The sequence below is a fragment of the Phocoena phocoena genome, chromosome 4, assembly GCF_963924675.1.
Source record: "Phocoena phocoena chromosome 4, mPhoPho1.1, whole genome shotgun sequence".
Classification (NCBI taxonomy): domain Eukaryota; kingdom Metazoa; phylum Chordata; class Mammalia; order Artiodactyla; family Phocoenidae; genus Phocoena; species Phocoena phocoena.
This window is the reverse complement of record NC_089222.1, coordinates 73,095,710-73,621,383: the sequence shown is the minus strand read 5'-3', so window position 1 is coordinate 73,621,383 and position 525,674 is coordinate 73,095,710. Positions and strand designations below refer to the sequence as shown.

The following is a 525,674-nucleotide window of genomic DNA, read 5'->3' as shown; positions in this document are numbered from 1 at the left end:
AAATACAATCCTGCAGTTGCCAAAATCCTCTGATTAAATGTGTGAGCTGAGTAATGGGTATTGTTACCGGACAAGGTTCTTTTGCCCCATGCGTAGAAAGCCAAACGCTGAGATGCAGAGGTTTGCAGCAAAGAGAAGGTTAACGCTCAAGGCTAGCGCTAAGGGAGGAGGAGAACTAGTCTCAGATCTGTCTTCCCCAAGGCAAGGGGCTTCGGGTATTTTGGGGATGAAGAATAGAAGCAGGGCGGCCTGAGACGTGGGGAGCGTGGGGAAAGGTGATTGGAGAAAGGTGTGATAATTGTAGTTCTGCACAGGTGTAACTAAGCCACATGCATCTGCAGCTTGAAAGATGGAGGCTTTAGCACCACCTGCCTCTGCCGGTGGCGTTTTCGGCCCTCTGATGTCAAAAGGTCAGGAGCATGCCCAGAGCTTGAACTAGACACAGCCAACTGCAAATTCCTGGAAAACAACTCCATCAAACATCTTATTGTTTAGGCTTTGTGCTGCTTGGAGGCCTTGTGAGTCTTAAAATGACCTTGATTAGTGAAGGCAGGTGAAATGGATTGACTCATTACCCATGGTTTCAGTGTGAGCTCCCTGCTTCTCTGGCAAGGTGGATTTAGGATTCCTGGGGACTTGTAGGCCTATGGTAATAGTAGTTAGCACATATTGAGTACTTACTCTGTACTGGGCACTTGCTAACTGCACTCTGTGTGGGTTATCTCACTCCTTAAGACAACTTTCATATGAGGAAGTATAAGACTACTTAAGTTGCCCACGGCCTTACAGAGTGGAATGTGAATACAGGTGTTTGACTCCAGGGCCCATGTCCCTAATCACATTTACCCTGCAGCATTTACCCTGACCTTCAATGCCTCCCTTCCCTGCCACCAACCACTATCATCACTGGGTGTTAGGACAACTGCCTACCATGGAACAAGCTACCTGGATTCCTTGTCCCTATTTTAGAGGGGCTAGGATGCACTCTAAAGACTATGCTCCAGCTAACAAACCCACGATGAGGAAATCCGTTGTATGCATTGATTGTCTCTAATCAGGCTACACAGTTCATCATGCAATCTAGAAAGCTCGAAGCCCAAGAAGCTTTTAGGCTGGTGACCAGTCTGTACTCTGGCATTCTGATAGTCGCTGGATAGGGTGGAGAAGCAAAAGCAGCCTGTCCTCCACTTTCCTAATGGTCAAAGTTCTGATTTGACATTCCATCCTCCAGTCTTCCCATCAGAGGGGCTTCTATTTAATCCTCTCTGAGGCCAGTGTCCCACTCTCCTAATGACAGAGTTCTAATTTGGCATCCTACCCTCCTGTACTCCCTCTCCCAGACCAGAGGCAACTCACTGGACTCTCCTTTGACCTTGGCAGTGAGGAGCCAGAGGAGCTTGTTCAATCTACTGCCTTGTTTGCCTCATTGGTTTCAATCCCACTCCTTGGTCTCTGGACCTGAATATCAGAGGAGCAGAATGTTAGCAGTCCCCAGCCCAATCCCCTACCCTCCACATAAACAAGCACACTCACAGTCGGGTCTTTTTCTAGACTAGCAGAGACAAAGAGGAAGTGCAGGAAGCAATGAAGCTTCTAGACAAGCTGGCCATTTGGTAAGAAAGGAAGGAAAGCAAGAAATGAAGGCAGTTTATTTTTTTGCGGGAAGAAGTGTGAAGGAACTAAGTTCCCTCCGTTTTTGTAAAAGGAGCCTGAGAGCAGAGAGAGAGAACTGGGTCCTTTCTGCTCCAGCTAGAGGAGATTTGGATGCCTCCCCGCTTTGTTGGAGAAGTCTCCAGTGTTCATAGTCAGTGGCTTGTCATCCCACCAGGTACCCTGTTACTAAAGAAGCAGACCAAATTCTTCCCACCATCCCCAGTGACAACAATCTCCCAACATACCTTTCAGGCTAGTCTGAGCTTTGTCAGAAAGTGAAGCAGGGAAGTAACTCACTCCACTATCCTGCAGGACAATTCCAAATCACCCCTTGGTGCCACACAAATCTAGATACCAACACTTTACAGACAAATTTGTTGCAGGTCAGATCACTACAGTCTACACAGACTGCTACACCAACAGCTCCTCCAGGGAATTCTGAGGTTGTGAACCCAACTGGGGAAGGGAAGAGAAGTCCCGAGAAGCCCAGAGGAATTTGGGACCTTTGAATCTGGGGTGTCTCAAGGTGGTATTTGGTTTTATCTGTTGGGCAGAAAAGCCATCTTTGGCTGCAAAGTAAATAAGCAATGTCGCGTGCCAGAGATGATGCCAAGCAGTACAGGTAGGAAGACCAATCTGAAGTTCGTAACAAACCAACCAAAACAACAATGAACTGTCATGAACAGGTACTATAGAGTCTTAAAGAGGGAAATGTCCGGGAGTGTGCTACAGCCAGCTCAGGAGAGAGATCCTTGGCATCTCCTCCCAAGTTGAGTAACATCATTTTAGTAGTTTGAAATCAGCCACGGTAAGAGTATTTACACCACACAAGTCAGAAAACACTACAAATGGGGGCTAGTTTGCCCTTAGAGAACGGGTTGCTAAACATTTACTAGCATGGCACTGACTCTCCTCTCCCTTGGGGTTGGAGTCCTGAGCAAAGTGTGGCACTAGGACCCAGCAGCAGCCACAGAGCAGCTTGCCTGCGGTGGGTGGAGCTTTAAGATGACCCGAGGCTTTAGCCAGCAGAAGGCGGGACTAGAAAAGCGCTCGGGTTTGGTCGGTTGTACAGGTTTGGCCGCCTGCTCTGTGCTCCTCCAGCATACTGCTCTCAGTGGCCTGGGTGCTTCTTGTTCTCACGAGATGGCAGGGAGAACGAGGACAAGCTTAGTGCCACAGCCCCTCATATTCCCAGCGGACCGGGCGGGGGTGCCCTGTGTTGTGAGGAGCAACACGCCCCGGTCTGATGGCTTCCACCAGGGCGGCAGGTGTGGGTTTGGCCCGGGGTCTGCTCTCCATCCTGTGAAGGGGCTCCAGACAGAAGCTTTGAGCTTGGAGAGTGACCAGACCACATTTAAGGTTTTGTGCTCAAGTGCCACCAGGTACTGACTGAGCCTTCTATCTCCATTCCCACTGGGGCCAACTGAGAAGGGAGAACATCTGGGCTTGATCCCTCAAGGGTGAGATGCAGAAACGTTCCATCACCTCTCTCAGGCACAGGAGTAAGAGAGTGGGTGGGCAGAAAAGTTCCAGAACTACTTTTTTTGGTAATAACCAAGCACTGAGACGGTAGGTAGGCCCTGAAGTGCCATTAAATATGCCACACCCACTTCTATGCTTACAGAGCTTTGGGAGAGACATGCCTGTCTGGCCAGGGAACGTGCTGCAGACCCAGGAATGACACAGTGTTAGCTGGCAGACACCTCAGAGACCTTCTGATCCATTGTACAGACTGGAAAACTGAGGCTGGGTGAGGGGAAGGGGCTCTCTTAAGATTACATAGCCAGTGTGTAGCAGACCAGGGACGAGAACTAACTCCTCTGAATATGAGCTACCTGCTCGTTCTACATCACTACACTGCCTCCTTCCAGGTATCTAGGAAGCCAAAGGGTTGTCATGACAGCAAGAGGTAAGGCATCCTGGAAGGTTTGGGGGGAGTCATTCAGGAAAGTCATTAGGAGATTGTTGTCTCCTTTCACAGTCAGGTGCTATTTATATGTTTAAAACATCACAGTGGCTGGAAGGAATAGGGCAGGAACAGGCATTTTGCGTCATTGATTTCACCAGGTTCTTTGGGGACCTTGGCATCAGGACTGCAACTGGTCAGATCTTTGGTTTTTGAGGGAAGATGGGTGTCAGTTTACCCAGAAGGTGGAGCAGTCAAAGGCTGTGCACAGGAGAGGTGGGGATTCTGGAAGGGAAAGGGAAGGAAGAGAGTCAGGGCTCTGTCCCAGCCCAGCTCTCTACCTAGAAGGTGGAGCAGCACCTTCACCTATGGCTGAGTCTTGGGCAGGGTCTTTTCTGTCATATTGTCAGGCTTCTCCCCCAGCTCCAGGATGTGAAGGCTGAGATGGTACCTCCAAGCCCCGCTCAGCAGGGAGGACAGGGCCGGTGGGTCCTCCAGAGTCAAGTGGGGAAAGATGAGTGTCTCACTCTTGAGGGGGAAGCTGCACTTCTTCATGGCAGACCTGGTGGTGCCAGGGGTCACCACAAAAAGGCGGCAGAGCCACGGCCCACCAGCCACGTGGCAGGCTGGTCGTCTGGTGAGGTTGCTGAGGGCTTGGCACAGGAGCTGGTCCTCAGCCCCGCCCATGTCCACCACCTCCACGGGCGAGCCGAGGCCCGGGAGGTGCAGGAGGTGCCGGGGGGGCATGTAGGTGTGGGTGAAGAGGAGTGTGTAGTGGGTGGGTACACGCGGGGGCGCAGGAGCGCGAACCACCTGCTCCAGGTGCCCCAGGCCAGGCACTAGGCCCCCCTGGTGCAGGCAGCCGAAGAAGAGGGCACCCAGGGCATTGAAGAGGACCAGGGTGCCCTTGCAGGGTGCCAGTTGGGTCTGTAGACTACAAAGCAGGACGAGGGGGACCAGGAGGGGGATCAGGAACCGAGCCTCCTGGTGGCTAAAGGCAGACAGCAGGGCCAGGGGCATGAAGTAGAGGAGCAGGAGGTGAGACCTGGGGCTGGACTGCAGGCTCCGGGCAGCCAGTGCCCTTGGGAGGCCCATCTGTGTGAAGGCCTGGAGGCAGGCTCGCAGCTGTTGCCACGCGGCCTGCAGGGCGTGGGCATGCAGCACCCCAAAGAGCAGGAAGCCATTGACTGCCAGGTGAGTGAGCCGCATGTGTGTGCCATGCCTCGCCAGGTTTACGGGATCCAGGTTGTAGTACAAGAAGTTGGCAGGTGTAAGGACAAGGGTACTGGGTCTAGATGGACTGGAGAAATAGCAGCTGTCCACAGCCACAAACCCCACTGCTGTGAGGGTCGCCCCTGGGAGCAGCACCAGGGCTTCCTTGGTCAGCGACTTGAAGCTGGGGTTTGTGGCTCCATAAGTACCCCAGAGGAAGAGGGGGACCAGAGCAAAGGCCAGAAAGGTGGGCCGGTTGAAGAAGCCAGCAGCCATGACACCCCCAAGAAGCCAACTGTGCCACGACGGGCCTGGAGAAGGCTTCTTGGGAGTGCAGCTCCCAGCTACACGGGGTGATACCAGTACCAGCAGCCACGCAAAGAGCAGCCCCTCAATGGCATTGGAGAAGGTCCTTGTGTAGAAGACCAAGGTGACGTAGGAACCAGACAGCAGGACCAGGGCGTTCCAGCGCTCCGCCCCCCAGCGTGGGGCTAGGTGGTACACGGCCAAGTCCAGGGCAAAGGAGAGGGAAGCGAGGAGGAGACGGGGCCCGACCAGCAGCGCATAGCCGCTCACCGGGCCAGGCCACGGCCCCCACTCTTCCCAGAGCCTGAGCAGCCAGAAGGCGGAGCCAGAGGTCAGCAGTGGGAAGACCACTGTACGGCAGGGGCTGCTGGGGTGAAACTCCCAGGGCCGCGCGGCCTTTATGCCCAGGACGTCCTCTGCAGAGAGAGAAGGAGAGGTGAGCCAGGTCCCAGCGCAGAGGACATTACGGACAAAATCCTAGGATGGCCCCCAAGATTTTCCAGCCCCCTGGTGTACATGCCGGACATAATCCCTGGGACTGGGAAGATGACAGTTCACTCCTGTGATTAGGTTACGTCACAGGGGTCAGCTGACCCTAAGATACAGAGATCACCCAGATGTGTGTGACAAAAATCACATGAGCCCTATAAATCAGAGACTTTTCTCCAGCTGGTGGCAGAAGAGGACATCAGAGGTGAGAAGGATTTGCTGGTTTAAAGGTGGAAGGGGCAGTTGGCAAGGAATGTGGGTGGCCTCTGGGAGCTGAGAGCAGCCCTTGGCTTACAGCAAGCAAGGAAATGGGGCTTTAGTTCCATAGCCTCAATGAACTAAATTTGTTCAACAGCAAGAATCGTCTTGGAAGCAGATTTTCTCCCAGAGCTTCCAGACAAGAACTCAGCCCAGCCCATACTATGATACCCTGACCAGAGAGCCCAGGCTGGACTTCTTCTGATTTACAGAACTGTGAGCTGCTGGTTTTAAGCTGCTAGGTCTGTGATGGTTTGTTACACAGCCCACACCTGGGAAGTGAGGTAACAGTGTGTCCTGGACAGGATGTATGAGAAGGAGCAGGGGGAGGCCCCATTCCTCTCCTTGAGTTCTAAAGTCTCCAAAGTCAGAGTCAAAAACGCATCTCTGTGATTATGACTGTTACCCAGGACAGCCAGTGTGAGAATGGGGGAAGGGAATAAACAACTGTGGTTATGGTCAAAAGCGACTGGTTTTGTCTATGATTCTTAATGTTTAAAATTAAGAATATACTCATGTAATTAAAATTACTTGCTGCCTGGGGCTAGTCTGTGACTCTGTGCCCCACTGTCCCAGAGCTCTAAGGGGTGGGGGTGAGGAAAATAAACTCTTAATTTCTGCATCTTAGCTCCAAGCTCTACATCATCTCACATTTGATAACACTGCTGGTTGTCTAAGGCTCTTTGCTTCTCCTTATTCTTCTGGCCTTTTGGCAGTTTTTTCCTCTCTGTCAGAAGGTGAAAGGGAAACAGAAAACCTCGGATCAGATCAATCTGGCTGCTTTTTACTGGCTCAGGTTATAAAAAAACGGGGGGCAGGGGTTGTGGAAAAATAAACTGGACCTTTCAACTTTAAAAACAAATCCACCTGTTGAGCCCTGTGGCAGAGATAGCTGATATCTCCCCAATCAATATCCATTCCTTCCTTCATCCTTAGTCTCTTTAGCTGGGCATTTGGTCAGATATAAACAGTATATTTTTTAGCTTCCGTTTGCAGGTACATGTGGTCACATGATACATTCTGACCAATGGGATGGAATGGGCAAAAAGAATGTGACTTTCAAAATATGCCCTTAAAGAAAGTAGGCATGCCTATCTCTTCTCTGGTGGCGGGAAAGACTTGGTGTCAGACCTGATGCCTGGAGCACAAGCAGCCATCTTGAACCATGAGGAGGAAGCCTTGTGACCACAGCATCTGAAAGGCCTCAAGGTTTCCAGCAACCATCTTCATGATGTGTCCTATACCGCCTAGAATTTAAGTTCTAAAAAGTGAGCATTCTAGGTCTGGGTTCCCTCAGCCATCACATGAACCTACAGAAGAAAAGTTTCATGATTATTTTATGTCACAGCCCTGTGTAAGTTTCCCCAATCACTGGGGAAGCCCAACTCTAAAATCCTTCCACTGAGAAGCCCAAAATAGCTTTTGTTCTGAATGACCTGTACTGTCGTTATAAGCAGGAAGATGTCAAAGAGGCTGGCATTTCATCGGTATCATTTAGAAGGTCAATGTCACCACTCAGGAAGGAGATGCGAAGTCCCCACTCCCAAATTATTATGCCAAAGAGGCTTGTGGATTCACTGCTCACCTGCACAGACATTTTTCTCCCTCCGCACTAAACAGCCAATCAGCTCCTTGACCAGACTTTGCCGCAGCCTACTGTAACCACACATGGGGAGCTTTACCTGCCATGACCTCAGGAGACTGGAAGAACTCATCTGGGTGCACGTAGCCTGTCTGCGGAAGGAGACACCACACCAGGCGGAGCAGGCTGAGGCTGCCCCACAGCACCCTGGCTACCATCTTCATATCAAATTGCTGCCAGGACACAGGGCCAAGAGCCTAGGATGACTTCAGCTGCTACAGATGCTATTCTGGTTCCACAGACCTGCATCTGAGGAGCATAACATTTGTTAGTTATTATAAATTATATGTTCAATTGTCTGAACAAACTCAATATGGGTCTACACACAATAAAAATGTTAGTAATAATAGCTGCTATTTACTAACTACCTGCTAAATGCCAGGAACTTTACATCCATATCTCAATTAATCCTTTCCACAGTCTGGGGCAGTGGGTCGTATTATCTCCATTTTACAGATGGGGAAACTGAGGCCTCTGTTGAGTAACCTGGTTACTTGCTAACCATGTTTGCTAAGTGTCTATATATGGCATTTGCTAAATATTTTTCCTAATACGACATTTTGCTGAGTGTCTAAGTATGACATTTGCAAGTAGGATTAGGGTACCTTCCAAATCTGGGTCTCACAGCCCCATCCTATTCACCAGCTCCTATTCACAAGCAAGCATGGCAGCCTGGCTCTTACACTTCTGAAAACTTAGGAACCTCAATGGATTCCATCCATTTCTTTGCAAAAACGAACTATATTCGACCCCATGGTCTTCAGTCACTCCCTCCAACTTTCACACATCCTGCATCCTACCTTTTGGAAGGTGATGGAAACACTGCTGTGGTTTGAATGTTTGTGCCCACCCCCTCCCCAGATTTGTATGTTGAAATGCTAATTCTGAAATTCTAATGGTATCAGGAGGTGGGGCCTTTGGGAGCTGCTTAGGTCATGAGGGTGGGGCCCTCGTGAATGGGATTAGTGTTCTTATAAAAGAGACACCACCCGTTTATAAAAGAGCTCCCTCACCTCTTCCACCATGTGAGGACACAGCGAGAAGTTGCTGGCTATGAACCAGGAAGAAGGCCTTCATTATGCTGGCACCCTGATCTCAGACTTCCGGCCTCCAGAACTGTGAGAAATAAAGTTATGTTGTTTAAAAGCCACCCAGTCTGTGGTATCTTGTTAAAGCAGCCCAAACAGACTCCTCTTGGTGGAGGTTCTCACTCCCTCTCACTCCCTTGACTCAAAGATCAGTGGGAATCTGAGTCCACGGCATGATGGGCCTTTTTATCAACACCAGTAAATTATCACGGGTGCATAGAAAAACAAGTCTGACAACGTGTTTGTTACTCCTCCAGAAATACATATGGTTCCCTGACTTCCTGACTTTGATATTTTAAAGCTTGACCATAAACAGCTATTGTTCTCAGATATGACATCAAGTCATAACAGAGGAGACAAGACAAAGTGAAGCAATAGAACAGGAATCTGGCAGATGTTGACAAGGAGCTTCCTGATACTAAAACCTCACAGAGCTTAAAAGATAAGTTTTGCAGCCTCTGCTCACACTTTGCAACTGAATTGTGCAGACTATTTTTCCAGAGCCAGTGAATATCCTGACTTTTAGAGTTTTCAGATAGAAGATGAGGCCAAACTTAGCACTGGGAAGCAAAGGTTGAATCTGAATTTTTTTCATTAATAGCCAATTTGATACTGCAGGACAGGGCATGGGTGTGGGGTGGAGACAGGGGTAGGGGCAAAGCACGATACCCATCATACAGGACAAACTTGGTGGTCCTGTAGGCCTGGTTCAGATTCCAACTCTGCCATTAGTAGCTGTGTTACCTTGGACAAGCTGCCTATATCCCTAAACCTCAGATTCCTTATCAGGGAAGTCAGATAATAATATCAAGCTCACAGGGTTGAGGGAGATTTAAGAGCTGATGCGTGGAGGGCACTTAGTATACAGAGTTTGCAATGTATAAGTGACCAAAGCTAAAAGCTATTACTACTTCTAGTTGAGGCACAAATAATAATCCATGCTGCTCCAGACACCTAGGTGTTAGTTTGCAACCTTCTTGGGAGCTTCTGAAACTGGCCCCATAGGTGAAGGGCAGGGAGAGACTGAAGAAAGAGGCAAACCACTGCAAATTGGTAGGTGGCAGGTTTAAGAAGCAAGAGAACCTACTTACCAAGCTTGTCTTGGATGGCTGCAAGATGAACAGATCTCCACACCCGCCTGCCAGAATCTTGAAGTTTACAAAGAGGACTGAACTGGGCTCCATCACGTACAACGTCCAGATGGTCTCAGCACCACATGACTATCTCAAAGCTGCGTCCTTGGGCAGCTTCTAGCGTGAGGAAGACAAGCAGAGCACACATTCCAAGGATGGGGAGGTGGTGAGGGGCCTCCAGTTGCCGGGGTCCAGCTCGTGGGTCACATGCTCTCTATGACCTCCTCCAACACTAGGAGATCCTCAAAACCAGCACTTCTACTGACTACGATAATAACCAGGATTTGGTATAGTCCAATTGTCAAGATACATTTATGCATGTGTTTGAAGCTTTTCTCAAGTATAGAACTTTTTTTTCAAGTATGGAACTTTTACTACATGATTAGATTAAAACACCAAATCCATTACACTGATAGGGAACCCAGAAACCCAGCCTGCCCTGCCCTGGTGTGAGTAGGTACATAGCAAGCCTGGGTCCTGAGTCTGTACTATTTTCCTTCTGCAGCAACAGAGGAAATTCATCCTGTTTAGTGCCCACCATCTATTCCCCCTTTCCAGTTAACAGTAGTCAGAATTCCCACTCAGAACCGTACTCTTCACCCCCATCACCTATTTTCAGCTATGTGGCTTGGGATTTGATCCCATCCCCAACCCAGTTATAGACCCTGAATTGTTTAAGCCAAATAACATTTCCCATCCCACTGGCCACACTAATTGGTTCAGGGTTGGGCGCATGACACGCTGGTCTGATCAGAGGAACTAAGAAAAGTACCGATAAAGGTGCGTCTTGGCCCTTCTCCTCTGCCAGGCTTGGTGGGATGAGGCTGCAGGGGTGAGAGGGACATCACTCCTTTGCTGGTATTAGTAGTCTCTCCCACCTTTGTAAGTATTCCTCTGTGTTGTGGTGAAAAATGTGTCCTCTGCACCTTCCTGGGGCTGACGAGCAGGTCTTACAGAAGTAGTCCACTCTAACATTCCAATCTCATATTCCCTGACTTTGTCTGTATAAATTGGGAAAATCATGCAGTGTTTTTGGTGAATAGCACACCTCTTCCTGCTTTACACTTCACCTTTAGGGACATGCTGGGACTTGAGTCTAATTGTAGGTCTAGAAGCAAAGGGAGGGGTGGGAGTGGGTCCTGAGGAGAAACAGCACCGTCTTGCAAAGCAGCTGCTTTGGGGAGGCCATTACAATTTCCAGTGCAGGGTTAATCCCCTCAGATGCCAGCGGAAAGTCTGCTTCTACTGCTCGAAAAGTCTCACCAGAATTGAGGGACTCAACGTCCCCATCCCTCTCAGGGTCTTCCCACTTGTCCTCATTCCAACTTTCAGTATCCCATCTTTTCGCAATCAGTGCCCTCACTTTAACAGTAGATACCATTGAGACTGGGAATTCAATTTGCATTATAATTCAGCCACTCACAGAGTGAGATATGGGGTTTGTTTTTCAGCCAGCTTTTGGGTCATTTTATGAGGATCTTGAGCTGGGAATTTAAAGCCTTGAGCTTATCCTTCTCTTTTCCCAATTTGTCCGGCACAGTTAGGAACCACCAGCCAATCTCATTATACTATTTAGTTTGACTAAAATGTTCGAAGGTCACCCAGGAAATTTCCCTGGTAGTCCAGTGGTTAGGACTCAGCGCATTCACTGCTGAGGGCCTAGGTTCAATCCCTAGTTGGGGAACTAAGATCCCACAAATCTCGTGGCATTGCCAAAAAAAAAAAAAATTTCAAAGGTCATCCAAACCCTTGCCTGGAGTATCCAATGGCAATATTTTTCATATCTCTAATATCATCACTCCATGGACTACCAGTACCCTCTTTACCACTTGAAATAGAGTCATTTGTGCCTTTAAATCTAATCAGACTACAGAAACAGTTCCAGCAAGTCCAGGACCTATTCAGGAAACTTATCCTTAAGATTCTCTTCCTCTAGAACCACCTCCAGGACCAAAATCTGTCAGTCAGAGAAAGAGGATCAGTAGGAGGCCTATATTAAGAAGATTTATTGCAAGGAATTGGCTTATGCATTCGTGGGGCTGGCTAGGTAAGTCTGAAATCTGCAGGGTAGGCCACTGGGAAGGGCAGGCTGCAACTTTTGGGCAGGAGCTGAAGCTGCAGTCCACAGTGGGAGTTTCTTCTTATTCAGGAAAGCCTTGGCTCTGCTCTGAAGGCCTTTCAACTGGTTACAACAGGTCCATACAGATTATTATTAGAATAATCCCCCTTACCTAAAATCAAGTGATTATGGACTTTCATGCATCTATAAAATACCTTCACAGCAACACTTAGTGTTTGACTGAATAACTGGGAACTCTAGCCTACACAAACTGACACAAAAAACTGACCATCACACCCTAAATAATTCAGTGTTTGTAACTGTTTGAATTTTAGATCAATGGGATAATTCTTTATGTAACTCACTGATGATTTGCTTTTTTCCCCCGATGTTCTGATAATGGTATTCACCATATTGTTCTCTGTAGCTGCAGTTCCTTTCATTGCTGTACGGTATTCCCTTGGGTGAATATACTGAAGCTTATTTACTTACCCTTCTACTGTTGTTTATCAGCTAGGTTACCTCCAGGGGGTTACAAGATTTTTCTTTTTTATTCATAACAAAGAAAAATAAACTGCTATAAACATTTGTATTCAAGAGTTCTCTGAAGTACATACCTAGAAATGGAATTCCTGAGTCATAGGGTATGCATAGTTTTTTATTTTATTTTTTTAAAAATTTCTCAGTTTTAATTTCTAATATGGTAAATAGCTACAGCTCCCATAAACAAAAGCTCTTTGGGGTCCTCAATAAATTTTTAACGGGATCTTGATACTAAAATGTTTAATATAAGCTGGGTGAGGGAATAAATGCCCATTCAAAAAGAGAAAGTCAAATCCCATTATCAAGAGAATAAGAAGGATGTATTTAAAATTAAAATGAAGAAATCAATGTTGTAGTTAAAGGAAGAAAGAATTCAGAAATAAACAAAGATATTTTCAGTAAGATTAAGAAAAAAGGTGTTTTAGGCAAAAGATCCATATGGGTATGCACACTTTTAACTTCAGATAAGGCCAACTGTTTTCCAAAGGTTGCTACCAGCTAGCAGATAGTGTAGTGCCCCCGTTTCATATGCTCACTTATACTTGGTATTGTCTGACGTTTTGATTTTGTGAATCTCATAGGTATTAACATGCATTTCCTTGATTACTAATATGGTTAAACACCTTTCCTTTTTCTTTTTTGGCTGCGTCTCGAGGCATGCGGGATCTTAGTTCCCTGACCAGGGATCGAACCTGTGCCCCCTGCAGTGGAAGCACAGAGTCCCAACCACTGGACTGCCTGGGAATTCCCGAACACCTTTTCAAAAATTTGTGAAATGTTTCTTCTGTGGAATTCCTTTTGAACCACTGGCTGTCTATCTTTTTCTTACTCCGTATAGGAATTCTTTATATAGTCTTTATTGCATGACAAATATCCTTTTCTAGTTTGTGACTTGTATTCTTAACTCATTTCTATTCCTAATATTGGTTACTTGTACCTTCTTTTTGTTTCTTGATCATTGTCACCAGAATTTTGTCAATTTTATGAATATTTTTAAAAAATCAACTTCTGGCTTTGTTCATCTTCTTTTAAAAATTTTTTCTTATCTATAGTTTTTTTTCTTCCTTTTACTTTTTGGGGTGTTATTTTGATTGGACACTTAGCTCATTAATTCTGAGACTTTAACTTTTGAGCTTATTAATTTTTGAGCTTTTCTATGAGAAATATTTAAGGTTATATATTTCTCTAAATACTATATTAACTGCATCCCACAGGTTTTGTTATGTAATATTTTCATCAGCTCTTGTTTCTAAATATTTTCTAATTCCATTGTAATTTCTTCCTTGACTAATGCTTTATGGCTGAAGCAGTTGATATTTTGATTAAGAGTTTATTTTTTGGACTTCCCTGGTGGTGCAGTGGTTAAGAATCCACCGGCCAATGCAGGGGATATGGGTTCGATCCCTGGTCCAGGAAGATCCCACATGCCACGGAGCAACTAAGTCTGTGTTCCACAACTACTGAGCCCACGTGCTGCAACTACCAGAGCCCGTGCTCCGCAACAAGAGAAGCCATTGCAATGAGAAGCCCGTGCACTGCGATGAAGAGTAGCCCCGGCTCAACTAGAGAAAGCCTGCACACAGCAACGAAGACTCTACACAGCCATAAATTAAAAAAAAAAAAAAAAAAAATTAAAAAAAAGACTTTATTTTTTTAATAGCAGTTTTAGGTTCACTGCAAAATTGAGAAGAAGGTATAGAAGTTTCCCACATACACTCAACCCCTACACATGCATAGCCTCTCCCATTATCAATATCCCCTGCCAGAGTGGTACAGTTGTTACAACTGATGAACCTACATCTACACATCATTGTCACCCAAAGTCTACCGTTTCCATTACTGTTTACTCTTGGTGTTGTACATTCTACGGGTTTGGACAAATGTTTAATGACATGTATCCACCATTATAGTATTATACAGAGTATTTTCACTGCCCTAAAAAACTTCTGTGCTCTGCCTATTCACGCCCTGACCCCCAGCATTTAATTTTTAATGGTCCAGTTTTGCAGATATTCCACGGATGCTTGAAAATACCATATATTGGATAGTTATTGGATATAGAGTTCTATATATGCTCATCAGATCATGCTTGTTAATTGTGTTCCTCAAATCTTTTATGTCCTTTATGATTATCTACTGCTTATTCACAGAAAATCACAGAAATGTGTGTTGAAATAGCTCATGAGATAGTGGCCTTGACTAATTTTCCATGTAATTTTGTCATTTCAGCTCATTTTTGAAACTATATCATTTTTTAAAATTGTTATACCGTATTAGAAAATTGAATAGTTTATCATTATACAGTTATCTTTTTATCTCTAATAAGTTTTTTCCCTTAAAATATTTTGTCTCCTATAGGTATATGACCTTTCTTTTATTTAGTATTTACCTAGTACATCATTTTCCACCCTTTTACTTTCAAACTTTCTGTACACTTATACTTTCATGTCTCTTGTAAAGAACAAATAGCTGGATTTTGTTTACCCAGTCTGACAATGTTTGTCTTTAAAATGCAGCTTTATTTCAAAATATTTAAATTTAGTGCAATTATTGATATATTTATTTCTTCCATCTTATACTGTGTTTTCTTTTTTCATGCCTTTCTATCTTTCGTTTCTCTCTCCTTTCTTGCCTTCTTTTGGATTGGTTTTTATTTTCTTCATTCCTTTTTCTCTAACACTTTGGAAGTTATCCTCGATTTCTATTATGTTATAAAATGCAGTACATTATTTAATGTTTTAATATTTAATATAGTATGTGCTATGGTTTTACTATGATGATTCTGAGTGTGCATTTTTCTTTAATCATAGTTGGAATTTCTTTGGCTCCTTGACTCTGTGGATTAGGGTCCTTTGTCATCTATAGAAAGCAATCCTCCATTATATTTTCAAATATTGCCTCTTCCCTCATCTTTACTCTCTCTCTAGAATTATGACTGAATGTATGATACATCTTCTTGGTCTATCTTCCATGTCTTTTAAACTTCTTTTATATTTTCCATCTCTCTGCCTCTCCTCTGTTCTATCTTCCATGTCCCTAATCATCCTTTCAGCTGTACCTAATCAGCTGTTAAACTTATCTATTGAATTTTAAATTTCGATTTTTCATTTCTAGGAGTTGTTTGATTTTTTTCTACATCTGCTTCCTCTTTTGTCATATTTTCAAGGCTCTCTCTCTCTTTTTTTTTTTTTTGTGCAGTACATGGGCCTCTCACTGTTGTGGCCTCTCCCGTTGCGGAGCACAGGCTCCGGACGCACAGGCTCAGCGGCCATGGCTCACGGGCTCAGCCGCTCCGCGGCATGTGGGATCTTCCCGGACCGGGGCACGAACCCATGTCCCCTGCATCGGCAGGCGGACTCTCAACCACTGCGCCACCAGGGAAGCCCGAGGCTCTCTTTTATTTACTATATTATATTAAGGGTACTTATTTGATAGGCTAGATCTGATAATTCCAACATCTAAAGTTTTTCTGGGGTCCAAATTCTCAGGGAAACTGCCTTTCTTGGATTCTGATGCTAATGAATTGGGGTAGGGCAATCTCCCCTGAGAGTCTGTATCCATGAGCCTACCCTCATATAGGTTTTCAGCATGAATTCACATTAGGCACTACCTCCCCCAAAAGAAAAAAATCCCTGGAGCCAATAATGGGATTAAAAATGATCCCACACCTAACAATGCACATACAATTATATATATATATTAGGTTGGCACAAGAAATAGCCATGTTCTATACTACCCAAAGCAATCCACAGATTTAATGTGATCCCTATCAAAATACCCATGACATTTTTCACAGAACCAGAACAAATAATCCTAAAATTTATATGGAAGCACAAAAGACCCAGAATTGCCACAGCAATCCTGAGGAGAAAGAACAAAACTGGAGGCATAACCCTCCAAGACTTCAGAGAATACTACAAAGCTGCAATAGTGAACACAGCATGGTATCGGCACAAAAACAGACATATAGATCAATGGAACAGAATAGAGCCCAGAAGTAAACCCAACACCTGTGGTTAATTAACCATCAAAAAAGGAGGCAAGAATGTACAATGGAGAAAAGACAGTCTCTTCAGCAAGTGGTGCTGGGAAAGTTGGGACAGCCTCATGTAAGTCAATGAAGTTAGAACAAACCCTCACACCATACACAAAAATAAACTCAAACTGGCTTAAAGACTTGGGACTACCCTGGTGGTCCAGTGGTAAAGAATCCACCTTCCAGTGCAGGGGAGCTGGGGCTGTGGGGCTGCCTCCTTTGAGGCACACAGACAGCCAGAGGAGAGGGCTTACCCTAAGAACATCAGGTTCTGTTAGCAAGGAGGAGGTGAGACAGAGGATCAGCTGTGTAGCTGCGTCATGTGTGTGGCTGCCATGATGCCAGGCTCTGATTGATGGCTTTCCTCCTTCTTCCCTGACCATTTCTTCTTAGGCGCCTCTCCCTCTGTCCACTCCTGAAATGTCAGTGCTCCCTTCTCATCAACCACACTCTTTGGGTCATCTTATTTATTCTCATGGTTTCAATTTCCTTTTGACGACATCATAAATTGTTTCTTTTCTGAGCTTCAGATTTACTGATAATAATAATGAATAGAAACAATAATAGAATTGCCATTTTTAGATACCTATTGCATCCCAGGCACAGTACATTATCCCATTTTACTCTCATCGCAACCCTGTAATTCTATTCTTATCCCTATCTTATAGATGAAAGAATAGGTTTAGAGAGATCAAGTTTTTTGCTCAGGGTAACTGAATGAGTAGGCTAATGAACGTAGGAGTTGGACCCCGTCTGTTTGACTCCAGAACCCTGATCTACTTCCTGTTGGGCTTCTGCACCTCCAACACGGGGCAGCCGTAAAGAACGCATCATTTCCCCATGACCCAGCCCTACCCCCATGTTCCCTGCAGCAGTGAGGGAACTAGTTTATCCAGTTATTCAGTCCAGAGACCCAGGGGTCATCTGCCATCTTCATGCCTTTTTAAAAATTTTTTTAATTTATTTAATTAATTAATTTTGCCTTCATTGGGTCTTCGTTGCTGCATGCGGGCTTTCTCTAGTTGCAGCGAGCGGGGGCTACTCTTCATTGCGGTGTGCAGGCTTCTCATTACAGTGGCTTCTCTTGTTGCGGAGCACGGGCTCTAGGCGTGCGGGCTTCAGTAGTTGTGGTGCACAGGCTTAGTTGCTCCGCAGCATGTGGGATCTTCCCAGACCAGGGCTCCAACCCGTGTCCCCTGTGTTGGCAGGTGGATTCTTAACCACTGCGCCACCAGGGAAGCCCCATCTTCACACCTTTTATGTGACACTAACTTTGCTTCCTAATCATCCTTTGAGTCCAGCACTTGCTCCTCATCCTTCACTGTCACTACCTAAGTCCAGGTCCACTGTGACCGGGATACATGTTGCCTGAGATTCCTCAGCCATAGGGGTGGCTGTGCAGGGATTTTAGATGGCTGGAGCCCCTGGGTTGGTTGCTTCTAGCTGCAAGCAGCCCTCTCCTTTATTACCCCAGTGTGTCATACAAAAGGAATCATTTTCTGTGTGTGCATAATGAGAAAAACATCCAGAAGCAAGATCTAGAGCTCATGGCAGTCACCTCTCTGCTTTCCCTCCCCCCGACCTGCACCCACCCTCTTAACCGCAGCCAGAGAGAGAGTGCATTTCTTTCCTGTATAAAACCTCGGGGTGGGGGGTCAGCCCCTCACCACCCTCAGGACCAAGTCCACATTCCTGACTGTGACTTCCATGGCTCTCTCCAAGGCCCCCAGCATCCTCTCCAGCCTCCACTCTCACCCCTTTGTGTACAGAGCTTGGTGCTCCAGGAACATTACGTTTTCCTGTAGCCTCCTCCTCTATTCTTTGCTCACATTGCTTCCTTGGTGGGATATGATTATAATATGGAGGTTAAGACAAGCTTTGGCATCCAGTAGACCCGGTTTCAAATCCTTGCTCTGTCATGGTGAAAGAGCACTTAATCTCTCGACTCCAATGTATAATTTATCTGTAAAATGAGTATAACCTACCTCAGGGCTGTTGTGAAGATGGATTAAACAAACTGCCTGGACCCCCAAGAAGCTCTCCCTGACCCCATTTTGCCAGCACCCTGTGCCAGGCCTTGCACTAGGCTGTGCACTGACCACGGGTACCGTCTGATTGCTTCTCTGTACTGTCTGAGGACCCCCAGTTCTGGGAGCCATTCGTATCCATCTCAGCGCTTTGAGCCCACCTGCATGGGACCACAGTGGGGCTAGGGTCAAGGATAGAGTCGGGGATCCCTGGAGGAGGTGGCAACGTAGCGGGGCATTGAGCTTAACAAGTGTGGGAGCTCTTCAGAAGAAGACCCCCGCTGCTCAACCAGCGTCTGGCTCCCCAGGCTGAGGCCACGCTGGAGGAGTGGTCCCGCTGGGTGTTCTAGGGGGGTGGAGCCAACAGCATGGGGCATGGCAACTACTCACCTAAACCCAATCAGTATGCAAGCCTGCTCATTTATGCCTATAAGCTCACTGAGATGCCCAGCGGGGATCCAAATCCTGCAAATCCCACATCCTCCGGTGTCTGCAAGGACGAGGGAACGAGAGGCTTTGGCATAAAGGGATAGCGCCCAGGGCTGTGGAGATTCGACTGTGGAGCAGGGGAGGGGTTGACGATAACCACAGACAGGGGCATCCAGCGCGCGCGCATATGCGGGGGATGTCAGAGCTCAGGCAGCAGGGAGAGACCATCTCAGTGGCAGGGGTAGAGAGAAGCAGAAACCACTACGCCGGGCGCGGGTTGGGGTGGGTGGGAAGGAAGGTGGGGAAGAGATCACTGTCAGTGGAGCGAGAGGACAGGAAGGTTGGGCAGAGACACTTGTCTTTCTCACTGAGTCAGAGGGCCAGGGCTGGCTCTTGGTGCCCACATTTCTCTGCCGCCCACTGTGTGCGTAGCATCGTGTCCTGGAGACACAACTGTGAATGAGCATGGTCCAAGGGACGTCTTTACCTTCAAACTTAAACTTCTTCCTGACAAAACTGCAGGGTCGTTGCTTTATGGGAAAGGGTGGCGGGCCCAAGGTTCAGTCCCTTTTCTGGATCCAGTCAGTATTTGGAGCAGGTTTTAAAGACTGCATGGGAGGAGTGCTGGAGAAGGGGGCCCCTGCGCAGCAGCCAAAGGCGTCTTCTCTGGCTCAAAACGCGCCAGGACCATGTCCCTCAAGGGCAAAGTCTTGTTCCAAACTCCGGGGTCCATCCCAGGGGCAGAGAGTGAGAGTGGCTTCCCTGAGTCCATTTTCCTGTTTGGTGTTGCATTTCATCCTCACCTCGACCCAGAGCGCTGCAGTAAACCCTGCAGGGCGCCCCATCGTGGAAGCATTGCAATGTGTGTCCCTGGTGCCTCCCTCTCTGGCTGCCCAAACGGACCCATGTTTATCCTTTGATTAACAGAGAATGCAACACACGGCATTAAACATACATAAGGGAGAGTGGAAGAGAGTAAGGTATCTCCATTAACTAGCATACATCATTTAACCATCTGTGACCTCGAGGTTCCCACCTGGAAAATGGGAACTCGGCTCTGTAGCAGGGAGTTTCCAGGTGTTAATGATTTCGACAGTGGTTCCCAGTTTCCCGAGGTGAAGGCGTCGGGGGAGAAGGTACGGTGGGGGGTGTCCTCCTTAAGGAAAAGTGTCCTTGTCATAACGTGCATCCCACGCAAAGGCTGGGACAGCCACCAACCAGAGCGCCACAGGGTCGCCTGGAGCGGCCTTGGTGACAGGGCTCTGGCTCTTGTCTGTGCCCCCATGTGACTCCTGGTCAGGGAGGCCATCCCCTCACCTTTCGAGAAGACAGGCCTGGCCCGAAGGGCACCCCATGAGACCGGAAGTGGCGATTCTTCTCCGGTACATGCGGACCTGTGCTCACAGGTTTCGGGCTCAGCACTTTGCAGCGTCTTTTGGCTTCATCTTCACAGGGACCCTGGGAGGTAGCATTATAGTCCCATTTTATAGACGGGGAAAGTGAGGCTCAGTAAAGTTACGGAACCACCCAACAACACGGTAGTAGGAGAGGATTCAAGTCTAGGTCTCTGTCTGGGTCCAAAGCTAGCGCTCGAAAGTGGAGGATACCCACAGCCTCCCTTCCCCTTCCCAAGAAAACTGCGAGCTTCCTGTCTCCCCTAGATTGGGGCCGGTCAGTGCTTAGAGCCGGCGGATCCCGGTTTGAGGAAAGTTGCCCCCGAAATGTGGAGGCCAAAGGTCCCTTGCTTGCCTCCTGAGTCTAGCTTCTGCTGGTCTCTGGGCAGCTAGCAAAGGTAAGAATGGAAACAATCGCCTTCCTCCCGGACCTTCCCTCCTTCCCCCTTGACCCCCATCAACTCTTCCCGAGCTGCTTGGGCGACTCACCGAGCGCTGCTCCGAGCTGCACCTGACCCGCTGGCGGCTTCCGGCCCCGCTAGAGCGCGCACAGGGGCTGGGTCCGGAGCCGCCCGACCAAAGGGCTGGAGCCGGGTGGCGTGTCCTCAGCGCGGCCGCCTCTGTCCGGTCCAGGGAATTAGGCAAGCCACGCAGTGCACCAGGCGGGGCGGGGGTGTGGAGGAGAGGGCTGGAGACCAGCGCACCGGCGGGCGGGGCCGCCCAAGGCGTCCCTCGCGGTTCCAGCGAGGTGGGGGGGGGGGGGGGGGACGATGGAGGGTCCCCGGTGGCCCTTGGGCCGTGGCACGCCGGGCAGCGGCTGGTCTCTCCCCTCCCCCCCTTCCAGCCCTTTCCCCTAGCAGCCCCCTCCTTGGCGAGCCACGCCTGGTGAGCCGCCTTTTTAGCACGCGGGGCAATTAAGCAGAACATTTCTAGGCCATACTTCTTTGTCATTCAAAAGGAAAATTTCTGAGTTCTCTGTGGGTGGGGCTTGCTCCGGATAAGATGACCTGCTCTGTTGGTGGAGCAGGTCAGGGAGGACAGGCTCTGCGGGCCTGGTTTGGGAAGCCGCGCCGAAGACACAGGGTCGGTTTCACCCGGACGCAGCTCCTTCTCTGCAGCCGCCGCCGCCGCCGCCGCCGCCGCAGCGCACTGCACCCTGGAAAGAGTGCAGCGGCGGGCGCCGCTTCCCCCCTCTGCATTCCACAAGTGGGGGACAGGTCACTAGCCCAGGGTTGCCCGATAGCCGGGACCGGAGGAGGTCACTGTGTGCCCGGGAGCCCAGGCTCCCTTCCCCGACGCGAGGCCCGCCGAGCCCGCCGCTCCTGGTCCCTCCGTGGGGTGACCGACCCCCCCACTCGCGGGCTCCATGACGGAGCTCGGTGCGCCACTGGGGGGCTCGTAGCCTCCCGGGTCTCTCTGGGGTCCCTCTGGCTCCCCGGGGCTGTGGACGGATTGTGGTGGCCGGCGACTACTGCCCCCTAGCGCGGGAGTGTTTCACTAAGCCTGCCGGGGGAGGCTGACTTGGCCTAGAGGAGAGACTCCTGCCCTCTGTGCCCAAAAGTTTTTTGGAAGGTCTTAAGCAGAGTCCCTTCACCTGTATTCCCTTTCATGCTGCACAGCAGCCCTCACATTAAAAAACAACAAAACAGCCCCTACCTACTTTACTATTATGTACATACAGTAAATACCAGATGTTTGAAGTACTGAATACAGTATAGACAAGGGCTCATTTCCCCCACTCTGGCCCAGCTGGAAGGTGCTGTCTGCCCCTCCCTTGGGTCCCCTGCCCCCTGGGGATCTTCATCTCTCTACTTGCCAGGGCAGGGCTTTGTCACCCTTCATTTTCCTTGGGTCTAATTGAAGTCTTTCCTGCTTGAGCCTACGTTTTTAATCAAAGTAATACATGGGCACAGCTAAAAGAGTTCAGACGGATATACAAAGCTTACATGAGAAGCAGCAGCCTGGTATGAGAGCCCTTACTAAGCCTGAAGGTGTAACCACGTAACCCCGAGGCCTTCTCTTCTCTGGTCAGGGTCCCCTTCTTCCAGTCCTCCAGTCCCCCCTGCTCTTCCTTTGTCCCCCCTCCTCGTTCATCTTCCTCCTCCTTGTCAACATCTGAAATCAGGACTAGACTCTAGGAAACTGAAAGACAGCTGCAGAGCCTGTGCTGGAACTGTCTTCAGTTCCTCCTCTCTCTGCCCTGGACCCACATGGAGCGGGACAAAATTCTCAGATGGTGCAGGCTCCAGAGCAGCTGAGGTCCTGGCTCAGGTCATCCTGTGGTTTTTCTAGCTCACAAGTCGTAGGTCAGTTGTAGCAACACTGTTTCCCGTCTCATCCGGGGTCTAGAAGGAGCTGGGATGGGGAGTCAGCACCTGGGTAATGACCTGGATCTGCCACCAACTAGACAGATGTGTGACCTTGGGCAGGCTGATTCCTTTGTCTGTGCTCCAGCTTCTCCATCTGTAAAATGACACTGTCGTCTCTAGAAAACCGCAAAGCTCTTGGAGGTAAGTCACTTGAAATAGTCCTGGCCCTCTCTGGCCAGGATGGCTCTGACCAGTATCCCATGGCTTGGCCATTGTGATGCCCTCCCAATTCGCTGTGCCCAACCAGCTCAGGAGCCTTGGTGGTGGTGGGCATCCTGCCCGCTTTACCATTTCCTCAGCCTGCCTAACAAAGCAGCTTCTTCTCTTGGCCCCTAGGCAAAGGATGGGAGGAAGCAGCCATGGCATCATGGGAGGGAGTATTTGGCCATTTGATTTGAAAGACACTTTTTCCCCAAAGGAAGATTTGAATTAAAACACTTAATCCAAGTTACACAAATCCTGATTAATTTTTGGACAGAATTTTCCAGAGTGAACTTCACTAAGCTGACAATTACTTCATCAATTTTTTTTTTTAGTGGTGATTTTTCTTTCTTTCTTTTAAATTAATTTTATTGATTTATTTATTATTTTTGGCTGCATTGGGTCTTCGTTGCTGTGCGCAGGCTTTCTCTAGTTGCGGTGAGTGGGGGCTACTCATCGTTGCGTGCACGGGCTTCTCACTGGGGTAGCTTCCCTTGTTGTGGAGCACAGGCTCTAGGTGCGTGGGCTTCAGTAGTTGTGGCATGCAGGCTCAGTAGTTGTGGCTCGCGGGCTTAGTAGTTGTGGCTCGCGGGTTCTAGAGCGCAGGCTCAGTAGTTGTGGCTTACGGGCTTAGTTGCTCCGTGGCATGTGGGATCTTCCCAGAGCAGGGCTCGAACCCATGTCCCCTGCATTGGCAGGTGGATTCTTAACCACTGCGCCACCAGGGAAGTCCCAAATTTTAAAAAAATATACAGTTTTTAAAATTTTAATAAACTTTTTAATATCATTTTTGAACTATTGATTTAATGGCCTACCTTAATGGTTCTACTAACATCTTCTGCTCCTGTATGACACGAAGTGCTCAGACATCAGGTGTGTGCACCGGGATCAGCTTGGCCTGGGACCTCTGCGAGTTTCAATTTCCAGTGTGGAAGCCTCATCTTCTCCCTAAAACGGGAAGGGAAACCACAGAATGTGAAGAGTGTGACCTAGGTCTGCCTCCCTCAGCTGTGTGATCCTGCATTACTTGCTTAAATCCCTTGAGCCTCCTTTTTCTCACCTATAAAACGGGGATAGTAATATCTACTGCCTACCTCAGAAGAGCTGTTTGTAGTATATAAAAATAAGTAATTATTACCCTAAACCACAATAGCATTAAATAATCACTTGTGTAAAGCTCTAACCCCCAGCACGTAGTGGGAACTCCCACCTGTTATTTCAGATAAAACAGAAATGTTATTCTGTTATCATCACCATCATGATTAATGAAACAAGCACCATTTGCTTGCTCTGACCACTGGGTGGCACCACAGATTTGGTTCTGTGACTATTTTGGTCTCAAAGGCAGCATTTGTGTTTGAACAATGTAACAGAGCTGTTTTTTGAAGGTCAAAACTAGCTGACTGTTGACAGTTTCATATGGTTCTGCCTAAGTTTTGTGGTGCTGCCTGACTTGGGCTGTTTCCTTTTGGCTCTGTCTCAGCAAAGCAGGAACTCACCAGTTGAAGCCTTTAAGGAAGCCTGGGCTGTATCTATGACGTGGACGGCCTAGGCTGCTTGACTTGCCGCCAGCAACTCAGGGACAAGGGCCCATCCAAGCTGGGAAGAGAGAGCTAGAAGGACAGCATCAGAGTTAAGGACAGGGCCAGAAACACAGAGAAGCAGTAGGCTGGTGATCACAGGGATTTGCTCTGTAGAAGTGAAGGTCTCCCATTTTCCATGAGTTCAAATTTCCTTGCTGAGCCCAGAAAGCCATTTCCCAAGAAACTCAAAGGACATACCATGCCCAGATGATGCTGACCTTTGTTCCTTGCTTCCTGTTCCCTCACTCCCTCATGAGGAGTGCTGGCCTTGGGCCCCCAGCATAGTGAAAGAAGTTGAGAAACAGATCTCAAATCATTAACAGAATTGACTGGTGACCCTAAGAGGTGGGAGTGACTCACCTGAAGGCTAGATGGGGCTCTGGGCCTCATAGCTCCCTGGGCCCAGGGAGGGTCCTCAGGCAAAGAGCCCCCCTTGTCTGACCTAAAGCTAAGCAAAGCTTCATATTTGTATTGGCGGGGAGGGTTTTCCTTTGGGCCATTTTCTGTGCCTCTGCAGCCATAGGGAATGGGTTTTTCATATATAAATCAACTTGGATCTCTTAAAGGAACAGGAGCACTTGATGAGTAGCTTCTTTGTATTTTGCACATTTGATTTTTTTTTTCAGAGACAAGGGTTCAAATAAGAAAGTTTCTTTGTGTGAAGAATTCAAGTAATTAAAAAAATAGCTATCTTCCAGAAATATGAGAATCATTTAATATTAGGAAATCCATCAATATAATTTACCACATTAATAGATCAAAGGAGAATCATATGATTACCTCTATAAAGGCGGAACAATTCAACAACTGAATCTTGGTAAACACTCTTAATAAAATAGGAGTAGGTGTATACTTCCTTAACATGATAAAATATATTTATCTCAATATTAAAGGCAGCATTGTGCTTAGTAGAGAGAAGCTCTCCCAACTCAAAGTCAGGAACAAGAGAGATTTGTCCACTTTTACAGCTGTCATTTTACAGCTACATCCATTGTTCTGTATGTAGTAGCCCATGTGATTTGACAAGAGTAGAACATAGAAGTATAGAACTCAGAAAGGAAGAGGAAAAATTACTATTTCCAGATAGCATAATTTTATACCTGGAAAACCCAAAGGATTTGACTCAAAATGTATTAAACACCAAATGCTGGTGAGGATGTGGCACAACAGGAACTCTCATTCGTTGCTCATGGGAATGCAAAAGGGTACAGCTACTCTGGAAGACAGTTTGGTGGTTCCTTACAAAACTAAACATATTATTATCATGCAATCCAGCATTGTGCTCCTTGGTATTTACATAAATGAGTTGAAAACCTATGTCCACGTGAAAAACTGCACACACGTTTATAGCAGCTTGATTCGTGATTGCCAAAACTCTGTAGCAACCAAGATGTCCTTCAGTAGGTGGATGGATAAATAAACTGTGGTAGAGGCAGGCAACGGAATATTATTCAGTGCTAAAAAGAAGTGAGCCATCAAACCATGAAAAGACATGGAGGAAGCTTAAGTGCAAATTGCTAAGTGAAAGAAGCCAATCTAAACAGGCTACATACTGTAGCCAACTGTATACTGATCTCAACTGTATAATATTCTGGAAAAGGCAAAACTATAGAAGTAGTATAAACATCAGTGGTTACCAGAGGTTCACGACAGGGGAAGAATGAATAGATGGAGTACAGAATTTTTAGGCCAGAGCAACTATTCTGTATGATACTATAATGATAGATACATGTCATTATGCACTTGTTAAAACCCAAAAAATGTGCAACACAGAGAGTGAACTCTAATGTAAACTATGGATTTTGGTTGGTAATATGTCAATGTTGGTTCATCATTTGTAATAAATGTACCACTCTGATGTAGGATATTGATGGTGAGGGAGCTTGTGTATGTGGCAGGGGAAGGGCAGGGGCAGGGGGTATACGGGGACTCCTTATATTTTCCATTCAATTTTGCTGTGAACCTAAAACTCTTTTTTTTTAAAAAAAACTTATTAAAAAGAAAATATTACAAATAGCAAAATAATGCAGTAGGACGTCTGGTTTAAAATTAATATTCAGAAACTATAGATTTCACATTTACAAACAACAGCTAGTTAGAAAAACTAATGGAAGAAAATAATCTATTTAAGAATCTGTAATAAAAAAAACTCCCTAAAAACAAAAGTCCAGGACCAGATGGCTTCACAGGCGAATTCTACCAAACATAAAAAGAAGAACTTAAACTGATCCTTCTCAAACTCTTCCAAAAGATTGAAGAGGAGGGAACACTCCCAAAGACATTCTATGAAGCCACCATCACCCTGATACCAAAACCAGACAAAGACACGGCAAAAAAGAAAATTACAAGTCACTATCTTTGATGAATATAAATGCAAAAATTCTCAACAAAACATTAGCAAACCATAAACCAACATTTAAAAAGATCATACACCACAACCAAGTTGGATCCAGCCCAGGGTTGCAAGGATGGTTCAACATACGCAAATCAATCAATGTGATACACCACATCAACAAAAGACAAGGCAAAAATCAAATGATCATCTCAATAGATGTAGAAAAAGCATCTGATAAAATTCAACATCCATTTATGATAAAAACTATTACCAAAGTGGGCATAGAAGAACCATATCTCAACATAATAAAAGCTATCTATGACAAACCCACAGCCAATATAATGCTCAATGGTGAAAAGTTGAAAGCCTTCCTACTAAAATCTGGAACAAGACAAGGATGACCATTCTCACCACTTCTATTCAACATAGTATTGGAAGTCCTAGCCACAGCAATTAGACATAAAAAAGAGATAAAATGTATCCATATTGGAAGGGAAGAGTTAAAATTGTCATTATATGCAGATGACATGATACTATATATAGAAAACCGTAAACACTCCACACAAAAACTACTAGAACTGATAAATTCAGCAAAGTAGCAGGATACAAGATTAACATACAGAAGTTGGTTGCATTTCTTTACACTAACAATGAAATATCAGAAAAGAACTGAAAACAAACAATCCCTTTTAAAATTGCAGCAAACAAATAAAATACTTAGGAATAACTCTCACCAAGGACGAGAAGACTTATATACTGAGAACTATAAAACATTAATAAAGGAAAGTGAAGGTGATTCAAAGAAATAGAAAGATAACCCATGCTCTTGGATTGGAGGAATCAATATTGTCAAAATGGCCATACTACACAAAGCAACCTACAGATCTAATGTGATCCCTATCAGATAACTCATGGCATTTTTCATAGAACTAAAACAAATACTCCTAAAATTTATATGGAACCAAAAAAGACCCAGAATTGCCAAACCAATCCTAAGAAAAAAGAACAAAGCAGGAGGCATAACCCTCCCAGACTTCAGACAATACTACAAACCTACAGTAATCAAAACAGCATGGTATTGGCACAAAACCAGAAATATGGATCAATGGAACAGGATACAGAGCCCAGAAACAAACCCACACACCTATGAATAATTACTCTTCAACAAAGGAGACAAGAACATACACTGGGGAAAAGACAGTCTCTTCAGTGAGCGGTGTTGGCAAAGTTGGACAGCCACATGTAAATCAATGAAGTTAGAACACCAGACACAAAAATAAACTCAAAATGGCTTAAAGACTTAAATATAAGACCTGACACCATAAAACTCCTAGAAGGGAATATAGGCGAAACATTCTCTGCATAAATCACACCAATGTTTTCTTAGGTCAGTCTCCCAAGGCAATAGAAATAAAACAAAGATAAAAAAATGGGACCTAATCAAATCTACAAGCTTCTGTACAGCAAAGGAAACCATAAACAAAATGAAAAGACAACCTATGGACTGGGAGAAAATATTTGCAAATGATGTGACTGACAAGGGCTTAATTTCCAAAATATACAAACAGCTCATACAACTCAACAACAGCAACAAAAAAACTCAGTCGAAAAATGGGCAGAAGACCTAAATAGACATTTCTCCAAAGAAGACATACGGATGGCCAACAGGTACGTGAAAAGATGTTCAACATTGCTAATTATTAGGGAAATGCGAATCAAAACTACAATGAGGTACCATCTCACACCGGTCAGAATGGCCATCATTAAAAGGTCTACAAATAATAAATGCTGGAGAGGTTGTGGAGAAAAGGGAACCCTCCTACACTGTTGGTGGGAATGTAAATTGATACAGCCACTATGGAGAACAGTAAGGAGGTTCCTCAAAAAACTAAAAATAGAGTTGCCATATGATCAAGCAATCCCACTCCTGGAAAAATATTTGAACAACTCTATAATTTGAAAAGACATATGCACCCCTGTGTTCACAGCAGCACTATTCACAATAGCCAGGACATGGAGGCAACCTGAATGTCCATCGACAGAAGAATGGATAAAGAAGATGTGGTACATATATACAATGGAATAATACTCAGCCATAAAAAGAATGAAGTAATGCCATTTGCAGCAACATGGATGAACCTAGAAATTATACTAAGTGAAGTAAGTCAGAAAGAGAAAAACAAATACAATGTGCTATTACTTACATGTGGAATCTAAAACATGACACAAATGAACATATCTAGACTTACAGACATAAAGAAGAGACTTGTGGGGCTTCCTCGTGGCACAGTGGTTAAGAATCTGCCTGCCAGTGCAGGGGACATGGGTTCGATCCCTGGTCCGGGAAGATCCCACATGCCACAGAGCAACTAAGCCCATGCACCACAGCTACTGAGCCTGTGCTCTAGAGCCCGTGAGCCACAACTACTAAAGCCTGCACACCTAGAACCCATGCTCTGCAACGAGAAGCCACTGCAATGAGAGGCCTGCACACCGCAACGAAGAGTAGCCCCGCTTGCTGCAATTAGAGAAAGCCTGTGTGCAGCAACGAAGACCCAGTGCAGCCAAAAATAAATAAAATGAATACATTTAAAAAAAAAAAAAGAGAGAGACTTGTGGTTGCCAAGGGTGAGGGGCTGCGGGGGGAATGGACTGGGAGTTTGGGGTTAGCAAATGCAAACTATTGTATATAGAATGGATAAACAGCAAGGTCCTACTGTATAGCACAGGGAACTATATTCAATATCCTGTGATAAACCATAATAGATAAGAATATAAAAAAGAATATATATATGTGTGTGTATGTATGTATAACTGAATCACTTTGCTGTACAGCAGAAATGAACACATTGTAAATCAACTATACTTCAATAAAAAAATTTAATAAAAGAAAATCTATTTACAATTATAAAACAACACAAAATGAAAATAAAAAAATTAGGAATAAACTTAATGAGATTTATGGAATATATTCATTAATAAAACTTTAAAATTCTACTAAGGGATACTAAAAATATTTGAACAAACAGAAAAAAATTCCACATTTTTAGAAAGTCCATTACTCTAGGTTGTATAAATTTAACAAGAGTCCAATAAAAATACCAACAGGTTAAATATTATAAATCAATGTTACCTCAATTAAAAAAAATACCAGCAGCATATATTTTTTTAATGAAACAAGTAGGAATATCCAGGACAAATGAGAGGGAACCAGACTTATCAGCAATTAAAATGTCTTATCTTATCATGCGTATTATAATTAAACTAGTGTAGTACAGGCACAGGGCGAGACAGATCAATGGAACAGAATAGAAAGTACAGGAAAAGATTGAAATACAAGGGAATTTAGGATATGATAAAGTCACAATTCCAAATCAGCAGAGGAAAACTATTCAATATAAAACTGCTAGGCAAACAGGGTAGTCATCTGAAAAAAAAATAAGTGTTTTATCAATACCATATACTTCACAGCAAGATAATTCTGAGACGGACCAAATATGTAAACATTAAAAAACTGAAACCACAAAATGAAGAAGCAATGGAAGAGTTAAAAAATAATTTTGCAGATGAGAAAGCACTTCGAAGTATGGCACAATACCCAGGAGACTTAAAAGAAAAGGAGAGGGCTCCCTTGGTGGTACAGTGGATAAGAATCTGCCTGCCAATGCAGGGGACACGGGTTTGAGCCCTGGTCCGGGAAGATCCCACATGCTGCGGAGCAACTAAGTCCGTGTGCCACAACTACTGAGATCACGTGCCAAACTACTGAAGCCCACACGCCTAGAGCCCGTGCTTCGCAACAAGAGAGGCCACCGCAATGAGAAGCCTGTGCACCGCGATGAACTGTAGCCCCCGCTCGCCCCAACTAGAGAAAGCCTGCACACAGTGACGAAGACCCAATGCAGCCAAAAAAACCCCCCAAAAAACAGTAATTCTTTTTAAAAAAAAGAGAAAATGGTACTACATAAATTAAACAAATTCTCTGTGGCAAAAGACACTATAATCACAGGCAAAGGCAAAAAATTAGGAAAGAATAACTATAACATGTCAACAGATTCATGGTAAAAGAAATGTAAATTAAAACTCACTGAGATAACATTTTTACCTATTTGTTTAGTAAAAATCATAAAGTCTGGTAATAGGTTATCAGAGAGTTGGAGAAATGTGTATTTTCTTATGTTGCTGGTGGCTATGTAAACTGGCATAACCTCTGAGGTTGATAAAATCTATAAAAATTACCATTATTATTTTTAAAGACAATGGTTGTTTGGTTTATATAATGTTATTTCCATTTACTTACTCAGCACACCCTCTTTCATCTTAAATCTTAGACTGCTCTTGTGAAGTCATTTTTTCCTCTATAGTGCAGGTTTCTTGATGGTAAACTCTCAATTTTTATCACCCTCAATCTTGGAAGATAGTTTTATGGGTTCATGACTCTAGGTTGATAGTTATTTTCTATCAACATTTGCAAGATTATATTCACTATCTTCTGACTTCTGTGTTGCTGCCGAGGAGTCCACTGTCTTTCTAATTGTGGATTCTTCGTGGGCCACCTCTCCTTTCTCTCTGGCTGTCTTTAAGATCTTACCTTTGTCTTTTGTGTCTTCAGTTTTACTGAGCTGTGTCTAGGTACGGATTTATTTTTATTTATCCTGCTATGTATGCATTTTTGTTCCTAAACCTCTAATATCATGTTTTTCACTAGTTCTAAAAATTTCACAGCCATTATCCCTTTAAATATTTTCTTTCCTTCATTCTCTCTATTCTCCATTTTTTGAGGATCTGATTATATACATTTGCTTATAATAGAGCTTTTTAGTCTAACCTTCCTATCTCTTAATTAGTGCTTCCTTTATGTTTTCTCTCTACTTATCTCTCAGTGTTGCACCTTTGGAGTTTATTAACTCCCACTTCTCTTTATCTGTGCCTAACTGATATTTTAAGAATTATACTTTTCATTTCAAAAAATATTAATCTGTCTGTTCATTCCTGGTATTCTCTTGTTGCTTTATTATTTCTCATCTCTGTGATTGCTTTATTATTTCTTTAAGCTTTTCATATATAGCTGTAGTTTTTAAACTTCTATTTAAGAATAATTTTAGATTGCAGAAGAATTGTAAAGACAGTTCATGTAGCATGGCTTCCCTTCATGTTAACATTTTATATAACCATGGCATATCACCAAAACTAAGAAATTAACATCCCACTAATGCCTTTTCTGTTCCAGGATCCCATTAGGATACTGTGATGCACTTCTGTCATCATTACTCCCTAGATAAGGGATAAGCTACAATTGTAGCTAGATAAGCTACAATTGTATCTGTCTTTCCTTGTTTTTCATGACCTTAACTTTTGAAGAATGCTGGTAATTTCATAGAATATCTCTCAGTTTGGGTTTGTCTGATATTGTCTCATGATTAGTCTGGGGTTATGGATCTTGGGGGGAGAATCCCAGAGAGATGAAGTGCTCTCCTCATCAAATCATACAGGATTGATAACAACGTGATTTATTACTGGTAACATTAGTCCTGTTCATGTGGTCAAGGTGGTGTCTGTCAGACTTCTCCACTGTAAAGTTACTATTTTTCCCTTTCCAGATTCTATTCATGAGAAGCCTGTCACTAAGTCCAGCCCATCTCAAGGGGAGAGGAGTTAAACTCCTTTTCCCTGAGGGAAGAGTATCAAAGAAAACTGTTAAAACTAGTGTAGCAATTAACAATATTTTGGAGGAAACACTTTGAGTCTATGCAAATATCCTGCTTCCTCTGAGGGTTTTGCTCCCTGATTTTTGCATTTACTTGCGGGTCTTACCTGCAGGAATCACTGTGCAGTATTCTAATGTTGATTTTCTATTTCACTCATTCCTTCTCCATTTATCATTTGAAATTCTTCTGTAAGGGAGATTTGTCCCTCTCCTCCAATTTATTTATTCGATCATTCACAGGTGTGTATTTTACATGGTTATTTAAAAAAAACTTTCAAACCAGAAGAAAACTGGACTATTTAATTGAAGGCAGGAAAGTAAAAAGCAACAATAAGATGTATAGTAAATAGAATATATAAAATAAGGTAGAAATAAGTCCTAATAGTATTAATAATAATTATAAATAAAGTGTCACTAATTATAATTATATAAAGGCTGTATATATCTAGACAGAAGCTCTTAGTGTTGATACCTTGACTGTAAGGAATACACTTAAAACAAAATGATAGAGAAAGATTGAAAAGAAACAGAGAAAAAGGTGTATCAGGTGAATATGAACCAAAGAACGCCAGAGGAGCAACATTAATAACTAACAAAATATAATTCAAGACTAAAAAGCATCATATTGTCAAAGAATGATATAACATATGGTAAAGTGGCCACAAACATGTGCATCAAACAATAGTCTTAAAATATATAAAGCAGCCACTGACGGAACTGCAGGAGAAAACAGCTCACCAATTGTGGTTGAAGATTTTAATGAAGACATTTCCTCAGGAAGAGATAGTTTAGGGAAAAAACAAAAACAAAAAAAAAACAAAAAAAGGAAAGATACAGATGATTTGTTTGACTCAGTTAAAAATCTTAAGAGTGAAGGTGTATCAGGAGATGGCGGCACCTGGTTGACCGTCTCCCAAAGGTGACAGCCAGGATGAAATCCTCTGTGAATTAGAAATACATCATGGGATCTGGACTGGTTTGTAAAACATCGCATTAAGTGAAAGATAAAGTGAGAAGGAGAATGAGATTTATTAGCACAGGACAACGTATATTAGTTCAAGACACATACCCATGAAAACACACATGCTTTACACAAATGCAAGGAAGCACATCAAACACAGTAGAATGGATGCCCCTGGCAGCGTCAAGGAGGAATGGGGGCAAGAACTGGGCCCAGGGATAAAGGGGGATAATAAATAAATAAAACAGGAGATGGGCCTTGTGGGTTGGTAATAATGATAAACTCTGAACTGAGGCAGATGATAAACTCACCACCTTCTGGATACAAACCTGATTGTAATCTTTCCTATCAGCAGAAAGGTCTCAGCATGTGCTAAGTGACCCTAGTGGTCATGGGGCCTGTGGATAGCAAATTCTCCCCAGAAAATCTCAAGTGACTGGGAGCCCAAAGGCAGCTTTGGAGGTGGGCACTGCCCATTCCCAGCACCAGGCACTGGGTCAGCTGCCCTCCCAGCCCAGGTAAAACCCCCTCAAAACTGGCATCTCTTGGGGGAGGCATGCATTCTGAGCTGAGCCATCCAGAAACTGGCTCCAGCTCAACTCAAGCTTCTGGATTTCTCAAGGTCTGAACTCCTGAGAGCAAAGTCCTCCAGGCCAGGTTTCAAGCTGGCCGAGACTTCTCTTCATGGCTCCCTCACCTCCTGTTCCCACAGGAATGTCTGGGTGGCAGCAGATCTAGCCCCAGGATGGGCTGCAAGAAATCTCAGAGAGAAATGGTCCCAATAACAACCTTCAGAGCATTAAGAATAGGAGTTTTAAAAAAATCTTACGTTGTCTAAGGACTTGAATAGACATTTCTCCAAAGAAGATATACTAATGGCCAATAAGCACAGAAAAGATGCTCGACATCACTAATCATTAGGGAAATGCAAACCAAAACCACAATGGGAAACCTCTGCACACCCAGTTAGGATGGATAGTACAAAAAAGAAAAATAAAATAACAAGTGCTGAAGAGGTATGGAGAAATTGGAACCTTTGTTCATTGTTGGTGGGAATGTAAAATGGTGCAGCCTCTGTGGAAAACAGCATGGCAGTTCCTTAAAAAACTAAAGACCAAGTTACCATATGATCTAGCAATTCCATTTCTGGGTATATACACAAAACAATCGAAAGCAGGAACTCGAAAAGTTACTTGTACACTCATGTACATAGCGGCATTAAAAAGGGGGAAGCAACGGTGTCCATCGACAGATGAATATATAAACAAAATGTGATAGAGACATACAATGGAATATTATTTAGCCTTAAGAAGGAATGAAATTCTGACACACATGACATGGATGAACCCTGAAGATATCATGCTATGGGAAATATGAAATAAGCCAGGCACAAAAGGATAAATGATTCCTCTTGTATGAGGTCCCTAGAGTAGTCAAATTCATAGGGACAGAAAGTAGGATGGCTGTTGCCAGGGGCTGGGGAGGAATGGGAGGTTAGCGTTTAATGTATACAGAGTTTTAGCTGGGGAAGAGGAAAACGTTCTGGAGATGCATGGTGGTGATGGTTACAGAGCAGTGTACATGTACTTATTGCCACAGAACTGTACACTTAAAAATTATTAAGGGGCTTCCCTGGTGGCGTAGTGGTTGAGAGTCCGCCTGCCGATGCAGGGGGCATGGGTTTGTGCCCGGGTCCGGGAAGATCGCACATGCCGTGGAGCGGCTGGGCCCGTGAGCCATGGCCGCTGAGCCTGCACGTCTGGAGCCTGTGCTCCGCAACGGGAGAGGCCACAACAGTGAGAGCCCTGCGTACCGCAAAAAAAAAAAAAAAAAAAAAAAAAAAAAAAAAAAATATATATATATATATATATATAAATATAAATGCTAAGTTTTTATGTCACGTATATTTTACCACAATAAAAAAAATATAAAGCTGCCTAAGACGAGATTCTGCAAAGCAGATGCATTTCTATTAAAGCAACCTCCACCTCACCACTTGTAGGTCTCAGAGGAAACCTAAGGTTGGGAGAGGAAGGAGGCCTGACTTTTAAAAAGTTCTTTAGCCTCTGATGGAAATGGAAATGGGAAGAAGAGTAAGGGCTTTAAAAGCTTGGAGTCCTAAGACACCTCTGGGGGAGGGCATTTCCTGTCATCCTCTCTTGAGCAGGAGCCAGCAACCCTGTCCTTTTGCAGGAGGAAAGGTCTAGAAATGGGTGTACATGCTTACGCGTGTGTACACACATCCATCATGTACATGTGGGTACATGCACATACACTGACGCAGGCTGGCGTCTCTTACTGAAAGAAATAAGTTAATCAAACCACCCTCGAGCTTAGTAGCTGGGGCAGGTGGCCCTTGTCAGCCTGCATGTCCCTCCCCGCTAGTCATACCCATTCTTTGCTGTAGGTCTCTGGTCCAGGAGGGCTGATGGCACAGACCTGCAGGCAGAAACTGCTCTCAGCTCTTGGCAGCCCCTCAAAAGGAGGGACTTTATGCCCTGACGCTCAGCTGAGCAGCCAACGGCTAACAAACTTTGATGCAAAATTCTGTCCTTTCAGAGATAAGCTCAGTCCCCAGCCCCTCTCTAACCTGGGCGGGGCCTGCACTTCTGTTATCAGTGAGGAGCCCACACTCCCACAAACGCTTACCCAGGCTTCCTGGCTTGGGTCAGGGGCACCCCTGACCAGGGCCCTGAGATGATCCGGTGGATCTGAGCACAGGAGATAAGGGCAATTGCACCTGGACTTTGGCTGGGGTGTCCTGGAGGCTGCAGGCAGGCAGTCCTGCCCTCGCTGTGGCAGGTGTGCCGACGCCGACTTGCCACCACTGTGCTCTGCTGGCTGTGCCTGGGTTCAAATCCCAGGAAGTCCAGTGATTCTCATAGCCTCACTTGCCTGTCCTGTAGAATGGCAGTGGCAGGAGGCAGAGATGAGGTAACGATGAACGTTGGTAATTGATGGTACAAAATGCAACATCCTTGGAAAATGCCACACTGCCCATTTGCTTCCTTTCCAGCCCACGATGGGTGAAGCCAGTTTTGATACCCTAGGGCAGCTGGAGCTGAGAGAGAAAAAAGAAAGTGGAGGAGAGAAAGGAAGGAGGGTGGGGGAACTGGGGCTGGGACATGAGCACACTCCAGAGTAACTGGCGCTGGGAGAGCCAGCTGCTTCTCTCTCCCAGATGTGTCAAAGCTGTGGAGAGAACTCTGAGCCAGGCTCTGTCTATCTGCAGGTCAAACCTGTCTGAACCTGCTCCTTTGCCTCTTTGCTGAGGGAAGGTAAGTGGAGGGTCAGAGCACATCTTGGGGCTGGGGGATCCCACCCAGACATCATTCATCTTGATAGCTCAGCATTGGTAAGGGTAGGACAGAGACACTGAGGCATTCTCTGCCCGACCCTGACCAACAGAATATGAGCAAACTGTCATGGGTTGAACGGTGTCCTCCCAAATTCCCATGTTGAAGTCCTAACCCCCAGTACCTCAGAATGTGACCTTATTTGAACATAGGGTTGCTGTAGATGGAATTAGTTAAGATGAGGTCATTAAGATGGGCCTGAATCCATTATGACTGATATCCTTATGAAAAGGGGAGATTTGGATATAGAGACACAGGCACACAGGGAGAATGGCATGTGAAGATACAGGCAGAGATTGGGGTGATCTACAAGCCAAGGAACCAACCTACTGACATCTTGATCTTGGACTTCTAGCCTCCAAAACTGAGACAATACATTTCTGTTGTTTAAGCCACCCAGCAAACTATATACACATCCTGGGAAAGGGGTCAGCCTCAGGACCAGGAAGAGACACTGGCCAGCCCTGATGTAAACAGTAACCCTTTCTTTAGCAGCTCCATAGTCCGGGAGTTGCCGGGGAGGACGAGGCCGCTCAGCACTCTGGGAACTCCCACTGGAGCAGTCCACTTCCAGAATGCGAAACTACCATCTTCTCTCTCTCTCCCATTCTTTCTTTCTCTCTCCCATTCTCTCTCTTCCTTCCTTTCTTTCTCTCTCTCTCCCTTTCTTTCTCCCTTTCTCTCTCTCTCTCCCTTTCTTTCCTTCCCCTCTTCCTTCTTTCCTTCCTTCCTCTTCCTTTCTTTCTTTCCTTCCCTCTTTCTCTCTCTTTCTCTCTTCCTTTTTCTGTCTCTCTTTCTCTCTCTCCCTTTCTCTTCCTTCCTCCCTCCTTTCTTTCTCTCTTTCTTTCTTTCCTCCCTTCCTTCCTTCCTTTCCTTCCTTCCTTCTTTCCTTTAATCTCTCTCTCTCTCTCTCTTTCAGCAAACACCTTATTAGGTCCTAGCTATGTTCCATATGGAGCTTGGCCCTGGGAATGCAGTGGACAGAGGGCGGGCTCAGTCTCTGCCCTTGATGAACTGGGGCGGGGGGAGGAGGACCTTTCCCAAACACAAATTTTTAATTGAGGAGGGGAGAGAAGAGCCTGGGGAGAGCATGGCAAGAGGACCTCTGGTCTGTTCCTCCCTGTCAGCCTTCCCTGTATAGCTGCCAGGCTTCGGGGCACACGGATCTGGGTTCCCAGGAGAGCCTGTCATGGGTAGAGAGGGCTCCACCCCACCCCCAAGGAGGAAACACACTATTTCCAAGGAATGTGGGGTTGCTGGCTGTCAAAGATCAACTTCTATTGGGGCTGATGATGCTGCAGAACACAACTAGCACTCGTGGTTTGCAACGTGGTTTGTATTATAATTGTTTCTCGCCAGCAGCCCTCTCAAAGGGACCTCTGGAGCAAGGCAAGGATGATAATGGGGATGACCCCCATTTACAGCTCTGTAAATTGAGCTTCCTGGAGTCCGAGGACCAGGGCTCTGCAGCAATTGTGGGGCCAAACCTTGCGTCACCTGGTTGGCACCGGTACCAGCGGCCCTGAGCAGACTTGAGCTGTGAGCAGGAGGGAGGTGTGGACTCCTCCGGCCAGACTTAGAGCAGGGAGCCTGCAGGTCAGCACAGACCCTGGGTGGGCTCAGCCTCCTCAGCCAGCTGTCAGTCTGCAGACCAGTGGGCAACTCACAGAGGTCAAGTTCACCATGCTCTCCTCTTACTCCAAAAAACATTCAAAAAATGCACGTAATCCACAAGCTACTGAACAAGGGTCCAATTTGTCAGTAAAGTATGGCCTTATTATGGCTCTGGGCTCAAATCCTAGCTAATAATTGAGTGACCTTGGGGAAGTTACTTATTATCACGAAGCCTCAGGCTCTTCAACTGTAAAATGTGGCTGTAATACTATATACCTGCTTTTGAGGGTTGCTTTGAGAGGTAAGTCATATAATTTACAGACAGTGTCTGGTACAATGCCAAGCACACCGTTTAAGAATTAGACATTCATGTGAGTATTGAGATTAAGATGTGGGCTTTGCGTGCTCTTGGGTTGGAAGAATTAATATTGTAAAAATGGCCATACTACCCAAAGCAATCTACAGATTTAATGTGATCCCTATCAAATTACACATGACAATTTTCACAGAACTAGAACAAATAATCCTAAAATTTATAAGGAATCATAAAAGACCCAGAACTGCCAAAGCAACCCTGAGGAAAAAGAACAAAGCGGGAGGCACAACCCTCCCAGACTTCAGATTATACTAAAAAGCTACACTAATCAAAACAGCTTGGTACTGGCACAAAAGCAGACATATGGATCAATGGAACACACTAGAGAGCCCAGAAATAAACCCACACACCTATGGATAATTACTCTTCAACAAAGGAGGCAAGAATATATACAATGGGGAAAAGACAGTCTCTTCAGCAAGTAGTGTTGGGAAAGTTGGACAGCCACATGTAAATCAGTGAAGTTAGAACACACCCTCATGTCAGACACAAAAATAAGCTCAAAATGGTTTAAAGACTTAAATATAAGACACGACACCATAAAACTTTTAGAAGAGAACATAGGCAAAACATTCTCTGACATAAGTCATACCAATGTTTTCTTAGGTCAGTCTTCCAAGGCAATAGAAATAAAAGCAAAAATAAACAAATGGGACCTAATCAAACTTATAAGCTTCTGTACAGCAAAGGAAACAATAAACTAAATGAAAAGAGAACCTATGGACTGGGAGAAAATATTTGCAAATGATGCAGCCAACAAGGGATTAATCTCCAAAATATACAAACAGCTCATACAACTCAGCAAGAAAAAAATAAACAACCCAATAGAAAAATGGGCAGACATTTCTCCAAAGACGACATACAGATGGTCAATAGGCACATGAAAAGATGCTCATAATCACTGATTATCAGAGAAATGCAAATCAAGACTACAGTGTGGTACCACCTCACACCAATCAGAATGGCCATCATTAAAAAGTCTACAAACAATAAATGCTGGAGAGAATGTAGAGAAAAGGGAACACTCCTACACTGTTGGTGGGAATGTAAATTGGTGCAGCCATTATGGAGAACAGTATGGAGGATATTTAAAAAACTAAAAGTAGAGTTTCCATATGATCCAGCAATCCTACTCCTGGGCATATACCCAGACAAAACTATAATTTGAAAAGATACATGCACCCCTATGTTCATAGCAGCACTGTTCACAATAGCCAAGACATGGAAACAACCTAAATATCCACCAACAGATGAATGGATAAAGAAGATGTGGTACATATATACAATGGAATATTACTCAGCCATCAAAAAGACTGAAATAATGCCATTTGCAGCAACATGGTTGGACCTAGAGATTATCATACTAAGTGAAGTCAGAAAGAGAAAGACAAATACCATATGCTATCACTTATATGTGGAATCTAAAATACAACACAAATCAGCATATCTACAAAACAGAAACAGACTCACAGACATAGAGAACAGACTTGTGGTTGCCAAGGGGGAGAGGAGGATTGGGAGCTTCGGATTAGCAGATACAAACTAGTATGTATAGGATGGATAAACAACAAGATCCTACTGTATAGCACAGGGAACTATATCCAATATCCTGTGATAAACCATAATGGAAAAGAATATGAATATATATATATATTTAAAAAACTGAGTCACTTTGCTGTACAGCAGAAGTTAATGTAACATTGTAAATCAACTACACTTCAATAAAATTAAAAAAAAAAAAGATGTGGCTTTCGCCATCTGGATTTGAATTCAACTGCATCATTTACTGGCTGTGTGATCTCAGGCAAGTTTCTTCCCACCCCCCCGCTGTAATGGAGGCTGTAGTCTGCTGCCCAGAGCCCCTTCAGGACTGAGGCTCTCATTCCCCTGCTGCTGGGTTTCCCTCTGGGACTTGCCCTCAGCTGAAGAGAGCCACTCTGCTTAAGGTCATGTGCACCCTCCCCCTCAAACCTGCATCGCTGGAGGGTTGAGTTAGGAGTATGAAGGCCAGACCCTCCTGCTGTAAGGCAGGATAACCTGAAGGACATCAGAGCTCCTTGTAGGATCAACCAGGTTCTGCCTTACTACAGCATTGCATTTCAACTCCTCTCTGCCCATTCCATGAATCCTTACTCCCTCGTAGGAATTGTTCCTGAATGCTCTCCTCAGTAAACCTGCACACATCTGTCTCAGAGCACATTTTCTGGGGAACCAACCTACGACAGTGAATAGTGGTGCCAGGAGCGCTGCTAGGAATAGACATCAAAATGGGATTTTGTTGCCGGATCACCTATGGTCCACTGGCCAATGAGGACCTCCGGAACATAGTTGTGGCGCGATTGTTAAAGCTTTCCCAGGTGGTGAACTGGGTTGGGGTACTGATGGAAGGGAATGCACGGGTGTGTGCTGGTCACTGTGCATTGTGTTCTGTTACCCCAGACCTGGGGACTAGACTCTTTGAGTTTCAACCTGGAGCTATGTTCCCATCAGTAGAAAGTCCTGCCCTTGTTTTCCTGAAAGATGAGGGCTTGGGTCGCACTGATTGGACAAGCTGATTTACTGAGGGCCCTTCCAGCTCTAGCATCCTCCACAAGCCGTGAACTAGTAAAGGAAGAGGGTGGGGGGTTGGGGGCTGGGATGAGAGTGCCCTGGAGCCAAGAGTGTGAATGAGTGAGGGGGTGGAGGGGCCTAGAGGCGATTTTCTGTCCCCACCCTGCCTGAAGCAGCCTATCTGATCCTGGGCTCAGGCCCCCAGACCTCCCTAAGGCTGGTGGGTTCTAATTCTGAGGCACTTGTAGCTGACCCCACTGAGCTTGGATTTTTGTCTGCTTCCCTCAGGATGATCTGGCAGGATGGTGTGGGCTCAAGATCACACAGTTGCAGAAGCGGGAGAGGTCAGACTTGCAGGCATGGGTGTCCGGTCCATGAGGCCTTGAGTTTGAGCTCCTGGACTGGCCTGGGCAGGCAGGACCTCACTCCATCCCCTCCAGAAGACCACATGGGCACTTGACCCACTCTTATCACCTCCCACCAGCCCATGAGGCAGACACTCAGGGAAGAAATGGAGGCTCTGAAGGGTTCACTGGCTTCTTGAAGGTCCCACAGCTCGTGGTAGAGCCACATCCACATCTAGCATGGAGTAGCTCCAAGCCTGGCCCTCCAGCAGCTCTGCTCCTCGTTGGGGCCGACTCAGAAGTGCTTGGCAAGAGATGAGAGGACGTGAGACATCAGGACTGTGATTGGGACAGCTGAAGGTTTTATTTTTTGTTTGCTTGTTTATTTATTCATTCCCAAGTGAAAATGATTAGTTATTTAGAATGCTTTAAAATTCAAAATCTAGAATTTAAAGAACAAAGTAAAAATTGCCCTTAAATTCCACCAACTGGAGATACTTACTGTTAACAGTTTGGTGAACAGATTTCCAGACAGCTCCGTGTGTGTGTGTGCGTGTGTGTGTGTGATACTTTATGATAATGGGATCATATACGGTTTCATAACCGACTCTTTTTACTCAACAATATGTCATGGAAATCTTTCCACACGGGTAAATATAGCTCTGTCCTTCATTTGTTGGCTGTAGACCATCCATTGTATTCCACTGCAAGTGAAAATATGCATCATTTCATTTATCCAACTTAAAATGCTGTGCATTTAGGTAGCTTCCAGGATTTTGCTGTCACAGACTCTTGGGTGAATGTTATCACACCTCTACCTTGGCCATTTGTCCACCTGCTGTGTTCAGGCACATTCTGACCTTAGAGAAAAATTCCCACAGCAACGGCGGTTACTCGGCTGCCTCATTCCAGTCACAGATTCTTGTTTTCCAGGGGCTCCTCCCTGAGGGGAGAGTGGCCTCCATTCCAGGTGCTCTCCCAGCAGCTCAGCAGAGGCACACTTGGGAATATAGCTTTTTCCTTGGGCGGCTGTGAGTGAAGGGCAGGGATGAGCCCTTGCCCCCGACCTGTGAAATTTCCAAGTCCAAATCCAAAGACACAACCAGTCCACATGAATCAGTCCTGTTGAGTTTGCTGGGGCTTGAGGGTGGCCTGCAACTCAGCAAGGTGCTTGGCTTTGCCCTCTAAGAGGCCAATGGGCCAGGTGGGACCTAAAGAAACTTGGGCCAAAGGCTGCCAGTGGGCCAAGATGGGAGCCTGGGCTTGGTGACCCACTGATTCATTTATCGATCTGTGCTTTTATCCAGCAAGGCAGGTTTGTGGTAGGGCTGGTTATGCAGAACTGAGGAAAGGAAGGCTCACAGTTGGTAGGGGAGAGCCCACAGACAGGTAGGGTGACTGACAGTCCTCATGCATTTGAGGGGAGAAAGGTGGGGGATTGGAGGGTTTTGGGGGTAGTCACTTCATTACCAGACTGTAGGCTATACCTCAGCCAGGAAAGGCCTATTTTAAAAAGAAACAAAGTGAGAGTAACTTTGATCATTATGATTTCACTCCCCCAACACTCACACATCCTTTTTGCCCAGGGGGTGAACCTCTTTTACCATTTTCAAAGGCAAGGTTTCCTCTGCAGCCCTGCAGTGTGTCCCAAAGTCACAGGTTGGTTTACTGGGGTACAATGATTCCATCAAGGGCTAGGCCTGGGGTCTGGAGGGGGCCTTCTAAAGGGGGTGAGAAGGGAGTGGGGGAGAGGACAGGAGAGTCCCAGAGTCTTGGCATTGGGATCCTATTTACAAGGCCCTCAGGTTGTTGCCATGGTGGTGAGCATACATGAGCTGACTCCCATAAGCCTGATCATGAACTTGGCTGTCATGGTTGTCAGTTAGTGCCTCCACCCAGGAGACGGCCTTTAAAAGTGCTTTTGGGAAAAATCCTACAACCAAGAATACTCTACCCAGCAAGGCTCTTGTTCAGATTCAATGGAGAAATCAGAAGCTTTACAGGCAAGCAAAAGCTAAGAGAATTCAGCACCACTAAACCAGCTTTACAACAAATGGTAAAGGAATTTCCCTAGATGGGAAAGCCCACAACTAGGAACAAGAAAATTACAAATGGGAAAGCTCACTGGCAAAGGCAAAATACAGGAAAGATAGGAAATCATCCACAGAAAATTATGACATCAAAACCAGCAATTGTGAGGAGAGTACAAATGCAGGATATTGGAAATGCATTTGAAATTAAGAGACCAGCAACTTAAAACAACCTTGTACATATATAGACTGCTATATCAAAACCTCATGGTAACCGCAAACCAAAAATCTACAATACACAGACAAAAGAGAAAAAGTAATCCAAACACAACACCAAAGACAGTCATCAAATTGGGACTTCCCTGGTGGTCCAGTGGCTAAGACTCCATGCTCCTAATGCAGGGGGGCCAGGTTTGATCCCTGATCAGGGAACTAGATCCCACATGCCTCAACTAAGAGTTTGCATGCCGCAACTAAAAGATCCCAAGTGGGGCAACTAAAGATCCTGTATGCCACAACGAAGATCCCGTGTGCTGCAACAAAGACTCGACGTGGCCAAATAAGTAAATAAATATTAAAAAAATGTTTAAAACGAAAGGATAATCATCAAATCACAAGAGAAGAGACCAAAAGAAGAAAGGAAGAAAAAAGACCTACAAAAACAAATACAAGACAATTAACAAAATGGCAATAAGAACATACATACGTATAATTACCTTAAATGTAAATGAATTAAATGCTCTAATATATACTAATAATTATCTTAAATGTAAATGAATTAAATGCTCTAACTGAAAGACATAGACTGGCTAAATGGATACAAAAACAAGACCCATAGATATGCTGACACACTTAAGATCTAGGGACACATACAGACTGAAAGTGAGGGGGCAGAAAAAGTTATTCCATGCAAATGGAAATCAAAAGAAAGCTGGAGTAGCAATACTCATATCAGACAAAATAGACTTTAAAATAAAGACTGTTACAAGAGACAAAGAAGGACATTACCTAACGATCAAGGGATTAATCCAAGAAGAAGATATAACAATTGTAAATATATATGCACCCAACATAGGAGCACCTCAGTATATAAGGCGAATAAGACTAACAGTCATAAAAGGAGAAATCGACAGTAACACAATAATACTGGGGGACTTTAACACCCCACTTACTTCAATGGACAGATTATCCAGACAGAAAATCAATAAGGAAATACAGGACTTAAATGACATCTTAGACATGATGGACTTAATTGATATTTATAGAACATTCCATCCAAAAGCAGCATAATACACATTCTTCTCAAGTGCACAAGGAACATTCTCCAGGATAGATCACATGCTGGGCCACAAAGCAAGCCTCAGTAAATTTAAGAAAACTGAAATCATATCAAGCATCTTCTCCTACCACTAACGTTATGAGATTAGAAATTAACTACAAGAAAACAACTGTCAAAAACACAAACACGTGGAGGCTAAACAACATGTTACTGGGACTTCCCTGGTGGTTCAGTGGTTAAGACTCCATACTTCCACTGCAGGGTGTACAGGTTCAATCCCTGGTTGGGGAATTAAGATCCCGCATGCCACGCACTGTGGCCAAAACAAAACAAAACTACCAATATGTTATTAAACAATCAATGGATCACTGAAGAAATCAAACAGGAAATAAAGAATACCTAGAGACAAATGAAAACAAAAACATGACCATCCAAAATCTATGGGATGTTGCAAAAGCAATTCTAAGAGGGAAGTCCACAGCAATACAATCTAACCTCAGGAAACAAGAAAAATCTCCAACAACTTAACCTTACACCTAAAGCAACTAGACAAAGAAGAACAAAGCCCAAATTTAGTAGAAGGAAAGAAATCATAAAGATCAGAGCAGAAATAAATGAAATAGAGATGAAGAAAACAATAGAAAAGATCAATAAAACTAAAATCTGGTTCTTTGAGAAGATAAACAAAATTGATAAACCTTTAGCCAGACTCATCAAGAAAAGGGAGAGGGCTCAAATCAATGAAATTAGAAATAAAAAGGAGAAGTCACAACACCACAGAAATATAAAGGATCATAAATGACTACTACAAGCAGCTATAAGCCAATAAAATGGACAACCTAGAAGAAAGGGACAAATTCTCAGAAAGGTACAATTTTCCAAGACTGAAACAGGAAGAAATAGAAAATATAAACAGACCAATCACAAGTACTGAAATTGAAACTGTGATTTAAAAACTTCCAACAAACAAAAGTCCAGGACCAGATGGCTTCACAGGTGAATTCTGTCAAACCTTAAGAGAAGAGCTAACACCCATCCTTCTCAAACTCTTCCAAAAACTGCAGAGGAAGGAACATCCCAAACTCATTGTATGAGGGCACCATCACCCTGATACCAAAACCAGACAAAGATACCACAAAAAAGAAAATTACAGGACAATATCACTGATAAACATAGACGCAAAAATCCTCAACAAAATACTAGCAAACCAAATCCAACAGCACATTAAAAGGATCATACACCATGATCAAGTGGGATTTATCCCAGGGATGCAAGGATTTTTCAATAACTGCAAATCAATCAGTGTGATACACATTAACAATTTGAAGAATATTAACAAACTGAAGAATAAAAAGAATAAAAAAATAAGAAAGAATAAAAGAAAGAATAAATAATAAAGAAAGAAAAAAAGAATAAATAAAAACCATATGATCATCTCAATAGATGCAGAAAAAGCTTTTGACAAAATTCAACACCAATTTATGATAAAAACTCCCCAGAAAGTAGGCCTAGGGGAACCTACCTCCACATAATAAAGGCCATATATGACAAACCCACAACTAACATCAAACTCAACAGTGAAAAGTTGAAACCATTTCCTCTAAGAGCAGGAACAAGACAAGGCTGTCTACTCTTGCCACTTTTTTTTTTTTTTTTTTTTGCGGTATGCGGGCCTCTCACTGTTGTGGCCTCTCCCGTTGTGGAGCACAGGCTCCAGACGTGCAGGCTCAGCGGCCATGGCTCACGGGCCCAGCTGCTCCGTGGCATGTGGGATCTTCCCGGACACGGGGCATGAACCCATGTCCCCTGCATCGGCAGGCAGACTCTCAACCACTGTGCCACCAGGGAAGCCCACTCTTGCCACTTTTATTCAACATAGTCTTGGAAGTCCTAGCTATGGCAATCAGAGAAGAAAAAGAAATAAAAGGAATCCAAATTGGAAAAGAAGAAGTAAAACGGTCACTCTTTGCAGATGACATGACACTATACATAGAAAATCCTAACGATGCTGCCAGAAAACTACTAGAGCTCATCAATGAATTCAGTAAAGTTGCAGGATACAAAATTAATACACAGAAATATGTTGCATTTCTATACACTAACAACAAAAGATCAGAAAGAGAAATTAAGGAAATAATCCCATTGCATCAAAAAGAATAAAACACCTAGGAATAAACCTACCTAAGGAGGCAAAAGACTTGTACTCTGCAAACTATAAAATGCTGATGAAAGAAACTGAAGATGACAGAAACAGATGGAAGATATACCATGTTCTTGGATTGGAAGAATCAATATTGTCAAAATGACTTGGACTAATGACCAAGGCAACCTACAGATTCAATGCAATCCCTATTAAATTACCAGTGGCAATTTCCACAGAACAAGAACAAAAAATGTTTAAATTTATATGGAAACACAAAAGACCATGAATAGTCTAAGTCATTATGAGAAAGAAAAATGGAGGTTGAGGAATCAGGCTCCCCAACTTCAAACTATACTACAAGGTACAGCAATCAAAAACAGTATGGTACTGGCACAAAAACAGAAATATAGATCAATAGAACAGGATAGAAAGTCCAGAAATAAACCCACACACCTGTGGTCAATTAATTTACGACAAAGGAGGCAAGAATATACAGTGGAGGAAAGACAGTCTCTTCAATAAGTGATGCTGGGAAAACTGAATAGCTACATGTAAAAGAATGAAACTAGAACATTCTCTAACACCATACACAAAAATAAACTCAAAATGGATTAAAGACCTAAATGTAAGACCGGATATGCTAAAACTCTTAGAGAAAAACACAGGCAGAACACTCTCTGACATAAATTGCAGCAATATCTTTTTGGAGCCACCTCCTAAAGTAACGAAAATAAAAACAAAAATAAACAAATGGTACCTAATTAAACTTAAAAGCTTTTGCACACCAAAGGAAACCATAAACAAAATTAAGACTACTCACAGCATGGGAGAAAATATTTGCAAATGATGCAACCAACAAGGGATTAATTTCCAAAAAAAAATACAAACAGTTCATGTAGCTCAATAGCAAAAAAAAAAAAAAAAAAAGAAGCACATGAAAAGATGCTCAACATAGCTAATTATTAGAGAATTGCAAATCAAAACTACAATGAGGTATCACACTGGTCAGATGGCCATCATTAAAAAGTCTACAAACAATAAATATTGGAGGGACTTCCATAGTGGCACAGTGGTTAAGACTCTGTGCTCCCAATGCAAGGGGTCTGGGTTCAATCCCTGGTCAGGGAACTAAATCCCACATGCATGCTGCAACTCAGAGTTCACATGCTTCAACGAAGATCCTGCAATCGGCAACGGAGGTCCCACATGCCGCAACCAAGACCGGGCACAGCCAAATAAATAAATTAATTAAAAAAACCAAAAACCAATAAATGCTGGAGAGGATGTGGAGAAAAGGGAATACTCCTATGCTGTGGTGGGAATGTAAATTGGTGCAGCTATTATTGAGAACGGTATAGGGGTTCCTTAAAAATCTAAAAATAGAACTACCATATGATCCAGCAATCCTACTACTGGGCATATATCTGGAGAAAACCATAATTTGAAAAGATACATGCACCCCAGTGTTCTTTGCAGCACTATTTACAGTAGCCAAGACATGGAAGCAACCTAAATGTCCATTGACAGATGAATGGATAAAGAAGATCTGGTGCATATATACAATGGAATTTTACTCAGCCATAGAAAAGAATGAAATAATGCCATTTGCAGCAACATGGATGGACCTAGAGATTATCATACTAAGTGAAGTAAGTCAAAGACAAACATCATATGATATTACTTATATGTGGAATCTAAAAAAATAATACATGTGAACTTATTTACAAAACAGAATCAGACTCAGACTTCAAAAACAAACTTATGGTTAAGAAGGGGAAACGTGGAGGGAGGGATAAATCAGGAGTTTGGGGTTAGACATACACATGACTATATATAAAATAATCAACAAGGACCTACTGTACAGCACAGGGAACACTACTCAGTAGTCTGTAATAACCTATGTGGGAAAAGCATCTGAAAGAGTGGACATATGTATATGCATATCTGAATCACTTTGCTGTACACCTAAAACTACCACCACATTGTAAATCAACTATAATAAAAATTAAATTAAAATTTTAAAAAAGTGCTTCTGATGTATTCTTGCTCTTGCTGAGACAGTAGGGCCCCACCCTCGCGTACTCAGGGAGCTCTCAGAATCGGCCGGTGCTGCTAGGAATCCATTTCAGGACAGGGCCATGGCTGAGCCAGGGTGGAAGATGACACAGCTCCTAGCAGCCTCTATCTGATTTCCTCCTTCCTTCCCCGATCTTAGGGCTTGGACTTCTAGGGAGATGGCTCTGCCCCCCTAGAACTGGGGCTCTAACATATGACGCAGGCCTAAGCCAATACATACATCACAGAGGACAACTCGTGACCTGGCTGACACCAATCAGAAGTGTCTCAGGCTTCTCTCCTGCCTTGGCACCAGGCTCTGTCCTTCCCAGGAGCAGCTAGAGCTCCAGCTGGCCATCCACCTGACTACACGGACTGTGGGGCAGGGCACAGGTCTGCACAGCTACCCCGGGGCTCGATTCAGGGACAAATGTGAACTACTCTGGGGACTCAGAGACTTACGACAACGGACACCTCTAATTCTGTACTTCAGCTGAGCACTGATGAGGAACAATCCTCACTGTGTCACCTATTCATAAGGTCACCTCCTGCCTGATCACTGAAATCCCCCCTTAAGCCCAGTCCTGGAACTCTCAGGTGGGACCAGCTCTGGTTCTTGATTTTGAGCCACGAAAGGGCACAGAGATACCCTGGAGACCAATTCATCCCTACAGATGAAGAAACAGGGGCCCAGAGAGGGGCCATGACTTTCCCCGAGACACACAGCCTTTTACAAAGCCAGGACAGGTCCCCAAAACCCATCTCATGCCCTTCCCACTGTTAGTGCTGTATCCCTTACCCATACATTCAGCTGAAACAACGGATTGGAAAATCAAATTAGAACAGTCCTGGCCTGGGTGCTGTTCCTCGCTCGACCCCAGCGTTTCCCTCTTTTTGCTTTGCTCTGCTCTGCTTGCCGTGTCCTCTTCCGAGTGCCTGTTGCCTCGCACAGCAAGACAGCTGCTCCATTTTCCAGCTCTCATGTCTGCTTTCTGGGTATGAGAAGAGAGAGTGCGCAGGGGCGCAGGGCTACGCTAGCCCAGGTGGTTCCTGTTAAACGCCTTCCTGAAATCCATACCCTGTAACTTCCACTTATCTCAGCAGCCAGGACTGGTTGCCCGGCCATCCAGAGTGAATATTTTTAGCTGAGCACGTTGCCATCTGAAGCAAATTGAGGTGTGCTAGGAAGGAAGAAGGGGAAGGGGATATTGGATGCCACAGGCTGAGTCCGCCGGGAATCTGCCCGGATGGGGATTTTGGCTAAGAATGCCCTGCCCAGCATGTCGCCAGGCCCTTCTCTTCATCCCCCAATGTCCCAAAGGCTGGCCACAGTAGAGAATATAACGTGGAGCTGGAGGTTTCTGGGGATGTCAGAAGCTAGGAAGGTGGAAGGGGGTTACTCTGACTACACGTCCTTCTCATGCTAGTCTTCGAGGGCTTTCCCCTTCCTGAAAACGGCACTCAGAAATGCGCGGTGGGGAGCACGGGGGCATAGGACCAGGGGAGCCGAGAGCCACGTGCTGGGCAGGAAACTGAAGTCAGGACGCTGCTCCCACCCTCCCTTGCCGGGACCCCTGGGCTCCCTGCTTCGGCATCATCCCGCACCTTCCACCCCTCCCCCATGGAGGGCACGGAGCGTGGTCACAGGCCCAGCCCTCCTTCCAGGCTGGGCCCAGCTCCAAAAGGGCCTCCTAACCACTTGCCCTTCCCACCGGGCCTCCCGCCCCGCCGGGGTAGCACCTGTCACCCTCTCGGGATGTGTGTGCTCACCTTCTTTAACAGTGAGACGGCCTGACGAGCAGCATCAGAAACGCAAATTCTTGGGCTCCACCGCGGCCCCGTGGAATCAGACTCTGGGGGTGGAGCCAGCACTCTGCTTTTACAAGCCCTCCAGGTGGTTCTGATGCACGGTCCAGTTTGAGAATCACTAACATGTAATTACTTGCAGGCTGTGAAACAGCTTCTGGGCTGTTAGTGCCGACCCAAAGGCAGCTGGGAAAGGCAAAAATAAATAGAGCTCACCTGGCCCCTCTGCACCTCAGCACCCACCAAGGCAAGAATCCTGGGAAGACTGAGATTTTTGAGTCTAAGAATAATTGTTAGAGCTAGGAACTACAGAGGCACCATCCAAATCTCCATTTTATAGACTTGGGAACTGAGATTGGGACGGGAGAAAGCATTTGTCTGAGGTGAACACCAAAAGTGGAACTAGAATTCAAATTTCTTGAATCCTACGTTGTTTTCCCCAAATTGAAATATCTTTTGAAAAACTGTAACACGTATACCTATTGTGTGAATCTTTTACAGGTACGTGGTCCTAAGGAATCCATCCTCAATGCAAACCTGTAAAGAAAAACCTGGGGAGGAGTCTGAAGGTGGGGTGATGCCTCATCCTCAATGTGCTGTGGAGCCAGGAGTCCCTGCCCCTCTTGTTGGGGGTCACGCACCTTCTCACTGTCCCTTCTTCCAAATACTAGCCCAGTGGCCTCACCAAATGAGCCCAAGGGCAGGGCCAGGAGGCTTTAACCGAACGTGTGTCTTCCAGAGCCCTGACAAGAGGGTTGTCAGAGCTGGACAGCTGTGCACACAGCAGGCTGGCACAACGCTACCATCTGCGGGGCCCATGACAAGGGTACCAGTGGAGGCCCATCTACCACGTGGCTACAAATTTAAAACTTACAGATCAAGCTAACAAACTTAAATGTGTCCCGTCCTCCTACTTTGACAAATAAACCTTTATATAGACTCAGTCGAATGGAATATAAGGTTCAGAGGGAACAGGCTCCATCCCATAGCTCTTCTTACCCAGGCTCCATCCTGTACAAGAGGACACTGTGGCCTGTTCATCAAGCTCCAGCTACACCTCCCTGCAAAGGGCTACATTTTGACCACCCTTTGGAGGCAGGATCTGGAGAAGAGGCCTGTCCAGACCCTGGAAGCTGGCTCAGGACTGCTTGGGATAAGAATTCCAGGAGCATGGCTAAAAGATGAGGTCTGGGTTTTGGGTGAACACCTCCCATTTCCCCATGACTCCAGCTGTGGGGGAGGGATGTGGTCAGAGGAGGGCTCCAGGAGAGACCTCTGAGGGCTCGCCTCTCAAAATGTGGTCCCTGAACTGGCAGCATGGGCACCACCTGGGCGCTGGTTAGAGCTGCAGCCTCGCTCCAGACCTGCTGAATCAGAATTGGCATTCTAACAAGATCCCCAGGGCATTCATGTGCACAGTGAGGTTTGAAAAGCACCGTTCTAAACCACAAAACCCAGGCCCAGGGTCCCTCCTGTCCAGGTCTACGGGTACTAACAGTGGGTATTAATAAACACTTGCTCAGCGAATGCCAAACGTCCCCTAAAGCAGCTGGGGTGACTGGCTGCTGGCTCAGTGCTTTAATCTCCTCTTTCTCTAGGGCCTCAGGGGCCAAGTTTCAGCTCTAGGCCCTGCTGTCGGCCTGAGCTGATTGGTCCAGCAGGAGTCACCTGACCCACATTGGGTCCATTAGATGATCTGTCCCAGGAATCTGCAACTTGAGCCCCCAAATCAAGCTCCCAGAGCAGCAGCAATGGTAATAGCCGATGTCTTTCCTGCATCGGTGATGTGCCAATCACAGCACTGAGTGTTTTACATATCGTATAACTATCCCATCTTCACAACCACTTCACCAGGTAGGTGTTATTATTCTGCTGTTGTTTAGATGGGGAGCTGTGGCTCAGATGTTAAGTAACTCTCCCAAAGGTTTAAGGGGGCAGGGACAGCACCAGGAGAGCTGAGCGACTGGCCAAACCCAAGCCATGTGGTGCAAACGTCATCAACGTCATTCACATATTTTTTTTTAATGTGAATATGTTTTTAGTTTATTTAAATGGATTTATTTATTTTTGTATGTTAAGTATGATCTTATCTATAAAAAGAGTGTGTATACAAACATGTAAGTACAAATACGTAAAGTACTGGAAGGTTTTGGATCCAAGTGCCGGTTGCTGTTTCACGTGATTGGTGGAAATAGGGGCAGGACAGGAATAAAGACGCAGATGTAGAGAATGGACTTGAGGACACGGGGAGGGGGAAGGGGAAGCTGGGACGAAGTGAGAGAGTGGCATGGACATATATACACTCCCAAATGTAAAATAGCTAGTGGGAAGCAGCCGCATAGCACAGGGAGATCAGCTCGGTGCTTTGTGACCACCTAGAGGGGTGGGATAGGGAGGGTGGGAGGGAGGCTCAAGAGGGAGGGACATGAGGATATATATATATGCATATGCCTGATTCACTTTGTTATACAGCAGAAACTAACACACCACTGTAAAGCAATTACTCTCCAATAAAGATGTTAAAAACAAACTCGTCATCAACTTCTGCTGCCAGGGCCCGGCTTCCGGGCTCCACGGCGATCGGGCAAAGCAGGAGGCCCCGCTCTGTGAAGCGGCTGCAGGGAGGGAGGGAGGCCTTGGGGCAGAATGAAGGGCAGGAGCTGTGGGAGCCCAGAGAACCTCCACTCCCCAAGCGAGCACAGGGCACCGGCCAAGAGCAGCCCACTCACCACACTGCAGTACAGGCCAGAGAGCCCGCCGTGAGGACTGACCCCTCCTTTCCTCCAGTGAGCTAGCAGCCAGAGGAAAGGTGTGGGTGATTTATTTTGGAGACATAGGGCAGGGGCGGTGGAGAAGTCTGCATCCTGCTCTGTATGTGGTCCCCAGAGGAACGGACACCTAAGAGGCCGAGAGGGTGGAGGCAGCCGGGATGTGCTGGGACGACTAAGGCCAGAGAACCAGTCCGTACTGGAGAAGGGAGTTGGAGGCCTCCCTGGCTGGAGGCCCTGGCTGGTTCCTGACTCTGGCTCTGAGTGGAATCTGCCGTTCAGGGTGATGGGGGGATGGCCTGGGGCACGTAGGCCTCTGACCACCTAAGAGGAAAAAACTAATCGTGAGCAGCTGGTTTCTATCAGAATCCGAGTCTCCGCAGGTGCAGGGCTGTTTGGCTTTATTTAAAAAACAAACCAACAGCTTTCATTAGCATTAACCCAGCGGCGGCCCCCTGCTGTCACCTGAAAATCAGCCACCCACAGGTCACACCCTCGGCAGCCTCACAGTACAGGGTTACACCCTGGCACCACCCTGGCCCAGGGCGGCCACACAGAAATATACTTCTCACTGCACAGATCTCCCTTAAAAAAAAAAAAAAATCAAACAATCATCAGGTCAGAGAAGAATCACTTGCTCCTCCAGTGAAGAGGGTACACACTGGGTAGCCAAAGCCAGGTCCTCCTGGCTTCTCACAGTGGGGCGGGGGCCAGGACTCCTCAGGACCGTGTGACCACGGCCGGGACACTGCCGGCGGCCTCGCTCCCTGCTGAGGGCGGAAGGGATTCATCCCAGCGCCCACGGGTGGCGGCGAAGTGCTGGGAGCCCAACCTGTCATCAGCATCCCCAGAGCCCCCGCAGACTGAGATGCAAATAGCTCCAGGCCCACGCGGCTCCCCGTCTGCTGACGAGGGTGGCTCCCTCCTGTTTCTTCTCTTGCTTCTTACTTTTTTCAGGGAGCAGAGTTCAGAGTAAGAGCTGGCAGTTCTGGAAACTTTTCTTGCTCCTCAGACAACTGTGACGATCATGGAGACCCGCTCCAGACACTTTCCACTGACTCGAAGGGGATGGGAAGGAGGGACCCTTCCTTTGGAGTGAGTGGCCCTTGGGCCCAGTCAGTGCACGGCTGGACGAGGAGATCCTGGGCTCACAGCTGAGGAGCCGGAGCTCCTCTCAGCACCTCACCTGGCCTGTAGCTCCTCTGACAAAGAGAATGGCATCTTCCCCTTCCTGGCCCTTCAGAGGGCCTCCTGCTGCTCCAGGGCCTGGAGATTACTGGGCCACCCTAGAGGCTGAACCCTTCAGTCTGGAGGAAACTACCGCTGCTAGAGATACGGGAGTAGCTCCAGAGCAGTGGACATCACGCTGGGGTAGGAGGGGATAATCTGAGATGCCGCCTAAGGGGAGCAAACACAGGAGAGGGGATTCCTGCTGACTGGGCTTAGCCCCAGGACAGAGCCGGGTACAGCTGAGTCACCAAAGGACAGGGCACACAGAGCATGTCTGGTTCCGAGGCCTGCTGTCCTTACCACAGACAGGTATTTAGACCCCCAACCCTGCATCAAGCCCCCACCTAGTAAAAGTTCTGAGAAGCACTTCGTCCTAGGACGCCTTGAGGGTTTCACCCCTAGGGCCCAGCCCTGGCCTTCCTGCCCTCCCCAGCCCAGCACAGTCACGGGTCCGGTGGTCTGGGCCACGCCCCCGAGCCGCAGAAGACAAGGACAAAGGGCTGCCCGTGCCCAGCAGCTCCGACTCCTCGGGGGGTCTGGCTCCAGCCTCATCTGGTGATGCCTTGGTGAACAGACACAGCATCCTTGGGGGCGGGGTGGGGGGGAGGCTGGCATGGGGAGTCCAGAGGACAGACGGAGTGGGGGCTGACGGGAGGTGCTGGCTGTGGTGTCCCTTCTCCAGAGGGGGAGGTGGGAACTGTCAGGGAGGGGCCGGCAGGCCTGTCATCTCAGCAGGCCCCCTGGGCGGCTCAGCAGGGCAAGCTCCAGCAGAGAGGGCCGTGTGGGAAGCTCGGGTTCAGCCTGTTTCCCTGGCAACCGGTCTCTTCCAAAGCCAAGGCTGGCGAGGATCCGTGTGGTGGGAGCCTGCAGATCTGCAGGGCAGCGGCTGTACCAGCCTGTGGGTGGGACGTGACTGGGAGGTGGGCCAGCGCACCGCCTCAGGTAGCGGAGGGACAGGCGGCGCCGGGGAGGCAGCGGCTGGGTTCCAGCAGGAGGGGGAGACCTGCTCAGTCCAGCTGGGGGACTTTGCTGTAACGCCCTTCTTTATCCCGCTCTGGAGCGATCACAGAAGCTTCAGTGTTGGAATCGCAGCCCTGGGGAGCTCTGTGGTTTCTCACGCTTCCTCTCCCTGCACACGTTTCCCCCTGAGCTGTGTTAACTGGATTTACTGAGGAGAACAGCCTTACTTAGGGAGATTTCTGAATAGGCTTCCATTCCAAGGGAGGGCGAGGCTTGCCCAGAGCGGCTTCAGAGGCAGGGCTGGAGGAGGCTGGCCGTGAGGGCCGGCGGGAGCAGCAGCAGGAGTGGGGAGACCCTGGAGGCCACGAGCGCTGAGGGATTAAACACAGGCGGTTAAGGCCTCCGAGTGCCGAGAGCCCTGTTTGTGGCCCGCTGGCACTCATGTGCAGGACTAGATGCAGAATACTTTTCAGCACTAAACTCACCTCGGGCTCCCTCTGGCTACCCTATTACAATTTTTCTTTCCCCTGGTTTCTTTACATATTCATTTCTTTCACAATTATACTACATGTATATTTATGCAGTTGCCTGAATCCTCTCTGGGTGACTATTTTTAGCATTTATAATCATTATCCAGGTCTGTCTGGGTTCCACAGCCAGTGTTTCAGACCCTCCCAGGACACTTCACCTTGATCGTCTGCAAAGACCCAGAGGGCCCTTCAGTTCACTCAAGGTTTTGGGTGAAAGGCTTAGAAAGATGCCCGGGGAGTATGCCCACTCTTCCTCTGTGGGGCGTGAACCCGCCTGTCCCGCCCTACCTGTATCTGAGCACTGCTGAGACAGCATCCCTTCCAGAGCTGCCATGTAGTCGGGGCCTAGCCAGTCATGGTAAGTAGTTTTCTCTCCCACAGGTACTGCCCGGAGGGTGGCATCCTTGAAAAGCAGGTCTTGGCCATGATAGTTGGAGGAGTCGAACATTTTGAACCCATTCTTATTGTGGTCATCTCCAAACAGGTCCTGGAAGCACACAGCGGACCTGCTTTGCATCTGGGCTCACAAAGGGTCACCCGGGTATCACTTGCCACTAACCGCTTTATACACCAAGCAGCAAGAAAAGTCAGATGCCAAGACTCTGTTTTGAAATCATAAGCTTGCCAACTCATTGACCTCTGTTACCAAAGCAGATTTGGAGGAAGAGATGACCATAGCCACCACAGTAAGACAGCCATTCAGAAACATCACACCAAACCAGCTCTTGGATACAGAACTGAAGCCTGAGCCTTACAGGCAGAAGGACCCAGAAATGAGAGATGATGTAGTTGAGATTACCGAGGGGTTTGCTAAACCTGCTCCTCAACCTCTTCTACCAGGCTTCCTCACTCTATCTTATGGGTGTCCTTTTCCCCAAACCCAAATGATTTCATAAGAGAGCCTTTTGCTCTGTCACTAGCTCTAAGAAGGTACTAGGTGAGTTGAATATCCTTTACTAACCCACCCTCCTAGCACCCAAGAGATTCTTGCAGCAGCTGTTGTCTTCCCTTGCTGAGGGTCCTCGGGGTGAGGTGTGCTATGGCTCCCTCCCTGAGAGAGTCACTAAAGAGGCCAGAAGGGATGTGAGAAATTATGAATACATGCAGGACGTCAGGAGAACATGGACGAATGCTTATGTCAGCTTTTAAATACCAATCAAGGGGGAGAGAAAGAGTAAGGTGGTTATTGATCTTTCTGGGGGGACTCAAGGATCCTCGTGAGGATATGATGAAAGTTCCCGGCCTTCTCCCCAGAGAAGGGCACATCTACACAGGGCTCTTCCACATCACTTCAGAGGGTCTGGGGACCCGTGCGGAAGCCCAGGGACCCAGAGACAAGAACTGCTGGGACAGAGGGACTCTGTGGGGAAGATGAGAGCAAATATCATTTCAAAGGTTACGAACTGGCCTGGAGAGCCAGCGGGCTCTGCGAGTCTGTGGTGCTTATGGAGGAAGGGAAAGGAGGTCAGTTTCAGTCTATGTCAGGTCGGGGGTGAGTAGAGGGGGAGGTTGGGAACCAGGGGTGCTGCTGTCAGACAGCCTGGGTTCAAATTTTAGGTGTGTTTTAGGTATTTGTTTTTAGGCCAATAGGATTTGCTGATGCACTGGAAGTAGAGTGTGAGAGGAAGACAGGAGTCTGAGCTGACCCCTGAGGAAATGGAAAGGCTGAAACTGCTATTCACTGAAGTGGGGAAGATGGAGGGATAAAGGGGAGTCCAACTTTGATTTGTTCAGCTCAAGATGCCTGTTAGAAATTGAAATGTCAAGTGGGTAGTTGTTAAAGATGCAAGTTTGAGATTAAAGGGTGGGACTGAAGCAGGGCTGCGGATGTACACTTAGGAGTCATCAGTATACAGACTGTAGTTAACGACCTGTGGCTGGACGAGATCAATATGGGTGCAGGTGCCGACAGAGAAGAGGGCTTAGGATTGAACCCTGGGGCACTCCGGTGGTTACCAGCCAGGGAAATGAGGAAGAACCAGCAAAGGAGACGGGAAGGAGAGGCCAGAGGGGTAGGAGGAGAGCCAGGCAAGCGTGGGGCCCTGGGAACCAAGTGGGGGAACTGCGTCCAGGAAGGAGGTGAACTTCAGGAAGAGGGAGCTGCAGCCAATGCTGCTGAGAGGCCAGGGAGAGGTAGACTGAGAAACAGCCGCTCTATTCAGCAACATGGGTCACTGCGACCTTGACCAAGGCAGTTTCAGGGCCCTGGTGGGGCCTCTCCAGGGTAGTCTCCATCCTTAAGAGAGATCAGGAGAGGAGGAACTGATGACTCCAGAGTAGAGATGGCTCTTTGAAGGAGTTTTGCTGTAAAAGGGAGTGGGATTACGGCTACAAGGGGATGTGAGGCCAAAAGCGGGTTCATTTGTTTTTACGAGATGGTAGAAATAACAGCAGGTTTGTATGTTGGTGAAAGTGGTCCGGCGGAGAAGGGAAAATTAATGATGTAGGTGACAGAGGGCACGGTGGTTGGAGGGATGGCTTCGGCTAAGTGAAAATCACAGAATTCCCCTCAGGCTTCCTCAGTTTCTCCTGAAGTCTGCTCCAGGTAGACTGGGTGACCCAGGGGCTTGGCTCCCCTCTGTCACCCTCCTCCCAGTGAGGCAGCCCCTGCCCTGGCTCACCTGGGCCTTGTCCAGCAGTCCATACACAGTGAAGATGTTGGTGTCTGGCCGGACCATGACAGCATGGGACGGTATCTGTGCCAGGTTGCAGGCTGCGAACTGGGTCACCTCGGCCCGGGCGCCGTTGGGACACAGCAGCTCGTAGTCCTCCGACATGAGCTCAGCAGCCCAGGGCTCAGAACTGTGGCCTGAGGGGATGGAGCAGAGGCAGGGAGAGGAATAGAGAGGCTGCTCTCCTCAGGGATCCCCAAATCCTTGGCTGGGGAGGGGCGGTGATACCTGGCCAGCTCCCCAGCCCTCTCCATTCTTCAGTTGTTCTGCTCTATTACCAGGGTGAGAGAACCCAGCTGGGCTAATAAGGTTATTCATAGGGAATAGGAAGTATGCACTATGTAACTCTGCACTGTATGATCATACCCATTTTACAGGTGGAGAAACTGAGGCTCTTAATCACTCCCCGGCAAATAACTCCATCTGTGTGTTACAGGTCTCAGGGTGGGATGGGCTCCTCCCCTAAGAGCTGAAGTTCTCAAGCCAGAAGAGGTATAACATCAAGTATGGATCTGTAAGATGCAGTTTCAAAGGCCCCTCCTTTGCAAAGAATCTCATCAGGTAGGTCTACAATGGGTACCAGGAATCTGCATTTTAAACTAGCAACCCAGTAATTCTGATGCAGGTGGTTGGTCCGAAGGCTTCCTGACAAACACTACTCTTAGGAATCACATTATTTTTATGTCTTCCTGTATTTGCAGGAGGAACTCCAGGTGGGCTCACGAGCAGAGATAAAAGAATTTGAGTGGCCCTGGGAGGCGGTCGCCTCACTGCAGGTGAACCTTGCAAGGGCCCCGCCTCCTCCCCGGCCCTCAGCCCAGGACCACAGAGGGCACAGGCTGGGACCAGGCAGCGCTCACAGCTCCTGCAGGAGCACGCAGTTCCCTCCTTCTCGGGGATGATCCCCAGTGTTCTTGGTGGGAGGTTGGCAGGGGAGTGGGGGTATGGCAACAGGGCCTGAAACGCTTCCAGCTCTGTTGGGGCAACTGGTCTACAGTTTAGTGACTTTCATAGGCAGGGTGGGATCTGAGTTTTGAAATACTGTTTTTTCCCTGCGTGTCTTGCTTTCCCTTCGCCCGTGTCCTCCTCCCCTTCGGGCCTTCTGTCTTTCTGCCCTGAGTTCCTGGGAAGAGATGTGTTAGGACAGAGTGGAGAAGACTTAACCTCCAGTGTTTGGGGTTTCAAAGCCTGGGGTGTAGGCAGGGTATATAGAAAATGCAAACAATAAAGTGTTGAATGGAAACAGCTTTCAGTCTTCAAAATGGATAGATTCCCTGAGGAGGGAGAACAGGATGGGGCAGGGGAGTGATGCACGGTCAAGGGCCTGCACCCCGATAGGACCTCAGGTGGGGGCTTAGGGGTCCTGGAGGAGTTCCTGGGCTCTTCTTCCCAGGTGGAGCCCAGGAAGGTGACTCCAGAGAAAAAAACCACCTGTATGATGTGAATGGGGGGTGTGCCCTGCCTCACACGGCTTGGGGGCTGCAGAGGGATTTCCCTGCGTGTGGCATTGACCTGCTCAGGACCAAACACCAGATGCTGATGTGAACTGATAACCCTGGGGAGAGAGGCCCCTGCCACCTCTACCCACACACCTGGGTGCCACATAAACACCCCAGAAGGGGTTCTCTCCAAATTGATTGAGTTTCTACCATTTCAGTGGAATGGGGATTTAGCTTCCAGACAAATAAAGACTGTCACGTGATCTGTGCATTTGGATACGTGGTCTGAGGTCTGTTCTTACCACTCCTGGGATCCCCAAGGGGCAGAGCCTTCTAGACTCAGTCTTTCCTGGCTGCCACTTGGCCCACAGTCCCAGCACCATCTAGCGCCTGGATTCTGCTGGAGATGGGGAACAGCCCCGCCAGAATCTGGCCCTGCCATGTCCCAGCACCATCACATACCATTCGTGTTGTCGAAGACAGTCGTGTGCTTAACGAAGGCAACGTCCCCTGCATTCTCAACCAGGCATCTGCCATGCGAGAAGCCAAGACAGGTGTCGGCAGAAGGTCCCACCCCTGTGCCTGGCCCCAGGACCACCTCCCCACACCCCTCCCGGCCCGCCAGGTACCTGAAGGCGCCACTGTAGCCGTAGTACCTCTCCTGGCTGTTTCCCACACACTTGTTGTGGCCTTGCTCATCTCCCACGCAGAGTGCGCACAGCGAGGACGGGTAGTTCTTGGGGTTGTTCACGGGCACACAGCTGGCACTGAAGAACTCACTCACCGCTGGGGCAGAGGGGAAGGGCTGTGCTGAGGGGCCGGCAGCAGAAAGGGCGGCCAGTGGGGAGATGGGTGGGCTGCTCCCCGCACAGATCTGCCCACTGGCCCACCCTATGGCTCAAGGCCACCCGTCTGCTCCAGTGCCCACCCAGCTCAGAGTGGCGTGTCTCCTCCTGTGAGGATCACAGGGACGGGGGCATTGCCGACATCGTCTAGATACAGGAACCCCCAGTGACAACCCCTGGTAAGTGGCCGCCCAGCCTTCCCTTGAACTCCCTCAGGGACGGGGAACTCGCTACCTCATAAACTCTTCTGTTCCAGTCAGAGCAACCGCCCAGCTGTCTAGGAGTGGGAACAGCCAGTTCTAACACCTTACATGTGCTTGTGTGGGTGGTTAGAAAAAAAATGTGTTTTTTTCCCCCGAGGTGCCAGCCAGGACAGAGGTGTGTGCGCAGCCAGCTTCCTCCTGCCTTTCCCTCACCAGGAATGTGCATGATTTACCACCCAGGGAGGGCCCTGCGTATGGCATATGGTGGGTGCCTGGTGAACGTGTCTTCTTCAGCACTTATACAGATGGCTGGCCACTTTCCAACAAGGTCCCCCAGATGCCCAGGGGGACAGCCCATGACTGGACGGTGGTACAGCCAGGCCCAGGGCCAATGCACTCGCCCTGCTCCCCATGCCCATTGGAACTATTCCACTCTTGAGTGAGTAAGTGGGTAGGGGCACTGGCACCTTCAACAGAACCAGACACCACTGACTGTCTCAAGTGTAGCCAAGAATATTCCCCAACCTTCCCAAGAGCAAGGGGGCATGTCAAGGAGGAAGAGGACATCTCTCTGGGGCTGCCTTCTGTGGGGTCCTTCTGGGAGAGGACCCCAGCCCTCAGAGCTGGCCCTGACGCCAGCCAACCCCAGAGAAGAGCTTGCACACCTGTGTGCCTATAGAGGATGGTACCTGTGAGGATGTCGCAGTCCCTGGGCCGGATGAAGCCCTTCTGCACAAGGGCGCCCACGGGGATGTCCCAGCCTGCAGGGCTGCCGAAGCCTGGGTGGCAGGAGCGCTTGCCCCGCAGCTCGTCCAGGGTGAAGGCATAGGAGCTGTTCCGCTTCACCACGGCCACCACGAAGTACGAGTTGCTCCTGTCCTCCGCTGGGGGAGGGGACACCAGTGAGGCCCCTCACCTAATGCTTAGTGGCCTCAGCTGAGCAAGAGTCAGGGCTGGATCCTGACGGGGCGCTTCTTCCCTCAAACCCGTTCCCTCTTGCTGCTCCTGACCTCAGAGCAGTGGTCTTGGCCCCATACGCCTCTACCCGCTGGTATTAGGCCCTGGCTGCCTGGGCTCAGGAGTGCCCAGGCCAAGGGCCAGGTGGGTGTTCAGGGAGCACATCCAGCAGCGGGACCCCTGCGTGTCCCCTCAATGCTGAGAAGCAGCCTGTGGGGCTCCACTTTTCAGCATTCTGTGCACCCTCCAACAGTCCTCACCCAGAGGAATTTGTTTCTTTCCTTACACTCAGGTGGTATTTTCTCACCTCCTGGGAGAAAGGTGGGGGCATAGCTGAGGCTGCAGAAGCGCTTTCGCTAAGATGAGAGAGTTTTCATGTCCAAGTGGAGGACACCTGAGGTCACTAGACTTCAGCACAGAGCACCTGGGCCCTGTCCCAGGCCACTGAGAAGGTGTTCATGAGCCGACAGGAAGGAGGGTCCCAGGGCCACCTTCCGTGAGCCACGCCGTCTGGACGGAAGAGGCCAAGGAGGCTTTCTAGTTCAGGGCTTGGCAAATTACTCAGCCTGTTTTTGTATAGCCTGAGTTACAAGTTAAAATTTTTTTTATATTTTTAAAGGGTTGTTAAAAAGAAAAAAGAAGGAGAAGAGGAACAAGCAGCAGCAGACTGTGTGTGGCCTGCAGAGCCTGAAGTGTTTACTCTCTGACCCTTTACAGAAAGTTCTCCAAAGCCTGCCAGACTTCCAGTGCCCGGGGCCAGAGTGGCTTGCCTGTGATAGACAGCAGCTGGCCCGGGGAGAAAGGCTCTGATGAGTCGTTTTTATAAATATAAAAATATCAACCAGCTCCCAGCCGAGGCCAGGTGGCTGGCGCCGGCACTCACGGGCATAGTGCTCCCCAGCTGCTGGAACCAGGCCATATATCTTCCCTGCTGTGTAAATGTCCTGGCCCTTCAGGGTCACAGCGTCGATTTGCCCAGCCTGCAGGGGGACAGAAAGAGTGGCCAGGCTAGAGTGGGCCCCAGGACAGCTCTGGGTGTCGGGATCTGACAGAGGTGCCAAGGCTGGGTCTCTCGGGGACTTTGGCCTCAGGCTCTCTTCCCCTGGGAATCCCATCTTGCCCTATCTGCCCCTTCCTCTCCTTGTGAAGATGGGCAGGCAAGAGAGGTGCTTGGAGGACCAGAGGCCTGAAACAAACCACCACCAGCATTCCCAGTCATGGGTGTCTTTCAATCTTTCAGCAAGTGTTTTCTGAGGGTCTCCCATTGCCAGGCCCTGTTCTGAGCAGAACCTAGCACAATGGCTGCTCTCATGCTCAGTGCGGGTCTCCCCACGGCTTGCCAGCCTCAGACACCTGCAGTGCCGTACTGCACCCCCAGCACCTGGCCAAGGGCTGGCACACAGCACGAATACAATACATACATCTCAAATGTGTATGTGAATGGATGAATGAGCCAGGTCTGAAAAGACGGAGTCTCAGGGTCTGTGGGAGGAGGCTTCAGGGTTGAGGGATACAGCCCTGCCTCAGAAGCCAGCAGGAGGGGCCCAGGACCTTCCTCACTCGGAAACCTCTAGGGCCCTCCAGGTCATCTGCACCCCACCCCACCTGTCCATTCTGAAGTCTCCGGACAGGTGGCTCCTCAGACCCTGCCAAGAGGTTAACTGGTAATCAAGCCATACCCCAAGGGAAGAAGCTGGGGCCCGGGGACAGAGGGGGCACCTGTAGCCCGGGAAGGTGCCCGACGCTGTTCAGGGCTAGAGGCATGAGGTTATGACGATGGAATAACGGGCAGTGGCATTGACGTTTTGAGCCTGGAGGGTGCCTCTATGGGGAACCCCTTTTGCTCCCACCCAGACCTTCTCCACAGTGGTGTGGTGCCGGGGAGGAATCCAGACCTTAACCCACAGCCCAGGGGCTGGGCCAGCTGACCCTTCCTTGCCGGCATCACTGCAGTCAGGCAGGAAATGGGTGTTAGAGCTACACTGGACATCACCTCTGAGAACCTTAGAAGTTAGAACTGAGGATCTCTGAGCCTTTGGCTGGGGTTCTCAGGGACCCCCACCCAAATCTACTCCTCTCCCCACAGGCCCCTGTGCGGCCCCTTGGCCCTCTGTGAGCTCAGGTGGAGAGAAGGACTGTGCCTGGAGACAGCTGCATCTCCCTGCATCTCTCCCTGCTCTGGTGCCCCTGGAACAGCCGCTCCTCTACAGAACAGCCTGCCCGGGATTAGGAAAAGAGTCCCCACCGCTAAGTCCCCCTTCCTTGATTCCCGTTGGGCTCCCCTCCCTCGCCCGCATGAAGGCTTAGCACAGTGCGAGGTACATAGGAAGTGCGTGCTTATGAGACTGTTACTGTCACGATCCCGGGCTCCTGTCCTTCCTGCCCACTCGCCTCTTCTCAAGCCATGTGCTGCCTGGCTGGGGCAGGGTGGACGCACCTCTGAGGGGCTGTGACTTGGCCTGCACTCGGGGACCACCTTGAAAAGGGCTCCTCACCATCAGGCCCCACCTAGTAGCTCTTGAAAACAGGAGGAAGTGAGTCCAGGAACCCGGGGTGGAGGAGAGCCCTGTAGACTTCATCCCTGACTGCAGGGCCTTGGGTGCGTCTCCCACTCCTGGTCTCAGTCTCCAGTCAGAGAAGCGAAGCAGGACAGAGCTGAATGGGCTTTCAGAGACAGGCCTGTGCTTTTAACTACAGGCGGCAGGCATATTAACGAAGGCTTAGTCAATTTAATGGGGACTAGGATAGACTAGCCCAGAGACTATCAGTGCACATTGTATTTAGTAAAGGTAAGTACTGTTTGGCTTCATATCTCTCTATAGGGGATACATAGTTTTACATGTTTATATCTGAAAGAACAGTTTTTGTGTACTAGACTGTGATTGATGGAAAATGTATTTCTGGGTTGCAGTTTAATAAATGAAGAGCCAAGGCCACCCCGTATTGTGCACAGGGGGAAACTGAGACTCAGAAAGTGCAAGGGGCTTGCCCAAGGCCACAGGGTCGTGAGTGCCAAGCTGAGCCAGTCTCACGCCCCTTCTGCCCCTGCCCACTTGCTCACTGCGGGGGGAGCCCCCTCTGCCCCACCCCCAGGTGGGGTGGCTGTTTCCTGCGGCCCTTCTCTGTGGCGTTGTCACAGGAGACTTTCTTCTCCTCCCCAGGCTGCCCTGTGTCCTCCAGACCAGGTGGGACAGAGGGAGAGCCGGGAAGGACCGCCCATCCCACCCTCCCCGAGTGTTACAGCCCCCCCGGCAGCAGGGCTCGCCGAATCCCGGGGCTGAGGGAGCAAGACCCGTGGCCGGGCTCTCCCCACTCCCGGCGCCCACCCCCGCGGGGGGCTCTCCCGCGAAGGGGCGTTACCCGCGGGGGCGCGCTGGTGTCCGCCAGGGGGGCCGGCCCGCCCCTCCCACGGCGCGACCGCTCTCCACTGCCCACCCACCTGGCCCGCTCTGCCCCTCTCTACACGGCTCCCACCTGGATCCGTTCCATGCAGTGCTGGGAGGACTCGGCAGACACACACTGGATCTCCGGCTTGAGCCTCTGCCGGCTGAAGGCCACAGCCATGTCTCCACACTTCTGGATCTCGGGCGTGGACAGCACACACCAGCGCAGGTAGTGGGGCAGCCCTGTGTGAGTGTGGGCGTGTGGTCACGCTGGCCTGCCTCGGGGCTGGCCCCCAGCAGGAGGAGCCTGGAGTCAGACCCAAGGGAAATTCTGGCTCTTCCCCTGGTTAGCTACAAGGGGTAAGTTATTTCACCATCTAATCCTGTTTCCTTACCCAGAAAGGGGACCAGCGAACCTCTTTCAAGGGGCTGTGAGGATGCTTGAGGCAGATCATGGCTGTCGTGTATACAGCTCAGGCCTGGCATACCATCTCCCTGGCTGTAGGTGGTGGATACGCGGGGGCGGGGGATAGATGCAAAAGCCATTTGTAGACTACTTTAAGGGTCTAGGAGAGAGACAGTGCCAGAGCCAGGGCCGTGGCCACGTGGTGAGGGGGAGTGAGGCACAGTGGTGGGAGAATGACAGGACTTGACACATTCTGTATGGAGGGGCAAGGAGACCCTTTGGGTCTGGATCCCACCCCCTGGAGCAGGTGGGGTTTCCAGGGTACAGCAGGCCATGCGACTCCAGAGTCTTCTTCCCCTACCCCCAGAGGCAGGAAGGTGGAAGCCACAGGTTCCCATCGAGGCCAAGAGACACACACAACTTCTGGGGTGAGTGTCCTCCTTTGGCCACCTCTCCAGAAGGCCTGGCCACGCCTGCGGTCAGGCGAGGGCCGGCAGAAGAAGAGACAGCTGGACTTACGGTTGGGGTCACAGAGGAGACCCTTCATGGCATGTAGGTACTCGCGGCCCAGCCACGCCTCATAGGACTGCGTGGCGATGGGCACCAGCTCGGAGGTGGTGTCTTTGAACATCAGGTTCTTCTGGCCGTAGGCCTCAGAGCTGAACATCTGGAAGCTGCTGCCCTCATGGCTGAACAGGCGCTGTGTGTCAAGGGGTCGGGGTGTGCGCTGGTGAGCAGCTGCGGGGGCGAATCCTCTCCTCCCAGTTCAGCCACCACTTCCTTCTTCCTGGGCTCTCAGGCCAGGCGCCCACTCTGAGGACCAGGGGGGGCGCCACCTCCCTCCTTGCCCTGTGCTCCCCCGGTGCATTCTGCCTTCTCATACTCAGCCGGTTGAACACGTGGCGCGTGGCCCAGGTGTGCGATGATACTCAGCACAAGCAGTGGGGCTGAGCATCGGTGATATGGATGAACGAGACTAACTAAAGCTGGTGAGGCCCACGGGCGGAAGCTTGCTGCTCCTGTAAGCAGCGGTCTCAGCAAAACATTATTCACCACACTTAATTAATGGTATACTTTGACATTTATCGGTTTTGTCATTTTGTTTATTTGCTCATATGTTCTGATCTTGGTTTTAAGAGCCACAAATACCAGGAGCTTTCTCTGAGGGGTGCCTGATCCCCCTGGTCTCCCTACTCTGGCCAGCCCTCCTCGCTGCCAGCTGGCCCAGTTGGTCCCTTCTTCACTCTGAGTTGGCCTGAGGTTGAACGCCCCAGAGGTCTGGCTCCCCAGCTGGGGTCTGTCCCAGGGCAGGGCCTCGGGGTCCTGGCCCTCCGAGTCTGGCTGGCCCAGCCCCAGGATGGCTCTGAGCTCCAACCCCGGTGAGAGACGAGAAGGTCCAGCATCGCCCTAAGAAACTGTGTGGGGTGCCCTGAACTCACCTGGCCTTCGTTGAGCAGCCGGAAGATGAGACCCCCATCTGTGTCGGCCCGGACCACCACGGCATGCGCAGGCACCCGAGCCAGGTGGCATCGCCTCCATTCGGTGACATCAGCCCGGCTGCCATCCCGGCACAGCAGCTCGAAGTCCTGTGACAGCAGCGTCTGGCCCCAGGAGGGCAGAGTTTTCCCTGGGAAGATGGGAATTCTGTGGTGAGCCAACTCCTGTCCCGGGTGGGGCTTGGTGGGGACATCAGGGAGGACCCTTGAGAGGGAGCCTGGGGAGAGCTTAAGGGTTTCATGGCCACAGACCCACAGTGAAAAGAAACCCTTACGGGAGGTGAGAACCAGAACCACACCAAGAAGTGAGAACCCAGAACCACACCAGGAGGTGAGATCAGAACTCAGAATGAAGAGGAGCTTGGTGGCTGCACCACACAAAACCAGGTGTCTCTGTGGACTGTGTCTATTTACTTACATTTTTTATTTGTCACCAATTTCTAGTAATAAAATGGATTTGAGATCTCTGACAATAACACAATATATATAAACAGAACTGCTCATTAAAGGTAAAAAGAGTAAGAAAGTAAGAGAAGCTTAGGATGAGAGAGAGAAATGTGTCAGGAGTTCACCACTGCCGTCTGGCACTAAATTTAGCCCTGAGCAGAGGGCAGGGGATGGGGGTGGGGTGGGGCCTGGTGGAAACAAACCCCGACAGAATTCACCAGAACCGTGGCCCAGACAGAAGAGGGTAAATTCCCAAAGCTTCAGCCACAACTCCAGCTATTAATACTTTGGTATTTTTCCTCCATGTCCTTTTTTCTATTCTATTTTCTAACGATTTTAAATATGGTTAAGGACATACATGATAGGCAATTTTGCATCCGACTTATTTAAAAATATTTTTCCACATTACTGGAAGCTTTCCATAAAACTCATTTATAAGAGTGAATATCAACACCAAATAGGAATATTAAGAAGACGAATTTCAAGGATTGTAACTCATGCAATAAGACATACCACAGATGGCCCTACATAACAATATTTTAATGACTTTTAAATTTTAAAATGAGTAGGATAAACCTCTGCTAGAAAATAGGAGGGAAAAAGATAAATTTGTGGGGTCATGATCACTCTATTCACTATTTAAAAATAAACCAGAAAACCAAGAAAGTAATAGTTTGGAAAAGTCCATAAAGGTCATTTTTAATGACTGCATGGTAATTTATAGCACTCTCAACAATTACTCAGTGTCATTCTCTCCCCACTCCCCAACTTTCCTCTATTTATAAACTGCTGCAAAACCTTTGTAATAGAGCTCCAAGGGATCATTTGGCCTTCCCTCCAGACAAAGGCATCATTTAGGTATTTTGATCTGCCGCTCCTGTTTTTCTTCACTAGGGACAATTAAAACCATATTACTTCACTACTTTGAACATTTATGTCAATTCCAGTCTTTTCCTCTTACCAACTTTTTGCCTGAAGACAACTCTTTAGAAAATTACTTCCTTAGGTTTCCTTAGACTATCCTCAACATTTTAAAAGAGATGGGTTTAACCCAATACACCCCTAATTCTTTCTCCATCTTCCAAATTCTCGTTTGCTTGACTCATCATAGGATCGTCCTGCTCTGAAGACAATCCGGTCTCCTTTTTCAGATCAGTTTTTTCTCACATCTGGTTCATGTTGTTTGCCTTCATGAATGCCAGACTACATGATGGACCTTCTGATTTAAAAGGAAAGATTAACAAAAAGAAAAAAGAGATAATGATTCTTTAAAAAAGACAACGATCAGAGCTTCCCTGGTGGCGCAGTGGTTGAGAGTCCGCCTGCCGATGCAGGGGACGTGGGTTCGTGCGCCGGTCCGGGAAGATCCCACATGCTGCGGAGCGGCTGGGCCCGTGAGCCATGGCCGCTGGGCCTGCGCGTCCGGAGCCTGTGCTCCGCAACGGGAGAGGCCACAGCAGTGAGAGGCCCGCGTACCGCAAAAAGAAAAAAAGACAATGATCAGACATTATGGAACAGGCAAAACTGTAGAGACAAAAGTCTGACTGGTGGGCATCAGGGAGGAGGTTGGAAGGGATTGACAAGAAAGGGGTATGAAGGAACTTTTGGCGTGAAAGGTCTGCCACAGTCACTATCTTGATTGTGGTGGTGGTTGTACAACAGTATGTTTTTGGCAAAACTCATAGAACAGTACTTCAAAAAGGGTGCATTTTACTTATGTAAATTATACCTCAATTAAAAAAAAAAACTAGAAGATTCTTAGGCAAATCCAAATTAGGCTACATTCTATAAAATAACCGGCCTGACTCTTCAAAAATGTCAATGTCACTAAAAACAAAGATTGAGAAACTGTTCAAAGTTAAAGGAAACTAAAGCAACTTAAAAGCTAAATACCATGTGTGATCAAAGATCAGGCCCTGGCCTGAAAAAATTGCTACGAAGGACAGAAATGGGACAATTAGTGAATCTGGAACATGGACTGTAGCTTAAATATTGTGTCTATGTTACATTTGGTAACTGAATTTGGTAACTGCACTGTGGTGAGGTCCACATCACCTTGCTCTTAGGAGACATGTACTAAAGTATTAAAGGGTGTGATGTGGGCAAACATATTCTCAGGTGGTTCGGAAAGACACACACGTACAGAAAGGATGATCAGTTCCACGTGGCAAATGCTCAAAGCTGGAATCTGGATAAAGAATAAATACGGGTTCTTTGAATTATTCTTGCAACTTTTCTAAAGCTCAATTATTTCAAAATCTAAAAATTTTGAAATGACAATGGTATAATGGATCGACATCTAACACCAACCCATCTTTTAACAAGTCCTCGTCCAGGGATAAGGGATGGCTTCTTCAGGAAAAGGAACAAAGGCTGGAAGGGACAGTAGATGACAGCTAGTGCAGAGGTTTGCAAACTTTTTTTCTTCAAAAGCAGAATCTTCACACGGAAACGGAACCCAAGGCCAGAAACGTATCAGAGCGGGGCAGAGCAGCTCAGCCGGTTCCCTTGCCCGCAGAGCAGCTGAGCTCCATCGGTGAGCCCCACCTCTTTCTTTCTGTCAGGGAGGGTTATGGGCCCTGAGATCCGCGGCTGGGGGCAGCCTCTCCACTCACCGTCTGTGTTCTCCAGCACCGTGCTGTGCTTCACAAAGGCCACGTCCCCGGCCCCTTCTGCCAGGCACCTGCGCGGGTGGAACCAATGAGCTGCCATCCTCCACCTCGGGAGGCCTGGCCTGGGCGTGGGGTTGGGGTCATGGAGGGCATGGGTTTCACAGTCATGCTGTCCTGGGTTCCAGTTCCCCAGTTTGTTGGCTGTGTGGTTCTGGCAAGCTGTGGAGCCCTCCTAGCCTCTATCGCCTGTAAAGTGGGGATGAGAAAGTAGCTCCTGTGGGGAGAGACCCTTTATAACCCGTATAGATCCTGTACAGCTGAGCCTGGGGCCTGACAGGAGCAGGTGACCATAAGGCAGCTGCTTGGTCAGCAGCCTGAACACTCAGAATGTGTTGAAGATGACTCCCGAGGTCATACCAAAAACCCTGAGTGGAAGGGACAAGGATTTTGTGGATCCCCTATCTGTCACTGCCCAGTGACGGAGGCAGGTCAGGGCCTACTAGGCAAAGGGGCTGCCTGGGTCCCTACAGCCAGCCAACAAGCAGGGACTGGACTGGGGGGATGACACCAGGAGAGATGGGGTGGGTGAGAGTCTCTGGCTTGGAGGACCAAGAACTGTTTTTCTCTCTGTGCCCCAAACTGCATTTCCCTTATTACACCCTGGGGCAGCAGGCTCTCAGGTTCCAGGTGGAAACACTGTGGCCAGGGCCGTCAGAGGGACCTGGGAGACTCCCATGCCAGCCCCCATCGAGTGTTTCCTCCTTTGTGGACAGATGGAAGTGCACCACAAGCAGTTAGAGACTCTCTTGTCTCCATGGAGGGCTGCTCTAAAGTGCCAACCTGAACAGGGGCAGAGAGAGGCCAGCCCTGAGCATCAAGCCTTGGGGGTCCCCCCCCCATGCTCCCCCACTCCAGCATCCTCCCTCCAGGTCTCAGACACTAGAACGGGGACCTGGGAGCAGCCAAAGGCTGTTTGGGCCATTTTCTTCTCTCTGAGCCCTTACTTCTCTAAATATACCAAACATGTTGATTTTATGAGCAAATCCCGCCTGGCATATACCAGTTTGAGGTTTTTAAACTAACCAGGCACATGGACTATATAAAGGGTGCTTTGATGAGAGGCAGCTGACATCGCCACTCTCCCAGGGGCCCTCCCTGGGCCGAGGTGTTTTTCCCCTGCGCTTGTGGCCCCGTCCCAGCCCCTCTCACCGGAAGGCCCCGCTGTAGTCGTAGTATCTCTCCAGGGGGCTCTTGTCACACACCCCTTCCCCAGCGGTGTTGCCCCGGCAGAGTCGACAGAGGGACTCTGAGTAACTGGTCTCTCCTGCCCCGGGGACGCAGCTGCCCCCAAAGTAGTCGCTGACAGCTGTGGGAAAGAGACAGAAGGGGTCAGTCACACAGCATCAGACCCTGCCCCACCCTCCAGGGAGTGCTCAGGCCACTCGGGTTGGAGTCAGGAGGGCTGGGCTCCCCAACTCCCCAGGCTTCCGTCTGAGCAAAACCGCAGCGCTGGATCTGCTCAGTGGTTCCCAGACGGGGGCCACAAAAGTGTGGGTGTCGGAGAGTGACGGCTACTATTTAAAAATGGCTCAGGGGGGTCAAACGTTTACCCCCAGATGGCCACACAGGACAACTGTCAGCCAGTTAGTGTTCCCATTGAGGGTTCCATTTCAGAAGGAGTTATGTGTAGTCAGTGAAAGTAGGGAAATAAATGATTACTTAAAAGAGTATAATTAATTTTATAGACGACACTTCTCAAAACACGGGGAGGGGAGGGAAACAGCAGAGAAGGAGGCCTGGCTGGGGACAAATTCAGGATCTGCAGGATTCTGGGGCCCTTGCCAGCACCCAGGCCCCGAGTCCACCCTCCTGGCAAATATTTATCCTGTGCCCAAGGACCCCCTAGTGCCATGTAGGGTGAGCCAGTTGCATTGTGCTCGGCTAAACCAAGCTCTTCCAGGGCAGGTTCCTTTCTTGGTCTTTCTGCATCCTCGCAGGGGAGTGGACATTTAATAAATGTGCCAAATGACTGGTAAACCTCCCACAGCTGGGCGCCGTCTGAGAGGACATGGCTTCCAGGCCCTTGTGCACGGTGCTGTACGGGGGTAGAGCATCCACGTGTATGTGTGTGTGCAGGTGGGGGCAGCATGCGTGTGTGTAGTGTGTGGGTCTGTGCCTGCATGGATGGGTGTGCCCACGTACACGTGCACGTATGCACACGTGTATGTGCGTGTGTGGGTTTGTGCGTGTGTGTATGCATCACGTGTGTGTGCACCACAGTGACCGGGAGGGAGGGAAGCTGAGCTCATAATAACAGCAGGTCCCTGCAGTGAGCACAGCCCCTGTGCCGTGCATTCTGCAAAGATGTTGTGGAGATTACCCCAGTCCTCCCAACGCCACAGCAATGGAGTAAGTGTTAATTTCCCCATTTTACAGGTGAGGAAACTGAAGTTCAGTGTGTAGAGTAATCTTTCTGAGGGCAGGTCATGCTGAGCCAGGGTGTCAACTCACACGTACCCACAGCAAAGTCTGGGCTCTGAAAGACCAGGTGCTTGCCTATGTGCGGAGCAAACCAGGAAGCAGCACACTCAGGAACGAGGGGTTTGGGGACGCCTGAAACTCTCCTCAAGGGGTGGTGTGGTCCCAAGAGGGCAGTTTGAGAAGGTGGTCATGTGTCAGGGGCCACCTCAGACTGACACAGCTGGGTGGCCAGGGGGTGACCAGGAAAAGAGGCCCAAAGCATGGGCCTCTGTCCAGGTCACCAGAACCAGGGCTCTGGGCTCACAGCCAGGTCCCCTCAGCACCTCCTGCCCTCGCTCTACTTTCACGGGGCACGTGCTGTTTGCAGGACGGCCCTATTCTCACCACCTGCGAGTCAATGGTGGGTCTCTGATTAGCCACTGGTCAGCTTTGTGGGCGCAAGTCTGCAGCTTGCTTGGGTCCTGAAAAAATACGGCTTCTGACCCTGTAAAGCTAAGGACACATTTGTGGCCATGGCGACCATGTCTACACCAGGTGAGAGGTGCTCCTGGGCGATTTGCCGCCTCCCGTGGGGTGGGCCTGCAGGGCCTGTGCTTGGCTGTACCGGGGGCCCCGGGAGGAGTGAGCGAGCGTTGAGTGCCTGGAGGAGCCAGCCAGGCAGAAATCTAAGTGGGGGCAGCAGCAGGCCGGCCAGCGGACAGGAGGGAGTGATGCCGTTGACGAGGGGTCTGGGGAGGCCCAGGGGAGGCGGCTGTGCTGCCCCTTAAAGGAGGCGCAGTGAAGTTGAGCCTGGAGGGAGGCTGTCCCACGAGGGGAAATGCAGAGCCCCTGCGGGAGAAGCCACTGGCGGTCAAGCCCTCACCTTTGAGCACGTCGCAGCCCATCACCGAGAGGCGGCCACTCTCCACCAGGTAGCCCACGGGCACGTTCCAGCCCACCGTCCGGTTGATGCCCGTGTGGCAGGACGTCACGCCTTTCAGGGTGTTGATGGTCACGTGGGAGCCTCTCTTCACCACAGCCACGGCATAATAGGAGGTACCGACCTCTAGGAGGAGGGGAGAGGAGAGGAGTGAGGGTGGGAAAGAGGCTGGGACCCTGCCTGGGAAGGCTGTGGGAGAAGGGTGCGAGGGTGTGCACGGATGCATGTGTGCACGTGTGCACGTATGTGGATGTGCACGTGCATGCGTGCATGGCATTCCAGTACCAAGAGAGCAAGTGGGTGCAATCCACGTGTTGTATCACAAGACCCCGCCCCCTCCAGCCTCTGCGTTAGCTATTATCTTGAGATGTTAATTCATTCATTAATTTTCCCCTTGTCCTTCCCGAGCCAGCTGGCACTCATCTGGGTCTACGTTTGCACACATCAAGGGAGCTCTGTAGCCAGACCAAAAGCAGAAGTAGCCTGCAAGTCTTTCGTCTTCCAGAAGTCTAGCCCCTTAGGAGAACTTAGAGGATGTGAGGGGATGGTATCACATTATGGGAAGAAGAGTGGTTGGGAGCAGGGCAGGGACTTCCCTCAGATTAGAAAAAGTGATTTCTCAGCGCTGGGCCAGGGACGCAGGGGTAGAGATAGAGAGAGACAGACACACAGACACTCACACACACACAGAGAAGGAGAGAGACATGAACGATTTGGTCCCAAATGACTCAAGACCTGAATGGGGTGCATGTCGGTGGGCGAGGGTCTACAGCCTTGCAAAAGATTCCCCTGGGCCAGAGGTTGCCTGGAAGAGGCCATTCAGACAAGACAGGGATGACTCCTCTATGGGACTGATGACCAGAGGGCATCCATCACACACAGACATGTACACAACTGCCCGGGGGTGGTCCGATGCCCATGATCATAACGAAGCTGAGTTCTAGAAAACCAAGCCAGTGTTATTTCTTGCACCCCTAAGCCTGGCCCCTGTCAACCTAAGCAGCCTGTCTGGTCCCACCCTCTGACTCCCCACTCTCTTTCTAGTTTCTTGAACTCACCAAGCTCTTTTCTACTTGGGACACTTTTCAGAGTGCAACCTTTTTTTTTTTCTTTTTTTGCGGTACACGGGCCTCTCACTGTCATGGCCTCTCCCGTTGCGGAGCACAGGCTCCAGACACACAGACTCAGTGGCCATGGCTCACGGGCCCAGCCGCTCCGCGGCATGTGGGATCTTCCCTGACCGGGGCACGAACCCGTGTCCCCTGCATCGGCAGGCAGACTCTCAACCACTGCGCCACCAGGGAAGCCCCAGAGTGCAACTTTAATGTCACCTCTCCAGACAAGCCCTCCTCTCTGCTCTATTTTAGCCGGTCTTCCACGGCCCTTATCTTCTCCCTCATGGCCTTTCCTTCCTTCACAGCACCCAGCACATTTGTGACTGCAGTTTTTGGTGCTCATTTACTATGTGACTCTTGCTCTTGGAGGGCAGGAATTGGTTCTCTTGCTTACTGCTCTGTGCTCATGACTGGCATGTAGTAGCTGCTCAATGAATGTGCTGAATTAATTAAAAAGGAAGAGCTGTGTTTGGGGCCCACGAGGCAGGGCTGTTTCTGGTCATTGAGTGGAAAGCCTGGCTGGTTTGCAGGGTTGGACTGTGTCCTGTGTCATCTGACAGTCATCAGTTCAACAGGTGACCAAGCGAGGCCCTGTGCTGGGTACCAGGCACCAGGGGTATACAAGGATGAAGACCAGGCTTGCCTCAGGGGACTCGCTGTGGTGAGGACAAAAAAAACAGACAGAGGGGAAAGGACCTTGTGGAGTGAGTCAGTGCTCTGGAAAGCAGGAAAGAGAGGCCCTCTGCAGGGGTGGGAGGGCTCAGGGGAGCTCTTTGGAGGTGACAGCTGAGCTGGGCTGTGGCAGACGCTATGCACTGGACAGGTAGAGGCGAGGGGTGGGTCTCCAAAGGGCAGGCTGTGCCAGAGGCATGTCTGGTGTGAGTGCAGGGCTGGGGCAAAGAAATGCATATTTCTGAGCACACACCATGTGTCAGGTGCATACAGACTGGCTCATTTAATCCATGTGACAGAGCAGGGACCACTATCCTGGTTTTATGGTCAAGGAAGTGGAAGTTGTTCAAGGTCACACAAGATGACAGGAAGGGGCAGAACTGGGATTCCTTCTTGGTCTATGGGGCTCTGCAGCTCCTAGTCACCACTTCCTGTCTGGCCCCATCCCCACTCCACACTGCATCTGACAGAGGGTACTGGAGAGTGCGGGGAGCTGGGGATCACTGATGCCTCGTTCACCTGGCAATCATGCCCCGCACTACTCCAGGCATGGGGTAGCCCCTCAGTAAGAGCTTGTGGGTGACGGTTAGGGGGCTGCTGGGCTCCCCATGGGGAAGAACAAACTCAGGTCAACCCTTCGTGTCTCTGGCACCCCCGGCTCTGGGGACAGGACTACTGACCAGCTGGGGGCTGCAGGGTCGGGCCGGGCCCAGCAAGGACATACTGCTGAGTGAGCTCCTCTCTCCTTCCAGCCCCCTCCCACTTGGCCCTCTGACCTTGATCATACACCTCGCCCACCACGGGCTTCAGGCCGTGCTCCTTCCCCGCCTCGTAAATGGCTCCTCCATCCAGAGTGATGGCGTCAGCTTCCCCGGCCTGCTGGGAATAGGTGGGTCAGTGCAGCCTGGCCCCAGGGGCACTCAGCCAGGAGCTCAGGGACACCTGCTCAGGGCCCCTTGAAAAGCCCTGGAGGTCCACGTGGTCCTCATCATCTGGCCTGGGAGCACTGTCTCGACTCAGCCTCTCAGGCCCCTCCCTGCCAGGGCCTAGGTGTCTCCCCCGACCAGGACCAAGGGCTCACCTTGTTTTTATAATTATGTTATTTAAAAAATATTAATGCTATAGGACTACGCATAGTTAAAAATCAGATGGCACAAAATGAAAAGTAGTGAAAAGTGAGCCTCCCTCACTTTCTTGTTTCTCAACCCCCTGCCTCTGCTCCTCTCTAAGATGCAGATTGAATCCTACAAATATCCTCTTCAATTGTTTCCTTTTTGTTTTAAAACACAAACGGGGTCCACGGGTAAAATGATAACTTCAGCATAATTGGTTTCCACCCTCTCGGTGGAGCCTGGCCCAAGCCCTTGGCCACATGGATTGTGACCGGATTAGCTCTGGGGACGCACCAGGGGCTAAGCTGGAATGAAAACCCGGGTCCCCTTGTATTTGCCCCTGATGCTTCTCTCCACACCTTGTCCTGTACTGAAGTCCTGCCTCTTGAGTCCGTGCCAGTTGGCAGATCTCCTGCCCCTCAGAACAGCTCTCCCACCCACCATGCACCCACCCAGGACTGCTGGCCCTGTTCCTCCTGCCCCAGAAAACACACAAGCCCAGTTCTGGAAAACTCCAAGGAGGAGTGAGTAACTGCCATGGGCCATGGAGGGGTCTGCTGTCTGGGCTCCCCTGGGTGGGGCAGGTCATGTCCCCCATGTAGAGGGGCTCTGTGCAGGGAAACTCTGCCTCTCAGACACCTTTCCCCACCGGTGCCCTGAGCAGGGCCCTCCCTGGGCCTCCCAGCGCTTGGGCAGGAAACAAGCTGGCCCTTGTTGCGGGGGAAACTCAGGAGATCCTATCGACCGGGCCCTGGCGGTGGGGAGGACTCCGGAGCCTTTCCAGCTGAATGAGGCTATTGTGCGCTCCCTCCTGAGTCAGAGCCCTCTGTCTGTGCAGAGCGGAAGGGAGAGGACTCACTGTGATGAGCTGGAGGCAGTGGTCAGCCGAGGTGCCCTGGATGCACAGGAGGGAGGGCTGGATGCTGGCTTGCTGGAAGGCCTTGCTCATGTCACTGCACTTCTGCTGCTCCGGGTCTGAGATGGTGCACCATCGCACCTCCATCCCTCCGAGTGCTGGGGGGGGGGGGGGGGGGGTGCGGCAGGCAAGAACAGTGAGACCCGGCTCCTGCAGCCCCAGCCCTTGTGTCCCATCAGCACGTATAGCCAGTCCTGTGCATCAGCCCTGCCCTCTCACTGTGGGTTACTGGGGCACAAAGAGGGGGCCGGGCTCACTGGCAAAGCTGTGCATGGGCCATGCACTCCCTGCACTTGCCCAGCGCGGCTCAGAGCTGGGCCCTTTGCATAGGCCAGGGAGGGTTTCCCTAGGTAGCAGCTGGGCTTCCCCCGCCCGCCCCTCCCTGGCCTGGAGCACAGCCTGGTGGGTGGAAGGAGCACTGGCTGTTTCCTGCCCTCTTGGGTCTGTGTGTCTCCAGCAGGAGGGTGCTAGACTGGGTTTTCTCACTCACTGGTGTCCCTGGGCCCTCCTCATGAACTGGGACTTGAGACTGGGAAGTGGTTGTGGCTGCCCTTGAGGAGCCTTGCACCCTTTGGAGCATCTGTGATTATGCCCCCTGCAGACCTACCCTCTGTGGGCACAGTGCCAGGCCCCTGACAAGGGGAGGGTGAGGAGTCAGCAGGCTGGGTTCAAGTTTCTGCTCCTCCAGCTGGTGACTTCAGGTAACCTATTTGACCTCTCTGAGCCTGTTTTGTCATCTGGGAAAGCAGATGAGGAAACCACCTTCTGCGTTGTAAGTAAACCTCTGTAGAGCCAGGACACAAGGTCCTCAGTGGACTGCCTCTTAGGCCCCTCCTCCTGAGGATCTGGGGATCTGGGGATCTGGGGATCCTGGGGGCCCAGCAGACGTGGTGCCCAGCTCCCTGAGGTTGCTGCCTTTGCAGACCCGAGCTCCTCCACCACTCACCCTCCCAGCCAGCCCTGCCAGGGATGCCTGTGCTCCTGGGAAGCCTGAGGCTTTGGGTCCATTTCCACCCGCCAGGGACCCTCTCAAGGGAGCCTGTGCTTTCCATCCCCACCCCAAGTGTCAAGACTGCCGGTTCTTCCACAGCCTCCCCTTGGCCCCCTCCACCTCCCCTGGCTCCAGGTGGCCCCCTGGAATGTGGAGGTGCCCTCACCCTCTCCAGTGCTCCAAGGCTGCACCCTGGTAGGCCTAGCAACTGCCAGGCCCGGACCGGGGTGGCAGGTCCATTTTTTGTACTGGCGAGGTCAGAGCGCTGGCTTGAAGCCATCCTTTCAGCAGCCTCCTCCCGCGATCCCCGCGGGCCTCTCCCGGAGTTCCGGCCTCACGTCTCAGCGTCCGGGACCGTGACTGCCTTGGGAGCGGCCCGTGCTGACGCGAGGAGTCCCGGTCTGCGCCTCCCACCCCCCACCCATGCAGGGCGCCCTGGAGCCCTCTCCTGGCAGTATCTCTCTCCTCCTCCCCTCCGAATCTTCTCCCGCCTCCCTCCCCACGGGGCTCAGGAGAAGTAGAGACGTTCTGGCTCCCAAACCCTCCTTGGGCTTCCTCGCCCATCAAGAGCATTCACCCTCCGGACCTCCCCCCCACCCCGACACTCCAGGGCTCTCCCCTCCACGCCTCTGCCCGCGCCTCTCCTTCCTCCAAGAAGTCCTCCAGACATCCTGGTCTGCCCGGGTCAGTGCTCGTTCCCTCCCCCGTCCTTCTTCGCGCCTCGCGCCTTTCTAGCCTTCCGCCTTTCCTGGGAGACGAAGGTTCAGGACACTTTTTCCAGCCCGCGGGACCCTCCTGGGTGGGTGTATGTGTGTGTGTCTGGAGAACTCCAGGACCCCCGGCCCAGCTCCTACTCCCAGGGCCGGGCGGCGGGGTCTCACCAGTGCGCAGAGCCAGGATGAGCCACAGAGCCACGCTGGGGCCCCGCATGGCGCAGTCTAGAGCTAGCTGGGGCTGGGTTTGGCGCGGGTTTTGTCTAGGTGTGGGTCCAAGTGGGTCAACAGCAGCCAGAGCTTTCTTCCTCCGTCTTCCCTGGCACGGACCTTCAGCTCCTTAAGTGCGGCCGGGGTGTGCCTTGGCGGTGTCCACGCCCCTAACGTGCACCCGCCCACCCCCGACTGGACACACCTGGACGCTGACCGGACTGGCCTTACGCTTCTCTTTGGCGCCCCCTGCTGGAGTCTGTGCCGGTGCGGGGGCTGAGTCTAACCGCAGGCCTCTCTTGATCCCCATGCTCCTAGGCCTGGACACACACGCTCAGCTGTTTCTGAGAGTAAGGTATCTGCTGTCTGGGGCCTGATTCCCCCAGCTCACGGGTGTTCCAGGGCTCTCTCACCTCAACAATCTGCCCTGAATTCCAGAACATCCTCCCCTCCTCTTGTCCTAGAAAGATCCCAAATATCTGGTCCAACTGGAGAGGGAAAAGTTCAGATTTGGAAAGAAGAGGTCAGAATCTTAGGGCCTGAGCTGGAAGGAAGCTCGAAGGCAATCAAATTCATTCACCAGCATCTCTTCAAGCACAGATTGTACAAAGGATCTGGGGCTGCAGAGATGAACCCAGGTTGATGTGGTCCTGACTGGGGAGGAGCTGCTAGTGGGGGTATCTCACTGCCTCTCTTTGGGCTTAGAGACAGGAAGTGACTTGCCCTGGGTCACATATTTAGTCAGTGACAGTGCTGGAACTGGAACCCAGGTCTCCCGCAGAGCCTCGCTCATTCCATCATGCTTTGGAGGATGGGAAGAAGACCAAAGATGGACGAGGCTGGTGGTTCTCAAAGTGTGGTCCCCAAATCAGCAGCATCAGCATCATCTGGGAACTTGTTAGATGTGCAGATTCTGAGGCCACATGTGACCCACTGAATCAAAAACTTTAGGGGAAGACAATCAACAATCTATGTTTTTTTTTGTTTTTTTTTTTTTTTGCGATACACGGGCCTCTCACTGTTATGGCCTCTCCCGTTGCGGAGCACAGGCTCCGGACGCGCAGGCTCAGTGGCCATGGCTCACGGGCCCAGCCGCTCCGTGACATGTGGGATCTTCCCGCACCGGGGCACGAACCCGTGTCCCCTGCATCGGCAGGCCGACTCCCAACCACTGCGCCACCAGGGAAGCCCCAATCTATGTTTTTGATTCTGGTGCACAGCAGGGTTTAAGAAGCACTGTTTTTGTGGCCCAGAAGTGCAGTTCTGCATGTGTACTGGGGACGAGGGGACTGGACTGCAGAAACGGTTACTCAGTGATCCAGTTATGTCCTCATCTTTTGTCATCGCCACCACTCCCCCACCCCCATGAGGACCCAGGAATGAGCTCCTCCCTGTCTTGGGTAGAGGACATGTGTAAAAAGAACACTGAGTGAGAGAGAAGGGAACTTGGGTCTGGGATTGTCAGTCCTTGAGCCTGCTCTGCTCTCTGGGGAAGGGAGCCCTGGGTCCTCCGATTGGGCCATGAAACTGCTGCTTATCACACCCTGAGATGATCTGTGGACATTACATGGGCTGGACTTTAGGAGACCTGAGCTGTACTCTTGTTATTACTGACTCACTGTGTGACCTTGGGCAAGTTCGTTCTCCTCTCTGGGCTTGTTTCCCCTGTAAAAGGCAGGTCATGATGGCTCTGATGTGCCATTCTTCTTCCCCCAGTAGCTGTCTGCTCTGGAGAATCTGAGGGGGGCATGTTTGGTGGAAGCTGTTTTTTCATCCCCAGCTGGATCCATCCGAAGGAGGGGCACCTCTTTCTAATTTGCATGAATAGATAGTAGGTGGCCCTGGCAGAAGGGCTGTGGCTTGTCCTAAGGGGATGGAATAAATAGGTGTCCTTAGCAAGCCTCACCCCATGAGGATGAAGAGGCGCACTTTGTCACACTCAGGAACAACCAGAAGTTACTGGCAGGATTTGTGTTCATTAAGTCGTTCCTGTAGTAAAACTCCTGGTGACACCGATAAGGAGTCAAACAGCTACAAGCTAAGAGCTTGGGTGAGCTCTTTCACAATGGGTCCTTTCCCTATCTCTCAGGAGTCATTCCTCAACTGTGGCTCATCAGGGAACTAGCTGTTGCTGGGCTCCAGGGGCTTCTACATCAGGCCCATTTGCCTGGCCTTAGCATGGACATAGCTTTGTATTGATACCTGTGTGTAATGGGGAACTCTGCCTCAGCTGGAGCCTGGATCCTATTTCTGGGGTGCAGACATACCTGGGTGAATCAGAGGAGTGGGTGGGATGCAGTGAGAGTAGTTTAACCCAGGAATAGCCTTATAGAGGGCAGAAGCACTGAGGATAGTTTGGTCCCCATTCTGGACTCATACTGAGGTTAGAGGGAGAGTATAAAAAATATAAGAACTGGTTTCACTAACACTTCCGTAAGATGTTGGGGCCTAAGCAACAATGCTTTGGGACCTCCTGACCCTATTCCATAATACGAAATACAGAGAGCTCTTCTCTACCAAAGACACAGCTCTGGTTCTCCAAGGATTTGGGAGCTTGCTTGTCATGGAACTCAGGAACAGTAGCAGATGCTATTGGGTGGAACACACTAAAGATAGCCTCTGGGGACTCAGAAAGAAGAGGGGGCCTTTGACAGGGAGCAGAGAACCTGTATTGGCAGATATGGGGGCTAATGAGACAGCAAAATGCGAACAATTCTTTTACCCAGAATCTTAGGAAAATTCATATTTTTTCATTTCAACAAACCATAACTTGTATTTTTCTATTTCTATGGGTTTTCAGGCCTATGACTAAGAAAAAGTCCAGACAAATTTTATTCTGGGGGACACTTGGAAGGGCTGGTATGCACAGAGAAATCAGGAATGGTGAACATTTGCAGCAGTAAATGTGTTATAAAAGGATATTACTGATGTCACTCCCCAAGTATTTGCTGTTTAATACATCTGAATTTGTATATTGAGATCAATGGTAGGCATATTAAGCAAGTTTTGTGAATAAAAGCTTTTGCCTCTCTAAAAGTATTTTCCCTACGAAACGGGACTTAGGGGAAGCCCTGTGTATTTGGGCTACATGATATTCTATGTGTAAGCTTTTCAAAGGCAGATTCTCTGTACTCATCACAGGGCCTTGAACAGGGAGGATGATTTCTAAGTGTGAGCTATTAGGTTTGAGGACATTACTACTCATTGTTAAGGTGTCTCGTACTGCTGGAGGGGGATGCTGAGAAGAGCCACAGAATTTGGGGACTAGGTCCCCAGAAGCTTTGTCTGAGCTGTTTCAGTGGCATGGCAAGGGCTGAGCCTTGGACAGGAGGCTGAACTCCACAAGAGCCTGGGTGGTGTCTTGTCTGCCGTCATTCCCAATGTCTAGCATCATGTCTGGGATAAGTAGACACTCAATAAATATTATTTAAGTGAAAAGTGGACAGTGTGTCTCTTTCAAGATATTTGGCTAGGAAAGGAAGAGAAGAAAGGAAGAGGGGTTGTTTTCAGGAGATTTGGGGTCAAGGGAAAGTTTTTATAGTATAGGAGAAATTTGATCATATAGTCAGAGCACAAGTAGCCCATGGAGGAAGGAGAATAACAGTACAGGAAAAGAGGGTAACGGAAGAAGATATGAGGAATAAGACCAGGAGGACAAGCAGAGGGTGATCTTCAAAGGAAAAGAGAAAATGCTTCTTCCTCAGAGATGGGTAAAATGAAGGGTGGAAAAGGCTCCACCAGGTGTCAGACCTGCATTCAAGGGTAGGTCTCTCATCCTGGAGCTCAGTTTATTATTTTAATGATCAAACCACAGAAGTTTTTTTTCCCCCCTGAGAATTCTCCTTGCGGTCCAGACTTTAAAATTTAGAAGAAGATTAGAAGGCTCCAAGATTAACTCTGGAGATACAGATTTAAAGCCATTAAGAAATCTCCATCTATTAACTCAGATTAATATAAGATTTAATCTGAGTGGAAACCAGTATAAAGGGAGGCTAAAGAATAAAATCAAGAAGACTATATTTGGCTCTGTCAATAAGACTTTCAGAGAAATTATTCATACCCAGCTACTTCCGAGGAGGTTTCAGATGACTTATAATGAAAACATATGCACAAGAAAGATAAAATTTATACAAAAAATGTCACAAAGCATGTTCAGGGAGAGAGATTGTTATTCCAGGAACCAGAAAGGAAAGGACTATAATTAAACAAAAACTTTTAGCTAATTTAGAGATTTATAGTCAGACCTTTTTATCCATTCTCATCCCCTACTCCATGCCCCCAACTCTACCAATTTGCAAATGAAGTCATTGCCAACACTTATACAAGTCTGTTTTCAGCCCATTAAAAACCACAGCAGTGAAGATGACCATGCTGTACAGAGGCTGGCAGGCTCTGGACAAGTAGAGGAGCTGTGTGCCCTGATCACCTGCCCTGGGCACTTCACTGGGGCAGAGGAATACAAGGTGAAGGCCACCTAATCTGTAAAGGCAGCACAGAGAGTGCATGCTCAGTATTAAGTGGACACCCAATAAGTACTGCAGGAATTCAGGCATCAAGGGCTATAACTGGGAAGGCTTCTGTAGGAGGGATTTAGGGTGGGGACTTGGGTGGGGAGGACACAACAATCAGCACAGTAAGAATCTGCATGACCACCAGCCACAAGACAAGCACTGCAGGGGGCGTGTGAGGAAAGACGACTGGGGAGGTAGGTGATTTATTGACCACATATTATGTTCCAGGAACTATATATGCAGGTCAATTGATTCGTTTGGATTTAGTACCCATGAAGGTCATGCAGGAGAGGAGATGCGCAATGCAAGCTGCATCTTAGGAAAAGTCATCTGGTGGCTGACAGACTGGATTAGCCAGGAAGCAATTAGAGGTTGGGAGATGATTTAAGAGGCCACTGCAATAATTCAGGCCTGAGGGTGAGGGTGGGTTAAGGACCTGGATTATTACAGTGATGACGATGGAAATGACAGCAAGAAAAAATATGATGTTAAGGAAGAATCAATAGTATCTAGCGACTGGATATTTGAGGAAGAGAATGTCAGGCAGCACTGAAGTTAAAAACCTGGGTGATGGAAAGAATATTCTATTAAATACAACTATTATTAGCCACGGGGAGAAAAATAGTTAAAAGGTTAGTAAAGCTTTTTCCTAGTAAGGAAGTAGTGAGGAATGTCAGATAAACTAGATCTGAACCAAGTACTGAACTTTCAGAGAAAGAAATGGACCTATCATCAAGAGACATCCTTTCTAGTCTTAAATACCACTAGGGAAGTAGATATTTTTGTTCAAATGCCTCTCACAAGACTTAGAAAACCTTTCTGTAGAGATTTATAGTGTGGAACATATGGGACCTTTCTCTTGTTTTTAGCCCTCCCATCTGTGAGGTAAATGAACCTAATTTTATACATCCTAAAGAAAGATTACATCACTTGTTCTAATCTTTCCTTCCACCAGCAAATTCACTATATCTTGTTTCACATGCTAATTGCTTTGCACACTGACTTCTGTATAGTTTTAAAAAAAATCATTCTACTGTGGTTAAAAACTGTCCAAATGAAATTTGTCATTAACAGCTAAATAGCAGAAGTAGGGATGATTATATGCTCGAGTGCTTTATTCCTACTTTGGGTAAACACCAAGTAGTTCCTAAGGTTTAGTCTAGAACCAGTTTAAAGGCATGACCTAATTTTGTTTTGAAAACACACACATGAGAAATAAGTCATATTATGATAAGAATGGAAAAGACCAACAAGGCTGAGTGTGCCATCCGCATGTAAAAATGTTGAGGGTCAAACCAATCAATCGGGGCCCAGCTCTGGTTCAGATTCTTTGAGTACACTGCACTAGAATTACATTTCTGTTAATCACATATTAGTAATAATTAAGATGCAGAGAGAAACTCACAGCCAACATCATTCTCAATGGTGAAAAACTGAAAGCATTTCCTCTAAGATCAGGAACAAGACAAGGATGTCCACTCTCACCATTATTATTCAACATAGTTTTGGAAGTTTTAGCCATGGCAATCAGAGAAGGAAAAGAAATAAAAGGAATCCAAATTGGAAAAGAAATAGTAAAACGGTCACTGTTTGCGGATGACATGACACTATACATAGAGAATCCTAAAGATGCCACCAGAAAACTACTAGAGCTAATCAGTGAATTTGGTAAAGTAGCAGGATACAAAATTAATGCACAGAAATCTCTTGCATTCCTATACACTAACAACGAAAAATCAGAAAGGGAAATTGAGGAAACACTCTCATTTACCACTGCAACAGAAAGAATAAAATACCTAGGAATAAACCTACCTAAGAGGGCAAAAGACCCGTATGCAGAAAACTATAAGACACTGATGAAAGAAATCAAAGACAATACAAACAGATGGGGAGATATACCACGTTCTTGGATTGGAAGAATCAACATTGTGAAAATGACTATACTGCCCAAAGCAATCTACAAATTCAATGCAATCGCTATCAAATTACCAGTGGCATTTTTTCACAGAACCAGAACAAAAAATTTTACAATTTTGTATGGAAACACAAAAGACCCGGAACAGTGAAAGCAATCTTGAGAAAGAAAAATGGAGCTGGACGAATCAGGCTCCCTGACTCCAAACTATACTACAAATCTACAGTAATCAAGACAATGTGGTACTGGCACAAAAACAGGAACATAGGTCAATGCAACAGGATAGAAAGCCCAGAAATAAACCCACACACAAATGGTCACCTTATTTTTGACAAAGGAGGCAAGAATATACAATGGAGAAAAGACAGCCTCTTTCCCAGTGCTGGGAAAACTGGACAGCTACATGTAAAAGAATGAAATTAGAACACACCCTAACACCATACACAAAAATAAACTCAAAATGGATTAAAGACCTAAATCTAAGGTCAGACACTATCAAACTCTTAGAGGAAAATATAGGCAGAACACTCTATGACATAAATCACAGCAAGATCCTTTTTGACCCACCTCCTAGAGAAATGGAAATAAAAACAAAAATAAACAAATGGGACCTAATGAAACAAAAGCTTTTGCACAGCAAAGGAAACCATAAACAAGATGAAAAGACAACCCTCAGAATGGGAGAAAATATTTGCAAACAAAGCAACTGACAAAGGATTAATCTCCAAAATATACAAGCAGCTCATGCAGGTCAATATCGAAAAAACAAAGAACCCAATCCAAAAATGGGCAAAAGACCTAAACAGACAGTTCTCCAAAGTAGACATACAGATTGCCAATAAACACATGAAAAGACGCTCAACATCACTAATCATTAGAGAAATGCAAATCAAAACCACAATGAGGTATCACCTCACAGTGGTCAGAATGGCTATCAACAAAAAAACTAGAAACATAAATGCTGGAGAGGAAAAGGAACCCTCCTGCACTGTTGGTGGGAGTGTAAACTGATATAGCCACTATGGAGAACAGTATGGAGGGTCCTTAAAAAACTAAAAATAGAATCACCATATGACCCAGCAATCCCACTACTGGGCATATACCCTGAGAAAACCATAATTCAAAAAGAGACATATACCAGTGTTCATTGCAGCACTCTGTACAATAGCCAGGACATGGAAACAACCTAAATGTCCATAGACAGATGAATGGATAAAGATGTGGCACATATATACAATGGAATATTACTCAGCCATAAAAAGGAACGGAATTGAGTTATTTGTAATGAGGTGGTTGGACCTAGAGTCTGTCATACAGAGTGAAGTAAGTCAGACAGAGAAAAACAAATAGTGTATGCTAACACACATATATGGAATCTAAAAGAATGGTACTGATGAACCTAGTGGCAGGGCGGGAATAAAGACGCAGATGTAGAGAATGGACTTGAGGACACGGGGTGGGGGAGGGGAAGCTGGGAGGAAGTGAGAGAGTAGCATTGACATATATACACTACCAAATGTAAAATGGATGGCTAGTGGGAAGCTGCTTCGTAGCACATGGAGATCAGCTTCATGCTTTGTGACTACCTAGAGGGGTGGGATAGGGAGGGTGGGAAGGAGGCTCCAGAGGGAGGAGGTATGGGGATATATGTATACATATAGCTGATTCACTTTGTTGTACAGCAGAAACTAACACAACATTGTAAAGCAATTATACTCCAATAAAATTATTTAAAAAGAAAAGAGATGCAGAGAGGTTACCACCTAAAGAAAATTGGTATTTTATTTTATTTTATTTATTTGTTTTTTGCGGTACGCAGGCCTCTCACTGCTGTGGCGTCTTTCGTTGCGGAGCAACAGGCTCCGCACGCGCAGGCTCAGCGGCCATGGCTCACGGGCGCAGCCGCTCCGCGGCATGTGGGATCTTCCCGGACCGGGGCACGAACCCGTGTCCCCTGCATCGGCAGGCGGACTCTCAACCACTGCGCCACCAGGGAAGCCCGAAAATTGGTGGTTTAATAATTTAAAAAACTACAGTCCTTAGGGTGTTCAACAAACTAGATTTTCTTGAGATTAGGGCTGTCTCCACGGACTGTTTTCTGAATTGTAAGTCTATTAGACAATTTCATGTTTGACAGTTAGCTCTTTTCATTTGTTGCTCAGACTACCTTCTGCTCACTACCGTCCTAAACAAACTACATTTCCCTTAGGACACGGAGAATCTGGCACCAGTAGCTGGCACATCCAGCTGCTGAATCATCTGTTATTCCCGGGAATTTGAAATTCTACAAATCCTGAATCGCTTATTCTAGCAGTCTCCTACTTTAGGCACAAGTCTGTTCTGTAAACAGGCTCTCGGGATCTATTATTCTGCATTTAAAGTTTGTTTTAGGACGATAGGCTTCTGTGCAACTGCCAAAATGCATGGCTGCTCGCGGCAGACACAGGTGTGCGTGGGGAGGGCCTGCTGTGGCTGTCAGATTCAAGGCCCATTGCTGGCTTCGCTCCTTGCTCCTGCAGGCCTATGGTTGTAACGAAGTACAAAAGCAGAGTGGGAAAAACTGGAGACAATCCCAAAGTCCTTCAATCAGTGAATGGATAAATGAATTGCAGCACATTCACAAATGGACTACTACTCAGAAGGGAAAATTAACCAACTATTGCAGCAAAAGGGATGAATCTCGGATGCATTTTGCTTAAGGGAACGAAGTCACGCTCCAAATGCTACGTACGATACAATTCCATTTGTATGACATTCTGGGAAAGGCAAAACTTGTAGAGGCACTAAGGAAAGATCAGTGCTTGCCAGGAGCTGGGGTTTGGAGGGGGTATTGGCTACACAGAGGCAAGAATAAGAGAAATTTTGGGGATAATGGAACTCTTGTATTCTTGACTGTGGGGGTGGTTACAGAACTCCATGCATGTCTCAAAACCCATAGAATTGTACACCATTTTACTGTACATAACTAAGACGTATATACAGTAAGAAAATGAGGATAGTGGTTTCCCTTGCAGCAGGAAGTAGTGACTGGAAGTGAGCTGAGGGGTAGGGGTGCCTGCGGTGCTGGTCCCGTTCTGTTTTTTGAGCTTCACGCTGGTTATTACACACACAACACTGGTTTGTAAAAACTCACTGAGGTATATGTACACTTATAATAATGCATTTTATATATGTATGTTATACTTCAAGAAAAAGTAAACAAGAGAGAGGGTGAGAGAGAATTCCAGCCTTCACTGTCCTTCGGTCTCATCCCCCTAATTCTTCACATATCTGTTTACTACTACTATAGGTGACAGAAATGGCTAGAAAAATCCTAGTGTGAAACTCTCCCTGGTAAGGTTTCGTACCTGTTCCTAAATGTCTCAAACAATAATACCAGGTTACCTGACCACCAATTCTGTTCACAATGCTGTTTAGAGGACCAGGCTTTGTTTTGCCAGTTCTTAGGTAACCATATTTGGGGGTGGAATGGAGAAAGAGCTGGTAGTAGTAGGAAACGAATGAGAAACCAGTGAGTAAGTAGTGACTATTTTATTCTTAAATTGAAAGACAATGTATTTTATCTGGGCAATTTAAGTAATTTTTTCCAGACCTGTTTCTAGACTCTCAATAATTAATGTTCTGGAGAATCGCTAGGGACAGTAGGGTCTAACACTGTACAGAGATGTGAGAATGGCTTATGAAATCTTGATGTCTTCCAGTTCCATGTTTAAGGCTGAGTTACGGTAGGTCACAATCACAGCATCTTTGACAAAGAGTAGGAATCCTTAGAAGAAGAGATGAGTTAACAAGATTATAGAGACTGAAATGTAAATAATTTCTTAAAAGTCTGTCAAAATTTCTCTATAGGGATAAAGAATGGTGCACCATATTCTTCTTTCTCACTCTTCTGCAACCATAAACACACTCCAGAGCAAGAGGAAGAATAGATATTGAGAGTCAAGTATCAGATGCTGTGATTGGTGTTTTGTACACACTGTTCTATTTAATCCTTATTAATAGTCCTGCAAGATAGTCAATCAAATCTCATTTAAAATATGGCAAGGGACTTCCCTGGTGGTGCAGTGGTTAAAAATCCTCCTGCCAATGCAGGGGACACAGGTTCAAGCCCTGGTCCGGGAAGATCCCACATGCTGCGGAGCAACTAAGGCCGTGTGCCACAACTACTGAGCCTTCGCTCTAGAGCCCGCAAGCCACAACTTCTGAGCCTGCATGCCACAACTACTGAAGCCTGCGCACCACAACGAAGAGTAGCCCCCGCTTGCTGCAACTAGAGAAAGCCCACGCAGAGCAACGAAGACCCAATGCAGCCAAAAATAAATAAATAAATAATATAATAAAATACGGCAAAATGAAGTCTCAAGTTAATCTATACAAGGGGAGTTGGAACAATTCCAGGCTTCTGATTCCAAGGAAAAGGGAATTAACTTTTAGGGTGCCCCCTTTATTTGTAACCTTACTGATTCTCAAAATATCTCCGTTTTACAGAGAAACAGAAAAAGGGATGACATGACTTGTCCAACTAACGTTACATAACCAGTAAGTGGTAAAGCTGGCATTCAAATCAAGTCATTCCATATCCCACATTCTTCACATTATAGAACTCTGCTGCCAAAACCAATGAGAGCTATGTTGTGCAATTCTGGAGGGAGATCAATGGAATCTTCAACATCGGACTGAACCAGATAATCTAAATTTGGGTCAGAAAAGTGACATTTGTGTTTTTCCCTGATCTTTCAAATCCGACCACCTCAATAAAATCTCTTAATTTCACTAATATTTACTTTCTTTCAGTCAATAATTCACATCCCGAGGGACTGAAAAGCCCATTAAATTCAGCTCACAGCAAGGGAGGAAAAGTAACTGGAATGGTAGAAAAACTACTGTTCCAGGAGCCAGGAGTTAAAGGCTCTAATCCTGGCTCTGTTCCTGGTTGCAGTGCAACTTTGATTAGGACACAGGGATCTCTGGGCTTCTGTTTCACCACCTGTAAATTAAGAGTATTCAAGGCAGAATCTTAGAAGGTAGCTGTTTAGTACTTTAGAAAACAAATTTTCCTCATTAGTAAAGTCCCCAAATTGCCAAGTTTGGAGTTTAAATACTGTGTGGTGGTTCAGCAGGTATTTGCTGACCAGAGTGTATTCTGCTAGAATGAGCCCCCCTTCAAGCTCGCTCCTATCATTTTTTGAAGAGCCCTGAGCAGATATGGAATAGGAAAGCAACCAAAGACGTGTAGTCACATTTAAGAGGCATTTTTATTTTTGCCGAATTAAGGGTATTAAGAAGCATATTAAAAATATGGAATATTTCATAAAACATTCAAAATAGTATTATTCCCTGTGTATTAGAATAGTGGACTTTTCCCCCTAATGAATAGTGTTCCATTTTTGGTTCTAAAGAGTTTCTTGCCTTGTATGTCACTATGACAGGGCTGGGCTGACTTGTTTCCCAGAAACAGTCCTTCCAGCTGCGATGGGAATGACTTGTTCTGTGGGTCTGTCCTTACTTACTATGAGACTCTGGGTAAGAACCTTCATCTAAGTCTATTTTTTTTTTTTTTTCTAAGTCTATTTTTATCTGTAAAGGGGCAGTAACATAACATAATTTAAGTCATAGCGCCTTCCACAGTAGGGGCTGAAAAATGAGGCAGCATAATAGTATATTAGAAAGAACTTGGGACAGAGAAACTTCGATACCAATACCCAGCACTGTCATTTACTAGCTAAGTAATCTTGGCCAAGAGATTCTGCTTAAGCCTTATAGTGCGGCCAGTAATTCTTAACTTCTTTTGAAAAATTAAATGATACTAAAGTGTCTGTTGCATAGTAGTACTAAACAATTAGTACTTTTATTAATAATTCTATACAGTCTAGAAAGGTGCACAAAAGTATCTTCTTACAAAAAATCACTTAACAAGGACATTCAGAAAGCAATGTAATATACATTTTAACACATAAATGGTGTCATTTTTTAACCTCTTGATATTTTACAACATTCGACCAGTAAATACTTCAAAATGGTTTATGCTGGGGTCCTGCTATAAGGTGATTTCTGAGGCTCTTGAGATCATTTTACAATAGTTTTCTTCTAATCTATTTATGTTTGGAAACAACTTATTATATTAGCATGTAACAGCTGTGGTATATATTACAATGTGTTAACATATTCAATTCCAAAACCTACAGAAGAAATATGATTAGGTTGCCTAATGATTCTTGAATTCAGTTTACAAATCATGTGATGCCCCAAATTGTTCCAAGAAAATGCTAGCTTGTAAAATAATTTTTTCTTTCAGAATACAAGACACATTTAACATACAGATTTTACAATAAAGTTTATTAGCTGTTCTCCTCTTTCTCATAAATGGAATGGATAATGTTGATAATTCTTTACAAACCAGTACTCATTTGTTTAAGAAACTGTAATGAGGAGGTTGTCAAAAACACATATTTAATAAACTCCAAAAAAGCAATGGGAAGCCAAACAGTATTATTAATATAAAAGACCAGAGAAATTGATTTCTGAAATTGTTATCTACTTTTCACTAAAATTTCTTAATTGCTCACCATGAAGATCTGTGCAACTCTACTGCAGAGCAGCTACAAGAGATGAAAGGTGTACAGTCTGAGGGGAAAACACTCATACACATGAGGTTTTTGCCTGTTTGCCTGTTAATGAAAGGAGAACTGGAAAGAGGTGGAGACCAAATCCAAACCCAATGACAAGAACAATGGGAACAACACCCAACCCCCCCCGAAAAAAAAAAAAACCCACAAAAAACCAACCAGGAACCATTTGAAAACTTTTATAGAAAAGAGGAGAACATGCCCATGTTTTTATGTATAACCTAATTTCCCTAAGGGCTTCTTTCCACAACCACCATCCTCCTGTTTTCACTTCACACGATTAAGGAAGATAAAGTCCAATCAATTAATATTTAACTTAAAACCAAACCAAGAGAGTAGGTGGCAAAAGAAAAAAAATATATTTTAAATATACATATATATGTTTGTGTGTGTGCAACTATGTAAAGAAAATAATTCCCATAGTTACAGAGTTTAAAGAAAGTTATATATATATTTATATATATATATTTTATTATAACAAAATAGTCAGTTATTGTGGGTAAAATATTCATTAAAATCTGACCCCTAAGAATGCATTTAAAATTTTAGACTATGAATTGGACTCCTTTCCCACTGCCATAATGATTACATCATCACTGTAATGTCTGTTTTGTATTTATGTCTATGAAATTTTCTCAACCTTATGTGTAAAAGGTAAACTCCCCTAGCACCTAAACATGGCCTCAATTCAGAAAATGTGATGATCATTATGTATGAACTTTTGTAAGACACTATAAATAGTGTTGCACAAGTAGATTAAAAACATTTAGACATTGTTATTCCTAGCAAATCTACTGGGAGGAAAAAAAAAAACTTCAAACAATAAAAGACTTTAAGAAGATATGAATATCCCTTGTGAAATTATTAAAGTTAACTCAGATATTAATTTTGAAATTAAAAAACATATTTTCCTTATTTGTCTGTAATGAAATATTTGCTTTGATAACATAAGTCAATTGAGAAAAGGACTTGAGAGCTAATATGTTGGCCAAACCATGCTATTAAAGTTAAGCGTGCATTGTTGCTCAAAGTTTACTAAATCATTGATTAAAACCACTTTTCTTTCATTTATATTGAAATTTGGAAAGAATGTATATAAAGCTTCTCTGAAAATCTCTTCAAGTTACTTTCCCTTAAACATTAAGGAATATTACCACAATTTCCCCGTCTCCCCAAATCCTATTAATAGCTGGTCAGGCCATTCCATCTTCATTTGTGAAAAATGGCCACAAACCAATAGTGAGATAAAATAATACAGATGTTACAACTTGAAGGAGACACTAAGATGTCAAAAATAAGTGCAACTGCAGACCATGATGAGTGGGATATGATTCAACATGGAAGAAGTATTGAAGACAGACTCCAGAAGGAAAGGGCAAAGAAATGTCAGAGAAAATGAGACTATGGAAAAGAGAAACATCAGTCCTCATAACTTTTCTTTTGCTGGAACCCAGATGTAAGGACCAGACTGTTCTTCTATGATCTGCTTCACTTGGTTGTAAATGTCTTCCAGCGTATCTCCCTGTATAATAGCTGTAATGATAGAAACAAAATCAGAAACCTCCATTAAAATTGTCTATCTTCACCATTACAATTGTTGGTAAGACAGCAGAAGCTATATCTTAGAAATACTCATTCAGGAAGAGATACCATCTATGTATTGTTTGCTTAGAAAGGGCTCATTTCATGAATTTTCTTATTTTTAAAATAGAAAAAAATTTATTTTAAAAATTTATCAGAAAGCAAGATTTGGTGATTTTTTACTTTGTTTTGTGTATTTGGGAAATAGACACTGAAGTAATTAGAGGCAAAAGAGCATTTGTCTGCAACTTACTCTTAAATGTTTCAGCAAAATTATAAATGTGGTAAAATGTTAACATTTGTGGAATACAGGTATATGAGAATTGGTACTATTCTTGTGATTTTTCTGTAAGTCTGAAATTATTAAAAATCCTTAAAAAAAGACACACACACACACATGGGTTACAACACCATGACACTTAATGGTACTTAATATGAACAACAAATATAAGCTAATCATTATTTCAAACAAACAATAAACAACAACAAAAACCTATCCAAAGATACCTAAGGAATAATCTAAAGAATAAAATGAATTTGGGAATTGCTACCTATTCTTCTCTTTTTAAACAAATAACATCTTAAAATAGATCAAAGTTTATAAAGAATAAGAGAAAAGTCAGTTTCATTGAAGAAGTCAAGTCTGAATGTTTTCCTCTGTACACGCTATCCTCATCGACAACCTAAGAAACACTAAATTTCAAGATTCCTCATCACTGCAACCTAGATTAGATGAATTATTCTGGAACTTAGAGCACTTATTATTACTACTGGTAAATGTGGGCATAGTTCAAAATCCATTTCAATGGGTGAGTGCATATGGCTCCAAAGCAAAATTCTACCATAAAGGGCACTGCTACACATCATGCCAACCTGTGAAATGTTCAGTAAATTCTTGTTCCAGTTTCATGGCTCTCTCAAATGTCTTTCTGGCTTGTTCTTCCGTCAGACGCTTATTCATTTCCCTATACAAATACATTTAGAAATTAGTAATTACTACATTATAATACTTTTGAAAAAGGATGACAAAGGAGAGAAGACATATAAAATCATGAAAAGTTGAGCTCTGTTGAGAATCTTAACGTCATTAAAAACTACATCCAGTCACTGACTATGTAGCTTTTTACTTGGAATGACAGAAGGGTTTCAACACATTTTTGCATTAGTTCAAGACAGCCTAAAAAACTAAGCATTAATTTGACAGTTTTGACTTCGATGAAAATTTCATATTAAAATATGACTTACAGATCTACTTACCAATTTATAGATAGTAAAGGGGATACATGAACACATTAAATAATACCATGAGAAGGCAATCAGCAAAATATAGTCTGGGGAAAACTGCAGAATAAATGAGTTGGTTTCTTCAACAAATAAACAGAAAAAAGAGAAGATATGAAGGGAGAATCTGTAGATCAAAAGACTTAACAACCAACTGTCACAAACAGACCTTGTTTGGAACTTGATTCAAACAAATTGAAAACAATTAAAACTTATGAATCAAGAAAACATGAACTGATGATATCAAGGAATTACTGTTTTAGTGTGACATAGTGATTTTTTTTCTTCTTTATGCTTGTTCATATTGCTTGGACCTTCTACAATGTGTACGTATTTTTTTTATACAGCAGGTTCTTATTAGTTATCCATTTTATACATATCAATGTATATATGTTTTAGTGTGACATCACAGTGATGTTTTTTAATCAAGAATTTTATCTTTCAAATATATACAAAGATGTATGGATGAGATCATATAATGTCTGCGGTTTGTTTCAAAATAATCTGGAGTGGAGCGGTAAGGAGGTGGGGGGGATAGATGAAACGAGATTGGTCACAGTTGATAATTAATGTTACAGCTGGATGATGGATAAATGGAAGTTTGCTCCCAACTTAAGAGGGAAAGCTTTCAATGTTTCATCATCAAATATGATGTTTGCTTTGGTATTTTGTAGACGACCTTCATCAGATTAAGGAAATTCCCTTCTATTCATAGTTTACAAAATATTTTTGTCATGAATAGATGTTAATGTTATCAAATGCTTTTTCTGCATTTATTAAAATGATATTTTTTTTTTTTGCGGTACACGGGCCTCTCACTGTTGTGGACTCTCCCGTTGCAGAGCACAGGCTCCGGATGCGCAGGCTCAGCGGCCATGGCTCACGGGCCCAGCCGCTCCGCGGCACGTGGGATCCTCCCGGACCGGGGCACGAACCCGTGTACCCTGCATCGGCAGGCGGACTCCCAACCACTGCGCCACCAGGGAAGCCCTAAAATGATATTTTTTTATACTAAAAGCTGTTTTTTTTTTTTTGGCTGTGGCGTGTGGCTTGCGGAATCTTAGCTCCTCAACCAGGGACTGAACTTGGGCCATCACAGTGAAAGTCCCGAGTCCTAACCACTGGACTGCCAGGGAATTCCCCATAAAATCTGTTAATGCGGTACACTACACTGATTTTTAAAAAAATTGAAGTATAGTTGATTTACCATGTTGTTAGTTTCAGGTGTACAGCAAAATGTTTCTATTATATACGTATCTATTCTTTTCATATATATATATTCTTTTTCAGATTCTCTTCCATTATAAGTTATACAAGATACTGAATATAGTTCCCTGTGCTATATAGTAGGTCCTTGGTGTTTATCCATTTTATGTATAGTAGTGTATATCTGTTAATCCCAAACTCCTACTTCATCCCTCCCCGTCCCCTTTGGTAATCACGTTTGTTTTCTATGTCTGCGAGTCTTACACTACACTGATCTTTAAAAATTACTTTAAAAATTGTGGTAAAATATACACAGTATAAAAGTTACCATTTTAGCCATTTTAAAGTATACACTTCAGTGGCATTAGCACCTATGCAAGCATCACCACCATCCATCCCTATAATTCATTTCATCTGATAAAACCAAAACTCTATACCTATTAAAAATAACTGCACTCTTGCCTCCCCCTGGCCCCTGGCAACCATCATTCTTTCTGTCTCTATAATTCTGACTACTCTAGGTGCCTCATATAAGTGGAATCACACAGTATTTGTCTTTTTGTGACTGACTTACTTCACTTAGCATAATGTCTGCAAGGTTCATCCATGTTGTAACACATTGCAGAATTTCCTTCCTTTCTGTGCATATACTATATTTTGCTTAACCATTCATCTGTCGATGGACATTGAGTTTCTTCCATGTTTCAGCTATTGTGAATAATGATAACATGAACATGGGTGTACAAATATCTCTTTAAGACCTTGTTTTCAATACTTTTGGGTCCATACTCAGAGGTGGAATTGCAGGATCATATAGTAATTATGATTTTTAGTATTTTGAGGAAGTGCCATAACTATTTTCCACAGCAACTGTACCATTTTACATTCCCACCAACAGTACACAAGAATTCCAGTTTTTCCACATCCTTGGCAGCAATTATTTTCTGTTTTTTTGACAGTAGCCATCCTAATGGGTGAGAGGTGGTATGTCATTGTAGTTTTGATTTGCATTTCCCTAGTGATTAGTGATGATAGGTATCTATTCATGTGCTTATTGGCCATTTGTTTCTCTTCTTTGGAGAAATGTCTATTCAAGTCTTGTGTCCATTTTTGAATCAAGATTTTTGTTGTTGTTGAGTTTTAGTTTTCTATATATTCTGGATATTAATCTGTTATCAGACATATGACTTACAGATACTTTCTCCCATTCTGTGGGTTGCCTTTTTATTCTGTGGATAATGTCGTTTGATATAAAAAGTTTTAAAATATTCACAAAGTCTAACCTTCCTTTTTTTCTTTTGTTACCTGTGTCTTTGGTGCCATATCTAAGAAATCACTGCCAAATCCAGTGTTACGAAGCTTTTGTCCTATGTCTCCTTCTAAGAGTTTTATTGTCTTACATTTAGGTCCTTGATCCATTTTTAGTTGACTTTTGTATGTGGTGTTAGGTAAGGATCCAACTTCATTCTTCTGTATGTGGATATGCAGTTTTCCTAGCACCATTTGTTGAACAGACTGTCCTTTCCTCATTGAATGGTCTTGCATCCTTGTCAAAAATCAACTGACCATTTCTTCCCCCTGGTCTTTTATCTCTGTTGTTATGCCAGTACCACAGCATTTTGATTTCTGTAGTTTGCAATAAAATTTGAAATCAGGAAGTATGAGTCTTCCATTTTTTTTGTTCTTTTTAAAAGATTGTTTTCACTATTTGGGGGTTCCTTGAGATTCTATATGAATTTTAGTATGGATTTTTCTATTTTTGCAAAAATGTCATTGGGATTTTGATAGGCATTGCATTGAACGTGTAGGTCACTTTGGGTGGTACTGACATTTTAACAATATTAAGTGTTCCAATCCATGAACATGGAATGTGTTTCTACTTATTTATATCTTAATTTCTTTCAGCAATGTTCTATAGTTTTTTTTTTTTTTTTTGTGGTACGCGGGCCTCTGACTGTTGTGGCCTCTCCCGTTGCGGAGCATAGGCTCTGGACGCGCAGGCTCAGTGGCCATGGCTCACGGGCCCAGCTGCTCCGTGGCATGTGGGATACTCCCAGACCGGGGCACGAACCCGTGTCCCCTGCATCGGCAGGCGGACTCTCAACCACTGCGCCACCAGTGAAGCCCTATTCTACAGTTTTCATTGTACAAGTCTTTCACCTACTTGGTTAATTCCTAAGTATTTTATTCTTTTTGATGCTATTGTAAATAAAATTGTTTTTGTAACTTCCTTTTGAGACTGTTCATTGTTTATGTATGGAAATGTAACTGATTTTTGTATGTTGACTTTGCATACTTCTACTTTGCTGAATTTATTAGTTCTAATGGCTTTTGTGTGGAGCCTTTATGGTTTTCTACAGATGAGATCATATCATCTGCAAACAGAGATAATTTTGCTTCTTCCTTACCAATTTGGATGGCTTTTATTTTCTTGCTTAATTCCTCTGGATACAACTTCTAGTTCTACATTAAATAGAAGTGGTGAAAGCAGGCATCCTTGCCTTATTCCTGATCTTAGAAGAAAAGCCTTCAGTCTTTCACCATTGAGAATGATGTTTGCTGTCAGTTTTTCATAAATGGCTTTTATTATGTTGAGATAGTTTCCTTCTATTCTTATTTTGTTGAATGTTTTTATCATGAAAGGGTGCTGAATACTGTCAAATGCTTTTTCTACATCAGTTGATGATCATGTGATTTCCCCCTTCATTTTGTTGATGTGGTTTATTACAATGATCCATTTTCATATGTTGAAACATCCTTGCATTCCAGGAATAAATCCCACTTGCTCATGGTGTATAATCCTCTTAATATGTTGGTGAATTGTTTGCTAATATTTTGTTGAGGATTTTAACATCAATGTTAATAAGGGATATTGGTCTACAGTTTTCTTGTGTTTTTTTTTTTTTTTTTAAAGATGATGTTGGGGGTAGGAGTTTATTAATTAATTAATTTATTTTTGCCATGTTGGGTCTTTGTTTCTGTGCCAGGGCTTTCTCTAGTTGTGGCAAGCGGGGCCACTCTTCATCGCACTGCGTGGGCCTCTCACTATCGCGGCCTCTCTTGTTGCGGAGCACAGGCTCCAGACGTGCAGGCTCAGTAGTTGTGGCTCATGGGCCTAGTTGCTCCGTGGCATGTGGGATCCTCCCAGACCAGGGCTCAAACCCGTGTCCCCTGCATTAGCAGGCAGATCCTCAACCACTGCGCCACCAGGGAAGCCCTTCTTGTAGTTTCTTTGTATGGCTTTTGTATCAGGGTAATGCTGGTCACACAGAATGAGTTAGGAGGGATTGGCATTAGTTCTTCTTTTAAATGTTTGTTATAATTCACCAGGGAAGCCATCAGATCCAGAGCATTTCTTTGTTGGGAGTTTCTGATTACTGATTCAATTTTCTTAATATAGGGTGTAGAAGTTATATGTATACAAAACTTACTATAGTTACAGGTATATTCAGATTTTCTATTTCTTTGTGATTTCGTCTTGGTAAGGTTTTATGTTTCTAGCAATTTGTCCACCTAGGTTACCCATATTTTTGGTGCCCAATTGTTCATAATACTCTCAGAATCCTTTTTATTTCTGTATAATCAGTAGTAATGTCCCTACGTTCATCTCAGAGTTTAGTTTCAGTCTTATTTTGCCTTAGTCTGTCTGCCTAAAGGTTTGTCATTTTTCTTGATCTTTCTGAAGAATCAACTTTTGTGGCCTAACATATGGTCTACCCTGGCAAATGTCCCATGTGCACTTGAGAAGAACGTGTATTCTGTTATTACTGGCTAGAGTGTTCTGCATATGTCTGTTACGTCTATCTGGTTTATTGTGTTGTTTAAGCCCTCTCTTTCCTTATGTATCTTCTGTCTGGTTGTTCTACCCATTATTTTGAGTGGGTACTGAAGTCTCCAACTATTATTGTAGAGCTGTTTCTCCCTTCAACTGTGTCAGTTTTTCCTTCATATATTTTGATGATGTGTTATTAGGTACATAACTGTTTACGATTGTTATATCTTCTTGCCATATTGAAACTTTAATTAATATACAATGTCCTTCTTGTCATATATAACCTTTTTTGATTTAAAGTCTACTTTGTCTGATATTGGTATAGCTACTCCTGATCTCTTTTGGTTACTATTTGAATAGAATATCTCTTTTACTTTCTCAACTTGTTTGTGTCTTTGGATTGCATGTGTTTTTATCCAGTCTGCCCATCTTTGTCTTTTGATTGGAGAGTTTAGTCCACTTACATAAATTACTGGAAATAAGGACTTCCGTATGTGATAATTCACTTCTCTCTTGCTGCTTTCAAAATTCTGTCTCTGTCTCTTGATAGTTTGATTAAAACGTGTTTCAATGTGGGTCTCTTTGAGTTCATTTTATTTAAAGATTGTTGAGCTTTTTGGATGTTTATATTCATGTATCTCATCAAGTTTGGGAAGATTTCAGCCATTATTTTTTCAAATATTCTCTCTGCCTTTTCTCTCTTTCTTCTAATACTGGGACTCCCAGATGCATATGTTCTTCCGATTGATGGTATCCCACAGGTTCCTTAGGATCTGTTCACTTTTCTTCAGTCTTTTCTCTTTCTGTTCATAGCCTTGATAATTTCCATTCTTCAAGTTTGACGAATCTTTGTTCCTGCCTGCTCAAATCTGTGTTTGAATCCCTCTTTGAATGAAATTTTCATTCAAAAATTTGAATGAAATTTTTCATTTCAGTTTTTGTACTTTTCAGCTCCAGAATTTCCTTTTGGTTTCTTACCTCTTTATTGATGTTTCCATTTGGTTCACACATTGTTTCCTTGACTTTTTCCACATCTTCTTTGAGTTTGCTGAGAAACTTTAAGACAGCTGTCTTAAAGTCTTTGTCTAGTATATCTGCCATTAGGTCTTTTTCAGGGACAGTTTCTATTGATTTATTTTTTCCCTTTGAATAGGCCATACTTTCTTGTTTCTTTGTATGCCTTATAAATTTCTGTTGAATACTGGACATTGGAATCTTATAATGTGATAACGCTAGAGGTAAAATTCTCCTTCCTTTAGGGTTTTTTGTTTGTTTTAAATTGTTATAGGATGTCTCCATGCCAGGGATTAGCCTGAGGTATACACGTATGGTCTTCTCAGATATTTTCTGAGCCCGTACCTTTCCCTGGGCCTGTGTGTTGACTTTCTGAATACTCCTGTATATGTGAACGTCCTAGTCTGGCTCCCAAATGGGAAAAAGAAAACGTAAAAGAGGGGGAAAAAAGGCACCAGCCCATTAACTCTCTAGAAGTCACTTCAGCCTGAGAGGTGGGGCCCTGCAACAGTGGCAGTGGGGTTTGCAACAATGGCTTCCTGCTTCTGTGTCTGCACCTCCACAATTAGAAGCAGGAATCAGCTATCTGAGCACAGATTCCCCAGTGTTTGGAGGACAAGATCCTTATTCCCCACCTTGGCTCCACAAACTTTATGTAAGCTGCTCAAGGAATGAGTGCATGGCTACCTGCTAGGGGGCTGAAGGTGGGGAAATGGGTAGTTGCTACCATGGTAAGAGGTGAAATAAATCAAATTTGACAGTTCAAACCATCCCCTAGAAGCTGCAAGCCTTCAATGAATTCCTGAGTTCCAAAATACAGTTGACCCTTAAACAATGTCAGGGTTAGGGGTGCCAACCAACCCTCCATGCAGTTGAAAATCCATGTATAACTTAACAGTCGTCCCTCCATATGCTTGGTTCCTCTGTATCCATGGTTCCGCATCCACAATCAACTGCAGATTGAGTAGTACTGAAATATTTACTACTGAAAAAAATCCATGTTTAAATAGACCCATGCAGTTCAAACCTGCGATGTTCAAGGGTCAACATCAGACAGATTCTGCAAGTCCAACTGTTGTCTAGGTGGGGAGATAGATTCCTGGTGCTTCCTACTCCATCTTCTCTCTAGCTCTATCACTGATTAATCTTAAATGTTAACCTAGCCTTGCATTCCTTAAATAAACCCAACTTGGCTGTTGTATTTTATCTTATTAAAAAAATTGTTGGATTCAAATTGCTCATATTTGGTAAGGATTTCTGTATCTATATTCATGGTAAGACTGGTTTGTCACTTTCATTTCCTGTGAAATCTTTCACAGGTTTTGGTATTAAATTAACGCCCATAAAATTAGTTGAAGAATCTTTATAAGACTGGTAATACTTCTTAGCTTTTGATAGAATTCAGTAAGTCCTTTTGGCTCTTTTATTTGTGGGAAGGCTTTTCATAACAAAGTCAAGTTCTTTAGGAGTACAGGTCTAGATTTTCTATTTTTCCTTTTCTATTTCTTCAGATTTTTTTAAAGCATAACTTTCAAACATAGAAGAGAAATATCATAAATACATATCTTGATGAGTTTTCAGCAACTTACGCTTACCTGTATATCTGGTACCTAGACTGAGATAGAGAACATTACATCAGCACCTAAGAATCTGGGTGTCTTCACTCCAGTCACCAACCTACCCTCAAAGAGTAACCTCTATTTGATTTCTATAAGCAATGATTAAATTTGGGATCATGGAGTATATATACTTTTAGGTCTGAATTTTTTTTTACTCAAATTATGTTTGTGAGATTCTTCTATCTATACTTTTGTGTGTAGTTGGAGATTGCTCATTTTCATTACTGTAGAATATTTCATTTTGTGTGAATATGTCATATTTATGTAGGCTCTGATGGGTATTTGGATAGTTTCAAGTTCTTAGTTATTTAGTATAGTATTTCCAACTTATCTAGTACATTTCTTTGGTAAACATACGTAAAATTTCTGTTGAGTATATATCTAGGAATGAGACTTTTGGGTCCTAAGTTATGTGTATGTTCAGCTTCAGGAGATACTGTAAACAAGTTTACCAATGTGGATGTACCATTTGCACTCCTATCAGTGTTATGAGCTTCAGTTTTTCCACATCCTTGCCAACATTTGGTATTGTTTCATTTTAGCTATTTTAGTATAACATATGACCTTGTGGTTTTAACTTGCATTTCCATGATTAAGCATTATCTAAAATGTTTATTAACTATTTGGATCCTCTTGTGAAGTGTCTAAGTCCTTTGCTCATTTTTCTACTGGGTTGTCTGTGTTAACATTTTTAATGTCCACTGGATGTTTAGTGATATTCCCATTTTCATTCTTGATGTTATTTATGCCTTTAAAATTTTCTTTCCTTGATATTTCTTATTAAATTTTTTTCAAAGAAAACATTTTTGATTTGTTAATCCTCTCTACCATATGTTTGTTTTCTAGGCCACTACATCCTCCAAATTTATTTACTTGACAATTTTGTTACCATTGAGTTCAAAACATTTATTAACTTATGGAGTGACTTATTCTTTGATCCACAGAATTTCCAAATATTTGGGGATTTTCCAGTGATCTTTTAATTATTCATTTCTACTCTAATTTCATCATGCTCAGAGATATTTGTTTTTAATCATTTGAAATCTGTGGCTTAGCATATAATTAGTTTTGGTAATTATTTTAAGTGCACTTGAAATCAAGGTGTAACTTTTGCAGATGTTGAGTGCAGTGGTCTATGTATGTCAGTTAGGTAAAGTTTCTAAATTGTGTTGTTGTATATCCTTATTTATATTTTTATTTGTCTGTTTTCTTATTCTATTCCTCTGTGATTCTTTTGTTACGTTCGCCCACTATGACTGTGGAATTATTATTTTTCCTATACAGCTGTTAATTTGTGCTTTAGATATTTTGAGGCTGTGCTACTAAAAGTGCAAAACAAATGTATAAATATATCTTCGTAATGGAGTGAACCTTTAACTTCTATGAATGTTCCTCTTTATCTCTAGTAATACTTCTTACCTTAGAGTATACTTTGAAAGTAGTATAAACCAGCTGAATTTATTTAGTGTTTGTATGGTATATCCCTTTTTTCTATTCTCTTTTAGCCCTTCCATAGACTAATAATTAAGGTATGTCTTATAAAAGCAACATATAATTGATGGGTTTTATAGCACACTATCCCAAAATATGGTACCTTGGCTTGAAGGAATTTGAAAAATGACAGGTACAGGAAGGACTCTCTGACCTTCCCCTGAAGCAGGTCAATAAGATCCTCATGTGAGAGGTGACCTCCCTATACCTGAAGAAAAGGACTATCCTTATCTCTGATGATGGAGGGAAGCTGAGAAGAATTTGAATGAACAAGCCTTACTAAGTTTCCATTAGTTTACTACTTTTAAGTCATATTGTCTGGTCCTATCACATTTTCCCATCACTCTCCACTCATCTAACCTAGTATAAAAATGTTCAGGTTTAACTATTCCTTTGGGTTTTCATTTTCTTATGAAGGTCCTATGTCATGTAAAACTTAAATAAATTTGCATGCTTTTCTCTTGTTCATCTGTCTTTTGTTACAGAGGCCCAGCTGAGAACCTGGAGGAATAGAAGGTAAAGATTCTTTTCCTTTTCTACAAAAGCAACATATAGTTATTTCTCATTCCTCTATTCTGCCAAGTTTTGTATTTTAATTGGACCATTTAGTCTAGAATTTAATTAATGAAACATGTGGGTTAATTTATACTATCCTACTATCTGTATCCTTTTGCCCCACCTATACTATGTTTCTATTTGCTCATTCCTCTCTTCTTTTAATATTTATTTAAATTCTATTTTTTGTCCTCTATTAGGTAAATATTTATACATTATTTTATTCTCTTAATGGTTACCCAGAGCTGCACTGCCCAATTAAGTAGGTACTGGACACATGTGACTATTTAAACTTAAAAATTCTAACATATGTTACTTTATACTTTAGTATATTAACATTGACGATTATGATAGTTAATATCAAGAGTGCTTATTTAATCCTCACAACAACCCTCTGAGTGGATATACTATTATTACCTGCATTTTACAGATAAAGGAATTGAGATGCAAGAAGGGTAAGTAAATTACCCAATCTAATAAGTAACAGAGACTGGATTTGTACTTAGAGGCTGTGCCTTAGGCATTTACTTACATGATATTTTCCATGGATTTGGGTTTAATAAAAATGGAGATTGGGTAAAGTTGTGCAATCTGTAATCTCTTTATGGCATTTCCAGACACATCGAGGATACAGTGTTTGCCCTAAAACAGAGGGAATAGTGAAGAAAAACAAGTGAACCAAGTATTTTCAACTATATCAAAGGTACATTTCCTACAAGTACAAAATCTGAATTATGATGTTTGGATCCTGTTCACTTTAAGCAAACTTGTCATTTCTGTTACGAAGACAATGAATAATGACTATGGATAACTGGTTTTCCATTCTCAAATATTACATTTAAAAAGGAATGAAAATACAGTTCCCTTACCCCTAGCTTTCACAGATCAGTAATCTCTCAAAACGGCAACCAATATGGGGTTCCTATCTTTTACTTCGCTGAGAAAGGGCACTAAAAAATACCCTAAGCGACCATCTTACCACAACCATCATTTCATAAAAGAATATATGATCAGGGCTTCCCTGGTGGCGCAGTGGTTGAGAGTCCGCCTGCCAATGCAGGGGACAAGGGTTCATGCCCCGGTCCAGGAAGATCCCACATGCCGCGGAGTGGCTGGGCCTGTAAGCCATGGCCGCTGAGCCTGCGCGTCCGGAGCCTGTGCTCCGCAACGGGAGAGGCCACGACAGTGAGAGGCCCGTGTACCGCAAAAACACACACACACACAAAAAAACAAAAAAACAAATAAAAAAAGAATATATGATCAAACAAGAATGTAAAAGTGTAGGATAAAGGCGAATCTTTAAAACTGAATAAATTTAAATTTATAAAACCTCACTACCACTCTATTTTTCATCTTACTGGTGACCAGTAAAAACTTTATCACAAACTGAAGCATTTGGAAACCCCAATTCTGAATTTAAGACGCTTTCCTGACATGCTTAAATTCACTGCCAAAGGCCATTAAGATTTTTAGTAAAGATGAGCATTTCCATGTTAAATAGGGTAGTACTTCTAATTTATCAAACAGATTTTATTATAACATTTAAAGTCAGGTACTACCCCATAATGCGTCTTGTAATCTAAGGGCTTGAATCCACCCGAATGAATGATAATTTCAACTCAGTAGGACTATTTAAAATAAAAAAATTAATATTTTATGAATATTTCAAACATATAGAAGGTAAATAACATATATACCTGTACCCACCACCTCCTTTTATTAGATATTACTATTTTACCTCATTGCTTAATTTTAAAAAACTTTACATTGAAACATTAACATTCTATCTTGTTTGCTTTATTTTACCTCCCTGTATATATATGTACACAATAGTTTAACAGTAAATTGCAAACATAAACCTTCTTTACCCCTTATTTCCTAAACACAATGACATCTCTTAAATAACCACAGTATAATTTCAGTTGGTCATCTAGTATCCTTTACTGCAAAAGGAAAAAAAGTATTCTTGCTCTAGGGTTCAATCCAGGACCACACATTGCATTTAGTTGTATTGTCTCTTTAGCCTCTGTCAATCTGGCACAGTTCTTTAGTCTTTGTCTTTCATGATCTTGATATTTTTCAAGAGTACAGAACATTCTTTTTCATAGAATATGCCTCAACCTGGGTTTGCCTGAAGTTTCCCATCAGATGGCAGGATACACATTTTCGGTAGGAATACCACAGAAGTGATGTTGCATCCTTCTCAGTCCATCATATCAGGAAGCATAAGATGTCTACTAGTGATGTTAATTTTGATCACTTTTTAAAGGTTTTTGTCTGCCAGGTTTAGATTACTATTTTCCTTTTGTAGCTGATAAGTATTTGGGGCAAGGATATGTTGAAACTATGTAAATATCCTGTTTCTCATCAGGTATTGATTCACTCATTAATTTTAGCATACACTGATGATTCTTGCCTGAAACAATTATTATCATGGTGGTTGTCAAGAGAACTCTCCTAATTCCATCATTCCTTCTAACCTTATTAGCAGACATTCTAATAATGTAAGGTAAAGCTTTCCCTTCTATCTACTTATTTATTCATTCATATATTTATTTATACCATGTATTTATTTATACCATTATACCATTATGGACTCTTGGATTCTTGTTCTCTGTTATAATCAGTTATTATCATTTATTTTAATATTCCAATTATGCCAGACTTGGCCACTGTGGGGCCTTACAGGTTGGTTTCAGTGTCTTTTTGACATATTTGTATCATTCTTTAAGCACTTCCTTAGTTTTCTGACAGAGCAAAATGTTCTAGGCTCATCTTGTACTTTCCCAGTGGAATCAGCCATTATTCTAATGAGTTCTGGACCTTTTTAATGGAGGATAGTATTTAGAAGCCAAGATCTAGACACTAGATATTCTCATTGTTTATTGATGAGTCATCATTTTTAGGCCTCCTTTGTGGACAGAGCAAGAAAACATATATACACATTTATATTTCTATATCTGTATTAAGATGCATGGGTTTATATTCATATCTCTAATTCCAATCCAATTACCATAGAGCTTATTCTACCCTCTCCCCTTTCCATATTTCTAAAATCCCTTCTTTGACAGTGAGAAATCTAGCTCCCATCAATTGTCAATATATTAATTTATTTGCTCAACTCTAAAATATACCTTAAAGTAGTTTCAGACCTATTAACCCATACCACTCTAATTAGAGTTCAATATTTGTTCATAGGCTTTCTGTCTTTAGCCTGTCTTCAAGGATTATTGGGATTAAGACTTCTCCCCTCCCTTCCTCTCTTCAATGAAGTTATTTGAAAATTAATTTAAAAATAACTATTTGAAACAGACTAGGTTTAGTCTGCTCATATATCATTCTGCTTTCCCCTCATCTTCTCTTTTTGTTTTTTTAATATACAAAATGTTAACACAGTTCTAAAGTCAAAATTATACAAAAAGGTATACTTGGAGAAATGCTATACCTCCATCCCTTCTACCTCAATCCCAATCTCCCATCCTTTCCACTCCTCCCTCGTAGGTAACTGATCTCAGGTTTGATTTATCATTTTTATATCTTATTTTTGTGTGAATTGTGTATTTATATCTTTTGTCCATTTTCTAATAGATTCTGGTCTCTATTCGCTCAATTTTTAAGAGTTTTTAATATTCGGGAATATCAGCCCTTTTCTTGAAGATTTTTTGTCAGTTGTTTTTTGACATTGGTAATGGTGTTTTCTCTTAGTTTTAGGAAAAGTTTTTTGGTCAAGCAAAAGTCTTTTTGTTTTCATGTGTTCAGAAGTTATCAGTCTTTTACTGCATCTGAATTTTGATTCACGGTTAAAAAACCTTCCCTATGCCCAGGTTATATTTTCTTCTGTCAATTATATTAGAGCCAATTTTTGTGTATGGTGTGAAGTATGGTTCTTTTATTTATTTATTTGGTTGCACTGGGTCTTAGTTGCAGCACCTGGGCTCCTTAGTTGCGGCATGCAAACTCTTAGTTGCGGCATGCATGTGGGATCTAGTTCCCTGACCAGGGATTGAACCCAGACCCCCTGCATTGGGAGCATGGAGTCTTACCCACTGTGCCATCAGGGAAGTCCCCCAGAAGTATGGTTCTAATTTACCTTTTCTCCAGTTGTTCCAGCACTATTTACTTAAAAGCCCATTATTAAAAGCCCCAGTGATATGAGATTGCACCTTTGTCATATACTATATTTTCATATGAGTTTGGGTCTTCCTGGATTCTCTTTTCTATTCTACTCGTCTTTTTGTCCTATTCATGGGTCATTAACACACTGTTTTAATTAAGAAGTCTTAACAGTATTCTTTAATATCTGGTAGGGCTAGAATCTCTTGTAGCTTTTCTTTTTGTGTGGTCCTGGCTTCTCTTATGAACTTCAATTCAATTTGTCTAACCCCATAAAAAAGCTGGTAGTTATTTTTACCGGGATTGTGCTCATATATAAAATCAGCTTAGACAGAACTGGCAGCTTTACAATGTTGAATTGTCATAGCTAAGAACAAGGGATGTCTTTACATTTGATCAAGTCTAATATTCTGTCTTTCAGGAGTGTTTTACAGATTTCTTCATGTAAGTCTGCATATTTCTCATTAAGTCTACTAAGTATTTTACATGCTATTTCTTACATTATAAATGGGGTTTTCTCTATAATAATCTTCTGATTACTGTTCATGTAAAAGAAAGCTATTAATTTCTGCATATTAATTTTATATGCTACCTTACTCTAGCTTTTTATTTTGTCTTTGATTTTATAAGTCTTTAATTTTATAATAAATTTATATTTTACAAAATAAATTTTGTATGGTTTCTAGGTTACTATATTATCTGAAAACAGAGATAGTTTTATTTCTTTTCCAATTCTTATGCCTCTGATTGATATGTATTGTGTAATAGCATTGACTAGTACCTTGAGTAGTAGTAGAGATAACGGACATCCTTGCCTTGCTCCTATCATAATGGCACTGCCTCAATGTTTCTCCCATTAAGGATTTCGATCTGTCCCTCTCAATCTTTTTCTTTTTTCTCTTAAAAAAAATAACAACAATCTCTGTATTTCTGAGATTTCCCCCTCCCAGTAGAGGTACTGGATTTTACCAAATGCTTTTCAGGCATCTGTGAATATATGATTTTTCTCTTTAGATCTGTTAATGTGGTAGATTACATTAATGGATTTCCTAATATTGAGCTGACTTTAAATATCTTTAATCCCATTTGGTCATGGTATATTATTTTTGCAATATGGTACTGGATTCTGTTTATTAAAATATTTAACACTTTTGTATTAATATTTATCAGTGATACTGATCTATAATTTTCACTGTCTTCATCAGGTTTAGATATCAATATCAGACTTGCTTCATAAAAAGATGCTCTTGAACAGTACTTATGGAGCTTTAGGATGATCTAACTTTTCAAGATTTATTAGAATTCCCCCATGAAGTCATCTGGGCCTGATGCTTTTTGTGGCGTAGTTTCTTGATAACTTGCTCTATTTCTTCTAAAGATTTCTTCTTCTATAGAAATCCTTCCATCTCTAATAGGTCAATTTTGGTAAACTGTATTTTTCTAGGAAATTATCCATCTCAACCAAGTTTAAAATTTTATTTATATAAAGATATGCAATACAGTCTTTTATGATTTCATAATATTTCAATGGTTATGTCCCCTTGTCATTTCCTGTGTCTAGTGTGTGATTTTCCCCTTAAAAAAAAAATCAGGTTAGCTAGTAGTTTGTCTATTGTGTTATTTCTTTCTAGATCTTCTGCTTTTCTATTCTCCACCTTAATTTCTTACAAAAATCCATTTTATTAATTATTTTTATTATAAAGAATATGTATGCAAGTGACAAAAATCTTAAGTAGTTCAGAAAGCATATAATGTTAAAGATACAAGTTCTGTTTTCCCCCAAAGCACTAGGAGGAATGTCAGTTAAAAGAAAAAAAAGGCTTGGTTAAGGCATAACTGATATACAATAAACTGCAGATATTGAAAGTATACAATTTGGTAAGTTTTGACATGTGTATACACCTTGAAATCATCACCATAATCAAAATAATAAATATATCAGTCACTCCCCAGTTTCATGCCTCTTTGTAACCTCTCCTTCCTGTCCTTCTCCAAGCAACCACTAGTCTGCTTTTTGTTACTATAGATTTGTATGAAATTTCTAAAACTTTATATAAGTACAGTTATTCAGTATGTAGTTTACTGTCTGGCTCCTTTCACTTAGCATAACTACTTTGGGATTCATCCATGTTGTTGTGTAACATCAACAATTTATTACTTTTTATTGCTGAGTAGTAGTCCATTACATGAATATACCATACTTTGTTTATCCATTCACCAGATGAGGGACATCTGGGTTATTTCCAGTTTTTGCCCATTATAAATAAAGCTGTTACAAATATTCATGTTAAGTCTCTGCATGGACATATGATTTCTTTCCTCCTATCTCTGTCAAAACTTGGTAATGGTCAGTTTAAAAAAACTTAGCCATTCCAATGGGTATGTAGTGGCTCCTTATTAAGGTTTCAATCTGCATTTACCTAATGAATGACTGTGTTGAGTATCTTTTCACGTGTTTATTGGCCATTTTTATATCTTCCTTCGAGAAACGTCTTTTCAAATACTTTGTTCATTTAAAAATAGGGTTGTCTTTATTATTGTGAGGAAAGAGTTCTCTACATATTCTAGATACAAATCTTTTATGAAATATATGATGTGAAAATATTTTCTCCTAGTATATGGCTTGTCTTTTTATTCACCTAACAGTGCTTTTTTCTTTTTCCCCCAAGAGCAGAAGTTTTAATCTTGATGAAGTCCAATTTATCATTTTTTTTCTTTTATGGATCGTGCTTTTGGTATATTATCTTAGGAATCACTGCCAAACCCAAAGTCATGAAGATTTTTCCTATGTTTATAGTTCTAGGATTCAGATTTAGGATCTATTTTGAGTTAATTTCTGTGTATGGTATGAGGCGTGGCTAGTCAATTGTTCCATCACCATTTGTTGAAAGAATATCCCTTTCTCCACTGAATTGCCTTTGCACCTTTGACCACAGCTGTCCATATATATGTGGGTCCGTTTAAGGATTCTCTAGTATGTTACACTGATCTACCTTTTTTTTTTGCGGTACGTGGGCCTCTCACCGTTGTGGCCTCTCCCGCTGTGGAGCAGAGGCTCCGGACGCGCAGGCTCAGCAGCCATGGCTCATGAGCCCAGCCGCTCCGCGGCATGTGGGATCCTCCCAGACCAGGGCACGAACCCTGTGCACCGCAACGAAGTAGTAGTGTCCCCTGCATCGGCAGGCAGACTCAACCACTGTGCCACCAGGGAAGCCCTGATCTACCTATCTTCATGCCAATATCTTTATGCATACCATCTTGATTAACTGTATTTTTATAAATTTCAAAATGAAGTAGTGTGAGTCCTTCAGCTTCGTTCTTTTTCAAAGTTGTTTTGGCTATTTTAGATCTTTTGCATTTCCATATGAACTTTAGTAGTATTATCATGTCAATTTCTACAAAAAGAACTCCTGGGATTTTTGATTGGGGTTGTACTGAGCCTAAAGTGCAAGTGAACAAAACTGATATCTAAACAACACTGAGCCTTTCAATCCATGAGCATCGTGCATCTCTCCATTTATTTAGGTCTTTAATTCTCTCAGCAATGCTTTGTAGTTTTTAGTGTACTGACCTGCAAATATTTTTGGTCAGATTTATCTCTAAGTATTTAATATTTTTTTAATGCTACTACAAATAATGTTTTTTAAAATTTCGATTTGGTCTAGTATATAGAAATACAATTGATTTTTGTATATTGATCAACACTGTATCCTTTGATCTTGCTAAACTTATTTACTAGTTCTAGTAGCATTTTTTTTTCTTTTTGTAGATTCTATCAGATTTTTTACATAGACAATCATGTTGTCTGCAAATAAGGACAATTCTACTTCTTCCTTTCCAATCTGGATGACTTTGATTTCTCTCTCTTGTCTTACTGCACTGGCTAGGACCTCTAGTACAATGCTGAAAACAAGTGGTAAGAGTGGGTATCCTTGACATGTTTCTGATTTTAGGGGGAAAACACTGAGCTTCTTTTATCATTAAGTATGATGATAGGTGTAGGATTTTTAGAATATTATTTATCAGTTTGAGAAAGTTCTTTTCTATTCCCAGTTTGTGGAGAGTTTAATCAAGAATGGATGTTGGGGGACTTCTCTGGTGGTGCAGTGGTTAAGAATCTGCCTGCCAATGCAGGGGACACAGGTTTGATCCATGGTCCGGAAGATCCCATATGCTGTGAAGCAACTAAGCCTGTGCATCACAACTACTCAGCCTGTGCTCTAGAGCCCGTGAGCCACAACTACTGAAGCCCGTGTGCCACAACTACTGAAGCCTGCGTGCTCCAGGGCCCATGTGCTGCAACTACTGAGCCTGCGTGCTGAAACTACTGAAGCCTGCGCGCCTAGAGCCCGCTCTCCGCAACAAGAAAAGCCACCGCAGTGAGAAGCCTGTGCACCGCAACGAAGAGTAGCTCCCACTTGCCGCAATTAGAGAAAGCCCGCGCACAGCAACGAACACATAATGCGGCCAAAAAAAAAAAGGATGTTGGATTCTGTCAAAGCTTCTCCTAAACTATGGATATAATCATATGGTTTTCCTTTTTTAGTTTAATATGGTGAGGTAAACTGACTGCTTTCTCATGTTTAAATTTACCTGGAATTCACTGGATAAACCCTAACTTGGTAGTTATATTATCTCTTTTATATTGTTAGATCAAATTTGTAAAAATCTTGTTTAGAAATTCTGCATCTATGTTCACAGAAATTGGTCTGTAGTTTTTTTGGTAATGTGCAGTCAGGTTTTGAAATCTAGGTAATGCTGGACTCAGAATAAATTGGGAAGCACTCCCTCTTTTTAGATTTTATGGTAGAAAATGGGTATTATTTCTTCCTTAAGTGTTTGATAAAATTTATTAGTGAAGCCACCTGGGCCTGGAGTTTTCTTTGTGGAAAGGTTTTTAAATACAAATCAATTTCTTTAACAGATGTAGGGCTATTCAAATTATCTATTTCTTCTTGAGCTTAAGTAGTTTATTCCTTTCAAGGAATTTATCCTTTTCATCTAAATTGTTGAACTCAGTGGTATAAAGTTGTTACTAATTTCTGACTATTCTTTAAATATTTGTAGATTTTGTTATTTCTCTCATTCCTGATTTTGGTAATTTGTGTCTTCTCTCCTTTTTTCTGACCAGTCTGGTTAAAGGTTTATCAATAACTTTGATCTTCTCAAAGGACAAGTTTTGGTTTCATCGATTTTATCTACTGCTTTTGTTTTCTTATTAGTTTCCTCTCTGATCTTCATTTTCTTCCTTCTGCTTACCACATAATTTCTGCTTTTATTTATATCATGTTCTTCCTTTATCTTTTTCTAGTATTTTACACTAGGGATTTGGTTTATTTATTCTCATTCATAAAAAAAATTTATTTAATTTTATTTTTGGCTGCGTTGGGTCTTCGTTGTTGCATGCGGGCTTTCTCTAGTTGTGGTGAGTGGGGGCTACTCTTCGTTGCGGCACGCAGGCTTCTCATTGTGGTGGCTTCTCTTGTTGCAGAGCACGGGCTCTAGGCACGTGGGCTTCAGTGGTTGCAGTGCGCAGGCTCGGCAGTTGTGGTTCACGGGCTTAGTTGCTCTGCAGCATGTGGGATCTTCCCCAACCAGAGCTCAAACCTGTATCCTCTGCATTGGCAGGCAGATTCTTAACACTGTGCCACCAGGGAAATCCCTACTCGCATTCATTTTTCTTTGGAAAAGTTCTTAAGGCTATGAATTTTCCTTTGATCAGTGTTTTAAATGTATCCCATGGATTCTGGTATGTACTACTTTCATTTTTAAGAAATTCTGTAATTTCATTTTGTATTTTCTCCTTCACTTAAGAGTTAAGAGGTGGCTTTAAATTTTCTAACTGGGAGAGAGACTGGCCAAGATGGCAGAGTAGAAAGACCCTGAGCTCACCTCCTCTCATGAGCACACCAAAATCACAACTACCTGCAGAACGACCATGTATGAAAAAGATCAGAACTTACCAGAAAAGATCTACAACTAAACACATAGAGAAGGAATGACAACAAGACAGGTAGGAGGGGTGTACTTGTGATATAATCAAGTTGCATACCCCTGGATGGGTGACCCATTAACTGGAGAATAATTATATTACAGAGGTTCTTCCACAGGAATGAGAGTTCTGAGCCCCTGGGGACCCTGCACCAGGAAGACAAGTCTCCACAGCATTTGGTTCTGAAGGCCAGTGGAGATCAATTTTGTGAGTCCCAAAGGACTGGGGGAAATAGAGACTTCACTATTAAAGGGTGCACACAAAATCTCACATGCACTAGCACCCAGGGCAAAAGCAGTAATCTGATGGGAGCCTGGGCTGACCTACCTGCTGGTCTTGGAGAATCTCCTGGAGAGGTGGGGTGGCTGCCACTCACCCTGGGGACACAGACACTGGTGGCAGCCACACGTGGGAGTTTTCTACCACGTGGACACTGGTGTGGGTGGTCGTCATAGTGGGATCCTCCTTATGGCTCATTAGTGCCAAGAACTGGCCCCACCTAACAGCCTGTAGGTGCCAGTGCTGTGATGCCTCAGGCCAAACTAACTGGGTGGGAATACATCTCCACCTATCAGCAGACAGGTTGCCTAAAGACTTCCTGAACCCACAGTCACCTCTAGACATGCCCCTGCCCAAGAGAGGGCCATGACCCAGCTACATCTACCAGTGGACAGGCACCAGCTCTGCCTTCCAGGAAGCCTGAACTAGCCTCTAGACCAGCTTCACCCACCAGGGGGCAGACACCAGGTGCAAGAAAACCATAATCCTGCAGCCTGCGGACCCAGCCTGCCCACAGAAGGCCAACAGAAGCTTTGGGACTCCCCAGACACTGTGACCAACTGTATGAGGAACCGCTCTGCCACCAGTGATCTGACACCAGCTCTGGGATCCCATGGCCCTGCAGCCAGACTCCAGGACCTGGCTTTGCCTGCTAGTAGTCCGGCACTAACCCCAGGACCTGGCTTCACCCAACAGTGGGTGGACAACAACCCCCGAGTCTTTTGGGTCCTAACTCTGCCCATCAGTGAGCTCACATAAGCCCTGAGGCATCCTGGGGTTCTGCAGTCACCCACTGTGTGACCAGGCCACGCTAACCAACAGCCAGCAGTCAGCAGTACAAGGCAGGGCCTGGCAACTAACCGGGCTAGGGGCCAACCAAGCCTACCACACTGCCCACATAGTCAGCCTCTCACAACAGAATGACCCCCCTTCATAGGGGGATCATCTGAAGCATGTATCTTGGGTGACGAGATAGGAGTGTGCTGCTGGGACACATAGGGCATCTCTTACAGAAGGCCACTTGTCCAAGGCTGGGAAATGTAACCAACCTACCAGATACATAAAAATACAAATAGCAACTCAGATAAAATGAGGTGGCAGAGAAACATGTTCCAGACAAAGGAACAAGATAAAACCCCAGAAGAAGAACTAAGTGAAGTGGAGATAGGCAATCAACCCAAGAAAGAATTCAAGGTAATGATTGTAAAGATGATTACAGAACTTGGGAGAAGAATGGATGCACAGAGTGAGCAGGTAGAAGTGTTTTTTTTTTTTTTTTTGGGTGATTTGTGCAGCTTGTGGGATCTTAGTTCCCCAAGCAGAGACTGAACCTGTGCCCTCTGCAGTGGTGTGGAGTGCTAACTGCTGGACCATCTGGGAATTTCCAAATTAGAAGTTTTTAACAAAGAGAAAATATAAAGAACAACCAAACAGAGATGAAGAATACAATAACTAAAATGAAAAGTACACTAGAAGGAATCAATAGTAAACTAAGTGACACAGAAGAATGGATTAGTGAGCTGGAAGACAGAGTAGTGGAAATTATTGCCACTGAAAAGAAAAAAGAAAAAAAGAATGAAAACCAATGAGGACAGTTAAACAGACCTCTGGGACAACATCAAGCACATCAATATTTGCATTACATGGGTCCCCGAAGAAGAGAGAGAGAAAGGGGCTGAGAACATAAATGAAGACATAACAGCTGGAAACTTCCCTAACCTGGGAAAGGGAACAGTCACCCAAGTCCAGGTAGTGCAGAGTCCCAAACAGAATTAATCCAAAGAGGAACATATCAAGACACATTGTAATTAAAATGACAAAAAATAAAGATAAATAGAAAATGTTAAAAGCAGCAAGGGAAAAGCAACAAATAACATGCAAGGGAACACCCGTAAATTTTTGATTTTTCATCAGAAATTCTGCAGCCCAGAACGAAGTGGCATGATATATTTAAAGTGATGAAAGGGAAAAACCTACAACCAAGAATACTCTACCCAGTAAGGCTCTAATTTAGATTTGATTGAGATCAAAAGCTTTACAGACAAGCAAAAGCTAAGAGTTCAGCACCACCAAATCAGTTCTACAGCTAATGTTAAAGGAACTTCTCTAGGTGGAAAAGAAAAGGCCACAACAAGAAACAAGAACATTACAAAATGAAAATACTCAACGGTAAAGGCAAATATACAGTAAAGGCAGTAGGAAGGTTAAAAGAGAAAAGTAGTAAAATCATCTACATCCACAATAAGCAGTTAAGGATTATATAAAACAATCAGATAAACAGTAATCGTGAAGGGAAGAGAGTACAAATGCCGGGTCTTTAAAATGCATTTGAAATGAAGAGATAAGCAACTTAAAACAATCATGTATACATACAGACTGCTATATAAAAGCCTCATGGTAATCACAAACCAAAAATCTGTAATAGATATACACACAAAAAAGAAAAAAGAATCCAAACATAACACTAAAGGCAGTCATTAAATCACAAGAGAACAAAAGAAGGGAGAAAAAGACATGCAAAAACAACTGCAAAGCAATTAACAAAATGGCAGGAAGAACATACATACTGATAATTATCTTAAATGTAAATGGACTAAATGCTGGAATCAAGGATACAAAAATAAGACTGGTGTATATGCTGCTCACAAGAGACTCACTTCAGATCTAAAGACACACACAGACTGAAAGTGAGGGGATGGAAAAAGGTATTCCGTGCAAATGGAAATAAAAAAAAAGCCAGAGTAGCAATACTTATATCAGATAAAATAGACTTTAAAATAAAGACTGTGACAAGAGACAAAAAAGGACACTACATAATGATCAAGGGATAAATCCAAGAAGACGTAACAAATGTAAATATATATGCACCCAACATAGGAACACTTAAATATATAAGGCAAATTTTAAAAACATAAAAGGAGAAATTGACAGAACACAGTTGTAGTAGGGGAGTTTAACATCCCACTTACACCAATACGCAGATTGTCCAGATGGAAAATCAATAAGGAAATACTAGCCTTAAATGACACAACAGACCAGATGGACTTAATTGATAAAGAGCATTACATCTGAAAGCAGCAGAATACATATTCTTTTCAAGTGCACACGGAACATTCTCCAGGACAGATCACATGCTAGGCCACAAAACAAGCCTTGGTAAATTTATGAAAACTGAAATCATATTAAGCATCTTTTCTGACCACAATGCTGTGAGACTAGAAATCAACTACAGGAAAAAAAAACTGCAAAAAACACAAATATGTGAAGGCTAAATAATAAGCTACTAAACCACCAATGGATCACTGAAGCAATCAACAAGCAAATAAAAAATACCTAGAGACAAATGAAAACAAAAACATGATGATCTAATAACTGTGGAACACAGCAAAAAGCAGTTCTAAGAGGGAAGTTTATAGAGATACAAGCTTACCTCAGGAAAAAAGAAAAATCTCAAATAAACAAGCTAACCTTACATCTAAAAGAACTAGAGAAAGAAAAAACCCCTCCAAGTTAGTAGAAGGAAAGAAATCATAAAGATCAGAGCAGAAATAAATGAAATAGAGATGAAGAAAACAAGAGAAAAGATCAATGAAACTAAAAGCTGGTTCTTTGAAAAGATAAATAAAATTGATAAACCTATAGCCAGACTCATCAAAAAAAAAAGAGAGGGGGTCCAAATCAATAAAATCAGAAATGAAAAAGAAGTTACAACTGACACCACAGAAATACAAAGGATCATAAGAGACTACTAGAAACAACTATATGCCAATAAAATGGACAACCTAGAAGAAATAAACATTCTTAGAAAGGTACACTCTCCCAAGAGTGAAACAGCAAGAAATTGAAAATATGAGTAGACCCATTACCAGTAATGAAACTGTATCAGTAACTAAAAACCACCCAACAAACAAAAGCCCAGGACCACATGGTTTCACAGGTGAATTCTATCAAACATTTAGAGAAGAGTTAACACCTACCCTTCTCAAACTATTCCAAAAGACTGCAGAGGAAGGAATGCTTCTGAACTCATTCTATGAGGCTGGCATTACCCCGATACCAAAACCAGACAAAGATATCACAAGAAAAGAAAAAACTAGAGGTGAATTATCAATGATGAACATACATGCAAAAATCCTAAACAGAAATTTAGCAAACCATATCCAACAGTACATTAAAAGGATCATACACCACGATCAAGTGGGATTTATCCCAGATGCAAGGATTTTTCAGTATACACAAATCACTCAATATGATACACCACATTAACACAATGAAGAATAAAAACCATACTATCATCTCAATAGATGCAGAAACAGCTTTTGACAAAATTCAGCACCCATTATGATAAAGCTCTCCAGAAATTGGGCACAGAAGGAACATACCTCAAGATAATAAAGTCCATTTACAACAAACCCACAGCTAACATGATACTCAAAGGTGAAAAGCTGAAGCATTTCCTCTAAGGTCAGGAACAAGACAAGGATATCCACTCTTGCCACTTTTATTTAGTAGTAGAAGTCCTAGCTACAGCAACCAGACAAGAAAAAGAAATAAAATGAATCCAAATTGGAACTGAAGAAGTAAAACTGTCAGTGTCTGCAGATGACATGATACTGTATACACAGACTCCTAAACACATCACCAGAAAACTACTAGGGCTCATCAATAAATTTGGTATAAAGTTGCAGGATACAAAATTAACATACGGAAGTGTGTTGCATTTCTATACACTAACAACAAACTATCAGAAAGAGAAATTAATGAAACAATCCCATTTACCAGTGCATCAAAAAGAATAAAATATGTAGGAATAAACCTACCTGAGGAGGTAAAAGACCTGTACTCAGAAAACTATAAGACACTGATGAAAGAAATTGAAGATGACACAAATACATGGAAAGATATATCATGTTCTTGGATTGGAAGAATTCATATCGCTAAAATGAGCATACTATCCAAGGTAATCTACAGGTTCAATGCAATCCCTATCAAAATACCAATGGCATTTTTCACAGAACTAGAACAAATAAACTTAAAATTTTTATGGAAACACGAAAGACCCCAAATAGCCACAACAATCTTGAAAAAGAAGAATGTATGTGTAGGAATCATGCTCCCTGATTTCAGACTATACTACAAAGCTATAGTAATCAAAACAGTATGGTACTGGCACAAAAACTGACATCACTGGAACAGGATAGAAAGCCCAGAAATAAACCCATGCACTAATGGTCAATTAATCTATGACAAGGAGGCAAGAATAAACAATGGAGAAAAGACTTCACTCTTCAGTAAGTGCTGCTGGGAACACTGGACAGCTACATGTAAAACAATTAAATTAGAACATTCTCTAACACTATATACAAAAGTAAACTCAAAATGGATTAAAGACCCGAATGTAAGACCGGATAGTAAAAAACTCCTAGAGTAAAACATAGGCAGAACACTTTTTGAAATAAATCACGGCAATATTTTTTTGGCTCTGTCTCCTAACACAAATGAAATAAAAGCAAAAATAAACAAACAGGACCAATTAAACATAAAAGCTTTTGCACAGCAAAGGAAATCACTGACAAAATGAAAAGACAACCTACTGAATGAGAGCAGATATTTGCAAACAGTAGAACTGATAAGGGATTAATATACAACATATATACAGCTCATACAACTCAGCATCAAATAAACAAATAACCTGTTTAAAAAGTGGGCAGAATTGAATAGACATTTTTCCAAACAGGTGATGTAGATGGCCAGCAGGCACATGAAAAGGTGCTCAACATCATTAATCATCAGGGAAATGAAAATCAAACCACAGTGAGATACCACCTCACACCTGTCAGAATAGCTATCATCAAACAGAGCACAAATAACAAATGTTGGCAAGGATGTGGAGAAAAAGGAACCCTTGTACACTGCTGGTGGGAATGTATATTGGTGCAGTCACTGTGGAAAACAGTATGGCGGTTTCTTAAAAAACTAAAAATAGAACTACCATATGACCCAACAATTTCACTCCTGGGATATACCTGAAAAAACAAAAACACTAATTCAAAAAGATACACACACCCCAATGTTCACACCAGCATCATTTACAATTGCCAAGATATGGAAGCAACCTAAGTGTCCATCAACAGATGAATGGATAAAGAAGATGTGGTATATATACACAATGGAATACTACTCAGACATAAGAAGAATGAAATTTTGCCATATGCAGCAACATGGATGGATTTGGAGGGTATTATGCTAAGTGAAGTAAGTCAGACAGAGAAAGACAAATACTGTATGACATCACTTATATGTGGAATCTAAAAACACAACAAACTAATGAATATAAGAAAAAAGAAGCAGACTCACAAATACAGAGAACAAACTAGTGGTTACCAGTGGGGAGAGGAAAGGGGGAGTGGCAATATAGGGGTAGGGGACTTAGAGGTACAAACTATTATGTATAAAATAAGCTATAAGGATATTCTGTACAAAATGGGGAATATAGCCAACATTTTATAATAACTATAAATGGAGTACAACCTTTAAAAACTGTGAATCACTATATTGGACACCTCTAACATATATAATATTGTACATCAACTATACTTGAATATGAATAAATAATAAAAATTTTCCAGTTGGCCAGGCTTTCAGTTTTTGATTTTCTAATAATTTATAGCTTTACTGCATTGTGATCACAGTGTTATTTGTAATATTTCTACTTTGTGGGACCTCCTGATATTTTCTTCTCCACAAGGTTTGCAGAAGAAATAGTTTGCTATGATATGGTGTTACTTTTCTATTTATCAATAATCTGAAGTTTGGATATTATTTGGCAGGCTGAGGTGTGTTTTTTAAATTTTTAAAAAATTTAAAAGAAATACAATATTACAAGTAGAGCTAAAGCTACAGTTTCCTTCCTTTTCTCTCAAAGGAAAACCACTGAATAGCAGCTACATATACACCTGAAGTAGATGTGTATCATTCCCATGCATTTTTTTCCCCAGTAAATATTTTTTTTTAAATTGAGGTACAGTTGATGTACATACAATATTATATAAGTTTCTGGTATACAACATAGTGGTCACACTTTTTAAAGGTTATATTCTATTTATAATTATTCTCTGGGCTGTACTATATATTCTCATAGCTTATTTGATATCCATGCATGTTTTTATGTTTATGAAAACACAAAATATGTATTAATGAACTACCTTATGTTAATTAAAGTTTATATGAAGCGTCATCCTGTATATATCCTTTGCAACTTCATTCATTCACCATTATAATTTTGAGATTTATTAATGTGGATACACCTAATTAGTGGATATTTTAGTTTATTCACTCTAGCTTCTGTATCCTACTGCATGAATAAATAACAGTTAATTATCCATTCCCCTTTCCTGAGTCCAATTCTTCACTACTATAAAGTGCTACTATGCACATCATTATACATAATCCTTATGTGTGAATCTCTACTTAGATACCAAGAAATAGAATTTCTGAGTCACAGGTTATGTATATTTATTTGGTATTGCCAAATCGTTCTCAAATAAAGTGCTATTAATTTTACCCCCATTAACAATATCTAATAAGATTTTCTTTTTCCCAAATTCTTGCCATCACTGAACATGCCCATTTTTTCGATTTTTAAAACTAATCACAATTAACCAAACCTCTTATTAAAGAAAGGAGCACTTACAGATGGAAAACTGAGATGTTGAATTACTGCTTTATATTTTGTAGGTATTTCATGACTAAGTCTTAAACTACTATAGTTTTGAAAGTATAAAATAATTTGTTGATGTTTATTTTCTAGGCCCAAAGATTGATTTAAGTATAGCAGCACATCTGGAGTACACTGTTTTGGCTTTACCATAAAACTTCCTTAACCCAATGTCAATATATCATCAGACTGCTTTCAAAAAATCTGTTGCTGTTACAATGTTACTGAGTATTTTTCCACACTGTCTTTTATTAAACGACCATTCAGGAGAAATTTTTGCCTAGTCTCAGTACCAGGAGCCACTTACACTTATCTTGAACATCTGGTTCATTTTTATTGATGATCTTAGCTTCTTAATTATGCTACTTGTTGGAAAGCTAGGGCTAAACACAAGGTCTATCTCTAGCAAATGTACAGGACCCCAAAATAATAACCTCCCCTCCTGCAGAGATTCATGTTATCATTTCTATTCTTATTTTCTTTGTTGCTCTTCTTTTTTTTTTTTTTCAGTACACGGGCCTCTCACCGCCGCGGCCTCTCCCGTTGCGGAGCACAGGCTCCAGACGCGCAGGCTCAGCGGTCATGGCTCACGGGCCCAGCCGCTCCGCGGCATGTGGGATCCTCCCGGACCGGGGCACAAACCTGCGCCCCCTGCATCGGCAGGTGGACTCCCAACCACTGTGCTACCAGGGAAGCCCGTTGCTCTTCTTATTCTACTTTATCTTATATATATTTTTCTAAGTCACCTAAAAGTATATATTTAGTTGAATAAATTCATAACATTGCTTAGATTAATCAATGCTGCAACATGTATCTATATTTTTTAAAAAACATGAATTAAAAGTTTCTATCCATCATTCTTTCATACTGTCAAAGGCATATCTGAAAAAAAAAAAAGCATATCTGATTAGAAACTTTATTCTGGGATCACTCTGATGCTTACCTTTTCTGCTACTTCTCGCACAGACTGAACACTTGTTCCATACAGATGGTTGTTATACTGCCCAGCTTCAATGAATTTATGTTCCTGGATATCTTTTTCCATTTGCTCTCTTGAAGTCACAAAATGATAATCTCTTCCATCTACCTCATAATCTCGTTTTGGTCTAGTTGTATCTTTAATAGAAAAGAACTTGAGGAAGTGTTTAATATTAAAAGGCACAACAAAGCCATTTTCTACTTAAAGAATCGTTTTGTAAAGTTCACTACAACAGAGACTGATTTAAATTTGAAAAGTGACAATAATATGGAGGATGAATAACTGATAAAATAAGTATAAACCATTAAAAAATGGTACTGTTTACTTTGACCACACACAGTGACAAAATGTTAAGAACAATAATTAAGAATTTTTATGTGGGTTACTTACGAGGAACACATGATCCAAATTTGTCAGGAAATTCTGAGATCAAGTCATCATTTATCCTGTCTTTCATAGGTCCCAATATGATCACTGGTCGAGTATAATTAACTATAAAAATATACTGCATGTTAAAAGAAATAAACACTTAACAAACATCTGTGTATTCTACTTCACTAGATAACAAAAGTATCCTTAACTGTTATGAAGAATTTATTTTTTATTCTTTCTCCACCAATGATGCCTAACTTGATAGTTTACAAACCTTTATTAAAATCTTACACTTCAGTCAATCTCCTGTTGGAAGTCATACACTTAGATAATTCAACCAAGTTATATTCAGCATTTTAGCAGATAATGTTTCTATACATTGCTAATATCATCTCATTACAAATGAGAAAACACAGTACAGTGTTTTACTGATCCCTTTTCAAGTAGAAACTGTAGGGAAGCAGATCAAAGAAGGGCAAAAAAGAAACTGGGTATAATCATAGTAGTCATCGAGAAAGATGATCTAATATAAGTGTATACGCTGGACTGTAAGGGACCATGCTGGAAGCAGGGAGATTGGTAGTGAAAATGAGACTTAACATTGTGGTAGGCGGGATGAAAGGAGGTTATAAATAAGAAAGGTATGATAAGAATAAATAGGGCCTAGAAACTGACTAGACAAGGGAGATGAGGAATAGAAAGATCAAAGATGATTCCAAGATTTTGAACAAGGATAGTGATACTATTATGAACACTGGAAAGAAGTTGCTTAGGAAATAAAACACCAATATAAAATGATTAGATTTTAATAATCTATGGGCTAAACCATGTTTCATAAAATACATATAGTAAATTTATATATATATATATATATGTATAGTAACAAAAAAGGCTAAAATTCTAATGAAACTTTTTTTAAGGTATGAGATCTATTTTCCAAATTACGTTTTTCCATAAGATTGTAGAACATCAACAGGCTTCACAAACCTTCTTGTTGATTCACTGGCTCATAAGATAAGACATATTCTTCTTGACCACCTATTAGAAAGTTAAAATACAGATGAGAAAATCTATAAAGAAAGCGATACTAATTTAATTCTTTAATATAACATATAAATTACTAGAACTTTCCCAAGAAAAGTAGCAAAGATGTAAAAAAAAGGGTACTTTATAAATTAATTATGGCAAGATTTAGGAAAAAAAGTGATAAATTATCAAGTTTAGTATATGTAAAAACAAAATATAAATGTGCTAGTTAATAACTACCTTTCTGTTATTCCGGGTTTTACAGATTATCAATAGACCGAATTAAAATCTTCACTTGGGATGTCAAGTATAAGCTATTAATTTTTTATTTAGAATCTAAGAGCTATTAAACAGTTCTTTAAAAATTAATACTTTAATGAGCAGTTCTACATATATGCATATTAGGTAATTTTCTGTTATTAATATGCTGCTTTTTTTGGTCCTACCAGGTATAACATATAACATAGCACGAACATTTTTATAATTACAACTATTTTCTAACCAAAAGATTTTAATGCAAAGGTAAAACTAGTGTCACTATTTCATTGATGAAAAAAATTCATTATTATAATAATTGATTTATTCAATTTTCAAAAAATAACATTTTGAGTTAAAAAAAATTTTAGATAAAATTAAATCCTTCCCTTTCAACAAAATGAATCACATAGATAGTAAAGGAGAAAAAACATATTTTGCTTTGATCGTAAAAGCACTTCAGAAGTTAAATTCTCTAGGATTAAATTAAAAGATTAGAGCTTATGAATATCCTAAATAGAAAAGTCTACGAATTATATCTCGACTCAATGAAAATAACTAGAAGAGTTAAAAATTTCAGGAGTTCTTAGCACACACATACACACACACACACACGTGTAGAAAACAAACAAGGAAGAGCTGTTAAATTCAAGTGGTTCAATGAAATCAATATTGCAGAATGTATCTGAAGATTTTCTTCTTGATTATTATGATTCTATAACAATCTTTTCACTAAATTTGTCATTGGTTTATAGTACATGTATGCAGCTGTAAATCTTTTCAATTCATATACCGACATAAATATTCTTTCCAGGTTTAAAGTGTATTTTGTTGTTTTAAAATTTATAATACATAGAAAATATATATTTACAAGCTGCTTTTTTAAGTACTGTATGTAAAACATGTTATCAGAAACATGCAATTTGAATATTCCACACCTAATAATTCATGCAAATGGTGAGACAGACAGTATATACTTTCATTACCTCTTTTTAGTCTAGAAAGCTACTCAGCTACTCTCTGGTGAGTTCTGACTGTAAGTTAATAAAATGCTAAAATATGAGAAATCACATTCCCAAATCACATTCCCATTCCCATACCAAAAAAGAAAATCGTTAAATAACTATTATGCAGCAAAAATAACAACCAATCAAATGAAAGAGGGTTAAAAGTATATACTGTCAATATGAAAAATATTAGAGACTGATATTAACAGGATGGACCTTTTGAGCAGCCATACTCATCTGTAATCAAGATTACTTTCATATTAGACAGCAGTAAAAAAAAAAAAGTTAGAAAAGCAATTTTAATTTTTAAAGTGCTACAACTGATAATATTCATGTACTTTCCCCTCCTCCCATGCCCAAATATGTTAAAAAAGTTCACACGCTTATATAGGTCCCTTAATAATATAATACCAAGACAATACCATAAGAACCAAAAAAGAGATCAGTATTACTGTTTAAGCAACTGTTGAAAACTTTCCCTTCGCCATTTCTTATGTTCACCAAAAGCTGGCGATAAATAGTATCTTGACCCACACCAGTATTGGTGACACAGAATAAAAAAGGAAATAAAGCTAATTATAATTTAGCATTACTGAAAAATATTTTTATGATTAGTTAGAAACAGAATTACTAAATAAAATGGCAAAATACAAGTTTACTACTCATTTAACTAGGTATTTACTTCTTATAAAAGATACAAACACACATACACATACTGTGTACACGAATAGCACTTTTGTAAAATGAACTTTTGTATTTTATGAAAACCTTGGAAATTAACTTCTGTACATAGAGTGTGATTTTATTTATCAAGTAAAGAATTTTACTTGGCTCTACCTGACTTTAAAATATTAAGCACCTAACTTTTAGTTTTCAGAATACACCACTAAGGGAAAAAAACCCCAAAGGATATATTACTTGAGATAACAAAAGAACAAACAACTTAAAACACTTACGGTAACTACTTTCGCTATCACTGGCATTAGAAGTTACATGTTCTGAAATTGCAGGACAATGGAAAAAATAAAGAAAACACAGTGTCATGAGTTTAAAAAAAGCAAATCATCAAAATAAACACAAGGTGACTTAACAAAATGTCGAAATATAAACCACAGATACCCAAAGAGTTTTTAAAAACGTTTCTGATTTTCTTTGAAAAGTTTAATTATTTCAAATAAATGAATATGAATTAGCAAGGAAAAAAATCTGCAGTCAAGGAAAATGTCTCATTTTCTGTTCAACAGTTTATGAACAAAATCTTATTATGAATAGATTATAATAGAATATAACAAAGTGATCCTAAATCAGTCCAACTGTCATCATAAAAACCCCGAAGAGAAAATGTCATTGACACCATTTAATTTAGGTTATGATACAGTAATGACTAACAAAGGAAACAAGTTATATCTGAGCAAACAGATGCCCATTTCAATGAAGTGATATCTTAAAAAATAAATAATCTTGCTTTAGTCCAGCTTCTTTCTTGTTCCTGAAGAGAAATGAAAAGTCATGTCTGAGATCATACAGATAAAGCATTTTGGATATCACAGAGATTCAGATGCCTCAAAAAAAAGTCAAATGGAACGGAATTCTAGAAGGTGGGATTGTATTTTAAAGTAGACTAATATCTCTGAGAAACTCTGCTTTGATAAAACTGACAATGGCTACTTTGCAAAATAAAAAAGATAAAGTAAACACACTCATCTGCTGCCTGGCCCCTCCTTCAAAGTGACCCCCATTTCATAACTTGACTGTTCAGTAAACAACCAGCACTTTTCTCATGTAAATGTAATCTCTTGCACTCTCTCAATACGTGTCTCCTTTGAATTAAAGAAGGTAATTTTATCTATGAAAACTAAAAAACAAAATTTTCCATGGGAGAGAGGTAAAACTAAATTTCTTATGCCAGGCAAAGGAAAAAAAAAAATTAACGGATAAGGAAAAAGCTTGAGGATAGATATCTGCTGTACCGTATCACCCACAGTCTCCTAAAATCAAGTAGCACTACTGAAAAGTTTAGAGAATGGTAGACAGTTCTTGAAATGGTAGTACAGTTCTTGAAAAACTGTCATAGTGAAAAATAAGTCTGTTATTCTAACCTACAAAGACAAGATACAACTTTCTTAATCATTATTATGTATACAGGAGGAACATTAAAAATTACAAGACTGAATAATGTATGATAGCACATATAAAATGGTGGTTTTCTAAAGTTTATATTTAAAAATTTCTTCTCATGTTACCACACAGATGTCAAAACAATCATTTTAAATTGTGGTATAATATTCTATTGGACTGTTACATCATGATTTACCTTACTACTTATTTAGATATTTTAGTTTGCTTTAAATTATTTTCCACAAACATCAACAAATTATTAATGAACGTGTTCATTTACATGGCTTTCACCTTTTGTTCTATTTCCTTAAAATTCATTCCCAGAAGTAGGAATGCCACATAGAAAAAAAAAATTCTTAAATTTATACTAGGATTTGTATTACACTCTGCAATCTCTAATATACAAAAAAAAGAAATGTTAGTTATTGCACTCGAGTGAGTGGACGGGAAAGTGGGAGTATAGAAGAAACAAAATTAACCATGATTTGACAATTAGAGAAGTTGGATAAATGAATACTTGTGGGGTTTATTTTATTATTCCTCTACTATTGAATATGTCTGACATGTTATACATGTATAAAAAATTGAAGTTACTAAAATCTCTTTTCTGGGAATTTCCCCTACTCATCTTGAGTTCTCTAAGATTACCAAGAGCTACGAAGCAGTCAAATTCTTCAAGTTCTTTCAAGTATCCTTTAAGTAACTCCTCTACAATAAACTCTTGCTACTTAAAGTATTGTCCTTGGAATGGCATCATTATCATTGTTTGGGAGCTTGTTAGAAAGTTAAAATGCTTTTTTCCTGAAAACTAAAAATAATCTTTTTCAAGGCATGTCATCAAAGAAGATGTTCAAATATCCAACAAGTATAAAAAAGTGTTCAAGCTTATTATCGGGGAAACGCAAATTAAAACCACAACAGATATCTCTATCATCCACCAGAATGACCAAAATGAAAAAACAAAAACAAAACAGGTATGTCAAGCGAGGAGAAAGATATGTAGCAACTGGAACTCACATACTACTTGGGGGTGGGGGTGGGGTAAACTGGTATAACCACTTTGGAAAACTACTTGGCACTATCTACTAATACCTAACATATTATGTATCTGTGATCCAGCAATTCATTTCCTAGGTATTTTCCCAACATAAAAGGCATATATGCATACCAAAAGATATGTATAAAAATGTTCAAAGCAACACTATTCAAAAATAGCCCTAAATATATGTGTTTATTTACAAATCTGAGATATATGTACAGTTTCATAGTTTACTTTTTTCATTTATATTGTGAGCATTTTCCAGGCTATTATGTTTTAATATGATTTTCAATGGCTATAAAATATTATACTATATAGTAAGTCATACTTCATTAACCACTTCCCAACTGTAAGGCATTTTAGGATTATTTGAATTTTGGGGGTGCTCTACTTTCTAAATAATATTAAACAAAACATCCTGATGTATAAACCTTTGTTTCCACCTCTGATTACATCCTATGGATAAATTCCTTGAAAAAGAATTAGTAGATCAAAAGATATGCTTTTCCAAAAAGGCTGTACCAATTTACACTCCCAGTAGTAATACGTTAAAAGTAGTCATTCCAAAGAACCATCTCCATCACTGGATTCTCCTTTAAAAGCAAAGTCTGTTAAGGTGATGGGTAAAACATATCGTTTTGTTTATTGATTATTAGGGCTGTTAAACATTTCTTATATGCTTATTTCATTTGCTTATCTTTTGAGCATTCTTCTTATATCCTTTGTCCAGTTTTCTAATGGGGAGTGTTTGTTTCTTATTGGTCTGTTAGAAATTTATGTGCAAGAATATTATCCTTTTGACATAGATAGTATAATCAGATTCTTAAAATTTTAATTTTTGTTTATATGTTTGATGATCACAACCATTTCAATTCTCTCTGACCAAGTCTCACCTTTCTAGTCAAACATTTCTTCCTGAGACTATACCATGTGTTTTCTCTTTGCTCTCCCTAAATACGACATATCCTCAGTCTTAAACAATTTTTGGCATCTTAAGAGCTCTGTACCACTCTACTCAAGTAAGTCTTTAAAATAGAAAAAGAAGAGATGTAATAGGAAATCTATGTGCCTAACTGTAGAAGTTTCTGAGGTGTCTACAAAGTGGAAAGCTATAAAAATAAACTGCATACAAAAGACAGGTACAAACCTTGTCTGAAACTGTATAATTTCATTTCTGAGCACCTTATATAACTGCTCCTGAACTACACTTACTTTTAGTCTCTTTTAAAGGAATCTTACCCACTTTTTTCCTCTTGAATTTTTTCAAAATTGCCTTCTAAAAGCATAAAAGCTACACAGATTTCTGTTTCTAGCTTTTTACAAGTATGATAATTTAGTTGTATCCTCCCAGATTTCTACCATACTTTAATTAGTTCTGTTAGTCAAAATTAGTTTTGGAAAGGCAATTTCTATTATTGTTTCATCTACTGTCAACAGGATACATCAATAATTTATTTGATCCTCTTCTTTGTAGAATCATTGAATTCTTGTCTACGAAAAGTATTCTAGGGTACCACTTTTGTTTCCCTCTCTGCTCTTTAATTAAATACCCTACTTTTTCATAGCTTGTGTGAAATTACATGCAGGTATACATCTTTCTTGATATTCAGTGTTATTCCACATCTCTTCAACAGGTTTATCTGGAATAATTTGTCCTTCTGTTTTCAGTCCCTTCATGAGTCCTGTTCCAGCAAGGTTTAATGAATACCAATATGAGGTCACATTTATTTTCTTATATTAAGATCGCACAGGATTTTGCTTAGTTTTTTCCCTGTATCCTGAACTTTAGAATATAGATAACTGAGATCTTAAATAATGCCCTTAACCCACCCTTCTTCCCAGTACTTTCTACTGTATAATAACGAGCATCTTGTCAGCTGCTAGTAATGTTTTATGTGATAACCTCCATCATATCCAGTTTAGAATTTTACTGATATTTTTCTGTCTCTGTCAACCTTTTCTAAATAAAATCTTTTTGATCTGATCAAGTTACCACGTGAATAAATTCTTTCAGTTCTTGTGAGATGAAGCACAGAAACCTACCATTCAAGGGATCTTAAGTCACTGACCAGAAAATTAAATCAACGACATTGGTAATCAGTTATCATTTTTCATTTGTTTCTCTTCCCAAGTCTCAAACCTCAATTAAAATGAGAGATGAAAATACGATGTGGTCAAGGTGTAGTTATCTACTATAAAAATATCAACGTGGGAACCAAATTCTTCATTTAGTTCCTTTTTCCATGAGTTTTCCATAGCTCTCTGATGACTCAACAGGTAACAAAAATATGTGGGTTCATTTGATGATCCACACCACCTCATGATCATTCTCAAAATAAATTATATAGCATTAAGAATCTGTGGAAATATTTTCCAGTTTCTGAAGATTTCACTGATAATTTTTCCCAAAGGTAAGAGATTAAAAAAGGGTGCCACTAGTGATAGTAAATTTGTGGCTCTTGCCAGATCCTAAAATGGCAAATGCATAAATAATAAAGTGTGTGTAATAGAAATAATTACATATAAAGCATACTGCTTTCAATCTAATATAAACTTTTAATTGTTAAAGTTGAAATAAAAGTCAAGTACCTACAGTTAAGGTTAAAAGTCAAGTTAGCATTAATCAGGAAAAAAAATCTGTGAAATTTAATGTTTATTAAGGTAAACTTAGAAAGTTAAAAGATATTGGCTATATCCTTAATGATCAATGAATTATGAAGAAATAAGTTTTCAAGATGCTTAATAATGCAAACGGAAACTACTTAGAAAAAAACTTTAGCCTAAAAGATTACCTCTATGAGTCACCATCACCTAAAAGAACTTAGTAATATTTGGTAAAATTTCACATTTAATCAATCTGTAAACATTCACATTTAAAATTTTGTTTGCTAAAATGACTTCTTGTTTCATTCACTAATTCCAACATTTATTAAATGACTCCTACATTATCAGACTCTGTACCAAGCTTTATATGAAGATTAAGTACTAGCTAGAAAATTAAACAGGAACAACACACACAAAAGAACTCCCCCCAAACAGAGACAACACCTTGGTTAAAGAAAAAACAAAGGATAATATTTCTTATAATTCTTTTCATAACTTACAACTTCCTTAAAAAAAAATACAATTTACCTACTACATAGACTGCTACTTGAACTTGAGTTCTACAATTCTTCTTTAATATTTAAGACCTATTGTGTTTTATAGTTTCACATTATAGCAATGCTTTTCTAACACAGGCTCAAAGCAATTTTAACTTGTTTTAACAAAAAAAGGGGGGGGGACATAAAATTGTAAGGAAGATTATATTCTACCTTCTAATAATGAGGGCAGATAGCAGTATTTTAAAAAACATTAAAAGTCTTCCTTCATATTTAAAAAATTCCTAGAGAAAGTAATTGCCATAAAAATTACAAAAAGGAAAATATAATTATGAGCAGAGAAATTTTCAAATGACATGTGAAAAATGGAGAAAAATAAAAGGTGTGTATTACAGAAATAAAAATCCCAAGCATATTATTAACATGAAGAATCTAAAAGCAATCTAAATCATACACCTCCTCATGCCAGCAGGGCACTACCATGAATCTCAAAATGTATCTGAAAAAGGTAGGTCTGTAGATGGAGGTTAAAAAATAACTTGGGAGTATTTTAATCACTTACTCAGGCCTTTTGATCCCATGTCGTCAGGGATCTCCTGTAGAGAGTAGTTCCCAGAGAGCAAGCAATAAAAAGATAATCAAAGAAAATAGTTGTCAGTAATGCATAAAATTGGTGCTACAATAAGAGACAGTTCCAAGACCATTACAGGTGCACGTATCTTACAGAGCATTTTTGTATATTTCTGAAAGTTTAAAATAAGCTAGCAGCTAGATATAATCTAATAAAAGAATGGAAGTTTTCTATAAGAAGCTGATTAGGGTAGAGAAGCAAAATTTTTGACTATTTCTTGCTATTTTAAAAGTAAAATTCAGATTGTCTACATATAATGAAGAAATGGGATAAAACGGAATGATTTGAGATAATCCATTATCAAAGATTGGCAATGCTATACCTAGAAATCAATAAGTAGCTTCTCAGGTACCCAAGTTTGTCCTCTAAAATATTCTTCTGAGAGTGTAAGTGTTTCTTATAAGAACTTTTACATAAAAAAATTCTATTTTAAACATAGCTAAAAATACCATTTACTTTAAATTAAGAATTCATAAGGTGTTAGAAAAAGTTAAGACTGGTACGCAAATTAATTTATGCCTGTTAAATTGCCCCTAGTTAAGACAAGTAGTAACCTGTTGCAGCTCTTGAAACTGTCTCCATGGTAACAACCAACTGCAGGGCAGTAGGTCCCTCTACATTTATCTTCAGTTGACCACTGGATCCACATACTTACGGTCAGCATCACTTGTTTCCTGCTCACTCTGGTCCTTGTTCTTGTAGAAGGGGAATTTTCGGGAAAAGAGGTTCTTTTTACGCTTGTCATTGAATGACTGCTGAAGAAGAGAAGGAGGGGCAAAACAAAGGGATGTCTACTGTCTGTGTGTACAAAGGCCCAGCCTAGTAGCTCTGTGAAAGCTGACTCTTGTGACCACAGTGTGCAGTTTGTATATGAATTTTGCGTTAATCACATATACAGTGAATTTTTAATTTAGTATTAACTTCTCTAATTCTAACATTTTATAACTGAAAACAGAAAAATTTCAAGAGTGTAATTCAATGATACGTAAAAATAAGGAGGAAGTGCTATTTGATAAAAAAGGGAAGAGTAAATCAGATTAGCTACTACTATAGTCCAAATCAAGCTTGTATCTGTTCATACCCATCCATATTTTTCTAGATTTCTAAGTATTAGGTGCTCTACAGCAAAAGTTATTACTTTAGCTGTTCAAATATTTTAAATTTTCCTTTCCTTCATTTTCCTTTGGCTTTAGCACATTTTTTCCCTTTCTCTCTCTTTTTTTGTGGCTCCAACAAACTAACAAAAAGCCACTACTAAAAAAGAGAACCAAAACAACTGAGCAAGTTGCTAAATATTTAAAAACCATCTTTTTTTTTTTTAAAAGAAGAGAATTAGGGTAACTAAATGCTTATCAGAAAATGGGAAGAAAACTAAGACGTGTCCATCAAGCACAGAGTCCAGCAAAAGAATTATCAATGCTATCTAACCAAGGAAGAAGAGTCAACTCTCCTGGCCAATTTAAATGTCATCATAACTGATTTATTAGCCTTTAAGCTCTACCATATTATCTATTTTTAAAGTATATATAAATAAAATAGAACCAAATTCAATTCATTAGCACCATGTCCTGAATAGGGAATAAAATGTTTGGTGCGGGCTTCCCTGGTGGCGCAGTGGTTGAGAGTCCACCTGCTGATGCAGGGGACACGGGTTCGTGCCCAGATCCGGGAAGATCCCACATGCCGTGAAGCGGCTAGGCCTGTGAGCCATGGCTGCTGAGCCTGCGTGTCTGGAGCCTGTGCTCCGCAACGGGGAAGGCCACAACAGCGAGAGGCCCGCATACCGCAAAAAAAAAAAAAAAAAAAAAAGTTTGGTGCTCATAATGTCAAAGAGGCAATTAAAAATCTAGTAGTTTATACATAATTGCTATGACAGCTGATTTGACGTCCCTTGTTGCACAGATGTCTGAGACAAGTTTTTTCCCTTCCTGAATGTCCCATTTGTGCATTCACACTTTTAAAAGCAGGTAGCACACAGAAAGATGAGGCTAAAGAGGAGCAGCTTCTTCTGTAATTTGTCACAGGCACCCATGTCTTGAAGGAAATGGCCTTGCCTACCAGTGACAATAGGAATTATAATTTTTATCATTTTTTGAAGTGGGAACAATATAAAGGATAGAAATTCTGTTTTAATTTTTCTTGCGTTTATCCATGTCATAAGATGCTATCAATGTTGTGAAGTATATCAACACCAGGCAGTACTTTTTTCTGGCGTGCCGGTACTTTTAGTCATGTGATGCCAGGTGATTAAGGTGATGAAATGGATTAAAGTGACTTTTAGCTCAAATTCTATTACTTGAAAAGATTTATTTTGGTAAGAATCTTTACAAAAACTTTCATTTTTATCTTTTTCAGATCAATAATTCAAAATTAATAAGTTTATAGTCATTAGACAAGCAGACTGTCTTGATATCAATCTTAAAATCTGAAGGCTCAGATAACCCTAAGCAGAAGTTAAAAATTAAGTTGAGAAAAAAAATACTGTGGAGAAATCTAAGCTTATAATTGTTTTATAAACTGTCAAGTAGCATTACCTGAATAAAAGTCTTTGCTTGAATCCAAATTTTAGAAAAGAGAAAGAGAAGAAAAGTTTCAATAGAGAAAAATTTATGGTAATCTAATTTATGGAAGGACTAAGTCTTTTTGTTCATGACAATCACTGATTTTGAATTTAGTAATAATTTTTATGCTAACTGATAAAACTGATACATTTTTAATAAAAGGTTATTTACCTCTGCTACTGCATATATAGTGGTCAGAGTCAGTTTCACAGCAAACAACCAAAAGAAACATGAAGTTTAAAATGTTTTGATTTTTGATATCTTTTGCAGTTAGCCAAAATGAGATATCGTAAAGATATCATAATATAGGACAGAAAGAAATGCTTGTTAGTTAAGAAATGTATTAACTGTATTACATCTAACATCCTGCAGGTGAAGAATTTATTAAAAGTGAAAAATAGCACAAGCAAACAGGACAAAAATGTGTAGGGAAAACACAAAACTGAAGAAACATACTAACTCTAGTTTCTTTATATTTTCAATACAAAACAATCTGTTTAATTACTTATTGTTATTAATGCTATATTGCAAGAGAGTGTAATAAATATGAGGACTGATAAAATATTACAAATTCATGAAACATATCAAATATCTAATTTCCATATGTAGTATTTCAAAATAGCTAAATGAATGTTAAAAATGTTAATGAGAAACTGAAATGTTTTTAAGAAGTCTGTATTGGAAACAAAGTCCATAACCCACCATATAAGGAAAGGAAAAGAAGAGCTTAGAACGGGAAATGGTATTACAGAGAGAAATGCAGTTCTGTATCAATGGCAAGCGTATTTTTACCCCACTCAGTATCATGCATACTTTTGGTGCTGTGTTAGAACACAGTGACTGTGTATAAAGTTGGTTATAGTCAACAAACAAGACTAAGATTTAAAAATGTCGTTAATTCAGTTAACTTCTTACAGTTTGAAAGAAAAGTTACAACATGCAACCTCTTTTACAATACACTGACAGTGTATTTTACTAAAATACTTTAAAAGACATATATAAAACAAGCACAAAAACCATTGTATATATTTCAAATACTAAGCATTTACTTGGGATTTTTTCCTCCAAAGATTTTCTATTTTAAATATTGCTTCAGATTATACTATATAATTTTGTATTTTCTGAAAGGTACAAGTAAATTTTAAAAGAATTTATCATTTGTAAAATAACTGAATGCATTATATATAATTTCTCAGATTTAATTTCTTTGATCAAGGATCATATTCCTTTAACATTTTAAAGCTTTTAAGTCTGAGTGCTTAGTGATATCAGACATGTACAAAGAGTAGGGTTAATTTTTTTGCTGAGTTAACTTTCCATATTCATTTGAAATTTGATCAAAAGATGTTGCTTTAGATAAAAAATTTTTATCTATTTTTTAGATAAAAAATCCCCAAAACACAAAACATTGCTATAAATAGTATTTCAACACAACATGTGTTTCAGCATTTTCTTCAGGCCTATTGCTAGAATATTCCATTGCACTAATTACACACATACTATAGGGTGAAGCCTGTGATATCATCCATTGACATCCACTAGATTCAAGAAGGACAAAGTAAATGAAAACAAAAACACGTCTAAAATATATATAAAAGAATTTTGATATATTTCTTGCCCACCTACAAAGTCCTCCTCTTGACTGTCCCTTTATTCCCTTAAGATAAAAATTCATACTGATTTAAACATTTAAAAGATGGATTTTATTAATGAGTAATATTAGCAATAAACGGGGAAAAAATAAGAAAATTTCCATAAATTCACTTGCAAAAACCCATAAACTTACTTTATGAACTAATTAATAGTTTTGGGAAGGCCTATTTTCTCAGATGCATTATTTATTAGCTTCATGGCTAATACTGGTGACACAAGTTTATAGTTAATTGTTCATCTGAGTGAAGGCTGAAATCATTTCATTTATAAAAATAACGACCAAAAGTATGTTGTTAAGAATATATCAAACGACAGTTTTGATAATTTGGAAAAGTCTGTGAAATGGATGCTTTAATTTAATAAATTGTTTACTTTAGCATATCTACTATTGTAGGCCACCACAGCAAGAGCAGTTGATAGTTAATTCTTATGGCAAAATCCTTCTCATTTTAATCATGTGCCTCAAACAAGAATTATGAAAAGGCCTATTACCTTCAATTATTAATTTCTAGAAATAATAGATTTCACATACTCACCCCTTTATCTCCTCTTGCTTTAGAATTGAATTTCACTGTTTTTAATCTGGCTCGTTCTTTCTTCTCAACCCTGGCAAAGCACAGATTATTTTTTAATTATAATAAACGTATCTAAAGTTCTAACTAGGAATCATCAGAACTGAGACTTTAATATGGAGAATTTTTATATTCTAAAGCCTTCAGAAGTCATTTGAATCCCATAATTTATAAGAATTTCTGAGAAATGAAATACAGGGCTCATTTTATTATGAAACAAAACCACTTGTGAAATATCAAAATGCAGTACAAGTATGTGTACTTATATATGCACTCTATTCCATAATTACACTGAAATTATGAAGCATCACTTCTGAGTTTAGCAATTTTCCAGGTTTCCATTTGTTTTGTTGTTTAAATGTTATCTTAGCATGGAACATATATGCTAAAAACTCAGTGTTAGAGAGAAAGCAGATGGGGTAAAATATTAACTGATGAAAGTAGGTGAAGGATGATATGTGGGTGTTCTAAGTACTATTCTTGCATTTCTCTTATTTTTCTATAGCTCTGAAAATTTTGAAAATAAAAAGGAGGGAAATAAAAAAATTAAGCTTAATTCCAATGATATATTTGTGTAAATACATAAAGTAACCAATTATAGTGTACGAAATAGAGGGTTTTTTAAGAAAATATTTATTTGGCCGTGCTGGGTCTTAGTTGCGGCATGCGGGATCTTTGTTGCGGTATCTTTTAGTTGCAGCACGTGGGATCTTTAGTTGTGGCAAGCAGAATCTTTTAGTTGCGGAATGCAGAATCTTCAGTTGCAGCATGTGGGATCTTTAGTTGTAGCATGCAGGATCTTTAGTTGCAGCATGCAAACTCTTAGTTGAGGCATGTGGGATCTAGTTCCCTGACCAGGGATCGAACCCAGGCTCCCTATTTTGGGAGTGCGGAGTCTTAGCCACTGGACCACCAGGGAAGTCCCCAAAATAGAGTTTTAAAGTATCTTTGGGAGGATACAGAAGAACTGGTAACCTTAGTTATCCCTAAGAAGGTGAAATGGGTGCTTGGGGAACAGGGTTAAGAGACAGCCTGTATAGTTTTTAAATCTTTTGAATTTTAAACCTTGTTAAAGATGTTACCTTTGAAATAAGCAAGCAAACAAAACTACAACAAATGTACAATCGGCAATCGTGTAGATTGTTACAATATGAATCGTGCAAAATTTCATATAAATTAAGCTTTACAAATCCTTGATTTCAACATAGCAATTACATTAGTATATAGCAGAAAAATGTACCAAAACAGTCTATGAATAAATGCATATCTTCATTTTTTATTATCTAGCTATACAGTTTTACCATGGGTACAGAAGAACCCTAGCAGTCATGGATTTAAAACTTGCTTTTTCTATTCCAGAGCAATCCTGAGGGTCCATGATATGAATAATTAATTTATAATTCTGCCTAGGCACTTACTGAGGGCACTGAAAAACTAACATTTAGTGAGTAAACATTTACAACTCAAAATGGTTTTGTTTTCTAATCATTATCTTGCTCGCTAAATAGCTGAGTGACTTCAATTGTGTTTATTTGTCAACACTGTTCCCAAAAGAAAGCTAAGGATTGTAGGAACTACAATTCCTTGTGCTATTATTAGACATAAAGAGGTCTAAGAAAGATATCATTCTATTTAAGAAAATACAAGTTTAGAATACACTGAAGAATGAAATGGCATAATTAGTTGTGATTTCATACTGCATTTTATGGAAGGAAAATTATATTCTATAATATTAGTCATGAATTTGGGGATCTGTAGAGGTCTCAAGGTATATCTCATCTCTTTTATCACTTCTGGCTTCAAAATCCAACCTTACAGAATTTTTATACACAAAATGAAAAATATCTCTTTCTACCAAAGTCAGCTGTATTTCTCATTTGTTGCAAGCACATGTAAAACCTTTACAAGATATAAGACTCCAAGGGATAAAGACAATTTTTAGGAACTCTGACCTTGGTATTTAAGATGTGAGGTTTCTATTGACTCAACAAGGCACAGTGGAAGCATTTCTGGATTTAAAGTATACTACATTCTATTCCAGCAAAAAAGTTATGCAGCTGAGGGCTGCATTGCTAAAAGAGGAGTTGCCACCAAGTGTAAGATCCAGCCAAATAGTTGGATCTTGCTAAAAATATGGATCTAGCCAACAACAGTCATAAATTCCAAAACCACAATTACAAACCTTGGCAATATTTTAACATTTCTACTCTTCAATGTCCAAAAACAGGTGTACAAATATATATAAGGTAGAGAGGTTTATAAACAGGCATATGATTTGGCATAAGTATCGATTTTAGAGACTCTTAACAAAATAAGTCCAACTTATTAATATGAAAAGAACAAGTTTATTACGTCATAAGGTTGACTTGAAGTGAATTAACTGGCTATAATAAACATTAATGTTTCACTGACAATTTTTACTGGCTATCTTAAAACTTTTAAGTTTTAGGCAATGATTTGGATGAATCAGATCTCATAAATAAGCTCTTTTGAGGAAATTATGAACTGATGTTTTAATACCTTTCCCATAGAAGTAGACATTGAATAGCATTTCATTGACCTTAGAGGGGGTTCTAAGTTGGGATCACCCTTTTCAAAGACAATCTGCACTTAACCACTTTTGCCACTAGATGGTTAAGTATGTACCAGTGAGTAAATCACTACAATAAATAGTTAAAAGCAAAGAGGGAAGAGCAGTGAATGCATGGATACTTTTAAATTAAACAAGAAAACAAGAGATGTGAAACACATTCTTAGATATTTCTAAAAATTTTGCATTTACTTAAAATGCTTTCATTTTTTAAGTCTGGAGGAGGAGGCAATTCACACAATCAAAACTCCTGAAAATTTAGGTTTTAACACCATCTACATGGGAAAACTACAGAGGCTTTTAATTCTCTCTCCCTCCACTGGTATAGATATATGGCACAGTGACTTAAAATATACTCATTTTGTTTTTAGCAACTAGTAGGAGTTTTAGAGAAATTTCTATTTGGGGGCATCATATTCTCTTACTATGTCATTGGTTACAACATAAGGTGAATAAAATTAAATGGTTGTGAAACACAATATATAAAACTGAGCATAAAATCACCACTTCAGTAAAAGAAATTTAAAGAAACAGCAGTTATTTATGTTGTCCAATTTTCAAGTGGTAAAACTGTAACAGACTTATATTTACCTGCGTTTACTGGGAATCACCCCAACTTCATCACTTTCACCATCTGGTGTAACCTGCCTGGCCTGCCACCATTCGTCATCAGAAGCATTAATAACATGGAGGATATCTCCAAATTTGAAGTTCAATCCCTGACTAGGAAGGCCACTGTCTTTAGTCTTGTCATAATCAAAAAGGGCCCTAGATTAAGAAGAAAAAAGTCCATAATTATTTCTTATAATGATATTATGAATATTAAATAAACAGGATCCTAAAAATATATATATAATCTAGGTAGATAATTAAACAATGTACCATGGTAGGCAGAATAATGCCAAGCTCAATTTTGTGCTATATTATTGGGTTGACCAAAAAGTTTGCTTGGGCTTTTCCGTGAGATGTTACAGAAAAGCCCGAAAGAACTTTTCGGCCAATCCAATACAAGAAGACAACGAGACTAAAAAAGAAATAGCAAAATTAACTTGTTATGTTAATAGATAAAATACCTTATTTCTCTCAATACTGTATGAGAAATAAAAAAAATACTTTTAGTACAATCCAATGGCAACCTGTATTGAATTCTAAAATGAAGACAAATCTGGTCAGTTGTTCTAAATTAATAAAGTAAATATTAAAAGAGACTCTTCTCTTTGACTAGACACACTTGGGTAAACAAATTCCCTGACTGATCTGATTCATCATTTGTGGACTTTAATACTAGATCAACAGAGTGATTATTTTCCCAGTTAACTATTCCTTTCATTTGTTCATAAAACTATAATTAATGGGGTATTCAGAGTCAATAACAATGATGAAAACTAACTACAGATGACGATATGATGACTTTAACAGTTGCCAACCATTCTGGAAAAAATACTGTATTAATTTAATATAGTAATTGCAAAATGTTAGGAATATTTTAAAATTTGATAACAAGAAAATAGTGTCCTGATACTTAATTAGTGTACAATATTTAAACAAATTAAATTCTTTTCCTTTAACATCTTTATTGGAGTATAATTGCTTTAGAATGGTGACAAATTAAATTCTTATATTCAAAAAACCTCTAACAAGAGTACAGGAAGGATCCCAGGAATTACATTTATAATATAATTTATTCATTCTTTTGTTCTAATTTGGCAATGGGAAATTAGGATACAAATCATATTCCTTTTTATGCTACCCAACTCTTAAGACTATCTCTTGAAGTAAAACTGAAGAGGGGTGAAATTATTTGATGGCTAAATGAATGAACTAGTTAATGGTTTTCAAATGTGTTCTTTCAAGTCTTTTCAGTGGCTAACAGTGTGAAGGAAGTAGGTGAGAATCAAAAGTGGGAAGGTTTACTTAAACATATATTAAAACATATCCAATACATTGGATTTTATTTGAAGAAAGAATTCTACAACTGTAAGATAAAGATTATAAATGATATAAATGTGAAGTCATTACTTCAATAAATTCTGAATACTAACTAAGGAAACGTCTTTCTACTGGAAAAGTATAGTTAACTTCAAATAATACAAAGGTTTGATATAGTTAGTAATTTACTAAATATTTATTTAAAAAGGTAATTAAGTGGATATGACAAAGATTAAGATGACAAAGATGATGAAGATACAAATAAACAGAATATAAAATAGCAAATAAAGTACCTTAAGAGGTAGAACAAATGCCACAGGATATTCAGAAAAGGGAAAATACTACATCTCAACATTTTTATTATCATAAATTAATCTTTTGAATTACAAAATCAACACAACTATATTACCGATGAGCAACGAAGAAATCACTCACAATCTCTACTCCCTATGTTAGCATTTAAACTTTGTCTTTTAGTACTCGGATTAATAAAAAAAAGGAACTCATGGAATACTTACTTGAGCTATTAATCGTAAGAATATAATGAATACCTGTTAATCTACTCTCCAACCTAAGACTATACACAAAACTTTTATCAGTAATTTACATTCACCTATGTATTTTTCCCCTTGATCCTGTTTCCCTCAGATTAAGAGTTAAGCACTGTTAGAAGGTAACCACCATTCTGAATACAGTGTTTATTTCCTTGCTCCTTACCCTTTTTTGTTGGTTTGGTTTTATCACACACATATGGATGACTAAGTAATTATGTATGATTTTACCTATTTCAGAGCTTTATAAAAGAGGTATCATACTGTATGTAGTCTTTTGTAGCCTTAACTTTATTTTTACTTTTGAAATTAAAAATACATTTACTAAAAAGAACCATAAGACTTCTGGTTAACTATGGCAGATTGGCTACATGTATCTACAGGCATACTTCATTTTATTGTGCTTTACCTTATTGCACTTGCCAGATATTGTGTTTGTTTTTTTTTTACAAGTTGAAGGTTTTGTGGCAACCCTGTGTTGGGTTGGCATAACCCTGTGGTAATCCCAAGTCTATTGGTGTCATTTTTCCGACATTTGCTCTCTGCATGTCTCTATGTCACATTCTGGTAATTCTCCCAATATTTCAAACTTTTTCATTATTATTATATTTATTATGGTGATCTTTAATGTTACTATTGTAATCATTTTGGTGCATCACGAACCATGCTCTTATAAGATGGTAACTTAATTGATAAATGTGTGTGTTCTGACTGCTCTATCAACTGGCGCTTCCCCATCTCCCTCCCATCTCCTTGGGACTCCCTATTCCTTGAGACACAACAATATTGAAATTAGGCCAATTAATAGACCTACAATGGCCTCTAAATGTTCACATGAAAGGAAGAGTCACAGGTCTCTCACTTTAAATCAGGTAGAAATTGTTAAGCTTAGTGAGGAAGGCATGTTGAAAGCCAAGACAGGCCAAAAACTAGGCTTCTTGCCATCAAATGGTTAGCTAAGTAGAAAAAAAATGAAAGTGCTACTTGAGTAAACACAGGAGTAATAAAGTGAAACAGCCTTACTGCTGACACTAAGAAAGTTTTAGTGGTCTGGATAGAAGATCAAACCAGCCACAACATTCCTTTAAGCCAAAGTGTAATCCAGAGTAAGGCCCAAACTCTCTTCAATTCCATGAAGGCTGAGAGAGGTGAGGAAGCTGCAGAAAAGTTTGAAGCTAGCAGAGGTTGGTTCATAAGGTTTCAGGAAAGAAGCCATCTCTGTAACGTAGAAGTGCAAGGTAAAGCAGCAAGTGCTGATGTACAAGCTGCAACAAGTTATCCAGAAGATCTAAATAAGTAATGAAGGTGGTTACACTAAACAACAGATTTTTGATGTGGACAAAACAGCCTTATATTGGAAGGAGATGCCATCTAGAACTTTCATAGCTAGAGAGAAGTCAATGCCGGGCTTCCAAGCTTCAAAGGGCAGGCTGACTCTCTTGTTAAGGGCTAATGCAGCTGGTGAGTTTAAGTTAAGCCAATGCTCATTTACCATCCTGAAAATCCTATGGTTCTTAAGAATTATGCTAAATCTACTCTGCCTGTGCTATAGAAATGAAACAACAAAGCCTGGATGATAGCACATTTGTTTACAACATGGTTTACTGAATATTTTAAGCACACTGTTGACACCTACTGCTCAAAAAAATTTTTTTTTCTTTCAAAATATTACTGCTCATTGACAATGTACCTGGTCACCCCAGAGCTTTGATGGAAGTGTAAAATGAGATTAATGCTGTTTTCATGCCTGCTAAGACAACTTCCATTCTGTAGCCCATGGATCAAGGAGTAATTTTGACTTTCAAGACTTACTAGTTATGATAGTGATTCCTCTGATGGATCTGGACAAAGTAAACTGAAAACCTCCCATAAAGGATTCACCATTCTAGATGCCATTAAGAACATTGGTGATTCACGGAAGAGGTCAAAATATCAATATTAACAGGAGTTTGCAAGAAGTTGATTCCAATCCTCACTGATGACTTTGAGGGGTTTGAGACCTCAACGGAGGAAGTAACTACAGATGTGAACCCACTCTTGGTGAAGATGCTGTGAAGATTATTGAAATGACAACAAGGGATGGAAATATTACATCAACTTAGTTGATAAAGCAGCGGCAGGATTTGAGAGAGCTGAGTGCAATTTTGAAAGAAGTTGACTGTGGGTAAAATGCTGTCAAATAGCATTGCATGCTCCAGAGAAACTGTTCACGAACGGGAGAGTCAGTCAGTTTGCAAACTTCACTGGTGTCTTATTTTTAGGAAACTGCCACAGCCACCCCAACCTCCAGCAACACCACCTTGATCAGTGAGCAGTCATCAATATGGAGGCAGGACCATCCACCAGCAAAAAAAAACTATGACTTGTGTAAGGCTCATTGATGGTTAGCATTTTTAGCAATAAAATATTTTTAAATTGAGGTATGCATTGTTTTTAAAGACATAATTCTATTGCACATTTAACTGACTACAATATAGTGTAAACATAACTTTTATATACACTGGGAAACCAAAAAATTCGTGACTCGCTTTATTGTGATATTCACTGTATTGCAGTGGTCTGGAACTAAACCTGCAAAATCTCTGAGGTAATGCTTGTATTTCCTTTCCATCCTGAAACTCACTAAAATGACACCACCACCACCACCACCACCAAAAACAAACACAAAAGAGAGAGGACAACAAGGAGGAAAGAGAGTTTAACATGGTTTTGGATGATGGTAAATTTAGCAGAGTAGAGGAAGCTCTAAATAGGGTGCCTGAAGAGAAGGATACTGAAACAAGATTTACTCCACAAGACCCCAGAAATGCTCACAAATTAGAGGTGTACACTATCCAGGTAGGCAGAGATAAATTACTGCCATGAAAACAGAAGAACTGGTGGAACTTACTACAGAAATTAAATGTTACTCAAATGAAGAATATTTTATTATAAAAAGATACAGGTAAACAGAAGTGTTGGATGATATGACATATCAAGCTACACTAGTCACCCAGTAAAATATCAACTTAAAAAATTTTCTGGTTTGTATTTATTTTGTATTTCTTTATCATACTATTATTATTCAAGAGGTTATATAACTTTCATTAATAAAATTATAATAATACTCCAACTCCTGAAAGACACACTATCAAGAAATCAATCATAAAAAAACATTTCCTTGGTTTGCAATACACTTTTCTACAGTAAAACTAAGTCATGGTGAAAAACCTGAAAGAATCTGCATGCATGCATAAAGACTGCAATAATCAGAAATTTAAAAAATTTACCTGACATAGAGGGATCGCTTCTGGCTAGTTCGAAGAGAACCTGAACCTGAACTAATGCTACTATTCATCATCTGCTCCCGTAAGTCATGTATTTTGGCTTCAAAACGACTGTATTCTGATGGAAGAAAAAAGAGAAATAAATTCATATTTTATATTCTAAAGAAAAAGTTACTTGAAGATAAAGTATTAAATATGTAAGCTGTCTTATAATTGATTAAATGTGGTCAGAACCTTAAAAGAGTAATCTATACAAGATTTGGCCCAAGATGCAAATTTTAAAACTTAACAATCTCTAAGTGTACCAGGAATTAGAACTGGTTGAAAATAGTATTTTCAGTGTGCTATTTTAAAGTTCGTATCACATTTAATAAAGGACAATTTCCATGCATCAAATAGCAGTATCAATTTTACTGTCGAATTTAACTGTAAATTTTAAAAAGTAGGATTTATTCTAATTTTTATACTTAAAAAAAGCCTAAAATAATTTATACTAGATGCTTTGTTTACTGACTTTTTCTGTGAAGAAATCAGCTAATCCTATATTTTCAAATTATAGAACTTGTGCAGGGTCAATAATATGTAAAAAATATGCCTTAATAAGTTAATAAATGAAATTAAATTTACTTCAACTTATATAATTTATAAATTTTCAAAATGTTAAGATGCACAAAAGCAATCTGAAGGAATAACATTTTATTTAAGATACTTTTTATACAAAAACAAATATGATTTTGAAGACGGACTATTTTAAACTATATCATACATTAAAAGCTACCAAACCTATTAATAACAAAAAGTTTAAGCACTTTTTCAAAAATACTGCAATTACACGGTTATACACACATACCTTTTTCTCTACTTACAATAAACAACTAACAGACAAGTCAGATTCCATTAGTTTTTTTTATAAAACCAGTCTTATAGCAAGAGCAAGTAACTTGTCTGGAGCGTGTGTAGTTTTAAGGAGACAGAGTAAGAGTAAGCATGATTATTGCTGAGTTACTCTTCCTTTCACCACATCATCAAGCTTGTTTTCTGGATACCAAGATTAAGGAATTGAAGCAACAATTCATCAAAAAACTCAGAAATATTTAAATGCTCACAATAATATGTAATAAAATATTCTTTTATTGCCCTTTAAAAATATAATAGAAAATTTAAAGTATAAACATTAGTAGACTGATTAATAAAAATGAATCCCTGACAATTCAACAATTATCAACTCATGGCAAATCTTTAGTCTATGTAGACACAGCTAAGATACAGACAGATCGATGGATGAAGATAAAGATTAAAAATATGAAGTGAATCCTGAGTTTATACTGGTTCTTCTAATTAAAAATTAGGGCCATTAGGTTTTTACTTAATCTCTTCTTACTTTATATGCTTCCTTGTATATGAAGAATCCTGGTTCTCAAGACAATGCGGGTAACAGAATTAGAGGACCCATCACGACTTACTTGTTTTAACCCATATTATATTCCCAACAGTCTTAAAATAACACCAAAACTACAACCATGACATGATTACTAAAAACAGTTAATTACCTTTCCGAGTTCTTTTTATTTTTGGAGTATGGCTTATTAGGAATATACAGTTGAATACTGTTTTAAAGTCACTGGGAATAGTTCCTTCCTAGGTGTTAAGGCTGCCAGCTGGATATACATCCAGGTTCATTTGTTCATTTTAATTTTCAACTTCAATTTTTAGGGGTTGCTTTTGCATTTTTCATTGTCTTTATAGGTAGGTAAAACAGTTCCAAAGTCAAACCTATAAAACAAGGATATCAAACAAGAATATCCCTCTCTCCCTAACCTATTCTGTCCTGGTCATTATAAACATTTAAAGAAATGTTTATACTTCCACTTTTAATAATATAAGTAAACATATATGTAACATACAAATATGTTTATACTTATTCTATATTATTTTAATATATGTATATTTAAACTATACATATATTTTATAATTATATGTCTATGTACATACACATATATGTATTGTTCCTCCTTCTTTAATAAACAGTAACATACACATTTCTCCACATCGCTTAATTTTTAAAAAATTAATTAATTAATTTTTTTGGCTGTGTTGGGTCTTCGTTTCTGTGCGAGGGCTATCTCTAGTTGTGGCAAGCGGGGGCCACTCTTCATTGCGGTGCGCAGGCCTCTCACTACCGCGACCTCTCTTGTTGTGGAGCACAGGCTCCAGACGGGCCTAGCTGCTCCGCGGCATGTGGGATCCTCCCAGACCAGGGCTTGAACCCGTGTCCCCTGCATTAGCAGGCAGATTCTCAACCACTGCGCCACCAGGGAAGCCCTGCTTATTTTATTTAATAATAAATAGTCTTATTGCAGTAATAGTAAGAATGCTCCACAGCAGCATATACAGACGTCCCTCATTCTTTTTTAATAGCTATACGGTTCTTTTATTTCTAAACTCTAACACTTTGTTACAACAAGATACTATATAGGGTTAGAGTTTGCTTTACTAGCAAATCTGAAAATTGTTTTCTTGTAACAATTAAGCTGAATTAACTTTTGATATAATTGAAGTTGTGTGATCTCCAGTTCTATTCATTCTGTTTTATATTTTATGTTCATATGTTGAATATATATATATATACATGACTTTTATACACATAGCTTGTGGCAGATTATATATTCCAAAGATGCCTGGCATCCCACATGTTTTTGTACTATGTGACCTTGCCATTCCCTGAACAAGAGGTGGAGTCTAATCCCCTTCTTGAATTTGGGCTGGTCTTATGACTCAATTGTAAGCAAGTGAATGTGGTAGAAACGATCATATGTGACTTTCTAGGTTACAACAGAAGAGTCCATGGAACATTTGCCTGGTTCTTATGGGCTGCTTGATCTGGAGGAAGCCAGACACCATGTAAGAAGTCCAACTACTCTCAAAGCACCACTCTTCAGAGGTCATGTGATAGTTCTCTGAGCCCAAACTTCTAGCTGGTGCCAACAAAGTCCCAAGACAAGGGGAGTGAAGCCATTTTGGACCTTCCAAAGCAGCTCATCCATCAGCTGAATCCCATTAAGTGACCTCGGTCTATGCCACAAGAACCATACAAGCCAAAATTCTGGCGGAATTCCTAACATAGTGAATCCATAAAATGATTGTTGTTTTAATCCACTGAGCTTTAGGGGTGGTTATGAAGTAATAGCAACTGGAACACAGTTTCACTGTGCAGTCTATTTGTTCATCTATATATACACATATACACATACACACACACACAAGGACAAGCCTTCCTAAGTTTATTTATAAACATATATATATATATATATATATATATACACGCACATATGCACATGCACACTAGATTCCTAAACAAGGGATCATATTATATGAATATATAAAATATATATATAAAATTTATATTTTAATAAATGTTTATAAAACACTTATAAATATTTATATATACTTAATAAAATATATTTAAATAAAATTTAAATATTTATAAAAGTAAATATATAAATATAAAATTAGGAAGCTTTATTCTGTTGTTCTAATAACTCTTGGTTTGGTTTTTGGCCCCCTACTATGAGCAATCTCCCCAGATCTAATTTGAAATATTATCCTTTTATATTAATAACTTCAAAGCAATCAGAAAGTTTATTCTAATTTTTTTTATCCTGTTGCATTGGGTCTTTGTTGCTGCCTGCGGACTTTCTCTAGTTGCGGCGAGGGGGGGGCTACTCTTTGTTGCAGTGCGCGGGTTTCTCATTGCAGTGGCTTCTCTTGTTGCAGAGCATGGGCTCTAGGTGCACGGGCTTCAGTAGTTGCAGCACATGGGCTCAGCAGTTGCAGCATGCAGGCCCTAGAGCACACGGGCTCCAGCAGATGCGGAGCATGGGCTCAGTAGTTGTGGCCTGCAGGCTCTAGAGTGCAGGCTCAGTAGTTGTGGCACACGGGCTTAGTTGCTCTGTGGCATGTGGGATCCTCCCAGACCAGGGCTTGAACCCATGTCCCCTGCATTGGCAGCTGGATTCTTAACTACTGAACCACCAGGCAAGTCCTTCTATTTTCACATTATCTACAATTCTACCCCCATTTTCTGATAACTGCATTTTTTCCAAACTGTCATAGCATACAGTTTTTTCATATTATACATTCTTTTCCTTATAACTATTTTTTTTTTTTTTTCGGTACGCGGGCCTCTCACTGCTGTGGCCTCTCTCGTTGCGGAGCACAGGCTCCGGACTCACAGGCTCAGCGGCCATGGGTCACGGGCCCAGCCGCTCCGTGGCATGTGGGATCTTCCCGGACCGGGGCACGAACCCATGTCCCCTGCATCGGCAGGCGGACTCCCAACCACTGCGCCACCAGAGAAGCCCTCCTTATAACTATCTTAATTACTAACACCAGTCTTTATGTCAGCATCTCTTCCATTTTTGATGTCTGAAGTTTGTTCTTTCTCCTCAGGAAGGGTTTATGTGAACAATATCATCCTAATTCTCTGTTGATACATTTGATTGCAGTCTTTATATGTCAAGCCTGTTTGATTCACAGTTTCTTTCTTTGATTCTTAAATATGTTGACTCCATTGTCTCTTATAAATGATGGAGGATGAAGTTCTGATGACAACCTCATTTTCTTTTCTTTAAAAAACATTTTTTGGGGGCCTGGAATTTCACCAAATTTTTTCTCTTAATTCCAGTAATTTTATAAGAATGTTTCTCAGTGATGGTTATTACCTTAGGTACCTGGATTGTCCTTTCGATATGCAGCTTAAATTATTATTTTTAATTTCAGAAAAGTTTTCTTGTTTATATATTTTTATTATTTGTTTTGTTGTACTGTTTTGGTTTTTTCCTGAGACTGTTACATGCATGTTGAATATTCTCTGCCTACTTTCTACATCTGTCACTCTCAAACCCTTTCTTATTCTTTTTAAAAAATTAATATATTTTTAAAGATTGAAGCAATCACAAACTTTTTCCTGAACCATTTGAGAGTAACATGCTACTCTGATGTCACTCTTGAATTCTCAGTGTGTAATGCCTACAAATAAAGATACTTTCTTATACAATCACAAGACCATCAAAATCAAGAAAGCAATGTTAATACATTACTACATCTAATGCTCACATCCCACTGAAGTTTCCCCAATAATGTCCTTAATAGCAAAAGTATCCATTTTGAAATCATGAGTTATATCAGAGCATACAGGCATTAAAATTGTCATATTTTTAAAGTCTCTTCCAGTCAGAGCCGTTTCTCAGTCTCTCCTTGACTTTGTAATCTTGCTACCATTGAAAATTAGAGGACAATTATTTTGTAGAATGTCTCTTTAGATTTGTCTGATGTTCCCACATTTAGTCCTGCAACTTTGGCAGGAATGTCACAGAAGAGATGTATGTTCTTTTCAATGCACCCTACCAGGTGGTATACATTTCTGATTTGTCCCATTACTGATGCTATAAACTTTCAGCACTTGATGAAGGTTGTGCCTGCCAGGTTTCTCTACTGCAAAATTACTCTTTTTCCATTTGCAAATAGCAAGTTATTGAAACCATGTACACATCTCCATTCTCATCAAACTTTCAATTAATTCACTTATTTATATTAGTAAAGACCCATGATATCTTAGTTTATTCAGTGGATTACTATCAGGTATTATTATCATCTATCTGATGTTCAAATTGTTCCCAATTTGGCCAGTGGGAACCCTTTCAAATTGGATTATGTGCCCTTTGACATGCCTCCATCATTCCTTGAGCATTTCCTTGCTTTCTGGCCATTTATCCAAACAGCCTTGGTAATTTAGATGGGGAATAGTATTTAGAAGCTAAGATCTGAGGCTTAGGTGTGCTCATTGCTACTGGGGTGGCATTGAGCCCAGGCCTTCTCAGTGGATAGAGCCAGGGAATTCCATATATATATGTAAAATAGATACACATTTATAACTATATGTTTATATTATGTAAACTGAAAATATGTTCATAAAAATTTCTCCAATTCTAATCTAATAATATATGGTCTATATTTAGTTTTCTCCCTTTCAATATTTATAACTCTCTTCTCCAACACTGAAAATCACAGACAACATTACCCTTAAAATATATATTCCTTTGATCAATCTCTCTGTATGTAACTAGCCTTCTGCTTCTAGTACCATCTACTTTCCAGACTGGGCTCTGACCAGTCCCATGTGTAACCATCTCACTCTGCTCAGGCTCCAACTCCTCACACCAGGACAGCTGCTTGTGTGGAAGCCCTCATCATGGTTAAGTCCTAACGGTTTACCATAGATGTCCCCCACCTTCCCAGCCCTGCAATGCACATAATTACCTTGCTATGCTTCACCTAATGGCTTTAATACAAAGTTGATCAGGATGCGGAAGGGAAAGAACTCTTTATTTTTGATTTTTAAAAATTCCTCTTTTTTACCTACTTGCTTTAAATAACTATTGTGTGCTCCTTCTAGTTAAACTTAATTTTTAAAATAAAATTTTTATTTCTAATAATTTCCTGAGTTCTATTAACTCATTTATGTTGTTCTTCCATATATTCATTTTCCTTTAACTTGTTTTGCAATATTAGGTTATACTTTTCATTTGTTTTGTGGGCATGTCTTTCTGGCATACTTTCATTGTAGAGACATTATTCTGATTCTTATTTTCATTTTTCAAATAGGTTTCCATTGGATTCAATCTTGATCCTTTTCTGTTGTTCATTTTTATGAGAAATTAGTTTTCCTGAACTTTTTAAGGTAAGAGTATTGCATCAGGATGGCTTTTCTATCTCCACAGCTCTAAAACTCCTTTTTGCTGTTTCTGTCAAGTGTTCAAAGATATATCTCATATACTGTGAGATCTCCTGGGCTTTCTTTCCCCCCACTCATCTGGACCTTCTATATCCTTTGGCTCTATTATCCCTATCCTGCTCAATTTGGATTTTATTCCTAGTAATTGTTCCTTGGTGTGGGGCTTTGAACTAAAAGGGAGCTGTAGCTGGTTAATTGGGTCATGGGGCTCAGACTGCTCCAGCTTCTTCACACCTTACTGCAGATCCCTTGCACTCACATGTAAATTGTGCAAAAACCCTTATAGTTTCAGAGGCAGTTCTCAATAGATCCACCTCGTTTTTTAAATGAGTACAGATTGGCTTTTGGGCTTCTTCTACTGATTCTCTGGGTACAGATGCTGATATCATGGGGTCTTACAGCTGTTGACAGCTTGTTTATACCTGCTTTTATATTGAGGTTCACGGGGATACCTTTTCATCTGGTTTTGCTATCTTAATTTTTTTCTGGGGGTGGGGAGTGGGGAGTTCTGGGCAATTCAGTTTTTTTTTTTTTTTGCAATTCAGTTTTAAATTTAACTTATTTTTTTTTTAGATTTGAATTTTTATTTATTTTTAAAACACCTTTATTGGAGTATAATTGCTTTACAGTGGTGTGTTAGTTTCTGCTGTATAACAAACTGAATCAGCTATACATAGACATACGTCCCCATAACTCCTCCCTCTTGCGTCTCCCTCCCACCCTCCCTATCCCACCCATCTAGGTGGATACAAAGCACCAAGCTGATCTGCCCGTGCTATGCAGGCACTTCCCACTAGTGATCTATTTTACATTTGGTAGTGTATATATGTCCACACCACTCTTTCACTTCATCCCAGCTTACCCTTCCCTCTTCCCATGTCCTCAAATCCATTCTCTATGTCTGCGTCTTTATTCCTGTCCTGCCCCTAGGTTCTTTAGAACTTTTTTTTTTTTGATTCCATATATATGTGTTAGCATATGGCATTTTTCTCTTTCTGACCTACTTCACTCTGTATGACAGTCTCTAGGTCCATCCACCTCACTACAAATAATTCAATTTCGTTCCTTTTATGGCTGAGTAATATTCCATTGTATATATGTGCCACATCTTTTTTATCCATTCATCTGTCGATGGACACTAAGGTTGCTTCCATGTCCTGGCTATTGTAAATAGAGCTGCAACGAACATTGTGGTACATGACTCTTTTTGAATTATGGTTTTCTCAGGGTATATGCCCGGTAGTGGGATTGCTGGGTCATATGGTAGTTCTATTTTTAGATTTTAAGGAACCTGCATACTGTTCTCCATAGTGGCTGTATCAATTTACATTCCCACCAACAGTGCAAGAGGGTTCCATTTTCTCCACACCCTCTCCAGCATTTACTGTTTGTAGATTTTTGGATGATGGCCATTCTGACTGGTATGAGCTGATACCTCATTGTAGTTTTGATTTGTATTTCTCTAATGATTAGTGATGTTGAACGTCCTTTCATGTGTTTGTTGGCAATCTGTATGTCTTTTTTGGAGAAATGTTTGTTTAGGTATTCTGTCCATTTTTGGATTGAGTTGTTTGCTCTTCTGATATTGAGCTGCTTGTAAATTTTGGAGATTAATCCTCTGTCAGTTGCTTCATATGCAAATATTTTTTCCCATTCTGAGGGTTGTCTTTTCATCTCGTTTATGGTTTCCTTTGCTGTGCAAAAGCTTTTAAGTTTCATTAGGTTCCATTTATTTTTGCTTTTACTTCCATTTCTCTAGGAGGTGGGTCAAAAAGGATCTTGCTGTGATTTACATCATAGAGTGTTCTTCTGCCTATGTTTTCCTCTAAGAATTGTATAGTGTCTGGCTTTAGATTTAGGTCTTTAATCCATTTTGAGTTTATTTTTGTATATGGTGTTAGGGTGTGTTCTAATTTCATTCTTTTACATGTATCTGTCCAGTTTTTCCAGCACTGGGAAAGAGGCTGTCTTTTCTCTACTGTATATTTTTGCCTCCTATACCAAAGACAAGGTGACCATATATGTGTGGGTTTATCTCTGGGCTTTCTATCCTGCTCCATTGATCTATATTTCTGTTTTTGTGCCAGTACCATACTGTCTTGATTACTGTAGATTTTTAGTGTAGTCTGAAGTCAGGGAGCCTGATTCCTCCAACTCTGTTTTTCTTTCTCAAGATTGCTTTGGCTATTTGGGGTCTTTTGTGTTTCCATACAAATTGTGAAATTTTTTGTTCTAGTTCTGTGAAAAATGCCATTGGTAGTTTGATAGGGATTGCACTGAATCTGTAGATCATTTTGGGTAGTACAGCCATTTTCACAATGTTCATTCTTCCAATTCAAGAACATGGTATATCTCTCCATCTGTTTGTATCATCTTTAATTTCCTTCATCAGTGTCTTATAGTTTTCTGCATACAGGTCTTTTGTCTCCTTAGGTAGGTCTATTCCTAGGCATTTTATTCTTTTTGTTACAGTGGTAAATGGGAGTGTACCTTTAACTTCTCTTTCAGATTTTTCATTGTTAGTGTATAGGAATGCAAGAGATTTCTATGCATTAATTTTGTATCCTGCTACTTTACCAAATTCAATGATTAGCTCTAGTAGTTTTCTGGTGGTATCTTTAGGATTCTCTATGTATACTATCATGTCATCTGCATAGTGACAGTTTTACTTTTTCTTTTCCGATTTGGATTCCTTTTCTTTTTCTTCTGATTGCTGTGGCTAAAACTTCCAAAACTATGTTGAATAATAGTGGTGAAAGTGGGCAACCTTGTCTTGTTCCTGATCTTAGTGGAAATGCTTTCAGTTTTTCACCACTGAGAACAATGCTGGCTGTGGTTTTGTCATACATGGCCTTCATTATGTTGAGGTAAGTTCCTTCTATGCCTACTTTCTGGAGGGTTTTTATTATAAATGGGTGTTGAATATTGTTGAAAGCTTTTTCTGCATCTATTGACAGGATCATATGAGTTTTCTCCTTCAATTTGTTAATACGGTTTATCACATTGATTGATTTGCATATACTGAAGAATCCTTGCATTCCTGGGATAAACCCCACTTGATCATGGTGTATGATCCTTTTAATGTGCTGTTGGATTCTGCTTGCTAGTATTTTGTTGAGGATTTTTGCATCTGTGTTCATCAGTGATACTGGCCTGTAGTTTTCTTTCTTTGTGACATCTTTGTCTGGTTTTGGCATCAGGGTGATGGTGGCCTCGTAGAATGAGTTTGGGAGTGTTCCTCCCTCTGCCATATTTTGGAACAGTTTGAGAAGGATAGGTGTTAGCTCTTCTTTAAATGTTTGATAGAATTTGCCTGTGAAGCCATCTGGTCCTGGGCTTTTGTTTGTTGGAAGATTTGTAATCACAGTTTCAATTTCAGTGCTTGTGATTGGTCTGTTTATATTTTCTATTTCTTCCTCGTTCAGTCTTGGAAGGTTGTGCTTTTCTAAGAACTTGTCCATTTCTTCCAGGTTGGCCATTTTACTGGCATACAGTTGCTTGTAGTAATCTCTCATGATCCTTTGTATTTCTGCAGTGTCAGTAGTTACTTTTCCTTTTTCATTTCTAATTCTATTGATTTGAGTCTCCTCCCTTGTTTTCTTGATGAGTGTGGCTAATGGTTTATCAGTTTTGTTTATCTTCTCAAAGAACCAGCTTTTAGTTTTACTGATCTTTGCTATCGTTTCCTTCATTTCTTTTTCATTTATTTCTAATCTGATCTTTATTATTTCCTTCCTCCTGCTAACTTTGGGGTTATTTTGTTCTTCTTTCTCTAATTGCTTTAGGTGTAAGAGTAGGTTGTGTATTTGAGATGTTTTTTGTTTCTTGAGGTACGATTGTATTGCTATAAACTTCCCTCTTGGAAATGCTTTTGCTGCATCCAATAGGTTTTGGGTCGTCGTGTTTTCATTGTCATTTGTTTCTAGGTGTTTTTTTATTTCCTCTTTGATTTCTTCAGTGATCTCTTGCTTATTTAGTAGTGTATTGTTTAGCCTCCATATGTTTGTAATTTTTACAGATTTTTTCCTGTAATTGACATCTGGTCTCATAGTGTTGTGGTGGGAAAAGATACTTGATACGATTTCAATTTTCTTAAATTTACCAAGGCTTGATTTGTGACCCAAGATATTATCTATCCTGGAGAATGTTCCATGAGCACTTGAGAAGAAAGTGTAATCTGCTGTTTTTGGATGGAATGCCCTGTAAGTATCAATTAAGTCCATCTTGTTTAATGTATCATTTAAAGCCTCTGTTTCCTTATTTATTTTCATTTTGGATGATCTGTCCATTGGTGAAAGTGGGGTGTTAAAGTCCCCTACTATGATCATGTTACTGTCGATTTCCCCTTTTATGGGCGTTAGCATTTGCCTTACGTATTGAGGTGCTCCTATGCTGGGTGCATAAACATTTAGAATTGTCATATCTTTTTCTTGGATTGATCCCTTCATCATTATGTAGTGTCCTTCTTTGTCTCTTGTAATAGTCTTCATTTTAAAGTCTATTTTGCCTGATATGAGAATTGCTACTCCAGCTTTCTTTTGATTTCCGTTTGCATGGAATATCTTTTTCCATCCCCTCACTTTCAGTCTGAATGTGTCCCTAGGTCTGAAGTGGGTTTCTCGTAGACACCATATATAAGGGTCTTGTTTTTGTATCCATTCAGCCAGTCTATGTCTTTTGGTTGGAGCATTTAATCCATTTACGTTTAAGGTAGTTAGCAATATGTATGTTTTTAATTGCCATTTTCTTAATTGTTTTGGGTTTATTATTGTAGGTCTTTTCCTTCTCTTGTGTTTCCTGCCTAGAGAAGTTCCTTTAGCATTTGTTGTAAAGCTGGTTTGGTGGTGCTGAATTCTCTTAGCTTTTGCTTGTCTATAACGGTTTTAATTTCTCCATCAAATCTGAATGAGATCCTTGCTGGATACAGTAATCTTGGTTGTAGGTTTTTCCCTTTCATCACTTTAAATATGTCCTGCCACTCACTTCTGGCTTGAAGTTTCTGCTAAAAGATCAGCTATTAACCTTATGGGATTCCCTTGTATGTTATTTGTCACTTTTCCCTTGTTGCTTTTAATATTTTTTCGTTGTATTTAATTTTTGATAGTTTGATTAATATGTGTCTTGGATTTATCCTGTATGGGACTCTCTGCGCTTCCTGGCCTTGACTATTTCCTTTCCCATATTAGGGAAGTTTTCAACTATAATCTCTTCAAATATTTTCTCAGTCCCTTTCTCTTTCTCTTCTTTTTCTGGGACCCCTATAATTCGAATGTTGGTATGTTTAATGTTGTCCCAGAGGTTTCTGAGACTGTCCTCCATTCTTTTCATTCTTCTTTATTCTGCTCTGTGGTAGTTATTTCCACTATTTTATCTTCCAGGTCATCTATCCGTTCTTCTGCCTCTGTTATTCTGCTATTGATTCCTTCTGGAGAATTTTTAACTTCATTTACTGTGCTGTTCATCATTGTTTGTTTGCTCTTTAGTTCTTCTAGGTCCTTGTTAAATGTTTCTTGTATTTTCTCCATTCTATTTTCAAGATTTTGGATCATCTTTACTATCATTACTCTGAATTCTTTCTCAGGTAGACTGCCTATTTCCTCTTCATTTGTTTGGTCTGGTGGGTTTTTACCTTGCTCCTTCATCTGCTGTGTGCTTCTCTGTCTTCTCATTTTGCTTAACTTACTGTGTTTGGGGTCTCCTTTTCATAGGCTGCAGGTTTGTAGGTCCCGTTGTTTTTGGTGTCTGCCCCCAGTGGCTAAGGTTGGTTCAGTTGTGTAGGCCTTCTGGTGCAGGGGACTGGTGCCTGTCCTCTGGTGGATGAGGCTGGATCTTGTCTTTCTGGTGGGCAGGACCATGTCCGGTGGTGTGTTTTGGGGTGTCTGTGACCTTATTATGATTTTAGGCAGCCTCTCTGCTAATGGGTGGGGTTGTGTTCCTGTCTTGCTAGTTGTTTGGCATAGGTTGTCCTGCACTGTAGCTTGCTGGGTGTTGAATGGAGCTGGGTCTTGGCGTTGAGATGGAGATCTCTGGGAGAGCTTTCGCCATGTGATATTATGTGGAGCCGGGAGGTCTCTGGTCAGAGGCACAGGCCTGACACCCAGCCGGAGCACCAAGACCCTGTCAGCCACACGGCTGCTAGTGCTGGAGGGTCTCCTGCAGAGGCAGGGGTTGGCTGTGTTTCACCACGGGGACAAGAACACTGGCAGGAGTTCTGGGGAGTACTCCTTGGCAAGAGCCCTCCCAGAGTCCACCATTAGCCCTATCAAAGAGCCTGTCTAAGTTTATTTTTAATAATGACCATGTTGGGACTTCCCTGGTGGCGCAGTGGTTAACAATGCACCTGCCAATGCAGAGGACACAGGTTTGAGCCCTGGTCCAGGAAGATCCCACATGCCACGGAACAACTAAGCCAGTGCACCGCAACTACTGAACCTGTGCTCTAGAGCCCAAAAGCCACAACTACTGAGCCCGTGTGCCACAGCTACTGAAGCCCGCACCCTAGAGCCCATGCTCTGCAACAAGAAAAGCCAGGGCAGTGAGAAGCCCATGCACTGCAATAGTAGCCCCCACTTGCCACAACTAGAGGAAGCCTGTGCACAGCAACGAAGACCCAACACAGCCAAAAATAAATAAATAAATTTATATATAAAAAAATAATGACCATGTTTAACAGCTAGTTTGCAAAATTCCTGAAAGTTTAACTGACCCTTGTAAGACAGTACATCACTGCACTTATTCAAGTAACTTCTGTGATTCTTTAGTTCTCTGAGTTCCCAGTTTCCCTTCACTTTTTGTTTGATAATTCCTTACTGCCTTAGCAGCACTTTGATGCTTTTAATAAGATGTTCATTATATTTCACGTAGCATTATTAGTTGTTTTCAGCCATTTTGCCAACTGAATTAACCAAAGTCCTAGTGATTTAAAATATTCTACATTTTAGAAATTTAAAAGCTTTCTGTAAAAAGATCACATTATCTTATTTTATAGTGAGGCAAAAAATGTTCTTTCCTAAGAACTAAGTTACTACAAAGCACTTACAGTCTCAGTCAACATTTAAGATATTGGAGACCTAAACTCAATTCCTGATAATTTCTTAAATACGTGCCTTTCTTATTTTGTTCACTCTGTTCAGATTTTCATATTTACGGTCTTTACTTACTATTAATAATTCCTCATAACCATCTGTCCGTCTGTTCCAAAGATACTTCAATACTTTCCTCAAAGTTACTTTTCCTTTAAGCCTTCCATTTCATTCACCTAGCTAAGATTCCCATCTTTTCCTTTTGCTTCAATCAATTCATACTTTCAGCTCTAACAATTTCCACCTTACACCCATCCTGTGTACCCTTTCTTATATTTTATTTTGGAGGAAGTCTCATTTCTTTTTTCTGCTAAGTCATTTGCACCCCTCTTCTAGAAATTACACCACAACTCATTTCAGGAAAGCTACCATTGGAGAGAGCTAAAATGTTACCTAAGAGATAATCTCCACTAAGCATTTCAGAAATTCCTGAACCAAACTATATTTCCTGTCATGAAATATATTAGGGAGTCTCTGAACTACTGGCTGTAAGTTAAATAATATGTGTATGGTTATAAGAGGAGAGAAAATGTTTAATAGCAAACTTTCTGCATTTTATTCTGTTTTCAACTCCTCATCTTAGTTTGCACCTCCACACTTCAAGTGAAAAGATGGAGGAAAGCAGGGGGCAGAAGAGTGGGGAGAAATTTTACCTCCCCCAATTTCTTTGAAACTCGCAATCCCAACTATGAAGAATAAAACTCATTTATACTCTATAATGAAATATATTAATTAAATACACAGTTAACATCTGAGAGCAACAAGTATTACAGAATGGATATTATGACTGGTCTAGAAAAGAAAAATGGAAAGTTTCTGAGTAAGAAGTCAGGCTGGTTGTTTTAAGTAGTTAGGAAAGGGTAGAAAGGTATAGGAAGGAAAGTAAGATACTGAAAAAAATTAATTAGGAACCTGCTACAGAAAACCACTTTAAGAGATGTCATATGTTTGCAAAGAAATGCCACTAATCCAATACAACCTCTCCATTCAGTCTCCAGACTCTCTTTGGTTGTTACCAAAGGTAATTATGAAAATAAAATGAGAAGATGGGTTAAAACTCGATCTCTGCAACTCAGATTTAAATTAAACCTTTGAAACACAGAAAAGTGTCTCTGGCCAAACCTCTCAGCTTTTCTAGACTTCAGTCACTTTAAGATTAGGGACAGTAACACCAATCTCAAAGATTTTTTTTCTTCTTACAAAAACGAAATAAAAATACCTCATAAGTTTAAGACATGTCCAATGGGAAACAGAACATACATTTAATATAAGTTTAATTCTTTCCCTTTGCTCTTTTTCCTTTATAATATCAATATAATTAATATTTTCTGAACCAAAAAATAAGGTCTGGCAGTTGGTATAGTATACTTGAGGAACACTGAGATAAAACATTTTTGAGTTTAGGGTTTGTGAAGGGAGGTAGCTTTAATGTATAGTTGAGAGGTGTTCAAGGTGTGGGGACCACTTGGAACCCCAGAGTTGTCACAGAGATTATTTTACGCTGAAGACATCTGAGGTTCAACAAATGTAGAAAAAAGCCTTCTTAGAGCTTTTCTTATCTGACTAAAAGGAGCTACTTCTGGGAAATGAGGCTATTGTAAATCTCCTCTCTTGGGGAGCTTTATGGCCTTGAAGAAGATGGAAAGACCACTCATACTGTAGAGACAAACTATCACAAACTTTCTCCTAAAAATGTACTTTTCTTTCCTTAAGAAACCTATTTATTTTTCCCACAGAAGGCTTTTATCTCCACTTCCTTTTCCATACTATGTTAGGTAGATAAGCCTTTAACTTTAATCATTTAATGAGCCAACTCCTTCTTTTGTTGGCTCTGTGTATGCAGGCAAAATAAAATATTTTCTTCTGTTAATCTGTCTTCTGTCAGTTCAATTCATAGGGCCCAGCTACTGAAACTAAAAGGGAAGAGGAAAAGTTTTTTCTCCTCTACAAAGGGCTAGAATGAATCTTAATCACTTAACAGCTATGTAACTGGCAAGTTACTTAACCTTTTTGTGCCTTATTTTACTCAACTGTAATGTAAAATGATGGTAAAAGTGCCCACTTTATAGGGCTTTATGGGAATTAAAAGAGCTAATAAACATGGTTAGATGCCCGGCACACATTTTTTTCTATTATAGTCTATCACCCAGCCCACAGGAGAGTCTATAACTATAGACCAGGGACTATTTGTCCAAATTTTGTAACTTCTGGATATGGAGAAAAAACTAGAGTTATATTTTCAGTGCCCATGTTTGATTTCTGATTATAATTCCCCAGAATGCTTAGTAGTAAAGCTCTAAAAACAAACTGTTGCTTGTCTCTGGAGTTAGCAAAACTGGGGGAGCTAGGAGTTAAAGTCATTCTAAATGTATTGTGGAGATTATTTTTTCATACTTAGAGCCTATGTCATAAAAGTTCAAAGTATTCAGGCTGAAAAACTCATAACAGTATTTCATGGGAGACCAACAGGCAAGCTATAGATCCTAAAAGATAAAAACTTACTCTTACCAAAAAGTTTTCCTCTTCACTCTTAGTCTGTTTGTATGTATGTATATATGTCAGATTATCAATGAAGCCGAGAATCCCAATGGATTCGTCATTAATAAAGTGAAGATACTAACTGCAAGGAGATGACTGATTACCAGAGTATCAGGCCGACTCCTTTTGTACTTTGTAAAATAGCCCCCTCACTGAGAAAGAAAATCTGACTCTTATCTTCAATTTATATCCTTGGCCCTCACAGCAGCTACACACTGATGACACGGAATATGTTTTTTAGAAACAGTGCTGTACAACCAAAATACATTTGTTAAAACTACATAGTATTAAAACAGAACATAAAGCCATCAAGTCACTGCCTAATAAACAAACACTAGGTAAGTAGCAATACAGCAAGGAGGACAGGTAAGTTTTTAAAGTACCCAAAAGATGCTTTTAAATTTTAACTCTCTTATGTTTGGTCTTCTGTTATTCTTTATAGAATGTCATTTCTTCTCTCTGCCTATCTAAAGACTACCCATTTTTCAGGTTTCCAGTTAAGCCCCAATTGTACTCTATGGCATTTTTTCCTCATACCAGGCAATATGATTTACCTCCTTTTGAATTCCTAAGGCAGTGTTTGTTTTCTGTGCTCTATTGGTACTTACCTTGTGTTTATTAGGCAATGACACCATAGCTATGGTAAAAGAATATAGTATAAATCAATACTGCCAGACTAAACACTCATCAAAATATTCCCAGTGAAAAGTATCTAGATTTTGAAGGCAACAGACCTGGGACTGAAGCTTAGCTATTACTAGCTTTGTTATTTGACTCTATATCATCATCTGTATGTAGGGATATAGCTATGTGTTTCACAAGCCTCTAGAGCAAGGCTTAAATAAACAAAAAGCCAACAGGCACCTAAATAAACATACAATTATAAACTGTGTTGAGTTGTTTAAAGAAAAAAATGTCACAGTGCTATGACAAATGGAATTATGAGAAGGAGCCAATCATATAAAGAATAGGGGGAAAGAATATTCTAAGAACAAACAGAATGAACAGAGAATTAGGAAAATACTTGGTGTAATCAAGGGTCTGAAAGAAGAAGTCCTGTGTGGTTAGAGCTGAAGGAGCAAAGGAAGGAATAGAGGGCATGCAGTGAAGCCAAATGTACTGTGCTATGCTCAATCACACAGGGCCTTGCAGGCACTATTAAAGGCTTTGGATTTTATTCAGAGTATAATTGGAAGTGTTTTAAATAGAAAGTGATACAATCCAATCTTTGTATTTAAAAAGATCATTTTGGCTGATGAATGGATTGGAGAAAGTCAAGAAAGAAGTAAGAAGACTTGCTAGAGGCTATTAGAATAGGTAAGATATGATAGTGGGTTTGGTAAGGGTAGTGGCCGAGACATAGAGGTTGAGAAAAAGGGAGGGAAGTCAAGGATGACTCCTCGCCTTCTGGCTTAACCATCAATGGAAGTGCCATTTACTGAGGGAGTAAAAGAATTGTTTCAGTCATGCTCAGTTTTGAACATTAAAGAGATATACACCTGGGGAAATCAAACAGGACAAAAAGTCAGGTGTTGAGATGTTTGGAAAAAAAGATATATACACAAGACTAATTAATATAAGGGTCTAACCTTGAAACATAGAAGATGTCTGCTAAATAGCAGCTACTTGGATAATCAACATACAATGCAAATTCTCCTTGATACAAAAGTAGCTCCATCAAGATGAGAATAGTTTAAACTTTTGAACACAACTAAAGAAAAAGTATCAATCAGAAAGATTCATACAGAAAAAAAGTACAGAAATCACAAAAAAAGAGCAAAAGAAAAAAAATAGAGTACAAGCACAGAAAAAGATAATCTGAAAGAGATTCCTAGGTCCATGCAATAACTATCCTAGGAAAAGGGTAGCCCACCCTTGACAACCATCAGTGGCAAGTATACCTACTGCATACAGGGGTACATTAGGCTTAGTTAAGAGTCACTAAACATAAAAGTGGTTAAATTAACAATCCTTGTTCAGATCTATGCTCACCAAGCATTAGAGCAATTCTTCCTTTTATCAATCAATTTTTACCTCCTTATTAATAACTTAATATTTTTATTGGGTTCCAGAAGTTTTTTTTCTAATTTAACTATTTTATATTGGAATATAGACAATTAACAATGTTGTAATAGTTTCAGGTGCACAGCAAAGGGACTCAGACATACATATATATGTATCCATTCTCCCGCAAACTCCCCTCCCATCCAGGCTGCCACATAACATTGAGCAGAGTTCCCTGTGCTATACAGTAGGGTCCTTGTTGGTTGTCCATTTTAAATATAGCAGTGTGTACATGTTGATCCCAAACTCCCTAACTATCCCTTCCCCTACTTCTTTCCCCCAGGTAACCATAAGTTCATTCTCTAAGTCTGTGAAATCTGTTTCTGTTTTGTAAATAAGTTCATTTGTATAATTTCTTTCAGATTCCACATATAAGGGATATTATACGATATTTCTCTTTCTGACTTACTTCACTCAGTATGACAATCTCTAGGTCCATCCACGTTGCTCCAAATGGCATTATTTCTTTTTAATAACTGAGTAATATTCCATTGTATATATGTACCACATATATATGTACCACATATACATATGTATATGTACCACACCTTCTTTAGTCTCTGTTGATGGACATTTAGGTTGCTTCCATGTCTTAGCTACTGTAAACAGTGCTGCAGTGAACACTGGGGTGCATGTACCCTTTCGGACCATGTTTTTCTCTGGATATATGCCCAGGAGTGGGACTACAGGGTCATATGGTAGCTCTATTTTTACTTTTCTAAGGAACCTCTATATCGTTCTCCATATAGCTATACCAATTTACCTTCCCACCAACAGTGTAGGAGGGTTCCCAACTCTCCATACCCTCTCCAGCATTTACTGTTTGTGGATTTTTTGATGATAGCCATTTTGACTGCCATGAGGTGATATCTCATTGTAGTTTTGATTTGCATTTCCTCTAATAATTAGTGATGTTGAACATCTTTTCATGTGCTTCTTGGCCATTTGTATGTCTCTGGAGAAATGTCTATTTAGGTCTTCTGCCCATTTTTTTTATTGGGCTGTTTGTTTTGATGATATTAAGCCTCATGAGCTATTTGTAAATTTTGGAGACTAATCCCTTGTTGGTCACGTCATTTGCAAATATTTTCTCCAAATCTGTGGGTTGTCTTTCCATTTTGTTTATGGCTTCCTTAGCTGTGCAAAGAATTTTGAGTTTAATCAGGTCCCATTTGTTTATTTTTGTTTTTATTTCCATTATTCTGGGAGATGGCTCAAAAAAGATATTGCTGTGATTTATGTCAGAGCGTGTTCTGCCTATGATTTCCTCTGGAGTTTTATAGGGTCCAGTCTCACGTTTAGGTCTTTAATCCATTTTGAGCTTATTTTTGTGTATGGTGTTAAAGAATGACCTAATTTCATTTTTTTACACGTATCTGTTCAGTTTTCCCAGCACCATTTGTTGAAGAGACTGTCTTTCCACCATTGTGTAGTCTTGCCTCCTCTGTTGTAGGTTAATTAACCATAGATGCATGGGTTTATTTCTGGGCTTTCTATCCTATTCCACTGATCTATATTTCTATTTGTGTATCAGTAGCATACTGTTTTGATGACTGTATTTTTGTAGTATAGTCTGAAGTCAGGGAGTCTGATTCCTTCAGCTCCATTTTTCTTTCTCAAGATTGCTTTGGCTATTCAGGGTCTTTTGTGTCTCCATACAAATTTTAAGATGTTTTACTCTAGTTCTGTGAAAAATGCCATTGGTAATTTGATAGGGATTGTACTGAACATGTAGAATGCCTTGGGTAGTCATTTTGACAGTGTTGATTCTTCCAATTCATGCCATCTGAGTCTTCTTTTATTTCTTTCATCAGTGTCTTATAGTTTTCGGAGTACAGGTCTTTTGTCTCCTTAGGTAGGTTTATTCCTAGGTATTTTATTCTTTTTGACGTGATGGTAAATGGAATTGTTTCTTGAATTTCTTTTTCTGATCTTCCATTGTTAGTGTATAGAAATGCAACAGATTTCTGTATTAATTTTGTAACCTACAACTTCACCAAATTCATTGATGAGCTCTAGTAGTTTTCTGGTAGCATCTGTAGGATCTTCTACGTAAAGTATCATGTCATCTGCAAACAGTGACAGTTTTACTTCTTCTCCAATTTGGATTCTTTTTATTTCTTTTTCTTCTCTGATTGCCATAGCTAGGACTTCCAAGACTACATTGAATAAAAGTGGCAAGAGTGGACATCCTTGTCTTGTTCCTGATCTTAGAGGAAATGCTTTCAGCTTTTCACCATTGAGTATGATGTTAGCTGTAGGTTTGTTGTATATGGCTTTTATTATGTTGACATATGTTCACTCTATGCCCACTTTCTGGAGAGTTCTTTGTTTTTTTCTCATAAATGGGTGCTGAATTTTGTCAAAAGCTTTTTCTCCATCTATTGAGATGATCATATGGTTTTTATTCTTCAATTTGTTGATGTGGTATATCACAATGATTGATATGCGGATACTGAAAAATCCTTGCATCCCTGGGATAAATCCCACTTGATCATGGTGTATAATCCTTTTCATGTATTGTTGGATTCAGTTTGTTAATGTTTTGTTGAGGACTTCTGCATCTATGTTCATCAGCCTGTAATTTTCTTTTGTGGTATCTTTGTCTGGTTTTGGTATAAGGGTGATGGTGGCCTCATAGAATGAGTTTGGGAGTGTTCCTTCCTCTGCAATTTTGTGGAACAGTTTCAGAAGGATAGGTGTTAGCTTATCTAAGTGTTGATAGAATTTGCCTGTGAGGCCATCAGGTCCTGGACTTTTGTTTGTTGGGAGTTTTAAAATCACAGTTTCAATTTCAGTGCTTGTGATTGGTCTGTTCATATTTTCTGTTTCTTCCTGGTTCAGTCTTGGAAGACTGTACCTTTCTAGGAATTTGTCTATTTCTTCCAGGTTGTCCATTTATTGGCATATAGTTGCCTGCAGTAGTCTCTTATGATGCTTTGTATTCCTGTGGTGTCAGTTGTAACTTCTCCTTTTTCATTTATAATTTTATTGATTTGAGTCCTCTCCCTTTTTTTCTTGATGAGTCTGGCTAAAGATTTATCAATTTTGTTTATCTTTTCAAAGAACCAGCTTTTAGTTTCATTGATCATTGCTATTGTTTTGTCTCTATTTCATTTATTTCTGTTCTGATCTTTATGATTTCTTTCCTTCTACTAACTTTAGGTTTTGTTTGTTCTTCTTTCTCTAGTTCCTTCAGATGTAAGGTTAGGTTGTTTACTTGAGATTTTTCTTCTTTCCTGAGGTAAGATTGTATTGCTATAAACTTCCATCTTAGAACTGCTTTTGCTGCATCCCACAGGTTTTGTATCATTGTGCTTTCATTTTCATTTGTCTCTAGGTATTTATTTCTTTCTTGATTTCTTCAGCGATCCACTGGTGGTTTAGTAGCATATTGCTTAACCTCCACGTGTTTGTGTTTTTTATAGTTTTTTTTTGTAGTTTATTTCTAATCTCATAGCATTGTGATTGGAAAAGATGTCTGATAAGATTTCAATTTTCTTAAATTTACTGAGGCTCGCCTTGTGTCCTAGCATGTGGGCAATCCTGGAGAATGTTCTGTGTGCACTTAAGAGGAATGTGTATTCTGGTTCTTTCGTATGGAATGCTCTACAGATATCAATTAAGTCCATCTGGTCTCATGTGTCATTTAAGGCCTCTGTTTCCTTATTTATTTTCTGTCTGGATGACACGTCCACTGATGAAAGTGGGGTGTTAAAGTCCCCCACTATTATTGTGTTACTGTCAATTTTTCCCTTTATGGCTGTTAGTATTTGCCTTATATATTGAGGTGCTCCCATGTTGGGTGTATACATATTTACAATTGTTATATCTTCTTCTTGGATTGATGCCTTGATTGTTATGTAGTGTCCTTCTTTGTCTCTTAAAACAGTCTTTCAAGTCTATTATGTCTGACGTGAGTATTGCTACTCCAGCTTTCTTTTGATTTACAGTTGCATGGAGTACCTTCTTCCATCCCCTCACTTTCAGTCTGTATGTGTCCCTAGGTCTGAGGTGGGTCTCTCGTAGACTGTGTATATATGGGTCTTGTTTTTGTATCCACTCAGCCAGTCTATGTCTTTTGGTTGGCGCATTTAATACATTTACATTTAAGGTAATTATCGATATGTGTATTTCTGCCATTTTCTTAATTGTTTTGGGTTTGTTTTTGTAGGTCTTTTTTCTTCCCTTCCTCTTTTGTTTTCTTCTCTTGTGGTTTGGTGACCATCTTTAGTGCTGTGTTTGAGTTGCTTTTTCTTTTTTTGTGTGTGTATCTATTGTAGTTTTGGGGCTTGCTGTTCCCATGAGGTTTTGATATAACAGTCTATATGTACAAGGCTTTTTTTTTTTTTTAAAGTTGCTAGTCTCCTTCCTGCCTAGAGGAGTTCCTTTAGCATTTGTTGCAAAGTGGTCTGGTGGTGCTGAATTCTCTTAGCTTTGGCTTGTCTGTAAGGCTTTTGATTTCTCTGTCAAATATGAATGAGAACTGGGTACAGTATTCTTGGTTGTAGAGTATTCTTGGTTGTAGGTTGTAGGTTCTTCCCTTTCATCACTTTAAATATGTCATGCCACTCCCTTCTGGCTTTCGGAGTTTCTGCTGAGAAATCAGCTGATAACTTAATGGGAGTTCCCTTGTATGTTGTCATTTTTCCCCTACTGCTTTCAAATAATTTTTCTTTGTCTTTACTTTTTGTCAATTTGATTACTACATGTCTCGGTGTGTTTCTCCTTGGGTTTCTCCTGCCTAGGACTCTCTGTGCTTCCTAGACTTGGTTGACTGTTTCCTTTCCCATGTTAGGGAAGTTTTCAGCTATTATTTCTTCAAATATTTTCTCAGGCCCTTTCTCTGTCTTTTCTCTTTCTGGAACCCCTATAATGCGAATGTTGGTGTGTTCAATGTTGTCCTTAGGCTGTCTTTATTTCTTTTCATTCTTTTTTCCTTATTCTGTTCTGCAGCAGTGATTTCCACAATTCTGTCTTCCCAGTCACTTATCAGTTCTTCTGCCTCAGTTATTCTGCTATTGATTCCTTCTAGTGTATTTTTCATTTCAGTTATTGTATTGTTCATTTTTTTGTTTGTTCTTTAGTTCTTCTAGGTCTTTGTTAAACATTTCTTTCATCTTCTTAATCTTTGCCTCCATTCTGGATCATCTTCACTATCATTATTCTGAATTCTTTTTCTGGAAGGCTGCCTATCTCCACTTCATTTAGTTGTTTTTCTGGGATTTTATCTTGTTCCTTCACCTGCGACATAATCCTCTGCCTTTTCATTTTGTTTAACTTTCTAGGATTGTGGTTTTCATTCTGCAGGCTGCAGGATTATAGTTCTTCTTGCTTCTGCTGTCTGCCCTCTGGTGGATGAGGCTATCTAAGAGGCCTGTGCAAGCTTCCTGATGGGAGGGACTGGTGGTGGGTAGAAATGGGTCTTGCTCTGGTGGGCAAAGCCTTGCTCAGTAAAATTTTAATCCACTTGTCTGCTGACGGGTGGGACTGTATTCCCTCCCTGTTGGTTGTTTGGCCTGAGGCAACCCAGCACTGGAGCCTACAGGCTGTTTGGTGGGGCTAATGGTGGCCTGAGGGAGGGCTCACGTCAATGAGTACTTACCAGAACTACTGCTGCCAGTGCCCTTGTTCCCCTTGGTGAGCTACAGTCACCCCCTGCCCCTGCAGAAGACCCTCCAACACTAGCAGGTAGGTTTGGTTCAGTCTCCTATGGGGTCACTGCTCCTTTCCCTTGGGTCCTAGTGTGCACAAGACTTTGTGTGTGCTCCAAGAGTGGAGTCTCTGTTTTGCCCAGTCCCGTGGAAGTCCTGCACTCAAATCCTGCTGCCTGTCAAAGCCAGAATCCCTGGGGATTGCTAGTCCTGTTGCTGGACCCCCACGCTGGGATGCTGACGTGGGGCTCAGAACCTTCATTCCAGTGGGAGAACTTCTGTGGTTTAATTGTTCTCCAGTTTGTGGTTCGCCCACCTGGCAGGTATGAGATTTGATTTTATCATGATTGTGCTCCCCCTTCCCATCTCACTGAGGCTTCTCCTTTGTCTTTGGATGGGGGATATCTTTTTTGGTGGGTTCCAGTGTCTTCCTGTGAATGGTTGTTCAGCAGTTGTGATTTCAGTGCTCTTGTGAGAGGAGGTGAGCACACGTCCTTCTACTCCGCCATCCTGAACCAATACTCCAGAAGATTCTTTCTTGATAAAAATTAACTAGAATATGTCTGAATTTTGACCATTCTGAGTTAACTTTTTATCATGCTGTGTCTTTTCAATGTAAAGTTACTTCTTTTTAATCTAGTAAAGTTTTCCTGAATGAATTATAATTGCAAGCATTTATTCTTTTCTTTTAAAAAAATTTACTTTTTCCAGAAAGTCTAATTAAGTATATCCTGTGTGTGTGTGTATATATAAAAGTATATATATATATATAATTGCCTGTCTTTTCTAACCTTTAAAAATTCTCTTCGTTTCTATTTCATTTTGTTTACTTTTCCTATTGTATCCTTTATGTCTCCTATTGATTGTTCTGCAGTGTCTCTTTGACTTTGTGTTCCAATTTAAGAAATTGGTTTGCTTTCTTCTTTCCTGGGTTCTGCTAGCTCAAAATTAAACTCTGGTTGTTAAGCCATCTCTTCGACTACTTTGTGGTCTTCTTTCAAAGAAGTGAATGCATAAATTGTTTAAGAACATTAAAATCAAAGTTTCATCTGATACGTGCCAATTTTTTTTTTGTGTGTGTAAATGCATGTTTGTGACAACTTTTATCTCTTGCTAAGCTTTGCTATTTGTTTCCATGTCTCCTTATTAATATCTTTGTATGAATGCCAGGCTAATTCCTTTTAAATTGCTTATTACTGAATGAGTTGGCTGGACCAGAAAGTTTGGGGTGCAGGGTGGGGATGGAAGCACAGGTTATTTTTACAGCCTTTAAAACCAAAAGACTGCCTTGATAGCATCAGATAATCTGACAGACTGTTTTAACCAAATACTTCCTTTAAACAAAACCACATCAAGGATGGCTTCCGCTCTAGCTTGCTCACTCCAATTTTATGTGGCCTGCCATAAACAAGGGATAATGTTTTTATACTTCAAAAACAAGCCCCCCACCTTTAGGAAGTACAATTTTCTGTCATATTCTATGTTCTGCTACCACTGAGCATTCTCAACATTCCATGCTTTTACTCTTCCCTTCTTTACATGTAGCTTTTGCCAGATCTTAACCTGCTTAAGCAGCCTTTGCCTGTATTTTGTTGTCTAGGTATTATACCTGTCTTCTTAGTTTTGCTTAATGTGAAGTGAAGCTTTATGGGTAGAAATATGTGTTTATTTTCCTTGTTGCTTTTGTGTGTTTTCTGGGGAGGTCAAGGAGCAGATATTGACTTACCCTTAATCATACCTAAATAGTCTATATTTCTCATAAACATATAAATAAGAGGCTTTCTATAATAATAAGCAAGCACTGATTATAATTTGTTTCCGTATAATATGCCTATGGGGCAAGAATGTGTTGGCCAGAAGATAAAAGCATGTGTAGTCCCACTGGTAGTTTTGTTTCTCACAAAAATTAATGAATTAGCATTCTGACTTCATATATTAATCCCTATTTGCTTATTAATGTGATTTATTTGGAACTTACCCCTTACATAAATGAATTTATTCTTGTTCAGTTACTGAAACTAGAATGCTGAGGTTTATAAGAAATATTATGAAATAGCAAGCAATGCCCAACATACTATTTTGATCAGGTAAAACACATATTAGGTTTTGTTACAGAAATAAATTCCACTCCAAGAAAAGAATAATACATGTAACAGCTGCTAAATCATAGAATGATTCACCTGGCTCCTTTAGTCACATCATTCTTTCCTTCTTCACCTTGTTTGTGAACATTAACTAGTGTGTTATGTATTCTTTTGGGTGTTTAAGCTTTTTAAATTCCACTGAGGTTTTACTGAAGTGGTTATGTTGATGTAAACTAGAATCTTATGTATGTGTAATATGACCTCAAATTTTCCATTATCACCTTCTCCTAGTTGGAACTCGGTAAGGTCAAGTCCATGATACCTCACTATTTAGAAAAATATATCTCAAACTTACATTCTTTCTCTTTAAGTAACAATAAAGGCTATTAGAAACATATCTTAAACCCTGTTATTAATAAATATAACCTAATTCAAAGGTCAAAAAATACTGAAATAACCTAATTTTCTTTGGCAAAATTACTATCTTGCTTTTCAACCACTGAGTTAGTCAAAGGTATACTTAAAGGTATGTGTTTGGTGAGATGACACATTTAAAAAGATGAACTCCTGAAAATTAATCCAAATAATAAAGAAATATTCAAAGAGTTGGCAGATACAAGTTCCTACATTCTATTAAAAACTCTTTGATCTGGATAGTGAATTAAGTTCAAACTAAACAAATAACAGATTAATAAATCAGACAAAAATATAAAAAGAAAGTTAAGCTTGGGAAGTTAAACATTATTAAGAGGAAGACTTCAAAAACTGAAATAAAAAATAAATACAGACAACAAGAATTTATTACCTTCAGGTCGATATTGTGCAACAATTGTGACAGCTTGGCCAGCATTTTTTAAAGCAGCTGCTGCCTGCTCATGGCTGGCAGTTCTGAGGTCAACACTGTTTACCTGTAAATTAAACCACATATTAAATTCGAAAGAAAATCATCACACTGATTAGAAATCACAATAGCCTATTCTTTGAGCAGGCATAGATTAAAAAAAATTACTTGCAATTACTTTATCACTAAAATATTTTCTTGTTCTGATTTACTAAAAATATGTTATACAGTAGAACAAAAATATATTGTATAGTCAATCAAAACAATTTATTCACTTAAAATATTCATTTTTTCACTTTGTCAAGTGAACAAATCCAAAACATTTTCCCCTGAGTTTTCCAGAAGGTTGTCTATCAATCTCTTGAGAAATGTACCTTAATTTGACAACTTGAAAAATCAACAAGTGTCATCATTTTGTACATTTCATTTCACCAGTAACTCAGGCAATGAGAGGGAAATTCATTTTGTTTACAGCATCCTTTCAACTCCTGCCACATTTTCACTATTACTCATTTCAGTTTCAATGCTCTTCCTTCCTTTCCCAAACTAAAGCTTCCATTCTTTTGGAGTAACAGGAAAGCAATTACTTTAAGTATGAAAATAGCTCAGATTTCACGGACTGACATTTAAACACAGTAAATGTTATTAAATGAGCAAGAAGACTTTTTTTAAAAACAGGGACCTTCCTTGGGTAAAATAATTAATGAGGTGATCAATCCCACTCTAGAAGAATAGGCAACTTCATTCTTATTTCTGAAAGGCTGCCAGCACCTAGTACGCTGCAAGGTACACTATCTTTAGAGACTGAACCTTTTCCACTACAAGAAAAACTTAATAGAACATTAATGTGAGCATTAAACTTAAATGTAATTAACTTTAAATATTTAAGTTGGCTTTTTTCCCTAAGAACCATGAATGAATAAAATACAGCAATGGGGGCTTCCCTGGTAGCACAGTGGTTGAGAGTCCGCCTGCTGATGCAGGGGACACGGGTTTGTGCCCCGGTCCGGGAAGATCCCACATGCCATGGAGCGGCTGGGCCCGTGAGCCATGGCCCGCTGAGCCTGTGCTCCACAACGGGAGGGGCCACAGCAGTGAGAGGCCCGCATACCGCGCAAAAAAAAAAAAAAAAAAAAAAATACAGTAATGTTTGGGACCTTTACTGAATATTTTTGGAAAGAAGAACTGTCACACAATTTTAGTATGACAGCCTGCTTCATTGATGTCTAATCTAAGACCTGTTAAAAATTACATACCAATTTTGGAAAATTTGACTATAGCCCAGAAATTCCTGGGATCATAAAATTTACATAAAAGAACATTTTTAATGTTTAATGTAAAACATTTAAAGACCTGATGTTTTACATTATCTATAAAGGATATTACTGTGTAACTAAGTTAAAATGTACAGACACCTCTTGAATGAAAATCAAGATCCAAAAACCTTAATCTAAACAAGTGTAACATAATGTGGCTTTATTAGAGAATATCTCTAGCTTAATATCTTATTAGAGAATAACTGAACACAATGTATAAATAGTTCTATATTGAACATAAAGAAAATCCTCCTAATTTCTAGCAGAAAAAATTAGAGAATATAAAAGGTAGACAAACTTTCATAGATTATTTTAGAAAAGATCACAATTTTTAATGAATTATTCCTGAGCACTGGATCCCTTTGTTACAGAAAAGATCTGAAAACAACCTACATAGATTCAAAGGAGAATAATTTGTTAACAAGACTACAAATTAAATTGTTCCTAAATAATGCCAAACATTTTAATGGAATACATTATCAAGGATATTTTAGAAGAAATCCTGGTGCTGAGAAACATATCATGTAAACAGACTTAGGGTCACTTTTTTATGGAGATACAATTTATATAAAATCCAAACTTTTAAAGTGTACAATTTGTGTTTTTCAGTACATTCACAAGCATGTGCAACCATCACCATGCTTTAATTCCAAAACATTTTCATCAGCCCCCACCCCCAAAAAACCCACTACCCATTAACATTCATTCCTCCCTTCCCTCTCCCCTTAGACCCTGGCAACCACTATTCTACTTTCTAACTCTAAGGATTTGTCTGTTCTGTACATTTTATATAAAAGGAAGATTACAATATGTGGCCATTTGTGTTTGGCTTCTTCACTTAGCTTGTTTTCATGGTTCATCCTTGTTTTAGCCTGTTTTAGTACTTTGTTACTTATTATGGCTGAATCATATACCCCATTGTATGGATATTCCATATTTTGTTCATCCACTTTGTTAAATTTATTCTTTTTGATACTATAAATAAAATTATTTTCTTAATTTCACTTTCAGGTTGTTCAACTCTGGTATATTAGAAACACAACTGTTTCTTGTATAGTGATTCTCTGTCCTGCAAACTTGTTGAGCTTGGTTATTATCTCTAATAGTTTTTTTGCATTTCCTAAGATTTTCTATATATAAGATCATGGCATCTGCAAATAAGAGATAATTTTCCTTCTTCCTTTTTAATCTAGAAAGCTTTTATTTCTTTTTCTTGCCTAACTGCCCAATCTAGAAACTCCAGCACAATGTTGAATAAAAGTGGCATGAGTGGACACCTCTGTCTTGTTTCTGATCTCACAGGGAAAGCTTTCAGTGTTTCAGCATTTAGTGTGACATAAGTTATCAGTTTTTCATAGACATCTTTTATCAGGTTGAGGAAGTTCTCTACTATTCCTAATTTGTTTGGTGCTTTTAAGATGCAAGCTGTTGGTTTTTGACAGGAGCTTTTTCTGTTGAGATGGTCATGTGGCTTATATCCTTAACTCTATTAACATGGTGTTTTACTTTGGTTATCCCTGTGTTGAACCAACTATGCATTCCTTGGACAAATTCCACTTGGTTATGGGGTATAATCCTTTTTTAATGCTGGTGTACAATCCTTTTTCTATCTGCTGAATCCAGATGGCTATTTTGTTGAGGATTTTTACATATAAATTCATAAGGGATATTGTAGTTTTCTTTTCTTGTGATGTCTTTGTTTGGTTTGATGTAAGAATAATATTGGCCTTGTAGAATGAGTTGGGAAGTGTTCTTCACACCTATTCCCTTTTGGGGGAAGAGTTTGTGAATGGTGCTAATTCTTCTTTAAACGTTCTATAGATTGCACTAGTGAGGCCATCTGGTCCTGGGTTTTTTCCTTTGTGGGAAGTTTTGATTATCAATCTCCTTAATTGTTACAGGTCTACAGTTATAGTTTCCATTTCTTCTTGAGTCAGTTTCAAATGTTTATGTCTTTCTAGAAATTTATCAACAATTACACAATATGTATAACTATATATCACACATAATCTATATAACACATATATTATAAAATGTTCTTAGATTTTGAGAAATAATTTTTTTCCTAAAGTCTACTTTGTTTGATACTTGTATAGCCATTTTATGTGTTTCTTGGTTTCTGTTTGCATAGCATATCTTTTTCAACCTTTTACTTTCAACGAAGATTGAATCTAAAGTGTGTCTGTTGTAGAAAGTATATAATTTGATCTTTTTAAATCTACCCTGTCAATATCTGTCTTTTAGTTGGAGTATTTAACCCATTTACCTTCAATGTAATTTATCGAAAAAAAAGATTTATGCCATCCATTTTGCTATTTGTTTTCTTCACACCTTGTCTTTTTTGTTCCTCTATTCCTCCATTACTAACTTCTTTTGTAAAATAGGTATTTTCCACTGTACTATCTTAATACCCTTTAAAAAAATTATATATATTTTGAGTTATTTGCTTAGTGGTTTCTCTAGATCATAATTAACATTTTATAACCATTTACTCTGAATTAACACCAACTTAGTTTCAATAGCATATAAGAACTCTGCTCTTATAATTCTGTGCCCTCTATACCCCCTGTGATACTACTGTCATATAAACTACATCTTTATACAGTATGTGTGTGCCCATCAACACAGATTTAAAATTATTGCTTTATTTAGTTGTTTAAATTATAAAGGAGAAAAAAAAAGTTACAAACAAAAAATGCACTTATGCTGTTTTACATTTATCTATATAGTTACTTTTAACAGTGCTCTTTATTTCTTCATACGGATTTGTGCTACTCTCTAATGTCCTTTCTTTCTGGTCTGAGGGATTCTCTTTAGTACTCCTTGTAGGGCAGGTTTACTGTCTATAAGAGAAGTTAAGGAGATTAATAACTTCCTTAGCTTTTGTTTACCTGGGACTCAGATCTGTCCTTCATTTCTGAAGGATAGTTTGGGTATAGAAACCTTGGACAATGGCTTTTTTCTTTCAGAATTGCCTTCTGGCCTCCATGATTCTGACAAGAAATCAACTGTTAATCTTACTGAGGATTCCCTGTAATCAGTGATTTTTCTTTGCTTTCAGGATTCTCCCTTTGTCTTTTGATATTTGATTATGATTTATCTGTGGTGTGGATCACTTCAAGTTTATTCTACTTGTAGTTCACTGAGCTTCTCAGATGTGTACAACGTTTTTCATTAAATTTGGGAAGTTTTTTGCCATTATTTATTCAAATATTCTTTCTGCCTCTTTCTCTCTCTCTTGTCATTCTGACTTCATTATACATACATTGGTACACTTGACGGTATCCCCACAGGTATCTGAGCCTCTGACAATTTTTCTTAATTCTTTTTTCTTTCTGTTCTTCAGTCTGGGTAGTCTTAATGGACATATCTTCAAGTTGGCGGATTTTTTTCTTTTGCCAGGTCAAATCTGCTGTTGAACTTGTCTAGAGGATTTTTTTCCCCTTCATTTCAGTTATTGTACTCTTCAACACCAGAATTTGTTTCTTTCTTTTTCATAAAAGAAATCTCTTTATTGACATACTCTACTTGGTACGTTATTGTTCCTATACTTTCCTTACATTCTTTAGACATGGTTTCCTTTAGTTCTTAGAATATATTTAAAATATCTGATTTAAAATCTTTGTCTAGTAGTAGTGTTGGGCTTCCTTACAGTTTCTACTGATTGCTTTTCCCCCGGGTATATTTTCTTGTTTTGCTGCATGTCTCAATTTTTTGTTGAAAACCGGACATTTAAAATAATATAAAGTAGCAATTCTGGGTATAAGATCTGTCCTCCTACCCAGGGCTTGATATTACTGCTGTTTGTTATAGTAGTTGTTTGGTGACTTTTCTGAATTCTGTAAGGTTTGTATTCTTTGTTGTATGTGCCAGTGAAGTGTCTGCCTGATTAGCAGAGTGGTCAGTTAATGACTGGACAGAGACTTCATTAAATGTGCACATGTTGGGTAATGTCTTCAACAATCAGCTAGGCAACTGATGATTCTGCCTTAATCTTCACTTCCTTCTTGCACAGAGTCTCACGGTCAGCAAGAGGTGAGAGTTTAGGGCCTTTTCAGGTCTTTCCTGAGCAGGCACACAATCCAAGACCATGCATGTGTCCTCCTAGATTCCAAAGTATAAGAGCTTTTCAAAGGTCCTATGGAGAGTTCACTCCCTACCTTTTCCTTTTAAGTTTTTGATTAGTCTACTGTTTGCCCCAACTGTTACCAATGTCTCAGGCAGCCATAATATGCCTGTAATTGTTTTTGCAATTACCCCAAGGGAAAAGGCTTTTGCACTGGTGGAGCTTTGAATCAGGTCAAATACAGGGAACCTTTCAAAAAGGATGTTCCAAGAACCCACCAGACAGGTCAAATTATGACAGTTCTTTGGAAAAGAAGCTCTGAACATTCTACCACCATTTTGCTCTCTCTAGTGGCTGTTGGGCCACTGGTTCTCACTGAAAAGGTGGGCTATTTTTCAAGGCTAATGTGGTGATAGAGAGCCAGGGATGGGACTTAGGCAAATTAAAATTCTACAAAGCTCATTCTTACAGAGATTCAGCAATTTTTTTTTTTTTGAGTAAACACTTCCTGAATGGCTGTCAGTCTTTGGTTAATTTCCAGAGTTCTGAAAAAGTTTATTCTAAAAACAATTTTGGCCACTTTTCTCACTGTTTTTATGAAGGAGAGAATTTCTGTTGAACTCTCTTGGGTCATGTTCCATGTTTCTAAATTTTCAGGGAATATCAACTATATCCTGCCCTATGCTTGTCATCACTGGAAATAACAGTAATATTTCCATTTATACCATAGTGAAAAATGCACTGTCCAACATCTGTACAATAATAAATCTTAACTTAAAAAGCTTCTTTCTTCAACAAAATTAAATATATCAAAGGGAATATTTTATAAAAATTATTATTTCCCTGCCTTCCCAAATATTTATGCTTTTCTCAGTAATGTGGGTTATCATTAAGAACATCAATAACAGGGATGTCTTTAGAACAGTGGTTCACAAGGTTTGGTCCCAGGAGCAGCAACATCAGTATCTCACGGAAACTTGTAAGAAATATAAATTTTCAGATCCTATCCAAGTCATACTGAATCAGAAACTTTGGGGATGGAATCTAGGAATCTGTTTTTTAGTAACGCCTTGAGGTTATCCTGATACAAGCTGAAGACTGAAAATAGCTAAATTTTGTGTAAAGAGGTACTTAAATAAGTGTTTCTGGGTTTTATTTTAGTTTTGAATATCTTTTCTCATGTTTTTCTCTTGTTCCTAAGGTCTTTCCTATTGCTTCTCAGGTATTTCCCTAGAGCAGCTTAGTAACCATTAAAATATTTAAGATTATGGATGTATACTGACAAACAGAAGGCTGAATTTAACTTACAGTAACATTAGCGCAAGCAACTGGTTGGGAGGGTCTGGGTCTTTCAGTTTTAAAACTTAGCCTAAAGGGGTTTCCAGACATGGGGCTTTCAGTGCTAAAATTGGGAAAGTTCTGGGTGAACCACGTTGTGTTCATCAGAGTAACATATTCTAGCAGTGTGACAGTAACACACATAAAGAGGTCCCACATGGACAATTTAAAAAACATATATTTTTGTTTTGAGTTTTTCACACATACCTCTAAGCCAACTGAGAATTAATTTTGACACAAGGTGTGAAGTGAGGCTCTAAGCTAATTTTATTCCGCTAAGCAACTAGCTAATTTCTCCAACATTTATTTTTTAAAAATTCATTCCTTATCACTAATTTGCCCTTATACTGTAAATTATTTTTAAAACTTAAATTACAGTATAACTTACAAGCAATAAAATGTACAAATTTAAACAGTTCAGTTGGAAGGATTTTTGACAACTGTATATGCCCATGAAACTAAAACCCCAAACATACCTTTTCCATCAACCAACCCAGAAATCTCCATTATGCCTCTTTATAATAGGACAATTAGTGGCAACCACGTTCTGACTTATCGATACAAATTAGTGTTGCCTGCACATGATTATAATTAGAATCACACAGTATGTATTTTTGTGGTGTGTTCTGTTTTACTCAACATGATGTGTTTTAATGTCATCCATGCTGTTTGAGTTTTATTACGGATAGGCTATTATGAACATTCCTGTTATAGTGTAAACATAAGATTTCTTGGATAAAATCTGGGTGATAAGGTTAGGTGTATGTATAATTTCTTTAAAACTTCCCCAAAAGTTCTTGTAGTGGTTGTGTAGTTTTACATGCCCACCAGTAAAGAATAAGAGTTATAACTGTTCCACATCCTCTCTAATGTTTGTTGTCATCATTATTTTTTCTTTAGCCATTCAACTGGATAGGATATGGTATTTCACTACGGCTTTAAAAATGTTTTTAGGGGCTTCCCTAGTGGCGCAGTGGTTAAGAATCCGCCTGCCAATGCAGGGGACACGGGTTCAAGCCCTGGGCGGGGAAGATCCCACATGCCGCGGAGCAACTAGGCCCGTGAGCCACAACTACTGAGCTTGCGCGTCTGGAGCCTGTGCTCCGCAACAAGAGAGGCCGCAATAATGAGAGGCCCGCGCACCGCGATGAAGAGTGGCCCCCGCTCGCCGCAACTAGAGAAAGCCCTCGCACAGAAACAAAGACCCAGCACAGCCATAAATAAATAAATAAATAAATAAAAATAATCTATTAAAAAAAAAATGTTTTTACTTAGGCATAATTTACATTCAATAGAGTAATCGTTTTTAGTTTACAGGTAAGAGTGTTGACAACTGTGTATGTTGTATAGCCACCGCCACAATCAAGATGTAAAAAAGTGACATTGCTCCCACCAAAATTCCTCTAACCCTGTTTTGTTTATTCATTGTGTTTTTTGCATTGCCCTGATGCCTAACGTTAAGTAAATTTTCATGTGTTTATAAGCCACTGATACACCTTGTTTTGTGAAATATCTGTTTAAGTCTTTTGCTCATTTATTTATTAGTATTATTATTTTGGCTGCGTTGGGTTTTCATTGCTGCACGCAGGTTTTCTCTAGTTGCAGCGAGTAGGGGTTACTCTTTGTTGTGGTGCACGGTCTTCTTACTGCGATGGCTTCTCTGGTTGCAGAGCACAGGCTCCAGCTGCGTGGGCTTCAGCAGTTGCAGCATGTGGGCTCAGCAGTTGCGACACGCGGGCCCTAGAGGGTACGGGCTTCATAGTTGTGGTGTGTGGGCTCTAGGGCACGTGGGCTTCAGTAGTTGTGGCGCACAGGCTCAGTAGTCGTGGCTTGCAGGCTACACAGCACAGGATCAGTAGTTGTGGTGCGTGGGCTTAGTTGCTTTGCGGCGCGGCGTGTGGGATCTTCCCGGACCAGGGATTGAACCTGTGTCCCCTGCACTGGCAGGTGGATTCTTAACCACTGCGCCACAAGGGAATTCCCCTCATTTTTATAAATTTATTTGTTTATTTATGGCTGCATTGGGTCTTCATTGCTGCGCACAGGCTTTCTCTAGCTGCAGTGAGCAGGGGCTACTCTCTGTTGTGGTTCACAAGCTTCTCATTGTGGTGGCTTCTCTTGCTGTGGAGCATGGGCTCTTGGGTGCGGGCTTCAGTAGTTGTGGCACGCGGGCTCAGTAGTTGTGGCTTGTGGGCTCTAGAGCACAGGCTCAGTAGTTGTGGCACATGGGCTTAGTTGCTCCTCGGCACGTGGGATCTTCCCGGACCAGGGCTCGAACCCGTGTCCCCTGCATTGGCAGGCGGATTCTTAACCACTGCACCACCAGGGAAATCTCCCCTCATTTTTAAATTGAGTTACTCACCTTTCACTGCTGCTTTGTGGGAGATGTTTATATATTCTGGATATAAGTTTTTTGTGAGATACATGTACTGGGAATATTTTTTCCCATTGTATAGCTTGCCTATTTGGTTTCTTAATGGCACATTTTTTTATGGTTAGTGTTTAACATATCTTGTCCAAGAAACTGTCGTCTACCTCAGGGTTGCAAAGATATCCTTCTATGTTTTCTTCCAGGAGGATTATGGTTCTGGGCTTCACACTTAGATTTATAATCATCTAGAGTTAATTTTTATATCTGGAGTAAGACTGAGTTGAAATTTGTATTTTTCCATAAAGATATCCAGCTGTTTCAGCATCATTTATTAAAAAGACTTTCCTTTCACCACTGGACTGACTTGGTCCCTTGGTACCATTTAAGAAATCTTTGACTAATCCAAGTTCACTAAGATTTTCTTGTATGTTTTTTACTAGAAGTTTAGTTCTACAATCCATTTCAAGTTAATTTTTATAGATGATGAGTGGTAAGGCTAAAGCTATTTTCTTCTTTTCTCTACTTATTCTACCAGTTATAGAAGAGGGTGTTTAAATCCCCAACTCTGTAGATTTGTCCATTTCTCTCTTTAGTTCTGGGAATTTTTGTTTCATGTGCTTTGAAAGGATTACTAGGTACATGCACAATGAGGGCTGTTATGTCTTCTTGAAGAAATGATGCTTTCATTATTATAAAATCTCTCAGTAATAACACCATTTGCCTTGAAGTCTATTTTGTCTCATATGAATATAGTCACACCATCTTTCATATGTTGTTTATATAGCATAATTTCTTCTACTCTTTTACTTACAACATATGAATCTTTGTGAATTTCTGACAAAGGGTCTATATTTGGGTCTTGGTTTTTTTGAACCAAGCTGACAATTTCTGCATCTTAATTAAAGTGCTAACTATAATGTAGATATTAATATAGTTGCATTTTAACCTCACACCTTGGCACTGCTTTTTTCTACCTTGTCTTTTCTTCCTTTCCTACCTTTGTTTGGAGGAAGCATGTATTTTTTCATATTTCATTTTATTTCCTGTATTGACTTACATAAACTATACCCTTTTGGAGTATTTTTAGTGTTTCCTCTAGAGATTATAACATGCAAGTATAAATTATCACAGGCTACTTTCAATTAATTTTACACCACTTCTTAAACTGTATAAGAACCATCCTCCCCCTTTCTATTTGTGCTTTGGTGGCCTTATATCTTACTTCTACATATGCCATAGCTCACACAATACGATGCAGTTATTTTGTTTTAAAGAGCCAATCATCTTATAATGAAACGTAAAATTATTTTCTAAAAAATGTACCTTTTATACGTATCCAGGTATTTACCCCTTCTGTTATTCTTATTTCCTGTCTGCAGATTTAGGTTCCATCTGATATAATTTCTCTTTAACCAGAACAATTTCTTCTAGTATTTCTTGTAGGTCTGTCAAGAACAACTTCTCTAAGATATACTGTCTGTTTGAAAATGTCTTTCTTTCAACTTCATTTCTGATGACTAACTTCAGGAGATATAGGATTCTAGGTTGAAGGTTTTTTCTTTCACCACTTTAAAGATACTGTTCCATTCCTTTATGTCTTCTCGTATTTCCAGTGAGAATCCAGCTGTCATTTGTACTGTTCCTATATATGTAATGTGTTTCTATGTTTACTTTTAACATGTGCTCTTTAGCATAGCTTTCTAGCACTTTACAATGTATCTAGGTCTGGTTTCCTCTGCATGTATTCTGCCTTGGCTTTGCTGTGCTTCACAGATCTGTGGGTTGATATCTTTCATCAGTTTTTGAAAGTTCTTTGTCATTATGTCTTCAAAGATTCTGTCTCCTCTTTATTGTCTGACATCTCCTCTTTACTTCCATAGACCTTGGATGCTCTGGTCTACTTTTCTTCCCTGATTTTCCCTCCACCCCTCCTGATTTACGTTTCAGTTTGGAAATTTTCTTTGACCTATGTTCAAGTTCACTGATTCTTCCCTCTTCAGATTCCAGTGTGCTGTTATGCCTTTCAGACAAAATTTTCACTTGTGATAGTTAAAAAAAAATTTCTAGCAATTCCATGTGACTCATTTTTCATATGTTCTATATCTTTGCTGAAATTCTCCCATCTTATCATCCATATTGTCTACCTTTACTCCTATATCCTTTAGTACTTTTATCATCATTTTATCTTATTTTAAAATACCTGTTTGATAAATCTAACATCTGAGCTTTTTCTCAAGTTACTTATACTGACTGTTTTGTCTTGACAACCAGCTTTTCTTTCTTTTTTGCATGTTTTGTAATTTTTAATTATAAAGTAGACACTTTGGATAAAATAACAGTAGAGGTTGAAATAAAAAATAAATAATATTTAATTCCAGAATTGGGAATAACCCTTGTGCCAGGCCACTAGAGTGGGGCAGCTGTATCTATATGATCTATAGTTGAGCTGCTACTGGATTTTGTTGTAGCTTTAAGTTTAGTTTCAAATGTTTTGAGAGCAGAATTAAGACTTTTCTTTCTGAGGTGCTTAGGCTATGAGCACTGGTAAAATTCCCTTTACTGGTGTAAAGATCTCATCTCATTACACACACACACACACACACACACACACACACACACATACACCTTTATAACCCTGCTGCCAGCTTCTGAGGTTGCTGGTAAGTTTTCTTTGCTCTCTAGACCTGTCCCAGGCTTGCTATTTCTTGGAGGTATCTCTGTCCACACTGCCTCAGAGGGCTTTTTCTCAGCTTTCTTGCCCCACTCTCATCCCTGAGCAGCTCTAAGTATGGAGTTGCTGAGATTAGTTTTCACAGATCTTCTGCTCAAGGTCCCCTATTTACTGGCAGGTGCCTTGTATTTCGGGATGCTCTGTATGACTCAGTAATAACTTTTTCTTAATTCCCTGTTGTTTCACAACCTTTGGTTTACAAGCTCTGAGGTCTTAGTGAAAACTCATGGAAAAGAGTTGGCAGGTAGGTAAGGACTTGCTCTGCGCGTCCCAGAATTTTTTATCAGTTTCACCAGTCCACTGAGGCCATTACACGTTGGGGTAAAGTTTGGCTGGTTCCTCACTATCCCCGTCTAACCCTTCTCTTTCTCCCACCGGTCTTCCAAGGAGCAGCTGCCATGGGTGTCTTCTCTTCTATGTAGGGCTAGTTACTATCTGGAAGTTACTTTACTTAGGTCACCTTGAATCCTCAGTTCTCTGATGAGTTTAGTTTTTCTAAACTTATCCAGATGGTTTTGGTTGTTATGGTTAAGAGTGATGGTCTCTTAAGGCCCTCAACATTCTAACACTATAACTAAGGTGTATTTCTGCTTCACAAATCTGTTCCAATAATCACTATTTTGGGGTAATACTATGCTATTTTAGTTGCTGTAGCCTGAAGCATATGGGTACAATTTTCATTTACTTGCACTGCATATTAATAATTTCCTTTATTTTCTAAAATTGTAGTACTATAATCCTTAACAAAGTACCATAGCTTATTTGAAGACTCAAATTCCCAAGACTTTCATTCAAATATCAGTTAGTTATACCAATATCTCAGAACAGCTAAAACCAGAAAGAGCTCTACTTCTTTTGTAAATGATTAGCCACCTTCTTTCTGTCTTGGACTCAGTCTGTCTTAAATTATAAAGGATCCTCAAAAAGGTAGGCTGCAGGAATATGATGATATGTCTAAGTATGTGCAGGGAAGGATCAGGTGGCAAGAGGGACTGCAATCTGAAAACTGCAATAAAAGATCCAATTTTTGGAATGCTTTTCTTATCATGTTCCAGCCACATATATCTTCAGTTTGAAGAGTACTTTCTGATTTTCTTTACTTTATATTGAAAAAATGATTTAAAATAGTTATCAATACTGAATAGCATTGCTGACCCAGGATATAGGTTTTATCCCTATATCTCAGATCCCAAAATTTCAGAAAGCATTACTTAAATTTTTAATTAAAAACAAAACGACGTAGCATAATATAGTGGTTAAGGTAAATCCTGCCTATACCACTTATTAGGTTTTATTAGCTACTATGAGCAAATCACCCTTTAAACTTCAGTTTTCTCAATGGAAAAATGATGATAAGAATGATGCTCCCAAGTCTACCACAATCGACTTAAGATATTTTTCAAAGAATACCACTCCCCAATTCAGGCAGCACTGAATACCCACATGTGAAGTACATAAAGTACTACTGACATTAAGTTCACAATGAAAAATTTAGAACATAGGAAAACAATGTACTGTTAAGTCACCGTAAAGTAACATGTATTAGATGCCTACAAACTTCAGAAAACAGAACTATTATTTATAGAATACAAGCTAATCTCATTTTACTGTGCTTCACTTTATTGTACTTTGCATTTTTTACAAATTGAACGTTTGTGGCAACCCTGCTTTGAGCAAGTCTATTGGTGCCATGTTTCCAACAGCATTTGCTCACTTCGTGTCTCTGTCACATTTTAATAATTCTTGCAATATTTCAAACTCTCCACCAGCAAAAAGATTATGACTTTCTGTAGGCTCAGATGATGGTTAGCATTTTTTTTTTTTTTTTTTTTTTTTGCGGTACGCGGGCCTCTCACTGTTGTGGTCTCTCCCTTTGCGGAGCACAGGCTCCGGATGCACAGGCTCAGCGGCCATGGCCCACAGGCCCAGCCGCTCCGCGGCACGTGGGATCCTCCCGGACCGGGGCACGAACCCACGTCCCCTGCATCGGCAGGCGGACTCTCAACCACTGTGCCACCAGGGAAGCCCCGATGGTTAGCATTTTTTAGCAATAAAGTATTTTTTAAATTAAGGTATGGACATTGTTTTTTAAGATATAATGCTAATCTAATAAACTACAATATAGTATAATTATAAGTTTTACATGTCCTGGGAAACCAAAATATTTGTTTGACTTGCTTTATTGTAATATCTGCTTTTTGGTGGTGGTCTGGAACTGAACCTGCAATATCTTCAAGGTATGCCTGTATAGGATAAATAGGTTTAAAAGAAAGACCTAAAAGAACATAAGAAACTTTAATCAAGACTCCCGCAAAACCACCGAGGAAGATTTGAAAAGGAATTAGAAAGAACTTCTAGAAAGAAAATGGTACTTTGAAATGAAAAAGTTAGTTTTAGCCTAAAGAGCAGATTAGATACAGATGAAGAAAATTTATGAGCTAGAAAACAGATCTGACTGAAATTAAGTACAAGGAGATAAGAGTTGATAAATATGAAATTGGGATTAAAAGACATGGAGAACAGAATGGTAATGTCTTCTCATAGGAGTTCAAGAAGGACAGAATACACAAAATGTGGGAAAGGCAAAATTTAAAAAGATAATGGCTAAGATTCCAGAATTGATGAGACAGGACTCCTCTGATTCAGCAAGCATAATGAATTCCAGATAGAAGAAATAAAATGCTAGACACAGACACATTTGAGTAAAACTGCAGTGTACCAAAGACTAAGAGACTTAAAAGCAATCAGTAAAAAAAAAGAAATCACCTACAAACAACAAAGAGTGATCTTTTTTGTTAAACAACAACAAAAGAAGACAGATAGTATAAGACAGATAGTATAAGACAGACAGATAGTATATATGTTCATAGTATTGAGAGATAACACTTGTTAACATAGAGTTCTAGACTAAATTTATAAGTGAGGGCAAATTAAAAACAGTTCCAGGTAAATGCTAAGAGTAATTACTATCAAGAAATCACTGCTAAAAGAACAATCTAAGAGCTCCCACTAAGGTGCATTTGGATATTTGAGGGACATTTTTGCTTTATGAAATAACTAAGGAGTTCTATTAGCATGAGGATGGGAGCTAGAAAAGCTAAATTTTCTACAGTGATCAAGATAGTCCTATACTATGAATCCAGTCCCAATGCTATTAGTGACTTGCTGAGAAACACATAAGAAGTAAGATACAAGAAAGGATGATGAACAAAAAATTGTAGAACACTTGGATTAGCTGTTCAAAAACAAAAAGAAAAATGACTAAGTTTGAGGGATATAAAAATGAAACAGAAGTAAAATACTAGAAACAGCTCCATTATAATTAAGGTTTCCCCAAATCTGAGTCATTTGGGAGAACAGCTGAATTACTGATAAGGTTTTAGTCTAAAATTGTATGGGTAATAGCCACATAAGCACAGACACAAACTGAAAGTAAAAAATGGAGAAAAGATGAGGCAAATATCAAGCAAAAAAGTCAGCATAGCCACAGTAATATCAGGCATTATAGCTCCTAGGGTAAAAACCATTATTACAAGTAAAGAGGATCATTACCTAATGGTAAAAAATTTCAACTCACCAGGAAGGAATGCTGATTCTAAAATTAGATGCACATAGTAACATAGTTTCAAAGATATAAGGAAAATAATTGCTGCCAGGAAAAACTGTTAAACCCACCATTCAGATAAGCTTAAAAAGTCTCCTTTAATAACAGATAAGGTTGGGCTTCCCTGGTGGCGCAGTGGTTGAGAGTCCGCCTGCCGATGCAGGGGACACGGGTTCGTGCCCCGGTCCGGGAAGATCCCACATGCTGCGGAGCGGCTGGGCCCGTGAGCCATGGCTGCGGAGCCTGCGTGTCCGGAGCCTGTGCTCCGTGACAGGAGAGACCACAACAGTGAGAGGCCCGCGTACCGCAAAAAAAACAAAAAAAAACAAAAAAAAACAGATAAGGCGATAACAGATTGAAGTATAAAGAAGATATGAACTATGCAAGTAACAAGGATGAGTTAACAGACATACAGAAAACCTTGCAATCAACAAATAGAGAATACATACTTCCTTCAAGCACATTCATAAAGACTGATCTCTTATAAGCAGGTCAAATACCAAAAGAAAATCTATCATACAGAACATGTTCCCGGTCAACACTGTAATTCTACAATTAAGTTGTAAAATGTTAGAAGAAGATAGCCAAAATATCTCCCATAACTTTAGAATATAAAAAACAAAAGGTTTAATAATTAACAGATTATAGTTAAAATAATAAAAACATTATTTTGATTAACATATCCTACCGATATAATACGATCTCCTTTCCTGAGCTCTCCACTAAGATCAGCAGGTCCGCCAGCCAAAATAAAGGAAATAAATATTCCTTCTCCATCTTCACCTCCTACAATGTTGAAACCAAGGCCTGTTGAACCACGATGAAGAACAACTTTTCTAGGTTCCCTGAAAATTAAAAAAATATTGCATACCTTAAAACATATAGAGAACTTGACTTTCTATCAATGAGAATTCCCTACTGATAAATCATATTTCCATATTATAAAAAAAGTCAGATGAAATTTAAAGTTTTCTAAACTCTGGGGTAAAGAGATTCTTTCCAAGCCTAGAAATTAAAAGGAAAAAATCCTTATTTTATATAGAAGCTAAAAATCCTTGTTAACAAACATAAAACTAAAATAAAAAGGAGAAAATGTGGAAATTAAAAAATAATGATATAAAGAGCATACTCAAAAAATAATACTCATGAAAAGCTGATGTTGCACACACTTTACTGCCTAAGAAGCAGTCACTGTCTCTACTTCTTACATGTTGTAAAAGGCAGATATCCCTTTGTCTTAGAGAAGGTAGGAAGGCCCCCTTTCTACTCTCAAACGGATCAATCATGAATAACTTATGCCAGTCACTGCAATTTCACTCCCGTTTGCTAAGGTGAGGCTATGACCCTATTCTGGTCCCTAAGAAATAACAGGAAATTTTACTGTCACTTCCCAAAGAAAGACTCTAACAAGGACAAAGTATATTCTGTCCCCATACAAAGCGTATTTGTTCCCCTCTTTATTCCAAATCACTCCCACACAAAAGAATGAACTATAAAATCCTGTTCCTGATTTGGACATATCACAATCATGAAGATAATCAGCAGAATCCCAGAGATACCATGGACCTAGTTTTGCTACACAAATATTAGAAAAGCCCATCTCTAGACTTTCTATATAAAGTAATTAAATAGTTTTATTACTTAAGTCACATCCCTCCAATTCATCTACCTATCTCTGCTTTTCATCCATTCTAAGATGCATCTCTTTTGTTCCCTCCAACTCCCAATTTAAAATCTCTGAAATCAGAATACATCTTACCACTAATAACATTTCACATTTGCTGCCACTTATACATAATTGTGTGAAAACCATTTATATCTTCCAGTAAGACCATGAAAATTCCAAGAGCTGACTGTTTTAGATATGATGAATCACAGAATATCATTTGAGATTAGAATGTATCATATTTGGTAAATATTTTAAAAATTTAATCTGCTTTTTCTAAAACACTGCAGAAAGCTTTTGGTAACAAACGGTTTAACAGAAGTAAATATTTCTAAAAACTGTATTTTAGGGATCCTTCCATATAATGTGGAATTAATCTTCTTAAATATTTGTCTGCTCAAAACTTAAAGCTGTGTTTTCTAGTCATACATAGGTATTCATCATTCATCAGCTTTGTCAGTTCACTTACAGTATTAACAAAATTACACTGAGTATTTTCTTGTCAAAAATGGCAAAATTCAACAATATGTTGTTTAGGAAATATATACATAAACACCTGTATGAAAGAAAAAAGGGAATAGCAAATCCAAAATTCAGGAAAGGAGTTAACTTGGTAGGGCAATGTAGGAGAAGCAGGGTAGGATCAGGGGCACAAGACAGGTTTCACTATACTGGTCTTATTTCCTTGTTAGATTGTGGACTCATGGTTTAGGGTTCCTATAATACATTAAAACATATGTATGAATTATAATTTTGCATTAGCAAATAATAATGAAAAACTACCCTGCTGAAATCCAATAGTATTTCCAGAGGAAAATAAATTGATTTTTCAAATAACATAAGCACTTGAAGAGATGCTCAACATCATTAGGCACTAGGGAAATGCATCAACATCACAATGAAATACGTCTCACCTATAACAATGGCTATAAAACAAAACAAAAGAGAAAAAACAAATGTTGCTGAAGATGTGGAGAAACTGGAATCCTCATATATTGATGGTGGGAATGTAAAATGGGGTGGCTGCTACAGAAAACAGTTACGTGGTTCCTCATGAACCTAAACATAGTTACCATATGACCCAGTAATTCCACTTCTAGGTATGTATCTAAAGGAACTAAAAGCAGGTATGCAAGCAGATATGTGCATGCCAGTGTTTATCCCAGCATTATTCACAATACCCAAAAGGTGGAAACAACCCAAGTGTCCATCAACAGATGAATGGATAAACAAAATGTGGTACATACATATAATGAAATGTTATTCAGCCATAACCAGAAATGAAGTTCTGATACGTGCTACAACATGTATGAATCTTGAAAACATCGTTATGCTATGTGAAAGAAGCCAGATACAAAAGGTTAAGTATTATAAGATTCCACTACATGAACTATTTAGAATATGCAAATTCAGAGAGACAAAATGTAGATTAGAAGCTACCAGGAGCTGGGAGAACAGGGAAATGTGGAATTACTGCATAACCGTTATAGAGTTTGTCTGAGGTGATGAAAAGGGTTTGTTTCTTTTCTTTTGCTGCGCCATGCGGCATGTGGGATCTTAGTTCCCTGACCAGGGATCAAACCCATGCCCCCTGCATTGGAAGTGTGGAGTCTTTTTTTTTTTTTAAAAACATCTTTAATGGAGTATAACTGCTTTATAATGGTGTGTTAGTTTCTGCTTTATAACAAAGTGAATCAGATATACATATATTCCCATATCTCCTCCCTCCTGCGTCTCCCTCCCACCCTCCCAGGTGGTCACAAAGCACCGAGCTGATCTCCCTGTGCTATGCAGCTGGGAAGCGTGAAGTCTTAATCACTGGATCAGCAGAGAAGTCCTGAACAGGGTTTGGAAAAAGACAGTGGTGTTGGTCATAAACATCATAAATGCAATTAATGCCACTGAATCGCAATTTGAAAATGGTTACAATAGCAAATTTTATGTTATATATATTTTACCACAATTTTAAAAATTTATAATGTAATATACTAAAAATCACTGTGTTGTACATTTTAAATGGTAAACTGTATGGTTTGTAAATCATATCTCAATAAAGCTGTTAAAAAATGAACTTTAGAATTATTAACTGTTTGTATGTTGGGATTTCTTTTATTTTCTCTTTTTATTGGTAATGCGATATAATCTCTGAAAAGTTGTTTAGGGTTAAATTGTGGAGAACTTCTAATATGAAGTAAAGATATCTGTACTTCATTATCTGGGCAAAGGAGTATAATGATCAAAAGGGAGTGATAAAACACTCACCATTTAGGAAGACATATTCAATAATCAACTGCCTGATTTTTTACAGAAGAATACAGAAAACAGGTAGGCCTGTTGTGTAATACTACAGAGTCCAACAAATATTCCAGACAACAGATAAGTAGTGAAAAAAGATGGGGAACAGCAATCAAGATGCTAATATGACATATTTTTAATTTGAAAAATATGCTGATTAAAGACTAGATAAGCCGTTAACTATTTCCTCTTTACTTCTATAAATAAGCAGTATTAGAAAATAACAGCAACAATAAAACGACCATGATATGTCAGTATACTAGCATAGCCTAAAGATTAACAGCCTTGAGAATTCACACCACAAACATATAATCACAAACACTATTCTTTCCAGTAATTTTCATCCTAAAACAATTACTGAGCACCTATTAAATTAAGTTCTCAATATTGCTAACTCCTGAAGAAGAGGACAAAGACAAACACCCCTATCTGACATTTAAGAGATCACTGCTTAGAGTCAGGAGTCTAACAAATAAAGAATAATTATGATTATAAAGGTTCAAAAATAATAATGCTAACAGTAATACAATTAATAAAAACATAAAATGACATGAATTGTCATACATTTTAACATTAAATACTATAATATGAAGTACTACTACATAATTTACTTCTACAAAAGCTATAAAGCAAACTGTTCAAACATATTATCATATTACTATGTTGAATAATGTGAAAAAGATCTAAAATATTTTTTCACTTTTTTTCCCACTTAGATAAAAGAGTTTTTTGGGGAATAAAAAGACAGTTAGGGCTTCCCTGGTGGCACAGTGGTTGAGAGTCTGCCTGCCGGTGCAGGGGACACGGGTTCGTGCCCCAGTCCGGGAGGATCCCACATGTCACAGAGCGGCTGGGCCCGTGAGCCATGGCCGCTGAGCCTGTGCATCTGGAGCCTGTGCTCCACAATGGGATAGGCCACAACAGTGAGAGGCCCGAGTACCGCAAAAAAAAAAAAGACCGTTAATCTAAACTGTTAGTGAGTAATGTTAGTAATGTTAGATGGAAGTAAATTTTAGGTGTCAGAATAAGTAGCAACACTAAAAAAAAGCAGTGATTTATTTGTAATATATATATATATATTTTTTTGTGGTACGCGGGCCTCTCACTGTTGTGGCCTCTCCCGTTGCGGAGCACAGGCTCAGGACGCGCAGGCTCAGCAGCCATGGCTCACGGGCCCAGCTGCTCCGCGTCATGTGGGATCTTCCCAGACCAGGGCACGAACCCGTGTCCCCTGCATCAGCAGGCGGACTCTCAACCACTGCGCCACCAGGGAAGCCCTCTAATATATTTTTACACTTATGGCCCTTCAATGAACCCTCCAATAAAAAAAAATAAGGTTTAGGTTCATTACCTGCTAATAAAATTAGTCCTGAAAATTATGACTATCCTAGTTGGCTAATTATAACTCCATCTAATAGTTGGCTTTATGTAAGAAGGATGACTATTCAGCTCGTTACCTTGTAATTTCATCATCTCCAAGCACTGCTTTCGAAACAGGTGAATATCTGGCTGGTGATGCTGGTGTCTGGCCCAAGTAGGAAGATGTGCTAACATGGTTATCAACAGGCTGAGAAGAAGCTTCAAAATAAAGTAAGTAAAAAAACACTTGAAAAAGGAAACATACCATTTAGTACCACATTTGTGGATTATCAGTTTCAAAGTTAATTAATGTATAATTCACATTCGCTCATTTATATAATAGAATTTGGTAGAGAAAATTTATTTATTAGGTAAAAAAATTAGAGAAGCTCAAGTTTCCAGGTAAAAACTAGTTTAGAAATTCAGATCAGTAAAGCAAACTTATTCCATTTGGTTTCTCTGAGAAAACAGAACTAAAAAGGAGTTTAGTTTTACAGTAACTGGAGTTACAGTAACTGATCTGCACAATGAAATCCAGGAAAGATTAATCAAAAAACTGTCATAGGAAAGACTGAACCAAATCAGTCTTAAGTACAATAACCTTATTTTTCTAAGAAGTTATTTTGCAGACTAATGTTTTTAAAAAGTATATATGGCTGATCCCTGAACAACATGGGGGTTAGAAGCACCGACCCTCCAAAAAATTGAAAATGCACATATAACTTTATAGTTGGGCCTCCATATCCATGGTTCTGCATCCACAGATTCAGCTAACTGCAGATCCGTAGTACGTACTGAAAACATCCACGTATAAGTGGACCCACATAGTTCAAACCCATGTTGTTCAATGATCAACTGTATACTCAAAATCTGATTGTGAATAACGAAAACCAAAAGCTTTGCAAAAAGCTATGCCTGACAAAGTTTTAGAATAAATTGAGGGACTTCTGGTTTCCAGCTTGGCATATAAGAAGCTTTGAGTCATTACTCTGTCCTAACAACAACTAAAAAGGTGAACAAACTGAAAAATCAACAACCCTTTTTAGATGCTTAAGATAGAAGTCATAGGGCAAAACACTGTCCCCCAAATTAAGGACACTGAAAGGTGAATACAGAAAATCACAACTTACTAGAGCAGAAATCTCTGTGGTAACAAGTGCTGGGATAGAGTAACCTGAACTGTAATTAACAAATTGTTGGGGGCTCAGTGTGGACGACTTTGGGAGTCAAAAACTCCAGGGGGACCCCATCATCAGGGGCCCCACATTTTTGTGAGTTTTACCTCCTAGAACTCTACAGGTTCTCACAGTGAATACTGGAGAAAAATTCTGTCATGCTTCTGGCCGGAGGAGGGGAAAAGGAACCATTTTGAAATATATTACGAGCATTTTGTTCTTCTTAACAGTCTGTCCTCAGAAGAAACTATTTAACCAGAGCCTCACCTGCTGGGGTTTTGTCAGAGCCCAACAGAGCTGGGGGAAGGGAAATAACCAAATCTAGTCAATTCTAGCCATCCTGTCCTAAGGGAGCAGAAACGGGGAGAATACTGAGAAGCACTGTGAAGAGCACTGCAGAGGCACAAGGTCACTAAGGGACTGAGACTTAATCACAGGCCTATTCAACACTTTTCCACTCCAACACCTTATCACCATATTACTAAAGGCCTATTTACAGCAGTTCCTTTTATCCAGTACATCATGCCTGGCTATCAAGAAAAAATTACAAGACACACAAAAGGCAAAAACACAGTTTGAAGAGACAGAGCAAGCAAGCATAAGAGCCAGACTCATATATGTCAGTGATGTTGGAATTATCAGACCAGGAATTTGAAACAATAATGATTAATGTGCTAATGGCTCTAATGGATAAAGAACACGATGGGCAATACAAGTGGAGAGATGAAAACTCTAAGAAAGAAACAGAAAGAAATACTAGAGATCAAAAACTCTGTAACAGAAATGAAGAATGTCTTCGATGAGCTACTAGTAGTCTGGACATGGTTGAGGAAAGAATCTGAGCTTGAGGATCTCAATGGCAACCTCTAAAACTGAAAAGCAAAGAGAAAAAATGACTGGGGGTAAAAACCAGAACAGAATATCCAAGAACAGTGGTAGAACTACAAAAGGTGGAACATATATGTAATGGGAATACCAAAAGGAGAAAAAGGAGAGAAAGGAATAGAAGAAATCTTTGAAACAATAATGATGAGAATTTCCTCCAATTAATGTCAGACACCAAACCATAGATCTAGGAAGCTCAGAGAACACAGCAGGTTAAATGCAAAGAAAAGTTACACCTAGGCATATCCTTTTCAAACTACAGGATAAAAAAAAAGGGAAGAAAAGCCCTAAAAAAAGTCACGGGAAAAAACAGCACCTTACTGATAGAGGTGCAAGGTAAGAATTACATATGACTTCTCAGAAACCATTCAAGCAAGACAGTGGAGTGTTAAGAGAAAAAACCCACCTGTGAAATTATCCTTCAAAAGTGAAGAAGAAATAAAGACTTCCTTAAACAAACAAAAATTGAGGGAACATTTATTGCTAGTAGATCTGCCTTTTGAAATGTTAAAAGAAGTTCTTTAGAGAGAAGGGAAGTTAGTAGGTCAGAAACTCAGTTACACAGAAAGAAAGGAAAAGCACTGATGAAGGAATAAGCAAAAGTAAAATAAAACTCATTTTTCTTATTCCTGATTGATCTAACAAATAACACTTTGTTCAAAACAATAGCAATACTGTATTCGACTATGTCTGTATATATGTTTATGTATAAATGAAATGAATGTCAGCACTGATAACAAGGGATGGGAGGGAGGAATTAGGATTATTTTGTTATTATAAGGAACTCACACTACCGATAAAGCTGTAGTGTTACCTCAAAGTGGAATTAGATTACTATACATGTATATTGCAAACTCTAGGGCAACCACTAAAAAAAAGTAAAAGAATGTAACTAGTACACTAAGAAAGGAGAGAAAACAGAATCACGCAAGATGCTTAATTAAAGCCATAAAAGGCAGGAAAAAAATGGATGACAAATACAGGAGCAAAGAACAGGGTAACAAACAGAAAAGAGTAGCAAATATCATAGACATTAATCCAACTATATCAATAATCACTTAGAACATCAATGGCCTAAATGCACCAATTCCAAGACAGATACTGTCAGAGTGGGTCAAAAAACCAAGACCCAAGATATACTGTCTACAAGAAAGCCAATTTAAATATAAAGGCCTATATATTAAAAGTAAAAGGATGTAGAAAGATATACCATGCTAACACTAATCAAAAGAAAGCAGGAGTAGCTATATTAATTTCAGACAGAGAAGGCTTCAAAGTAAGGAAAATTATCTGGGTTAAAGAAAGGCATTTCTTAATGATAGAGTGGTCAATTCTCCAAGAAGACATGATAATCTTTAACACCTAACAACAAAGGGTCAAACTATGTGAGGCCAAAACAGATAGAACTGAAAAGAGAAATAGATTAATCCACACCTCTTTATCAGAAATGAACAAATATAGCAGGCAGAAAATCAGGAAGGACATAGCTGAACTCAGTAACATCACTAATCAACTGGATATGATGGACACCTATAGACTACTTCATCCAGCAACAGCAGAACACATATTTTTCTTAAGCTCCCACATAACGTTCACCAAGATAGATCATGTTCTGGGCTATGAGACATACCTTAACAAATTAAAAAAAAATAGAAATCATACAATGTCCGTTCTCAGATCACAGTAAAATTAAACTAGAAATCAATAAAAATATGATAGCTAAAAATCCCCCAATACATGGTGATTAAATAACACAAACACACTCTTAAATAACACTTGGGTCAAAGAAGAAATCTCCGGAGAAATTAAAAAAACGTTTTGAACTAAATGAAAATGAAAACACAACCTATCAAAATCTGTGGGATAGGGGCTTCCCTGGTGGCGCAGTGGTTGAGAGTCCACCTGCCGATGCAGGGGACACGGGTTTGTGCCCCGGTCCGGGAACATCTCACATGCCGTGGAGCGGCTGGGCCCATGAGCCATAGCTGCTGAGCCTGCATGTCCAGAGCCTGTGCTCCACAACGGGAGAGGCCACAACAGTGAGAGGCCCGCGTACTGCAAAAAAAAAAAAAAAAAAATCTGTGGGATACAGCAAAAGCAGTGCTTAGAGGGAAATTTATAGTGCTGAATGCATATATTAGAAAAAAAAGAAAGATCTAAAATGAATCATCTTAGCTTCCACCTGATAAAACTAGAAAAAGAAAAAAAAAAACTAGAAAAAGAGTAAATTAAATTCAAAGTAAGCAGAAGGAAAAAAAATAATAAAAAATTAGAGCAGAAATCAATGAAATTAAAAATAGGAAATCTGGGCTTCCCTAGTGGCGCAGTGGTTAAGAATCCATCTGCCAATGCAGGGGACATGGGTTTGAGCCCTGGACCAAGAAGATCCCACATGCCGTGGAGCAATGAAGCCCATGCACCACAACTACTGAGCCTGCGCTCTAGAGCCTGCGTGCCACAACTACTGAAGCCCACGTGCCTAGATCCTGAGCTCTGTGACAAGAGAAGCCACCTCAATGAGAAGCCCGCGCACTGCAATGAAGAGTAGCCCCTGCTCGCTCCAACTGGAGAAAGCCTGCGTGCAGCAAGGAAGACCCGACGCAGCCAAAAATAAATAAATTAAAAATAAATAAATAAAAACAGGAAATCAACAGATTAAAAAAATCAATAAAACCAAAAGTTGGTTCTTTGAAAAGATCAATAAAATCAATAAGCCTCCAGCCAGGCTAACTAAGAAAAAAAGAGAGAAGACAGAAATGAAAGAAGGCACATCACTACAGATTCCATGGAGATTAAAAGAATAGTAAGTGCTATGAAGAACTCTATGCCCACAGATTTGATAACCTAGATGAAATGGACCAATTCCTTTAAAGACACAATCTGCCAAAACTCACAGAAAAGAAACAGGCAATCTGAACAAGCCTATATCTATTAAAGAAACTGAATCAATAATGATAACCTTCAGTGGTGAGTTCTACCAAACTTTTAAGAAAGGAATTACACCAATTCTCTATAACCTCTTCCAGCAGACAGAAGCCAAGGGAATACTTCCTCATTCTATGGGGCCAGCATTATCCTAACAAAACCAGACAAAGAAATCATAAGAAAAAACCCTCTAGAACAACATCGCTCATGAACATAAATGGAAAAATCTTCAACAAGATGTTAGCAAATCAAATCCAACAATATATAAAAAGAATTATATACCACAAGCATCTGGGATTTATCCCAGGTATGCAAGGCTGGTTCAACATTCAAAAAACAATATGATCCATCACAACAACAGGCTAAAGAAAAGTCACATAATCATATCAAAAGATGAAGAAAAAGCATTTGATAAAATCCAAAATATCAATTTATACGAAAATCTCTCAGTTAACTAGGAATAGTGGGGAGTATTGTCAACCTGATCAAGAATACTCGGGCTTCCCTGGTGGCGCAGTGGTTGAGAGATGCAGGGGACACAGGTTCTTGCCCTGGTCAGGGAAGATCCCACACGCTGCGGAGCGCCTGGGCCCGTGAGCCATGACCGCTGAGCCTGCGCGTCCGGAGCCTGTGCTCCGCAATGGGAGAGGTCACAACAGTGAGAGGCCCACGTACCGCCAAAAAAAAAAAGAACACTCTACAAAAATCCTACAGCTAACATAATACTTAATGGTGAGGAGCTTGAAGCTTTACCACTAAAATTAGGAGCAAGTGAAGGATGTCTTAGTTAATGCATTAACATAGGAAAAGGAAACAAAAGATATGCAGATTGAGAAAGAAGCAATAAAACTGTCTTTGTAGATGTCATGATTGTCTATGTAGAAAATCTGAAAGAACTGACAAAAAAAACTCATGGAACTAGTAAGCAATTATAGCAAGGTTGAAATATATTATATATATTGTATATATGAACCTTTATACAAGGTTAATATATAAAGTTGACTGCTTTCCTGTATACCAGCAATGAACAAGTGAAATTTGAAATTAAAAACACACTACCATTTACATTAGCATCCCCTAAAATGATATACTTAGGTATAAATCTAATGATCTACGTGAGCAAAACTACAAAACTCTGATGAAAGATATCAAAGAAGAACTAAATAAATCGAGAGAGAGCCTATGTTCATGGATAGGAAGCCTCAATACTGTCAAGATGTTATTAGTTCTTCTCAACTTGATCTACAGATTCAATGCAACCCCAATCAAAATACCAGTAAGTTATTTTGTGGATATTGTCAAACTGATCGTAGAGTTTATATGGAGAGGCAAAACACCTAGAATAGACAACCCAATAATGAAACAGAAGAACAAAGTTGGAGGGCTGATACTACCTGAGTTCAAGACCTCCTAAAAAGCTACAGTAATCAAGACAGTGTGATATTGGCAAAAGAAAAGGAACATACTGGATCAATGGAATATAACAGAGAATCCAGAAATAGACTCATATATAGGCAACTGATCATTGATAAAGGAGAAAAGGCAAACACAATGGAGCAAAGGCAGTCTTTTCAACAGATGTTATTAGAACAACTGGACAACTACATGCAAAAAAAAAAAAAAAAAGAATCTAGATACAGACCATGTGAAAATTAACTCAAAATGGATCACAGACATAGTAAAACCCCAAACTATAAAAATCCTAGAAGATAACATAGGAGAACATCTTGATTATCTTGGGTTTGGCAATGGTTTTTTAGATACAACACCAAAGGCACGATCCATGAAAGAAAACTGACAAGGTAGACCTCACTAAAATTAAACATTTCTGCTCTGTGAAAGACACTGTCTAGTGAATGAAAAGACAAGCCACAGACTGGGAGAAAATATCTGCAAAAAATATATGTGATAATGAACTTTAGCCAAAACATGCAAAGAGCTCTCAAACTCAACAAGACAACAAACAATCCAATTTAAAAATGTGCCAAAGACTCTTAACAGACACCTCACCAAAAAAGATATACAGATGGCAAATAAGCATATGAACAGATACTCCTTATCATATGACATCAAGGAAATGCTTATTAAATCAATGTGATACTGCTGAATAACTATTAGAATAGCTAAAAACCACAGCACTGATAACACAAAATGCTTGTGAAGATGTGGAGTAACAGGAACTTTCATACGTTGCTGGTGGGAAAGCAAAATGGTACAGCCACTTTGGAAGACAATTTGGCTGTTTCTTATAAAACTAAACATATTCATACCATACGACCCAGCAATTGCACTCCTTGGTTATTTACCCAAAGGAGTTAAAAACTCATGCACATTACTACGTGAAAGAAGGTTTGTTTGTTTTTTTCAAACATCTAGGCCTTCTTTAATTCAAAAGTTTATGGAAAACTTTAGCCTGTGCTATATTTTAAAATATTTACTGAATTGTTATCTCAAATTTGACAAAATCAGCAGAGGGCTTAATTAATTACTTTAATTGTTTTTAAGGAGTTTGAGGCTTTTTGGTGTAATTTGGGAATTTCAATTGGACATATGTGATATATTCAATGCCATTTTGTGAGTTTCACGTAAATTGGAAATGTTAATCAAATTATCTAAAATGTATTTTATGAAAAGTAAAATATGACATATTTGTTTTTTGTTTTTAATTTTTATTGGAGTACAGTTGATTTACAATGTTGTGTTGTTTTAGGTGTAAAAAGTTAAGATTTTAAAAGGCTACATACTGTATGATTCCAACTACATGACAATCCGGAAAAGGCAAAACTATGGAGGCAGCAAAATGATCAGTGGATGCCAGAGGTTAGAGGGGAGGGAGGGATGAATAGGCAGTGCACAGGATTTTTAGGGCAATGAAGCTACTCTGTATGATACTGATAGTGGGTACATGTCATTATACATTTGTCCAAACCCACAGAACATACAACATCAAGAGTGAACCCTAATGTATACTATGGGCTTTGGGTAATGATATGGCAATGTAGGGTCATCAATTGTAACAAACGTACCACTCTGGTAGATGTTGGTAATAGGAGAGGCTATGCAGGTGAGACATTTCTGTACCATTGCTTAATATTTCTATGAACCTAAAATTGCTCTAAAATATAAAGCCTATTTAAAAAAAAAAGGACATGCCCTGACACCAGCTCAGAACGGCCAACCCAATTTATAATTATTCTTTTTAATGCACCGTAAAAGAATGGAAACCCGGTAAAAAACAGGAATTAAAAAATAAGCAAACATTGTTTATTGGTTCATTTCAATAATAAAAAACATCATTATAGGGCTTCCCTGGTGGCGCAGTGGTTGGGAGTCCGCCTGCCGATGCAGGGGACACGGGTTCGTGCCCCGGTGCGGAGCGGCTGCGCCCGTGAGCCATGGCTGCTGAGCCTGCGCGTCTGGAGCCTGTGCTCCACAACGGGAGAGGCCACAACAGTGAGAGGTTCGCGTAACGCAAAAAAAAAAACAAACAAAAAAACCAAAACATCATTATAGTTCATCGACTGTAATTCTAGTGAGAGCTAAGAACAGAAAATTATAAAGCTATTCCTGACCCAGGTAAGCAACACATTTCAGTTGTAACTTCCAAAAGCACAACACATCTGAATTATGTGCATTACTATCAGTAACACATAGAAACAATATTTAACTTTCTTGAGGTATTAACTATGATAAAGTTACTAGGCATTTCAAAATCTAGCTGTAATATTTATTATTTAACCATGAATCTCTTCTTTCACTACATTACCGAGTGCCTTCTATGCACAAAGCATTATAACACCCACTGGGAAAACAAAAGTGCAAGGATCATTACTTCAAATTACTACAGTGGCCAGATAGGTTACATATATGAGTGAAGTAACCTGAGTGAAAGACAGTAGGTAGTGACTGGAAGTACGGTGTACTGGAAACAATTATGTGCTATCAAAAGGACACAGCAAAAAAACAAACAAAAAAAAAAGGAGATAGCATCTATACATCTCTTTCTGTAATCATACAAAAAGGAAAAAGTCTATAATGTCTATTAATAGTATAGAGCTTAGAAGTCCAGAGCCATCTTTGATTTTATACATTTGCAGTCTCTGATAGCAATTTCTTCCCATCCAATTCATATATAAGATACTCTTCTGCATTTGAGCCAAAGGATTTTCTACCAATGGCTCTTCTGAAGTCCAAAGTCTTTCTTGGGTGATATGTAAGAATATCTGTGATTTTCAAGGGAACCGGCATGTTGCCCTAAAGCAACAGACATGCATGTGAACCATTATAATCACTGGCCATTTAAAGTCTAGAGTTTACTGATTTTTTACTCAAATTTCTTTGCTGCATTATCAAGTTTGGCTGAAACAAACAAACAAACAAAAAAACCCAACTGGGCAAGAAATTCAGTCAACTGCTCAAGCCAGAAAATGTACCTTTTCCCTACCATATCCAGACTGTGCCTTTATTCAATGGACCTTTTCTGAAGGAGTCATTCTCACATGTAAGGCATAGTATCTCATACGGCAGGAACTAAAAATTAATGCTCCTGTCAAAGAAATGACTGCCCAAAGAATGATTAGTTAAAACAGTGCTATTTCCTATACCCCAAATCCTAAGTGAAAAGATTCCTCAGAGAAGTACAAAACAAGGGAGGCTAAATTATTGTCCTTAGATATCAAGATTAATGACCCAAACCCTCCAAAGTTTAGGAAAGAAGCCAAGTGGAAGAGCTTAAAGTAAAAGCAGGAAGAGATCAGTGGCCAAATCAGAAGTTTAACAAGGCCTTCCACCTGAAGAAAATATAAAAGTGAAAAGATATATAAATGCAAAAGCATGAGAATTTTAATATCATCAAAGAAACTATGTTCTCTATCAGATCCGATGAACTTTTTTTTTTTTTTTTTTCAGTAACAAACCTCCTTCTATTCCTGGGTACCATATTTTGGCTATTATCCATATGTGGATTACAGCTATGAGTGTGACCCCATCTGAGATTTATGGTCATAACTTAAACTACAATTCTATGCTTTTCTCCAGGCATGTTCTGCTTTTTAGGGAGCAGGAATGGATGAAGACAGCAGGTTGAACCAGGGTTGGGATTCTGCCAGTGAAGATAGAGAGGGCAAGAAAGTAGAAGATATATGCAATGAAGTGAATATCACGACAAACCAAGGAGGCTAAGTTAAAAAAAAGTAGACAAGTAGAAACACAAGGGGACAACCAAGTAATGGTGTCAAATGATTGAAGGTCAAAATGAGAATGAATTGTTAGAACAGGAGTAAATAAACTGATGGATGTAGTCAGAGAATGGGATGATTTAAATCAAGATTTTGGAGGCGGTGAAGGTACTGACGATGATAAGACCTAAATTATTGTCTTGGAACCAAGTACCTGAGTTGGAGTGGAGGGCAGGAAAGCTAGAAAGAAAGAGATCAACAAAGAAGCCAGGTTGTTGAATGAATCAGTGTGCATTTTGCCTGGACATCACTAAGAATGACAATGTGAATGTGTATCAAAGGACAATGGACCTGACACTAAAATCTTTAGTGACTAAAGCCAGATTGATGAGGAGGAAACTACATGACTAACAACATAAGGGACAGGCAGGTAAGTTGAATAGTCTGATGGCAAGGGCTTCACAAGAGCTGACAGGTAAAAATCATTTATGTAAGAAGTTTTCAAATACAAATGCTTTTTAAAACACACATAATAAGTTACTTATGAATTGCGTCTATAGTATGAGCGTGGACTGTTAAGTGTACAACAAAATTCATAAGAAGAGAAACAGAACAGAAGTTGAACTAGCACGGTAAACTTCAACTTTTCCACAATATTCTATTAGTTCAATAACAGATGGATAAAAAGGGACGAAATATTCTACATATGCCTATAGGGAAAACAATCATTATTTACTACTCTTTAGGACTAGCTCTGCCATTTTTTAAATGTCATATTATTTTATATAAAAAGAGATAATTCAATAAAAAGTAACATTTTTTCCAGTTCAACATATTTTTAAGAAGCAGCCTGGCTATTTGTATATTTGGCTATAATCAGGATGCCAACTCTCAATCTGTGGAATAACTGGGACCTAGCTGTCTTGAACAGATAAAGCAGCATAATAAATAATATTTAAATTGGTGAATAAAAGAGCTCATCATTGAATTTGCATCTCCTAATAACAAATAAAATACTTTATACCTTATATAAAGCTTCTGTGAAAGACCAAATATATGGAAGAACTTTAAACAGGTAGTAAAGTTCTTTTCTGACACAATGATGTATAAGACATCATCTCTGTCCATTAAAAAGACTGAATACTATTAAGAGAATAATTCAGCTGTACTTAAGTAATTAATGAATCAAAGAGCAGATAATGAAGATGCATCACTAGAGGACAGTATATATACACTTTAAAATATAAGTTGTATTTAGCTTCTAATGATTAATGATCGTAGTGAACTTTTTGACATTTTAAAACTGGAAACATTGCCACTTACAAAATCACAAATATCTTTAAAATTCTACAATTTAAAAAAGGAAAACTTGGAAAAGCAGATTATAGAGTACATTTATGATCTTTATTACACATGGATGATTCTAGTATTGACTCAACATACCAAACAAATAAAACTTTCATTTTTCAAACAACATGAACACATTAAGAATATATTTAAATCTCATCTCAGCTTGTACATTAAAAAAGAAAATCAAATAGGAAACTTAAAATTATATAAGTACTTTCATTACAGTTCATTTCTAGGCAATACAATTGTACTGTGCACAGAGTTAGGTAATACACTAAGAGTTTGAAGTACAAAGATAATATCTGTGCTCACACAGTTGAGAGTATAGAAAAGTCCAAGTTTTACAAATATTTTAAGTTACTGTTTCTCAAAGTGCAGCCCATGAACCAGCAGCATCAGAAGCATCAGAACTGCCCTGCTTGTTAAAAGAATTGCTTGCTTGCTGAAGTATATTTCTGTGCTCCATCCAAAAATTATTAGAACAAAATAAGAAGCCACATTACTCGCAAATACCTTTGGTGACTGTTAGTTATATAAAAGTTTGAGAATCAATGCCTTAAATGTTAAAAGTAATTACTGCTATGAAATTACAGGTGAAAAGGTGAAAAAGCCATCTCCACTTATTATTATGAAGATTCTGACTTAAAATTGGTTTTTAAAATGATTAGGTTAAAATGATTTATAGTTCTTTTAAAAATGTTTGTATAATGTTTAAACTTTATATTGGGAATCTTCATTAAAATACATCACATCTAAGGAAACAAGATTTAAGCAAACAGACTTACAGTTGGTGATATCAGGTGGTGCATAGCCATCATTCATATACATACTTGTGGGTTTTGCCACTTTCAAAAAAACAAAATCAGATGTGTTCTTTAAGGCAGTTACTGCTTCTTCATGAGTAACTTCTTCTAAACACACGGTATTCACCTAAAAGAAAATCCCAAAAGTTTTACTTCTTCCTTCCCACTTGGAATGTCATTTTTTTCCCCCCTATTGCTCTGGGTATAATCTTCGGTACAATGTTGAATAGGAGTGGTAGTTTGTGTCTTTCTAGGACTTTACCCACTTCATCTAAGTTACCTAAATGCGTTGGTATAGAGTTATTCATAAATAAAAGTATTCCCTTATGTTCTCTCTTTCATTCCTACTTTTAGAAATTTGAGTCATATTTTTTTTCCTGGTCAGTCTAGCTAAAGGTTTGTCAATGTTTTTTTTTTTTTTGCTGTACACGGGCTTCTCACTGTTGTGGCCTCTCCCACTGCGGAGCACAGGCTCCGGACGCGCAGGATCAGTGGCCACGGCTCACGGGCCCAGCTGCTCCGCGGACCAGGGCACGAACCCGCGTCCCCTGCATCGGCAGGCGGACTCCCAACCACTGCACCACCAGGGAAGCCCAAGGTTTGTCAATTTTGTTGATCTTTTCTAAGATCCAAGTTTTGGTTTTGTTGATCTTCTCTACCAACATAGACAACATGGTTGTCCTATTTCCTATATTGTTAATTTCTGTTCTAATCCTTTCTCTTCTGCTAGCATTAGGTTTAGACTGCTCCTCTTTTTGGTAAACATTTTCTTTTAAAAAGAAATAAAACACTATAAATGTTTCTAGTGTTTTAAATTACAGTGCACTAAACAAATGTTCATTTTAGTATATTTTCCATTTCCCTAATACGTGACTTTATAATCGACTGCAGGAGACTTTTAAATGTTTTGACGAAAACTTCTAAAGGTCACAGAACAATCCTGACTTTCACCACTGATTACTAATAATGCTTCGCAGGATTTCAACTGCATGGTCATTTTTATGGTCCCACCCTACTGTGTACAGTGAGGACTTGCTGCATTTTGAAATACACAACTGTGGTATACTGTTCTTCTGATGGCCTGAAATGAGACATTAGTAACTGTGATGCAAAGAGAGGATTAATAAATGCCACACATTAGAGCTGTCTTCTTTGAAAAGTTAACTCTGGCATGTCCCTCTTGGAACCTGGCCACCACTTTGTGAGAAGCTCAAGTTAGCCATGTGGACAGCCCACTGGAGAACTGAATACCTGGCTAACAGCCCCAGTTGAGTTCCTAGATGACAGCCAAAACCAACCGGTCCACTATATGTGAGCCAACTTGGAGGTGGACCCCTGGCCCTAGTTGAGCCACCCCAGTAGACATTATATGGAATAAAGACAGGCTGCCCTGGCCAAACCTATCCAAATTGCAGAAGTGTAAGCAAATAAATAATTGTCATTTTAGCCACTAATTTTTGTTTTTTTCTTATGCAGCATTAGATAACTGATAAAAGAGCTGACAAGATTTGCTGAGGTGATTCAATGTGGAGTGGGAAAGAAAGAGAATGATCCTAAAGTTTTAGACTTGGGGAAATTAGAAGGATAAAGTTCCCGTTTAATGAGATGTGAAAATTATGCAAAGAGCAGAATTTTGGGGGGCAGGGTGGGGTGGGTTGCCGTGATTTGAAAGTTCATTTTTAGATACAGTTGTACTTCGGTATCTGTGGGGGAATGATTCTATAACCCCACTACCCCCATTACCCTCCTCGAGGATAAAAAAATTTGCAGATTCTCATGTTCCTTATGTAAAATGGCGTAGTATTTGCATATAAGCTATGCACACCCTCACCTTATACTTTAAACCATCTTTAGATCACTTATAATACCTAATATAATATAAATGCCATGTAAATTCAAGTTTTGCCGTTTGGGAACTTTCTGGAATTTTTTTCCACCAAATATTTTCGATCTTCAGTTGGTTGAATCCACAGATGTGGAACCCACGGATACAAAGAGCCAACTGTATATTATATTTGAGATGACTCTTGAGACATAGAGAAGGAGACTGAAGTTCAGAAAACAATACTTATTACTATCATGTACAACAAGACCCAGTAAGTTATTTGACCACCTATCAAAGAGAGAAGAGAATATGTTCAAGTATATGAGTCCTGGATCACTTCAATGTTTAGAAGTTAGGGAGAAGATGCACCGAAAAGGAGAATGAGAAGGAATGGCTGGTGAGCTAAGAGGAATAGCAAGATAGAGGGTGACTATCAGGCAAACTGGAAAGAGTGTTTTAAGAAGGAAGAAGGTATGTCAAATGCCTGATACATCAATTAAGGTGAGAATTAAGAATTGAATAATTTCAGTGGAATTATGGCAACAAAAGCCTCCCTAAACGGTAAATCAGCATGAATTTCTGGCTCCCTACCCCTAAAATTGATTTTGGAAGAAGGATAAAGAAGACACAGTATGTAAGAAATTAAAAATAAAAGTGAGAAACATAGTGGAGAACGAAGGTTGTTTGGAACTGGTGTGTGTTGGTGGGGGGGTGTATGCAATGATGAGGGAGTGTTGGTTGTAGCTTGAGGGAAAGAGTGGCAAGTCATAGCTGTGAGAGGATAAGTTAGAGAGAAGCAGTTGAAGGACAGTTCCTTCCTCCTCCCTATCATTAACTCAAAAATAATTAGTTGCTCTTCCTAGCATAACTATTAAAAAAGGGCAAATAAATAAATAGGAGATAGACCAAATCACCACTATACCAGACTTTGTTTGTATGCCTTTTCAGATTCACTTGAGCCTATGTGTCCACTAGGCTTTGGTTGCTTGGTTAGGGGAGAGTCCTAGCTACTGCTATTCTCATATTGTCCCCTACCATTATGAGCTCTTTCACTCAACCTTTTCTGGAGTAAAGGCTGGGCTTGGGTATGGCTGACGTGTTCCACATAGTGAGAGCTGTAACATATTAGAAGACCACATCTGACCTGTCTAGACCATGAGGCTCTAGCTCTTCTCACGACTTCTGGGTTCAGGGGAAGTGCTGTGCCAGAGTGTGGGAACTGGCTTTCTTAGCATTTGTCCAGGGGGGCTGGGTAACACAGTCGAGAAATCTAGGACAGTTAACCCCCGTGGGGTTACACTCTAACTAACAAGAGACAAGAGACTAAAAGGCGTCAGTAGATAAAATCCTTTCTTTTCCCTGGATGGCTGGATCTAAGGTTTAGCAGTTCCGCATTGCCTGCCTGGGAGACTGTCCTACATAACAAGCAATCAGCTACATTTTCTTATGATTTTATAGCCAGCTCAGAAACATAATACATTGTATTGGCTTTCCCTCATTCTCTGCCTCACTTTTCATTTTCACTCACTCTAGCTTCTCTGAAGTTATACCTCCCAATAATACCTTAGCAGAGTAGCTTTTCTTCAGGTTTTGTTTTTTGAGGGAACATGAACTAAGACAGTTATTGATGAAGATTGGATAAATAAATTGTGATACAGTCTACATTCCCAGAATAGAATATTATGAAGAGGGTAAATGAATAAATCTCAGCTCTAGGCAACAATATGGATAAGTCTCAGTAAAACAATATTGAGTGAGAAAAGTATTAAAAAAGACTATATACAGCACAATAGCCTTTAAAATTTTCAAAACACACACTACTAAACAAAACATTTAGGAATATGTATGTGATTAAGCAATCTTTAAAAAACAAAGGAATGAGGAACATAAGTTGTTGATATTCTAGTTCTTGGGTTGGGTAATGACTAGCAGTTTTTACTATACTATAAATAAAATAATTGATTAATTAATTAAAGTAAGAAAGGGGAAAAACAAGGTCACACATGAACAAAGGATGATGATGTTATGAACCTAAGGATTACAACTAAACAATTCTGTGCATCCAAGCCCCTAAACAGAATGAAAGAAAAAGAGAGGGGAGCTAGTAGAGGAAATGGTAGTGGCAAATAAAGAATCATTTTTCAGGTTTTGACTAAAGCAAGACTAGTATTCACTCATGGAAATATCATTTAAACATTTTTGGCACGTAGAAACTCAGTCTGTCAGAAAAAAAAAGACATCAAAGTGATTTTTAAAACAATGGATTTCTTATACTCACTGCTAAAAGTTTATCTCCAATCTGAAGTTTACCATCTTTATGTGCTGCACCTCCTTCAATTATTTTGGTTACATAGATGCTATTATCCCCAGGAATATGTTGATTTCCAACACCTCCTGCAATGCTGAACCCAAGACCTGTATGGAAAACACTAGTTTTAGAATTTCACCAATATATGTAAACTTAAGTCCAAATGACTGAAAACTAGGTGATAATTTCACCAAACTAATGTTTTTTAAAACAGAATATTATCTATTTACCTATTTTAAAAATCCTAAGTATTTTGTAATCAGGGGCAATTACAAATATAGGTGCTCCTATAGTTACAAATGAGAACCTTTTTACCCCCAGGTTACTTTAAAAAAAAAAAAAATTATTTATTTATTTAATTGGCTGTGCCAGGTCTTAGTTGTGGCACACAGGATCTTTGTTGTGCTGTGCGGGATCTTTTAGCTGCGGCATGCAGGCTCCTTTAGTTGTGGCATACGGGATCTAGTTCCCTGACCAGGGATCGAACCCGGCCCCCTGCATTGGGAGCGTGGAGTCTTTAGCCGCTGGACCACCAGGGAAACCCCACCCCCACCCCCACCCAGGTTACTTCTTAAAGTGTCTTTGTAAAATGCATTTGTTTATTAGTTCAAAGAGATGGTGTAAAATTGCTTCACTTTTGTTTCCATCATAATTGCACTTCTTACTAACACTCCCACAAGATTAAAACTGAGAAAAAAAAATTGGTGGTGGGCAGAACCAACAGCTTCAGAAATGCAGATGCTGCTTCTCTTTTCAATATTCTATGAATTAATTTTAAGTAAGGAGCTTCAATAATTCATAAATCCCATAGCTTTGACGCCAAACCTGTAGCTCTCTATGCATTTTTCCATGAAGCCACAAATTAGAATCAATATTTCCATTTATCCTCAATGCCATCCATGTTTTCAAAATTCAGATCACATCTTAACAGTCTTCACTGCAGATGTAACTACTGATGACATGTTCATAAATATTTTTTTCTCTTAGCCTGTGTATCTGCATTTTATGCACTTTGTAGATTAACGATTACAAGTTAATATCAACACTACACATGACTGCAAAATGTCTGCACAGTATGCTACTTAAGACAAAAATCAGTAGAAATAACACAGAAATTCTAAAAATTCACTAAGTTCTGTAGATTACCAGCATTGTTAATCTTAGAATGTATGTCATAAATAACTTCATAGTTACATTTCACTTAGAGATTTCTTAATAATTTGTCTTTGTTTGATTTATTTCATACCTTTAGGACCTTTAATGAGCTTTATTTCCATTATTTTTTCTGATACTGGTTTCCGTCTTTTTACGTACAAGCGTACAATAGATCCCGCTTCTTTCAATGCTTCAACTGCTTTGCTATGTGTCACATCACGAACGTCTACTTCATTTACTCGCAATATACAGTCATTGACCCTGAGGAAAAAAACATTAAAAATTAATATTAAAATTTTAATATCAATTTTTCTCTTTGCCAAGTTTCTTTTCTTGACAAGAGAATTATTTACTAGAATTATTTATAAGAAACTGCATGTTAAATTCCAATGTATCAAAAACTCATATAAATACAAACATTTCCCAAGGGCCAGCAAAGGAAACAGTGCAAATAATAGATTATACAAAAATATTAAATAATAATGACAGCTATAATTTTTTTTTTTTTTTGGCTGTGTCTGGGTCTTCATTGCTGCACGTGGGCTTTCTCTAGTTGCGGCGAATGGGGGCTACTCTTTGTTGCGGTGCATGGGCTGCTTATTGCGGTGGCGGTCTCTTGTTGGGGAGCACAGGTTCTAGGCACGCGGGCTTCAGCAGTTGCAGCACGTGGGCTCAGTAGTTGTGGAACACGGGCCTTAGAGGGCATAGGCTTTAGTAGTGGCCGTGCATGGGCTTAGCAGCTGTGGCTCGCGGGCTCTAGAGCACAGCCTCAGTAGTTGTGGCACATGGGCTTAGCTGCTCTGCAGCATGTGGGATCTTCCCAGACCAGGGAGCGAACCCGTGTCCCCTGCTTTGGCAGGCAGATTCCTAAACACTGTGCCACCAGGGAAGTCCCGACAGCTGTAATTTGTATGATTACGTATAGAAATTAAGATATTTTAGAAAAACAGCAAATATTTATTTAGCACTAACCACATGCTAGGAACTTCTTTTAGTGTTTTAACCCTTACAACAATCTGTAAGGTAGATACATATTTATATCCCCATTTTATAGACAGAAAAACTGAGGTACAAAGTTTAAATAACTTTCCCAAGGCCACCCTGACAATGACTAACAGAGCAGTGATTCAAACATAAAAAATCTGAGGCTCAGACTGAATAAGTAGCTTAAGGTCACAGCAGTAAAATTGAGATTAATTCATTGATTTACCAAAAAATAAACTAATCTCAGTTTCAACTGCACGGTATTCATGTAGAAAAAAAATAAGAAAACAAATTAAAAGATGGTCATCTCAAATTGGGCAGGGACGGGGAACAAAACAATTAAAACATTTAAAGTGATCATGATAAACTTCTATATCTAATTAACTTTTTTAGAGAAAAGAAATTCTATATCCAAAGACAGTGACACCTCAGAGTTAGTACTATAGGTATGTTCTCCCGTTAAACAAATGGAACATACTAATTTTCACACATGAAGCACAAATAAAAGGCCAATAACAGAATCAGGAAGTAAATATTTATATTTACATGAAAGTCAAATTATTGATTTCATATTTAATTTCATTAATATACCACTTATCATATCCAGTGAGAAGTTTAGAAACTGAAAAGCTGTATAAGGCATGAACAGCCTTAAAATAAGATACTGTTTTTAACAGACCATATATAATCCTTAGTCCTAAAACTTTAGAAAACCATCACCATGTATAAAAAGCAACAAATAAGGCAACAAGAAAAGTGCCACAATCTATGGTCTAAGGAAACAACAAAGTATGCTAAAGATATTTTCTGAAATGGAACATTACATTTAAACAAAAGACCAATATTACTTACATTTATTCAATTTAGAAAATAGATTAATTTATTTAAAGTTTGCATAATCTTTACTACTCTTTGTGGTCTGGGATACCAACTCAGATATATATGATTCCCTGTACCTTAAATAAGCGTATACACGTTTCCCACTCAGAAAATAACACATTTTGTGAATGTATTTGAACATACAATGGGAAATCTATGATTTCTATAATTTGCTCAGAAATATTTAAACAGTCAAATTTATTATTCAAAATGCTTAACTTCTAAGATAAAACTGAATTCCTAATTGAAAAGAGGGAAAATGCTTAAAGCACAATTATCTCATTCATTCATTTGACATCTGAGCATCTACCTTATGTTAGTTATTATGATAGTGTTCATTTGTATTTATTCATTGTACAGTTTGCCTCAAGAAAAAGATACAAAGAGGATTTGGTATCACAACATAAAGTGCAAAACATACCGCAATCTTCCATCTTGGGCAGCTGCTCCCCCTGCAATTATTTTGGTAATGAAAATACTTGAGTCATCTCCAATGTGTGGGTTGTCTGTACCTCCTGCAATGCTGAAACCAAGCCCTGAATTTCCCTGGGGATAGAGGGGAAAAAAATTGACACTGAATAATAATCTTTATTGACAGGTTCCCGTCATTATAAGACCTAGAAACTGTACTAACATAGGGAACACACACATAAAGGCATATGTATAGGAAATATGATGATTTTAAATTAAGAAATATAAGGAAAGCTCTTTTTTCTCTATGAATTCAGAGGTATTACTGCTGAATATGTGAGGCTGATGATGTACTGAGTACTTCTGGACTCTGGTCTACGATTCCTTCTTTAAAATTATGTGCAGTTTGTCCTTGGAGAGGTTTCACTATTAGGTCTCTTTCTTTTAGACTGCATCTTGCTCATGTTTGGCAAGGCAAATTGCTCCCAAGAGAAAAACAATGAAGTGATCCTTCTGCTGCTGTTATTTCCGAGTAGGTAATACCAATATATTATTTCATCCTAAATTTTTAAAAAAGGGGCACTGGGTGGTGCTTTTCTTCTGCTAACTTTGCCATCAGCTTATTTTAAAATGACCAAATTGTATGAACTAAGTAACACAGCCATCATCCTTGATGTGTTTAACCAAGACACCTGACCAGCAAAAGGCAGTTTTTAATACTGAAAGTCCAACTGGAGAACTTAACATTGGTGTACTTTCTTGACAGCAGTCAATTTTGCCAAAGTAGCATTACACTTCTTGCTTATTTTATTTACGTACTAGATTTTGGAATAATATTTTCTTTGAAGAAAGGGTTCTACTGCTACAAAAAGCAAAACTGATCTAAGCAAAGGTATTAAACGTTTATTTTTGCAAGAATGTTCTAACTTTGGTTTTCAGGCAGCTCAAATAAGTGGGTATATCTGGATCTATTACTAAACTGTTTGTATTAAATAGCTTAGAATTTCACTAGACTATGACATGTCCTAAAATTTTATTTTAATAAAAAAATTTTTTCAGTCTAAACTCTTCAAGAGTTACTAGAGTATCAATAATAGTATCAATAGGTTGTATGGGGCTACCAAGTTACTCAGGTATTCGAGTTCTCGTTTTTACTTGTTTTTTAAAAAATTGAGATATAATTACAAATAACTTTGTGTAAGTTTAAGGTATACAACATATTGATTTGATACATTTATATAGTACAATATGATTACCACCTTAGCTTTATTTAGCTAACACCTGTATGAGGTCACATAATTGCCATTTATTTTTTGTGGTGAGAACATTTAAGATCTAGTCTCTTAGCAATTCTGAAGATTATAATACAGTATTGTTGATTATATTCACCACCTGTGCATTAGATCTCTGGAACTTATTCATCTTCTAGTTGCAAGTTTTTATACTTTAACAACATCTCCCCAATTCCTGGTACATAAGCTCTTTAATCAATGAAAAATACAATGTACAGTTCTGACTAAATAGAGGAATTTAAAAGGTACTGGGAAAAAATGAAAAGATGAATAAGATAAAAAGTTAGGACTATATGTGAAGAAATCTCAATAAAGCTGGGAAAAAACCAACAAAATGCCACATTAAAATGTGTACAATACATTAATACTCTATTTACTTGTAAGACTCAGTCATCCATGCCACTTGAACAGGTGGGCCCAAATTCAGGTAAACAGGCAATAAAAATCTATTATCCCTCTGAAGTCTATTTTTATTCAGTTTATTCTGGCTTCAAACATAAACAAATCTAATTACCTAGGATTTTAAATATACAGACATTCAGTTACTTAGAAAATTCAGTTATGCAGAGCACTTCATTTCCCAAAAATGCTGGTCAGACAAGGTGGCTCTGCTAAAATACAGTATCAATTAAATGCAGATATTCTTAAGGGGAAAATACATCAAGAAAATTTACACATCTGAATTGTATCCTTAAATTATTTTCTGACTGGGGGAATGCATAAGAAGTTTTCAATAAGGTCTTTTCCATTAAATCTATGGTTTTTATCTTGCTGGGAAACAAAACTGATACAATGACCATATTACTAGGATATTAAATACTTATTTAAAATAAATATTTTACTATGTGAAAGATAAATAATAAAATTAAAAACTGAGAAAAATCTGAGAAACTGTCAGTCTAGAGGAGCACAAGGAGACATCATAACTAAATGTAATGTGGTATTCCAGATGCAATCCTGGAAGAGAAAAACATAAAAAGTAAGGAAATCCAAATAAAGTAGACTTTAGTTAATAATAATATATCACTATTGGTTCATTAGTTGAAAAAAATGTATTCTAGTAATGAAAAGATGTTAATAATAGGTGAAACTGAGTCCAGGGTAAATGGAAACTCTCTGTACTACTTTTCTGTAAATCTAAAACTATGTTAAATAAAAAGTTTATTTAAAAAATAAAGGTTATTAAAGAAAAGCAACATGTTCTGAAAATGCCACAGCTAATTTTATACGTGGACTCATTAAAGAAACTAATATTATATGGTTCTGAAGGGTGATCTTCCTTGGATCCTATATGAAAGAGCAGTATATTTAAAGAGTTATTTAAAGCAACAGGTTTATGCATAAAAACTTAAGATAATTAATAGTTTTTACCCTTTCAAGTGTGATTTCTTCATATTCATAATCTGCATCAGTGCCATTAACCTAATGGGGGAAAAAAAAGAAGTAACACAGAAATTTAGAGTGTGAAATTTAAAATAGCAAGACATAATTTTTGCATGATTTCTTAATAAAAACCTGTTAAATGTGATAATAATCAAATAATATAGCTTGATTTTAATAGTTTTAGGGAAGATTTTCAAGGAATGGAAGAATACAAATGTATTAATGAGTTGACACTCATGATATTGTGACTTTCACATACAGAAAGAGTACATTCAGCTTTTAATACTTACTGAACTCTTGACTCTCTTCTCTGCCTTGATCCACACATCTAATCAGCTGCCAATTCTTACTGACTTAAATATTTCATTTCTTCCTGAAAACCATCACCCCTTCATTTTCATTGCTATTACCTTGCTTCAAAAGCCTTTGTTAACTCATCTGGACTACTGCAAGTGTAATCTACCCAATCTCTTAGATTACTGTTCTCCATTGCTCAAATCATTCTAATGTGTTTTACATAGATGGATCTTTATGGAGCCCATGTATAACATACTTGCTCCAAAATTCTCAAAAACTCATCATTCAACTTCATTCTAACATGTTTCTCACCTCTTCATGAGCCTTATATACCATCACACTTGAATGACTTGCTCCTTCCTTTACGTATCCTGCAAGTTCCTCCCTCCACATCTGTTACTTTATTACTTCCTCTGTCAAATTTCAGTTAAATATTTCATGTCCAACTTTGATTCACTATTCACATTCTTGCTTACACCATACAGACCAAGCACTTTCTCTCATTCCTTCTAATTTATTCCATGTCTCCTCCTGGAAGAAGTAATTCCCATAGCAAACGCCACTGGTGAAGGCTGAATAGTGCTTGGAATCACATTAACTGGGATTCAAATCATTGCTTTAACATTTCTGGGCAAAATACCCAAACTAATAAGTCAAACAGGGATTGTGATAAACTTCATCTCTAGATGCATCCCATCCTTCCATCCCAAGTGCTCTTCTGCAATATGATTGAACCATCCTACCATCAAGAGATGTTATCTACTTCCCCTTCCCTCGGATCTAGGCAGGTTCTAGATGACCTCTGTTAAAAAGAATGTGGCACAAATGCTTTGTGGTTTTTGAATCTAGGTCATGTGATGCCTTGGAGTGTTTGCCTTTGTCTTAGAATGCACATTCTTAGGATCCAGAAGCTATAATGTGAGGAAGCTCAAAGATCCTATGAAGAGATTCAAATGAAGGAGCATCAAGACCCCGGGCCAAAAGCCCCAGCTGCACCTCTAACCGGCAACTAGCACTAACTGCCGGCCATGGTCAATGAGTCTATTTTGGATCTTCCAGTCTCTTCCAGTGCCCCAGCCAAGATCGTGTAAAACAGAACTATCCAGTTAACCCAGAAAATCATGAGAAGTAATGAATTATTTTTAAAGCCACGAAGTTTCAGGGTGGTTTGTTATACAGTAATAAAATAATGAAACAACAGAATAATGAAATCCATGTAAGGTAGTCTGTTTTCTTCACCATACTATAAGAAGCAACCCCTAATTCAGGTCCAAAGCAGGAGCTAGGGGTTTTTTTCCTGAGGATTTTTGAAACTCATCTCTACTACTTTTCTGGGCTCTTAATTCTTATGATTGTAATGGATACAAACCCAATTGCTACTTTGTTTCATCTTCTTTTTCAACTGAAGAGATTTTCTTGTTTTTGAAATTATGTTATACATATGTGTGTATACACACACATATACACATACATATATATACAAACATATATACATACACACAATATATCTGTGTATATATATATAAATCTATGATTTATATGCCTATAGAGTGCAGGAGGGTTATACATATGCATATCCTGCCAACTTGACTGGAAGTTCTTTTTTTTTTTTGCGGTACGTGGGCCTCTCACTGTTGTGGCCTCTCCCATTGCGGAGCACAGGCTCCGGACGCACAGGCCCAGTGGCCATGGCCCACGGGCCCAGCCGCTCCGCAGCATGTGGGATCCTCCTGGACCAGGGCACGAACCTGCGTCCCCTGCATCGGCAGGTGGACCCTCAACCACTGCACCACCAGGGAAGCCCTGGAAGTTCTTTTTTCTGAGTAAAAATAAAATCTGTATCTGCAGCTATACCACTCTTCTTATTCTAAAGGTTATTTGTATCATCTATATTTTTTCGTGCTCAGACTTGCTAAAAGTCTATCAGTCTTTATCAAAGAAGTACTTTTAACATCACTGATTTATTACATTCTATGCTATTACATTCTGCTTTTATTTTTTATCAATTCTTTACTCTTTCCTTAGGCCCTTTTTAAAGCTTCTTGAGTTGAATGCGTAATTCATTTGTGCTTATTACTTTTTCTATTTTTAGAAACACCCATTAAAGTTAATAAATTTTCTTTGGCATATGGCTTTTGCTAAATCCCCAAACTGCTACATTGGGCTCTATTTTTGTCCATTTGTTCATTTCTAAATAGCCTGAAATTTTATTCTGGAAAACATTTCCAGGTCAGTATACTTATACAGTCCTTTTGGTGTTAATATGTAATATAGTATAAATTTTTGTGTTGTGAGCTTATGGACTTCTGATTTAAGGTATTTGAGATTTTCACCATTAAGCCTTCTCAAAAGGTAGGTACTCCAAGCTCGACCCACCACCAGTCCCTCCCATCAGGAAACCTGCACAAGCCTCTCAGATAGCCTCATCCACCAGAGGACAGACAGCAGAAGCAAGAAGAACTAAGATCCTGCAGCCTGTGGAACAGAAATCATATTCACAGAAAGACAGACAACATGAAAAGGCAGAGGGCTATGTACCAGATGAAGGAACAAGACAAAACCCCAGAAAAACAACTAAATGAAGTAGAGATATGCAACCTTCCAGAAAAAGAATTCATAATAATGACAGTAAAGATGATCCAGGACCTCGGAAAAACAATGGAGGCAAAGATCGAGAAGATGCAAGAAATGTTTAACAAAGACCTAGAAGAATTAAAGAACAAACAGAGATGAACAATACAGTAACTGAAATGAAAACTACACAAGAAGGAATCAGTAGCAGAATAAGTGAGGCAGAAGAATGGATAAGTGAACTGGAAGACAGAATGGTGGAATTCACTGCTGCAGAACAAAGAAAAAAGGATAAAAAGAAATGAAGACAGCCTAAGAGACCTCTGGGACAACATTAAACACAACAACATTCGCATTATGGGGGTCCCAGAAGGAGAAGAGAGAGAGAAAGGAACCGAGAAAATATTTGAAGAGATTATAGTCGAAAACTTCCCTAACATGGGAAAGGAAATAGCCACCCAAGTCCAGGAAGTGCAGAGAATCCCATACAGGATAAACCCAAGGAGAAACACGCCGAGACACACAGTAATCAAACTGACAAAAATTAAAGACAAAGAAAAATTATTGAAAGCAGCAAGGGAAAAACAACAAATAACATACAAGGGAACTCCCATAAGGTTAACAGCTGATTTCTCAGCAGAAACTCTACAAGCCAGAAGCATGATATACTTAAAGTGATGAAAGGGAAGAACCTACAACCAAGATGACTCTACCCGGCAAGGATCTCATTCAGATTCAATGGAGAAATCAAAAGCTTAACACACAAGCAAAAGCTAAGAGAATTCATCACCACCAAACCAGCTCTACAACAAATGCTAAAGGAACTTCTCTAAGTGGGAAACACAAGAGAAGAAAAGGACCTACAAAAACAAATCCAAAACAATTAAGAAAATGGTCATAGGAACATGCATATTGATAATTACCTTAAACGTGAATGGATAAATTGCTCCAACCAAAAGACACAGGCTTGCTGAATGGATACAAAAACAAGACCCATATATATGCTGTGTACAAAAGACCCACTTCAGACCTAGGAACACATACAGACTGAAAGTGAGGGCATGGAAAAAGATATTCCATGCAAATGGAAATCAAAAGAAAGCTGGAGTAGCAATACTCAAATCAGATAAAATAGACTTTAAAATAAAGAGTGTTACAAGAGACAAGGAAGGACACTACATAATGATCAAGGGATCAATCCAAGAAGAAGATATAACAATTATAAATATATATGCACCCAACATAGGAGCACCTCAATACATAAGGCAACTGCTAACAGCTGTAAAAGAGGAAATCAACAGTAACACAATAATAGTGGGGGACTTTAACACCTCACTTACACCAATGGACAGATCATCCAAAATCAAAATAAATAAGGAAACAGAAGCTTTAAATGACACAATAAATCAGATAGATTTAATTGATATTTATAGGACACTGCACCCAAAAACAGCAGATTACACTTTCTTCTCAAGTGCGCACGGAACATTCTCCAGGATAGATCACCTCCGGGGTCACAAATCAAGCCTCGGTAAATTTAAGAAAATTGAAATCATATCAAGCATCTTTTATGATGACAACGCTATGAGATTAGAAATGAATTACAGGGGAAAAAATGTAAAAAAACAAAAACACACGGAGGCTAAAAACTACATTACTAAATAACCAAGAGATCACTGACGAAATCAAAGAGGAAATCAAAAAATACCTAGAGACAATGACAATGAAAACATGACGATCCAAAACCTATGGGATACAGCAAAAGCAGTTCTAAGAGGTAAGTTTATAGCTATACAAGCCTACCTCAAGGAACAAGAAAAATCTCAAATAAATAATCTAACCTTACAACTAAAGGAACTAGAGAAAGAAGAACAAACAAAACCCAAAGTTAGCAGAAGGAAAGAAATCATAAAGATCAGAGCAGAAGTAAATTAAATAGAAACAAAGAAGACAATAGCAAAGATCAATAAAACTAAAAGCTGGTTCTTTGAGAAGATAAACTAAATTGATAAACCATTAGCCAGACTCATCAAGAAAAAGAGGGAGAGGACTCATATCAATAAAATTAGAATTGAAAAAGGAGAAGTTACCACAGACACCACAGAAATACAAAGCATCCTAAGAGACTACTACAAGCAACTCTATGCCAACAAAATGGACAACCTGGAAGAAATGGACAAATTCTTAGAAAGGTATAACCTTCCAAGACTGAACCAGGAAGAAACAGAAAATATGAACAGACCAATCAAAAGTAATGAAATTGAAACTGTGATTAAAAATCTTCCAACAAACAAAAGTCCAGGACCAGATGGCTTCACAGGTGAATTCTATCAAACATTTAGAGAAGAGCTAACACCCATCCTTCTCAAACTCTTCCAAAAAACGGGAGGAAGGAACACTCCCAAACTCATTCTGTGAGGCCACCATCACCTTGATACCAAACCAGACAAAGCTACTACAAAAAAGGAAAATTACAGACCAATATCACTCATGAATATAGCTGCAAAAATCCTCAACAAAATACTAGCAAACAGAATCCAACGACACATTAATAGGATCATACATCATGATCAGGTGGGATTTATCCCAGGGATGCAAGGATTCTTCAGTATACATAAATCAATCGATCTGATACACCATATTAACAAATTGAAGAAGAAAAACCATATGATCATCTCAATAGATGCAGAGAAAGCTTTTGACAAAATTCAACACCCATTTATGATGAAAACTCTCCAGAAAGTGGGCATAGAGGGAACATACCTGAACATAATAAAGACCATGTATGACAAACCCACAGCAAACATCATCCTCAATGGTGAAAAACTGAAAGCATTTCCTCTAAGATCAGGAACAACACAAGGATGTCCACTCTCACCGCTATTATTCAACATAGTTTTGGAAGTCCTAGCCATGGCAATCAGAGAAGAAAAAGAAATAAAAGAAATACAAATTGGAAAAGAAGTAAAACTGCCACTGTTTGCAGATGACATGATACTATACATAGAGAATCCTAAAGATGCCACCAGAAAACTACTACAGCTCATCAATGACTTTGGTGAAGTTGCAGGATACAAAATTAATGCACAGAAATCTCTTGCATTCCTATACACTAATGATGAAATATCCAAAAGAGAAATTAAGGAAACACTCCCATTTACCACTGCAACAAAAAGAATAAAATACCTAGGAATAAACCTTCGTAGGGAGACAAAAGACCTGTATGCAGAAAACTATAAGACAGTGATGAAAGAAATTAAAGATGACACCAACAGATGGAGAGATATACCAGGTTCTTGGATTGGAAGAATCAATATTGTGAAAATGACTCTACTACCCAAAGCAATCTACAGATTCAATGCAATCCCTATCAAATTACCAATGGCATTTTTAATGGAACTAGAACAAAAAAATCTTAAAATTTGTATGGAGACACAAAAGACCCCGAATAGCCAAAGGAATCTTGAGGGAAAAAAACGTAGCTGCAGGAATCAGACTCCCTGACTTCAGACTATACTACAAAGCTACAGTAATCAAGACAATATGGTACTGGCACAAAAATAGAAACACAGATCAATGGAACATGATAGCAAGCCCAGAGGTAAACCCACGCACCTATGGTCAACTAATCTATGACAAAGGAGGCAAGGATATACAATGGAGAAAAGACAGTCTCTTCAATAAGTGGTGCTGGGAAAACTGGACAGCTACATGTAAAAGAATGAAATTAGAACACTCCCTAACACCATACACAAAAATAAACTCAAAATGGATAAGAGACCTAAAGATAAGACCAGACACTGTAAAAGTCTTAGAGGAAAACATAGGAAGAACACTCTCTGACATAAATCACAGCAAGAATTTTTTGATCCACCTCCTAGAGTAACAGAAATAAAAACAAAAATAAAGAAGTGGGACCTAATGAAACTTAAAAGTTTTGCACGGCAAAGGAAACCATAAACAAGATGAAAAGACAACCCTCAGAATGGGAAAAAATATTTGCAAATGAATCAATGGAGAAAGGATTAATCTCCAAAATATATAAACAGCTCATGCAGCTCGAAATTAAAAAACAAACAACCCAATCTAAAAATGGGCAGAAGACCTAAATAGACATTTCTCCAAAGAAGACATACAGATGGCCAAGAAGCACATGAAAAGCTGCTCAACATCACTAATTATTAGAGAAATGCTAATCAAAACTACAATGAGGTATCAGCTCACACCAGTTAGAGGGCTTCATTAGAAAATCTACAAGCAACAAATGCTGGAAAAGGTGTGGAGAAAAGGGAACCCTCTTGCACTGTTGGTGGGAATGTAAGCTGATACAGCCACTATGGAGAACAGTATGGAAGTTCCTTAAAAAACTAAAAATAGAATTATCATATGATCCAGCAATCCCACTACTGGGCATATACCCAGAGAAAACCACAATTTAAAAAGACACATGCAGCCCAATGTTCACTGCAGCACTCTTTACAACAGCCAGGTCATGGAAGCAACCTAAATGCCCATCAACAGACAAATGGATAAGGAGAATGTGGCACATATATACAATGGAATATTACTCAGCCATAAAAAGGAATGAAATTGGGTCATTTGTTGAGACGTGGATGGATCTAGAGACTGTCATATAGAGTGAAGTAAGTCAGAAAGAGAAAAACAAATATCGTATATTAACGCACATATGTGGAGCCTCGAAAAACGGTACAGATGAACCAGTTTTCAGGGCAGAAACTGAGACACAGATGTAGAGAACAAACGTGTGGACACCAATGGGGGAAAGCTGCGGGGGGGTGGGGGTGGTGTTGTGATGAATTAGGAGGTTGGAATTGACATGTATACACTGATGTGTATACAAACTGATGACTAATAAGAACCGCTGTATTAAAAAAGAAAAAAGAAAAGGTAGGTACTTAGTAAACATCCTTGACGCTTCACTTAATGCCAAGTCATGATGTATTGATATCTGGTGAGGATTCCCAGTAGCACAGAGTAATTTAACAAAGGTGAAAAGTAAGAAGGCCATATGAACCCCAGATGACTTTATTCCTATATGCTTAATAACCTGAACCTGTCTGATAATTTCATGTATAGAGACAATTCAATAACGTCATTAAACACGTTCAAACTGGGCTTCTAAATGCCAAGAATACATTATCAAAACCACAATTACTCTACAAGTATCACTTTATTAACAGTAAATGTACAAAAAAATAATGTTGGTGTAATATTTTCAAAAGCTATATAGTTTCCAGCAAAACGACAAAATGGTTGATTTGCTTAGTTTTCTTTTTATAATAGCTTTACAAAATGTGGCTTCCAACAGGAAAGAAATGCTTGGCTTATGGGTTTATCACTCTCAATTAACAGGATAATGTGAGAGGTAAGCTGTGTATAAAATGAGAGAAGAGAGGTCAATCTTTAGACAATGTAATATTTTACTGACAAAATATTTTTCCCCCTTAAAAATAGAAAAGAATAGATTTAGAATACTTCTTGAGAACTGTAATTTTAGTACTTCCCAGGTTTTGAATTTAGTCCTATTAACAAAATGGGATTGTGTATCGGGGTGGGGGGAAAGCTGGAGAAGAAACTAGAAGTGGATTGGAGCCTGATTGTGAAAGGTCTTGACTGCTTCCCTGATGAATGAGAATGAATGAGAATGATGCTCTTGAAAGTTTTGGAGCATCAAGTAGGTTTAATAGATTTTCCAGAAAAAGAATTGTGGCAGTATGTAACAGAAATGGAGAGAAATTGGAGAAAAGTAAATTGATAAAGAAGTTATGGCAATAATTTGGGTAAAAGGAAGAAATTCCAAAGACACTTAAGAACTGGTGGTAAATTTCTAAATATTAAAAAAAATCTTAATATTAATGGGGAAAAAGTCCCATAAAGTCATAACTAAGAACAGCTACTGTATAATAAACCTGACCAGGAAAAAAAATCAGATTATATAACATATAGCAAAGATGAGTTGTATTCCACTGATCTAATATAGTTTGGGACAAGAACTATGCTGCTTTAATTAGACAGTGCTTTGTTATCTGCAGGGAAATCCCCCCCAAATTACTTTTATTTAAAATTTTACTTGGTTATTTTGAGTTTTTAACTTTGCTACATCAACATTGTCCAAAAGAAGTTTCTGGGGCTTCCCTGGTGGCGCAGTGGTTGAGAGTCCGCCTGCTGATGCAGGGGACATGGGTTCATGCCCCGGTACGGGAAGATCCCACGTGCCGCGGAGTGGCTGGGCCCGTGAGCCATGGCCGCTGAGCCTGCGCGTCCGGAGCCTGTGCTCCGCAACGGGCGAAGCCACAGCGGTGAGAGGCCTGTGTACCGCAAAAAAAAAAAAAAAGGAGTTTCTGTGATGATGGAAGTGTAAAATAATCTGCCTTTTCCAATACAGGAGTTACTTACCCACACATGGTTACTGAGTGCCTGAAATGTGACTACTGAAACAGAGAAACTATATTTTAAATATTATTGAATTTTGATCAATATAAATTAAATACCAACACATGGCTAGTGGCTTACTATTATGGAAGATGCAGCTCTAGATGAATCATTAAGTCTAACTCCATCCCTCCAAAACACATGTACATATTCTCTTTTTTCTCTCCTCCTTTTAAGTATTAATATCAATTAATACTTAAAACTGAGTATAATATATCATACTTAATGGTAAAAGACTGAAAGCTTTCTCCCAAGGATCAGGAACAAAACAAGAATGTTTGCTCTGCAACTTCTATAAAACATTTTAAGGGAGGTTCTAGCCATGGCAATTAGGCAAGAAAAATAAATAAAAGGCATCTTCATTGGAAAGGAAGAAGTAAAACTATCTCTGTAGATGACATGATCTTATATAGAAAATCCAAAGGAATCTACATGAAAAAAACCATTAGAGTGAATAAATGAGTTCAGTAATATTGCAGGTAGAAGATCAATACCCCCAAATCCATTATATTCCCATGTTAGCAATGAAAAATCCATAAATGAAATTAAGAAAACAATTTCATTTATAATAGCATTAAAAGAATAAAAATACACAGGAATAAATTTAACAAAAGAAGTGTAAGACATGTATACTGCAAATTATAAAACATTGGTAACAAAATTAAAGATGTAAGTGAATGGAAAGACAGTCTGTGTTCATGGATTGAGAGACATAATGTTGGTAAAATGACAATAATCCCCACATACTTGTGTGCCAATGTTTACCACAGCATTATTCACAACAGGCAAAAGGTGGAAACAACCCAAGAGTCCATCAAGAGAAGGATGAATAAACAAAACATGGTGTGTGTGTATATATATATATATATAAAATGAAAAATAATTCAGCCATAAAATGGATTGACATTCTGACACATGCTACAACATAGATGAACCCTGAAAACATTATGCTAACTGAAAGCAGCCAGATACAAAAGGCCACATATTGTATGATTCTATTTATATGAACAGTCCAGAAAAGACAAAGCCATAGTGACAGAAAATAGATTAGTGGTTGCCAGGGGCTGAGGTAAGGGCAGAATGGGGAGTGACTGCTAACAGGTACAGGGTTTCCTTACAAGGTGATGAAAATGTTCTGGAATTTGAAAGTGGTGGTGACGGCACAACATTGTGAATAGACTAAAACCACTGAATCGTATACCTTAAAAAGGTAGATTATGTGTTACGTGTCTCAACGTAAAATTTTTTAAGGTGAAAAAGTTGAAAAAGGTGAGATATAACATAAATTCAAGTTGAAACAATGAGTTAATACATTTTAAACATTATGCTAACAAAAGATCAAAAAGTTTATTAACACACCATGCTAGTGACAGTATGGGGTAAAAACTAATAATTTTTGTTGAAGTATAAATGGATATAACTCTGTGAACTACAATTTGGCAATAATGATCAAATCTAAAAATTGACACACCCTTTGAGCAATCTATGTATCAATATATAAATATACTCTGATTATATAATTGCATATAAACACAAAAATATCTATACAAAAATTATCAGTGGGGCATTGATTTTTATATGGTAAGTTTGAAAACAACACATATATGCTTGTACATGCACAGAATGTTTACAGAAGGATATATATATATTATATATATATAAATTACTTAATTTTAGAAAGCATGGTGACAACAATCAGGAAAAAAGTGTTATAAAGCAATAGCTGCAAGTTTTCTTATTTTTATTCGTCAATACATAGCTGGTATTAAACGATCAGGACTTAACAAAGGAATAACAAATAAGTTTAAAAACCATTCTGGAATACATTTTAAATTTCAGGATTAAATTTAAAACCTGCAAAGAATAGTTATTAAACATTTTACACAGTGTTCTTCAAGTATGATGAAGTACCACACTCTGAAAAATCTTGCTTAAAGAACTGGAATTTATCTCATATCCTTATGTACAGAAAAGGTTTAATAAAGCAGGCCCAAGGGTGTTATCACTAGAAGGCTCTTAGCAGGCATTTGAGAAATTGATTTTGGGTGTGTTCCCACCATTCCCTAAATGAAAGGGTTGCTTACTGTGGCTAGACTTTGCAAAGACAATGCATTTTATGCTGAACACCTGTTTTCCTTCTGGGAGCTTGGAAATTTGGTATGCGCTGGACAAAGGGTGCCTATGTGATCATCACCAATAAATAACTTTGTGCTGTGTCCATAATGGGCTTCCCTGGGCAGAAATACTGCATACGTGTTGCTACATTTTCACTGCTAGGTGAAAAGAGTGCTCTGTGGACCCCTCTGGGGAGGAAGAAAGTAGAAGGAAATCTAAACATGGATTCTTCTAGGCATACAGCCTTATAATCTGACTGTAGATCCTGACTTATCACATAGCTGTAATAAATCTTAGCCGTAAGTACAACATGCTGAGTCTTGTGAATCCTAGCAAATTTCTCACTGTGGGTAGTGAATGGTTTTCAAGACTCCCAACATACCCTGCTTTAGCAGGAAAGGTATTTTTTGAATAATATGTCATACAAACTTAAAATTAATACAACTTTTACTCTAAGTTTGCTGCTTGTATGCTAATCCTGCTTTTAATTTGTTGACATTTCCCCTAAAATGCATGTGTATTTATTTTCTTTGTTGATATCATTTTCTCTGTTAGTTCTTACATATTAACCTTTCAGTTGAAAGGGTTTTAAAATAAAAATAATTAGTCACTGATTCTGTCCTTAAGCAAAACATAAGTCAACACAAAGAACAAGTGAGGGAGAAAGAAATGTGAAGAAAATATTGACAAAAGTACAAACAAAATTCTCCTTAAGTATTCTTTATCCATGTGAAAGGTGACATTGACTGAAAAGAGTATTTTTGGTTTGTATTAAGTATTATTATTTGAAGTTTTCAAAAATTCCCCCAAATCTGATATACCCATATAAATATAAACAGAAGATAAAGCCAAATATAATGTTTTAAAGTATAGACTGAAATCAACTATAGTTAAAAAATGAGAGAAAAAGATTTTTACAATCTATTAAATTATGCACCATTTGCTGTTTTTAAAATGTGCGAGCACAACTTCTACTTAAACATCTCTGAAGATATTTTAGTTGGGGTGAAAAATGTTAGATTCTGCTGTTCTGGCTATTTATCTTTAGGAGAAAGAAAGCTTTTTAACCAAAGAAGTTTATAGAGAAGCACTAATCAATTTAAAGTTATAAAGTTATAACTAATTATTTTAATATGTGAACACCTATAAACCTGGTCACTAAAAATCTAGTCACTCAATTAGACTTCAAAAATGACTCTTTGAATATATGGCATTGTGTAAATGACCACTGGTCAGATAGCGGAAGTTATTCATTTTAATTTAAAAATAAAATTTCTTATTTCAACATTTCTGCTTTGCAAGAGTATAGAAAAAGAACAACCAAAAAAGGATGGTACTGCTTCATTTACTTTAACAATTACAGCTTAGTAACAGAACACTGTAAGTACAATGTATTAGAGAAAATAATGCTGTGAGTTTTGTATCTATATCAAAATCTATAAAAGGGAAAACAGAATTATTTAAATATGGCAATGAATGGAACTTACATAAGTTGATGTTTCCAAGCTATCTGTGTTGACCAGTACTGGAGGAGGATTTGCCTTAGAGAAAGAATTGTAAATATATTAGGCTTAACAGGAAAACTGACACATTACATAATAATGTTCACAAATGTTAGAAGCATATAAAAGATTTGCTATTTCTTTAAGTATAATTTTATATGAACTTTTCATATGTTAAACTATGTATCCAGTTTCTAGCACCAATGGAAAGATTTAGGTATAGGCAGTTGTTATATTTGCTTTTGAGAAATAAGTTCTTATTTCTGCTAAAACAGACACAATTTTCTTAAGATTTGTAAAGAAGTTCACCAGCCTTCTCAAAAAATCCACAAATATTCTCTAGCGTAAAACAACTCTTCCCAAATTGGTTAGAAATCATTTGTTTTTCTAGTCTCAAGGATCCCATGAAGATTCCCATCATTTTATCACCTAGAAAAAAAATTCTGTCCCACACTGAACTGTGTTTAAATACTGGATTAAAATAAAAAGCCATACAAAGAAATCAATCGCAAACTTTTAGAATACTGGAAACGCACTCAACGTAAAAGCCCTCAATTGTTATCAACTGCAATTACTGCTTTCCATGTGTTATTCTAGACCACTCACAGAATAACTAGTGGTCAAAAAACCCACAAAAAAACAAAAACAAAAAAGCCAAGTAGAATAATAACATAGGTCTAATTAAGTTTGGAATGAAAAAAGCTTGGCTTTCTGCTTAAGTTGAGAAGTGTTTATTATGTAGGTGCAATAAAATTTAAAGAATAAAATGCAATTAGTACAAAATGAAAAACAGACCAGAATATACTAGAAAACTGATGTGATTCCTCTTAAAATTATCTTTCTTCTGCATATTTAAGAGTATAAAATTACCAAGTCAAATGACATCTTCAGAGAATCAAAAAGATGACTATCCTTTAAATAAATTTTAAGAGATGTGTTTAAATATTAACAGTTCTTCTACTCTAATTAAAGAATTACACAAAAAGGTTGTATGAAAGAAACATAATACACAAAATAACCGTTTTCTTCCAAGTGTATGGGCTTTTCTAAAAGGTGAATGAATATTCAGAGTTCAAATGTTTTACATTATTTTCAGCAAAGTACTAGATCTGGATGATCATACGATAAAATGCTTAAAGACAACACCACTGCATGCTTAAACAATTGTACAGTATGCGTCTCAGCTACATAAAGCAGCAAGTTAAAAATAAGTAGGGACAAGGATTTACTGTACAGCACAGGGAACTATATTCAATATCTTGTAATAACCTATAATGGAAAATAATCTGAAAAAATGTATATAACTGAATCACTTTGCTGTACACCTGAAACAATAAAAAGTACCCTGAAAAAAACAAACAAACAAAATGAGTAGGGAATACTTTATTAAATATAAACATGATACTAACTACTTTATGTGTAGTCCTACCTTTGACTATAATAGTCTGTTTTCGAATGATTCAGTGAAAAGCAAACCTAATAGGTAAAAATACTATTTGTGAGAATGATATTTAAGCAAAGCAAGTCAGTTAACAGACATTTGAGAATTTATGAACATTTGAAATTATTCATTTCCCAATGACTACTGAGACTTCTCAAATTGATATTTTAATTCATTAAAAAATTGATGGTACTTCACCTTTTTTTGCTGTTTAAAGTTATAAAAGAAGTTACATTCTTCAAAAATTATGGCAAGAAAACCATTTGGTTCTCTCTGCTCATTACCAAAAATATAGTTGAAAAAGTTGTTTATTACCAAAATCTAACTTATACAAAAATTATCACAACACTAGCTGTTCATGATCACCAACTCATCATCACTGTAGATAATTTATCTTTTGATTCTAGTCATATAAAAAGTCTAACTGATATTGAAATACATACAAACCAAACTATATAAAGGGTTAAATTTACTTCAAAATAAAATAATGACAATGAGAGATCAGGAGAAGGAGGGGCTATGGATCATATAAGAGTACACGAACTGAGGACTGTTGTAGTTGGGTGATGAGTATACATGGGAGTTCACTGTACTACTCCCTTTATGTCTGAGCATTTTTGAAGTTTTTCATAATATACAGCAAAACAATTATATTGAGTCAAGTACTCAGTTTGTAAGAGGTTAATAACTAATACAGTTGTGAAATATTATAGGTTAGAGTTGCTATTAAGATATTAGCATTCCCATCATAAAATTAATTTCAATTTTAAAGTTCAGTTCTGAATAAAGAATAATACAGACTAGTAAAAATAATTTGTAATTCTGACTTAATGAATATGATTAGATAATTAATATATGTATAATAAGTTTATTTGTAGATGTATCTTAGAATTAATATGAGTGAATGATCACACCTGAAGGGAAAGTGTGGGAATAAAGGACTTGAAACTGAACAAAAACTGGGAATGTTCACAATGAGGATTAAGCAAGAATTTCATTCAAAACTAATGTCAAGATAAGACAACCTAGCAATTTGAAAAAGACATACCACAAAATGTAGCCTAAAATAAGAGTCTACGTAAATGACGCTCAAGAGGCATGATTTGACGGCCTCAAGTTTTAGCCGCCTAAAATAATGATAAAAATATTTATGACTGTGTTAGCAGGTAAAGAATTAAAACATTACCTTAAAATTTACCCTTACTAACTTGAGATTTTCTAAATTCTTATATTACAGAATACAGAAATGGTATCTGACAAAGTAGTACTCCATTCCTCTCAAATCTGGAAGTGGTGGGAATGAGGTAGCACAATGGGCTTGGAGGGTATGATATACAACTCAGAAAGACATAATAACCTAGCTACAAAGCCAGAACAGGTACTTCTGAAGCAAGAGATAGAGAAAAATTTGGCCATGGAATTTGCTACTTTCAGATAGCTAAAGTAGAGAGCACTAAAATAAAAAACAGTAGCAAATCTGGATAGTTTAAGACCTCAGGATCTGTATCTAGGACAGGGGATAGCAGAATAGGTAACAGGGAATTATCAGCTTTGCTTAGGGAGGAAATCAAACAACAGCATAATCTATGTGAAAGTTATCGATTATTCAAATAATCTATGTGAAAGTTATTTCAAATGAAGAAAAAAAAACCCTTCCCTGCACCTCACCTTTAAGTGACACTTATCAAAAGATATGGTTCTAGATCTCTCTCTACCCTCACTCTACCATTCAATGACTTTGAATATACAGATAAATCACAAGTATTATTGAAACTTATTTTTTTACATCTGTAAAGAGATATATACCTTTACCCAAGAGGACTGTGTGAGGACCTAGTGAAGTAATATTAAAAAAAATGTGTTGTAAACCACAGAAACCTATTGCTAATCCATTATTATTTACTAGTAATATATACCATTGTGTATGTTTCAACTTAGACAATAATGAAGTCCTATAATTCACTTAGAAATGGGGGGTGATTAGTAAGGGGGCAGGGATATACCAGAAAGAGAAACTTAACAAACGCCTAAAGAATATGACCCATGAATTAATAACAAGACTTAAGAAACATAATTTTGCTCATCCAACTTTTACTATTTTATTTCATTAATAAAGGGCCTCATAGGGTCTACTGCTGTTAACACACTGCAGCATCCTTACACGATTTCAGAGCACAATATTAAATCTTAAAAATTTTGTGTTAAAATAATTCTAAGATCCAGTTATTTAAAAACAGGCCAAAATTACAAGTTTAGAAAATGCTTTTATGCTGTATACTATATTTCTCCTTCTTAGCATGTATCAAAGTTTCATTGTATTATTGGCTTAGTGTCTCTTTCTCCCCTACTAAATTATAAACAAATGTTTTTCAAACACAGAACTCCCAAACCCCAGAGAATACATCTTGGATTCTAATTTGAGACACACTGCATTAAAAGTTAAGTGCTGTCACTTCAGTGATCACTGTAAGTTAAAGTGATTGTAAAAACAAATAGGGTGAATTCTGGGAAGATGGCAACACAAGAAGTCCCACAATTTTGTCTCTCCACCTAGATAACAACTGCACTGGCAAAAACGCAACTGCCAGTGTGATGTAACTATTTTGGAATTCCAGTCTATTGAAGGCTTACAACTCCCAGGGGAAGTATTAGATGGCAAACTGTGGTTAATCCAGTAAATTTCAGTTCTTAGCACAGTAGCAGCTACCCAACTCCCACCCCTCTTAAGTGTTCCTAGAGCAGCTGGCACAAACCGGGGTGGAGTGGGGATGGGGGTGGGCAGCAGAAAACACCCTGTTCTCCAAATATAGGGAATCTGTGCTCTTACTGCTGCTTCTGATCATGACGGTGCAAAGAGGCAGTGGCCATTGTTGCTGAACCTCCTCCAATTGATATAAATCTCTCCCTCTCTGACTGAAGTGACTCCCAGGAGATTTAAAGGGCAAGTGTCTCCTCCCACAATTTCATTTTCCTCTTTTTCCCCTTTAGAAAAGGGGAAAAGCCAGACATTGAAGATTAGAATATTCAAAAGCAACCACATATATGAGGGAAACTAGAAAATCACTGCGTATGCCTGGGGAAGGTACAGGCATAGAAAAAATCTGCGAAGATCTTAAAGTTATACCATAGGCTGATTTTTAGCACAGAGATAGCCTACAGCAATCAAAAAAACAAAACACCCAGCAAACCCTAGGGAAGGGGAGAATCAGGTTTCCAGAGAAATCATAAGATTCAAACGTCCAATTTTCAACAACAAAAAAATCACAAGGCATGCAAAGAAACAGGAACATATGGTCCATTCAAAGGAGAGAGAGAGAAGAAAAAAGAAACTGTCTCTGAAAAAGAGCTGGCGGCATACCTATTAGACAAAGGATTTAAAAGAACCACCTTAAAGATATCCAAAGAACTAAAAGACAAGGTGGACAAAGTCAAGAAAATGATGTATGAACAAAGTGGAGATAAGAGATAGAAAACCTAAAGAGAAACCAAAAGGAAATTCTGAAGCTGAAAAGTACAATAACTGAAATGAAAAATTCACTAGAGCAGACTGGAACACGCAGAAGAATCAGAAAACTTGAAGATAGGACAACGTAAATTATTAAGTCTGAAAACAGAAAGACTGAAGAAAAGTGACCAGAGTCTAAGAGACTTGTGGGCCATCATTAAGTGGACCAACACACACATTGTGGGAGTCCAAGAAAAAGAAGAGAGAGATCAAGAGGCAGAGAAAATATCTGAAGAAATAATGGCTAAAATATTCCCAAATTTGATGAAAGACATGAATATAAACATCCAAGAAGCTCAACAAACTCAAGGTAGTAATCTTAACTCAAAGAGATTCACACTCAGACACATTATAATCAAACTCCTGAAAAGACAATGACAGGGAGAATTTTGAAAGCAGCATAAAAAAGTGACTCAATATACAAGGGATCCTCAATAATATTAATAGATTTTTCATCAGAATTCTGGAGGTCAGGAAGCAGTGGGTTGGTATATTCAAAGTGCTAACAGAAAAACACTGCCAACCAAGAACCTTGTATCTGGCAAAACTATCCTTCAAATATGAGGGAGAAATTAAGACATTCTCAGATAAACAAAAGCTGAAGGAGATCATTACCAATAGACTGGCCCTGAAAGAAATGCTAAAGGGAATCCTGCAGGTTGAAATGAAAGGACACAGGACAGCAACTTGAGGTGTTTGGAGAAATAAAGACCTTGGTAAGGATAAATACAAAAAAAAACTCTTATTATTTTAATAGCGGTTTGTAACATCACTTTTTGTTACCTACGTGATTTAAGAGACTAATATTTTTTAAATTATATTTAAAAAATTAGTCTAAAAGCTACTTATTAGTACAGAAGTGAAGTCAACATTAGTAAATAACTAAAATCAATTACTAGTCCAGAAGCTAGTATCATAGTAACTTTGCTTTGTAATTCCACATTTGTTTTCTACATAATTTAAAAGATGAATGCATTTAAAAATTGTTGTTTTTGTACAATGTATAACGTTGTAATTCTGTGATATCAACAACTGAAACAGGTGAGGATGGAACTGTTAAAAGGAGCAGCGTTTTTGTATATTATTGAAGTTAAGCTGGTTTAAATTCAAATTAGAGTGTTATAACTTTGGGATGTTAAATGTAATCCCCATGGTAACCACAAAGGAAATAGCTAAAGAATACACACAAAAGGAAATGGAAAAGGAATTTAAACATTTCACTACCAAAAAAATCAACCAAACAAAAAATAAGACACTAATGCAGGAAATAAGGTACAAAAAACCTATAATGAATACAGAAAACAAATAGCAAAATGACAGAAGTCTCTCCTTATCAGTAATTACTTTAAATGTAAATTGATTAAACTCTCCAATTAACAAAAAAAACCAAAAACAGCAGAATGGATAAAAACACATCACCCAACTCTATGTTGTCTACAAGAAACTCCATTGAGATCCAAAGACACAAACAGATTGATAGTGAAAAGGTGGAAAAAGATATTCCATGCAAATAGTAACCAAAAGATAGTAGGAGTGACTATACTAACATTAGACAAAATAGAATTTAAATTTTAAAAAGTTACAAGAGACAAAGGACATTATATATTAATAGAAGGTTCAAAACAGCAAGAAGATGTAACAATTACTAACATTTATGTACCTAATGACAGATCATCAGAATCTATGAAACAAAAAAATGACAGAATTAAAGAGAGTAGACAGTTCTACAATAATAGTTGGAGATTTCAATGCCCACTCAAAATTATGTGTAAAATAACCAGACAAAAGATAAGTATGGAAAAAGATGACTTAAACAACACAATAAAGCATCCTGACCTAACAGACATATTTAGAACATTCTGTCCAACAACAGGATACATTCTTCTCAAGTGCACTTGGGTCATTTTCCAGAATATACCATATATTAGGCCACAAATTAAGTCTCAGTAGATTTAGAAAGTCATCATACAAAGTATCTTTTATGGCCAAAATGGATGAAGATAGTAAGCAATAATAGAAGCAAACTAGAAGATCCACCAAGCTGTGGAAATTAAACAACATACTCTTAACCACTGAATCAAAGAAGTAGAAAAGGAAACTGGAAAACACTTAAAGAGATGAATGAAAATGCAAATACAACATACCAAAACACGTTTACCTTAAAAAACAAGAAAGACCTCAAGTCAACAAGCCGAACTTTACAAACCAAGGAACTAGAAAAAGAACAAACTAAACCCAAAGTTAGTACAAGGAAGGAAATAATAAAAATTAGAGCAGAGATAAGTAAAATAGAGAACAGAAAAATAATAGAGAAAGAAGACCAACAGTTGTTTTTTTGAAAAGATCAACAAACTGACAAACTTTTAGTTAGATGACTAAGGAAAAAAGAGAGAAGACTAAATTACTAAAATCAGAAATGAAAGTGGGAACATTATTACTAATTCTACAGAAATAAAAAGGACTATAAGAGTATTTTGAGCAAATGTAAGCCAACAAATTGGACAACCTACACAAAATGGACAAACTCCTACCAAGGCTGAATCATGAAGCGAAAATTTAAATAGACTTTATAATTAATAAGAAGATTGAATCAGTAATCAAAAATCTCCTGACAAATAAAAGCCCTTGAAATCTGATTGCTTTCCTGGTGAATTCTATCAAACATCTGAAGAACTAACATCAATTTTTCTCAAACTGTGCCCAAAAATTGAAGAGGAAGGTACATTCCCTAACTCATCCTATGAGCCAGCATTACCCTGATACTAAGGTCAAAGGCAAGGACACTATAAGAAAACTGCAGACAAATATCCCTTATGAATATTGATCCAAAATTCTCAACAAAAACTGAATTCAGCATCATATTAAGAAGATTATATATATACCATGACCAAGTGGGATTTATTCCTGGAATGCAAGGATGATTCAACATATGAAAACTGATCAATGTAATACACCACATCAACAGAATGAAGGAAAAAAACAACACGATCATCTCAATCAATGCAGGAAGTATCTGACAGTATTCAACATTCTTTCATGATAAAAACGTTTAACAAACTAAGAATATAAGGAAACCACCGCAGCATAATAAAGGTCGTATATGAAAAACCTACAGCAAACATCATACTTTCATGGTGAAAGACTGAAAGCTTTCCCTCTAAGATCAGGAACAAGTCAAACTGGCCCACTTTCACCACTTCTATCCAACACAGTATTAAAAATCAGTCAATTAGACAAATAAGAAAAATAAATGACATTCAAATGAGAAAGAAGGAAAATTATGTGTCTTCAGATAATATGATCATACATGTAGAAAACCCTAAAGAAACCACACAAAAACCTGTTCGAACTAATAAACTTAGCAAAGTAGCGGGATATGGTCTACACACAAAAATCAGTTGCATTCCTATACACAATCTGGAAAGAAAATTACAAAAACAATTCCATTTATAACAGCATCAAAAAGAATAAAATAATTTGGAATGAACTTAGCCAACGAGGTGAAAGATTTGTGCATTGAAAACTATAATGTTGCTGAAAGAAATTAAAGACAACAGAAATAAATGGAAACATATTCCCTGTTCATGACATCTTAATACTGTTAAGATGTCAATACTACCCAAAGCAATTTACAGATTTCATCCAATCCCAATCAAAATTCCAATGTTTTCTGCAGAAATAGAAAAATCCAACCTAAAATTCATATGGAATCTCAAGGGATCTGAATAGACAAAATAATTCTGAAAAGGACAAAGCTGGAGGACTCATACTTTCTCATTTCAAAACTTACTACAAAGCTACAGTACTCAAAAGTTTGGTACTGGCATAAAGACAGACATATACCGATGGAATTGAATAGACTGCAGAAATAAACCCTCACATATATAGTCAAATTGTTTTCATCAAGGGTGCTAAGACCATTCAATGGGAACAAGATAGTCTTTTTAACAAATGGTGCTGGGAAAACTGGATACCCAAATGCAAAAGACTGAATTTGGACCCTTACCTAACATCATATACAAAAATTAATTTAAAATGGACCCATGACCTAAATCAAAGACCTAAAAAACTATAAAACTATAAGAAGAAAACACAGGGTAAAAGCTTCAGGACACTGCATTTGGTAGTGATTCAATGGATATAACACCAAATGCACAGGCAACAGAAGAAAATGTAGACAATTTGGACTTTCTAAAAATTAAAAGTTCTGTGCATTAAATGACACCATCCACAAATTAAAAAGGAAATCCACAGAATGGGAGAAAATATTTGCAAATCATATATCTGATAAGGAACTAATATCCAGAATATATAAAGAACTCCTAAAACGCAATTAAGAAAACTGCAATGCAATTCAAAAACCTTATTGAAGTAAAGGACTTCAATAGACATTTCTCCATAGAAGATATGCAAATGGTCAATAAACACATGAAAAGATGTTCAACATCACTAATCATTTGGGAGCTGCAAATCAAAACTACAATGAGATACCACCTCATACCCATCAGGCTGGCTATCATGAAAAGAGAATATAAGGAGTGTTGGTGAGGATGTGGAGAAATTGGAACCATTGTGTTCCACTGGTGGGAATATACAATGATACAACACTGTGGAAAATAGTATGATGGTTCCCCTAAAAATTAAAAATTAAGTTACAAAGTGATCTAGTTATTCCACTTTCAGGTATACACTCAAAAGAATTGAAAGCAGGGTCTTGAAGAGAGGTGTCTGTACACCTATGTTCACAGCAGCATTATTCACAAGAGCTAAAATGTGGAAGCAACTCAAGTTGTTCATTGACAGATGAATGGATAAGCAAGGTCTCATATATACATAAAATGGGATATTATTTAGCTTTCAAAAGAAGGGAAATTCTGATGCTACATATGCAACACAGGTTAACCTTAAGGACATTATACTAAGTGAAATCAGCTAACCACAAAAAGACAAATACTGTTATGATTTCACTTCATGAGGTACTTGAGTCAAAACCACAGACACAGAAAGTAGAATGGTAGTTGCCAGGGCCTGGGGGGAGGGAGGAATGGGGAATTAAGTGTTTAATGGGTATAGTGTTTCAGTTTTACAAGATGAAACAAGTTCTGCAGATGGATGATGGTGATGTTTGCACAACAATATGAATGTACTTAATACCACTGAACTGTAAACTTAAAAAGTTAAGGTGGTAAATTTTACATTATGTGTATTTGATCACAATAAAAAAAATGGAAAACAAATATATGACCTCAATCTAATTATTAAAATGCATCAAACACGAATTGTGGGATATTCCACAAAACGACTAGACTGTTCCCTTGTAAAAGGTCACACACATGAAAGACAGATTGTGTAGCTACTTCAGATTAAAGGAGACTCATGAAAACTAACTGTGGTCTTGGATGGGCCAAAGTACCTTTTTGTTTTTCATATAAAAAACATTATTAGGGCAACTGGCAAAACAGAATTACAGTGGGTAGTATTATATTAATGTTAATTTTCTGGTTTAGCTCACTGCACTACGGTAATATTTTTGTTCTTTGGAAAAATATTTAGTATTGTAAAGTATTAATATTTAGCGGTAAGAGGGGCATGAATAAAACTTCCTTTTAACTGGTTTACAAAAAATAATATTATACTCAATTACAGAAGAACAGAAATGATAAAGCAGATGTGGCAGGTAAAAATATTAACAATTGGGAGATGTGAGTCAAAGTATATGGAATTTCTTTGCACAATTCTTGCAACTTTCTGTAAGTCTGAAATGATTTGAAAATAATATAAAAACAAACAAACCAACATAAAACCAACAAAAAACCCCAAAACACAAATAGAACAGTGGCACTGCAGTCAGATATTAGTGTGTGGCTTAAAAAGGCTCATCAAGGCAATCCAAGTATACTATTCTATTTAAGATTACTAGTAAAATGAAAATGTATCAAACCATGCTTTAGATTATACTAATGATCAAATCATTTAAGAGTCAACATTCAGATGTTCTGTGGAACCTGAATTACCCAGAAGCAACAGGATGTTCTATACTGGTTATACCTCTAACGTTAACTACTCTCATGTCATGTGGGAGTTATTTGTTAAGTTATGATTTGCATAAACAGAGAGTAGGCTCCTAGAGGACAAGAACAATGTTACATTCATCTTAGTATCTACATGATTGGAACAATAACAAATAATTGAACAAAAACCAATCCCTCCAAAGCACCTGTTTGCGTGTGAACAGAGACTTTCATACAAACACACAAAATTAGCTATAAAGCATTTTCAACAATACTTTAATTACACGATAGCTCCTCACAACTGGTAAGAAAGGAGGTCTAAAGAATCTGGTTTTAAAGCAGAGTATTTATTCTGGGTGTATATTTAATACGCCAGTATCATAGAGATTATATGATTTTATCTCCAGCAGGAAGAGCTAGCATCTATTATACATTATTCTATGTGGAGAAACTGAGGCTATGAGAAACTGAGTAATGTCCCCACCATCACACAACCAGGCAAGGGTGAGGCCAGGAAGTGGTAGGGTCAGGTGTCACCATAAAGTCCAGGTTCTCTCTGCAACTTCAAAAAGTCATTCAATGTATCCTTTTCTGTACCACTCTGAGTAATAAGCATGATAATTCCTACTGCAGAGGGTTTTCATAAAATTTAAATGACATGATCAATATAAAAGTACTGTGAAAGTTTAAAGTTCTACAAATAATCAAAGACATATTAAAAAAAATTATCATCTACCTAGCTATCTGTCCTCAAACTCATTTTGAAGTAGTCAGGGAGGCGTCAGCCACCCTTTTTAATAGATGATGGGAGTAGAAACTCAGAGAGGTTAAGTAACTTGTTTGAGTCACAAAGTAGGACTAGAATCTAAATCTTGTATCTTCTGTTTCTATTTCTATTACATCCTGATGCATCTAAAATATAAAGTAGATCTTTAGAAGAAAAATATCTATTTAAAATGTTAAAATCAGGTTATGTATTAGGTGTGGATTTCAAACTTCAATTGGGGACAAATATTTTAATCACTTTTATTAATTTTATAATGCACGTTATACTCAACTACTCAGGCACACACTTACTTATTCTGGAAAATGAGGCACACCCACAGCCTTCTCACATAAACAGCATCAATGGTTAAACTACTCTACTTTTGGACTTTTGTAAGTATATTTAAAACCTAAAATGAAGCTAGGTAGTATAAATAAGCCTCTTCTGTTCATTTGTTTTTTTAACTTGTTCCTTGGTTTACTGTCTCAAGGAAATATGAAACAACACTAATAACACAAATAGCCAAGATCATGTGCCAACTGCACACACACACTCTTATTCTTTCAATCACTGTAAAACATTTCAAGTAAGTACTATCATCTTCAGTGTTACAGATGAGTAAAGAGAAGATCAGTGTTAAGTAAACTGCTCAGTTACACAGCCAGTTAAGTGGTAGGACTGGAATTCTAAACCAGATCAATCTGACTCTAAGTCCTTTATTTATAACTACATGGCTATGCCATGTCTCAACAATTTCCAAGTGTAGTGTGATGCTAAGTTAGGGACACTGGAGTAAATAAGTCAAAGAACTCTGAACTGGAAGGACTGGTTCCCTATTGAATATAAGAACAGAAACTACTACAAAATTTCAAAGGATTCTAGAAAACTATTTTAACATCAAAAGACAAATTGAGGTGACAAAGAGTAAAATAAACTTTCAAATGTCCTACTTCAAAAAATATTGTACTACTAAATCCTAGTTACTTGGAAAGGTGTTACATTATTACAATAACGCTTTGGCTGCTTATGTAGAATTATATTTATAAATTCAATTTCTTCTCTGCAATACAGAGGAAATATCCATCTGGACTTATCCAATTCTTGGTAGTTTTACAATGATTTGACTTTTAATGATTTTCATAAAGGGTCAGAGATTATACAGAAGCAGTAACGTAATAACATGGACTGAAGTTTTAGTGTAATACCTATAATTTCCCCTAGAATCCTATTTTGTATAATGTTCTTACTGATTTTCATTTTTAGGAGAGGGGAAGGGCACTGAGATGTGAACAGTCACAGCTGATAACCCATTTTTTCCTACAATAGGACTTACTTTGACACTGTTTTCACAGCAAAAACACCATTTTTACTAGATTTTATGCTATAGATCAATAATAATAAAAATACCTAAAGATGCATTTATTTACACTTTAAATGAGGTTGAGATCTTTCACACCAAAGATCACTATTATTATACGTAATAATACTACCATTATTTTAACTTTGGATGACTCTGTTGGTTGGGTAGTTAATGTCTTAATAAACCATCCCTTGGAACTATTAAGTAAAGCTCTGAAAGCTAAAAACGTTCAGATTCTCTGACATTTGGCTATTGTTTCATTTTATTTTTTGACTGTTATACATTAACTTTTAAAAAAATGAACTTATGACTTTAGAATAGTTTTAGATTTACAGAAAAGTTACAAAGATACCACGAAGAGTTCCCCATATACTTTATATACATTAGCTATTGTTTTTAAATAATAAATGTGAAGTATGTTATCCTACCAAGTGACAGAAAGATGAGTATTTCCAAAGATAAATATATACTAGAAAACAAAATGCTATATATAAAATGACACATCCAGTACAAGATCAGGAGGACAATTATTTTTATTATCTTTAGAAAATAAACAAAATTTCCCAAAGCAAATAAATTAAAAAACTGTTTCGAACAGATTTACAAATATAAAAGGCATGATAACAAATCTAAGGCAGTTCAATATAATGAAATTTAGAATGTATCTTATTTCACAGATAACCTAATAAAATGGCAAATATTAACCCATTTTATATTAAATCCCAGATATTTAACTCCCTAAAAATACCGTTTGAAGCCCAACATGAATTACCAAATCTAACAAAGAAATAGATAAAATGATTTGAAAAGAACACAAATGAAACATTAAAAACAAACAAAATTTTTATAAAGAAAAAAGAAAACTAATAAAAACCTGTGGTATGGTGGGTAGGATGACAGTATTCTCAGCAGGGACTGGCAGGACAGGGATCACAGGGACAGTGGGAGAAGAGGGAGGTACAGCTTCTGTTGGCTAAAAATCATCAACGACAAAAAATCAGGAAAAATATCAAATAAAAAGGAAACATAATAGAAAGTTTTGTCATAAAGATAAATTATAGTTTTCAGAAATAACTGAAATAGGTAAAATAATATATTACTTCAACTTAAATGAAAAAACACTCAATTATACCACCAATAATAATTTTAATGACTGTAGTTAAAACGAGTGACTACTCTTTAGATGTTTAAATGAAAATAATAAAAGATAATGATTTAACAATACTCCTCCACTGGGAGGCAAGACACTCACTTTACAGACAGACTACAAAATATTTTTGTAGCATTCAGTATATATTTGACTACTTTCCTCCTTGCATTCAAAGAATCAAAAGTAATTTCATTAGCCCATGAGGTAGGCAATTGGGGCCTATAAATCCACAAACAAGATTCAAAGGACTTAAAAACTGAATTTATATCATTTTAAGGAATCTGTGCTGTTAACCTCTACTATCAAGAACTGTAATAACCTGTCTTAAACTTGCCTGTAAAGTCATTAAGTGGGAACTCTAGTGACATAATTTAAACTAAGAAGTTTTGATATTTATACTCAATCAGGCTTAATTACTATTTTAAAAAAAGGTGTAACTGGAACACAAAAAAGGTGTCTTGTAACAAGTCCCAATCTCTATAAACTGGATTAATTTATAAATATTTGCTATACCAATGACATATACTACATATATAAGAAAAACATTAAAATCAAATCTATAAGAAAACAATGTACATTAGAAGACACTTAAAACAGGAAGAACCAATTGCCAAACTTGAAACTATGCTTTTCCTCATTGATAAAGAAATACAAAATAAAATTATAATGTTGACCTTTTGTTGTCAATCAAATCAATCAAGATTTATCAAAAATGTATGGCATCTCTTCAATAATGGTGCTGGGACAACCAGATAGCAACATGCAAAAGAATAAAGTTAAACCACTACCTCACATCCTATATAAAAACTAACTGGAAATTAATCAATGACCTAAATATAAGCATTAAAACCATAAAACTTTTAGAAGAAAACATAGGGATAAATCTTCATGACCTTGGATTTGACAATGGATTCTTAAATATGATATCAAAAGCATAAGTAAAAAAAAAAAATCAACTAGACTTTATCAGAATTAAAACCTTTTGTGCACCAAATGGCATTATCAAGAAAGGGGAAAGATAACGCATGGAATGGGAGAAAATCTTGTAAATCATACACCTGATGATAGTTTAACATGAAGAATATATAAAGAACTCCTACAACTCACCACAGAAAGACAATTAAAAATTAGGCAAAGGACTTGAACAGACATTTCTCCAAAGAATATACACAAATGACCAATAAGCACATGAAAGTATACTCAGCATCATCATTCATTAGGGAAATGTAAATCAAAGTTACAACGATGCATCACTTCATACCTACTAGGATGCTGTAATAAAAAAGTGAAAACAAAAACAGAAAGTAACAAGTGTTGGCAAGGATGTGCAGAAACCTGAATCCTCAAAAACTGCTGGTGGGAATGCAAAATGGTGCAGTCACTGTGGAAAACAGTTTGGTTTGGCAGTTCTTCAAAAAACTAACCCTAGGATTACCATATGACCCAGCAATTCTACTCCTAGGTAAATACTCAAAAGAACTAAAAAGAGGGACTTGAATACTTTACCCCAGTGTTCAATGATGCATTATTCACAACAGCCAAAAGGTAAAAACAATCCAAGTGTCCATCAACAGATAAATAGCTACAAGATGTGGTATATTTATACAATGGATATTAATTCATGGATATGAATTCAATGGATATGATTTTATACAATGATTTATACAATGGATATTAATTCATGGATATGATTAATTCAATGGATATGAAATTCTGATACATGCTACACATGGATGAATCTTGAAAACATTATACTAAGTGAAATTAACCAGACACAAAAGGTCAATATTGTGTGATTCCACTTATATGAAATATTTAGAATAGGTAAATTCATAAAAATACACTAGAAGTTACCAGGAGCCAGGGAGAAAGGAGCATAAGGAGTTTACTGCTTAAGGGTTACAAAGTAAGTTTGAGATAATGAAAAGGTTTTGGAAATAGTAGATAGTGGTGATGGTTGGGCAACATTGGGAATGTAATTAATGCCACAGAATTGTGCAGTTAAAACTGGTTAAAATGGTGAATGTATTTTACCACCATTTAAAAAACTCAAAAAAATTTTAATGCATGGAAACAGGTCCTTTCACAGTGCTGCTGGATATATAACTTCATACAAACTTTACAAAAAGCAATCTAAGTAATTATCTGTAGCTTTAAAAATGTTCCAACTCTTTGACTTAGTAATTGTGGAAATCTATCCTAAGGGAATAATTCAAAAAGCAAATATCTTAACAGTCACTATATTCTTTGTTTTTTTCTTTCTTTTTTTTGCGGTATGTGGGCCTCTCACTGTTGTGGCCTCTCCCGTTGCGGAGCACAGGCTCCGGACGCGCAGGCTCAGTGGCCATGGCTCACAGGCCCAGCCGCTCTGCAGCATGTGGGATCCCCCCAGACCATGGCACGAACCTGTGCCCCCTGCATTGGCAGGTGGACTCTCAACCACTGCGCTACCAGGGAAGCCCCCTCACTATATTCTTTTGAGCATTGTTTATACTTGGGGAAATGTAGGATATCCTAAATATAAGGTGTTGGAAGGGCTGAGCAAATAATGATAATTTTATAAGATTAAACATTATGCATCGGTTAACAAGAATCTGTAAGAACAGCCTGTAAGTCATAAAGGATATTGCCTATGAAATGACATTAAGTAAAAAAGGGAAGATAAAGCTTTTATTTAAAAAATGGAAAGAAATGTTTGAAAAGTAAACCTCTGAGGGCAGAATTATGAATGGTTTTTCTCCCCTGCCTCTTTATTTCAAATTCTACTTTTCCAGTTGTCAACAATGAATACACAGTGATGCTATAATGCTGGGTGAGGGATAGAAGATCTATTCATATTAAGAGAAAAACAATTATTATGATCTTTTACCATCTCATTCTCTAGAAAATAAACTGAAAATGCGTTTCCCATTAATTGTTCTAAAAGATGTTAACAAATTTCAATGATTTTACAAGACTATTAGAATTGAAGAAGCTAGGGATCAAGTTTAACCCTTCATTTTACAACTGAGCTAGGCTCACAAAAGGTAACCTGTGAGGAATTAGGAAAAGATTTCCTAGACTATTGTTACCTGGATTTCTTATATCCTGTAGAAAGAGATTTTAAGCCATTAGATTTTGTTTCTTTTTTTCTTTCTTTTTAATGTTCCCAGTCTAAACCAGTTCCCTGTTTGGGATGATGGAAAAAATAATGGAGATGGACAACAGTGATGGCTGCACAACACTGTGAATGTATTTAATGACACTGAATTAATTGTACACTTAAGAAAGGTTAAAATGGTAAAATTTTATTATGTATATTTTACCACAATTTTTTAAAAAAAAGGACATTAGGAATAAAGCCTCTGTGGGTATTACTTGGGACTCCAGTCACCAATTATACATTGCTCCTACAGAAAAAAAAAAAATTCAAATTCCATAGTATGAGCTTAAAACAAATAATTTAAATGCTAACTAATTTTCAATGGAATACTTACAATTTTTTTAAAATGTTTGAAAAACGCAGAGATTCTAACTCCTAATTTATGACAAAGAGAAAAAGATAGTTTTAAAAGAATTTATGTTAAGTGAAATAATTCAGAGAAAGATAAATACCACATGATCTCACTACAAAACAAAACAAACAAAACAAAATGAAAAGAGACTCATAGATACAGAGAACAAATGTGTGGTTGCCAAAAGGGAAGGAAGCAGTGGGGGTAGAGCGGACGAAAGAGGTGAAGGGAATTAAGAGGTATAAACCTCTAGTTATATAAGTCACAGGGATGTAATATACAGCACAAGAAATAAGGTCAATAATATAATAACTTTGTATGGGGAGAGATGGTTAGTAGACTTACTGTGGTGATCATTTCACGATGTACATAAATATCAAATCATTTAGTACACCCAAAACTAACATAATACTGTACAACAACTATATTTCAATAATTTTAGAAAACTGCTGCTGAATCAACTGGATATACATATGGAAAATGAAATGAACCCTCTTTACTCCCTTACACCATACTTAAAATTAATTCCAGATGGCTTACTGACATAATTAAGAGATGTACAAAAATTAGGTTTCTAGAAGATAGTATTGATAGAATATCAGGATCTTGGTGTAGGCAAAGACTTCCTGAATAGGAAAGTACAGGTTGTTGAAGTCGAGCAGGGTGAGGAGAGCCTCTGCGCACAGGGAGTGGAAGGGTGGCAGCAGTCTGGAGCAGGGTGTTGCGGAGTCTGAGCAGGATGAGGAGGGTATCCCATGTGGGCAAGTAGTGGCAGCAGCCTGATGTGTTTTGCTGGATCCCAAATGTGATGGAGTATCTATGTGGCAGTAGTAGTAGTCTGGCAAGAAGTATAGGGACCCCAGTGGAACAAGGTGGGGATATCTCTTGGATCTTGAGCTGGGTGGGAAGGATGTCTACCTAGAGCATTGACAGTGACAGGAGATTGCTTACATACAGGGGATTTTTGATCCAAGGATAAAGGAAGCAAGGTTCCTCACGTCAGAGAGCGGAGTCACAAATATGGAAAGGGAGAAAATTAGCCTGAAATCTATGGTTTTAGACTAGATTTGGAGGCACCTGTATGACTGCATGGTTTTCAATATATATAAATACAGAAATAAATGCATGTGTTTATATGTACATATATACCCCAGCTCTGTCTACAGAGAAGACCTGGGAGCAGTAACACCTCAAGAGCATGAAAATACTTGGCATTCAGATCCTGGTTTATAAATACCCATTCTTTGATTAAAAAAAAAAACAACAACAAAAGAGGAATCTTTGGAGAAATGGCCGATTCCAGTGCTAGAGTCCAGCAAGTACAATATGAGCCTAGAATATTCTGCTGTTCCAGAAAATAAGGAGGTGCTCGAAGAATAACGAGGGCATGACAAAGGACACTGGCAGTCAGCTTGAAGGGCTCTTATCAGTCAGATTGGGAATAATTTGAGACTCAAATAACCATAATGATGGCATAAATCCCACTGAATTAAACAGGACTCCAAGAGTCTACACTGATATAATTACATAAAAATTAAATGAATAGAGAGAAGCGAGAGCATTTCCTTACAGCAGAATGCCAATTAAGAAATGTAGAAGGAATGATGGAGTTACAAAATCATCATTTGGCAACCACCATAGTAATAATTCATTCAAGAAACATCAACAAATGTTAAAACTTCCATTGTTACTGAATGAACCCTCCATTTCATTCTAGTGGAAGAAAGTTTGAATGTGAGACACACACACACATACACACACATATCACCCCTACAAAGATTTATTAATTACAGTGAAGAAATGTAGCAGACACTATCTTAAAGTTAACATCACTCACCAGGACAAATCAAAATCATATGCTACCTGATGGGATGTAATAAGAATACATCGCTTCTGTGACATTCTTATCAAAGATGCATAACTTGAACATTAAACATCAGACAAATCCAAATTGAGTGACAAACTACAAAATAACTGGCTGTAGTCATCCAAAGTATCAAAGACAAGAAAGTCTAAAGTTTATCATTTATTTATTTATTTATTTAAACAGCTTTGTTAAAGTATAACTGATATACAAAAACTGCACATATTTAATGTATACAGTTTGATGAGTTTGGACATATGCATACACCTGTGACACAATCACCACAGTCAAAGTAGGAGACGTATCTAACACCTATAAAAGTTTCTTTATGCCTCTTTAATAGGGTCAGCTATTAGCTAATTAATAATCCATTTTAACATAAAAATGACAAAGCTGTATGCTTATATCAAATTTCAAGGCCAAGCACAAAAACTTCTTCCATTAGGCAGTTGCTCTCCAAAACCCTTTATGATAAACTATAAATTCTTTAATATTACATTTAAACCTCACTGTAATACTGGCTCAGAGCCTATTCTAAATCTATTTCCTTTCGATACGATAATCTAGAGGATCTGAATACCATTTTTTAAAAATCCTAAAAAAATGTACACCATCCGAATCCACCCCACTCTCTACAGGGCACTGAGCAAGTACTTTGAAAAAGAACATATGCCCCTGCTTCTTCCTTAAGAAAGGCAAATACTGCTGAGAAAGTCTTCAAAACCAAATGGGTACCAACACACAGAATTTCCTAGCCACAGCCAATAAACAGTTCAGGTAACACAGAATTACAGAACAACAAGTCATTTAGTTCATATGAAACAAAAATACCATGCTAAACAAATAATATCTAATTCAATGAAGGCTGAGTGATGAGGAACAGCATAGATGTTAGATATGATAATACATATGAAGAGACAAGAGGCTATTTTCAGTGCAGGATTGAGAGCATGGTAAAATTCTGGGGAGTTGTATAACAAGATTCTAAATTGGAAAATGGCAAACTTAAGACTCTAAATAATGAGGCAGCAATATACAGTAACCATTATATGTGGGTTATTACAGAAAAGAAGGAATTCACCATAAGCATTTTAAACGTGAAAAATCTTACATACATATTTTATTAGACAATATGACTTTTATGCCATCATCCTTCTTCTGCTCCATTTGTATATATCACTCAATAAGATCAGCTCCAACGAGTTTTAGTTGTTTTTTTTTTTTTTAATCTTGACCATGTGACTAACAACGGTCTCAGTTGTTTCTATCCATAGCAACACCATGGAATCATTAGCCTCGGAGGCTGCCTTCAGAGACTTGTTTCCATGACAACAGAGGCTATAATATTAACACTGTCTCAAAGAACACTGCAGAAAATTGTAAATTCCAGGAAAGTAACTGGATTGTACATATTTTTAAAGTATTTTTTAATGCCAGTATCGAAATGACAGCTTTCTGAAAAATGTTTTAACTAATTTTTAGAGATTCTTGTTATTTATTCACAGCTTTACATTTTAAATTTCATTTAAGATCTTAAAATTATGAAAGCAGCTTTTAAAAAAATTTTGATACAAAGTGGTCTGAAACTTCATTAGGTATAGCCACATGCTTAATGTGTACTGCACATCTACATTTATGACTATGTACCTCCCTCTTTCACTTCCATTAATTCAACAATAAATGAAAAACAATATATAAATTGAGCGCCCTTACCTTTAATAAATCTCTATTTGCTTAAAATAGTTAAAGTGGTTTTTTTTGTATGTGCATATGACTCCTGACTGATACAGGAAGAGACAGAAGGAACAATCAGGATGCTGCTATAATAATCCAGCTGAGAGGTTATCAGTGGCTTTAACCAAATGATGGTGATGGTGAAAATGGACATGAGTAGTCAAAGATAGATTTTGAATGTAGAATTGGTATATCTAGCGACTGATGGGAAGTTGGGAGGAAGGACTATTAAGAATAACACCAACAATGTCCACTAAAAAGTATCTTTTACATCATAGTTAGACCCAACCACAATAGATTTACAAGGCTTTCTGAACATATTTTTAAACTCTTTCTCACTTATTTTCTTTTTAATTTTTGGCTGCACCCCATGGCATGTGGGACCTTAGTTTCCCGACCAGGGATCAACCCCGCACCCCCTACATTGGAAGGCGGAGCCTTAACCACTGGACCGCCGGAGAAGTCCCTCTCACTTATTTTCTTGCTTATTAAAATGGTCATCATAGCATAAGATCAAACTCTGAAGAAAGATAACTAATACCATACTACCAGGTAATTAATAATTGTTTACACCTTACATTAACATGTCACATGAATGGGGTAAACTGAGCTTAGAATACACACAAAGATTCATTAAGGTCAAAATAAATTTATACCACATTTATGGAAGATGAAATATATGAAATAGCAACTCTTTTGTTATCAATATCTTAGATAACAAGGAAAAAAATTACCCCTATGCCACTGTTGGTCAATAAGGATTTTATTTTGTTTTTGTATGGCACAGTTTAATATTCTTAATCCAAGTTCCTTTGCTTCAATATCTACTATGTGGTAATGAGACATGTTTCTCTGAATAAATGTCAAAGAAGCTATCTAAGAGGAAAAGAGAAACCAGGGGAAAAAACTTCAAGCCTTTTGTATGTTTATAGAAGGATAAAATACAGCACAGCAGATTTATCAAAACTGTTTGGGAATCACTGTACTTAACAGGGGTCCAGTATATTCAGAATAAAGGTGTTTTTCATTGCTTAGATCTGGTTCTTATTTGATTCAAATGCTCTTTTTGCCACAGTTACTCCAAATAAGTACCTTCAATATAAACTCCACGTTATTTGAACCAGCTGTATATGATACCTGTGTCATAAGTATCTCAGAAACAAATAGCAACAAAACCAGATACATTTTTAAACAAATACTAAGGGATTAAATATAAATTTTTGATTTTAAAATAACAAAGGGGGGTAGGGAAATAGACGTAGTGATTAACAATCCTAGTATAGAAGCATGGGTACAAATTTGTTAGTTCACACACACAGAACATCTAGTTTACGGATCTATTTCTGCTTGCAAGATTCATGATAGTTAAGGTATGTCATCCCTTCATTATAAAAAGATGGTGTTCTATCAGCATTCAGCTGATCACTTTGCATTGGTAGAAGGATGAGCCAACAATCACTAAAAATTTCAAGTAGACAGAGATCCAAAACTTGGATTCAAAGATGTGGTTACATAATTAACAAATAGGTATGAAACTACCAACTGCAATATGCTGCCTGCTCCCCACCCCCCAATTTTATCAGACTATGGCTACAGAAACATACGCAACCGTGGACTCCGTAATGACTAACCTAAAACGGGCCCTTAAATCTTCCTAGTAATCATATATTTACCCTAGTCTATTCATTCTTGTACAAGTCCCTAGTGATTCAGGCCACTGTTACCTTTCTGAAGTCGTCTTCTACTATTCTCCTCCCACTCAGCGTCTTGGCCATATAGACCTCTCTGTTCTCCAAACACTCTAAACATGCTCTGGCCTCAGAGTTTTTATTCACTCTTCCTCTGCATAGAATGCTCTTGCCCCAGATATCCATATGGCTCAACTCCATAACTTCTCTTATGCCATTGCTCAAATATCGCCCTCCAGCTGAAGACACTCTAATTCTACTAACCCCACCCCACCCCCACCACGCACGCACAAACATACACATTTCCTGTTGCCTTCTCTTTTTACCTTTCCTTCAGCATACTACGTATTTTAATTACATTTGCCATCTGTCTTCCCCCCTTTAATATAAGCTCTAGAAGAGTGTGGATTCTTGTTTTATTTACTCTTATATGCCCAGTGCCTAGAATAGTATCTAGCACACAGTAAGTATTTAATACATATTTGTTGGACGAATGAAACCATGTGATTGCCAAAAGAGATTGAGTTCATCAGCACTCTAAAGTGATAAAGTGACTCAGAATGGATTGTGTACATCCTCCCTCCCCATGCTATACACATAGCAGATATTGCTAAAAGATTCTGTGTGGTTGGGCAGTCACTACCAATCAGAAAGTGTTCAAGATGTTCTACCATTTGATAACCTTAGAAGTTTCAAAATACAAAAATGCCAAAAAATTGCCAGTTTCATGTTGTTCTCTATCTAGCAACAGCTAATTGCCTAATAATATCCCAAATGAAAATAAACATGTCTTGGTGAAGAACACTTGCCCCAAAGATTTTTACCTCTTTCCTTCTTAAGCTGTATTAGAAAGTAAATATCACTGACAGCTCATATTTAAAACCTGTGGTGCCCTTCCTCCAAACTTCTGGGTTCTACTAACCTTAACTTGGTCCCTAGGTCCCTCCTCAGAGGTTAGCTGCTTCTCTGTTTACCTTGGTGTTCCATGTTTCCTCTTCAGTTTCCTTTTTAACACTGACACGCCCCCCATATTACATTTTCCTTGTTAAAATAATTACTGTGGTTTCTCTTTTCCTGCCTGGACCCAGTCAAGGTTACCAATCCTCTTGTTAAAACATAATTCTTCATCATTCTGTAATGAGGTTGCTTCTCCGTATCTCCAGATTCCTCACTTAAAAGGCCAGAATATTCTGTGGGACCAATAATGATGGTGATCGTGAAAGTGGTGATAAAGATGATGATGATGATGATAGGTACTTTACTGATGTCAGATATTATAATAAGGGCTTCGCATGTTTGTCCCATTAATTTTCACTAGATCTTAATCCCTGTTTTCTGCAGGTGGGAGAAGGAGACTCAGAATTTAGGTTATTTGTCCAAGGTGCTACAGCTAATAAATACAATAGAAATTTAAACCCAGGCCATCATCCTCTAAAGACAGCATTCTCAACTACTATACAACACTGTCTCTTCAAAATAGTTCAAAAAAAGAAAAAAGTCTGATTAGGTCATGAAGAGAACAGAATATAACTTCGAGACATCTACATTAGTTTTTACTAACTATAGTTGGTTTAATTCTCTTGTAGTGCTTAACCTATGATAATAAAAACAAGCAACTCCTCCCCCAAAAAAGGGAATGAGAGAATTAAAAAAACAATAAACAGATATGAAAATTTCAAGTTTCATCTAGAGTTCTTTAAAATATTTTTACAAAAAAGGCCTATATAGTAAAGCTGTGTTCTTATAACTGAAAGAATTTAGGATCTATACTGTATGTAGCCTTTCAGTTTGGAAAAAATGATTAGAATGATACGATTTTTGCTCTATTTCCCCTCTCCAAAATCCTGCTACAGTATTTAGTATAGCTGAAACAATTAATTCCTAAGGTTGGTATTCATCTTTTTCTTTTTCTTAAAATTAATTAATTAATTAATTTCTGGCTGTATTGGGTCTTCATTGCTGCACACGGGCTTTCTCTGGTTGCGGCGAGTGGGAGCTACTCTTCATTGCAGTGCGTGGGCTTCTCATTTTAGTGGCTTCTCTTGTTGCGAAGCACGGGCTCTAGGCACATGGGCTTCAGTAGTGTGGCTCACGGGCTCTAGAGTGCAGGCTCAGTAGTTGTGGCACACGGGCTTAGTTGCTCTGCGGCATGTGGGATCTTCCCGGACCAGGGCTCGAACCCGTGTCCCCTGCACCGGCAGGCGGATTCTTAACCACTGCACCACCAGGGAAATCCCATTCTTTATCTTTCAAAATACTTACAAACTGATTATTTTTCAAATTTATAACGCTTTGATATATTAGATGGTTCTACCAAGATTAGTCAGAGTTAAATACAGAAAAATTACGCTGGGATATGTTTTGATTCAAATTGCAGATTATAATCTCCAGTTATTTTCCTCAGGACCAACAAAAATTCTGTAAGGCAATCAGCTGGTCCCATTTTGTCATAATAATAATTTCTTCACACTCCACAGCTGGCTGAGTCAATAGTCACAGTTCAGATTTCAAAAATACTGAAAATACTGTTCACAAACAGGACTAAATTGGGGTTTACTAATGGATAAAGAATGAATAGGCAGGGCTCCTGTTAAGAGGTGAGGGGGAAAACATCTTTTAAATAAATTTATCTAGGGGCAGAAGCTGTATTTAGGATTCTCCTAAAATTCCACTGCTTCCAGATGTGACACCAGTTGGTTTAAACTTGCACAAAATAGGTCCAGTCTTTGTTGATTGATTTGCATATGCTGTAAAATTGCCACATCAGTTAGTTTATTTAAAGTTTGTAAAATAAGGTGATAATTGTAGGCTAATGTTCTCCACATGGTCTGAACAACTATTTTTAGCTTTATCAAAATTCTAAATTTTGATATGAAAATGGAGGATTGAAAAAGTTATCTAAATAACAGTGCCAGTAAGTACAAAGAATAACGCAGTGAGAGCTCTTTAAAGAAAACGATACTAAGTCAAATTTTGACAATAAGAATTTAAGTTCTTCATATGTTAAGAAGATATATGCTTCAGTTTTTTCGGAGAGGGCTTTGAATTACTTTAGAAATATACATGATTTTATAAAATCCTGTAATGGAGACTTGCTAATTTTAAAGCCATAGTTCTATATAAAAATGGCTTGGGAAATTTACAGTGGCCAAACCATATTTAGAAGTTCCAAATTTCCCTGTAGCCATCATCAGATTAAATGAAAACAGACACATATATTAACATTTGTTTATTCATTCAACAAACAGTCAACACGTGCATTCACTATGCTAGGCTCTGGGAATATAAGAGAAGAAAACATACATCTGTACTACCAGCTCTTGTGAAGCTTATGGTTTAGCAGCTGATATTAAACAAATCATTACCCAACTGATTACTGAAATGCAGCTGTGATAAGAGGTATGGAGTACAATTCTCAGGAAAACAAACACTGCTTGAAATAAGCAAAGGGCAAAAATGTTGTGCAGGCTGAATATCCTATTCTGACCTCAAAGCATATGGGCCAGTCATCCTTCAACAATGTTAACACATTATTTTAAAAGTTAACTCTAAAACTATATATATATATATAAAATACATATATAATATACATACTAAAATACATAAATTGCAGCTTGTGAAATTTTTTACCTATTTGTCCTTGACAAAAGGACAATCTAACAATCATGACACTCTATAGAAACTACAAAGATGAATGCAACACACTTCCTAATTATAAAGAGCTTATATAACAAATTTCACTTACTTAGTTCTTCAAACTATAGCCAATCTAATCCACCTTAAGATACCAATGTTGCTCTTTTAACAGACTTTATTTTTTAGAGCAGAAAGTACAGAGTTCCCATATAACCTCTGCCCACACACATGCACTGCCTCCCACTATCAATACTCCCCACCTGAGCTGTACATTGTTCAGCTGATGAACCTACACTGACACACCATTATTATCCAAAGTTCATGGTTTACGCTAGGGTTCATTCTTGGTGTTGTACATTCTATGGGTTTGAACAAATTTATATATAATGTCATGTATCTACCATTATAGTACCCTACCTAATAGTTTCACTGGCCTAAAAATCCTCTGTGCTCTATCTATTCATCTCTCCCTCTTTCCTAACCCTTGGCAACCACTAATCTTTTTACTGTCTCCATAGTTTTGCCTTTTCCAGAATGTCATATAGTTGGAAGCATACAGTATGTAGCCTTTTCAGATTGGTGTCTTTCACTTAGAAATATGCATTTAAAGTTCCTCCACATCTTTCCATTTCTTTTTAATGATTAATAACATATCATTATCTGGCTGTACCACAGTTTATTTATCTATTTACCTACTGAAGGTCATCTTGGTTGCGTCCAAGTTTTGGCAATCATGAATAAAGCTGCTATAAACATCTGTGTGCAGGTTTTCATGTGGACATAAATGTTCAACTCATTTGGGTAAAAACTAAGGAATGCAACTGATGGATTGTATGGTCAATCTGTTTTTTTTTTTTAATTAATTAATTAATTATTTTTGGCCTGTGTTGGGTCTTTGTTTCTGTGCGAGGGCTTCCTCTAGTTGCAGCGAGCGGGGACCACTTTTCACCGCGGTGCGCCGGCCTTTTGCTGTCGCGGCCTCTCTTGTTGCAGAGCACAGGCTCCAGACGCGCAGGCTCAGTAGTTGTGGCTCATGGGCCCAAGTTGCTCCGTGGCATGTGGGATCTTCCCAGACCAGGGCTCGAACCCATATCCCCTGCATTGGCAAGCAGATGCTCAACCGTTGCGCCACCAGGGAAGCCCCAATCTGGTATTTTTTAAAAGCGAATATAACCATTGTAAACTTTTTGTTTAATTTTCATCTTTATGCTTTTCTAAAGTGTCCAACTATACAAATGACTGGGTCTCAAACACCATTTAAACATATTTTTGAGTAGATATTCTTTGGGTGAAAAGGGAAACAATTAATTTCCAAATCTGAGTAATGTTATTAATTTTACAAAATTACTGGCCTTTTGAGTAGGAAATTAAACTTTGCCAAGAGACAGCATCTCACAACCAATTATAACAGAATTTTTATCCTAACTTTGATTGCTTGGTTAATCAATACTCAAAGAGACTATTTCTACCCATTCTCCTGGAAACTATTCTACTATCAGACTTGGCATTTCCAAAGTCGTTTAAGAGGATTATCTACTTACTCTCTATATAGTCTAGTTTAATACAAAGGCATTATACTACTGAATATAAGCAATTTTATTCCTTAGAGATGAAGAAAAAAAATATATATATATATATTTGATCTATCACTTCAAAACACAACTATTATTAGGCATGAGGCCAAATGTTTGAAACATACATAGGTAAGAAAATTAGGCCAATCCGTGTTGGTCCAATGTGGAAATGTCTTGGTGTGAATATTTAGACCTGCTGCCTGGTAGGAACTGTCAGAAGATAAATGGTTATAGATGATGACACCACATGCCTCTGTTTGCCTGGGAAGTTCCCTCTTTCCATAAAAGTACTCCAAGTTTGGTCGATGAATTATATACTCATCCTAGTTATAAGGAAACCGAATGTTTTTTCTCCTCTTCTCTCCCTGTCTCACCTCCTCAAGGGTATTTCTTTCCATAAGGGTAAATAACAAGAGAATCATCAGCTAGAGGATCAGTATAACACTAAAGTGTGATATGTTTCACAGAAGGTCTAAGAGAGAATTCAGACAGATTAAAAATATATAATAATAAAGAATCAAGTAGTATTAAGTGCTATGAAGAAAAATATTTAAAAAGGTAAAAAGTCAGGGACATTTGGAGTGAAGAAGTGCCTGCTACCTTAGACAAGAATCGAGGAAGACCCTCTGAGAAGGTAACAGATGAGCAGAAATCTGAAGGAAGTGAGGAAATGAACTATGAGAATATCTGAGGAAAGAATGTTCCAGGCAGAGGAAACACCAAGATTAAGGTTCTGAGATGGCCACATGCTTGATATATTTGAGGAACAGGAACAAGGCCAATACAGCTGGAACAAAGTAATTGAGGGAGCAGTAGGAAATGGGATTAGAGATACTGCCAGGGGCTAGATAATAAAGGGCCTTTTGGACTATGGTAAAGAAGGATTTAGAATTTTATTATATATCGAATTGGAAGCCACGGGAGAGTAAAAACAAGGTACTGACAAGAATTGATATTCTGTAAGGATGACTGGGTGCTGGGTGAAGAACAGACTGGTGAGAGTAAAGGATGGAGCTAGGGAGACCAGACAGATATCTACTGCTATAGTTCGGCAACAAATTAATTTGAATTAGTAGTTGTAGAAGTGGTGAAAAGTGGTTAGATCATAATATATTCTAAACACAGAGCCCTCAGAATTTGCTATTAAGTTGCATGTGGAGCAAAGGGAAAAAGAACAGATTATTCCAAGGGTTTTCATATTCAACATCTCAGTGACTGGTACACTGAATGAAGATGGGGGAGAACAATAAAATTAGAAACTCTGTTTTTGACATGTTAACTTTCAGATACTTAATCCAAGTGGAGATACTGAGTAGGAAAGCCAGACACACAAGTCTAGTGTACGGGGAATAGCTCTGGACTGAAGATATGAGTACTGATGTATTTAAAGGCACCTGGATGAGATCATCTGAAATATGAGTATAAAAAGAGAGAAGTTCAAGGACTGATGCCCTGAGTTACTCTAACTATTAGTGGTAAGAAGAGGAGGAGGATACTGCAAAGGAAACTGAGGTAGGGAGAGAATCAGGAGAATGGTGTTCAAGAGTCAAAGGAGAATTTAAAGGAGAGAGCAGTTAGTTGTGTAAAAAGCTGTTGTGGGGTCGAGTAAAATAAAGACTGAGAACTGATCACTGGATCTGACAGTCTACTCCTAGAGGGTTTCTGGCTGGTTGTTTTAATGAAAGGTATTTTAGTGGGTATGTACGCTGATGGGAATAATCCAGTATGGAGGGAAAGACGGACAATGCAATGAAGAGAAGAGAGAATTTCACAAGTCCCTGAACAGTCAAAAATGAAGATCTAGTACGGAAGTGAAGGGTGAGATTTAAGAACACAAGTGGATCATTTATTTTAACAGGATGGAATACAGAATAAGACCATCAATTGAGAATGAGGGCCAGGAAACAGGTATTGGAAGTTTAATGGGCAGCTTTGGAGCTGACGTGGAGGAGGCAGAGTTGCAATTAACCAAGGTTAGATCTTACCAATGAAGTGAAAGAGGAGCAAGAGAGTTAAGATTATGAAAGGCAGTGTTTATAGTCATGGACCAAGGAATGTGAGCAAAGCAAGGAGGGAAGTGAGAGCATGAAAGAAATGATAGATAATAAAAAGTTGGGCTGGAAGTCTTTAAAGGGTAAAAAAAAAATTGTTGTAGGGGAGGTGAGCTGAAAAGTAAGGAAGTGCTAGTCAGTTTGAAATGCTTGCAGCTGAGATTTTGTAAGTGGTTCAGTCAATGGTAATGAGGTCTTGAATATAACCATTTCAGCAGGTCAGTCAAGTGAAAGAAAAAATAAAGACTCCTAGAGGCAAGGATATCAAAGAACTGAGAAGTCAAGATTTTGGAAGGATCATACCAGGATACTGAAAATCACTAAGAATGATTACATGAATAGTGGACAGAGAAAAGACAGTTCAAATCATCAATGAGTAGGAGTGATTGTGAAAGATGCAGATGACTAGACAAGGAGGGGAAGTAGAAAATACTGTCTGATGATATATACATTTTTAAAAGGGAGGAGGTACAATCATCCATAAATACCAATGATAAGCAAGGAAGACATCAACTCCACTTGTTGGTCCCAAGGTACATGGGACGTGACAGATAAAAATTCCACTTTTTGTGAGGGCTAAAGAAAAAAAAGTACTCTCGGGGGAACACCAGTTTTCTATGAGAGAAAAAAAGGTGAGATGAACCATCACAGAAGAGTTTGAGGAAAAAGAAAATTTTGCTGATCACGAACTGGGAGTTCCAAAGGGCAGAGTGAAAGAAATTGGGAGGTCACAGATAAATGGGAGTTTAAAACATATTGGAGATATACTAGAGTCAAACAGAGATAAGGAAATTAAGTGAAGGTGATCTGGAAGGCTTCAACTTTTTTTTTGCGGTACGCGGGCCTCTCACTGCTGTGGCCTCTCCTGTTGCGGAGCACAGGCTCCGGACGCGCAGGCTCAGCGGCCATGGCTCACGGGCCCAGCTGTTCCGCGGCATGTGGGATCTTCCCAGACTGGGGCACGAACCCGTGTCCCCTGCATCGGCAGGCGGACTCTCAACCACTGCGCCACCTGGGAAGCCCCAAGGCTTCAAATTTTTTTAGTGATTAAGATGTCCTGATGGTATGCTTGGTAAAAGGTGGATAATCAGTTAAATTTAGTTGTCTGCTTGTGACTGGTTTAGCATTTGCAGAAGGGAGTGTTGGGTGGGAAAGCAAGGTCAGGAAACTGGTGTCTCACCAAGAATTTGAAGTGCTCTTTGGGGTCCCTCCTTTATATCCTGCAACTGAAGGTGTTGAGATATGTCGTTCTTTAAAAACTGTACAGCCTGCACTCACAGGAACTTATTCAGTTAACACTATTTACTGAATGTCTGAATGAATTGCACCATCCTAGATACTGTAATTCCTAATTATCTAATTTGAATTTGTTGAAGACTATTAAAATTAAGCAATATAAAAATAACAACAATAATAATAGCTTCCAGGCACTGTTCTAAGTGTTACATGCATTTAATCATTTAATACAATTAACTCAATGAAGTTGATGCTATTATCTTCATTTGGGGACAATATAACCAATGCATAGCTCTAAAAATTAAATCCTTTCTACTCCAGAATGTACCTGTTTAGGACAAATCATATTCTTTTCATACAAATTAGCCTATTTATTTTTCTGGTATCTGAACAGTGGGGATCTATCTGAACAGCGTTTTCCTGTATTTTAATTTAGGACAGAGTTTCTTCCTCTAAAAAGCATATTATTCAACTCATGTGGCTAATATTCACTCTTGTTAAAATTTTATTGTTCTGCTTCAATTATAAGTCATTATGCCTGTTCCATTCACTCCTAGGAAGAGAATTTTGCTGTTTTCAGCTTAATTTGGCATGTCAATTATCTGGGGGAGGGTGGAAATTCTATTTGAATATTTATAATGACCCACAATAGGGATTTTGAAGTAATCCAAACTATGGGAACAATCGCCAAATATACATCCGAAGTGACCTACCACGTTACAGCTGTTCAAAGTTTATATGTGACTACTATTTTCGTTAATAAACACTGACATCACCAAGTAGATAAAAGCTTTTAGTTAGGAGATAATCAAGTAGCAAAGTCTAGAAGTATTGTGCTAGAGTTTTTTAAAGCCCTGTTGAATATAAAAATTGGTCTTGGATTTAACAGGGCTGCATCACTAAACAGGACAGGGCAGATTGGCATCAAAGGATCATAAATACAAGAACAGGAAGAAGGCTGAAGTGAGGAACTGAGGAGGGCTGGACAATGAATAGCCCACGTTTTCTATATTATAATGACTATTCAAAATTAAGAACATAAGTAGTATGAAGCTCAAAATAGAAAACCTTACACCAAAGTAAAATAATTCACAAGAAACTCATCTTAGTTTAACACTAAAAACAATAAAACCTCACATTGTAAACTTTTGGGATACAGCCAAATGACAAAAATTAGACATAGTCTTTAAGCTGTATGGTTATCATCATGGGTAAAGATTCAAAGGGGTGAGGAAATCAGGTACATGGGGGGTTTGTGCAGCTTGAAGAAAGTCTGAAGAATGGAGGGGAAGAAAAGGGGAGTGGAGGAAGAGATGGGCTACTGTGAAGAATCAAAGGCACATATGACAGCAATAGAGTGAATCCAATAAATATAGGTACCCAAGAGGTTTCAGGTTAGGTGCCATTATTTCGGAAGGCCATGAGCTAACAAGGTTTCAGGTGATTGAAATGGTAATTAATCAATCAATTCCATAAACATTTACTGAGCACCAACTACATGGCAAGTACCATCCTAGAAGCTGGGGTCCTGCAGAAATTTATAACCACTTGGCTTCCCTAACATTTAAAAATATTAATGACTTCCTACTAAGTTCCATACATTACAGTAGAATCTGACACAAAATCTTAGTTGTGAACACAAATATCTTAAACAGATGAGCAATTTAAGTGAATCTGTAAAGTACATTTTATTTTTTATTTATAGAGGCTATTTGGTGGGATATGAAATCAGAGTAATGACTTTCAAATTACTAAAACTGCATTTAATAACAACTCTCCAAACTGCTAAAAGTACCATGCATCATAGTTATAAGGAATTAGATTCAAAGTTAATCTTGCTATCCAATCTTAGAAAAGAATATTTCTGACAATAGTGAAACAGGAGACCTGGTAATCACTTTTGCTATTTATCATTGACAGAACAAAACACTATCATACATATATATTCATAGGTATATAGCATATGCTCAATAAACTAAAATTTCATTAATCTACTTTGTTTTTAACAATATAAAAATCCTCTTATGTTACAAAATAAAACTGCTAGCCATGAGTCAGTAAATGAAACAGAAAAATGTATCCTAGCATCAACTAAAATTTAAATACGCCTAACATTCTTTCTCAGTCCTATTATATTTTATCCTGTAAAATGAATTCCAGTGAGTTACAACAAAAGACTTGGATATATAAAATATCCAACTCATTAGTGAGAAAAATAACATAGAATGCAAAATGATGTTGGTTCTCCAGAGCTGGAGAAATATAAGCTAAAACTCTGACCTAAAGTCTACATTTATAGATATGAAATACAAAGATAATGAAAAAGACAAAATAAGTAACAGAAAGAGGGCTGAAAGAAAGAAAAATAGTAACTTTTCAGTATACACAAGTGATCTGAACCAAACGGGAGGAAGATAAAATTTTAAATGGCTTTGTAGGATCAATTGCAAATAGAGTTTTTATTAAAATTGTGGCTATTTTAGTGCAATACAATAGCAACTTTTCGGCCCAACTCCTAAGTAACTATAATGTAATTCCATGGTTTCAGTAGTTTTCTATGTAAACTATTTTGCTTGTCTTTCATTTGTATGCCTTTTACAAGATGAATTATATATCACTGGTTGTATGTGTGTATATACATATAGTGTGTATTTGAAGTTTTTAACAGATCTTTCTTATTGACAATGGAAAAATATCACTTAATACTAACAGAATGAATAACAATGCTAAGCTTTAGTCTCTGTGTCCCTTTTTGGTATATGTAATTGTAGTCAAAATCAAGTTAGTTAAATTCTTGGGGCAGTATTCAATCTAAGAGTTAAATCAATCGTTGCCTCTGAGTAAGTTTTGATTATAAGTAATCTCACTGCCTACATAAAAACTATTAATGACTCTCCCTAGCCCAGTAATTCCATTCCTCTCAAACATCTAAGAAAAAACAAGAATATTTTTACTTAAGAAATTTGACATTACTTAAAAATAAAAACTATTGAAAGAAAATTCTAGTAACCCGAAACAAGAAGAAGCTGTTGACAGTTACTTTATACTTACTGTGCTGCTTCTAATTACTAAAAAAAAAAAAAAAAGATGGTTTTAAAGGAATTTATTTTTAAAAGGCCCTAAGGTATGTGTATACATTTTAATTTAAATTTAAAGGACAAAAGCATTCTCACCTTGTTTTTTAAATTAGACTAATTCCTATGCTTTCATTTTTACTAAAGTTGAATATCTATTAAAAACATGTTTTAAAATAAAAATATTCCCCCAACTCTCCTTTAATACCAAATAATAGGTATTTCACTCAAATTATGATTAACTTTATATTTTCCTTATATTTTTAATACCCACTCCTCAAAAAGAAGTGGTTTTATGTGATTTTTTTTTTAATTTGAGGACTTTTAGTGTTTGCTCAGCTCTTTACACTGTCAATTGAATATTTGATAAAATATTCCTATAATCATGTAATTACACAAGTTTACTGCTTTCCAATTAACCCTAGATAATATATTTATAGAAATGGAAGGGGATTCATTAAATCCCTTGAATAAACCATAATGTAATAATTTTAAGATATTAGTATATACAATAGCCAACTGTATTCAGTTTAATCTATACTCAAAACACTAGAAAATAAAAATATTTCAAATTATCTTCTGTTTCTTTACTATAACAATCTCCTGAGGTTATCTAATGACATATAAAAGCTATACAAACAGGTATTTTCTTTGGTCAAACATCATACTTTATAGCGTTTAACACAATCTGAAAATAAGGAGACAAGCATTATTAATTTACATTTTAATTTATGTATGAATGGCTTTATATTTTTAGAGAAGTCATTCAACAGAATCTGAGACTGTTTTGTTTGGCATTACATAAGAGCAAAAGGGAAAATATTTTTGTTTCCCCTTTCACGCTAAAGACCTGCATAGATGGACTGAAAACATACATTTCTGCGTATCCAAGGTTTCAGGGCATAAGACTATGTTTTAATAATAAGAAATCTATACTAATACATTTTTGCAAAGCAACATGAACCGAAAATAATTTCAACAAGTGGTATGTTACCTGGGTGGAGCTGGTGGCTACCGAGATGCAGTCAATAAAGCTGTGTCTTCGAGTGAAAAATGCAACTATCTGCTGCCAGCGTGAAGGTTCTGGCTCAGCTTGCAGTTCATCTGATGAGCCCTTTTTCGCCCAGTGTTTCTGCTTTGGGCCTACTGAGCCATGGCTAGAGCTAGTATTGCCTCCTCGACTGGCGCGAGAGTACAGAAGTGTGTTGTTCCCGAAAATGTAATTCATCTCTGCAGCCCTGCAGGTGGTTGCCAAGCAGTCTTACTTCTCTACCAGCTGCTGAGTGGTGAATGATCGGTAAAAACTGCAGCTAGAATTACAGCAGCATCACTTGTAGATCAGGGAAAATAAAAACCTTGAGAAATGATGCTCATTTTCTCTGTAATTTCTTCCCATGAAAGAGCTTGTATCTTCCCTCTGTACCTGTTAGCTGTATGATGGCTGAGTTTATATTTCTAGACAAAAAAGACGACATAAGGTGGTTTTCTTTCTCATGATTATTTTTTCACCAGCGTCTGCAGGAAAAGCTGTTCTTTTGTTAGCTGATAACTAGACGGACTGAAATCCAGGAAGTGAGGTCGATTAGCAGGTAAAGAAGGATGTTATAAACACTGGACTACCAAGACCCTTTGGGGCTGCCTGATTTAATGCACTGGGTGGAGAAACCCTGGATTACCAAGTTTCAATCAGTCTGAAGTAAAATCCAATGGCATCTTCGCTGCTTAAATAAATTATAAATATGAACTGAATTTAAAAATACAAGAGGATTCGCTCTGCCAACAGTTCTGATTGTTTAAAACAATTTTACTAAAGAAATCTTTCTATTCACATATAAATTTCTACATCAGGAAGGCACTTACATTAAATAGCACTAAGGTTTTAAAAGGTACTATCTACATTAAACTCTGAGGATCTAATGACAGAGAAATCCATTTGGAATGTAACTTGATAATTTTATTTAACATATTGGTTTTAAATGCTTTGATTAACTGAGTCTGAAGACAGAAACAGAATAATTAGCTAAATAAGTATTTGGCTTCTGGGACTTTTGTGATAAAAAAGTGCTATTATCAGCACCATCTCTCTCATATGTTATAAACATTAAGATTACCAAGTTATGAATTTGTAAAAATGCAAAAGAATTAAACATAAATTTTTTGTTTTATAGCCAGTAAAACATATTTTATCCAACATGACATAAAATAATACTCTGGTTCAAAAAATAATACTGTTTGATTGCTAAATAGATACTTTCTAACATCTAATATCTAGGTCTGTGTTTCTCAACACAGTAGTCCACCTCAGAATCACCTCAGGTGCTGGTTAAAAAAAATACAGACTGATATCCCCTTCCCATTAGAATTTTTAGGGGTTAGGGAGATCTGGGAATTTTCATTTTTGAAAAGCCCCCCTAAGAGACTCTTAAGCACCCTCAAGTTTGAGAACCACAGATTCCTAAGTCTGTCCTCTTAATACTATGCTACATTAGTATATAAAACAACATATCACCATTAAAAACAATATATGAACAAAAATGCTACTTGGTAACTTACTAATAGTTGAGTAATTCAATTTTTAAGTTGATATTAAGTACATCATAATCCCCAACCTCAGCCATGAATGAGGACCAACAAAATCTTGCTTGCTTTTGCTTACCAGCACCAACTAAATGCAGTCTATTGGAAAGTAGCATTGGCAAACTACAACCTCTAGGACTACTGCAAATCCTGATTTGGCAAGAAAAGATGCGAACACTGTCTCTATGATTCTGTCTCTAAGATACAAACACATGCCCAAGAAGGCTTGAGAGTCATGTGGGACTTTTGGAAGTAAGATGTTTTGTGACAGGTTATAGCAAAGTTTGCTTCTTCCCAAGAACTGTACAGACAGTAGCTGGCAGCTTTATGGCCCTACACAGATTGATCTTATCTATTTGGGGGTAGGGGACTAGAGGAAAACACTAAGGGTAGACAGAGAACTAAGAATCCTCTCTAAAAGAAAAAAATAAAACCTCCTAAAAATAAATTTTACTATGGACCAGGTACTTAATAAAGAACTGATTAGTGTGGTTTATACAAATGCTCTAGTAATTGGTTTGGCCCCAAAATATGTGTCTTGATCTGTATATGATGGAAAGCCAGGGTGGGAGGGGGAACCTTAGAATTTATACAGATTCTGTTACTCTGGATTTGTAAGGATGAGGATATTTTAAAATTTTTGGCTGCACTGGGTCTTTGTTGCAGTGCGCAGGCTTCTCTCTAATTGCGGCATGCAGGCTCCAGTGCATGAGGGCTCCAGAGGGCGTGGGCTCAGTAGCTGTGGTGCACAGGCTTAGTCGCCCTGTGGCATGTGGGACCTTAGTTCCCCAATCAGGGATCAAACCCATGTCCCCTGCACTGGAAGGCAGATTCTTAACCACTGGACCACCAGGGAAGTCGTGGATAAGGATACTGAAAATGAATGTTGAATGCAAATATCCTACTCAAGTTGCAAACAGTACCAACACAGATGGAACAGTAAGGCATTCGTATACAATGATTTCTTATGCTAGAGAGCCAAAGAGCTTGGGAACAATCAAAAGTTGATGAACGCTCCATCCCATATATCCCGAGTACAGAGAAGAAATACTTCTCAATATATAAATTTCCTATTCACATCGACATCAAGAAAACAACTTTGAGTTTTGAGAAAGGCTTTTTTATGAAAATGTCCCATTACCTGAGCTACGGAAATCTAGGATCATCTCATCGATTGCGCAACAGTCAATACACACATACAAAACCATATATGTACCTAAATCACAATTGGTTTCATATGATTTGATTGGGAAGCAGAGGCAACCATCTCCTCACTGATCTCTGCTTTAGAATAACCATACCCATGTCACATAACGGAAATATAAGCTCTATTCCGTTAAACCAAAATTTAAATTCATTATAGAACCTGGAAAGTCTATTTAAAATAGTGAATTTTAAAAAATACTTCACAACGTTTAAATCATCAAAAAGAACACTATTAAGATTTTAATATGATATATAAAGAATGGACATTTTTTTTCTGCAGTCAAATACTCTACCACTGAGCAATACTCTGCACCTAACATTCTTTTTTCTGTACAGTTTTTCTTTTTCACAGAATGACAATAATATTATCTATAGCAGAACTCTAAACAGTAAGAGAAAGCATAAGTAAACTAAGTACACCCATTTAGTGATTACATACTTTAAATATGATTATGAAAAATTTATGACTGTTAGAAATGTTTATTTTATAACATTAAATGGAAGTAAAGACAGTTCAAAAATTTATATAGGATAGGCCCTCAATTATTTGTACCCTTTTCCAAACTTGCAAATAAACCCAGAAGTCTTCAGGTATAGTAACAAAGGCAATGATTAAGTAATTTTAGTGAAAATTTTTAAAAGGTTGAAGGATGAGAGGAAAAACAATATTGAAACTCTAAAATATTAGGAAAAAATTACTAAGTAACCACAAAGCCAATGTACTGTAAATGCAACAAGCATTTTCCTTACCTTTTTATCTTTATAATACGGCCTATTAAATTTCAAAACATGCAGCTGTACTAAGACAAGACTAAGAAGATTGATAACATAGATTTGTTATTTATCTAGAAAAAAGTGATCATATATATACAAATCGCTTCTGTATGAGCGCCATCTAGTGGTCAAATTGTATGCAAACTGTGTACTCAACTTAGTACTCCAGGGTCATCCAAAAAAGATAAAATTCAAAAGTATTTTAATATATTCCAGAGTTGTAAAAACAAAGTTGACTTCAACAAAGCATTCAGTATGCACTCAAAATAGGAAAGATTTTCTTCCTGTAGCATTTAGTTCAATAGGCATATGTTTGCTTATATCCATTCTTCTGCTACCTCCATTTCTCACAATATTTGAAAAACTACCAATTGCTGCTGGTGATTTCATTTGATAGTATTCTCAGTACTACTGGATGAAATGTGTCCAGGCTAGAAGATACACTTATTTATAATAATTATCTGTTCACATACCCTGTTCTGTCTTCAATTTCAAGCCCCTTGTAACTACATTTACTTTGCACATATTAAACATAATTTTCCGTCATTGAAGACAAAAGCAAAATATGAACTCTTTTATTCAATGACCATTGCAATATCCCACACTAAGCCATGTCACCCTTGTCATTTCATCTAGATTTAAATCTATTTTGAAAAACGCTGAGGTTTTGTTTGTTTACTTGTTCAATTTACTGTTCTGACCATTTTTCCTAATTCTTAGATCATTTTCAGTTTTAGGAATCTTGACACTGTTCTTATTAGTACCATACTACTATATTTAGAACTGTTTAAAATTGAAGCTTACTTTTAAAGATTTTCATATACCACAAGAATTTACCCACTGTGTCTGTCCTTTTCTTCCACATTACAGTTTTTCACCATTATATCACCAATTTCTTTCTTGAAACTGTCTAGCACTGGCAAGAAACTTTCCCTTTTAGAGTCTTAAATCATAATTACTTTTTTAAAAAACTATTTTTTTTGGCTGTGCCACGTGGCATACAGGATCTTAGATCCCTGACCAGGGATCAAACCCGTGCCCCCTGCAGTGGAAGCACGGAGTCTTAACCACTGGACGCCAGGGAAGTCCAAATCATAGTTACTTTTATGTTTTATGCTAAGGCCTGAATAAAGTAACTTTCAATCACTATCTTATTTCATTCATTACTTCAGTAATGAGAATCAGCACTAGCACTACAAGACCCTGACAGATTATTTCACAGCATGTTTCATGGTGGCAAACCCTTCATAAGCCCACTCATCAGCTCAGGATCAAGGTCCTTCACACCTTGTCCTCATTTCCTAACAACCATCCTAAACATCAACTACAATATAATGAACTTTTCTGCATTTTTACAGTCTCCTCAGACTATCACCCTCCTACTGTACTTATTTTCTCCAGTAACTGCCTTCTCCTCTGAATTAGCATATTGTATACATCCTTCAACACCTTGTCCAAATATCAACTTTGTTTTTTTACAATACTTCAAGAATTTAACTTCTCTTTATTTTTTCATGTTACATCATACCGTGTTTTAACTATCTCTCCATAAAAAATACCAGTCACTGAAGCCTAACAAACTTACTAACATAGATGTTTAATAAATGGTAAATGCATGTTATTTGATAAACAAAACTAATATTCTATTGATTTTTAAAGCAATCATCTATTAATCTTATTTTTCTATTAGCTTTTATAAGAACTGTGAAGAACAAAGCAGTGCCTAATTTACATTCTACTCAGCAAACTGCTACTATTCAAAGATAATTTTTCAAATTACAAAAATAATAATTCATATACTGAGTTCTATGTATAGTACAACAGTTACTTGCTTCATTCCAAACCACAATACTATAAAAGTGGAAAAGTTCCTTATATTAGCTTTTTTGTTTCTAAAAAAAGACTGCTAATCTTATTTATATTTTAAATAACATATATTCCATTGTTGAGCTTCCTAAAACATTTGCAGTTATTTGAAAAAATTTTAAAAACGTTAAAACTTGCCTTCTTATGTCAAAACAAAGTTATTTTTTAAAAATTTGGTTCTCTAACAGAAAGTTAAAGTAATCCTAACCATTTTGCTATTACACTACCCCAATCCTATGCTCACTCCTCAAATTTTAATCTATGCATGAGATAGGAGAAGCAGGAAGAAATACCCCAAATGGGGCAGCTTTAATAATGCTTAAATTACAATTGTATCAGAATATAGTTTGTCAAAAGTCCAGCCTATCAAGATTTCTGACCCAGTAATTTGACTTCTGGAAATCCATCCTAAGAAAACAACTAAACATACTTTTTATGCCCCAAGATGATTCACTGCAGCCTTCTTTACAAAACCTAGTAAAAATGGAAATAACAAATAGCGAAAACCAGAAGTGTTCAGCAAGTTAAGGTACCAATATACTGTGTAACGTTACGTATCAAATTTTTAAAAAATTTAACATGGGAAAATGTGTAAAACAAGTTTATAATAGGAAAAAACTCACATTTAAAAAAGTAAGATGTAAAGTATGATTTAAAAACAGATGAAGGAGTAAATAATTTCTTCTACTGGAAATGAAAATCCTAATCAGAGAGCCAGCAAGCCAAAGGGGGAATACGATGATGATACCCAACTGCTCCACCTATTTGCATCAGAAACTTATATTTATAACTGTTTCAGAGATTGATGCTGTTAATATCTAATAAAAGAAAACAAAATGAAAAGGAGCAAGAGAATGGCATGTAAGGATGGATAGATCCAGCTGCTTTTCACTGAGACCAGCTGAATTATTACCACAGTATACTAAGATGCTTTGAGGCTAGTACTTTCTTGATCTTAACCAAAATTTGTCAAAGATTTGCATACAAATACTCAAACTGCCACTGCACTAAGGCAATAGTATAACACCAGCAACTATAAGATGTATGTCAATTGCAGAAAAGATAAACTGTGAAAAAGATGTGTTTTATAACTGTTAGTATAAGGATATTTTAATCTCAATAACATACTCCTTTAAATAAGCCTCTGTCAAATTTGTCTTTAAAAAGCCCTCGGGGGGAAAAATGCTATGGGAGACATAATCCTTTAACATGTAATAATTAACTGTATGCAAAGGACAAGAGCATTTTTAAAGCAGATGCCGAAAGAATCAGGCAAAATTCACTTAATTCTCCTATGGTAAGAAAATCAAGGGAAAAAGAGTCAAATTAAGGAAGCAAGTGAGAATCTTCAAAAAGTAATAATGCTTTCTCACTCAATAACTAGAAACACTTAAGTCTCACTGCAGAGTGAGGATTAAATAAAGAGATGTCAGAAATTTACTTTAAAATACTTCAAGACAGACAGTAAAGAAATATGTGTATGGTGGTTCAATTAAGCTAGGTTCTAGTGCATTACTTCTCAACAGTGGCTATCCCCTAGAAACACCTGGAGAACCTGTAAAACTCTCCAAAGCCAGACTATACCCCAGACCAATTAAATCACAATCTCTGAGATGGCACTCAGATATAAATTTTAAAACCTTTTTAGGTGGTTCCGATATCCCACCACAACTGAGAACCATTACTATGGACAGTCAGTTGTCCTAATCAGGAATTAACATTCCTAGACTGGTCAGCTAACATTTAATTATAAAGTAAATGGCTGCTATAAGATTTTTGTTATGTTAATCTTTGATCAACACCAAAAGTTTGCCAATTATCGTAATGAATGAAGTGGGCTTTCATTGGTGAAATCCATTGTGTTTCAGTTATATGGATTGGCTAAATTAGACACAATCCACCCTTGCATAAGGGAAAGAAAGACTCTGAAGAGGCTTATACCCTTAGAGATGGCACCTTAAGGTTTAATACCTAAGATGTCTGGAAATTCTGGGTAACAAAATCTTGGTCTCTGGAATATTGTTTTATTTGCCTAGAGCGAGCATTTTATGCAACAAAAAAAAGTTGAGGCTTCATCACATTTAAAGAGGCTATATACAATATGTTATGTGGCTCACTGTCTGTTTAAATGTCTGCCTGTGTCAGAATCTGCATACACACAGAACTACCAAACAACCACCAAAAGACTGAGGAGTTGGGTGTGTGCAAATTGGCTTTGGATAATTTGTAACAATCATAAACATCAAAAATTCAAAATATCAGAAACAAAAGAATTATACATACCCGGGAAGGCTTTATTAATTCAGTCAAGAGAAAACAGGCATAGGCTGATAAGAACAGCATATAAAGCAGGAGGGAGTGCTTAGAATTCAAGTGTTCTAAGGTTCTTATGTTGTTCAAAATGAGGGTAAAAGATATATATTGAGTCTAAATTTTTGTAAGCGAAATATGTATATTAAAATTTCTAAAAAAAAAAAAATTTCTAGGATAACCATTAAAGGAAGAGAAACAGAATAGCTTCCAAGCTAAGAAGAATGAAAAATGAGAAGAGAAAATAAAATCTAAAAGAAGACATGTTGGAATAAATGTCTTGTATGTTTAAAATTAAGAAATATACTTTTAAATAACTCATGGGGCAAAGAAAAAAATAATAATGAAAGTAAAAGAAAAAGTTTGAATTATGATAAACATTTCATATTAAACCTGTGGGTTACAGCTAAAGTGTATTTAAAGGAAAATTTACAAATTCAAATACTGTTAGAAAAGGCTGATAATGCAGTTACGTAACCAACTTGAGAAACTAGAGGGAAAATCCCAAACAGAATAAACTCAAAGAAAGCAGAAGAAAATAAAATAATAATGATAAGAGCAGAAAGGGGAAAAGATAAAATGAAAACTGTCTCTGTCACTAATAGACAACTGATTTTTTTTCCCATGTGTATCTCTCATTTAGCGTCCCAAAGTAAGATCAGATTGCCTTGGCCAAACACAATCTTTGATTGATATGTAGGCTAGCCACACATTTACATATTGCATAAACGTGTATATATTCATGTTTATGTGTGTATGAGAGGGGATGGCGGTGACAGCACATGGGGGAGGAGCACAGGAGAGTTTTATTTTTAGACATTTTTTTTCTTATTTACTTAAGTATAGTTGATTTACAATGTTGTGTTAAATACTGCTGTACAGCAAAGTGATTCAGATATATACATATATATATATATATATATACATTTTTAATACTCTTTTCCATTATGGTTTACCATAGGATATATAGTTCTCTGTGCTATACAGTAGGACCTTGTTGTTTATCCATTCCATATATAAAAGTTTACATCTGCTAATCCCAAACTCCCATTCCATCCCTCTGCCAACCCCCTCGCCCTTGGTAACCACCAGTCTGTTCTCTATTAAAAGACATGGTTCTTTGAAATTGATCATCCTTTGGCAAGAAAGATCAAGAGGAAAAAAAGCACAAATAAACAATACTAGGAATGAAAAAGGGGCTACATCTAAATATGCTATAGACATAAAATAATAGGATGTTGAGAATATTTTGAAGTAAGTATGAAATGGGCAAATACCTAGAAAAACTATTAACTGAAATCTGACTGGTACTATATAATCCATTACAATTTTTAACCAGTAATATGAAATCATCCCTCAAAGAGAATTACAAAACCCACTTCAAGGTTTACAAGTAAGAAATGATCCTTATACACGACACATACAACTAACAAAGGATTAGTATCCGGAATATATAAAGAACTTGCACAAATCAGTAAAAAGAACAACCCATTACAAAAATGAAAAAAAATCTTGAGAGGGTATGTCACAGAATAGGAAACCTGAATGATCAATATTATCAAACAGTGAAATGCACATTAAAATCACAGTAAGATACTACTTCAAACCCAAAACAATGGCAAAAATAACAATACCAAATATTGATGAGAATATAGATCAATTAAAACTGTTACATATTGCTGCTGAAAATGTAAATTATAGAACCATTTGAAAATAATCTGGTGTTATCCACAAAGATGTGTATACATAACCTACGATTTTAACAGCATTTTTAATACTAGTAATAATCCAAAAATAACATCCATCAAAAGTAAGGTAAATTATAGTATATTCATAAAATAGAAAACTCTAGAGCAGTGAAGATAATGAATCTCAGGCATATAATGTTGACCAAAAACTGCAAGTTGAGAGTAGACACAGTATAATGCCAATTATATAAAAACCAAAACAGGCAAAAGAAACAATATACTGTTTAGAAATCTAAATATGTGAAACCAGGACTGTGGTTATTTCTGAGGGGAGAGACAAGGTGATGGGGTCAGGTAAAGTCACACACTGGACTTCAAAGATACTGTTAATGCTCTTTTTCTGTACTTATATATTTTTTTAAAGTTATTTTAATGTGCTTATATTTTGATGTAATATAAATATATATATTTATATATTTATTTATATTATATTTATATATATTATATATATTATATTTATATTTATTTTTTGATGTGTATATATTTGTATTTTGAAATATAATAGTTACTTCTTTCATGAGAACTTTTAGGCTTAAAGATCGTATCACTGAATAAAATTCATTTATAATATATATTTTTAAAAATATTTTTAGAATGCTAACGAATACTATGAAATTCCTTATAATTACAAAACCAGAAACATCAAGGGGGGAAAATCCTACGTGAAAAAATAGTTCTAAGCATGAGCTACATTAGTAACAAAAGTAATAAATAATTCATAGCAACAAAATAAAGTTACTATCTTACCTTTATTGGTGAAATATGAGAGTGAGAAACAAATCCATGGACATTTTCAATTTCTGACAGGTTCTTCTCTGAGACATGAACCAATTCCGGACCTATCACCTCATTAGTGATTTGTGGGGAAATGTGCTCTTGAGGAGGTGTATCTTCATCCTGATACCGGTATTTCTGTAACGTACAGCAAATTATTAAATATGAGGAAGCTCTGAAAAGCAACATGAGTTCAATCCAAATCATGATTTTCATAACTACCCAAATCATAATATTTAACTATGTGAAAAGTGTCTTTTACAGTTTAATACATAAAGTCTGAGAGCATTGGTTCTCCATTTTAAAGTCATGCCAATATTTTAATAAACTTATCTGATTATTAAAAATAAGTCAGACTCTGGAAAGATGGCAGAGTAGGAAACACCAGGAATCTGTTGCCCCACCTAAACAATAATTACAGAGGCATAATCTGTCTGATGTAATTTTGGAACTCTGGAGTCTGTTGAAGGCTTGCAACTTTAGGGGAAAACTTGGATGTAAACTGTGTTTAATTTGGATCAGTTTTACCACCTCTGCTCAGCATGGTACCGGAAGTCATAGCCAGAACAATTAGGCAAGAAGAAACAATAAAAGGTATCCACTTAGAAAGGAAGTAATATTATCTCTGTCTTATATCAATAAACACTCAGCAAAAAAACTGTTAGAATTACTGAATGTAGCAAAGCAGTATGATATACTGTTTTGTATCCTACAAAAGATGACACACAAAAATCAGTTGCATTTCTATACACAAACAGTTGCATTTTATACACAACCTGAAAATTACAAAAACAGTTCCATTTACAACAGCATCAAAAAAAATAAGGTGAAAGACTTGTGCAATGAAAACTACAAAGACTTGTGCAATAATTAAGGTGAAAGACTTGTGCAATGAAAAGACCTGCTGAAAAAAAAAGTTAAAGACAACAGAAATAAATGGAAACACATCCCATGTTCATAGGTTGAAGATTTAATATTGGTAAGATGTCAATACTACTTAAAGCAATTTACAGATTTAATCCGATTCCTATCAAAATCCCAATGACATTTTTTGCAAAATAGAAAAACCCATCCTAAAATTCATTTGGATCTCAAGGGATTCAAATAGTCAAAATCACCATGAAAAAAAAGAACAAAGCTGAAGGACTCACTCTTTCTCATTTCAAAACTTACTACAAAGCTACAGTAATCAAAACAGTTTGGTACTCGCATAAAGACAGACATATAGACCAATGGAATGAAAGAGAGAGTCCAGAAATAAACCCTCACGTACAAAAATTATTTTTCACAAGGGTGCCAAGACCATTCAATAGGGAAAAACAGCTTTTACAACAAATCGTGCTGCAAAAACTGGATATCCACACATAAAAGAATGAAGGTGGACCCTTACCTAATACCATATACGAAAATTAACTCAAGGTGGATCAAGGACTTAAATGTAAGACCTAAAACAATAAAACTCTTAAAGGAAAAGCTTTAAGACGTTGCATTTGGCTATGAGTTTTTGGATATGACACCAAAGGCAGAAGTAACAAAAGAAAGAACAGACAAATTTGACTTCATAAAAATTGAAAAGTTTTGTGCATCAAATGACTCTAATCACAGAGTAAAAAGGCAACCCACAGAATGGGAGAAAATATTTACAAATCACATATCTGATAAGGGATTAATACCCAGAATATACAGAAAATTCCTAAAATTCAACAAAAAACTAAACAACTCAATTCCAAAATGGGCAAAGAACTCCAAAGAATATATACAAATAGCCAGTAAGCACATGAAAAGATGCTCAACATCACTAATCATTACAGAAATGCAAATCAAAACTCGAGGTACCACCTCACAACCACTGGAATGGCTACTATTTTAAAAAGCCAAGGACCTACTGTATAACACAGAGAACTATATTCAATATCCTATGATAAACCATAATGGAAAAGAATATAAATAAAAAAGAATGTATACATATATATTTATAATTAAATTGCTTTGCTGTATAGCAGTAATTAACACAACACTGTAAATCAACTATACTTCAATAAAAAAATTATTAAAGAAAAGAAAGACTGGTTAAAAAAAAAAGCAGAAAACAAGTGTTGGTAAGGATGTAGAGAAATTGGAACACTTGTGCACTATTGGTGGGAATGTAAAATAGTCCAGCCATTGCAGAAAATGGTATGGTGGTTCCTCAAAAATTGAAAATACAATTACCATATGATTCAAGAATTCCACTTCTGGACATATACCCAAAAGAACTGAAAGCAGGGTCTTGAAGAAATATTTGTACACCAGTGTTCATAGTAGCATTATTCACAGTAGGTAAAACATGGGAGAAACCCAAGTATCTATCAATGGATAGATAGATAAGCAAAATGAGGTGTATATATATGTGTATACACACACACACACACACACACACACACACACACACAAAATGGAATATTATTCAGCCTTTAAGGAAGGAAATTCTGCTATATGTTACAACATGGATGAACCTTGCAGACAGTACGCTAACTGAAGTAAACCAGTCTCAAAAAGACAAATACTGTATGATTGAACTTACATGAGGTACTTAGAGTAGTCAAAATCATAAAGACAGAAAGTAGAATGGTGGCTATCATGGGCTGGTGGGAGGAGAGAATTGTGAGTTACTGTTCAATAGCACAGAATTTCAGTTTTACTACACTAAACGTTATGGGGACTGATGGTGGTAATGGCTGCTCAACAATGTGGATGCATTTAATACCACTGAACTGTAAACTCAAAAATGGTTAAGGTGGTAAATTTTATGTTATGTGTATTTTTACCACAATAAAAAAATAAATACAAATAAGACTTCAAAGCTAGGTGAAAAAGAAACCTGAATACTGATTTGTCCATTTTTTACCCAATGTTAGCTGAACACTGTGTCTCTAAAGATACAGCTGTTTAAGTGAAGTCAACATAAAAAGCCAAAGTTGTTCAGCTAATTAAGTCTGGTCTTCTTATTCAATTAACTTGTACCCAAAAAAAGTCAGCCTTTTCAAATTCTAATTGAAAATTAATTACTAGATAACAGTTATTTTTCTTTTACCTATAAAAGAATACTTGTTTCTTTCTCTCTCTCTTGCATGCTCACGCACGTAGAAAACCAAATCTACCTCACACCATACATAAAAGTAAAGGAAATCCTAATTATAGGAACTGGGAGAAAATAAAAGTGCATGCTTCTCAAATCAGGCTGGGAATGTGTATGCACATACACAAAAACAAAACAAACTTATATACTACACCCCCCCCCAAATTAAACACACATATAAAGAAAAGACACAAAAAAGGTACAATAGAAAACAAATGTTTCTAACAATAAACAGGATTATTAGCCACTATAAGCTGGCTCTTATAAATCATTGAAAAAAAGAGTCAGCAAAGATTAATAAAGGGATACTCACAAAAGGCATACAAATGGGTCAGTAAACTTATAGGAAAAACATGCTCAACTTTTTTAGTAAGTAAGAATTACAGTGCCAACATTCAGAGAAATGGGCATAAATCATCACATTCCTGGCAGAAGTCTTTTTCTGGTGGGCAGTCTGGTGAAATGTTTCAAAAGTCCTGAAAATGTTTCTATTCCTCCAGTAATTCCACCTCTAGGAATTAATCTTAGAAGATATAGCATTAGTGAGGAGCATAAATATTTGTTGTATATAGACAAACATGTACATTGTAAAATATATTTTTTAAAACTTAGCTATGAATTTGCTGAAAGTTATTACACAACTTCCAGCATCACTTTTTAAACAACATCCTTCTGTGAAATGGTACAATTACATGGAAAACAACAATCAGGCCCACATCAACATCAGTTAATTTAACATGATATAAGAAACCTGGTTTTACATGTAGACTTCAATTATTTTCAAAACCAATGAAAAGAATTCACTAACTTTATCCTGAGTAAGGCTGAAATTAACATAGACATACTTACAAAACTTAACAGGTTATATGCTCAATTGAGTGAAAGCAAAATTTAAGTATTCTTATACCTTAGCAGTAGATACACTATAAGGAAGGAAACTTGATACCATGTTTTCAAACTTTAAGGATACTCCACAACTTAGTATGTACTTTAAAGAGAGATACATGTGGAAGTATATTCCCTATAGTACAGTCTGGAATAAAGAAAAACTGGAAACAAGCTGCCTTTCAATAGATTTTTTTAAAAAATTATGGTACAGTCATCCTAGAAAATGTTATGTGGAAGTTAAATTGGGTAAAAAGCTACTTATTCTAACAGAAAAAGATGAAGACACAATTACTGAATGAGGAAAGCATGTTTCAAAGCTAACACACACAACTTGAACATTTTAAAACAAAGCAATAGTGTATTCATATATGTGTACGTATGTATTAACATTATATGCACATGCAATATGTGCATGTGAAGCATATCCATGAATGTCCATATGCAATTTGGGGGGGTATGAAAAGATTTAAAACAAGAAATGGTTCATTCTGAAAAGTAAAGAAAGAAATCACTAAAAATTTTATGTCTTTTATGTATCTTTAATGTATGTTGCCCCTTGATCCCTTTTTACTCCTTATAATTACTGAGAAACTCAAGGCATTTAACCTGTAGGGTCCCCAGTATAATCACTTCATATTCATGGGACCATTCAGTGTGCTCCCTTGGCTTCTGTACTTCCTGCAAATTGGCAGCTAAATGTAATAGCTTGATCAGTCTCATGTTCAATCCTTTGGCAAGACTATAGATGGTACTATGTTCTTCTATCAAGAAGCACATAATGTCTTGGTTATATCTTTTTGTGATGTTAGGAGCTCTTGATACTCAATGCCTGAATCAATTCATTCAATGATGGTTGCAAAGTGATGACAATCTAATTCTATTATTCCTTTTTATTATTAAAAGATGTATGTATAAAAAGAGTAAGTCTCTTCACTTACTATTTGGTTACCTATTGGTATGATTCACACATGAATAACATGTCATTTTATCTACTAGTTTTCAAGACAGATAAAAAACTGGTTCCCTATCATCCTCCTAAAGCAATTAGGAGGTTTTTATATATCAATCAATGCAATTCCGATCAAAATGCCATCTGGCTTTCTTCAGAAATTGACAAGCTGACCCTAATACTCATAAAGAGCTGGAAAGGACCCAGAAGAGTCGAAACAGTTTTGAAACAGAAGAAGAAAATGGAGGACTCACACTTCCCGATTTCAAAACTTCCTTCAAAGCTACATGAATCAAGATTGTCATACTGGCATAAGGATAGACAAAGAGCAGTATAATAATAGAATTAAGAGTCCAAAAATGTATCCCTAGATTATGGTCAACTGATTTTCAACATGAGTGCCAAGAGAACTTAGTGAGAAAAGAACATCTTTTCAACAAATGATGCTCAAACATCTGGATGCAAAGGAGTTAAATTAGACCTCTTTCTCAAAATGGATCAACACCTAAATATCAGAGCTAAAACTATAAACGCCTTAGAAGAAAACATAAGTGCAAATCTTTTGACCTTGTATTAGCCGATAAGTAACCAAAGTGGGGGGAAAAAAACAGATAAATCTGCCTTCATACAAATGAAAAAAATTTTGATCATCAAAGGACATTATCAAAAAGGCAAAAAGATAACCCACAAAATGGGAGAAAATATGTGCAAATTATATATTTGATAAGGTTATTCACAAACAGTACATAAGGTAAGTATCTGGTAAATACCCAGAATACATAAGAAAGTCTTTCAACTCAACAATAAAAAGACAACCCAATTTTAAAATGGGCAAAGGATTTACACAGACATTTCTCCAAAGACGATACACAATTGGCCAATAAGCACATGAAAAGATGTTCAACATCATTAGTCATTGCAAAAATGCAAATCAAAACCACAATGAGATATTACTTCACAGCTACCAGGATGGCTATAATCAAAAAGACGGGCAAAACATATGTTGGTAAGGATGTAAAGATATAGGAATCCTCAAACAGTGCTGGAAGGAATGTAAAATGGTACAGGCACCCTAGAAAGCAGTTTGGCAGTTCCTCAAAAGGTAAAAAGAGTTACCATATGACTGAGCAATTCCACTCCTAGGTATATATCCGACAGAACTGAAAACATGCATCCACACAAAAACCTGTACACCAATGTTCATAGCATCACACTTCATAACAGCCCCAAAGTGGAAACAATCCAAATGTATATCAATTTATGAATGAATAAACAAAATGTGGTATATTCATATACTGAAATATTATTCAAATATAAAAAAGGAATTAAGTATTTATACATCCTACAAGATGGAGCTTTGATTACATTATGCTAAGTGAAAGAAGCCAGATGCAAAAGGCCACATACTGTATAATTCCATTTATATGAACGTATGTTCAGAATAGGCAAATTCACAGAACCAGAAGGTAGATTAGTGTTTTCCAAGGATGGGGTAGAGGGAAAATGGGAATCAAGTGCTGTGGGTATGGAGCTTCTGTGGGGTGTGACAAAAATGTTCTGGAATTAGTGGTGATGGTTGCACAGCCTTGTATACAGAACTGTACAGCTTTAAAAGGTTAAGTGTTATGGTATGTGAATACTTTAATTTAAAAATTATTATAAAATGATGGATTACACATATATGATTGCTTTACATCCACCAAAAATGTCCTTTTTGATGCTGAAATTGTCTCATCTCTAGCCAGTAGAAACTCTTAATTTTCTGAGTTCCCTTGTACTTGGCACCTTTAAGAAAGCCTAATAAAACAAAATACAGTTAACCAAAAGGAAAATTCTATTACTTATTAGTGATTTAAAAAAGGGATTACTTTTATTTGAGAAAGCATTTCCAAGTAGCTTTCCAGGCCCTCTATTACATTGCACAGCAGCATTCATTTGTATTTCTTACTACCTAAAGGTTGATCTCAACCTATTTTCAAAATAATTTTAACATAAAATTTCATATAAACACTGTTAATAGTTAGAATGCATAAAACTAAGCCTCCTACTGTGGTCCAAGCATAACTTATCTAACACCTAAACCAGAAAATAATTACTAAATGGGGATGAGAGAGTAGGGATAAAGGAGGAAGGGGATTTTAAAATGACTGTAATGAGAGCATTTTAAAATGATAGTAATAAGAGCATTCTAAATACATTTCCCCATCTTTTTAATGTTTTTAAGGCTTATATCCTTAGTATAAAGCCTTCTACTGTCTTTAATCTAGAAAATATAAAAAAGAACCAGTCAGACTGAAGAATAACTGAAACAAAAAACACACTAGAAGGAATTAACAGCAGACTAGGTGATACAGATAAGTGATCTGGATGATAGAATAATGGAAATCACCCAATCAGAACAGCAAAAAGAAAAACAAAAAAAATGAGAACTGTTTAAAGGATCTCTAGGACAACGCCAAGTGTACCAACATTCACATTACAGAAGGCACAGAAGGAGAAGCAGGAGAGAAGGGGGTCGGAAATGTATTTGATGAAATTATCACAGAAAATTTCCCAAACCTGAAGAAGGAAACAGATATCCAGGTATGAGGAGTACAGAGGGTCCCGAAAAGATGAACCCAAACAAACTCACGTCAAGACATATCATAATTAAATTGGCAAAAATTAAAGAGAGAATTCTAAACGCAGCATAAAAAAACAAAGAATCAGGCTATTAGCTGATTTTTCTGCAGAAACCTCGCAGGCCAGAAGGGAAGGGCAATTATCTCTGATAAATATAGGTGCAAAAATCCTTAACAAAATATTAGCAAACCAATTTCAACAATATATAAAACGAATCATACAGCATGATCAAGTGGAATTTATTCCAGGGATGCAAGGGTGGTTCAATATTCACAAATGAATCAGTGTGATACACCACATTAACAAAAGGAAGGATAAATAAAAAATCACATGATCATCTCAATAATCGCAGAGAAAGCATCTGACAAAATTCAACGTCCATTTATGATAAAAAACTCCCAACAAAGTGGATATAGAGAGAATATATCTCAACATAATAAAGGCCATTTATGATAAACCCACAGCTAAAATCATACTCAACAGTGAAAAGCTGAAAGCCTTTCCTCTAAAATCAGGAACAAGACAAGAATGTCCACTCTCATCACTGCTATTTAACATAGTACTGGAAGTCTTAGCCACAGCAACCAGACAAGAAAAAGAAATACCAGGCATCCAAATAGAAAGGGAAGAACTAAAACTGTCACTATCTGCAGATGGCATGAAACTATATACAGAAAACCCTAAAGTTTCCATGCAAAAACTATTAGGATAAATGAATTAAGTAAGTTTGCAGGAATACAAGATTAATACACAGAAGTCTGTTGCTTTTCTATACACTAATAATGAACTATCAGAAAGAGAAAGAAAACAATACCACTTGAAATTGCATCAAAAAAAATAAAATAAAATACCTAGGAATAAACTTAACCAAGGAGATGAAAGACCTATACTGTGAAAACTGTAAAATACTGATGAAGGAAACTGAAGATGATACAAAGAAACAGAAAGATATTCCATGTTCTTGAATCAGAAAAATATTGTTAAAATGTCCACACCATCCAAAGCATTCTACGGAGTCAACACAATCCCTATCAAAATACCAACAGAACTAGAATACATAATCCTAAAATTTATATGGAACCACACAAAAGGCCCTGAAGTGCCAAGGCAAATTCTATGTGATTCTTTACAGGAACATTTGCTGACCCCGGATTTAAACTAAAAGCAATCAGATGATATAATGAAATAAAAGACTACATTTACAACAGAAGCAAAAAAGGTATGCCTAGGAATTAATAAATCTAAAGTATCCAAATGTCCAACTTTACCAAATACAAAGGTATACCATGTTCTTGGCAAAGAAAGCTAAGACGCCAACAGTAGTTAAATTAAAAGGGAGTACTTAAAAATATTCAAATAACCCAAAAGGAGACAAGGAGAACAAAGAAGCCTAAGAGAGGGTATAAAGATGAAAAAAAATTTTTTAATAATAAATAAAAAGCAGATATTAATCTAATCTTATTGATAATTATAGTAAATGAAATAGACCTAAACACTAAGTAGAGTTTATCAGAATGGATAAAAAGGCAAGAGATGTACTTTATACATAAAGACAGAGATAGGGTGAAAGTATATGAATGAAAAAAGATATATCCTATAAACTGTAAGCATAAGAAAACTGGAGTGGCTACACTTATATCTGATAAAACAGACTTCGAGAAAAAGAGCATTACCTAAAGAAAAAGAGATTTCAAAATGATAAAAATTTAATTCACCAGGAGATAAAACAACCATAAATGTGTGCACCTAATCACAGAGCCTTAACATACACAAGCAAAAACAAAATAATTAAAGGGAGAAACAGACAATTCCACAATCTTGGTAAGAGATTTAAACTCCTTTATCATGAATTGATAGAACTATACAAATGTCAGTAAACAATCTAAACTATCAACCATCTTGATCTAACTGATATTTATAGCTCGCTATACTCAACAACTGAAGAAAATATATTCTTTTTGTTGTACATGATATATTTGCCTAGACAGGACATATGTTAGATCATAAAACAAGTCACAAATTCAAAAGGACTAAAATCATAAAGAATTTATTCTCTGACCACTACAGAACTAACTTGGGAACAAACAATAAGACATCTAGCTAAAACTCTTAATATCTGAATAATAAACAACATACTCCTAAAACTCATGCATCAAAAATGAACTCAATAAGGAAATCAGAAACATTCTGAAACTGAATGATAATGAAAATAAAACAGTTTTAAAATTTGTAGAATGAAGCTAAAGCAGTACTGTGTAGTAAAGAATTTAACTTTGCCCAAAGAGAGGTTTGGCCTTTGTCCTCAGCTCCTGGAAGGTAATCTCTAAACCCTTGGAATGTCCTACCTGATATGAATGTCTTTGCCAATCTGGGGGCTTTGTGACACACCAGATAGTATAACCGTGTAATTTATGGTGAAGAGTTTGGATCACATATTATCAGCTTAACCTCTAAGATGGGCTGGAGATAGGTCAGCATCATGAGCAGGCACCCATATAGATGTGACTGGGTCCCAATAAAAACTCTGGACACCAAGGCTTGGGTGAGTTTCTCTGGTTAGAAATATTCAGTGTGTATTATCACACATTGCTGCCAGAAAAGTTAAAGTCGTCCATGACTCCACAGAGAGAACACCTGGAAACTACTCATTTGCAACTCTCTCAGACTCTACCCCATGTAACTCTCCCTTTGCTGATTTTAATTTCCATCCTTCACTATAATAAACCGTAACCATGAATATAACAGCTTTCAATGAGTTCTTTGAGTCTTCTATTGAATTACTGAACCAAAGAGTGGTTTCGGGAACCCCTAAACCTGCAACTGCTTTCAGTGAAATCTTTGAGTCTTCTACTGAATTACTGAAACTAAGAGTGGTTTTGGGAACCCCTACACCTGCAACTGGTGTCAAAAGTAAAAGTGGTCTTGTGATCTGTTCCTGAACTTTACAAGCACTTAGAAATAAATTTGTAGCTTCAAATGCTTATACTAGACAAGGAAGTTTAAAATCAGTGACCTAAGGATTCACCTCAAGAGGCTACAAAAAGAAGACTAAAGTAAACCAAAAATAAAAGAAAGAAGAAAATAATAAAGGACAGAAATCAATGAAGTTGAAAACAGACAATTGAGAATATTAACAAAGTCAAATGTTAACAAACTGAATAAACCCTTTTTCTAGACTGGTAGAGGAAAAAGAGAATACAATCACCAATATCAAGAATGAAAGAGAAGTTATCACTACAAAAAAAACCCCTACAAACTTTAAAAAGACAAGAAAATAATTACGAATAACTTGAGGCCAAATAATTCAACACATTAGATGAAATCAAGAAATTCCTTGAAAAATACTACTTTCCACACACAGTATCTTGACACAACATGAAAACAGGTCTGAAGGGCCCCATATCTATTTTAAAAAACTGAATTTGTTATCAAAATTCTTCTACAGAGAAGTCCCAGATGGGAATTCTACCAAACATTTAAAACAGAGATGACATTTTTACACAAATTCTTTTAGAAAACAGAAACATTTCCCAACTATAAGACCAGCACAGCCTTAATATTAAACCCTGACAAAGACATTACAGAAGAAAATGAACCAATGTCCCTCACGAATACATGCAAGAAATCTTTTTTAAAAAGTAGCAAATTCACTATGAAAATGATAATCCAAACAATAACACATCATGACTAAATAATATTTATCACAAGACAAGGTTTATTTAACAACTAAAAAAAAGTGTAATTCTCCATATTAACATAATAAAGGAGGAAAAAACTACACGATCATTTCAACATATGGAAAACATATGACTCAATTTAAGCCAAATTCATGATAAAATTCTCAGCAAACTAAAAGTCCAGAAAAATCTCAATCCAGTAAAGGTCATATACAAAACCCCACCGCTAACCCGTCTAATGATGAAATGCTGAACATTATCCTCATTAAGATGGGGAACAAAACAAAGGATTCTCATGCTTCTTATTTCTATTTAACATGATGTTGAATGTCCTAACCATGGCTAGAGGGCAAGTAAAAGAAATAAAAAGCTTAAGAGCCAGTAAGGAAGAAGCAAAATTGTCTCTATTTACAAATGACATGATTGTTCATACTGAAAATTTACAAAGAATTTACAAAACTACTAAAACTAATAGTTAAATTTAATAAGGTTGCAGGATACTACGTTAAGCAATCCAACTGTATTTTTTTCCTAGCAAAAGCAAATAATTGGAAACCAAAACTTTCAAAAAATTCCATTTACACCAACTCCAAAAAAGATAAAATATTTAGGATTAAACCGTAGTGAATGATATGCAAGACGTCTTCACTGCAAATTACAAAACATTGCTAGAAGAAATTAAAACCTGAAGAGAAACATAATATGTATGTGGGTTGGAAGACTCAATATTATTAAGATGTTTGTTTTCTTCCAATGATTTATAGATTCAATGCAATCCCAATAATAATTCCAACACACTTTTTTTTTTTAATTTTATTTATTTTTGGCTGCATTGGGTCTTCGTTGCTGCGTGCGGGCTTTCTCTAGCTGCAGCGAGTGGGGGCTACTCTTTGTTGTGGTACATGGGCTTCTCATTGCAGTGGCTTCTCTTGTTGCAGAGCATGGGCTCTAGGCACATGGGCTTCAGTAGTTGTGGCTCGCGGGCTCTAGAGCACAGGCTCAGTACTTGTGGCGCACAGCCTTAGTTGCTCCACAGCATATGAGATCTTCCCGGACCAGGGATTAAACCCGTGTCCCCTGCATTGGTAGGCAGATTCTTAACCACTGCACCACCAGGGAAGTCCCTCCAACACACCTTTTGTAGAAACTGATAAACTGATTGCAAAATGTTAAAAATGCAAATGACCTAGATTAGCCAAATCAAATTTTTAAAAAGAATGATGTTGAAAGGCTTACACTACTTGATGTCAACACAGTGTGGTACTGGTCAAAAGGTGGACAGACTTATCAATGGAACAGAAAAAAGAGTTCAAAAATAAATGTACACATATGTGGTTAATTGTTTTTTGACAAAGTGCAATACAATTCAGTGAGGGAGGGAAAAAGGCTTTTCAACAAATAATGCTGTAACTACTGGATATTCATAAAGACATTAACATTGACCCTTACCTTACCTCACATGCAAAACTGATTCAAAATGAATCACAGACCTAAAAGTAAAATCTAAAACTATAAAATTTCTAGAAGAAAATATAAAAAAAAAATTGCCAACTTTGGGTAGGAAAAGATTTACTATACAGAACACACAAAACAATAAAAAAAACATTTCACAACCTAGGCTTTATTAAAAATTTTGCTCTTTAAAATCACCACTAAGGAAAGTAAAAGGCAAATTACAAAATGAGAGAAAATATTTGCAATAAATAAATCTGACAAAGGACTCATATCTGAATATATAAAGGCCTTTTACAACTCAGTAACAGGAAGACAAACAATCCAGTTTTATAAACTGGGGAACAAATTTATATAACACTTCATGTATTAGTTTCCTAAGGCTACTGTAACAAAGTACCACAAACTGGGTGGCTTAAACAGCTTAAACAACTGAAATTCATTACCTCACAGTTCTGGAGACTACAAGGCTGAGATCAAGATATTAGCAGAGCTGGTTCCTTCTTAGGACTGTGAGGAAGAATCTATTCAATGCCTCTCTCCTGGTGGCTTGCTGGCACTCTTTGGCATTCCATGGCTGTGGATGCAGCACCCATATCTCTGCCTTTATCCTCACATGGCATTCTTGCCTGTCTCTTTGTCCAAATTTTCCCTTGTTATAAGCACACCAGCCATATTGGATTAATGCCCACTATAATGACCTCATTTCAAATTAATTATATCTGTAGAGACTTTATCTCCAAATAAGGTCACATTCTGAGGTACTAGGGGTTAGGACTCTAACATATCTGTTTTTTTGAGGGGATACAACTGAACATGTAACACTTTCCAAAAGATGAGCTACTAATGTCAAACATGAAAGGATGGGCAACATCACAAGTCATAAGGAAATGTAAAATAAAACCAAAATGAGATACTACTGCATAGCCACCAAAAGGGCTAAAACTTTTTTTAGAAAAGTCAAGTGTTGGTGAGAACGTAGAGCAAGTGGGATACTCATATACTGCTAGGATATGAAAATAACCATTCTCATACCTAGGATATGAAAACAACTGTTAGATATCCAAAAGAAACAAAAACTGCTGTCCACAAAAAAACTTGTACATGAAGGTTCATAGAATCTTTATTCAAAATAGCCAGAAACTGTTAACCCAAATGTTCATCAAAAGATATGAATAAGGTTAAATATATACATCTGTATAGAATATACCTCTGCAAAAAAAGAAGCAAACTACTGACACAAGCAACAACCTAAATGACTCCCAAAAGCCTTATGCTGAGTTAAAGAAGCCAGAAACAAAACAGTACTTACTATATGAATTCATTTATATAAAATTATTGAAAATGTAAAATTATTTATTGCAACAAAAGGCAGATCAGTGGTATCTGGTAGGGAATGGAAAGTTGGATGGAATGCAAAGGATCACAAAGAATACTTTTGGAGTGGAAAACTTGCACAAGCCTCTTAGATAGCCTCATCCACCAGTGGGCAGAGAGCAGAAGCAAGAAAAACAACAATTCTGCAGCCTGTGGAACAAAAAACACATTCACAGAAGCACAGACAAGATGAAAAGGCAGAGGGCTATGTACCAGATGAAGGAACAAGATAAAACCCCAGAAAAACAACTAAATGAAGTGGAGATAGGAAACCTTCCAGAAAAAGAATTCAGACTAACGATAGTGAAGATGATCCAGAACCTCGGAAAAAGAATGGAGGCAAAGACCGAGAAGATGCAAGAAATGTTTAACAAAGACCTAGAAGAATTAAAGAACAAACAAACAGAGATGAACAATACAATAACTGAAATGAAAACTACACTAGAAGGAATCAATAGCAGAATAACTGAGGCAGAAGAACAGATAAGTGACCTGGAAGACAGAATGGTTGAATTCACTGCCATGGAAGAGAATAAAGAAAAAAGAATGAAAAGAAATGAAGACCTCTGGGACATTAAACGCAACAACATTTGCATTTTAGGGGTCCCAGAAGGAGAAGAGAGACAGAAAGGACCAGAGAAAATATTTGGAAAGATTATAGTTGAAAACTTCCCTAACATGGGAAAGGAAATAGCCACCCAAGTCCAGGAAGTGCAGCGAGTCCCATACAGGGTAAACCCAAGGAGAAACATGCCGAGACACACAGTAATCAAATAGGCAAAACTTAAAGACAAAGAAAAATTATTGAAAGCAGCAAGGGAAAAACAACAAATAACATACAAGGGAACTCCCATAAGGTTAAAAGCAGATTTCTCAGCAGAAACTCTACAAGCCAGAAGGGAGTGGCATGATATACTTAAAGTGATGAAAGGGAAGAACCTACAACCAAGATTACTCTACATGGCAAGGATCTCATTCAGATTCAATGGAGAATCAAAGGCTTTACAGACAAGCAAAAGCTAAGAGAATTCAGCACCACCAAACCAGCTCTATAACAAATGTTAAAGGAACTTCTCTAAGTGGGAAACACAAGAAAAGAAAAGGACCTACAAACAAATGCAACACAATTAAGAAAATGGTAATAGGAACATACATATTGATAATTACCTTAAACCTGAATGGGTCAAATGCTCCAACCAAAAGACACAGGCTTGCTGAATGGATACAAAAACAAGACCCATATATATGCTGTCTACAAGAGACCCACTTCAGACTTAGGGACACATACAGACTGAAAGTAAGGGCATGGAAAAAGATATGCCATACAAATGGAAATCAAAAGAAAGCTGAAGTAGCAATACTCATATCAGATAAAATAGACTTTAAAGAATGTTACAAGAGACAAGGAAGGACACTACATAATGATCAAGGGATCAATCCAACAAGAAGATATAACAATTATAAATATATATGCACCCAACACAGAAGCACCTCAATACATAAAGCAACTGCTAACAGCTGTAAAAGAGGAAATCGACAGTAACACAATAATAGTGGGGGGCTTTAACACCTCACTTACACCAATGGACAGATCATCCAAACAGAAAATTAATAAGGAAACAGAAGCTTTAAATGACACAAAAGACCAGATAGATTTAATTGATATTTATAGGAGATTCCAACCAAACACAGCAGATTACACTTTCTTCTAAAGTGCACACGGAACATTCTCCAGGATAGATCACATCTTGGGTCACAAATCAAGCCTCAGTAAATTTAAGAAAACTGAAATCATATCAAGCATCTTTTCTGACCACAACACTATGAGATTAGAAATCAATTACAGGGAAAAAAACATAAAAAACACAAACACATGGAGGCTAAACAATAAATTACTAAATAACCAAGATATCACTGAAGAAATCAAAGAGGAAATCAAAAAATACCTAGAGACAAATGACAATGAAAACATGACGATCCAAAACTATGGGATGCAGCAAAAGCATTTCTAAGAGGGAAGTTTATAGCTATACAAGCCTACCTCAAGAAACAAGAAAAATCTCAAATAAATAATCTAACCGTACACCTAAAGGAACTAGAGAAAGAAGAACAAACAAAACCCAAAGTTAGCAGAAGGAAAGATTTCATAAAGATCAGAGCAGAAGTAAATGAAATAGAAACAAAGAAGACAGTAGCAAAGATCAATAAAACTAAAAGGTGGTTCTTTGAAAACATAAACAAAATTGATAAACCATTAGCCAGACTCATCAAGAAAAAGAGGGAGAGTATTCAAATCAATAAAAATGAAAAGGGAGAAATAACAACAGACACCGCAGAAATACAAAGCATTCTAAGAGATTACTACAAGCAACTCTATGTCAATAAAATGGACAACGTGGAAAAAATGGACAAATTCTTCGAAAGGTATTACCTTCAAAGACTGAACCAGGAAGAAATAGAAAATATCAACAGACCAATCACAAGTAATGAAATTGAAACTGTGATTAAAACTCTTCCAGCAAACAAAAGTCCAGGACCAGATGGCTTCACAGATGAATTCTATCAAACATTTATAGAAGAGCTAACACCCATCCTTCTCAAACTCTTCCGAAAAACTGTGAAGGAAGGAACACTCCCAAACTCATTCTATGAGGCCACCATCACCCTGATACCAAAACCAGACAAAGTTACTACAAGAAAAGAAAATTACAGACCAATATCACTGATGAATATAGATGCAAAGATCCTCAACAAAATACTAGCAAACAGAATCCAACAACACATTAAAAGGATCACACACAATGATCAACAGGGATTTATCCCAGGGACGCAAGGATTCTTCAATATACGCAAATCAATCAATGTGATATACCATATTAACAAATTGAAGGAGAAAAACCATATGGTCATCTCAATAGATGCAGAGAAAGCGTTTGACAAACTTCAACACCCATTTATGATAATAACCCTCCAGAAAGTAGGCATAGAGGGAACTTTCCTCAACATAATAAAGGCCATATATGACAAACCCACAGCCAACATCGTCCTCAATGGTGAAAAACTGAAAGCCTTTCCACTAAGGTCAGGAACAAGACAAGGTTGCCCACTCTCACCACTCTTATTCAACATAGTTTTGGAAGTTTTAGCCACAGCAATCAGAGAAGAAAAGGAAATAAAAGGAATCCAAATTGGAAAAGAAGAAGTAAAGCTGTCACTCTTTGCAGATGACATGATACTATACATAGAGAATCCTAAAGATGCTACCAGAAAACTACTAGAGCTAATCAATGAATTTGGTAAAGTAGCAGGATACAAAATTAATGCACAGAAATCTCTGGCATTCCTATACACTAATGATGAAAAATCTGAAAGTGAAATCAAGAAAACACTCCCATTTACCATTGCAACAAAAAGAATAAAATATCTAGGAATAAACCTACCTAAGGAGACAAAAGACCTGTATTCAGAAAATTATAAGATGCTGATGAAAGAAATTAAAGATGATGCAAATAGATGGAGAGATATACCATGTTGCTGGATTGGAAGAATCAACATTGTGAAAATGACTCTACTACCCAAAGCAATCTACAGATTCAATGCAATCCCTAACAAACTACCACTGGCATTTTTCACAGAACTAGAACAAAAAATTTCACAATTTGTATGGAAACACAAAAGACCCCGAATAGCCAAAGCAATCTTGAGAACGAAAAACGGAGCTGGAGGAATCAGGCTCCTTGACTTCAGACAATACTACAAAGCTACAGTAATCAAGACAGTATGGAACTGGCACAAAAACAGAAATATAGATCAATGGAAAAGGATAGAAAGCCCAGAGATAAACCCAGGCACATATAGTCACCTTACCTTTGATAAAGGAGGCAGGAATGTACAGTGGAGAAAGGAGAAAGGACAGCCTCTTCAATAAGTGGTTCTGGGAAAACTGGACAGGTACATGTAAAAGTATGAGATTAGAACACTCCCTAACACCATACACAAAAATAAGCTCAAAATGGATTAAAGACCTAAATGTAAGGCCAGAAACTATCAAACTCTTAAAGGAAAACATAGGCAGAACACTCTATGACATAAATCACAGCAAGATCCTTTTTGACCCACCTCTTAGAGAAATGGAAATAAAAACAAAAATAAACAAATGGGACCTAATGAAACTTCAAAGCTTTTGCACACAAAGGAAACAATAAACAAGACCAAAAGACAACCCTCAGAATGGGAGAAAATATTTGCAAATGAAGCAACGGACAAAGGATTAATCTCCAAAATTTACAAGCAGCTCATGCAGCTCAATAACAAAAAAACAAACAACCCAATCCAAAAATGGGCAGAAGACCTAAATAGACATTTCTCCAAAGAAGATATACAGACTGCCAACAAACACATGAAAGAATGCTCGACATCATTAATCATTAGAGAAATGCAAATCAAAACTACAATGAGATATCATCTCACACCAGTCAGAATGGCCATCATCAAAAAATCTAGAAACAATAAATGCTGGAGAGGGTGTGGAGAAAAGGGAACACTCTTCCACTGCTGGTGGGAATGTGAATTGGTACAGCCACTACGGAGAACAGTATGGAGGTTCCTTAAAAAACTACAAATAGAACTACCATATGACCCAGCAATCCCACTACTGGGCATATACCCTGACAAAACCATAATTCAAAGAGTCATGTACCAAAATGTTCCTTGCAGCTCTATTTACAATAGCCTGGAGATGGCAACAACCTAAGTGTCCATCATCGGACAAATGGATAAAGAAGATGTGGCACATATATACAATGGAATACTACTCAGCCACAAAAAGAAACGAAACTGAGCTATTTGTAATGAGGTGGATAGATCTAGAGTCTGTCATACAGAGTGAAGTAAGTCAGAAAGAGAAAGACAAATACCGTATGCTAACACATATATACGGAATTTAAGGAAAAAAAAATGCCATAAAGAACCTAGGGGTAAGACAGGAATAAAAACACAGACCTACTAGAGAATGGACTTGAGGATATGGGGAGAGGGAAGGGTGAGCTGTGACAAAGTAAGAGAGAGGCATGGACATATATACACTACCAAACGTAAGGTAGATAGCTAGTGGGAAGCAGCCGCATAGCACAGGGAGATCAGCTCGGTGCTTTGTGACTGCCTGAAGGGGTGGGATAGGGAGTGTGGGAGGGAGGGAGACGCAAGAGGGAAGAGATGTGGGAACATATGTATATGTATAACTGATTCACTTTGTTATAAAGCAGAAACTAACACACTATTGTAAAGCAATTATACCCCAATAAAGATGTTAAAAAAAAAAAAAAAATTTTTTTTTAAATTGGTAAATTTGTTTGCACTCTTGGAATGGCAAAGTCTAAGTAAGAAACGACATCTAGAAACAAACAAAAAAACTAATAAATTTGAATACACAAAGTTTAAAACATCTATATCACTAACTTAACATTCTGACTGGTTGTGGGGCTGGGGTAGAATTATACTACAAAAGAGCCAGTTTTCTAATGTATAATAAAGTCTTATTACTCCATTTAAAAAATTAGTAAAAGACATAAACCAGCAATTCATTTAAAAAGGAATTACAAACAGCCCATAAACAATATGAAAAGATGGAGGGACTTCCCTGGTGGTCCAGTGGTAAACAATCCGCCTTCTAATGCAGAGGATGCGGGTTTGATCCTTGGTTGGGGAACTAAGATCCCACATGCCGTGGGGTAACTAAGCCTGAGCGCCACAACTACTGAGTTCATGGTGTTCAACAAGAGAGCCCGTGTGACACAAACTACAGAGCCCATGCACTCTGGAGACCGCACACCACAACTACAGAGCCCACGCACCCTGGAGCCTGTGCGCCCCAACTAGAGAGAGAAAAAACCTGCACGTCACAACTAGAGAGAAGCCCCACACACTGCAACAAAAGATCCTGCGTGCCTCAACTAAGACCCAACACAGCCAAAAAAAATAAAGAAAAAAAATATGAAAAGATGTTCACCCTCCCATTCATAAAGAAATACACTTATCTGGGCAGACCAACAAAAACATAAATGCCTAATGATACCTAGTGTTGATGAAGGTGTGGAAAAAATAGAAACTCTTAACATATAAGTGGAAATGTAAATGAGAACAGCTTTTTCTTGCCAGCAATTTAACACTATCTATCAAAATATAAAACACACATAACTCTTGACCCAGGAATTCATTTTTTATGATAGCAGCTAAGCTGTCAGTATTCACAAATGATATTACTGTTTGTACAGAAAATACAAAATAATGTATAAGTAAACAATTAGAACATTTATAATTTTAAACGGGTAGTGATTAAGATAATGAGTATTGGGCTTCCCTGGTGGCGCAGTGGCTGAGAGTCTGCCTGCCAATGCAGGGGACAGGGGTTCGTGTCCCAGTCCGGGAAGATCCCACATGCCGCGGAGCGGCTAGGCCCGTGAGCCATGGCTGCTGAGCCTGCGCGTCCGGAGTCTGTGCTCCACAACGGGAGAGGCCACAACAGTGAGAGGCGCGCGTACAGCAAAAAAAAAAAAAAAAAAAAAAAAGATAATGAGTATTGGCATAGGGTTAGATAAACCCTATGAGTGGAACAAAAGAAAGAATCTAGAAACGGACTCATATATGGGAATTTATGACACAATACAGATCACTGGGAGAATGGAAAAGAATCTGTCAATAAATGAGACTGGGAAAACTTGACAGCCATTAGAAAAAAATGAAATGGGACTCCTATATCTCATACCAAAACAAAAATTAATTTCGGGCAAATGAGAAAATCAAAACCATAAAACTTTTAGAATATAATATGAGATGTTACCTTTATGACTTCTGGCTCTGGAAGAAAATTCAAAACAAGACATGAAATGTATAAACCTTAACAGAAAAGACTAGTAGCTTGACATTAAAATTATGTGATTCTAATGATCAAAAGATAACAAGAGCTGGACAAAAAAACACCATAAGCCATAGAACGGGAGAAGGTATTTCTAACCCTTACAACCAACAACAAATTCAAATTCCGAATATATTTTAAAAACCTCCTACAAACGAGTAAGGAAAAGAAAAACAATCCGACAGAAAGAAAAGTAGGCAAAAAAATGAATAGTCACATCATTACCCAGTAGTCCAAAACTGTGCAAAACAATTGTTTAAAAATTATAAAGAAAAATAAGGAATTCTAAATACAGAATTATGATTATTGAATATGAAAGGAATGAGATTGGATCTGAGGTGGGCAAATTGGGTGCTTCTAAAGGACTAGGAAATATTCTTTGATTATTCTTAGTGTTATGTAGAGATTCTTTATATCTAACATGTTCTCACATACTAGTTTGTATTTAATAAACGCAAATTTTAAATAGCATGCAACTGACTAAGAAACTACACTTTATTAAACCTTTTGTAGACCATCAGGATTTAATGAACCCAGTTCTAGTTTGTGTGTGTGTTTGTGTGTGTGTATTTGTTTTAAGCAATTCTAACTATTTGTAAGGGTTGCATGATACAAATGAACTTACTTACAAAAACAGAAACAGACTCACAGACTTAGAGAACGAATTTATGGTTACCAGGGGAGAAGGGTGGCGGGGAGGGATAGACTGGGAGTTTGGGATTGACATACACACACTGTTATATTTAAAATAGATAGCCAACAAGGACCTACTGTTTAGCACAGGGAACTCTGTTCAATACTTTGTAATAACCTAAGTGGGAAAAGAACTTGAAAATGAATAGATAAATGTATATGGAAAACGGAGTCACTTTGCTGTACACATGAAACTAACACAACATTTTTAATCAACTATACTCCAATATAAAATAAAAAGGATTGCTTTCCCATAATTTTTGTTCTTTCGTAAGGTCTTCCATTTAACAAAGAGGAAATTTACTTTTTATATATAGAATAAAAGTCATTCTATCTTGAAATAAGTCATCATTATTGCATCATCCTTCAGACATCACCTTTGTAGAAGGAAGTGTTATTCAGCATAAATCATACTGTTTGCACAGTTTAGGCACAGTAACTTTTATCAGTTAGTGTAGGGCATCCTCTGGAAATCTAAGTTCCCAGACACCAGTCAAGGACCCAACCTTGCAAGCAGACCTTGTCAAGGATAGCAATTTAGGTTATGTTAATTCTTTTCTGCACACCATCAATGGGAAAGAGAAGAAAACTGACAAAGACATTTTCCAATTACTAGCTGATCAGAAGACTGAAATGAATTAATGAATGAAAACAGAGCACTGTACATTAATGATGATGGTGAATTTGGTTATATATGTGAAATGTGAGACTACAAGTCTTCAGATGACAATACTCTAAATAAATTTTCTCAAATTCAAGAACAGAAGAGTGAAAAACTAAGGATAAAAAGGAAATACAGCATTTTCATCCACTTAGTCAAGGACTTTATTATGCAACATTTTATGACAATAACTTGGACCATACCACTATCCTAAAAGAAAGTGTGACAGCAGACTCTTAAATTTTATATTTAAGCACCATAATTTTCTTCACGTAGTTCATAAGTAGACAACTGTTCAAGCTAGCTGTGTATATACAAAGGTGAACGGAAGGAAAGAGATGATGCAAAAATGAAAAAATTCAGAGCCGATCATACTAATTGATGTTGATAATCTAAAAATGAAATGCTTTGCAATTATGGATCAAAGACAAATGAATGTCCTCTTTACTACAAAATTATGAGCTATCAAAACTTATGAAAGTATCATACTTTGATGTCAAGTGAAAAACCAGAAATTATTTGATATTTTGAATCAGTATGTACCAAATGGATATATATTACATGCACATATATGTTAGTTGATGAGTGGTTAGTTATATTCAAAGGACACTGCACATTTTGGGTATAAATATCTTCAAAACCAAATGTGTTATATACATATAATGGAATACTACTCAGCAACTAAAAAGAAGGAATTACTGATAAATGGAATGATGTCAGTTAAACTCAAAATAATTAATCTGAAAGAAGCCAGGTTAAAAAAATCGAATGTATTTTATTATTTCATTTATATAAAACTCTAGAAAATTCAAACTAATCTATAATGACAGAAATAAAACCAGCAATAGTCTGGGAGAAGGACAAGATAAAGGGATTGAAAGAAGGAAGCTCATGGGAGTGATGGATATGTTCACTATCTTAATTGTAGGGATGGTTTCAAAGGTGTATACATATGTCAAAACTCATAAAACTGTACCCTTTTAATATGTACAGTTTATTGTATGTCAATTATATCTTAGTAAAGCTAATTTTAAAAACTGGGTTTGTTATGTTTAGATTCTAATTAAAATTTCAAATGAAGTTTTTCATTATTCCTCTTAAATTATTTATAAAATGACTTAAAATATTCAAAAAATAAAAAGAATAGCAATAAAAAATAAATGGCTCACAAAGAATGATGAATAATTTTCCAGGTACACTGAGGGTTAACTGATTGCTAGCTAAGAGAAATGATCAAGGCAGTCTGTATAGCAGACACCTACCTTCACGAGAATAATGAAAAGAACATAATGGAATTTACAAGAATCATAACTTACTTTACATTTGAGGTACAAACTACTAAGTATAAAATAAGCTACAAGGATATATAGTACAGTACAGGGAATTAGCCAATATTTTATAACAACTTTAAACTGAGTATAATCTATAAAAAATATTGACATACGTTGTACACCCAAAACTAACATAATATTGTAAATCAACTATACTTCAATTAAAAATTTGTGAAATTTGTCAAACTTGAATTGCTTTTTTCCCTCTAAAACCAACTGAGGATCCCTTTAAAAATTCTGCCAGGAGCTCCCACTGGTCTGGTGCACCACATTTCTTAATGGCTATGAAATTCAGGGGAAGATTTCCTTTACATGTATTTTAATTCCAGCAAATGCCAAGGATAGTTTAACATAGGTTTGTTTTTCCTTTAAACAAAAAAAACCCACAGCTATACTATCAGAACAAACCCACTCTTGGACCTTAAGTCCAGAAAAACACAGCCAATTTGCTTCACTCCTCAAAACATAACTGTCAAACAGAAGTTATCATTACTTTCTACTTCTGCAGGACAAATCAGGAACTACAACTTCTGCTGCTGCCCAATATGTTATTATAGACAGCTCCCAATTGATAAATAAGTTGTATTCCAAAAATCAGTACTTTTTGATTGTTTACAAACTTGAAATCCTTACAATTATGAATAGGTTCCCCCAAACATAGGTAGCCATCAAACACACATAGGTACACATATATAGAGATAATACTGTTTTGAAATTAAAACTCAGGTTACCAAAACATTCTTTGCCTTCTTTCCTACCTTCCACTCCCAAATATAAGCTCAAGAAATTTCTTCTTTGGTAGTAGCAAATAGGAATAGGGTGGCCAAATTGAGAAGCAGAGGCTGCACTGACTTTCTTAATCTGAAAAATTCAAGTAATTTTTAAAATAAATATTTTAAAATCAGAGCACCCTTACTTATTCATTTGGCAATCACCACTGATAGAACATGTTCAAACCAGCTTTATGAATGCTCAGTAAACTTTATAATAAAATGTTTTCCAAGAATGTGATATATCATAAATGTCTCACATTCAAAACTTCCCTCACATGTTTGTGGAACTTTGAAGTCCTAATTCTTCCTTAATTAATAAGATCCTTGTTTTGGGTTGAACTGATCCCACCAAATTCGTCTGTTGAAGCCCTAGAGTCCCAATACCTCAGAATCGGACTGTATTTCGAGATACAGCTTTTAACGAAATGATTATGTTAATACGAAGTCATTAGGGTATAATAATCCAATCCGACTGGCGTCCTTAATAAGAAGAAATGCGAACACTGAGAGACACACCAGGGGGCGCCTGTGCACAAAGAAAATAGGATGAGAAAAGGCAGCATGAGGACCGCCGTCTGCAAGCAAAGGAGAGAGATCTAAGAAAAATCAACTCTGCCAGCATCTTGGACTTCAGCTTCCAAAAGAGAGAGAAAATAAAACTTTGTTGTTTAAGCCATTCAGTCTCTGATATTTTGTTATGACAGCCCTAGCAAACTAATATAGAGCTTAAAAAGCAATCACTAATTATGCACACTGCAGATTTTCCTACTCTGAGTTTTTATTCCAACATGCTTGTTGACAGAATTTCTAAATTAGAGCAGGATTTCCTCTGTTCACTGCTATATCCCCAGACACAGATGCTCAATAAATAATTACTGAATGAAATGAGGAGAGAATGCATGAATCAATAAATGAGTCAATCCATTAATGACTATGATTTTCAATTAATGACTGATTTTCTTTGTAAAAATTATAAAAGACATATATCCTCTTCTAACTTCCTGAAATAATTCCACTGTTTCAATGTTATATAATCAAACAAGTGGCGTTTGTCTTAAAGTGAAATATTCTTTCAAAACTTGTCAAGTTTTCCATTCCTAACAATTGTGTAAAATAAAATTTCATCTATATATAAACAATACATTCTTAAAGGAACATAACAAAAACTACATTCAAAAGTAATAGATTTTCAAATAAAGAAATTAAAAGGCTAATTATTAATACAGCACCATAGTTCTAAATGGATATGAGGGAAAACAAATAAGCAACTATTTCTAGCTGTAGACTTATTATGGGCCCAGTGCTATCAACAAACTGTTACCAGAAACTATTTACCGGTACATGAAATAATTATTTACTTTAAACATTCACTTTACAGAAGGAATTTAATACAGCATACTGAAAGACTGAGGAATTAACTTAAGTCTGGAGTTACCGAAGAATACCTTTTCTCCCTTGGAGTAACCATGCAGTCAATAAAAAAGGATTCCAGGGAATTTCCTGGTGGTCCAGTGGTTAGCACTCTATGCTCTCACTGCTGAGGGCCTGGGTTCGATCCCTGGTGGGAGAACTAAGATCCCACAAGCAGCATGGCAAGGCCAAAAAAAAAGGATTCCAAAACAGAACAGTACACTAAAGATATTGGTTTAATGTCAAAGTTTGGCAACAAAGCCAAGAAAAATGTATATTCAATCTTAGAAAAAAGAGAAGATATTAGAGGAAGCTTGTGCTTTAACATAAGGCATTTAACATTACTGTTAAAAATTATTCTTTGGGCTTCCCTGGTGGTGCAGTGGTTGAGAGTCCGCCTGCCGATGCAGTGGACACGGGTTCCTGCCCCTGTCCAGGAAGATCCCACATGCCGCGGAGCGGCTGGGCCCGTGAGCCATGGCCGCTGAGCCTGCGCGTCCGGAGCCTGTGCTCCGCAACGGGAGAGGCCACAACAGTGAGAGGCCCAAGTACGGCAAAAAAAAAAAAATTATTCTTATCCAATTAGAATGAATGGTCTGCTATTAGTCATTATCCCTTAAGTATTTCTCAATTTGTAATCTATTTTGAAACTGTATTCTTAAATAAGAATATAAGTCACCTATTAATGTTTAGTAAACTGGTTTGAAGGAAGCCTTAGTTACTATATACCATAACCTAAGGCTAAAGGGGCATGCTCCTTATACTTCAGCACGTACAGAACTAACCCAAAGGCAGGTTTTTGCAAGTTTGCTTTTGTTTCTAAAGGTTGTGGCAAAGAAGTGAAGAGAGCTCCAATTGGACTTTTCTACTTTATTTTCACTAAATGGACATACCACTTGATCAGCAACATCTACTCGCATGTCTGCAATCACTCACATTTCAGGAAAAAAATACTCCACTTATACATTAAGTCAGACTCTTAGGTTACTTCACCTAATACTACAACGTTTTCTTTGCTTTTCTCTAATATAGAGGCTATAAAAGCTAAATACTAGGTTTCCTACTTTCCCTTACTACTATGACATATGACAGTCTGTATGACACAGTTCTAATCAGGGAAATATAAGCAGATGCCTTCTAGCTTTATAAACCACACTGCTTCCCCCTTCCCACTTCTTTCTCTTTTTAGGGGCTACAGATCCAACAGTCACCTTTTCAATGAGGCAAAGGCCGAGATGTCAGCAGCTGTAGCAGCTGCATACTTCCAAGCTGATTGTAATTATGAAAAAAATAAAGGTCCACTTGTTTCAAGCCAGTTTCAGCTTAGTATTTAATTATGTGCAAACACAATCTTTAAGCATGAGTGAACTAAGTGAAGTAAATGGGCCATACTGGTCAAATCTATGCTGTAAGACTTCTTCCCTCCAGGGAAGGGTGCGGTGGGAGGTGGTGAGAAGGGGAAGGCAATTATATAACAGTAAGACAGTGCTTCTCAAACTTTACCACCAAATGTCTTCTAACAGCAAAAAAAAAAACAAAAAAAAAATCATCACTTCAAGGATAGGAGGAGATATAGCAAGGAATCCTAGCTATACATACAATATTTCTTAAAAGCCTTACCTTTTATGTTATGTGAACTCCACATATACAATTACACCTATACAAATTATCCATATAAATTATCCATTAACCTACTCAAACAATTTATCACAAGTTTCAATATGAAAATATTTTAAAGTCTCTTTTTATTTAAAAATACATTCAAGAAAAATTGATTATATATACACTTTTTGATCTCCATTAACACATCATGTGTGTTCCTGAAGCTACCTGTATTCTAGGCCAAGAACCATAGCTGTAAGGGAACTGCATCTCTTCTGATAAAATAGAACCACCAAAGCTTAGCATCTTGGGATATCTTCCTGTGAGAAGACACTGACAAGAACATTCCTGACTTTTTACTGGCTGCGTTGAGTTCTCTCTGGGATTCTCTCACTTTAATAACTGCTGCCACCAAATACAATTTAATGTTCTATTACAAAAAGCTTTATAATGGCTTCCCTTAGGGACAGCTGGTAAAAGCAAGAACTTATAAGAGCTTCTACTCTTGTAAGTATATTACAGAAGAGTAAAAAAAAGGTAATTTCTCCTTTACAAAATACAAGTTTTGATCTTATTAACACAGCTAATTTCCTCCCAAGGAATCTTAGGCTCTGGTCTTATAGCATCTACTATTTTGAAATAGCTAATTCTAATCTAGAGTGGACACACCCTGGCACAATAAATCTGCTCAGTCTGTTAACATCCAGCCCTAAGGAAATGCACCCTAGACAGCTTTGTAACCTAGATTAGGAATCTGAGTACTCTCTGCATTTGCTCTACATTCTCCAGGGTCTTTACTGAGTTCTAATACTAGAGATGAAAGATAACCAAGCCTCTTTCTGGAGACTGACACTAGAAAGTAACTTACCTTTTGGTGATACTACTCCACCTACCTACCTACCAACCTAACTACCCACACACAGACGCTTTAACAGTTGACTCCTTCCTCATGATAACCAATTACTGTAACTGTCTTGGGTGGTTGTCTCATAAAGACTCATACAGTCAGAGGTACACTCCCATCACACAGAAATCTGACTTTTAAAAAAATATTTCATTTCCAACAAAAAAGGTGGGGCTTTTATTACTTTTCAAAAGTTCACAGCCATAAATGAAAATACTAAGTTTATTTTAAAATGTGATTTCGAATTTACATGCGTAGCTTACTTGCTATTTACCTATAAACTAAGTAAGCAAACAATAATTGATATTAAAAGTACTAGCAGTATTAGAAAATAAAGCTCATGCTCACGTACAGTACTGGTATTATGCTTATGCACTGGAAAGGAAGATCTGTTTATCCTTATCACTGCAAGCTATTTTTAATATGTATTAACCAAAAGTTGCAGGGTAATTTCACCTTTTATTAGTATTTTCCCCTGTCCTCCCCAAAAGTGCTCTGCTTTGATTGCATATTAAAATTTTAAATCCAAATTTAGTTGTATTTAGATACAATGCTTTAAATGATGAATTCTGAATATATAAAAATACATTAATGAAACATGCAGCTAGGACACTTGCAGTCTTAGAAACTTTATTTCTGTACTCAGGTATTCCTCCATTTTTCGAAGTTCACTTTAGGCCCCTTCGCTTTTATGAAGACCTACATTATTACCTGTTTTCCCTAACTGAAAGAAATCCGAAGAAGATTTTGGTTTTTACGAACAAAGGCAAAAAGCGAAAATAGTGTTCATCACTTGTTTTGCATCTCGCAAGCAGAGAGAGCGGCACCACCAAGCTCCTTCCCTGGGAACTAAAAGTCAAGCTGCCACAGTTTTGAACTGTGTCTGTGAGTATCTGTGCTTTATCTCAATTTATTTCCTACATCCATTTAGTAAGATATGTCCTAAGGTAGTTGTTTCCTTTGGCTTTCAGAAGGGTTTCATAGGAACGCTCTACTTTTGGACAGTGGGGGTAACCTGTACAGTCTTTTATCAACGCTATCTACTGTATAATTCAAACAATTTCAAAAAAAGGCTTGAAAAATTCTATCCACAAAAGTTTAAGCAAAGAAAAAACATTCTTTTTTACTATACAAATTAAATTATCTAATGATTTCCTAAGTAGATAAGTACAATGAATTAGATGTCCTTTTAACTATCTTAAATCGCCAAGTATGAGCACAGCAACATTCTCAATAAAATATTTTCTCAATTTTCCCACCAGGGGGCAAACAAGAACCTCAAGTGGTATTCTGTGAACCACAGGATGAAAGTGGTTTAAGGGGTGGTGGGGGTGCTGGGGGTAGAGGTGAAGTACACAGACATTATTAAACTAATTATGAGCAATGGTATACCACCTTCTTAAAACTGATTCTGTGATAAGGACAGCATTCTTGAAACATCTTATAATACCTCATAAGGTATTTAATTTGCCTAAATACAAAAGAAGGAAAAATTTTAGTATGGTTGACTTTGTAAAAATATTATTTAAAAAATTCAAAACCCTTCTCCTAAGACATCCTGTTGCGCATACTGTGTGAAAAAAGCAGGCTTGACACTCAGGGAAAAACAAAAATGTAGCCTGAGCTATTTAAACCATGCATATGAATTTCACACTGGTTCAGTTTAATGACCAATACAAATCTTAAACTCTTTAAAAACCTGTTCCCATAAGCAGCATATTTTTCTTGCACAATCTTTCCATGTTAAATGTTTCTGAAAATTTCTGAAATATCATTAGGAAAATAAGATTTCTCTAACATTGCAAAGAGTTTAAAGTGGGGAGAAATAAAAGCCTTAGGGGACCAGAAAAGCAATATATTCTCAAATAAATGGATAAAAAACATTCTCAGTGTAATTTTTTTAGTCAATTAGCAACTTGGACACCTCTTCACATCATCAGTTGGGAAGTTTCAGTCCTACAAAAACTAAAAAAAAGGTTTCATTCAAAAACCATACTTCAGAATAAGTAATTATTCCCCAAATACTATATTCATTAGAAAGCTCTTCCTGCTTTCAACTTGGTTTTAAATCATACGCTATTTTCTTATTACAGAAATCAGGTAAAAATACATCGGTTCCTTATGCCATTTAATATTTAATATAAAGAAACCATTAATCTTTAAGGCAAACTTTACATTTATTTTCTTTCTATATATACATCGTATCACAAATTAACATAACCACTGTTTCACTTATAGGGTACGGGTAGGGTCATGTTTCCTTTGTTGTTTGTATTGTTTAAAAGCCTTTTTCCCCCCTACACAATCTTAATACCAACATTTGATTTAGTACCAAAATTACAAAGCCTGTGACGTTAGTTTAAACACAAAACCTGCCACCAATAATTTCCTCCAACAAATGATACTAGAAGGCATTTCCAGTCCTCCACATCAACGTTGTTTCCTGTATATTTAATTTTCCACAGTAGCAAAACATAAAAACCAAGTCAATAATTAATCTTCATTAATGGATAATGACAACACTTTACATACAGCTTGTATGAAAATTGTCAAAAAACAATTTTTCCATTACACTTTCACTGTACACAAACCAATTCTTTACTTGTATCAGATACACAAAAAGGACAGGGAATTATATACCATGAATTAAAGTCAACTGAACCATCTAATCTGAATTATAATTATTTCTTTGCTGAAATACTACTGGATTTTAAAACTAAGCTTTTTTAGAAGTATTCAAACCCACCTTACACCCAAACAGTAAGGATACTGTGCTGTTGGTGCATGCTACTTTACAGTGGCATGACATCGGAGAAAAGCAATCCAAGTTTTTAATGCCAGGAGACATTTTTTCAGACCCTGAGCACTTCAATCGATCCAAGACTGAAATTCCAGAAAAATGCCTTGGTACATGTTGCTTGCTGACTGTCTTGAACACGTAATACAGACCCAAAGCACTCTTTTAAAAAATTTATATGAGAATGTTGCATTCTTCGGCTATTTCCACCCCCACAGCAGAGATCAGGTTGGCATAATACGAACGGAATTAAGATGTTGTTTCTTTTTCCTATATAATAAAACTGTTTCAAATTCCCAGAATGAAACTACTCATTCAGCACCACTTTGTAAGGGCCCAAAGCCTTCTAATATCTTTAAAATCTAATCCAGGATTGGATTCATCATGGAAACCCCACCTGCTGCAATGTAAGCATTGCTACCTCCTCCATGAGAATGAGATAAAACAGGCGTAGAACCAACTATGCTGAAAAAGATATGCTGGCTGCTTTGGGGGAGAGGCAAGAGGTTGCAGCAAGGGACTCATTACGTAGTTCGACAGATGAGCCCAGAACATATTGGGTATGATGCATTCTTACAACAACACTAAACATTCTACGCTAATTTACAATATAGTTTAATGTAAAAAGAGTGTCTCAATCACATATTTTGCGCCTTGATTCCTCGCCACACCATTCAATAAACAAAAAAGTCAATTATCTGGTAAAATTAAAGAGAATAGGAACAGAATTAAACTCTGACATTGAAAAAGTTCAGTGAGATGTAAATATTTTTAATACATCAAAATAACTTAAATTTTTGGGAAATGTAATTGAACCAATTTTGATGTATATCCAAACCATGTAGAAGGTTTAAAAGCAAAAAGTCAAGCAATTTATTTCACTGATAGATCACTGATTTATTCACTCTTCCAAAGATTATCTTCTATGCTTTGGTTTTTTTTTTTTTTGCTGTACGCAGGCCTCTCACTGTTATGGCCTCTCCCGTTGCGGGGCACAGCCTCCGGACGCGCAGGCTCAGCGGCCATGGCTCACGGACCCAGTCGCTCCGCGGCACGTGGGATCTTCCCGGACCAGGGCACGAACCCGTGTCCCTTGCATCGGCAGGTGGACTCTCAACCACTGCGCCACCAGGGAAGCCCAAGCAATATATTTTTGATTAAAATTTATGACACTTAAAACTGCAGAGAGAATGTGAGGAATGTGAATTTGGGTCTTTACATGCAAAACATAATTTTGGGGCTTCCCTGGTGGCGCAGTGGTTGAGAGTCCGCCTGCCGATGCAGGGGACATGGGTTCGTGTCCTGGTCTGGGAGGATCCCATGTGCCGCGGAGCGGCTGGGCCCGTGAGCCATGGCCGCTGAGCTTGCGCGTCCGGAGCTTGTGCTCCGCAGCGGGAGAGGCCACAGCGGTGAGAGGCCCGCGTACCGAAAAAAAAAAAAAAAAAAAAAAAACATAATTTTGACTGTTTTGAAACTGAGTAAATCTGACAGATAAGCACTGAAGTATCTTGGGATTTTTTTGTTTGTTTGCTTTTAATGACACTGTTTAATAAATCAGTATCAGAAATACATTCTACAAATACTGATTTTCAAACTGCTTAAGGAACAAGACATTAGTAATAATAACAATAATAGTGGCATCATTGTTAGTAATAGCAGTTATTATTTAATAATTATCTACTACTTGTCAGGCATTGGGCAAAGTGCTTTACATGTGTAAGAAATATTAGTGTAAGAGGGCTTCCCTGGTGGCGCAGTGGTTGAGAGTCTGCCTGCCAATGCAGGGGACACGGGTTCGTGCCTCATTCTGGGAAGATCCCACATGCCGCGGAGCGGCTGGGTCCATGAGCCATGGCCGCTATGCCTGCGCGTCCGGAGAGCTGTGCTCCACAACGGCAGAGGCCACAACAGTGAGAGGCCCGCGTACAGCAAAAAAAAAAAAAAAAAAAAAAAAATTAGTGTAAGAAAAATTACCAAAAACTTAGAAAAAAGGGGAAAATTAGGCAGTATATTCTTACAATGTTATATGGGTACAAAGGCCACTTAAGATTATCTAGGGCAATGGTTCTCAACCAGACACAATTTTGCCCCCCAGGGAACATCTGACAATGTCTTGGAGACATTTTTGTTGCTACACTGGAGGAGGGAGGGTCTACAGACATCTAGTAAGGAGGAGTCAGGGATGCTACTGAAAGTCCTACGATGCACAAGACAACACCCCACCACAAAGAATTATCTAGCCCTAAATGTCAATAATGCTGAGGTTAAAAAAAATCCTGATTTAGCGGAATGTACTTCAACTCACTATTTGCTATTGATTAAAAAATCCCAGATTTAGTAAAGTTATATGTTTACCTATAAATTTTTATCCAGTAGAGAAGTAAATAACTTCTGCCCAGTTGAAAAGGTGACTACAAAGATTAAGTTTATGGTCTTGTTGGATATTAACCAGTTTCTATCTAACTCAGCAATCCTGTGTTAACACTGCCTATAAATAGCTAGATTCACAAATGCACTCTAGACTGGATTACCATCTTACTGGTTCCTGCATTTAATAAGTGGAATAAAAACTGTGATACGTGTTCATTCTCTGTTTGCTTAGTAGTAACTTCCCTTTTTTGAAAAGCAAACTTTAACACAAGTATTTAGCTTATTTAATCCAAAAACTTCATGAGGTAAAAAATTACAATGTCTATGTGGTAAATAAGGAACCCAAGGCTTGGAGAGGTTAAAAAATTAATCCAACTTGTCATAAAGCTAGCAGAAAAGAGAATCATGTTTGACTCCAAAGCCCTTTCCAACAATCAGGAAATGTAAGTAACGGATATTTAGTGAGTCAACTTTGAAATTCAAAGTCCTTACTACTCTTTCTAGCTACTAGAATGACAAATTAATATTATAAGGCAAGCTTCAAAACACTGTTATCAATTACTTATCTGTGTAAGGTGGCATTTTCTCAATACTGTACAACAAAATTAGAAAAAAAAACATGTTGAGTCTAATAATATTGAAATGTTTATATTATCAAAACTGCTTGGGCTTCCCTGGTGGCGCAGTGGTTGAGAGTCCGCCTGCCGATGCAGGGGACACAGGTTCGTGCCCCAATCCGGGAAGATCCCACGTGCCACGGAGTGGCTGGGCCCGTGAGCCATGGCCGCTGAGCTTGTGTGTCCGAAGCCTGTGCTCCGCAACGGGAGAGGCCGCAACAGTGAGAGGCCCACGTACCACAAAAAAAAAAAAAACCAAACTGCTTACTGTTCACATTTATAATAAAATAAGCAAATGTTTTATAAATCTGAACTTATAAGCAAATATGTGGTAATGAATACTACCTGCATTACATATTACAGTTCCATGTATAAGATTTCACTTCCACTTAAAATCTTATAAAAAGGGGTGAGGGGTTAAAATACAAGAGGAATATCCAACCAAACTTTTAAACCTATCACATTAACAAGAGATCAGGATTTAATACTGTGGAAAAATTACTTAGTAATAAAAATGATCCATCATATATAAACTGTGGTTACTAAAAAATGCTGAATTTTTTATTAAGTTAGTATCATACAGCTAGGGTGAGCTAACAAATTTTTCTTCTTAAGTCCATAAGAAGCAGCTAAATTTGTAGACCAGCAGCCCTTAAAAATGAGCAGGGTTTTGCATTTTTTTTCAGACCCCTTGATGAACCTGACATGTCCCTGTCCCCTAATCCACTCACGTTGAAAACATTACAACAGAGCTATCAATAGATATTTGAATTCAGTACTGAGAACTTACTACCTTCTATTTTTTTAAATAAAACAATTATAATTCCTGCAAAGAAATGTTACCCCTAAAGACCAGAAATTTAAATCTTAAAGAATATCTGAATTTAGTTTTCACACTTGCCAAAAAAACAATAAGACTGCTAAGTAATATCTGCTAATAAGATACAGCACTCAGGGCTTCCCTGGTGGCACAGTAGTTGAGAATCAGCCTGCTAATGCAGGGGACACGGGTTCGAGCCCTGGTCTGGGAGGATCCCACATGCCATGGAGCAACTAGACCCGTGAGCCACAACTACTGAGCCTGCGCGTCTGGAGCCTGTGCTCCGCAATAAGAGAGGCCGCAATAGTGAGAGGCCCACGCACCGTGATGAAGAGTGGCTGCCGCTTGCCACAACTAGAGAAAGCCCTTGCACAGAAACGAAGACCCAACACAGCAAAAATAAAATAAATTAATTAATAAAGTTATATTAAAAAAAACATACAGCACTATTTGCCAGGACTCTTCCAGTTGCTTTATAATAGTAATTAATTTAATAATTTTAATGGTAAATTTAGGTAAATAAGTTATAGATTATAACTAACTGATGTAACATCTGAATTTCCATGGTAATGATTCAATGAAGAATTAACATTTACTGATCATTTCAATATTAGAAACTACTCCAAACAGAAGCTCCTAATAATTCTTACAATGAAGAAAATGCAGTTAGATCACAACACTGCAAGAAGGCCATATGGAATTCAAATGGTTAATGGAGTTAGAGAAACACTATTTTTCTTAAGTCACATGAATGAAGAATTAATGTTAGGGTTTTGCTTATTTGCTTTCTTTTTTAAACAGTAAGAATACAGCAATAACATCATATACCTATGAATTTGCTATCAACTTTTCCAGCATAGAGTAGCCCAAGATAACATGCACATTTCTGCTTTAAGTAGACTTAAAAAGCTGACTGAGCAAAGGTACCATAAAACTGATTAAATAGGTGGCCACGATGGTGGAGTAGGAAGATCCTAAGCTCATCTCCCCGCATGTGCACACCAAAATTACAATTATTTACAGAGAAACTATTGGTGAGAATGACCCGAAGGCTAGCAGAAAAGACTTTCCACAACTAAAGATATAAAGAAAGAAGCACAAGATGGGTAAAGGGGTGGAAATGCAATATAGTCAAGTTCCACACCTCTGGGTAGGCAACTCACAAACAGGAGGATAATCACAACTACAGAGGTTTTTCCCAAGAAGCAAAGCCCTGCATCAGGATCCAAAGTCTCAGGAATCTGTGCTGGGAAGATGAGTACCCAGAATGTCTAGCTTTGAAGGCCAGTGGGGCTTGTGTATGGAAGAGCAGGAGGGCTGTAGGAAACAGACTCTGCTCTTCAAAGGCACACACAAAATCTCACATGCTTTGTGACCCAGCACAAAAGCAGTCATTTGAGAGGAACCTGGGTCAGGCCCACTTACTGATCTTGGAGAAGCCTCCCAGAGAGGCATGAGGGACTCCCCATGGGGACACTGGTGGCAGCCATTTTGGGAGCTGGTTCTACCACTAGGACATAAGCACCATTCTGAAGTCCTCCCTCTAACTATTGGTGCTGGGAACCAGCTTTGACAACCTGTGGGCTGGCCCCAGCCCCAGGCTCACTCAGGCCCCCCAGCAAGTCACTCAAGAACCAGCACCACCCACCAGCAGGCTGGGAGCAGCTCCAGGACTTTCAAGGCACCAGCCCTGCCCAAAAGTGGGCCAGCACCAGCATAGGGATCCAGGTACCCTCAGCCAGCTGCCATGGGAACTGCCAACACTCACCAGCTGACCAGGAACAGCACTCCCTGGCAGTGTAGCTACTGCATCAGTACTCAGCCTTGCCCAGGCCCTGCATGAGGTAGGGCCTGGTAATGAACCTACCTAATACATACAAGTAAACATGGAGAATTAAGCAAAGTGTAGTGACAAAAGACTATGTTCCAAATGAGGGAACACGATAAAACCCTAGAGGAACTAAGCAAAGAAGAGATAAGCAATCTATCCAATAAAGAGTTCAAAGAGTGATCATGAAGATCTCAACAAACTCAGAAGAATGGATGAACACAGTGAGACGTTTAACAAGAGTTAGAAAATACAAAGAACCAGAGCTGAAGAATATAATAACTGAAATAGAAAATACACTGGAAGGAATCAACAGTAGATTAGATGATACAGAGGAACAGATCAGTGACAATGTAAGACAGTGAAATGGAAATCACCCAAGCCAAACAGAAAACAGGAAGAATTTTTTAAAAGGAGGACAGTTTAAGAGACCTTGGGAAAACGTCAAGCAAACATTCAAATTACAGGGGTTCCAGAAGAGAAGAGAGTAAGAAAAGGGTGGAGAACTTATTTGAAAAGATAATAGCTGAAAAATTCCCTAACCTGTGAAAGGAAACAGACATCTAGGTCTAGGAAGCACAGAAAGTCCCAAACAAGATCAACCCAAAGAGGTCCACACCAAAGCACACTGTAATTACAATGGCAAAAATTAAAGATAAAGAGAGAATATTAAAAGCATCAAGGGAAAAGTAACTAGTTACATTCAAAAGAATTTCCATAAGGCTGTCAGCCAACTTTTCAATAGAAACTCTGCAGGCCATAAGGGAGTGGCATGATATATTATAAATGGTGAAAGGAAAACACCTACAATCAACAATACTCTACTCAGCAACGCTATTATTTAGGTTTGAAAGAGAGAGTTTTACAGACAAGGATAAGCTAAAAGAGCTCAGTACCACTAAACCAGCTTTAAAAGAAATGTTAAAGGGACTTCTCTAAGTGGAAAAGAAAAAGCCACAACTAGAAATATGAAACCTATGAAAGGAAAAATCTCATTGGTAAAGGCAAGCATACAGTAAAGGTAGTAGATTAACCACTTAAAATCATCTATATCCACAATAAGTAGTTAAGGGATACACAAAACAAAGAGATGTAAAATATGTCAAAAATATTAAATGTGGGTGGGAAGGAGTAAAAATGCAGGGCTGTTAAAATGCATTCGAATTTAAGTGACCATCATCTTAAGAAACTGTATATATAAACCTCACAGTAACCACAAACCAAAAATCTGTAGTAGTGCCCACACACAAGAGAGAAAGAAATCCAAACATAACACTAAAGATAGTGATCAAATCACAAGGGAAGAAAGGAAAAGAACAAAGGAACAAAGTGCAAAACAACCCCCAAACAATTAACAAAATGACAGTAAGTACATACCTATCAATAATTACCTTAAATGTAAATGGACTAAATGCTCCAATCATAAGACAGAGTGGCTGAAAGGATACAAAAACAAGACCAATATATATGCTTCCCACAAGAGGTTCACTTCAGATCTAAAGACACACACAGATGGAGACTGAAGAAATGGAAAAGGGAATTCCATGCAAATGGAAATGAAAAGAAAGCTGGAACAGCAATATTATATTAAACAAAATGGACTTTAAAACAAAGATTGTAACAAGAGACAAAGAAGAGAATTAAGAAGAGAAAAAAAAGAGCATTAGGTAATGATAATCTTCCCACAAGAAGATATAACAATTGTAACATACATGCACATAATAAAGGAGCACCTAAATACAGAAAGCAAGTATTAACAAACATAAAGAAAGAAATTGACAGTAACACAATAGTAGTAGGGGTTTTTACCACCCCACTTACATCAATGAACAGATCATCCAGACAGAAAATCAATAAGGCAACACTGACTGGCCTTCACACATTAAATCAGGTGAACTTAATAGATATATAAAGAACATTCAACCCCAAAGCAGCAGAATACACATCCTTGGAACATTCTTCAGCATAGATCACATGCCAGGCCTCAAAACAAGTCTCAATAAACTTAAGACTGAAATAATACCAAGCATCTTTTCCAGTCACAGTGCTATGAGATTAGAAATCAACTATAAGAAAAAGAACTGCAAAACACACTAACATGTGGAAGCTAAAAATATGCTACTAGGGCTTCCCCGGTGGCGCAGTGGTTGAGAGTCCGCCTGCCAATGCGGGGGACGCGGGTTCGTGCCCCGGTCTGGGAGGATCCCACATGCCGCGGAGCGGCTGGGCCCGTGAGCCATGGCCACTGAGCCTGCGCATCCAGAGCCTGTGCTCTGCAGTGGGAGAGGCCACAGCAGTGAGAGGCCCATGTACTGCAAAAAAAAAAAAAAAAAATGCTACTAAACAACCAACTGGTCACTGAAGAAATCAAAGAGGAAATAAAAATCCTGGAGACAAATGAAAATAGGAACACAACAATCCAAAATCTATGGGACACAACAAAAGCAGTTCTAAGAGGGAAGTTTATAGTGATACAAGCCTACCTCAGGAAAAGAAAAATCTCAAACAACCTAATCTTACATGTAAAAAAAAAAAAAAAAGACCAAAATTAGTAGAAGGAAAGAAATAATAAAGATTACAGCAGAAATAAATGAAGTAGACACTAAAAAAAAAAGAGAAGATAAAGAAACCAAAAGCTGGCTCTTTGAAAAAATAAACAAAATAGATAAACCTTAAGCCAGATTCATCAAGAGAGGATCCAAATAAATAAAATCAGAAATGAAGAAGTTACAGTCAACACCACAGAAATGTAAAGGATCATAAGAGACTACTATATTGGCATATTTTATATGTCAACAAAATGGACAACCTAGAAGAAATGATAAATTCACAGAAATGAACAATCTTCAAGACTGAATGAGGAAAAAATAGATTATATGAACAGAATAATTACCAGTAATGAAACTGAATCAGTAATTTTAAAAAACCCAACAAACAAAAGTACAGGACCAGAGAGCTCACACATGAATTCTCCCAAATATTTAAAGAGGAATTAATGCCTATCCTTCTCAAACTATTCCAAAAAATTGAAGATGAAGAAATGCTTCTGAACTCATTCTACATGGCCAGCACCACCCTAACACCAAAACCAGGCAAAGACACAACAAAAAAAGAAAATTACAGGCCAATATCACTGGTGAACATAGATGCAAAACCCTCAACAAAATGTTAACAAACTGAATTCAACATTACATTAAAAGAATCATATATGATCAAGTGAGACTTATCCCAGAAAGGCAAGTACAGTTCAATATCTGCAAATCAGTCAATGTGATACACCACATTAACAAACTGAAGAATAAATTCATATGATCATCTCAATAGATACAGAGAACGCTTATGACAAAATTCAACATCCATTTATGACAAAAACTCTCAACAAAGTGAGTACAGAGGTAACCATCACAACATGATAAAGGCCATATATGACAAGCCCAAATGTAACATCATAATCAATGGCAAAAAGCTTTTCCTCTAAGATTGGGAACAAGACAAAAATGCCCACTCTTGCCACTTTTACCTAAGCCATAGCAATCAGACAAAACAAAAGAAATAAAAGGAATCCAAAGTGGAAAGGAAGAAGTAAAATTGTCCAAATTGGAAAGGAAGAAGTAAAACTGTAACTGTTTGCAGATGACATGGTATTATATACACCACCCAAAAAACTACAAGAGCTCATCAATGAATTTGGTAAAGTTTGAGGATACAAAATTAATATACAGACATCTGTTGTGTTTCTATATAACAATGAACTATCAGAAACAGAAATTAAGAAAACAATCCAGCTTACAATCACATCAAAAAGAATAAAATATCTAGTAATAAATCTAACTAAGGATGCAAAAGACCTGTACTTGGAAAACTGTAACACACTGATGAAAGAAACTGAAGATGTCACAAAGAGATGGAAAGATATACCATGCTCATGGCCTGAAGAATTAATATTGTTAAAAGGACCATACTTCACAAGGCAATCTACAAATTCAATGCAATCCCTATCAAAATGCCATTTTTCAAAGAACTAGAATAATTTGAAAATTTTTATAGAAATATAAAAGACCCAAATAGCCAAAGCCATCTTAAGAACAAAGGACTAATGTGGAGACGTCACACTCCCTGATTTCAAACTATACGACAAAGCTACAGTAATCAAAACAGTATGGTACTGGCACAAAAACAGACACAACAATCAATGAAACAGAATAGAGAGCCCAGAAATTATCCCACACTTATATGGTCAATACAACTATGACAAAGGAGGCAAGAATATACAGTGGGGAAGACACCCTTTTAAATAAATGGTGTTGGGAAAACTGGAAGCTACTCACAAAAGAATCAAACTGGTCTACATTCTCACACCTTATATAAAATAAACTCAAAATGGATTGACGACTTAGACATTAAGACCTGAAACCATGAAGGCCCTAGAAGAAACCATAGGCAGTACACTCTTTGACGTCAGTCTCAGCAATATTTTTTTTGGATATGTCTCCTCAAGCAAGGGAAACAGAAGCAAAAATAAACAAACGGGACTACACCAAACTAAAAAGCTTTTGCAGAGCAAAGGAAACCAGCAACAAAACAAAAAGGCCATCTACTGAATGGGAGAAGATATTTGCAAATGATATATTCAATAATGGGTTAATATCCAAAATACACAAAAAATTCATACAACTCAACTTCAAAAAAACAAGCAACCTAATTAAAAAAGGGTAGAGAACTGAAAGAGACATTTTTCAAGGGAAGACACACAGATGGCCAACAAATACATGGAAAGATGCCCTACAACAGGGAAATGTAAATCAAAACCACAATGAGTTATTACCTCACACCTGTAAAAATAGCTATTATTAAAAAGACAACAAACAAGTGTTGTCAAGGATGCAAAGAAAAGAGAACCGTCATACACGGCTGGTGGGGATGTAAATTGGTGCAGCCACTCCAGAAAACAGTATGGAGATGTCTCAAAAAATTAAAAACACAGCTACCATACAATCCGGCAATTCCATTTCTGGGTATTCTTCCAAAGAAAACACAAACACTAATTTGAAAAGATATATGTGCTGCTACATTCATCATCACAGCATTATTCACAATAGCCAAGATATGGAAGTCACTTAAGTGCCCACTGACAGATGAATGGATAAAGGTAGGTAGGTGTGTGTGTGTGTGTGTGTGTGTGTGTGTGTGTGTGAGAGAGAGAGAGAGAGAGAGAGAGAGAGAGAGAGAGAGGGAGAGAGATGGAATATTACTCAGCCATAAAAAAAGAATGAAATCTTGCCATTTGAAACAAGATGGATAGAACTAGAGGGGATTATGTTAGGTGATATAAGGCAGACAGAGAAAGACAAATACCATACAATTTCATTTATATGTGAAATGTAAAAAACAAATGAACAAACATAATAGAAACAGACTCATCGATACAGAGAACAAACAGGTGGTTGCCAGGGGGAGGCTGCAGGGGGGAATGAGTGAAATAGGTAAGGGAGATTAAGAGGTACAAATTTTCAGTTACAAAATAAATGAGACACAGGGATGAAATGCACACAGTGGGGAATATAGTCAATAATAATGTACTGTCTTTATATGGTGACAGATGGTGATGAGACTTATTGTGGAGATCATTTTGTAACATATAGAAATATCAAATCACTATGTTGTATACCAAGAACTAACATAGGGTTGCAGATCAATTACACTTCAAAACAAACAAACTCATAGAAAAAGATCATATTTGTGGTTACCAGAGGGGGGAGGGGGGAGGGGGAATTAGTGGAACGTGGTCAAAAGGAACATACTTCCAGTTAAAGGATAAATAAGTACTAGGGATGTAATGTACAAAATGATTAATATAATTAACAGTGCTGTATATAATATATGAAAGTTGTTAAGAGAGTAAATCCTAAGAGTTCTTACCTCACAGAAAACATTTTTCTCTTTTATTTTGTAACTATACAACATGATGGATGTTCACTAACCTTATTGTGATAATCATTTCATGATGTATGTAAGTCAAATCATTATGCTGTACACCTTAACTTATATAGTGCTGCATGTCAATTACATCTCAATAAAACTGGAAGAAAACATTGATTACATTTTGCTGTAATTAAGAATACTAAAATGCTACTCTGTCAAATAAGATATTGAATAATTAAAATTAAAACTAATGTTAAATCAAATCTATATTCATTATTAATCAAACTATACTACCTTGACTGATTTCAATTAACTATAGAATTTCAGCTTTCACAGTTGGACAGAGCCAATCGAAAAAAAAAAAGGCAGAAAAACAAAAAACAATTTCAAATAATGGGGCAAATCTGTATGCTGCAAACTGTACCATGAAACCTCAATGTACATGCCCAAAATAGAGACTATGATAGTCCAACTACAGGAGCATCAACAAATTAGTGTGATTTGCTTCGTCATATGGCTATTACCTATAAAGCGGTTCTAAAAGGAAATCTAGCACCATCTCAATCACCCCAATATGAATACAAGAAAGAAATGTAGCCCTGCTAAAATGATACTGCTCGTGGTAATAACAACAACAAAAAAGCTATTATTTTAGGAAAAGTTAGAACTGGGCTCATTATTACTTAGGTTCTATAGCTATATATTTAGATGTTTAAAAACTGCTTTTAAAAATTTAGGGCTTCCCTGGTGGTGCAGTGGTTGAGAGTCCACCTGCCGATGCAGGGGACATGGGTTCGTGCCCCGGTCCGGGAAGATCCCACATGCCGCGGAGCGGCTGGGCCCGTGAGCCATGGCTGCTGAGCCTGTGCATCCGGAGCCTGTGCTCCGCAACAGGACAGGCCACAACAGTGAGAGGCCCGCATACCAGAAAAAAAAAAAAAAACTCATAGAATAAGCAAAACTTTGTTATCATGCATCTGAAACTCTAACCTAGTAAATCTATATCTTTAGTGTTCATCAGAACCTAGTGCATTTGTTAAAAACACAAATTGCAGGCATTTCATGAATATTTGTTGAATGAATGACAGCAAATCACCTTTCATGGTTCTCATTTAAATCCAAATGATACGCAATGCACCAATGATACTAAAATCACCACCTATGTTAAAAAACAACAACATGAAAACCTTTGTGTCAAATTAAACATCTTTTTAAGAAGTGTCTCAATAGACATATAAAAAGCATGTGACAAACTCCAACATCCATTCACAATAAAAATTCTCTCAACAAACTTGGAAAATAAAGAAAATTCCTCAACCTGATAAAGGGTGCCTATAGAAAACCTACATCTAACACCATACTTAATGGTGAAAGACTGAATGTTTTCTCCTTAAGATCCCTAAAACAAGGGAAAAATGTACAATTTAGTCACTCCTAATCAAAACTGTATTGGAGTTTCCAGCTAGTGCAATCAGGCAAGAAACAAAAGGTATCCAGATTGGAAAGGAAGAAGTAAAACTGCTTTATTTGCAAATGCCATGATTCTATATGTAGAAAATCCTAAGGAGTCCCCCCATCCCCCCACACAAAACCTATTAGAACTAATAAAGTTCAGTAAGGATGCAGAATACATCAGCAATATACGAAAATTAATGTAACTTTATATACCGTGAACAATCTGAAAATGAAATTAAGAACATAATTCCTTTCACATTAACATAAAAAGCACTAAATATTCAGAAAAAAATTTAATAAAAGTACAATACTCATACACTGACAATTACAAAACATTATTAATGTAAACTAAAGAAGATTTAAATAAATAGAGAAACATTCCATATTCACAGAATGGAAAAACTACCATGTATAGGTAGCAACTATGATTTTTCAACTTCTATTCAAAGATTTTAAGTATTGGATTAAAATAATTTATTAAAAATTTGTTCAATATACTCAACCATAAAGTAAAAATTATAACTTAAGAGTATGATATTTGGGAAACATCATACTTATATAACCATTTAAATAGTTTTTATAAGCTTTAACAAGCCATAACTCTTATGCAACGACTTCTTTATATTTGAAGAGATAAACCCATCACACATCAGAGGCAGAGCTCTGATAAGCTGTTACTGTGGTAAACACATTTCCTTTCCCATAAAACTTCTCTGAAACCATATCTTAGTTGGGTGTCCCCCCGAAAAAAATAAATAAATAAAAGCAGAGAGGCTCTGGCTGAGGGTCAATGAGTTCCATCATACGTTCTTGTACATCCTCCTGAACCAATCAACTCACAGATCTTTAAGTAATCCTAGAGTACCAGAGATCATGTTTTGAATAGTGGTTCCCTAATGGTGACCTACCTGAATAAGATTCCCAGGTATTCAGTCTAATTCAAGCCTAAGAATCTTTATTTTTAACAAGCTGTCTATGCGACTCTAATATACAGATAGGCTTACAAATACAGGTGATCCAATTAATAAAAGAAAAGCACAGTTCTCAAAGTGAACCGAGTCCAAAATTTCAACAGAGAATGCTTTCCTCAGAGAGGATGAAATGGATGAAACAAGGACAAAATATCCCCAAAAAAGTACAGAAGACTTTTAGGAGTCCAACATCCTCAGGAGTACAGTCTTTACTGACTAAAGATCTTACATTTGGAAATAATAAATGTTTAATCATAATCAATCCCATGTTGTCTGAATAAATGATTATACATTATTGTGATAAAAATCTTTAACTGCCATTACAACACACACAAATAGACACTACACTTTTAAAGAAAATGTAATGCCACAGAAAGCTATTCCAACCTGTATTTTCTAAAAGGAAAAAAACTGAAATTGGAGGAACAAAGAGGATTACGTGTTTATGTGCGCATGCCCCTCAACTATGTTTATAAGAAGTTACATATGCACCTAGAAAAATTAGTAGAACATACCAAAATGTTAACAGCAGTAGATATGGAGCCTGAATTTACAGATAAGGCTTATGTACATTGTTATCTATTTCTGTAGTTATCAATGAAAATACATTACTTTTATATCTCCTTTACTGCCAAAGAGCAAGAATGTTATTTTTTTTTAAAGGCAACTATTGAAAAATAAGTTCATATTCCAGAGTAGGCCATCTTAAATCTATAACTAAGTGAAAAAGGATCTAAATAAATAAAATCGGAAAAACTGTGTCAGGCCACAAAGGAGTAACTGGTACAGAACTTACTCTTCTGCTTTAAAAAACTGGAAAACTAGGGGAAAAAATACATGCAGTAACAGTTTACAGACACTGGAACAACAAGCAGTACAGGATTGTGATACCTGAGAGAAAGAAAACAAATGAGATGAACAATACCATCTTTCTGGCTTTCCGCCTGGAGGCAAATTTGAGAACCTGGCACACAATGGGGAAATTCAAGCAAACACAGCCATCTCATGGAACTGAAGAGATCAAGACTGGTTGAAGACATCAACACTGGTTTTCAGGAAGTCTAAAGCAGTTGGAATTTGCAAAACAGATTATCAGAAAGGAGGAAGCTAAGCAGAGAAAGAGCTCCAGAAATCTGCAGAGGGAGTGCCCTTGAGATTCTGGTCTGAATGTTAATCTACTTGATAACGTGAAACTCCACAAGGCCAAAAACTGTCAGGGAGGTGTTTAGATCTATATAGTCAGAGAAGAGAGACCTCAATGAACACCTGGAGTAATCAGTATACACTCCTAGACAGTCAAGCCTTAGTAGTAAACCTAAGAAGAGGCTAGTGGAGACCCAACTTAAAAAAAGCCTAGGGCTTCCCTGGTGGCGCAGTGGTTGAGAGTCCGCCTGCCGATGCAGGGGACATGGGTTCGTGCTCCGGTCTGGGAAGATCCCACATGCCGTGAAGCGGCTGGGCCCGTGAGCCATGGCCGCTGAGCCTGCGCGTCCAGAGCCTGTGCTCTGCAGCGGGAGAGGCCACAACAGTGAGAGGCCGGCGTACCGGGGGGAAAAAAAAAAAAAAAGCCTAAAAAGAAGCCTTGAAAGTTATCGACCTTATTTGCAAAAGACCTAGCTGCCCATGAAAAAGTATGGACACTCTTTAGCGAAAACAATATGGAGCAACACTCAACAACATTCACAATGTCTGGCATATAGTGAAACACAAAAAGACATACAAATCAGCAGAAAATTGTGACCCATTACAGGAGGAAAATCAGTCCATGGGAGCATATATAGAAATATCAGATGATGGAATTAGCAAACAAAACTTTGAAACACTTTCATAAAATTATATATATGTTCAATGATTTAAAGGAAAACATGAACATGACACAAACAGATGCACTAAAAATATATCAAATGGAACTTACAGTGATAAAAAATGCAATATATGAAATGAAAAATCCACTAGATGAGATTAACAGCAGATAAGACACCAATGAAATCTTATTCAGTGATAAAAAGAATGTGCCATCATGTGCCAAGCATGAAAAGACATGGAGAAACCTTAAATGCATGTTATAATGTGAAAGAAACCAAACTTAAAAGGCTATATACCACTATATACCAACTATATGACATTCTGGAAAAGGCAAAACTATGGAGGCAGAAAAAGAGAGGTAGTTGCCAGGAGTGCACAGGGGGGAAGGGGAGATGAACAGGTGGAGCATTGGGGATTTTTAAGGAAATAAAACTATTCTGTATGATAATGTAATGGTAGATACACATCATTATATATTTTCAAAACCCATAGAATATACAGCATACACAATGAACCTTAATGTAAACAATGGACATTAGTTAATATTGTATCAATATTGGCTCATTAACTGGAACCCTGCATTTTCTCAATTTTTCTATAAACCTGAAACTGCTCTAAAATATTAAGTCTATTAAACTGAAAAGAAAAAGATAATTTCCTGTTTAAAAAAATAATAATAAATAGCTTATAGGGTTTACGATACATGTAGAAGATGTATGATAACAGCAGCACAAATGAAAGGAGGAGGAAATGGAAGTGCATTGTCGCAAGATTTTAACATTATATGTCAAGTGCTATAATATTTGAAGGTAAACGATGGTAACTTAAAGATGCATATATTGTGTATCTTAGACTCTGGGGCCTGGAACAACAACTAAAACAATAAAGCAAAGAGGTACAGCTATTGTAATAAACCAATAGCTGAAGATAAAATGGAATCATAAAAGATACCCAATTACTACAAAGCAAGGTAATAAAAGGAAAAAACAAAGAACAGATGGGACAAATATTAAACAAACAACAAGATGACAGATTTAAACCCAACTGTATTGATAATTACATTAAATGTTAATTGTCTAAATGTGCCCATCAAATGGGGCATTCAAAGCCACGTGTCTGATCCCCCAATTATATTTTTAAAATATTAGGCTGCCAAAATTATAAATATTAGGTTTTTATTTACATATCACAAAATTTCTAATTCATTGAGTAATTTTATTTTCCACATAGATTTGTAAACTAAACAAAGTAAACAATTACAGAGTGATAAGCACTGAAAAGGAAACAGTGTGTGGTCAAGGGGGAACAGGGAAGGTTTAAGTTAGTCAGAGAAGGCCTCTTTGAGATGTGACATTTAGGCTGAACCCTAAAAGATTTGAAGAAGGTTGATATATAAAAATCAAGAAGAGGGGCTTTCAGGCAGTAGGAGTACCTGATCCAAAAGTATTGGAATTTTAGGATCTGAAAGAAGGCTAGTATAACTGGAGAAGACTCAACCAGGAGAAGAGTAGCTTAAATCAACCAGGAGAAGAGTAGCTCAGAGTCCAGCTGAGGTAGGATCTAATATTCCAGAATGAGCGTATTCTAACTGGATTTTATTCTAACTGGAACTGTGAGCCATTCAGAGAATTTTAAACAAGGAAGAGATGAGACTCTGATTTAGATATTTTTTTCCCATTCTGGTTTATGTGGAGAATAGGTTGTATATCTAGGCAACAGAGGAAAGAGAGATCAACTACTAGGAACTTGGGTCCAAGTAAGAAATTACAATGAATTACAGAAGGATGCCAACAGTGTTGATAAGAAGAAGGGTTATGGTTCTATCTTGAAGATGCTGGAAGTTCTAGCCAGTGCAATAAGGCAAATGAAAGGAAATAAAGGCATAGAGATTAGAAAGGAAGAAATAGAAAACTCCCAATTTTCAGACAATCTACATTAAAAAATCTCAAGGAACCTACAAAGAAACCCCTACAACTAATAAGTGAGTTCAGCAAGGTCACAGGGTACAAGATAAAAATACAAAAGTAAACCGTATTTTTATACACTAGCAACAAACACATGACTATCAAAAGATTTGCCACAAAAAGCATGACTCATGAAAGGATATATTAATAGACTGGACTTCATCAAAATTAAAAACCTTTGCTCCATGAAAGACCCTAGTAAGAGGATGAAAAGACAAGCTACAGACTGAAAGAAAATATCTGCACGTGACATATCTGACAAAGGACTAGTATACTAGATTATGTAAAGAACTCTCAAAATTCAACAACAACAAAAGTCAATTAGAATATGGGCAAAAGACATGAATAGGTATACAAGAAGGATATACAGATGGCAAATAAGGACATGAAAAGATATTCAACATCATTAGCCATTACGAAAATGTAAATTAAAACCGCAATGAGATATCACTACATACCTATGAAAAGGGCTAAAATAAAAATTAGTGACAACACCAAATGTCAAAGATGCAAAGAAATTGGATCAATCACACATTGCTGATGAGGATGTAAAAACGGTACAACCATTGTGGAAAGCAGTTTAGCAGTTTCTTAAAAAAATAAATATGCAACAACCATATGACCCAGCAATTTGCACTCCTGGGTAATTTATCCCAGAGAAATGAATACTTATGTTCACACAAAAACTGTACACAAATGTTTAATAGCAGCTTTACTTGTAATAGTCAAAAACTGGAAAACTCAGATGTCCTTCAACAGGTGAATGGTTATCAGTCGTACAGCCATATCACGGGAATAGTACCCAGCAACAGCAAAAAACCAAATTACTGATATAAACAACAATCATTTTCTGGATGAATCTCCAGAAAATTACAGAGTTAAAAAAAAAAAAAAAAGCCAATCCCAAAAGGTTACATACTTATGATTCCATTTATATAAAATTCTTTAAATGACAAAATTACAGAAATGGAATATTGATTAGTAGTTCCTATGAATTAAGAGGGTGATGGGGTGGAAGGAAAGTAGGTGTGGCTAGAAAAAAGCAGTAAAATGGATCTCTGTGGTGATGGAAATGTTCTGGATCTTGACTATATTACTGTTAATATCCTGGTTAGTAACACTGTACTACAGTTACCTTTGGAGGAAATTGGGTAAAGGGCACATGAGATCTCTATACTATTTTTTACATACATACATGAATCTACAATTATCACAAAAAGCTTCATTTTAAAAAATGGAAATTTCTGAACACAATCTCAGGAATCCAAATTCCAAAGAGATGAACCTTTTCTAGAGAAGGCAGACACTTAGCTAAACCGAGTACTTAGCAAGTTTTGACCCAGGTGGGCAAAGGACTGGGTGTGATCTAGGTTAAGGAACTCTGCTGGGGTAAGCAGTGGAGTTTTTTGTTTGTTTGTTTTTTGCGGTACGCGGGCCTCTCACTGCTGTGGCCTCTCCTGTTGCGGAGCACAGGCTCCGGACGTGCAGGCTCAGCGGCCATGGCTCACGGGCCCAGCTGCTCCGCGGCATGTGGGATCTTCCCAGACCGGGGCACGAACCCGTGTCCCCTGCATCGGCAGGCGGACTCTCAACCACTGCACCACCAGGGAAGCCCAGCAGTGGAGTTTTTAATCACATGTGGGTTGGCATGTCAAGTTGGAATGTGGAGGAACCTAAAATGGAGAGCTTGTTGTCCCCACACACTGGATCACCCTCATGGGACATTTACTGAGAGTACTGAAGTGTAGGAGGCTGAGAATTGGGCTGGAAAAGCAGTGAAACATTTCTACAGTGTCACAGTTCTTAGGTCTTAAAGTCCTACTGGTGGAAAGGGAAAGGCACAGAACTGATCTCATCCTTATGATATTTGAAAATTGAAGTGAGCTGAAAGTAACTAATGTAGCAACCTAGCTCTAAACAAAGAACTCCTAATTGATTAGTTTCATTCTAGCTTCTTACAAGGAAAAGAACATTGGTTCAGTCTCAATAGTTCTTTCACACATTACTTAAAGCACACAACAAAAAACTTTCAAGATATGGGAAGAATCAGAAAAACATGAACAATAAGAGAACAACAATCAAAAGTAGACCCATAGCAGAACCACAGAAGACACAGATGTCAGAACTAGAAGAAAACGAGTTTAAAATGGCAACTTTAAATATACAAAATATATTAAATACAAATGATCCCACTGTTCTGCCAGGTCCTCCAACTTTCTCCAATCTCTCAGTCACGACAAAGACTACTAAATGATGACAGCACTCTTTCCTTCAACCTGCTATTAGACTTCTTAGCAAAGACCTCTAAACACCCAACATCAACCAAAGTTGGCATCAGAAAAAGAAAACCTATTTGATTTAGTCAAAAGGTAGGTTGCCTTAGTCACAGGGTTCATGAAGAAATGTAAAGGTGTCACTTTGTAATGGAGAGGTGGACAAGTCAAACTTATTAAGTAGGTGAAAATGTGTCTTTGATTCCACCCTCCCACCTTGTCCTATTAAACAAACACTTTCTGGTAAGGACTCTACAAGATGAATTTAAAACTCTAACTCCCAGGTAAATATGCCCAAGAGTAATAAATGCTTATGTCCACAAAAGACTTCCACAAAAATGTTCAAAGCAGCTTTAGTCTTAACAGCCCCAAACTGGAAACAACCCAAATTCCAACAACAGCAGAATAAAGTTGTGGTGTAGTCATACGATGGAATACTACACATCAATAAAAAGGGACAAACTACTGAGAGACACACATGCTGAGTAAAAGAAACTGGAGATGACCATATACACTGTATGACTACATTTGTAAGAAGTTCAAAGCTAATCTACAGTGATATAGGTCAGAAAAATGATTACTCCTGGGGAGGCCAAAATGTTTTAGGAAGAACAAAAGGGAGTATTCTGGGGTACTGAAAATGTTTTATATTTTTACATAGGCAGTGGTCACAGTTATAAAAAGACACTGAAGTGCCTACATAGATTTGTGCGTTTTACAAAAAGAAAGTCATAATGGTAATGATGATAATGAGGTTGTGAAGCAGGATACTTGCTAATGTCTGATAAACAGGAATCTCTGGGAATTACTAGATGTTAGCACACTACTGAACTGGGAAGAACAGTGTTGATGATGAAAGCATATTTTCCTTTATTGCATGTTAACTTTATTTAAACTAATCCTGGCATTTTGTTTGTACGTCCTTTATAAACGCCCATTCTGAATTATCTTTTTAGATACTTATCTTCAACATCAGACCCCAAGTTCATCTGGGGCAAGGGTCAGAAAACATTCTCTATAAAGGGCCAGACAGTAAATATTTTCAGCTTTGCAGGTCATATGGTCTCTGCTGCAATTGCTCAAACTCTGCCACTGTAGCACGAAAGCAGCCATGACATTAAGTCATGATCTGGCTAACTGGCTGACCCGATCTAGAGCAAGAACTATACTGACCATCTTTGTTTTTCCATTTCTATCTTATATACAGTAGATTACTTCATATACAATAGGTACTCAGTAAAACAAAGCTGAAGGTAATCTTAAAAATTATCTCTTCTAATCCTTTCATTTTACAGTGAAAATCCTGAAATCCAGAGGTTAAAATTTTGGTCAACATCACCACTGTTTAGGCAGGGCTTCCTTTTAGTAAACATATGAAGATCTTACAACCCTATTTAATATTGATTAGAATTTCAAATCAATTACATAAGATATTAAAACAATTTTTACTTTAGAAAAATACCTTTACCTGTAGAACTTTTTAGTTTGCTTATAAGCTATCAATACAAGCTCTGAATCGCACAACCATACAGAATCAATCAAGTGACCACTTAAAGCTCACCATGTAAAATAAGAAGCTAAGACTTTTGTTCCAAGTTCCAAGTTTTTCTAAAAGCCAAAAAATGATGACAATGAACATATTTAATGGGAGTTAGCACTGAGTAATAAAAATAATTTAACAATTATGTTATCAGAATAATATTTTATATAGTTATACTCCAATCTAATAGTATACTCCAATCTAATACTTTAAAAAAAGTTATCCTAGTAGAGGTTACTGAACATTTTTACATGGCAGTAAAACAACTAGGCAACAGTAGAGGGCAGCATTTCTATGTATTATTAAAATTCAACTTCCTAAAATCTAAAAAACCTGAAATCTCTGTACTAGGATTTTCTTTAAAAAGGTCTCACACGCCTTTCAAAGCTGCTGGCTAATATACAATTTTAATACAACCCAGCACAACTAAAAGCGTCCTGACGTATAAATATGAACATTTAAATCAAAGACATTTCTATTCATAATTCTCAAACTGATAAGCCAAAACAATTCAACATTTCTCTGGTGATTTATTACCTACCATTATCAGTTATCTACTTGAATAGTTGTTGAGTATCCACTGGAATCACAAGTAAATATCTTTTCCCACATATGGACAATCCTTTTCCTTTATCCATATAAGATGGTTACATACCAATCACCAAAAGAAGGATATATAGTCATAAACTTTTGGCAATCAGAGATTCAGGGAGCTGTCTCCAAAGACAGGCATTAGCATAACTCTAAAATCCAAAATAAAAGCAGCAAAAGAAGACATAGATAAAGCAGAACCAGGCATGTGTAAAAGTATCTTTAAATCTCATCCTTTTTCATTTTCCTTTTATTCCTAATGCCAGTTTGCCTTAATATATAGCTGTACCTAAACCATCCACCCACCACCCTTAATAAAGAAAGAGAACCAGTACACTAGTCACAAAAGGCAGGGAACAAGAATTATAAAAGAGGGAACACCAACAGTGTAAAGGCAGAGAGAATGATTCAGAAAAGACTGTTCTGTCCAACCACAAGGCTATATATTTTATTACTATTTAATAAAAATTATTAAAAATATCTGCTAACATTATTATTAAAGTCTTTCTATGTGGTAGTCATCATTTCACACACTTGACAGTGTGTAATTATTAGCTCAATTAATCTTTAATAACCATGTAAAGTAGGTGCCATTATTTCCCCTATTTTAGAGATGAGGAAACAAAACACAGAAGGAATAAATGACTTGTCCAGGAATCAAGGGTTGAGACTAGAACCTCAAAGGTCTCCAGAGCTTGAGCTCTTAACAATTACTCTTTATTCTCTGTCCAGACTAATGCACAATTTCAGTTGAGTGACTGCTGCAGAATGCAGACTATAAGGAATTTTAAAAAGTGAGAGACTGACAAAATAAGAGAAACAGAAGCCTTAGTTATCCTCATCCATTTGAAAGTCCAATTGTAAAAGGATAAGCAGAAATAGATAGTACTTGAAGCAACCTCTATTTTTCCAATGCAGTAGGTCCCAAATAAGGTAAACCCCGGGTGAACACTGACTGGATATTAAAAGTTAACAAAAAGTGAAACAGTCAAGAAACTCAATCATTATGGATAAGATCAGAAGCTATAATGAATCTTTCTACATGTAAATGCAGAACCAGTTCAGTGAAAACACACTTAATATAAAATAGGGTACTTTAACTGGAAAAATAATCTGAAGGTAAGTAAAGTTTAGAAATTGTGGCAATATTTATCAAAACATTAAAAATGTTCATACCGGGCTTCCCTGTTGGCGTAGTGGTTGAGAGTGCGTCTGCCAATGCAAGGGACATGCGTTCAAGCCCTGGCCTGGGAAGATCCCACGGGCTGCAGAGCAGCTAAGCCCATGCGCCACAACTACTGAGCCTGTGCTCTAGAGTCCGCAACCCACAACTGCTGAATCTCACACGCCTAGAGCCCGTGCTCCGCAACAAGAGAAGCCACCACAAAGAGAAGCCCGCACACCACAGCGAAGAGTGACCCCCGCCCGCCGCAACTAGAGAAGGCCCGCGCTCAGCAACAAAGACGCAACGCAGCCATAAATAAATAATTAAATTTTTAAAAAATGTTCATACCTTCTATACTGAAATTCCTCACCTAAAGAATAATGGTTATGCTCAGAGACTAAGCATCAAGTACATCATTTTCAGAGAAAAAAATGGAAATAATCCAAATGCTGACTCAGTTATAAAACATCCAAACAGTAGAGTCATTTAAAATGCTATATGGTGATAATGTGTAAGGATTTTCAAAACATATTAAATACAAATGATCCTACTGCTCTACCAAGGCCCTCACCCTTCTCCAATCCCTCAGCCATGGCAAAGCCTATGAACTGACGACAGCACTTTTCCTTCAATCTGTTAGAATTCTCAACACAGCCCTCTAGGCATCCAACATAGACCGGAAATAAACCTATTTCACTTAGTCAAAAGGCAACTGGTAAACTTTGGCAATAAACAGGTAAAATGTGTCTTTGATTAAACAAAAATCAACTGGTAAGAACTGTTAAGAGATGAATTTAAAATCCTGTGCCCCAGGCTAGGGAATCAAAAAGACTATTGTCTACCCTTTTGTTGGCAGTTTATACTATTAGTTGGGAAGGTATGTAAGAGAAAATTTTACCAAACGCTCCTGCCTCTCCTTACTGGGCAAAAACACTTTCCTTAAGTTCTATTCAGTCGTCCTTTGGTATCCGGTGAGGGGACTGGTTCCAGGATCCCCACAGATACCAAAACCCACAGACGCTCAAGTCCCTTATATAAAATGATGTAGTACAGTCATTCCTCTGTATTCACAGATACAGAACGTGAGACTACGGAGGGCTGACTGTACTTATTCAGAGGTTGTTCCCAATACCGAAACACTTTCTCAGACTAGATAAGTTGATTGTAAAATCTATATGGATAAACAAATAAGAAAGAATCATCCTTTTTTCAATAAAAAACTCAAAAACAGAGAAGCAAAGAGAAAGAATAATTATATTAGATGTTAAGGCATACTAAAAAGCTTCAGTAAGTAAAACGCCATCAAGTTGGTTCTTAAATGGACAAACCAATGAAACAGAATTCGATGTCCAGAACAGACCTAAATACATATGTCAAAAAGTGGCATCTCGGGTTTCCCTGGTGGCGCAGTGGTTGGGAGTCCGCCTGCTGATGCAGGGGACATGGGTTCGTGCCCCCGTCCGGGAGGATTCCACATGCCACGGAGCGGCTGCGCCCGTGAGCCATGTCTGCTGAGCCTGCGCGTCCGGAGCCTGTTGCTCCACAGCAGGAGAGGCCACAGCGGTGAGAGGCCCGCGTACCACAAAAAAAAAAAAAAAAAGTGGCATCTCAATCAAGTGGGGGTAAATATGAACTTTTTAATAAATGACGCTGGAACAAATGGGTAGCCATGTGGAAAAATATTACACCAGTTCCACAACTAACACTACAGATCAAGATAATCTTTAAATGGTCCTAAGACTTAAAAATGAAATCTTATATAAAGTACCAAAAGAATACTTGGGTGAATTTTTTATAACACCTGGGTGGAATTCCTTATAACTCTGGAATATGAATGTGGAAGGTCTTGCTATGACCTCAAAATTCAGAAGAGAGAGAAGAGGGGAGGGGAGGGGAGGGGAGGGGAGGGGAAGGGAGGGGAGAACTAATAATAACACCATGACAAAGTGTGGGGAAAAAATCTGCAACTCATCACAGACAAAGGCTAAGCTCCCTGTTATTATATAAAGAGCTCCTAGAAACTGAGAAGAAAAAGACCAACTCAGAAGGGAAAAAGTATGAAATATAATAAACCTTGCTTAAATATATGAGAAATGCAAATTAAAACTACATTTATATACCATTTCTCACCCAGGAAACTGGCAAAAATACAAAAATTTGAAAATACATTCTGTCGACAAAGTTTCAGGGAAACAATCACTCTCATACACTGCTGGTGGGAATGCAAAATGACACAACTCCAGTGGAGGAGAATCTGGCAATAGATACCTAAATTACAGCACATTTACTCTCTAAACCAGCAATCCTACATGATACAGATATACATGCACAAATATAAAATGACACACATACAAAGTTTTTTCACTGAAAAAAATTGTTTATAATAAGAGGTTAGAAAGAACTTCAGTGCTTAGCAAAAATATATTTATAACTTTTGAAAATTCGGAATTTTTCATGATATTCAGTACTAGGTACGTATCCAACTTTCATCTTTCTCCAATTAGAACCAGCTGTTACAGGTCATTTATTTAAAAGACCATGTTTGGTTAAGGAAACTGTTATCACACAACTAAACATTATACTTCTGAAAAATGAATGAGAAAAAGTTATATATACTAAAATGGAGAGCCCTTCAGGATATTATAAGTAAAACCAGCAAGGGACAAAAGATTATATAAATATAAAACACATTATCTGTTGTATAGGGAAAGGGAGAAATAAAACATTCTTAATTCCTGTATATGCATAAACACTGGAAAAAATATAGAAACAAATAAAAATAGTTCCCTATGGGGACCAGGGTGAGAAGGGACAGAAGTGAGACATAACTATGTAATTTTTTAAAGTGGTTTTTGATTCCTGAGTTTATTTTGAATAATATGTAAGTTTATTACCCATTCAAAAAAATGTATAAAAAATTCAAAAATAAATATGTGAATGGTTGGCTGGTGTATGGAAATGGTTGTTACAATCAATAATCTAAGTCTACTTAAATTAATTAAAATTTAGTTCCTCTGTCAAACAGGCCATGTTTTATGTGTCAGTGGATAGGACAGCACAGATACACAACATTTTCATCACTGCATCAAGTTCTACTGGACAGTACTTAACTTGTTAGTCAACATTTTGCAGTCTAGAGATGGAAGTAAGCCCTGCAAAATGAAAAAGGATCTGACTCTCCCAAATTAAGTATAAGAAAGAAAAAAAATTATACATACAACCATTCAAAAAAAGTCAGTCAAATACTTAAGTGAATAGTAGACAAGTAAGTATCAAGACAAGATGATGTGGTCCAATATATACACTACCAAATGTAAAATAGATAGCTAGTGGGAAGCAGCCACATAGCACAGGGAGATCAGCTCGGTGCTTTGTGACCACCTAGAAGGGTGGGATAGGGAGGGTGGGAGGGAGACGCAAGAGGGAGGAGATATGGGGATAGATGTGTGTGTATAGCTGATTCACTTTGATATAAAGCAGAAACTAACACACCACTGCAAAGCAATTATACTCCAATAAAGATGTTAAAAAAAAAAAAAAAGATGATGTGGTCCATCCCCACCATAAACTAAGAAAGAGGTGGAAAACACTGGGAAGATGGGCCATTTTCTGGATCCTTTTGAATTCATAATAAATATAGAAAGATAAATAAATTTTAGTGACAATTTTCCAGGATGTCAACATACAACCATATTCAAAAGAGGGCTTAAAATGCATTACAAAGTAAAAATATTCATTTTTTTTTTTTAATCCACAAGTTTGGAACATCTGTGCCAAAGCCTCATTCATTCAACAATTATTTACTGAGTATCCACTATATGTAGATACTCAGACACTTGGTCAGGCCTTGGGAATACCATGAGAATAAAAGTCTTATTTTATAAAGTTTATAGTTCAGTGGAAGAAACATACACTAATAAAGAATCACACAAATACATGATACACTGTGTGCTAAAAGGAAAGTAAAGTATACTCAATAAAAGAACCTTATTTAATCTTGGGCCTCAAGGAAGGCTTCCCTGAGGAAATAATCTATAAACTGGAATCTGAAGGGTTAATAAGATTTGGGGGCAAGGACTTGCAAACAAAGGAAATCATTATGCATGAAGATCTCAAAGAACAAGGAACCACCTCACAAGAGCTGGGGGGGGGGGGGGGGAAAGACCTGTTAATAAAAACAAAGAAAACCTGGTCTGCAGCTCCTAATACATTTGTATTGGCAGTCCCTTAATTGGAAGAGACTCCCCAAGACTGCACAGACTTCAAATATTGCCCTAACAGAATCTAATATGGACTCCAAGTTTCGGCAAACAAGTTGAATAACAAAAATAATAACAACTGGTACTGAGTGCAAGAGAATCTCCTGAAATATGAACACTCCTTTCCACCTAATAAGCTTAATCAAGAACACACGAGAAAATTTTTTTCTTTTCAGGTCTTTCTGCTGCCACCTAAACTTCTGCTAAATGACCCTAAAATGAATAGAGAGAGAGAGAAAATATCCCTTTTCTACTTGATCAACAAATAGTATAACAAAAGATGGAGAAAGACATGCTTCTACTGCAAGAAATTCTGATATGAAAGTTATGCAACTCCCTTTCTCAGAAGTTAATAGACAGATGGGAAACCTCTATACTAAAGAATATGAATGTCTTTAGCTGAAGCTGCACAGCGCTTATCACTAAAAAAAGAAAACACACCGTATTCAATACTCCCAAAATCACTCTTGTTGGACTTCGTATACTTGGAGTTAATTTTCCCATAGTGACAATGAGTCTGACAAAACTACACATCTCTTCCTGGCCCTCTAACGATATTAATTCCACCTCAACTGACATACATTTACAAAGGAGCTAATTAAGAACAGAAGGATTTACAAACACAAAAACAAATATCTCTTAGACATTATGTGGAAAAGCACAAAATAAAATATTGTATCCAAGCTGATTAAATTACATAAAGATCTATGTATGTATACTAACAATAAAGAAATACTGCACAAGAGAAATGCTCACTAGGATCTTTTCCCCTGCAAAATACGTAAATTCAGAACAAGTATTTTTAAAAATTCAGACTGAAGAGGAAATACATTTTCATTTCCTACTAAGAGGCAAAACAAACATTACATGTGTTTAAAATGTATTAATCAGAAAAGGAACTAGAGCTATTTATGACTGCATTAATACTACTGTAAATGGAGGCCAAAATTTGGCTGTTCAGCAACAATGATGATTTAGTCATCACATCTCACAACCCAGTCATTTGCAAACATTTTAAAGTAACAGTCTTCATTGTGAGGAACATATAGTTATGGGGGGGGGGGGGAAGCCCAGAAAACTAATCATCATTGCTTTAGCTCAACCCACATGCCTGTTCTTAAGGGTATCCATGGTAGCAGTGATGCAACATGCCTACCTAGCTCACCATGCCTACACAAGTGGGAGAGAGGGGAGGCGGATGATGAAAAAAAATTCACTTGGAAAGGTGTTTTAGTATTAACATGACAGAATTACATCAACTATATTGTCAGACTTTAAAAATATATAAAAAACCATAAAGCTCTCTAAAGATCAGAAAAGCAAGAAAAGACTCAAGGGGGAGAAAACACTGCAGCACTTCAGTTGAAAAGAAAATTAAGATTTTTGCTCTTCCTGCTATAGCTATTGGTTAAATACGTTCAAAGGATTTATTTCTAATAAAAGAAATCATTTTAATTTAGCTCTTTCAAAAGTAGCTACAAATAATATTTTAGGCTTCCTAATTTCCAACCTACATCTTTTCTATTTTTGCTTTAACAGTTACATAATAAAAACTTATTAAAACTTTAGATATTGATTCCATACAAATTTTTTTAACAATGGTAGCTCTCTTTTGCTTAAAAAGGATCAAATACAAAATATTTTAATGTATCAAAAAGGACAGGGGAGAAAGAAGATAGATCATTTCAAATAACCTTGCTATAATATTAGAAATAAAAACTAAAGTGAATGAAGTGATAAAAGGTAAATCACAGAGAGAACCAACCACCGACAACCATGAAAAGAACTTAGAGAAGGGAAAAAAAAAACCCAAACCAAACTAACTAGACTAAACCTGTGTCCCAGGCTTACTGCCCTTTAAACATTCTGTAAGAATATTTTGATAAGACAGTTTTACACAGAGGTACATGGAAGACATCCCTGATAAATAGAATGGGACCAGATAATGGGTATGTTAGTATCTGATGAAAACTCTTTCGGTCTGAATTATAATTTTAAACAAAAAGCAAACAAAACTAATTTAGATCAATTTTCTTGCTTTTCCTTTTGTGAAAATTAATTCACTACATAAAAATAGACTACTTTCAGAATTCACAAATTTACTGATTCTTTTATTACTGACCATAATTTTAAAATCTCAACAATTTTGTCTAACACTGTGTCATAAGTTTATAGAAATAAAACCCCCAAAATAAATTATTCCATATTTTACAAACCAATGTATAAATTTTAAATGTAAGCATCTTGAATCTTACACAATCACACAATGTCCACAAACTGGTGCTCAGGAATAAAAGAAACCAAACTCAGAGCTTAAGTGAAGCATGTTGCACTTTGAAGATGAGCATAACAGACTTTAAAACAAATAACTTTAAGGAGTTCTTGCGCAAGTTTAACCATTTTAAATCCAATCAACATCTTTCCAAAGGCAACACAATCAGAACTTCACTATTCTTCTTAAAAAAAAAAATTAACTATATTTGCAATAAATAAATGGGAGAGTCCAGGAAATGTTCTCAAAATAAGTTATACTTTCAACCAGCATGACATATGGGGACAGAAAATAAAGTAGAGGGGGAGAACTTTGAGAATATATTTAGAAGATTTAAATATAATCAGGGCCCTATAAACCTTTGCTGTTGGGAGAAATGCTTCCTGTAAATCTCAGGGGAAAAAAATATCCATTCAATATACTATTTTTAGCTATCTGAAACACATTTCAGAATATTACCTTTCCTAAAGGATATAAACTAAGCATCAAATGGATTCAAATATCTATTTTCAAATATATAACAATGGTTACACTTTATTTTTTAAATATATTATAAACAAAAAGGTCTCACACTCTTGTCACTAACAAAGGTAGAAAGCATACTATATCTTACCTTTGTGGTTACAATGCACAGGCAATCCATTACTCAACCATTACAATATTTAATACATAAAGCAGTTTACTGCAAACTATTTTAAGTTGCCTATATGAACAAAAAGTAAAAATAAAGTTGTGAGATAAAACCACTGATGAAAAGTTATAACTGTGACAAGATTTCTCCAGGGTCCATTCTTAGAGGTAGCAATTTTTCTACTACCTGAAATACAGGAAACCAGAATGTGTCACGTGCCCTACAATCTTCTTTATGTAATCTGTATCTGAAGAACTTGAAATTATCCCACAAAACACTGTGGAAGAGGTCAGGGTTTATTCCGCAAGAGTTCACTGCTGCTTCAGATGCTGTTTCATTAATCCCTCTTTTAAAGATATGAGGTTGACAGGGAGGCATCTAATGAAATGTTCCACAAAGAGGTTTCCCCGATATAAATTTAAAACTCTTCCTTGTTTGCTACAGATTGGATATTCAAAAAATAACTACCAAAAGAAAAAAAAATCACTAAAAAAAAAAAAATGCAAGCAAACATTTCTTCCACTAAACCATTTCAGCAACTGCAGCTTGCAAAGTAATGACTTTCTCAGACAGTAATGAATGGAATATTCCATGTGGTATTTTTGAGAAGGGGAGAGAGAAGAACAAAATGCAATAATTTAAAATATTATCTCTAAAACTTACCTTTTCTCCCTTTATTAAAAAATGGTAATAATAACATTTTACCAATTAAGTCAGATTTTAACTTTAGTGCCCTATTAAATCTATTTCACTTAATCCCTTAAAAAAAAAGACCACCACCACAAAAAGATAACTGTAACTATGTACCATTTCAAACTCTTCAAGAAGACTTCATTTTTAACCCAGAAGTAGCCTAACTTTGTGAATTCATATCTTTTCCTCAAAATCACTGAAAGTAGAGCTAGACAGGCTAACAGGACAAGGCATAGGGCTGCAACTGGCTTTCAGTCTCATAACCTTGCAGCCATGCTCCCCTGTAAAAATGTGTAATAAGGAAGAGCATTACCTGCAATTTCTGTCCACAAGGTTTCCTCATAGTCTACAGGTATTATAAACTGCCTCAAATTCAAACAAGTGAACTGTTCCCATTTTCTTCTTATACCTCACTCCTATAGTTGGTTTCTCCCTTAGTGTTCTGTGTTTATGTGTAATTTTTATTATCTAAAATAGTCTACCCTAGAGAGAGAAGGCATTCCTAAGTTTGGCAGACCTCATAACACTGGAGATTGAAAATCACTATAGCAAGAGTCAGAAATAGTGTTTCAGCCCATTAACAGAGTTGAAACTGTTTAACTTTTAAGTAGTCATATTCTTAGGTGAATACAGATGAAATAATCAAATATCTACTTTAAGCAGACTCAACATATAAATATTTAACAACATATTATTAAAATAATACATCTAAAATATTACTTTATTCTACTCACATTCAGAAAACAATTATAGTCAAACTTCACATTCACCTTAAACGTTAGGGTCGTCATTATAACTACAGCCACTTTTTGAATTAACTCGTATCTCAAACATCATTTTCATTTCCATCTAAGTTGTTTAGATGCTGTACTTTTTTTAATCCATCTATTAAAATATCACCTGAGTCCTTTCTCTCTCTCTTCTCCTTCTGGGACCCCTATAATGCAAATGTTGGTACATTTAATGTTGTCCCAGAGGTCTCTTAGGCTTTCAACAAAATACTAGAAAACAGAATCCAACAACACATTAAAAGGATCATACACCATGATCAAGTGAGATTTATCCCAAGGATGCAAGGATTCTTCAATATACGCAAATCAATCAATGTGATACACCATATTAACAAATTGAAGAATAAAAACCATATGATCATCTCAATATATGCAGAAAAATAGCTTTTGACAAAATTCAACACCCATTTATGATAAATACTCTAATAGGCACAGAGGGAACCTACCTCAACATAATAAAGATCATATATGACAAACCCACAGGAAATATTTTCAAAGGTGAAAAACTGAAAGCATTTCTTCTAAGATCAGGAAAAAGACCAGGAAAAAGACCAGGATGTCCACTCTTGCCACTATGATTCAACATATTTTTGGAAGTCCTAGCCACAACAATCAGAGAAGAAAAAGAAATAAAAGGAATACAAATTGGAAAAGAAGAAATAACTGTCATTGTTTGCAAATGACATGATACTATACATAGATAATCCTAAAGATGCCACCAGAAAACTACTATAGCTAATCAATGAATCTGGTAAAGTTGCAGGATATGAAATTAATGCACAGAAATCTCTTGCATTCCTATACACTAAAAACGAAAGATCAGAAAGAGAAATTAAGGAAACAATCCAATTCACCATTGCAACAAAAAGAAAAAAATACCTAGGAATAAACCTACCTAAGGAAAGAAAGGTAGGTTTTTGTACTCAGAAAGTTTCTGTACTCAGAAAACTACAAGACGCTGACAAAAGTAATCAAAGATTACACAAACAGATGGAAAGATATACCATGTTCTTGGATTGGAAGAATCAATATTGTGAAAATGACTGAACTACACTACCCAAAGCAATCTACAGATTTAATGCAATCCCTATCAAATTACCAATGGCATTTTTTACAGAACTAGAACAAGAAATCTTAAAATTTGTATGGAGACACAAAAGACCCCGACTAGCCAAAGCAATCTTGAGGGAAAAAAACAGAGCTGGAGGAATCAGACTCCCTGACTTTAGACTATGCTACAAAGCTACAGTAATCAAGACAATATGGTATTGGCACAAAAACAGAAATATAGGTCAATGGAACAGGACAGAAGGCCCAGAGATAAACCCACACACCTATGGTCAACTAATCTATGACAAAGGAGGCAAGGATATACAATGGAAAAAAGACAGGGTCTTCAATAAGTGGTGCTGGGAAAACTGGACAGCTACACATAAAAGAATGAAATTAGAACACTCCCTAACACCATACACAAAAATAAACTCAAAATGGATTAAAGACCTAAATGTAAGACGGGACACTATAAAACTCTTAGAGGAGAACATAAAAAGAACACTCTTTGACATAAATCACAGCAAGATCTTTTCCGACTCACCTCCTAGAGTAATGGAAATAAAAACAAAAATAAACAAATGGTACATAATGAAACTTAAAAGCTTTTGCACAGCAAAGGAAACCATAAACAAGAGGAAAAGACAACCCTCAGAATGGGAGAAAATATTTGCAAGTGACTTAACGGACAAAGGATTAATCTCCAAAATATATAAACAGCTCATGCAGCTCAGTATTAAAAGAACAAATAACCCAACCAAAAAATGGGCAGAAGACCTTAACAGACATTTCTCCAAAGAAGACATCTCCAAAGATGGCCAAGAAGTACATGAAAAGCTGCTCAACATCACTAATTATTAGAGAAATGCAAATCAAAACTACAATGAGGTATCACCTCACACCAGTCAGAATGACCATCATCACAAAATCTACAAATAAATGCTGGAGAAGGAGAACAGGGAACCCTCCTGCACTGCTGGTGGGAATGTAAATTGATACAACCACTATGGAGAACAGTATGGAAGTTCCTTAAAAAACTAAAAATAGAATTACCATATGACCCAGCAATCACACTATTGGGCATATACCCAGGGAAAACCATAATTTAAAAAGACATATGCACCCCCATGTTCATTGCAGCACTATTTACAATAGCCAGGTCATGGAAGCAACCTAAATGCCCATTGACAGGTGAATGGATAAAGAAGATGTGGTACATATATACAATGGAATATTACTCAACCATAAAAAGGAATGGAACTAGGTCATTTGTAGAGATGTGGATGGATCCAGAGACTGTCATAGAGAGTGAAGTAAGTCAGAAAGAGAAAAACAAATATCATATATTAACGCATATATGTGGAATCTAGAAAAATGGTACAGATGAACCAGTTTGCAAGGCAGAAATAGAGACACAGACGTAGAGAACAAACTTATGGATACCAAAGGGGGAAAAGAGGGGTAGGATGAATTGGGAGATTGGGATTGACATATATACACTAAGATGGATAAAACAGATAACTAATAAGAACCTGCTGTATAAAAAATAAATAAAAATATTTTCACACACACCCCAAAAATAAATAAAATAAAATATCACCTGACACTTTATCCCAAATCACTGCTAGTACCTATTCACATAACAGACAATTTTTCCCATTGGTTTTCTCAGTATACATTATAATCTGTACAACATAATCTTTTACTATGTTACTCTTTAGTATACTTTTTAATCCAATGCCTATAGTTTTTAAGGCCATACTCAGGAATGATTATTTAATCTGTGTTAAATTCTACACTCATTGCATCTTTTATAAACATCCAACCTGGCACTGATTAAGGACATATCAAGTCAATGTATTCTTCTCAAATAGTCATTTGCTGTGCAAAATAATTTATAAATTACTCTGTAATATGAGCAAGTTTAGAGGTCTCAAATATAAGCCTTTTGGGATGGCGACACCTCACCTAATATTCAGGCACATAAGATATTTAACAGTATTTTAGAATACCTACGGCTTTCTATATACAGGCAATTGTTTCCAACCATGATAGAATAATAGGGAACAGACTAACTCTCCCACTTTAAAACAACTTAAAAAATAGGACAAATAAGATACAATGATTTTCAGATGTTGGACAAAGTCCCATAAATGCCCAGGAAACTGCCTGGAAAAAGTTTCCACGCCGCAGCAGAGGGAGGGGGAAACTAAACAAAGTCCAGCAATCTAAGATAAGGAGACAGAGTTGAGAATTCAGGAAGGCCAAGGTGTGTAAAATTCACAGGTAAGAGTACCAGAGAGGAGAGGTGCACAGTGAGAGCTCCACAGATCTGCAGAGTTCCTCTTCAGTCTTCATTAGTTCTTTTTTTTTTTTAATTTTTATTGCAGTATAGTTGCTTTACAATGTTGTGTTAGTTTCTACTGTCCAGCAAAGTGAATCAGCTATACATATACATATATCCTCTCTTTTTTGGATTTCCTTCCCACTTAGGTCACCACAGAGCACTGAGTAGAGTTCTCTGTGCTATACAGTAGCTTCTCATTAGTTATCTATTTTATACATAGTATCAATAGTGTATATATGTCAACCCCAATCTCCCAATTCATCCCACCCCCACCCCCTTCCCCCTTGGTATCCATACGTTTGTTCTCTAGTCTGTATCTCTATTTCTGCTTTGTAAATAAGACTGTCTATACCATTTTTTTCAGATTCCACATATATGTGTTAATATACGATACTTGTTTTTCTCTTTCTAACTTACTTCATTCTGTATGACAGTCTCTAGGACCATCCATGCCTCTACAAGTGACCCAATATCATTCCTTTTTATGGCTGAGTAATATTCCATTGTATATAGGTACCACATCTTATTTATCCATTCCTCTGTTGATTGACATTTAGATTGTTTCCATGTCCTGGCTACTGTAAACAGTGCTGCAATGAACATTGGGGTGCATGTGTCTTTTTATATTATAGTTTTCCCTGGGTATATGCCCAGTAGTGGGATTGCTGGGTCATATGGTAGTTCTATTTTTAGTTTTTTAAGGAACTTCCATACTGTTCTCCATAGTGGCTGTATCAATTTACATTCCCACCAACAGTGCAAGAGGGTTTCCTTTTCACCACACCCTCTCCAGCATTTATTGTTTGTAGATTTTGTGATGATGGCCATTCTGACTGGTGTGAGGTGATATCTCATTGTAGTTTTAATCTGCATTTCTCTAATAATTAGTGACGTTGAGCATTTTTTCATGTGTTTGTTGGCCATCGAATATCTTCTTTGGAGAAATGTCTATTTAGGTCTTCTACCTGTTTTTTGATTGGGCTGTTCCCTCAGAATAGGAAAAAATATTTGCAGACGAAGCAACTGACAAAGGATTAATCTCCAAAATATACAAATAGCTCATGGAGCTCAGAGTCTTCATTAGTTCTGATCAGTCATGCATATAAGGAAACTTGAGGCTGGGGAAAGAACCCTAGAAAGAAGCAGGTAGAACAATTCCCAGAACTCACACAGGACCAAGAATAATGGAAAAACTCATAATATACAGGCTCTGGGTGGAGTACCCAGAAGAGTACTGGGACAAAATTAACCCTATACTGAAGGCTGCTTGGTCCCACTAAAAAAAGCTTTTTAAAAGCAAGTTTCAAAAGGATCATGCTGTTTCCAAGTAAGTTAACTGCATCCTAAAACAAAGCTCAAGAATATTTAAAGCAGGGCTTCACTGGTGGCGCAGTGGTTGAGAATCTGCCTACCAATGCAGGGGACATGGGTTCGAGCCCTGGTCTGGGAAGATCCCACATGCCGCAGAGCAACTAGGCCCGTGAGCCACAATTACTGAGCCTGCGTGTCTGGAAACTGTGCTCCGCAACAAGAGAGGCCACAATAGTGAGAGGCCCGCACACCGCGATGAAGAGTGGCCCCCACTTGCCACAACTAGAGAAAGCCCTCACACAGAAACGAAGACCCAACACAGCCATAAATAAATTTTAAAAAATAAAAAAATTTTAAAAAAAGAATATTTAAAGCAATAGAAAAATATTTAGGACCTGAAAAGGTAAAATTCACAATGTCTGCCAAATCTAACTAAAAAACTTCCAGGTATTTAAAAAATAGGTACATATAACCCAGAGAAGAGAAAAAACAATCAATAAAAAAAACCAGAACCACAGAAACAGACCCACAGACATAGAAAACAAACTTATGGTTACCAAAGGGGGAGGCAGTAGGGGAGGGACAAATTAGGGGTATGGGATTAACAGATACAAACTACTAAACATAAAATAGATAAGCAACAAGAATTTATCTGTATAGCACAGGACATTATACCCAATATTTTATAATAACCTATAATAAAATATAATCTGCAAAAAAACTGAATCACTATGCTGTACACCTGAAACACAAGACTGTAATTCAACTATACTTCAATAAAAACAAACAAAAAAACCCACCCCAAAATGATAGAAGTAGTACCCAAGGACATTTTAAAAACTGTTATAAATTTATCCCATATATCCATGAAAACAGAGGAAAGCATGAGCATGTTAATGAGACAGAAAATAAAAAAGGAACCACATCAAACTTCTAGAGATAAAAATTTAAATGTGTGAAAAGAAAAACTGATTAAATGAGATTAACAGCAGATTCAATACTTCAGAAAATTAATGAACTGAATCAACACAGCAATAGAAACTGTCCAAAATATAACACATAGAGAAAGAAAGAAAAAAAATGAATCACATCAGTGAGCTATGGGACAAATTCAATCAACCCAATAAACATGTATTTAGAGTCCCTAAAACAAAGGAGAGGGAACAGAAAAAATATTACTGAAATAATGGAGAAAAAATTTTCCATATTTGGTGAAAATTATAAACCCACAGATCCAAGAAACTCAACAAATCCCAAAGGCATGAAGAAAATTGTAACAACGTAAAGTATATGGGAATGATAAGCACCAAACTCAGGACAATGGTTAATTCTGGGGGATGAGGCAGAGAAGGAAATCAGGGTGGAAAATAAAGGATCTTCAACTATGTAACATTTTAAGTTACCTTAAGCTAGGTAATAGGTACATGGAGAGTCAAAATATTCTCTTTGGTTTCTGTATAACAAAGATCTTTTTTTTCTAATAATGCTTACACAAAAAGAAGACAATCCAACAAGACAGTTGCCAAGAAGACAAAAAAATTGCAAAAAGAGAAAGCAGATTGTAGCAAATGACATGAAGAAAAATCAGGGAAGGTAAAGGGCTAAAATGACATGGAAAAGGGATTTATGTTCTTTATCCTTTGCTACATTGATAAATTACTGAGTATGCAACATTTTAACATAAATAAAAAGATTATTTTATAAATCTACCATTTACTGAGCACTTAATATGTGTGTCAGACTCTGATGTAAGTTTTATATAAATTATCCCATTTCATACTTAAAGGCACCAAAGGAAGTGAGTTCTGTTTTCATTTCCACTTTACAGATGATGAAACTAAAAGAAGAGAAATTAAACAATCCGCCCTACATTATACAATATAATGCAACAGACCTAAATACAGACACGGAAAGAAAATTACAGAATGATACATATATGGCTTTCATTTTAAATATATATATGAGCTAAACAATATATTCATTAACATATAGGATTAACTGAATAAACACATACCAAATGGTTAATGGTGGTTGTCTCAGTGAAAGAATATTTAAAAAAAGACTAATTTTCAACAATGTACATTTCTCTGTATATGTATGTTTTAAGATATGCCTGAATTATCTTTGTAATCAGAGAGTTTTTTCTTTTTAAGTAAATAACTGAAAAAGAGCAATTCCTGTGGAAAAGAAGCATCAGAAGCCAGGTTACAGTATATTGGGAATGAGAGGGAAGGACAGAATAAATGTAAACTACTTTTTTCAAGAAGCTTAGCTAGGAAGAGAAGGAATACTATAGAGGTCCTACTGAGAAGAACTTTTTCCTGTTTGTCTGGTTTCTTTTAATGGAATCTTTGAACATATTTATAGGATAAAGGGAAGAAGGGAACAAAGGTCCAAGAGAGAGGAAGAGGTTATAGCTATTACATGAGGAGTGCAGAGAATGAGATTCCAAAGATAAAAGGATCAAGAGCACAACAGAAGCTGTTAATATTTACTTGAGACAGTGACTTTCACATAATTGAAAACATATTTTTCTTAAAAGTTAGGAATTTTTGCAGTAAGTATGTATTACTTGGGTAATCCAAACTAAGAGGGAGGGTATTTTTTTTTAATTTCCATACATTTTACTGGGAAAAATTATATATGCATTCTATTCCAACTCAAGATCCCCATATTTTTCACATCTGAAGAAACAGAAAGGGGAGGGTTTAAGAGCATATGAGAAGATATCAATGCTCTAGTACTGATGATAGTAACAGATGCAGATATGGATATATAACAATCAAAATTATTTAAATGAGTTACTGAAAATGCCTTATAATCAAAACTCGTAAGTTAAAACTAATCGGGGATGCCTTCTTGCAGCACATAAATCTATAACCACTGTGGCATACTTAAGCTTTAACAGAGATTTTTATTTTCTTAGTAACTATAACATTTTGCCAAGTTTTCTCCTAGATTAACAGCTTGGCATAAAATGGTAGTTGTTTCACTTTTCTCATAACATTTTATTGTATTTCACTTCCATTTCAAAGTTATTGATTTAGGGGTATGTCCTTCAGTTCTAGAACTGGCAACTACCATTTAAACACTGCGATAAGACTGTCAGAGATATAAACATAAAAATATAAAAAGTACATAATAGTGAATGTAAAATAACAGCATAGTAGTCATCAAAATCACTTGCAGAAACATTTAATGTACAACTCACTTAGTACACAGACTTGTCAGTTTTGGTCTTGATGAAATTTTTCAATTACAGGGTTTTTGCATAAGGGTTGTGCATTATTTCAAATTTTGTACATTTTATTTTCTTCGTAACACACCACTTAAAAACTGGAATTAAATGAGACAGCACTGTAAATCTGGTGGTACAGAGAGGGAGTTCAAACTAGTGTCTCTGGGATGTATTATCTGAGAGATAGAGACATTCTGTTAGAGAAATAAACATTAGGGAGAAGGATGAAAACCTTGAGAACACTGATAAAGGAAACAGGAAAAAGAACTGACCACCAATATAAAGGACTGTCAACAGCAATTCAAAACTGTGAAAAATTATGAAGCTGTGCTATAAAATTTGGTCAGCTGTCTTCTAAAGTCCATAGTAAGAACTGAAGTGGAGGTCTGCATTAGGGATATACAATTTTAAGATAGATGGTACCAAAAGTACTGAATTTGAATATGGACTGATAATAGCACTGTGTAGATAATAGCATTGTATCAATTTAAAATTTTCTCAGTCTGATAATTGTATACTAGATGTTTTTAGAAATGTTCATATAAAATAAAATAAATTTTTTAAGGAAAATATCCTCGTTCATAGGAGATACGTGCTGAAGCATTTAAGGGTAAAAGTTCATGATGTCTGCAATTTGCTCTCAAATGGGTCAGCAAGAATAAAATTTAAAAGTGTGTATGTGTACAGAGAGCAAGCAAATGTGACAAAATGGCAATTTTACTATTCTTGTAAGTTTTCTGTAGATAAACATTTTTTTCAAAATAACAAATTTTTTACAAGAGAGAAATTGAAAAAAGGTCCAAAATAACAGTAAAATATAAGTTCTATAAGAAAAGTACAAAGTGCTATAGGGATTCATTTCGGAGAAAAGATGAGTGAAGACCTCACATGGAAGGTTTCTGAGCTGGGCCATGCAGGATAGGTAAAGTACAGACATTCCAGTTGGAATATATATACCAAACCATTTTCAGCAGCCACTGTTGCAGAGAGGGATTTCACTTTCTTATGTTAAATATCTCCTATTTTTTTCCTACAAACTCGCCTGTTATGTTTCTATCTCTATTAAAATTACTAGCTCTTTCTCTTATTTTATTAACTTTATTGTGGCATTTTCATTTGTCTAGGTAACAAATCTAATTACCAAGAAAGTTATTAAATAAAGTTAAGACAGAAACATCTGCCTTTGAAGCCTGAAGTTTTGAGTTCTAATCTCAGGTTTTCTACATGATAATAACGTAAGTTTGGGCAGTCACAACATCCCTGAACTACAGTTTGCTGAATTCTAAAGTTAGTATCAGCTCCAAGTACTAAAGACCAAAATCCGGCTTACCTCATATATATTAGGAGACTATACCAAGAATCCATGGTCCTATAACATCTCAAAATAAAATGTGTGTGAAGGTGCCCTTTAAAACTATGCAATTTGAAAATAATAAAATTATTTTTATAATCCTTTCCTACGGAACACGTGAACATTTTTTAAGAAAGGAAGAACATAATGTATCAGTTTTAAAAATTAATACAATAAGCCATTATTCCTGGCTGATTCTAGTTCTGGGGCAGTGAAACTTCAAAATGAACTTGGGAAAACTGTGCCAGCATGCAAGGACATGCTGAAAGACTAATGACCTCATGTCAAGAGGACATGGAGGGATCTCTTCAAGAGATCCCCCAAATTTGGAGTAATCTGAGTATCCAAAGAATAATAACTGAAATGGATTGTAAACACTAAATAAAATCCTTCAGTCCATAGTGACATTTTTTTTTTAAAGAGCAAGAAAAAGGGGGGAAACTTATCAGTCACTTTTGCAGGGGATCATCGCGCACACAGAAAATATAAGCTTTACCCTATCTTTCTAGGAGAAACAAAGTTTCATCCCTAGCTGATGGAGATAAGTACTTTTTACAGAAGAATACCAACTAATAAATACAAATAGAATGATAAAATTAGAAGGGAAAAGCAACATTTTGAAACCTCTAATGGAATGTGATTCAGGCAAGGATCATTAATGGGTGAATCAGGTAAATATTCACTCAATACAAGGTGCTAAAGTACTACCCCCACAGATACTTAATAACTACAAAGAGAAAAACATAACTATACAAGGAGGACTTGGAGGTCACCACCTTTAAGTAATCATACTTATCATCAAAAGCACAACAACTTGATATTGTGTGCTTCCTGCTGCGATGCAACATGAAGTGCCATATATCACTATGAAGTCTGCTTACCAAAAATGAGTCTTATCAACCTTGACATCTAACTTCCTGTTATCAGAAATATAAGACTTAGTGGAATGACTTAAACAACATGAACAGACTACTAAACAAATACACAATGGGTGCTATTCTATAAGACAACTGGCATGGTCTCTACAAAAAGTCAGTCATTTAAAGAGTGGGAAAAAAAAGATGGGGAGGCCATTCCTCTAGATTGTAAGAGAGTAAAGACAATGAACCAGATTTGATATGTGCCCTCCCGACTCATTCCAATGCCTGCTCCCAGGTCTTCACATTTGCTTTCCACCCTGAGCAGCCCTAGCAACACCTTGTGCCTCTGGCCTGCTGTCCACATCTCATCCTCTCACCTCCTCATTTGGGGCTTTCCTGCAAAGCACAAAACCAAATACCATATGCCCTGCACCCACAAATCCACAACCCTGAAGTGCAGGGGAATTCTTGCTCACTAGAAGCCAGTAGATAAATTCTTGCCCTTTCCCTCCTCGGATGCAGTATATATGGCTTCTCATGGATGCAATACCCAGGATCCAGCAATCAGTCTCACTTAGTGGCAGGAAGCATTCCTGTATTAGTTTCCCCTTATTTCCAGCTTATTCAACTTTTCCCTCACTTGTGCTTCCTAGCAGTGAATGAACTCCCTAAATAAAGTACATAATAGCACATTAGCCCTCTGCCTCAAGTTCTGTTAGTAGGGAAATCCAGATAATAGCAGAGACTTAATGTTCAAATGCAGTACATGAATCTTAACTGGATTCTGACTTTTTTAAAAGTCCTAAAAGATAGATCAGAAATGACTGCATGGATTGGAGAGAAAATTTAATAATTATTAACTTTCTTAGGTGTGATAATAGTTCTAAGGTTACACAGGAGAATGTCTGACTATTCTTACTCATAGGAGATATGTGCTAAAGTTTTTACAGTTTAAGTGCATGATGTCTGCGCCTGATTTTCAAATAGTTTCCCCAAATACACATATAGAGAAAAGGCAAATACTAAAAAATATTAGTAACTGTTGACTCTATATGGATGTTTGTTGGTCTATTCTTCCAATTTTACTGTACTTGGAAATGTTTTATGATAAAAAGAAAAAAATATAATCACCTTTAGCCTATTACTCAACTATAATATGGAAAGAACCACAGTTCTCACTTCATTCAAAAAACATTTACTGAACAACTACTACGTGCAAATACTAATATATTTCAGTAAATAAGGCAGTCCCTAACTTCAGGTACTTACACTCAGGTAGAGAGACTAAAATACATACAAAATAATGTACATTGGAGCATTTAATTACGACAGTAATGAATACTATCAAGTAGAGGTAGAAAGTGCTATAATAGGAGCTCTGGCAATCTGAGAGGTAAAAGAAGCCTTCTATCAGGAAGTGACCTTGTATTGATCCTTGACTCTCTTGTAGTGATCTCTGACTCTTACAACCCGTTTCCAAACTGTCCTCGAATCCTTGAGATCTACACTCAAAATATCTCATAATTCAGCCGTTTAGCACCTCCATTATCACACTTTGGTTCAAGCCTATATCCATCCTTAACTGGACTACTTAAACAGATTCCTAACAGGTCTCCTGCTTCTACCCTTACTACAGTATATTTTCAACAAAATAGCCTGAATGATCCTTTTAAAGGTTAGGTTAAATGATGTCACTCCTCTGCTCCAAAACTGCAAAAGCTTCACAAGATCTGCCCCCGTCTTACCCTCTGACCTCATCTCCCATTACTCTCTCCCTTTCTCACTCTGCTCTAGCCATACTGGCCATCTTGCTATTTCTCATATATTCTAGCCTTCTTCTTGCCTTAGTCTTTGCAGTGGTTATCCCCCAAATAGCTGCATCAACTTCCAATTCTTTGTACAAGTATCACTTCAACAAGGCCCATCATAAATACCCTACTTAAAACTGCAAAGCACACCCCCCATCTGGCATCCCTGCTCCCCTTAATCTGCTCTACCTTTTTTCCTCTCACATCACTTATCACCTTCTAACACACTAGATAAATGCATGATATACAATATGTGCTCAGTATTTGACATTTAAAATAAAATGCTAAAAATGAGCAGGAGTTGGCAAAAGAAATAAGAATCTTCTCGCAGAGGGAACATTATGTGGGGACCCCAAGCTAAGAGGAACCAGTGACCAAAGAAGGAAAGCACTCTAAAAGATGAGTGGAGAAACAGGCAGTGGCCAAATAACTCAGGATTTCTGAGTCTCATGAGGGATTTCCTACTTCACTCTGAGAGAAATGGAAAACCAATGAAAGGTAATAACATAATTTGCATTTTATAAAGATAATCTTGGAAGCAAACTGGCCATAAATTCAAAAGGGGAAAGTGTGAATGCAGACAGGCCAAAAATCTAGGCAAAAAATCAGGGTGGTTTAGACTAGAGTGGTAAGAATGGAGACACAGTGGAATGCTGATTCATGTGAAATTTTGCAAACTGCAGCACAAATTAGATGTAAACGTGAAAAGCAAAATAAAAGCTTCTGACAATATAGTAGAGTATCTTTATCACCTAGGAGTTGGAAAACACTTCAGTAGGCACAAAAAGCATTAAACACAAATTGGACTATATTAAATTTAAGAAATCTTGATCATTAAAAGACTTCACTAAGAAAAGCATGCTTCAGAGTGGGAAAAAATATACATTACACATATACCTGACAAAAGAATCATATCCAGATAGAGACCTCCTACAAATCAATAAGACAGAAGACGTAAAGCAACAAAAAAAGTGTTAAAAACTTGGACACTTCAAAAAGATAGCAAAATGAACAATAAATATATGAAATGGTATTTGTTAATTGTTAATCTTGTTAATGATAAGTACAAATACAACAATATGAAGTACCAGTACACACCTAATGGAATGGTTGAAATTATTAATAAAAAGACTGACAATAACAAGTGTTCACAATTATGCGAAACAAATGAAACTTGCACATACTGGTGGTAATTATAAAAACAGGCATAATCACTCTGCAAAACAGTTTCCATTATGTTCTAAAACTAAATGTATCATTTTCATAATTGGGTATATACCCAACAGAAATGCATACACAGGTGCCCAAAAAACATACACACTCAGTTCTGCTATAATGTTGTTCTGAAAATGCAAATTTGTTCCAACACAACTGATATATTAGGAAACAGTATGAACAAAGCACAAATTTCATGTTTGCTTATGCTCAATCATATCTATGAGAAACACTAGGTAAGGGCAGAAAACTGAACCCCGAAGAAATGAGCCACATAGGAATACATAAAATGCACATATTTCAAAGCTTTAGTTTGAGTGTTACGAGTCACACTCATCCATATCTGGTGTTATAACTTTTCATCCACTTTCAGATAATTTTCCCTGCCAGCACTTCACAGTAACTCACAAGTTGCAACCCGAACACACACTCCCATAGCAAACAAGATTTTTTTCAAGGTAAAATGTCATATTTATTGTAATATTATGCATTTCTTAGTCACTTAACATGTGTGAAACTGTGCTGCCATTTCTATTAGGTTCTTACCTTTTTTAAATGTAGCACTCACCAAGTTTTAAGTTTTGAGTCCCCTACTTTCTCAAGACATAAGCCCTGTGGTTTTCACTGCACACCTTTGCATAGTATGATGATTTTTAAGAACTTAAATATTATACTATGGCAGAAATAACTGTAAAAGAATATTCAAAGCAGCACTAACCCAAAACTGGAAACAAGTAAAATATCCACCATCAATAGAATGGATAAATATAGTGTGGTGTATCATACAATGGAATATTATACAGCAGTAATAATGAAAAAACTTCAAATCATGGAAGAAATTCACAAATGTAAGAAAAAAGCTAGACACAAGAAGCTAGAGTACATACTGTATAAATGTGTTAATATAGTTTTAAAAGAGGCAAAAAACACCAACACAATGGTGTTAGAAATCAGGATGGTCCTTTGAGGAAAAGGGATTAGGTAGTGAATAGGAAAGGTACAAGGGAGATTTTGGGGGTATTGGTACTTTTTTTTTTAATTGAGATTTAATGGACATACCACAAAATTCACCAAATTATAAGGTGTACTATTCACTGGTTTTTAGTATATTCACAGAGTTGTGCAACGATCATCACTATCTAATTACAGAATCCGTTAGCAGTCATTTCATTTTTTTCCCATGGCCTGATGTATTCACAATGCAGTAATTCATCAAGCTGTACATTTATAATTTGTGGACCTTTATATATGAATATTACAAAGAACTTCAATAAATTTTTTAAAGTTAGTATTTAGAGGACTTCAGATTAAACCGTGCAGGCTGAATATACACTTCAACTGTCTCCTAACTCTACTTAAATTAAAGCAGATGGATTACTTTAAAGCATTAAATACAAGGTCAAAGAGAAGGGGAAAAGAGATATCCTCCCTATACCACTGAGTCAGATAATTTCCCTCCCATAAAGATGAACTCAGAAGGAGTTCCATCAGTCCCCATCTGATACAGGAGACCTAGAGATAGCAGGGACAACTGAAAACGAGAGTACGTTACTGAAAGCGGGTATTCTTAACCTACCTAAATTAATACTTTCTTTTTTCACAGAATCATACTATATCTTCTGATCTGCAACCTGCTTTCAATCATTTAATAACATACAGTAGATATAGAGACTATATTTTTATGCCTGCTATTTTATATTACATTAAGTGGCTGTATGATATTATGTTTATCCAGTTTCTTACTGATAATCATTTAGATTGTTTTGGTTTTTATTAATATTACAAATAATACTGCAATGAGCAGGCATATATTTTTTAATATATATTAATAATTTATGAGAGTACATCTGTGACATATACTGGATCAAAGGATATGAATATATACTGTCAGGCTGTCTTTCAAAACTGCTGCACCACTGTATTCTCCTACCAACAGAATAAGAGTTTCTGCTTCCTCACGTTTAATTAATCTTTGACAATCAAGTTAGTTAAAAATATTCTGTCAATTTAATTTGCATTTTTTAAAGTTACATTGAACATCTCTTCATAGGCTTATTGGCCCATTTGTATTTCTTTTTCTCCAAACTGCCCGTTCATGTCCTTTGGTCACTACCCTATTGAATTTGGCTTTTTCCTTCTTATTGATCGGTAAGAGGTTTCTTGAGTTAAAAGGGTTAGAAATTAGTTCCTTTTTATAAATGTGACAAATTTTTTTCCCAGTGTAACATTTCTTATTTGTTCATTGTATCTTTTAAGATACAGAAATTCTATAATCAAAGTTCAAACAAACTTTGTAAAATCCACAAAGAAATTCTACAGTCAGTATTCTTAACCTTTTCTTTGAATTTTTCAAGGTTTTCTTTGTTGTGCTCAGAAAAGCTTTCCCTCTATCCAAAAAAGACTGAAAAGTTTATTTTTATGGTTTCATTTCTTTTTAACCTTTTGATCCATTTGAAACGTACTGTATCATCAGGAATAGGACTGCCACAGACTAAATGTTTGTGTCCCCCTCCAAATTCACAGGTTGAAATTCTAACCCCCAACGTGACAGTATTGGAGTGGCCAAAAAGTTCCTTCGGTTATAAGTAAAAATGAAAGACATATTTTTCATTTTCACCAAGAATTTTATTGAACAATGTACTCACTGTTTTGTTCCACTACCTTCTGCCATTTTTCAGGCAACTTCATAATTCCATCTTCCTAAAACATTTTATCTTTTTGAGCAAAGAACTCTTCCAGGTGCCTTTTACAGTCTTCCAGGGAACTGAAGTTTTTTCCATTAAGGGAATTTTGTAAAGACTGAAATAAATGGAAATCCTAAGGTGCAATGCCTGGTGAATACGGCAGATGAATCAGATCTTCCCAGCCAAGCTGTAACAATTTTTGCCTGGTCATCAAAGAAACATGCGGTCACCCTGATGGAAGATTATGCGTTTTCTGTTGACTAATTCCGGAAGCTTTTAATCGAGTGCTGCTTTCAGTTAGTCTAATTGGGAGCAGTACTTGTTGGAATTAAACGTTTGGTTTTCCAGAAGGACCTCATAATAGAGGACTCCCTTCCAATCCCACCATATACACTACATCACCTCCTTTGCATGAAGACCAGCCTTTGGTGTGGTTGGTGGCGGTTCATTTTGCTTGCCCCACCATCTCTTTCGTTCCACATTATTGTACAGTATCCACTTTTCATTGCCCGTCACAATTTGTTTTAAAAATGGAACGTTTCATTACGTTTAAATAGAGAATCACATGCAGGAACACTGTTAAGAAGGTTTTTTTCACTTAACTTACGTGCAACCCAAACATCAAAGCAATGAACATAACCAAGCTGGTGCAAATGATTTTCAACGCTTCATTTGGATATTTTGAGTATATCAGCTATCTCCTGTGTGGTATAATGTTGATTGTTCTCACTTAATGTCTCAATTTGATGACTATCAACTTCAACTAGTCTACCCGACTGTGAAGAACTGTCCAGCGAGAAATCTCTAGCACAGAACTTTGCAAATTACTTTTGACACATTCAATTAGTCACAGCACCTTCTCCATATACTGCACAAATCTTTTTTTGTGTTTCAGTTGTGTTTTTACCTTTCTTGAAATAATAAAGCATAATATGCCAAAAATGTTGCTTTTTTCTTCCATCTTCAATATTAAAATGGCTACACAAAAATTCACCAATTCTGATAAGTTTTTTTTAAATGTACGCTGATATGACAGCTGTCACAATACAATCTAACAAAATTTTTTTCAAATGAAGTTAAAGGCAACTAAGCACTAATAGAGCCATCTTACAGACAAAACTGAGTGAACTTTTTGGCCAACCCAATATTAAGAAATGGGGCCTTTGGGAAGTGATTAGGTCTTGAGAGTGGAGCTTTTGTGAATGGCATTAATGCCTTTATAAAAGAGACCCCAGAAAGCTTCCTCACACCTTCCTCAATGATAAGGACATAGCAAGAAGATGGCCATCAATGAACCAGGAAGTGAGATCTCACTAGACAGTGAATCTATTAGTGACCTGATCTTAGACTTCCCAGCCTCCAGAACTGTGAGGAATAAATCTGTGTTGTTTATAAGCCACTTAGTCTATGGTATTCTGTTATAGCAGCCCCAAAGAACTAAGATAGAATAGTGCATCCTTCTTTGTTGGAATTTCTCCTTAAATCAAACAATTTCTCCTACTCTTGCATTTTGCTTCCTTTCATATATTCTTCTTTACAATCTCTAAAAGTAATTGTTCTTATTTTAGAATAGATTTGTTTTTATAAAAATGACACATGCTCATTATTTTTAAAAAGTAACAGAGAAGTACTAAACAAAACAAAATCCCCATTACCCACAATCATTAATATTAAGCAAACATATGCAAACGTCTCACTAGACATATGTTCAAAGTAAAAGACATACCAAAACCAAAAAAAGTTATAACTAAATGGAATACTAATTATGTCACTTTAAAATTAAATGGTATTGGGTTCCCTGGTGGCGCAGTGGTTGAGAGTCCACCTGCCGATGCAGGGGACACGGGTTCGTGCCCTGGTCCGGGAAGATCCCACATGCCGCGGAGCGGCTGGGCCCGTGAGCCATGGCCGCTGAGCCTGTGCGTCCGGAGCCTGTGCTCCGCAACAGGAGAGGCCACAACAATGAGAGGCCCACGTACCACACACACACACACAAAAATGGTATTAATTTCCATTTTACTACATCAGAAGAAATAGAAGAAACACAGTCACAAGGTCACATATTAACTGACAAATGGGAATCTGGCAAGAGTTAGATCAGTTACCAACTGTTAAAAAAAAAAAAAAAGACAAGAAAGAAAAGTGGATAGATGCTTTACAAGACAAAGATTTTTACTTTAAGAGAATAAGAGAGGCAAGCCCTGGTGGAAATTGATCAATCTCAAATAACTTCTGCAACAATAACTCTCTTTAAGATAGTCCTGCAAAAGTGAACATAAAGTGAAAGAGACAAGATCATGTTGCACGCAATTTTGTCAGAAAAAGATTACCTTACTTTTTAATCCAAAAATTAGTGCACAGTGTAATAATAATCTAATTTTTTTGTACAAGACAAAATATTTTCATGATTTTAATTTTTTTCAAGTTATAGTCCAATAAAAACTTTTTTTGCATTTGTTTTGAGTCAGTGGATTCTCTTCAACTGTAAAACACTTGAGGTGAATTAAATTATCCAACTCTCTTTTCAGTCCCAAACACTGTGCCCCTAAGAGCTTAAAGCAGGAATTGAAATGAGAGATCAAGTTAAAGGTCACTTAGCCAAGTTTTCTGTCCAAATGAAGCATAAATGAATGGATAATAGAGGAACATACTTTCCTTCAAAAGAAATCAAATCTCCAAATATTCCAAGCTTTTTTTTTAAGTCTTATGACTGTCATCCACCAGTGTGTTTCAAAACTATTTGCATTTTCAGACTAACATCTTCAGGGTATCCTGTCCTCTCTGAAAAACAGTACTTCCCCTTAACTGACCTTAGCTCACAGATTTTTCTCTTTTTAAGAATCTAGGACTTGATGGATATATCCCCATGTTCCCTTTACTAAGTCCACCCATGAATGGGTACAGATTTCAAACATTACTACAGCATCTTCCATGCAACAAGCCCTAAACAACATTTTGTAACCATACTCCCTTCTCCTCCACATTCCTAATTAATAAGATCTGATATTTCAGTCTGAAAGGTCTTATTCTCCTCTTAATTTTAGATACCTTTATTATGTCCATAATATACCTTTCAGGACATGCAGAAACCAGCAATGCAAAAAGCATTCTAGGTACCAGTGCCTCATAATTTTATAAAAGTTGAAATGTTTCCAATACCATTCTTAACGGAATTCAATACACAGTTGATCTTTCAGACTGAAATCTATATGGAAATTAACTTGCAGCTTGCAGAACTGTCCACTTATTTAACCTTAAAGAACATTTACTGGTTACAATGATCAGGCCATTATCTAAACAATCACCTATAAAAACAGACAACTCAACTTCAAGAACTCTATGCTTTATAATCATAGCTGAGCATCATAAATCAGACAATAGAAAAATAATTAAGTTATTAAATAAGAAGCCAATTCCCTTAAAATTTAACATGTTTCTTAAAATTTTTTAACCTAGGACCACAGTAAATGTGAAATAGAAACTGTATTACTGATTAACATTTTAAAAATCTATCTGAAATGGACTAACATAAGTGCAAATGATATATCAATTAAAGGGAATGGAAACTGAAACTATCTAAGAGAAAATGATGATGAAAATAAGAGAAGAGAAAAATAAAGATACATAGGCAATACAACACTACATTCTCTAACCAGAGAAAAATACAAGGATATACTATGATTAGTAAAGAGAACTGTGAAATGGGTATTAAGATGCCTAAAATCCAAAGGTAAACTTGCCCAAATTAGCCAAATAAGCTGGGTCAAGTCATTCCTTTTCTTCTGGATCTCAGTTTCCTCATCTTTAAGATGAAGGGGAGGGATCAAATGTTCTCTGATTCTTCCTGCTCTAAAATTCTACAGTTCTATGTTATTTAATATAAGAGAAAACTGAGAATCTGTTTCATTACCAAAGGGCTGTCTGGTTGCTGCCTACCACTACTCTTCCCTGATTCAAAGTCAGTCTGACAACCACCTTCAAATGACTAATGTTCCTCAGACAGAACCTCATTACAAAATGCTTCATATCTCTGTTATGTCATATCTACCAGCAACAGTAGATCACAACAAAAAAAGAACATTACTAAAACAGTTATGAAAACTCAAAGAAATAATTAGCTACAAAAAAAATAGAGAAACCAATGCTGTCCTTAAGATTTCTTGATCAGTCTCTAGTGAGATTTAAAAATGCAATCCTTCAAGCCAATAAACAGAGAATCTGTGTAGCAACCGCTTTCTGAGAAAAAATACCAGAGCAAAACCATCTTTTCAAAGTAGTTTCCATCTAATTATTACACAGATGGGGCCTCACTAAGGTCTAGCGTGCAAAGTAATTTTTAATAAAGTAATATACTTTAAGTAATATTAATAAGCCTGAAGCATTGATAATACTAAGTAAGACTTAAGTAGTACTTTAATAGTCAAGTATTTCAGACCTTGAACCATTCACAACATTTTAAGACAGGGGTACCAGAAATTCTGAGCTTATCCTTTCAATAGTATTTTTAATCCCATCCTTTTTATTCTATTATAAATGATACTTCCACAAAATATCCATTTTAATAAAATGAGAAAACTTAGGAGCCCCAATTAATTGATCACTGAAAAACAGCTTAAGGAAAAGTTTTTTTATCTTACCTCTACACTAGGGCTAAGGCTACTTGGTAGTGTTTCTGAAGTCACAGTAGTGCTTGGAAGGCTGGAAATTTCCCAAGTATTCACAGGCTGCACTGGTTCAGACTGCTTTGAACGATCTATACATTTTGGATTATCCAGTAAGGTCACTTCATAAAATTCTTGAATATCTAGATGTGAGGAAAGGAAAAGAAAAATTCAAAAGTATTTAAATTTTCTAATTAAACTATGTATTGCTGAAACAACGTAACTCAAAAGCAAAATTTTTACTCTAGATTAGTAAAATAAATCCAAACTTATAATGTACTTATACAGTGAATATTTTCTCATTTTATTATGTCACACATCAGAACCTGCAGGGCACAGTGTTAAAGTCATAGGCTTTTTATACTTCGAAGTCAGTGCTGAGTTCAAATCCCTATTCCATCATCAATTAGCTACATGTATAGGCAAGTTACTTAATCTCTGATAACTTGCTTCTTATCACTGTGAATTGTTTCAAGTATTCAGTGCAATACATGTAAAGTGCACACGGGCACACACTCGGCTCCTAACAGATAGTAGTTAATACTATTATTGTGAATTCTGCAGACATAAGTCATCACTGATATTTTATGTTTTTGTATCACCAATATCCAGGCTGGGAATGTAAACCCCTCAAGTGGTTTCAACTGCCCTTGTAACCAAAGTAAAACAAAAGAAGAATAATACATTAAAATAAAATCAAAGAACCAGGAAGTATTTTTTAGATAGCCTCGAATTTGAATATTTGAAATAGTAAGTTAAAATATTTTGTTATTTTAGAAATAATCAGTTAAAAGTATGACAAAACTCTGAAAGAAATGATAAATGTACTTATAGCAACACAGGATAATTTGGAAGATCAAGTTACTCTGCTATCAGCTGGAAATATATGAACTTAGTATATTAACACTGGTTATTCATGCTGCTCAGAAGCTCTGAGTGGTAGTTATATCATGTTTAACTACCCCACTACTAGTTTTTTATCCACCTCCTGGTATAATTTTGAGTTGATTTTTTTTAAAGGAGGGAAATTATTATTTAGCAGTAAAGATGGGGTATTATCTTGTATAGAATCAAATAAAATAACTGTAAATAATATTTAGAAAGAATAACTTTTATTTCTTGTTTTCTCAATATGATTAAAAGATTAGTATCTCCCTTAAAAAACAACATCAGGGGCTTCCCTAGTGTCACAGTGGTTGAGAGTCCGCCTGCCGATTCAGGGGACACGGGTTCGTGCCCCGGTCCAGGAAGATCCCACATGCCCTGGAGTGGCTGGGCCCGTGAGCCATGGCCACTGAGCCTGCGCGTCTGGAGCCTGTGCTCTGCAATGGGAGAGGCCACAACAGTGAGAGGCCCGCGTACCACAAAAAAAAAAAAACAAAAAAAAACCATCAGAAGATACTAGAGACAAAGTAACTCCCTTTTTAGTTTTGATAACCAGTGGAATTGTAGAACTTTCTAGATAAAAGGCTAATAAAAACTCAGGTCTGACAGTGAGAATAATATCGGCCTACTTCACAGGATGTTAATACTGCTGCAGAAAATTGTATGTGAAAGCATTTTATAAACCATGAATCACTATATAAAACTGTTCACATAACCATCATGGAAAAAATTTAAAACTCAAATTCAGAGCATTAGCTACAAATGGTTCTTACCAAACAAAAACTGTTTAACCTAAATCAAGTCTTTAGAACCAACTTCTAGTTCAGAGGGAATACAAGGGACAGAGGAACAAGTTAAATGACACCAGAAAAGAAATCAACAAAACTGATTCAGAGGGAGACATTCTACAAGACAAATGGCCTGGTATCTTGAGAAAGCAATGTCACGAAAGGGAAAATAAATTGTTTGAAAGTAAGAATTTCTGTATAAAAGAAACAAAAAAAACACACCAACTAACTGCAACGTCAGAGCCTTAACTGGTGTGTGTGTGTGTGTGTGTGTGTGTGTGTGTGTGTGTCTGTTTGTTTGGGGAAGGCTGGGGAGGGGGGACAAACTATAAAAGTCATTGTGACAAGAACAGGGAAACTTAAATATAGACTATCTTCCAGAAAATATTAGGGGAAAAATTTTTTTTCTAGAAGATATATATGTGTGTGAGAGTATGTATATATTTATGTAGCAGGACATGTATTTCTATATATATAAGAGGTATATTTTTTATATATGTAGGAGATAAATATTTGTAGATCTATCTACCTACCTGTCTATAGAGATCTCCTACCCCCCAAATCAAACAAACAAAAAACAGAGCTCCTAGTACAGTATTATGCCTCCCAAGAGCACTAAATCAGTGTTGATCAATTGGTTAGTTACCAGTCTCAATATAAATAGCCCACATCACTACATAAAATTTTTATTATATTATCCAATACTGTAAGTCAAGTTCCAAATCTTAAATTTCTATGCGACCTTTCGTTCTATAATTAGCAGAAACACTGATATATTGTCCTTTAATAACATCTCTTAAAATTTTAGGCCAGTGCTGTCCAAAATAACTATCTGCAGTGATAAATGTTCTATAGCTATACTGTCCAATATGGTAGCCACTAGTTATATATGCCTCTTGAGCATTTAAAATGTGACTAGTGTGACTGAGGAACTGAATTTATTATTTTATTTAGGTTTAATTAATTTAGGTACCTACTATGGTAGAGGACAACAGAGATCTAGACTAATATAATTCAGAGTAACACTTTACTATCTAGTATGGTCAAGGAATAAAGTGTTCCCTACACTTTATTATGAATTTTTCAAAAGTTCACTTGCAACTTGCTACTACTAATTGAAATACCTCATTTCTAGGTCTTACATTAATCTATCAAACAGTCCTTTCTAATTTGCTGTATATGAGCTCCTACGGACTAGAGAACCAAATATCCACATTATTAACTATATCACATTTAAGAAAAAACAAGCTGAGTAAACACCCACTAGGATGGTTATTATCAACAAAGCAGTAAATAACAAGTGTCAATAAGGATACGGAGAAATTAAACCCTCGTGCATTGCCGGTAGGAATATAAAATGATGCAGCCACGTTGAAAACGGTATGGTGGTTTCGCAAAATATTAAAACACAGACTCACCATTTGATCCAGCAATTCCACTTCTGGGTATATTCCCAAAAGAATTGAAAGGACTCAAATAGATATTTATATACCCATGTTCATAGCAGCATTATTCACAATATCCAAAAGGTGAAAACAACCCAAATGTTCAACAACAGATGAATGATTAATAAACAAAATGTGCTATATACAAACAATGTAATATTATTCAGTCTTTAAAAGCAATGAAATTCTGATACAATCTACAACATGGATGGATGAATCTTGAAGACATGATGCTAAGTGGAGTAAGCCAAACACAAAAAGACAAATATTGTATGATTCCACTTATATGAGGTACCTAGAATAGTCAAATTCATAGAGACAGAAAGAGAAGTTATTCCCAGGGACTGGGATAAGAAGAGAATGGGGAGTTACTGTTTAATGGGTAAAGAAATTCAATTTGAGATGGTGAAAAAGTTCCAGAGATGAACAGTGGTGATAGCTACTGAATGTGAATGTACTTAATGCCACTGAACTACACACTTATTTTAAAAATGGTAAATTTTATGCTATATATATTTTATCACAATTTAAAAAATGAGCTGAATTGAGAGTCTAGGGGAGTTTAAATAAGTAAAGTGCATGGGATACAATATGTGGTTTTATAATATTTTAGCTATTTAGATATCTGTTTCTTACTAGGGTCAAGATAACTGATATTGCCAGATAAGACCCAACTTAAAAAGAGATTAGTTACCATACTTGGCTAACTAAAACTATAAGCAAAAGTACTGAAATATTTGTTAACATATGTACAGTGTGGTGACATTTCTGATGACAGTCTGTCACAGTAGTTATCACTTTCCTTAAAAAAATGTATTTATATGCACACACACACATCTTTAATCTTAACCCATATTCCACCTCGACTAACATTCCAAAGTTTATACACTTTATTTCATTTGACCACCACATTTCTTCATCTTTAGGGTGTCCCGAGACAATGGAGGTGAGCAACATAATAACACTCCTTCAGAAACTATTTCTCAATTACAATTCCTTCAGTTGTATCAGTGAAGCTTTTTCAAAGGTGCATCCAATCAAAAAAGGCACCCTCTGGAAAAACTGCACAGAGATTGAGCTTTTCTTAGTAGTCCCAAGTATTAATATTTTATATTTCCCATGCAGTCCCTGTTCTTTATAGTTAATCAACATTTTATATGTCAGAAGTGAATTATTATAACTGTTCATAACTATAAAGATTTAGAAAAAAGGTTAGATTATCATTATGACAAGATTAGCATTTCTACAAAGTAACATTCTAGAATTCAAAGTATTATCTTCTACTTTTTCTTTAGTTTTCTAAACTCAGGAGTATAACATGGAGTACCATAAGATATCTAGTCTAAAGTAAAACAGAAGTTACTATACAAATATAAGACAAAAACAAACATGGTAAATTCTAGTATAATCCCAATCTCTCCTATTTCCTAAAAGTCTGTTCAACATGCCAATGTCTGAAAATCCAAGTTATTCTCAAAAGACCAACTTCATGAAAATAAAGAATTAAATTAATGAGCTTACTCTGAACACTTAAGACATTCAGCCAAAAAATATTAATGGAGTGAGGGACTTCCCGGTGGCTCAGTGGTCAAGAATCCACCTGCCAATGCAGGGGACACGGGTTTGATCCCTGGTCCAGGAAGATCCCACATGCCGTGGAGAAGCCCGTGAGCCACAACTACTGAGCCTGTGCTCTAGAACCCACGAGCCACAACTACTGAGCCCACGTGCCACAACTACTGAAGCCCACATACCTAGAGCCTGTGGCTCTGCAACAAGAGAAGCCACCGCAATGAAAAGCCTGTGCACCACAAAGAAGAGTAGCCCCCGCTCACTGCAACTAGAGAAAAGCCCATGAGCAGCAACAAAGACCCAACACAGCCAAAAATAAATTAATTAATTTAAAACTATATATATTAATGGAGTGAATACCTTCTGGAAGAGAAATAAGAGAATTAAAATATGAGATACAACCATAATGCCTTTGGGAGATTGAGATAACTGAGGAAAAAAATTATACAACACCTAAAGTTTTCCAATTTAAAGCACCTAAAAAGGCAGAATTCTATAAAAGTTTGACAGCTATATTTTAAATCATAGTAAATCAAAGTGTAAAGAAAATGAGAGAATGCAGTTAAAATGATTGTCATTAAATAGACAAGAGTGATCCCATACTCATCCAAAAATACATACAGCTCACCCAGATATATACCAGACATATAATTTAAATGTCTGATAAATTTTTATCACCCTGAAAAAAATTATTTACTTTGAAAATAATGATGCACTAAAGCAAGCAAGAAGAGAAAACAAGAAAATGCAGGAATGTTAAAACATGCGTTAGAGGGAAACTACCCTTTAGTTGACTCCCAGTTGAAAATATTAATTTTGTCGAGCCTACAGATCAGTATTATCACAGTCTAGTCCTCATTTTCCATTTATAGTCTGCAAGTGCTTTCACTGTTTTGGACTAAATTGGGTACCCACAAGTGCAGTTCCTGAACAAAGATCTAAATTATAAGGTCACAAAGCTATAACACGTACAATAGAAAAATTCTCAAAAATTAAACTTAAACACAACTAATTAGGCCAACAGAACTCAGAAGAATCATTCCTATTACAAAAAAGTTTTTATTTGGAAATCCCTAAGATTACATGTATTTCATAAGTCTCCAAATCTAAGTAAAAATTTCTTTATTATTTTCTTGCTAAAATTCAAAGTTTGCAAACACTAGGAGTAAGGGAAGTACAGAATTCCAGAAATTCCCTCAAAGGAAGTTGAGAAAAAGTTTTCTAGCTTTTAGTGATAACTTACATCATCCTAAACAGAGAAACTCACAAACCATAAAACATTTCTCAAACTAAAGAAATAAGGCAGTACTAACTCAGGATCAGAATAGGAAGTCTAAACACAGGCTCAAGAATGTGTAATAATTTAATATAATATAGGTAATATCTCTAATCTATGAGTAATATTTTAGTTAATGGAAAAAATATTAAGACCTTAACAGACACCTCAGCAAAGAAGATATACAGACAGCCAATAAGCATATGGAAAGATGCTCCACCATATATCATCAGGGAAATGCACATTAAAACAAAAAGATCCCACTACACATCTATTAGAAAGGCCAAAATACAGAACACTGACAACAACAAATGCTGGCAAAAATATGAAACAATGGGAACTCTCATTCACCGCTGGTGGGGATGCAAAATGATACAGCCACTTTGGAAAGCTATTTGGTGGTTTTTTACAAAACTAAACATACTCATCATACAATCCAGCAGTCATGTTCCTCAGTATTTACCCAAATGAGTTGAAAACTTATGTCCACACAAAAACCTGCACACAGATGTTTACAGCAGCTTTATTCATAAATGCCAAAAGTTGGAAGCAACCCAGATATTCGATAGGTGAATGAATAAACTGCAGTACATCCAGACAACAGAATATTATTCACACTCAAAAACAAAAACAAAAATTAAAAAACAAAAACTATGAATCCATAAAAATATGTGGAGGAACCTTAAGTGCATATTACTAAGTGAAAGAGGCCAACATGAAAAGGCTACATGCCGTGTGATTCCAACCATATGACATTCTGGAAAAGGCAGAACTATGGAGACAGTAAAAAGATTAGTGATTGCCAGGGGCTGGAGGTAGAAGAGACATGAATAGGCAGAGTACAAAGGATTTTTAGCACAGTAAAACTATTCTGTATAGCGTGGTGGATATATACAAATATAAATCTATAACGGTAGACATATGTCATGATACATTTGTCCAAACCTATAGAATGTACAACCCCAAGGGTGAATACTAAGGTAAAACTATAGACTTTGGGTGATAATGATATGCTCATATAGGTTCATCAATTGTGACAAATGCACCAATCTGGTGGAGATGCTGATAATAAGACAGTCTATGTATGTGTGGGGACAGGGGGTATATGGGAAATCTCTGTACCTTCCTTTCAATTTTGCTGTGAATCTGTAACTGTTCTAAAGAATAAAGTCTTTAAAAACTTAATTTGGAACAGATATGAGCTATCAAGTCATGAAAAGACATGGAGAAACCTTAAATGCATATTGCTAAGTGAAAGAAACAATCTGAAAAGGGCACACACTTGTGATTCCAACTATATAACATTCTGGAAAAGGCAAAACTACAGAGACAATAAAAAGATCACTGGTTGCCAGGGAATTGGGAGGAGGGAGAAAGAGATGAACAGGTGGAGCAAGAGACAGCAGAAAGATCAGTGGTTGCCAGGGGTTTGGGGGTAGGGAGGGAAGGTTCGAATATGTGGAACACAGATTTTTAGGGGAGTGTAACTATTCTGTATGATACTGTAATAGTGGATACATTTGTCAAAGCAACAAATGTATATGTCAAGTTTATCGATGTATAATGCAAAGAGTGAACCCTAGTAAACTATGGACTTTAGTTAATAACAATATATTAATACTGGCTTATCAACTGTAACAAATATACCACACTAATGAAGACATCAATAAGAGAAGAAACAGGAGTGTGGGGTGGTAAGGATATGGGAACTCTCTGCTTTCCACTCAAGTTTCTGTAAACCTGAAACTGCTGAAAAAGTTAAAAGTCTAATAATTTTTTTAAATGTTTAAGGGAGCATAATAATGAATTTATATTACAAAAACAAGCAATCTCATACTGTATTTCAAAATAATTTCCAAATGTATTAAGGATTTAAATGTTAAAAAAAGAAGCCATGACAGAATTTGAATATAGTAAAGACTTTTTATAATCTCAGGGATAGGAAAGGCTTTCTAAGCATAATACCAAGGGTAAAAGCACAACAAAATTGATAAATCTAAGCATATATAAATGTGTTTTTTAAATTAAATTTTAAAAACAAATGACAAACAATGGAAGCTATTTGCAACTTGCAAGGCAGACAGAATTGGTATCTCTAATGTAGATTTTATACCTCTAAGAAAAAAATGAAAAAAAGAAGTAAGGATTAAAATATTTGACAAATTGAATCTAGTTTCCTCATATTTTTCTAACTATAACACTTATATAAATGGTGATTATTGATATGTGTTTCATTTTTATGTATTTTATTAATTTGTTTTTGTTATTAAACTCATAAAACAAACAAACAAACAAAAAGTGGTTGGAGGGGCAAATGACATGAACAAATAATTCATAGAAATTAAAATAAACAACGATGTAAGAAAATTGTTACATCGTTGGCTATTTATTTATTCAAAGAAATACATAATAAAACATCAAAATGACTGAAGGTGTATTCCACATATCAGAATAGAAAATATTAAAAGGATAGATAATACTGCATAGCTTAAGGTATAGTAAATTAGTCATTCTTCCACATAATATCTAAAAAATTAAATTGATATAACATTTCTGACAGTAATTTTAAAAACTGCATCAAAAGCCTTTTTAAATTGCACATCCCCTTTTACTAAGCAATTCAATTCTAGGAACTTACCCAAAGGACATCATCAAGGATGCAGAACAAAGAGGCATATACAAATGCAATGTTGTTTATAATTCAGAAAAATTATATACCTAAATGCTCCTAGGAAATCATTAATAAAACTACAATAAATCTATACAGTGAAATACAGTCTTTAAATGGTACAAATCCATTGATACGGAAAGGTAATGATAAATTTTGTGGGATAAAAATAGTTAAAATGTATAGCACAGAGAAGTCACACTGTATACACTTAAGCAAATTCAACCATAGCACCCCTTTCCACCAAAAAAAGGGCAATTCTACCTATCAGTCCACCTTGTAAGTAAATGTCAGCAAATAAAAAATGAGAAGGGAGGAGACTGTTCCCTCAGGTAGTCTCCATTTTCATAGCATCTCTCTATATCTCACTGTGCTGAATGTGATTCTAGAATTATGTGCTTTTAATACAAGAGGTCACTTAAACACAAGCCAACTACTTCATCTGTTGATCAACTGAAGAAACAATGATTTCAGGACTTCCCTGGTGGTCCAGTGGTTAAGAATTCGCCTTCCCATGCAGGGGACGTGGGATGGATCCCTGGTCGGGGAGCTAAGAACCCACATGCAGCGGGGCAACTAAGCCCGTGCACCACAATTCCGGAGCACGTGTGCCTCAACTAGAGAGAAGCCCGCACACCACAAACAAAAGATCACGCCTGCCGCGATGAAGACCTGACGGCAGCCAAAAAAAGATTTTTCTTGGCTGAAATCAATGATTTCTTTCCACTACAGGGAAAAACAACTGTATTGTAGTTAATGAGAGACAGTGTTAAACTCCTGAAGGATTTTTAAGGATAATTTTAATTTGATATTTTTCACTTTATACACTGATTTTAAGTATCAATTCCCACTGAATTGTAGAAACAATTATACTATGTTTTATTTGTGTAGGGAGTTTGTTTTGTAAAATGAAAGTGTGTATATATACATAAGAATAGCATTCTAGAAGGATATTCACCCTATGGAAGAAGTAGCAGGTGTTGGCATGATAATTTTCTTGCTTATAATATTTTATATAAAGTACATGTATCTGATCTTAAATGTTTATAAATTCCATTTTGGAGGGTTAGAGAGAAGGCAACTAGAAAACTAAAAAGCAATGAAATATAACCCTGCCATTTCAGAGGGAAAAATTTTATCAGTTAATTAACTAAAAGTACAATGTTTTTATAAACTAAAATACACAATAGTCAAACCTACTGAGGCACAGATACGCTGCTTTCATCTAAACCAACATGGATTTAAAAAGCCATTTTGACTCCCAAAGAAAAAACTATATAAAATTTTAAAGTATGTATTATAATTTGTTGTTTCACATACTAGAAAGAGAAAAAATGTCAAGCCAGTATCCAAAATAAATTATTCCAACACTTTAAATACTACATGACTAACAGCCACACGGTATTCCTTAAAACAAGGTATGTATCAAAAGGAAACAGAGCTTCTCAAAGAAATGGTTGATCCTAAGGCTGGGGCAGGATATACACAAGATGAACCTGGAACATCTTGTTATGCCAAAAAGTAAGAAAGTGCTAAAAAAAAAATGAGGGCATGTCATAAGAGCAAGCTTGAGAAGCCTCCTACTAGGCAAATCTGAGACAATCTGAACACCAAAATCATTAAGGATGGTAATAAATTATCCACCACTGAAAGAAATATGATAGTTAGGTAGCTAGCTAGGTAAGTAGCTAGATAGATAAATGGGAGAGGAGTGCTCTTAATTACAGTAAAATGCCAAGTGTTAGCTGGTAACTGTAGAAAAGTGCTGCTGTTAAAAATATATATATAATTATTCAACTGTCATTTTCAACATAGTAAAAACTGATTCAGGCAAGCATCATCAATGGATGCTAAGTCTAGATGGAAATTTTGCTGAAGAACAGGGTACATGCAAGGTGTTAAGTGTCTCCCCCACATATTGCTTATAAGTTGCAAAGGGGAAAAAAGTAACTACAGAGAAATCAGACAACACCTTAACTGGGTGATTAAAATTAACATTACCAATGAAAGGCAAAAGACACCATGTACCTCTGCATGTACAGAACCATACAGAATACATAACCTGAGTCTAATCACAAGCAAATATCAGACAAACCTAAAATGAGAAACATTATATATAAAAAAATAAGAGCAGAGGGGAACTGTATTCTTCAAATACGTCAATGTCATAAAAAGCAAAGGTTGTGGAAATGTGCCCAGATTAAAGGAGACTAAAGAGACATAACAACTGAATGCAGTACCTGGATAGCGTACTGGAAAAATAATTTGAAAAGGAAAAATTTATTAGGAAAAAATTTATCCCTACATAGATGAAATAGCTTAGACTAGAAGAAATATTTACAGATGCTTTTACAGCTCTGTGATTGCAAGGTTCTAAAGAGAATTCAACCAGATTCAGCATAATCAAAGCACTGCTTCAAAGCAGGAGTAAGTAAAACTATTAACAAATAAATAACAATCCAATTCAATCAAAACCACCAACAGAAAAGTTAATAAAATTTTCCTCAAATTCCATAATTTTTAGTCAACAGTCTGATCCATATCCTGTTATAAATGCTTTCCTTTCTCAAACCTAGCCTACAAAGTTACACACACACACACACACACACACACACACACACACACACACACACACACGCAGGTGCACAAAGTTACCAACAGACTAAAAAGTAACATCACTGGGACCAATAATAAACAAAAAAACTTAGGAACTTTGACATTTTACCATTATAGCTGGAAGTTTGTAAATCTCGATTACTAAGTAAATACCTTTCAAAGTGTGTAAATTCCATCATTATAAACATCATTCCATCATTATAAACATTCTCCTTCAAAGTAAAAACTATTTTAAAAACCATGTTTTAAAAACACTGACTGGGCTTCCCTGGTGGCACGGTGGTTGAGAGTCCACCTGCCGATGCAGGGGACACGGGTTCGTGCCCCGGTCCGGGAAGATCCCACATACCGTGGAGCGGCTGGGCCCGTGAGCCATGGCCGCTAAGCCTGCGCGTCCGGAGCCTGTGCTCCGCAGTGGGAGAGGCCACAACAGTGAGAGGCCCGCGTACCGCAAAAAATAAAATAAAATAAAATAAAAAAATAAAAAGCCATTTCGATTCCCAAAGAGAAAGTACATAAAATTTTAAAGTATGTATTATAATTTGATTGTCTTACAATTTATTGTTTCACACACTAGAAAGAGAAAAAAATGTCAGGCCACTATCCAAAATAAATTATTCCAATGCTTTAAATACTATATGACTAACAGTCATAGGATATTCACATTAAAATACTCAACTTATGATAAAGAACACCCTAATGGTTGAAGGTGAAAAGAGGCTCCAGACTCAGATTAGTTGAGTCCAATTTCTGGCTCCACAATTTACTATGTGAGAGTCCTTGGGCAAGCTGCATAATCTCTCATTTCCTCTTTTTTCTAATCTATAAAATAGTATAATCACCTCATAAGTGAATATATGCCTCACAGGATTATGATGACTAAATGAGATATTTTTATTAGCACAGAGAAAGTGTTCTGTAAATGTTAGCCATTATTACTTCTTGCATACTTAAAAAGGAGTCATACTTTCACATCCATTAGTATGGCTACTATCAAAAAAACTGAAAATAACAAGTGTTGACAAGGCTGTGGAGAAACTGGAACCCTTCTGCACCATTGGTGGGATTATAAAATGGTGCAATCTCTACAGAAAACATTATGGTGGTTCTTTAAACATTTTACATGTAACTGTCATATGATCCCACAATCCCACTTCTGGGTGTACATTCAAAGGAACTGGAAGCAGGTTCTCAGAGACACTTGCACACTCACATTCACAGCCACACTGTTCACAATAGTCAAGACGTAGAACGCAAATGTCTATCAATGGAGGAATGGATAAACAAAACTGACACACACACACATTTATATACATATACCCCAACACACAAGAATATAACTCAGCCTTAATAAGCAAGGGAGTCCTATCACATGCTACAACACGAATGAACCTTGAGGACATTATGCTAAGTAAATAAACCAGTCACAAAAAGACAAATACTTTATGATTTCCCTTATGTGAGGTATTTACAGTAGTCAAAATCATAGATACAGAAAGTGGAATGGTGGTTACCAAGGGCTGGAGGGAGGAGGAAAAGGGGAGTTGTTGTTTCATAGGTATCGAGTTTCAGTTTTGCAAGATGAAAAAGTTCTGAATTGTTTCACAACAATATGACTGTACTTAACACTACTGACTGGTACATTTTAAAATGGTTAAGATGATAGATTTTATGTTTTTTTACAATTAAAATAAAAAAGTCACACTTGATACTCGGTATCTCCAAACTTAAAATGTCCTTCACCATGTTTACAAGGGCAAGTGAAACTGTTAGTTAATAAAGCAGCAATAAATGAATTAGATGCTAAAAAAATCTCAGAAATGGACAGTTTTATTACATAATCCACCTTCATTCTGAATATCTGCAGAAATAAAATAGTGCATTACAATAAGCTTGCTATTTATCGCAGACAAAATACAAATCAAACGACTCACTCACTAAAGTCTCTAAAGCCAGCCTGATCTTGAGATCAGGTTTTGCTCCTGTGCACAAGGAAAGTAGATGAATTCTCTTATTCCGTAAGTAAACCCAAGGGTCTAGACTGGTACGAAATCTTTGAGGACTACCGAGGTCCTCTCAGATCCCAGACAAACGCAAGAATCAGAAATGACCTCAAACCACTATGGACCTGGAGAGCAGAGCTTTGACTGTTATCAAACCATATCCAGTCTATTTTACTCACAAAATTTTCAAATATAAGTACACAAAATGAGAATACAAAAATCAAATATATTTAGTTTTCAACCTGCTCTCACCTAAATCAGGGATTAAAATTAGGCAGACTTTATCTCCCATTTGTACAAAAATAATCACCAGATGTTCGGGGAATAAATTTTAAACAAATGTATAGTTCATGGACTCTTTTTTAAGCTATAATTTAAATATTCACCTTTAAAGAAACAACTTAGCTGAAACTCAGAAGTTAATAAAAACTTTTCTGTTTTCAATAATTTTTAAATCTTCAAGCCATCCTTCAAGGATGCTACCAAGCATCAGGGCAAGAACAATGATTGCCATATTTCACTGAATTGAGGATATTGATATGGAGGATATCAACTGTAAAATGCACCATTATTTCACATGCCACTAAGAATGTAAGACCAATGCCAATATATATCCGTTAAAAAATGCACCCCAAATTCAGAGATACCAAAATTTTTAAAAACTGGTAACTTAGAACAGATGTAGTGCAATATGTGCATGCTGTTCCTCTGAATAACCCAAGGTACCAGAAACCTAATCTTAATAATATATCAACTACAGAGGGAGGGGGGAAAAAAATCAACACTTCTATAACACCAAACCCCCAGGGCCTCACACTAAGTTTTTTTTAATGCATGAAAACAGCCGATACAAACTACCAATTCAAGAAATCAATCAATAAATAACCGCTGCAGAGTGCAAGTCCAAAGAAGTAACTAGATAATTCACTATAGCCTAAGGAAATGATTTCCAAACTCTAGAAGTCAAAAACCTAAGCACCATAGGACTTTCAAACAATCAGAGGTCAAGACCCCATGTCTCCTTTAATCCAATGGTCCACAGGTATCACCTTACAGAATAGAGTGCTACCTACTAAAGGAAAACAGTTAACACAGAATTTTTCAGTACACACTATGAACACAGTGGACTCTAGTTTAGCTTAGGGTAATTTACAGGATTAAAGTACATTACCACACTGTTGCAAAACCAATGGTACAGGTGCAAAGCAAAAAAAATCTTACTGACCTAAAAATTTTCAAAAAAAGGAATAAAGATTAATACATTAACCCAACTTAAGCATGCACCAAAAAATGCATTTATTAATTTAGTAGTGTCAACAATTAATTCACCTACAGTATGGAAACACAAAAAATCTCTACTAAATTTACCCATTTCAAAATTCCTAATTATTACTTTTCTTACACCAAAATCTGATCCTACATTCTATAAAATCTTAAAATATAAGCAAATCTAAATATCAAAGTAAATTCACAACCAATAAACTTATACAGGACAAAGAAGATTCACAAATATAACTCACAATTAGAAAACTAACTCTATCAGAATTCAATTATGCATAAGAATAAATACATTCAAAATAGGCGAGGCAGAATACATTAAAAAAATAAAACCTTAAACATAGTAAATCTACCTCCAATCTACGGAGAAATCTAAGTGTAGGTTCTGTTTGGTTACTTCACTAACCATTTTATTTTCTTAAGTCGCAGACTGCACACAGAGGACTCCATCTATGTCCAAATGTAAAAGAAGACATAGAAGTCATACTATTTTTCTCTGAACAGTGACCATACTAAATAAAACACTCCTAGGTTTAATGGTGATTTGGAAAACCAAACAACTAAAAATGATTTTTCCCTTCCTTTTTTGTTTTTTCAGAGGAATCCAATTTGATCATCCATTTGGACCTTAAACCTCAGAGCTTAGAAATCCAAATGTAAAAAATGTCCATCAGTTTAAACAAAAAAGGCAAAATGCTGGTAATCTTTGAAGATGGGTGACAGATACATACTAGTTCATTATACTGTTCTCTCTTTTGTTGTATATATTTTCAAAAGTCTATAATAATGTTAAATTTAAAAAAATTATTCAGATGTATTGAGTGATCTTCTTCAAAGTCTTCTTTAATTCTAAAACTAATTTAGTATAGTATCAATTTACCAATTAGTTATTTGACAGGATACATTAACTGGAAAGTAGCCCTCAAGCCACATCAAAAGTTACTCCATCGGGGCTTCCCTGGTGGCGCAGTGGTTGAGAGTACGCCTACCGATGCAGGGGACATGGGTTCGTGCCCCGGTCTGGGAAGATCCCACATGCCGCAGAGCGGCTGGGCCCGTGAGCCATGGCCGCTGAGCCTGCGCGTCCAGAGCCTGTGCTCCACAACGGGAGAGGCCACAACAGTGAGAGGCGTGCGTACCGCAAAAAAAAAAAAAAAAAGTTACTCCATCAATAGATAGATATAAGACTGTAACTACTTTGAAGTTACTGAGGAAAAAGTTGTAATACAATGAAATATGTCTTATTTTAATACGTTATATAGCCAATGACAAATAAAAACACATTTTATTCTTAGAATTGAAAGGGACAATTTTTCTAGTTCACTGGTTTGTATACTTTTCAAGATACCTAGAGAAGAGGGCCAGAGACAGAGCATCCTATTTTATATATTGGGGATTATGTACAAAATATAAGATTTTGCATTAAAAAGGGGTCTAGCTACTTTTTAGAAAAAGGCTTAAAAACCACTGTTCCATTGCACCCACATGCTACAGCTAATAGTGACTTAGAAAAGATTAAATGACTTGTACCATATCATTCAATCAATGGCACTGTCAGGAGTAGAATTCAGCACTCTTGACTATGTATGTGTTCAATTCTCCTTTAAAACAATGCACCACATCAAATTTAAGTTACAGTTAAGAATAAAATTGTTTCAATATTCTTGCCTGTAAAATAAGATTAGACAAGATCATCTGTAAAATCATTTTCCAGGTCTAAAATTCTGACTTCACAAATGCCAAGTTTAAACAGAGGTCTATATTAAGGGAATGAATGTTTTTAAACATAGCAGAAATCCTCAAACATTTCCAGGGATTCCAGAGAAATAGCAAGTCAAATACAGAAACAAGCTAACAGTTATTCAGTCATTACTTTTTGGATCCTGAAACATTTTTGCAACTTCTTCATCTTTTAATGTTAGGATGTTAAACTCTGTTATCAAAGACCACTGAAATAATCATACTGAAAGTTTTTTTGGTTATTAGATACTTTTGAAAAGAATATTGGCCTAAGTATCAAAATACACCACTCACTGGATGTTCAAGTTATTGAATGCCTCACAGAGAACCAAGTATATCACTCTCTGAAGTTTAAAATAAATGAATTTAGAGCAGCATTACGCCTAGCTGACACATAATGGTCACAAATAAAGTTTTAATTCCCACCTATTAAAGCCTGAAAGAGGTTGCTCTGAAATATGTTAATAACCCGTTCTATGGAACTTCTGAGCTGTCTGTCTTCTGTTTGGCTTAGCTTCGAACGATAACCTTCCAAAAGGTGCAATGCTCTCTGGGTATCTGAAAAGAAAAAAGAGTCTGATTAGGGACTTCCCTGGCGGCACAGTGGTTAAGAATCCGCCTGCCAATGCAGGGGATACAGGTTCGATCCCTGGTCCGGGAAGATCCCACATGCTGCAGAGCAACTAAGCCCGTGCACCACAACTACTGATCCTGCGCTCTAGAGCCCACGAGCCACAACTAGTGAGCCTGCGTGCCACAACTACTGAAGCCCGCACGCCTAGAGCCCGTGCAACTCAACAAGAGAAGCCACCGCAATGAGCAGCCCCCGTCTCTGCAACTAGAGAAAGCCCGCCCACAGGAATGAAGGCCCAAACAGCCAAAAGAATAAAAAGTTTTAAAAAAATTATATATTTACAAGAAAGTATTACAAATTAGCTATGCAGCAAATGATTCTGCAAGGCACCTAAACAATTCCCAACATCCTCCAAGTCAATCCATGCCACTATGTTCATGTACTCATATATATATTCCCTAGAATGATCCAAAAAATGTTCAACATGTTACAATAAAGGAAGAAGGTGAGCAGTTTGTAATAAATGTGTACTAGTGATCATCTGATCAAAGTATTAGTAACACTGTTTCAGCTGATCTGATATACAAAAGCAGAATATCTACAATTTGTCATTATAATTCAAATATTACGTGCTTCAAAACTACTAGTTCTTAGCCAGTATCCCACATTCGCTCACAAAAGTGTTTAGTAAAAACGATAAAATGAAATATTAAAACACCAATACAGAATTTTTTAAAAGACATTTCAGAGGGAAAATGTTAATTGCCTCTCCAGTCACCAGAGATATGTCAAGGAAAAAAGCTTGACAAACATTTAGGTGTTTCCATCGTCTGAATGATGTGAGGCTTAGATTCCCTAAGTAGTAAGGCTAGGGCTGTGCTGTCTCATCAGAGTTACACAAACATCTTTAAAACATAGCAATCAGAAAACAGATATACAGAAAAGCAAGAGACACCCACAGAAGAGTTCCGACATAAATTCTCACCTTGCTTCCGGACCGGCATTTTTCTCCAGAATCAGGAAGAGGGCACACACCTTTAAGAACACAAAACATAAAGGAAACTAAATTTAGAATAGAATCGAGGTTAAACTAGCATTTCCCTCTAACTCTCAAATCGAAAAACTCCTAGCCCTATTTGAAAAGCCCCCCTGGCAAAGTTTTCCCAAGTGAAAGGAAGAGCCGCACAATCCAGCAGTGTCAATCCAGAAAGCTTTTACCTAAGGTTGGGTTCCCCTGCAAATGTTAAGAGCAAACAGAAGCAAGATGCCAAATTCTCCTCGAAAGCTGCCCCCTCTCCAAAGGGCACTAAATGCCTGGACATGGGGCCAGCCTCCCCCGGCATAAGTATACATAGCCCCCACCTGCTACTGAGGGGCTGAAGAGGCTCTCCGACCCTTGGCCCCTAAGCCAACAGAGGCTGTAGCGCACTGGGAGAAGGGATCAGCTGGACAGATCACCCCGCCCTGCTCGGGCCCCCTCCTCTCGCTTGCCTGTCTCCTTGCTCGCTTCCTCCGAGCTACTCCAGCGAGGGCCGGGCAGGGCAGCGGCCGCTCTCCGCGACGCCCTCGCGCCCCACATGCACACCTCCGCGGGCCCCCACACCTGCGGCGCGGCCACAAAGTTCCAACGAGTGGCGTGCGCTCTGAGCTGGGGTGCGCCCCGGGCGGTCTCGGGGCGGCTCCCCAGCCCTGCCCCGCTCCACGTCCCCCCGCCCCGCCCGGGGCTCGAGGAGCTGAGCAGAGGGGGGTGAGGGAACGGGGGAGGAGCTCCCCTCAGCGGCCGCACCCCCGTTTCCTCTTCCTCCTCCTCGGCCGCCGCCGCCGCCTCCACACTCGCCGCTGCCCGCTAGCCCGCTCGCCCTCTCCGCTCTTAGCCGCCCCACCCCCAGAACCTCGCCTCCTTCCGCGCCCCCAACCGCTCTCCCCCCAAACTTTCCGCCAAGATGGCGGCCCTGGAGCTGGACTGCCGCGCCCCCACGTGACCGCTTTCCCGGCGCTCGCAGCCAATGGGAAGTGAGGAGGCGGCTTGCGCCGAGCCCCGGGCTCCCAGCGCTGCTACCTTTGGTTGGAGGGGAGGAAGGCCAGGAGGGAGCTGGGGAAGACAAAACGGGACCTGGGGAGCATCTAAGTGCACTTCCTCGCTTAAACGGGCGGCCACCGAAGTGGCTCTGAGGACAAAGGAGTTGACACACAGACTCTACAGGTGGCCCAGGGGGGCCCTGGAAGAGCCCGCCTTTACCTCGCCCTAGCCCACCGGTGTGTCCCGCGATTCTGAGGGAGTAACGCACCAGGCCGGGAAGGGTGAGGGTGTCAGAAGAGAGACGTGACTTCACCTACACCAGATCCAGGACACACATTCCGAGACACCCTTTAACCTCACTAAACACGTGCCTGGCACCCCCGAGGGTGGATCCCCAACCTGGAAAAGCGTTCTCCGGGAGGAATCATCAGCACCACCCAAAATAGGGGGCGGGAAAGGGCGGAGCCTGGGAGGAGGGAAAAGGGGGGCGGGTGGGGGGGAGGGGTGCCGTCTCTGCACTCTTAAACTATGTACTAATATTTTAAAAGTTACTATTAGCCCCTCAGTAAAAAGTTTTGGGGGGATTGAATTAAAGAAGGGTAAGTAAAATAGGGAGATTAGTTAATTTGATAAGAGTTTGAGGGCTTCACTAGAGAATTTTTTAAGTCTAAGTGATTAATTCCAAGTATGAATGCATTTAAGGATGGGAAGAGAAAGTTGGTTCCCTCTTTTACTCACACATTCATTCCCCCTTGCCTGCAACCCCCGCCCAGTCAACAGCTCCAGGTATTACCCAAGCTCTGGCTGCTCCTTCAAGAACTCACCTGTAGCTACCGCCTCCCAAACCGCGAGTCAGCTGCCGCGGCTAGTTTAAGTTTCGTTTGCAACTGGAAGCGGGACTACTGGCCGGCCAGGACCCCGCTCTGGGGCTGAGCCTCCCAGGTTGTAGAAGGAGAATCGGGAAAAGCTCTCCAAGTCACTCCCAGGTCTTCGAGCCTCTTCTGTGTAGCAGGGACCTCACTGCTCTGAGGTCCAGAGAGGATTTGCCTAAGATCACCCAGAGTTAGTGACAAAACTGGAACCACAGTGATCATGTCTTTCAACACTGTGGAAGGCTCTTGCCAGTAAATCAGATAGCCTTTCACCGAGGCAGTATCCTTGAGCTAATGAAGGCAAGTCCGGGGAACCTTGTACTGTAATCATAACAGTTGCTCAGAGGTATGCTGGTTTCACTTTTGGATTGCACCTTTGAATCCTAACTTGTTAAGAGAACCCAGCGATTTAAGAGTTCATCTAGACCTACTGTCTCAGTTTAAGATAAACTGATGTGCAGAGAGGGGAAGCAACTTGCCCAAGGACACATAGGCTAATCAGTGACAGCAGCCCAGAATTAACTCTCATAGCCCCAGTCCAAGGTTCCTAACACTGTGATTTTGGACAACTTGACCATAGTATGTTGCTGGTATATTGGTAGCAAATCTCTTTATGCTCTCCTGTCTCATGGGAACTTGAGTAACAGTTAAAGCAGCATTTCAGAGAAGAAATGGGATGGAAAAATGAAAGGAAGCTCAAAACCAAGGAGCTGAAATAGAAGGATTTTTAAAATAGTGAAATGGCAGATGGGGAGGGTTAATAGTGAAAATGGCTGATGGCATGCATGCTATTATTATTAAGACTTCATTGATGAACTGTGAATGAAATGGTTCCACTTAAGGGACCATTCTAAGAATGGAATCTCTGCAGAATTCAGAAGGAGGGAGGGATTTCACCTACCCCCTTAATTTCAACTATTGTTCGTGTATGTTCACTTGCCAGGCAACAGGGATAGAAATAAAGATCTAAGCCCTGCTCTCAAGGACCCGCAGCCTAGTAACAAATGGATAAAGACCAACACAGGTTTTCTCAGGGACCACTGAAAAGTCAAAACCAAAATTTGTGTGAGTTCTCAATGTCTTCCTAGTCCTCTCCTAAAAACAAAAGAGAGGGGGAGGAAGAAGAAGAGATAAGAGGGCACGAAGCCCTTCCTTCTTGTCATCTTCTAGCCCTATGTGGTCAGCAGTGTCCAAAATGGACATGAATGAATGAAGCTAGTACCTGTTCCACCCTTGGGGGCCAGGACAAGTCCAGGCCTTGAATGAGAGGCCTTTACTCTTCATTCCTCCCTTCTATCCATCTGTATTATTTACCTATATCTGCATAACAAATTCCTCAAAGCTTAGTAGCTTAAAACTCAGTAGCATAGTAACTAAAACAGCAATAAACATTATCTCACATTTTCTGTGCATCAGAAATTCAGGAGGACCTTAGCTGGATGGTTCTGGCTTGTAATCTCAAGAGATTGTACTCAAGATGTCTACCAGGGCTGCAATCATCTGAAGGCTTAACTGGGATTAAAGGAGGCTCTTCCAATTTGGCTCCCTCACAAGGCCTCTGATTGTTGGCAGGAGGCCTCAGTTTCTCACCAAGAAGCTCTGTCTATAGGGCTGCTCCACTGGCCTCATGACATGGTAGATGACTTCCTCCAGAGCAAGTGTTTCGAGAGCGCAAGGCAACAGCCACAACATCTTTCCTGACCTAATCTCAGAAGTAACATTCCATCATTTCCACAAGCTCCTATTTGTTATTTAGATCAGCCTCAAGAGTATGAATACCAGGAGGTAAGAATCATTAGGGGCTGGCTACCACATCATCACAACATACAAAGCAATGACATCTGGAGTTTTCCAAACAACTTTTATTTCCTTGAAGTTCTCCTTACTTTATGCAGGTAGCAGCTGCCATCAACTAAGACCCGATACAGGATCTGATTACTTTTCCAACCTCCTCATTAAAAAAATAATAATGAAAAAAATGTATGTAGCAATATAAACTTTCCGGCTCCAAGTTAACTTTCCTTTCAAATAGCTTCAAAGCCTTAGGGAGTCAAAGGATACAAGGAAAGGCTCAAATCCCCCATTCTTCTATTGAGATGTCAGAGATTTGATTCTCAAAAAAACTGTTTCTCAGTTTTAAACTTTCCCTTCCCAAGAATCCTTCTACCCAAGCCACCCTTGTAGCTCCACATCTCTATCTTTGTCCTTTCCCCTATCCAGGTCCCCAGCCCATCTTCTGTAAAAATACTCAGGTCCTGCCAGACTTGACTGCGTCTTTTGCTCTCACTCCAGCAAGTGGTAGTGTGCTGCCGGTGCCACGGAAATCAATAAAAGGAAAGGACTTGATGCTGTCCAAACACTTAGGCCAGCTTAGGCTACAAGAAGAGGAACAATGTTGAGAATGGTAAAAGTGACCATGCTGGTTTAGACCTCCAGGAAAAGCTCAGCAGGCATTTCCTGGCAGCACACTTTAAGAGGGATCTAGACAACCAGCATCTGGAAAGAAAAGAGTAACCAGAGCAATCAGGGATGTGAAACCTTACCCCAAGGGGAACAACTGTAGAATCTAGGGTCAGTTTTTTCAGAAAAGAGAGGGCTTTAGGGAGCTTGACTTTAATCTTCAAACAAGCTTATTCTGTGTAGCCAGGGGACAGTACTAAAACTAATGGATGAAAGTTACAGGGCCACAAGAAGTTCCTCTTTAATGTAATTTGTCATAACTGTCCAAAATTCCAAAGACCTGCCCCAAGGTGGTAGGAGTTTCCCATCAAGAAGAGTCTGAAAGAATCCAACAAGGCTTCCTTGTCAGAGAGAGGTAGATACCCAGGACAGAGGGTTGGACTAAGTGACCTTTGAGATGAGAGTTCTAAGCGCTTGAAACTTCTGTCCCTGCTGTGGTATTAGTACCATTTTATCTACATCAAGAATCCATTCTACCCATTTTTAGTGGTACTGTGACTGACCTCCTTCTGCAAAGATAACTCTTACCAGAACAGAAGGTACAAGTTGAAATCAATTCCCTTTAAAATGTGGACAGTTGCCCACCTCCATGACAATTAGGCACTGAAAGTGGAGATAGTTTTAATGGAAATAGGAATGTCGCCTCTGACCACAAAGAAATAAATATCCACACCCTAATTATATGTTATGACTAAATAAGTTTTTTTTTTAATGCAAAGTTGTTTATCTAAAACACTCTGTAGCTTCCTTCTTTCCTTCTTTTACCCCAACAAGTACCCTTGAGTATTAATGAGAGGTTTCATAAATGTGTGGGACATCTGGCCTGGAAGGGCCCTTAGACATCATCTAGGGCCATCCTCTCATTTCACAGACAGAAATGCTCCCAGACAGTATCAGCACACAATTATCAAAAGGCTTTTCCCTGATAGCAGAATGCTACTGGCATTTCAGGAATAATCAGTCTTCCTCTGGGCGGGGAGAGGGAGTGGGAACTAGTAATATTTCCTAAAAATACATTTCTAAGTTTAACCAGATTTGCCTTTCTGCCTGTGAAGAACTTGGGGTATTGACAGAAACTCTAGGATCCCATATTGAAATCTTTAGGATTATACTCAAATCTCTTTGAGACAGCCTCCTCACCCCACTTCCTGCCAAAAGGATTACCAGTGTCTATTCAAAGAAGGCTCTGGGTAGGGCCCCCTGGTCAGATTTTCCTTTCATAGGAAACTTAGTTGGAATTTGAAGAAACACTACTACAATTTTAGGAAATCATTTGTATTCCATTTCTGAGATGTGGCTTGGCTAATAGAATTCTGATAAGCAAAAGAATCCAAAAGATTCTTCATAATTGGACATGGATTGAGTCCCAGTGACCAATCTCCTTTAGTACAAAAAACTGCCACAGTATTCCAGAAGCTTTCTGTGCCAGTCTTTCATTTTTGGGAAATGACACTGGCTAGAGCTGTAATTTTCATGTTCCTCATGTTGTATAACCCCATATTCTTTTATTATTTCCTTTTATTTTAAGTTCACCAGAACAGTAACAACAAAGAATCATTTAAATCTTACTTTCTATTTAAATTTCCTTTATGTTAGATTAATTTCTTCCAAAAGATAGTTCTTATCAACTGAGATTAATTACCTATTATTAATAAATTGGGCTACAGTTCAGGAAACTTCCAGATATGCTTTTTAAAAACTCTGCAAAAATTCCACAAGTTGGAAATCATTTCAAATTGCAAATTAGTTTGTGAATAAATAAAGCCAAGCCCAAAGTGGGTGGAGGACAACAAAATAATACTTACAAAAACAAAAATTAAAAGGAGGGGACATTATCAATTGCTAATGAAGGTGATTAAAGTCTTTAAAGAAAAGGAAGGAGCAGATATTTGATAAGAAATGCTACCATAGTAATTTAGAGAAGCTGGGATTCAGGGGAGCAGAATAAAGCTATATCTCTATTCTCTTTTCTCTCAGAAAATCACTCCCAAAATATTAGAACAAAAACGAACTCGTTTCTTCATCCTCAATGAAAGTAAGAGTGCTTAGTAACCTCAAAAAAGTAGTTAGAGAATTGGTCAAATCCAAGTGCCTGGGATAGGGGTTGAGGGAGTAAATAAATAAATAAATAAATAAAAATTTAAAAACCAAGTAGGGAAAAATGTGTGTGTGTGTGTGTGTGTGTGTGTGTGTGTGTGTGTGAGAGAGAGAGAGAGAGAGAGAGAGAGAGACGTATTCACATATTGATTAATGTAAAAAGACTGTTCCATTTATTGTCTGTATTTTTGAAATATTTCTTAATTAAAATTTTATATCTAAAAAAAAAGCAGGTACACTTGTCTTGAAGAACCCTAAAAGAGCTTAGGAAATAGAGGCTCCAGATACCAGTGAAGATGAGGTACAGCTAGGCATGGTGGGGCAGGGTTGTGGGGGAAGCTGAAAAAGGAGAATGGTTATATACCTGCATAAGGAGAAGTTAGATGCTAGGTTCTGACACACTCAGACATGTAACCACCTTCCCCTACTACTCCAAAAGACAAGAGTTTTATTTACCGGGTAAAAAGAGAGGTTTTAGATTTGGGGACACTAGACACAGAAGGTGGTGGTGAGTTACAGCAGTAAAAATAGGAGACTAAGAGAAAATCTGCACACTGAACCCAGTGATTCTCCCTCACCAGCCCACTTCCTCCCCCTAGATCCAGGAGCCATAGCTGGGCACAGACTCCAGACAAAACAAAACAAAACAAACAAAAATGGAACTGCCTGAGAAAAAAAGACCAATAGATATAGTTGGGAGGTTCACAACAAAAGTTAGTCTGAGCCATTAGGAAAATGCAAATCAAAACCACAATGAGGGGGCTTCCCTGGTGGCGCTAGTGGTTGAGAGTCCGCCTGCCGATGCAGGGGACATGGGTTCGTGCCCTGGTCCGGGAAGATCCCACATGCCGCGAAGCAGCTGGCCCGTGAGCCATGGCTGCTGAGCCTGCGCGTCCGGAGCCTGTGCTCCGCAACGGGAGAGGCCACAACAGTGAGAGGCCTGTGTACGGCAAAAAAAAAAAAATTGAAAACAAACATAAAACTCAACAAAATTTGGAAGATAAGGTCAAGGAAATTTCCAGAAAGAAAAAGAGAGGGAGGGAAGGAGGGAAAGAGAGAGAGAAAGGAAGAAAGAAAAGAAGGAAGAAAAGGAAGGAAGGAAGGAAGAAAAAGAGAGCAATGAGAAAGAAAATATAGGAAAATGAGAGGTTTGGTAAACAAAGATTATCAAATAGTAAATATTCTGGAAGAGAGATCAAGGGAGAAAACTAAGTAAATAATACTAGAAATTAACAAAATAAGGGGAGGAAGTGAATAAATAAATAATGCAAGAAATTTATCAGAACTGAAAGACAAGAGTCTACAAATCAAAAAAGGCCCACTGACCATCAAGCTTAATGGATGTAAAAAGACCCACACCAAAATACATCACTGTGATATTTTAGAACAATAAAAATGCAGTGTAGATCCTCAATGCTTCCAGAAAGAAAAAACAGTCCATATACTAAGAACTGGAAATCAGAATGGCGGCAGAACTCTCAATAACTTTTGAAGTTTGAAGATAGTTAAACAATGTATTTAAAATTCTAAGGAAAAATTGCTTTTCCTCAGGATCATATGCTAAACAGATTGCCAATCTGGGTACAATTAAAAAAAATTTTTTTTCACTCTCTCAAAAAAATTATCTCCCATGCTTGCTTTTTCAGGAGGCTTCTAGATGGATGTATTTCAGCAAAACAAGAGCATAAACCAAAATAGGAAATGTGGGATCCAAGAAACAGGATCCAACTTGGAATAGGTGAAGGGAATTCCAGGATGCTGGTTTAAGACAATTTCAGTACTACAGCTGTGGAGCAGGACTTTGAGAGGAAGCCGTACAGATTGGAAGGTGGGAGGACTTTAGGATCAATGTTTCCAAGACAGACATGGAATTGGTAAACTAGTTGATAGTTTTGGTCACATTGAAAATTTGATCAAGGAGCGTTTCTCAGAGCTGTTGGAGGGGGTGGGAAAACTTAAGAAGATGTTGAAAGAAATCTAAACAAATGAAAAACAGCTGTTAACTCCAGGAAAATAAATTGTGTAAGAAAGAAAATATCACTATATACTATTTGGCTCAAAAGTACAATATTTTTGTAGTCCTAGTAATGAAAACATAATATAGTAATGAAAAATAATTTAATAACAAAAAAGAGAGATACAATTGTAAAAGGATGAGAATCAATAAATTAACGGTTTCAGATAAATCATACACAGGTAACAGAAAGTCAATTGATAATTTCAACTGCTGAATAAAAGTATCAATCTTCTATATTATTTAATAATATGGAAGTAAATTCCAGAAGAAACAGCTAAAAGAATTGAAGATTTTTCTCCAGAGTGGGATGGGCACATTGGAGAGGTGGGTAGAGGTCAAGGACCTTGTATTCTTTTGTTATTACTATAGGACTTTTAGCACTCTTTGACCTTTTAAAAACTATTTACGGGCTTCCCTGGTGGCGCAGTGGTTGAGAGTCCGCCTGCCGATGTAGGGGACGCGGGTTCGTGCCCCGGTCCGGGAAGATCCCACATGCCGCGGAGCGGCTGGGCCCGTGATCCATGGCCGCTGGGCCTGCGCGTCCGGAGCCTGTGCTCCGCAACGGGAGAGGCCGCAGCAGTGAGAGGCCCGCGTACCACACACACACACACACACAAAAAAACTATTTACATGAAAAATTTGACTAGGGATAAAGATTATTTTAAAATTTATATAGGGAATTCCCCGGCAGTCCAGTGGTTAGGACTCCGTGGTCTCACTGCCGAGGGCCCAAGTTCAATCCCTGGTCGGGGAACTAAGATCCTACAAGCTGCGCGGTGCAGAAAAAAAAAAAAAGTATATTGAAAGTATCTTATAAAATTTATATAAAGAGAAGTTAGGTGATGCACAGTGACTTCCATGCACGTTGACTCCTTAAGCGGCATTCCATTGCTAAATGTAAATGGAAAGAATCTGGTAATTCCAGTTGCTGCTGCAGGAACCACCCTCCTGGAGACTGAGACGGCTGAAGGAAGTGGACATTACAGGGCCAGAATGACAAGACTGCAGAGTCTCCTTTTCTAAGGGGTGTCATATTTTTTCCAGGAAGGTTCAGATGTGGTTCTATTTGTAGACAGTTTTACATACTTCTCAGAACCTTTCCAACTTGATATGTGCATGAGTCTCTAAGATTTCTAGAAACAAATAGAAGACCCTTTGAAAGTGAAATGTCATGTCTCCCCCACCTAAATCATAAACACTCTAAGAAAAAAATCACTCTTTATTAGCATCTAGTATTAAAATTTTAGTATGCCTTAAAGCAATTATACTCCAATAAAGATGTTAAAATAAAAGTAGAAAAATAAAATAAAATTTTAGGATGCCTTAACTTACATTCTGATGCTTTCTTTTTTTTTTTTTTTTTTTTTTTTTTTTTTTGCGGTACGCGGGCCTCTCGCTGTTGTGGCCTCTCCCGTTGCGGAGCACAGGCTCTGGACGTGCAGGCTCAGCGGCCATGGCTCACAGGCCCAGCCACTCCGCGGCATGTGGGATCTTCCCGGACCGGGGCACGAACCCGTGTCCCCTACATCGGCAGGCGGACTCTCAACCACTGCGCCACCAGGGAAGCCCTGATGCTTTCTTTAAGGATATATTTTTAAACAAATATACAATTTAAAAAACTATGTAACTAAGATCTGTTTATGGTTAAAAAAGAAAACTGCAAACAGTAGAAGCATGTACACTTAAAAGTAAAGTATTCATTCCCATCTTTGGCCCCCTGCTCTGACTCACTCTTTAAGAGTGGATTTTAACAGCTTGGTAAATCACTTTGTGGGTCACTACCTTTAGATTTTTCAAAGTGGAAGGAGGTGAGAAAGCCACTCAAGAAACTGACTGCTATATATGATGAGAGACTGAACATATACATAGGTGTTGGCTAGACTCCACAGGACAATAGATCTCTGATCCACAACCTCTGCAGCGACCAGCCCAGGGAGCCAACCACAACCTCTGTAGCAACTGGCGCAGAATGATCAGGACTCTGTGAATGACTGCCAGCTTCCCTATGTTTTGCCCTTGCTTCTAACTCAGGACTAACCAGAGAAAACCAAATATGCTCCCCAAATGTCCTGCTGGTTATCCCACCTCCAACTTTCCTGTGTCAACAACCTCCAATCAGAGCATACCTGATGCCTTTTTTTTAAAAAAAAAACTATGAGCTTTCTCACTCCCCTGTCTGCCTTTGAGTCTCTGCCAGACACAAGAGATGGTAGCTGATCCCACACTATAGTAAGTTTTGAATAAATAGCCACTGTTCTTATTCAGGTGTTCATCGTTTATTTCCACAATGACAAGAAAACGTTCCTACAAGGAGCAAAAATGATATCAGAATAACTGTTCAGTCTGCTGCTTCACTGGAAGCTTCATTTATTAGCCTCAACTAATATGTATTATGCTAGTATGAGCCAGCCACTAAAATAAACTGTATTTCCCTAGGACAAACTTAAACTTGTTTAAGAGGGAAACTACTGAGCTGAAGCCTTTAGGAGTTGGAACTTTGAATCTGAAACTATTTATTTCAAACTTCTCAAAGTTCCTTGGTTAAACATGAATGGAGAGAAGGCCTCAGCAATTAACATAATAGCATAAAAGGAATTAATAATAATGTTTCTCATGCCAGTCTTCTTATTTTTAAAAAATCTCTTATTTCCCCTGAAGATTTGTAACACTATTATTAGAGTTGGGGTTTTTTTAATTATATAAATAATTACTTGTCTAAGGATAATTGTTCCTCTCTCGCTCTCAATTATGTTCAATTTACTAAACCAGACTACAAAGTTTTTCTTTAATAAAGTTGGGAAACAGAGCATCTGAAAACATTTTACTTCAGGGAATGACATTCTGGTAAGTTTTACTGAAGATGACATTTTCATTAGCACTGCTAATGAACTATGCTTATTCCTTTGGGAAGCCATGATTTATTAAAAGAATTAAAAGTTTGAAAAAACACTAAAAGAATTGAACTCATTCATTTTGATGACTACGGTATTTGCAATAGAAAAATTAGTGAGTATTCCCTAAAGTTGTGGTGCCTTTTAAACACTGCATAATTCTGGGTATTGCCATCAGGAAAGCATTGCACCGATGCTCATTAGAAGGATAATGTCATTATAATAGCTTTACTCTGAGGCATAAACTAGTTAAATGAAGCACCAGAAAAAGAAAGGCAAAGTTTGTTTAGTGAATCAATCTTGTTCTAAAGTTTGGTGACTCTACATCAGGCCAGAAAGAAATGTAGCTAGTGGCTTAATTTGAAGAATCTTCCAAGGAAATGCTTTAAGAGTATACAACTCTTATAATTGGTCTCTAGGCTTCATTATGTCTTGTTCATGAAGCTGTCTGTTCACACTTAGCTTTGCAAGTTAATTGTGAACAAATCAGGAGAGAATAAAAACTCAAACAATACAGCATTGAGGAAGATCTTTTTGGATCAGTGCTTTTGATTCCCTTCTTTACATTGTGACCTTATACTGGAAACTTGGGTGTGACTGGTGCTCTTCTGGTCCAAAGTACCAGGAGGTTCAGATCAGGTTAAGGTCAAGCTCAGTGCAGGCTGACTCTGAGGTCAGCTTACTGACATGTCCTCTTTTAGGCTGGTGTTGCTTGAGGAACACAGGTTACTGGAGGTGAGTAGAGCTATTCTCCAAAGCCGAACCAGTTGGCTAGTCAGCAAAATTGTGCTGTTTGTTTGATCTGGGTTCTGAGCACAGAATCCTGTTGAATGACTTTTAAATTTGGTCATGGAGAGAAGATGGTGCAGGAGTGAGCAAGGGAAACTCCTCTTCAGAGAAAGCTCTTACCCCAGAATCCTCTACACTCAAGGAGGAGACTGCTTCAGAATTTATAACTATGGTCTTCTTAAATGTGAAAGATAGGTTTCTGAAGAAGTGATGAGGTCGGGGGGGGGGGGTTATTTTAAGACTTCAGCCAGCCCTGAGCTAGTGCTGGTAGCAAGAGAACTGCATTGGTCCTTCTGCCCCTCCCGTCCAAGGAACCTGGTACAGGATGCTCTTGGGGATGGTGCCAGTGGATAGTGCCTTTGGTGGCTCTAGAAGGAGGCTGGATCTCAGGAGGTCCTAGAGGTTGGTCAATGCATCAAACTCAGTTGTCAGTGAAAAGGTTGCTCACCTTCAAGTAGGAAATGTGAAAGCCTTAGCAACAAGAAAGCCTTAATTCTTCAATAGGTCAATTCAGTTCAAGCAATATTTAATAGTGCCTATTATTTACCAGGCACTGTGACTACACAGATGAAAATGACTGAGTTCTTACCCTCAAGGAACTTTTGGTTAAATGAAGGAAGTCAATATAGATATCTTAGGTATACTGTGATATGTAGTAAGAAAGCAAACCCTTTGCTGAGCCCTGAAGGATAAATTAGCTGAAGGAAGAAAGGTGGCAGTAGTTTCCAGGCTGGAAAGAGGAGGATGAAAGTCAGCAACAAGGCATGGGAAATTCCGAGGCAAGCTAGGTACAGGGAGGGTCCTTCCTATTATCACAGATTTAGATTCCTCTGTTTTCTGAGAAGAGAAGTCTGAGTCTCTTTAGGCACAAGTGGTCAGGTGATGACCTGCACAGTCAGAAGCTGTATTCAGCACCTCACTGAAGTTGCTGCTGAAGCGTGTACTATGTCCTCCTGCACAGAGGGCTGGGATTTGGCCTTCACCCTTTCCTCCTTCCTCCCCCATGAGCTTCTCACATCTTCTGATATTTCTCTGTCAATCTTATATCCCTCCCTTTTCTTTGCTTTCCCCTTGAACTTCTCGAAAATGACCTCATTTCGTAAGGCAGGGAATTCTGAGCTGAATTCAGGTCTATAACATGGTCCCACTGGTGAGATACCTTGGAGTTCCCAACATCCTTTGCTCCCGGGGTACATAAGCACCCTGCTCTCAGGCTAGTACTTGGGAAGTGATCCCATCAAGTGGGTGTTCTAGGAAGACAGCCTAATTGAGAAGCAGACTGAAAGGGGTGGAAGGCACAGGGAGGATGGGAGGAAGGGAGAGAAGGGGGCTCTGAGGGCCTGATCTTCCTGGGTGAGCAGCTGCTCTCTCACAGTCCTGCTCCTTCTACAGATCCGAGATGACCTGCAGAGGGATTATTAACTGCTGGACTCAGAAGAATAGACTGACACGGTTACCAAAGTATTCTTGAAAAATTTGCCATCGGATGGAGTGAACCTTAGAATTACTTTTTCTCCATTAACATTTTCTTCTAGTTTATGTGCTCACTAAGAAACATTAGAAAACAGAAAAGTACCAGGAAAAAGACAAAAATTAACCCAAATTGCACACCCCAAAGATAACTACTAACATTTGCTCTAGATATTTCCAGTCTTTTCCATGCATATATATTTTTCTCACAGAAATAGTATCCTACATGTTATTTTGTAGCCTCTTTAGTTAAAGGGAATTTACATTTATTTTTCAGCTTCAAAGGGGCGTAACGATAATGACAGAAAATTAAGCATCTGTATGAGTGATATGTACTTCTTGGAAAAATGGGTGGTACAATTCAATTAATGGGTTAAACATTAGACATTGCAGTATTAGCTTTTTACAAAGATGTTTACTGGTTTAAGATGATCACTAAACATACATCATATGTCTATACAAACATACATCCTCTAACCAGAAAATCAGGAGATCTGAGTGATACTGTCAATATTCTGCCCTCAACTCAATAAGCAGTCTTAAGCAAATCAACTCAATATTGCTTTTCTAGATAAAGTCCAAATTCTTAAACATCGTGTATGAGGTCCTGTATTGTCTGGTCCATCCAGCTATATGGAATCACATGTAGTTCCCAGAATATACCATGCTTTCCTGTGCTTGTTTTTTTGTTTTGTTTTTTTGCCTGAAACTTTCTTTCCATATGCCTTATTAATTCCTCCTTACCTTTGAAAAAAATTTAATTATGGTAAAGTACATATAACATTAAAATTACCATCTTAATCATTTTAAAGTGTATAGTCCAATCTCCAGAATCCTTTTCCTCTTGCAAAACTGAAACTCTATGCCCAATGAACGACAACTCTTCCTTCCCTCCTCCCCCCAGCTCTTGGCAACCATCATTCTACTTTCTGTCTCTATGAATTTGACTACCTTAAGTGCCTCTTGTAAATGGAATCATACAGTATTTGTCTTTTTGTGACGGGCTTATTTCATTTAGCATAATGTTCTCAGGTTCATTTATATTGTAGCATATGTCAGGATTGCCTTCCTTTTTAAGGTTGAATAATATTTCATTGTATGCATATACCACATTTTATTTATCTATTCATCTGCCAGTGGACACTTGGGTGGCTTCTACTTTTTGGCTGTTGTGAGTAAAGCTGCTGTGAACGTGGGTGTACAAATATCTCTTCAAGATTCTGCTTTCAGTTTTGCGGGGTATATATCCAGATGTGGAATTGCTGGATTACATGGTAATTGTTTTTGTAGCCTCCTTTTTAAACTTTGCTTTTTTATACTTCTTTTCCCCACATTAATAATAAGCCACACTTTTCCAAAATGGCTTTTATTATCCCTGGAGGATTTTTTTTTCAAATGACATGCTTATTTAAAGCGTTGCTTCCAACTTTCCATTATTAATAACAATGCTAGATGAATAAATATTCATTCATACGATGAATTCCTAGAAGTGGAATTGCTAGGTTAAGGAGCATACATTTTTAATTTAAGGTTTTGAGGCATAGTGTTACAGCACATGCACAAGCTTCTAAAGGCTTCTTTTTATGTTACATCAGCCTCTATTGCCAGTACCCTGTGTCAGCAGGGCAAGGGCCCCAGCTTGAAGATCCTATGGTATCTATAAACTTTACTCCCAAAGAAAACAAATCTCTATATCAAAATTCTTATTCAGAAGTGAAAGTGTTGCATAAGTCATCAGTCACAAGAAACAAAATGAATGATCAGATCTTGCTGCTTAAATTTTCAATTAATATAAGTGATATCAATTCCATTTCAAAATGGCCCTTCTAAATAAGCATGAAAAGTCCCTTCAAGTTTGTATATACTACTTTTCAGTTTACATACCACTTCCAGTTACAGTCTTTATAATTAGTTATCATTTTCCCTGGATTACACATGAAGAAATTAAAAAGAAAGAAAGAAAGAAAGGCACCATGAGAAAGACCCAGCAGAAACAACAGATGGCAGAAGGAGATGTTCAGACGGAAGTTACAACTAAACAACAAAAAGTTGATTAACATGTTTAAGGAAATGAAGATTTTAAAGAAATAAATTTAGCAAAAAAATTAAATTAATAAATTTTAAAAAAGAAATTGAGGCCCAGAGACATAACTTGCCTGAGGTCACAGAACTGATAATCTGTGTCTTCTGGTTCCAAGTTCATTGCTGTTCCAATTACAAATGATTTATTTCCAGTCCTTGAGATCTGATCACAATGAGTAAGTATAGTATGGACTTTTCTAAGACTTTTTTTTTTTCCCCCAAACTGGAAAGGTGGTAATGGTTTGGGGAAGGTCGCTGAAAGCTGTGATTTAATAAGAAGACATTTTGTGGCTGATACATAGTACAGAAATACAAATAGTATTTCTTCCTTCCCTAGGATTGGGTGATGCCCTTCATTATGGTGGTACAGTGTGGTGTTGAGCATGGTGGGCTCCGGGGTCAGCCTGCTTGGATTTGAACCTTGGCTCCACAGCACAAGTTATGTGATCTGAACAAGTTAACCTCTCTGTGCTTTTGCTTCTTCATTTATAAAATGGACATGAACAGCTCCCACCTCACTAGATTATTGTCAAGATTAGACGAGGTAATGTGAGTGCCTGGCACATGCTAATTGCCTGATACATAACAACTGGTATTACTAGTGATGAGGACCTAGGTAATAATGTTCTTTTGTTTTATCCTGGGGAGGAAGGTACGTGGAAGCGGCTGGTGCAGAACAAGGTAAGAGTGAAAATAGCCTTCTCAGATGCTGGCTGATTAAAAAACATAATTAAAGGGCTCCTCTGGTAGACTATCACCGGTTTTCAGAAATTTGATTACAATATGGTCTAATGTAGTTTAATTTGTGTTTGTTCTGTCTTGTGGTTTGTTGAGCTTCTTACATCTGTGGGCTTATAGTTTTTGTCAAATTTGAGGTATATTTGGCCATTATTTCTTCAATGATTTTCTGCCTTCCCTTCTGGGACTGTAATTACAAGAAGGTTTAACAGTTTGATATTATCTGACAGATCACTAAGACCTGGTTCAATATTTCCCCTGCCTTTTTTTCTCTCTTCACTTTGGAAATCTTGCGTCATTATATCTCTAAGTTTACGGGCCCTTTATTCTGAAGCATGTAATCTGCTATTAATCAAATGAAATCATAATCATGTCAGATATTGTATTTTTCAACTTCACAAAGCTCCATTTTGGTTCTCTATATCTTCCATTTCTCTCCACGAGATATTCATTTTCCATAAAATCTTTGAGCGTTAAAGGAGGAGCGACACTGGCTTCTGTCAGAGAAAGATCCAGAACAAGATTCTGCCCACGCAGAAACAACAGCAATAGCGCCTTTCATTTACATAGCACACTGAGGTTCACAAAGCACTTTCACTTCTGTTATCCTCCATAACTTACACAACATCCTTTCCTGGCAACTGGGACAGGTACTACTATCACCAGGTTACAGATGAGAAAACTGATGCTCAGACATATTTAAGTGACTTGGCCCGAGTCTTATTCGCTCAGAAGTCTAAGAGCCATTGTTAACGTTCTTACTGACCTCTGACATTTTCCGTTCAGGTGTTTAGAAAACAAGCTTAGGTTCTCTGCCTCAAGAAATTCTGATGCACACACGACACTGATAGACTCTCAGAGTTCTTTAACCTGCCTCCATCCCTTTGTAAATTTTTTTATGTAAGACTAGAAGATATTTGCTACCACTACCAATTTGTTAGTTCCTCCCAGAGTATAAAAGGCATAGTGCAGTGGATTGGGAGGATTCAATAGTGCGTTCCTCATAAACTTATTGGCATTTATTAGCTGGGAGTCCACTGATGTCCTATGATGATCCTGGGACATCTAACTCACCTTCAGTCACTAATTAGCCCTTGCATCACTCTATATTGTAGCCTTCATTTTCAACTTTGGAGAGCCTAGTCTGAAAATCATTGAATGATTTATACCTAGTGTAGTATAAATTGGACTAGGATTCATTTCTCTTTTTCCTTTTTCAAGAAATTACATCCGCAAATCAGTATCTATATCAGTGGTTTTAAAACTTTTTCTTTTTAGCAGAAGCATACCTTTAAAAAAACAAAATCTTTTTTTTTTTTTTGGCCGCACACGTGACTTGCAGGACCCCAACCAGGGATGGAACCCAGGCCCCCTGCAGTGGAAGCGTGGAATCCTAACTACTGGACCACCAGGGAATTCCCATAAAAATAAAATCTTAAGTGGACCCCAACTACATAACACAGATAAAAGTGGAACTGATCTGGTTGACGAGGGGTGGGGCTGGCAGAGGCGGTGCCACCAGAGTCCTGCCCTTAGATCCCACATGGGAAACCTGAGGCCCTTCTGCTGAGCCCTAGAGCTCCAAAGAACTGGAAAAACACTGACCTGCATAATAAAATTAAAACATCCATTCATCCATCCATTTGTCCTTCCTTCTATCCAAACAACATTTGCTGAGTCCCCATAGGGTGGAGTAGGCAGGGATAAAACGTTCCCTCAGGTAGTTTCTCTTCAAGGAAGACATTTTGTTGACCTCATCTTTTGCCAAGATCTGTTGCCACCTCACTTCCTGGGTTCCTACAACTCTATTTCTCTTCACTTCACAAAGTGGGGTCAAATTAGTTAGGGCTATTTTGCTTTAAAGTAACAGAAGCTTAATTTGTGAATTAAAATATAAAATAAAACCAGAGTGGGGGAGAACTTTTTTTGGAGGGAGGCTTGGGAAACTCTTAAAACTTAATAATGAGAAAACAAACATCTCAATTTAAAAAGGGCAAATACCGGAATAGACACTTCACCAAAGAAGATCTACAGATGGCAAATAAGCACATGAAAAGATGCTCAAAATCAGTAGTCATTAGGGAAATGGAAATTAAAACCACAATGAAATACCACACCTACTGAGATGTCTACAATTAAAAAGACTGACTAGACCAAGTATTGACAAAGATATATCAATAGAACAAGTGGAGCTCTCATACACTTCTAGGGGCAAGTGAAAATGATACCATGACTTTGAAAAATGGTTTGGCAGCTTCCTACGAAGTTAAATGCACATCTACCACATAACCCAACTGTTAGGCATTTACACTAGAGAAATAAAACATACGCCTACATATAGACTTTTCACATCAATGTTCATAACAGTTTTGCTTGTAATGTCCAAAACTGTAAACCACCCAAATTTTCATCAACAGAGGAATGGATAAACAAATTGAGGTTTATCCATGGACTGGAATACTACTTGGCAATAAAAAGGAATTAATTATTGATACACATGCATGAATATCAAAATAATTATGCTGAGCAAAGGAAGCCAGACACCTCCTGAAAAGAGCATGATCTCATTTAAATAAAAGTCTAGAAAATGAAAACTGATCTATCATGATGGATAGCAGATCAGTGGTTTCCTCGGGATGGGTTGAGGGGGCATGTAGGGCAGGAGAAAGGGATTACCAGGGGCCATGAGGAAACTTTTGGGGGGTAAAGGATGCATTTATTGTGGTGATGGTTTTAGGTTATACACTTTTTATTTATTTATTTACTTACTTACTTATTTATATATGGCTGCGTTGGGTCCTCGTTGCTGTGTGCAGGCTTTCTCTAGTTGAGGCAAGCGGGGGCTACTCTTAGTTGCGGTGCACAGGCTTCTCATTGCGGTGGCTACTCTTGTTGCGGAGCACAGGCTCTAGGCACGTGGGCTTCAGTAGTTGTGGCACGCGGGCTCAGTAGTTGTGGCTTGCAGGCTCTAGAGTGCAGGCTCAGCAGTTGTGGCGCACGGGCTTAGCTGCTCCGTGGCATGTGGGATCCTCCCAGACCAGGGATCAAACCCGTGTCCCCTGCACTGGCAGGCAGATTCTCAACCACTGTGTCACCAGGGAAGCTCCCTCAGGTTATATACTTTTGTGAAAACATAAAATCGCACAATCTCAATACATGCAGCTTATTGTACGTTGATTATACTTCAGTAAAGCTTTTTCTTTTTCCTTTAAAGCTAACAAACAAGGAATTTCTCTTAAAAGTAAACCTGCAGTTACCATACCCAGCAATTTCACTCTTGGGCGCTTAGGCCAGAAAAATGAAAACTTATGTTTACACAAAAAAACTGTAGGAGTATTCACAGAAGCTTTATTCATATTAGTAAAAACAAAAAAACAAAAAAAAACTGGAAACAATACAAATATTCTTTAATGGGTGAATGGCTAAACAAATTCTGGTACATTCATACAATGGCGTACTACTGAGCAATAGAAAGGAACAAATTATTGATACATGCAACAGCTTGGAGGATCCGAAGTCTATTATCTTAGTGATGAAAGGCAGTCTGCAAAGGTTACATACTGTACGATTCCACTTATAATCATCCTCAAATTACCAAACTATAGAGATGCAGAGCAGATTCGTGGTTGCCCAGGGCCAGGGATGGGTCAAGGAGGTGTGACCCTAAGAGGTTGCATAAGGGAGCGCCTTTGTGGTGATGGAACTCTTCTGTATCCTGATTGTTCTGGTGGTTACATAATTTATGTGGGGTCAGATTGCATAGGCATACACACACACATTCATACACAACAGATGAGTGCATGTGAAAACTGAATGAGGTCTGTAGTCTACCTAACGTCAATTTCTTGGTTTTGATATTGTACCAAAGTCATATAAGATGTCACTATTGGGAGCTGTTAATAGCTCATAACTCTATGAGCTATTTTTGCAAATTCCTGTGATCTATAATGATTTCAAAATAAAAAGTTTACAAACACGCATAATGGACAATAAAGAAAAACTCTTCTGGAGATGGCAGTTTGGGCTGGTAAGGTGAATGCTCTCTAAGACATACTTGCCCCCCAAAGCTCTACCTAAATGCCTTTAATTAAGTAGCCAGTATGAGACAAAGAACAAAGGAATTCCTATTCCTCCTCATTTTAAACAGAGGCAAAACCCCCAAAATGTTGAACAAGCCTATGAACTAGCAGTCTTGATTGGTATTATTTCTTCAAAGCAGGAGGCACAAGAATGTGAGTTTATAGAGGGCAGGGACAGTGTCTTTATGATTCTAGCACCTAGTCCAGGGCTTGGCTCATAGGAGAAGCCCAGAAAAGGCTTTTGGAAGGAAGGAAGATAGGGAGGGAGGGAAGAAGAAAGGTAAGGAAAGGGAAGAGACCTCCGGTAGAACTTGAACCATCTTCTCTTTTGTGTCAGTTCAGAAAGGTCGTGTTAGTTAATGACAGACCAGTGTACAGGACCCATTCCACATATGGGGAGGAGTGTGGACAAGGAAGGATAAGGTCCACTGTGTGGACCTCCTCATCCTTAGAACGTGAAAATCGTAACTCCTGATGGACTTCCCTTTCATCAGGGGGTCGGGGTGCCCTGTATAGATGAGGCTGCATCTAAATAGGCTAGAGCCAGGCTGGGAATGGGAGGGTCTGAAAGAGTCACTGAATCAGTCTGTAGTGGAAGACTTTAAGGATGAATATGAACTGAGGTCTTGACAGAGAGCTCAGATTCAGCCAAAGATGAACGAATTCCAAACCCAGTTCAGAAGTACGGAGTGAATCCCAAGGGGAACCTATAATTAGGGGTCAGATGGCGCAGGACTGACACGATCAGAGACAAGCTTGGATGTCTAAGCAGGGGCTGGGGTGGGGGCATTCCTTGCCCTCATCTGTCCTGGGGCCCACCTGATGACAGAGTTACAGACACAGCCAGAACTGATGACTTCATTGTGACTTATTTCATAAAGGAGTTACCAGGATATGAATCTTTCTAGAATATCTTGAACTCCTCAAAATGTTAGGAAAATAGTTCATATTTATTCAGATTCTCAGGGTTCTTTTCTCAACATTATCATGAAGATTCTGTAATTCAGCTTTTGTAGATTGTCTGGGTTCAATGTCATATAACCAAATAGTCCGCTTGTTCTAGTTCATACATCCTTCTCCCCCTGGATTCCAAGGTTTTGTGTTTTTAAAAGGGTCAGGCTGTTTGGGGCCTGTTTGCACTTCATTATTTGCTTATATTGCCTCCCCCTATACTTATGTGACTTCAAATTCCACATTTTCTCTTACAATCCTTTACACTATGGCATAGCTACTCAAGTTTACAGGGCTCAAGGATATGGATTTAGCAGAAATATGGATAGCTTGTTTTATTAAGAAATACACTGAGCATAATACCGTGGGGCTACATTTTCCCTCGTGACAGCTCTGGACTTACATTTCTCATCCATCTTCTTAACCTTTCACATCATTTCCTGAAGCCATTTCATCTTCCTTCTAAAATGCCAACCTAAAAATAAGTAATCACACTGAAAAGGATCCAGATGGAAACAAAAACATGGACACACTCATTCGGTACGCAAAACATTTTCTATATTTGTCAGTAGACAAGTTTGCTTCTCATCTTCACGTTTGCCTCATTACAGGGGTGTATGAGAGATTAAAAGAAATGTTTCGGACCATTGGAACAAAATTCATTCTACATGGCTTTTGACTTCAGGTGGTAATAGTTTATTTGGGCACTGTAAAAGCCTAAGAAAATCCTCTGGAAATAAATATGACTAATTTATGGTTTTTTATTTAATCAAACTAAGACTTCAGATTATTGTATGCATTCTTAAGAAGTATATTTTTGTTTCTATCAGTTGGGGAAAGAAGGCTGTGTCAGGCTCAGAACTTGGCAAATCCTGTCGTTTTTCTCGGTGTAGGAATATGGAACACTTCGTAAGGCATGTTTTTAGCTTCTTAGACACAATTACGACATGAGAGTCATGAAAACCAGAGGAATGCTGTGGATTACATGTAAAGTCATAAATGTAAAATAGACTAATCAGAATCCCCAGTGAGCTATTAGTTTTCAAATGTTCTCATTTTATTCTCTTTTTAGAAGAAAGAAGAGCAACAAACACACTTTTATCAGAGGGGATTTTGTGAGTAACTTTTTTTTCAAAGGAATCTGCCCGTGTCAGTACACATTCATCTAAAACACTCTGTTTTCTGTATCTACAGTCTTGTTCAATGGCAACTGGCGTTCAGAATGAGAACGCTGAGAGGCCACAAGATATTGAATCACCTAAGAAAAAATGAACATTCATCGTCAAAGTAAGCAATCTTTCGACACCATATCAGAACAATTTTCAGAATAAAGAGTTGAAACAAAAAGTGTTTACTGAATAACTATCTTTCAGCCAGGAGAGGCCTTGTTCCCTAGGCAGGGTGATGAATCTTTGTGAGATTGTATTAAAGAGTTATAAATTTTAGGACCAAGTTAACGATCTAAGCCACTGAAGTCTGCAAATTATTCCCCCACAACTTGAAAAAACATTAGCCCTTAAATTGTGTGGCTTTAGAAAATGGCCCACGTGTGCGACTTAGACTTTCTATCGTTAAGTTTAATTCTATGTGAATTGTCAGTCATGATTTGATTATCTTTTAGGCTCCAAAAATGTTGTTAAATTTCAAAGTACAGGTGCTGCAAAGGCAACCCAATGGTTGGTATGCACAGTTCCCTGAAAACGATGTCGAGCCTCAAAACCAAGGGAGCACGTTTTAAAATATTTTCAAGGCGACAAAAGTATAGCCCCTTTATGCTGCATACTTACACATCCAAATCCCACCATGTAGGTCCTGCGTAGACACAGCCCTGGCCCAAAGCGGGGTGTGGTCTCTCCCCTTTCAAACTCTCTGAAACGTGAAAGCACTAGCTTGTGATTCCAGGATATCTGTTCATTCCCTGGTCAGGAACTTGATTTTTCTTGTGACATGTACTAAATTGTACTCTGTACATGCTTCATCTCCCCTACTAGATTATAAACTTTTCGAGTGCAAGGACCGTCTCTGTTTTATCTTCTTTGACATAACATAGATGAACACGGTAAATTATAAATTACTGTCGCAGGTCTAACTTTCTATTCTTGTGGCATTCTTTGCATCTGTTAGTACGTTACACATCGTAGATGCCTAAGAAAGATTTGTTGACTGACTGACATACTGAACAAGTGAACGCCTTCAATTATTTCCAGAATTATTACCAGAATTCCACATGGCATCTAGTAAAGAAAGGCCCAGCAAACAGAAGGTCAGCTCTCTAAAGGGCATTTGTTGGAATGGAGCCTGGCAGGCTGACCTGCCACCCTCAGTTCACAGACCATCAGACACCAGTGCCACCACCAATCCTTCCAGTTCACACTACAGGATTTGGTTGCACCCTGTAGCATACTGGCAAGGGGTCCTCAGGGACATGTGGCTGTCTGACCCCATGCTAAAAAGGTATTTCAGGACTGGTGAGTGCAGAGGTTGCCATCCACCCTTTGGATGTGCAAATAGCAAGCATTAGCACAACTCTCCTCCCTGGAGAAGCAAGAGAAACTAAAAGCAACTAAACCCACCTGAGGGTCTAATTAAAAGAAACCAAACCAGGCACTTCGCTTTGTTGCCCTTTCTATGCCAAATGTCTAGGACTGAATCCGCGCAGAAAACTGTCCCGTTTTCCAAATGCTTCCAAATTTTGCAAGGCTTTCTAGACTTTTTATCAATTGTAATCTGTCCTGGAACAGAGACGTCATCTTTAGGGGAAAAAGCACCACCTCATTTGAGTAGTATATGTGGGAAAACTCTCAATAAATCACTTTCTCATTACTAAATACTTCTCCTGTTTTAAAATCCAGAAAGGAAAAAATTAAGAAGGAAAAAGCTGAGATTTCAGAATGGTCACTTTCTGTGTTGAATTGGCAATCTAGAGGCCCACTGGCCACCTCCTCATCCTTCATCCTTAGCCAACCACAGGTGAAGTCAGGAGCACCCAGCTTCTCTGACGTTTGCGATGCCTCCCTTAGAACATTTACCAACTGCTGTATTTTTTTCCACAGAGTCTCACTATTCGCTATAAATACTAAAAGAACAGGCCCCTTGTTCTCAGGCAAGAAAACACAGAAGCTTCATTTGTTGACTATTTGTAGCCACTATGCATTTTGTGTGCTTTATAGCTTCTTGAATGATTGTTTAATTGTGAATATATCGGCATGTGATTTGAGGTCAGCTGTTTGTTCCCTGGGTGGTACAGTCAATCCATAATCCTGACAGGGAGAAATCTCATTAAAGTTCAAGCTTCAGATTCTAGGCTATCAACATATAATCTCTAGCTCTTCAAATCCTATACGTCTCATGAAAACTTTCTCAAACTGTTTAATTTTCTTTGGATATGGTTTTTGCAGTACGCGGGCCTCTCACCGTTGTGGCCTCTCCCGTTGCGGAGCACAGGCTCCAGACGCGCAGGCTCAGCGGCCACGGCTCACGGGCGCAGCTGCTCCGCGGCATGTGGGATCTTCCCAGACCGGGGCACGAACCCGTGTCCCCTGCATCCGCAGGCGGACTCTCAACCACTGCGCCACCAGGGAAGCCCAATTTTCCTTGGATATAGTTTTAAAGCAGTTTCCCTTTTCTTCATTGCTCTAAAAAAAATGCGGATTGGCAAACAGAAAAGAAGATTGGTTCCAATTTCTCCACCCAAAGATACAATTAATATTTCGATACATAGTCTTCTCAGCTGGTTGACAGAGTTCTTTGAACTAGCACCAAAACAAACTCAAAATAAGCTTCACCAGGGCTTTAAGTGTTGCCACATTCTTCAAAATCTTTTTTTAAAGCCAAAACCACATAAAGTAAGATTTTCTTTGATTTAACGTTTTCAGTTTGCCACCAGTATACAGCTCAAGTGGGCCTTCAGTCTCTGGGTAAACGGTGTTTTTAAGAAAAAGGTGGATTTCTGCTGTTTCAAAGCCCATTACAAGAATGACTTAACTGATCACTGATGTCCTGCTCCTCCCAGATTACCTGCCACCCCATCCCAGCACTTCTCAAACACCTGTTCGTGGATCCCTACTTGGGGATCTTTGGCCTCCAATTTTGCCTCTGAGGGGTGAGAGAAGGGTCAAAGGAATAATACTGGAAGCAAATAAAACAATACTATAGTGGTCAACTCTGGAAAATTGGAACACAGGTGTTGGTTGTATTAGTTTCTATATTCTTACAGATATTTTTAAAGTTCTAAATATCAATAAAACTAAGCAAAAGATATGGTCCTTGTATTCAAGGAGTTCAGGGTCTGGTGCGATGCTCAATTACAGGACATACAAGATTTGCAAACAGATCATCTGTCTAGAGAGCCTTCTGACAGAGGTTAGTACAAAGTGCTAGACTCTAGCAGCTAGAGGAACATAGAGCAGGGAGCACCCGACCCCTCCTCAGCAATGTCTTCTTAGAGAATGTAGGAAGGCTTCTGTAAGGTGGAAAGCTTGACTTGAGGCTGGGAGGATGAGTAGTTCTCTGTGTTTTCAAGTGTGAGTAAGAGTGCGCTGCAGAAATAAAACCATGACGTGTGAAATCAGACTCTGAGACCATACTGCGTGCTTGGAGAAGAGGGCATATTTTCAGCATGACTGGGGTTGTTCTGTGTCAGCTCATGAGCTTGGAGAGGTGGGCATTTACTAGGTGGTGAAGAGTCCCACATGACAAGTTACCCAGTGGTTGATAAAGAACCAGTGAAGCAAGCGAAGGGCATAATGCAAATTTTGTGTTGGCAAAATCCTTCGGGGGCAGTGTGGAAGATAGATGGGAGGGAGGTGGAAGGGAGGCAGAGAAACCAATTAGGAGGCTCCTGCAATGATCTAGGTGAGAGATGATGAAGGTCTATAATAGGCCAATGGCAGAGGGGGAGCAGAGGACAAATGGGAGATCTTTAGAAGATAGAATCCACACTTCATGGAGACAAATTGGATGTGAAGGGAGGGAGAGGACAGAACTGAGAGTGATTGCAGGTCTTCTGACTTGCAGGTGGGTTGGATGATTGCGTAAATTCACTGAGATTGGGTGGAGAAGGAATGGAGAAGGACAAATGAGTAAAATTTGCAACATGCTGAGTTTGGGGAACCTGTGATACATCTTGGAGTTGCCCAAGAGACCACGAGGTACAGAGACTTGAGGTGAGTGTAGCAAGTGTGGTCTCTAGGCTAGAAGTAGACTCATCCATGCTGAACCATGGGGCTGAGGCCATGACTCTGCTGAAAGTGTTCTGGGAAGAATGAGGGAGAGAGAACAGAGGCTGCAACTCTGGGGATGCTCAGCGATTAAGAGGCTGAGGGGTGGTCCAAGGGGAAGAAGACTCGAAGAGAGTGATGATGTCAGTCAGTGTTGCATCTGTTAAAGGAGGAGATCACTTCAAGAAGGAAGGAACAGTCTCTAGGTTAGAGCTGGCAGACAAGCCATGTAAGAGTTGGTGTTGCCAGATAAAATACAGAGTGCCCTATATGATCATCCATGCCAGTAAATAAAGCCAAAACTAATAATAAAAAAAAGAGTGCCCAATTAAATTGGTATTTCAGATTGAAACAAAGTTTTTTTAGTATAAGTAAATCCTCTACTTTTATTTGCTAAATACAGCAACCCTAGTAAGATAAAGACTAAAAATGTGCCTGTCAGTGTGGTAGCTAAAGCAGGGTCAGAGGATGGCAGGGAGCAGAAGCAGGAGGAGACTTAGAGGCAGTGCATGTGAACCAACCTTTCCAGAAATCAGGCTGTGAAGCAATAGGGTCAGGGTGGGGTTAAGACACAGAGGATTCTCCTAAGGGGAGCAGGCACTGTATACTTCATCCATAGCCAACCCCACCGGCCAGAAACCACAAGGTTCAAGGCCATGTCTTACCTGTCTTTGTAATCAAAATGCTGATCTGCCCAGACCCTTTCTCTTGTGCATCGGAAACTCAATAAGAGGTTGCTAAATTAAATCCTTAGACTGGGTTTTTCCATACCTGTAGTAAAGGACTAACGTAATCCAGGAGATACCTCACTTTCGCCTCTAGCTGAAAATTATGACCCAATATATTTGGGGCAAATATCGTTCATGTTTATCAGAATGACCCGAGAAACTGCCTCAGCTCCCCGTTTCTCCTTACCAGCAAACGCACCTCTGAGAGGCCGATCGTCCCCTCTCTCTGCCTGCGGGTACACAGTAGCAACAGGGGCAGCTGGGAGTCTCTTAATTGCCTTGTGCTTGTCAAGGGGATGCAACTTTCCAGGTGAGTGAAACAGATTCTGAATATCTGGCTGAGGGGAAAACAAAATAAAACGAATCTTGCACCAAACCAGAAGAGTAAGTTTCTCAAGAGGCTTTCTGAGGCCAGTGGGAAACTTCAGTATCCTTCAGCTCGAGCTGACGTCCGCTGCACCGCGTGGCTCACACACTGCCTTTCCTCCTTTACACAGCTAAGTGAAATCCACTCACCCTGTCGGAGGAATAAACCAAACACAAAGACAAACCTATTAAAGGGCCGCTCAGCCCTGCCTTAAGTGATCGGAAGCAAGCAAGCAAATGCACAAGTGCTTCCCAAGACAGGTCTTTGCCATTTCTGCTCCTAACGCACCGTTGAGTCAACACTGGAGATGCCCTGGACTCTGCTCGGGAGGGAGGAAGGAGGCCCTGGCGCTGAAGTGAGGGCTCTGGGGCTTTGCACCTGCTATGGCACAGAAAGGAGGCCCCAGGATATGTCTGGAGGGGACAGGGTCTGGGGGTGCTTTCTGTTGGTGGAACGAAAAAGAAAAATGGCTTAATGGAAAAGCTTGGATTTTGAGGTTGGATTAGACTTGGATTCAATCCCTTACTCTAGTTTTGTGATACTGGGATCTATAACATGGTAGTTGAGAGCTAAGCTTTAGAGTTGGACACTTTTGGATTTAATTTCTAGTGCTACAAGTGGAATGACGATAACACTTTTCAAAATACCTTCCTTATATATTCTTCTTGCAGTCATTCTGCCTTTATGGCTCTAAGAAAGAGAATAAGATGGACGGCACCGCAAGAAGGAGGAGGATGCGACATAGGCACCATGCCTGTCAAACAGCTGGAGGGAAAGGAACAAGGAGACAAGGAGTGGGAGGCAGAAAGGAAAGGAAGAAGTGCCCAGAAGGTGAGGATTAGAAACCGTCAGTTCAGTTGAGGAAGATACCAGAGCAAAAGGCTGTGCTCCTCTTCCTGCCTAAGAGACTCTGGGAAGAGACTGCCTTAGAGGATCCCACACTGACCAGGGGTCAGCTCACAGCGCAGGCCTGAGGCAGGACTGCCCCCCAGCTTGGTGCTTCCCAGCCTGAGCCAGAAGCTCCTGGGGGCCCCCAGCGGGGAACGCAAAAGGTCACCAAGAGCTGAGGCCAGCAGGCCCGCCACAGGGGGAAGTAACCCAAAGCAGAGTCTGTGAGGAGGCCCACCCACACCGCAAGGGACAGGCCAAGACCCAGGTCTGCTGTATTGGTGAGAGCCAGGGTGCCGCTGAGCCAGCAGCAGGGAGGAGAGAGGGAGGGGAAGTCCATCGCACCAGCCGGGCCAGAGAACAGGCCACATGCTTGTGCGGCATGGACTTTGGCTGCAGGTGTGAATAGGGCCCTGTGAGCAGGCATAGTAGGGACTTAGGGCGGTGAGAACCTACAGAAGCGAACAAGGACCAGCCTTCTCAAGGGGCAGAGGGGAGGAGCAATAGCCTGGAGAGGGAGAGATAGCCTGGGAAGAAGTTTGAGCCTTGAATTATTTAAATACTTGTTCAAAAGAAACTGAGAAAACCAGGAAAAAATAAACACAAAGATAACATCTCAAAAAAAAAAAATCCCTTTTACTCCCATTCTTCCTCAAAAAAAACACCCTGAGATCTTTGACTTGACAAATTTTGATATTTTTTTCCCGCTCCTCAGTGAGATTTGGGGCTCTAGAGGTCAAAATCATCAGTTATGGACAATAAAGGACCCCACCAGGTATGCACATTTGAAGTACAGTGTATAAACTTACAGCACCCCCCTCTACTAGAGGAGCTTTGTAAACCTGGGTTATCTTAACTTCTTTGGGCCTCAGCTTCCTCATCTACAAAATGGGAATAATACTACTTCGTAAGTGTTGTTGGGTGTATTAAATGAAATGATGCATGTGAAGCCGGTACAGTACTCAGCACATAATTGTGCGTGTTCATGGTTAGATAACATTATTACTTAGCTCCCACCAGCTTCATTTTCTACCACTGTAAACTGGGATTGCAATATTCATCTCACACAATAGGTTTGCAAATAGCATTACTTTCCCTTTCTCCTCTATTTCCTTTTCTAAAGAGCTACCAGTTATCTTATCTCGTCTTCTACCTCAAATAAAGACATCTCTATTCATTTATTCAATCAAGACTGTTTTCTGGATTTCAGCTTCGTGCAGATCACTCTCTTGAGGGTTTCTGAGATGATACATGTACAGTATTTATCATTCATGGTCTGCTGGTTGAGGGGGGAGGGGGCAGTATTTTTACATCTTTATCGTAGAAGGGAAAAATAATGAGTGGATAGCAAAAGCACTGCAGTAATTCAGAGGAGGCAGTGTTGATTACTAGTTAGAAGTCAGGGAATGCTTCCTGCATAACCTGGAATTTGAACCAGACCTTGAAGAATGAGAAACATTTAGGCAAGTGAAGATTGGGGAGGGCACAAGGATGTGTGTTGAGATGGGTGGGTAGTTCTGTGTGACCAGTTCAGAGAAGATGAAAGGTTGGGGAAAAGATAGGCTAGAGAGCTGGGTACAGGCCTGATATGATGAGCCCACGATGCTATTAAGCTAACAGTCGTCAACTTTTCACTTTCTCGTATTTCGTGAAAGGAAGGAGAAGGAGAAGGAACGAAAATGTATTGAGCTCCAGATACACGTGAGCCACTGCACAGGGACTATTGTTCTATGTATAGTATCTCTAAACCTCATGGTCATGCTGGAAGGTAGGTATTCACAGAGGAGGACACTGAGGTTCAGGGAGGTTAAGTAACTTACCTAAGATCACACAGCTAGACAGTAATCCACTGAGAATAAAATCTGGGCTTGCCTGATCCAAAACTAGTGCTATGAGACAAGGCCTTTAGGCCTTACCTGTTCTACCTGTTTCCTTGTGAAAGCATCACTTCTTTCCAGCTCCTGTGTTTAAGGAAGTGCTATCACCAATAAATTAGCAGTCAGGGTGAGCTGGAAGCATTCTGAGGGACTGAAACCCAATGGGGCGATGTTTCTGATTCCAGGATTCAGGGTCATGGAAAACTGCCAGAAGGATATGGGTCCTCTCCTGCAAATGGCCCCATGAGTGTCCTGGCAATCTTGAGCCACCTAAGGAGAGCAGTGTCGGGGATGAGACTCAGCTTTGGAAGGTAATGGGAGCCTAAAGGAGGGACACCCAAGATACTTTCATCTTCTGTGTATTTGTGCTCCATTTAAGTCCCAGGGGATTACATTTTGAGGTGGATCTTAAGGCAGGATATATGATAGACTAATGTTTATTTGAGAAGGCTCAGAAATATGTGTCTCCCCAGCTGGAACCAACACAGCGAGACCCAGGAGAGTTTTGGTTTTGTACCATAAATCTTCTCTCTGGGGAATGAGAAACCAGATCTGACCTTGTGAGCCCTGGGGTAGTGACTGAGGCTCAGAGAGATAGGTTGACTTCTCCAAGCTCACACAGATGGGAAGAGGCAGAGTCAAGATGAGAGCCCGAGGACTGTGATCCTGGCTTCATTACTGTGCTGCTCACAGGAGAATAAACTCACCTAATCAGAGGACTAGAAAACAGTTTTACAATCTCAATGGCCTGTGGCCTGTGATTGTAAGAGAATCATAGAATTTTTACAATTAGAAGAGACAGTAAAGATCATTTCATCCAATTAACTCATTGTATAGACGAGAACACTGAGGTTCAGAATAGGAAATTGACTCGCCCAAGGTCACAACACTTAGTGGTGGGACTTGGCCTAGGTCACAGACACTGCCTAGGGTCAGTGCTCTTTCCACTGATGCTGAATAATATGTTCCACGGACTATTAACCACACCAACTCCCACGCCCCCATCCTGCCCACTCACATGTGGAGAGTCAAGAGGTCATCAATCACTACTTCCATTTAGACAGGCATACCTTTCTACTTTTATGAAGGAGATAAAAACACGTCCTAATTTCAAATCAGCCAGAGAAAGCAATTCCCCAAACATCTGGTACTTTTCTGGTTTGAAAGCCCCTACATTTTTTTCCGGCATAAGTCTTAGAAAGTCAAAGCAGAGAGTTGGCTCCCATGCTCCAGCTCATTTTACACGAAGCTCCCCAAATGCTAAACAGATTTACCCTCGGTGACAAGAACCTCCTCTCTGGCCAAAATCCTGCACCATTTTCCCACCCCAGTAATATGCATGGCCTCACAGCCATCTCCTGCAGGGGCAGCCAGCAAGCATCCCAGGCTGTCTCATGCTCTGTAACAAAATGCCTGGAGCCCACCTCTTTCCTAGTCTCCTTTTTCTAGGAGGGGGCCATGACTTGCTCCCAGGAACCCAGGCAGGGGCTGTTTCCCATCACTTCTTGCAATGAGGTATTTCATGGGGCCTGAGAGAGGAAATCAGGTCTCTGCTCCCCGTGGGATTAGTGCCATTCTCTCGTCTGTTCTCCCAGAAGGCCCTTTCTCTAGGTCTGACATAACTTTCTCCTCCAAGACAGGACCAGCGAGAATCCATTTGTGTTCCTGCCCTGCATTCCAGCAGAATCCCTCGGGCACTGTGGCTGGAAATGATTTGTGCAGGGAACTTGGCCAGCTTCTCTTTTAATCACTTATATACTCACAGATACAGGGAATCCTGCCACGTTCACCTGGGGGATGGAAGAAACCTTCCTCACTTTGCCAGGGTCTCCCTAAGTGATGCAATAAACAGTGAGTCTAGTCTCCAGGAAAGATGTTCTAAACAGCCTCCTTCTCCGAGGGTTAATTGTAAAATCAGTATCTTCAGGAACCCCTCCCCTTTCCTGGGAGCTTCTGCAAAGCAGACACTTCTCAGATAATATCCAAACATCCATTCACCCTGCAGCGCTTCCTGAACGCTACTCTGACTGGGGAGGAGGGGAGGGTGGAGCTGGGCCTGGAAGAAAGGGCAAGATTTGCTGAGAACATTTAGGCAGGGGGATGGTGGAAGCCGAGGCCTGGGAGAATGAATGATCTGGGGTGGGTGAGGAAGGGGGAGTCAGGGGGCAACTGGAGGGGAACAGAGGTCTTGTTGGGGAGGAGGGAGTGATGACTAGTCAAGGTCCCAACAGGAAACAGAGGGCACACCCAAGATGGGATAATTTGAAAAGGGTTTATTTGCAAACGTGTGGGTGTAGGAGAGCCATAAAGAATAGCCCAGTAAACCAGGCTCAGTAAGAGCCAAGGCATTACACCTCTAGGCACAGAGAGACTGTGACTAGAACAGAGAGAGAGTGTGCGATAGAACAGCTGCCTTAGAAGAACAGAGGCCTCAGTCAAAGATGCAGCCAGTTCCAGGCAACCTTGCAGGGAGAGGTCCAGGCAGAGGCGGATTTACGATGAAACTGGTCAAGTTCAAGCTGTAGGGTTCAGAGTTGCACAGGCCCCTTCCCAGGCCTGGGAAGGAACCCTAGCAAAGTTCATATGTTCTATGTTTTTATAAATTTAGGGGGGGTAAATTTTGTAAAAGTAAGATATTTTTGATCCTAGTTTCCCTCTGCCACACACATCCTATGTTGGGTGGCTTTGGAGGCGTCACGGGCATTTTTAGGATCTGGTTAAGGAGAAGATGAGTTTGGGTTTGGTGTGATATATTTAAGTTGCTCACAGTCACTCTGTATATATTTAATTCACCGCTAGCTGTCCTCGTGAAGGAATGGCTTCCAGGAATACTCTTACCACCAACTCATCTGATGTCATGACTTGAAGGTACAGAGAGGTCAGCTGTAATAAGAATGTGTCCTTTGGTGCCCAGCATGGATGTATGTGGGTAGTGAAGAGAACAGAGGTTTGTGAGAGGAACCAGGGCTGGTCTGTGGCCCATCATCAGACATAAAATTTTAAGTCTAGAATTCAGTTCTCATTGTCAGTAGTATAACGCAGCACCTGCAACTATAAACACACCATACTATTTCTTTTTAAATGGAATTTCACATATTAGTTCTCAGATTCCTGTGTTTATAGCCTATAGGCATAAAAAAATTTCACATCATATCAAAATTAGCAACTTATTAAGACGAAGAAAGAAAATGCAAATAGAATTAAAGGACCTTGGATTATTCGATAATCTTATTGATGGAGGAGTAAAGCATATGAACTCATTGGCAGAAGATTTACATTTCTTGCTGCTTTGATACAAAATCCTGATATCTATGAAGATGTCCTAGATGGGGTTCCCTAGAAATGGCCTATGAAATGGAAAGTTGCATGTAACTTTTATGGAGAGCTCTCAGGAGTTCTACTTGTAAGGAAATGAGGATGGCAGGACTGGGAAAAGCCGACCAGAATGTGGCCCCAGCAGATCCTATATTCCAGCAGCTGAGGGATGGCTGCACTGACCCCATGAGGGAATCTGGGCAAAACCACACAGCACCCTCTATAAAAGATAACATAAAACTCATGGCATGCCACCACTATAATGGGGCCCAAAGGCAAGCTGGTTTATAAGTCTGAGCAATTCAAAGAGTATTTAAGATTAATTCCTGAACAAGAAAATGTGAAATGCTCTAAGTCTTAGTTATATATGGAAGAAAATGATAGAGGTCTTCCCAAATGGGACAGCAATCTCAGAATTTTACATGACATTACAAACGATGAGTTGTGAAACTGAAATTGTTCTACGTTACCAATATAAAAAGAATCCAATTCCAATCAAACCCACTAGGGGAAAGAATGGATTATATTTCCGTTCTTTCTCTAGAAAAATTTATTACAAAGTTGTCAGATGAAGAGGCAAAGAGTATGCTGCTGAAAACAGAACAATATTGCTACTTTTCTGCATTTGGTGATATTTTTGGTTTTTGTGGACCAATAAAATTGCAAGCTTCAGTCTCATAAAGCCAGCATCACACTTAGACCCAGAGGAATAAATACACTGTCATCACCCGCCCACACCACTCAGGTATCCCTCTGGAGCTCCCCAATAGCTGAATCCAACAGAAGCCAGAGGCTACTGTAGGATAGCCCCTGGGGTAGGGAGCAGGATGGAGAAGGGTAGTACGTATTGAAGACACCAGCCACAGCTAAGTATTATGGAACCAGGTTATGGTAGCCTTGACTGTCAAACTGAGCTTGCATTTTATTCATAGAAAGATGAAATCTGAAAGACATAAACATAAACTCATATGGAAGGAGCATTTAATCTGGGGTTGTAAAACATGCCTGTCACTCACCACTCACCAGCAGCCCACTAAGGCAAAGTCCTGAACCCACATACAGGCGGGAGGATGTGTGTGCTCCTTGTCTCCTCTCTGAGGCCTGGGGAGAGTGGGCTCCCAAGTTAGCCGTAGGGGAGGAGCCAGTGGAGAACACCATGAAGGCGAGATGCAGAGCACCGTCACCTTGGACATGACCCCTAATCAGAGGATGTGGTTACCCCTTTCACTATTTAGCAGTTCTTATATCCTGAATGTCCAGTTTATACCCCTCCCTCCTCCATGCTGTAAGCGAGGCCCTCTCTTCTTGTCTCTGCTTCACCTGGTCAGCTCCCAGCTGCAGCTCTGTGCAGCCAGTGCCAGATGCACACACAGAGTCAGATGGGCCACCACCCTTGGAGGGTAGGAGCCCAAGTTTGAGGTGGAAATGCCAGAACCCAATTCCTCTGTTGGCTCCTTTGTAACCTTCCTGGGTAACTGAAGTCCTGGCATCTTTCCCTGTTTTGCTGAGATCCCAAGAGATTCCATAATGACCCTCTCCTTTCCTGGTCCCACACCAAGTGCTCTCCTTGACGGATCCTTCCCATGCTTTGTCCTCCACCCAGAAACAGGGACTCCTGAATCTGCTATCTCCAGCCAGCTGGCCTTCCCAAGGTCTTTTTTTTTTCTTTTAATTTTTATTTGATATTGGAGCATAGTTGATTAACGAAGTTGTGTTATTTTCAGGTACACAGCAAAATGTATTTATTGTTTGCCCCAGACAACCTCTCCCCTCTCCCACCATTAGGCAGTGAAATTCGTTGGCACTCAGGAAGCATTAGATAAATAAATGAACGCTTTTGCCTTGGTTTCCCTTTCTAGCTGTAACATTTACTATTCTCCCCTACTTCCCCTCCCCCCTCAGGCTAGTCAAACTCAAGTGCTTACTGTTATCGCTCATCTCCTCCCAAATTCTCCCCTCATCTCCTCCCAAATTCTCTCCTCATCTGCTCTTGCACATACGGTTCTCCACTGGGCGTCTTCCTATTTCACTTACTGGTTTACACATCTTATCTCCTCTACCAGACAGAGAATGCCTCCAGGACTCAGCTACGTATGAGTCATTTCTTCTCCCCAGCAGCTACTGACCTACAGTGGGCATTTATGAATGGATTAATGGACGTATCTGCCCTTCAAAGCATGAAGGTCTTTCTTCTTGTTATGGGTTAAGTATATATTTAAATTACACACGTGATTCATGGTTACATTCCTACGGTAAAACACTCAAACAATATAGATAAAACTAAACTCTCCTTTGCTTACCTCCAGTCCCAGTTCCCTCCCCATTTATATATCTATGCAATGAAGGTGTAATATAGTTTTGTGGGATTTTTTTTTTTACAATAGAGGTATATTATATAAATTATTTTGCAGCCTGCTTCTTTCACATTACAATACGTCAAAAGTATCTTCTCGTCTTTCTAAACACAAATGGATTCTCACTGGTCCTGTCTTGGAGGAGAAAGTTACGTCAGACCTAGAGAAAGGGCCTTCTGGGAGAACAGATGAGAGAATGGCACTAATTCCAGGGGGAGCAGAGACCTGATTTCCTCTCTCAGGCCCCATGAAATACCTCATTGCAAGAAGTGATGGGAAACAGCCCCTGCCTGGGTTCCTGAGAGCAAGTCATGGCCCCCTCCTAGAAAAAGGAGACTAGGAAAGAGGTGGGCTCCAGGCATTTTGTTACAGAGCATGAGACAGCCTGGGATGCTTGCTGGCTGCCCTGCAGGAGATGGCTGTGAGGCCATGCATATTACTGGGATGAGAAATTGGGGCAGGATTTTGGCCAGAGAGGAGGTTCTTGTCACCGAGGGTACAGGAAATCTGTTTAGCATTTGGGGAGCTTCGTGAAAAATGAGCTGAGGCATGGGAGCCAACTCCCTGCTTTGACTTTCTAAGATTTATGCCATTGAGCTATTGAGAATACTTCTACTTCCCCCATTTTCTTCTCCTTATCCCAAGAGCCTCTTGGATGCTTTTACTCTGTATGCCCTGCCCCCAACACCTAGGTTTTGCTGAAGTAGCATGGTACTTTTCTTTCTAGATCTCATTAGAATTTCCTTTGCAGTATTTCACCTCTATTTTAAGAATTCTTATTCAGCATTACACATTTCCAGTCTATCACTATCCATTTATACTGAACTATATATATGTGTATAAATCTATGCACATGTATACATATATACAAATATGTGTGTGTATATATATAGGTAAGCATGTATATATACATGTGTGTATATGTATATATAAGGAAACATGATTTATTGCTCACCCCTGTTTCCTCTCTTCTCTAATCCATTTGATTTTGGTCAGAGTCTTTTTTTGTGTGTGTGGTACGCGGGCCTCTCACTGTTGTGGCCTCTCCCGTTGTGGAGCACAGGCTCCAGATGCGCAGGGTCAGCAGCCGTGGCTCACGGGCCCAGCCACTCCGTGGCATGTGGGATCTTCCCGGACCAGGGCACGAACCCGTGTCCCCTGCATCGGCAGGCGGACTCTCAACCACTGCGCCACCAGGGAAGCCCGGTCAGAGTCTTTTTGAAACTATTTTCTTCAGAGAGTGCTATAATTGTTGGATCCTTGCATATCTGTAAAACCAACCAAAACTAAACAAAAAATATATATATATATCTCAACTTCTGTGGGTGAATAATGTCTTCAAAGTTCATCCATGTTGTAGCAGTAGCATGTGTCAGGATTGCCTTCCTTTTCAAAGTTAAATAATAGTCCATTTGTATGTATATACCACATTTTGTTTGTCCATTCCTCTGTTGATGGACACTAGGGTTGTTTTCACCTGTTAGCTATTGTGAATAATGCCATCACCCAGCTTTAACAATGATCAACTCAGAGGCAATCCTGTTTCATCTGTAACCCCACTGTTTTCCGCTTCCATATTATTTTGATCTGAATGGGGTATTTTACAAATTATATTTTCTATTTGGTTGAAGATCATTCCCAGGGAGAATCAGAGTCTGGAAACCAACAATATTTCACCCCAAATAACTTAAGTCTGTTTGGCATAAAGATGAAGTGCAGATGAGGTGGGAAAGCTGCCACAGACATGGTAGATGAGGAAGGAGAAGTAGGTCAGAGAGTGGCTAAGGCTGATCATATGCACTTGAGCTGCTCTCCCTACTGTCACCTCCTTCCCCCTCAAACCTCTACTCCCCACATGCCAGAATCAGGAAAGACTCCAAAGCTCACAGACCGCTGCAACCATCCTGGCTTTGGGGACCTCAGAAAAGGCTCTATAAATCTCTGTCCACTTGTCTACGGCCAGGGCATTTTGCTTTGGCAACGCTAGGGCTCAAGTCAAGCTATGCCTTGAGCTCACCGACACTGCCTTGGGAGCCAAGGTCTATTCCTGGAGAAGAGATTAGTGGAAATTCCTCCGGAAGAAATTGGCTGCCTGTGAATGCCAAGAGATGTCACTAGATAAACTACCTGGAAACAAGAGTTCGTATGTTCGTTATCACTTTCAAATTATGCTAAGCACCTGAGTATGGTACAACTTAAGTAAAGTAACTTGGCCTCTGTTGAGCCATCCTCCAGAGCACAAGGAGGCTCTCTTCTGGAACTCACCTTGGAGGTGTGTTGTCCCTTGCCTTTGTTACCTTGAGAAATGAAAACTTGTGCTAAGGGAACATGGCAGTAGCTGTTGTGGAAGGGCCCGAATTTATCTTCCAAGTGGCCTTGGAGAAAAACACAGTCATTCTCACCCTCCCTTAAAGGTCCCTTTACTGATGGTCCCCAGTTTTCTCTTCCTAACCCCATCAGTATCATAAATATCCCCTTAATATTCCGCAGGGACAGCTCAAACCTGGGATACATTCAAAGGAAATCACTGCAAGCAGAAAATCTTTTGGTCTCTTCCCCCAGGTCAGTAGCCCTGTCCTCTCCTCTCTTTTCTACTCTGCTGGTCTGAGATTTCTCTCCATCCTCAAGAGGGGCATCAGTAAGTGTGGGTTCGCCCAGAGTTCGACATGAACATTGTCCAACAGGAGCTGAAGCATCTGGGGCCTGTTTGTACCTCAGTCAGTAGGCGTGTGTCTTGAGCTGGTGACATGAAGTTGCTCTTGGGTGTCAGAGAGGCAGCATCCCACACTGCAGACTCGGGACATGCATCTACCACGTCTACTCCATTGGGCTTTACCCCATCTTTCTACTGTCTCTCTGATAAACATGGACCTATCACTTCTCTTCCCTCAGCCTCTGTTTTTTGATAAAATCAGGGGATTGAACTGGATGGTCCCAAAGTCCCCTTCTCGCTCTGAGTCTGTGAAAAAACTCACAAACCCTGGAAATTAGAAGCACCTCTTTGGCTCCAGGCCCTAACTCCAGAGGCCACCTGGGCCAAACATCGAGGTGGGAGGGAAGTGGGAGCTCCAGGTGGGGTTTCCCAAGGTGGACTCTTGGAGGTGCTTTGGCATGTATGAAAAAGAGACTGGAGAACGTGGAGCAGCAAACGAGCCGATCCAGCCTGGGGTGGGCTCGGGGGGCTACCTGGGTTAGAAAGGCTCGTTCCTGATAGCGTTCCTGGAACACCACTGCATTTAGGTGGCTGTGGATCTGAGGCCCAAGCTGGACTTGGGGCCAAAACAGCAAAGAATCCCTTTTCTTCCTGCCTTAAGGCAGCTGCAGAGATCAACCAGGATCTAGAATCAAAAAAGGACTCACAAGATTTAGAACCCAAGGAGGACCCCGACGGAAGCTGCAATAAGGAATGTCCAGGAGAGGACAATGGAGACTCCTCACATATTCTAAAGAGGGCTTCGCAAGCTTTAACACACATTGGAATCCCCTTTAGGGCTTGTTGAAACACAGAGTGCTGGTCCCACATCCTAGATTCTGATTCTGTAGGTCTGGGGTGGGGACAGGGAATTTGCATGCCTAACAAGTTCCCAGGGGATGCCAATGCTGCAGGTCTGGGGGCCACTCCTTGAGAATGACTTTATTACAGAGACAGAGAGGAGATGTCATAGGTGAGTGGCGAAGAGCTCAGCTAGCAGCTCTGCCCTTTACCAGACGTGTGCAAGCTACATAGCCTCTCCAAACCTGCTTCTTCATCTGTAGTTTGGGACTGATTATAAGTGAGGAGTGGAGAGGAGATACACCTAAATAACTCGGAAAAGTTTCTGGCACAAAGTGAATGCTCTGAAACTGTTAGCTCTCTGTGCCTCTCAGCACGGTGACTGATGAATGCAAAGCCTCCAGCATGTGGAAAGTGGTCAGTAGTGGTTGTTTTATACATATTATTAGGCTTGTGCTCAGGCACAAGTAAAAGAAACCAACTGGAGTGGCTTGAATAATTATTTTAGCTTTCCAGACTCTGTGGTAGGGATGGCAAGAAAAAGGAGGGGATCTCTCCCTCCTGTCAGAGGAGCCCAGCGGTGAGCAGTCCAGGGCAGGAGTGGCACCGCTTCAGGGACCTCTCAGAACCCAGATTCCTACCGCCTCCCTGCCTGACTTGTTTTTGTCCTCATGGTTGCAGAATGGCTGCTGTACCTCCAGTCCTCATTCCAGGCAGGAAGGGGGGCTATGTGAAGGACAACAAGGCAAACTCTTTCTCCTTGTGATGTTTGCCTTTATATTCTCAAAGGGAAGTCCTCCCAGGGACTGCCAACATCTCACTGGCCTCATCTCATTCGGCTAGGGATGACCATCTCATGTGGCCATCCTTAGCTGCCGAGGAGGCTGGGAAGTTAAGTATTTTAGCTTTTCTGACTCTATGGTAGAGATGGCAAGAAGAAAAGAGGTTGAAGTGGGTGTTGAGAGAGCCACTCAAGGTATCTGCAATTTGATTGTTCAAAGCTGTGAAAACTATGGCCAGTTCAGTGAGCCATGGGAGTATGAAGCCCACAATTCATCCTATGCCCTTAATTGACTCTGCGTGTGTGTGTGTGTGTGTGTGTGAGAGAGAGAGAGAGAGAGAGAGAGATCTTGCTATTTCTCTTAGAAAACTTATGTCGCGGGCTTCCCTGGTGGTGCAGTGGTTGAGAGTCCGCCTGCCGATGCGGGGGACGTGGGTTTGTGCCCCAGTCCGGGAAGATCCCACACGCCGCGGAGTGGCTGGGCCCGTGAGCCATGGCCGCTGAGCCTGCACCTCTGGAGCCCGTGCTCCGCAACAGGAGAGGCCACGGCAGTGAGGGGCCCATGTACCGCCAAAAAAAAAAAAAAAAAAAAGAAAACTTATGTCTCTCTGTCTTGTAGGATAATTTGTGAGCAGGCCTCCTGTTCCTCATCCCTTCTCCATCTCACATCCACCCCTGCAGGCCAGGAGCTTCCCCAGGTTCATGCTTTTCTAGACTACTCACTAGACCAGACACCATCGCAGCATTGGAGACAAACTATGCACAAGGCACATCTGCAGCCCAGCCGCCATGAAGCTTAAAGCCTAGCAGGAAACACATTAAAAATTAAAATGAAAAAGCATTAACATTATTTTTTAAAGTCCCTAAATAATAGGGACCTGCTCGTGAAATTAAATTGAGTGTAGTTTATTTGATCAGAAAAGGGAGTCAAATTTACCATCAGACTTCCTCCAAAAAGCTTTTTTAAGGAATTCTGAATACCTGGCACCTAGTAGGCCCTCAAAAAACATTTGTTGACTGTTGAACGCCCCTCCCTCTTTGAGTACCTATTTGGTCTCCCTTCCTAGAGTGAATAAGCTCTTCTGGGTCAGAGCTCTGTGTCTAGTTCAGCACTGGCACACAATCGAAACTCAGGGAATATTTGTGGAATGGAATGGAATGGAATCAAGTGTATGTCAAATGAAGACTGCCAAATTAGCAATTGGGCCCAAATCCACTTTGGGTGTATATTCTCTGGGTCACTATTATATTATTAGAGTAATGAATTCTTTTAAACCTCATGAACTTTTTTTGTGGGTGAAGCCACAGCCTTATCCTGTCACCACATACACATCTTGTCCCCGTGAGGTCACTGCAGGGAGAGATCAACTCCAAGAGCCTCAGCAGGTTTAAACATCCCCGAGTGGGTGTGGCGTGTTGCACTGCCTGGCTGCCTTTCAAGCCACCCTTTTCTCCCCTCTTGTTTGCAGAAACAATGGCTATGAATGGGACTCTTCTCTCCACTGAAAGAAGTAAGGAAGAGTCTACAGATAGATGGACCAAATGTCTTTTTTTTTTAACCTTTTTATTTCTGAAGTTCTCTCTGACCTGAGAAGTGTAAGGCACACGCACTCCTCCTAATCACTGCTGATCAGAGGAGCAGCTACATTTGGGAGAAGGTCCCCCGGGAGCCCTTCCTTCCCTTCTTAGACCTTCGGGTCAAATCTAGTGAACAAAGTATCCTGCCACAATAATGAGAATGATGTCAGTTTTATCCCAATTCAAAGAAAAGAAAAAAATACTAGAATTTTATCAATCGCAAATTTTTCTTCCATACCTTTTTCTTAAGCTTTTAATATCTGGTTTTTGTTTTTGTTTTGACCACTGGTAAGATGCAGCAAATGGAGTGTTTCCTGAAGCTCCACAGACATCACTGTGGGCCTTTGCTACCTAGACTGATCGGAACAGCACTGCTCCCGGACATGCTGAGAATCCACATGCTGCCTGGAAGGCAGGGAGGAGAGGTGAGCTTGACCAGGTGCTTCATTGTCTCCAAATATTCCTATCAATATATTCGGATCCACTCACAGAAAGGACACTCAGGTATGAAAAGAACCATTTCCACGTGACTAAAAATTTTTCTTCAGGGTGACAATGGGGCAAGCATGCAGCCTGGAATCTGATGGTCCTAGATTCTAATCTTAGCTCTTCTACTCACTAGTTGTATAACTTTAGGCAAGTTATACATCTGTAAACTTCACCTCTCTGAGCCTCAGTTTCTCCATCTGTAAAATGGAGAGAGGACTACTTACCTAGGATTTTTGGTAGGATTGACCAAGATATTATATTATACAAAGAGTGGCTGATAGTACCCCTGACCCAAGAGAAATGGCCCTTATTATTACTCTGATTCATATATTGGTTGCTGGGTGGCAATTTTTTTGCGGTGGTGGTTGTGGGGGGGAGTGGGGGATGAACTGGCCACAGGTGTGTACAGTCAGAAGCCCGGGACTCAGCTGCCCTTTCAAGTTATGGGGCTCTGCATTGCTATACCTATTATAGCTTCAGTAATTCTTTACCTATCCCTCAGCCCCAGCCCCACTCCCTCCAGCTCACTTAGAAAAAGCAGAAACCTGTGGTTTTCCAGCTGGCGTTTTGTTCAGACCCTGGTTTCTAAAGGTCTTTCCTGCCACTTGGAAGGACCAAAGAATACAGAGAATGAGAACACTGGCTCCCTGGGAGGGAGACACAGGGATTCACGGATTTGCGGACACAGCACGTAATCACCTTTCCTCTGCGTCTCCCAGGATGAGTGGAGCCGCCCAACACTGTCGCTTATTTTTTTTGTTGTTGTTAGCATTTCTTGACACCTTTATTGGAGTATAATTGCTTTACAAATGGTGTGTTAGTTTCTGCTGTATAAGCAAAGTAAATCAGCTATAAGTGAATGCCTCAGAGCCTGCTGTGCATGCCCAGAATGCCCTGGTGCCAGAGACAGTCTTCACGTGGCCAGAGGGCAAGTTCCAGCAAAACCGTTGTGCCCACCTGACACATGGGCCTGGCCCAGTGTTCACCTTGCTCTGTTCTGTGGAGCCTCTGGGAGGCCCTCGGTCCTGCTGGAGGTACAGTCTGGGCAGCTTTATTCAAGGATGAGAGAGAGACAGAGACAGCAAGAGCTGATCAGAGAGAGGCCAAGAGAGACTGAGGATGAAAGAGACAAAGACTGAAAGGGAGGCACAGAGAGAGACAGAGGGACAAAGAGATAGGAGAGGCAGAGAGAGAGAGACAGGGACAGAGACAGAGAGGCACAGAGAGACAGGGAGAAACAGACACACACAGAGACACCTAGACACATGCAGAGGGGCGGAGAGAGACAGAAGTGTAGAGAGGCAGCTACAGACACAGAAAAAGAGACCTTCAGAGGGAGAGGGAGAGAAACTCCGTTTTGAGGGAGATGAGGCTGGAGAAAGAAGCCAGACTTGGGGGTAAGCAGGACCAGCGGGGCTCCCTGGGGAGATGTGTGCACTTCGCACCCAGGAGTCCTCGTGCTGAAGTGGTTTCTTAGTTCTCAGCAGCCAGCTGAGTGTCATGTCATGTTCAGAGGATATGCTTCAGAAGCAGCCTGGGCAGATGTACAGGGACAGCTGGCCTTTGGCTGCGGTTTACAGCTGCCAGCCCTTCACTCCACAGGCTGGTGGCCACAGGCAAGGCCTAGGAGCTCAGGGTAGGCTCTCCCCACGGCTCCCCCTGGGACCATGACATAGACCTGCAGCCCCAGGCAGCCAGGGCTGACTGAGCTGAGGGAGAGGAGTGGTCTCCTGCACAGCTGGGTATCCATCAGTCAGGAGCCTGCGGGGCCACTGGGGCTGCAGCCTGCAGCGGCTGGCCAGGCCTGGGGGCCCTGGCTCTGGGTGCGGGCCTCTGCTGTCATCTCAGGAATGGGGGGAGCAGCCAGTCCATTTCCTAAGCAAACCCCTCCCCCTCGGGCATGCATGTGTCCGGGTAGATTTAAACATTTTCCAGTCTGCTGGGGGAATGGCATCTCTTAAGCAGAGAGGACTTAGTAATTGAAGTCAGCTGTTACAGAATTTCCCCATTTCCCAACACAGCGGGGCAACGTGCTTCACCTAGGAAATCCTGGCTGCTTTCAGTATGGAACCTGCTGGAGGCCCCAGAGGCAGGGACCCTGGGCAGGGGAATCACCCTCAAACATCTGAAATGCTAAGAGATCATTTTGGGGCCCCTGTTCCCAGAGCCTCTCCCTCGCTCCTTCCAAGTTCTCACTCCCCGACCTGTCCTGTGTGCCCCTAACCCCTGCCTGCTCCCCTTGTGCTCTGAGGACCACGGAGGCTTCTCTTCCTCCACCCTTGCTCTCCTGGCCTCACAGTGTTTGCCCACTCCCACCGCACAGGCTCTTTGGGAGCTTGTCTTTGTCCCTGGGACCCTACTTCGGGTGACTGGCTCTCTTGTGGGCCAGACCCAAACGTGGATGGGGGCATGAGGCATTGTCCCAAGGCTCCAGGAGATGTGCTACCATCTCCCTCTTAGAAAGGAAGGTGATACCCTTTGACCCGGGGTCCTCAAAGTAGAAGTTGCAATACAAACAAACTTATCAGAGAAATCAAAGCCCATCTATGGATTACGAAACTGGGCCCAGGTAAACGTGCAAGATGATTGCATTCCTGTGCCTGTTCTTAGGGCATTTGAAGCGGCCAGCGCTGTCAGTTTACCAAGCAGGAGGCCTGTATGGGACCTCGGTGTAGTGTTATAGCTGGGTCAGATGCACCTTGGGGACCTGGGGACCAGCCAGAGAGCTGGCAGAGCACGTGGCTCTGTCAGCAGGCCGGCTCAGAGCCCTCATCAATACTAGCAGTCTTACTTTCTGTTTCCATTGTACTTTAGTTGGTAAAGTATTTTTCCTGTTCATTACCATATTGCATTCTCCCCCACAATCCTTAGGAGGTAGGCAATCCCCTTTTTGCTCCACAGGTAAAGGAAGTGGGGATTGGAGAAGTGCATAGCTGCCTCAAATGAATAGTGCCCGAGCCATGACCCAACCTGGATCGTCAGGATTCAAAAACCAGGGGTGCTCTCCATTCTGGCCGCTTTCATGGTGAGACACTGTCCAGCCCCTGCCAGCATCCTATCTCCTGTCCTTTATTTTTCTCTGCAGAGGAAAAGCCAAAGAGGCAGGAGAGGTCTTGCCTGTCATTCCCCAGGGTGTTAGACAGTCCTAGAACCATGCAGAAAACTTCCAGCCTGAAGGCTCCTTTTGCAGCTGACTCGCAGTCCTCCCCGCCCCCCCCCAAACATTCAGGCACCCTGCCCTGCACATGGGCCAGAAAAAAGGCACAAATCCTTGGCCACAGAATGAGCACAGGCCACTGGCTCCAGGGTGACACAAGGGGACTGGGGGATGAGGGAGATATGTTGTACCTTGTTGCTGGTTACCGCTGAACTGTAAGAAAGCTACTGCTCGGAGGTGTGTGGCTCGGACCCGCCCCTTTGCTGAAATCTCATTAATACTGGTAAGTGTTTCCAGCTGATTCTCTGGGAGTTTCTAATGATAATTTTCTCTCCTTTCCAAGAATTCTACTCCTTATCTCTGTATCTTCATTCTTGATTTTAATGAGATTATGTCTAATGCTTTACAGTTAAATATTATGTTTGCTACAGTCATGAGAAGCACGGGTTGCATTTGATTGTGTTGAGGAAGTATTTTTCTATTCCTAGTTTCAAAAAAATGTTTTTAACAAGTCAGTGTTAAATTTCTCACAGAGATTTAGCGGCTGCAAAATGCCTTGAGCCAAAGGACTGGATCAAGAAGAATGTCTGTTGGAGTATGTTGTGGTTGGCAGTGCAACCGTGGAGGTCTGACAGCTTTTGCCAAGAAGACCTGGAGAGACATGGCTCTGCTACTTGTCACCCGAGAGACTTGGGAGGTCACTTAACCTCTCTGAGTCTTAATCACCTCATCTGTAAAAGGGGATAAATAATGGCCTCCACCTGCTCATTTTATGAGGCTGAAGCAAGATGGTATGTGTGAAGCACTGAGATGGCCTGTCTCCAAGATGCCCCTAATAATCTCTGCCTCCTGATGCTGATACCGTATGTAATCTCCTCCTTTAGAGCATTAGAAGTGGTCTGTGTGACCAGCAGAATACCGCAGATGTAATGGTGTGTCACTTCTAAGGCAGGGTCATAAAAGGGCATTCAGGTTCCCTATTTGGTTACGCTCCTTCTGGGTCACTTATTCCTGAGGGAAGATCACATGTTGTGAGCAGCGCTATGGAGAGGCCCACAAGGTAAGGAACTGAGACCGGCTGCCAACAACCATGTGCGTAAGCCGTTTTAAGAGTAGATCCTCCAGCCCCAGGCAAGCCTTCAGAGACAGCAGCTCCAGCTGACATGTTCACTGCAACCTCAGAGACCCTGAGCCAGGACCATGCAGCCAAGTCGCTCCTTGATTACTGACCCTTGGAAATTAATAAAAGACATAATAAATGTTCTTTGTTTTAAGCTGCTGAGTTTGGGGGTATTTTTTTACACAGCAATAGAGAACTAATACAAGTTACTAGCCTATAGTCAGTGCTCAATCAAGGTTATCAATTTCATCAGAATTAGTATTAATGAGCATTCGAGTTACTACAAAATAATCCAGTTGACCCTAACATTGAAAACCAATGTAAAAGTTTAGCAAAAACCTCCATTCTTCAAAAGATCTTTCTTGTTATTCAGGCCTTAAATTCTAGCCACGTCAGGATTTCTATTAAGCACACCTGGCCTCAATTACACAAAAAGAGTTAAATGAAAATGGAAAAGAGTTGCACGAAAATCAGTTCATATTTTAGGGAAAATAATTTTGCTGAGAAAGTCACTTTGTTGGTTTCCTCACATGTGAATTGAAGAGGTTGGAATAGATCTGTCCTGTCCAAAATGGTAGCTACTGGCCTTGTGTGGCTATTTACACTTATATTTAAATTAATTAAATTTAAATAAAGTTACATATCAGTTTCCCAGTTGTACTAGCCACATTTCATGTGCTCAATAGTCACATGGGGCTAGTAGCCACAGTATTGGCACAGAGAATGTTTTCATCATCACAGAAAGTGCTATTGGACAGCTCTGGTCTAGATGTCTAGTGAGGGGGGGTATGTGGCTTGTGTGGAGCACCGGCACAATTCCTAGGCCATACTAGGTTCTCTTTCTTTCTTTCTGCCTCTTCACAACTCTGAGGCAGGCGCAGCTAGGCCTTTGTCTTGAGGTAGCAACTCACCTTGCGAAGAACTTTCGCACCCTCACTTGCTCACCGTCATTTCAGATTTCTATGTTACTATTACAGTTGTCTTATCAAATTGGGTCCCGTATCTCCAATACCAGTTCTACAATTCCAACTTGATGTCTAGTTGGCACCTCAAAAATGCACAAAACCAAAGTCACTCATTTTCAGCTCCAGTCAGCATGTCCTCTGGACATCCATGTTTCATCCACGGGCCCTCCACCCTCCCTTGGAGGACTTCTCTTTGATTCTTCTCTCCCCTTGCCATGTTGGGTCTCTACCGACCACTTAACCCAGATCAAGTTCTTTTAATTCACCTTTCAAACTACTTTTTGTTCCTGTTTCCTCCTCTCCTCTCCTGCCAACACCCTATTTTGGGCCCCCATCATCATTGCTGCATGACTGGCCTTCCAAGTGTCTTGCTTTGTTAAAGACCCAGTGGAAAATCAGGAATGCAGCTTGGAAAGAAATGCAGACTGGTCATGTGGGGCCAGAAATAGGGAGTCTGCAAAGAAGTCAGACACAGGAGAATGACTTGGGGGAACAGTGAGTGGGCCACCATGATGTTCATTTCTAATGACAAGCTATCTGAGTAGTTGCCAGGGGAAAAGTGAGGCCCCTGAGAATCTCTAAAACACAGAGAGGTGAGGCCGTGCACATGTGTATCAGTGACCCTCTCATCCCTCTCTACTGTTCAACTGCTCCCCTCTCACGCTTTAGCAATCAAATCCTACTCTTTTATCACTCACTCATTCATTCATCCATTCAAGTAACACTTCCTGTACCTCTAACCTGGCTAGGGCTCTGAGTTGGACTTTGCTGTTCAGGACCCAGAGAAAAATAAGAGGTGTATTCTGCCCTCTGAGAGCTCACAATCCATTTGAGAAAAGTAGGTGGGTAGTTGGAGGGCCAAGGGATCCCAGAGAAGAAGTTCTCATTTTCTCCTGCCTATATCTTGCCCCCTCAAAAGGGACTCCGTGAACTTAGCAAGGCCTTAAGAGAATAGAGTCTAGAGGCTGATGTGCAGCTGAGCAGTGCACAACCTGCGCAACTGCTCATGGAGGGCCTGGTGCTGATCTAGGTAAAGTATATACCATAAGCTGCCTGGAGGAGCAGAATCAAAGGGGTGGGTGGGAAGTCAGGAACCAGTGCTTAAGGGGGATGAGGTCCAAGTGACTTTTGCCAGCCTATAATCAGGAAACCAGCCCAGGAGTATGGAGACAAGAATAGGAACAGGACAAAGAATGGCACATTACATGGACAATGGGCAAAGTTTTGGCTGGGAGTATTGAGGGCTATTTCTCAGGAGGTTTGACTTCCTGGTGCAGAGACATATGAGTGAGGGGGTAAAAGAGAATTTTTTGTTTGTTTTGTGGAGGGGTGTCATTTTTTTCTCTTTCTTTTCTTCTTACCTACAAATCTGTATGGCAACGAAGGAGAGAACCAGAACTAACAGTGGAAGTTACAGGGGTCGAATTGCAGCAGAACAAAAAGAGGAGACTGCTAATACAGGCAGAGTTCACTCACAATGGGAGGGGCCATCTGGGGCTGGTGAGCTCTAAGTCATTTAAAATGCTCAGACAGAGAAAGGCTGGGTGGCCTCTGTCGGGGATGGTGTGTGTAGGGGGTTGTGGGGTGGGTGGGGAGTGATTTCTGCTGACTAGGGACTCTGAGGTGCTTCCAACTCTTACAGTGTATGAAGTGTCGAGTGCCGTGTTTGCCAAGTGCACCGGGATAGCCAGGGATCTGTTTAACAGTCTGAGGACAGGCCTTGACTCAGTAGGGCCTTAGAGCATGTGCGTGGATACTTCTCAGTCGTTGGCATGTTTGAGCAAAGATTTTCTTCTGCCCTTTCTCAGATCTCCGGCCTCATAGGACAGAAAAGGAGCCAGGGGTCCAGTGGGAGAGTTGGGTGGCTGAGAGTCATCGCCATGCTGGCACCTGGCCCAGGGCATCAGGCTGGAAGTGTTTCCATGTCCCAGGTGGAAGGTGGGGGGCCATGGAGCGAGGGGCAGGCAGGGAGGGTAAGGCTGGAGAGGATTATATAGAGAAGCTGTTTGGCCATATCCCTGTCAGAGCCACAAGCCCATAAAACACATTTGTGTGGATAAGAAAAAGGCACTCCCTGCTCCAGGAAGACAGCAACCCACAGTCTTTTGACTTGACAAGAGGAGGAGTTTGGGATTTTAGCTCCCACTTACTCTCTCTTGTACAGTGGTTAACATGAACCACCATACTCAGTGGCCCTCATGCCTATCCCCTGCCTTCTCCAAGCTGTGTCTCCTGGGTGCTATGAGCTCAGGACTGGGATGTAGAAGAGAACTGGATCAATCAATGAGAATGAGTGGAAACTCAAGGAACAGTTCCATGTAAGAAATCAGCCATCTGGAACACAAAGCCACGCAAAGCCAACGTCTAATATTAGGACTGATGTCAGCTCTTCTAGGCCTTTCCCAGAGCTGCAGAGCACAGGGGAGGCTGAGGACAGAGGGAGACCTTGCAGGAACAAGTCCCCAGACTCTTTCTTCCCTCACCGGTTCATTAAATGCTCTTACTCCTTTACTTGCACTTAAATACTTACGTGTTAAATAGTTTTTGATTTATGTATATGTTTAATCTATGCCTTCAATATATGTCCCTAATTTCATTCTCTGTCTTGAATTCCAAGTTCCTAGAAAGTACACTGCCTTACATGATTAATATTGCTCAGTAAAATGCTGGGCACATTGCTACCTGGTGCTATGCGAGGATAACAATGATAATAAGTTCAAATCCCACATTCCAGACTTCCTATCATCTGACCCTCCCCCAACCTACTCCCCTCCCCACACCCCACTGTTTGGTTTTAGCATCTGGTACAACAGCCAAACTGGCTTACATTCCTTGGGCATCCCATTTCCACGACTCATCTCAAGCTAGTTCCTTCATTTGCCTACCCTTATCCCCCTTCTCCTATCCCTGAGTGTCCAAATGCAACCCATCTCTGGAAGATCTACTCTAATACTGTTCCTTATGATATACTATTCCTTATGCAGGAGTGATCTCACACCTTCGCTCTCCCATGATACTTCATGTCAACTTTTTATGGATCTAACTACATACTACCTTGTATCATTGCTCTCTGAACAAATGACTGCTTCCCCTGATAATCTGGGGCAGAGGCTGTGTCTTATCCATCGTGACCTCCACAGGGCTAACTCCAGGTCTGGCCACCTGGGTTTTATCTCTGTGACCTGGACAAGTCCTGTCCCTACTCTGAGTCTCGATTTGCTCATCAGTAAGCAAATGGGAGGAGATGATCTCTAAGGAGTGTGGTAGCTCCGAGGCCCGCAAAAGGCTCGTTGAATGACTAGAAGGTTGTGAAGAGGGCATTCCCCACCAGAAGAGGGAGAGCTTTGGAGACTTATTTACGGAGGTCTAAAAATTCCTGGATTGCCAAGAAGCTGGAAAGTCAAACTGGTTAGTCGTATGCACCAGACTTCTCTCTTCCCATGAATGGGAATGACAGTAAGTGACTCAGAGAATAGTTGGCACAGAGACGCAATCTCTGTTCTTCGAAGTTGGTGCTAGGGCTTCTCCTGCAGCTCCCATCCGTCCCCTCAAGAAGCAAAGGCGGGGTCCATGATACTCCCCCCGTGGCAGCTGGGGGTGCCGCCCTCACGGAAATCCAGCCCCCCTCGTGGTGGCGATCAGGCTGCGCATGTGGTGTCCTGGCCCCTTATCAAAGGAGCTGCCTACGTCAGCCCTGGAGACCCTGAACCAATACCTATTCCTGGCGATAATTATCAAGCCTTTTGTAAGAGCCTGAGTACGCGAGCAGGTCTTTTAAAAATAGGCTGATATTGCCTCCCCAGATTCCTGGTGGCGACTCAGGGTAGGGCACAGTAGCTATGATTCACGGAGTGTGTGGGCACCAGAGGCCTGTGGGTGTCTTGGCAGCCGTTCAGCTCTCCCTACTAGAACCCATAGGGTCACAGCCAAGGAGACGAGGTATGCACACCCCACAGCCTCTGTCTTCCAGAATGCCACTGTCACCGCCAAGACACAGGTTTCTCTGCCATATAGACACGGCCAACCGCCATGGCCAAGAGCATTAGGCAGGGCAGCTCCAGAGCTGGGACAGGGTAGGGAAGGAGATACCGTGGGACTCTGACAGCCCAACGTAGGGGCAGATGTCTACCTATGGCCTGGGGGAAATGAGGAGAAGGGGGTCCCTAGGAGGGGACAGGGAATGCCCCGGCTGATAGAGGCTCAGCCAGGAGTTTGGGGCTTGGGGCCCAGCTGGGCTGCTGACTCACTGTGGGCTCTTAATCTCCTGTGGGAGGCAGGCCCAGCTCCTAGAAGCCTAGAGGGCTTAGTGGTATTTATGCAGCTACAGAAGTGGGGCCTGGGGGCTGGCATGTAGCCCTGCCTGGCCATGCACAGGAGGGCAGGGGAGCAGAGTGGGGCAGGAAAGAGCAGTGAGAGGCAGGATGAGGCATTTGGAGAGAGAGAGCCTGCAATGACCTGCGACAGGAGTGTTTGCAGGGGGACTGACATGGAGACAGACATGTGGGCGGGATGGGAGTGAGGGAAAGTCAGGTAAACCTACACCCATGGAGGCGGTCCAGACTGTACACCCAGGTTTACGTAGAGATGGCTTTCGCATTTCCCAGTTTTCACAGTCAAGTCAAAGACTTCACTTTTCTCAATAAAATATATTAGACCTACTTAGAGGTTTAAGAATCCCAAGAATTTCAGTACATTAACAGAAACTCAAGACCCACTTCAGAGCTCTCGTTTCCTCTCCTTCTGGCCCCTCTACTCCACCCCTGCCCTCTGAGGGCCCCAGTGTTCACTGAAGTCTCTCCCCTGTCTCCTTGTGCAAATATGAGATGGGAATGAAAATGCCCCCCTTCTACCTGCCTCCTCAAATGCTCCAACAAGGGTGACAGGAGATCCAGGAAGAGGCCTGTGCATCCCAAGGCTCTGTGTAAAATGCTGAATCTTGGCACAGAAATGTGGAGATCATGTTATTTTGAAATATTTTTAGAAGTGTTTCTGTAACCTATACATCTTTTTGCTCTGGGGCCTCCCATTCTGTGTAGCAGGGAGTGTCAGTGCTTCAGGGAAGGGCAGTCTCTGCCTTTGCTGAGGTTTCACTGTCAAATCAGATTTCCATGAGTTGCACGAATGACAATAGGCTTGAAAGTCAAGTGCTAGGGAGAGAGGATTTTGTAAAGGCCTGGAGGATCCCATCATAAAATTTTATCCGTCCCTCCAAGGCAGGAAGAGGAAGGGGGGAGCTTATCCCTCTATTTCCAATAGATCATGGGAAAAGGAAGACAGAGTGGGGTCAGACAGGCATGTGTCTCCAACTCCCTTGGGGGAGACATGTTTGCTAAGTTGAGGAGAATACTTTGTCTTCTTTTCAGAGTCTGCAGGGAGGACCAAACACATTCCCTGCACCAGGCAACATGCAGGTGTCTGTGGCCACATCAAAGAAGACGCAGCACAGCGTGGGAATCTCTGTGGCTCCTAGAGGCTGTTAAGGAACTTAGTTGAAAGTCTAACTGCAGAGCTGGTTGTGGAGGTGCTTGGCACTGTAGCCGAGATCAGAACCTGGATGTCCCACAGGGCCTTGGGCCTTGTGGGACCCAGAGAAAGTCCTGAGGGAGCCAAGTCATCGCACGGACAACTGGCCAAATTGCAGCAGACATCAGCAGAACATCCATCCATTACCTGTGGCCCATGTGAGCCCTCAGACCAGCAACTCTCCACCATGGCTGCACGGCAGATTCACCTGCGATGAGTGAGCCCAGGGTCCATACCCAAAAGTTCTGATTTAATTGGTCTGGGATGAAGCACTGATATTTTTTTAAAAAGCATCCTAGAGGGGCTTCTCTGGTGGTGCAGTGGTTAAGAATCTGCCTGCCAATGCAGGGGACACAGGTTTGAGCCCTGGTCCTGGAAGATCCCACATGCCGCAGAGCAACTAAGCCCGTGCGCCACAACTACTGAGCCTGCGCTCTACAGCCTGTGAGGCACAACTACTGAGCCCGTGTGCCACAACTACTGAAGCCTGCGCACCTAGAGCTGGTGATCCAAAACAAGAGAAGCCACCGCAGTGAGACGCCCGCACACCGCAATGAAGAGTAGCCCCCGCTCACCGCAACTAGGGAAAGCCCACGCACAGCAACGAAGACCCAACACAGCCACAAATAAATAAATTTTTAAAAAAAGCATCCTGGAAAGCTTTTGCACAGCAAAGGAAACCATAAACAACACGAAAGACAACTTACAGAATGGGAGAAAATATTTGCAAACAATGTGACCGACAAGGGATTATTTTCCAAAATATACAAACAGCTCATACAGCTCAATATCAAAAAAACAAAACAAAAAACAACAACAACACAAATCAAAAAATGGGCAGAAGGCCTAAACAGACATTTCTCCAAAGAAGACATACAGATGACCAACAGGCACAGGAAAAGATGCTCAACATTGCTAATTATTAGAGAAATGCAAATCAAAACTACAATGAGGTATCATCTCCTGTGGTCAGAATGGCCATCATCAAAAAGTCTACAAATAATAAATGCTGGAGAGGGTGTGGAGGAAAGGGAACCCTCTTGCCCTGTTGGTGGGAATGTAAATTGGTGCAGCCACTATGGAGAACAGTATGGAGGTTCCTTAAAAAACTAAGATAGAGTTGCCATATGACCCAGCAATCCCACTCCTGGGCATATTTCTGGAGAAAACTCTAATTTGCAAAGATACATGCATCCCAGTGTTCACAGCAGCACTATTTACAATAGCCAAGACATGGAAGCAACCTAAATGCCCATGGACAGATGAATGGATAAAGAAGATGTGGTACATATTTACAATGGAATATTACTTGGCCATAGAAAAGAATGAAATAATGCCATTTGCAGCAACATGGATGGACCTAGAGATTATCATACTAAGTGAAGTAAGCCAGACAAAGACAAATATATGATATTGCTTATATGTGGAATCTTAAAAAAAAAAGATACAAATGAACTTAATTTACTAAACAGAAATAGACCCACAGACATAGAAAACAAACTATGGTTACCAAAGGGGAGAGTGGCGGAAAGGGATAAATTAGGAGGTTGGGTTTAACATACACACACTACTATATATAAAATAGATAAATAACAAGGATCTACTATATAGCACAGGGAACTATACCCAATATTTTGTAATAACCTATAAGGGAAAAGAATCTGAAAAAGAATATGTATATATAACTGAATCACTGTGCTGTGCACCTGAAACTAACACAATATTGTAAATCAACCAAATTTTAATTTAAAAAAAGCATCCTGGGCTTGTGACGAGGGAGGTGCTTCCTTCAGAGTTAGAAACATCCTCCATGGGGCTTCCCTGGTGGCACAGTGGTTAAGAATCCACTTGTCAATGCAGGGGACATGGGCTTGAGCCCTGGTCGGGAAGATCCCACATGCCGTGGAGCAACTAAGCCTGTGCGCCACAACTACTGAGCCTGCACTCTAGAGCCCACGAGCCACAACTACTGAAGCCCATGCGCCTAGAGCCCCTGCTCCGCAATAAGAGAAGCCACTGCAATGAGAAGCCTGCACAAAGCAACGAAGAGTAGCCCCCACTCAACGCAACTAGAGAAAGCCCACGCACAACAACAAAGACCCAACACAGCCAAAAATAAATTAATTAATTAATTAATTAAAAAAGAAAAGAAATATCCTCCACACCAAGGCTAGGACTACAGTGAGGCAAGTGAGGCACCGAGGATGCACAATTTAGGGAGGCGCTCACTCAACGCCATGTAAGTGCAGGGTAGGCACCTGAGAGTGCCTCCATCCATGTGTGCCCCAGGTGCTACCCTCCCTCACCTAGCCCTGCTCCACCTCCTCTCCAGGTAAGTTCCTTCCCTGGTCCGATTTGAGGAGGTAAGCCAGGCCATGAGTCCCTCTCCTTTAGAAGGCAATGGAAAGTTGCTGATGAAAGTGTCACGGGGCCAAGAGACCTCTGGGGAATGGGGGGAAGAGAATGGGCAGAAAATCAAAGAATGGACAGACTAAATCATTACCTTACATGCTTTGCCAGTTTCTGGGATGGGAATGACCTGCCATGACCATGGGCTGCAAAATACAGCTTAGTCATTTCCACCAGGCCTCTGAAGCCAGGACACTTTGATTTAACTCACTATGGGGGAGGGTAGACAAGTCCCAGGGTTCTTCAGGAAGGGATACAAGTTGCACAAACCAAAGTGTGCTCATGTTCTGTCACAGTCAGAGACAAAGTAGGCACGTCTGCCTGCAACAGTGTGTGGGTGATCTTGGGGGACCCTGCCCGGCTCTTGGTTGCTCATCATTTGTCTCACCCAGAAATCCGTCCCCGTGGCAATGAATCAGAAATTGGCACCGTTGAAAGCAGACTTCTGAGAAGCATTTGGAGCTGATTAGTTGGTTAGTATGAGCTCAGGGCTCCAGTGAATGGCTCAGGACTGTGTGAAAGCTCGGGGCTTTACACGCTGGGACAAATGAGTTCTTTGTCTGTAATAAGTGACCTTTGTTTCCCTTTGCCCTGCCTCCCCACCTCCCTGCTTCATCCTGGCCTCAGCCCAGATCCTAGGTCCTCCAGAAGAAAACCCGACCTGGCCTTGCCAATGGTGTTGGGCACCCCGAGCCTCCATACAAGGGGGGTGGGGTGTCACTCTGTGTTTTAAGCCAAAGTTGCTCTTACAAGGGGTCAGACAAGGGCCCTGGCCTTTAGGAGCAGAGCTGTGTTCTGAGCTGTGTCAGAGCACTGTTTAAAACCTGGTTTTGTCAAAAAATTTCACAATTTGTATGGAAACACAAAAGACCCCAAATGGCCAAAGCAATCTTGAGAAAGAAAAACGGAGCTGGAGAAATCAGGCTCCCTGACTTCAGACTATACTACAAAGCTATAGTAATCAAGACAGTATGGTACTGGCACAAAAACAGAGCTATAGATCAATGGAACAGGATAGAAAGCCCAGAGATAAACCCACACACATATGGTCACCTTATCTTTGATAAAGGAGGCAAGAATATACAGTGGAGAAAAGACAGCCTGTTCAATAAGTGGGGTTGGGAAAACTGGAGCTACATGTAAAAGAATGAAACTAGAACACTCTCTAACACCATACACAAAAATAAACTCAAAATGGATTAAAGACCTAAATGTAATGCCAGAAACTATCAAACTCTTAGAGGAAAACATAGGCAGAACACTCTATGACATGAATCACAGCAAGATCCTTTTTGACATGCCTCCTAGAGAAATGGAAATGAAAACCAAAATAAATAAATGGGATCTTATGAAACTTCAAAGCTTTTGCACAGCAAAGGAAACCATAAACAAGAAGAAAAGACAACCCTCAGAATGGGAGAAAATATTTGCAAATGAAGCAATGGACAAAAGATTAATCTCCAAAATTTACAAGCAGCTCATGCAGCTCAATATCAAAAAAACAACCCAATCCATAAATGGGCAGGAGACCTAAATAGATATTTCTCCAAAGAAGATATACAGATTGCCAACAAACACATGAAAGGATGCTCAACATCACTAATCATTAGAGAAATGCATATCAAAACTACAATGAGGTATCACCTCACACCGGTCAGAATGGCCATTATCAAAATATCTACAAACAATAAATGCTGGAGAGGGTGTGGAGAAAAGGGAACCCTCTTGCATTGTTGGTGGGAATGTAAATTGATGCAGCCACTATGGAGAACAGTATGGAGGTTCCTTAAAAAACTAAAAATAGAACTACCATATGACCCAGCAATCCCACTACTGAGCATATACCCTGAGCAAACCATAATTCAAAAAGAGTCATGTTCCACAGTGTTCATTGCAGCTCTATTTACAGTAGTCAGGACATGGAAGCAAACTAAGTGTCCATCGACGGATGAATGGATAAAGATGTGGCACATATATACAATGGAATATTACTCAGCCATAAAAAGAAACGAAATTGAGTTATTTGTAGTGAGGTGGATGGACCTAGAGTCTGTCATACAGAGTGAAGTAAGTCAGAAAGAGAAAAACAAATACTGTATGCTAACACATATATATGGAATCTAAAAAAAAAAAAGCGGTTCTGAAGAACCTAGGGGCAGGACAGGAATAAAGACACAGATGTAGAGAATGGACTTGAGGACATGGGGAGGGGGAAGGCTAAGCTGGGACGAAGTGAGAGAGTAGTATGGACTTATATATACTACGAAATGTAAAATAGATAGCTAGTGGGAAGTAGCCATATAGCACAGGGAGATCAGCTCGGTGCTTTGTGACCACCTAGAGGGGTGGGATAGGGAGGGTGAGAGGGAGACACAAGAGGGAGGAGATAAAGATGTTTAAAAAAATATAAAAATAAAAAAATTACACTGTAAAAAAAATCTGGTTTGGTCATCTCCTTTTTCTCAGTTTTTTTTTTAATAGATCTTTATTGGAGTATAATTGCTTCACAATACTGTGTTAGTCTCTATTGTACAACAAAGCAAATCAGCCATATGCATACACATGTCCCCATATCCCCTCCCTCTTGCATCTCCCTCCCACCCTCCCTATCCCACCCCTCTAGGTGGTCACAAAGCACCGAGCTCATCTCCCTGTGCTATGCTACTGCTTCCCACCAGTCAACTATTTTATATCCAGTAGTGTATGTATGTCGCTGCTACTCTCACTTCGCGCCCCCCGCCCCCGGCCACATCCTTTTTCTGTTTTGACAGCAGTGGGGAGAGTTAGTGTCAGCAGGGGAAGAGTGGGGGCAGGAGAGCAGCTCCCATCAGATGGCTGACTCCTGATCGCCGCACAGGGCCCCGTCAGCAGCCTCTGGTCCCAGGTCGCACACCTCCAGTCCCGAACCAATTTCCTGTAGCATGAGAATTTGAGGTCTGACTTCTATCAGATCTGATGGCTTGGCCAGATCTGCTGGCAGAGGGGATCTGCCTGCTCTCAGGGCTCTGGAGATGGTTAACATGTGAGCAGCCACTGAGGCTTCCTAAGGAACTAGGCCACTTCTTTCTCTCTCAATCTTGATTTCTGCTGAGAGAAGCAGCATCAATGACCCATAAAACTTGAGAGCTTTTCCCTTACCCATTTGCTAGGATCTGTTAATCTCTTCCAAGAGCCAGAAGCTAACCCATCTGCGAGACACCTGGTCTTGATTTAATTATTGTGCAAAGCAAAAGAACATCAGGCAGGTAAAAATCTGTAATTAACAATAGTCTCTCAAGATTTTCTTTGTTGGTTCCCCCCTCCTCCTCCTTCCAGGCAGTGAGAGGGGATGAAAAGGAGCCAAAGGTAGTTTGGCTTAATTCCATCTTGAGTTAATTCCATCTTGAGTAATTACTCTGGAAAGCCCTCTGAAAAACTGCTGGCTGTTTAATTCAGCAATTTGAACTTGCATTTGGGAACATCATCAAACTGTAAATGCTTTGATCTCTTTTATGCTTCTGTGCATAAGGAAAACCAAGTACACCTAATTCTTCTGCCGTGTTGTCATAAGCGTTAGAGACTCTTGGCACATGGCCACAAGTAGGAGGCTCGAGAGGTGCTGGCTTTGTCTGAGGAGGAAACAGCTGGATGCCTTGGAGCGAACATCATAAGAGAAGCCAAGAAGCCGGAGCTCTGATCCCTGTTCCCAGTGGCTCACGAGATGACACTGGGCAGGACATGCCCCCTCCTGACTTCCACTGTCTAGTCTTAAAATAGGGGTAAGGTCAGCTGATTTCTAAATTGCAAAGTTCTCTCTCCCCCAGCTCCCCAAGCTCTGCCATACTTTGCTTCTAGGAAACACATTCCTTTCTTACACCACAAACCCAGAGGTGAGGAAGGTTAAGCAGAAGCAAAGGTAACTAGGTCCAGAATCTTGCTCTGCAGGCTTATCAAAATGTTTAAGGAAAAGATAACCAACTGTGGATTATGAGATTCCTTTCAACAGTGGGACACCTTGGATGCAGTGTAGAGCCTGTAGCCACAGAGGAGAAAAAAATTAACTGGCCTCCAGGGGGTTTGTGGGGCACCTGTGACCTCAGCCTTAAGCGGCATCTCATGCTCTCCTACCTACAACACTAGAAAACCACGTGGGTTTTAGGCAATCACCCAAATTAAACCGATGCCATTGCCTTCCGTGCTATTACAAGCTCCTCTTCTATGAAGGAAGAAAAGCAGAACTCGGGCAACAGGGGCATATCTTCACTCAGGCATTTATTCAACAGATGCTAAGCACCTGTAATGCATGAGGTCCTGGGCAGGTGTTAGGAACTGGATGAGGCCAACCCAGAGGCTGCCAGTGGTTCTTTGAGCACCTATATTCACATCTTTGGCAATTTCAGATTATATAGTAGATCTGTAACAAGAGAAAGTCATTCACAAGCAGACGTTATCTTCTAGTTCTTAATGAGCCCCTGGATGGACACAGGTCCTTAACTAAGAATGCCCACCTCTGTCTGGAAGGCAGTGCTAACTAACCACTAAACCACAACCAACTCTCCCACCTCTGTCGAGTTCCTAGTCTTCCTTCAAGGCCTGATTCCATGCCGTCTCCCCTGGGAAGCCTCTCCTGATATCCCTGGGCAGATGTGATCTCTTCGTCTTCTGATCATCCATGGCATTTGGTTGGTCCCACTCAGTTGGTTATCTTGTATCCAAAATTGCACTATCTTTGATTCTGCACGTCTCTTATTCTCCTTTATGCTGGTAGCTCCTCAAGGGCAGGGGCTTCTGAGGAAGGACAGACTTTGTTGGAATAGTCAATATCCTGATTGTGAGATTGTACTAGAGTCTTGTAAGTCTTACCATTGAGAGAAACTGGGTAAAGGGCGCACCGGATCTCTCTGTATTGTACCTTAGAACAGGATATGCATCTACAATTATGTCCAAATAAAAATTTTAATTAAAAACAAAGCACACAGGGCTTCCCTGGTGGCGCAGTGGTTGAGAGTCCGCCTGCCGATGCGGGGGACACGGGTTCGTGCCCCGGTCTGGGAGGATCCCACATGCTGCGGGGCGGCTGGGCCTGTGGGCCATGGCCGCTGGGCCTGCGCGTCCGGAGCCTGCGCGTCTGGAGCCTGTGCTCCGCAATGGGAGAGGCCACAGCAGTGACGGGCCCGCGTACTGCAAAAAAAAAAAAAAAAAAAAAAAAAAGCAAAGCACACAGAATCGTAAGACCTGAAAGATGGAAGAAACTCAAGAGGTCCTATAGTCCTGTCTTTACCCAATGGATGAATTTCTGCCACAGCAGCCCACGTACAGACTTACCAGCCTTTTCCAAACCCCAGCAATGGAGAATTCACTGTTTCATGGGGGAGAGCATTCCATTTTCAGACAATTCCAGTTCTATTCTGAAACAAATGGGCCAGGCTATAACTTCTCCTTGGAGCCCACACAGAAGAAGCTGTTTCCTTATCCCCATGACAACCCTTCAGGGACATGAAGCTGGTCGTTACGTTCACCTGAGTCTCCTCTAGGCTGCAGAGTTTCTGTTCTCTTAACTTAACTCCATGTTTCAAGTTCTCATACCATTCTGGAACCTTTTCTCTGATTGTAACTCATATGTTACTCTGATCTGAAACAGGATTAACAGCCTCCTTTGTTCTGGACACTCCATTGGCTCCAAAGCTGTTAAGGACTACATTAGCATCTCTATGCTACCTGCATACCATTGGCTCATAGTAAATGTAGAGTCCACAATAACCCTTCAATCTTTTTGTTACACCAGCTACAGTCAAGATCCCCACCCCTGACACTCGCAATTATTGTTTTGTTTTGACTCAAAAGTAGGACTTTACATTTCTCTATACCTGGCTGCAGTTCACTTGACAACTTGAAGGAGGTCTGAGTCTGTGGTGGGATGTGGGTGGCTGGGAGCGGGAGGATGTGTGCATTCGAGCATGCTGTCATGGATTGGCCTTCATCCTGCCGCACTGTGCCCAGAGATGTCAGTACTTCCAGCGCTGGCAACCCTAGGGTATTGCTCATTGCTGTTGAATAGCAGGATAGGTTTATTTTTATGACACGTATTTACTGCAGAACGTCCTAGCAGAACCTCCTGGGTTTCACAAGTCTTCTGGCTCTATTACGTATGCAGAATGATGCCAGCCCGGCTCCCATCCTCATTCCCCATCCCCACAGAGACGCTGACTGGGAACCAGAGCATCGGGTTAAGGCTTAGTGTCAAGCATCTGTGCCCGCAGCTCTGGGAGATAGGGAGGATGCCTCTGTGGGACATTAGAGGGCAGGGACGTCCTACCCCTAACAAAATGAGAAGAAAAGGCAAGGCTTCCAGGCTCTTTAGGGCAGGGTGGGACAGAGTACCTGCTTATGTAAATTCAGTGAGGTCCAATTCTTTTTGGGGAGGTATAAACACAGTCTACAGCCCTATGCCCCAAAGCTTCAGTCTATCCTGTGTTCTCTTCCTTTGTCTGTCTTGGCATCAAGCATTGTTGCATTGGCCCCTGAGAAGCTAGCGGAAGCATATCCCCATCTCTCCCCCTTTTCAAACATCGTCAGTGGCTCCTGTTATCTTGGATTCCACTCCTGCCGCTCTCGCCACATGATTGACATGTCTTCTTGGTGTGTCCTTCCCCTCCATCTATTGTCAAATAGATGGGACTCCACTCAAATGCACACTTACATGAAGATTTCCTTAGTTCTTCCAAGGACTGTAATCTCACTCTTCTCTGCGCTTCTCTTTTCTCAGTATCCAAGGGGACACATCCTGGCAGGTTTCACAGAGGAGCTGCTGTGCTTGGTATCTGTACTGGCATTACATGGACCCTATCTTGCCTTGTTTGCATCTAGTGTATGCCTGTGGCAGAGACTGCTTGGTGTCCCCCAATACCTACTCTTCCTTCTTCCATGGCAGAAGACATTTTAGCAGAGCACATGGTCACCCAGAATAAGGACAATGATCCCCATTCTCATTTGTAGCTGGGCATTGCCACGTGACCAAGTTCTGGCCAATGGGATGGGAGTGCAAATGGCAAGAGCAATCTCTCTGCCTTTAAAGGGAAGGAGGCTCCTCCCCTCACCATGGCTCCTCCCCCCTTTCCATAGGCTGGAGTGTGGAGGTGGTGGTGAGCCTCGTTGGGCCATGCAAATGAGAACAACAACTTAGAGATGAACTGATGGAGCAAGAAAAGAAACGGAACCTAAGCCTCTGATGATTCACTGCGCAGAACCATTTTACCAGCTCAGACTTTACTCGCGAAACACACTTCTGTCTTGTTTAAACCACAGTTCCTCTGGGTCTCTGTCCCACGTAGCTACACCTGCATCCTAACTAATAGAGTGTCCCACCCCACTTAATTCTTGGCTTCCTGTTCTGCTTCTGCCCTCTCCCTCCCTCTCTAACTATTAGTTCACTGCTTCATCTCCCAGCTTTTGGCTTGTCCCTCCCCACTTGACCTACCCTGATCTCTCAAGGCAGCTTTGGATCCTTTCTCTGGCACCTGTCCTGACAGGCAAGCATGGGGGAAAGGGTGGCATTTTCAGATTCTGTTTGCTCTCTGGTTCCAACCTCTGCTACATGGGTGTCAGACACCAGGCACTTAGTGCCTCCTGAGCCCTTACCTTCTCCACCTGCCTTAGTGAGTCCATGCCTTGTTCCCCTGTGACCAGACTGTGAGCTCCCTGAGGGCAGGCATTGTACCTGCCTCCTCTTGAAAGGTTCCCCAGTAACTTGTCCATAGCAGGCCCTTAATCAATGTGTAGATTCGCATCTTAGGATTCCTAGAGCAGCACACTGAGTCCTGGACAGTGCAGAGAGCTGTGTGCTTGTCACTAGCTTTTCCCAGTTATTGAAGCCTTCCCAGGTGGGAAAGGCAATTGGATCAATAAATCCATTCAGCAGCTGCTTCTCAATTGGGTTCTTCCCAGAAGTTCTCCTCTCCACACAAAGAAGAAGAGGGTTCAGCCCAACTCCATCCCCCAGCACTTCAGCTTTCTGAGATGAGCTATGCCCACTCACTGTTGACCTTTAAGCATTAAGCCACAAACCCAGAGCAGGCTAAATTTTAGTCACTGAGTTAAGAAGAAAGGATTGGTCTGTACTGTACTTCCCATAACACCCAAAAGTAACTTCTCCCCATGAGCCTGAGTGGGGAAAATGACTGAAAAATACAGTAGAACCCCTTAATTAAGTAGCTGATGACAGTACAACCTCTGTACCAGCCTTTCCAGGGTTGGAAGAGCTAGAAGATGCACGCCTACGTGCTGAGGGCGTGGTGCCCCTGAGGAGTAGATCAAATGGGGGGAAAAGGAGGCACACTGCAGTGGGGCTTTACCATGTCCACTTCCAGCGACTAGTGTGGAGAGGGTTCCACGGGAAATCGGAAGCTGCTGGATGCAGAAGACAGAGTTCCAGCTTAGAAATGAGAAAACTGTCCCAAGTACCAGCTCTGCCACTTCCTGCTTCCCCCAGTGACCGGTCCTGAACAAGTGCCCGAGGCTTTCTGGACTCACTTTCCTCATCCTCTGATGGGAAGAGTGGACCAGATGCTCTCCAAGTCCTTCCTGGCCACAGCATCCTGGGAGTCTGGCTGTTCCTCCTGGTCTCATCTGCTTCATAGCTTCCTTCAGTCCCTGTCTGCCTTCACCCCACCTGGCCACACACACACACTGATGCCTTTCCTCACTCCTCCCTCCCTGCTGCCTGCTCCTCGCGACGCTGGACTAAAGAAACAGGCAAATCAGAGTCTCCAATAAACACAGACTCCCGTGAGCACCAAACAGAGAGGGTCTAGGAGGGGAAGGCTGTGCACGAGCCAGGCCCTGTGCACCCGGCTCCTTGGGTGACTGAGGCATTTGGTTACTGACTGCCTGCTCTGTGCGCAGCCAGGGGCAGAAAGGAGGCGGGAAAGGGCGGCTTGGAGCCCTCGGCACACGTTAGTGATTTCTTTAGGGCTCTGACTCCGTTTTATTTTATTTTACTTGTCTGGCTGGTTCCAAAGTCAGATACATTCTTATCACCTCATTCGCTCATCAACATGAGCCTCCTTTTAGCCTCTCTTGTTTCCTACCCAGATGAATAACCATAAGCTGCAACTGGCTCCCAAAGGTAAGCGTACCAAAAGAGTCAATATGTGGATCCCGCTCGCTGCCTCCCAGCGCAGTTTCTCAAAAACCATGTTCCACTGCAACAGCTTGGCCTTATTCAGTTAAATGCCTGTCCACCCGTACAGCAGATGGCAAAAACGGCCACATTAGTTTGTAGCTCCTCTCGTTAATAGGGGAGCCAAGTTCCCCACTCCTTTGTTTATGGTGGTAAGATACACATAAACATAAAGCTCACCGTTTTAACCATTTAAAAATGTACAGTTCTGTGGCATTAAGTACATTCACATTGTTGTGCAATCATCACCACCATCCATCTCCAGAACGTTTTCATCTTCCCCAGCTGAAACGCTGCACCCGTTAGACACTAACTCCCCAGTCCCTCCTCTCTCCAGCTCCTGGAAACCACCATTCTACTTTCTGTCTCTGTTAATTTGACTACTCTAAGAAGTCCATATACGTGGACTCACACAGTAGTTTTCTTTTTTTTTTTTTTTGCCGTACGCGGGCCTCTCACTGTTGTGGCCTCTCCCGTTGCGGAGCACAGGCTCCGGACGCGCAGGCTCAGCGGCCATGGCTCACGGGCCCAGCCGCTCCGCGGCATGTGGGATCTTCCCGGACCGGGGCACGAACCCGTGTCCCCTGCATCGGCAGGCGGACTCTCAACCACTGCGCCAACAGGGAAGCCCCAGTATTTTTCTTTTTGATTAGCTTATTTCAATTACCAAAATGTCTTCCAGGTTCATCCATGTTGTAGCATGTGACAGGGTTTCCTTCCTTTATAAGACTGAATAATAATTCCATTGTACACAGAAACCACATTTTGTTTATCCATTCACACTTGGATTAACCATTAGCACTTTCACCTTTTGGCTATTGTGAATAATGCTGCTATGTACAGGGGTGTACAAATATCTGTTGAAGTCCCTGCTTTCAATTCTTTTGGGTATATACCCAGAACTGGAATTGCTGGATCATACAGTAATTTTGTGTTTACTTTTTTGAGGAATCGCCATAATGTTTCCCACAGTGGCTGCACCCTTTTACATTCCCACCAGCAATACACAAACGTTCCAATTTCTCCACATCCTCTAACACTTGTTATTTTCTGTTTTTTGAATAATAGCCATCCTAATGAGTATGAAGTGGCATCTCATTTGCATTTTCCTGATTATTAGTGATGTTGCACATCTTTTCGTGTGTTTATTGGTCATTTTATATCTTCTTTGGAGAAAGGTCAAGTTCCCCATTCTTTGCACCTGGGCTGGCCATTAGAGTGACCAACTGTCCTGGTTTGTTCAGAACTCTCCCAATTTTTGTGCTGGAAGTCCTGTATCCTGGGAAACCCCTCAGCGCTGGGCAAACTAGAACAGTTGGTCACTCTAGCTGGCTTTGATCAATAGAATGCGTTGGAAGTGAAAATGTGAAGCTTTCAGCCTAGGCCTCAAGGGGCTTTGCCGCTCCCTCTCACGCAGCTCCTGGAAATCCGCTGCCCCATAAACACACCCATGCTAGCCCACAGGATGATGAGAGGCATGTGGCCGGGTCACATAACTCTTAATAACAGCCTACTGGCCACCAGACCTGTGAGTGATGCCACCCTCAGTCATTCAACTGCCAGCCGATTTGCCCGCTGATGGCAGGTACGCAGCCCAGCGGAGCTCAGCCAAGCTGGCCCAGACCAAAGAATGGCCCAGCCAGCCCACAGAGCCGTCATTTCGGTAAGCGGTTGTTGCTTTAAGCCACTGAGGTTGGGGATGATTTGTTACTCGGTGCAAACTAATTCATACAGCTCCACATAAAGTCTGCTATGTTCAGGGCTCCTCTAAAACCTTTGCTGCAGACAGGACCCTCCTGTCCTTCCCGTGCCCCTATTCTTAGTGAGAAGAGCTTCACCTACTCTTTTGTTGCAGCATGGCCACTGAAGCAGTCAAGGGCCCTTTCATTCTCTCTGCCAAAAACAGACAAAAGCTTTCCCCTCTTCCCATCACTTTGTCCTCCCCTCACTATTCACTTCTCACTGCACAAAGAGAGATGCACTCATTAGACTTAGATGCTGAAGTAGACTTAAGGGCCCCTTCCGTATACCATAGCCAGCTAATTTTCCTTAGTCAGTTCCCATTTTTCTCTCACCAATCTTTTTCTTCTTGATCACAGCACATCTGAAAGAACTCTGACTTGCTTCAAATGCTCTTTCTCCAGTTGGCTGAAGCTTCTGTGACGCCAGCCCTGCCCCACTTGCTTGGTTCTCTGGGCAGTCGCAGCGCAAGGAGTTGTTTCGACACAGGAGCCTGGTCATTGCCATCCTAGAAGCTGTTTCAAAGCTGTTCAGAGGGTCTCATTCTGGGAAGTCAAGGTCAAGCAAGATTAGCCCACTCTTCTAAAGACCTGCTTCCTGCTGGAACTTTCTGGCTCTTATCTCTCTCAAGAAACATTGAACTGTACTTAAGTGTCCAATGATAAAGGCCTAAAACATGCAGACTTCTTTCTTTCTTCTCATCAACCCTTGGTTAGCCCTTGCACCTGCAGTGAGAAGGATCCGGTCATAGTGCTACCCCGGCCTCCAGGGCATGCAGGTAGCTGGTTGTGGATGGCAGAGTTCATTCACAGCCTCAGAGTGACGAGAATTCCATTTCAAGACTCCTTCCCTCATCCTGGGTCAATAAAGATCGAGCAATAGAAATGTCAGGACTTTAGAAATCACCTGGTCCAACACTGCCATTTTACAGATGAGGGAACTGAGGCCCAGACTTGTCCAAGTCTGGAAGTGACTTGTCCAAGGCAACCCAGCACGATGGTGGCAAAGCCAGGGCTAGAACCATGGCCCTCTGACCTCCAGACTGGTGCTGCCTCAACTATCCATTGTTCATTGGTTGCTTTTTGAAAAATGAGTTAGGAGAAATGAAAGGAAGCCGAAGATTTTCTACAGACCAAACTGTTGGGCAGCAGAAGCCTAGGGTGGAGGGCTGTGCTGCCAAGATGAGAGATCTTAGAAAGCCTCCTCCTGTCCTCTCCTAGAGCTGAGAACATCCACAGGACAGAAACAAAACTTAAAGAAAAAGGAGCCGAGCCCCTTACCCAAGCCAGCATAGGAACATCCACCAGAGGAGAATGCCTTGTCCTCCCACCTTTCTATTTTATTTAGGAAACACCTTTCTTACAAACTTACACAACTTTTCCACAGGAAAACTCCATTGTGTATTAAATACCTATGTTCCTATTAATTCCCTTCTGATGCTTGTCAGGTTTTCACACTGTGCAATCACTCTAAGGATACACTTCTCAGGGTGATTTTTCTCTAATATTATTTCATATTCAGGTTTTTTTTTGTGTCAATGGAGGCCTCATGTTTGTCGATTATAATTGTAATACTGTGTCCATTATATGGGTGCATCATAATTTGCTTTCCAATTTGCCTCAGGTTGAATATTGTATCATTTCTAATTCATTAGTATTAACAACACCAGTATGGTTATTTCTGTATGAATAGTTCTTGTATCCCTTTGGGTTTATTTATTTGGAGTATGCTTCCCTGGACAGAATGGCTGGATCGTGGCAAGGACTCAGCTCTTGCTATTGGCAGATTACTATCTAGAAAGGTGCAATCAGTTTGCAGGGCCTTCACCTTCATTTAAATGTGCCATTTCTCCTAGCACAGAACTGGGCTATCATTGAGTTTTGTCATTTATATTCATGTTTGCCATGTCAAATGGGGGAAGCTAAACAGTCAGGATTATAGGATATGAATCAAGGGAGGAGGACCTGTGAGATAAAGCCAAGAAGCAGAACTGGGTAGAAGCTGTGACAAATGCTCAAAGTAGGACGAAGTGAATGAGAGTTATTTGTTACAGCCCCTTGTCCCTGGATACGTGGTGGGCTGGCCTGGACTGAAAATTCAGAGTTAGGGTGCACCCCAGTTTAACAAATGTGTGGTGGAGCCCAAAACCTGCTTCCAGTTTTGCATTTCCTTCTCTTTTTTAGCCAGGATGTGCATCTTTTTGTCGATGGTTTACTATCTGTACTCCTTCTGTGCATTATCTTTGATTTCTTGTCCTGAGGACTCTTTTTCCTAGTTTCACCAGCAAAAATCAGAGGTCCTGAATCATAAAGGAGCATAAGAACCTCTCCACACGGGCTTTTCCTCACCCTGGGCCCCCGTGGCTCACAAGAAGGCGTGACTCCCAAGAGTCGTTCCTGAGAAACAGCTCTTCCTGGTTGTGTTTGATTTGGCCAAGATGATGAAGACCAAACAGAGCTTCTCAGAAGTTCCAAGGAGAAAGGGGTGGCACAGGGAGCACAAACAGTGAACCAGCTCCTCGGGCCATCTCTGCTTTTGCCCATCCTTCCTCACACACATGCAACTTTTTTCAGAGTGGTTTCATACAGCCTAACATTCAGAGGTCCCCTCAGGGACTGGTAGGCCAAGTTTTGAGCTCACACCAAGAAGTCTGTCAACCACATGGTCTGCTCTGAAGCCTACAACATGTGAAAAGTTATATTTAATATCCCTGGGAGAAACCAAATATAGGAAAGCCAGTTTGTGGGATGCAACTGCTCTTTTTTTAAGAAACATCTCTACCTAAGTGTTTGGTGAACTCTTAGCTCTTTAGAGTTGGGCTATGGATTCTCTAGTCTTAATTAGACACATGGACAAACAGAGGCTTTAAGAGGTACAGGGACATTCCAGGATCCTCGACAGCCCTAAAAAGGGTCATTGCCATCCTACTTGAACTGGTCAGCATATGACTGACCCCAGAGCAGGTAGTGTGAACACAGCATGACAGCACAGTCAGCACAGCATCCTGTCCAGTGGCCTGACCATGGGCTGGGCTATACTCCTTTCTTCCTGAAAGTCTGGAATTGATGAGGTAAGAGGGTGGTGGTGCAGAATGGATGATCTAATTTTCCACTGGGATAGTCAACAACTTGATCCCTACCACTGAGGTCTCTTCTTCTGTGAATATTTACCTACCTATGGACTGGGTCTCAAGGCTTCTGAATAGATGCTTCCTAGACAACTACACTTAGAATCTTAAAACATGGCACAGCCTCCTTCCTTTCTTCACTGATTCTGAAAGAAAAAGCCACCCCCAGTCCCTGTCCTACCTCCTACCACTCCAGGCAGGCTAACGCTGGATAAAGCCCTCCTATACCCCTCAGAGTAAGGACCCCAAAAGTCCACTAAAAGACCTTCAGCCAAGCTGTCTCTGTTTAAAACACAGTGGCTGGTCTTTGAAGCAGCTAGTAGAGGTTCCAAACACTGACTGTTACATTTAAAGAAGACTTAAAGGAAATAGGAGGCTAGTTAATGGACTTCCCTGAGCTCCCATCATATACCCAGAGCAAAAGAAAGAGGGGAAAAGGAAGAGGAGAGGTTAAGCCCTTCTTCCCAGAGTGGTCCTGTTCCCTAGCTACAGAGGAGCAAAGTAACAAGGACATAGAACTCTGGCCTTCTGGGTTTCAGCAAAGCCACAAAGATCAAATGAGGGCCCTTTCTAGGCCTCTTGGGCCCCAATCAGGATATGACCCTTCTCCAAAGGGAGCAGATGATATAGGCCACCCCCTATCACAGTGTGGGATCCAGCATGGGTCCAGGACAGGGACACACACTCAGGTTAGACAGAGAGCCAAGGGGCCAAGCAATCAGATTTGTTGGCCACTCTTGAGGTAAACATGTGAAGCCAACAACCAGAATTTTGTAGAGCCACTGAGGGAAGAAACACAATCTATACAAATCAATTGAAGATGTCTGTTCTCAAAGACTTTGAACTTAGAAGTAAGAGCTTGGAAAACAGGAAGGGGCATGAGCCTCATACAGCAGCAGAGGATGAAAACAGCATGAGGGAGAAAGGAAAGGTGCAGACACCCAGCAGAAGTCAGCAGAACTGGTCCATGTGAGGGCAGGTGTGCAGATTGGACCAAACAGAGGTGATTCTCTCGGCCTTACAGTCCTTAGTAAAGAGCAAACGGAAGTTCACAGCATAACCCGTGCCCCGGCGGAGCCTCAGCTCCATCTAAGAGCAGATTCTACATTTGGAAAGTCTTGCCCTACTCCTTGAACTTGGTTTTCAAGGTTTCGGCAGTGTCGTTTCATTCCTCCTCAGCTCTGACGTGTCTGAACCTGCAAGCACCTCCAGAGCTGGAGCACGCGTCATCTTCACACCACGGATGAATAACTATGGCTTGCTCACAGGCCACGCATTATCACAAAACAAAAATGCTACTTTTCTCAAAGCTGAGGTTTTGGGAACAGTGGGTTTGAAAAGCTGCAGGAGCAGCAGACAGAGAAGGTGGCAATGAATTAACCTTTTGACAGGCCCTTGCAATGCTCAGGAACACAGGCCAAGCAACCCGGCATCCAGATAGGGTTTTCTCTTTGGCGGGACAGTATTGTTAATATCATTCATTACTGCCTCTGATTAGGTTCCCAGGCTCATTAAGATCTCTGAGCCTTTGAATGTTTCTCTTGGATCAGATTGGATTCCACTTTGCAGAGAACTGTCAGGGCTTTCTAGTATCCAATGCAGGCCAGATAGTATCTCTTGGCTTGACTCCTTCCTAAAGTTTCTACCCTGTGCTTCTGTGTGTGCACCGCCGATGACGCAAATCATCGTCCCGGCATGCTGGCTATCAGACCCCTTGCTGCCAGATGAACTAGGGCTTCTAATCCAAACAAAGCCAACATATAAAGTCCAAAGCACTGAAACTAAACTTATTCTAAAAATTATGCAGGTATGTGTTAACACTTCAGTTAGACACAGAGAACAACAGCTAAGTCAACTTTTAAAAAGGAGAGTGAAGAGGGCTCTTACCCTCTCTGATATTAAGACATATTATAAAGCCATCACAATAAAAACAGAAATTAAGAAAATGTACAAATAGGCCAACAAAACAGAATAGAGAGCTCAGACACAGAGTCATGTATATGTGTGAACTTAATATAGGACCAATGTGCTACCACAAACTGGGGGAAGGATAGATTGTTTAGTAAATGGCATGGGGAACTGGCTTACTATATGGAGAAAAATAAAACTGAGTCCCTACTTAATACCACATACAAAAGAGGGCTCTGGGTCGTTAAAAGACCTAAGTGTAAAAGATTAAAGAAAAGTAGTAGAAATAAAATTTGTAGGATTAAGTTCAGGAAAATATCTTTGTGATTCAGGAAAGCTCTTTTAAAATGAAATTTCAAAAGCATAGACCATAAGGCAAAATTTCATGAATTTGATTACATCAAAATTAAAGATTTCTAGTCAGCAAAGCATCCCATGAACAAAGTTAATAGACTGATTAAAAAAATAGATATCTGTAACATCTAAAACCAATGGAGAATTTATACGAAGAATATGCAAGGATCTTGAACATTTATGACTGCAATAGAAAATGGGGAACTGATATAAACTGACACTGTACAGAAGATGAAACTCCAAAGAACTTGGTGTAGGTCAGTTTTCCTGGGAAGCAGATTCTGAGATGGAGAGTTTTCAGCAGGTTTTTTGGGGAGTGGTGAGGGAGTGAGGAAAGCAGCATTGGGTGGAGCCAGAATCTGAACTGTGATAAAGTTGCAGCTTAGGCTGACCCAATGGGGGAATGTGGAAACTGGGGTGTCTCTTCAGAGAGGTCCTGAATTCAGCAAGGGGACCAGGCTTTAGTTCCCTGCAATGACTAGTCATTGGATGGATGCCACCCCCAAGGAGAGTTCATAACCCTGGGTGAAGCAGCTTCCTCTGGCTGAGGATAATTGCTGGGGAGGGTCTCATCTATGAGCCATCAGCAGCCAGCACTACTGGTAGCTGGGTTAACAAGGACCTCGGTCTTAGAGCAGGAATCTGAACAGTACACTATGTAGCCACTATGGCAGATATGAAGGAAGGCTCAAAAGCATTAGTAATATGAAAAATCCAAATTAAAACATCAAAGAGCTCTCACTGTATGCCTTTTATATTAGCAAAATATAGAAGGAAGTGTAGTGCCAAGTATTGGCAGGATTATGGGACATGACAGCTCTTATGGACTGCTGGTGAGAAGGCAAACATCAGAAAAGTGCATCAGCAAATATTCTTGGGAATGTTCCGGCATTATGAGTCAAATTCAGTGTCGCATACTAGCAATTCCTCCACTAGGTATACATCCCAAGAAATTCTTATACAATTCCGTAAGGAGACGTGTATGCAAATGTTTTCTGCACGGTTATTTGCGGTGGAAGTGGGGTGCTACCTGAGTTTCCATCACTAAGATTGAGAAATAAAATATAGTGAATGCACACTCGGGAATTCTGTGTAGTAGGATTGTAGCAAATGATCAGATGTACACATAGCAACATGGATGGATCTTAAGAACGATGAAAAGATGGGGAGGGGGCGGGGGAGGAAGAAAGGAAAGAAATGTGATGAGATGGAACGTTCACATAAATTAAAAATACTGGGGCTTCCCTGGTGGAGCAGTGGTTGAGAGTCTGCCTGCCGATGAAGGGGACGCGGGTTCGTGCCCCGGTCCGGGAGGATCCCGCATGCCGCGGAGCGGCTGGGCCCGTGGGCCATGGCCGCTGAGCCTGCGCGTCCAGAGCCTGTGCTCCGCAACGGGAGAGGCCACGGCAGTGAGAGGCCCGCATACCGCAAAAAAAAAAAAAAACTGAAAGCATAGGGAACTATATTCAGTACCTTGTAATAAACTATAATGGAAAAGAATCTGAAAAAGAATATGTGTGTGTGTGTGTGTAACAATCATTTTGCTGTACACCAGAAACTAACAATATTGTAAATAACTATACTTCAATAAATAAAAATAAATAAATAAATACTGCAAGCAAATAGCGTTTGTATGAAAGCAAACGAAAGGATACATCCTAAACACATAAGAATCACCGGGGGTGAGAGAGGGGTATGGAACTGTGGGATGGGGAGTAAAAGGAATAAGGCAGTAAATAAATTCAAGAGAGGGGTCTTGCAGAGACCAATGATCTCCGCTGGTTCCATGGCTCCATGAACAAAGAAGTCAGGTTAAGCCAACTCTCTACACCTGATTTCTAAAACTAGTGGCAGCAGCAAACACCACTTGAGCCCTGGAAAAGCAAGCTCATGTTCTGTACCTTCTCTTTCTCTGAGATCTCTCCTAAAAGGCCACAGGCTGAGTCACTGGAAAATCACAGAGCCCTGCTACACACCGCTCCCTGCTCTTACCTGCGAATGAAATGACATCAACCTCCCATCTTCAGTGGGATGAAATGGCTGGCACCTGGATAAACGTTCACGCCTCTCCCGGGCAGAAGGACTTTGCTCACAGGATGCCTTTTCATCTTCTATCCCTTGAACTTTCCCACCTGAGATTCCAATCAAAGTCATCACCTTAACTGAAATGCAATAGGCAACACAGCTACCGCCCCGCCTTGATCAGCACTGGTATGCAAGATAGGAGAAATACAACCAATGTGGGGGGCTGTCTTAGACCTTGCCCACCTGGGAGAGGGCACCAAACAGGGAGATGACATCCCACTGGGAAATGGGCTCGCTTTGGCCCACTCATCTGGCAAGCCCTCTCTGTTCACGGGGAATGGGTGAGGTGTGAACTCCCCTTGTGAAATCTATCCTGCATGACCCATCAGTCCCAGAAAAACTGGAGATCCTGAGAGAGGCAGAAGAATAATGAGGCTTATCAGTCAGTCTTGGATCCCATTCCCCACGGTGGCTATTCCAAACCCCAACTGCTGTCCCTGAAGTCCCCCACAAGCAATTGAGAACCAAGTTCAGGTTACCAGTCCAAAGGGAGGAACACAGAGATTAAGATCTAGGGATGCAGAGAAGAACTGAGCCGGGAAGTCTGAGAGAAGACCTGCTTCTCAGGCTCAAAAGGTAGAACCAGAATGTCAGGGTGCCCATAAACACTGCTCTGAACCTCTTGGCTGGCACCAGGCCCCGACTCCAAGGTTAACCCCTTCCTTGCCCAGGGCATGCCTTCCTCAACACTATAGAAAAGGTCTCTTCTAGACACCAGCATTGTGCTCACAAACAAGTCTCTGTAATAAATAGGATCCCTAGGCAAAATGAGAATCCCAGGATACATGGTAAGAGAGTTGGTGTGGGTACCATTTTCATCATGCTTTTTTCTGGGTCCAGAAAATAAACTTCTGTGCCAGCTTTAAGACTTTTAATTCAGGAAAGTGCAGGGTGAGATGGGTCTTGCTGTTTAAAGGCTTCCTCAGGACAGAAGTTGTCTGGTGAACGTGTAAACAGGCTGTGCCCAGTAGGCCTTCTGCAAGTGTTAACTCCCTTCCCCACCCCCGCTTCTTCTTCTCCCCTTTTTTGTGTAGTTGAGGAGTCATGCAGGAACCCAGGAGGTGTGGCCTCTGCTCACGGCTCAGACATCTTTGTACAGAATGATCTCAAGCAAGAGTCTCTCCCTTCTCCCAGCCCTCTGCTTCCCTGCCTCTAGTTTCTCATGTTTAGAATTGGAGGGAGTAAACTCTGTCTTGCGGGTGGCCAGGTTGGTCCCTGCTCCCTTTTCCCTAGGTTCTAGGGAATGAAACATATCATTAAATTTTACTTTTCTAATAGAAAACTATGAAGTAGAAGCAAAAAAATTAGCCTAATCCTATGATCTAGGTAAAATCTGTTGGCATTAAAAGATGGGATGTTAGAAAACAGAAGCAATATAGAAACATACAAAATGAAAATTGAAAGTCACCTTCTCCCATTCACACTGTCCACAGTAAATAACTACTTCCCAAAGGTAAACAACTACTATTGTTTCTTATCATTCCATTCAGAAAAATTATGCATATGTATTTATATATATTCTTTCTAAAAAGTTTGCAGAAGTGATCATACCGTATATGGTACTATCTAGTTTGCTCTCTTTTAACTTGATACATCTTTTATATATATACATGTATGTGTGTGTATATATATATATATATATATATATATATATACATATATATGTATGTATGTATACTTTATTCTTTATAATAGCTAAATAATATTTCATCAAATGCACTGTAACTCAGTCCAGGAGGACTGTGAATTTCTCTCCTTTTGCGAACACCAACCAGCTCAGCCTCTTGCTCCTTGATTTCCTCCCGAGGGTCAGAGTTGGTGAGAAGCTGTGATTCAGGTGCCAGGTGAGACAGAGAAGTCCCCATACATCCAAAATTTCCAGGTTAGTCTCTGTGAAACTGTCATGGTGCCAGTGTTTGCTTATTTCCCTTTCTGGAGAAAATGCCCACAAGCCAATGGCCAATTTGCCATACATGTTGATGGCTGAACATTTTGGACAAACTTCAGTGTGTCCAAATGATGAAATATCAGGTTTGGAAAGGACCTCAAGGTCATTTGGCTTAAGCTCCTTGAACCCACTGTAGGAATCCCTTCTACGAGCTTCTGTGTTATCATTTATTTACCATCACTCGATCATACCATGGAACAGCTTTTACTAACAGAAAATTCTTTCTAATTTTCCCAAACCAGCTCCCATGCAATGTACCTGCATTGGTCCTAGCCCTGCCCTTTTAGACATCCTTGGACAAGTGTGTTTCTCTTCCCATGGCCACCCTCCAGAAGTTTGACAAAACTGCTCGCATCCCTCGGAGTCTCCCCTCTATTCATTTAACAAATATTCTTCCAGAGACTGTGTTCGTACCAAGCACTGTGTTAGGCATACTGTAAACTCTGTGAGGGCAGAGAGCTTAGTCTGTGTTATTATGTGCTGTCTCCACACCACCTAAAAGGGCCTTACATACAATAGGCATTCAATAAATATTTGCTGAATGAATGAATACAAAGATGAATCCCATAGTCTCTGCCCTCAATGACCTCTTAGTCTAGTGGGAGGCGGAACAGAACAATAAGCAATTATAATCCAGGGACAGAGAAAGGATGTGGGTTAGGAGAACCTCAAAGGAGAGGTTCTAACCCAGCATTCATCGTTCCCACCTCCTTCTTCCACTGTAACGTTGATCACATGTTGATCACATATCATGTTGTCATGGTATGTCTGCACGTCTGTCTTCACCACTGGATTGTTAGCTCTTTGAGGACAGAAACTGTACTATGTGTCACTTAGCTTTGTATCCCTTACACTTAACACAGGGGCTGGCATAGGGGAGGCGTTTCATATTTGTTCAATGAAGTGACTGATTAATGGATGGCTAAATGAATTAATATACTAATATTCCCAGAGGAAAAAAAAATTAAGGAAACTGCTTTTATTGGCCTAAACTGGTGTTACCTTACGTTTCACGAACACAAAAAAATTGGTGAAGTAGCAGTGACAGAAATCTTGGGAGAAAGCAACCATGTCATCCTAGGGCTCCCCAAAGTCTCATTTTTGCAACAAACATTTAATGAGCACCTCCTCTGAGTCTGATACACTGCCAGATGCTAGGACAAGGCAAACAACACATAATTCCTACCTTTCAGGATCTCCCAGACTAGCTGGTGATGAGTGCTCTGACAATGTGCAGAGGCTGCTGTGAGGGGCCGGGGGGTCAGGAAGGCTTCCTGAAAGTGGAGATGCCTGAACTGAGGGCTGAGGAAACTGTCCAGGTGGGGAGAGGGAGGAAGGCAGTCCTAGGCAGAGGGATGCGCAGGCAGAAGTCCAGAGGTGTGAGAACTCAGCAGTTTGGGAGTATCATGTTTGGGGAGTGGGAGGAAGAAATAGAGATGGAAACAAGGCCCTGCCAAGGAATTGAGATTTGACCTTGAGGGCAGGAGGGAGCCACTGAAAGAATCCTAAAATCCCACGATGATCAGACTTGCATAGTAGAAGATTATTCTTACGGCAGTGTAGAAAATGGATTGGAGAAACAAGAATGCTATAAGAGAGATCAGTTAGGAGACTATTTGGAACTTACTTGGAAAGCAGATGGAAAGAAGAATAGACATCAAAGACATTAAAGAGTAGCTGCCAGAACACAGTGACCCACCGTGTACACTGGCTCTCAAGCTTACTGGGTGAGTGGAAACACCATCACCCAGCGGGGAGGACAGGCGAAGGAGCAGGCTTGGGAGTGAAGACAATGAGTTCAATGGGGAGTCTGAGGGCTTGGGGGCCGTCTAGGCTGATCCTCAAGAAAGATGGACATGTGGGTCAGGAGCTCAAGGAAGGGAGCTGGCCATGATGCAGACCCAGGAGCCTCCAGGGGACACAGGCAGAGGATGAGAGAGTGAGAGTGCCAATCACCCAGGGAGAGGGCGTGGGGTGGGGAGAGGAAGGAGTTATCTGAGAGCCTCAATAATCTGTCGCAAAGATTTCCAAAACATTTTAAAGAATCCTCAGAGTCATTACCAATTTAGAGCAGCCTCCTGTCTCAAAGCTAATACAGCAGTGCACGAGGAAAGCAATCAGAGAAAAACAGCAGTACTGAGAGAGGAGCCTGATTTTCAGATGTCCTTTGTGGGTAACAACAAAGGGACGTGAAGGGAGCTTCATGAAAGAAAAGAGGAAGGCATCCAGACGAGGCCTGCCTGAGTGACGTGGTTTTTGCTTATTTGAGATGATGCCCGGGGCCTGACCTGTACCCCCGCATCCCACCCACAGGTCCAACATCAAGCAGCAGGCTTCCCAGGAAGCTGCATCCTTGCCTCCCCGGCTGCTTCAGTCATGAAATCTTTGCAAGTTACAGGCATCTGAGGCACACGATGGCCCAATCAAGCCACATGCCTGTGTAAAGCTGCCTCCTGGCTGTGAGGAATAAAAATCAATATTTTAAAATCTGAATTATTCAGATGCTGTACCCCGGAGGTGATTCATAACCTAAGGAGCTCCTCAGTAGGAGAACAGCGGCTGAGGGTTTGTGTGAACATGGCTTAGCCCATGATTTCCCATGCCATCAGTCAGAGGACTAACAAAAGATTAAATAACAGAATTGTTCTTACACAGTGTCCCACGGAGCGCCCGAGGAGCTGGGCTACTCCGGCTAAGAAGTCTAGACTGTCATAATAAGGAGAGAAGCAACTTGCCCTCATGAAGGAGCAGAGCGTCCCCTGGGCTCTCCAAGCGTTGGTGTCTTCAAGTCTCCTGGGTCCTTAGCACAGGGAAAGCAGGTTAAGCTGGGGGAGAGGGGATACTTCCAAGTACTCCCTTTTAGAATAAAATTTAAGAGCTCCCCTGAGAAAAGTGACAATGGTCATATCCCTGACCCCAAATCCCCATGTCATGTAGGTAGGCACTTAAACCTATTGCTGTGGCGGGGCGGGGCCTGTGCTACGAAGACCATGAACTATGTCTGGACTGGCCTAGGGGAGGGGGATGAGGACGGAGTGTAATTGGTTTGGTGACAACTCACCTCACAAAGGGAGGAAGCACAGAAACCCATTCTAGAGAGAGGGACGCAGTGTGGCCTAGCACACATTCCCTGGACTTGGAGGGACGAAGACCTGAGTTTTGGGTCCTTGGCTCTACCACCATGTGACCTTGGACAAGACAGTTCTCTCTCTCAGCCTCAGATTCTGTAACACCAAAATGTTGATAATAATCCCCTACTTACTGGGTTCCTGGGAAGATCAGATGAATAGAAGCAGGAACACCTTGCTGCTCCCTCACACTGTGTACTAGTTAGGATATTACTCTGGTCGCTCTAACAGAGGGACCAGAATAACAGTGGCTTAAACGAGGTAGGAGTCTATTTCTCTCTCATATAAAACTCCAAGCGGCTGTGGCCTCTCTGGTCTGAGAGCTCATCAGAGGCCCAGGCGGCTTCTATCTGGTCACCAGGGGTGTCACCTTCCTTGACTTACTCCGAGAAGGCTCCCCACCACTGCCATGTTGCAGGTGGTAGAAGGGGCAAAGGGGCAAGAGGAGGGTCAGCTCCCTTCCCCAAACCCAGGAGTTTACACTCCACCTCTTTTCATTTCTCACGGGCCAGAATGTAGTCACCTAGTCACATCTGGCTGTAAGAGGGGCTGGGAACTGTAGTTGTTTTCTGGGAAGTCACAGACTCAACAGAAAATTCTGCGATTATGGAAGAAGAGGAGGTGGCTACTGAGAGACAATTCACAGTCCCTGCCACCCCATTTGTCTAATTCCTCTTGATCCCCAGATCTCGGATTTATGTCCATTCCCTTGGGAGGCCTTCCCCGACCCTCCAGCCTACTTAGATGCTCCTCCCTTAGCTCCCTCACATCATCTTTGGCTTGCTATCTGTTTTTCTGACTAGAATGTAACCTCAATGAGTTTGGAGATGTGTCTGTCTTCCTCCCCGCTGTCTCCCGTGCCACCCAGAGCTGGGCACAGAGTGGACACGAGTTACACCCACACTGACTAAGGAGGTCTGTCACCAAAGGGCCTTGGGATGTCCTTGGGGTGCGACTTTATAGCTTTGAGGCCAGCACTGCTCTCCAGCCCAGGATTTGTTTGGAACAAAACTGGTACCTCCTGCTGCTGCCCAGGCAATGGGGGGTAGTGGTCGCCCTGAAGACAGGTGGAATTTTCTTTTTACCCCTTAGTGTACGTCTTTAGAACTGTGCCCATCCTTCGTCAGAGCCCTTGGGTGGGCAATGCTGGCTCTGCAGCTCTGTTTTTCAGATCTGGGAATGAACAGTTGGGGGAAGAGCTTTCCCTAGCACTGTGGCCAGAACTGAGGATGCAAGTAGAGACTTGGTTTTCCATTCCCAGTCTCTACAGTGCAGCTGCCAGCCTGAAGCCTGCCCTGTGAGGAGGGGGAAGGGACCTCAGAGAGGCTGTCCCAGGGCAGTCAGCCTGCACCCCCTGTGGGGAAAAATGGCCTCCCAGAGTCTGGGCCGTGTGAACCCACTGTTTAGTCCCTGAGCAGCTCCTTGGGGCTTCATTTTAATGCCCTCCAGCTCACTCCTGATTTGACATAAACCTCACCGTTTGCTTAGAAATCTCCTTCTTCTTAGCTCATTTTCTCTGTTACCAGGATTTCTTTAGGGATCCCAGCAAACATGACTCTGGTTCCTGTGAGGAGGGGAGGCTGCACCCCAGGACTGACCTCCAGCCCCTCAGACACATTCTCATCACCTTCCATGTCTTCCTTTGATTGGAACTAGAGGACAACCAGGCCTGAGCTCTGAGCGACCAGCCCTTTTTGGCAGTCTCCAGAGCCACTGAGGGGTAAGTCACCAGAGACGAAGCCCTGGGGGTTGCTGGGTGCTCATGTTACACTCATACACAAAATGAGCCTATTCAAGAACCAAGTTCAAATTTCCTTGCTTGTATTTTTCCAGAGAGTTGGGGAGAGAGCAGCCATATCCTGCCAGTAGCCCCTGGGAACTCGCCCCTGCCTCCCCCCATGCCTGGCATCAAGGGAATCCTTGCCCTCCTGACTGTGGCACTGGGCTTAGCTGAGAACAGACAGTTTCATTCCAGCAGCCGGGTTTTTCTCCCCATAAAATGGCAGTGTCCCTTTAAGTCCCTGCCTGTCTCCTCTCTTGGACTGGCTGTAGGTTAAATAAACTGACCAGACTTTTCTGACTGGGGGTTCTGAGCTGGAAATTCCTCCTACTTGCTTCAGCTTGTGTGCGGAAACAAAGAGCAGTTAAAAAGGGATTAACTTTTCCCTCTGTTGGTTTCTCTCTTCTTTCTCAGAATAATTCCATTTCTAACTCAGGGATTTAGGTTCCTCTTGGAGCGCTGCTTCTTTCCTGGTTCTTTATTGACTGTCCGTGGAGCTACAGAAAGTTTCCCTGCACCCAACGTGGGGGAGCGAGTATCTCTCTGCATGGATTTCACAGCGTGGCTTCTTGCACCCCTGACTCTTGGATTCACCCATTTCTCTCCAGCACAAACCCTGGACTGGCCCTCCGAAACTCTGAGTAACATTCTATTAATCATGTTATTTCCCCAAGCAGTCTTCTCTTCTGGGAAAAGAATATGCTCATCAACTTATACACATAGTCTGGTTCTCATTAAAATCTGAAAGCAAAGGGTGGTAGAAGGAGCACTGTTTGGGAGTTGGGATTTCTGGGTTCTCCTCCTACCTCTGGCATTAACTAGTGTGTGACCTTGAGAAAGTCATTTCTCTTGGCTGAGCCTTACGGACCCCTCTGTAATGTAAGAGGTTCCTTCTAGTGCTAACATTCTAGTGTCTATATTAAATAGTCTTGCAATCCCCAACGACACTTGACCATCATGAATATGCACAGATGAAGAGTTGACCTGGGGTCCAAGGTGATTATTATACTCAGGAATAGGATCCTGAAGCACCTGGCTTCAGCAGCCAGTTACCCCAGACTGGGTCTTGCTCTATCTGTACCCTCTATAGAAAAGGATCTAGCAGGTTAATGGAGCCCAGTGGTAACTGGGACCAGGCTCAGAATGCACAGACCAGAGGCCTGATATCCCAGGATCTATGCCATTCCATTTTTACTCCCAAAAAGGACACTAGGTTTTTCTGTAGTCTCATGCTAAATAGAGGCCTGAACTAGAATCACCTGGCGTCTAGGACAGGGTCAGGGTGGGGTAGGGGCAGGGTTCAAGACCATCATACACCTTGTTCAGTTCTTCTCTCCGAGGTTTCTGCAGACAGAAGTACCACTCTGGTACCCCAGCAGCCCTGGGGCTGTTCCACAACAGTTTCACCCCTCCCTCCTCCTGGCATGGCCTAAAAGCAGGTTTGGCTCTGCTGGGAACAAGTGATGTTTGCACTCAGAGACAATATCACTCAGCAGCCATGTGTCAGTGACCAGCTTTCCAAAAACCTGGAAAGAAATCTGCTCGCCAAACAAATGTGAAATATTTGCAAGTTTTCAAAAAGAAGCTGGGTCTGTCTTCCGTAGGAGAGAAAAGGGAGCTGTAAATGTTGTAATTAGAAACAGACATTTCTTCCATTCTTTAAAGCAACGAAGATGTTATAAGGCTTGCAGATCAGACCTCTCTGTGAGAAGGACCATTTGGGGACACATGAATTTGGCAAACAAATTCAGGGAAGCAGGCCCTGCCTCAGCAGGGAAGCTGCAGACCTGTAGCAGCCAAGATGTCTTTTCTGGAGTGTGGTTGTGTCTGGTAAACAGAGCTGCCTTCAGGATTGGCCCAGGGTGTGTGTTTTGGGGGTCGGGGGGGGGAAGGGTGGATATGGTGGAGTGGAGAAAACATCCTTGAGATGGATGCTTCAGGTTGTCATGGAATTCTCAAGAAGAAGATGCCACAGTCTTCAGTGGTCCCAATGTTGGTGTGAAGAGGCTGTGTCCTGGGTCTGATCTCAGTTGTCCCCACCCCCCAGTAGTGCAGTTAGACCCTCGCTTCCAACCAGGCTCCCTCAATGGAGAGGATGAAGAGTGAATGTTGAACACCTGGAACAGTCACACAGCCCCGGGCTACTAGAAACGTGCCAGGTAAGAAACTGGTTGCTAAAACGTTTTTGGCCAGATTTGTTTGTTTATGTTATTGTTTTATGACCTCCAAAGATCTGGCTAATCTAAGTGGCATTGGAACATGACTACTTTTCACTATATAGATATAGCTTCCTGTTGGCTTTATTTGACTTAAAGTGTGACTATGTTAAGTTTTATACAAATATTAAATTAATAGTCATTGTGCAAGCAAAACTCATACTCATTAATTTTGATCGTGTTTAAAACAGTGATTCGCATCCATGGCTGCACATTGCTAAAACCAGGGAAGCTTTATAAAAATTCCCATGCCTCAGGCCCACCTCCAGAAAATCTATTTTAATTGATTTGGAGTGGGGCCTGGGCATTGATTTTTTTTTTTAAAGGTCCCCAGATGATTCTAATTGCAGCCAGGATTGAGAACCATTGTTCCGAATGATGCCTGAGAAATGTGCTAATTTAGTGGGGGGAAAACAATCAAATGAGATCTTAGTTCAAACTGGCTGGCTTGTTTTGTCAGTGTTCAGCCCAGTATCTGGATAGGAACAAAGCCAAGACTACAGTGCAGTTATGTAAGGTTTGGAGGGTAAGACTCTTCTCCTAAAACTGACTTATTACTGTATGTGTATTTCATCTACAGCAATAAATTGGAAATATTGGGAGGGAACCTCATGCTCTGTGAATATAGAGTCCCTTAATATTCAATAATAATCACTCCATGATCTGAATGGACAGGGGACAATAATAAAGAACTCTCATATTTAAAACAATCGGCACCGAAATTGTTTCTGGTAATACCAGCTCATGATGAGCCAAATGGCACAGATTTATATTGCCTTGAATTTCAAGACTTCACCAGTGATCTATGATGGCTAGATGCTCAAATCACCATCTCTTGCCCCTCAGGTGAACTTTTGGTTCAATGTATCTGAAGGCGGAGTGAGGAAGACAATTCAGGTAGCAGAGAATTGAACAAAGGCCAATCACTGAATAGGCGAATTTGAGCTCGTTATCCGGCTGGGACTGATCACCTCTCAGCGGGATGATTCAGGAGTCGCAAATGGCTGGAAGCTTTGTTTTCCCTTCTCTGGGAAAGACAGGTCCATTAGCTCTCCTGCTGCTTTAGAGCTTAATTTGTTTTCGTTTTTGTTTTTTTTTTCTGACACTATGGAGGGGACAATACATTCCAAAAATTAGAGGACAGCTAAGGAAAATTCTCCCTCTTTATTGGATATCATTAAGCACATGGTGCCTCAGGGGGATGGGGAAGGCCATTAACAGACAGGAGCCAAGAGAGGGATTAGTTCACAAAAGAGAAGGCTGTTGAGAGCAGCTGGGCTAGATACAGGAAAAGCTGCCAGGTAGAGACACCAAGCTTGGGCATTAAAACTCAGCTCTCATCGTGTTTTTAAAGAGTTATCATCTTGTGTATATAATAAAGGTAGAGTTAGGAACTGCCCTCAGGAAGGAGATGCATTAAATTCACTGAGGACAAAAACCCCCAAAGCTACAGCACCTGGGGTCATTCCCGGGGCGGCGGGGGCTGATTCCTAGACAGTGTGTCTGGCTGCCCCCCACCAACATCAGGGATCCTTGATTTAAGAGTACAGGCTGAAGCACTCAGGGGGTTACCTTATCCCACATTTGCAGAGGCAAGAAGCTGACATTTAAAGCTTGACTAGTGCTCCTTTTACAAGTAAATGACTACCCGGAGAGAGGACTAAGTCACGTGCTTGGCATTTTCTAGCTGATTTTCTATTCAAAGAGACCCAGATTAACTTTCACTCCCATCAAGCTTTCCCCCAAACCTCCCGGTGGAAAGGGAACCCCCAGGCCCATCATGGTCCCTGAATGATGCTCAGTCATGCGCCTGGCTTAGCCTGCTGTCCCTTCCCCAGGTCTGTGTCTTCAGTGGGATGAGAAAGACTTGGGCGGAGGCTTTTAGGCTGCGAATAAGCCAAGTGCATATAACTGGCAGTGTGAACAACAGCAAAAAGATAAGGTAGAGAACGTGGCTGCATAATTGCAGACTGAGCAGAACTTTGAGACTGAATCCTGGGGAGGTCCTGTTTCCATGGCCCTTGCCTGGTGGTTGTGGATTAAATATAAATATCTACCCATACTGGAGGCTGAATTCAACTCCTTTACCAAATAAGCAAAATGTAGGTATCTGTTATATACAGGTAGATCTCTATTTGCCAACCTATCTCCTTCTACAATCCCTGACGGGCCTGAGACAAGGCAAACCACCTCTCCTCTGTGCTCCCAAAGCAGTGTCTTCCATGGGTGTTACGGAGCTCGTTGCCTTGGACTGTGGTTGGCAGGGAAAGCGAATCTCCCAGGCTCTGACGGACCAGTGTCTTACTTATCCAGCATCCTCAGCAGTGGAAGGCTCTCGGTGAATGTCTATTGAATGAAACTGTGTGTACCTGTGTTCCATCTATCATCGCTAATAAACGTTGAAAGCCAAAGGACAAAGATGGAGTAATCAGGAAACAGAGGAAGAGGTATCCGGTCATAATAAAGTAGAAGTATAGGGTTGAAACATATTATTAAACCACTCACAGAAAGTTAAATTCTCTCTCTCTGCCTATGTCACCTCACTCTCCACATCTGAAAAGGAGGAAGTACAGTGGACAGTTCTATGGCAGGGGACCTGGATCAAGAGTCAGGGGAGCTGTCTTTTGCCTAACTGACTATGTGACCTGTGGCAAGTCCCCTCTTACGGAATGAGATTACACTAGATGATCTCCCAAGGTCCTTACACTTCTGTCATTTTTGTAATTTTATGCTTCTAGCACCATTATCCCAAGGTATTTCATATGGCTGAAGTCTGCCCAGGCGGTTCTCAGTGAATCCTGCCTACTCAGGTCGTTGGCTGTGGGGCAGTTCTTTTCCACCCAACAGCGATCCTAATGATAAATGCAGGCTCTCTCCAATTCTGGCCCCAGCTCTCTCAGGAATCAGACTTGAAAGTCATTTTCAAATTCACCTTTGGGCTGCCTTTTAAATGCTTCCTCCAGAGGCAAAAATCACAAAATGCTTTCACTAGAATGGATTTTAGAGATCATCTCGTGATTCTAATTTAATCCCCTGTCCGTGGAGAAACACAACATCCCAGGTAGGGAGATGCCTTGCTCAAAGTCACATAGAGAGGTCAAGGGGAAGCATCCTGATGCCCATTTCAGGCTCCTTCTGTTTCCACACCACCTCCAGCTACAGGGCCAATTCTCTGCTACCTTCTCACGCAGCTGTTTCCAAACCAATCAACCTGCCAACCAGGTAACCAACCTGTGCGTGCTTCCTACGAACCTAGGACTGTGAACTCTGAGGCAAGTTATGTTTTTATTGTCCCAAAGTGCAAGAGTAAACACTCACCTTTTGGCATAGAGCAGGGCTGGCCTGCATAGTTGAGTCTTCCTTTGATCTCTGGAACTGGCACTTAGAGTTCCACTTATTCCTTGAAAAACATCTAGAGTTAGTTAGAAAGAGTTGCCTGTTTTCCAGTGGGTCAGATCCCGGTTCTGGGGCGGGATGGTTTAGGTCTGGGTTGCGCTCCGACCATGCAGGCAGCAACTCCAAGAAGAGAGGAGGCCCCAGCCAGAGCAGGTACAAACCCAGGCGCCTGCCGAGCGCAGCCCCCTCTGTCTGCTGCAGCCACACCCCCTCTTCCTGAGGTTTCAAGGCTGGACCAAGTGCAGCCCTTGCCCAGATGATGCACTTCAGGCTCACTCACTCAAGATGGTAATAGCCCCTTTCCTTCTTAGACCACCACAGACAAGGACAGAATCTTTTTCCACGTAAATATATTAAATATTTAATGTAACAGACAACATAGACATTTATACGTACATGTATGTATGGTCAAACCATTCAAGATGGCTGTTCTCTTGCTCTCTGTACATCCCCTGCTCAACCAGTCCCTGCTTCGCTCACATGACTATCCAATCCTCTTAATTACATAGGGCTTAATTAGTCCCTGGTAATTGATGAGCCCACCTGACATCAATTCCCCCTATAAATGGTAGCCTCCTTCTTCCCTGAGTCGGGGAGATTGCTGCCACGTCCCGCCCACTATCTGCTGCATACAGTGGGGTGTTGCTCCAGGACCCTTTGTGTAAGATCCCGTGTCCAATGAACCACTGGGGCTTCTGTCGCTGTCTCCAAGCTCTTTCTTTGGCCTCGAGGCTGGGCAACTACAAGGTTCACAAGCCTGTGGGGTGCAGCCCAACAGTGTATTTTATATGTTTACAAATACTCGCACCATCAAGTGATTTAAGAAGACATTTTTTGAATTGCTTACTCACAGGTATCTCTTGGAAGTTCTTTGCTGTTCATGTTACTGCTGTCCAGAAATAGTATAATCTGTTATTTCAAACTTTGCTGCTACATGGTAGGAAATGATCCCGTCGGTGGAAATGATCCATTTTAAGAGGAAAACATTTACTAAAATAAAATTGAAAATAAAACCAGATGTGATAACATTTCTAGATTGGAGATTTATAAAATAAAATTTAAAACACGTTTGTGGTAGAAAACTTGAAAAATACTTTTTAAGGATCTGCAATCCCGTCACCTAGCGCGGTGCCATCGAATACGGCAGCATTCGCCACGTGCTGTCACGGGCACTTGAAATGTGAAAATCTGAATTGAGATGTGCTATAGGTGTAATATACACCCTGTATTTTGAAGATTCGGTATCAAAAAAAAAAAGAGTATAAAGTCTATCATTAAACACTTAGGTGCGTGACATATTTTGGACACATTAAACAAAATATATTATTAAAATTAATTTCACCTGTTTTTAATGTAGCTACTAAAAACCTTAAAATGACATACGTGACTCGTTACATTTCTATTAGACAGCTAGGTCTAGAGAAAACACTGCGAATATTTTGGTGCATTTCATCCATTGTGTGTGTTTGTACAGTTGAGGAGTCCAGCTCCTGCTTACAAACCCGTGTGATTTTCCAGGCCTGACCCCAGCAGCCACACTGGGAAAGCTGCTCTCCATGCACTGGCCTCGGTGCACAGCCTGGGCAAAACAGTCTCTGGAGAGAGTCGCAGCCTAGTCTCAGGCTCCTTGACCAGTCAAGCCCTTCACATATTTACATCCCTATCCCTGGTGTCTTCATGCCTAGGTCTGTTTATCTGAGGGCTTGGGCAGAGGTCTTCCAGGTACCTCTGCTGAGAGGTACCTGCTGTATAAAGGGAGGTGGGAGGACCTTGCCGTTTCTCCCCACTGGGACTCAGTACCCAGCACTTCTCCATTCTCGGTCCTACCCCCAACCCACTCCCGGGTCTGTCAAGCTGCCAGAGCCTCTTATTCAGAACCCCTTCAACACTGAGGTCACCCCACAGCAGCGCTGATCCACCTGGCTCTACACCAAGGTGTCGTTTCACGGAGAAAATGAAACAGGAGGGAATCAGCGCCTTCTCGGGTTTAGCCTCCTGCTTATACTATCACAGCAAGTGATTAAAGGCTTCACTGTTACTTTCATTTTGGCTCATTGTAGCTTCAATCAGCTATTCTGACACCTGACTGCTCTTTCTTCCAGCTCAACTGAGCTCCTGACTATTTCTTTTTTAAACAAAATGGGGATCTTACTGAAATACGATTTTCTATCTGTATCAGTCAGGGTTCTAACAGGGGACAAACAGCAGTGTCAAATTAGGATAAGTCAAGGAGGTTTTACTTATAGATGGGCTAACTAATAACAAAGATAAGGTTGGAGTATGGGACAACCACAAAGGACAGTTTAGAAACCCAGGACTAACAGAGCAGAGCTGCTACTCTCCCTAAGTCTGACGGGATAAGGAGAGAGAGAGGTTCCCAGAACCACAAAAGAGAGCTGTGCAGAGTTGGGATGCATTGAAAGGAAGGAAACAGCCAGACTAAGGCCATGTCATAGGATGGAGTTGGGGGAATAAATACCTGACATTCCTCCCTTCCTTCCCTCTAACGCTGAGGTTCTCCGTTGGCTGAAAGTAATCAAAAGCCAGAGGACAGGGAACCCCTGCAGCTGTGGTCCTCTGTCCGTGCAGAAAGCACAGTGGAGAAGGGGGAAAGAGAATCTAGAAGCAAATTACTAGCCGGCACCTTCCTCGTGTAGCGTTGCCCTAAGTCATAGCCTATTAACCTGATTTCCTTCCTAATGTAACCAGTGGCTAGTCCTAGTGCCTACACTGACTGTGTGGGCACAGTTTACAGAACACCCAACCCAAATACCTCAGTCCCATTTGGGTTTCTAGCCTGGGGTAGATTCAGAGGATACTGTTTGATGCTGTATGTGTGTGCACTCACGTGCAAACGTGCATGTGTTATAATCTCAGTCCCTCCCAGAACATGCTTCCTTCAATATTAGCTCTGGGTAGGACCCTACCGCTCCAGGGCCTACATGCCTATGGCTTTGCAGAGGTGACCCACCTCTGGTGGGCTGGTTCCCACCCACCCTAGAGTCTTCTTTCTTTACCTTCTCCCACACCTCTCACCCACCCACCCCACTCCACTACTGTTTCTCCTTGCTGGGCAAGTGACTGGTGCCCTCCTAGACACCAGTAATCCACTAAGAGGGGGGTCTGGGAATGGTGAATCTCCCTGGGACAGCATAAAGAATGCCCCACTCTCTAATTGAATCTCCAATTGTCTAGTCCAAGTGTGCTGGGAAATTAGATAAAGAAACTACCAAGGCTAAACAATCCTGGAGCTGAGGTCCTGGGAAGGTGGCAGGGAGAGGACTACATGTGAGAAGACAGGGTTGACCTTCCTCTTTTATCATCTGTCTACAAAGCCAAGGGATGCTGAGTTGAGGCTGAGACCTGCCAGATGCCAGGCAAGGGGTTCCAGTGTCAGTAGGGAATCTGTGCTCAGGGACAAGGAAGCTCCTATTTGAAAAGCAAGCTGGAGCCCAAGAGAGGACTGTAGAAAACACTTAGAGAAGGTAATGCCACAGTGGGGATGTGGCGAGCAGAAGGGAGTCATTTTATAGAACAGGAAACAATCTGTTGCAGGGATTATTATACCTCAGGAGGAAGAAGAGACAATTTAAGTTTTGGGGGAGAAGGCAATTTGAATGTAACCTGATGAGGGTGCCATCCGAAGGAGCATTCATTCTGTGCTTGTCAAGGCCCTGAAAATGCAGGAGGACCCACAGCCACCAGGGCAAGCCCAAGGGGCAAAGAAGCCTTTCTGGCTGGGAGGGAGGTGAGCCAGCAGCAGTGATGTCCTCCCAGCACAAAGGAGTCACATTGATGCCAGCCTGGTCGTCAGTGTCTGCCCAGTCATCTGACGTCCATATCAGATGCAGCTTTACATGCCTTCATTCATCCCCTCGTTCATTCACTGGTCCAACAAACATTTAATGGAGCTCTGTGCTGGGTGAAGTGCCAGGCACAGAGAGACATGAAAGAAAAACAAGTCAGTGTTTCCACCACCAGGGAGCTAAGAGTGTTGTGGAGGAGAAACATTTCCAAGTGTCCAATGCAGTGAGGGGCTGTGATGGGAAGGAAGGAAGTTTTAAGGATTAGGGAGGAGTAAGGAAGACTTCACTTAGAAGTGGAGGGCTGCGGGAAGGAGGAGGAGAATAAGAGTTTGTCAGGCAGGTTAGGGTTAACAAGTATTTCTTGACCTTCTCCCAATAAAAATGGAATTCAGGGGCTTCCCTGGTGGCACAGTGGCTGAGAGTCCGCCTGCCGATGCAGGGGACACGCGTTCGTGCCCCAGTCCGGGAAGATCCCACGTGCCGCGGAGTGGCTGGGTCCGTGAGCCATGGCCGCCTGAGCCTGCGCGTCGGGAGCCTGTGCTCCGCAACGGGAGAGGCCACAGCAGTGAGAGGCCCGTGTACCGCAAAAAATGGAATGCAAAAAAAGCAAACACAAAACCAAGACAAAACAATGGAATGCATAATTCATAAGGATGTACTAATCTTTCTTGTGAATCCTGTGACAGAGTTTTTCTCTTGGATTTAAGGTGGCATCTACACGTTAGGTTTTCCATGGATAAGGATGAGGGACCCTGGAATCCCTTTGTGTTCCCAAGTCCTCCAGGGGCTGGCCCTTGGTCAGCTGCTGAAGAGTATACAGATCTGAGGAATTGCTAATGGTGGAAAGCTGTGAAAAGATCCCTGGGTAAGGATTCCAGGTTTCCAAGTCAGAGAGATTGAGAACTGCCAACAGCAGCTCACGGCCTTTAAGATGCTCCTGGGTGAGAACCTGAGAGGCTGATCCCACTGAGCCCCCAGGCTTGAGGGACCTCGGATAGAAGGCTTTTTCTTCTGTCCCCCTTGTCCAGCCTCACCCTCCAGTTTACACTCAGCTTTGTCTCCTGCACTTGGGAAGTCTGCTCCCCTTAGAATGGGGCTCGGCACATATCCCATTCCCAACTCCTCCATCCTGTCGTAGATTTCTGGCACAATACCTTCTCCTACGGCAGACCTAACAGGGCTCCAGTTTCCGCTTCTGTTAAACCCAGGGGAGTCTGGACACAGTAGAAATGATAGCCTCTAAAAAGCACTCACTTTTTCTAACTTACCTTACTGTTCTCTTCCCCACAGGACTGGACCCTCTGGCCTTCCCATTGTCAATCACTACTGGCCCTTTGAGAGCCTGCCATCTTGGAACCCACTCTCCCAGCCACAGGCTTAAGGTAACCAATAACCTCCAGCAGAAAGAACATAAAATTACAACATGCACATAGATCCTGTCTCGATGAGAGTGAGCAGAAATGATGCCCAGTCTCCAATCTCCAAGCAGCCCAAACTGAGTGTGTACCACACACGGGCTGATAGCCTGAGAGCTGCAGCCAAACCGAGACCGTGAAAGAGCCTCTTTAAGAAGCCAAAGCAATGGCAAGGAGAAGTCCGATGAATCCACCAAGGGCTCATCTACATTATCACCAAACAACTGTCTATGTCTTGTTCTCCTCTGTGTTCCCTGGATGGTTCCTGTTTTCCACATGCAAGACACTCAGTACTTATTGTTGGATGAACGAATGAATACGTGAATACTTAGATGGATTTGTCTCAAACTGTCTGAGGTTTTGACTACTCTGATGAGATATTTTGGGGTCATAAAGACCCAGGCATTGAATATTTCAGTACATATGAAAACATCTGGAACTCACATATTTCCTTGTCATTTGCACCCTAGGAAACTATGCATTACTGGGCAGAAGCAAGAAAAAAAATCTCTGGTGCTTGTTGATAATCATGAGGGAAAGAAGAAATTGTGGTGTGTATGTCTGTGTGTGTGTGTAGCTGAGGACAGGGAAGAAGAGAAATCATTCAAAAATGGAATATCTGAAGTTTTAAATATTTTTCTTTATGAGGACTTCCCTGATCAGCTCCCTTAAAGAGGACCCCATCCCTTGCCATTCACATCATCCATCAATCAGTCTTCAGGGCTCTGCTCTGAGGTTGTAGTTGGTGTCCAACTACAAGAGGTTGGTGTCCACTTTCCCAGCTCTGGGGCCTCCCAAGCAGATGTCAGGGCCTTGTGCAGGAATGATGACAGCATCTAACTCCGTAGCTCTCTCACTGCAAGGAAGACCATCCTAACTGTCCACCAGATGCCTGCTGTCCCCTCTTAGGGATGATGATGTGTTGGGTAATTCTATAATTAGGTCTAGACCCGCTGCAGAAAAGGTAGAAGCCCTGTCTCGGGTCGTGGCTCAGTACCGGCCAATGGAGTAGTGGATTCCGCTTCCATCCTAAGGGGTCAAGGGTGCTGGAGAAGGAGGTAGGCAGCTAGAGCTGTATAACAAAGGTTAGAGGGGAAGAGATTGTTCCCCGTGACCCCAGTGGCTTGGATTGGGTCTGGGTAGCAGCTTAGGTGTGGTGAATGCCAGGCAAACCTGCCAGCTCCACAGAGACAGGGCTCTTGCCTCCCAGCTGATGCACAAGCAGGGGAAGCCAGGGCTGCTGCAGGAAATGGGGTGTTCCTGGGGTGCAGCCACCAGTGTGGTTCGGGGGCCTCACAGTCATGCTGCCTGGGAGAGGAGGGCTCAGGGAGCAGGCAGGAGGGCCGTGGCTAACGGGCTGAGAACTGGCCACATTTGAGAAGTCTCTTCCCCCCAAATCGCAAACTTTCCCTAAACACTGACATGAAGCTGTTTATATTTCCTAGGCAAAGATGAAATCTCTCACTGACCAGATTTGAAGACAAACAGATTGTAAACTTTCTTTCTCTTCATGTGGTATTGGGGTGGGAGGCCAGAGAGACATTCATAGAAACACACACAGACTGACACAGCCATGATGAATTAGTCTTTCTATGAAGTATTTGACCACACACATGAAATTAATTGGAAATCAGCAGTGAGCCCTAATATCTGTTTATACCCAAGTGAAAAAAAATTCAGACTAAGTTTGTTTTTCTGACATTTTAAATAGCATGAAATAAAAATCCAACAATGACAGACAGCAAACGCTTTGTTTCTTTTATCTGGGGGGTGGGGAGTGAGGAATAAAAATATATCTCCTACCCTTGTCAGTTAATAGATTTTAGTGGAATTGCCAGGCCAGAGAGTATCCTATTACACTGAAAAAACCAGATTGGGTTTCCACGTTATTACTAGCTCTGGGATCACCTTCACGGTTTGACTGATGTTTTGTTTTTTGTTTTTTTCTTTTTCTTTAATTAAAATGAAAGTCCTTTGTTCACAATCTCTCTAAACTTTTAGAATAATCTAATTGTTCTTAAGTCACCTGGTTCCTGTGCAGACACACGAAGGGCACTTCTAAAACCATAATCCTAGGCTATAAAAAAAATCCAGGGTGAATGATCAAAGGTGAACTGCCCATTTACACCCCCTCTTTCAAGGCCCCTTCCCATCTTCCTAACAGTTTTATAGAAGTGTTTCTCTGTTGCTGCAACCCAGATCAAAGATTTGGATGCGAGGTTCTCCCCACCCCCGACCTGGCACGGAAGGAAGGGATTACCCCAGGAATTAAAAACCTCAGAGAAGTGGGCTTACCCACCTCCCTGGGGGGTGGGGGGAGAGCCCTGGAGCCTTTTCTTGACGATAGGAACAGAGCCAAATGGAAGCAGGGGTGCCCTCTCTCTGTTCTTGCAGCCGGGGAGATAAACCTACTGGGTCATCCAGCCTTCAAAGAGAAATTTTCTGATCTTTTGTGCATAGTTTTAGTTAATATCTACAAGTTGCTAGAATCATGTTTATTTATTGGCCAATGACCTTCTTCTTCCTCCCACCCATGTTAAACCCAAGCAACAATCGCCTCCCAGGGCACTGGAAGCTCCCCCGAAACCCTGAGTCTGGGCCGCAGTAAGCAGAGAGGGAGGTGGGAAGAAGCTGCAGGGCGTGTTTCATCGTTTTACTCCACAGCTTCATCCATTTGGTGATTTGTTTTCAATACTACCCGCTACCTTTTCCTGGTCACACCTGGATCTACTTTAGATTTTAATGGTCAAGATAAATTTCCTGAGAATGCTACTTTGAGGGATGGACCTGCCTCCATCCCTGGAGACTCAGTGCCTAATCCTGTAAAGAGACACCAAGATCAGGAACAGGAGTGCCATGAAGCTCTTCTTCCTCTGGGAAGCACCAGGCCCACTTCCCCCACTTCTGTTCAGCCCTGACCCTGCATACCAGGGTTTGATTAGGGCAGACCCTCATGGCAGGGGTGTTGACAGGGGTGGAACATGCAGATTCCCAAAATTATGTAATCTTTTTGTTTAAAGGGACTTGAGAGATCATCTAAGACCCCACACCCCACCCCTGTGGTATCGGGGAACACCACAGAGAAGAAGGACAAGCCTGGTTCACCCAGAGTCACCCATCCAAGCCAGATCCTGAAGCCAGATCTCCTGACTCAGGCCTCTGCTACCTTAGAGCTCAACATAGGATGCCCCCTGAAGAACTTAAACTCTTGGAGTATTTGGTCCCTTGGGGACTGCTAGTTTGACTGGCTGTTCAGGGTTTAATGACAATGGGTATAGAGAATTGCTTTGGGAGATTGGTAATTGCTTTGGGAGATTGGTAATCCAGGCATATTCTCCAAAACTGCCACTTCTAGGGGGGACATTCAAGCCCCGAGGACCCTCTGCATTCTGGCTGGGCCAGTTTCTCCACCCCCAGTTCCCTAGCCCCAGTAACTGCCCCTGCTCTGGCCAGATCCCTCTACTCACTGTTCCTGCTTCCTCTCCTTGCATAGTCCCCTTTGTCCTGCCCGGAATGCGTCCTGCTCTTATCTTCATTTAAGCAATTCCTACCCACGCTTTAAAGCCCATATCAAGTTCCAGCTTGTCTTCCTCCTGGAGTAGTACTTGTTATCTACTCCAGACCTTTGCCACTCAAAGTGTGGCCACAGACGTGCAATACCAGCCCCACCACAGAACTGCTTAATCAGAGCCCGCATTTTAACAAGGTACCCTGGTGATTGGTATGTACAGTCAAGTGTGAGACTCACTGCTCTTAGAGAGTGTTCCAAGTGTAGTCCGAGGACCAGGACCAGCAGCATCAGCATCACCTGAGAATTTGTTAGACATGCAAATTCTTGAGCCCCACCACAGGCCTACAATCAGAAACTCTGGGGTTGGTACCCAACAATCTGTGCTTTGACCAGCCCTCCACAGGATTCTGATGCATGCTACAGTTCAAGAAACCATACACAGTCCTTATCTTACCCAGGGGCTTCACAGCCATATGATCATGGTTTAAGGCTCCATATTGCTGTCTTGAAATTCCTGACTTTATCTTTGAACTTGTGTTTTGCAAGTGAAGTCTGATGAGACATTGGAGCCCGCACATGAACAGAGGAGATGTCCACCACCGTTCCTTGCTCCTCCATTTGCATAGGGCATTCACAAAGCCCATGAGTGCAGGATGCCAGTGGATCCATAATGCATGGAGTTCAGCCAGAACTCAAAGTGAGTACAAGGTAAGTGTGTTATATCTATGACTGAGTCAGTGGGGTGATGACAGATCTGAGAAGCTACATTCTCCCTTAGAACTAGAACTTGCTTTGTACACTGAGGAAGGTAATTTAAGAAACACAAATGACCATGGAACCCTATCATATCCTTTCTTACTCAAGTGACTTCCCTCCAGCCAATCACTTATGCCAAATATTGTGACACAGAAGGAAAGGGAAAGCAAGGACAACCCATAGTTCCTTTTCCTTTCCATCCTTTCTTTCTCATCAATAAGCCAAAGGTAAAGAGTGTTGGTAGAATGTATGAATGTCAAAAGGTTAAATAAAAACAGCTGAGTCTGTTTTTGCAACATTTCCTCTGTTCTGGTAGGATAGAATAAATATACACATACAAACTGCAAAATGTGAATTGTGTAATTTTGGTGGTTCCAAACGCTAGTTAAATGCTCTTATATTGCATTACATAATATAAAGATGAAAGGTAAAATTCATGTTAATAATTGAAAAAAAACTTTAATTAGAACAACATAAAATAAAAAACACCACAGCAAGTCAAGAGAGACTGCAGAAGAAAGGGAAAAGTTTTATATTTTAGTACCTTTAACAGCACTTTTTTCCTGCGTTTTGAACAAGGGCCTCCACATTTTAATTTTGCACTGGGGTTAGTAAATTATGCAGCCATTTCTGTCCTATCTTGTCCAGTATTCAAACGAGAACACTTCTGAGAATGACATGGAATGCTATTAATAATTCCCTCAGGCCACAGGTACAACTGGGCCTATCCTAAGCAGCCTAGGACATATGGTCATCCTAAATTTAAAAGTCCATAATGGTGAAGGAGGAAGCAACATAGCAGTAAAGGCATTCTGCTTTATTCCTGTCAATTGTAGGAAACTTTACAAAATTATATTTTCTAAATGTGCATTGTGTTAACTAGCAGGCTAACTCTAGATGTTTTAACAGACCATACGATGGGCTTGGAAATGGATGATGCCTGCTCTTTCCCTGTTCTGCACACAGTCAGAAGAATCTTCTTGGTTATTTATCTTTAGCTTCCCCACCCTCGAAACCTCAACTTTTTGCGTGCTTTTGCTTTCCTCTGACATTCTTAAAAGTTTGTGGCATTCTATACACATCCTTGATCTTGTGCCCCTCCTCCCATCTTTGTGTGTGTGCCCTCTTAAAATGGGGGCTCATCAGCAGAAATACTGTTTTCTTTAGACATTTTTTTTCTTCCTCATCAGGATCATTCACAATTTTAGGCTCTGAATTTTATTTTTAGAACCATCCTTTTTTTAGCCATACTCCCTTTCAGAGATTCTCACCATGAGATCATCCATTTTGAACTTTTTGAAGTCTGCTTTCTTCAAGTCTGTAAGTCTGAAGATACACATCTGACTTGTCCTGCCTGAATGGGATGGGCACTCTCTTCGAAACCCTCATGAGTTTCACCTCACTAACAGTTCTTTGCTGGCAGAATCCAGTCTGGACTATGAGTACCCCTTTGCTGTCACCTGTTCCTTTCAAGTGATGAGATTTTCAATCAAGCGGCTTAAGAATTTACTAAATATCCTGCTTTTCAAAAAGTAGGGGACTTACAGACTTCCACTACATGTCTATTTAAAAAGTCAGCATAGGGCTTCCCTGGTGGCACAGTGGTTGAGAGTCCGCCTGCCGATGCAGGGGACACGGGTTCGTGCCCCGGTCTGGGAAGATCCCACATGCCGAGGAGCGGCTGGGCCCGTGAGCCATGGCCGCTGAGCCTGCGCGTCCGGAGCCTGTGCTCTGCAACAGGAGAGGCCACGACAGTGAGAGGCCCACGTACCGCAAAAAAAAAAAAAAAAAAAAAAAAAGTCATCATTTGTCATTGTGTTTTGTCTATAGTTTTCAAAAAATATCTGCAACAGTATCTCCCATCCAATTTAATCTTCTTACTATGTGACTATGACATTTCTCCCCTCAATAGATGGGATCTGTATTCCCATCTCTTAAACAGAGCAGTCTTGTGACTGTGGCAGAAGGAATGCTATGTGACTTCAAGGCTAGATCATAATGTGTGATACAGCTTCTACCTGGTTCTCTCTAGGGACACTCATTCCTGTAACCCAGCAGCCACCCTGTGCGGAAGGCCAAACGAGGTCGGGGGAGAAACCACATGGAGAAATCACATGTAGGTGTTTGGAAGACAGCCCGGGTGAGGTCCCAGCCAATAACCAGCAACAATGGCCAGACTTATGAGTGGAGAAGCCTCCCAAATCAGATGATTAGAGCCTCCCAGACTTCACATCTTCCCAACTGAGGTCCTAGAGACTGTGAGACAAAGACAAGCCATCTCTGCTTTGTCCTGTCCTAATTCCTGATCCACAGAAACTGTGAGAGAGAATACATGATGGTTTTGAAAGCCACTGAATCTTGGGGGATGATTTGTAATGCAGCAATGGAGAACTCATGCAATAAGTTAAAAACACATTAACTAAGAAACAAAAATTAAGACTAATTAAGAATGCATCAGACTTCCCTGGTGGCACAGTGGTTAAGAATCCGCCTGCCAGTGCAGGGGACACGGGTTTGAGCCCTGGTCCGGGAAGATCCCACATGCCATGGAGCAACTAAGCCCATGCGCCACAACTACTGAGTCAGCGCTCTAGAGCCCGTGAGCCACAACTACTGAGCCCATGTGCCACAACTACTGAAGCCTGTGCGCCCAGAGCCTGTGCTCCGCAACAAGAGAAGCCACCACAATGAGAAGGCCATGCACCGCAACAAAGAGTAGCCCCCACTCACCGCAACTAGAGAAAGCCTGCGCGCAGCAACAAAGACCCAATGCAGCCATAAATTAATTAATTTATTAATTAATTTATTTATTTTTCTTTTAAAAAGAATGCATCATCTCTACCCATTCTTCTGACTGATTGCTACTTGGTTTTACTGCCATTCCAAAAAGCTATCCCTGTAATTTAAATTCCACTCCACCAGGTGGAAGTGAAGCCATGATTGTACTAATCCCCAGTCACTGGGCAGAGATTGTACTCCCTTTTCTATTTAAAAAAAATTTTTTGGCCACAGCTGTGCGGCTTGTGGGATCTTAGTTCCCAGATCAGGGATTGAACCCACATCCTCGGCAGTGAAAGCACAGAGTCCTAACCACTGGACAACCAGGGAATTCCCTGTACTCCCTTTTTTTTTTTTTTTTTTTTAAACCGGTACGCAGAGCCTCTCACTGTTGTGGCCTCTCCCGTTAAGGAGCACAGGCTCCAGACGCGCAGGCTCCAGACGCGCAGGCTCAGCAGCCGTGGCTCACGGGCCCAGCCGCTCTGCGGCATGTGGGATCTTCCTGGACCAGGGCACGAACCCGTGTCCCTTGCATCGGCAGGCGGACTCTCAACCACTTCGCCACCAGGGAAGCCCTGTACTCCCTTTTATAAATCATACTTTTGTATGACATTTAGTCTTAGTTATTAAAGCAGTTAGATCATCCCTGCTTAGTATACTGTGTGAATTTAAGAAAGAGCAAATTAAAACATTTCTCACATACTTCTCTAGCTGATTAACATAACACACAATTCTAATTTCAGACCCCCTGCTGGAAAATGTTCCCTCCTAATTTAATTTATTGAGTCAGAGATCATTTGGTTGCAATGAACAGAACCCATTCAAACTGGCTTAAGCAAAAAAGAAAAGTGATTAGAAATAGAGGGATCTGGTGGAACCCAAAGACAGGAAGTGAGGCCAGGCTTCATAAAGAATGATGCCAGAAATGGCAAAACTGATGAGAGCCAGCCTGGCTTGTCTCTCCGAATCTCTTTCGAGCTGTATTGTCTATTTTTTAAAAATTAAATAATTAATTAATTTTTGGCTGCGCTGGGTCTTTGTTGCTGCGCGTGGGCTTTCTCTAGTTGCGGTGAGCGGGGGCTACTCTTCATTGCGGTGCATGGGCTTCTCATTGCGGTGCTTCTCCTGTTGCAGAGCACAGGCTCTGGGCACGTGGGCTTCAGTAGTTGTGGCACGCGGGCTCAGTAGTTGTGGCTCATGGGCTCTAGAGCACAGGCTCAGTAGTTGTGGTGCACGGGCTTGCTCCGTGGCACGTGGGATCCTCCCGGAGCAGGGGTCAAACCTGTGTCCCCTGGATTGACAGGCGGATTCTTAACCACTGCGCCACCAGGGTAGTTCCTCTACTGTCTCTTATATCTGAATCTTTAGGGCACATTCCTCATCTCTCTCTCTCCTCCTCCCTCCACGTGCCGCCGACCACTTCCAGGGAGCAGTTTAACATATGGTTATGGACACTCTGAAGTCAAAATGCCTAGATTCAAATACTAGCTCCACTAATGTCATGGACAAATCAATAGTGCTTTAAATCACGGAGCAGAGCTAATTAGTTAGTGGTCCTCCCTGGGAGATGAGATGGCTGCATCTGCCCACTCAGTGCTAAGCCTGTCTCCAAACTGGCATGAGCTGACCTTTTCCCTGGGCTTGCTTATTCTTTTATTGGTGATTCTTTCTGTAAAGTCTCAGAAACCTTACAATGGCTGATATTCCCATTGTTTTAGGGTGTTACCATTAGACTTTCTTTCTTAGTTTCTGAGCCTTGTGCATTCTTAAGGATCCTTTCAGAGAAAATAAGAGGTTTTTAGGGGGAAATGACCCATGACTGATCATTAGCTCTGTGAAATGAAAAACTTGAAAGGAGGTATAATGTTCCCATCAACTATAAATGAGAAGATTGCTCACAACTTGTGGTCCATATTCCCTGTATCCAATGTCTCCATTTCCTCCCCTCTGAGTCAGCCTTTAATGAATTGATTGCTTCCCCCATTTTTTTCATCATGGAAATTGCTCTCTATGCAAGGTTGTCAGACTTATTTGCAGTTTGGGCCAAAGAAGCAATCTCTTTCACTCACTCCCTCCACTTCCACTAGAAGTAGACAAAACTATCTTAATCCAATCTAATAAAGCTTAGAAGAAAACAAGATGTGTGGCCTGTTATTAAATTATTGCTATACTTAATAAACTGTAGATGTCAGAAATAATACATATAAATGCTCCAGGGCATGTGGAGACAATTAACACAATTTACTCCAGTAATAATTATAGGGCCGTTTGTGTTCGGTTCAGATACCCACAAGAAGTATTATACATTTCGCTGAACTTCCCTGACCAGCTCCTCCCAAGAGAACGCCCACTTCTCTTCAGCCTATCACTCTAATTCAATATTTTGTGTAGTACTTACTAGTCTCTGATATTTTTATAGTTCTGGTTTATAGTTTTTTACTTATTTATTTTTTACATTATCTATGAATGTAATGTGGATCAGAGCACTTTCCTGTGTCTCTCTCACCACTCTATTCTCAATGCCTAGAACAAAGCCTAGTATATAGAGGCACCTAATAAATATTTGCTGCATTAATGTGCCCCCGAGTGCCCAGAGCCTCCCAGCCTCACTCTCAGCTCCTAAAGAGTGTATCATCTCGCATCCTGGACCCTCCTTGGCATGGAACTCTGTTGTCTCTCCATAATCCATGATAGTTGTAGCTATTGCTGCTGCTGGCAATGGTGAGGGTGGCTAGGGGATCAGTTTGCTAGGGAAAAGGAGATGTAACCTCTGGAGACATTCCACGGGCTAGCCCCATTTTCAGAAGGCATTTGTTTCCCTTGGGCAAACTCTGAAAGAGTCAAGTTTCGCTACAAACTTAGTGTCTAATTAGAACCCGGTCAGGCACATAGAGCACAAAGTCATGCAGCAGCCCATGAGGTGCACTGAACTCCAGGAAGCACCCAGAAACCAGGCCTAGTGTGTGCTCAGCAATCGGAAGTATAGTTCTAGCAGCACAGGGTACAAAATGGAACCAGATCCTCCTCAAAAACCTCCATATTCCTGAATCCAGTCTTGAGAGCTTAGTCATCTGTGACCTCAACGCCCTTCTACTTGCATCATGTCCAAGGCACACCAAGTCCTCTGCAAACCCTCTTGCTTTGGCCATTGCACCGCACCCCTCAAGCATTTACAAATTCCTGTTGCAGGTCAGTTACTTATTTACATTTGTCATCATTCCTTCCGGTCAGAGACCATGTCTTGTTATTTTCCTCCCCCTTCCCCAGCATGATGACATTTTATTTTATTTTATTTTATGTTTTTCTTTTTGTGGTTCGCGGCCCGCTCACGGCTGTGGCCTCTCCCGCTGCAGAGCACAGGCTCCGGACGCGCAGACCCAGCGGCCATGGCTCACGGGCCCGGTCGCTCCGTGGCATGTGGGATCCTCCCGGACCGGGGCATGAACCCGCGTCCCCTAAATCGGCAGGCGGACTCCCAACCACTGCACCACCAGGGAAGCCCCTATTTTATTTTATTTTTAACTAAATTTCAGACTTTATTCAGGTTTCACGAGTTCTTCCACTAGTGTCCTTTTTCTGTTCCAGAATCTGAGGCAGGAAACCACATTGTGTTTGGCCCTTATGTCTCCTTACTCTCCCCTGGTCTATGATAGTTTCCCACTTTTCTTTTTTTTTCATGACGCTGACAGTTTTGAGTACTGGTTAGGTGTTTTGTAGTGTGTCCCTCCATTTTTTTTCTTATGATGAATAATGTAACTTTAAAATTGAGTGATTTGTCTAAGGCCAAAGAACAAGGTTTTTTTTTTTTTAATTGGAGTATAATTGCTTTACAATGTTGTGTTAGTTTCTGCTGTACAATGAAGTGAATCAGCCATACATATACCTATATCCCCTCCCTCCCACCCCCACCATCCCACCCAACTAGGTCATCACAGAGCACCAAGCTGAGCTCCCTGTGCTATACAGCAGGTTCCCACTAGTTATCTATTTTACACACGGTAGTGTATATATGTCAATCCTAATCTCCCCGTTCATCCCACCCTCCCTACCCCCACCCCGTGTCCACCCCATCCGTTCTCTACATCTGCGTCTCTATTCCTGCCCTGCAAATGGGTTCAGCTGTACCATTTTTCTAGAGTCCACATGTATGCGTTAATATATTTGTTTTTCTCTTTCTGACTTACTTCACTCTGTATGACAGACTCTAGGTCCATCCAAATCTCTACAAATGACCCCATTTTGTTCCTTTTTATGGCTGAGTAATATTCTATTGTATATATGTACCACATCTTCTTTATCCATTCATCTGCCGATGGATATTTAGGCTGCTTCCGTGTCCTGGCTATTGTAAACAATGCTGCAATGAACTTTGGGGTACATGTGTCTTTTTGAAATGACCCACCTCCTAGAGTAATGAAAATAAAAACAAAAAAAACCAAATGGGTCCTAATTAAAGTTAAAAGCTTTTGCACAGCAAAGGAAACCATAAACAAGATGAAAAGACAACCCTCAGAAAGGGAGAAAATATTTGCAAATGAAGCAACTGACAAAGGATTAATCTCCAAAATATACAAGCAGCTCATGCAGCTCAATATCAAAAAACAAACAACCGAATCAAAACATGGGTGGAAGACCTAAATAGACATTTCTCCAGAGAAGACATACAGATGGCCAAGAGGCACATGAAAAGATGCTCGACATCACTAATTATTAGAGATACGCAAATCAAAACTACAATGAGGTATCACCTCACACTGGTCAGAATGGCCATCATCAAAAAATCTACAAGCAATAGATGACTTTTAATAATTTAAAAAACATATTATCATATTATCATATATATTTATGTCTTCCTAAGCAACAGTGCTAATCTAGAGAAAGACTAGGGCTCATACGTAAATATAAAATGTAATGGAGAAATTTAGGGGATGGTAAAACAGTGCATTTTTATCCTTAGTTCCTGGTTGTTTGGCAACTCCCATATCAAAGGCCAAGCCTGGGGGCCTCACCTCCTAACTCCTTCCACAGCATAGAGAAGAGCCCTACTTTCATCATGATGGCCAGGCTATGAAGGTGCTGCCCTATGGAAGTTGGAGGATATGATATAAGATGAAGAGGTGGGGGTCCTCCTCCTCCTGCTCCAGGGGGCAGTTGGAGAAGGAAAAGAGATGAAAACTGTGGAAGGAATTAATCAGGTTGGAAGTTTATAGTTTACCTTATCCCCCAAGTTTGAAATCCAGGCAGGTGGAGATGCTAGATGGTTTTGGGGGAAAGCCAAAAGCAAAGATTTTTTATGAGCCTTTCATTCCATGGTGGTCCCCTGTGAGGGAATCAGCTTGTTCCCCATACTAACAGGAAGAGGTCACATTAAGAGCTGAAAAGTTCAAACAATGGCCAGCATTAGTGCTTTCAGGCCTGACTCCAGGCTTAGGAGCCATGGAAGGGCCCCTAAGTCCCCATATGCCCCTTGGAAAATAGAGATGGTAGCTGAGGTACAAGTGAGTGGGCCTGACAGGGGTCTCCGGGAGAGGGGCAGAGTGAGCCCACATCAAAGACCTTAGGGCAGATGGGGAAAGTGGCTGAGACTCAGAGGGTGTGAGCCAGCAGGGTACCCTGGGCCCTGACTGAACCACAAGGTCTCTGTGGAAGCCAGAAACTGGTCAGACACCTGGCTGGCAATAGGAACCCACAGGGCCCAGAGGCCAGCACACAACAAGCAAGAGCTCAGGGCCACTGCCACCACCTTTGGGTGGGACTGGGGGAGGGGAAAGACATCAGAACTTCTAAGCATTTAGCCCCATGAGCCTCTCAAAACTGGAACAGACTGAGCTACTCTTGATTGGCAAGTTACCGTTATCTTTACTTCCTTTACTATACAACGGGGACAGGATTCATGAGAAAGATTAGATCAGTCATGGAAAAAATCCTGCATTTTCTCTTCATGTCTGAGTGGTGTGTACAGACTTGCAACTGTACTACATATATTTATTGAGTATTTGCTATCTGAAGCTTCATAAAAGTATGGCCTAGTGTTATGACTACCAGTGACACCAAAAAATGTGAGTGTCTTTAGAACTCTTTTAAAAATTGACATCTAGCAAATGGATGTGGTTCCAAGATAAGACCAAGTTTGAAAGAGTACTTCAGTTGGTACCATCAAGCACAAAACACATCTTCCTGCTTGGCTTGTACAAAGCCACAGCAGGATCCCCACGTGTGCTAAGATGAGTCCTCTCAGGGCTGTCTTCCAGCTTCCTACCCTCCCCTGTGAACTGCAGACGAATTTAGAGAAAAGGAAGGCAAGGAGAAAACTCCAACAGAAGGGCAAGCTGACAAACATGCCTATTTATCACTGCACAGTCCTCTCCCTTTTTTATCCTATTGATTTTCATGCTCTCTTGTGTATGCCACTGTGTCTAGGGGAACAAGTGTACTTGTGAGCAACCTTGCAGTTGCGTGATGATAACTTAGGTAAATTAGAGCTTCAGTCAAACTCTCCACAGCCCCAACCTGTCCTCTGGTCCCCACTCTTCAGGAGAAAGAACATGTGTGGTAGAAGGGGGTGGAACCTGTCTGCAAGTCTCCATCCATTACCATCTGTGTGTCCCCGTTGACTGTGAGCTCTGGAGGCCCAGGGCTCTGCAGTGTATCCATCTCAGCAGCCTTGAGCTATTTCCCCAGTGTCAGATGAATGAGTGATATGTGAAAGAATGCATGAATGAGTCTGAAGCAGAGCTGGTAGCCCAACTCTCTAAGAAGACAGTAAATCCCCATGGGCTTGATGTAACTGGGGAAAGGTCAAGAAGCATATCAGTCTTCCATGGGGGAGATTTGTTGGTCCCTGTCTTCTCCTCGCCTATGAAACATGTCTGGGGAAGCACAGAGGATCTTGGGGTAGCCTGAGATCCTGGCATGACAGTGAGAGCTCTAGGGTAGCCCAGATTATTCCTGATCCAGAGGAGCCTCAAGAATCTGGGATGATTCTAACATAAAGATTCTAGGGCCTTCAAAGTACACCCAGGTTCCACTTACCTGACAAGAACCCCTGGGGGGATTGTGGGACCATAGGGAGGGTTGGGGGAAAAAGGGAGAGACCCTGCATGCCTTCAACTGTCATCTCAATGAGGGAGAGTACAGAAGGATCGGAACTCCTTGAGGAAAGGAATATGAGAGTGAGCAGGGAGAAAGAGGGAAGAAATGGAGAAGGGCCTCAGAGAGGGCTGGGGGCTCCTGCCTCAGAGAGGCAGGAGGGAATGATGGAGAACTGGGGTCCCAAGGGCTATGGTCACAGCAGTTTGAGGGTTGGGAGTCATTGCTGATGTGGGGAGGGAGAAAGCAGAAGTTGCTACATGTTAGAAATGCCAAGGAATACCGAAACCTTTGTAAAATCAGAGACACAAGAGCCAGAAAGCCTCAACTCTCCAACACCCTCCTTTTTTTTTCTTTTAACAAGAACACTGAGGCCATAAGTCAAGCCGGTATCGAGGCCATACAAGCCAATAGCCCAGGGCTATGGAGGCAGGGCTTGGGGTGTGGGGGGGTGAAGGCTCCTGTACGGTGCCCCTTGAGTCCCATGCAGCACCTCTGGACCCCCAAGAAGAGGCAGTTTGACTGAAGAAGTAGCCAGAGTAAAGAAGAAGGATAAAAGGATGAAAAAAAGTCAGAAAGTCTATGAAACTTTGCCCAGTAATAATAGACACCATTCAGTGAACAGTATTTAATCTTGCTAAGGCTTTGGAAGGAATTGGCAAATCACTGAGCCGTTCTTGAGTAGAAAGGAATTTCTGATGAAAGAATTTAATTGAGGCCACTGCCCTTCCCCAGAGGATCCCAGAGCAGCCATGCACATCAAGTGTAGCTCTTCTGAGATGCCAGCAAGACTCCCTGTGCCTCCCCAAACCCCTACTTCCCCCACCCCAAAAGAAACCAAACTCCTCAGCATGGTCCCAAGGACAGGATAAATACATTTCTAATGAAGGATGTTTTCATTATGGGTTTAGACTCTACTGTTTCTGAGCTTTCTTTAAACAGTCAACCAATTGAAGGAAGAAATAGGCCTGATATGAAAACTCACATAAGAGGCTCCTATAGTCTAGGACCACAGGTCTAGAGCATCCTCCCCGAGGGCTCTATGAGACAAGGGAGTACAAATATCAATGCTCATTCCTCTGCCACCTGGGTGTTACCGGGGTCTTCACGGTAACAAGGACCCAGAGAGAGCATGCTTTATGTGTTTTGGACTCAGAGATTAGAGATGGCGTCGACAAATCTGAGAGCACGTGAGTCAGGTTAGGAGAAGGAGAAACTGCTGTCAGAGGAAGCTCAGTGCAGTGTTGTTATCTGTGGCAAGGAAGTTGAAGGTCACCCAGAGTCCACTGTGGAGAGAGAGAGGGCAAAGCCGGCTCGAAGTGCACAGAGCAGCACACATAGATTTTAAAAGCACAGTGCTGGGGGAAGAAGGGAGAAAAAGAATGTGCATATGACACAGCACCATTTACATAAAATAAAAACACAACACAGGAAATACACAAAAAGATATAGGCTAAATCCATGGGTGCCTATAAGGGAAGGAGAATGGGAGGGGTGCACGGAGGAAAAGGAAATGAACGCAGGAGCAGGGACTTGTACAGACCGAAGATGACAGTGTGCCTTGAGGTCCATGGGAGTTGGGGTGGCATCCAAGGGCCCTGCTTAAGAAGATCAAAGTCTTTCCTTGTGAGCTTCAAGAAAAAGTCCAAATAAACTAGTGCTCTAGGTTCTTTTCCTACTCTCTGAAGATGGCCTAATCCTTCAGGAAGGAAATCTGCCTGTGCCTTGTGTGTGATCTTATGGGGGCTAAAGAGCCAGCGGGCCAGGAGAAGAGGGGCCTCTTCCACTCAGCTGCCTCTTGAATGTCACAGACTATCTGAGGGACTATGGCTTAGGATTCCAGGTGTCTTTAGGGGTACAGGATGGTGGCCCCCAATGAGGTAGCATCAGTAGAAAGAAGTGCTACTATCCACCAGAAAGGACGCATGCTCACGACACTGATGGAACCTTCTAATTAACTCTGAAACAAATTTTATGCTTGGAGAGGCAGAAAGTCCCCAGAAAACTCCTGGGGTGCATATAATCAATTTGCATATAAGTAAACTGAGGCTTAGAAAAGTTTGGCAGTTTGATTGAGGTCATATAACTAATAAGTGGCAGAGGCAGGATTTAAACCTTGGTGTGTATGACTCCAAAACCTGAGCTCACTGCCAGGTTACAATGCCTCCAGCCTAAGTCTTTGTGTCACACACACACACACACACACACACACACACACACACTTACATAGGCATGTTACCAAAGTTACATGTCATGAAACAAAATCATACTCTGGTTGCTTCTTCCAACCTGAGCCCTCAAGGACACCGTGGAACAGTATTTCTCAGGAGCAGACAAGGGCAGTTGGGATCGCCGCAGAGTTCCTTGTGCAAAACTGACAAGAATGGTAAGAAGTGGAGCACAGGGGAGAAAATGGGGAGGTTTCCCAGTGTGTAATGTGGCTTCAGAAATAGCCATTGAAGACAGATCAGAGAAACGCTTTGCAGCAGACACGTCCTTCTGTGTAATTCCATCTGAGGCCAAGAGAAGAGATGAAAAAAGTGACTGTCATCCATGCACTGACTAGTGGGTCCACATGCACTAACTCTTCCCTGAAGCACCTCTCACGGCAGATGGTGATGGGAGAAGAGGTAGTGGAATTTCAGGGGCTGAAGGGATATTAAAGATCATCTCAATGAACTCTTCAGTGGGCGGTGGAGAAACAATTACTTGAGCCAGGCCACCCAAGAACAAGAAATTAGGTCTCTGGCTCCCGGGCTAGTGCTTGCCCACCTTGCCACATGGCTGCCCTCGTCAAGTCAGCTTGGAGGGATGACCTGCTATGGCCCACCAAAGACCCTGCTCCTCCTTTCTGCTCCTTCTCTGCCAGAATTCCCACTCTCTCTGGGAAATGACTGCTTCTCAGGAGAAGGACGAGAGGCAGTGAGACCAAGAGACGTCTCTTGGATTGGAGGGCAAGCACCCAGGGGTGAGATTCTGGACAGATGAGCAGTTTGGCCACGGCTGACCTCCTTCCACGCACCTTCTTTTCCAGCCTCTTCTTCAGGAAGCTCTCCCCACATCTTCTAAGCCTGCCCACTCTTTCTTTCTAAACCTGGGGCAGGGGCCATGACCTTACTTTTTAAAATTCTGGTCAATTTATTTTTCAAAGAAAGACCCAGGCCCTGTTACAACTACATAGGGGGCTCTCTCAGCAGGAGAAGCAGAGCCTGTCAAAACAGATTTTCTTTCTTTCCACCAAAGCAAGAGACACTCCCCAAACACAAAAGACACTGAGAATCCTGTCTCCTTGAGGGATTTAATTATTGCTGGTAGTTGTTCTCCTCTTCCGCAGTGGCATCTTTGCCTCACTGCTTCTGGAGAAGAGGGACATAGAATTTCAATTCTTAGCCAGGCTGGGCGAGAGCCATTCCCCCAGAGGCACCCAGCAGGAGGTAAGATGAGTTGCCACCTACACAGTTTCAGAGGCTCTAAGCCTCCAAACACAGCCACTATTCACTAGCTGATCCCTGAACTCCACCATCAGAGTTTTATTTATTTAGCTTTGGAGTTTATTTGACTTTCAAAATTCAAATATTCCTGGAAGGGATGATAGTTATGGCCAGCCATTTGCAACTTAGTAGAATTTTTTTTCAGATCACACTCCAAAGGGCATTTTTTAGAGTGAGAGAGAAAATCAGATGGCCAGGGAAGGGAAGAAAGTGGAGAGGGAAAAGGGTACACAAATTAGAGGGTAGGGAAGGGCCCAAGAGGAGGCTGGAGCACAGAGGGCAGACGCAGCATGCCTCACCGGCTGGCCTAGAGCCCTGCATCTCAGTGTGTGCTCGGCTCCAGCAGCACCAGTGCCACCTGGATCCTGTCAGACACGCAGATTCTGGGGCTCCATCCCAGACCTACCGAATCAGAAACTCTGGGGGCAGGGCCCAGAGGTCTCTGTTTTAACAAGTCCATACACGACTGACTTTGGGGCATCGTCAAGGCTGAGAAGCACTGGCTTGCAGTGTCTGTCCTATGCGGCAGGGCCGTTCCCCCACCCCGCTGCTCATCAAGCTCGACTTCTCTGATTTGCCTCCTTCTCTCTGCCCTGTAAGAGTGAGGCATGAGAAACCACCACCGTGTGTGGCCAGGAGAGTGTCCAGCACACTGGAAACCTCTGTAGGCACAGGAGGTGGGATGGTGACAGAGCAGGGCTGCCTTTGGCCAGAAGAGCAAGGGCTTGGGGTGGAGCCTGGGGAATTGCTGATGAAGTTTGACGAGTGAAAGTGAGGGAGCAACTGAAGGAAATTCCCCAGAGCAGCCATCTGGGCTTCTGAGAACCTCGAGTGGGGATCATGCTGAGTAAGGTAGAAATATGGAAACAGAAGTCTGCTCAAGCCCTGACTGGGGTCCCGTAGGGTGTGGGTTCTGGGCCATGAGGCACCACTGGGTGCCTCCCTTCCCTCCACATCAACTCTCCTTGTGTCGATATGCTCAAGATGCATCTCTTATGCCAGCTCATCTCCTGCTTATCCCCACCAACCCTCAACTCTCAACCCCCATCCCTTGCCCAGGCAACCTTGTGGCCGAGGCAAGGAGGAGCCCCAAGGAATCAGACGGTGAAGCCTGAAGCAATCCTCTGCAAATTGGACATCGTTTTGAAGTCCGCTTCTCTGCTCTATTTTTCTCCATAGACCTTGTCAGCATCTGAAATATTATGGGGTGGTTTTTGTTTTGTTTTGTTTTTTGGTCTATTTCCTTCTACTAGAGTGTGAACCCCATGAGGGCAGGGATTTTTTTTTTTTTTTTTTTTTTACTGTGTACTGTATATTTATCTTTCAATCCTCAGGGCTTAGGACAAGGCCTGGCACACAGTAGGCATTCAATAAATATTTTTTGGAAAAAAATGAATGAATCTTAAATTTGTTCCATGATCTATCAATACTTATTTTAACATAAAAAATTATGTTCCCCCCCCCCAATACTTGAGTAAAAATTGATGTCTCACATCTTCCACAAAGTGAGGGCTTCAGATGGCTGTACATACCACAGCTCCAGGCTCCACTACAGAGTGAAGCTTCATTTCTGATCAGACAGCCAGAATGAGAGAGGACGAGGCTGGGAGGGTCAGGGCCTCCTTGTGAAGGGAGGATCAGTCACCAAGGCTCTTGTCTCTGGCCTCAGCCAGAGCAGTGTTTCTGGGAGGTGGAAGTGCAGGAAAGTTATAGCTCAGTGACAGACGATGTACACAAACTTGTCTACCCAGTGCCTGGCACACAGTGGACACCCAGGTTAGCAAAATCTCTATTTGCATCTGAACTCCAGTGAAATCTTGATGAATGAGACATTCAGGAAACAGCCTTGCAAGATTTGCTCTCCTTGACCTCAGGAACTGGGTCTTAGATCCTATGTTTCCCTGGTACTTGGCACAGTATGTGTCTAGAAGGCCTAAATGAATGCTCGATGAATGAAACATATTGTTTCCATTGATATTTTTCTGGATATTAAATTATATTTCAGGCCATGTGGCTGAAAATCATTCTAAAATGCGTTTTGCAACGTTTCTATGTTAGCGAGTGAAGAGTACTGAACCTCCTCGCATCTTCCTACACAAAATCACAGAATCTTGCAAGTGGTCATCAGCAAGTACTGCAACTTCCCTGATCATGTATCACTGAGGGATGCAAAAAGGGTGTGTGAGATTGAATTTGTTTTAACCCTCAGAAATCATGGGGTGTTAAAAGAATTCCCTGCTCTTTTTTCTTAAATCTCAGGTTTAGAGCTCATAAGGGACTAACATCATCTAGCCCCAGTAGCCTAACTTGACCAATGGAGAAACCAAGGCCCAGAGAGGGGAAGGGCACTCAGTATGTGAAAAACACTGTCAAAACTGGAACCTTGGTCTTTCGCTCCCCAGTTCAGCACTCTTTCCATTTTGTTGATTTGTCTCTATCTCCTAAGACTAGAAAGCAGAGAACAATTCTGATTAATTCATGTTTAAATTCCATATTAAGGGAAAGATATAAATTTCTTGCTAAGGATATGTTTATTGAACTCTTTATACTTAGTACTGTCTTAGCTACTGCAGAGGACAAAGCAGACACAAAACCGTCCCTATCTATTGCATATTGATGATCACGATGATAACGGTAAGTTTCAATTTTTGAGTACATGTTCTATAAAAGCACTGGGTGCTTTACATGTATGACCACAAACAATTCTCACAGCAGCCTTATAAAATAGACTTCTATGTTAGGCCTCTTTGGGTTGCTCATGACAGAAACCCAACTCATACAAGCTAAAGAAAAAAGGGAATTATTGGCACACATGAATGAAAATACCAGGAGCTGTCTAGTTTCTGGGTAGGCTGGATCCATGTGCTCAAACGATATTATCAAAAATTTCTCTCTCCTTCCATCTCCTCTGTGTAAGCTTCACTCTCTAGTATATTCTTTCCATGTGATAGAAAAGATGAGCCCCAGTAGCTGTGACTCCCATGAGCCTTACAGTTTATAATTTCAGAAGGAAAGAGCCCTATTCTGACCTGACATCCACATGAGCCCTCTTCAAGACCTCAGTGGATGCTCTTTGGGTTATGTGAGCACATCTGCACCTATCACTATATCTAGGAAAATGAGATACTTTGGCCACTCCATATCTCCATATGGGGGAGGAGAGGGTCTTTTATCAGGCGAATGGAGGAGGAGCAATTCATAATCCCATTTTACATAAGTTGAAACTGAGACTTAAAGAAATTAAGTAATTGCCCAAGGCCACGGGGCCTGTTAGAGGCAGAGATGGGATATAAATTCAAAATATTTGTCTCCACAGCCTATGCTTTTAATTTTTCCTGATTATTTTTTTTTTGGAAAAAAATCATACTTTAAAATTCACCATTTTAAAAGTGTACAGTTCAGTGAAAAGCCTGTTTTAATCATCATCCCAACTTTGGTGTGATTGGTGCTCAGTTGTGAAGTATGTGGTAAGTAATTTGTTGCTAGTAATGGTTGAATTACCAAAGTTACTGAATGATTTACTTTTAAAAATAGAAATCAGAATTAATTAAAGATTACCCATCTAATCATGTCGTCCTCATCTCCTTGTACTACGATATACTCTTCTAGGTATAGCCAGCAACACTCCTGCTGAAGAGGGTGCTGTCACCCATTTTTAGTGTTTCCTAGGGGAAAAAAAATGCTACAGCTTGGAGTACTGCTGTGTCTTCCCATAAATAAAGCTTTCCACATTATAAGAGAGAATGGACATGCCCTCCAAGAAAGAGACAGAGAATCTAGAAATATTAGTAGAAATGACAAATCTGTTCAGCAACATTGCAGATTATAAGATTCAAATTAAATCAATACCATTTCTAGATTCCAGTGTTGAAGACTAGAAAGAAATACAATGGAAAAAAGAGAGAGAGTGTGCTCATTCCCTGAAGAATCTAAAACATTAAGTATTTTGCATTTGACCTAAAAGGACATGCAAAAATCTATTCAAAGAAAATTACAAACCTCTAATGGGGAAAAAAAAAAGACTTATTGAACAAATAGAGCTTTTGGCTGGGAAGATTCTATTTGGTAAATGATACAAAAGCTAATGCAATCTTGGGCCACATTAATAATCTGTTTTAGAAGGAGAGAGGTGGTAATCCTGCTTCCCCTAAGTTGCTCAGACCACACTTTTAGGGAAACCCAAACAAACTATGATAGAACATGTCTTCGGGGGGTGTTGTATGTGGCCAGGCTGGCAACAGGTCTGGAAACCACGTTACACAGGGAACTGAGCAGGTTTCATCTGGATGTTAGAGCACTGTGGTCATTTCCATTGGGTTAGAGAAGATTTAGAGGTGAGTTGAAAGGCTGTGGCATACAAGTATTAGACTTGCTCTGTGAACAAAAATTATAGGAAGAGAGATGTTGGCTCGAATAAGGTAGTGGCTTTCTGAAAGTCAGAACCGTCATTGATCTAAAGTACATAACCTTAGGTAGAGTTCCCTGTGCTATACCGTGTGTGCCCATCCGTTGTCAATTTTATACATAGGGAGGGGATATCTGTATGTGTACGGCTGATTCATTTTGTTATGCAGGGGAGGCCGACACAACATTGTAAAGCAACCATACTCCAATAAAAATTAATTTTTAAATAAATAAATAAATAACCTTGTGAAGCAGGCAGAATGGTGATATTATCATCCCTAACAAAGAGATGAGGAAAAGGTCCAGCAAGCAAAAATGACTTGTCTGTAATCAGCCAAGAGGGGCACATGAGACCGTGGATGCCACAGTGCAGTTCCCCCTGGCCCAGGCTGCTTCCGGACCCAGCACTGAGCTTCAAGAGATGCAGCAAAACAGGTGTGAACAGCCAGCAGGATGGAAGTCACAGGAAAGCTATCAATGTCAAAGCGTGACAAACAATTATGAATATCCTGTGGACAGAAGGATCAGGCAAGGAGCAGCGATTTCTAGTGGGAAAGTAATGACTTCTGACAACAAACAGGGATCTCTGTCAGAAGAGCAGGAATTTCTGACAGGAGAGCAGGGATTTTTGACAGGAGAGCAATGGTTTATGACAGGAAAACAGGGATTTCTGACAGAAAATGTTGACTTCTGACAGGATATTAGTGCATTTCTGACAAGAGAACAAGGATTTCTGAAGAGTGGTGATTTTTCTCAGAACAGTGATTTTTAAAGGAAGAAGGGTGATTCCTGACCACAACAGTGATTTCTGACAGGAAAACAGGGATTGCTGATAGGAGAGCCCGGATTTCTGACAAGACATCTGTGCCCATTACATAGGACAGTAGTGATTTCTGACAGGTCTTTGAAAGGAATGAGGGGTTTTTTGAGGAAGGACAAAAATCAGCAGCACAAAACAAAATGGAAAACAACAGGGAGGAACCAAATTCCCTCTGAAAGTAGGGAATTGTTGGTCCTGGGTGTGGAGGGAGGTTCATCGATAATAAGAACAAGCTGGATCTGGGGAGGCTCAAATTGGGCGAGATCTTGGGTCCAGCATGTCATTCGGCAGAGGGGGATTGAGTGGGCTGGAGGGAGAGTATCTAGAAGATTTACATCACCGATGTGAGCCTAAATGACTACGAAATGCCTTCCCATGAAGAGACCTGGAGGAAGTCGAAGAGAGGTAAATCTGCTCCTTCTTCGACCCCCCCCCCCCCCCCACCGCAACCCAGAAATAACAAAGCCTTGGTTTTGACTCAGGAAATTCGAATGAAAGCTTTAGCCCTCTTAATTAATTACAGATCCTTGGCAAAGGGGTAGGGGAGGAGGGAAATGATCTCTCTAAAGCTCTCGCCCTACAGTTATTCAGGAATGAGATCCTAGCTTGGTGAGAAGTCAGCCTTGTGGTAGAGAGGAAAATGAATTAAAGGAGATGGAGGTACCAATAACGAGCCTCTGATTAAAAAAAAAAAATCCTAGTCTGAGGGAAAGTGCTTCCCTTCGTCCCGGCTCACCACGCATGCGCCTGAGATTCGTGCGTGCGGGGAAGCCCAGCAACCTGGCCTGGGTCACCGGCCGGAGCCTTTTCCCGCAGGTGGTGAGGTTTCCTGTGAGGAAAAGCCCATTAGTGCATAGTGAAGCAGGATATGTCTCAGAGGGAAGGAATGCTTTTTCAGAGGGAACGAACGCTTTTTCTCGCAGACTGAGCTCTAGTTAACCCCCAGCTCCAGGCACCACGTCCACCACGTGCCTAGATTCCTGCGGGCACGAAGCGCTAGGAGAATTCTGATTGTGCAGATCCCCCAAGCAGCTGCAGCATCCCGAGCCAGGAGCTGCAGGCTTGTACTTCCGACCGGATGCAGGGCTCAGCACAGCTCTTCACACTCAGCGCTGCAGGCCTGCAGCGGAGATGGACACGCACGGTGCCCTGCAGAGGACCACCCCCGACATCCCCTGCCCCCCTTTTGCTCTCTCTGGGGACCGCTTTCCTCCTACAGACCCAGGGAGCGTGGTCTTTCCTTTGCAGCTGCTACCACCTCTCCTCCCTCTTGGGGTTCCTTTCTACCCCACACTTGATTCAGAGAAGGACACGAAATTCCCCAACTTTCCTCCCCACCACCCCTTGATGCCCCTGACTGACCTTCCAGCTATTTTATTGCTGCATATGTCAACTAGGAAATAGGATGGTCTTTATAAAATTACAGATGAGAAGCAAATTTGAGATTTTTTTTTTTAATCTCAAAAAATTTGCATTTCTGAAGAGAGCAGTGGTTTTTCTCAGGAGATGCTACGTGGCCGGTCCTGCCTCACTCTGAGAACTGCCCTAATAGACCTTCCCAGGCAAAGCCCTTTCCTGCGTTCCTGTCTGAGGAGGCAGGTGAAGTCTCTTATGTCCTCAGTGTGATTCTTAGTCCTTCATTGCCTGGGTCACTGCTTATCCACAATTTCCCAGGGAGAGCAGCAGTGGGAAACAGCAGGCTGTTCAGAGCCTCCAGATCAGTTCCTTTCTGTGAAGACTCAAGAAAAAGTCTTCCTAGCTGGGTGATTTGGGGCAAGTTGCTTAACCTTGCTAAGCCTTAGTTACCTCATCTTTATAATGGGGATAAAAATGCCTACTTCACATGTGGTTGAGGTGATTAAATGAAATTTGTGTGTGTGTGTGTGTGTGTGTGTGTGTGTGTGTGTGTGTGTGTAGTATCTGGCATCCAGTAGGCTTCATAAATTGGGTCTCCTTACTTCTCACTGGGGTGAGCAGGGCCACAGCAGGAAAGACCGTGCAGTTTGTACCAGTCTGAAGGCACCCAGCTGAGCCGAGGCTGAAATACCATGGGTGCTTCACTTTCAGTGTCAGGTGCCCCGGGTGGGGCTTTTCCACACAAAGACTACAGTATGTGTCTTGTGCACAAAGGCACCATAGGGCAGGCAGCAGCTGCTGCGTGTCTGTGCTGGCACCCAGCCCACCCTGCTGGGGAAAGAGAGAATGGCACTTGTAAGGCAAGCCTTTATCTTACCCCCTGCCTCACAGTTAGACCAGGTTGCCCTATTTTCCTGCTTGTCATGGGAGGCCTTGGCCAGGTGGAGAACAGCTGCCACTGCGATGGGTTCCCCATCTCTCATTAGAGGGGTCTCCTTGAGTGAGGGCTAGCCTGCTTGCACTTCCTCCTCCCAGCAGGCTTCTCACTGGGGGTGATTTGCAAGGTCTCAAACTCAGAACCTCTACCTTTATAACCAGGGACCCCAAAGAGGCTCTCTTTAACCCCAAGCAGGGTTTTTTTTTTTCCCTTTTCCCCAGCAGGAAAAGACTAAAAGATTGGGGAATTCCCCGGCAGTCTGGTGGTTAGGACGCCGTGCTTCCACTGTAGGGGGCACGGTATCGATCCCTGGTTGGGGAACTAAGAACCCATAAGCCATGTGGTGCAGTAAAAAAAAAAAAAAAATGGAGTTCAAGGCCCCAGCCATCCTGAGTCTCTACGTAGCTTGCATGGGAAGGGGCTTCCTGTGCAGGGCTGCCTTGATCATTACCCCTTTTCATCTTCATTTCTGTCTCAAATAGTTGGTAAGACACAAGACAGGGTTACATCTCCAAGAGGTAACCTGTATATTTCCCTTTTGCTCTGCTTCTCACTGGTACACAAGGGCACTCTAGTCCACACTGAGAGAAATACACACAAGCGCATACAATTCAATATCAGAAAAAAAACAACCCAACCAAAAATGGGCAGAAGACTGAAATAGACATTTCTCCAAAGAAGAAACATAGACAGCCAACAGGCATGTAAAAAGATGCTCAACATCGCTAATTATTAGAGAAGTGCAAATCAAAAAAAAAAAAAAAATCACAATGAGGTATCACCTCACACCAGTCAGAATGGCTATCATCAAAAAAGTCTACAAATAATAAATGCTGGAGAAGGTGTAGAGAAAAGGGAACCCTCCTACACTGTTGGTGGGAGTATAAATTGGTGCAACCACTATAGAAAACAGTATGGAGGGTACTTAAAAAAATAAAAATAGAGCTACCATATGATCCAGCAATCCCACTCCTGGGCATATATCCAGAAAAGATGAAAGAAAATCTAATTCGAAAAGGTACATGCACCCCAATGTTCATAGCAGCACTATTTACAACAGCCAAGACATGGAAGCAACCCAAGTGCCCATCAACAGGTGATTGGTTTAAGAAGATGTGTGTGTGTGTGTGTATATATATATATATATATATATATATATATATATGCAATGGAATATTACTCAGCCATAAAATAGAATGAAATATTGCCATTTGCAGCAACATGGATAGACCTAAAGAATATCATACTAAGTGAAGTAAGTCAGGCAGAGAAAGACAAATATAATATGATATCACTTATATGTGGAATCTAAAAAATAATACAAATGAATCTATGTACAAAAGAGAAAAAAATCCATGGACATAGAAAACAAACTTATGGTTACCAAAGGGAAAAGGGAGGTGGGAGAGGGATAAATTAGGAGTATGGGATTAACAGATACACACTATTATACATAAAATAAAAAAACAACAAGGATTTACCATATAACACAGGGAATTATATTCAATATCTTGTAATAAACTATAATAGAAAATAATCTGAAAAAAATATAAATATATAAGTGAAACAATAAATAAATATGGAAACCACAGAACCTGGGTTTAGACACAAAAGCTCAGAGAGTGCTTGTGGAACCAGATTTTCTTCTCCCAGAGAATAGACAGAACTGAGCTTGCGGAGGCAGGAAGAAGCAGCTGGGCCGGGATGAGAAGAGGGAAAACACCTGAGTCCTTGAAATGGGGGAGGGGCGGGGGAAGAAGGGAGCCCGTGGAGGCATTCAGTGTGGGGCTCAGTGTGAACCCTCACTGGGCACCAGCTCTCAGTGCTTATAAGGCCTGGAACAGCAAATGATGGCCTGGGGAGCGGGGATGAGGCCAAGGGGGAAAACCCCACTCCTGAATGGAACTAGGTGGAAATTTCTCTGTGTAAGTAGGAGCAGTGATGAACTCTATGCTGCTGAAGGGTTTGACTGTGGTGAGAATGCTCTTCTCAGAAGAAGGAATTTCCAGTGGAAGAATTATTTAGGGAAAGCTGGAACCATTTTAGCAAAAATCCTCAATTTAGTGCACAAAACTAATTGAATTTCTCAGGTAATTGAAATGTCTTTTTTTGTACTGTTTTAAGGAGGAAGAGGTAAATAATAAGACATCAAAAACCAATCAAGGGGGCTTCCCTGGTGGCGCAGTGGTTGAGAGTCCGCCTGCCGATGCAGGGGACATGGGTTCGTGCCCCGGTCCGGGAAGATCCCACATGCCGTGGAGCGGCTGGGCCCGTGAGCCATGGCCGCTGAGCCTGCGCGTCCGGAGCCTGTGCTCCGCAACAGGAGAGGCCGCGGCAGTGAGAGGCCCGCGTACAGCAAAAAAAAAAAAAAACAACAACAAACAAACAAATCAAGGATTTATTTTTAAAATCAACAAAATATCAACACCTTCCAGGGACTCCCCTAGTCAGCACAATCCATCCCTATTACACTTTTAAAAAAGGAGCAGTTGATGTTCAGAAGAATGACCTAGAATCACCAGGGCATCAGAGGGAAGTTTCAGTTCACTCAGCTGCCAGAATCCCTATTTCCTTTGCATTATAGTGAAGTGGAGCTTGACCATATTTCTGAATTAACACAAGCTCCTTGAAAGTGATTTTTTAAGAATTCTAACATCTTTTGGATAAAGGTGACACTGTATATAAATTGAAGGTACTGTAATTTGGGAATGAGCTAGTCTTTGAGAAGAACCCCATGTGGTTGCATCCTGTAGACATTTAACTAGAATGGTTCATGCCAGTGGTTCTCAACTGGGCGGGGGAACAGGGGCACCATTCCCCCTGGCCTAGGAATATTTGGCAATGTCTGCAGACAGTTTTGGTTGTCACAACTCGGGGTGGGGGGGGCAGGGGCAGGATGCTACTGCTGTATATTAGGGAGCAGCCAGGGATGCCGCTCAACATACTACAATGCACAAAACAGCACTCCACGACAAAGCAGTATTGGATCCAACATGTCAGTAGTGCTGAGGTTGAGAAATCATGGCTTGCGGTAATAAAAAAAGAAGATATGCTCCAAGTGAGGACCAATAGGGTGGCTGCCCCAAGACTACTCACAGGCCTCAGGGCCAGGTTCAGCCCTGTCAGCCATTGCTCGGGGCTGGTCTCACCTTACCCAAGCTCTTAGGATGGCTATATGATCTACAGCCAAGACATTCATCTGCAATGAAATACAACAGTCAGGATGTCCGGCTGCTCTCAGCGGGCAGCAAGGATACTCAGTTGAGCCTGGAGTGGAACAGAAGGAGTTGTTCCAGCAGGACCTGAGACTGAGTCTCTAGGTCAGTGCACATCTTCCCGGGCAGGGCTGGAAGGGTGCTGCCTCATCTGAGTGGAGCTACCTCCTCTGGCTTCCACTGGCAACCAAGTCTTCTTGTAAACAACACCTTGTTTCTTCCGATGCGTTAATGTCATGGGTCAAGTCTGACTTCAGCCTGGGGCCAGAGTCCACTTCAGAGGATTGTATTACTTGCCTCTGACCTGTTCGTTATATTTACATTTCACTGCTCAGTGCAGGATTTCCTGATTTGAGAGCAGAGGGAATTCTTTTGAGAAGCCAACTAATCTGTGAGTGCTTGGTGGTTGAATAACTAACACAGTTTGCTTTAATCTAGTACCAGTACTTGTCAAAATTATTAATACAATGTAGCAATTAAACCATGGACGTAACTCATAATAGCTTTTGGTCAGTATGTATTTTCTTAATCGACAAATACTGTAAGTACAAATATCATGTGGGAGCGGGTCTGGGGAAGATTTTGATGATAAAAAGGAGGGCTTATACCGGAAAAAGTTGGGAACCACTGGTTTGACTCTCAGAAGGTTAACTTCCTATATTTCTTAGTTCTTGAGCAGGGAGGCACAGTACCCCGAGGTTGCCCTCCACCCCCATGCTCCAAAGGATCTGCTTGGTTACTCTGTCCCTAGGGACACATCAAGAACAGTGCATGCTCTACAATTTCTAAAACGTTTTCACATCTGTTATCTCATTGGCTCTTCCAAGCTCCAGTGAGGAAGGTGGAACAGTGGCTATCACTTCTACTTTAGGGATTAGGGCAGGGCTTGGTGACCTGATTCACCTCAGGATCTATAGCTCCAGAGCTGGGGCCTGGGCCCCATCTGACTCAGGACCCAGAGTTCTTTCCACTCTCCTTGCATTGGTAATAGACCCCTCTGAATGTTCTGATCCACCGAATACCAAACTCCACTCCATAGTAACTAGTGGATAAAAAGATCCAAGAAGTATTTAAGAGTTTTGATGAACTAGTCTTTCATGTACTTCTGAATCCCAGCTAGTTTCTGAGAATTGCACAAATGTAAAGAGAGCAGAAAGTAATGAAATAGCCCATGTTCTGTTGCCATGGAAACCCATGCTTACCTTAGGGTTCATATTTGGTACAATTTCCTGAAATTCCTCTTGAGGGTTCCAAGTGATCTTGGGGTTCTCTGAACCTTGCTTTTGTAATCTGAAAAGTGAAAAAATACCGAACCAGATTGTTTTATCTTTGACATTCTATTAGTCTAAAACTATGAGCTCTATTAGCGTCATCAAAGGAAGAACTCTCTAGGATAAATGAATGTTTTGTCACCTCTGTGTAAGAGATATCCATCTAATCATTCATTCATTCACCTAGTCATTCAACAAACATTAATCAAGTGTAAGGTACTATGCTAAGCTCTATACAGAGTACAAACTTGAAAACGTCTATTGAACACAAATCTGTGCAGCTATCCTCTGTAAGAAAATCAAGAACAACTACAAAAAAGTCATTATAATTGGCTTACAACTGATGCTTTAAACCACTTTTGACGAAAAGTTAAGAGCTCTTCTATTGGAATGTAAAGTATGCAGACAAAGAAAATTTCTTGCAAGTGACTCAGAAATTCTCTCAACTCTGAAGAGGCTCTCAAATGGCTATAGTGGTTAGAGAAAACTAGTAATGGAACTCTTTACCTTCAGTTCTCTGTGATGAGAATCTAAAATTTCATCATAAAAACTTCAAAACAAGTTCCAGTGTAACTGTCTCAAGGGCAAGGAAAAGAATATTTGTCAGATTTAATCTAGAGTCTGGTATTGACTGCTGTCCACTAAGGGACTTTCCTCCTGTCTTAATAAAATTTTTATACAGTATAATTCCATTATTCATACAATATCTTTTCATTTGATCAAGAAGTAACTGCATTTTATTTGGTAGGGGGAGATGAGATTGATTTGGCAAATGGAAATCAAGGAGATATTTCTAGATGGATGTTTTTATTTTCACTGTTATATGAAAGATGACAAAATTAGGCAGGAAATTACAAAAGCCTATGACACAAAGGAGGAAATTACTTGTGTGGTACCATGTAGAGAGGATACACTGAGAAGGTGCTGCAGACAGATAAAGTGAGGGGCTCACCAAGCTTTATTTTTTTTCGTTTCTGAGCATCACTGTCCACACCAATACCAAGCACCATGCCCCGAGCAGGGGTACAAAGACGGGTAAGATGCTGTCCCTGCTTTCAAGGTACCTGTAGTCCATTTGGGGGAAGCTCAGCCAAGTAACTGGACAGTTCCAGCTCAGTGTGATCAGGACCCTAATGAGGCCAGTACTGGGATTACAGGCATACATAGCAGGGCCCTCACACCCAGGCTGGGGGCCTCTGGTGCTGCCTGGACAGGAGTCCTACCAACATGCTTTCCAGGACTGATGTTTCACCTGTGGCTCTGAAGAGATAAATATATACAAAATCACAGGTGTGATAAGAAACCCCTCAGAGGAATAACAAGGGACATGAAAATACCATCAAATCCTCTAATGCCTTTATTCAGTTATTCTTGGAAAGAGGAGACAGGCACACACGAAGCCTCTGGGGTCGACAACACCTTCCTCCCAGGTTTGCTCAGGTTGTTAGGGGATCTCCAGGGACATCCATTCTTCCCATCAGCAGTGCGTCGGGCCAAAGGATGCACCACGGCTGCACTAATATTCGCTAGATTGGATTACGAAGCCGAGTAATTGCCATTTATGTGTCAAGTAATGGTGAGAGCATTCATCTGTGTTTTCATTCATTTGGACAGCAATTAATTTGTACCTAAATTAACAATAAAAATGGTTATGTGATCCAATAAAGTAGAAATGGTGGCAGGAAAAAAATATAATGTCTGTTTTACCCTACTAGCAAGGCCAAATCACTCTTTTCCCCTCCCACTGTTGTCTTTCTGGAGAAGGTTATTTTCAGGCAGGCAGAGCAGGAACTGGGCGTGCGTGCTGGCCCCTGTCAGGGGTCCAGCCTGAAAGGCTGTGGACAGGAAAATGGAATTTGTGGGATGAAAAGTATTGTTGACTTGAAATGGTACAGGCAGGTCACTACTGCAGCATGCTCCCAAGTAAGGCCAGGAAACAGGCCCTCTGGAATTGTTTAAGGCAAAGATAGACACAAACTCAGATGTTAACACAGAATTAACAAACTGGTGCTTTTGGGCAGCATATGGCTAGCAGACACATTTGTCATGAAAGGGTTTTAAGTCTTTGGATTTGTTGCCAATGTTTAAAAATTAGGCTATTTCACATGAATATTCAGATCTCCAGTTCTCTTGAGAAGCTGGAATATTGTCTGCACTGCGTCTACATTCCTGCTTGGCAAAACTTGGTTGGAGCTGAGTGGTCACCGTTCCCTTTAGTCAGGCAGTGCTTGCCAGTTTACTGCAGTCCCCACCACTGCCTATTGTCCTGTACTGTGCCTGCCTCTCTCGTTATTAACTTGGCTGGCTCTTGCAGGAGTTTCTAACCCCTGTTTCCACATTTGCTTAGTCACTTACAGAAGTAACCTGCTTTGTTCACTCTTTATATCGGCTTCACTTTTTAACTTCCCGGATCATTTTGTTTTTATAGAGTTTGGATGTCTTGGGCATAGAGGGCTCTCCCTAACCAAAAGTCTTATGCCTGCTGCTGTGCTGTTTGGTTTTGGCATTGAACCTTTTGCCATAGAACCATAGACCTATCCAAAGGGAAGTTACTTTGGAGAGCATACTATCCACCTGCCTCATTTAGAAACTGAGTCTCATAGAGGCCAAGGTACTTGTTTAAGTCACACAGAAACTTGAGACAGAGCCAAGACTGGAACCAATTCTGGTACTTTTCCTACTACATTTCAGCCCCTTCTGGGTGCTCATTCATGATACTGAATGTCCCAAAGCAAGAATATAATTTCTCAAGTTATTGTTCAATCTTCCCACATTTGAAAAGTTTGAACAATGTAGGCCTGTTGGGCACGGCTATCGGCTCTCTAAGATGGCCCCTGGTGATGAGTTACAGTATTTAAAGCTTATTATCTGATTCCATCTGCTGATTTCTGAGAGCCTTGAACTGGGAGTGAGGCCAACTGGGTTGGAGTCCCAGCTCTCCCTCTTACCAGCTGTGTGACCTTGGGCAAGTTTCCTCACTTCTCTGAGTCAGAATTTCCCAAGTGCAAGACAGGAATGTCTGCCCCACAGGACGTTATGACCATCACGGGACATAACAAACATGAAAGTTCTCAGAAAAATGTAAAAAGTTAGATAAATACAAGTTACTGTTACAGGCTATTGAGCTTAGATATCAGAGAATCCCAGAATTCCCTCGTTTTACAAGTGAGGCACTGAGCCTCAGGGAACAGGGTCATCCAGCCAGCTATGGGCAGAACTCAGATTAGAGAGCAAGTCTCAAGTCTTCCCTGCTATTACCACAGTTGGATTCACAGATCTCAGTTAAAGCCATGTGGGCCCCAGCACGTGGGCAGCTAGCCATGGGGTGAAATGGGAAACGTCGTAACCTCCCCTCACAAAGGTTTGGGGAATCAGGGTCCCAGCCTCAGACACAGAACAATTCAAAGGCTTTCATTCTAAGGGCAGAGCCCACACTCGCTGGTGGCTGATTCCCAGTCTGCGAGCATGGACTTGGGAGACATTATACTGTGCAAATGAATGCTGCTTTTGCAAATTTGTGGGACCTGCCAGCTCTCTCAGTTTAACTAGATCTCTGCAGTGACATCCAGACATGTTCTGCATTAAATTAGAGCTGGTAATTTAGAGGGAAACAGCTCTGAAATGGCAAGAAAGACAAAAATCTGTTCCTTGAAAAATGACACCATATGTGCCCGCATCGCTGCAGTTAGGGTAAAAGGCTTTTCCTCCCTTTGTTTCTCCTCAAGCCGCCAATGTTAATGTCAGATTTGCAACAGAACCATATACTAATGGAACCCAAATTAGCTCTAAAATTAGCTCTTAACAAGAAACTGGAGGCTAGCTCAAGGCAAGCAGATTTCTCTGACTGTGAGACAGAAAGCATTTTAGCAAAGCAGCCGCATATTGATATTCTCAAGTCTCAAAAAAGATCCCTCTTTGCTCTGAGTGCACAGCCTGCTGCCTGCCTGTGCGTCAGGAACTGGCAGCTCAACCTGCAGTTTTAAGAAAACCTTCCCTCAAGCAAAGCAGCTATTGGGAGTCTGGAGTGTGGGTGAGGAGAAAGGGATTTCGGGGGTCAGATCTGGGTTGGAGACTGGGTCCTGGGAGTGGTAATGTTCCAGATTTTAGAGGATGTTTCATTATCACTGTTTGTCTGACACCTTTAGAGAACCCAGAGACTATGGAAAAACCAGTGACGGAAAATGTTTATATAGATAAGCAATATTTAGCAGCTAAAACGGCTAATTGGGAGTTATCTTCCAGCATCCTGAAAAATCACCATCTGAAAATTTTTCTAAAGAGTATCCTATCAGTAGTAACATTTCTAAGATGTTAATAGAGAGGTAAATTTCATTAATGGGCCTCCAGACCCACCAAGTTTTTGCTATCCCTGGTTCCTCAGTGGCTGCAGGTTGTAATTTGAAGGTCGATGGGTCTACATGTTGAAAGCCACTTTGTTTTTGGAGTTTCTCCAGGTTTGTGGACCAGGGCTGGGGGCAGGAGGGCACAGGAGGTAGAGTCGGTGGTTAGAACCACTGACACCTACCCAAGGAAAAAAAAGAGTGAAGAAACCAAAGTAAAGAAGCAGTTGGGGAGTAGCAAGAAGATGGCATTAGTTTAGGGGTGGGGTAGTGTGAATTAGTCATCCTTCCATCAGGAAAAATGTATCCAGTTCTTGTAGATGAGGTGCCTATGTTCCCATACACTCCGAGAACTGTTTGGCCAAGGAGCACCTCTGAACCTGACATTTGGAGCACGTGAGTGCAATTCATCTTCACATCCTTAACACACATTGAGCACTGTTGGTTGAGCATTGGGGTGGCTGCGCTGAGGAAGTCCTCCTCTCAGCCTCACAGAGCTCAGTCTATTGGGATGATAAAATGGGTACATAGAAAACCAAAATATAAGCAAAAGGGAGTGAGAAGTGTGAGAAAGGGCCTAAAAAGTGCTCTGGGGCTGCAGATGAAGGAGCGATTAGTTCTGTGTTGTGAATTATCTGGGGAGTCTACACAGAAGAGGTGACATCTGAACTGGTCCAGGAAGGATGGGTAGGAAATTAGTTCCAGGACTTTTAGACCATGAGAGGCCAAACTCTAAGCCTATTTGTAAAGAAAAAAGATGGTGTCATGGAAGAAGCTCTGGCTTGAATTCTAATCCCAGTTCAACATTAAAGATTGCTGTGTATCTTCAACCAATTCATTTAACTTCTCTGGCAATTAAACAAGATGGTGTATATGAATATAAAAGATAAAACCCTCCACAAATGCTAGTTGTTAGTAATGATATGTGTACTGCCTCACAGGGTTGTTATGCGACTTCTTTGAAACTGCTATTCAAAAGAAAGTTGTTTTTATAAAAAAGTCTAGAATCTTCTGGCCCCAGAAAGAACTACAAATGTACTAAAGGTTTATTGAATTATCAACAACTGAAGCCCAGAACATTTTAGGTTAGCTGGAATTATAACTGGCAGAAACATATTTCTTGTTAAATAAAAAAGAGCCTTCTAGGTGAAACAAGTATCAAGTTCTCTAATGATGCTTATAAATCAATTCTTAAGATGAAAAACTTGCTATCATAATTACTCATTTTTCCTGGTACTGCTTGGCAGGACAAATCCCATCAACTCACAACCTCTTGTGTCAATACAAATACATCCATCGCCTCCGATTATCTCTATGGTTTAGGATACGTGGTGCAAATACACTGACACTGGTGAGCCTGGGCTTGCATTTTGTCTTTTTCTAAATCTGCCAAAGAGCTTCAGCAGGTGATTTCTAGCAAATCTTACTCATCAATAAAACAACCTCCCCTTGAATCTATCCTTCAAACTCAAGAAAAAGAAAGACGCCCAATTAAAAACAAAAACAGACTAAGGCTTCCGGGAAGATGGCGGAAGAGTAAGACGCGGAGATCACCTTCCTCCCCACAGATACACCAGAAATACATCTACATATGGAACAACTCCTACAGAACACCTACTGAACGCTGGCAGAAGACCTCTGACCTCCCAAAAGGCAAGAAACCCCCCACGTACCTGGGTAGGGCAAGAGAAAAAAGAATATAAACAGAGACAAAAGGAAAGGGACGGGACCTGCACCAGTGGGAGGGCGCTGTGGAGGAGGAAAGCTTTCCACACACTAGGAAGCCCCTTCGCGGGCGGAGACTGCGGGTGGCGGTCGGGAAAAGCTTCGGAGCCGCGGAGGAGAGCACAGCAACAGGGGTGCGGAAGGCGAAGCGGAGAGATTCCCGCACAGAGGGCCGACCAGCACTCACCAGCCCGAGAGGCTTGTCGGCTCCCCCTCCGAGGCTTGCGGGGCTGGAAGCTGAGGCTCAGGCTTCGGTCGGAGCGCAGGGAGAGGACTGGGGCTGGCGGCGTAAACACAGCCTGCAGGGGGTTAGTGCACCACGGCTAGCCGGCAGGGAGTCCGGGGAAAAGTCTGGACCTGCCGAAGAGGCAAGAGACTTTTTCTTCCCTCTTTGTTTCCTGGTGCGCGAGGAGAGGGGATTAAGAGCGCTGCTTAAAGGAGCTCCAGAGACGGCCGTGAGCCGCAGCTAAAAGCGCGGACCCCAGAGACGGGCATGAGACGCTAAGGCTGCTGCTGCCGCCACCAGGAAGCCTGTGTGTGAGCACAGGTCACTATCCACACACCCCTTACGGGGAGCCTGTGCAGCCTGCCACTGCCAGGGTTCCGGGATCCAGGGACAACTCCCCCGGAAGAACGCACGGCGCGCCTCAGGCTGGTGCAATGTCACGCTGGCCTCTGCCGCCGCAGGCCCGCCCCGCACTCCATGCCCCTCCCTCTCCCTCGGCCTGAGTGAGCCAGAGACCCCAACTCGGCGGCTCCTTTAACCCCGTCCTGTCTGAGCGAAGAACAGACGCCCTCCGGCGACCTACACGCAGAGGCGGGGCCAAATCCAAAGCTGAACCCCTGGGAGCTGTGAGAACAAAGAAGAGAAAGGGAAATCTCTCCCAGCAGCCTCAGGAGCATCAGATTAAAGCTCCACAATCAACTTGATGTACCCTGCATCTGTGGAATACATGAATAGACAACGAATCATCCCAAATTAAGGAGGTGGACTTTGAGAGCAAGATTTATGATTTTTTCCCCTTTTCCTCTTTTTGTGAGTGTGTATGTGTATGCTTCCGTGTGAGATTTTGCTTGTATAGCTTTGCTTCCACCATTTGTCCTAGGGTTCTATCCATCCGTTTTTTTGGTTTTGTTTTGTTTTTTGTTTTTTTTATTTACTTTTTCTTAATAATTTTTTTATTTTAATAACTTTATTATATTTTATCTTACTTTATTTTACTTTATCTTCTTTCTTTCTTTTTTCCTTCCTTCCCTCCTTCCTCCCTCCCTCCCTCCTTTCTTTCTTTCTACTTCTACTAATTCTTTCTTTCTACTTTTTCTCCCTTTTATTCTGAGCCGTGTGGATGAAAGGCTCTTGGTGCTGCAGCCAGGAGTCAGTGCTGTGCCTCTGAGGTGGGAGAGCCAACTTCAGGACACTGGTCCACAAGAGACTTCCCAGCTCCACATAATATCAAATGGCGAAAATCTCCCAGAGATCTCCATCTCAACACCAGCACCCAGCTACACTCAACGACCAGCAAGCTACACTGTGGGACACCCTATGCCAAACAACTAGCAAGACAGGAACACAACCACACCCATTAGCAGAGAGGCTGCCTAAAATCGTAAGTCCACAGACACCCCAAAACACACCACCAGATGTGGACCTGCCCACCAGAAAGACAAGATCCAGCCTCATCCACCAGAACACAGGCACTAGTCCCCTCCACCAGGAAGCCTACACAACCCACTGAACCAACCTTAGCCACTGGGGACAGACACCAAACACAACGGGAACTACGAACCTGCAACCTGCAAAAAGGAGACCGCAAACACAGTAAGATAAGCAAAATGAGAACACAGAAAAACACACAGCAGATGAAGGAGCAAGATAAAAACCCACGAGACCTAACAAATGAAGAGGAAATAGGCAGTCTGCCTGAAAAAGAATTCAGAATAATGACAGTAAAGATGATCCAAAATCTTGAAAATAGAATAGAGAAAATGCAAGAAACATTTAAGAAGGACCTAGAAGAACTAAAGATGAAACAAACAATGATGAACAACACAATAAATGAAATTAAAAATACTCTAGATGGGATCAATAGCAGAACAACTGAGGCAGAAAAACGGATAAGTGACCTGGAAGATAAAATAGTGGAAATAAATACTGCAGAGCAGAATAAAGAAAAAAGAATGAAAAGAACTGAGGACAGTCTCAGACACCTCTGGGACAACATTAAATGCACCAACATTCGAATTATAGGGGTTCCAGAAGAAGAAGAGCAAAAGAAAGGGACTGAGAAAATATTTGAAGAGATTATAGTTGAAAACTTCCCTAATATGGTAAAGGAAATAGTTAATCGAGTCCAGGAAGCACAGAGAGTCCCATACAGGATAAATTCAAGGAGAAATACGCCAAGACATATATTAATCAAACTGTCAAAAATTAAATACAAAGAAAACATATTAAAAGCAGCAAGGGAAAAACAACAAATAACACACAAGGGAATCCCCATAAGGTTAACAGCTGATCTTTCAGCAGAAACTCTGCAAGCCAGAAGGGACTGGCAGGACATATTTAAAGTGAAGAAGGAGAAAAACCTGCAACCAAGATTACTCTACCCAGCAAGGATCTCATTCAGATTTGATGGAGAAATTAAAACGTTTACACTCAGGCAAAAGCTGAGAGAGTTCAGCACCACCAAACCAGCTTTACAACAAATGCTAAAGGAACTTCTCTAGGCAAGAAACACAAGAGAAGGAAAAGACCTATAATAACAAACCCAAAACAATTAAGAAAATGGGAATAGGAAGATACATATCGATAATTACCTTAAATGTAAATGGATTAAATGCTCCCACCAAAAGACACAGACTGGCTGCATGGATACAAAAACAAGACCCATATATATGCTGTCTACAAGAGACCCACTTCAGACCTAGAGACACATACAGACTGAAAGTAAGGGGATGGAAAAAGATATTCCATGCAAATGGAAACCAGAAGAAAGCTGGAGTAGCAATTCTCATATCAGACAAAATAGACTTTAAAATAAAGACTATTAGAAGAGACAAAGAAGGACACTACATAATGATCAAGGGATCGATCCAAGAAGAAGTTCTAACAATTGTAAACATTTATGCACCCAACATAGGAGCACCTCAATACATAAGGCAAATACTAACAGCCATAAAAGGGGAAATCTACAGTACCACATACATAGTAGGGGACTTTAACACCCCACTTTCAGCAATGGACAGATCATCCAAAATGAAAATAAATAAGGAAACACAAGCTCTAAATGATACATTAAACAAGATGGACTTCATTGATATTTATAGGACTTTCCATCCAAAAACAACAGAATACACATTTTTCTCAAGTGCTCATGGAACATTCTCCAGGATAGATCATATCTTGGGTCACAAATCAAGCCTTGGTAAATTTAAGAAAACTGAAATTGTATCAAGTATCTTTTCTGACCACAATGCTATGAGACTAGATATCAATTACAGGAAAAGGGCTGTAAAGAATACAAACACATGGAGGCTAAACAACACGCTACTTAATAACGAAGTGATCACTGAAGAAATCAAAGAGGAAATCAAAAAATACCTAGAAACAAATGACAATGGAGACACGATGACCCAAAACCTATGGGATGCAGCAAAAGCAGCTCTAAGAGGGAAGTTTATAGCAATACAATCCTACCTTAAGAAACAGGAAACATCTCGAATAAACAACCTAACCTTGCACCTAAAGCAATTAGAGAAAGAAAAACAAAAAAAGCCCAAAGTTAGCAGAAGGAAAGAAATCATAAAGATCAGAGCAGAAATAAATGAAAAAGAAATGAAGGAAACGATAGCAAAGATCAATAAAACTAAAAGCTGGTTCTTTGAGAACATAAACAAAATTGATAAACCATTAGCCAGACTCATCAAGAAAAAAAGGGAGAAGACTCAAATCAATAGAATTAGAAATGAAAAAGGAGAAGTAACAACTGACACGGCAGAAATACAAAAGATCATGAGAGACTACTACAAGCAACTCTATGCCAATAAAATGGACATTGAAGAAATGGACAAATTCTTAGAAATGCACAACCTGACATGCCAAGACTGAATCAGGAAGAAATAGAAAATATAAACAGACCAATCACAAGCACTGAAATTGAAACTGTGATTAAAAATCTTCCAACAAACAAAAGCCCAGGACCAGATGGCTTCACAGGCGAATTCTATCAAACATTTAGAGAAGAGCTAACACCTATCCTTCTCAAACTCTTCCAAAATATGGCAGAGGGAGGAACACTCCCAAACTCATTCTGCGAGGCCACCGTCACCCTGATACCAAAACCAGACAAGGATGTCACAAAGAAAGAAACCTATAGGCCAATGTCACTGAGGAACATAGATGCAAAAATCCTCGACAAATACTAGCAAACAGAATCCAGCAGCACATTAAACGGATCGTACACCATGACCAAGTGGGGTTTATTCCAGGAATGCAAGGATTCTTCAATATATGCAAATCAATCAACGTGATACACCATATTAACAAATGGAAGGAGAAAAACCATATGATCATCTCAATAGATGCAGAGAAAGCTTTTGACAAAATTCAACACCCATTTATGATAAAAACTCTCCAGAAAGTAGGCATAGAGGGAACTTTCCTCAACATAATAAAGGCCATATATGACAAACCCACAGCCAACATCGTCCTCAATGGTGAAAAGCTGAAAGCCTTTCCACTAAGATCAGGAACAAGACAAGGTCGCCCACTCCCACCACTCTTATTCAACATAGTTTTGGAAGTTTTAGCCACAGCAATCAGAAAAGAAAAGGAAATAAAAGGAATCCAAATTGGAAAAGAAGAAGTGAAGCTGTCACTGTTTGCAGATGACATGATATTATATATAGAGAATCCTAAAGATGCTACCAGAAAACTACTAGAGCTAATCAATGAATTTGGTAAAGTAGCAGGATACAAAATTAATGCACAGAAATCTCTGGCATTCCTATACACTAATGATGAAAAATCTGAAAGTGAAATCAAGAAAACACTCCCATTTACCATTGCAACAAAAAGAATAAAATATCTAGGAATAAACCTACCTAAGGAGACAAAAGATCTGTATGCTGAAAATTATAAGAGACTGATGATAGAAATTAAAGATGATACAAATAGATGGAGAGATATACCATGTTCTTAGATTGGAAGAATCAACATTGTGAAAATGACTCTACTACCCAAAGCAATCTACAGATTTAATGCAATCCCTATCAAACTACCACTGGCATTTTTCACAGAACTAGAACAAAAAATTTCACAATTTGTATGGAAACACAAAAGACCCTGAATAGCCAAAGCAATCTTGAGAACGAAAAATGGAGCTGGAGGAATCAGGCTCCCTGACTTCAGACTATACTACAAAGCTACAGTAATCAAGACAGTATGGTACTGGCACAAAAACAGAAAGATAGATCAATGGAACAGGATAGAAAGCCCAGAGATAAACCCACGCACATATGGTCACCTTATCTTTGATAAAGGAGGCAGGAATGTACAGTGGAGAAAGGACAGCCTCTTCAATAAGTGGTTCTGGGAAAACTGGACAGGTACATGTAAAAGTATGAGATTAGATCACTCCCTAACACCATACACAAAAATAAGCTCAAAATGGATTAAAGACCTTAATATAAGGCCAGAAACTATCAAACTCTTAGAAGAAAACATAGGCAGAACACTCTATGACATAAATCACAGCAAGATCCTTTTTGACCCACCTCTTAGAGAAATGGAAATAAAAACAAAAATAAACAAATGGGACCTAATGAAACTTCAAAGCTTTTGCACAGCAAAGGAAACCATAAACAAGACCAAAAGACAACCCTCAGAACGGGAGAAAATATTTGCAAATGAAGCAACAGACAAAGGATTAATCTCCAAAATTTATAAGCAGCTCATGCAGCTCAATAACAAAAAAACAAACAACCCAATCCAAAAATGGGCAGAAGACCTAAATAGACATTTCTCCAAAAAAGGCATACAGACTGCCAACAAACACATGAAAGAATGCTCAATGTTATTAATCATTAGAGAAATGCAAATCAAAACTACAATGAGATATCATCTCACACCAGTCAGAATGGCCATCATCAAAAAATCTAGAAACAATAAATGCTGGAGAGGGTGTGGAGAAAAGGGAACCCTCTTGCACTGTTGGTGGGAATGTAAATTGATATAGCCACTGTGGAGCACAGTACAGAGGTTCCTTAAAAAGCTACAAATAGAACTACCATATGACCCAGCAATCCCACTACTGGGCATATACCCTGACAAAACCATAATTCAAAAACAGTCATGTACCAAAATGTTCATTGCAGCTCTATTTACAATAGCCCGGAGATGGAAACAACCTAAGTGTCCATCATCAGATGAACGGATAAAGAAGATGTGCCACATATATACAATGGAATATTACTCAGCCATAAAAAGAAATGAAATTGAGCTATTTGTAATGAGGTGGATAGACCTATAGTCTGTCATACAGAGTGAAGTAAGTCAGAAAGAGAAAGACAAATACCGTATGCTAACACATATATACGGAATTTAAGGAAAAAATAATGTCATGAAGAACCTAGGGGTAAGACAGGAATAAAGACATAGACCTACTAGAGAATGGACTTGAGGATATGGGGAGGGGGTAGGGTAAGCTGTGACAAAGCGAGAGAGAGGCATGGACATATATACACTACCAAACGTAAGGTAGATAGCTAGTGGGAAGCAGCCGCATAGCACCGGGAGATCAGCTCCTTGCTTTGTGACCACCCGGAGGGGTGGGATAGGGAGGGTGGGAGGGAGGGAGACGCAAGAGGGAAGAGATATGGGAACATATGTATATGTATAACTGATTCACTTTGTTATAAAGCAGAAACTAACACACCATTTTAAAGCAATTATACTCCAAAAAAAAAAAAAAAAACAGACCACAAAACTTGACAGTGCATAAATGGGAAGTACACTTTGTTAGGGATGCCATAACAAGTACCATAGTCTGGATGGCTTAAACAATGGAAATTTATTTCCTCACAGTTCTAGAGGCTAGAAGTCCAAGATCGATGTGTCAGCAATGTTGATTTCTCCCGAAGCCTCTCTCGTTGGCTTGTAGATGGCTATCTTCTCCCTATATCTTCACATGGTCTTTTCTCTGTACCTGTCTGTGGCGAAATTTCTTCTTATAAGGATACCAGTCATATTGGATGAGGGCCCATCCATATGACCTAATTTTACCTTACTTACCTCTTTAAAGGTTTTATCTCCAAATCCAGTCACATTCTTAGGTACTGGGGGTTAGGACTTCAATTTGTGAATTGGGGATGAGGGGGAACGCAGCACTCGGTATCTCGTGTAACCTTTGAAAAAACCAAAAGCCTATAGATGACAAAGGTTCACACTCTCCTGCACAAACTGCGCACATCTGTAATGTGTGTTTCACCCACTCATGGAGCTGTGTGTGGCCCAAGAAAGGGCACAAGTGGCCCAAGGCCATACCTTTCAGTTAAAGGAGCCCCACAGCAATGGGTTGTGGGAAAGGAGGCGGGGCTTGTCTGTCAATGTCAAGCTCAGCTGTGCCAGCATCAGAAGAGCAGCTTCTGGAGCAGTGGGAAGGAAGAGGAGAAGGAGGGAGGTTAGCCGTGAAACTTTTCCAGGAACCACCTTGATCTCCTTCCCCAACATTCTTTTTTTTTTTTTTTTTTTTTTTTTTTTTTTGCGGTACGCGGGCCTCTCACTGTTGTGGCCTCTCCTGCTGCGGAGCACAGGCTCCGGACGCGCAGGCTCAGCGGCCATGGCTCACGGGCCCAGCCGCTCCGCGGCATGTGGGAACTTCCCGGACCGGGGCATGAACCCGTGTCCCCTGCCTCGGCAGGCGAACTCTCAACCACTGCGCCACCAGGGAAGCCCCCCCCCCCCAACATTCTTTTAAAGGAATTCTTCCTAGCCAGTTAGGAAATCTGGGGGCAGATCCTGAGTCCCTGGAGATCTGATCCCCTCCCAAACCCCCAAGCCTAATGACAGACAACATCTGAGAGGGAAGATACAGATGGAAAACACTGTCTCGTTAGCAATAGGCTCTGCCCTTTCAGATTGCCAAAAAAAAATCTGCAAAGAAAAACAAGTGTGTTCAAATACCACTCCACCCCACCCTCCAGATGGGGGACCTCGGCCCTTCAGTCTGGAAGCTTCCTGATTTTCCTGTGGGAACAATGGGTGTGCTTTGAGGCAAGCTCCAGAATGCCTGTAATTTTTCACCTATAGACCTCCCTGACAGATACAAGCCTAAACAGGAGTGACCAAGGGAACCAGGGAAGCACGGCTTCCAGTCTAACAAAATAGGATCACCTAGAGACACCGGGACTAAACCAGTCATGACAATGACCGTAATTACTGAGTGCCTCCGTGTGCCAGGAACTTACATATATTATACAATTTAATCTCCTCGCTCTGAGGTAGAGATCATTACCTTCATTTAGCAGATGAGGAGGCCCAAGTTCAGCAAAGTTAAATGACTCACTTCCCCAAGACCACCAACTCTACGTGACAGAGCTGGTGTTTGAACCAAAGCTAGGACAGCTGTCCACAGTGCTGTGCTGCCTTCCCCTGTGCCCTGGATACTGGCGACAGAAACCCACAGCCCCTGCTGCTTCCCTGCAGGACTACCATACCTTGGGGGCCACAGTCACTGGAGTCAGCACCAAATGATTCTCTCTTCTGCCTCTCTGCCAAGTGCAGCCTCACTCAGTGCCCTGCTCAGACAGCACATAGAAGGCCCTTAACAAAGGGGGACTGAACGCAGGTATCATCAGGTCATGACACAAGCCACACAAGGTCACTGGGGCGAACGCCAGCACCATGATTCCAGACAAAGGTCCTGGGAGGCCCAGGAGAGTCCTCGCTGGCTTAGCAGAGTGCTGGCCTGTCAGCCACTGATGAGACGTCAGCTTTAGAATGAGAAAAAAAACAAATGTCCAGACCTGAAGGAATGGCCCTCTGTGATCCCTGGTGCCCCTCTTCTCCCCCCTTTACAATGAGGTCCTTAATCTCATTGGGTCCTTACCATAATTTCTAGTCTGAAACAGCAACTTAATCAAGAAGACAAAGTGGAGAACAGCTATGCCTAACACTTGCTGTGTTCTTTTGGACAAATCAGTCCCCCATCACATGCTTTGCTTTACTAGCTGCCAAATTGGGCCAATAATGCTGACCACCTAATTCCCTTAGGGGAAAGAAGAGAGTGTTTACACACAGCAGGGCCTGGAACTCCTGGAGAAAAGTATTAGATAGACACCTTACCATTCAAATGGAATCTGGGCTTGTTTTTACTTTCACTGCCAAGGTAGAAGTACACAGCATTTCAAATACATCCTCTAGAGCTTTAAAAGCCTTTTTCATTTTCCTGAGTGCTTTGGGAAAGAAGGTACTAATATGTTTTAGAAAACTATGTAATTTTCTCTTTTGGAATTTGGAATCTCTGGATGGATAAGGGAAGATCAGATTAAGAAATCAATCTAGGGCTTCCCTGGTGGCACAGTGGTTGAGAATCTGCCTGCCAATGCAGGGGACATGGGTTTGAGCCCTGGTCCGGGAAGATCCCACATGCCGCGGAGCAACTAAGCCCGTGCGCTACAACTACTGAGCCTGCGCTCTAGAGCCCACAAGCCACAAGTACTGAAGCCCATGTGCCTAGAGCCCGTGCTCCACAGCAAGAGAAGCCACTGCTCGCCACAACTAGAGAAAGCCCACGTGCAGCAACAAAGACCCAACGCAGACAAAAATAAATAAATAAATAAATGTATTTTTTAAAAAAGGAAAGAAAATCAATCTAGTGGTTCATTTCTACTCACACACACAGACCCTCCTTCTTGGCAGGTGTCAGTCAAAAGTTTATAGAAACACTGTCAATCTGGGGGAAATCCTGACTCATCCTCTCACCCTCACTCACGGAGAGCAAGTATTTGTTTTTCCTTTTTCTTCATCGGCACTTGTTTCTTCCACAAAGCCCTTTCTAGAGAGCTATTGATTTCCTCTGACTTGAGTAGGCTGTCAATAACGCTGGGTCCTCAGGAGTCCCTTTAATGTCTTGTCTTCGAATGGGGTTGCATTTGCTTGCCGGGGCCCTCTGGGGGCCTGCCTCCCAGTCGGAGGTGAGCGGCCCAAATGGGCTTTCAGGGTGATTTGCATCACAGCCACACGCCAACCTAGGACCGAGGGTGGGGAAGTGAGCTTGCCTGATGCCCACCCTGTCCCCGGCACCTCCACCCCCGACACATCCAAGCCGTGTCTGGCTCCCGTCCTCAGTGGTCACCAGCAGGCAAGCACCTGCTAAAGAGCTAACTGGTAACCCAGGCGACAGCTGCTAATAATAAGATGAAGGACCGTCCCTGAACCAGATATCATATGGGCATCTCCAGAATCTCTCTGGCCTCTCCAAAGGCCACTTGTTTCAGCCCCAGTCTCCACTGCAGACCAGTTCTGTGTGGGTCCCAATAACCTTCACCCAGGCCCGGCCACCACAGTGCTTCACCTCAAGGCCACACCATTCACCACCGTCATGGGGATGGGGCTTACCTGTTGACCCTGACACATAAAGTGCCTCGTGGTCTGCCTGGTGCTCATGCATGTGCAATGTGAAAGAGCAGAGGAACTTATGCCCATGGGCCAAATGCCTCCATAGGAGATGGGAGCTTGCAGATGCATTCTTCTTCCTTCCTGTCCTGACCGAGAAGGAATGTTGTATATGGTTGTCACATGGCCTCTCAGAAGATGGTCTCGTGAAAGCAGCACTTGTGGTTTTTATACAAGTGGTGGCCAGCTTAAAAATATGCCCTTCTATTGGATCTCCCTCAGCCTCACTCCCCTTTGCCCTTACTTCTGCTCCTTGGGTTTCACACCCTAATAAAGCAGATACTTAAGCTTATTTACCTCAGGCTCTGCTGTCTGAGGAACTCAGGGTAGACAGTCCTTCATAAGGATGTGAGCATTTTTAAAGGGACATCTTGGAGGAGGAAGGGGGTGTTGAGACTCACAGAAAGGCAGTCTAGTGATGAGATCATGGATAGTGGGGCTGAAGGAGGGTAAAGTCAATCCAGATTTTCAGAAGGGGGTGTGGGAAGGGAATGATTCCCTCTTTTGCTGCCTTGTCACCGCATACCAACAAGCCTCCTCCTCCTCTGCCCTTGCTGCGACCCAATTTTCTCTCTGCCCAGCTCTGCTGTGACACGCCTTTTTTCCACTTGTACATTCTGCTTCCCAAGGTGCTTCATCCCAGAGAAACACCTGCTCCCTCTGAAGGAGGTTGCCTGAATTATAAATGAGTCTCCAACAGAGAAAGATGTGCTCAAGTGAGGGGAAAGAGAAAAACAGGTAAACAAGTGGGTCAGAACGTTTCTCTGAGCATCCTAGGACAGTGCAAACTTTGCTTTCCCTTGAGTCCCTGGTTTGAACCCTGAGACCAACCTCAGAATGGTCTGAAATCTCCCTGATCACCACTTTCTTCTTGTGTTCTGGGCCTCTCCAGCTCTGTTCCTTGCCTTGCGCTCTCCTCTGCTTGTGTGTGACCTGTCTCCCCCACCCACCCATCTCTACATGTCCAAATCCTATGTGTGCTTCAGCCCTCACAACAAAATGCTAGCTCCTCCAGGAAGCCTTCCTGGATTCCTCAGTTGGGCATGATCTCAGGCCTCAGTTCTTTCCCCTTCTTAACTTTCTTACCTCTGATTGTAGGCATCCTATTAGTGGGACTCTGGCTGATTCTCCTCTGTGAGTAGTTAGTCAGGAAATAATGAGGAAAGGCAGGAAGGAAGGGAAGGAAGGAGACACTGGGGCCAGACAAGTGTCTCCTGAGGTGGGAGTACAGTACAGTCAGTGGCCAGTGTTCTTTGCTTTCTCCTTTTTGTGCACGTCTGGTGTTGCTAACGACAAGTTGCGCAGAAGATCTCAAATTTGCTTCCCTCAGAAGAGGCGTTGCCCAGGGTAATTCCCTCGCTGCTTCCCTTCACCTCACTGAAAAGCCTGTGTCCAAAGCCCACGAGTGACAGCAGTGTGTGGACTTTGCAGGGAGGAGTTGCATAAGGGCATGACAGTCAGGGAGTCCAAGCGCCCAGTCAGCAGGGAAAGAGGCTGTGCTGGGGGATGGGAAGCCCCTGCCCCTGGCTTCTCCTCAGTCCTCCTCCCAGCAAACAGCCTCCTCACCTTTCACCTTGCTGTCTCCTTTGAGTCTGGTCTCCTCTCCTTCCTCTAACACTCTCTGAGCTTTAAGTCTACAGTGACTAGATTTATGGTCTTGCACATTTAGACAATGCCCTTTTGTACGTAGGAAGCCCTCAAACACACATACTGAATTAGTAAAGGCAGACCATTTCCTTAATCCGAATTGCTTGAAGGGTAAGGAGACCCTACGCTGAAGGCAGGGCACTCTCCTGGGGACACGAGTGAAGCATACTGACAATCCGCGTGGCTTTCTAGACCTACTGAATCCTCTGCTTGATGCGACCCAGGCATCCTGTACAGCTGCTGGATAAAATATCCGACACTCAGTTAAACTGGAATTTCAGATAAACAATTAATAATTTTTAGTATAAGTATATCCCATGCAATATTTGGAACATACTTATACTAAAAATTATGTGTTGTTTATCTGAAATTCCAACTTAACTAGACATACTGTATTTTTATTTACTTGATCTGGCAACCCTCCCTGGGAGGCTCCTGGAACCCTGTGTTGTAGCCATTCTCTGGCACCCAGTTACACCCCCTCTTCTGGGCCCCTGGGGCCAGGGAGATGTCAACTCCAAGAAACTTCAGGAGTTTCTGGATTATTGATTTCTTCCCCCCTAAACTACTTTGCAACTAGAAAAGAATGATTCCATTTTTTTTTTTCTCTTAGGGTTAATTTTAAGATGGGTTAAAAATACACACTTTGTCGTATTGTATATGCTATATGTCACAGAAACCACTAAACTCGGAGAGGGGCCTGCAGTATATGGAGCATGGCCATATGCATTCTCTCTTCACCCTCAGGGTGACCCTGGAAGCACAGGACAGGAAGGTGGACAATCACTATCTGTTTCGTAGTTGGGGAACCAGAGGCCCAGGGAGGTCAGTGAATTACATACAGTCCCAGGAATGGTGCTGGAGGAAGCCAAGCAAGCCCCAGGTCCTAGCTGCTGGTGCACTGCTCCTCCCTCCTTCCAACCACCTCCTTCACAGGCCACTGGGCTCCAAGTTAATTAGGCAGGAAAGAAGTCTTTGGAGGAAGCTGAAAGTGAGAGGAAGTGCCCTGGAAGGACTGGTGTAGGGAGAGCAAACCAGAATGGCATGTTTTAATTGATCTTTGATTGTGCCAACAACTGCTGGCTCCCAGGGCAAGCAGCTGCTATTTCTGAGTCAGCACACTCGGGTGAGGCTTGGCCTGCCCAGAGTACAGGAATTTCTGGTTTGTTTTTTTTTTTTCCCCCAAGCTCTTTGTGCTGGAAATGAGTCTGTGCAAAGCAAAAGTTTCTTCTGCTTTCTTAATCAGTCAACCAGCTTGGAGCCTGGAGTCCTGGAAATACTGTCCAGGGTCACCTACAGCTTCCCCCAACGCTTCCACCCAGTTTATCCTGGAAGCCCCAGGAGACCTGACTCTGCAGATGAAGCTAGAAACAGCTCTGAAGACACTGCAGGAAGCACAAAATACTTCGTGAAGGAGTTTAAAAACTTCCACACTACTTAGCAAGTCTGTTAGCATTAGCGGTTATTCAGGGCCACTCAGGAGGCATATGCCCAGCTATAACCCTGGACAAAGAGAAGGCTTCCAATAGGAAAAAAGAAACTCTCTCCAGTCTCACTGGAGGCCTTGGGATTTGAAAAAATCTTTTGTCACCATACAGGGAGAAGGACCCTGGTCTTAGAGGCCCTCCTGCCACTGAACTCAAACAACCAATGGCTTGCTTGCACCTCCACAAAGATGTTTAACAGGCATCTCAAACCTAACAGAACTCTTGATTCCATCCCTCTCACCCCCAACATGTGCCTCCCCTAATCTTCCCCACTTCAATAAAAGACCTCACCACCTACTCAAAAATTAATGGTTTGGGCTTAAGTCAAAAATCTAGATTCATCCTTGCTTCCTCTCTTTTCCCATATCCACAGCCAATCCATCAGCAAGATCTTTTGGTTCAATCATCACGAAATATCTCGAATCTGTCCATTTCACTTCACTTCCATTGCCACCGTTCTTTTCAAAACCACCATCATCCATCTGAATAACCCAGTTAGGTCTGTCCATGGTGGCTCCATGACAATCCCTTTTCCCATACAGCATCCCAAGGCCCTATGTGATCTGGTTCCAGCCCACCGCCTACACAAAGGGCTTCTCTTCCTTCAAGTAAGAACTACAATATCACATGACCCTACTTTTAGTACCTGAACCCGCCATTTTCATATTTATTCATCTATGTCTATTGTCATGCCTCCTTCATCAAAATGTAAGTTCTATATCTTATTCTCTGCTAGATGCCCAGTTTGCCAATGTATTAGTTTCCTAAGGCTGCCATAACAAAGTACCACAAAGTTAAGTGGCTTAAAACAAAAGAAATGGGGCTTCCCTGGTGGCGCAGTGGTTGAGAGTATGCCTGCCGATGCAGGGGACACGGGTTCGTGCCCCGGTCCGGGAAGATCCCACATGCCACCGAGCGGCTGGGCCCGTGAGCCATGGCCGCTGAGCCTGCGCGTCCGGAGCCTGTGCTCTGCAACGGGAGAGGCTGCAACAGTGAGAGGCCTGCGTACCGCAAAAAAAAAAAAAACAAACAAAAGCAATGTATTCTCTCATAGCTCTGGAGGCTGGACTTCCAAAATCAAGGCCTTGGTAGGGGCATGCTCCCTCCAAAGCCCCTAGGGGAAGATCTTTTCTTGTCTCTTCTAGCTTCCAGTGGCCCTAGGGCTTCCTTTGCTGTGGCAGCATAACTCCAATCTTTGCCTCTATTTTCATATGGCAGCCTTCCCTCTGGCTCTGCGTCTGTTTCTTGTCTCCTCTTCTTATAAGGACACCAGTCACAATGGAGTAGGGCTCACCCTACTCTAGTATGACCTCATTTTAACTTGCAAAGACTGTATTTCCAAATAAGGTCACATTCACAGATACCAGGGGTTAGGACTTCAGCATATCTTTTTTGAGAGGCACAATTCAACCCATAACAACCTGGCATAGTAGATGTTCAAAAGTTATTTTGGAAATGTATATTTTCAACTGGAGTCAGTAGATTACAGTGAGCTGATTTCCAGAGCAGCAAATACAAGGGCCTCAGGGCTGAACCGCAAGTGGTAGGAAGCCTATAACTGTATAATGCCACAGCAACCCACTAGAAAGAGAACATTCAGATAAACTGGTTATTTGGTATTACACAAGTTTTTGAAATCTTAGACACTGACTTTAATTTTTTTCCCACTGATTTCAACAGGCTGGCCAACAAAGCAGCCTGCAGTTTATAAATGCCTCTATATGTACCTGTCTTCAGCTCCTCACAGAGGAGTGGGCATGTGTAATGGCTGAAGAGGCCGGGGCTCTAAGGGAGGACGTGGCTTGCTGAGGAAATGGCAGGGCCAGGATGGGGGGCCAGGTCATTCGGACTCCTTAGCCAGTGCCCCTAAAGGCAGCAACTGTGTGTGTTTCACAGGCCCTGCTCAAGGTCAGTCAGTGTTCATGTAGAGCTGCATGATAAATGCTCAAGAATGAGGAAGAGGACAAGATGGAAGGAACTTGGCTCAGCTTTAAAAGAATCTAACCAGCCAGGACTTAGGTATTCAAAACTGAGACTGATTCTGTACGATTCCATTTGAAAAAAAAAAGACTCTAGAGTAACACCTTTTGAGATCATAGCTTCATGGTATTTTAGAGCTGGAAGAAGACACTATCTTAGGTCCTGGAAAGGGCCTTTGTCCTCAAAAAGGATGAAATCTCAGGAGTGGGATTAAGCCTCAAATGACTCTAAGGCCAAAGCGGAACATCCTAAGAATGTCACCAAAGATTCCAGAGGGACTCAGAAGTGAGACTGTGAGTCTCTCTCACTATGACCCTTGAGGAAACTTCATAGGGGAGGGGAGATGCCTTTGATCCAGGTGTGGAGGGGGGAAAAAAAATGCAAGTTTCATAGGCAGAAGTACATTCTGAGAAGAGGAAATAAATAGCTCGAGCAAAGGAGACTGGAAAGGATTGGGTGTGTTAGTAATATGGGCGACAGTGGAGGATTATGACCAAAAAGTGAATTGGGTCAGTCAGTTCATTCTGCATGGGGACCCTTCAGTGGGAATACCACCAGCTTGGGGTTCCAGCCCCAGCTCACAGATTCCCCAAGGGACCTGTCCCTGGGCCTCTGGGCCTGTCTCCTCATCTACAATATAAATAAGAGGGTTTTCCAAAGATATTAAGTGAAGCCTCAAGTTCTACAAAGATGCTGCTTTGATAGGATTTCTTATTGAGATGCCTGGTAAAACTGAATTTTAAGAATGGTTGTCGTGCTTTAAAAATGTTTAAAAGCCACTGGTCTCAATAATTGAGTTCCCTCCAACTGTACAATTCGATTTCTTTATGCTGCAGGCTTCAGAGTTCCTCTGGTTTGTTATTCAAATGAAGCATGTCTCATTTAGGATTTACCAGGTCCCTCTGAATTACCTACAGTTGTATGAAGTCATTTGACCTGTTTCTAGCAGAAAATCCATTTTTATTTATATCCTTAGGAGAAAGAGCCTGGTGCGGCTGAAAGAGTCCTGGGAAGCAAGTCAGCAGATCTGGCTTCATGCTGTAACAACAAATATCATCCATAAAGCAGTATAAATAAAACAATGAATATCTGTTAAATAAACGCTAACCAGTGACACCACCTTGACCAAGTCTACTTGCCCCTGTGACCCTTGCTTTTACCCTCTCTAAAATCGGGACAACGCCTGCTGGCCTGCCTCACGGCATCAAATAAGAGAATATACTCGAAAGCTCTTTACAAATTGTAAAGCACTCCACGTGTGTAATGTACCAGATGGTGTTGGGGGACTCAGGGCTTGAGACAGCAGCTCTCCTGGGTGATAGTGGAGGGGAGGTTTGACTCTGAGACCTCAGGAAGTGTCTGATGTTCTCTGACAAGCATTTCTAAGCTTGGTCATCTAAAAGAATAAAAAGAAAAAAAAAAGGATAAATGCATGTGCCACCTACTTAAGGTGTTTCCCCTCACTCCAAGTCCCAGCTAGCCTTCTCAGCCATAAGGCAACAGAAACTAAGATGTGTCATGAAAACTGGTAGAGGCCTAGTGGAAGGAGGCTTGGCCAAGACAAATGTGCAAGGAAGACAGAGGCAGGAGGTCTTGTCTAGCTTCCAAAGATATTCATCAGTTCTTTGCATTATTTGTGAGCTCAAGATGGGGCTTATTTATCTATTTTTACCTTTCATCTTAGGTCTTTAGGTGTATTTTTGTATTGAAGCATAGTTGATGTACAATATTATATAAGTTACAGGCATACAATATAGTGGTTCACAATTTTTAAAGGTTATCCTCCATTTATAGTTATTATAAAATATTGGCTATATTCCCTGTGTTGTACAATATATCTCTGTAGCTTATTTACTTTATGCATAACAGTTTGGACTGCTTAATCCCCTACCCCCATATGGCCCCTCCCCCCTTCCCTCTCCCCACTGGCAACTAGTTTGTTCTCTATATCTGTCAGTCTGCTTCTTTTTTTGTTATATTCACTAGTGTGTTGTACTTTTTAGATTCCACATACAAGTGATATCATATAGTATTTGTCTTTCTCTGAGGACTTTTTTAGTTATTGTTGAATTCCTAATTAAAGCCACATCATTAGGCCAATGAATGGGCACAATTTCCCAGGCAGTTTAAGAAGCTCTGATTCTTCCACTGAATTTATCCACTGAACTTATCCACTGACAATTCATCTATTTACCAAAACTCAACCAATGACACCTGTCCTTCTCTAGCCCAAACCACCATCCCCACCAGTGTCTTTGACCCTGCGTTGCTGGAGATCGTTCTCAGATGATTAAATATGCCACAGCCTCCTCAATAAAGGGACTGAAACATGAAGAGAGTGCAGTCTGAGCTAGGCTGCCACACTAGAATGCCAGAAAGAATGCCTTTGCCCAAACACATTCCATCGTTCTCCGTCTTGTGGAACTCACATTCCTTAGCCCAGTGGAAGGTCTCCCCAGTCTGGCCGCATTCTGGAGGGAGTAAGGTCTACTGGGGGAAGCCCTGAGCTGGGGAGAGGAGACAGACCTTAATCTTGTCTGCCTCCGCGCCCGAGAGCCAATGAGCATGTCCTTCGGCTCTCTGTGCCTCAGTTTCCCTGCTGGTCCAATAAGAAGGTTGAACTAGTCCAGCTGTAGAGCTCCGTTCCTTTTCTGGGGGGCTAACCCCGGGGTGAAAGGGAAGCTGAGCAGTTCTGCTTTTAGCACGTTGATACCTAAGTTTTCCTTTGGTGAAGGATTCTGCTGCTAAAGAATGCTTGAAAAACACTAGCCCTCACCCCGTGACTCTGAGGCTGCCCTCAAAGCTTTCCATCCCCCGCCCTTGCGAGAAGCCCATACAGTCTTGCTGCAGTGACTTTACTCAAAATCCTCACCCAGCGTTTAATGCTTGGGCTCCAATTCCAGCCTCACCTCCTCCAAGAAGCCAACTTACCTGCGAGGATCTCTGCTTTTTCTGAGCAACCCACTCGGTGTAGCCAGAGCGATGCTGGCCTTAGAGTGCCTGGTGCTGGGTGTCTCAAATGTGCCCTAGTTCCCCAACAAGATTTTAAGACCCCTGGGGGCAGGGACCAAGCTCTGGGTCCAGCGCCAATCCTGGGGCACAAGGGATACCTTGTCTAGGGATGTGGCAGAAGATGACGTCACTGACAGGGCCCTGAAGGCTGCTTAGAAAAGAGTCACGTCCAACTCTGGGCCTCTCCCCAACCCCAAAGAGGGGCCAGTGCAAGGGACAGAGGCAAGGTAGGTTCCCAGGGCTGGCAGAAAGTGGAGCGAGCCTGAGACAATGCAGAGGCATGCAGCTGGCTCAGCTCCCCTCACAGCGTCCCACCCACACCCCGACTCCTGACACGCCTTGGGCGAGGCTGCTGCCACCCTATAAACAGAATCCACAGCTGCACCGTATTTCCTCCGGGACTTGCTCTGGCTTCCCGCTCTTCCTCGCTGTTGTGAGGAAGAGAACATCTCACCTCTATGAAGAGACCGTCCCTGCCTCGAATCCATCTCTGCCCTGTTAGTGGGTGAGCTTGGGCAGGTCCCTTCTGCTCTCTGGACCTTGGTGTCTGATGCCCTGCCTTACTGACGTGTCCAGAATTCTGCCACCCATTTGCCTGGATGTCTTGCTAGGCTCCATCCTGCCTGTTACCCTGGGGCCCTGACTCTTGGCTCTCCTTTGGCTCCAGATCTGGGTCCTGCCCCGCCAGAGACACCAGCCTAAGTTGAGAGCCCAGGCCCAGCCCCTCCATCAGGGGAGTTGAGACAAGTCCAGCTCGGTTCTTCCGATGATGTTCACATCACAGACCAGGGGAGCACCCCGGGGCCCTGCTGTGGAACAGCAGATGCCTTGGGGTCTGGTATCAGTGACACTTTCTGGGCAATAGAGAGAGCCAGCCTGACCTGCGGGAAGGCATCAACTAGAGCTGGCAATGCTGAAAGGAGATGTGCAGCTCCCTGAGCGGCCAGCGTGCCCGCCTCCCGACAGAGGCCTGTGGGGTCTGGTTCTGCCACTACAACCTGTGTGACCTTGGGCAAGTCCCTTTCCCATCCACCCTCCCTCCCTTTCAGAAACATTTATTGAGCATCTTGCAATGGCCAAGCCCTCTACTAGGCTGTGAGTCTTCAAAAAATATAGTCCTGGCCCTCGAGAACCTCGTAATCTAATTACGGAAGCAGAAATGTGAATGAATAACTATAATATTTTCCTCCCTGGGGCTCAGTTTCCTTATCTGTAGAATGAAGGAGTTCCAGCCTTGACGCTCTGTGATGCTCTCATCACATTAGACCATCTGTTCCCACCGGTCTGGTGAAGTGGTAGGCCACAGTCAGCAGGTCATCAATGGAGTTAGTAATAAATGATGACTTGCATTAAGGGGAGTCTGCAGTGTGGCCAGCAGATTGCAGTGGTCTGGGTCTTGCTCTCCAAATTTCCATTCTCTCAGCTACTTCAGCTGAACCTGTCAAAGATTATTCCCAGCATATCCAGGGGAT

The 525,674-nt window shown here is 40.2% G+C and overlaps 3 protein-coding genes across 18 annotated transcripts; all 3 read right to left on the bottom strand.

Annotated features, from left to right (window-relative positions):
* Positions 1-3,925: 3,925 nt before the first annotated feature.
* Positions 3,926-7,715, bottom strand: PIGZ (phosphatidylinositol glycan anchor biosynthesis class Z). The gene is given in 3 exon segments (XM_065875841.1): positions 3,926-5,493; positions 7,507-7,676; positions 7,678-7,715. Coding segments are annotated over 3 exon segments (1,776 nt in total).
* Positions 7,716-56,130: 48,415 nt separating this feature from the next.
* On the bottom strand, positions 56,131-80,107 carry MELTF (melanotransferrin). The gene is made up of 16 exons (XM_065876500.1): positions 79,920-80,107; positions 77,991-78,145; positions 76,796-76,895; positions 74,176-74,358; positions 72,042-72,198; positions 70,836-70,903; positions 67,717-67,904; positions 66,797-66,977; positions 65,963-66,114; positions 63,372-63,468; positions 62,221-62,415; positions 61,113-61,269; positions 60,946-61,013; positions 58,994-59,181; positions 56,661-56,859; positions 56,131-56,213 (listed from the first exon to the last, which is right to left on the bottom strand). The coding sequence occupies exons 1-16, from the start codon at positions 79,966-79,968 to the stop codon at positions 56,131-56,133; spliced, it is 2,220 nt and encodes a 739-aa protein (XP_065732572.1). The 5' UTR covers positions 79,969-80,107.
* Positions 80,108-94,439: 14,332 nt separating this feature from the next.
* Positions 94,440-377,923, bottom strand: DLG1 (discs large MAGUK scaffold protein 1). Of its 16 annotated transcripts, XM_065875944.1 has the most exons (26): positions 377,905-377,923; positions 376,772-376,903; positions 360,051-360,217; positions 276,388-276,552; positions 244,533-244,631; positions 230,561-230,614; positions 217,626-217,676; positions 214,973-215,097; positions 212,780-212,949; positions 211,504-211,640; positions 207,383-207,527; positions 195,184-195,304; positions 190,454-190,610; positions 174,304-174,406; positions 147,287-147,401; positions 142,129-142,305; positions 138,912-138,981; positions 134,093-134,126; positions 128,229-128,270; positions 127,489-127,509; positions 125,972-126,022; positions 125,003-125,104; positions 124,577-124,749; positions 106,065-106,174; positions 95,468-95,559; positions 94,440-94,546 (listed from the first exon to the last, which is right to left on the bottom strand). In XM_065875944.1, exons 1-26 carry the CDS (start codon positions 377,921-377,923, stop codon positions 94,440-94,442), a joined length of 2,739 nt encoding a protein of 912 aa, XP_065732016.1. The 16 variants fall into 16 exon arrangements, with proteins under 16 accessions (XP_065732016.1, XP_065732014.1, XP_065732015.1 ...); XM_065875942.1 differs by lacking the exons at positions 127,489-127,509; positions 134,093-134,126 and adding an exon at positions 134,817-134,916; XM_065875943.1 differs by lacking the exons at positions 127,489-127,509; positions 134,093-134,126 and adding an exon at positions 134,817-134,913.
* Between the last annotated feature and the right edge of the window lie 147,751 nt (positions 377,924-525,674).

What these genes read in the sequence shown, in the direction of transcription:
- MELTF (XM_065876500.1), bottom strand. Translation starts at nt 79,968, where the DNA reads ATGCGGGGCCCCAGCGTGGCTCTGTGGCTCATCCTGGCTCTGCGCACT. An exon ending in GGGCGAGGTGTATGATCAAG is followed by an intron (nt 74,359 to 76,795) that starts GTCAGAGGGCCA and finishes CCCTCCTCCTAG; the next exon opens with AGGTCGGTACCTCCTATTAT. An exon ending in ACTGCATGGAACGGATCCAG is followed by an intron (nt 63,469 to 65,962) that starts GTGGGAGCCGTG and finishes GTCCCCCTGCAG; the next exon opens with GCTGGGCAAATCGACGCTGT.
- DLG1 (XM_065875942.1), bottom strand. An exon ending in AAGAAATCACACTTGAAAGG is followed by an intron (nt 215,098 to 217,625) that starts GTAAAAACTATT and finishes CTCTATCCCCAG; the next exon opens with GGAAATTCAGGGCTTGGTTT. An exon ending in ATTTGGATCATGTGTTCCTC is followed by an intron (nt 124,750 to 125,002) that starts GTAAGTAACCCA and finishes TTTCTATTAAAG; the next exon opens with ATACAACTAGACCAAAACGA.